The sequence below is a fragment of the Elephas maximus genome, chromosome 3 (genome assembly GCF_024166365.1).
Source record: "Elephas maximus indicus isolate mEleMax1 chromosome 3, mEleMax1 primary haplotype, whole genome shotgun sequence".
In the NCBI taxonomy this organism is placed as follows: domain Eukaryota; kingdom Metazoa; phylum Chordata; class Mammalia; order Proboscidea; family Elephantidae; genus Elephas; species Elephas maximus.
The window spans coordinates 76,551,233-77,127,948 of NC_064821.1; the positions used below are offsets into that span (position 1 = coordinate 76,551,233).

Here is a 576,716-nt window from a genome sequence, read left to right on the forward strand (position 1 = left end):
CAAATACCAGCAGGGTCACCCATGGCGGACAAGTTTCAGCTGAGCTTCCAGAGTAAGACAGACCAGGAAGAAGGAACAGGCAGTGTACTTCTGAAAAGAATTAGCCAGTGGAAACCTTACGTATAGCAGCAGAACATTATCTGATAGAGTGCCAGAAGATGAGCCCCTCAAGTTGGAAGCCACACAACAGACAACTGGGGAAGAGCTGCCTCCTCAAAGTAGAGTCAACCTTAATGACGTGAGTGGAGTCAACCTTTCAGGACCTTCATTTGCTGATGTGGCATGACTCAAAATGAGAATAAACAGCTGCAAACATCCACCAATAATCGGAACCTGGAATGTATGAAGTATGAATCTAGGAAAATTGGAAATTGTTAGAAACGAATGGAATGCATAAAGATTGGTATCCTAGGTATTAGTGAGCCGAAATGAATTGCTATTGGTCATTTTGACTTGGACAATCATACGGACTACTATGGTGGGAATGACAACTTAAAGAGGAAAGGTATGCATCAGGGTTGTATCCTTTCACCATACCTATTCAATCTGTATGCTGAGCAAATAATCTGAAAAGCTGGAGTGAATGAAGAAAAATGGGGCAGCAGGATTGGAGGAAAATCATTAATAGCCTGCGTTATGCAGATGACACAACCTCGCTTGCTGAAAGTGAAGAGGACTTGAAGCACTTACTGATGAAGATCAAAGACCACAGCTTTCAGTATGGATTACACATCAACATAAAGAAAACAAAAATCCTCACAACTGGACCAATAAGCAACATCACGATACATGGAGAAAAGACTGAAGTTGTCAAGGATTTCATTTTACTTGGATCCACAATCAACACCCATGGAAGCATCAGTCAAGAAACCAAAAGACACATTGCATTGGGCAAATCAGCTGCAAGAGATGGCTTTAAAGTGTTAAAAAGCAAAGATGTCACCTTGAGAAACAAGATGCGCCTGACCCAAGCCATGGTGTTTTCAATTGCTTCATATACATGCAAAAGCAGGGCAATGAGTAAGGAAGACCAAAGAAGAATTGATGACTTTTAATTGTGGTATGGGTGAAGAATACTGAATATGTGAAGGGTTATCCAAAGAATGAGCAAATCTGTCTTGGTGGAAGTACAACCAGCGTGCTTCTTGGAAGCAGGGATGGTGAGACTGTGTCTCACATTCTTTGGACATATTGGCAGGAGGGTTCAGTCCCTGAGAAGGACATCATGCTTGGTAAAGTAGAGGGTCAGCGAAAAAGAGCAAGACCCTCAGTGAAATGGACTGACACAGTGGCTGCAACAGTGGCCTCAAGCATAGCAACAATTGTGAGGGTGGCTAAGGACCGGGCAGTGTTTTGTTCTGTTGTGCATGGTGTCGTGATGAGTCGGAACTGACTTGACGGCACCTAACAAAAAGCATAAAAAATACTCAAAATTCTTAGTCATCCTCAAAATGAAATGAGAAAACCATTTTACATCCACTAAAGTGGAAGAAATTTTAAAAACTGACAACACCAAATGATGGTAAGGATAAGGAGAACCTGGAACTCTCATACACCGCTGGTGTGAATGTAAAATGGCACAGCCACAGCTAAAAAAAGCTAAGCCGGACACAAAAGACCACATATCGCATATGATTCCATTTATATGAAATCTCCAAAAAAGGCAAATTTCCAGAGACAGAATGTAGATTAGTGGTTGCCCGGAACTGGAGACTGGGAATGGGGATTAGCTGTAAAAAAGCATGACGGATCTTATTGGGATGCTGGAAATGTTCTAAAATTTTATGATAATGATTGCATACTCAGTAAATTTACTGACAATCATTTAATTTTATGTAAACGTAAATTATACCACAATAAAGTGGAAAAAAAAAAGATATGGAAAGATGAACACCAAAATTGTAACAGTGGTTATTTCTGTCCAGTAATACTTATTGTGAACTTAATCTATTCTTTATTCTGTTCCATGAGAATAATTAGAATAAAAATATCAACCAGCAAGTCTATCCCTGAGTATTTACCCAAGAGATGTAAAAACATATTCATACAAAGACTTCTGTAAAACAGACTTATTCATAATAGCCAACAACTGGAAACAACCCAAATGTCCTTCAATAAGAGAATCAACAAATTGCAGCATACTCACAAAATGGAATATTATTCAGCAATAAAAAAGAATGAACGTGGATGATCCTCAAAAACATCACGTTGAACAAAAGAAATCAGGCACAAAGGAGTACGTACTGAACGATTCCATTGATGTGAAGTTGAAGAATTGGCAAAACTAGTCTATGGTGATAGAAATCAGGATGATGGTTCTTAACAGGGAATGGAGATTGAATGGAAGAGGATATCAGTAGACTCTCTGGGTTCATGGAGATGTGGTTCATTTTAACTGGTGTGGTGGTTATGTGAGTATAAATATTTGTTAAAACATATTAAATTGTACACTTAGGATTTATGTATTTAACTGTATTTCCATTTTACCTCAAAAGAACAAACATCGGTGTAGTGGAAAGAACATAAGTGTTGATATTAAAAGATTTGTATTTGAACACCATTTACACTTTCTATGTGTGCGAAGTCCCTCGATCCTGATAGACTAAGTTTTTCATCTGTAAAACAGGAAAATTGTCTAGTTGACTGGATTTTCATGAAGGTTAAATCAGATAATGTGATACCAACTCCTAAAGAACAAATACAAATGATTACTAACTATATTTTCAAAGAGTTCAGCCTCTTTAATATTTTCAAAGAAATTAAGTTAATAGCAACATGCCATTATCTTATCAGATTGGCATAGTTAGAAACAACCCAGTTCGAAGTCATGAGAGTGATTATCCTTGTGTAGGGAAATAGTTAGGGGAATGGAATACTTAGGGGACTTCTGGGAAGTTGGTAATATTTTCTTTCTTGCTCTAAGAGCTGGTTTCATGTTTTAAGAATCCATTGATTTGTGCTCTTTTCTGTATGCATTTATATTTTAATTACATAATCCAGTGATGGAAGCCTGCAGTAAGCAGACACAGCTGGCGAAAGCGTAAATTGATATCTTTCTGAAAGGCAATCTGGAAGCATGTATTAAAAGCAATAACCATTGATTCAGCAATTCTACTTCTAGGAATGTATCCTAAGGAAATATTTAAGGTGTTCGCAAAGTTGTGTGTACAAAGACATTTACTGCAATGCTGTTTATAACAGCATAAACTGAGAATCACCTAAATTTTCCATAAAAGGGGACTGGTTAAAAAAATACATGGTATATCCAAACAATGGGATCTGTTAAGCCATCCAAAATGCTGTAGGTTAAAACTAACATGGAAATAAGATCACACTGTTACCGAGGGCCCCTTCCTTGGTTGAACCCGACTGGATTCTTGCTGCTCAATAAGACTACTGAGGCAGCCTGGAGCCATACAAGCAAATTTATTTTGCCAGCAGCTAGCAAAAGGAGGCAGTAAGGGCTACAAACTTCAGAGAAACTATCTCACCGATTTGCTTAAGGGCCAAGCGTTTAAGGATTTCAACGAGGGAGGGGGAGGAGGGGTTTTGATGTTTATCCATGAGGTTCTGGGTTGGGGGGAAGGGTGCAGATTTCTGAGATGGGGTTGGGTTGTGCAAATGCAGGTGTGCACACACAGGATTTCTTCAAGATGTAAGTCCTTTGGTTTCCCCTTAACAACTCATTGTGGGATGTGACGCAGGAGCACTGTGTCCCTTTGTCACATCTCCCCCTTCAGCGGGCAGGGGAAGGACACATAGTGGTTGCTTTTACTACTTTTGCACACACACTCTGCTCCTGCGGAGTCCCTCAAGAGAGACATTAGACATTAACAGTTTATTTGCAACATTTCAGTTCGTACCACCCCTCAGCAGGTAACATTTTGCCCCCAGGGCCTGTGTGTTCTGTTCTGATCTCCAGGGGGTGGGACAAATTGTTTATTTCACTCTCTGTTCTGCTTGTCTTCCCCACCCCATGTGAAAGGCGGGGAGGCGGGGGGGGGGGGGGGGGGCGGGGAACTGGCCCTGCTCTAACCAATACTACATTAAATGAAAAAAAAAAAAAGATATAGATACAATAGATATTAAAAAAAAAAAACAAAAAACCTTTGCCATCGAGTTGATTCCGAATCACAGAGACACTATAGGAAAGAGTAGAACTGCCCCATAGGGTTTCAAAAGAGCAGCTGGTGAATTTGAACTGCTAACCTTTTGGTTAGCAAAAGAGCTCTTAACCACCATGCCACTAGGGCTCCAATGAAAAATATAAAAAGCAACAAAAAATTTGCCAGCTGTCATCTACTTTTAGCAGTGGAAATGTATTGGCTTTTTTTTTATTGTGAAAATATACACAGCAAAACATATACCAATTCAACAATTTCTACACGTACAATTTAGTGACACTGGTTGCATTCTTCAATTTGTGCCACCATTCTCGCTATTCTGCATGTAGAAATTGTTGAATTAATGTATGTTTTGCCGTGTATATTTTTACCAGAAAAAAGCCAATACATGAATGTAAATTCACTGCCCCCTAAGCTTCTTATCTAACTTTTCAAGTTGCTCTTGTCAATTTGATTGTCTATGGATAATTTTTTAAAAGAGTGCAATGCTTGTCTTAGTCATCTAGTGCTGCTATAACAGAAATACCACAAGTGAATGGCTTCGACAATGAAATATTTATTCTCTCACAATCTGAATTCAGTGTGCCAGCTCCAGGGGGAAGACTTTCTCTCTCTGCGAGCTCTAGGGGAAGGTTCTTGTCATCAATCTTCCCTTGGTCTAGAAGCTTTTCAGTGCAGGGACCCAAAGTACTAAGGACGCTCACTCCTGGCTCTGCTTTCGTAGTGGTATGAGGTTTCCACGTCTCTCTGCTGGCTTCACTCTTTTATATCCTAAAAGAGATTGGCATAAACTGCAACTTAATTTTGTAGATTGAGTCCTGTTCCATTACCACAACTGCCATTAATCCCACCTCATTAACATCATAGAGGTAGGATTTACAACACATAGGAAAATCACGTCAAATGACAAAATGGTGGACAATCACTCAATACTGGGAATCATGGTCTAGCCAAGTTGGCAGATATTTTGGGATGACACAAGTCAATCCATGACAATGCTCAAAGCAAACATTCTTTACTAAGTTAAACTATTGTTTGATTTAAAGACAGTGGATAGTCTTGCCGTAAGTTTTAAAGATTACCTTTGGGCAACCAGTGGGGGCGTGGTAGTCATCTAGCCTGAATGGCTCCAGAAAGTCTGGATTCCAAGAGAATTTGAAATTCTGTTCCTTATTTTATCCCCTTTTGATCAGGATTCATCTATCAAATCTTAGATCAAAATGTTCAGTAATGGTAGCTAGGCACCATCCAGTTGTTCTGGTCTAATAGCTAAGTAGGCAGTTGCTCACGGAAGCAGTTAGACTATTTGTCTTTTTTTTTGTGAAGTAGTATTTTTATGAGGCAGAAATGTATTGGATTTTAATTTTCTTCTTTTTTTTCTTGCCTGTGTTCTAAATTTTCTTCAAGGAATATGCTATTGCCACTGTGATAAGAAAAAAAAACCTACAAGTTATCAGTAATTAGGAAAAAGTAAAGTGTTTAGTACACAATACTGTTCACTGCTGTCTAGTCTGACTCATGGTGACCCCATGTGTTATAGAGTAGAAATGCTCCATAGAGTTTTCTTGGCTGTGATCTTTATGGAAGCAGATTGCCAAGCCTTTGTTCCATGGTGCTGCTGAGTGGGTTTGAGCCCCCAATCTTTATGTTAGTTGTTGTTGTTCTTGTTAGGTGCTGTCAAGTCAGTTCTGATGCACAGAGACCCTACGTACAACAGAATGAAACACTGCCGGGTCCTGTGCCATCCTCACAGTCATTGTTATGCTTAAGCCCATTGTTGCAGCCATTGTGTCAATTAATCTCATTGAGGGTCTTCCTTATGTTTGCTGACTCTCTACCAAGCATGATGTCCTTCTCAAGGCACTGATCCCTCCTGATAACATGTCCAAAGTATGTGAGACAAAGTCTCACCATCTTTGCTTCTAAGGAGCATTCTGAGTGTATTTCTTCCAAGACAGATTTGTTCATTCTTTTGGCAGTCCATGGTATATTTAATATTCTTTGCCAACACCATAATTCAAAGGAGACGATTCTTTTTTGGTCTTCCCTATTCATTTACGTTAGCAAGCGAGTACAAATAATTCATACCACCCACGGACCTCCTGGCACCCAATAGTTGCTCAAAAATTTTGGGTGAAAAAAAAAGCCCACTGGCCACTCAGTGCCCTAGTCATAGGGACTGGCTGTGGGCACCTGGTGAGAGGTAGGAGACAAATAGAAAGGACTTGGCTCTCTGGGCTTATTGAGTTATTTTCAGGAGACAAGGGCTTCCTGGGGAAGCCAGCATGCCCATAAACTCTTTCAATCTGCTTTGGTTAAGGTATTCATGAACTGTATAAAATCTGGCTGTTTGCCTCACTCTAGGAAGTGCTCACTGTAGGTTTGGTCACACATGCAGATGCCCAAGATTAGAGTAATTGAAAGGGAAATGGACAGACATCTTGCACCTAGGAGACAAAAAATGCTCTTTTCCACGTGGTTTCCCTTTTTTTTGTCCCAGGAGTTTGAGCCTGCAGGTTTTCCAGCCTGCCCCTGCTGTTTCTATGGGGCTATAAGGGGAGGTAACTGTGTTTATCTGCCTAGGTCTGTGTCTGTCCTTGCTTCCCCCCCCCCCCCCCCCGCAAAGTTTGCCTGCATGTCTTCCCTTACTGCTGTTTGTTATTTTTCACTTTATAATTCTGCTTAGTGATATTTATTTGAAGCTTATGGGGAGGTTGCAAACTGGAGGCTTTGTGGATACATCTTGTTGGGTTATGTGTAAAGTTTAAAATTATTTAACTTAATTGACAGTAGTCAAACATCAGGAATTTTGTGGTATATCTATGCAATGGAATATTCAGCCATAAAAAGAAATGAATTATTGGTACATGCTACAAGGCTGAATCCTTGAAAACATGCTAAGTGAAAGAAACCAGTCACAAAAGACCACATACTATCTGGTTTCATTCATATGAAATGTCTAGAAAAGGGAAATCTATAAAGAGAGAAATTAGATTAGTGGGCTTTTAGGGACGGAGCAATAGGGGAGTAATAGGTAAAGAGTATGGGGTTTCTTTCTGAGGTAATGAAAATGTTCTAAAATCGGCTGTGGCAATCATTGCACACATCTGTGAATATACCAAAATCCGCTGAATTGTACCCTTTAAATGGATGAATTATATGGTATGTAAATTATATCTTAATACAGGTGTTTTTTAAAAAAAAATCAGCAAATTTCAAATAAAAATCCAATTTTCAAGTCAACACTTTGAAGATCCAGCAACTCTGGGCTGGCATTCCCTCATGGCAAAAATCTCCTGAGTCGACTAGCAGTTGACCCCTTTTAGTGGCTTTCTACTATTCCATTTCGCTTGTGTACTCAAACCAACTCCACAGCACCTAACAACAATACTAACTCCTGTAAGCATTTGCATTTTTAACTTATATTCTGGGGTTACCTCCTCTCTGTTTTCTCCACACGCCAACATGAAATTGTCTAAACTTGTAGTCACACAGCTAGATGTCTCTCAGGCTCCTTCTCTATGTGGCCTTGGGCAGGACACTTAACCACTAAGCACGCTTTCTCCCCTATGTAATAATGTGGACAGATGTTCTTTACCCGCAGGCAAAATTAATAGAAAGTGTGAAAGTTCTTTGTAAGCAATAAATTGCTGTTCATATGCAAAGTATGATAAATGTTTGTTTCAAACCTATCGTTCAGTGTTTGCTGTATTTTTGTTTATTGTAACGTAACTTTCTCATTTATTTTAGTTCTTTTATTATTTTAAATGGGATTCTGAGGGAACTAATTTTTAAAACGGTATAATTTTAAAAATCAGTAGTACATTTACATAGTTCAAAAATTACAAAGGTATAGAGTGAAGAGTGTTCTTCTATCTTCTTTCATCTGGCCCCAGATAGGTAATTACTGTTCATTTCGTGTGCATTTTTCCAGATTTTTTTATGCATATACAAGCAAATATATATTTGTTGGCTTTTTTGGTTTGTTTTTGAGGGGGGTAGCTTTTTTCTATAACTTGAAAAGTTTGTTGTTGTTGTTGTTAGGTGCCGTCGAGTCGGGTCCGATTCATAGCAACCCTATGCACAACAGAATGAAACACTGCCCGTTCCTGAGCCATCCTTACAATCGTTGTTATGCTTTAGCTCATTGTTGCAGCCACTGTGTCAATCCACCTCATTGAGGGCCTTCCTCTTTTCCGCTGACCCTGTACTCTGCCAAGCATGATGTCCTTCTCCAGGGACTGATCCCTCCTGACAACATGTCCAAAATATGTAAGACGCAGTCTCGCCATCCTTGCTTCCACAGAGCATCCTGGTTTGTTCTTCTTCCAAGACAGATTTGTTCGTTCTTTTGGCAGTCCATGGTGTATTCAATATTCTTCGCCAACACCACAGTTCAAAGGCTTTAATTCTTCTTCGGTCTTCCTTATTCACTGCCCAGTTTTCACATGCATATGATGCAATTGAAAATACAATGGTTGGGGTCAGGCGCACCTTATTCTTTAAGGTGACATCTTTGCTCTTCAACACTTTAAAGAGGTCCTTTGCAGCAGATTTACCTAATGCAACGCGTCTTTTGATTTCTTGATTGCTGCTTCCATGGCTGTTGATTGTGGATCCAAGTAAAATGAAATCCTTGACAACTTCAATCTTTTCTCCGTTTATCATGATGTTGCTCATTGGTCCAGTTGTGAGGATTTTTGTTTTCTTTATGTCGAGGTGCAATCCATACCGAGGGCTGTGGTCTTTGATCTTCATCAGTAACTGCTTCAAGTCCTCTTCGCTTTCAGCAAGCTAGGTTGTGTCATCTGCATAACGCAGGTTGTTAATGAGTCTTCCTCCAGTTCTGATGCACTGTTTTTCTTCATATAGTCCACCTTCTCAGATAATTTGCTCAGCATACAGATTGAATAGGTATGGTGAAAGAATACAACCCTAACACACACCTTTCCTGACTTTAAACCAATCAGCATCCCCTTGTTCCGTCCAAACAACTGCCTCTTGATCTATGTAAAGGTTCCTCATGAGCACAATTAAGTGTTCTGGAATTCCCATTCTTCGCAATGTTACCCATAATTTGTTAAGATCCACTCAGTCAAATGCCTTTGCATAGTCAATAAAACACAGGTAAACATCCTTCTGGTATTCTCTGCTTTCAGTCAGGATCCATTTGACATCAGTAATGATATCCCTGGGTCCACGTCCTCTTCTGAAACCGGCCTGAATTTCTGGCAGTTCCCTGTCAATATACTGTTGCAGCCATTTTGGAATGATCTTCAGCAGAATTTTGCTTGCGTGTGATATTAATGATATTGTTCTATAATTTCCACATTCGATTGGATCACCTTTCTTGGGAATAGGCATAAATATGGATCTCTTCTAGTCAGTTGGCCAGGAAGCTGTCTTCCATATTTCTTGGCATAGACGAGTGAGCACCTCCAGCGCTGCATCTGTTTGTTGAAACATCTCAATTGATATTCCATCAATTCCTGGAGCTTTGTTTACTTTTGAAAATTAATTTCCGTGCCACTGAAAGCAATATTCATTCCAAGAATTAAAAAAAAAAAACAACTCATGATTCAGCTGGCTTACAACAATTACTGTCACTTGCCAGGCTATCTCCTTGACCTTTGCACCATGATATTCAAAATATCTAGCTCTTCAGGATTAAATATGCTCGTCTTTACTATATTTTCTTTAGTTCTGGACCTTACCTCATCTGCTAGGACTTGAGGAACAAGGTTCATAGAAGAAACATACAATGACATTTACCTTCCTCAGTGGAAAGAAACCAGTAACTATGACAACTGTACAGAATGCATTTCCCAGGCATTAGGTGCTGGATAGAACACTGGCTTCCAAAATTGGCTTCACTCAGATACATGATTTCCTCTTTTTGAGCCACCCAGTCATCCACTTGCTGGTTTTTCTCCGCTATCATGGTTTGTGCCAGTCTCCATGGTTTGTGACAACTTGGAGGGAGCCTTTGATGCCATGTCATCCATTCTACCGTTCCAATGTATTTGGTAATGTTTTACTATTTTTAACATGCTTTAATGATTCCATCTTTAAAAAATATATTCTCCCTTGACCTACATCTCCTTCCAAACACCATACTATTTCTCTGATACTTTTCACGGCAAAACTTCTTGGAAGAATTTTTCTTACTCGCTGTCTCTACTTCTTCACCTCCCATTCTTTCTTCAACCCAGTCATGCTCCTGTCCATATAAATCCACTGAGATGGCTCTATCCAAGATCACCACTTTCTAATCCTATAGTTGTTTCTTGGGTCTCATCTTTCTTGTCCTTTCAGTGACATTTGATACACTGGGAATTGAGCCTCTCTGTTGAAAAGCTCTTTACTTGGCTTCTGAGATGACACACTCTTTTGGTTTTCCTCCTACTTTACTGGCTATTTTTCTCTTTCTGAGTTATAAGAGCTGGAGTGCCTCAGGGCTCAGTCCAATTCATACTCTCTGGGTAATCCTATCCAGTCAATGGCTTGTATGGGTGACTTCTATATTTCTCCCTCTAGCCCTGATCTCTCTCCTGAACTCCAGACTTGAATCTCCAACTGCCCGTTTGACATTTCCACTTGGACATCTAAGAGGAATCTCAAATGTAACATATCCAAGACATTCCTCTTGGTTCCTTCTCTGCCCCATCCCCTGAAATCTCCTCTAGGTTTCTCCATTTCAAAAAAGGGGTAACACTATTCACCCAACTGTTCAGGCTAAAATGCTATGAGTTATCCTTGACTCATCTTTTTTCCTCACTCCCAGCATCCAATTCATTAGCAGCAATCCTATTGGCTAACTTCCAAAACATAGACTGAATTCAACTACTTTTCACTGCTTCCACTGCCACTGCCTAGGCCAAGTCATTGTCATTTCTCATCTAGACTACTGCAAAAGCGTCTTAAATTATGTCTACTCTTGTTCTCATAGGGTTCATTCTCCCCATGGTAAGAGAAGGACGTCACTCTTTTTTTTTTTTTTAAAGTCTCCAATGACTTCCTATCAAACACAGAGTAAATTAAAAATTATTCATACACAGAGTACATTAAAAATCATTACCACGGCCAACAAAGTCCTACATGATTTGGCTCTGCGTACCTCTCTATCTTCTGCCACTCCCCCCATCTCTCTTTTCTAATAACGTTGGCACCTTGCTATTTCTTGAACACTACAAGCGTGCTCTTGCTGAGGGGCTTTATCCTTACTGCTCCCTTTGCCTGAATGCTCTACCGCAGACATTTACGTAGCTGGTTCTTGCCTATTATCCAATTCTCAGCTCAAACGTCACCACCTCAGAAAACTAATCTCTCACTACCATATCTAAGGAAACTCTGGTGGAGTAGTGGTTAAGAGCTACGGCTGCTAACCAAAAGGTCAGTGGTTCAAATCCACCAGGCTCTCCTTGGAAACCTTATAGGGCAGTTCTACTCTGTCCTACAGGGTCACTATGAGTTTGAATTGACTGGACAGCAATGGGTTTGGGTTTTTTTTTTTTTTTGAGGCAAACTACAGCTCTCCCTGAGGTCTGGCTGTTACTATTATTTCATTTCCTGCTCAGTGTGATCCACAGAGCTACTTCCCCCTATTCTTGCCAACCATTACTCTTGGCTACTTTTCTATTCCTTCACAGGGTTCATAGGAACTTCTGGATACATTCTATACCACACAGGGGCTAGGAGGCCCCTCACTTGCATCACTTCTTCCAAGATCCTGGAATTATTTTTGTATATGTAATTTTGTGTTCTTTTTCCTAAAGGGCCTGCCCTTCCCTTCCCTCACCATATAAGTTACAAGCCCCACAAAACTTGAATTCACCCCTGGTTAAAAGACAGAGGAGTTAAACTCAGGCCTTCTCTCTTCCACCAACTACACCAGCCATCATTTTTACTGAGATGTGGCTGCCGGCTTGTTGGTGTGGGCAGAGCTCAAGCGTCATCTCTACTTGAAATTCCAAACAGCAGCAGAGCAAGGTCTCTGGTTTGAAAATGTGGAATGGGGAGACAGGGGCATGTGTCTCACCTGTTGCCTCTCTCCACTCTCTTCCTTCTTCTTCCCTCTACCCTGTTATTAAAAGAGTCAGGGTTTTCTTTTACTTCCCTGTGTCCCAGCCTTGCAACTCAGCTGTCATAGATGGAAGAAGTATCTCCTCTGCAGTGTGGGAGAACTCTGAACTTCATAAGTAAAATGGTGCTAAGGAAATTTAGCAAATCCTTTTTTTCTCCCCTAAGCCTATTCTACTCTCTCCTGCCCAGGGAAATAAGTCTCAGGGCTACATTCAGACAAGAGTCTATAATGGAACATGATTTAAAGAAGAAAATTCAAATAATCAGCTTGATCTTTGTAAAATATTATTCCCATTACATTCTAGAATTTGTTGAGAGAAGCCAAAAAACTGAATTTGTATGTGAAATGCCCCATTTAAACATAGGCATATAATTCAAAAATTAAGAGAGAAAAATAAGAGCAAATGCTTTTATGGTGCTAGGGGCCAGTGTTCTAAGGTTTAGAGAGATTAATCCAATCACCCCAGTGACCTATTTTACAGGCAAGAAAACTGAAGCACAGAGATCTTTACGAAGATCACATAGGTAGTACATGGTGCAAGCCAAATACATGTCTGTGGGACAGATTTGGCCTCAAAGCCACTAGCTTATGACATATACAAATATACCAGAAAGAGCAAGGCTTTGAACTATGGCTTGGCCTCTCTGCTGAATGACCTTAGACTAGATACTTGATCTCTATGACCCTCTCTGTGCAGTGCTCAATTAATATTGGCTTTCTCTTTTCTTCTTCACCCATATGGATAATTGCACTGAACATTCATGGTATGCTTGTATATTATCTGGAATGTACCATCTAGTGGCACAAACGATATCTCTAGAAACAGCCTGATGTAAGAGAGAGTCCTAGGGTAGGTGTCAAGTTGCCTGGTTCCAGTCCTCATCCTGTTACTAATCCTTTGTGTGATTTCAAGCAAGCCATATCTTCTCTCTTGGGCCTCAGTGGCTCCATCTTTAAAATGTGGAGTTGAACTAAATCAATGGCTTTTTGGAACTGTTCTGAGAAACCCAAAATTTATCTGATGGTAGAGGCAGGCATCAAAGAAGAAAGAAGGCAAAGGTGAGGCTGGGTGAAAAGGCTGGTGGGTTCCCCAGTTCCATGTCAGAGTTAGTAGCTCTATTTTTAGCTGTCAGGTTTTATTAGAAGGGAGTGTTCCACTGCTGATAAAACAGATGGAACCTACTAGACTTTCCATGCACAGCCCCTGCAACTGGGTTTACTTGCTTTCTTGGCTTCTCTTTTTATTACCCTCTTGTCCTGGACATGGAACTAAAGGATGTTGACATGTTTTGATACTGGCTGAAATGAACATATATCTTCGTCCTTCTCTTTTCTCTCCTCCTCAGGAGTTTAAAGATGAACAGGCCTAAGAAAGGAATAGCATGGAAATGTCCAGCAATTTCAGAGTTTTCAACAAAATGTCATAGATTAGGAAACTTCAAAAAGCTACCAAGTGGCACACAAAAGTTAAAGTGACACATAAGTTACAGCTCATTTGAATGTTTCTTGTCGTGGGGAATGATCTTCGGGATGCAACTTCCTTGGATTTCTCACTTGCACATTTTCGTATTGCTCCTAAGCTCCATTAGGGCAATTTTTCTCCACCTGAGGCTTCAGGGACTAGAGTGAACAGAAGAGGAATGAATCAAGCCCCCATTTTCCTCAGCTACCCTCGACTTATGTTTCAGGGCAAGGTAGATCCAAATCTACTTCCAAGTTTCCAGCTTAAAAAATACAGTTGATTTAGGAAACAATATTGGAGCCATTATTCCCTCTCCTAGAATGTGACCCAGCTGGAGGTGGACTCAAAAGGACTCACAAGGACACATCAACTGGGGCCTGAGGTACAAAGAAAATAGCTAGGACAGTCTTGGAAAACATCTTTTATGGAAGCTTTCACATAGACAAATCATAAAACGCAGCACAAAAGACCCACATACTTTCCTCTCTCATCTTTTTCTATTAGCATTTAGTGAGTAGTAAGATTTATTGGGCCAATGAAGACCCTCCTGTCGCTACTAAAACCTGCACGAACGATTATTCAGAAAGACAATTCAAAATGTAGGATTACGGTGATTTGACAGTTTCTAGCCAATCTGTGAAAAGGTAAAGCTTTCAATGGTTTTGCCCGTTCGTAATTTTAAAATATACCGAGACGGTTACACTCCTTGGACTCGGATAGACATGGCTCAGGCGGCATGCTTGTTCGTTTTCTCATTCTTGTCTATCCTGTAATATTCCCTGGACTCAGGCAGACATGGCTATAGCAGCATGCTTATCTGTTTTCCCACTTTGTCTACTCTGTCATGTCCCTCCAAATCCAGCAGACATGGCTCTGGCAGCATGGTTGTTTTCCCACTTTTGCCTTTTTAACATATGCCAAATAAAACTTTCTTTTTGCTTTACTAAACTTCACCATGCTTTTACCCTAGAACATAGCACTCATCCCTTAAGTCAAAATTTCAACCTCCTTCAATGGAGGACACACACATCTGCAAATCATCACATGTCTTCACAGGAGAATTACAATATTCTTGAAATATAATGGAACTTTCGTTTCTAATCTTCCAGGGATTATCAGATAGAAACAAATTTATCTCTGATCTTGAAGGCAGCTTTGTTGCACTGAAAAGCCAGGAGAACCATGGCTCAAATCTGGATTCTAATTCCACGCCAACTACTAGGTGCTATGAGGGCAAATTATTTTCAACACCAGGCTGCAGTTTTCCCATTGGAAGCACTGAAGTAGATGGGTTCTAAGATCCTTCCCAATTTCGAGACTCTAAGGACAAACTAAATTACTGTTGAGGAAATAATCTCCAGTTGTTGGTTGTCTTCAAATTCATCAAAGGTTCTGATTTTGAGACTGGGCTATTGGACTTGGCCTTTAAGAGTCTATGTGCTGTTCTTCAGATCAGGTTGTTTAAAGGCAGAAAATATGGGTCTTCTTGAGATGAATAGCTTGTTCCTTCATCAGTTGGTTCATTCATTGGTGCCTTCATGTTCAAGGGTCCACTAAGAACTTCAGTTCACCACTGTTTTCCCTTTACGATAGTATCTCAGTAGTCAGGTGTAACATAGTGATGGGGACCCCTCATTGACATTTCTCCCAATTCTCCAGATGGCCCTTTCACTAATTTCTTTCATTCCTCTTTCATCACAGGGTCATGGTCCCTTTAAGGCAGCGGCCATAGTTGAGTGGTGGGAGCAGCTGCTGGCACCGAAGAGACTTGCTGGATTTGGCCTACCCTGGGCCACTCACCGCGCAAGCTCAAGACCGGGGGCTTGGTGGGAAAGGAAGGAGGGGCTTAAGGTGCGCCTGCGCATCAGGGGCGCGCGCAAGGGGCTGGTTTGATGATCCCTTTAAGAACCCGCAGGCGGAGGAATTTCTCAGAGAGAAAATAATCCTACTCACGGGGCTCCTTGGAGGCCATTAACCCCCCGAGTCCCGGCCCCCCTTCCCTGGGCAGGCCCTACCGCTCACGCGCGCACCCTGGGGAGCTCAGGATCTCCGAACCGGCGCGCGGTATCCGCCCCCTCCCCACTCTCAGCGCAAGGCCCGGCCAGGTCCGGGGAAGCTGCTTTGAGGCGGCCGTCCCTGCAGTGTGGGCGGGGGCCGGGGGACTGAGAGGTGCCGCCGCCACCGCGCCGGGAATCGCAGCGGTACTGAGCGGGGCCCAACATGGCGGAGAGAGAGGTGGAGTCTGCCCCCCGAAAGAGGGTAGGTGAGGTGAGGCAGAACTCGGGCGGCGGGGGGCGGGGCGGGGGCCGCGGCCCGGGGCAGGGACTGGGGCCGGGAATGGGCCATGCCCTGGCTCGTGGAGTGGTCGCCGAGGCCCGGTTGGGAAAAGGTTGTTGGCAAGTCTGAGGCAACCTTGGGTCTGGAGCGCGCAGGCGAATGGTCCTTCGGCAGGTGGGACAAAGATTTGCTGCTGCTTGGGGGGGGAGGGGCGGGGGGCTGTTGTTTGCTTCTTTCCCCCTCCCGGTACTAGGGTGGGTTGTCTGGGCCAGGGCAGGGAAGGTGTCAGATTCATAAGTGCATCTTTAGTAAATAAGAGTCTGTGGAAGTTTAACTGGGGAGAGGTTAGGTGAAGGGGGTGGAGCGGGAATAAGTCGAGGGGTCTCACGAGGAATAGCCAGAAGGATTTTCCAGTAACACCGTCGCAAATTCATTTTCCTTTCTCTTTTCCCCGCCCTCCATAACCGTTACCAAGACCAAGGTGGAGGTAGTGCTCTTGAATCTGTGAAGTGGGGTTGTTGGCATGTCCTGATTTAGGAGATTTTGGCAATGATAAATGTCATGTTCTAGTCTAGCCTCTTTACCCGCAATTAGGATCGTGGAAGATGTATGACAAGTTTTGTCGTAACAAGTATGTACCCAAGCAACCTGCGGAGGTGAAGCCAGTTCTACGTATGACTTGTTGAGTACCTTTTAAGTTTGTCTTAAAACTTTTCTTATTTAATTCCGAATGGTTTTCTCAGAGAACAATACTGTACTCTTAGGTGAGCAATATATTTTTTAAGTCTTTTCTTTTACTCCTCCCTCCCCTGCTCCCCAATAGCATGTTAAGCAGTAAGTTTTTTATCAGGAATCTTCCTTTGAGAAATGGTCCCAAAATGATCAAATTCGTGTTAAGCCAACCGTGTAAAAAATGACTATTTTATCTAGAACACTCTTTCAATTTAGCAAAAAATTAGCAATTTCATAAGGATATTACCCCTTTCATTTTAAGTGCTTTACTATATACCAGGTTTTGTGCTAGTAAGTGCTCTATGTGAAGAATTTAACCTCACACCAAGTATGTAAAACCCATTTTGCTGATAAGATTGTAGGCTTAGAGGGAGTCAAGTAATGTACTCAAGCTCAGGCAGCTAGTTAAGAGACTGAGCTGGAATTTGAGTCCATGTTTGTTCCAACTACAATGCCTGTGTTGGATGCCACATTGGAGTTTCTGTATATTTCTCTCCTTAAAACCTTAAGTTATACAGAACGAAAAAAGTGTCAAGTGGTGTTTTCCCCTCGCAATTTAGTAGAAAAATATTTTCAGTTACACGACAAAGTTGAAATATTTTTACAGCAGACATCCGTATACCCACCACCAAGATTTTACCATTAGTGTTTTACTAATTTTATCACATATTTCTTCCACCTAGCCATCCCTCTGTTTATTAATCAATCGTCATATTTTAATGCATTTTGTTATAATATTTTGAGCAATTAAAATTTAACGATAGTTTTAGGTACACAAACTTTTACACCCCCTCATACAATAATTAGTTATTGGTAGAACAAATTAAGCTGTATGATAGTATGTCCAAATAGTTCACGTAGTATAAACACTGGATATGGAATGCATGTGTCTTGAAATTTTAAATTATTCTTCAAGCTGTGAGTCAGTTTTAAACTGGATCCTCATTTTGTTTGAGTGAAGGCATATGCCGTGGTTCACCAATTTAAAAACGTAAATTACTTTAAATGTGTAATGTTCGTTCAAGGAGATCTCTGCATCCAATGGATACTAATGCTGTTATCGTATATGTAGAATATTCTGGAATGTTCTAGAAACCATCTATGCACTTTGGCAACAAATTTGACTAGGTTTTCAATATATTATTCTCTGTAATACACGTAAAATGTGCCACACTGGTAGCAGTTGAAACTGTTATTTTTTAACAAATTATAATGTACACCTCTCTTGTACAGGCTTTCCCCATTATTTTACCAGTTTCATTGTGGAGGAAGATTGCATTTAGTATCTTTTAGGCTCCATAATCCATTTTGGTTTTGATATCTGATTAGAATGTTTAGTAGAGTTGTCCTAAATGGTACATACGCTTTTATTCGCTTCTGTATGTGTCAAACTCCATGTGAATTGCATATGTCTACTTCAGGCGAATTAGTGGGGACTGTGCTGTGCAGTTCTACTCTGTCCTCTAGGGTTGCTGTGAGTTGGAATTGACTCAACAGCAGCAAGTTTTTTTTTTTTTTTTGGTACTATGCAGTAGAAGCCATGGTGTTGCAGTGGTTAAAGCAGTCAGCTTCCACCTGAAAGTTCAGCAGTTCAAACCCACCAGCTGCTTCTCAGGGGAAAGCTATGGCAGTCTGCTTCTGTAAAGAGTTAGTCTTGGAAATCGTATGGTGCAGTTCCACCCTGTACTATAGGGTCACTATGACTTGAAATCAACTCAGCAGCAGTGGGTTTGTTTTGGCTTGGTACGGTGCAGTACAATTTCTTTTCAAATAATTTGACTGTTTGTCTTGAGGCTCTTAAAACAAACTATATAGGTTTAGAAAATTTAGGGTTATTTAATCTGAAATTGTGTTGGTGACATGGTATTGTATTTATGATGGTTATTGTTTTTGACCTTTATAATCATATGTCATAAAAATACTGTTTAGCATCTATGCTAGTTGATGAGCTATGCACTAGGCATTGTGTTATGGTATGTATGATCTTTTAGGATGATATTCTGACTCTCTTGCAAAATCGTGAACTCCTTTGGGGTAGGGCCCGTTATATTGCTTTTTGCACCCCCAACACATCACTTCTACGTAACAACCCGTTGCTGCCATCGAGTTGATTCCAACTCAGAGTGATCCTATATGACAGAGTAGGACTGCCCCATGGAGTTCCCAAAGAGCACCTGGTGGATTCGAACTGCCAGTCTTTTGGTTAGCCGCCGTGGCACTTAACCACTATGCCACCAGGGTTTCTTTCTAAATAATAGCAACTCAAAGATGGTTAATTTTTGGTAAGAGAACCTTAGTTGTTACTGAAGTGGCTCTGTGGCTTGGGTGCCAAGTTAACTGCTTTAATTTTGGGGGCTTCTGTAAGTCTTCCATACCATCCTTTATACCCCCAAATTCTTTCCTATGGACACAAATTTTGGTGTCTTGTGATGGCTCTGGATTATGGTTAGGTGGGAGAGCGTATTTTTGTTTTTAATTCTAGCTTTTATTTATCTGTAGAAAGCATAGTGCATCGGTGAAGAACCTGGCTTTGGGGTCGGAGAGATGGACTCTAATCCTGTTTTTGTTATGTAACGACCTTTGCCAGGTGTTAGTTTCCTCACCCATGAAATAGGACCAAGAGAACTTATGGAGTAGTTGTAATAGCTCAGTGAGAATTCATATAATTAAAAATTTTTTTTTTTACTATGCTTTAGGTGAAAGTTTACAGGCAAATTAGTTCCTCATTCAAAAATTTATACACAAACTGTTTTATGACATTGGTTGCAGTCCCACAGTGTGTCAGCATTCTCCCCTTTTCCTTTACATCCTGGGTTCCTGGTGTCCACTCATCCAGGTTTCCTGTCCCTTCCTGCCTTCTCAACTTTGCTTTTGGGCAGATGTTGCCCATTTGGTCTCGTATGCTTGATTGAACTAAGGAGCACATTCCTCAACGTGTGTTATTGTTTATTTTATAGACCTATCTCATCTCTGGCTGAAAGGTAGACTTCTGGAGTGGCTTCAGTTCTGAGTAGCAAAGTGTCCCGAGGCCGTCGTCTCGGGGGTTCTTCCAGTCTCTTGTCAGAGCAGTAAAGAAAATCTGGTCTTTCTTTGTGAATTTGAATTTTGTTTTACATTTTTCTCCTGCTTCGTCTAGGACCCTCTGTTGTGATCGCTGCATCAGTGGTTGGTCATTATAGGTTTTCCATTTAGGCCTTTGATCCATTTTGAGTTAGTTTTTGTGAATAGTATGAGGTATGGGTCCTGTTTCATTTTTTTACAGATGGACATCTAGTTTTGTCAGCACCATTTGTTAAAAAGATGGTCTTTTCTCCATTTAATAGACTTTGATCTTTTGTTAGCTGGCCATAGGTAGATGGATTTACTAGGTTCTGGAGTCCTGTTTATTTTCCATTGGTCTACGTGTCTGTCGTTGAATTATTACCAGGCTGTTTTGACTACTGTGGCTGTTTGCATGTTCTGAGATCAGGTAGTGTGAGGCCTCCAAATGTGTTCTTTTTTTTCGGTAATGCTTTGCTTATCCTGGTCTTCTTTTCCATACAAATTTGGTGATTAGCTTTTCCACCTCGTTGAAGAATGCCGTTGGTATTTGGATCAGGATTGCATTATATCTGTAGATTGCTTTGGGTAGAATTGACATTTTCACAATGTTGAGTCTTCTATCCATGAGCATGGTATGTTTTTGCATTTATGTAGGTCTCTCTTGGTTTCTTGCAATAGTGTTTTGTAGTTTTTTTTGTATGGGTCTTTTATGTCTCTGGTTAGATTTATTCTTAAATATTTCATCTTTTTAGGGGCCGTTATCAATGGTAATGTTTTCCTGATTTTCTTTTTGATGTTCTCTTTGTTGGTGCATAGGAATCCAACTGATTTTTGTATGTTGACCTTGTGTGCTGCTACTCTGCTGAATCTTTCTGTTCCAGTTGTTTTCTTGTGGAATCTTTGGGGTTCTCTGTGTATAGTAGTATATCATCTGTGAATAGGGATGATTTTACTTCTTCCTTTCCAATTTGGATGCCCTTTATTTCTTTTTCTTGCCTTATTGCCCGAGCTAGGACTTTCAGCACAGTGTTAAATAGGAGTGGTGATAAAGGGTATTCTTGTCTTGTTCCTGTTCTCAGGGGGAAGTGACTATTTTAAAGTCGGTAGTTTAACAATCTTAAATCTGTATTGACCTGCCTAGTGTCCTGTTTTCTTGCTCGTAGACAGCTAGAACAATAGGTTAATTAGACAAGGTTGATTTGATCGTATTCAGTGAATACTGACTTTGCAGGAATGCCAGTTTCTCAGTTTGTGAACATGGAGGAGCTGAGTGTATGGGTAAAAAAAAAAGTGTACGGGTAGGTCAGCGCTATATACATCAAACGTCTTTGCAATAGAGAGAACGAAGTTCAAGCGCTATCCCCTGTTTGTAAAGGCCAACATTACCCACACACACACTTTAAAGTCAGGAAATTTTGAGGCTGTTAATACATGAGTTTTTTTAAGATTGTAAAATTTTTATTTGTTAATGTAGTTTTTTAAACTCATTAGATAGGCTTGTTGGAAAGAGTTGAATTATTTATGCATGGATATGGCAACTAAGAAAAACATTATAATAAATAATGTTATGAATCACGGGGCTTGACTAAACCTGTCCGTATTTTGTTGTAAAATCCCTATATCTTTTTAAAATACACATTTAAAAAAATAATAATTTTTGTAAATGTGCTATTACCTAGTCTAGTGAGTTGTATCCATTTTCATACTTAAACTTGTCTGTATATTGTTTGAAGTAGATATGTTTAGTATGGCCAAAAGAAAGAGAGAAAGCATATGCATAATTAGTATGCTTCTATTTTTGTAAAAACAAAGCAAGTTTTCTCCCATCTACTTACATGTGTGCAAGTATTGCTTGTATATGTATGAACTTGGAAAAGTGGTAGCATACATGTCAGGCTGCAATGTTAATTACCTCCAAGGGGTAGGTAAGAAAAAGGAAAGGTAGTGGGAGATAAGGGGAGAATTTAGCAAAATGGAAAAATACTCATGGTGTAATGTAAGTGAATATGTACAATATAAAGTGTTATTTATAATATTGTGTAAAAACTGAATCTGCATGTTGACAAGCAGTAGAAAATAACAGTAATTGAAAACTTTTGTTTCATTATGTGACGGGACTGTGGAGAATTTTCGTTTTGGATTTGTTTTTTTAATATTTTATAATAAAATACTTGTAAAAGGTTACTGTCTCTCAATTCCTTCACTAAATGTATTACTTAAGATATGGTGGTACATATCATTGAAAATATATGTAGTTCATGCCTGCCTTGAGGATTGTGCTCTTTTAAGAACTGTCTATATGGGATCAAATTGACAACAGCAGCTCCAAAGATTAGATAAGAAACTTAGGGGCAATGAGTTTATGTTAATGGGGGAGGGACACTTCAGAAAAGAAGGGTAAGAATGGATGGACAACTTGAAGAATGTAATCAGTGTCACTGAATTGTAAATTGTGCATGTAGAAATTGTTGAGTTGGTGTATGTTCTGCTTTGTATATTTTTAAGAACAACAACAAAATATATGTGGATCAAAAATAAGCAATTAATGTGTACACAGTGTAAATAATCTGCTTTAAGAATGGATTGGCTCTTTGTATAGAGTATTTGAAGAGGCCATTCTAGTGTTGACAGTGATTGAGTTCTTTTCACACTGCTTGCTATCTTGTAACTGGAAGAATTATCTGTAAATAATGGTCATAATACTTGATATTTATAAACCTTAAAATGCCTGTCATTATTTTAAATATTTCATATGTTAATATGTCTTTCAATACTCATTAATTCCAGAGTAGTCACTATTATCCCATTTTGTCAGTAAGGAAATAGAGGTAGAAATTTTCTCAAAGCCATATGTAGTTGGCTAAACCAGGATCAAGTATATCACTTGAGAGTTATACTGTTTGATGTCTAGTATAGATTAGAACTTTTGTTTGTCCAGAAATTGTTATGGTTAGTGTTTATATTCTCATACGTAAAAAAGCACAGAATTCCTTATCTGGGATTTATGGATTTTAAAGTTACTTGAATTATATTTAAATCATAATGACTTAAATTCTCAAACTAAAAAAACCAAAACCGTTGCTGTGTAGTTGATTCTGACTCATAGCGACCCTGTAGGACAAAGTAGAAGTGCCCCATAGAGTTTCCAAGGAGCGCCTGGTGGATTTGAACTGCCTACCGTAGCATTTAACCACTATGCCACAAGGGTTTCCATAAATTACTTCTCAGGAAATAACAAATAACTCACCCTTCCCCCAAAGATACGTTTTCTTTAGAAATAACGTAAAAACATTTTTACAACTCACGTATTTATTTAGCAGATATGCACTAAATATTTTAAAGCAATGTTTTTATTTTAAAGGTAGTGCCTTCTTTGAAAATGGAATGATTTTCTTATTTACTAAAGAAAATAGAAGTAGATAAATGTAAAATTGCAGCTTCTATAGCTATTTAAGGAGGCCTGGTGGCACAGTGGTTAAGCATTTGGCTGCAAACTGAAAGGTTGGTGGTTTGAACCCACTTCCTCAGCGGGAGAAAGACGTGGCAGGCTGCATCTGTAAATATTTAGAGCCTTGGAAGCTCTACGAGGCAGTACTACTCTTTACTAGAGGGGCACCGTAAGTCAGAATTGACCTGACAACAATGTTTTGTTTGGTTTTTATAGCTATTTAGAAGGTATTTTTGAATTCTGTGTTAGACAGTCTCTGGTATTTGGCAGTATTGGGATGGTAACAGTTTTATCTGATCCCTCCACCCCACTCACACAAATACTTTAGTATATTGTCCATACTTAGGGAATACTTTCTATGGTTATTTTAATTTTATTGTTACTCTCTTTCTGGGTTCCTAGAAGCTTTAGGTAGCTGCCTTCCTGCCTTTCGCCAAAGGTTGTACCTGACAAACCTTCTTTTCTTTATCGTCATCGACAACTACCGTAAGCTCTTTGAGATCAAGGATCATACTTGTTCATTTTTGTGTTCTTCCCATCTCTCAACATGTTGTCTAACAAATTTAAGTGTTTCATATATATATACACACACACACACACACAGATATATGTTAGACATCAGGGAAAATTAAAAAAACCTTTTTATAATGTTTCATAATTCCATATAAAACACAAATACCGTGAAACTTGTGAGCGCTGAAACTCAGCAGGTCTACCTTGATTTTTCTGGGTCTCAGGAGTTTTTGACTTTTGACAGGGTACAGTCTTAACCACTTTTCTATTGCTCTTTATCAGTGGAGAATATAGGCAGTTCCCTGGGCTACAAACATCCAACTTACCTACAACTGATAGTTAACAAACCATAAAACCTATTATATTAAAAATTCAAGGTACGTGCAGTGGTCCATAATAGCAAACGGGCACTACTTTTTGACACGCATCAAAACATTATTACTATTCTATTATGTTAAAGATGTTTTAGTATATCTCGAAGTATTTCTTTAATTTTTTTATGAATAGAAAGGTACACTAAGACAAACATTTGACTGACATTAGATATGAACCGTACTTAATTGTTCTGTCTTATGTACAAATTCAATTTAAAGACAGATTTAGGAATGGAACTCCTTTGTAATCTGGGGACTGTCTGTATTTGAGTTTTCCTTTTCTGACAGGCTTTGACTTACATAGACACTGATTTTTGCAGGTTTTACTGTATAGAATAGTACAATGAATATATGTTCGTAATTACTCAGCTTTAGCAATTAAAGAGTGTCAACATTTTGCCATCTCTGTCTCATCTAATGTCTTAGTTTTTTTTTTTTTTTCTTTTGCTGAAATATTTTCAAGCAAATCTCAGGTACCATGTCTTTTAATCTATGAATACTTCCGTAGGTATTCCTTATATCTTAAGAGCTTAAAAAATATAACCACAATACTGTTACACCTAACAAAATTAAGACTTTCTTAATGACATATTCAGGTTTTTTTGGTTCCTTAAATGTCTCTTACTACTGATTTATTTGAATTAATATTTAAATAAGATTTACACATTTCATTTGGTTGCTGTGTCTCTTAAGCTTCTCTTAATCTTTATTCTCCTCCTCTCTCTCATACTTCCTTCATTTTTTTCCCCATGCAATTTGTTGAAAAACTAGGTAATTTGTCCAGGAGAGTTTCCCGTATTCTGAATTTGGCTTATTGAATCCTCGTTGAGTTGTTTAACATAATCCTTTTCCCACAAACTAGTGGTAAAGCAGTGATTCTTAACTTTGGTTGAAACTTTAAAATTACCTGGGGAGCATTTAAACATCCTGATTCTGAGGCCACATTAAATTGGAATCCATGGGATGGCATCTAAACACCAATATTTTAAAAACTTTCCCAGATGGTTTCAGTGTGCAACCAAAGTTGAGAACTTCATTGGGTAGAGCTTGACCGGATGTAGGTTAAATTTCTTTGGCAGGAAACATTCATAACTGGAGTGATCGTATACTTTATTTCTAGAAAGAGACAATTTTAAGCATGAAAACAAACAAACAAAAAGCCAGACCTGTTGTTGTCTAGTCGATCTGACTCATAGCGACCCTATCAGACAGAGTAGAACTGCCCCATAGGGTTTCCAAGGAGCAGCTGGTGGATTTGAACTGCCGACCTTTTGGTTAGCAGCGACATCCTTAACTACTGTGCTACCAAGGCCCCTAAGGATGAAAGGGGATGGATACTATTAATAACGGTTGGACATTAGCCATATATTGGAATTATCCTGGACAAATAAGGATGTATAGATTTCCTGTTAGGTGGTGCTGTGAATCCATTCCAGAAATAACATGAAAGGTTGTCCTACTGTTAGTAATACTAAAATTTCTTATTTGGTTTAAGTGGTAGTGATAAATGGTATCAACATTATAAAGCTTCTTAACTTTTCATCTAGTGGTTATTTGATTGATACTTAGATCCATTATTTCATTAAGAGAGTGATTTTCTATCATTTCTCCTATATTTATTCACTGAAATTCTTACATAAAGAATTTCCTCATAGAAGTGAAAGTATCTCTGTTTGTAAATGACATGATCTTATACACAGAATACCCTAAAGAGTCCTCAAGAAAACTACTGCAACTAATACAAGAGTTCAGCAGAGTATCAGGATACAAGATAAACATACAAAAATTAATTGGATGCCTCTACACCAACAAAAAGAACATTGAAGAAGACATCACCAAATCAGTACCATTTACAGTAGCCCTCAAGAAGATAAAACACATAGGAATAAATCTTGCCAGAGACACGTGAAAGACCTATGCAAAGAAAATGGTAAGGCACTACTGCAAGAAACCAAAAAAGAGCTACAAAAGTGGAAAAACATACCTTGCTTGTGGATAGGAAGACTTAACATTGGAAAAATGTCTATTCTACCAAAAACCATCTATAGATACAATGCAATTCTGATCCAAATTCCAACAACATTTTTTAATGAGATGGAGAAACAAATCACCAACTTCATATGGAAGGGAAAGAGGCCCTGAATAAGTAAAGCATTACTGAAAAAGAAGAACAAAGTGGGAGGCCTCACTCCACCTGATTTTAGAACCTATTATACAGCCACAGTAGTCAAAACAGTGTGGTACTGGTACAACAACAGATACATAGACCAATGGAACAGAATTGAGAATTCTGACATAAATCCATCCATGTATGAGCAGCTGATATTTGGCAAAGACCCAAAACCGGTTAAATGGGGTAAAGACAGTCTGTTTAACAAATGGTGCTGGCATAACTGGACATCCGTCTGCAAAGAAATAAAACAGGACCCATACCTCACATCATGCACAAAAACCAACTCAAAATGGATTGAAGACCTAAATATAAAATCTAAAATGATAAAGATGATGGAAGAAAAAATAGGGACAATGTTCGGAGCCCTAATACATGGCATAAACAGAATATAAAACATTACAAACAATCCAGAAGAGAAACTAGATACCTGGGAGCTCCTAAAAATCAAACACCTGTGCTTATCCAAAGATTTCATCAAAAAAGTGAAAAGATTACCTACAGACTGGGAAAAAGTTTTTAGCTATGACTTTTCCAATTAACACCTGATCTCTAAAATCTACATGATATACTGCAAAACCTCAACTACAAAAAGACAACCCAGGTAAAAAATGGGCAAAAGATATGAACAGGCACTTCACTGAAGACGTTCAGGTAGCTAACAAATACATGAGGAAATGCTCATGATCATTAGCCATTAGAGAAATGTAAATCAAAACTACAGTGAGATTCCATTTCACTCCAGCAAGGCTGGCATTAATCCAGAAAACATAAAGTAATAAATGTTGGAGAGGTTGTGGAGAGACTGGGACACTTATACACTGCTGGTGGGAATGTAAAATGGTACAACTACTTTGGAAATTGATTTGGCACTTCCTTAAAAAGCTAGACACAACTACCATATGATCCAGCATTCCCATTCCTTGGAGTGTATCCTAGAGAAGTAACAGCTTTTACATGAACAGATGCATGAACACTCACGTTCATTGCAGCACTGTTTACAATAGCAAAAAGATGGAAGCAACCAAGGTGCCCATCAGTGGATGAAGGGATAAATAAATTATGGTATATTCACATAATGGAGTACTACACATCGATAAAGAAAATGATGAATCCGTGAAACATTTCATTACATGGAGGAATCTGGAAGGCATTATGCAGAGTGAAATTAGTTGCAAAAGGACAAATATTATATGAGACCACTATTATAAGAACTAGAGAAATAGTTTAAACAGAGAAGAAAATATTCTTTGATGGTTATGAGAGCGGGGAGGGAGGGAGGGAGAAGAGTTTTCACTAATTAGATAGTAAAAAAATAAAGAACTATTTTAGGTGAAGGGAAAGACAATACATGATACAGGAGGGGTCAGCACAACTGGACTAAACCAAAAGCAAAGAAGTTTCCTGAATAAACTGAATGCTTTGAAGGCCAACATAGCAGGGGTGGGGGTTTGGGGACCATGGTTTCAGGGGACATCTAAGTCAATTGGCATAATAAAATCTATTAAGAAAACATTCTGCATCCCACTTTGGAGAGTGGCGTCTGGGGTCTTAAACACTAGCAAGCAGCCGTCTAAGATGCATCAATTGGTCTCAATCCACCTGGATCAAAGGAGAATGAGGAACACCAAAGACAGAAGGTAATTATGAGCCCAAGAGACAGAAGGGGCCACATAAACCAGAGACTACATCAGCCAGAGACCAGAAGAACTAGATGGTGCCCGGCTATAACTGATGACTGCCATGATAGGAAACACAAGCGAGAACCCCTGAGGGAGCAGGAGAACAGTGGGATGCAGACCCCAAATTCTCATAAAAAGACCAGACTTAGTGGTTCAACTGAGACTAGAAGGACCCCAGAGGACATGGTCCCCAGACCTTCTGTTAACCCAAGACGAGAACCATTCCCAAAGCCAACTCTTGAGACAGGGATTGGACTGGACTATGGGATAGAAAATGATACTGGTGAGGAGTGAGCTCCTTGGATCAAGTAGACACATGAGTCTATGTGGGCAGCTGCTGTCTGGAGAAGAGAGGGCAGAGGGGGGCAGAATCTGGCCGAACGGACATGAAAATAGAGAGGAGGGAAGGAGTGTGTTGTCTCATTAGAGGGAGAGCAACTAGGAGTATATAGCAAGGTGTATATAAGTTTTTGTATGAGAGACTGACTTGATTTGTAAACTTTCACTTAAAGCACAATAAAAAAAAAATTCCTCTTTAATTATTTGGCTACTCTGTAATATCATTTGTATAGGAAAAGCATGGTAAATGCTTATTTTTTCCCCTTCATGACCTGTTTTCAGAATAGTGAACTGATGCTCTAGCAACTCCCAGAGATGAGGTTTGGGGGAGGTATCCTTCACTCATGGATTTGTATATATTTGATGCATTTAAATTTATTGCAATTCTTTTTTTTGAAAAAAATTTTAATAACGTTTTTCAAACATACAAGAGAAGAGTACAGTGAACCCCATATATAAATTTGCCATACCAGTGTTTTGCTGTATTTGCTTTAGCCTGTTTTTCTTTGCTGGAGTACTTTAAAGCAGATTCCAGATGCCAGTAGGTTTACCGCTGTCTGCTTCTTATGTATCTTGAAAAATATGAATGTTAAATCTTGCACAACCACATGCCTTGCATATCTGACACAAGTGACGATAATTACTGATTTTATCTCTGACTGGTCCATATTCACATTTCACCTACTTTCTAAAAAAATTTTTTTACAAAAATATTTGGTTTGTTTGAATCAGGATTAGAACAGGGTAGTGAGAACTTTTATATAGTTCCTCTTTTGTTTTCTTTTTCTTTCCTTGTTTTGTTGTGGCTATGTATGTGTGTGTGTATATATATATATGGCAATATTTGCCACTTTAATCATTTTTTAAGTGTACGTTTCTATGGTGTTAATTACATTTACTGCACTGTGCAGTCAACACCACTCTTCATTTCCAAATGTTTTTTATCCCCCTAAACAGATAATGGAAACCCTGGTGGCGTAATGGTTAAATGCTACAGCTGTTAACCAAAGGGTCGGCAGTTCGAATCTGCCAGGCGCGCCTTGGAAACTCTATGGGGCAGTTCTACTCTGTCCTATAGGGTTGCTATGAGTCGGAATCAACTTGACGGCACTGGGTTTTTTTTTTTTTAAACATGATAAGTACCCTTTAAGCAATAACTCCCCATTCACCCTTATCCCCAGCCCCTGGTAACCAGTAGTTTTGTTGTACCACCCTTGTATTCCTGGGATAAATCCCCCTTGGTCATAGTGTATAATCCCTTTAATATGCTGTTGGATTTTGTTTGCTGGTGTTCTGTTGAGGATTTTGTATCTATAGTCGTAGGGGATAGTGGTCTGTAGTTTTGTTGTGGTGGTTTGTCTGGCTTTGGTGTCAGAGTAATGCTGGCCCCATGGAAGGAGTTAAGAAGTGTTCCCTTTACTTCTATTTTTTTTTTTTTTTTGGTAGAGTTGAAGAAGATTTGGTGTGAATTCTTTTTAAAATATTTGGTAAAATTTAGCAGTGCGGCCGTCTGGTCTGGGACTTCTCTTTGTTGGGAGGTTTTTCATTACTTATTACTGATTTAATCTGTTGTTGTGGGTCTGCTGAGATTTACTGTTTACTTCTGAGTTAATTTCAGTGGATTATCGTTTCTAGGAATTTGTCCATTACGTCTAGGTTATTTAATTTGTTGGCTTTTCAACTGTTCACAGTATTCTCCCATAATCCTTTTATTTCTGTAGGGTTGGTTGTAACATTGCCACTTTCATTGCTGATTTTAGTTTATAAACATCTTCTCTCTTTGTTATTTTACATAAAGGTTTGTCCATGTATTGATCCGTTCAAAGGATCCATTTCTAATTTCATTGATTTTTTTTTGATTGTTTTTTAATCCTTAATATTTATCTCTGATCTGATCCTTGTTATTTCTTTCCTTCTGTTAGCTTTGGGTTTAGTTTGCTCTTTTCCTAGTTGCTCAAGTTCTAAGTTAGATTATTGATTTGAGAGCCTTCTTTTTTTAATTGTAAAAATGTATATAACACAACATTTGCCAATTTAACGTTTTTCACATGTACAATTTAGTGACATCAGCTATATTAATCATGTTGTGAAATTATCACCAGTATCCCTTGCCAAATTTCTGTTATAATGAACTGAAACTCAGTGTTTTCTAAACAGTAATTTCTCCTTTTCCCTTCCCTCCTGCCCCAGCCACCACTAATAAACTTTAGTCTTTATACATTTGTCTCTTCTAGCTATTTTGTATGAGTAAGAGCATACAATATTTGGCATTTTTTGATTGACTTATTTTACTTAGTGTAATGTTTTCAAGGATCATCCATGTTGTATCGTGTATCAGGACTTAATTTCTATTTGTGGCTGAGTAATAATCTGTTTTATGTATGTACCACATTTTTTAAATTCATTCATCCAGTGATGGACATTTAGATTGTTTCCATCTTTTGTGAATAAATGCTGCAACGAACATTGATGTACATGTGTATGTTTGTATCGCCGTTGCTTTCAGGTATCTTGGATGTATACCTAGGTGTGGAATTGTTGGGTCATATGGTTGGAAACCCTGGTGGCATGGTGGTTAAGTGCTATGGCTGCTAGCGAAAAGGTTGGCATTTCAAATCCACCAGGCATTCCTTGGAAACTCTATGGGGCAGTTCTACCCTGTCCTATAGGGTTGCTATGAGTCGGACCCAACTCGATGGCAGTGGGTTTGGTTTGGATGGTAGTTGTAAGCCTAACTTTTTAAAGAGCCACCAAACTCTTTTCACAGTGGTTGTACCATTTTGCATTCCCATCAGCAATGGGTAAGGGTTCCACCTTAGTCCTCAAGGTGACATCTTTGCTTTTCAGTACTTCAAAGAGGTCTTTTGCAACAGATTTACCCAGTGCAATGCATTGTTTGATTTCTTGACTGCTTTTTCCATGGGTGTTGATTGTGGATCCAAGAAAAAGGAAATCTTTGACAACTTCAGTCTTTTCTCCAGCTATCATGATGTTACTTATTGGTCCAGTTGTAAATATTTTTCTTTATGTTGAGATATAATCCAGACTGTGGTCTTTGATCTTCATCTGTAAGTGCTTCAAGTCCTCTTCACTTTCAGTAAGCAACGTTGTGTAATCTGCATAATGCAGGTCATTAATGCATCTTCCTTCAGTCCTGATTGCTGTGTTCTTTTTCATATAGTCCAGCTTCTCAGATGTTTGCCTCGCATAGAGATTGAATAAGTATGGTGAAAGGATATAACCCTGACGTACACCTTTCCTGGCTTTAAATCATGTAGTATCCCCTTGCTTTGTTCGAATGACTGCCTCATGATCTATGTACAGGTTCTTCATGAGCACAATTAAGTGTTCTGGAATTCCCATTCTTTGCAGTGTTATCCATAATTTGTTATGATTCACACAGTTGAATGCCTTTGCATAGTCAATAAAACATAGGTAAACTTCTTTCCGGTATTCTCTGCTTTCACTCTTGCATGTAATGTTAATGATATTTGATAATTTCTGTATGATTATTTTATAGAGAAGAACTCTGTTATCAAATATTTGGTTACCCTATTATCTTGAAAGTTGTTAATACAGAAAAGACAGGATTAAGGATTGATTCTTTCCTTTTATTTGTCAATTTTCTGTATGAGTTGATGCCCTAGCAGCCTCCAAAGATGACAGGTGAGGGTGTTTTTTTTTGGATGAGGGGAAGGTGCAGGGTGTCATTATACATCATTATAAATGGATTTTTTATGTTTGATGTGTGCCAATCTGTCGTAACCATCTTCGGTCAGTGAAAACCTCTTCAAATTAGTTCTTGAGTCCTTTTGGCGTGGCTTCACTAGTCTTCGATAACATTCTTGTTTTTTGGCGTAAGATGAACCAGCTCATGTGTATAGTCCCTGCTCCAGATTTATAATTAGCCATTTCTTCCAAGGAGTGTTGCTTCTTTTTAGGGGGCAATGATATTTAGAGCCCACAACATTTGATCATTTTTTAAAGTCATGCAGGCTTAAGTTTTAGATTTATAAGGGATCTTGTGGATTTCTACTCCGTGTAGAAATCTGCATCCCAAGTGTTCTGCACGTTCATAATTGGACCCAATTGAAGACCATTTAAAAAATGTCAGGTGACAAAAATTTTCACATTGAATGTGTTGTCTTTATGCTACGTGTAAGAGAAATCTAAAATGAAACAAAAGTTAAAAATAAATGGAAGTGCAGTAAAAATGAGAATTTTAATATTAAAATTGTTCATGGCAAAAGAATTAACTGCCACAAACTAATTTCTGACTTTATATTTGTAAGAGCTATAATTCACGTGAAGGATGTAACTACCATGAATCATTATGTGTAAAAATATTGCATTGAAGTATATAACACAAACAAAAAAAAAATAAGTTAAAAAAATATTTTTATTGTGTTTTAAGTGAAAGTTTACAAATCAAGTCAGTCTCTCACATAAAAGCTTATCTATACCTTGCTACATACTCCCAATTACTCTCCCCCTAATGAGACAGCCCGCTCCCTCCCTCCACTCTCTTTTCGTGACCATTTCGCCCTAAAAAATTAAGTTTTAGGTGAAAGTTTACAGTGCAAATTAGTTTCTCATTTAAAAATTTATACATAGATTGTTTTGTGACATTGGTTGCAGCCCCCACAATGTGTCAGCACTCTCCCGTTTCACATTACACCCCGGGTTCCCCGTGTCCATTTGTTCAGATTTCCTGTCCCTTGCTGCCTTACCGTCTGTGCTTTTGGGCAGGTGTTGCCTGTTCGGTCTCATACTTGATTGAACTAAGAAGCCCATTTCTTAGGTGTGTTACTGTTTGTTTTATAGGACTGTCTAATCTTTGACTGAAAGGTGGACTTGGGGAGTGACTTCATTTCTGAGTTAGCAGGGTGTCCAGGTCCATTGTCTGGGGGGTTCCTCCAGTCTCTTGTCAGACCAGTAAGTGTGGTCTTTTTTTGTGAATTTGAATTTTGTTCTACATTTTTCTCCTGCTGTGTCCGGGACCCTATATTGTCATCCCTGTTAAAGTAGTTGTTGATGGTAGCTGTTCACCACCTAGTTCTTCTGGGCTCAGGCTGGTGGAGGCTGTGGTTCATGTGGTCCACTAGTCCTTTGGACTAGTGTTTTCCTTGCAAATTTGGTTTTCTTCATTATCCTTTGTTCTGAATGTGTTGGGACCAATAGATGTATTTTAGATGGCCGCTTGCAAGCTTTTAAGACCCAAGATGCTACTTACCCAAAGTAGGATGTAGAACATTTTCTTTATGAACTATATTATGCCAGTTGACCTAGCTGTCCCCTGGGACCATGGTCCCTAGCTGTCAGTCCCAGCGACTTGGTCCCTCAAGGTATTTGGATGTGTCTAGGAAGTTTTTACGGCTTTACCTTGGTCAAGTCTTGCTGACTTGCCCGTTCTGTGTGTCTTTCTCTTCACCAGAGTTAACACTTTTCAACTATCTAGTCAGTTATTTCCCCTTCCCAGCCCTCCCCACTCTCGTAACCATCAAAGATTTTTTTTTTTTGTGTATGTAAACCTTTTAGGTTTTTGTAATAGTGGTCTCATAAAATATTTGTCCTTTTGTGATTGACTTATTTCAATCAGCATAATTTTATGCCCTCCAGATTCATCCATGTTGTGAGATGTTCCGTGCATTCGCCATTGTTCTTCGTTGTTGTATAGTAATTCATTATGTATATGTACCATAATTTGTTCATCAGTTTATCTGCTGAGGGACGCTTAGGTTGTTTGTCTTTTTGCTATTGTGAATAATGATGGCAGTGAAAATGAGTGTGCATATGTCTATTCATGTGATGACTATTTTTCTAGCATATATTCCCTAGGAATGGGATTGCTAGATCGTATTGATATTACTGTTTCTAACTTTTTAAGGATGTGCCGTATTGTTTTCCGTAGTGGCTGTACCCGCTTTACAGTCCCACCAGCAGTGCATAAGAGTTCCAGCCTCCCTGCAACCTCTCCAACATTTGTTATTTTCTGTTTTTTTGATTAGTGCCGGTCATGTTGGGGTGAGACGGTATCTCATCGTATTTTCGATTTGCATTTCTGTGATAGCAAATGATCACGAACATTTCTCATGTCTGTTAGCTTCCTGAATGTCTTCTTTGATGAAGTGTCTTTTCATATCCTTTGCCCATTTTTAAATTGGATTATTTTTCTTTTTGTTATTGAGGCTTTGGAGTATTATATAAATTTTAGAGATTAGACCTTTGTTGAATATGTCTTATCCAAAATTTTTTTCCCAGTCTGTGAGTTCTCTTTTTACTCTTTTGGTGAAGTCTTTTCATGAGCATAAGTGTTTAATTTTTAGGAGTTCCGAGTTATCTAGTTTATCTTCTCATGTTTGTGCATTGTTAATTACAGTTTGTATTGTATTTATGCCATATGTTGGGGCCCCTAGCTTTGCCCTGTTTTTCTTCCATGATCTTTATCGTTTTAGGTTTTATATTTAGGTCTTTGATCCATTTTCAGGTAGTGTTTGTATATGGTCTGAGGTATGGGTCCTCTTTCATTTTTTTTTTTTTTTAACAGATGGACATCCGCTTTGGCCAGCAATATATTTAAAAGACTGCCTTTTCCCCATTTAATGGACATTGGTCCATTGTCGACGATCGGCTGACCATAGGTAGATGGATTGACATCTGGGTTCTCGATTCTTTTGCTTGGTCTGTATGTCTGTTGTTATACTAGTACCAGTCTGTTTTGACTACTGTGGCTGTATGGTAGTGCACTGTGAGAGATCTCTTTTTTGTGGCCTTTCTCACCATGGTCTTGTAACTCCCACCCAGGTGATTAGGCGGTGCAGGTAGGGATTGCAAAGGGATTGGTCAGTTTTGTCATACTGCTAGGCTTGAAATGAGCCACACCAGAGGTGGGAAATGGAGGATCTCACCACCACCAAGGAAGCACAGCCAGGAGCAGAGATTGTGTCCTTTGGACTTGGAATCCCTGTGCTGAGAATCTCCTGGAACCGGGAGACAGAGAGAGAGAGAGAGAGAGAGAGAGAAAGAGCTCAAGAAATGTGGCAGAGAAATGACAGCAGGAGATGGTGTGGTGGGATTCCTGGCCCACAGGGTGAGAAGGCTAAGTGCCTTTGGGCAGAAGGTTCGCTGGCGGAGTAGAGTGCGTCTGGGCACTTATTGGCAGAGCTAAAAGAGCTTTGTAACACTCATCTGAGCAGGGCAGAGGCTGAGGGCCAGAGAGGCGTACCTGCAAGCACGGCTGGGAAGAGGCTGTCCTGATGGAAGAATTATATCCTGAGTGTTCCTTAACCCGACTTGTAACCTGTTACTTCCCTAATAAACCCGATAATCGTGAGCATTGTGTGTGAGTTCTGTGTGGCCATTGCAATGAATTATTGAACTCAGCAGAGAAGAGTGCCGTGGGAGGGACGGTTGGTGTCAGAATTGGTAAAGATGGTGGAGAGAGGAGGCATGTCTGACCTTTGCCTCATAGGAATCAACCTTAGGCTGTTGATCTTGATTCTCCTTCCCCCTTGTGGAGTTAGGAAGTCTGACACTGCCTCCATGCCATTTTTATAAGCAGGTTCTGAGATCAGATAGTGTGAGGCCTCCTGTTTTGTTCTTTTTCTTCAATAATGCTTCGCTTATCTGGGGCCTCTTTTCCTTTCCATATAAAGTTGGTGATTAGTTTTTCCATCTCGTTAAAGAATGCTGTTGGTATTTGGATCGGGATTGCATTATATCCATAGATTGCTTTGGATAGAATTGATAGTTTCACGATGTCCGATTTTCCTATCTTAATGTATGGTATGTTTTTCCATTTATGTAGGTCTCTTTCGATTTCTTGCAATAGCGTTCTGTAGTTTTCTTTGTATAGGTCTTTTTACATCCTTGGTTAGATTTATTCCTAAGTATTTTCATCTTTTTAGGGGGTATTGTAGATGGTATTGTTTTCCTGATTTCCTTTTTGAAGTTCTCTTTGTTGGCATTTAGGAATCTAGCTGATTTTTTATGTTGATCTTGTATCCTACTCTGCTGAACCTTTCTATTAGTTACGGTAGTTTTCTTGTGGAATCTCTGAGGTTCTCTATGTACAGCATTATATCATCTGTGAATAGGGATAGTTTTACTTCTTCCTTTCCAGTTTGGATGCCCTTTTTTTCTTTTTCTTGCCTTATTGCTCTAGCTAGAACTTCAGCACAGTGTTAAATAGGAGTAGTGATAAAGGGCATCCTTGTCTTGTTCCTGTTGAAAACAAAAATTTAAATGGTGTTGTGGAGGAGCTGGAGTTTAATTGAACTTAGTACTGTATAGGAAAAATATTACTTTTTTTTTTTACACGGCTATGGAACGTTTACAAAAATTGGTCATAATTGAGACTACAGAAAAAAATCACAGATTTTTAGAACTAGAAATTTTAGAATACATTGTTTGAAATGAATAAAATTTCAATTAAAACAACCCAACCATTTGGAAAATTTAAAGCTTCTAGAGCCCTGGTGGTGCAGTGGTTAATGTGCTTGGCTGCTAAACCGAAAGGTCTGCGGTTTGAACCCATCAGTTGCTCCGTGGAAGATAGATGTGGCAGTCTTGCTTTTGTAAAGATTTACAGCCTTGGAAACCTTATGGAGCCGTTCTACTCTGTCCTGTAGGGTCACTAGGAGTCAGAATCAACTCGATGGCAACAGGTTTTTTTGGTTGCTTTTTTGTGAGCAGCTCTTGGGCTAACAAATTTAAATTACTTCAATTGCAAACTATTTAGAACATAACAGTGAGAGCATGCTTATCAAAACTTGGGATATGAGCAGAGCTACACTCTAAAGAAAATATTTAGCATTAAAGGCTTTTAGTGTTAAAAAAAAAGACGAATGAATTTTGTATTCAGCTTTATATGTTAGAAAAATGAAATAAACTTGAGGCAAGCACAGGACGAAAGGAATTAATAAAATTGAAAATAATCAATGCATTAGAAAAAATGAATTAGGAAGTAGTAGAACTGTTGTTGTTAGGTGCCATCGAGTCTGTTCCAACTTATAGTGACCCTGTGTACAACAGAACGAAATGCTGCCTTGTCCTGCGCCATCCTCACGATTGTTGTTATGTTTGAGCCCAGTGTTGCACCCGCTGTGTCAATCCATCTCATTGAGGATTTTCCTCTTTTTTGCTGACCTACTGCTTTACAAACATGATGTCCTTCTCCAGGGACTGATCCCCTCCTGATAACATGTCCAAAGTACGTGAGACGATGTCTTGCCATCCTTGCTTCTAAGGAGCATTCTGGTTGTACTTCTTCCAAGACAGATGTGTAGATGTGTTTGTTCTTTTGGCAGTCCGGTGTATTCAATATTCTTCACCAGCACCATAATTCAAAGGCATCAGTTCTTCTCAGTCTTCCCTTATTTATTGTCCAGCTTTCACATGCTGATGAGGCAATTGAAAATACTGTGACTTGGGTCAGGCCAAAGTGACATCTTTGCCCTCAAAGTGACATCTTTGTTTTATAACCCTTGAAAGAGATCTTCTGCAGCAGATTTGCCCAATGCAATGCTTCGTTTGATTTCTTGGCTGCTGCTTTCATGGGTGTTGATTGTGGATCTAAGTAAAATGAAATTCCTTACAACTTCGATATTTTCTCCGTTTATCATGATGTTGCTTATTGGTCCAGTTGTGGGAATTTTTGTTTTCACGTGTCAGTTTGTCATACTGTGGTGGCTTATGTGTTGCTGTTATACAGGAAGCTTTGCCACTGGTATTTAAAATACCAGCAGGGTCATCCTTGGTGGACAGGTTTCAACTGAGCTTCCAGACTAAGACATACAGAAGTAGACCTGGCAGTCTACTTCTGAAAAAAAACTGGCCAGTGAAAACTTTATGAATGGCAGCAGACCATAGAAAAACTATAGGCTGATGAAAATGAGAGCAGATTCTTTGTTAAGAGACCAATAAAATAAACAAATCTCTGACAAGGTTAGTTGAGGGGACAAAAAAGGAAGATGCGAATATATAGTATTAGGAAGAGGAAAAAGCTATAACCATAAATAGACTGGAAATAATACATTGAACTATTGTTGTGTGATTAATTCAGTTCTGATATGTATATAAATTAGATGAAATGGAAAATTTTCTTAAGTTACAAAAATTAATTTAAGGAGTAGAAAACTTGAATAGTCCAATTCACTGCTTAAGAAACAGAAAATAATGTATTTCTTTGTAACTTTTGAGGAACATATTATTTTCGTATTATATAAAATATTTGCCAAAATCCAAAAAACGCTGGAAAACATACTAGTTCTAGATAGAAGGGGTTGGCAACATATTTTTGTAAAGTGGAGGTAGTAAACATTTTTTCTTGATGGATCATATAGTCTCCATCAAAAATACTTAACTCTGCCATTTTAGTGCAAAAGCAGTACTTTTTTACAAAAACTGACAGTAGGGTATATTTTGTTTATAGGTGGTAGTTTGCCAGTCACTGAAATATATTAATAGCTTTGATACTCAAAATTGATGATACTCAGAAAATTGTTGACTACTGTTTTGTATTGTGTGGAAATAACTGGTGCCAAATGGGTGGATGTGGGGCCCTCCATCACATGCTTTTATTTATTTCATATACTGAACTTTTTGGTAAAATAATGTTATGAGTAAAGGTTTCTAAGACCGAAAATAGTTTTATAAACGTTGCTCTATCTCAGTTGCGAATAGCTACAAAAATGATGGGTAAAATATGAGCAGTCAACTCTACTGGACTGTAAAAGTAAAAATCAGGATTGTAAGCATAGATTTGTGTTAGAAAATTGGTTAATAGAATTCATTTGCATCAGTATATCAGAGGAAGAAAATCTTGTATATTAGAGATACCAAAAAAAGATCTTGATAAAGTCTTTCTATAAAACTAAAAAAGAGGGTTATTTCCTTTATATAATAAAGCATATGTATTATAATGCATTGCCATCATTATACCTTAATGGAAGGATGCGACTTAGGAAGGATGCCTGTGAATACCTAGAATTACTTATTACAGTTCTGTGAGTTCTAGCCAATATAGTTAGATATGAAAAAGAAATAAGAGGTATAAATCTTGGAAAGTTGAGGAACAAAATTATGCTTATTTTCCTATGATGTAATTGTTTATTTGGAAATCCCAAGAGTATCAATAGAAAATGTTTTAGGGCTAAAAAGTAAAAATGGAAGGAAGAAAGAAAATATGGAGGAAAAGAAGGAAATGTATTAGGATTATTAGAAGGATCAGTAAAATGCCTAGTTACAAAATAAAAATATGAAAAAATCCTCACAAAACCAGTAACTTGCTTATGAGTAGTTGGAAGATGTGTTTACTCATGAAGCAATCTGTCCCATAAAATTAATATTATTTTAGTCAGTGTCCCAATGATTTTTTTTCTTTTATTTTTGATGGTAGGGCAGGGGACTAAAATTTGGGAACACAATGGTCAGGTTCATCAGGAATTATGAATGTGTGAAAAATAGCCAAAAACCAAAACCTATTGATACGGATTTGATATAGGACAGAGTAGAATTGCCCCATAGGGTTTCCCAGGAGTGGCTGGTGACCCTGTAAGGGTAGAACTGCCCCATAGGTCTTCCAAGGAGTGGCTGGTTTATTTGAACTGCCAACTTTTTGGTTAACAGCTGAGCTCTTAACCACTGCAACACCAGGGCTCCCTGGTGTAGGAGTACTAGTAAACGAAGAAACAGATTCTTGCCTGTGTAAGGATATAGTATGTAGATTATTCACTAAATGGCTTTTGGACAGTCAGCTGGTCATTTGGGAAAGAATTAGATCTTTTTCTCTCAAAATACCAAAATAAATTTAGAGGGATTCAATATGTGAATATATGAAAATGAAACTATTAAGGTACCCAAAGGAAATATAGATAAATATAACCATTTGGGAGGAGACCCTCGGTGGTGCAAATGGTTAGCACTCTTCGCTGCTAACAGAAAGATTGGAGGTTCAAGTCCACCCAGAGGTGCTTTGGAAGAAAAGCCTGTCCATCTACTTCTGAAAAATCAGCCATTGAAAAGCCTATGGAACACGGTTCTACTCTGACACACATGAAGTCTCCATGAGTTGGAGTAGACCTGATGGCAACTGTTTTTTGTTTTTTTTTTTTAAAGCTTTTGGGAAGGGAAATGCCTTTCTAAGCACAAACCAAAAACACAAAGCTGTAATGTGAAAGAATGATGAATTTGACTTCACTGAAAAAGTTATAACATTTTTAAAAAGGGAAAAGTGAAATATCTGACAAACGTGATTATTTTCAGAAGGGAATGTTGGGCAGACGTAATAGATAACCATTTCAGGAATCATCTTAAATTTCTATATGCTACACATCCATAGTTTGCATCCAATCACCATTCATGGTTTCATTCAACAAATATTTGTGTGACTTTTATGTACAAGGAACCCTGTAGGTACTGAGGATACAGTAATGAATAAAATGGAGAAATTCTCTGCTCTTACGGAGTTTACATTCTGGTGCGGGGAGGGGTAAATGCTAAACAATTAATATGGAGCATTTTAATTGATGATAAGTGGTAAGGAGAAAAATAAAGCAGACAAAGGGCATACAATGTGCTGTGGTGGAAGGGTGGTTGCAGCTCTTTAATTAAATTAATTATTTAATGCAGTTGTTGCATTAAATAATGGCATTTAAGCAAATATCTGAAGGAAATGAGAATGTGAGCCATGTGGGTATCTGAAAGGAAAAATACTCTAGGTAGAGTGAGAAATAAGGTCAAAGGCTGCGAGGCACAAGAGTGCTGTGCATTTTTTATGAAAAGTCAGTAGCTGAAGATAAGTAAGCAAGGTAGTAAGTAGGAGGAGATATGGTCAGGGAGGTAACAGAGTCTAGATCATGTAGGGCCTTGTAAGGCCAAAAAAGTATTTGTAGTGGGGCGTGTCCTATGCATTATAGGATGTTTAGCTGAATCCTGGCTTCTGTCCACTAGAGTGTCAGTGGCACTCCCCCCGGGTGTGACAACCAAAAATGTCTCTTGACATTGCCAAAATTTCCAGATTTGGGGAGTAAATTCGTTCCTGATTCAGAACCACTGCTGTACTAAATGGCCTCAAGTCCTTTTGGGGAAGGCTTGCAGGAAGACTTACCGTATATACTTGTGATAATGGTGCAAAGTCCTTCCTCAAGGGATCCCTGTCTCTCCCTCAGTCAAGGGACTCTGGATCTGTGAATTGGCTAGGCCTGGCAGCTGGTGATTGTGATTTTGTTGTGATGACTCAAGTTGGTTTTTTTTGCTACCAGGTTTAGAGACTTTTCTGTTATATAGATTAAACTGCCCATCTGTTTCATTCCTAGGAACCTTGTGATCACTTAGCCACTGCCAAAGATATCTGCAGGCCAAAGCATTCTGATTACTGGTATGTCCTTGCGGCATTTATCTTTGGGGTTAAGTGCTGCCACTTCGCCTCCTGCTACGTTGGGATCCCATCATGCTCAGTGAAATTTGGGGGTCCATCTCAGTGGTGGCATCCACTGTAGTCATATCTGACCTGCAAAGGAGAGCAACCACAGAGCTTTTTAAGGATGCAGATACTCTCTACTTAGTGTCTTCTGGACCTCCTCAGGGAATGTAGTTAAGGACTAAGATGTGTAGGCACAGAAGATAAATTTACTCCATTGCTCTGATCTTCCTAAGCTTTGGATTCCCTCTTCCACATAATGCCATTGAAACTCTGGTCTTAACCTCATTAGATACAGGACTTCATTGAGTCTCAGTTTCGGTCAGCAACCAAGTTAGCTGTTAGAGCCACCTCCAGCTGCACAAGCTAACACATTAAATTCAGAATCTGTAGTAAGTACATCATGTCAATGAATTCCAATCTCCTTGGTCTAGTACCTTTACAATTCACTTTCACACATATTCCCCAGGTTTCTGCCTTTATGTATTAGCAAAATCTTTGAAATTTTTTTTCTATATAAGCTATTTCTTCTTGGGCTATAGCACGTACCTATCCCCCTATGGAATGCTGAGATTTGACACTAGTTATTGGTCTAATGGCAACAGGTTTGTTGTGGCTGGTCTCAAAGAGAATGAGCGTCCTTCCGCAAGGCGTCTGCTGTGTATGAGGATATCATAGTATTTTCAAGCAAAGTAAGGCTAGCCTACTTAGATACAAAAAGTTAAACTATTTCCACTGGTGGACTGATTTGACATTTTCATTTGGATCTGACCAGATATACCCATTCTAGTTTTCAAGCCCCCATTCTTTCCCAGTCAGTACCTTTTGCTTTTCCGTGAGAAACTTGGTGAGACTATCAATTCAGCTGATGTTGTAGTTCATACAATTAAAATTTGCGTTTAATTTTCAGCAATACCAGCCTCTGACTATAAGAAATAAACAGTTTTTAGGGCTGCCGTGGAAGCCCTCTGTTTCTCAGACTGATTTGAGCTGAGAGTCAAAGGATGTGAACTTGTCATTTTCTCCTCTAAGTGCTCCAGTGCACTCTGAGACTCCATCTCCTATGAAAGAGTTTGTGGTAATCATTACTGCCATAACAGTCAAGTGCAACAGCCACTTGGGTTCCCAAGGCACTTGCTTCAGTTGGCACAATCAACCAAAGGCAGTAGCTTGACTATCTGTGATGCCACTGTATGTCAGGGATTACTAGCATCCTGTTTCTCACTTGAGCCCTATGCTCAAGTCTAATGGCATGGCCAAACCAGTCTCCAAATCTGTTTTTTGGGTCTATTTCCTGTGACCACTGCCAGTACTAATTCTGTATCTGTTAGGGTCTAGTCAGGGGAAAGAAACCATGCAGTAGTTTAATAGGGAAAGCTTAATATGGAGAATTATTGGAACAGCATAGCAGGGGCTGGGGTCTGGGAACCACGGTTTTGGGGTACATCTAGGTCAATTGGCATAACAAAGTTTATTAAGAAAATGTTCTGCATCCCACTTTGTGAGTGACATCTGGGGTCTTAAAGGCTAGCGAGTGGCCATCTAAGATGTGTCAATTGGTCTCAACCCACTGGAGCAAAGGAGAATGAAGAACACCAAACATACGGGGAAAATATTAGTGCAGGAGACAAAAGGGCCACGTAAAGCAGAGACTCCATTAGCCCGAGACCATTAGAACTAGATGATGCTCGGCTACTACCAATGACCGCCCTGACAAGGAACACAACAGAGAGTCCCTGATGGAGCAGGAGAAAAGTTTGCAGAACTCAAATTCGCATAAAAAGACCAGACTTAATGGTCTGACAGAGACTGGAAGAGCCCTCCAAGCCATGGCCTCCAGATGCCCTGTTAACCCAGAACTAAAACCATTCCTGAAGCCCACTCTACAGACGAAAAGATGAGACTGGACTATAAAACATAAAGTAATACTTGGGAGAAGTGTGCTTCTTAATTCAGGCAGGTACAGGGGACCAGATGGGCAACTCCTGTCCTCTGGAGGCAGGATGAGAAGGCAGAAAGGGACAGGAGCTGGTTGGATGGATGTGGGAAATCAGGCGTGGAAAGGGGAAGTGTGGTGTCACATTACAGGGATTGCAACTAATGTCATATAACAATATGTATATAAATTTTTGTATGAGAAATTAACTTGAGCTGTAAACTTTCACCTAAAGCACAATAAAAAAAAAAAATCTACTCTCACCTGAAAAAAAAAAAAAAATTACCGGAGCCCCTAGATGGTACAGACTTGATTGGCTGGAGTTTCAAGTCCACCCAGAGATGACTCAGAAAAAGGCCTGGCAGCCTACTGCTGAAAAATCAGCCCTTGAAAAGCCTGTGGAGCTGAGTTCTATTCTGACACACATGGAGTCCCCATGAGTCAAAATCGACTTAATAACAACTTTTTGTTAAAAACAGGATTAACTTTAAGGCTTAAAGAGGACTCTAAAGTATATAGAATAACAGCTACTACCTTTAGGGCTGAGGCAAAGTACTAAGGATAGAACAGATTTGGAAGATGCCCTCTGCCTGGCCCCAAGGCCAAGATTCAGATCTTATTGGAGAAGGTATGGTCCACTGGATGGTGTAAAAGTTTGAGGTGCTATAGGCTGTTGTTGGCAAACAGGAAACCTGCCTCTGGAGTGTTGATGAAAGTCACTAGGAAGCCACTTGCTGAACCTAAGAAGCCAGTTCGTATGTTGGCAGAATTCTCTGGTAAGCTTCTTACCAACAGGGGTGCTATTGAAACTTTCTGGGTAGCTGCTCTCTGAGTTGCTGGCAAAATTTGCCAGGAAACCACCCATTGGCAAGGGGGGTGGGGGCTGTCATTGAAGCTTGCTGGGAAGTTGGTCTCTGGGGAGAGAGCCACTAGGTGTCCTCATGCCACTGGCTGCTGTTGGGGTGAGCAGGCTAGAGCACACTGTAGCCAGAAAGAGAAGCCCCTTCCTCCTGAACTATTCCTCTAATGCCATCTATTGACAAAGGTTAATAGTGTGCCAGTTGGCAAAGGAAAAATATTTACAAGGGCCAATTCCATTATCACAAAGCAGGGTGAAGAAGAGTGGTTTTGAAGTTGAGAGCAATAAAATGATAAATGGTACACCCACTTATTTACATTTCCAGTACTCTTCATTCCTTAGGGTAAATCCTGTTTTCTATATGGTATCATTTTCCTTCTGCCTGGAGGACTTGCCTTTAATATTTCTTGTAGTGCTGCTCTGCTGGTGATGAATTTTTTCAGGTTTTATATATCTGAAAAACTATTTTACCATGGTTTTTGAAAGATTTTTGGTGTGTTTGGAATTCTGGGTTGTCAGTTTTATGTGTGTGTGTGTGTTTTTCCTTTCAGTACTTTAAAGGTATTGCTCTTCTGCCTCCCTGCCTTCTTCTGGCTTGCATTGTTTCTGATAAATCTGCTGTTATTTTTATCATTGTTCCTTTGGATATAATGTGTCTTTTTCTCTGGCTGTATTTAAAAATTTCTGTGTCATAGGTTTTCAGCAATTTGATTATTCCTTGTGCGTTTCTTCAGGCTTTTTCTGCTTAGGGTTCAACTGAGCATCTTTGTTGTTGTTTTTGTTAGGTACCAGGAGTTGGTTCTGACTCATAGCGACCCTGTGTACCACAGAACAAAACATTGCCTGGTCCTGCACCATCCTTAAAACCATTTCTATGCTTGAGTCCTGTACTTTAGCAAGTATGATGTCCTTCTCCAGGGTCTGATCCCTCCTGATGACATGTCTAATGTGTGTAAGACAGTCTCGCCATCCTTGCGTCTAAGGAGCATTCTGGTTGTACTTCTTCCAATACAGATTTGTTTGTTCTTTTGGCCAACGCCACAATTCAAAGGCGTCATTTCTTCTTTGGTCTTCCTATTTATTGTCCAGCTTTCACGTGCATACGGTGCAATTGAAAATACCATGGCTTAGGTAAGGAGCAGTTAGCCTTCAAGGTGACATCCTTGCTTTTCAATATTTTAAAGAGGTCCTTTGCAGCAGATTTGTCCAGTGCAGTGCATCTTGATTTCCTGACTGGTGCTTCCATGGGTGTTGATTGTGGATCCAAGTAAAATGAAATCCATGACAATTTGAAGCTTTTCTCCGTTTATCATGATGTTGCTTATTGGTCCAGTTGTGAAGATGTTTGTTTTCTTTATGTTGAGGCGTAATCCATACTGAAGGCTGTGGTCTTTGATCTTCATTAGTAAGTGTTTCAAGTCTTCTTCACCTTCAGCAAGCAATGTTGTGTCGTCTGCATAATGTGGGTTGTTAATGAGTCTTCTTCCGATCCTAATGCCCCATTCTTCTTCATATAGTCCAGCTTCTCAGATTATTTGCTCAGCGTAAGATCGAATAGGTGTGGTGAAAGGATACAACCCTGACGCACACCTTTTCTGACTTTAAACCACTCAGCATCCCCTTGTTCGTCTGAACAACTGCCTCTTGATCTATGTACAGGTTCCTCATGAGCACAATGAACTGTTCTGGAATTCCCATTCTTCGTAATGTTATCCATAATTTGTTATGATCCACATAGTCGAATGCCTTTGCATAGTCAATAACACACAGGTAAACATCTTTCTGGTGTTCTCTGCTTTCAGTCAAGATCCATCTGACATCAGTAATGACATATCTCATTCTGTGTCCTCTTCCGAATCTGTCTTGAATTTCTGGCAGTTCCTTGTCGATAATACTGCTTGCTGCAACTACTTTTGAATGATCTTCAGCAGAATTTTACTTATGTGATAATGATACTGTTGTATAATTTCCACATTCCGTTGGATCACCTTTCTTTGGAATAGGCACAAATATGGATGACTTCCAGTCAGTTGGCGAGGTAGCTGTCTTCCAAATTTCTTGCCCTAGACGAGTGAGCACTTCCAGTGCTGCATCAGTTTGTTGAAACATCTCAGTTGATATTCTGTCCATTCCTGGAGCCTTGTTTTTCGCCAGTGCCTTCAGCGCAGCTTGGACTTCTTCCTTCAGTACCATTGGTTCCTGATCATATGCTGCCTCTTGAAATGGTTGAACGTCAACTAATTCTTTTTGGTGTAATGACTCTCTGTAGTCCTTCCATCTTCTTTTAATGCTTCCTGTGTCATTCAATATTTTCCCCATAGAATCCTTCACTATTGCAACTAGAGGCTTGAATTTTTTTCTTCAGATCTTTCAGCTTGAAAAATGCCAAGTGCATTCTTCCCTTTTGGTTTTTTATCTCCAGCTCTTTGCAGATGTCGTTGTAATACTTTACTTTGTTGGCTCGATCATCTTTACTCTGTGGACTTAGAGTTTTCATCAAATTGGGCAAAGTTTTATCCGTTATTATTTCAAAAATTTTTTCCGTCTTCCTTACACCCCCACTCCCTATCATTTTTGGAGACTATTTTCATGTATATTATGTAATTTGATATTGTTCCACAGCTTGGTGATGTCTCTGTTAATTTTTCTTTAGTCTTTTTTCCCGGTCTTTAATTTGGAATAGTTTCTATTGCTATGCATTAACATTCACTAATCTTCTGCATTGTACAATCTGCTGTTAATCTCAGTCAGTGTAGTTTTCATCTCAGATGTTGGGTTTCTCTAGAAGTTCTGTTTGGGTCTTTTTTGTATTTCTATCTCCTTATTCTCATGCTTTCGTCTGTACCTTCTTGAAACGTATGAAGTATATTAATGTTTTAATGTCCTTGTGTACTAATTTCATGTGTATCATTTCTGGATCTGTTTCTGTTGATTAATTTTTCCTGTTGTGATTTCCTGCTGCTTTGTATGTGTGGCAAGTTTTGGGTTGGATGCTAGACCAAGATGTGTTTTTTACCTTTTTGAGTGTTGAACTTTATTTGAATTCCTTTAAATATTTTTGAAATTTGTTATGGGATGCAGTTAAGTTACCGGAAATAGTTTGTTCCTATAGAGGCTTGCTTTTAAGCTTTTTTAGGCAGCACCATCATGGCTTTTTGTCTAGGATTAACTTGATCCCAGTGTTGAAGCAATAAGGTCACTAGATGGCACAAATAGTTTACTCTTGGCTACTAACCAAAAAGTTTGCGGTTCAGATCTACCCAGTGGCGTTGTGGAAGAAAGGCGTGATGATCTACTTCTGTAAATTTGCAGCCATCGAAAACCCTGTGGAGCGCAGTTTACTTTGAAACACATGAGGTCATCATTAATCAGAAGTGACTTGACAGCAACAAGTTTGGTTTTGGTTACTGAGGAGACACCCTAGTGCATAGTCTGAGTCCAGTATAATACCTCATGTGTTAAAAAGTCTTTTCCTTTTGAATTGTGGGAACAAGAACTGTTCCATGGTGTATGTGAGCTGCAGCAATTACTCTCCCTCCTCCTTTGTGGTAGTTGTTTCCCCAGCTTCTGTTTTTTTTTTTTTTTTTCTCACTTGTGCAGCTTACTGCTCAGCTGAAGACTCAGTACTCAGCTGATGAGAATTCTCTGCAGATGTCTGGAGTTTTCTTTGATCTTTGGAGTTATCTCTGTTCTGCCCAGTGAGGTTTACACTCCTTTATATCCACTAACTCTCAACCCTGTCTTCTCAACTCAGGGACACTACTGGGCACTGTTTGGGTTCTCCTTCTTTGCTTTGTGGCCTCAAAACTCTCTGCAGGCAGTCATCTGGAGAAATTACAATACTCACCTCATTTGTTTTCCTTCTTTCAGGGATCATTGTTCTGTGCTGCTTTTTGCCCAGTGTCTGAAAACTTGTTTCATGTGTTTTGTCTGGCTTTGTAGTTGTTTAAAGGGAGAAAGTAAATCCAGTCTCAGTTACTCCATTGTGGCCAAAAGTGGAAGTCCTATTCCATTCAGTTTGGTTGTCTGTAACTCATTCTCTGTAACAGGGATCAGCAAACTGTGGCTTACAGCCCAAATCCAATACATGGCCTGTTTGTGTAGAACCCGCAAGCTAAAAGGTTTTGCATTGTGAAAAAATTAAGCAGCAACAATAGAGACTATGTGATCTACAAAACTTAAAATATTTACTACCGGGGCCTTTACAGAAAAAAAAAAAAAGCTAACCCTTGCTTCAGAAGATTTCTTAGTACAAGTTTTGGGAACAAGAGAATTTGCTCTTGCATGTTGGTACCTATGTACTTGAAAGTCATTTTGTCTGGCTATAATGTCCTGTCTCAAATTTTCTTTCTTTGGGTCTAAAATATGTTACTGTTTTTGTTTTGGGCCGTAAACCATTGTGGTGAAAGCCTGACGGCAATCTGATTTTCTTTACCTTATAAAGGCTTTGCCTTTCCAACTGAATGCCCAAGGAATTTATTTTCTTTTTCTTTAATGTCCAGGAATTTCATTAGAATATACCTTGGTATTGGTTTGGATTTCCCAGGTATGCAAGGTGCCTTATCAACACAATCATTTCAAATTCTTTTTTTATTTCAGTAATTTTCTTTGAAGTATAGTTTTCAGTATTTTTTCTGTTCCTTTGTTTTTCTTCTTTGGAGCTTATATGTATGCTAGACCTTCTTTGTTCATCTTCAGTATTTGTCACTTTCTCTTTAATCCTTTTTATCTTTTTATTCATTTCATTTTGACTTAAAGAATTTTCCTCCTTTTTACTTTCTATTTCTCATGTTTATTCATTCTTGTGTGCCTTCTAATTCAGTCTTTGGTCTAGAAATGATTTTCTCTTTTCTAATTTTTTCCCTAAGCTCTGTTACTTCATTTCCATGTTTTTCTAATTCAGATTCATGACATTTGTTCATATGTCATTTTCTTAATTTCTTTTAGCTTGTTTTAAATTATTTGGTTATGGTTTCTATTTATTTTGTGGCATGCTTTTTTTTTTTTTGGTCTTTAGGGATATTCTATTTCTTATTCGTTTGCACTAAAATATCTTCGTGAATCAAAAATTATCCTTTTTTTCCCTCATTTTTATGTGAAATTAGTTTTCCTGAACTTTCAGAAAAGCAGAGTTGTTCAGGTTAGATTTCCTAGCTCTGTGATTCTAGAGCTTCTGCTCTATTGTTTTCATGCTATATTAAAAAATTTTAACTTGAACTTTCTGAGATCTTGCTCTTTCCCCTCTACATCTTTTCTTTTATGTGCCCCTTTGGTTCCTCATTTGATTAGTTTAGCTTCTATTCCCATCAGTTTCTTCTCGGTTTTGGATTTAGTCATTGTGATGGTTAATTTTATGTTTCGTGATAGGGTTTAGTTCCCAGCAGTTTGGCCAAATACTAGACTAGTTGCTATTCCATGATGTGATTTAATCAAGTCACTTCCTATAATGTAATCATTCAAACAGTTGAAAAGAGAGCTTCCTTAAGGTGTATTCTGCCTTCAGACTAAACAGATTCTTTGGCAGGACTCATTCTACCTTTCCATTCTACACTCTTTCTGTCACCTGACCTATGGATCTTGGGATGCAGGAATTTCAGAGAGAGTTTTGGAGATCTCCTGTTTTCAAGATCATTAGAAATCCTATTGCCTCCCACTGCTTCTTGCATGTATGTTGATACCATGTGAGTATTGTAGCTGTTAATAATTTATTCTCACAGTTTTACATCTTGAGGATCATGGACATATTTTGTTTCCTAATTTTGTTGTAGTTCTTATCCAGGGTTTTTTTTTTTTTGGTTGGTTATCTTAGTTGCTCTGTTGTCATCTTTCCAAAATTCTCCAAATATATTTTTAGAGGAAAAAATTCTTTATTGCTTTTCCTGATTACAAAAGTATTCCAAGTTCTAAAAAAATTAAATATCAATATATGAAATTTACCCATAACCACACCTCTACAAGTAGTTTGGAATGTATTCCTTCAGCTTTTTCCTTAATGCATATGACATACATTATTTTTTAACAGCTCTTTTAGATGTAACTCACATGCCATATGTCACCCACATAAAATGTATAGTTCATTGGTTTTTACTACATTCATATATGTGTGCAACCATCACTACAATTTTAGAACATTTTCATCACCTCAGGAAGAAAACCCATATCCTTTAGCTCTCCCACCTCCCTGTTTTCCTTCCAACCACTGATCTGTTTTGTCTCTCTATATTTTTCTGTTCTGAACTTTATATGAGTATAATCATGTAGTACGTGATCTCTTGTGAATGAATTCTTTCATTAGCGTATTTTCAAGATTCATATTGTAACATGTATTAGTACATCATTCTTTTTTTATGACCAGATAATATTCCATTATATGGGTATATCGCATTTTGTTTATCCATTCTTTCATTGAGGGATGTTTGGGTTGTTTCCATCGGTGATGATTAAGGTTCTGTGTCAACTTGTCTGGGCCATGATTCTCAGTGGTTTGACAGTTATGTAATGATACAATTTGGCAGTTAAGTAATGATGTAGTCATCCTCCGTGATGTGACCTGATGTCATCAGCCAGTCAGTTGTAAGGGGAGTTTCCTTGGGGGTGTTGCCTGCATCCTGTATGTTTGTGTATATGTAAATGTGTGTGTATATATATATGTGTATGTATATGTATGATTGTGTGTGTGTGTGTGTGTATATGTATAAGGAAACCCTCGTGACATAGTGGTTAAGTGCTACAGCTGCTAACCAAGAGGTTGGCAGTTCAAATCTGTCAGGTGCTCCTTGGAAACTCTATGGGGCAGTTCTACTCTGTTCTATAGCATTGCTATGAGTTGGAATCGACTTGACGGCAGTGGGTTTGGTTGGTTTGGGTATATATATGTGTACACACACACACACATATATAAAATGGACGTCCTGGCAAAGCCGCTTGCTTGCTCTGGATCTTGCATCTGGCTTGTCGTCATCTGACCTTCAGTTCCTGGGACTTGAGTTAGCGGCCTGCCGTATTGTCTGCTGATCTTGGAATCTGTCAGCCTCTGTAGCCTGTGAGCCAACAGCCTGCGATCTGACCTGCTCATCTCGGTTTCTTCAGCTCTTGCAGATACATGAGTCAGGAGAAGCCTCTAGCCTGATGCCTGACCCACGGACTTGGAACTTTCCCGCCTCTACAACCATGTGAGCCATTTCCTTGAGATAAATTTCTCTCCATCTCTAGATACACATCACTGGATTTGCTTCTCTAGAGAACCTGGCTGGAGAAACCACCTTTTGATTATTATGGACAATGCTGCTATAAACATTTGTATACAAATGTTTTTATTGACAGATGTTTTCGTTTCTCTTGGTTATGGACCTAGGAGTGGAATCGCATGCTCATAAAACTCTGTTTATTATAAAAAAAAAAAAAAAAAAAATTTTTTTTTTTAATAACTCTGTTTAATCATTTGAATAACTGCCAGACTGTGTTCCAAAGTGACTGTACTATTTTACATTCCTGTGAGCAGTGTATCTTCTTGGAGAACTGTCTGTTCACATCCTTTGCCCATTTTTTTCTTTTTTTTAATTGTGCCTTAAGTGAAAGTTTACAGTTCAAGTCAGTTTCTCATACAAAAACTTACACACACCTTGTTATGTAACCCTAGTTGCCCTCCCAACAATGTGACAGTATACTCGTTCTCTCCACCCTGTATTTCCTGTGTCCATTCAGCCAGCTCCTTTCTCCCTCTGCCTTCTCATCTCTTCTCCAGACAGGAGTTGCGTGCATAGTCCCATATGTCTACTTGAGCTAAGAAGCACACTCCTCACCAGCATCGTTTTATGCCTTATAATAGTCCAGTCTAATTTTTGTCTGAAGAATTGGTTTTAGTTTTGGGCTAACAGAGAGTCTGGGAGCCATGACCTCTGGAGTCCCTCCAGTCTCAGTCAGACTATTAAACCTGGTCTTTTTACTAGAATTTAAGGTCTGCATCCCACTTTTCTCCTCCTCCATCAGAAATTCTCTGTTGTGTTCCCTGTCAGGGTAGTCATTGGTAGTAGCTGGGCACCATCTAGTTCTTCCTGTCTCAAGCTGATAGAGTCTCTGGTTTATGTGGCTCTTTCTGTCTCTTGCCTTTGCCTACTTCTTTAAAAAATAATATTTTATTGAGTTTTTGGTGATAGTTTACAGCGTATGTTAGGTTCTCATTTGGAAATTTCCACACAAATTGTTACATTTATCACAGTGTGTCAGCATTCTCTTTAGTTGTATTGTTTGTTCCCTTTCTAATACTCTAGTTTCCCTGCCTTCTCTCGTCTTTGCTTTTGAGAAATTGTTGACCTTTTGGTTTCATACTGTTGATTTTTAAGTAGGGCACTGATCTTACAGGTAATATCCCTTATTTTGTGTGGCACTCTGCTTTTTTAAAAAGATGACTCAGGGAATAGGCTTGGTTCTGGGTTTAAAATGTGTCTCAGAGTGATAGTCTCAGGGGGTTCTCTGTTCTGTTCCAGTTTGTTTGGCTTTTTTTTTTTTAAGTAAGAATTTGAGTTCTCCATACTTTTCTCCCATTCTATCCAGGACCAACTGTTGTGGCCCCAGTCAGAATGGTCAGTAGTGGTAGTTGGGCACCATCTAATTCTTCTGGTCTTAGGGTAAATGAGGCTGTCTTTGCCCATTTTTAAATTGGGCTGTCTTTTTATTGCTGAGCTGTAAGACTTCTTTATATATTCTAGATATAAGTTCGGTATCATATATATGATTTGCAAATATTTTCTCCCATTCTGTGGGTTGTCTCTTTCATTTTCTTGATGGTGTCTTTTAAAGCAAAAAGTTTAAGTTTTGACAGTCTCATTTATCTGTCTTTTTTGGATGCCTGTACTTTAGGTTTCATTGCCTAAATGAAACTTGATTGCCTAATCCAAGGTCATAAAGATTTACACTTGTGTTTTCTTTGAAGGGGTTTGTAGTTCTAGTTCTAAGCTTTAGGTGTTTGATCCATTTTGAGTTAATTTTTGTATATGGTGTGAGATAGGGGTCCAGTGACATTTATTGAAAAAACTATTTCCCTATTCAATAATCTTGGCACCTTTGTCAAAAATCATTTGCCTGCAAATGTATGGGGATATTTCTGGACTCTCAGTTCTGTTTCATTGATCTATATGTCTACCCTTATGACACTAGTCCACAGTCTTGATTACCATAGGTTTGAAGTAGATTTGCATTTGAGAAGGGTGAGTCTTCCAACTTTGTTTTTTTTTTTTTGAAGGTTGTTTTGACTGTTCTGGGTATGTGGATTTTAAACTCAGCTTGTAAATTTTCCTATGATATTTGAAGGATAATTTCACTGGGTATAGAATTCTAGTTTGGTCATTTTTTCCTTTATTACTTTCTTCCACTTCTTCTTGCTTGCATGATTTCTGATGAAAAGTACACTATAATTATAATCCTTGTTCCTCTGTAGGTGAAAGTGTTTTTCCCCTATGGCTGCTTTCAAGATTTTCTCTTTGTTTCTGGTTTTCTGTCATTTGACTGTTATATGCCTAAGTGTAGATTTCTTTTGGTAGTTCCCATGCTTGGTGGTTTCTGAATTTCCTGGATATTTGGTTTGCTGTCATTAATTTTTCAGACATTGGTAGTTCAGATATTTCTTTTGTTCTCTCTTCTTCTGCTAGTCCAATTATGCATATAAGACTTTTGAAATTGTCCAAAGGTTATATTTTTTTCATTGCTTTTAATCTCTTTGCATTTCAGTTTGGCAAGTTTCCGTTGACCTATCCTCAAGTTCACTACTTCTTTCAGTGGCCGTGAAAATGAGTTTTTCATGTCTAGCACTTTTCTTTGATTCTTTGAGTTTCCGTATCTCTGCTTACATTACTGAACTATTTTATGTTGTCCACTTTTTCATTAGAGCATTTAACATATAACCAGAGTGTGATAGTTACAAAATCTATGTCATACCTGAGCCTGGGTCTGATGCTTTTTTTGCGTTTTAACATTCCTTGTGATTTTTTGTTGAAAGCAGACATCGATGTGTTGAGTGGTGCCAATTGAAGTAAATAGGCTTTTAGTGTGAAGTTTTATGTTAATCTGGCCAGCTGATGGACTTTGTTTAATGTTTGCTGTAGATATAGGTACCAGAGGCTTCATATTCTTCTAGTGTTCTTACTTTTGTCACCCCTATTGTCTTTGGGGTTCCCTAAGAACTCCTGCTTGGAGAGAGGCTGTGTCTTGTATCCCTCTTAGCTATAATTGTTATTAATTTAGGTATCATTGTTATTATATTGGTACCCTGTTATTGTGATGTTAAGGTATGGGAAAAGAGGGAGCATTCTTACAATTTAATCTGTCTTTTTGTGGGCTTGTGTTGCTTGGCTGTGACCTTCTCTAAGGGTTTCTTAGCTTTTTTTTTTTTACCCCTCTTAGGCATTACAGGAAGGCTGTAGGAGCCTGGAATTTGAGAAATGCCCTTCGCCCAGGAAGGCTAAGACCTGGTAAAGTCTTTTCCCTTGGAGAATAGTCCTTTGTTATGGAGAATGCTCTGGGCATATTTTACAATGGTTACTCTTCTGTTCTCTCAGCCAGAGCCATCAGGGAGATCATTCTTGGTTCTTGATCATGAGAAGCTAGTGGGGTACATGGAGATAAAACTTACAGAAAGGGTGGGGTTCCCCTGAGACTGTGACCTATAGAAGTTTCTCACAAGCTAGTTTACGCGCTCAGCCTGCAGCCATTCATAAAATTATTATGTAAGGTTAATTTTTATTATACCTAAGTGTAGTTAAGTGACTCTAGCGGCTTCTCTACCAAGTGAGGTAGGTCTCAGCTGGCACTCTGTCAGTTTGCCTGTCTTTCCATATTTTGGGGTCACAGTTTGCTCTGTGACCTCAGTTTTCAGATGGGTCCAAAAGAAGTTGTTGACTTTCAGTTTGTTCAGCTTTTTCTCATTATAAGGATGGGAGTGACTACTTCTAAGTATTTCTGAAGATTAACTGGAACTAGAATTCCCATATTAATCTTCAGAAATACTTTTTTCTACAACATAAAGACAACCACATGGACCTCACCAGATGGTTTACACAGGCATCAAATTGACTATATCTGTGGAAGGAGACAGTGGAGAAGTTCAAGCTCAATATTAGCAGTCAAGACAAAGTCAAAGGCTGACTAGAACAGACCATTAACTGCTTATATGCAAGTTGCAGTTGAAGCTAAAGAAAATCAAAGTAGGTCCAAGAGTGCCAAAGTACGACCTTGAATACATTCTGCCTGAATTTAGAGATCATCTCTAGAGTAGACTTGACACACTGAATACAAATGGGATGACATCAAGGACATCATTCAAGAAGCATATAAACGGTCATTAAAAAGATAGGAAAGAAAGAAAAGAACAAAATGGATGTCAGAAGAGAGTCTGACACTTGGTTCTTGAGCATAGAGTAGCTAAAGTGAACAGAAGAAATGATGAAGTAAGAGAACTGAACAGAAGATTTCAAAGGAAGGCTCAAGAAGACAAAGTAAAGTATTTTAACGAAATGTGCAAAGACCTGAAATTACAAAATCAAGTGGGAAGAACACATTCAGCATTTCTGAAGCTAAAAGAACTGAAGAAAAAGTTTGTCTCGAGTTGGAATATTGAAGGGGTCTGTGGGCAAAAAAATTGAACGATGCTGGAAACATCAGAAGGAGATGGAAGAGGATACACAGAGTCACTGTACCGAAAAGAATTAGTCGATGTTTATTTCAGGAGGTAGCATCTGATCAAAAACCTGGTACAAAAGGGAGACGTTCAAGCTGCACTGAAGACGTCTGCTAAACGCAAGGCTCCAGGAATTGATGGAATATCAATTGAGATGCTTAAACAAGCAGACGCAATGCCAGAAGCCACTTACTTGTCTGTGTCAAGAAATTTGGAAAACAGCTACCTGGCCGACTGAGTGAAAGAGATCCATATTTGTTGCCATTCCGAAGAAGGGCAATCAGATAGAATGTAGAAATTATTGAGCAGTTTCATTAGTATCACATGCTAGCAAGATTTTGCTGAATGTGTTTCAAAAACGGCTATAAGGTGCATCAATTGGTCTCAACCCACCTGGATCAAAGGAGAATGAAGAACACCAAGGACACAAGGCGATTATGAGCCCAAGAGACAGAAAGGGCCACATGAACCAGCGACTACATCATCCTGAGACCAGAAGAACTAGATGGTACCCGGCTACAACTGATGACTGCCCTGACAGGGAACACAACAGAGAACCCCTGAGGGAGCAGGAGAGCAGTGGGATGTGAACCGCACATTCTGATAAGACCAGAATTAATGGTCTGACTGAGACTGGAAGGACCCCAGTGGTCATGGCCCCCAGACCTTCTGTTGGCTCAGAACAGGAACCATTCCTGAAGCCAACTCTTCAGACGTGGATTGGACTGGACAATGGGTTGGAGAGGGATGCTGGTGATGAGTGAGCTTCTTGGATCAGGTGGACACTTGAGACTATGTTGGCATCTCCCGCCTGGAGGGGAGATGAGAGGGTGGAGGGGGTTAGAAGCTGGTGAAATGGACACGAAAAGAGAGAGTGGAGGGAGAGAGTGGGCTGTCTCATTAGGGGGAGAGTAATTGGGAGTGTGTAGCAAGGTGTATATGGGTTCTTGTGTGAGAGACTGACTTGATTTGTAAACTTTCAAACACGATAAAAATTATTAAAAAAAAAATGGCTATAGCTTATACATTGACAGAGAACTGCCAGAAGTGCAAACAAGATTCAGAAAAGGACATGGGTCCTGGATTGAATTGTGTCCCCCCCCAAAGTATCTGTCACCTTGGCTAGGTCCATGATTTTCTTGTATAACTGTATGATTGTATACCATTTTATCTTCTGATGTGATTTTCCTATGTCGTAAATCCTGTCACTGTGGTGTAATAAGATGGATTAGTGGTAGTTATACTGATGAGGTCTGAAATATTAGTGTCTTAAGCCAGTCTCTTTTGAGATGTAAAAGAGAGAAGTGAGCAGAGAGACATGGGGACCTCATACCACCAAGAAAACAGTGCTGGGAGCAGAGCGTGTCCTTTGAACCTGAGTGCTGAGATGCTCCCAGACCAAGGTAAGACAGATGCATCAAGATTACCTTTCTCCAAAGCCAGCAGAGAGAGAAAGCCTAGCCCTGGAGCCAGCATCCTGAATCTGGACTTCGAGACTCCTGGACTGTGAGAGAACACTTAATCATGCTCATGCAGAACCTGTGCATGAATTAAGAGGCAGTTGTTCAGAAGAACAAGGGGATAGTGTGTGGTTTAAAACTGGAAAAGGTGTGAGTCATGGTTGTATGCTTTTACCTTCCTTATTCAACCTAAATGATGAACAAGTAATCAAAAAAACTGGGCTATGTGAAGAAGAACGCGGCATCATTTACAGCCTGAGACATGCAGATGACACAACCTTGCTTGCTGAAAGTGAAGATGACTTGAAACACGGACTGAAGAAGGTAAAAGACTACAGTCTACAGTATGGATTACATCTGAACAGAAGATGAAAATCCTTGCAACTGGACCATTAAACAACATCATGATAAATGGCCAAGAAATTGAATTCAAGTATTTCAATTTGCTTGAATCCATAATCAATGCCCATGGACGCAGCACTGGAAAAATCAAACAACGTATTGTATTGGGAAAATCTGCAGCAAAAGACTGCTTTAAAGTGTTATTTTGATGACTATGATGTGCCTGACATAAGCCATGGTATTTTTCATTGCCTCATATGCATGGGAAAGCTGGATTATAAAAAAGGAAGACCGAAGAGGAATTGACATATTCAAATTCTGGTGGTTGCAGAGAATATTGAACATAGCATGGACTGACTGCTGGAAGAACTATCAAATACATCTTGGAGGTAGTACAGCTAGAATGCTCCTTCGAAAAAAGGATGATAAGACTTTGTCTTACTTACTTTGACATGTCATCAGGAGAGACCAGTCACTGTGGAAGGACATCATGCTTGGTAAATGGAGGGTCAGCAGAAAAAGAGGGAGATCTTCAGTGAGATGCATTGGCACAGTGGTTGGAACAATGGGTTCCAACATAATAAGGACTGAGGATTGAGCAGGATTGGGCAACATTTTTTTTTGTTATACATAAGGTTGCTGTAAGTTGGAGGCAACTCGACAGCCCCTAACAACAAAAAGAATGACTAATGATATTGAGTGTCTTTTCACATACTTACTGGATATTTATGTATTTTCTTTGGAGAAATGTGTATTCAAGTCCTTTGCCCATTTTTAAGTTGGGTTATTTGTGTTTTTGTTGTTGTGTTGTAAGAGTTCCTTATACATTTAAAGATAGTAGCCCCTTATCAGAGAAATATTTTGCAAATACTTTCTCCCATTCTGTGGGCTGTCTTTTAATTCCGTTGATAGCTTTCCTTTGATGCACAAAAAGTTTTTGATTTTCATAAAGTCTAGTTTATTTTTTCTTTTGTTGTCCGTGCCTGTGGTGTCAAATCCAGTGTTACGTAGATTTGCCCCTTTGTTTTCTTGTACCCATTTTATAATTTTGACTCTTAAATTTAGCTCTTTGATCCATTTTGAGTTAATTTTTGTATATGGGGTAAGGTAATGATCCAACTTTATTCTAGTGCATGTGGCTGTCCAGTTTTATCAATACCTTTTGTTGAAATGTATGTTCTTTCCCCACTGAATGGTCTCAGTACCCTTGTTGAAAATCAGTTACGTAGATGTGAGGGTTTAATTTTGGGTTCTCAGTTCTATTCCATTGGTCTGTCCTTATGGCAGTACCGCACTGTTTTGATTACTGTAGCTTTGTAGTAAGTTTTGAAATCAGGAAGTATGAATTGTTCAGTTCTTTTTAGGATTGTTTTTGCTACTCTGGGTCCAATAGATTTCCATATGGACTATTAAAAAACCCAAAAAACTGAACCCACTGGTGTTGAGTTGATTCCGACTCATAGGGAACTTACAGGATTTCCAAGGCTGTAAATCTGTACAGAAGCAGACTACCATATTTTTCTCCCACAGAGCTGCTAGCGGTTTCAAACTACTGACGTTTTGGTTATCAGTGAAGCACTTTAACCACCACGCCACCAGGGATCCTGATGGCTTTTTCCATTTCTGCCAAAAATGTTGTTGGGTTTTAACAGGTATTGCAATGAATCTGTTTATTGTTTTGGGTAGTACTGTCATCTTAAAAATTTATGTCTTCCAGTCCATGAATATAGAATGTTTTCCATTTATTTATGTCTTCTTTAAATTTTTCAGCAGTATTTTGTAGTTATCCATATATGTCTTTTGATTCTTCGGTTATGTTTATTCCTAAGTATTTTATTCTTTTTGACACTATTGTAAATAGTATAGTTCTCTCATTTTCTTTTTTGGATTGTTCATTGCTAGTGTATAGAAATACAACTGATTTTTGTATGTTGATTTTGTATCTTACAACTTTGCTGAATTTGTTTTATTAGCTGTAATGTTTTTTTTGTAGATTTTTTAGGGTTTTCTATATAAAAGATTATGCTATCTGTGAATAGAGGTAGTTTTACTAGCACTCTCTCTCTCTTTCTATCCCTGCGGCTCCTCTTGTCTGGTTCTGCCCCCGTTACTGACTGGTCCAGCTGTCAGTGAGCAGCCTTAGGACAGCCGTGGGCCAGCCCCAGTTTTGGGCTAGCATATTGGCTGCTTGTGAAGCACAACTGCTGTTAGTGACCCCTTCATGGGGTGACCTGTGCTCAGCCGGCAGACCCTTGCGTCTGGTGCTGTAGGCTCAGTGGACAGACCTCTGCACGGGGCCTTTCACTGCTGCTTGCTGTGTTCTGTGTGCCTCTTGCTTCCATTGCTCTGTCGGTTGGAGTGGGTGGCCCCTGCATCGGTGCCACCATGCCCTCTGGGCCTCTTGCCACCTTTTCTGGAACTCTTGCTGTTTCTGCTCATGCTATATGTTGTGGGCTTGCTGGTCATGCCTCTGGGCCTCTTGCTGCTGCTTGGGTATCTTGCTGTGAATGTTACAGCTCTCAACTGGGGTTTCTGCCACTGCTGGGGCTTGCTCATGGTCTCTGCTGCTTTTGGTGCTGTCATAACCCTAAGCATATTACAGTTCTTGGCCCATTCCTCTCTGACCGCTCTGCTGCCACTTCTCTGTTCATTGGGCACCAGCTTCTACTTTTGCTGGGCTTTGTTGCTGTTGCTCTAGGTCATTGCCAACTGCTCTGCCTTCTACCAGGTCTGGGGTTTCTGCTGTTTCTGGTGGCGCTGGTCCCTTCTCTATTTCTTGATAAATTTTCAGTCTCTTATTCTGTCGCCTCATATGCACGCGAAAGCTGGCCACACGAATATGGAAGACTAAAGAAAAATTGGTACATTTGAATTATGGCATTGACGAAGAATATTGGATACACCATGGACTGTCAGAAAAATGAACAAATCTGACTTGGGAGAAGTACAGCGAAAATGCTCCTTAAAAGCAAGGATGGCGAGACTTTGTCTTATGTACTTTGCACTTGTTATCAGGAGGGATCAGTCCCTGGAGAAAGACATCACGCTTGGTAAAGTAGAGGGTCAGTGAAAAAGAGAAAGACCCACACAACAGGATGGATGAACACAGTGTCTGCAACAGTGGGCTCAGACATAACAATGATTTGTGAGGATGGCACAGGATCAGGCAGCTTTTCATTTTGTTGTGCATAGCGTCGCTGTAAATTGGAATCACTCAATGGCAGCTAACAGCAATAACATCCTGTCTTAGGCTGGGTTCTCTACAGAAGCAAAAGCAGTAAAGCATGTAAATATATGTATGTAAATAGATTTATATCAGAGAAAAGGCTGATGGCGATTGTAGAGGCTGGAACGTCCCAAGTCCGTGGATTAGGATAGAGGCTTCTCCCAATTCACATAGTCACAGGGGCTGCCGAACCCAAGATCACCAAGTCGGAAAACAGGTCTCTTGCTCACAGGCTGTGAATATCAATGAATCCCAAGATTGGCAGACAAGATGGCCGGCTTCTCCTGATTCATGTAGCTACAGGAGCAGACGAACCCAAGATTGGAAGGTCAGAGAGCAGGGCTTTGCTTACAGTCTGTGAAGATCTGTGAATCCTATGATTAGCTGATAAGATGATAGCTGAAGTCCCGAGAACTGGGGGTCAGACGAAGAGGAGGCAGCTGCAGGATGCAGAGTGAACAAAAAGCCAGAATATCTGCTCATATTTGGATGCAGGCAACACCCCCAAGGAAAATTCTGTTCAGTTGGTTTAGTCATTCACAGCAGATCCCATCATGGGAGGCATCGCATATAAACACTGAGAATCATGGCCCAGCCAAGTTGATACACAGTCTTAACCATCACACGTGCCCAGGGCTGAAGTCTCCACTCTGGGACAAGAATTGGGGGAAGGGAGTATTCAGCACAGAGCTTCCATGTCCTTTGTTGTTAGGTGCCGCCGAGTTGGTTCCGACTCATAGCGACACTGTGCATAACAGAACAAAGTACTTTCTGGTCCTGCGCCATCCTACAGTCGTTGTTATGCTTGAGCTTAGAACCGGGATGAAAAGTCCAAATTGTTTACTGAAAAGGGGATCCACATTTCACACTACGGTTGCTTGCTATAGTGTTTACATTGTCAAAATCTGATCAATAAGTCAGAGTTAAAAGTTTTTATTGTGCAGAAAAAACTATGAGCAGGGAGCAGACCTTCTGCTCTCTTCACATTACAATTTTGATCAGCTTATATACAATTCAAACTGTTAGGGGACTTCCCAAAAGAGAAATCTAAAGCTATTGGCCGTCTTTTACATAATTGGCAGGAGGTGACTTGGATTGGTTGGTTCATTAAGTTTTTGTGTCTGCATCCTATAGGCTGTTGTTTAGTGCCGTCAACTTGATTCCGACTCATAGTGACTCTGTGACAGTTGAACTGCCCCATAGGGTTTCCTAGGCTGTAAATCTTTATAAGAGCAGATTGCCACGTCTTTCCTCCCTAAGTGCTTTGGGTGGGTTTGAGCCTCTGACAGAGCACTTAGCAGCAGAATGCTTAACCGCTGTGCCACAAGGGCTCCATCATATATGCTGGTTATACTTTATCTCATTATTTAAAGTTTTTCCAGAACTGTCTTTATCCCAGGATTTGGGTGTCTGGGAATGGTTAAGCCTAAAAACCAAACCCACTGCCATTGAGTCAATTCCGACTCATAGCGACCCTGTAGGACAGAGAGTTTCCAAGGAGTGCCTGGCAGATTCGAACTGCCGAACTCTTGGTTAGCAGCCATAGCACTTAACCACTACGCCACCAGGGTTTCTGAAGGGTTAAGAGTTAAGTTGAAATAGGTGAACCAATTTTCTTTAACCCCTTGAATTTAATTATGTTGCATTGTTGGTAGCATAGTTTATGTTTTTTTATTTTTCACTTATTTTTCTGTCTTCTTGTTCTCAAAATTATTGATAGAGCTATAAATCTATAAAACATGTCTAAATTTTATCTGTTTATTTCTTGAGTGCTATTATTTCGCTTGATGTATTTTGAAGTTGCGTTACTAGTTGATACAAATTTAGAATTAGATTTTTAAAAAAATTTATTGTGCTTTAATTGAAAGTTTACAAATCAAGTCAGTCTCATACAAAAACTTATACACACCTTGCTGTGCACTCCTAGCTGCTCTCCCCATACTGAGACAGCACATTCCTCCTTTCCACCCTGTATTCCCCATGTTGATTCAGCCAGCTCCTGTCCACCTCTGCCTTCTCATCTCACTTCTAGACAGGAGCTGCCCACATAGTCTCATGTGTCTACTTGAGCCAAAAAGCTCACTCCTGACCAGTAACATTTTTTATCGTTTAGCCCAGTCCAATTCCTGTCTGAAGAGTTGGCTTCAGGAGTGGTCCTAGTCTTGGGCTAACAGAGGGTCTGGGGACCATGACCTCTGGGGGCCCTCTAGTCTTAGTCAGACCATTAAGTCTGGTCTTTTTACGAGAATTTGATGTCTGCATCCCACTGTTCTCCTGCTCCATCAGGGAGTCTCTGTTGTGTTCCTGTCAGGGCAGTCATTGGTTATAGGTGGGTACCATCTAGTTCTTCCTGTCTCAGGCCGACGTAGTCTCTGGTTTATGTGGCCCTTTCTGTCCCTTGGGCTTATGTTTAACTTGAGTCTTCAGTGTTCTTCATTCTCCTTTGCACCAGGTGGGTTGACACCAGTTGATGCATTTTAGATGGCCTCATGCTAGCATTTAAGACCCCACGTGCCACTCACCAAAGTGGAATGCAAAACGTTTTCTTAATACATTTTGTTATGCCAGTTGACCTAGATGTACCCTGAAACCATGGCTCCCAGATCCCCATTCCTGCTACTCTGGCCTTCGAAGCGTTCAGTTGTATTCAGGAAAGTTCTTTGCTTTTGGTTAAGTCCAGTTGCGCTGATCTCTCCTGTATTGTGTATTGTCTTTCCCGTCACCTAAAATAGTTCTTCTCTACTATCTAATTAGTAAATACCCCTCTTACTCCCTCCCCACCCTCATAATCATCAAAGAATATTTTCTTCTTTGGTTAAGCTTTTTTTTGAGTTCTTTTAATAGTGCTCTCATACAATATTTGTCCTTTTGCAGCTGACTAATTTCACTCAGTGTAATACCTTCCAGATTCCTCCATGTTATGAGATGTTTAACGGATTCATCATTGTTCTTAATCATTGCGTAATATTCCATTATGCGAATATACCAAATTTATCCATTCATCTGTTGATGGGCACTCTGGTTGCTTCCATCTTTTTGCTTTTGTAAACGGAACATGGGTGTGCATGTATCTGTTTGTGTGAAGGCTCTGATTTGTCTAGGATATATCCCAAGGTGTGGGATTGCTGGATTGTGTGGTAGTTCTGTTTCTATCTTTTTAAGGAAGCGCCAAATTGATTTCCAAAGTGGTTGCACCATTTTACATTCCCACCAGCAATGCACAAGTGTTCCAGTCTCTCCACAACCTCTCCAACTTTATTATTTGTGTTTTGGATTAATGCCAGCTTTGTTGGGGAGAGATGGTATCTCATTATAGTTTTGATTTGCATTTCTTCAATGGCTAATGATTGTGAGCATTTCCTAAAGTATCTGTTAGTCACCTGAATGTCTTCTTTGGTGAAGTGCCTGTTCACATCCTTTGCCCATTTTATAGTTGGGTTATTTGTAATTTTTTTGTTGAGTTTTTACAGTATCTTGTAGATTTGAGAGATTAGATGCTGATCAGATTTGTTGTAGCCAAAACCTTTTTCCCAGTCTGTAGGTGATCTTTTTACTCTTTTGGTGAAGTCTTTGGATGAGCATAAGTGTTTGATTTTTAGGAACTCCCAGCTATCTAGTTTCTCTTCTGGTGTTTGTACATTGTTAGTAATGTTTTGTATATTGTTTATGCCATGTACTAGGGTTCCTAGTGTTATTCCTGTTTTTTCTTCAATGATCTGTATTGTTTTAGATTTTATATTTAGATCTTTGATCCATTTTGAGTTAGTTTTTGTGCATGGTGTGAGGTATGGGTCTTGTCCCATTTTTTTGCAGCTGGATATCCGGTTATGCCAGCACTATTTCTTAAAGAGACTGTCTTTTCCCCATTTAACAGACTTTGGGGCTTTGTGAAATATCAGCTGCTCATATGTTGATGGATTTGCATCTGGATTCTTAATTCTATTTCATTGGTCTATGTATCTGTTGTTGTACCAGTACCAGGCTGTTCCGACTACTGTGGTGATATAATATGTTCTAAAATCAGGTAGTGTGAGGCCTCTCACTTTGTTCTTCTTTTTCAGTAATGCTTTACTTATTGGAGGCTTCTTACCCTTTCATATGAAGTTGGTGGTTTGTTTCTCCATCTCATTAAAACATGTCATTGGTATTTGTTTGGATCAGGATTGCATTGTATCTGTACATTGCTTTTGGTAGAATAGACATTTTCACAATGTTGAGTCTTCCTACCCATGAGCAAGGTATGTTTTTCGACTTACGTAGGTCTTTTTCTGTTTCATCCAGTAGCGTCTTGTAGTTTTCTTTGTATATGTCTTTTACATTTCTGGTTAGATTTATTCCTACATATTTTATCTTCTTGGTGATTTCCTCTTCGATGTTTTCTTTGTTGGTGTAGAGGAATCCAACTGATTTTTGTATGTTTATCTTGTATCCTTATGCTCTGCGGAACTCTTCTATTAGTTTCAATAGTTTTCTTGAGGATTCTTCAGGGTTTTCTTTGTATAAGATCATGTCATCTGCAAATAGAGATACTCTTACTTCTTCCATACTAATTTGGATGCCCTTTATTTCTTTATCTTGCCTAATAGCTCTGGCCAGTACCTCCAGCACAATGTTGAATAAGAGTGGTGATAAAGGGCATCCTTGTCTGGTTCCCGCTCTCAAGGGGAATGCTTTCAGAGGCTCTCCATTTAGGATGATGTTGGCTGTTGGCTTTGTATAAATGCCCTTAATTATGTTGAGGAATTTCCTTTCTACTCCTATTTTGCTGAGAGTTTTTTTTTTTTTTTTTATCATGAATGGGTGTTGGACTTTGTCAGAAGCCTTTTCTGCATCAATTGATAAGATCATATGGTTCTTTTGTTTTATTTATATGATTTATATTGATTGTTTTTCTAATGTTGAACTGTGTCTGCATACCTGGTATGAATTCCACTTGGTCATGGTGAATTATTTTTTTGATATGTCATTGAATTCTGTTGGCTAGAATTTTTTTTGAGTGTTTTTGCATCTAAGTTCATGAGGGATATAGGTCTGTAATTTTCATTTTTTGGGCGTCTTTACCTGGTTTTGGTATCAGGGATATGCAGGATTCATGGAATGAGTTTGGGAGTATTCCATCCTTTTCTATGCTCTGAAATGCCTTTAGTAGTTGTAGTGTTAACTCTTCTCTGAAAGTTTGGTAGAACTCTCCAGTGAAGCCGTCAGGGCCAGGGATTTTTTGTTGGGAGTTTTTTAATTATCTTTTCAGTCTCTTCTTTTGTTATGGGTTTATTTAGTTGTTCTACCTCTCTTTGTGTTAATTTAGGTAGGTAGTGGGTTTCTAGAAATTCATCCATTTCTTCTAGGTTTTCAAATTTGTTAAAGTACAGTGTTTCATAGTAATCTGATATGATTCTTTTAATTTCAGTTGTTTCTGTTGTGATATCATCTGTCTCATTTCTTATTTGGGTTATTTGCTCCCTTTCCTGTTTTTTTTTTTTTTTGTCAGTTTGGCCGATGGTTTATTGATTTTGTTAATCTTTTCAAAGAGCCAGTTTTTGGTCATGTTATAACTCTTTTCAGTTTTTTTTCTGTTCTCTATTTCATTTAATTCTGCTCTAATTTTTATTATTTGCATTCTTCTGAGGGTTTCTTTCGTTGCTGTTTATTTGTCCAAATTATGGGGATAGTTCTTTGATTTTGGCCTCATCTTTTTGAATGTGTGCATTTATTGCTATAAATTGACCTCTGAGGACTGCTTTAGCTGTGTCCCAAAGGTTCTGATAGGAAGTGTTTTCATTCTCATTGGATTCTATGAATTTCTGTTTGCGGTCCTTAATTTCTCATATAACCCAGTCGTTTTTGAGCAAGGTGTTGTTCAGCTTCCGTGTGTTTGATTTCTTTTCCCAGCCTTTTCTGTTACTGATTTCTACTTTTATGGCATTATGGTCAGAGAAGATGCTTTGTACTATTTCGATGCTTTGGATTCTGTTAAGGTTTGCTTCATGACCTAATATGTGGTCTGTTCTGGAGAGTGTGTTCCCTGTGCATTGGAAAAGAAAGTATACTTGGCTTCTTTTGGGTGGGGTGTACTGTATATGTCTGTGAGGTTAAGTTGGTTGATTGTGGCATTTAGATCTTCCGTGTCTTTATTGAACTTCTTTCTGGATGTTCTGTCCTTCACCAAAAGTGGTGTATTGAAGTCTGCTACTGTTATTGTGGAGGTGTCTCTCTCACCTTTCAGTGCTGTTAAGAGTTTGTTTTTATGTATCTTGAAGCTCTGTCATTGGGTGTGTAAGTATTTAATACGATTATATCCCTGTGGTGTATTGTCCCTTTAATCATTATATAGTGCCCTTCCTTATGCTTTTTCTTGGATTTAACTTTAACGTCTACTTTGTCAGAAATTAATATCGCCGTTCCTGCTCTTTTTTGATTGTTGCTTGCTTGATGTATTTTTTCCATCCTTTGAGTTTTAGGAAACTCTGGTGGCATAGTGGTTATGTGCTACGGCTGCTAACCAAAGGGCCGGCAGTTCGAATCATCCAGGCACTCCTTGGAAACTCTGTGGGGCAGTTCTACTCTGTCCTGTTGGGTTGCTATGAGTCAGAATCGACTCGACGGCACTGAGTTTGGGTGTTTTTGAGTTTTAGTTTGTGTCTTTAAGTCTGAGGTGTGTAGGAAGCATGCAGACGGATCATGTTTCTTTATCCATTCTGTCACTCTGTCTCTTTATCAGGGCTTTTAGTCCATTTATATTCAGCGTAATTATGGATAGGTATGAGTTTAGTGCTGTCATTTTGATGTCTTTTTTTGTGTTGTTAGTGTCTTCTTTCCACTTAATTTTTTGTGTTGAGTAGTTTTTCTTTATATACTGTCTTTTACTCTTTTTCATTTTTGCTTATTTTGTATTTGCTGTGTCTTTATGTTTTTCTTGTATTTTATTTTGATGTGTAGGATTGTTAGTCTCCATTGTGGTTACCTTATTATTTACCCCTATTTTTGAAGTTTAAACCAGACTTTCATCTGTGTATTGCCTTGACTTCCTCTCAGTGAGAAAGATCTATGACTAAATATTTAGATCCTTTTTATTGATTTAATGTTATCATTTTTTACATAGTGACATCACTGTTTCCCTTTTTAAGCATTTTTTAATCTTGATTTATTTTTGTGATTTCCCTATCCTAGTTGATACCTGGTTGCTCTGTCCCTTGTTCTGGTATTAGGTGGTTATTTGATGTTATTGCTTTTGTAATCAGAGGACTCCGATTCGTATTTCTTGTATTTTTGTTTTGGTTTTTGTAAATTCCCTAAACTTCTGTTTTTCTGGAAATGTCCTAATTTCGCCTTCATATTTGGGAAACAGTTTTGCTGGATATGTGATTCTTGGCTGGCAGTTTTTTTCCTTCAAGGCCTTATATATGTCATCCCGTTGCCTTCTTGACTGCATGGTTTCTGCTGAGTAGTCTGAGCTGATTCTTACTGACTCTCCTTTGTAGATTACTTTTTGCTTATCCATAGGTGCTCTTAAAATTCTCTATCTTTGGTTTTGGCAATTTGATTATAATATGTCTTGGTGACTTTCTTTTGGACTCTACCTTGTGTGGGGTTCAATGAGCAACTTGGATAGATATCTTCTTTCATGATGTCAGGGACGTTTTCTGCCAAGAAACCTTCAACAATTCTCTTCTCTCTGTATTTTTTGCTCTCCCTCCCTGTTCTGGTAGTCTAATCACTTGTAGGTTATTTCTCTTGATAGAGTCCCACAGGACTCTTAGGGTTTCTTTATTTTTTTTTAATTCTTTAAAAAAATTATTTTTCTTTGAATATATTGGTGCCAAGTTTTTTATCTTCATTCTCTCTAATTCTGACTTCCGTTTCCTCAGTTCTGCTCCTCTGACTTTCTATTGAGTTGTCTAATTCTGTGATTTTTTTGTTAATCTTCTGAATTTCTGATTGCTGTCTCTCTGTGGGTTCTTGCAGCCTATTAACATTTTCATTATGCTCTTGAATAACCTTCTTAATTTCTTTGACTGCTTTATCTGTATGTTCCTTGACTTGTTCTGTGTTTTGCTTGATCTCCTACTTAACCTCTTGAAGAATTCTGTATGTTAGTCTTTTGTATTCTAACTCTGGTAATTCCAGGATTTTTGTTTCATTTAGAAGATTCCTTGATTCTTTGTTTTGGGAGCTTGTTGAAGCTATCATGGTCTGCTTCTTTATGTGATTTGGTATTGACTGTTATCTCTAAGTCATCTATAAGCTATTGTATTAATTTACTGTGTCCTAGCTTTTTACTTTCTTTTGATATACCCAAATGGGCTGCTTGAGTGAGCTTGCTTGATTGTTGGCGCCTTTGTATCTCTAAAGTCCTGTCACCAGATGGCTGGAGCTGTTACTATATGTATGAGCCTAGGAGTCCATTCACTTTTCTTGTATGGATTCAGCTCAGGTGTCCAGGTAGTCGATTATCAAGGGTGTGGTGTAGGCTCTTACCTATGGTCTTAGAGGAGCAGGGATCATTGGTTGTGGGCACAGGTATCTGGTTGCAGCAGGGGGTCACACTCCGAGTAAGGCAGGGGCTGACAGCTGTCTCCTGTGTGTCTGTGAGGAATGTGCGTCCCTATTCCCTAGCATGCACAGATGGGTAGGCTCGGTAGCTGGACCATGGGCACCCAGTTCTTTTGGCTATGAGGACTGGGAGGCACTACTTCTCCTTGGACGCCTGTCTTGAGTGGCTAGGTGCTATAGATGGAGCCACCAGTCTTTAGGCCCCAGGTGTGGGTAGGTGAGGACCCAGCTTAATAGGTAGAACGGTGTCAAATGTCAAAGGCCTGCCTGTTCACTGCACAGCTGAAACAGTGGAAGACAGACGTCAGGCACATACACCATTGCACAGTGACAGCAAAGGCCTAAGCTGAGGAAATTGGCCCACATTGGTCCACGTAGGGGTGAAAGGCATTCAAAGTCCATGGACCGCTTGTGCCTGGACAGTACCTGCTTCTGCCCTGAGTTCCCAGCTTAGAGGAGCCGTCAGATTATTTTTTCCCCATTTGTTAACTTGTTCTTTCTCTAACACCGGGAGAATGGTTCAGGGTGCGCAGCAGGACCTAACTCAGGCCCAGGGAAATCTACCGCCACTGAAGGTGTCTTGGGGGCTGGGGCAGAGGGAGGAGTGATCAGATTAATGGGAGAGAGTTCTTTTGAAAGGGGTGCTTTTTGATCCATGTGGTAAACTAGACACAGGCACTTATCTTTTGTCGAGAGCGCTGTTCTTTGTGATTCTGGGGGCATGAATAGACTCTGCTGCTTGCTTTCTCTGGTTGTGGAAAACGTGTCCTGAATGCTACCGCTGGCCATGCCACAGTTGCACCAGGGAATTAGGCCCGTGCTGCTCATTGTCTCTCGCTGAGAAAAGTGCATTCCGAATGCTACTGCCAGCCCTGCCACGGTCTCCCCAAGAGATTGGGGCTGAGGGGCATCGGTTCCCATTGAAACAGGTCCTGCAGCTGCTTCTGAACTGTCTCTCCATCCCTGTACTGCTCAATCCGATTTCTTAATTTTGCCTTTGATGTTCCGGGCTCCTAGCTTGTCATATTTATAATCGATTTACTAGTTTTTTCAAGTCTTTGTTATAAGAGGGACCACTGGAAGCGTCTGACTACTTCATCATCTTGGTCCTGCCTCTAAAATTAGGTCTTCTGGTAGTCATTATTAAATGACTCTCTATTCAAGTAATACTCTTTCAGGAACACAACAGAGTCCCTGATGGAGCTGGGGAAAAGCATGAAGCAGAACACAAATTCACGTAAAAAGACCAGACTTAATAGCCTGATGGAGACTGGAGGAGCTCCAAGACTGTGGCCCCCTGATACTCTGTTAACCCCTAACTAAAACCATTCCCGAAGCCCAGTCTTCAGACAAAGATTAGATTGGACTGTAAAACGTAAAATAATACTCGTGTAGAGTGTGGTTCTTAGTTCAGGCAGGTAACAGGAGACCACATGGGTGGCTCCTCTCCAGAGGCATGATGAGAAGGCAGAAAGAGACAGGAACTGGTTGAATGAACACAAGAAACCCAGGGTAGAAAGGGGGAATGTGTTGTCACATTTTAGGGATTGTAACTAATGTCGCATAACAATATGTATATAAATTTTTGTATGAGAAATTAACTTGAGCTGTAAACTTTCACCTAAAGCATAATAAAAAAAGTAATACTCTTTTCTTTTTAAGTCTCTTTTGTCCAGTGTTAATATACTTATATCTGCTTTTTTTATGCTTAGTGTTTAAGTGATACTTGTTTTCTTTCCCCATTTACTTTTGACCTGTCTGTGTCTTCATATTTAAAATGTGTTTCTTGTAATAGCGAATAGTTGGGTCTTGCCTTTTTCTCTAGTCTTAAACTTTTTTTTTTTAATTGTGCTTTAAGTGAAAGTTTGCAGTTCAAGTTAGTTTCTCATATAAAAATTCATGCACACGTTGTTAACGTGACCCTAGTCACTCTCCGTTTAATGTGACAGCACACTTCTCCTTTCCACCCCAGATTTCCTGTGTCCATTCAAGCAGCTCCTGTCCCTCTCTGCCTTCTCATCTTGCCTCCGGACAGGAGATGTCCATTTAGTCTCATGTATCTACTTGAGCTAAGAAGCACACTCCTCGTGAGTATTGCTTTATGTCTTATAGTCCACTCTAATCTTTGCTTGAAGAGTTGGCTTCAGGAATGGTTTTCGTTTTTGGCTAACAGAGAGTCTGGGGGCCATGTCCTCTGTGGTCCCTCCAGTCTCAGCCATATCTTTTAAGTCTGGTCTTTTTACTGGAATTTGAGTTCTGCACCCCACTTTTCTCCTGTCCCATCAGGGACTCCTTGTTGTGTTCCCTGTTAGGGCAGTCATTAGTGGTAGCCGGGCACCATCTAGTTCTTCTGGTCTCAGGCTGATGGAGTCTCTGGTTTATATGACCCTTTTTGTCTCTTGTGCCTTTGGTGTTCTTCCTTCTCCTTAGTCTCAAACTTTTTGGTCAGTGAGTTTATTTCTTTTATGTTTAATAAAATTCTTATACGATTGGGTTTAAGTCTGCTGTCTTCGTATTTGTTTTCTATTTATTGCATTTGCTCTTTGATCTTTCCTCATTTTAGTGAAATTGTGTATTTTTCAGCATTCCATTTTGTCTCCTGTATTAAGTGTTTCAGTGTGCTTCTTCATGTTATTTTTTAGAGGTAGCCATAGGGATTACAATGTGCCTCTTTTAAGTTATCACAGTGTACCTCCAAATATCTTATTATTTGTAGAACCTTGAAACAGTGTAATTCCAGTTCTCTACCTCTGTGTTTTCACCTGCCCCTTTATGTTGGACCCTTGCCTTATATTTTCTATATGTGTTTATTTTTTTACTATCAAGATGGCGTCATGGATTCTTACATCAGTGCATGTATTTTATTGTTGTTAATTATTTTGATGTTCAGATTATCTCAGATCCAGTCAGTAGAGCCTCTCCAACCTAATTTCTGTTTTTGTCGTTGTTTTTAATCCATGGTTTTGTAGTTCTTTCCTACTTTTGATGCAACAGGGTGTTCGAGAGTGATCTTTTAAAATCTTAAACATGTTACTACTCCTTTGCTTAAATTTCATCAGTGGTTTTTGTTAACCTTATGATAAAGCCCAAGAATTTTCTAGGCTCGGGATTCAAGGCCCTGCTTATATGTCTAGTTTTATATCTCTTACACTTGTCTCCCATTTTTTCTAACTGTTGGGGACCTTTTAAAATTTCTTTGTACGCTATTTGTTCTTCCTAATACTTTCTTCCTTTCTTCTGTGATAAATGTTTTGTCATCTTTCTGATCTTGGTTTAAATACCCCTTTCTAAAGAACATTATGCTCGTTGAAGTAGAGGGTCATTGAAAAATAGGAGGACCCTCAATCAGATGGATTGACACAGTGGCTGCAATGATGGGCTCGAGCATAACAACGATTGTGGGGGTGGCGCAGGACTAGGCAGTGTTTAGTTCTGTTGTATATAGGATTGCTATTAGTCAGAACCAATTCGGCGGCACCTAACAACAACAAGTGATGCTTTCTTAATTTATATAGTAGGCTAAGTCCTTGCTAATAGCATTTTATTCTTCTTGACTGTAGCATTTATCTCACATTGTATTTGTTTGCTTAATATTTGTATCCCATGATCATAATATTTATGAAAGAGTAAAGAGCTGCTTATTTTACCTCCTGCTCTATTTCAACATAGTGACCAGCACAGTGTGTGCCTGATTTGTAGTAGGCAAATATTCAATACTTGTTGGCTGACTGTCTGCACTGGACGTGTTAACTTTCTATATGACCTTGAGTGGTTTGTTTTTCCTTATTTATAGAATGAGGAAATCTCTGCTATTCGTAATATATCTTTAAAATCACTTTCATATTTGTAATTCTTTAATTGTATTGCTGGGAGTAATAAGGAGACTAACCGAATTTGAGTATAAGAATATACATTATGAAATAGAGTGAGAAAATATTGGATGGGCAGTAAAAACACATTAGATTGGTCTACTGTATTACAGTTTACAAAGCCTTTATGGTATGAATGCAGTGAAAAAATCTCTGAACCTTGGTACAGATTGCTGGTCTGACACTTAGGAAATGGGTACCCTTGGGCCAGTTGAATTTACTCCTAAGGGGAGTGATATCTTTGTGTGTCTGTAAATTCCTGTCTTAACTCTTTCAGATCATTCATTCCTTTAACCATATGTGATAAGTAGTTTGTATACAGCAAAGAGCACCTCCTATTGCCAAACAATGAAATGCAATGGTATATACAAAGTACCTATCACATAGCTGGTGCTCAACAAATAGGAGTGCAGTCATTGAGGAATTTCAGACTTTTAGGCCCAGTGTCTCAGAATTGAGCTGCATCTAGACCCTGGTACCCTGGACTAGCCTACTCCAGTGCTCTATTTGAAGGAGTGGAGTAAAAATGAATTCTTGCAGGGAAGAGTGAATGGTTAAAGGGAACTTTTTGCTTTTGAAAGATTTATACAAAACATTAATACTAAATTGATGACATAAGTTAAAAGATTTAAATAGGCAGACTTTTGTTTGGCAGAGGAAAAATGACATGAGGGACAGAAAACAGAAAACAATGTAACATTTTAGGATGACAGTAGTGACTATGGAGAGGAATGGATGACTTTGGTACAGATGGGGCCTAGGGACTGAATATGAATGCCAGGTTCATTGAATAAGATAAATGAAATCAGGTGACCTAACAGTTAGTGCTTTATATTATTAATTTAATTGTATATCTTACAAGTTTTGGAGTTTATCTTACAAGGTGATATATCTTACAAGCTTGGAAATTTTAATGAAATATAGTTATTTCAATAATATTTATTGTTTGAATGTACTTTTGTAAGTTTAGCATATTTCTTTGATACGTATTGAAAGAGACTGTTTTCCTTAAAATGTAAAAATGACTTTATTGTTGGCATTGTTTATTCCACAAATGTATATTATGTATGTAAATTGTGCCAGATACTGTCTATGGCTAATCTTTCACGGAAGGGATAAAATTGTTTTATCTTGAATAATTTAGGAATACAGAATTTTATTAGAATAATTTAGTCGAATACTTGGCTTTATAATTATCATTTATGTGTGTATCCATTTAAAACCCGTTGCCATCTAGTTGATCCCTGCTCATAGTGGCCCTATGGGACAGAATAGAACTGCCGCATAGTGTTTCTAAGGAGCGACTGATGGATTTGATTCTGACTCATAGCCGTTCTATAGGACACAGTCTAACTGCCCCATAGGGATTCCAAGGAGTGGCTGGTGAATTCAAACTGCCAACTTTTTTTTGCTTTGCAGCCGAGCTCTTAGCCACTGTGCCACCAGGGCTCCCCTGTGTGTATATAACTCATTGCCATCTAGTCAGTAATGACTTATAGTGACCCTGTAGGACAGAGTAGAATTGCCTCATAGGGTTTCCAAGGAACAGCTGGTGGATTCGAACTAGCGACCTTTCAGTTAGCCTCCGAATTCTTAACCACTGCACCACGAGGGCTACAATGTGTATATACCACGCGCGCTGCCATCGAGTTGATTACGACTCATAGCGACTGTGTAGGACAGAGTAGAACAGCCCCATAGGGTTTTCGAGGAGCGGCTGGTGGATTTGATCTGCCAACCTTTTGGTTAGTAGCCGAGCTGATGGTGGTGGTGGTTGTTGTTAGGTGCCATAGCAGCCCTGAATACAACAGAATGAAATACTGCCCGGTTCTGCGCCATTCTTAAAATCGTTGTTATGCTTGAGCCCATTGTTGCAGCCACTGTGTCATTCCACCTTGTTGAGGGTCTTCCTCTTTTCCACTGACCCTGTGCTTTACCAAGCATGATATCCTTCTCCAGGGACTGATTACTCCTGACAGCATGTCCGAAGTATGTAAAATACAGTCTCGCCATCCTCGCTTCTAAGGAACATTCTGGTTGTACTTCTTCCAAGACAGCTCTAAGTGGGTAATGAGTTAGTCTCAATGTAATTTTAAAACAACATTTACAAACATTTCATAAATTAAGAGTTTAGAGACATATGATGGAGGGCATCCAGCTTCTATTTCTAGAGATTAACTAGATTACTTTATAGCATGTACTATGCTGATAACTAACTCATACAAGTTATGCATTTACCTTACATTTAGAAAGGGATATTATATGTAGATCTAGTTAAATGTTTATTCAGAAAGACAGAGAATGCTTGTTTTATGGAGGTGAATGATCAAGAAATGCTAAACTTCATACTTGTTAGTTATACTTTTATTCTTTTCCTTTTGGTCTGTCACATTAGCTCTGACTAATGTAACATCACACTATAAACTAGGTTTGAGAACTAAGCAATATGGAAGTGTAGTTAAAAAATATTTTAGTGGCAATTTTGGGCTTTCTTCTGGTCTCTACCTCTGTTACCTTGTTTAATGTATTAGATGCTATACTAAATTATAATTACATACAATCTTATTAGCAGACATTAATTGTGATATTGAAAAAACAAAAAGAACTTAGGTTTTGGTAATGTCTTTTTATGATAGAAAATAAGGAAGTGAGTATTTTAATTAAGACTGAACTGAAGTGCCTTACTTTTAAGTTATTCTCTAGATAGAAATCTTTGATGAAATCTAGTTAATTCTATTAGAGACTTCCCTCTTAAGTTTTTAAATTCTGTTCTTCCTCTAATATATATATACATGACTGCCACTAACAGTCAGAAGTAAGAAATTTGGTCCTGTCATACTGCGGCTTGCTTTTTCTTGTACTTGTGATAAAAAAATACTGTGAATTTGTAGACTTTATATAGACTTTTCTTGGCTTTATTTATCACAAATTGTATTTTACTTAAGATTGAGTGTTCAATTTTGAAAGTTTTTCCCTTTTAAAAATAGGAGACATGAAAGGGGCAAAGGTTTAGCAAATGCTTTCTCTTATGATTCCTTACTAAATAATTTAATTTACAATATAAATTTTCCAAGGAGGCGGAGCCTAGATGGTGGAGTTGTCAGATTCTTCCTGTGGTCCCTTTTACAACAAACACCCGAAAACACAAGTGAATTGAGTATATATGACAACCTAGAAGCCCTGAACATCAAAGACATAGTTAAGGGGTCAAACTGAGCAGCAGGGGGAGGGAGAAACAGTTCAGAAGCAGCGAGGATGTGCCAGACCTGACTGGCCAGAACCCTGCCGGCTGGATCAGCTGGCATGTGTGGGCTGAGGCAAGCAATAGCGCTTGGAACACATTTCCCACATTGGGAGAAATGGAGCAGTGGAGAGTCTGCTCAGGCCTCTGGAACCAGGGGGAAGCAGTGCTGAATCTGTGAAAGTTAAGTACAAGCCTCTAACCTACCATGTGGGATCAAAAAACCCTTCTCCCCTTGGGGAAGTACCTCTCACCCATTTACCTGACCCTTCCCCACTGTGTTCCAGGTCCCGGTCTGGCTTCAGCGATTGCTGTGCCACCTGGGCCAGAAGTAGGACCCATTGCGTGCTCTGAGCCATTCTCCTGGCTTCAGAGAGGGAACAAATTAACAAACAGGAAAAAATAACCTGCCAGCTCTCCTAAGGCGGGAATTCAGGGCAGGCACAGCCCTTTTGCCTAGGCACAGGCATAAGGGGTTCATGGACTTTGAATTTGAATGCCTTTCACACCTGCCAAGACCTGTGTGGGCCCATTTCAACAGCATAGGCCCTCATTAGCATAGTGCAACAGAGTGTACACCCGAAGCTTATTTTCAGCTGCAGCAGCTAAGGGGGAGTGGCAGATTCATAACATTTGACACTGTCCTGCCCATTAGGCAGGGTCCTCACCTGTCTGCATCAGGGGCTTGAGGACTGGTGGCTCCACCCACTCCACCTAGCCACCTGCGACAGGGGTCCTAGAATAAGTGGTGTCTCCTAGTTCTTACAGCCAACAGCATAGCGTGCCCTAAGTCCAGCTGCTAAACCCACCCATCTACGTGCTTTAGGGAACAGGGACACGCCTTCCACCCAGGCACTCCGGCAGCTGTCAGTCCCCTGCCTTGCTCAGCACATGACCCCCTATTGCAACCAGATACCTGTGCCTCCTCTAGCCACCCCTGCCCATCTAGAACTGTGAGAGCCTGCACCACACACTCAGTGACTGACAACCTATACACCTGAGCTGAATCCACACAAGAAAAGTAAATGGACTCCTGGGCTCACATACTTAGTAACAGCTCTATCTACCTAGGGACAGGACATGAGAGATTCAAAGACACCAGTAATCAAACTAGCTCACATGACCAGACTATTTGGGCATATCAAAACAAAACAAAACAAAACAAGAAGCCAGGACACAGTAAGCAAACATAAAATCAATAGACATAATAACTTACTGATGGCTCAGAGACAGCAGTCAGTCAATATCAAATCACATAAAGAGGCAGGCCACCATGGCTTCAGCAAGTGACCAGAACAAAGAGCCAGGAAACCTCCTGGAGGGAATTACTGGAGGTAGAATTCAAAACGCAGACCAAGCCAAGGAACACACAGACAAAGCAACAGAGGAACTTAAGATGATTGTGGAAGAGCATTATGACAAATTTTACAGGCTGTAAGAATCCATAGAGAGACAGCAAACAGGATCCACAAGATTAATAATAAAATGTCAGGATTAGACAACTCAATAGAAAGTCATAGGAGCAGAATTGAGGCATGGAAGTCAGAATTGAGTGAGATTGAACATAAAGCACTTGACACCAATTTATTTGAGGAAAAATCGATAAAAGAATTAAAAAAAAAATGAAGAAACCCTCAGAATTATGTGGGACTCTATCAAGAGAAATACAAGTGTTTGGAGTACCAGAACATTGGGAGGATAACAGAAAATAGAGTTGTTGAAGATTTGTTGGCAGAAAACTTCCCTGATAATGTGAAAGGTAAGAAAATATCTATCCAAGAGGCTCATCAAACCTCATACAGGGTAGATCCCAAAAGAAAGTCACCAAGACATAATCAAACTTGCCAAAACCAAAGATATAGAGAGAATTTTAACAGTGGCTCTGGATAAACGAAGTCATCCTTTTTACAAAGGAGAGTCAATTAGACTAAGCAGAAACCACGCAGGCAAAAAGCCAATGAGATGACATGTTTAAAACCTTGAAGGAAAAAAATTGCCAGCCAATAATTATAGTGACATTGTTTTATATTTTGCACATCTCTTCAGTGGCTGCCTTAATAGAAGATAGCTGGATTCTCATTATCTTTTCCTTTTAACCTTTTGCAATGTGCTGTTTTGGCTGAAGTAGATGAAGAAAATCTGGCTTCACACAGATTAGTTAGAAAAGGAGAGACGTATCTTAATAGCCTTAAGAAAAGTTATTATATTCTTCGATATTACTCCAATTCTCAAGAAATAGTTCTGTGAAGGGTAGTTCTAATGTAGAATTTGAAACTGAATCAGTGAACTTTTTGTACTCTCACATTAAATTCCATTGGTTTATCTTGTAGTTTCAATAGATTTTTATCCATATGTGATTTTGTAACATCATCCGTTGGTCTTTGGAAAACATTGGTTCAGTGTTAACAAATATTATTGGTTGCTTCCTCATTTCATGCATTTTTGAGAAAATATCTTCCAAAATCCTAGTTGGAATGCCATGTTTTCAAACAAAAATGATGTTTCATGTGAAAGGCAAGTAATTTGTCTGCCAACTGAAACAGTTGTACAAATGCTTTTCCTGAAGACAGTCATTGTGCTTAGATCTGCAGCAGAAGTTCTTTATGGGTGCTTTTGTGGCAGAACAGTAAAAAGACTTGTTTTCAGAGGTCAGATTTAATAAAATTAATTGTGTCTATTACTTAAAACATTCTTAAAAGAAACTGACTCTATTTACTTATTTTACTTTAGTGTATAAACCAAACCAAAGCCACTGCCATTCAGTTGATTCCCACTTATAGTGACCCTGTAGGTTAGAGGGAACTGCCCTATAGGGTTTCCAAGGAGTGGCTGGTGGATTTGAACTGCAGACCTTTTGGTTACCAGGTGAGCTCTTAACCACTGTGCCACCAGGGCTCTTGTTAGTGTACAGCAGTGTTTAATAATATAATGACTACCACTACAGTTTGGTGCCACTCCCTGATTCTTGCTAAAGGACTAGTTGTTTTACCCCCAATGGCATTTGCACCACTAGCGCAGATGTCAACAGAGTGAAAAATACAAATAATGTGTTAGTGGCACTGTGAAAGTGGTTTTGACTCAGGGGACTGTGAAGGGGTTTTGGAAACCCCTTAGGGGGCTGAGAACCACTTCAGATATTCTCTTTTTTTCTGAAAGTCTTCTTATATTGATGTATTTTCAAGGCTCAGTAATCTTTGTTTGCCATGTGTCTTCATTTCATAGGTGCTTTCAAACTAGATATCAGTTGATCCTTTAATTTTTTGTTAAAATATGATTTAGAAATTTCCTCTGGATTGATTTTTACTTTTTTTTGGTTGTGGCAATTTGCCCGTTGAGTAAAGTGAAATGTCCAAGGTCAGGGATTACTACTTGAAGGAAAGCAGTCCAGGGTTTTTATTTTTATTATAAATAATTGAAGAAACTTTTTATTTGTTTTAAATTTTATAATTTATGAATTCATATTTGCTACAGATTAGGAACCACTGAAAATACTTTCCTTGAGGAACATTGTGGATTTTATCATATATGGTATTGATTTTCCAAACTAATAACCAAATTTGTACATCATTTTGGACTAGAACAGTTGGTGAAATAAAAACTGCAGTTTAAAAATCCCAAAATTATTATAAAGAATCATGGTGACATTTATAATTTGCTTCTTCATTAGTTTACTTCTAAGGTTAAATTTAGCATTCAGCACATGCAGATTGAAAGGGAGACATTAACCACCCATTCAGAAATCATTTTCTTTTTCCTTGTTAAGCCTGGGTAGCTTAATTCTCTCCTTAATTGTTTTGGAAAGAAGTCATAGTAAAAAAATGTTTTCGAGTGATAGTTTTCTACAATTTCATCTGGTTTTTGTTTAAAGCTATTTTTTCAGCAGTGACTGGGAATCTGTATTCTATATCAGATGGTAAATTTTTACTGTTATTTTTTGTTCATTATGTTGCCCGATTAGGGTCCGTGCCCTGAAGCAGTCGAGGCAATGAATCATACTTCAAGTCAGAAAGAGTGAGAGAGTTTATTTAGGAGGTGTCTGCTACTGGGGATCCAACAGTAACTCAGACTGCCTTTATGGAGTCCCAAAAGGCATTTTTACGTTAGAGCTTGTATATGATTTTTACAAAGGTTAGAAGTGTCTTTGTAGACAGCAGATGGCATGGCTGGAGTTATTCATTACAAGATAGTGACGAGACTCTTTATCAGACTGAAGAGATAAATGCAGAACATCTCCTTATCAGGCTGAATATATACATACCAGACATCTGGGCTGTAATTTCCCTGTGGGGGGTCCTAAATCACAGGTGGCTGGACAGAATAAAACAAAGTTATTTGCATCAGATCAAAACAAAGCCATTAACAGAGGTATGTGGAAAGGAGGAGGAGGGCAAAGGAGAAGAACTTAAAGATTTATCCTGGCAGTTAGATATATCAAGCTCTCTGTCGCCCATTTTGAAAAGGAGAAAACATACTGGGGAGTATTAGGGTCACAATTAGGCTGTTGTAGCTATTTGAACAGATTTTTTTTTCCCTATTGAAATATATAAATTTAACTCTCAAGCGTTACGTTCTGTTAAACTTCGATAGAAAACTTCTAATGGCAGAATTGTTCGGTGTATTTTTGGACTTGAAATTAATTCAGTTGATTTTATAGAAATATTTATTTGTAAAATCCAGTTTACCTCAGATGTTTCTATGTAGAACTTTGGTTTGTACTTTTCATAACATTTTTAAAAACAATACCTAGTGGCAGTACAGTTAAGGCTGGCTCCTAATTGAAAGAAAGGTTGGTGGTCCAAACCCACCCGGTGGTTCCATGGGAGAAAGACCTGGCTTTTTTTATCTGCTCCAATGAAGAATAAAGAATAAAAAAAAATACACCCTAGGAAACCCTGTGGGGCAGTTCTCCTCTGTCACAGGGGGTCACTATGAGTCAAAATTGACTTGATGGTACCTAACAACAAGAACAACTGATAAAATATGCTGCCAGCAAATGAAATGTGAATTACAAACAATAAGTATACGTACTGCAGGAAGCTGATTGATAGTCTTGTTTTGATGGAGAAATAAAGCCTTTTTCATTTTTTAGTTCAACGCAATTTTGGTAGAAATGATCATTTAATTAACTTTACATACATTTTAGAATGAATAAAAATGTGAAAAGAAGATAGATTTGATTCCATTTTAGAGAAGAGTCGTTAAATGTTTTTTAAAAAATAATTTCATTAGGAAAAAAAAAACCCCGCCATATGATGAAAAAATAAACGTACTTGTATGATTTCCTAATTAAGCTTTCAGTCTCTATAAGAATAATTTGAATTCGTAGGTTAGACCTAGCTTGAGAATGAATTGTGAGCATCAGGTATGAGAACTTGGAAAGAGCTTTTAGGATTTTGTAGAGCAACTTTATTAATTTACATGAGATGAAGAATATGAGGCCCAGAAGAGTTAATTGTCTTGCTTCAGATTCAATAATGAATTAGTAGCTGAGCAGTGACTAGAAAGTAACAGTATTGACTTTTAACAGTCTTTCTCAAAAGGTATTAAATATTTGACAGCAAATATTTTATACATCTAACTAAAATTTTTTTTCTTTATGCAGGCAGTCTTCTATTTGCATGGTTCTGATATGCTTAGATTTCAGTTACCACTGTTTAGATGTTACACTAGCCCTTCGACAACACAGTTCAGATTTCAGTTACCACGCGCATCTTCTACATTTGCGAACTGTACTCTCCTCCTTCGAGGTAGTTTGTAAGCACCACTGTTATGGATTGAATTTTGTCCCTCAAAAATGTGTGTCAACTTGGCTAGACGATGATTCCCAGTGTTGCATGGTTGTACACCATTTTGTCATCTGATGTGATTTTCCTATCTGTTGTAAATTCTATCTCTATGATGTTAATGAGGCAGGGTTAGCGGCAGTTATGTTAATGAGGCAGGACTCAACCTACAAGTTTAGGTTGTATCTTGAGCCAGTCTCTTTTGAGACATAAAAGAGAGAAATGAGTAGAGTCAGAGGAACCTCATTACCACCAAGCAAGAAGATCCTGTGTCTTTTGGACCTGGTGGTCCCTGCGCTGAGAAGCTCTTAGACCAGGGCAAGATTGATGACAAGGACCTTTCCTGGAGCTGACAGTGAGACTCGCCTTCCACTGGAGTTGGCACCCTGAATTCAGACTTCCAGCCTCCTAGAATGTGAGAGGCGAAATTTCTCTTTGTTAAAGCCATGTGCTTGTGGTATTTCTGTTATAGCAGCACTAGATAACTAAGACAATTGTTATGCCAGTTTTTTTTTTTTTTTACATGTTCAAAAAAAAAAATCAGCATGCCTTCGAAAATTCCTGAAGCAGGGAGAGGTTGCAGTTAGCAAACAAACATAGAAGGGACACATTATTTGTGTAAAAGTATGGTCATTGAATAAAATATAAAGTTTGATGGTAGCTCTTCAGTCCACAAATCACTACGTACTTAACAAATGTCCAGCATGACCAATGATCATCACTTAATTTCTTTCAAAAGTATGTTTTTGATTATCGACTGTGTATCTGTGATTCAGTTCATGCATAAACAACAAAGTGTGTAGTTGTAAAAACTAACAAAAAAGTTTATAAAACTAGGAGAAAAAAGGTGTATAATTGTGTTGCCTTTTTGCCACCCAGTGATCAACCTATGTGACAGCTTACAAAAATGGATAATAATAAGAGAATTGGCCAACAAAGAAAAGTTCGGCAAAGAAACGAACAGTAGTAATGCTTAGAACTGAAATAGGATGTGATTAGATTTCAAAATGGTGGCAACTAAGCAAAGATAGGACTAGGCCTGCGAGAAGCTATGGTATTAACCGTATTGAAAAAGTCAGATGAATATTAAAAAAACAAGGTAAAATCATTCAACGTCATTTAATTGAAATTGTATTGGGAACAGAATGCTCCCTATGGTTGAAATGGAGAGTTTACTTCTACTTTGGATTAAAGACTGTAGTAAAAACAAACCCTGGTGGTGTACTGGTTAAGTGCTATGGCTGCTAACCAAAGGGTCAGCAGTTCAAATCCACCAGGCGCTCCTTGGAAACTCTATGGGGGCAGTTATACTCCGTCCTATAGGGTCGCTGTCAGTCGGAATTGACTCGGTGGCACTGGGTGGGTATCAGTTTGACTACTGTTTAAGTCAAATTGTTAAAGTTTGTTGCCAAGTTAGTTGCCACATTAAAAGAAAAGGGTAATTAGAAGGAGATTGAAGAAGAACTTCTTATGGCTGTAAAAGCTGATTTTATCATTTCAGAAGTCAGCATGAATTGATTGTTAGGCTATCTGGTAAATCTGCTAGAGCAGAAAAAGATGCTGCTGTGAAATTTACACCCAAATTCCAAGGATTAATTAAGGCAGGTGTTGTGATCATCACCAAATATTTAATGCTAATAAGACAGGTCTTTTTGGAAAGGCAAATCCCATAACTTATATGAGGAAAGATGGTTAAGTGGCCATAAAAGACAGACTGTAGATATACACCCTCAGAACACAGTGAAGGTAAACTTATCAACATAAATGGCAGGTGGTTGTGATGAAAAGGAAGATGTCCAAGGGGAAGTTACGCTGGCAAAAAACTTCACACTAAAGGAATTTTCAGAGATATTTCATGAGTTTGAAAGGGCAAATAGTGTAAAATATTGGAAGCTGATTTTAATAATTTGCAAAGGCATAGAAAAGGTACTTGTTTTGTATCACTAGTTATAGGATGAGAAGGCAAGCACTAAGTCTTATACAAAGAAGTAAAACACTTTAATTTTTCAATGTCTTTTATGTTATAAATTACAGTGCACTGAACAAATACTGGTTTTATGCTCTTTCCATTTTTCTGTGTATTTATAACATATAGTAAGAGTTTCTAATGTTTTAACAAAAATGTTTAAATATCATGGAACAATCAGTTTCCCCCGTCGATTAAGATTTCTATGCATGGTTTCAGTTTGCATGGTCATTTTTACAGTCCTACACTAAAAAAAAAAAAAAAAAAAAAAAAAAAAATTTTTTTTTTCTTCTTTTTTTTACACTACCAAGTAAAGTGAGTACTACCTGTATAAAGGAGCCTTTATGGTACAGTGGTTAAGAGCTCAGCTGCTAATCAAAAAGGTTGGCAGTTTGAATCCACCAGCCGCTCCTTGGAAACCCTGTGGGGCAGTTCTACTCTGTCCTATACGGTTGCTATGAATTGAAATTGGCTTGAAGGTACCGGGTTACCTGTATAAAAATAAGTTTTTCCATGATCAAAATAACAAACTTGTTAGTTTTTCCAAATTTATTTATATTTATGGTGCCAGTAGACTTTTGTGAACTATATAAAACGGTTATAAAGATCATCAGGATGAATAAATTTCAAAGAATGACTAAGAGATGCTTGAATTTGAATAGCAATAAGGAGTTATATTACCATTATGGGGGGTAAGGGAGGAAGATTGGGCATTTAATTTGGTGTGGTCTTTTGCAGGCAAAATTTACTTGAGGCTTCAATTTAATCTTTGAAATTGTTGCAAATTTTAAAGTATACTCTAGAATATTTTAACTATAAACAGGTTTTAAATTACTAAGTATTAAAAGTAAATTCTTTATTCAGCAAACATGTATAGAGCTTCTGTTACATGGTAGGTAGGCTTACAACAGTATAGAACAGACAAAAATCTCTCTAGAGTGCACTTTTGCGTGCCTCCTACTTTTAGAAGTGTGGAATTTCTTTCTACAGTCTTAATTTCATTTTGGTTGTATTGAAAGAAGCTAACCAGATTGTTTACAGTTTGTGTATAATTCTACAGGTCTTTGTATAAGAACGATATTTATTTTTATTGATTTTTTTAGATAGTCTCCAAAATAGGATTAAAACTCAAGAGGGTATGACTATTGTGTAACTCCTGTTATTTGTCAACAGATTGAGCTACAGAAAGAATGGTGTATTTCATGATACAGCTTCAGAAATGTGTATGCATACTTAATTTTTTATACCATTCTGTTTTATTTAGTTAGCTAGTGCTGTTGTAACAGAAATACCACGAATAGTTGGCTTTAAAGAACATTTATTTTTTCACAGTTTAGGAGGCTAGAAATCTGAAAGCAGGGTACCAGCACTAGGGAAAGGCTGTCATCTCTGGGGAAAGATTTCTTTCAGTTTCTGTAGCCCCAGCATTCCTTGGTTCCTTGGTTATTTCCATATGGCATTTATGTTTCCTTCATTTGTGCTTGCTTGTCTGTGTGCCTAATCTGTTCTTTTTTTATCTCAAAAATGATTAGGCTTAAGACATATCCTGTGTCACAACACAACTAAGAAAACCATATTTCCAGGTGGGATCACGTCCACACATATAGGGATTAGGATTTCAACACGTATCTTGGGGGGACGCAACTCAATCCATGACACATTCCCAACTTTTATACTTGGAGTGGTAGACACATCTGCTGTACTAGGGCTGAGAAGGAATTGTGAATTCTGCCTTGTTCAGAAAATTGAGTATGCGTGAGTTGTATGTGAGATTATGACATTATAGGAGAGTAACTTTAGCTCAGTCAAGAAAGCTGAGTAGGTATTTGCTATTGCTTTAAGACTGGCAAATTCTTCCCCACTGCAGCTTAAGCACTGAGCACAATGATTCAGAACCATGAACTTCCTGAAAGGATTGGGTAAGGTAAAAGTCATAATAACTGGGACATTTGGTTTGGGAATGGGCATGTAATGGAAACTTGAAGACAGGAGAAGATGAAGCTGGGAAAGATGCTGGGGCCAGATTTTGGAAAGTCTTATATCTGCTTTTAAGTTTGGACTTTTTTCTGGGGAACATTTTTCAGAAGTGCATATGTAGGTACGTGTGTGTGCGTGTTTGTGTGTATGTTTCCTTAACTTCTCAGTGCCTTTCTTCATCTGTAAAATAGAGATATTAATAGTACCTAACTCATTAGATTTTTGTGAGATTAAAATAAGTCATGTGAAGTGCTTTAAAAAAGTACCAGGCACAGGGTGAAATTCCTGCTGATTATTAACCACTGATTATAATGGTTTGGAAACCACTGCCTCAGGCACCTAAAAAATTCCATAATTGTGTAGTTGATAGAAACAAGAATCACAGATGGTTAGTAACTATATGGAAGGATTCTCAATTTTAAATTAAAGAAATGAAAATTAAAACAACCATCTTATGCTGGATTTTCTAGAGAAGCAAAACCAGTGAAGCGTATATGTATCTATACCTATATCTATGTTATTGTTGTCAGATGCCATCGAGTCGGTTCCGACTGACAAGGATCCTATAGGACAGAGTAGAACTGCCCCATAGGGTTTCCAAGGAGCACCTTGTGGATTTGAACAGTCAACCTTTCGGTCAGCAGCTGAGCTTTTAACCACTACGCCACCAGGGCTCTGTATCTATATCTATATATTTTATATGCAGAGAGAGGGATTTATATCAAGGAAGTGGCTCATGCAGTCGTAGAGGCTAAACCAAACTGAACCCGTTGCCGTTGAGTCGATCCCGACTGATAGCGACCCCATAGGACAAAGTAGAACTGCCCCATAGAGTTTCCAAGGAGTGCCTGGTGGATTTGAATGGCCCACCTTTTGGTTAGCAGCCATAGCACTTAACTACTATGCCGCCAGGATTTCATTGTAGAGGCTGGAAAGTTGCAAATTCCTGAGGCAGGCTGGAGGCTTCCTCATGTAGATATAGGGATTGGGGAATCCAAGATTGGCAGGTCAGACAGCTGGCCTCTGGCTCACAGGCTGCGGAGGCAGATGAGTCCCAGGATTGGCAGGTAAGCAGCTAGCTCAAGTCCTAAGAACCAGAGGTCAGATGAGGAGCCAGCTGCAGGAATGCAGAGTGAAGAAAAACCAGCAAGCTTTGCCAGAAAGTCTACCCGTATTGGATGCAGGCCACACCTCCAAGGAAACTCCCTTTCAACTGATTGGCTGCTCATAGCAGATCTCATCAGGGAGGTGATTACATTATATCAGATTTCATTATGCAGGTGATTACGTTATTACATAGCTGCCAGACTACATCATAACTGCCAAATCGCTAAGAATCATGGCCCAGCCAAGTTGACACACAACCTTAACCACCACAGTCCAACTCCTTGTCAACCTGGCAACCGTACACATCTCCCTAAACCATGCACAATTTCTAAATAAAGTCATACTTGTGCCTCACATGATACAACACCTGTACAACCGTAAACGCACTACCCAGTTTACATCTTATAAGTGGAAAAAAAAAAAAGTTTTTTTGATTCATACATATAAGGATGAAATACTCATATAACAGTTACAGTCCTTGTTTCTGCAACTGGTCATGTGGTCGTAACCGATATTTAGAGCTGCTTTCTTCCACCACCCATCCAGATTTCCCCTTACCCTCAGCAAGCACCTCAGCTGGTTGTGGTTCTTTGCGTGGTGGGGTGACCCAAACCTTGATTCCTGAAGGGTCTGGGCCATTAGTCATGTCAGAATTGGGTTGCTGTAGTTTTCTATTGACTTTAATCGCAGGGTATGGTAGGACTAAGAAATGTGTTAAGGTGTCTCCTGTATTCCAGACATATTCTTCTTTAACTCCATTATGTAATATCAGTTGGTTATTTCTTGGTAAGCGGGATCAGTCTCACCAGCCAGTACAATAACTTCCTTCTTTGCCTGTTGATCCAGAGCAGTGAGAAACCCAAAGTGGCCAGGTGGCATTTTTAACCTACAGTTCATTGAAATCAGTGCTGTGTCTCCTGGTGGGAGCATTCCTCCCTTTGGAACTAAGACCTCTAGACCTGTACAGCATAAGGTCACAGGGACAGGAAGCAAAAATTTTGCAAGTGGGTCACTAGGGGTAACAGTGAGTGCTGCCACTCCCATTTCCACGCTTTGATTCCTGAATCCATGAATCGTGCCTACAGGAAGAACAGCACCATATATTGGACTCTGGTTTAGAGCACGTACAGCCTCCTGGAGAACATTGCCCAAACCCTGCAAGGTATTGCCACCTAGCCGGTGCCATAATTATGTCTTTAGAATGCCATTCCATTATTCTGTCAAGCCAGGTGCTGCAGGATGATATGAACATGGTAAGACGAATGAATTCCATGAACATGGGCCCGTTGCCATGCCTCATTTACTGTGAAGTTAGTCCCTTGATCTGAGGCGATGCTGTATGAGATACCATGATGGTGGGTAAGGCATTCTGTGGGTCCATGGAGTGGCTGTAGCCAAGTCAGCCTTGGTGAGTGGAAGTCCATGTTGCTGAGCCCATGCATAATCTCCATCCCTGCCACCATGGCTGCTTTTTTCTTGAGTCCATTAAGGAATGATGGAAACGGCTGAGGAAAGAGCGTAACTGGTTTCTACAGAACGCGTCATCCTTTACGAATGATTGTTAAAATCCTCCTCTGCCAAGATGACCTTTTGGTGAGCATTCACATGAAACACAACTATCTTCACTTCTTTGATCCCTTCAGAGAGATCTATCCACACACCTCTTCCCCATGATAAAGGGAGAAAAGATTGAAGTTGTCAAGGATTTCACTTTACTTGGATCCACAGTGAGCACCCATGGAAGCAGCAATGAAGAAATCAAAAGATGCATTGCATTGGGCAAATCTGCTGCAAGGCACCTCTTTAAAGTTTTGAGAAGCAAAGATGTCACCTTGAAGACTAAGGTGTGCCTGACCCAAGCCATGGTGTTTGGCTTTTGGATTTATGGATGTGAAAACTGGATGAGGAATAAGGAACACTGAAGAAGAATTGATGCCTCTGAATTGTGGTGTTGGGGAAGGACATTGAATATACCATGGACTGCCAAAAGAAAGAAAAAATCTGTCTTGGAAGAAGGATAACCAGAATGCTCCTTAGAAGCAAGGATGGTGAGACTACATCTCACATACTTTGGACATGTTGTCAGGAGGAATCAGTCTCTGGAGAGGGACATCATGCTTGGTAAAGTAAGAGGGTCAGTGAAAAAGAGGAAGACCCTCAGTTAGATAGACACATTGGCTGCAACAGTGGACCCAAACACAGCAGTGATTGTGAGGGTGGCGCAGGACGGGGCAGTGTTTCGTTCTGCTGTACATAGGGTTGCTGTGAGTCAGAACTGACTTGATGGCACATAACAACAACAACCTCTTCCCCCTACCTCATTGTCTTCAATTTTCCAGTCATGTTCCTTCCAAGTCCCTTGCCATCCAGCCAAACCATTGGCCACAGCCTATGAATCCGGTCATTTCGCCTTTCAAGCAAAGTGAATAACCAGGTGTGCTGCTCGAAGTTCTGCCCTTTGGGAGAACCTTCCTTCACCACTGTCCTTCAGTGAGGTCCCAGAAAGAGGCTATAGTGCTACCGCTGACTTTTCGAGTGGTATCTGTATATCACGCAGAACCGTTTGTAACCAGGTACGAATTTTCTCTTCCTCAGTCAACTGATCATAAGGAACTCCCCATGAGGCCATAGGTGCAGACTAGGAGAAGACAGATAATGTGACAGGAGCAGAGACCATGGGCATTTGGACCACTTCCTCATGCAACACATTCACGTCTATACCACTTTCATTTAATGATGGAGTGCTGCTGTGCACGTCCGACTTTATGACTCTGTGGGTCTGACAACACCCAGTTCATGATGGGCAACTCAGGGTGCATGGTGACTTGGTGGCCCATGGTTAAGGCCCAGTAACAAGCCAAAAGCTGTTTCTCAAGAGTAGTTACCTGCAGAGGATGTCACAAATCCTTATGGTCTGTGCTGTGATTCACTAATAGTGGCCTGCAAAAGACTCCACACAGCATCTCTACATGCCACTGACACTTCAAGCACCATTGTATCTGCTGGATCATATGGTCCAAGTGGCAGAATGGTTGCATGGCAGCCTGAACCTATTGAAGAGCCGTTTCTTGCTCTGGACTCCACTCAAAACTAGCAGCTTGTTGAGTTCCTTGATAAATAGGCTGGAGTAGCACACCCAAATGAGGGATATGTTCCTTCCAAAATCCAGAGAGGCCCACCAGTTACTACACGTCATTTTTAGTTGTGGGATGGGCCAGATGCAGTAATTGATCCTCAGTTTAGAAGGAATATCTCGACATGCCCTAAATCACTGGACCCCTAGAAATATCACTGAGGTGGAAGGTGTCTGAATTTTTGTTGGACTAATTGTCCACCCTCTTGCACACAAATGTTTCACCAGTAAGTCTAGAGCCATTGACGCTTCTTCCTTACTAGGTCCAATCAGCACAGTATCACTGTAATGGACCAATGTGACGTCTTGTGGAAGGAAAAGGTGATCAAGGTCCCTGCAGTCAAAATTATGACATAGGGCTGGAGAGTTGATATACCCCTGAGGTAGAACAGTAAAGGTGTATTGCTGACCTTCCAGCTGAAGGCAGACTGTTTCTCATGGTCCTTCAAAACAGGTATGGAGAAGGAGGCACTATCTAGATTAATAGATGCATACCAAATACTAGGAGATGTGTTACTTTGCTCAAGTAACAAAACCATGTCTGGAAGAGTAGCTGTAATTGGAGTCACCACCTGGTTAAATTTTCAGTAATCCCATCGTTCTCCAAGATCCATCTGTTTTTATGCATAGGCCAAATAGGTGAGTTGAATGGTGTTGTGGTGGGAATCACCACCCCTGCATCCTTCAGGTTCTTTATGGTGGCAGTAATCTCTGCAGTCCCTCCAGGAATGGTATTGCTTTTTGTTTATTATTTTGCTAGGTAGGGGCAGTTCTAAAAAATTCCACTTGGCTCTTTGTAGCATAATAGCCCTTACTCCACTTGTCAGGATCAGTGTGGTGGATCTGCCAGTGTTGAGTATGTTTATTCCAATTGTGCATTCTAGAACTCAGAAAATGACTACAGGGTGGCTTTGGGGACCACTGGACCCCACCATGAGCTGAACCTGAGCTAAAACTCCCATTAATTTCCTGACCTCCGTATGCCGTCACTCTTGACTGGTGGGCCACAGTGACATTTTAGGTTTCCTGGAATTAGTTTCAGTTCACCAATATGCAGTTATCCCTGAAAAATCATCATTTCCTTTTCCCCAGTGAATAGTCACTCTCATAAAAGGCTGTATATCCCTTTCTGGGAGACTGGAAGAAAGAGTAACAGTATAAATTTTTGACAGTATAGTGGGGTCCTCTCTCAAGGGGACCCGGCCTCTCCTTCATTCCAGGGGATGTGGGTGTGTAAACTGGCTAGGTTTGGGAATGGATTGAGGGGCCGTGACTTTTCTGGCGATTCAAGTTAGACTGCTGTTTACTTGACCTAGAATTCTTCCACTTGTACAGATCAAGTAAATAGTAGATTTCCCATTTATTTCACTCCTAGGGACATACAAGTCAGACTATTATGATTACACTTTTGACTCACCGTCCATTATGGTAGCCATGCCTACCTTGTCTTTGTTGATTAAGTGCTGTCACTTGGCCCCTACCACCATGGGGTCCGAACAGCACCGTTGCAATTAGGTGTCTTAATTCAGCTGATGTATCTCCCACTGTCAAATCTGTCTTACGGATCTGTTCCCGTAAAGATTTCAGTGCAGGAAACCCTATGGGGCGTTTGGCTGCTAACCATAAGGTCTACATTTCAAATCTACCGGACGCCCCTTGGAAACCTTACGGCGCAGTTCTGCTCTGTCCTGTAGGGTCAATATGAGTTGGAATTGATTTGATGGCAGACAACAACAACAACAACGTGCAAAAGTGAAGTAGAACTCTGTACCGTGAGAAATTTCCTGTATACACTCTTAGGTACTTTAAAAAATTGAGAGCAGAATTTCTGTCTCTCTCTCTCTGTTTACCTGTATCTTTGCCAATTTGAGAGAAGAGTCCTCCCTTATTTTAATTTTGAAAACCTTGGTGTCGTAGTGGTTAAGTGTTCAGCTGCTAATCAAAAGGTTGGCAGTTCAAATCCACCACGCATTCCTTGGAAATCCTGTGGGGCAGTTCTGCTCTGTCCTCTAGGGTTGCTGTGAGTCAGAATTGACTCGACAGCAGTGGCTTTGGTTTTTTTAACTTTAATTTTGATTTTGGGTGAAATTGTATGTTTAGTGCTTCTTTATGTTCTTTGATAATTATCTATGGGATGGTACTTTTTAACTGATTCCAAGAATGCTTTATAATTAGGACATCATCCAGTCATATTATTAATACAAACTTTAGATTGTTTTTCAATTTTCCATACAGTTTGGCCAACCTTATTACTCATTTTCATTAGGATTTTTGTTCCGGATTTAAAAGATTTTCCTATATTATAGTGCTTTTATTTTTTCAATTTTAGTTCATCGGGAATTAGTTTGGTGTGAAGTAGTGACCCATATTTTTCCACATTAAATGCTTACTTGCATATATATCATTTATATACTCTGACCATTTCCTACTAACTTGGAATATCACTTTTATTATATTCTAGTTCTTAAGTATACATTGGACATTCTATTTTCTATCCTGTTTCGTTGATCAGTTTTTTAGCCGGTTATTGTACTTCTGATTGGTGATAGAGTGTATTTCCCTTTCATTAGTATTATATTTAACTTTTTCTTTCTTTCCAATCTGGAATTTCTTTCTTTTTTTTTAATTGTGCTTTAGGTGGAAGCTTACAGCTCAAGTTAATTTCTCATCCACAAATTTATACACGTATGGTTTTGTGACATTGGTTACAATCCCCAAAATGTGACAGCATGCTTCCCCTTTCCATCCTGGGTATCCTGTGTGTCCATTTTTCCAGTTCCTGTCCCTTCCTGCCTTCTCATCCTGCTTTTGCACAGGAGTTGCCATTTAGGACCCGTAATATGTATATATTTTTCTATAATTTTTATTTTTTTAAGTGAAAGTTTACAAATCAAGTCAGTCTCTCACACAAAATCTTGCTACACACTCCCAATTACTCTCTCCTTCCACTCTCTATTTTTGTATCCATTTCGCCAGCTTCTAACCCCCTCCACCCTTATCTCCCCTCCAGGCAGGAGATGCCAACATACTCTCAAGTGTCCACCTGATCCAAGAAGCTCACTCCTCACCAGCATCCCTCTCCAACCCATTGTCCAGGCCAATCCATGTCTGAAAAGTTGGCTTCGGGAATGGTTCCTGTTCTGGGCCAACAGAAGGCCTGGGGGCCATGACCACCGGCGTCCTTCCAGTCTCAGTCAGACGATTAAGTATGGTCTTATGAGAATTTCGGGTCTGCATCCCACTGCTCTCCTGCTCCCCCAGGGGTTGTCTGTTGTGTTCCCTGTCAGGGCAGTCTTCGGTTGTAGCCGGGCACTATCTAGTTCTTCTGGTCTCAGGATGAAGTAGTCTCTGGTTCATGTGGCCCTTTCTGTCTCTTGGGCTCGTAATCGCCTTGTGTCCCTGGTGTTCTTCATTCTCCTCTGATCCAGGTGGGTTGAGACCAATTGATGCATCTTAGGTGGCTGCTTGCTAGCGTTTAAAACCCCAGATGCCATTCTTTAAAGTGGGATGCAGAATGTCTTCTTAATAGATTTTATTATGCTGGTTGACTTAGATGTCCCCTGAAACCATGGTCCCCAGACCCCTGACCCTGCTGCGCTGGCCTTCGAAGCATTCAGTTTATTCAGGAAACTTCTATGCTTTTGGTTTAGTCCAATTGTGCTGACCTCCCCTGTATTGTGTGCCGTCTTCCCCTTCACCTAAAGTAGTTCTTATCTACTATCTAATTAGTGAGTACCCCTCTTCCACCCTCCCTCCTTTCCCACTCTAGTAACCACGAAAGAATGTTTTCTTCTCATTTTAAACTATTTCTCAAGTTCTTATATAATAGTGGTCTTATACAGTATTTGTCCTTTTGCAGCTAATTAATTTCACTCAGCATAATGCCTTCCAGGTTCCTCCATGTTATGAAATGTTTCACAGATTCCTCACTGTTCTTTATCGATGCGTAGTATTTCATTGTGTGAATATACCATAATTTATCCATTCATCCGTTGATGGGCACCTTGGTTGCTTCCATGTTTTTGCTATTGTAAACAGTGCCGCAATAAACATGGACGTGCATATATCTGTTCCTGTAAAGGCTCTTATTTCTCTAGGATATACTCCAAGGAGTGGGGTTGCTGGATCGTATGGTAGTTCTATTTCTAGCTTTTTAAGGAAGCGCCAAATCGATTTCCAAAGTGTTTGTACCATTTTACATTCCCACCAGCAGTGTATAAGTGTTCCAGTCTCTCCACAGCCTCTCCAGCATTTATTATTTTGTGTTTTTTGGATTAATGCCAGCCTTGTTGGAGTGAGGTGAAATCTCATTGTAGTTTTGATCTGCATTTGTCTAATGGCTAATGATGATGAACATTTCCTCATATATCTATTAGCTATCTGAATGTCTTCCTTAGTGAAGTGTCTATTCATATCTTTTGCCCATTTTTTAACTGGGTTGTCTTTTTGCAGTTCAGTTTTTGCAGTATCATGTAGATTTTAGAGATCAGGCGCTGATTAGAAATGTCATAGCTAAAAACTTTTTCCCAGTCCGTAAGTAGTCTTTTTACTCTCTTGGTGAAGTCTTTGGATGAGCATCGGTGTTTGATTTTTAGGAGCTCCCAGTTATCTAGTTTTTCTTCTAGATTCTTCGTGTTTTGTATACTGTTTATGGCATGTATTAGGGCTCTTAACGTTGTCCCTATGTTTTCTTCCATGATCTTTATCGTTTTATATTTTATATTTAGGTCCTTGATCCATTTTGAGCTTGTTTTTGCACATGGAGTGAGGTATGGGTCTTGTTTTATTTTTTTGCAGATGGATATCCCGTTATGCCAGCACCATTTGTTAAAAAGACTGTCTTTTCTGCATTTAACTGTTTTGGGGCCTTTGTCAAATATCAACTGCTAATATGTGGATGGATTTATGTCTGGATTCTCAATTCTGTTCCATTGGTCTATGTATCTGTTGTCGTACCAGTACCAGGCTGTTTTGACTACTGTGGCAGTACAATAGATTCTAAAATCAGGTAAAGTAAGGCCTCCCACTCTGTTCTTCTTTTTCAGTAATGCCTTGTTTATCCGGGGCCTCTTTCCTTTCCATATGAAGTTGGTGATTTGTTTCTCCATCTCATTAAAGAATGTTGTTGGGATTTGGATTGGAATTGCATTAAATGTATACATTGCTTTTGGTAGAATAGACATTTTTATAATGTTGAGTCTTCCTGTCCACAAGCAAGGTATGTTCTTCCACATATGTAAGTTTCTTTTGGTTTCTTGTAGAAGTGTACTGTAGTTTTCTTTGTATAAGTCTTTTACATCTTTGGTAAGATTTATTCCTAAGTATTTTATCTTCTTGGGGGCTACTGTAAAGGACATTGATTTGGTGATTTCCTCTTCAGTGTTCTTTTGTTGGTGTAGAGGAATCCAACTGATTTTTGTATGTTTATCTTGTATCCCGATACTCTGCTGAACTCTTCTGTTAGTTTCAGTAGTGTTCTTGAGGATTCCTTAGGGTTTTCTGTGTATAAGATCATGTCATCGGCAAATAAAGATACTTTTCCTTCTTCCTTGCCAATCTGGATGCCCTTTATTTCTTTAACTAGCCTACTTGCCCTGGCTAGGACTTCCAGCACAACGCTGAATAAGAGTGGTGATAAAGGGCATCCTTGTCTGGTTCATGAAATCAAGGCGAATGTTTTCAGGCTCTCTCCATTTAGGGTGATGTTGGCTGTTGGCTTTGTATATAAATGCCCTTTATTATGTTGAGGACTTTTTCTTCTATTCCTATTTTGCTGAGAGTTTTTATCATGAGTGAGTGTTGAACTTTGTCAAATGCCTTTTCTGCATCAATTGATAAAATCATGTGATTCTTGTCTTGTTTTATTTATGTGGTAGATTACATTAATTGTTTTTCTAATGTTGAACCATCCCTGCATAACTGGTATGAATCCCACTTGGTCATGGTGAATTATTTTTTTGATATGTTGTTGAATTCTATTGGCTAGAATTTTGTTGAGGATTTTTGCATCTACATTCATGAGGGATATGGGTCTTTAATTTTCTTTTCTTGTGGTGTCTTTACCTGGTTTTGGTGTTAGGGCTATGCTGGCTTCATAGAATGAGTTGGGTAGTATTCCGTCATTTTCTATGCTCTGAAATACCTTTAGTAGTAGTGGTGTTAACTCTTCTCTGGAAATTTGGTAGAACTCTGCAGTGAAGCCGTCCGGACCAGGGCTTTTTTTTTGTTGCGAGTTTTTTGATTACCTTTTCAATCTCTTCTTTTGTTATGGGTCTGTTTAGCTGTTCTACCTCTGTTTATATTAGTTTAGGTAGGTAGTGTGTTTCTAGAAATTCATCCATTTCTTCTAGGTTTTCAAATTTGTTTGAGTATAGTTTTTTATAGCAGTCTGATATTCTTTTAATTTCGGTTTGGTCTGTTGTAATATTGCCCCTTTCATTTCTTATTTGGATTATTTGCTTCCTTTCCTGTTTTTCTTTTGTCAGTTTGGCCAATGGTTTATCAATTTTGTTGACTTTTTCCAAAAACCAGCTTTTGGTCTTGTTAATTCTTTCCATTGTATTCTGTTTTCTATTTCATTTAGTTCAGCTCTAATTTTTATTATTTGTTTTCTTCTGGTGCCTGTGGGTTTCTTTTTTTGCTCTCTTTCTATTTGTTCAAGTTGTAGGGATAATTCTTTGATTTTGGCCCGTTCTTCTTTTTGGATGTGTGCATTTATTGATATAAATTGTCCTCTGAGCACCGCTTTTGCTGTGTCCCAAAGGTCCTGATAGGAAGTGTTTTTATTCTTATTGGATTCTCTGAATTTCTTTATTCCATCCTTAATGTCTTCTATAATCCAGTCTTTTTTGAGGAGGGTGTTGTTCAGTTTCCAAGTGTTTGATTTCTTTTCCCATTATTGATTTCCACTTTTATGGCCTTATGGTCAGAGAAGATATTTTGTAATATTTCAATGTTTTGGATTCCGCTAAGGCTTGCTTTATGACCTATCATGTGGTGTATTCTAGAGAATGTTTCATGTGCACTAGAAAAGAAAGTATACTTGGTTGCTGTTGGGTGGATTATTCTGTATATGTCTACGAGGTCAAGTTGGTTGATTGTGGCATTTAGATCTTCGTTGTATTTATTGAGCTTCTTTGTGGATGTCCTGTCCTTCACTGAAAGTGGTGTGTTGAAGTCTCCTACTATTATTGTGGAGCTGTGTATCTCACTTTACAATGCTGATAGAATTTGTTTTATGTACCTTGCAGCCCTGTCATTGGGTGCATAAATACCTAATATGGTTATACCTTCTTGGTGTAGTGTCCCTTTAATCGTTGTATAGTGTCCTTCCTTATCCTTTATGATGGGTTTAACTTTAAAGTCTGTTTTTTCAGAGATTAATATTGCCACTCCTGCTCTTTTTTAATTGTTGTTTGCTTGATATATTTTTTTCCATCCTTTGAGTTTTTGTTTGTTTGTGTCTCTAAGTCTAAGGCGTGTCTCTTGTAGGCAGCATATGGACGGATCTTGTTTTTTAATCCATTCTGCCATTCTCTGTCTCTTTATTGGTGCATTTAGTCCATTTACATTCAGGGTAATTATGGATAGATATGAATTTAGTGCTATCATTTTGATGTCTTTTTTTGCATGTCATTGACCATTTCTTTTTCCCGCTTGATTTTATGTGCTGAGTAGATTTTCTTTATATATTGTCCTTTCCTCATTTTTGTTGTTGATTTTTTTCCTGATGAGTCTGTATTTTTCCCTCGTGTTTTATTTTGATGAGTAGGATAGTTTGTCTCCTTTGTGGTTACCTTATTATTTACCCCTGTTTTTCTAAATTTAAAAGTAAGTTTTATTTCTTTGTATCGCCGTATTTTCCTCTCCATATGGAAGATGTATGATTACATTTCTTAGTCCCTTTTTATTATTTTAATGTCTTCTTTTATATAACAACATCGCTGTTACCCTGTTTTGGGCTTTTTTTTTTTTATAATCTTGCTTTGTTTTTTTGCATTTCCCTGTCTGGGTTGACTTCTGGTTGCTCTGCCCAGTGTTTTAGTCTTGGCTTGATACCAGATATTATTCATTTTCTAACCAAAGAACTCCCTTTAGTATTTCTTGTAGTTTTGGTTTGGTTTTTACAAATTCCCTAAACTTGTGTTTATCTGGAAATGTCTTAATTTCACCTTCATATTTAAGAGACAGTTTTGCTGGATATATAGTTCTTGGCAGGCAGTTTTTTTCCTTCAGTTTTTTAAACATGTCATCCCATTGCCTTGTTGCCTGCATGGTTTCTGCTGAGTAGTCTGAGCTTACTCTTATTGGCTCTCCTTTGTAGGTGACTTTTCGTTTATCCCTCTCTGCTCTTATAATTGTCTCTTTATCTTTGTTTTTGGTAAGTTTGATTATAATATGTCTTGGTGACTTTCTTTTAACATCTACCCTATGTGGAGTTCGATGAGCATCTTGGATAGATATCTTCTCATCTTTCATAATATCAGGGACGTTTTCTGCCAACAAATCTTCAACAGTTTTCTCTGTATTTTCTGTTATCCCTCCCTGTTCTGGTACTCCAGTCACTCATAGGTTATTTCTCTTGATAGAGTCCCACAGGATTCTTAAGGTTTCTTCATTTTTTTAAATTCTTTTATCTGATTTTTTGTCAAATATATTCGTGCCAAGTGATTTATCTTCGATTTCAGAAATTCTAGCTTCTACTTGCTCAATTTTGCTCCTCTGACTTTCTATTGAGTTGTCTACTTGTGTAATTTTATTGTTAATCTTCTGAATTTCTGATTGCTGTCTGTGTATGGATTTTTCCAGCTTATTAAACTTTTCATTATGTTCCTGAATAATCTTTGTAATTTCTTCAGTTGCTTTATCTGTGTGTTCCTTGGCTTGTTCTGCATATTCCCTCATTTCCTTCCTGATATCTTGAAGGGTTCTGTATGCTAAACTTTTGTATTCTGCATTTGGTAATTCCAGGAATGCACTTTCATCTGGAAGATCCCTGGATTCTTTGTTTTGAGAACCTGTTGAGGTGATCATGGTGTGTTTCTTTATGTGACTTGCTATTGACTGTTGTCTCCTAGCTGTCTATAAGTTATTGTATTAGTTTATGCTTGCTTACTCTGTCGTAGCTGCTTGCTTTGTTTTGTTTTGGAATACCCCTATGGGTTGCTTGAGTGAGCTAGCTTGATTATTTTCACCTTTGGAGCTCTGGTCCCCTATCCCTAGCTGGCTAGAGCTGTTATCAGGTATATCAGTCTAGGAGTCCATTCAGTTTTCTTGTATGAATTCAGCTCATGTTTCCAGGTAGCTGATATCAAGTGTGTGGTACAGCCCCTGCCCTAGAGTCTTAGAGGGGCAGGGGTGATTGCAGCAGGGAGTCAAGCTCTGAACGAGGCAGGGGGCTGAGAACTGACCCCAGGTGTCTCTGGGGAAAACACATCTGTGTTCCCTAGAGCATGCTGGTGGGTGGGTCCTGCAGATGGACCGTGTGCACCCATAGTTTTTGGTTCTAAGGACTGGGAGGTACCAGTTATCTTTGGATCCTTGTCATGCGTGGCTGGGTGACCTGAGTGGAGCTACCAGTCCTCAGGTCCCTGTTGTGGGTAGGTGAGAATCTTGCTTAATAGGCAAAGCGATGTCAAACGTCAAACACAGCTGAAATGGTTGGAGTCTCCCAATAAGAGCCTATTCTCCTGAAATAGGCCCATGCAGGTCCATGCAGAAGGGAAAGGTGCTCAGGAGGTCCCGTATATTTGATTGAACTAAGAAGCATATTCCTCACATGTGTTATTTTTTTTTTCAGTCTGTCTAATCTTTGAAAAGTGGGCTTCGCCAGTAATTTCAGTTCTGAGTTAGCAGAGTGTCCAGGGCCATAGTTTTGGGGATTCCTCCAGTCTCTGTCAGATCAGTAAGTCTGATCTTTTTTAGTGAATTTGAATTCTGTTCTACATTTTTGTCCTGCTCTTTCTGGGACTCTCTGTTGTCATCCGTGTCAGAGCATTGGTGATAGCTGGGTACCATCTATTTCTTAGTGTCTCAAGCTCGTGTAGTTTCTGGTTCATATGGTCCTTTAGTCCTGTGGGTAATATTTCCCTTTTGTCTCCCTTGCTCCAGGTGGGATGATACCAATAAAGGTATCTCAGATGACCACTTGCAAACTTTTAAGACCCCATGTGCTTCCCACCAAAATGGGATTTAGAACATTTTCTGTATGAACTGTGTTATACCAGTTTACCTAGATGTCCCACGAGACTGTGGTCCCCAGGCCCCAGCCACTAAGCCTCTCAAAGTATTTAGGAAACTTCAGTGCTTTTGCTTTGATCCAGTTGTGTTGACTTCCCTTATATTGTGTGTTGTCCTTCCCTTCACCGGAGTTGACACGTGTCTACTATCTAGTTAGTGTTAACATTGTCTTGAATATTATTTTTACGTTTACTTTTCCAGATCTCCTTGATGATGATTACATCGTTTTTCTCAAGCCACCGCCCCCCCCCCCCCCGCAAAGAAACTATTAGGATTTTGCTGGAAATTCTTCTACATTTATACCCTATTTTGTGAGGAAATTGACCTCTTCATAGTATTGATCAATGTCTATTTTGTCCGTTAAAACAGGGATTGGGTCTGTTTCTGGTTTTTACTTATTCCACAGTATCTGGCGTAGAGTATGGGTTAAAAAATACTTATAGAATGTACAGCTATAGGTAATGCATAGTAGAGGATTCATAAAAAACACTGTGTTGATTTGGAAATAGAAATATTAATTCTTATTGATTAGCAGAAATGAATGGGATGTAGTCCCTAATTTTGAGGGTTTTTGTTTAGCCTCCAAGGTGTTTGGGGCTGCCACTAAATTGAGAAGGGGACTAGTGCTGAAAAGAGTAGGTTTTAGAGAGGAAGAAAAGTAAGCACATTTGTAAATTTTCAGTCTTAGCATTAACTCTCCAGAGAGTTTTAGAGCTATGAGTCTGTTTAGTTGGTATTGAACAAGTTCATCATATAAACTCTCCAATTGTTATAAATTCTAAAACCAGTTTGAGACTAATGGTTTAATGCTGTTAGTCATTGTGTCAGTTTTGTTCAGAGAATTTGTGAAGTGTTGTCATGTTTGTGTGGAGGATAGAAGAGAAAAATTACCTTTTTTAAAATAAAAATTATCGGCCTACTATCCAATAAATTTCTAGTTGCAGTTTTTTTCCCCTGGGGGGATATTTACCAATTCACAGTATATTGGGATTCCCCCCTCCACAGGTGGAGAACGTCAATGTTTTGTTTTGTTTTGTGAGTAAAAATGTATTTTGCTCCTAGTGCTTAGTTTTGGAAATATAGGAGACTGTCATTTGCCCAGTGCTTTCTGTTTTTATTTTAAACAGTAGATACATTTTTCCAAGGAATCCTAATATTTAAAATAAGGAACATGTCTTTTTTTAGTGTATTAATAGCTGGCATATATGTTTAATTTACAATTTGCTAAGCACCGTGCTAAAGTTTTAAAAAATTTAACCCTCCTGACAACCCTGTGAAGCTGGTATCACTATATCCCTATTTTATAGATGAGGAAATTTGAGGCTAAAAGTTAAACAGTTGGTAAGTGGCCAAAGTTGGAGTTCAAAGTTAAGCAATTTGACTCTGGAACCTATGTTCTTAACTAATGTGCTATTAAAGCACGTAAAGTTATAACATTTATAAGTTTAAATATATAACAGTTACATATTTCAGAGTCAAGTGGTGGAACCATGAGACTCTTTTGATGACTAAAACTTCACTGATCTTTGTTGTCTTAAGTTGGTGTCCACATTCGTTTTCTTTTCTTTTTATGGTTTCATAGTATATTGAGAAAATCCTGCTCCGCACAGAATAGTTTTTGTAGATGTTTATAAAGAAAATCAGCTTGACTAGTAGGTTCAGTTAAATCTTCATGAAATGTGAAGGCTGATTAAAAAAACAATCAAACCTGTTACCACCAAGTCAGTTCCAACTCATAGCGACCCTGTAAGACAGAGTAGACTAGTAAGTTCAGTTAAATCTTCATGAAATGTAAAGGATGATTAAAAAAACAACCAAACCTGTTACCGCCAAGTCAATTCTAACTCACAGCGACCCTGTAAGACAGAGTAGAACTGCCCCATAGGGTTTCCAAGGAGTGCCTGGTGGATTTGAACTGCTAACGTTTTGCAGCTGTAGCACTTAACCAGTATGCCACCAGGGTTTCTGAAGGATGGTTAGTAGGACGTTAATTTCTGTGACGGCTAAGATTGTCTGTCAACTTGGCTGAGCCATGATTCTCAGTGTTTATATGTGATCACTCCCATGATTGAATCTGCTGTGGTTCAGTTGGAAGGGAGTTTCCTTGAGGGTGTGGCTTGCACCCAAATATAAGCAGTTGTTTTGGCTTTTTTGTTTGCTCTTGGTCTTGCGCTCCCTCCTGTTCGTCTGACCTCCAGCTCTTGGGATTTCAGCTGTTCGCTTATCTGTAGATCTTGAGATTCAGATCCTGCAGCTGTCTGTGTTTGTCTGACTTCTGGCCCTTGGGACTTGAGCTATCAGTTTATCTGCAGATCTTGGAATTTGTGGATCTTCACAGCCTGAGAGCAGGAGTCCCACTCTCCAGCCTGCCAGTCTTGGGTTTTCCAGCCCCTGCGGCTGCGTGATACACGGACTTTCACGCTCTGCAATCCCGTGAGCCGTTTCCTTGATATAAATCTCTCTCTGTATATATTCATACACTTTACTGGTTTTGCTTCTCTAGGAAATCCAGCTTAAGACAATCGCAAAGCTAAAAAACAATATCCAACAGCTTATATCTAATTTCTTATTGTAAATATACCAATTGGACAAGAAGCACTCAAACTTATTTTTAGTAAAATCGTAATATTATCACAAAGTTGAATGTTTCATGTTCATTTGTTACTGTGTGCCACCAAGTCGATTCTTTCTCACAGCGATCCTATAGGACAGAGTAGAGCTGCCCCATAGGGTTTCCAAGGCTGTAAATCTTTACAGAGACTGCCACATCTTCCGTGGAGCGACTGGTAGGCTTAAACTGCTGACCTTCTGGCTAGCAGGTGAGTGCTTCACCATTGTGTCATCAGGGCTCGTTTCATGTACATTGGTCATCACTGCATTGATGAGAGTATAATCCAAGCAGATGTTGAGTCTGGCCAAGCATTTAATTGAGAGCAGTGTGTACCTCCTTGCACAATGTTAAGTGAATAGTCATCAGCAGGTTTGGATTAAAACAAAAACGAAAGAAAAAAAAAAATGCATTCAAAGCTATACTCTTCTTTAATTGATGCTCAGTCTTATCAAGAAGTTCAGATACATAAGGAGATTTGCATTAAAATGAGATAACCTCATAGCACCAGTAATTGTACCCAAGGGGTTTCGTCCTGTTAAACATATTTATTTAACACACATGAATATATATTTTTTAAAAAGCTATTAATGTAAAGTTACCGGTATACTCCCAAATAACATAACACATAACAGTTAATATTATTTGAGTAGTATCTTCCAGTTTTTAATACCTAAACTTCATAAAGACTTTAAACCAATCAGCATCCCCTTGTTCTGTCCAAACACCTGCCTTTTGATCTATGTAAAGGTTTCTCATGAGCACAATTAAGTGTTCTGGAATTCCCATTCTTTGCAATGTTATCCATAATTTGTTATGATCCACACAGTTGAATGCCTTTGCATAGAGAATAAGAAACAGGTAAACATCTTTGTGGTATTCTCTGCTTTCAGACAGGATCCATCTGACATCAGCAATGACATCCCTGGTTCCACGTCCTCTTCTGAAACCGGCCTGAATTTCTGGCAGTTCCCTATTGATATACTGCTACAGCCATTTTTTGAATGATCTTCAGCAAAATTTTGCTTGCGTGTGATATTAATGATACTGTTCTGTAATTTCTGCATTTGGTTGGATCACCTTTCTTGGGAATAGGCATAAATATGGATCTCTTCCAGTTAGCTGTCTTTCATATTTCTTGGCATAGATGAGTGAGCACCTCCAGCACTGCATCTGTTTGTTAAAACATCTCAATTGATATTCCATCCATTCCTGGAGCCTTGTTTTTCGCCAGTGCTTTCAGTGCAGCTTGGACCTCCTCCTTCAGTACTATGGGTTCCTGATCGTATGCTACCTCTTGAAATGGTTGAATGTCGACTAGTTATAATGACTCTGTGTAATCCTTCCATCATCTTCTGATGCTTCCTGCATCGCTTAATATTTTCCCCGTAGAATCCTTCACTATTGTAACTCGAGGCCTGAATTTTTTCTTCAGTTCTTTCAGCTTGAAAAATGCCGAACGTGTTCTTCCCTTTTGGTTTTCTATCTCCACCTCTTTGCACATGTCATTATAATACGTTACTTTGTCTTTTCCAGCTGCCCTTTGAAATCTTCTGTTCGGGTCTTTTACTTCATCGTTTCTTCCTTTTGCTTTAGCTGCTCGATTTTTGTGAGCAAGTTTCAGAGTCTCCTCTGACATCCATCTTGGTCTTTTCTTTCTCTCCTGTTTTTTCAATGACCTCTTGGTTCCTTCATATATGACGTCCTTGATGTCATGATGTCATTCCACAACTCGTCTGGTCTTCGGTCGCTAGTGTTCAGTGCATCAAATCTATTCTTGAGATGGTCTCTAAATTCAGGAGGCATAAACTCAAGGTCATATTTTGGCTTTTGTGGACTTGCTCTGATTTTCTTCAGTTTCAGCTTGAACTTGCACATGAGCAATTGATGGTCTGTTCCACAGTTGGCCCCTGGCCTTGTTCTGACTGATGATATTGAGCTTTTCCATTGTCTCTTTCAACAGACGTAGTCGATTTGATTTCTGTGTGTTCCATCTGGCGAGGTCATGTGTATAGCTACCATTTACGTTGGTGAAAGAAGGTGTTTGCAGTGAAGAAGTCTTTGGTCTTGCAAAATTCTTTCATTCAATGTCCAGCGTTGTTTCTGTCACCAAAGCCATATTTTCCAACTACTGATCCTTCTTTTTTGTTTCCAATTTTCCTATTCCAATCACCAGTAATTATCAGTGCATCCTGATCACATGTTCGATCAGTTTCAGACTGCAGAAGCTGATAAAAATCTTCAGTTTCCTCATCTTTGGCCTTAGTGGTTGGTGCATAAATTTGAATAATAGTCGTATTAACTGGTCTTCCTTGTAGGCATATGGATATTATCCTGTCACTGACAGCATTGTACTTCAGGATAGATCTTGAAATGTTCTTTTTGACGATGAATGCAACACCATTCCTCTTCAAGTTGGCATTCCCGGCATAGTAGACTATATGATTGTCTGGTTCAGAATGGCCAATGCCAATCCATTTCAGCTCACTAATGCCTGGGATATCGATGTTTATGCATTCCATTTCATTTTTGACGATTTCCGGTTTTCCTAGATTCATACTTCATATGTTCCAGGTTCTGATTATTAACGGATGTTTGCCGCTGTTCTCATTTTGAGTTGTGCCACATCAGCAAATGAAGGGCCCGAAAGCTTTACTCCATCCATGTCATTAAAGTTGACTCTACTTTGAGGAGGCAGCTCTTCCTGTGTCGTCTTTTGAGTGCTTTCCAACCTGGGGGGCTCGTCTTCCAGCACTATATTAGACAGCGTTCCACTGCTATTCATAAGGTTTTCACTGTCTAATTCTTTTCAGAAGTAGACTGCCGGGTCCTTCTTCCTAGTCTGTCTTAGTCTGGAAGCTCAGCTGAAACCTGTCCTCCATGGATTACCCTGCCGGTATCCGACCACCGGCGGCATAGCTTCCAGCATCACAGCAACATGCAAGCCCCCACAGTACGACAAACTGACAGACACATGGGGGATAGTCAGGAAAGGTGTGTATCAGGGTTGTACCCTGCCACCATACCTATTCAGTCTGTGTGCTGAGCAGATAATCCGAGAAGCTGGACTGTGTGAAGAGGGACGGGGGCATCAGGATTGGAGGAAGACTCATTAACAAACTGTATTATGCAGATGACACAACCTTGATTGCTGAAAGTGAAATGGACTTGAAGCACTTACTAATGAAGATCAAAGACCACAGCCTTCAGTATGGATTTCACCTTAGCATAGAGAAAACAAAAATCCTCACAACTGGACCAATAAGCAACATGATAAACGGAGAAAAGATTGAAGTTGTCAAGGATTTTATTTTACTTGGATCCACAATCAACAGCCATGGAAGCAGCAGTCAAAAAATCAAACGACACATTGCATTGGGTAAATCTGCTGCAAAGTAAAGATGCTGCTGAAAAGTAAAGATGTCACCTTGAAGACTAAGGTGCGTCTGACCCAAGCCATGGTATTTTCAATCCCATCATACTTTTGTGAAATCTGGACAGTGAATAAGGAAGATCGAAGAAGAATATATGCCTTTGAATTGTGGTGTTGGCAAAGAATATCAGATATACCATGGTCTGCCAAAAGAACAAACAGATCTGTCTTGGAAGAAGTGCGACCTCAATGGAGCAGGGATGGCGAGACTACGTTTTACATACTTTGGACGCATTGTAAGGCGGGATCAGTCCCTGGAGAGGGACATCATGCTTGGCGAAGTGCAGGGTCAGTGGAAAAGAGGAAGACCTTCAACGAGGTGGATTGACACAGTGGCTGCAACAGTGAGCTCAGGCATAACAATTGTGAGTATGGTGCAGGACCAGGCAGTGTTTCATTCTGTTGTGCATACTTGACGGTACCACCTAACAGTAACAATAAAACTTCATAAAACATATATTTCTCAGTGTGTTTTTAAAACAGCTTTATTCGGAGTAATTCACATGTCACACAATTCATCTATTTAAGGTTTACAATTCAATTATGTTTAGTATATTCACAGAGTTGGGCAACCAGCACCACAATCAATTTTAGACCATTTTCATTACCCCCAAAAGAAGCCCCATACCCAATAGCAGTCATTGCTCATTTCTCTCCCCTCCCAAGCTGTTATGGTTAGTTGCCATTGAGTCAACTCCAACTCATGGTGATCCCATGTAAAACAGAACTAAACGTTGCCCAGTCCTGCACCATCTTCAGAATCCTTGGTATGCTTGAGTCCATTGTTTCAACCACTGTTTATTTTGAGTGCCTTCCAACCTGGGGGCTCATCTTTTAGCATTATATCGAAAAATGGGTAACCACTAATCTCTTTTCTGTCCCTATGGTTTTGAAAAGTATACCCGGTGTCGAGAAAAAGGGACATGCTGTTATTATTAATTGGATTAATAAGCATGTAAGTTATTCGGTGATAGTCAATGGTTTAATTTTTTTTTTTTTTTTGTATTTTTATTTTGAGAGAGAGTGGGAGGAAAGAAAGAAGGTGGGGAGATGTAGAAAGACAAGAGTTTGGTTTTGATTGGTTAATCAGTTGCCATTGAGTTGATTCTGATTTGTGGTGACCCCATGTGTGTCAGAGAAAAATTGTGCTTTATAGAGTTTTAATGGCTGGTATTCCTGACCTTTCTTTCAAGCCCAGCTCTGGGTGGATTCAGACTTCCAACCTTTCAGTTAGCAGCAGAGTGTGTTGACCATCTGCACCACCCAGGGACTTCATAGAGAAGGAAATTCAATGCTAGAATCTTTTCGACTTGATCAGAGTATCTTCTGAAGTATCAATTCCTGATGTTCTTTACTTCCTGTCTTAGGTTTGTTCTTTATTTCTTCTGGGCCATAATCATTTGCTGCTATTTCTTGTATCCAGTATAATTTTAATTAATTTTTTATTTTGTTGTAGTACCTGCTCACATAATAGTTTTCATAAGAAAATATTAATAGTCTAAATTCCAAATCTTTTTTTTTTTTATTTGTTTTAGAGCGTCATTGATCAGGCATCACTTTGATTCTTGTTTCTTATAGAACAGAGGCTTATCTTAGTCAGGAGTTAGGTTTTATAATTAACTCATAAGGTGAAGTGGTCCAAATTATCATTTTGAATTAAATTACTGTTTAGAAAAGTTAATAGTCCAAATTAACCTTTTAGAATTCCTTAAATCATCTATAAAGTATAGACGTACTACCTCTTAGTAATAGTCATTGCCAGTTCCCTCCCCGTCCCACTACCCTCCTTGGGTAAGACTGTAGTTTCTTTGGTTGATCACCAGGTAAAGTGTCTAGGGGAAACCACCCCACCTATTGGAGTATTGTAAAAAAAAGAAAAGCATTGTCTTGCAGTACTTGGAGCCCTGGTGGTATAGTGGTTAAGAGCTCAGCTGCTAAACAAAAGGTCAGCAGTTTAAATCCTCTAGCCACTCCTTGGAAACCCTGTGGGGCAGTTCTGCTCTGATCTGTAGGGTTGCTATGAGTTGGAACTGAGTCAGAATCAATTCAAAGGCAATGGGATTTTTGGTTTTTTGAACTACTTGGCTCTCTGTCAGTGCAGGCAAGTGCTTTCATTCTTTGGCTTTCAAGGTCATGTCTCCCATTTCTCTGTCATTCTGGAGCTTAGCTTGTTGAGAGGAATGGAAGGTGGAGTGTGGCCTTCCCTATTTCTTGCTCTGCCTTCCTTTTCTTTTCAGTGGTTATATAGTTGAATTGACTTAAACTAAATATGTTTTATGAATCAACTGCACTGTAGTTTTTTTATTCCTTCCCTTGTTTTCTTTTGGAATTCTGAAATTTTGCGGGGATGTTATCTTTTCTCATTTTTACTTCTTGGTGTTCGGTAGGCCTGTTCAATCTTAAATATTCATATGTGTAGTTCAGGGAAATTTTCCTCTATTATTTCTACCCCTTCATTGCTCTCACCTTTTGGGATGCCTTTGAGATTGTTAGACCTACTGGTTATGGTATGTCTTCCAAATTATTTCTATGATTTTCCAACTCTTGACTTTTTGTTTTAAATTTTGATTGATCAAGAATTTTGTCGTGAGCTTATCCACTATGGTTTTTATTTTGGCAGTCATTTTCTTGTTTCCAAGTAGTCTTTCATGTCTCCTTTTTATTGCCATCTGTGCTTAGTTTTTAAAATATCCATACCTCTCAAGTATTTCAGATACCACTCAGAAGGTTTTGTAAAAGTTTCTTCTTTTCTGTAAATGACCTGTTTCCTTCTGGAGTGGTTACTCTGTCTGTTTATGGTGAACCTTCTCTGTCACACAGTTAATTTCTTTCAGAAACTTGGGGCCATTTGTTGTTAATATTTATGAATATAAGATACTATTGATTATTACAGCTCTTGTGTTTCTTCTGCAGTTACATAGTTAGGTAGTTCTGTTTTCCTGGAATGTTTCCCCCATGAATGGGCAGGCTGACTTTGTCATAGTAAAAAAAACAAACCCAGTGCCGTCATAGTAGACAAGGTTTATCAAGAAACAGCCTTCCTTGTGTTTTTTCTTGATTGATGAGTAGTAGGCAGGCAAGCAGGAGGCCGAAATGCTCATACTTGCCAAAGTAAGGAGGCCTTTAAAGACTCGTGATGAAGCAGGCTAGTGTATTTAATTCCTGGGTGGAGTTGCTTATCCTTTAATTTTTTTTTCTCTCTCTGTTTAAAATGTCTGGAATTACCTCAGACTTGGCTTTGCTTCTGTCTTAGGCCCTGACATACTTGATAGGAGCCATCCCTATAACATGGCTCACTTTCATTTAAAGAACAACGGGTTTCTGGCTTTAGCCTCAGAGCAGAAGCTGTCGCAGCTAATTGTTCAGTTTTGATTATAAATTTTACATAGTTCTTGATCAGTGTTATTTCCTATATGGTGCCTAAGTGTTGGCTGTGGTTATTATTATTATAAATATGTACGACCCTCCCTTTTTGTGATCTAAAACTGATTTTTTAGAAAATTAAGTAATTTTTTATAATGAGAGAATATGGTTTATCACTTGATTTTTTGTTTGGGGGTTTTGACCTGAGAACTTTGGTTCACCCTAAAAAAAATTTTTTTTAAATACTTTTTCTTTTTTTATTTTATTGTTGTTGTTGGCAATATACACAGCAAAATATATAGCAATTCAGCGATTTCCACATGTACAGTTCAGTGACTGATTACATTCCTCAAGTTGTATAACCATTCTCACCCACCTTTTCTGAGTTGTTCCTCCATTAACATAAACTCACTGCCTTCTAAGATTCTTGCCTAATCTTTCAAGTTGCTGTAGTCAGTTTGATCCCATATACATAAGTCTTAAAAGAACATAATGTCCAAGGCAGACCTTTTTTACTAGTCAAGCTAAACTATTATTTGGTTTTAAGAAGACTTCAGGGGATATTTTTGGTTTAAGGTTTAAAGATTATCTCAGGGCAGTGGTTTTAGGGGTTCATTCCTCCTCCATGGCTTCAGGAAGTCCGGAGTCCATGAGAATTTGAAATTCTGTTCTGTCTTTTCCCCGATTTTGATCAGTGTTCTTCTATGGAATCTTTGATCAAAATGTTCAGTGATCGTAGCCGAGCACCATCCAGTTCTCCTGGTTTCAGGCAGGGGAGACAGTTGTTCATGGAGGCAATTAGCCACACATTCCATATCCTCCTTCCATTCCTGACTCTCTTTGTGTTCCTCTGTTGTTCCAGGTGAATAGAGATGAATTGTTGTGCCTTGGATGGCCACTTGCAAACTTTTAAGATCCCAGGCACTACGGGCAGTGAACTAGAAGGTAGAACAAAAGTACTAAACGTGTTACTAGGCCAGTTAAGTGGAATGTTCCAAGAAACCATGACCCTAAACCTCCAAACCAAGAAATGAAGTCCCATGAGGTGTTTGGTTGTACCTAAGCAGCCTCAGGAGCTACTCTTCGTTGTTGTAAATATAACTGTCAGATAACTTCTGCCAATTCAACGTTTTACAGGTGTAAAACTTAGTGACTGCAGTTACATTAATTGGCCTTGCAACCTTACCCTTAATCAATGCAAATTTTCTATCACTGTTAACCTCCCCATTCTAAAATTTATTCTATTTTATTTGCAGTGTTATTCTGTTTATATTGTGTATTTGCATATTTTTGGTTGTAAATTATAGCAGCTGGGGGTTAGGGGTCACCAAAAATTATGAGAGAAAGATATAATAATAATGTTACTTTTTTCTCATTTTTCTTTCAGTTTGAGCAGAAAACTGGTGCAGTTTTCGATGAAATTGTAGAGAACTGTAAGTACCATTTTGAGAAAAGAAATTATATCTTTAAATGGATAATAAATATAAGTCTAGATAGAATATTTAACAATTACACTGTTTAGTGAGGGCTGATTTACGCTATGGTCCAGTTTGATTTGGTCCAAATATTACCATCCTTATCTGTTAGCATTTTTAGCAGGTTGCTCAGAATTGTAGGGGTGTTTCTCTTTTTAAATAAAGATTTTATTCACACAGCTATTAATATGTTAAGATACAGCTGCACTTTGTGTATACGTGAATCATGATAGAGATTGTACTTTATTTAGTATCAGTTAATAAACATTTCTACTTTGTGTACAGGGTCTCTTAATTTTTCCTTTAGATCCTTTCCATTTTACATGATTTTCTTAAAAAATTTTTGTTTCTTGTGATTATAAAAGTAATACATTCAATTGTACAATACAGAAATGAATAAAGTAGAAAGTAAAAGGCTTTGTTATTAGCAGTCTCCAAAGATAGCCAATTTTAAAAGTTTAAATATATCTTTCCAGACTTTTTTCTGTGAATGTGTATATATGTCTATATATGATGGTCGATGAGTATTGATTATGTGTTTGGGGATCATTTGAATATTCTTGCTTTTTTCACTCAACTGCATAGATATCTATGTCAGTGGATATAGACCTGTTGCATTCTTTTTAATGGCTACTTACTTGATTGTGTGACAATACTGTAACCAACTCCCTTTTTTATACATGCTTAAATTATTTTCAGCCTTTTACTCTTACAAACAATATTGAGTATGTGTTTCTATAGCCATCTGTGTATACTTGTTGAAGTGCTTCTGTATGATAAATTCTGAGAATAGAATTGATGAATCATCAAAGGATGTCGTGTGAGTGTTTATGACGAATAAATTTCATCTAGTAGAACTCCTGAGTCAAGGGGAGTGTGCATTCCTTTTTATTTTATTTTTTAAGCTTACTTCCACCAATAGGATATCTGAGTACCTTCTTTCTCTTTGGAGTTAGTTTGGGTAAGATGTTTGAATGGTAAGAGTTTTTTGTTTTTTTTTTAAGACTCCATACTGACTTTCTGTGACTTGATATTGAGAGGTAACTAGCTGTCCTGATTTTCAGTGGATTTAGTTATTGAATGTCCTTTTAGTTGCAAGCAACAAATAAGATGCCAGCTAGTTACCCAAAAGAAACTTTTTGAACTCTATTAGGGTATTTCACAAAATTTAGGGGAAGAGATAAAAAGCAAATTTTCTTCAGGGAATTCAGCAAAAGGAGATAATGGACCTTCTCTCTAGAGTGCTGCCAGAAAGTGATTATGCTCCAATAACTTTCTTTCTCCATTTTAAATTTCAGGATATTAGGAGAAAGATTATGAATGGGCTGGCTTGGATCTGATGTTCATCTTCGATCACCTTTTATGGTCAGGGAAGCAGGGTTAGATAGCTTGGCTGTTAGAAGATATCCCTCAGCCACTACTTCACACTTTTACCAAATTTCTGAATACCTTCTTCTGGGCGTACCTTTGGTTGAGTCTGTATACATCTAATAGAAATGAAGCAAATAGCTTTCTGATGAAGGTTTTAACCTGATGCTTTGTTAAAGATGTTCCAGTATCAACAATCTTAAAATGGAAGCAGGAATCTTAAAGTGGTAACCAAGCTGCCGTACTTGGGGCCCCACATCCAATGTTTGGCATATCATGCTTTTCTGCTCCAGTCCTTCAAAGATTTTTAGGCTGAAGGTTTATAAGCAATGGTTTTACACCAAATATTGGGTACCCAGCCCAGTGCCGTCAAGTCGGTTAGCAGCTGTAGCACTTAACCACTACATCACCAGCGTACAGTGTTACAATAAAGATTATTCTTTATCTCCTTCTTTCTGGTAGTTTATCACTAAGGGGATTTTGGAAGCTCTGGAAGTGAAAAAGTGACTAGCTTATAGAGGACAGACTGGCCTCCCCAAGAAAAAGATTCAGAGCGTAGACACCTATCTAAGAGAGATAACGGCAACCTTTTAGTTTTATGTAGGCGTGGGGTCACCATGATTCCAAATCGACTCTGTGGCAACTAACAACAGCAATAAGTTATGTAGACAGTGGTCAGGAAGTCTCTGATTCCAAAGATGGTCATTGGAGGCCTACCCCTTTGTCATATCCCCCCTCCCCCCCAAAAAGGGATTCATTGTATCTCAGACAACTGTCTCAAAATATAGTATAATACTAGGTTCACAATATACTCATTGCCCAAGACCACCAGGACGTGGAGCTTTAAATATTTTTTTTTTTTATTAAATTCAGCCATCCTGGGGTATAGCCCTACAGAGACTTTCAGTAAAATATATTATCTAATTATTGGCACATATAAACTGGTAGAACCTAATTCCGCTAGACAGGAATTTGGGAAATTTGGTGTAAACAAAGCCAAGTTGACTTTCCAAAATGGAGCATCTTTAGTGAAAGAGATTTAAAAAAAAAAAAAGCCTTCAGCGATTTTTTTCAAGCCAAGAGAGATGGTAGACTTGTCCAGCTTCTGGTTCATCAATTATCAGGAGACTTTGTGCTGTGCAGTTTTCAAAACACATGGTGATAGAGAAGAAGGTCACTGATAGTGTGGATTATTTTAGTTCATGTTCTGTGAAATTCAGATAGCATGGGGAGATTGTACTTTTTTTAATGCATTCAGATAGCTCCTTCCTTAAACCAAGGACTTGTATTCATTAAATGGCTCTAAGGTAACCAACTGGTCATTCACCAATGCTTACTTTTCTCACTGATAGAATAACATTATTGAATATAACAGACATGACTACTTCAAGGGAAAAAGAAGAGCAAGTTCAGTGATTTGAACCCACCAGCTGCTCTGCAGGAGAAAAAATTTGTCAGTCAGCTTCCATAAAGATTGTTGTTGTTAGGTGTCGTCGAGTTGGTTCCAACTCAAATCCCATAAAGATTACGGCCTTGAAACTGTATGGGGCAGTTCTGCCCTGTACTGTAGGGCCACTATGAGTTGAAATTGACTTGACAGCAAGGGTTGTTTTTTTTTTTTTTTCAGTTTGGCCACCCTAGCTTCAAAGAAAGCTGGGAATTGTAGTTCTTTAGCTGAGCCCGTTGTTCCCAATAGTAAAATTGACTCTTAGTAAGGAAAAGGAGGAGAATTGTTATTTGGTGTGCAGTCTCTAATGCAGCAACCCTCTAAGAGAAGATACTAGCTTAGAGACCTCATTTAGCTTTTAGTGGTGCAATCAGAATTTGAATGCAGGTTTATCTAACTTCAAGTCCTTCTCTTTAAATCTTTCATTACCTGTTTCTGAACTGGCTCCTAGTTTACTGGAATCACAGGTTTTGAAGAAATAACAATTATTTGATAGAAATAAAAGAAAAACTTCTAAAGTAACTCAGATATTTTAATGAGTATTAAGCATGACTGAAGTTTTTATGGCTGTCTTTGGACTATAAATCTCAGGTTGAGCCTGAATGATAACATACCTGCCTTTCCAGTGTAGGTCAGTTTTAAAAATAATTGAGGAAATTCTTTAAATTGAGTAGTTTGTAAAATCCTAGAACTAGTTAAAAATTTTTGTGTAGATGGCTTATTGCTGAGCATTGTTTGGGACTTCCCAGCTTTGTGAAGGAACATCTCCTTCATGAAAATACTGAGACCGAAGCCTGAAGTCTTCCTTAGGAATATAAATATGGGGATAACATTGAGACGTGCCTTAGCTGAAGACATCTCACAGTTCTGAACAATTATTTAGTTACTTAAATAAAGGCATAAGTTCTTACTTAAAAAAATTGATCAATAACTAGTGTAAATTTTTTTAATGAATAAAATTAAACTAATTTTTGGTTTGTCTCTTTGTTGCTAAAAGGCCTATATTTTTGCAAACAATTTAAAATTAAATTTCAGCATTGTTATAATAAAATTACATGGTGGTAGGGAAATTTTGACATTGAAAGGAAGACATAAGTTGTATATGAATTTTAGTTTAGGTTGAACAGTAATATAAGAGGCTGGTGAAGAGTTAAAGTATATTATAAATGTTTAAATATAAGATGATATCAAATACAGGGTTCTTCCCCTTTTTCCCAATGAAAAGATCTATAAAGAATTTTTGCAATCTAGAATATGGGTACTGTTAGTTATATGAATGAAATAATCAGATGTCTCATGACCATTTATTTAATTATATATGTGTTTAAAACTGTATTGTGTCAAATAATATTAATTTTGAAAATATTGCTTTTTTCCCCCAGTCATTTTATGGAAGAATTTTTATTTAAGTACTTTACATGCATAGTTTAGAAATTGGACATTCATCACTAGCATCACTCCGTAAGTCAGTTAACATAGTTTTTTAGAGCTTGCTGTCTAAATTGTTTAAGATGGAATATATTTTAAACCTGAATATGTTGATTCCGTGGCTCAGGTATTCAGAAGGGGTATGCTGGGAATGTCTTGTTTCTGCTCCACAACGTCTTAGGTCTTAGCTGGTGAGACTACAGCTGGAGGGTTGAAATACTCTGTAATTTCAAAGCCTGGGAGCGCTGATTTGAGTATCTTATCTACACATGGCCTCTCCATTTTCTCACCTTTCTCATAGTATACTGGCCTTAGAGTAGTCAGACTTTATGGTGCTTCAGGGCTGTAAGCAAAAGAGTTACCCAGAGAATAAAGCAGAAGAAGCTGCATTATATTTTCTGGATCTAACCTCAGAGAGTTGCACAGTATCTATCACCTCCACTGCGTTCTATTGGCTACAAGCAAGTCAAAGCCTGCCCAAATTCAGAAGAGGATGTAGACCCCACTACTTGCTAGGAGGAGGGTCACATTTTAGAAAAGCATGTAGGGTGGGAGATTCTGTAGTGTCCATTGGAAAATCCAACCTTCTGTCACAGCATATAATCTTATCGTTATAGATTGAATTGTGTCCTCCAAAAATGTGTATCAGTTTGGCTAGGCCATGATTTCCAATATTGTGTGATTGTCCACCATTTTGTCATCTGATGTGATTTTCCTATGTGTTGTAAATCCTGTTTCTATGATGTTGATGAGATGAGGTCAGTGGCAGTTACGTTAATGAGGCAGGACTCAATCTACAAGTCCTGTAGATTGATTGTGTTTTGAGCCAATCTGTTCTGGGATATAAAAGAGAGAAGCTAGCGAAGAGACAGGGACCTCATACCACCAAGGAAGCAACACTGAGAGCAGAGTGCATCCTTTGGACCTGAGGTTCCTGCGCAGAGAAGCTCCTAGACCAAGGGAAGATTGATGCGAGGGCGTTCCTCCAGAGCAAACAGAGAAAGCCTTCCCCTGGAGCTGGTGCCCTGAATTTAAACTTCCAGCCTGCTAGACTGTGGGAGAATAAACTTTTGTTTGTTAAAGCCATCCACTTGTGGTATTTCTGTTACAGCAGCACTAGATAACTAAGACACTTACTGTAGGATATTTTATTCCAAACTGTAAAAGGAACTTAAAAAAAAAAAAGACTTAGTGGTTCTGTATTTGGATCTTCACAGCACATTAACTGCTTCCTGTAATACATACACACAAACTATATGAATCTGATCATATGTGGTTTTCAAAGAGCAACTTTTTGGCTTTCTTTTGGCTTGGCTTCTCCTTGTCATTGTCCCTATTCCCCCTCATAATCTGTGTCAACAGCATTGTAGGTAGTTCCCATGTTTTTCTCTAGTGCTTATAAAATCATTCTGTATACAATCATATACAAGGGTTTTGATTTTTGTTTATTTAACAAAAATAGGATTATATCTTACATTCTTTACTCCATCTCACTTTTCTCACTCGAGTACTTCATGAAATCAGTCATGTGCAAAATCAGTCAGAAATACTGTATAATCTCTTATATGAACTATTCAGAATAGGCAAATGCATAGAGATCAAAGTTTATTAGTGGTTACCAGGGGCAGGTGGGAGGAGGAAATAGGTATTTCTGTTAAGGTGATGAAAAATTCAGGAATGGTAGTGGTGATGGTTGCACAACATGGTGGATATTATTAATGTCACTGAATTACGTATATAACAATGGTTGAAGTGGCAAATGTTTTGTTACGTAATATTTCACAAAAACAAAAACTTAAAAAAATATATACTTCATGATATTCCTTCACCTCAACTAGGATAGCTCTAACTCTTATAATAGTCCATGATCTTGATGTAAGTCATTTTCTGCCGTGTTTTTAGGAATTCACTTTGTGCTTATTTTTTTCCGCCGTGATAAACGGTGAGGCATTAAAATTCTTTAATGTGTGTCTTTATATGTTAGTGATTTTACATTTGTAGATTGATTCCAAAGAGTGAAGATTATGGGATAAAGTGTGTGGTGTTAATTTTTAATAGATGTTGCTAAATTGCTTTCCAAAAAAAATGCTTTAATATCTCTCATTTCTACCAGCAATGTATAAGAATACTCCCTCCCCACCATCAGTATATCTTATAGTTCTTAATGTTTGCCAATGTGATGGATGTAAAATATCACAGCGTTAATTTTAATTTGCATTTTTTAAAGCCCTATTGAATTTAAGCGGCTTTTAAAAGTTTTAACATTTGGACTGGCTTTTCTGTATTGTCTAGTCGTAAATATTTGTTGAATGAATGAGTATTCCTTATTTTTTAGTTTTTGTTTTAGTGCCAATTTTTAAGCATGTTCGATATTATAATAGCTCTTTAGGTAAGTTGCAGTGAGAAGATTCAGGCATACATTTTAAAAGATGGGGAATCAGTGCATTCACTTAGAACTGTTAACTTTTAGAATGCATGAGTTAAAGTTCTTTTAATAATGAGGCAAGGTGGGTTGTGCTGATTTCCCTCACCCTTTGGTTTTGAAGACATTAAACAAATGTTTTTAACATTTAAAAACAAATTTCAGTTGAGTTCCTGGGTAGTGCAGACAGTTTAGCATTTGGCTGCTAATTGAGAGATTAGTGGTTTGCCTTGACCCCAGTGACTGGCTCCTGAATGACAGAACTGGCCATCTGCTTCTGAAAGGTAACAGCCTTGAAATCCCTATGGAGCAGGTCTACTCTGCACACATTGGGTCTCTGTGAGTCAGTCAGCTTAATGGCAACTAATAACAACACATGAATTTTGTGTTTATTTCCTTGCATTTCTTTATAGTTTTATCATATTTACATCATTATTCAATATTTTCCTTGTTTTTTTTATTTTTAAATTTCTTACAGTTTTTGATTCATACCATATGTATTTTTACCACTTGCTTTTTTCCCAGTTGTGTGTTCCTGAGATTCGATTGCACTGATGCATGTAGCTTGCCTGCATTCATTTATCACTGATCTGTAGTGTTCATTATATAAACATTTCACAATTTTAAAATCCATTCTGTTGCCTATAGACTTCTTGATGTTTCCAGGTTTACTATTACAAATCTTTGCTCTATGAACATTCTTGTAAGTTTCCTTATACATATAAGGATCTACTACTATGTGTGAAATTCAGTGTAAAACCTGTTTCTTATGGTGGGCCCTTGTCAAAAAGAAGTTGAAAAGCTGTTGCTCTAGGACAGGGATCAGCAAACTTTTTCTGTAAAGGGTCAGTAAATATTTTAGGGTTCTTAGGTCATACTGTCTCTGTCACATCCATTCAGCTCTTTTTGTGGCATGAAAGCAGCCGTAGGTGATACATAAGTGAACGAGTGTTTGTCTTCTGATAAAATTGTATATACACTGAAATTTGAGTTTAATGTGATTCTCATGTATCGAAAAAGAGTCTTCTTTTGATTGTTTTTTCAACCATTTATAAATGTAAAGCTTTTCTTAGCTTTCCGGCCATAAAAAAACCAAGTGGCCTGGATTTGGCCTGTAGGCATAGTTTACCCACTCATGTTCTAGGGTTTATATGGGAAGGTGATTGCTATAGGGACAGAGTAGAACTGCCCCATAGGGCTTCCAAGGAGCACCTGGTGGATTTGAACTGCCAACCTTTGGGTAAGCAGTCTTAGCTCTTAACCACTATGCCACCAGGATTTCCTGCTCAGGACTAGGGTATACATATTCTCAACTTTAATAGAAATGCATGTAGGATTAATTAGAGTTGTGGTCCTCACATTTGGCCCAGACTGGATGTTATGGGACTTTTAAAAATATATATATTTTATTGTGTTTTCAGTGAAAGTTTACACAGCAAATTAGGTTCCCATTTAACAATTTTCTACACAGATTGTTCTGTGAGATTAGTTACATTTTTCACAGTCTGTCAGCATTCTCATTTCTTTTCTGGTTATTCCATTTCCAGTAATCTAATTTCTCTGCACCCTTGCCTTCTCATCTTTGCTTTAGTGTAAATGTTGAATGTTTGGTCTAATACAGATGATTTTTTAAAGGAGCACAGTACTCACGGGTGATGGTCTTTATTTTGAGTCAGTCTGTCACTTAGCTAAAAAGTGACCTCAAGGAATATTCTAGGTTCAGAATTTAAAGAGTATCTCAAGACGATAGTCTCAAGGAGTCTTCTAGTCTGAACTTGTCCAAGAAGTCTGGACTTTTTAAGAATTTAAATTCTGTTCCACGTCTATCAGGATCCATCTATTGTGGGCCTGATCAGAACGGTCATTAGTGGTAGTAGCTGGGCACCATTCAGTTCTTCTGGTGTTAAGGTAGATGAGGGCGTGGTCTGTGTAGACTGTTAGTCCTGTAGATTAGTTTCTTCTGAGTCTTGGATTTCCTTCCTTCGCTTTTACTCAGGACGCGTAGAGACCAATAGTTTTATCTTCAGTGGTCACTCGCAGACTTTTAAGATCCCAAACACTACTCTCCAGACGCTACTCACTTTACTAGGTTGTAGAACATGAACTTTGTGAACTATATTATTTCAGTTGACTGAGTTGTTGCATGAGACTATGGTCCTAAGGCTTCAAACCCAGGAAGCCAATCTCAGAAAGTGGTTATGTCTGAGAAGTATCTGTAGTTGTTTCTTCAGTGAATATGTGTGCCTGCACACATAATTTTTTTTTTTTTTATAGGTACATCTATCCATTCCTGTATGTATACTACTGTAATGAGCCCTGATGGTGCAGTGGTTAAGCACTTGGCTGCTAACCAAAAGGTTAGCAGTTCAAACTAGCAGTGACTCCATGGGAGAAAGATGTAGCGGTTTACTTCCATAAAGATTACAGCCTTGGAAACCCTATGGGGCAGTCCTACTCTGACCCATGGGATCGCTATGAGTTGGAATTGACTGAACAGCAATGGGTTTGGCTTTGGTACTTACACGTATACCTGTGTCTTAGTTATCTAGTGCTGCTATAACAGACAGATCACAAATGGATGGCTTTAACAAAGAGAAATTTATTCTTTCACAGTCTAGTAGGCTAGGAGTTCAAATTCAAGGCATCAGTTCCAGGGGAAAGCCTTCTCTCTCTGTCAGCTCTGAAGGAAGGTCCTTGTCATCAGTCTTCCCCTGGACTATGTGCTTTCCAGGTCCCAAGGATGTGCTTCTCTTGACATTCCTTTCTCGATAGTAATGAGATTCCCCCATGTCCCTCTGCTTGCCTCTCTCTTTTATATCTCAAAAGAGATTGATTTAAGACATAACCTAATCTTGTAGATTGAGTCCTACCTCATTAATGTAATTGCTACTAATCCCATCTCATTAATATCAGAGAGGTAGGATTTACAACACCTAGGAAAATCACATCAGATGACAAAATGGTGAGCAATCACACAATACTGGGAATCATGGCCCAGCCAAGTTGACCACACATTTTTGGGAGACACAGTTAAATCCACGACAACCTATATGCCTATACTCATCCATATGTGGTCTTACACTTGTTTTTTTCGTCTTTGTTGGACTTGTCATCTTATATATGTCAGATTCACTAGTACCAGCATCCTTTTCTCTTGAGTGCTTCTCAGCAACATCATTTGGTTGTACTGTACTCACTACATTCACATTTGGTGCCACTTTTCCCATCACCAAGAATAACAAGCATCTGCCATCTAAAGTGTGCTTCTCTCTCCCTTCTCAGCCCTCCCTGGTGACCACCAATGGACATTAGCCTCTTCCTATAAGAGGGATCATACAATATTTGTCCTTATGTGCTTGACTTATTTCACTTAGCAGTATGCCTTCCAGGTCCATCTGTGTTATGTTCTGTTTGGCAAACTCATCATTGTTCTTTATGGTTACACAGTAGTCTGTTGTATGTATTGTACCATATTTTGCTTATCCATTCCTCCATTGATGGGCACTTTGGTTGTTTCCATTTTTTTACTATTGTGAATAAAGCTGCAATGACCATAGGTGTGCATATGTCTGTTACTGTCACTACTTTTAGGTCTCTGGGGTGTACACCTAGGAGTGGGATTGTTGGATCGTAGGATAGTTCTATTTCTAGTTTTTTGAGGAAGCAGAATTGGCATATTTATGATATTGAGTCTGCCTGTCCATGAACTTGGTATGTCTTTCCACTTATTTAAATCTTTAATGCCTTTCAATAAAATTTTATATGCTCTAAAGGATTATCTTACAAGCTTTTTATATTTTTGCATTTAAATCTTAATTTGAAATTTATTTTAGGATGTAGGTTAAGATTGGGGTCTAGTTTTTTTTTCTTCTCCTCAGATGGGTAGCTTGTTGTGCTACCATATATTACAGTTCGTCTTTTTATCAGACTGAATTAGCGCCACTGATATAAATTCAGATTCCTTTATATATGGGGATGTATTTGTGGAATTTATATTCCATTTTATTAAAATATTTATTTCTATGGCAGTACCACATTAATTTTATTACTGTGGCTTTGGGGTATAGATATTTACCTGCTGAGACAAGCCACTGTCTCACTTTCATTCTTTTTTGTAATTTTTAAGCGTTAGGCTGTTCTTTCACTAAATTTTAACATGATTTTATACAATTTCCAAAAATAAACTGTTGGAATTCTGATTGAAAATGTGTACATTTATGTATTAGTTTTGGCCAAATCAGTATTTTTATTATATTCTTTTGTATTTAAGAACAGGCCATATCTTACCATATTGTTTTATGCTATTCACTAAAACAATAATGGTCTGTGCTTTTTGTGTTCTAAGAAATCTTTGCCTATCACAAGATGATGAATATTTAATTAAATTTTTCTTTTAAAAGCTTTTTTTTTCCTAACTTTTATGTTTAGACCTGTCGTCCATTTCAAGTTAGTTTTTGTATATGGTGTAATGTAAGAGTCAAAATAAAATGTTTTATATATGCATATCCAGTTGTACTGGCACCATTTACTGAAATGATTGTCCTTTCTGTGTTGATTTACTTTGGAACCTTTGTTGAAAATCAGTTGCCCTGTATGTTTGGGTCTGTTTCTGAACTCATTCTCTTCCGTTGATCTATATGTCTAGCCTTATGCCAACATCACATTGTCTAGATTACATTAGCTTTATTTAAATTGTTATTTTTCAAAGCTGTTTCGCTATTCTAGATTTTTTGCATTTCCATATAAATTTTAGAAGCACATTGTCAATTTCTTTGGAAAAGCTTACTGGGATTGTGATTGGGATTGTGTTGGAATCTGTAGGTTAGTTTGGGAAGAATTGATATCTTAATAGTCTTCCGGTCCACAAACATGATATGTCTTTTAATTTATTTAGGTCTTCTTTACATTTTCTCGGCAATGTTTTCTAGTCATCATAGTAAAGGGCTTGCACATATTTTATTATCCTTAGATATTTCAAGTTTCTTTTTTTATGCTATTGTAAGTGGAATTTTTTAAAAATCAGATTTATTTTTTTGAGGTATGATTTACAGATAATAAAATTTACTGTATTTTAAATTTGTTTTATATTTAACTTTTCTTTTAAAAATAATTTCAGGTTTACAAAATTAGTTAATGGAAGTCCTCCAGCTTTGTTCTTTTAAAAAATTGTTCGGGCTATTCAAATTCTTTGCATTTACTTACACATTTTAAAGTCAGTGTTTAAATGTCTATAGAAAGCCTGCTGAGGCTTTCATTAGGAATGCATTAAATCTGTGGATTAATTGGGGGAGAACTGATATCTTAAAAATATCCATTCTTCAGTATTTAGGTCTTCTTTATTTTGTTAATTTACTTTTAATGTTTGTAAAATCTATAAAGTTGTCTCCTCTTTCATTTCTGATGTTGGTAATTTGTATCTTTCTTTATTCATGATCAGTCTGACTAGAGGTTTATTTTGTTCTTTTCAAAGAACTTGCTGTTGGTTTCATTAATTTTTCTCTAGTTAGTCTATTTTATGTTACAGAGATTTTTTTCTCTTTTATTATTTCTTCTAGTTTTTGGAAATCCTGGTGGCATAGTGGTTCAGAGTTCAGTCGCTAACTAAAAAGTTGTTAGTTCGAATCCACCAGGCGTTCCTTGGAAACCCTGTGGGGCAGATCTACCTTGTCCTATAGGGTGACTATGAGTCAGAATCAACTTGATGGCAACAGGTTTTAGTTTGGTCCTTTTCTAGTTTCTTCCTGTGAAAACTTGATTCACTGATTTAAGACTTTTTTCTTTCTTAATAGAAGCATATGTAAGTTTCCCACTAAGCATAACTTTTACTGCACTTCTCAATTTTTTATTGTTATTTTATTCATAATATTTTCTAATTTTCTTTGTGATTTCTTATTTGACTCCTGGATTTTTTTAAAGAAATACTTTGTTTTATTTCCACATTTATGGATCTTTGAAATATTCTTTTGTTATGAGTATTAATTTAATCCATGTGGTCAGAATATATACATATATCATAGATTTCCATTATTTGATAATTCTATCATATGATATTTGATCTTGTTTGGTGATTATATCACATGCACTGGAAAGGAATATGTGATGTGCCATTTTGGGGTATAATTTTATAAAAATCATTTAGGTCAAGTTGGTTAAGAGCATTTTTTAAGATCTTTTTATCTTTACTGAATTTTTGATTACTTGTTCCATCAGTTACTGGCAGAGAAGTGTTGAACTCTTCTACTATTTATTATTTTAGAGTTACCTGTTTTCCCTGTTAATTTTGTCAGTTTCCATTGCTTCTCATTCTTTTGTGGAGATTCAAGTTTCCATCAGGTATCAATTTATTTCTGCCCTAAGAACGTTCTCTAACATTTCTTGTTATGCAGGCTGCTGGTGGCATATTCTTTCAACTTTCTCCTGAAGATATATTTACTTCACCTTCCTTTTTGAAGGTTACTTTCACTTAATATTAAATTTTAGATTGACAAGTGTTTTCCTTTCAACAATTTTAAGATGTTGTTCGTTGTCTTTTGGCCTACTTTGTTTCTGATTTGAAGTCAGTGGTCCTTCTTTTTGTTCCCATGAATGTAACTTGTCCTTTTTTCCTCTGACTTAAGATTTAAAATAAAAATCATTGTTCTTTAGCAGTTTGATTGTAATGAGTCCCAAATTTACATCTCATTTCTTGGCAAGAGCCTCCTTTTCAACTGCCTTCGTGGCATCTCCATTTGCAGATATAATAAAATTATATATAAAATTATAAATATGAAAGTAACAGCTTTAAAACCGAATGATTCATCCTACCCCTTCCAGCCTCTTCCTCCCTTACTCTAACCCATCTCAGGAAATGGCACCCTGTTGTGTTATCCTTGATTTGTTTTATACCTAGTGTCGGATACATCAAGAACTGACCCTGACTCTGCCCTCAAAATACGCCCAGATCTGACCACTGCTCATCACATCCACCAGTTCTGGGATTATTGTTGTAGCCTCCTAACTGGTCTTCCTGCTCCCATTCTTTGCCGCCCTATAACATTTAACTGTCTTAAAGAACCCAGAGTGATCCTTGTAAAACATAAATCATGTTACTCCCTCTTCAGGATCCTTTGATGGCTTTCATAAATGCATCGCTTTTTGTTCTGTGGCCTACAAGATCTTAATGGATGTATTCTGTATTTCTCTTTTCATTTTTTAGCATTCTCCCTCTTGCGCATTCAGTTCTAGCCATTCTATCCTTGCTTTTCTCATAAATGCCAAGAATGCTCAAGATGACTAAAAGTCATGAACCTGCCATTAGAAATTTGTGTTCACTATCTACTGTGATTCCCAAATATAATGTAGTGCCATGTCTTGTCCTTTAGCTCTGGGCTCTGAAAAACACAAGGTTTTTCTTTTGTTTGATTATGTCAGCCACAAGAGTGAGTAGAATTCTGTTCAAATTAATTACTATAAGTAGTACTTATATTTTAATCTCATAAGATTTTTTGCAACCTATAATTTATTGTGATACAGTAGCAAAATTGCAGATTTAAATTAGATGCTTATTAGAAATTGACGTCTCTGAAAAGTCTCTAAATCTCTAATTTTCAAATAAGGATTTGAAAAAGAAAAGTTTTTTAATAGGCAGTAGATCCATGTGCTTGAAAAGTCAAAGATACCAAGGGGTATACTTTGAAAAGTTAGTGTTTCTGTCTCCGAGCCACCCAATTCTGCTTCTCATAGAAAACCAGGAGTTTGTTATGGATTCTTCCAGAGATATTTACAAAAATACAGCAGTGGTAGCATAATATATATTCTTCTTCACTTTGGTATTTTTACCTAATAAATCTTGGGATCTCATTGTATATGGAGGTGCCTCATTCTTTTTAACAGCTACATAATATTTCATTGTAGGTACATACTGTAATTAGTCTCATTGATGGACAGCTAGGCTGTTGTTAGTCTTTTGCTGGTATAAATGTTATTTTTCTGAAATCACTTTTTGCATGTGAGATTATACCTGCAGGATAAATTCTTAGAAGTTGAATTGCTGGGTCAAGAAATCTGTGTATTTAAAGGTAAATATTGCCTTATTATGCTCTTTATTATGATTGTTCCAGTTTATACTCCTACTAGCAGTAGGAGTTAGCAAACTTCTGGTTAGGATCAGTTAGTAAATACAAATATTTTAGACTTTGCAGGCCACTTATGCCCTCTGCCACAAAGTTTTTTTAAATATATTTTGGCCCTGGGCTATAGTTTGCCAAAAAAAAAAAAACAACTTTGATTACCAGGGTGTACTCTAAAGCTTTTGTCATTACCAACCTGTTAGGTGACCATGGTATCTCATTGCGTTATTAAGTTGAGTTTGTCTTGTTATGAGCAGGGTTGAGTCTTTGCATTTTTTTTTTTTCTCCTGTGAAATGTTGAGATCCTTTGCTTTTGTGCATGTGTTTGGTTGTTCATCTTTATTGACAAGACAAGCGTCTTGTCTTTATTAGGGAAATTAACCTTTGTGATATAAAATACAATAAAACCTTTTAAACCAGTTTATCCTTCATCTTTTTGTTTGGGTTGTGTTTTCTTCTCTTTAGGAATTTTTATAGTCATATTTGACAATTTATTCTTTCACTCAATAAGTTTTTCTTTTGTTCTGGATTTTGTGCCATCCTTGGAAAAGCCTTTTCCCACTTTTAAGACTTAAAAATAATTCTCTCTCTCTTTTTTTTTTTTTAATATTATGGTTTTATTTTTATGTTTAGATCTTAGATGTATCTGGAAATTATTTTGGTGAGTTAGGGATTCAGTTTTTTCAGGTTGGCTGCTCTTCTCTCCTAATACCGTATCCTGAATTTAGATGTAGAGATTTTGAAAGCTGCTTACAGTATTACTTTTTGATTTCTCATATACTAAAGAACTTAACCCTTTCATGCTCACAGGTACCTCTAGGGACCTAGTACTTTTTCTGTCTCTGAAGGTTTATGGGGAAGGTGCTGTACCACTGACAGTGTATGCTGCCTCAAGGGCAGGGGTCTTTATGACTGAAACCAAAGAAATGGGCACATGCTGCAAACTGCTGTTTTTACAGGGTATTTTGTATGAGGTGTTTGAATTTTTAGTAGGAAAAACAAATTTTGAAAAATTTTGCTACACATGTACCAGTAGACCCTGGTGGTGACCCTGGGGTATAATTACCACTAGACACTTGTAGGAGGAGGCAAGAAAAAAAAAAATGCATACTACCAACCAAAAATTCAGGCACACTCAGTGATTCAGCATGCTTCTTCCATTAATGAAAACATGGTATCAACCAAAAATTCAAAGCAAAAAATAATTGGTTCACGAAACAGTTAAACTGCTGACCACATGAAATACATAATCTCATTCATCTAACAGTTCCTGAGCACAAGCTGTGTTAAATAGAGAGGGCTGTAACCCTGACCTTTAGTTGATTACAGTCTGGTAGATTTATCACACTGTGTGTGTTTTACACCCTGCTTCTTTATTTGTATTTTCTCCCTCTATTAAGATAATTTTCAAATAAATTTAAAAAAATTGAAAGAACAGGACGATGAATATATACAATATTGCACACACACACCTCCCGTTAATACTATGCAAAAGTAAGCTGTAGACATCATGACACCTCACTTGTAAGTTCTTCAGAATTTATCTCTGAAGATAACGTATGTATTCATAATTCCATTTTCACCCCTGAGAAAATATGCAGTAATTCCATAGTATCATCTAGTATCCAGTCCATATTGTTTTCCTAAATGTCCGCAATATCTTTTATCATTATTATTACTATTTTGAACTAAGATCCCATCTAGATCCATGTTTTGCATATTGTTGTTATAGCTCAGTAGTCTCTCTTAGCCTCCCCTCTCTTTTTATTTTTTATTTTAACTATCCCCAAAACATTGACTTTTTGTAGTGTGCATGATGGTGTCTTATAGAATATCCCACATTTTGGATTTATCTGTTTCCTGTTGATTTACTTAGTTTGTTCTTCTACCCCCAGATTTTCTATACACTGGGAGTTAGATGTAGACAAAGTTTAATTGGAGTCAAGTTAAATGTTTTTGGCAAGAATTCATAGGTGATGTGTACATGGTATTTTGTCTTGTGAAGAGATGTAAAATATTAAGTATTTCATCATTAGTGAGGCTATGTTTGATCTCTTAGTTAAGAGGGTGAGAGTATTATAAAAATATATCCCCACTCTTCCATTGGTAAATCACTGGGTTTATTTTGGCACTGAGCAAATATCTTGTTCTCCAATAATTGTTTACCTAAAGGCTTTAAACATCTGTTGTCTGAATTGGTTATTTTAGAAAGTACAAAATGGTAATCTATTATTTCCTCTTCATTTATTAGCAAGCTTTCTTCTGTTAAAAATAGCTTTCCTCTCCCTCCTTCTTCCCTTTTTTGATATCACTGTGGAGTCAGATGATTTTTATTTTTTCACCATCACACTGTTTCTAGTTTTCTGTTTGTGTATTTTTCTAGCTCTGTGAGGAAGGATCATAACTATCTTTTTCAGCATTTTATCCCTAGAACCTAGCACATTGCTTATCACAGACTGGTTTCCTAATAAATGTATGCTGAATGAATGAGTGAATGTATTAGGCAGTGGGGAGCTATTGAAGGATTTCAAGTGAAGGTTTAATATGGAATGATTTGTATCTTTTGGGGTGTCTGTGGAGGAGGGCAATTTGAGGAAAACTTCCATTTAGGTCTTGTATCTGTTAGGACTCTCTGATTCCAAGTAACCCAATTCAAATAAACTTAAACAAAAAAGAAAGATTTATTAGATCATGGAATCAGGGAGGAGTTGAAGAACCAGACAACCTGAAGGATTCATCTGAGCTTCAGGAGCAAATAAAAATAAGAATGCCAGTGTCACTAATATTTTTGTCTTTGCTTAGCTCTGTGTCTTTATTAATTCTAGTTTACCTATTCCTAGAGCAATTAAACGTGGCTTGGGAGTAGGAGTTTGTGAGAATATGGTGGCTTCTTGGATATCCGTTGATTGAGTTAGTACACGGTTGAAGATATTGCTGTAGTCTAGGAAGAGATGTGGAGTGTTGGAACTAGGAGGAGTGGAAGAGATGGATTTGAGAGATGCCAAGTAGTACAGCTGACAGAAGTTGGGTTCAGGAGAATTGGAGGGATTCTGTCTTGAGAAGCTGCTGGTTGATAATGATATTAATCAAGCTAGGAAAATACTAAGAAGACTATGCTTGGGATGGGAACATGATGAATTTTATTTTTGAGATACTAAATTGGAGGTCCGTAGGAGGACTAGGCTAAAGAGAAAACTTCTAGGAAGTCAACAGCAAAAGTCATGGCTATGGGTGTAGATAAAATTGCTTAATCTTAGTGTATAGAATGAGAAGAGGACTGGAATCCTGGAGGAAAAGGTGATATTAAAGACACGAACAGAGAAAGAGGAGTATGAAATAAATTGATAGACCAATTAGGAAGGTAGGAAGAAATGTAGTGTCAAAGAAACCAAAGGAACAAAGGATGTTATTCAGGAGGGAGTACCAAATGCCACATATGGATTGAAAAAAGTCCACTGGATTTGACCAATAGGAGGAGATCACTGATTGTCTTAATGGGAACTTCTGTTCCAATGGGAAGTTGGGAGCCAGATCGTGTTAAATTCAAAGGATTAATGATTGGGAGATTACGTAGAAACAAAGCAGTGTTCTTTATTCTTAGAAATTTGATTGTAAAGAAAAAAAGGTAAATAAGGGCCCTAGAAAGAAATGCAGGGCTCTAAAGGTTTTTTTTGTTTGTTTTGAGATTGGAGAGACTTGAACTTGTAGTTACGAATAGTTAACTTTTTTTTTTCTTGAAATCCTAGCTGTGTTTTATTTTTACATTTAAGCATTTACTATTGTAAACATTAACTAAGTGTTTATTAATGTTGATACAGGGAACATGGGGCTCTGAGATCAGAGACTTGGGTTTTAATCTCAACTCCCCAGAATAATCACTGTAACAATTGTTGATTACCAGTTTTATATTCCTTTCTATGTGTCAGACACTGTATTAGTAGACCCTCTATATACACTGTCCCTAGTCCTCACCATAAATTAACCTACAAGGTGAGTATTATGCTGTTGTATAGATAAGGAGACTCTGAGAGTTTACTTCTCAGGATCACCTAGATTTTAAGTAATAAAGCTATAATTTCCAGCACAGATATGTCTGGTTCTGAAATTGGTACTCTTCTCTCCATATTTTCTAAATAAAATAGTATCTCAAGTTGGAATCCGTGTATCTGTCATGTATATATCAAACTGTTAAATGAATACTATGGTAATATTATCTGTATTTTTTTTTAAATATATATATTTGGTTATATACCAGGCAGACCTTATGAATGTGGCCATCTGCAGCACTGTCTTTTGTCTAAACAGTATTTTACTTTTTAAGGTGGTGGTATCATGGATACAGAAATGTCTGAAGATACAGACCACAACTTAACTCCTACCCTTGACAGCATGTCTTATGGAATGCCGAATCAAACAGGATCTGAAAATTCATTGCTGGATGAAGATGATTATTTTTTGAACTCTGGGGATCTTGCAGGAATTCCAGTCGTTGGTAGTGACAATGAGGATGAACAGGATTTTAGTTCAAAGGACAATCTTGTTTCTTCAGTACACACTGATGATAGCTTGGAAGTAGAGAGAAGAGTCTTACAGCATGAATCAGACAATGAAAGTGAAATACAAATTCAGAGTAAAGTAAAAAAAGACTTTCCTAAACAGTTTGATCAGGTTTCTGTTTTTAAATCCATACGGAAAGATTTTAGTCTAGTAAGAGAAAACAGCAAAGAGACATTTTCTGGAAAGGAGAAAAATAGAGACCTAACTTATGAACGTGAAAAACGGTTGGATAAACCCCATAAAGATTTGGATTCAAGGTTGAAAAGCAGTTTTTTTGATAAAGCAGGTAATAATTGTGTTGGAATAGAACCATGAAACAGAATAACAAAGTACTGATAATCATATAGCTCTTGTTAATTACCTTCTGATGTTAAGTGAAGTATGAACAGTTAAATTCATTGTAAGCTTGTCATTTTTCTTTTATCCTTGTTCTTTGCAGACTGACTGAATTTCTCACAGTAAATTTTGATAATGGTATAAATGGTTGAAAATAGCTCTAAGCCTCATTTGTCCCTCCCCTGGTTGCAATATTTTGATGAGAAGGCAAGATACCTGAATTACCTGTTCATTTTCTTTGGTTGAACATTGGAACCTGAAGTTGGATTTAACTTCTTTGTGCTGTAAGCACTAATTCAAACTGCTGTCCCGCCAATTAGTGCAAATTAAGGAGGGTTTAACTTTTTGTTAACATTTGTATTTTATGCTTTAGAAGTTTCTCGAGGCTCCTCTTGAGCCCATTTCCCCAGTGGACTCTATGCTTTAGCTTCAGTTCCATTCTTGAATACATCATATATTTTCTTACTTCTATGCCTTACTTTCCTTCTGATGTTCTATTTGCCTGCATTTCATTCTCTCTCTTTGCATGTATGCCTGTTAAAGTACTTCTCATTTTACAAGGCCTAATGCAAACCTCTTTTATTCTGTTAGTCATCCCTAACCTCACTCCGTCAAGAATGAATTGTTTCCTTATCTATATTTCCACAGCATTTTGTTCATGCCTCATGAATTATAGTACTTTTCACATAATAGTTCTGTATTTGTTTTGCCTTACCTAGCATTTAGGAGTTCCTTGAAGGCCAGATTTTATCTTATTTAGCTTTGTATTCTTGGGGCCTAACCTGTTGCAGTGAAAATAGTAATCTTTCCATAAATGTTCCATAGATGTGAAGAAAAGCAAGGTATACTACACCAACCCTTATATTTCCTCTGATAATACTAGGGAATATATGGTAGACATAACAAACTAGTGTTGTTAATAACAGTTATTTTGGATATCTGTTATGTGCAAGCCTGTCCAAAGATGTACGGTAGGGGGTACTGAAAATTAGGAGAGTCCTCATCCTCAAGGAACATATGTTTAGTAGAAGGGAAAGACAAGTCAGACAGCAGAAGCATCAATGACCAGTCAAATAACATAAGATTTAAATTATAATTAAAGACAGAGGTAGGAGAGTTTGTCGTAAAGCAGTATTACAAGATTTCTTTCAAGTGGCTGAAAGTGTGTGTTAGGGATTCTTAGAAGAGAGACTATTTTTTGAATTCAGTGGACAGGGAAGGTGTATAGAGAGGTGAATTTTGAACTGAACAGAGTCTGGAAGACAGTGTAAGATTAGGAGAGGTGAAAGGAAGTTGAAATGGTTCAAGAAATGGGAGAGTACAAAAAAGCAAATTTTCAGAGCATAGCAAATAAAGTAACCACTTTATTTAGGTTTGAGCAAGGAAAAGGTATGAGATGAGGCTAAAAATTAGGTGGGGCCAGATTGTGCAGAACCTTTGAGTGAAACTACCTGTTGGGTTTTTTTTTGGCAGACCCAGTTCACTCTAACGAGCATCTTTGTTGGAAAAGAGAGGTGATTATCAGATGATAGCTTTTTAGGTCACTCTTTATAAGATTTGTTATTCATATACATATTTTTTTTTTTTTTTCTTTCAATAGCTAATCAAGTTGAAGAAACATTACATACTCATTTACCACAAACCCCAGAAACAAACTTTAGGGTAAGTTTTCAGTGTGTATGTAGATTGCTGTAACTGTGGCAAGTTTTCTTTATGTCACTTTCTAAATTGTAACTATCTGTGTTAGGTAGAGTGCTCATTTCTTTTATTTGCTTTGTTATTTGGGTAAGGGCATCTTTGGAGACATTCTAAGAAGTCTTAGTTCTTAGGTTCTTTATTTGTATTTGATGTTTAGATGTACAGCACATTTAGATACAGGGACTCTGAGTGTCCATAGATTTCTTCATTTCCAGTGAGCTTTTCTTTGGGTGTTAAACCTAAAGAGGGATAATTTTTAAATATGAATATTTATTAATCCTTTATATTGTGTTTTAGGATTCCAGCTATCCATTTGCCAATAAAGAATCCATTGGTTCGGAACTGGGGAATTCCTTTGCATCAAATATTAGAATTAAAGAAGAACCTTTGGATGATGAGTATGACAAAGCAATGGCACCACAGCAGGGACTACTAGACAAAATTAAAGATGAACCTGACAATGCTCAAGTAAACATTTCACCTTTTTTTTCCTTCTTTTTGTTCCATGCATTGAATTATTCATTTGAGAGAGGAAATTCTTGGCTATAAAGTGAAGTAGTTGTTGACAGAGTGAATGGAGACTCTTAAGGAAGATTGAGGCGATTTGAGTTGTCTTCTGAGAATAATGCGAAGGAATTAACAGAGTTATAAGAAATTATTCCTGTGTAGTAGTTAAGGCTTATAATCTACTTTGTTACTTAATGCCACTGTTTTGTGATTTTTGTAATGCATTTCATTGCAGGTTTAGGGAAAGTGTGAGAGTATTCAAGGATTTGAGCTTGATACAGCAGGCATGACTGAAGGTTTTATGGTGGTTTATAGAGGTTTATTGCTTGATTGAGTTCATATACAGTAATAAGTCCTTTGTATGTACTTGCTAATACAGGAGTTAATGGACTTTAGAAGGGCTAATCGATTGAAGATCCAGTTTATTAGGTTAGTGGGTAGAATGTAAAGTTGACTTTGGTGATTGATACAGGATTCCAAGTTTGAGATCTTGGAGTAATAAGTCTAAGAGTAGATCTTTGCTGTATCAAGGTTGCTCTGGAGGTAAACGTCATGGAGATGTTAAAACTGTGAAGTCCTGAAGTTAGTTAGCTAAGTTATCCATGCAGTTAATGACATTGCACTGATTGGGATGGAAGAAAGAAGTAGTTATAGCAAGTGATGTAATGATATTGGAATGTAGGAAGGAGTCCAAGGGATGAACACAGTGGCCGCAATTATTTGAGCGTAGTCTATGTCTTACACAGATGGCATCAATTTGAAGGATGAGAAGTAAAGATAATATGAACTAGACATTTGGTCTGGAGAAGGTTTACCTTTCCTTATCTTTCCTTTAAGAGCTTGGCTGCTAACCAAAAAGGTCAGCAGTTTGAATCCACCATCCGCTCCTTGGAAACCCTATGGGGCAGTACTACTCTGTCCTACAGGCTCGCTATAAGTTGGAACCAACTCAGTTGGTTTGATTTAGGTATCTTTCTATTAGAAGATTTGAGAATGTGAGACTTCTGTGGAAAAGAATTTTTCATTCAGATTTCTTTGAGCAGAGTTCTCAGCCTCAGCACTATTGACATTTTGGGACAGATAATTCTTTTGCGTGGGGCTGTCCTGTGAATTTTTGGATGCTTAGCAGCATCCCTGGCCTCTACCCACTGGATGCCAGTAGCACAATGTACTGGGTACGTTCTGCCCACTAGTACAAAAGCTGTCTCTACAATCAAATAACCCTTTCAAAGATAACCTGTTCATTAACCCTTCCTGACAGATAGTTAAATCCATACCTAGCCTGTACTTCATTAGGAATATCACAAATATCTTCAGACATTTTCAGATGTCACCTTGGGGGGCAAATTTGTCCACTGTTGAGAACCACTGTTGTAAGGAGCTGGAAGAATAGGTGATTATAGAGATAGATGATTCGTATGAGTCAAATTGATGCTCAGTTAAGCAAGCTTTCCATGGTGCCTAGTAGAAGGTAGCTGTGTAAGGTAAAGGTGATAAAGCTGTAGGAGTTGGACGAGTATTGTGGCTACAAAAAAGACAATAGAGAAGAAGGAATATGAAAATATTTGAATAGAAGATAGATTGGAAGCAGATAAAACGGAGATCTTGGATACCTGAATTAGGGACAAATAGATGCCCTAACACCCAGAAAGTGTTCACGTGACAGTGTATGCCTCAAGACTACAGCCATGTCTGTATGCTAGGCACATCTCATGTCTTTCTACATGCAGTGTACATACGTAAAATGTGGACATGGGAAATCTATAAAAAATAATGCTGGCAGGGTAAAGATAGTATGAGTTAGACATACCAAAAGCATTCCTTTCTCTTTGTACATTGTCCAGTGACACTTTGCTCAGGACAAAAAGGTAGTTAATAGCAAAGTCCACAAACAAAGGGGGCATAGAGCGTTGGGAAGGGTTATTAGTTTTACCGTTTTGAAAACCATGAGAGGTTCCAGTGGCTGGAGAATACAAATAGAATAGAACAGCCAGGACACAGAAACACCTACATTTTTATTTTTAATACCTATACAAAGTAGAATAATGTGTTTCAAATGCTGATTAGGTAGCTTCATCATGATTATGGGGGAAAACTTCCCCAAAGACTCACTGCCTAATTGACTGGACTCTTGAGAACTGAGCAAGAACGTGGGTAGTCTCTAGGCATAAAGTTCTGAAGCCATTACCCCACAATAAGACAGTCCCAGCACGTGACTGGGTAAGGCTCGATTTCCCCCAGGCAGTTTTTCTGTTGTCAGCCACACCATTCCTGTAGAATCAGGCCTTTGATAATTTGTCTAGAAATTCCCTGGTGAGCTCACGTTATAAACCTGGTTCTTTCCTCCTTTTCTTTTGCTCTTTCTTTCTTTCCTTTCCCATCATTGTCCTGTTTAACTACCCGTGCTTTCCCTCCCAAGTGGCCTTTGGAAACTTATGCACTTTGCTGTTAAATACTGTACAACGTTTTATTACTCTTACTCATCTCCCACGGAATGGAAAAAGGAGTTCCGATGTATTCTTTCCTTAATCTCTGTAATAGTGTTATTAACCTAACTCTTATGAAATACTAATAGATTTAACAGTTGTGGTTAGCCTTTACTTTTGACCATCAATTACTAATAACTGTTCTCATGGTTGGAGCTCTGGTGGCACAGAGGTTAAGTGCTACAGCTACTGACTAAAAGGTCAACAGTTCGAATCTACCAGCCACTTCTTGGAAACCCTATGAGGCAGTTCTACTCTGTCCTACAGAGTTGCTATGAGTCGGAATCGACTCAGTGGCAATGGGTTTGGCTTTTTTTTTTTGCTTCTCATGGTTAAATAAGATCATAGCCTTAGCTCATGGTACCTTTCAAGACCTCCATTGACTTTTCTCTGTGCTTAACTTGTACATTTGCTTTCAGCTCACTTCCTAATTCTCCTTTTTCGTGTAAGTCACTTTGGTCTTAATTTCTTTACTGTCCCATGTAAATTACTAAGATGCTGATATATGTGTATGTATTTAACTTCTTCTGTCCATTTGCTCTTGGCTGTTTATTCTGTAGTGATTTTCTGGGTTTGTCAATCATCTTCCTCCTGCCTGTGTTACTGGTGTATCACCATTGTGGTCTCCCAATTTCCTTTCTTCAGATTAATCCCATTGCATGTTACTATAATATTTTCTGTAGTACTTGTACAGCTACAGATGCTTTTATTACACATACTGTTTTGTTTCATCCTTCTAACAACCCTACATAAGATGGCCAGAGTAGAGGATGTAAACCCCATTTATAGATAAGTAGATAAAGGAGCTGAGGTTCGTAGAGGTTACATTAGGTACTCAAGATTACATAGCCAAGAAGGAGCCAATCTGGAGCCATAGTTGTAGTTGTTTTATTCTTATTAGTCTGTTAATCTTTCTGTAAATAAGAGTTACTTGATTTAAAAACTGCCTAGTAAAGGTTTTAAAATAGAAACTTAAAATGAGAGCGAGGGACCTCATTTTTGCTTTTCCCCCTTACTATACCTTCTAAAAGCTGGGCACTCAGTAAATAGTACATTAAGATATTTTTTTTCTTTTCTTTTTTCTCATAGGAGAGGGAAAGTTAATCTGTAATCGCTCATTGAAACAGATGGATTAAGATGGGAAAGCAAAGTGTCACAATAGTAATTTATACAGTTTTAGAAAGTAGAATGCAGTGAGCCCAACATTGAGGTTTTATTTAGCCATATCAAATTAATTTGGCTTTAGAATTTAGGTTCTTAATTTCTGAAATACAGTCCTGAGGTACTGATACAGATCTTCCTTTGTGGTAAATGAAGGAAGGTAAAGCTATTGGTGAGGATATTTGTTTTGTTTTGACACCTGTGTTTTTCTGCTTCTGAAAGCTTTTGGATCATCAATCGTATTTTCACTCGTCAAAACACTTACTAATCATTTGCTGGTAATTGATTTATTTATCACATATTCGTAAAGTTAGGCATTGTGTGAGATACAAACATAAATCAAACATGGATTCTACCTTGAAGGCATTGTGGGGGATACAAACAATACTTAAGATGTTAACTTATTTTACTGTGTTACATGAGTAATAATGTGCTTGAAGCTTAAGGAAAGCGTCAAAAGTTTGGAATAGCTATCACAGAGAATGATAAAGAGAGTCGACTGGAGACTATTAAAGTATGCCACTGAGTATTATTTCTGGAGTTTTCTGAGAGTTTTAAAATCTCTTTTATTTGAAATTTGCTTTAATGTACTATAAAACATACAAGTGTCAGGATGAGCCAGTATCAGAAAATCTTTTAATACATATATTTGATCAGCAAGTCAAGTAAGACTATCTATATAATCATTTAATTAGATACCAGGAGACATCTCATGTAATTCATTATACCTTATAATAGATACTTTTGATCATGGTAAGGAAAACTTCAGATTAATAGATCATTGGATTTAAAATGCTAGAAACCTTCTGTTAATAATTACTAAAAGAACACATATTACTGGTATCACCATTATTTTTTAACTCATTGCATTTTTGGCCCAATACATGTTAAAGAGATGAAAAGAATGAATAATAGAAAAGGGGAGACAAAAATCATCATCATTTTCTGGTAAGAGCCTTTTTAGAGAATTAATAGAATTCATGAAGGTTTAGTAGATAGAACTATTTCTATAAATCAGTTGTTACCCAATTAGATAATATAATAAAAAAAATATTATTCCTAACAGCAACTAAAAAGTACTTATGTCAGACAAAAGACAAATGAGTAGAGAGACCACTTTTTTAAATACAAGAAATATTATGAAGATGTCAGTTATTTCTAAATTAAGATTCAGGTTTTATGCAATTCTGATGAAAATATCAGTGGTTAGATTCTGAAGTTTTGAAGAGGTAAAAATACGTGTGCATGCGAAGACATACATTAGACATATATTCTAAAACATTGTTGGAGAGCTTGAGAGTGGCAAACCCAAGTAAAGAAACATCCTGCAATTATTAGGTTAGTGTGATACCATAAGATCAGTCAGGCTGAAAATGAGACAGAATAGATAACTCTAAAATAGACATTAGTTTTAAAATTTTAATATATTAATCAGTGATGAATGAAAGAATTTATTTGCCATTTAGAGAAAGGAAAAAGAAGAAAAGAAAACCTGTCATACATCAAAATGAATAAATCCCAGATGGATTAAAACAGGAGTGGTCAACTATGGACTTTGGACCAAATCCACCCTTCCCCTGCCTTTTTTTGTTTCTACCACTGGTTTTATAAATAAAGTTTTATTGAAACATTGTCATCCTCACTCATTGCTTTCACTCTACAAGGGCAGAGTTGAGTACTTGAGACAGAGACTGTATGGCCCACAGAGTTGAAAATAGTATATACTATCTGGCCCTTTACAGATCAGGTTTTCTGACCCATGTATTAAAGGACTTTATTATAGATAATGAATCCACTTTCTCACTATTTTATTATGGAAGTAGAACTGTATAAGAGATAGAAGAAATAACAAAGATATAAAGACTGTCAGATTTTTGGTATAAAAATGAAATCAATAGACTGAGTTTTTAATGCAGACGTCGATAGCAAATACTACAGAGGATTTATTATAGTTACAATATAGTGCTTTTTGTAAATGGACATTTAAAAAAGAATTGCAAATTGAAACAACAGTGGGAAAATGCTTTTAAATGGCCTTTTTATTTTTTTGCAAATTGCTGGAATAAGTATAATTGAGGACAGTTTTTTTTTTTTTTTTGGAAAATAGTCTGTCATTATGTATCAAGAACCTTTACTAGGTGGCCTTCTATTTAGTAATTTTCACTTTAAGGATTCGTAGGAGATAATCCTAAATATGAGAGAGTATGAGTATTCACAAAGATATTCATCATGGTGTTACCGATTGTACTAAATATATGTAAATATTAAATGGGCCAACAATGGGTTATGGTTATATAATCTCAATGCTGTGTTAGGGGCATATTGGAACTGTATATGTCAGTATTTCTTAAACTTGAACAATATACAGATACTCCAACACAAAAAAGGGAGTGTGTCTGAGATGCCTGAGAATCCCAAGAATAAGGGATTTTGTGGGGTTTTGCATAAGTCTCAGTGTGATAAACAGTGAATTAAAAGAAAACTCCAATTTACCACTTAGGGGTTTCACAATGCAATAATTATAAAAGCAAACAGCAGCACTGAAAACTTATTTTATGATTCACAGTATGTTTATATTCACTTAAAAATTGTTGATATGAAAACTAGAATTAAAATATTCTTTTAGAATTTTCAGACTTTACGGAGTACATCTGTAGACCTCAGGGGTTCTTGGACTCCAACTTAAGAAACATTGGTATTTAGCCACTAGAAGTTATTTTGAAGTAATATGTGATAAAATGCAAAAATTCAAATGATTCGAGTGATCAGAGAATCAGTTTTTAAGAATGGTATATTCAGTATAATTACAACTCTGTAAAAAAACCAAAACCTCTGAAGAGAAAAGACTGGAAAGAAATATACCAAAATAATAACAGTGGTTGTTCTGAGGTGGTGGAAATATGATTAGAATTTTTTAATTTCTACCTGTCTGAATTTTCCATAGTGAGTGTGTATTACTTTTATAATAGTTAAACATGAACTTAAAATGCTGGAATAAAATTTAAGAAGAACTTTCAAAAATAAGTTATAAATATCTGGTCATGCCACAGGCTAATTAATTAGGTAACCACTTTTCATTTTTTACCTTCCTAATGTATGTATATAGGGTCGCTATGAGTCAGAATCGACTCGCTGGCACTGGGTTTGGTTTTTTTTTGTAATGCATATAAAGTTATTTACCCTTATTACAATTATAGTTTGCTTGCCGTTTTATATTCTATAATTTCTTGTTAATTTTAATATAGTAAATATTTTACACGTATATATAGCCATCATAAGATGTCTTGAATGTCTGAATTTTTTAAGATATATTGTACTTATTCTTTCCTCTGTGCATTTATTTATTTTTTCCTTTTGTTTTTTAAAGGAGTATGGTCATGGCCAACAGCAAAAAACTCAAGAAGGGGAACTGAAAATTAGTGCCGTGTTTTCAGTTAGTGGCAGTCCTCTTGGTAAGAAACAGAAGTGAATAAATGAATCGTATTTATTTATTCTGACCAGTCTGAGAGAGAGGGAAGTATCTACCTGTATTAGTAAACTAGTTAGTTCTCGCTTCCTGTTTAGAATGCCTTTAATTGTATATTGCATAATTAGTGTTTTGTTTTAAGACTAGCTCTAGAAGAGAAAGAATGGATGGATACTTAAAATTCATGATAAAAAGTAAAACATTTTTTTCTTTATTATTTTTTTAAAGCTCCACAGTTGACTACTGGCTTTCAGCCTTCGCTGGCATCATCTGGCATGAATAAAATGCTTCCTTCAGTTCCAGCCACAGCTGTTCGAGTTTCCTGTTCTGGTTGTAAAAAAATCCTCCAAAAGGGGCAAACTGCTTATCAGAGGAAAGGGTCTACTCAGCTGTTCTGCTCAACATTGTGTCTGACTGGATACACAGTGCCACCTGCCCGCCCACCACCTCCTCCCACCAAGAAAACGTGCTCAAGTTGCTCCAAGTATAGCAGAATTCTAAATTATCTGCTGTGTTTCTTTCCTTTCTTTTAGCATACTGTCTTCTTAGTCTGTGTATTGTGTTTAATTTCGTATGTTTCTGTGTTTTTTGTTTGTTTTGAGAAATATCACGTTATTCGGTACTAATATGCTGTTGCTGTTTTTCTCGGTGCTAGGTGCTTAGCTTTCTTTCGGCTTTAAATGAAGCGTTTTATATAGTAAGAGGTGTTTTTTGAGACCAACTCTTCTATCTTAATAGTTGAGATGCTTTATAACCCAGTCTACACCATTTAGTGGTATTATATGACCACTATATTTTATTGCGGACCTGTAAGCAGTGGGTATTTAAATCCATTAAATATTTAATGTTTCATAAAGCATTATCAAGGTAAAAAAAAATATTTCCTATTATCTAATTAGAATTTATTTAGTAACTTCTTAACTATAAAATGGTTTCCAGTGTTTATCTTTTCAGTATCTCTGAACTACTTCAAAGGGTCCGTTGCAGTGCTTAGAGAAAAAGGGGCATGACCTTACAGTGTTAGTAAGGTCATCCTGATATATTTGAGGAAAACCTAATTCTGGCTAATTTTGAAGGTGATTGTTAGAAAACGGTTTAAATAAGTGAGTCAGGAAAAGATGAATAATGCTCTTGTTCGGAAACACGTTAACCTCTCTCTATTCTTAAGCTATTCGGATCATGATTTATTGCTTTTAAGTATTAGTATTTATAGTTTCTCAAACGGATGCTATCCTTTTTCTGCCTGGAAAGGGAAAAAGATGCTCCCTCTTCTGGTTCAATTGCAAAAAGGCATAGCTTAGATGAAAAAGAGTTTTTAAAGAAATTAGAATATGGTTAGAAGTTTTTCCGGAAGTTACCTGCACATCCCTTTGTACTTCATTTCTTTGAAACAATTGAACGGGTAAATTTGGTTATATTTGAGGTAGTAAAATGACGTTTAAAAATATGCCTTACTTCATGTATCTGAAGTGGAAATTGGACTTAAAATAGTTTCCTTTGGAGGCTATGTTTTCCTTGTGACACTGCTATTATTTAAAACAATAACAAGTCATTCTGTTTTTGGTTTGAGATTATCTTTTTGGTTTGAGATTATTTTGAACAGCTTCAGGGCAGTAAATTTTCATCTCTTGAGGGTCTGTTTAATATTTGTATATGACTGAATGTTATTTAGAATCACGTATATTGATTAAAAGTTGATTATGATATTTCATAGCAATTTTTGTTCAAAAATGAGATTTGTTTGTTAATAAGATTGGTGTTTTTGTGACTTGTAAGTTCCTTTTGTGAAAGAACTTCCCAAAGAGGCATTTTAAAAAATACATGTTTAAATTATTTGTCCTTGTTAGACTAGGTAGTCTCCCAAGGCTATTTTGAGGGATACACGTGGCTCATTTTCCTTTTTATTTATTTCATTAGAACATAAGCTCCATAAGGATTGGAACTTTTCCTTTTGTGTCCACAGCATCCAGAAATTCCTGACACATAATAGATACTTAATATTTGCTGAATGAGTGAATTAATGACCCTAACTTAAAAACAAAACCAAAAAAAAGTATTCTCATTACTTTGTAATGACAACTTAAAAATTCTATCAGCTAATTTCAACATAATGCTATTGGCAGTTTTAATTTAGCAAAAATAGATTTCTTTATACTGTTTGAATTATGAAAAACGTTTTCAAAAATGAGAATTTAGGTATAAATCACGTCTAAGTCAGTTTTTAAAGTATAATTTTTATAGTTTTTTTGTTCCTATTTTGCCATGAGATAATTTAATGTAACAGCTTACTTTCATTCTTCTTTATATAATTCTTGCTTTAGAGACCATCAAGTTCTAAAATTGCAGTGATGTTTCTCCTTTCATAATAACAGTCACAATTAACTTTTTTCAAAGATTTATCAGTTGTTTTCAAAGTAACTATATAAAACACAAAGAAATTTTAAAATGTGTACCCTCTGTGTGTTCTTTTTATCCTTGCCCATATATGTTACTCCTTTCATCTTAAGTTTTTCATGCCTGGTATTTGCCCTAGCTTTCTCTGTGGATAAGTTATTTTTACCTCCTTTTCATATCTTACCTGATCTTAATTTCAGTCATTCTTTATGGTTACATATTTCTTCTTCTGTTGTTTTAATCTTATCCATCTGTTTACTTTCTATACTGTATAAATTTTCTTCTTTTCTAACTGGCCATCCCTTGATCCTTAACCATTCTACCTCTTGTTCACTATTCTTTTACCCTTATTCTTTTGCCCCTTTCTGTTCTTCTTTCAGGTACTCTTACCTGCCTGTCACTCCAGCCTTTTCTTCTCCATTCTGTCTTAATTTTTCTCTTCCTCGTTTTACTTATTCCTTTTCCTCCTATTGCTTCATTCCTCACCTGTGGATTTATCTTATTTTTCCTTGTACTGCATTTTGCTTTCTTAACTACTCTTCATCTCTGTCACCACTTTACCTTTCTTTCTCTTTTTTTTTTCCATCTTATTTGCACAGTCATTGCAATCGTTTAGGATAGACTGGTTTACATGATTATAAAAAAAAAACAAGTTGCCATCGAGTTGATTCTTACTCATAGCAGACCTTGAGTAGAACTGTGCTCCATAGGGTTTTCAATGCCTGATTTTTTGGAAGTAGATCACCAGGCCTTTCTTTCAAGGCACCTCTAGGTGGACTCAAACTGCCAACCTTTCCCTTAGCAGCCAAGAGTTTTAACCATTTGTACCACTGAGGGACTCCTGTCTGATTAAAGAACTCCTGAATTGGATTGTACCTTAAATACAAGGAAACTAGATTCAAAGTTAAAAGATTTGCTCAGTGTCATTTTCCCCCCAGATAGTCAAAGAGGTTTAATTTGTGTGTCAATCCCTGTAAGAAGGGTTTCAATATAATTTGAATAGTTGGAAGTAGAAAAAAAATTCTTTTTTGATAACTACTGCCGTTCTTAAGATCTACAGAAATATAATGGCAGCACTGAGGTTGAAAGAAATCCATTTGCTCTGCAGAGTAACAATTTTATTTTTCTTAAGAATTTGATAATCATATTTCTTAACATCTCAAATTTAAACTCTGGATATATTTTGGCTAATCATCATTTAATATTTAGATTTACTTAATAATAAACCCAGAACCAAACCCAGTGCCGTTGAGTCGATTCCCAGCTCATAGTGACCCTATAGGATAGAGTAGAACTGCCTTCTTAATAATAGGGTCCCAATATTTGTTTTAAAAAGTCTATTTCAAAATCCTACGTAAAAGATGTAATTTGGGGATAATTGTGTCAATATGGTTAGAAGGTAACGGTACTCAAAGAAGTAACTGTTTCAGGGTTGTCTATACCATTTCTGAATTTTCATTATCTGGAATGAGATTGTTCCTCCTCATTGTGGCATAAGATGTAATATAATTAAAGTCTAAGCATCCTGAGAGCAGTGGGAAGTACTGACTTTTATGTCTCCGCTGCCTTGACTCAAGCTGTTCCCTGTACTTAAAACGCCTTATCTCCTTACCCTTCTAGAAAACTTTCACGTCACATATAGATCCAAAATAATTGTTTCCTTATTTATATTTCTATAATACATTATACATATCTTTTTCAAAATTATTTCCACTGCTATATTTTATGAATGCTTCTTTTATGGTATTATATATACGTATTATTTGTTGATTTGCCTCAATAAACTGAGCTCCTCGACAAGAGCATGCATGGGCCATATGTTAACTGAGGGCTTAGCCAGTACATAGGCTCAGTGTAACTGCTCAATAAGTACTGCTGTAAGTGAAACACGGTAAAACAGAATAGAAAAAAAAATGCAGAAAGCAGAGCGAGGTATGGAGCTATGTATTACATAATAGTATGTTATCAGGTGTTTCTCTTGGTAATATCCATTATGTTAACTATTATATTTTATTAAAGTGGAAATATCTGTAATCTTTCCTAAAAGGTATTCTATTGGTGTTGTCTATTTAAGCTGCAAGAACGAGCATAACAGTTTATTATTATGTGAGTGTGTGCTCATGGGAGAGACACTGTTTAGAAATTTCATCAAGGTACTTTTTAAAGAGTGGTTTTAAAAATGGTTTACATTTAAGTTATCTGGAAAACTATTACACAGGAAGACTGGTTTGGAAGTGGGATTAGGGGCAGTGATTGGAAGCCTTAATCATTAAAGTTTTAATCTTCATTGCCTTTGCTCTAATGCCTATGTAAAAAAAAAATTAGATGTAGAAATGTTTGATTTTATATAATTGTGCTAAAATATACACTTGTGTAGTTTAAAATGTATTTTTAATTTTAAAAGTTTTCTCTTTTAAAATTCAAATCTAATATTACTTTTAAAGAACATCTTGAGAATACAGAGAGCCTAAAGAAGAAAAGTTAGGTCTTCTTTAATCTCATCTACCAGATATAATGAATGCTAACCATTTGGTGTTATATTCTTTTAATCTTGAAACATAATATACTAGTTCTCACAACAGTTCTGTAAAGTAGGTGGTATTCCATTTTGCAGAAAAAAAAACAAGTATCAAAACAACATATCAGTTTATCATAGATCAGATTGCTGGGAAGTTTCAAGGTAGGACATCAAACCTAGATTTTTTTACTTCATTTCTAAAGCCCTTTTTACTATACTGTAATTGCGTATGTTTTATTTCATTAGTTTAGCTCACAAAAAGAAGAATTATACTGTGGCTTATTTTATCTTTTCATCATTTTTAGAGACATTTTAAATCCAAAGGATGTGATCAATGCCCAGTTTGAAAATGCCACCACTAGTAAAGATTTTTGCAGTCGATCATGCTTGTCAACATATGAACTAAAAAAAAAACCCGTCGTTACCATAAATACAAATAGCATTTCAACCAAATGCAGCATGTGTCAGAAAAATGCTGTTGTAAGTTACTTTTTTGCTTTACTGGGGGGAGGAGTCTAATTTTTGCTTAAAGAACAGTTATTGATGGTCTGTGTTTATTTGTTTGTATATTGCTGTTTTTCAATTCCTAGATTCGACATGAAGTTAACTACCAGAATGTGGTACATAAACTTTGCAGTGATGCTTGTTTCTCTAAGTTTCGTTCAGCCAACAACCTCACCATGAACTGTTGTGAGAACTGTGGGGGTTACTGTTACAGTGGTTCTGGTCAATGCCACATGCTTCAGATAGAGGGGCAGTCTAAGAAGTTTTGTAGTTCAATATGCATCACAGCATACAAGCAGGTACGTGAGCGTATTGAATCCTGATGTCTGTGTTCATTTTAGGGGGTCTGAGTTTTTTTGGCAGAAATTATTTGTGAAGACATTGTCAAAAATAGTAAGAGTTTATTGTTTGCTTTACTAATATTCTTTACATATAAATAGTATTTGTCAAATGAATGCATGTTAAATACTCTGTTACAGAGTTTTATAAGTAATCAGTTTTGCTCATGCATTTGGAGTACAGGTCTTTAGGGTATGAGTTTTTACTTTAATGTGATTCATATTTTTGAACAATATTTTGAAAATGTAGAAAATCATAAAGATGAAAAATAATGCCATCTCCCAGAGATAACCAGTCCCATCCTTTTGGTGTGTAGCTTCTAATCTTTGAAATAAATTTTTATTTGCATCTAAACTTCCTTACTTGATAAGGTAAGGCCTAAATTGAATACCTGTTCTTGAAATCAGATCCGTATGTTGAACTCAGAACCATATGGTTGATATTGCAAACCAGAAAATAAAAATCTTATAGTAAGTGTTGTTAGAGTCAGAAGTTTTTTTCTTTTCTTCATAAAATAGGAAAAAATAGATTTGGGTTATATATTGTTTTGTGAATTGATGAGGTTTGTAGAAGATGAACAGGAGGAACTCTGTATGACGTGTCTTTTATGCAGTTTTGTGTTTATTAGATTTATATTTTGTTAGTAAATTTTGATCAAATATTAGATTTTAAAGTTGATAAGTATAAAGAAATAGAAAGTAGTTTTTACCTTTTAAATTCTTGACAAATTGAAATTCTTTTTCTTAAAATAGTGAATACAGCCCACCAAAATTGATGAATTCAATGTTCTTGATTTGGATATTTCTTTTAAATTGTTTTAAAACTTTGCAATGGTTTTGGAATTTTAAACACTATACAGTGTTAAGGAAACCCTGGTGGCGTAGTGGTTAAGTGCTACGGCTGCTAACCAAAAGGTCAGCAGTTTGAATCCAGCAGGTGCTCCTTGGAAACTCTATGGGGCAGTTCTACTCTGTCCTCTACAGTCGCTATGAGTCAGAATCAACTTGACAGTGGATTTTTAAATACAGTGTTACAATTTATGTCTTATTAATATGCAGGTACATTAAAAGGGCTTAGCTTTTCTATTTATTCCTTCCATTAGAAACTTTTTTGTTTTTGCTCCTCACCGGGTTGGGGGAAACCTGTTATCTTCATGTGTATTATCCTTGCCCAAAAGACTACTCTTTTCCTGATGTTGTATCAGATATTAAAAGTTACTTGGATTCAGTCCATTGAAAGATAGTTCATATTCCACTAAAGGAGGAGAGTTAGGATGAAACATCTTAGTCTTAAATTTATTACGAGTTTTTAATTGAGCCCATACCCATTAATTTCTCACATATTAAACTATACTGTGAAAGAGAAAGAACTTGGATTTCGAAGTAAGGCAGGCTAGTTTTGATTCCCAAACTTCCCATTCAGAAGAGTTTTACCTTGAAGAAAGCAATTAAACTCCTTCAGTCCCATTTTTCTCATCTGTAAATGAATATTATATCACCTATGTCATGGGGGCCTGGTGGCACAGTGGTTAAAAGCTACAGCTGCTAACCAAAAGGTTGGCAGTTTAAATCCACCAGCTGCCACTTGGAAATCCTATGGGGCAGTTCTCTTACAGGGTCGTTAAGAGTTGGAATTGACTCTGTGGCAGCAGGTTAACAGGTTATGTCATACGGTTGCTTTCTGCTACTTTCCTTTCTTCTTTATAATTAATTCAACAAATATTAGATGTAATTCCTGTTACGAGGGGCTATATGTCTGCTGGGGGAGATAGACACATTAATGAGCAGTTAGAGATACTATGACAGAAGTATGTATGGGGTACAGCTTGGCACTAAGGAAACGTGGTCCCCTCTACTTGATAGGGCAAGATGGGACTATCAGAAAAATGTTCACAAAGGTGACTCTTGACCTGTCTTAAAAATTAAGTTGATGTTTTCAGTCCTGGATGGGGAGAAAGAAGAATTGGAACTGGAAATATAGTAGACATTCCAGAAGGCAGGAATATGCTCACTTTAACGTGTATGTATGTTTTAATAGCAAGTCTCACAACTTTATCCTTGAAGAGGGAACAATCTAAAATCTCATAATAGGTGATGGACATACTTCATAAGTTACTGTGAATGTGTGACATGATAATAGTATTTAGTATTTGCTGCTGAGTCCTTGAGTGGGAACTTAAGATAACAGACTCCGGTCATTTATTTTTGGACACTTGTAATATACAAGGTTTGCTATCACTGCTTACAGTGTAGTTTATTAGTAGAATATTTGACAGTGAATTTTCTAATAAGTTTATTCATCTCCTTTAATTTACATTTTAATTTAATTTACATTTTATTGCTATCTCTTTTTTATAGCACCTTTTTCTGTTGTTCTCCCAGTTTTTAGGAGAGTATAAAAGCATGAATTTCCTGTTGTGTTATTGTTTAAAATAATGTGTTTAAAACTATGGTCACAATCAACTAGATTGTGACCTGCATTTTTTTTTTTTTTTAAGTGAAATAGAGTAGAATGGAAGATATCAGAGTGGGTCATGTGTATCATGATAGGTATTGTTTTATGAAAAAATTTTTTTCAGTTGTATATATAAACACATATAATACAAAAACACAAATACTTAAACACAAAAAGTATGTATGAATTAGGTCATTTGTAAAGTTTGTTTCTTACTGAGGATTATAATCATAAAAGTTTGAAAGCCACTGATTTAAAATATTACACAGCAACGTTGTTATAAACATTTTAAAGAATTATGCTTTTACTCAGAATTTGGTATAAATGAATGTTGTTTTATTCTCTTAATAGAAATCTGCCAAAATTACACCATGTGCACTTTGCAAATCATTGAGATCCTCAGCAGAAATGATTGAAAATACCAATAGCTTGGGGAAGACAGAGCTTTTCTGTTCTGTTAATTGTTTATCTGCTTACAGAGTTAAAATTGTTACTTCCACAGGTAATATTGGTTCCATAAACTATATAAGTATAATCGTTGAAAAATTACGGCTATTGCTTTAATTTTTTAGTACACATTTTTTTTCCAAATTCAGTTGATTTTTAAGGAAAATTGAAGTATTGAAATCTTTGTTGTAAAATACCACCTATTACCTTGATTACTTATTTTATGTTTATTTCCTTGCTTGCTTATTTGTGCATTCCTGCCTTACCAGAGGAATTTCATGTGGCTTCTTCCATGTGTTTTCTTTATCTACACCAGATTTATTTCAAGATTCATTTATTTGTAGTTTCTTGGTAGACTGTGACAACTTAAAAAAAAAAAACTTTTTTTCTTAATGTTAGTTTTTGTCTGTATGTGATATGATTGAGTTTAGTTTCAGTTCCTGGAACTTAACCTGGCCCTTGAATTTTTGTATATTATATATTCTCATACATTTGTATACATCTGTATATATTACTCATTAGTTTTTATTTTGGTTTGCTAAGGTGTACAAGTTCAGTGTAACAGTTGTAAAACCTCCGCAGTCCCTCAATATCACCTAGCCATGTCAGATGGAAGTATACGCAACTTCTGCAGCTACAGCTGTGTGGTAGCTTTCCAGGTATGGCCTCAGGAATTTTCCTCTTCTTCAGTCAGTGAGTAGCCTGCTATAGTAATGTAAACTTATTAAGTGTTTGCTAATATCTGGATTGTCTAAGCTTTTATCTCAATCCTATTAAATTTGGATTCAATGGCTCTTCCTGTACTTGGAGGCATGTCGTATAACTGCCTTCTATAAAATTAAATGGCACTATTGTTATCCAAGGAGCTCTGATGACCCGGTCGTTGGGCACTCAGCTGTTAACAGCAAGGTCAGCGGTTGGAACCCACCAGCCACTCCTTGGGAGAAAGATGTGGCAGTCTGTTTCCATGAAGATTACAGCCTAGGAAACCCTGTGAGGCAGTTAACTCTGTCATATAGAATCATGAGTTGAAATCAGCTCAACTGCACACAATAACATTATTACCCAGATGATCTGTTGGGATGATGATGTTTGTGAAGGAGATTATTAGTTGAATTGTTTTTTGGACCTCCAGTGAACCCCCCCCCCCAATCGCATTCCATTGTAAGCTACTCAAAGTAAGGGATTTTGCCTGTTCATAGATGTATCTTAAATGCCTGGAGTTGTGCTTGGCATTTATAGCCACCCAGTACTTAACTTGTTGTTTGAACAAACAGATTGATCTTTTTAATTTTGTTTTTATTTTTCCAGAACTTGTTCAACAAACCAGCAGGAATGAATTCTTCAGTAGTGCCCTTGTCTCAGGGCCAAGTAATTGTAAGCATCCCCACAGGTTCAACAGTGTCGGCAGGAGGAGGTACCACCTCTGCCGTTTCTCCCACCTCAATCAGTAGCTCTGCTGCGGCCGGTCTCCAGCGTCTTGCTGCTCAATCCCAGCATGTTGGCTTTGCACGAAGTGTGGTGAAACTCAAGTGTCAGCACTGTAACCGTCTTTTTGCCACCAAACCAGAACTTCTTGACTATAAGGTAAAGTACAGGATCATGATGAAAGTTTGAGTGTAAACTACTCGGTAAAAATATTTTTAGTTTTTCATCTCTGAAAATTTGACTGTTTTGAAAGTAAGAGGGATAAGGATTTCCATTAGGTAAACCAAATGTTTAATTAGTACTTAATGATTATTTCTTTGCAGGGTAAAATGTTTCAGTTCTGTGGCAAGAATTGTTCTGATGAATATAAGAAAATAAATAACGTAATGGCAATGTGTGAATATTGTAAAATTGAGAAAATTGTAAAGGAGACCGTGCGATTCTCAGGTGCTGACAAGTCATTCTGCAGTGAAGGTAAAGACAGAAGATTATCTTACCTACTGAGCGTGTTGGTTGTTACAATAGTAGTTGATGGTTTAACCCTTTACTGTAGAAGTTTGTCCGTTCTATCCTTCATGCATAATGCCAGAGCCTTTTTGGTTTTGCTTACACTTAGTTCAGTCTTTTCTGATCTAATCCTTCATACTATACATACCAGCCAACTAAGCCATTGCCGTTCTGACTCATAGCAACCCTATAGGACAGAGTAGAACTGCTCCACAGTGTAAATCTTTATGGATGCAGGCTGCCACATGTTTTCTCCTGCGGAGTGGCTGGTGGATTTGAACTGCCAATCTTTAGGTTAGCAGCCAAACACTTAACCACTACACCACCAAAAAAAAAAAAAGAATTTTTTTTTGGCTGCCTATATTTTATATACAGAAGTTAAAATAAAGGAAAAATCCTCAAAATAATGCAGAAGATGATGGTGTTGTAAAAAATATTAAACATTATTAGGTTGATAGGGACCTCAAGGATCTTTTGTTATCACACTTATTTCTAAAGGGAATTCCTTAAATTATGGTAGCATCCTAAGATTATGCTTTTATTATTTTAAACAGCCACTAAGTTTCTGAATTTAAGTGGTCTGAATATACAGATCAATATGAGGTAGATTGCTTCCTTTATATAGATGACTATTTTATGTGTTTAAAGTGTTCTATTTTAAAACTCGACATGATTAATCTCTTAGAGCAGTGGCTCTCAAACCTTTTGGCTACAACACAAAAGAAGAACTACATTTAAAATTGTGACCCAGTATATAATCACATGCTCGAATAAAGGTTTCATGAAACAAAATTTACTCTTAGTACAGGTGATGCACTATAATATTTTCTGTACTATCCTGTCTTCTCATTTAATTATTGATCTTCTAAATTGATCTCTTGACCTACTAATTGGTCAGGTCCCAAGTGTGGAAACTGTCCTAGGCTATTTAAATGAAAGATGCAGATATTTCTTTCTAATGTTAATCTTATCTTCCCTGATTTTTAGGCTGCAAATTGCTCTATAAACATGACTTGGCAAAACGTTGGGGAAATCACTGTAAAATGTGCAGTTATTGTTTACAGACATCTCCCAAATTGGTACAGAATAATTTAGGGGGGAAAGTGGAAGAGTTCTGTTGTGAAGAATGCATGTCGAAATACACAGTTTTGTTCTATCAGGTAAAAATTATTCACGTTCCCTGGGTTTTTCAAGTTAAAGCATAAATTATTTTCTTTTTTTCTTTCATATACTATGCAAGGCAATTCAGTAATTTAAAACTTCTAGGTATTAAATGTATTAAATTCTCTTCTAGCAATGAACATGATTTAAGAAGACTTTAATGTTATTGAAAAGTATTCCTTTTGTTTTTCATTTTCTTATAGAAAATACATCAGTCTTAAGAATGAATGTATTTAAACTTGGAATTTTATTCATTTATTATTTAACTAAAAATTACTCTACCTTCTAAAGTCTTTGAAAAATAGGTCTTTACCTTACTTTGTTTTTTAATTGCTATTTATTAGAGTCTCTAAATGTATGGTTAAAAAAAAAAGATTTTAGAATGAAATCATTGAGAGATATATAAATACTTAACATTGTAGGACAATCAGACTTCCTTTTTGTGATACAAATGTTAATTTCCTCACTTGTCCTGTTCCATTGTTATTCTGTCAGACCACAGATAATTCGTTTCTCACTCCTTTACTATTTTCTGTTTCTTTTCTTTCTCAGATGGCCAAATGTGATGGTTGTAAGCGACAGGGTAAACTCAGTGAGTCCTTGAAATGGCGAGGAGAAATGAAACATTTTTGTAACTTGCTTTGTATCTTGATGTTCTGTAATCAGCAAAGTATGTGTGACCCAGCTTCACAAAACAATGCAGGTAAAATTAAACTTAAGAAGTGAATGGGGCCTTTGATCAATGCCAGGAACTAAGTACTGTTCTACAAATTAGGAACTGTGAGCAGTTGTCAATAATTCCATGAAACATAAATGTCATTGTGTTCAAATGACATTGAATTTTAGATCCCCTACACAGTGGAATACTACGCAATGATGAAGAACAATGGTGAATCTGCGACACATCTCACAACATGGATGAATCTGGAGGGCATTGTGCTGAGTGAAATAAGTCAGTCACAAAAGGACAGATAGCATATGAGACCACTGTTATAAAAACTCATGAAAAGTTTACACACAGAAAGAAACAACCTTTGATGGTTACAGGGGAGGAGAGGGAAGTGATGGGACGGGGAAATCACTAACTACATAGTAGACAAGTGTTAACTTTGGTGAAGGAAAAGACAATACACAATATAGTATAAGACAGCACAGCTTGACCAAGGCAAAGTCATAGAAGCTTCCTAGACACATCCAGACACCTTGATGGACGGAGTTACTGGGCCTGAGGGCTGAGGACCATAGTTTCAGAGGAATCTAGGTCAGTTGGCATAACATAGTTCATAACGAAAATGTTCTACATCCTACTCTGGTGAGTAGTGTCTGGGGTCTTAAAAGCTTGCAAACTGCTGTCTAAGATACATCTATTGGTCTCATCCTGTCAGGAACAAAGGAGAATGAAGAAAACCAAAGACACAATGAAAATATTAGTCCAAAAGACTAGACTACATGAACCACAGCCTCTACCAGCCTGAGTTCAGACAAAGATTTAAGAGTTCCCGGCTACTACCACCAACCATTGTGACGGGGATCACAGTAGAGGGTCCTAGACAGAGCAGGAGAAAAATGTAGAACAAAATTCAAATACGCATGCGGAAAAAAAAAGCCCAGACTTAACTGGTCTGACAGAGACTGGCGAAACCCCTGAGTCTGTGGCCCTTGGACACCCGGCTAACTGAGCTATTCCCGAAGTACACCTTTCAGCTAGACAGGTCTATAAAACAAACAATAACACACATGAGGAGTGCACTTCTTAGTTCAATCAAGTATATGAGACCAAATAGGCAACACCTGCCTAAAAGCAAAGACGAGAAAGCAAAAAGGGACAGGAAAACTGGATGAATGGGAACAGGGAACCCGAGGTGGAAAGGCAGAGGGTGCTGACACAATTCAGGGATTGCAACCAGTGCCACAAGACAATGCATAAATTTTTCAACAAGAAATTAATTTGCTCTGTAAACGTTCACCTGAAGGACAATGAAAAAAAATTTTTTAGACTTTTTTTGTTTTTTTAATGCTTTAGGTTAAAGGTAGATAGAAATGAGTTCTTTTAACTTTCTCTGAGCGTACTGAATCAAATAAACTCTGTAAGTACTTTATAAACCCATTGCCGTTGAGTCGATTCTGACTCCTAACGACCCTATAGGACAGAATAGAACTGCTACATGGAGTTTCAATTCGAGCTGCTGACCTTTTGGCTAGCAGCCGTAGCACCTAACCACTACGCCACCAGGGTTTCCAGGTACTTTATAGGTACCAGTTAATATTTTATAATTCGATATAAACACCTTGGCTTTCTTAAAAAAGAATTTGAGACTTCTTAGAGGATATAGAGGGTAAATCACAGGGCCTTTCACATATACCGTATGCATAATTAGACCATTTAATCTCAGAAACTTTATGGCTAAATGAAGTTTATGGTACCATTCTAAAAGCTAGAATGATTTAAGGACAGCCTCTTTACAAATAGAAGCAAGAACTGTGAGAGCCTACTTCAGAAACTTAGAAGTTCCAAGTCTTGAAGGCAAGATTTAAGAAACACAGTAGCTTTAAATGCCCATTAAATCTACCTTGGGATCTTCATTAGCATTGTGCCTGTGTTGTTTTTTTTAAATTAAGACTACTCATTATATTTTTATACAAAGATAAAATAAATGGAAGACTTAAGCGTCACTAATTAAAAAATAAAAATCAAAAAGCCCAGTTAATCCTGAAATGACTGTTTGTTTCAATAGAAATTAACCAAAAAAAAAAAAAAAAATTTTTTTTAACCTCGTTGAAATGTTGGTTTCTATGTATGTGTATACTAATTACATGAGGTTTTCTTATTTTTGTTTATTTTAATCAGCAAATATTTCCATGGTGCAAGCTGCTTCAGCAGGGCCCCCATCTCTAAGAAAAGATTCAACTCCAGTTATAGCTAATGTAGTCTCATTGGCAAGTGCTCCTGCTGCCCAGCCCACAGTGAATTCTAACAGCGTCTTACAAGGTATAGCTGGATTTGACAGCATTTGTGTAGCCTTTTTGAGGTGAATGTAGTGGTTCTGTCCTTTTTTTCATCAGTGATCATTTTCATATGTGTGACACATTTCTATCAGGAATGGTGGCCCATTGTGGCTGCTAGAACCTGAAACAGTGTTCTGTGAGTTCCAGAGCTTTTTGTCGTATTATACTTTAGAACTGCTAGTCTCTTCCACGGAGTTCAGTTAGGATAACACATGTTCTTATGATGACGCTGTGTGCTTATTTTAATGCTAATATTTAAATAATTATGTAATATCCTAAATCTGTGTTTCAATTTATCTCAGGTGCAGTTCCGACAGTAACAGCAAAAATCATTGGGGATGTAAGTTTTATTATTTTTTACTGATATTGCCACTGTATTTTCAACTTTTATGCAGTTAGAATGTATTTGGGCTAATTTGCCCCCTCTATTTTTTACTGAAGGTGCCTGGGTGACACAAGCGATTTGCGCTCAACTACTAACCTAAAGGTTGGTGGATCAGACCCACCCAGTAGCACTGCAGAAGAAAGGCCTGGCAATCTGCTCCAATAAAATTAGAGCCAAGAAAACCCGGTGGAACAATTCTACCCTGTAACACTTAGGGTTGGCATGAATTGGAATTGGCTCAACTACAATGGGTTTATTCTTTATTTGGAGTCCTTGGGTAGCACTAATCTTTATTTGGAGTCCTTGGGTGGCACCAACGGTTAAGTACTCGACTACTAACCAAAAGGCAGGTGGTTCAAACCCACCCAGAGAGGCCTCAGAAGAAAGGTCTGGCATTCTGCTTCTAAAAGGTCACAGCCTTGAAAATCTTCCAGAGTGCAGTTCTACTCTGCACACGTGGGGTTGCCATGAGTCAGAATCAAACTCAGCAGCAGCTGGTTTGGTGTTTTCGGTATTTTTTATTATTGAAAATAAATAGCTTATTTCATCTTTGCTCAAGAATAGGGTTTTCTGGTTATTAGTTATGTACTTTGACTTTTTTGAATGCTTGCTATCTTTATATAAGTACTGAAAAATCTTTTTAAAATAATTTTTGATTGTATAGAATTAAATTGTACAGATTTCAGGCATAAAAGATTTTTTGGAGGTTTTATAATGTAGTCAGATTGTAAATAAAACATTTATTAAATGTAGCTATTTTTTCTTTTAGAAATTAGCTTGTAAATAAATAACTATTCCTTTTTTTACTCAGTAGTATTTTCTGCTTTATCCCTTAAAAGAAGAAATCGATAAATTATGAGAAAAACTTCTGAATGGAACAATGGCATTTCTAACGTGTTTCCTGGTCTTCGAGATAACTTTCATATCATCTTTATTCAGGTTGCTTAAATGGTTATAAGTGATTCTAGGTTATACTTGTTAAGTCCTCTAAGATTTAATGGAGAAGTAACAGTTCTCAACTTAAACTCACCACTATTGTTATTAATCAGCAGCGTCTTACAATAGAAATAGTGTATTTCTTCATAAACAGAACTGGTAATTAGGTACATTCAGAGTCAATATATAGTTACCAGAATGCTACTTTATTGCTTATTATTTCAGAAATACTGTATTTCTTAGAAATTTAATTGACTGTTTACATGCTATGTCTTCTTTGTAATTCCAATATGGTATTTCTTTTAAAATTATATTTCTTGTAATGATGAGATTTTGAAAACCTCTTTGTTTTCTGATTTATTTTTTTTTACTAGGCAAGTACTCAAACAGATGCCCTGAAACTGCCACCTTCCCAACCTCCAAGGCTTTTGAAGAACAAAGCTTTATTGTGCAAACCTATTACACAGACTAAAGCCACCTCTTGCAAGCCACATACCCAAAACAAAGAATGCCAGACAGGTATATTCCTTGAGCTTTGGGTGTTTTAGCTAGTTTGTGGGAAAGGAATGTGAGATCTGCTTACATTAATTGAGCATCTATTATTTCCTATGTGATGTGTTTGGTTACTTACATATATCGTCCAATTTAGTTCTCACAGCATCCCTGTGAGTTAAGTATTTTCCCCATCTAAGGGTTAACAAGTTAATGTCAGAGACAAGGAAGTTAAATGGTAATGCCATAATGAGAACACTTCATTGAATTTCCTCATTATTATAATGACAGCTTAGTATTGTGGGATAAGCATGGATTTTATTTAGACCTGGTTTTAAATCCCAGTTCTTCCTGTTGTCGTGTGATTCTTGACAAGTTGCTTATTCTTCTTTATGGGTCTGTTTTATCATCTTATAAATTTACATGAAAATATCTATCACAACAGTAGTTAAGAGAATTATATGACATTCTCTGTGTAAGTGCCTGAGACATAGTAGGCACTCAGTAAATGGTTATTATGTTTAACCTTATTGAAAACATAATCATCTTTTTCATTTTATTTCACTGTTTATAATAAGCTTTCAGGTTTATTGGCTAGTTGGTCCTCATAACACTGAAGTTCAGGAACTAGATATGATTTATACCTTTTTTTTTTCTTTGAAGAACACATAGGCTTATCTCAGGATCATACGTCTAGAGGCTAGTGATTGGTGATATTGTGATTAAATCTAATTGTTTTTTTTAGTTCCAAAGGCCATTTTCTCCACTTTTAATTAGCTTTCTTATGTTTGAGTTACTTCAGTAGTGTGAATTTCAAAAAATACCTTCTGAATTTTATGTCCAGTGATTTTTCTACATTAAAATTACTATATTTACTATGTTAAATAAGTCTGAAATGTAGTTGGCAAATTTTTTGGACAAATATTTTGTCACTTTTCCATGAGAGACATGAATAATCACAGTAAATTGGATTGGATCTGAATCTTGTCTTCCTTCTTCAGTTAATAACCCTGTTCCCCCCCAGAAAACCATTGCTGTCAAGTTGATTCCGACTCATAGTGACCCTATGGGACAGAGTAGAACTGCCCCATAGGATTTCCAAGACTGTAATCTTTATGGAAGCAGTCTGCCACATTTTTCTCCCACAGAGCAGCTGCTGGGTTTCAACTGCCAACCTTTTGGTTCGCAGCGGAGTGCTTAACTGCTGTGCCGCCAGGGCTCCCTTCAGTTAATACAAACCTTTTATTCTCTTTTTTTGGAAACCCTGGTGGCATAGTGGTTAAGTGCTACGGCTGCTAACCAAGAGGTCAGCAGTTCAGATCTGCCAGGCGCTCCTTGGAAACTCTATGGGGCAGTTCTACTCTGTCCTACAGGGTCGCTGTGAGTCGGAATCGACTCGACAGCGATGGTTTTTTGGGGGGGAACAGGGTGAAGTATGTATCATTTTATATTATTAAAGTTTTTGGAGATCACAGAAATTGTTTAAAAGCCATATACTTGGAAATTTTGAGGTAATCAGAATTTTTATAATTTCTCTTTTTTGATATCCTCTGTTTGAAGAGATACTGTCATCTTACCTTTCAAAGTGTGGTTTCCTTTAGTTCTTTGAACATACTTACAATGGCTCTTTTAAAGTCTTTGTTAAATCTGACATCGGGCCCCTCTCACAGGCAGCCTCTGTTGCTTGCTTTTTTTCCCTGTGTGGGGGTCACACTTTCCTGTTTCTATGTATGTGTCATGATTTTTTTGTTGAAAAGTAGACATTTTAGGTAACACATCGTAGCATCTCCGGATACTGTGTCTCCCTTCTCCTCTCTGGGGCTTGTTGTTGTGGTCGTTTGTTTTGTGACTTGGCTGGGCTACTTCAGTGAGATCTACCCTCTCCCTGCCCTCTGTAGTGTGAAGCTTTTGGTATCACTACTAGGAGGGGACAGCCTTGGGCTCATACACAGTTACCCTGGGAGGACAGTGGGTTTAACAGAGCTCTCTCTGAGCATTTCTTTCCCTGCTCTCTCTGTTAAGCAGACTCTCTGCCTTATTTGGTATTACACCTAGCCTGTAGGCTCCGCTGACAATTGGCTGATTGTGCTGTTGTTTTTTGGATAATGCCTTGAGACACTAAATGCTCAGCAGTCTGATCCAGTTAAATTCAGGCAGGATCATTTTTTGAGGCCATTCTTTGAGGTTTGTTCTGGTGCCAGGAGGATTCTTCTTAGCTGTTTCTTTCCATGGTTTTCTGGGGAATTATATTTTCAGTGGCTTAGCTTGGAACCCTGATGGTACGGCAGTTAAGCGTTTGGCTGCTAACCAAAAGGTTAGCAGTTGGAATCCACCAGCCACTCCTTGGAAACTCTATAGGGCAGTTCTACCCTGTGCTATAGAGTCATTAGGAGTCAGAATCAACTCGACAGCAATGGGTCTTTTTTTTTATATATATAACTTAGCTTGTTACTAAGTAGCTGCCCACTGTCCACTAGAGATAATTTAAAAATTTGCAGTATGGCCCCTCTGTGCATTATGGTACCAAGTATACTTGGTGGCATAGCGGCTGAAGCTGCTAAATGAAAGGTCAGCAGTTCAAACCATGGGGAAAAGATGTGGCAGCCTGCTTCTGTAAAGATAGCCTTTGAAACCCTGTGGGGGCAGTTCTACTCTGTTCTGTAGAGTAACTATAAGTGGAAGTTGACTCAATGGCAACGGGTATACTACTTATTAATATAGCTTACTTATTCCTGTCAGCGTACTGTTTTCCATACTTATTAGATCACTGTTCCAGTTCTTTCCATGCGTGTATCCAAGCCTGTCCAAGTTATATCCTCCATTCATATTATCGTCACATCATTGACATTTATTATGTGTTACCTACCTTGAGATGGTGCTATTATCAGGCCTTCGTTTGGTACTGCAGTTGATACCCTCTTTTCTAAGAATTTCTATTGCCACAGATTACATGTGTTTTGGACCGTAAATCTCTATGAACTTTTTTTTTTTTTAATTAAAATGCAGTTTCTATAATAAGTGTACTGTTCAATGAGAAGCTAGTTTGTTCTGTAAACCTTCCTCTAAAGTACAATAATAATAATAATAAAATGTAGTTTCTAACCTCTTCGTTTTTTTTGCATGTGATTTTTATTTTTTTTTCAATAGAAGACACTCCAAGTCAACCCCAAATCATTGTGGTACCAGTCCCTGTGCCAGTGTTTGTACCCATACCTCTTCATCTTTATACTCAGTATGCACCAGTCCCCTTTGGAATTCCAGTTCCAGTGAGTAATCATTTAGAGACTAAGGCTAATTTAGCGTTTTCCCCAATATTTTGCAGCTCCTTAGAGAAAATTTTCACTTGATGGTACAATATACCTGACTGTGGTTACCTGTGACCATTTTGCTTAATGTGGAGTATATAAAGGACTGCTTCACTTCGTACCTTTTTAAGAAGCTGCACATAATAAATAGGACCATTAAATAGAAAAAGATCAGAAAGCGTGTGTGTGTTAGAATCTTGGATTCTAGCAAGAGTTAGAAAGAGGTATACTATGATTCACATGATTCTCAGTTTTTAGTAAAGAACAATGTATCCGTTTTTCAGAGGAAATACATTTTCCCTGGTACTGAATTCTTAAGGGAAGCAATTGTGCGGAAATGTTAAACAAGAAATATAAGCAAAAACCAACAAATGAAACAAAAGTACATTAGAGGATTGTATTTTTTTAGAGGATGTGGAGAGACATATTTTGTTGAGTGTCCAAAACGCTGAATTTTTATTTAAATGGAGCTGGTCTTATAAAAACAAATTAGCAAGAACGCCTTCTTCATCAGCAGTGAAATATCTTGAATTTGATTAATTCTTAAATCATCTCACAAATAATGGTTTTCATGATGTACCTATTGCCTAGGAAATTCTTCAACCTATCCTTGGTCTTTCAGATGCCCGTCCCCATGCTTATTCCATTTTCAGTGGATAACGAAGATAAAGTCACCGAAAGTATTGAAGACATTAAGGAAAAGCTTCCCACACATCCATTTGAAGCTGATCTCCTTGAGATGGCAGAAATGATTGCAGAAGATGAAGAGAAGGAAAAGACTCTATCCCAGGGAGGTTGGTATCATCTTTAAAGTAACGGAAGAAAAGACACATCTGAGATTTTTCAGGTGACCTGTGTAATTGCAGATATAAGGCAGTCAGGGTATTTCTAAAGGCTTCATTGTGTTTGAATACCAAGACTGTGGGTTTGTTCAACCTGGTGGTACCTTTGAAAACTCATCCTTTTTTTAAAGGAAAACTCAGTATTGATATCAGTACAGTTTATAGTTGTTAATGAGTCTAGAAAAATAACCTATAAGTCCAAGTTTCATGATCGTTTTCTGTTTTTATCTCTATTTTAAAGACATGGTCCCCAGATAAGAATTCCTGTTTTATAATAACCAGCATGTTGGTAAAAAGTAAATAAAACTTAAGGATGGAAAACTGTGTAGTTCAAAATAACTTACAGGCAAATCCCATTCTGTTAGTGTGGAATAATGATAATAACAGTAGTTAACCTTTTTGGGTACTTACTGTACTCCAGGCATTGTCCTAAGTGCATTAGGTGCATAGCCTCTTTTAATTACTTTATAGATAGATGTTTTTTCCCGTTGTGCTTTAGGTAAAATTTACAGAGCAAATTAGTTTCTTGTTGAAAAATTTATACACAGATTGTTTTGTGACATTGGTTGCAAGCCCCACAATGTGACAGCACTCTACCTCTTTGTGCCCTGGGTTCCTGTCCATTTGTCCAGTTTTCCTGTCCCTTTCTGCCTTCTCATCTTCCTTTTAGGCAGGAGTTGTCCATTAGGATTCATATATTTGATTGAACTAAGAAGCATGTGCCTCATGTGTGTTACTGTTTGTTTTATGGACCTGTCTAATCTTTGTCTGAAAAGTAGGCTTCGGGAGTAGCTTCATTTCTCAGTTTGCAGGGTGTCAGGGGACCTCATTTAATCTCACAACAACCCTTGAGGGGTTCATCGTTTACTTCAAATTCCTCATCTGGAAAGTAGGATAAGATACTTGTCCTGGTTATACAATCAGTAAGGGATGGAACCAGTACTTGAATCCAGATCTTTGTCACTCCAAAGCTCATATACTAACCAGGATTCCATAATAATTTTGAAAGAGTTTCTAGCCTGGATACAATGGAGTCATTTCTTATAAAATGTGATTTTTTTAATATATATAGATCAAGATTAATGATAATCAGAGTAAGCGGTAAAGAAAATGCTATTTAAGATAGTTGAAATATGTAGAATGTAACATCATATTAATGCCGATGAGACAAGAAATTACTCTTTTCTTGAGCATTTTTCTTTTTTTTTTCCATTGGCGGATTTTAGAAAGCCAGCCACTGAGTTCATTTTACACAGTAAATGCTAGATGGTTTTCTAAAAGCTGTAGCATTTGAAAAACTGTCAGCTTTTCTGTTGTTTGCCAGTAAGTTTTAAAATCATGTATATACCGAGAGATGGGTAAAAGCTTATCTTTTATTATCCCAATTTTTGATCCCATTTTACTCTCTAATTTATAATCTCACAATTCTGTCCCATTTATATATGGAGTTCAGTGTCTTAGAATATTGTCCGAATTCTTGATCTTTTAACTTGTGATATATTTCATTCGGAAGTTCAAACAATTCCTGATAATAAACTGTCGTCAGCTGGCTTCTCCATTCACGTCAATAGTTAACATTTATTAAGTGCTTTCTCTGTACCAATGTTATGACTTGGTCTTTGCCTGTAATTGAGTCTAAGGGAAAAACTTTAAAAACTAAGCTTCAAGATTGTCATAATCACTGTAGTATAAATAAAAGCAAATGGTTTAGAAACATATAGGCAGGAGAAATGAATTCCAACTGAGGGCATCTGGGTAAGTTTTCTTTGATTTCAGGTTTTAGTTTACAATTGATATAACTGTGTTCTCTTTAGTTCCATGTGCTGATTGCGCACTTATGTTTACGTTCTGAGTCTAACGATCTTTCAGTGCAGTGGTAAAGATGATTATATTTTGGGGGGGAAAGTAATTTCAAGCAGATTTGTCCATCTGTGAATAAATGTATATGTATGTTTGTACATATCATGGTAAAAAAAGTATTTCAAATAGCACAAAAGAGTATAAAATCAAAAGTAAAAGTCTGTCTTGCAATAATTTCCTTCATATTACCATCTTAGAAGCATAGTCACTGTTAACGGTAATAATTTTTTGAACTGTTACTACTTCTGATGCCCAGTCTTACTAAGGAACAGTTCTTCCTGCATGTAAAAACCGAAAAACCCACTGCTATCGAGTTCATTCTGACTCAAAGTGACCCTACAGGACAGAGTAGGCCTGCCCCATAGTGTTTCTAAGGCTGTAAATATTTACGGGAGCATCCCGTAGGTTTAGAGCACCAACCTTTCAGTTAGTAGCCAAGCGCTTTAACCAGTACACCACTAGGGCTCCATTTTCTGCATATAAAGTCTGTTTATTTAGAACTCTAAATATTATTCACAGGAGCCCTGGTGGCGGAGTGGTTAAGTGCTTGGCTCCTAACCCAAAGGTTGGCACTTCGAATCAACCAGCTGCTCCAGAGGAGAAAGATGTGGCAGTCTGCTTCTGTAAAGATTACAGCCTCGGAAACCAGATTGGGCAGTTCTGCTTTCTCCTATAAGATCACTATGAGTCAGAATCAACTCGAGGGCAATGGTTTTTTGTTTTGTTTTGTTTTAGTATGATTCATGCATATAGTACATTCATTTGAGATACAAGTTGCTTTGAGTATACATATAGATTGTTTTATTATGTGCTTTTTTTCTTTAGGATCTCAGACTTCTGAACAGGAACTCTTTCTAGACACCAAGATATTTGAAAAAGGTTTGTTATTGTAAATGTAATTTGGGTCTTAGAAATACTAGTCTCTGTTAGCAATAGAATACAGAATAGACCCTCAGAATTCCTGCATTTAATATTGGCAGCGTTAGCTATTTGTAAGGGTCATCAAATGTCTATAATGTGCGTTAATTTATAATGAAAACAGTAAAAAAAAAAAAAAAAAAGCTACCTCAAATATTTGTTTTAAGGACTGAGATAATGCTTTAAAGTGCTTGGTAAAACTTTGAATCCAGTTTTGTGAGGCTGATAAACGGAGTTACTTCTTGAGTGTACCTATGTGATTGTGCAGCAACCATGCCTCAGTTTTTGGTATTCATGGATTTATAAAGTTTTTTGAGCATGTCTAAGGTCTGTCTTATTTGGGTGCTTGTTTGTTTTGTATAAATTTCAGACCAAGGAAGTACATACAGTGGTGACCTTGAATCAGAGGCAGTGTCTACTCCACATAGTTGGGAGGAAGAGCTGAATCATTATGCCTTAAAGTCAAATGCTGTGCAGGAGGCTGACTCAGAATTGAAGCAGTTCTCAAAAGGGGAGACTGAACAGGATCTGGAAGCAGATTTCCCCTCAGGTTTGTGCAGCATAGCCTGTCTGTCCAGAGTCCTTTATTTTAGAAGATTGGTACAAATACCAGTGGACATTATTATAGTAACTATAACGTATTAGAGATAATAATCTTTGGCACAAGTGGTATCTGCTTTTGGAGGTCTTAAATTTGTACATATTATACATACAAGTGAGTAGTTTGTTTTGTGCTTTTTGTTTGTTTTTTAGTTTTTTAACTTTCCCACAGTAACCATGTAAGAGGTTTTCTTGATTGTTAATGAAGTTATCATTTTTAAGTGCTATATCCTTTTGTTTCTCTTATGTATATAGCTGAAATTCTTATCAGAAACAAAATAATATAGTAATAATTGCCTGATATTTCACCCTTCTCTAAGTTTGAGTTATTTGCCTCACATTATGCTTTCTACTGATTATTATAGAATCCTTCGATCCCCTTAATAAGGGACAGGGAATCCAGGCACGTTCCCGAACAAGACGACGACACAGAGATGGGTTCCCACAGCCTAGACGAAGAGTAAGCAGTACCATAATTTTTCTAGAGTTTCCTTTCCTTCATTCTGTCAGGCTTTATTAACTTTTTGCAGTTTGCAGAACTCTGTTAACAGTCAGAGTCAGAGAATTCCATACATTATTTTGCAACCTCATAGTTTTGCACTTTTGTTTTTGTTCCTTGAAGGCAAGAACCATGTGTTTTATTTTACATTTCTTTCAGCAGAGGCTTATTCTGTTTCTGTAATTGAGTTTTTTAATATTTTCTAACTTTAAAAAGCTTTTCAATAAATCTCTTTTAGAGGCTCTTTTTTTAAAGTCTCTAAATTTAGCTTCTTTTACATGTAATAATAATGAGGTGTTAACTATTTTATGTAGTCTATTATAATAGTGAGGAAACCCTGGTGGCGTAGTGGTTAAGTGCTACGGCTGCTAACCAAGAGGTCAGCAGTTCAGATCCACCAGGCGCTCCTTGGAAACTCTATGGGCCAGTTCTACTCTGTCCTATAGGGTCGCTAAGAGTTGGAATCGACTCGATGGCAGTGGGTTTCGTTGTTTTTTTTTTTTTTGGTTTATTATAATAGTGAAGTTGACATGGATTGTTTTTCAAGTTAAAAGAATAGTGGCCTTATTTTTTTTTAATCAGCTCTATTGAGGTATAATTACATCAAAAAGTTCATAAGTTTTGAGTATATAACATGATGGACTTTGACAGATGTATAGAGTCTGTAACTACCACTACAGTCATTATATAGAACACTTCCATTCTCCTAAGAAGTTCCTTTGTGGCCATTTGCAATCAGTCTGCAGTCAGCCTCCAGCTCCTGACAGCCACTGACCTCCTTTGCCTTTTCTAAAATTTCAAATAAATGGTGACATATAGTATGTAGTATTCTCCGTTTGGTTTATTTCATTTAGCGTGTTGTTGTATGTGTCAGTAATAATTCCTTATTTTTCCCAAGTAGCATTTCATTGTGTGTACAAAATATAATTTAACTTTTCAACAGTTGATGGAAATTTGCATTGCTTCCAGTTTTGGACTATTTTGAATAAAGCTGCCATGAACATTGGTGTGTAAATCTTTGCATAAACATGTTTTCATTTCTCTTGGGAAAAATATACAGGAGTGGGACTGCTAGGTCTTAAAGTATTTATATTTTTAACCCTATAAGAAACTGTCAAACTGTTCTCCAAAGCAGATGTACTATTTTGCGTTTCCACCAGTGATAAATGAAAGTTCCATCTGCTCCATAACTTTGGTAACATTTGGTATTGTTGGTTTTTAGTTTTAGCCTTTCTAGTGGTGGTTTTTGTTTTTAAGTGGTGTGTAGTAGTATTTCGTTGTGGTTTTAATTTGTATATCTGTAATGATTAATGATGTTGAGCATCTTTTTTATAAGCATATTTGCCATTCAAGTATCTTCTTTGGTAAAGTGATCAAACCTTTTGTACATTTTTCATTTGGGGGAGGGCGGTGGCACAGTGGTTAAGAGCAGGGCTGCTAACCAAAAAGGTCGGCAGTTCAAATCCACCAGCTGCTTCTTGGAAGCCCTTTGGGGCAGGTCTCTTCTGTTCTATATGGTCGCTATGAGTCATAATTGACTCCACGGCCATGGTTTTGAGTTTGGTTATAATCTTAGAGTTGTAAGTGTTCTTTATTCCGAATACAACTGCTTAATCAAATATGAGTTTGCAAATATTCTGTGCTATTCTATGTCTTTCTTTTTCATTGTCTTGATGGTGTCTTCTGAAGAACAGAAGATTTTAATTTTGAAAAAGCCCAACTTATCAGTATTTCTTCTTTTGTAGCTCGTGCTTTTTAGTATTCCATCTAGAAATTCCATGTTAACTAAGACATTCTTTTATGTTTTCTTTGGAAGTTTTATGTAAAACTATAAACTTTCATGTTTGTGATCCATTTTGAGGTAATTTTTATATTATGTTGAGGTAGAGGTCAAGGTTCATTTCTTTTGAATATGGATGTCCAGTTTTTTCAGCACCACTCTTGGAAAAGACTATTCTTTCACCATTAAATTTCATTGGCATCGTTATTAAAAGTCAGTTGACCATAAACCCAACCCAGTGCCGTCATACATATGTGAAGCTGTTTTTGAACTCTCCATTTTGTTCCATTGATCTGTATACATCTGTTCTTATGCCAGTACCACACTGGATTACTGTAACTTTGCAATGAGTCTTAAAATCAGGAGTGTAAGTTTTCTAACTTTGTTCTTTTTTAAAATCATCTTACAGGGACGGAAGAAGTCTGTAGTGTCTGTGGAGCCCAGAAGTCTTATTCAAGGAGCCTTTCAAGGGTGCTCAGTCTCTGGAATGACACTGAAATACATGTATGGGGTAAATGCCTGGAAGAACTGGGTTCAGTGGAAAAATGCCAAGGAAGAAGGGGATCTGAAATGTGGAGGTAAGTATACAGCATGAATTTGTGTCTTGATCCACGTGAGGGGAAATACGGATAAACAGGGTTATAGATCGATACAAGAGAGAGAAATCCTAGGCCAAAAATCCCATAAAACTTCAGTTCGGTTTTCACTTAATTTTTCTGTTTATGTTTAAATTTCTCATCTATTTTTCTGTCCTTGGCAGGAGCTGAACATCCCTCATCTAGCCCATGTTCTGACCTAGTAGGAAACGCTCAAGACCATGCATTCTCTCAAGAATCCTCGGAGCCAGGCTGTAGAGGTAAAACTTGTTTTTCCCCATGTGGTTTGAATCATTCGTAACATCACTGTCAATTTAAATTTGTAAATTAAATACTTAAAACTTGAAGTCTTAAAGTTGAAAAGAGAAATTAACATCCCACCTCCAATGTTTTTTCATCCTCCAGCTAGATACCATTTTACCCATAAATATTTTAATGTATCTCCCCATTCAGGTAAGGACATCTATTTTTAACATTCCATGTTGCCATTATCACACTTAACAAAATGAACAGCCCCTTAATATTCATGGTCAGTGTTGTATATAATTGTCTCACAATATTACTTTTAATTTAATTGTTTGAACCAGGGCCCAAGGAAGGCTCATACCCTGCACTTGGTTGATGTGTCTCTGAGGTCTTTTAATGTGTAACTGTGCCTTTCTCACCCACCTCTTTGTTTTAAATTTTTATTGTGGTAAAATATGTATAACACAAAATTTGCCATTATAATAACCGTTTTTAAGTGAATAATTCAGTACCCACCCTTCCTTTGTTCTTTCCAAACTGTTTTCCAGAGAGGCTCTACTATTTTACATTTCCATCATCAATGGATAAGTGATGCAGCATTCTTTTTTTCCCCCATATTTTAATATCTCTGGCATCAAGATGCATCTTTAACCATCAGTTAAATCTTTTCACTTTCCCCTTCCCCCAACCCCAGGTAACCAGCAATAAAGAGCTTTTTATAAAAATAAAGTTGTGTCTTCTGATCATGAGCTTATTATGCAAATATAAGAAATTTTGTTTCATTTTCTAACACTATTGCAAGTAGCTTAAAATGTCATCTTGCAGTCTGTGTCTGTATGTTACACTGTTAATGTGCTGTTGAGTTGGTTCCGACTCATAGCAACCCTGTAGGACAGACTAGAACTGCCCCATAGGGTTTCCACGGAGTGGCTGGTACATTTGAACTGCTGAGATTCTGGTTAGCAGCCAAGATCTTAACCAGTGTGCCACCAGGGCTCCAGTATGTCTGTATAGTAACCCATATAGAACCCAGTGTGTGACCTTTTTTTTTTTCGGTCGTTGCTGTTTTTTTTTTTTTTTTTTGAAAGCTACCTGGAAAAGCCTTGCTTCTTCTGTAGGAGTTTTCCCTAGCAATATAACTGACCCTGTTTCTAGGTGTCATTTTGGCTGCCAGGATATGTGGAACCATATAAACAGTTCAAATTAAAAAATGTATAATTTTAGGGCCTTTCTTAGTTCTCTTTCTCGTTGGTTTTAACATCCTACTCTAAATTTTTGTTTTCAATTTATGTTTTTCTCTTTTCTGTGTTTTATGTGAGCTACTTAAATTCTTTGTAGAATGAGATGGGGCAGGGGTAGATGAGTATGCCCACATAACTAAATGTTTAGCCCCTTTCCAAATATACATTCTCTCTAACTCCTAGGTGATGGCATGATTCTCGGCTGCCCTTCAGGCTGCACTGCTGGTTTTGGTAACCATCCTTATTGGAGTAGATAGTCCTTGCCCCGGGCTGTAGCTGACTAGTTGAGTTCCAACAGATGCAGTTTTTCTGCTCCGGGGTTATATAAATAAACTCCTACTGTGGTAGTTTATCAGACCCTTAAACTTCCACTTGCAGCCACAGCTGTCTTTGTTTTAGAAAAAACGGGGAAGCGGGAATGAGTGTGGAGAGAATATTGTATATTAGACTGCAGGGTCAAAGCACAATAGCCACGGGATGCCTAGGCATTTCTGTTACTGATTCATCCAGAAAATACTTACTGAATACCTGTTATGTACCAGGCATGGTGCTAGGTATTGGAGTGAACAAGCCAAACATGGTCCTTGACCTCATGAACCACTACTTGCCCTTTGCAGAGCCATCTCAGAGGAACCCAGATGCTGGGAACATGAAGTCTTGTCTAAATCCAGAAGAGCAATGACTAGAAAAGGTGTTTTAATTCTAAGCCTATAATGTAGACCTACCTGCTACAGTAGGATCTCAACAAATCAAATTGGTTACCTCCCCTACTTAAAATTAATTCAGTTCTTCATTGCCTTCAAAATCTTTACCATGATTTGCCCCTGCCTGCCCTTCTTGCTGTTCTCCTGTATATCTAAGTCCTTGAACGTTTTCACATTTGTGGCTGTCTTAGCTATCTAGTGCTGCTATAACAGAAATACCACAAGTGGATGGCTTTAACAAACAGAAATTTATTCTCTCACAAGTCTAGGAGGCTAGAAGTCCAAATTCAGGGCCAGGGGATGGCTCTCTGTCTGCTCTGGGGGAAGGTCTTTGTCATCAGTCTTCCCGTGGGTCTAGGAGTTTCTCAGTGCAGGGACCCCGGGTCCAAAGGACTCATTCCACTCCTGGCTCTTCTTTCTTGGTGATATCAGGTCCCTCCTCCTCTCTGCATGCTTCTGTCTTTTATAAAAATCTCAGAAGAGATTGAAGATACAGCCTAATCTTATAGATTGTGTTCTGCCTCATTAACGTAACTGCCTCTAATCCTGTCTTATTAACAGAACAGAGGTTGGGATTTACAACACATAGGGAAATTGTATCAGATCACAAAATGGAGGACAGTCATACAATACTGGGAATCATGGCCTACCCAAGTTGACACACATTTTTTGGGGACACAATTCAGTCCATAACAATGGCCTTAATACTACATTTCAGCATTTCTGAGGATTTGTGAGGATGCTATATGTTATTTGAAGTGTTCTGTATTCAAATAAGGGAGCCCTGGTGGCACAGTGGTTAAACGCTTGGTTGCTAATGAAAGGTTAGTGGTTTGAACCCAGCAGCTGTTCCTCAGGAGAAAGATTTACAACCTTGGAAACCCTTTGGGCTGATTCTGCTCTGTCCCATATGGTTACTATAAGTTGGAATAGACTCAACGACAATGGATATGATTTTGGGTTTATATTCAAATAAACCTGAGTTCAAGTTAAATAGCATTCTTTATTGCAGATATCCTCAGAACCTTTAAAATGTACCAAAACACATTGTGAATTCTTTAGAGGCGGATATAGTATGTGGCATTTTCAAAATTTACCAGATCTTAGAAACCCAGTTTTCTCCAGATCTTACGTGAAACTAGTCTTTTGTGGAGTATACTTTGGGAAATCTTTTTGTATTCTCAGATTTTGATACTTTACCTGGTCACTTGTTTAATTCTTCTTCACCTTTCAAGACCCAGCTTAAATACCACATCCTCCAGAATCTGACCTGACTCCTCCCAGTCTATTTAGATGTTCATCATTTGTTTTCGTAGAATCCTGTAAAACACAAACGAAATCTCTCTCATAGTACCTTGTACACTTTATGTGCTGCATTGTCTTTATTTCCCTAACTAAAAGTCTTAAGACCAGTCTTTAAACCACGTATCAGCCAGGTAACAACACAGTGCTCGGGCAAGGTTGTATTGAATGTTTATTGTGTGGAATGAAGTAATGTTACTATGTTTGTTTTAAGTTAATGCTTCAGATATTTTCTACCTTTCCACAGTCCGCTCTATCAAACTGAAGGAAGATATTTTGTCCTGCACTTTTGCTGAGTTGAGCTTGGGCTTATGCCAGTTTATCCAAGAGGTGCGGAGACCAAATGGTGAAAAATATGATCCAGACAGTATCTTGTACTTGTGCCTTGGAATTCAGCAGGTATCAAGTTAAATAATTGTTATAAAATTGATCGCAGTTTTAATGATTCTAGTAGAACCTGTGAATTAAGCTGAAAAACTATAATGTATATTGGTTGTTTGATACTGCTCCAATACTTTCTTGCTGAACAACTGACCCTGATTAAAAAGTCTCGATCATATAGCCTTTTGTAAGCTAAATTGAGACTGTTAGTGGAGTAACAGAAATTGAGGGTGGTGCATTATTGGTGAATGGACAAAAGGGCATACAGAGCAGCTCAGAAAAGCTGCAGCATGGATGACTGTGTATATGTGTGTCTGTATACCACATAATCTCATATAAACTTTTTAAATGCAAATTAACATAATATACCATTATATCTATCACACGTTCATATTATTTTTACCAGTAATTAAGTTTTGAAGTGTCAGTTCAAATTGGGGTGTCTGAAAAAACACAATAAATGTTGGAGAAGTTGTGGAGAAACTGGAACACTTACACACTGCTGGTGGGAATGAAAAATGGTACAACCACTTTGGAAATCAATTTGGTGCTTCCTTAAAAAATTAGAAATAGAACTACCATACAATCCAGCAGTCCCACCAAAAGAGTAAAAAAAAAGATTACCTACAGACTGGGAAAAAGTTTTTAGCTATGACATTTCTGACCAGCACCTGATTTCTGAAATCTACATGATACTGCAAAAACTCAACAACAAAAAGACAAAATAACCAAATTAAAAAACAGGCAAAGGATATGAACAGACACTTCACTAAAGAAGACATTCAGGTACCTGACAGATACATGAGGAGATGTTCACGATCATTAGACATTAGAGAAATGCAAATCAAAAGTACAATGAGATTCCATCTCACTTTAACAAGGCTGACATTAATCCAAAAAACACAAAATAATAAATGTTGGAGAGGCTGTGGAAAGATTGGAACACTTATACACTGCTGGTGGGAATGTAAAATGGCACAACCACTTTGGAAACTGATTTGGTGCTTCTTTAAAAAGCTAGAAATAGAACTACGGTACAATCTAGCAATCCCACTCCTTGGAATATATCCTAGAGAAATAAGAGCCTTTACACAAACAGAAATATGCACACCCATGTTCGCTGCCCATCAGTGGATGAATGGATAAATAAATTATGCTGTATTCACACAATGGAATACTACACGTTGATAAAGAACAGTGATGAACCTGTTTAACATTTCATAACATGGAGGAATCCGGAAGGCATTATGCTGAGTGAAATTAGTCACTTGCAGAAGGACAAATATTGTATAGGACCACTATTATAAGAATTCAAGAAATAGTTTAAACAGAGAAGAAAATATTCTTTGGTGGTTACGAGAGGGGGGAGGGAGGGGGTGGGGGAGGGATATTCACTAATTAGTGGGTAAGAACTACTTTAGGTGACGGGAAAGATAACACACAATACTGGCAAGGTCAGCACAACTGGACTAAACCAAAAGCAAAGAAGCTTCCTGAATAAACTGAATGCTTCCAAGGCCAGCGTAGCAGGGGCGGGGGTTTGGGGACCATGGTTTCAGGGGACGTCTAGGTCAACTGGCATAATAAAATCCATTAAGAGAACATTGTGCATCCCACTTTGGAGAGTGGTGTCTGGGGTCTTACTTGCTAGCAAGGGGCCATCTAAGATGCATCAATTAGTCTCAACCCACCTGGAGCAAAGGAGAATGAAGAACACCAAAGACAAAAGGTAATCATAAGCCCAAGAGGCAGAAAGGGCTACATAAAGCAGAGACTGCATTAGCCTGAGAACAGAACTAGATAGTGCCCTGCTATGACCGATGACTGCCCTGACAGGGAACACAACAGAGAACCCCTGAGGGAGCAGGAGAGCAGTGGGATGCAGACCCCAAATTCTTGTAAAAAGACCAGACTTAATGGTTGTTTGACTGAGACTAGAAGGACCCTGGAGGTCATGGTCCCCAGACCTTCTGTTAGCCTAAGACAGGAACCATTCCCAAAGCCAACTCTTCAGACGTGGATTGGACTGGACTATGAGATAGAAAATGATAACTGGGGAAGAATGAGCTTCTTGGATCAAGTAGACACATGAGACTATGTTGGCTTCTCGTGTCTGAAGGGGAGATGAGAGGGTAGAGGGTGTCAGGAGCTGGCCGAATGGACACGAAAAGAAAGTGGAGGGAAAGAATACGCTGTCTCGGGGAGAGCAATTAGGAGTATATAGCAAAGTATTTATAAATTTTTGTGTGAGAGTCTGACTTGATTTGTAAACTTTCACTTAAAGCACAATAAAAATTTTTAAAAATACAAAAAAAAATTGGGATGTCTGTTCAAAGCTAATATTCTGAAATTTGTAGCACAACATTGGAAATAACCTCAAGGCCCACCAATGACAACCTCCTTGGTTTAACTTATTCCTAAGTATTTTACTCTTTTTGATGCTACTGTAAATAGAATTGTTAATTTCTTTTTCAGATTGTTCATTGCTGCTGTTAAGTGCTGTTGAGTTGGATCCAACTCATAGCAACCCACTGTACAACAGAAAGAAAACTGCATAGTCCTGTGCCATCCTCACATTCGTTGTTGTGTTTGAGCCCAGTGTTGCAGCCACTGCTTCATTCCATTTTGATAAAGAGTTTCCCTCTTTTTCACTGACCCTCTACTTTACCTAGCATGATATCCTTCTCTAGGGACTAGTCCCTCCTGATAACATGTCCTAACTAAGTACGTGAGATGAAGTCTCGCCATCCTCTCTTCTAAGGAACATTCAGGCTATACTTCTTCCAAAACAGATTTCTTAGGCCTTCTGGCAGTGCATGATATATTTAGTGTTCTTTGCCAACACCTTGATTTGGAGGCATACATTTTTCTTCAATTTTCCTTATTCATTGTCCAGCTTTCACATGTGTATAAGGCGATTGAAAATACATGACTTGGATAAGTGCATCTTAGTCCTCAATGTGACATCTTTGCCTTTTAACACTTCAAAGAGGTCTTTTGCCACAGATTTGCCCAATGCAATATATTTTTTGACTTCTTGACTGCTGCTTCCGTGAGCATTAATTGTAGACCCAAGTAAAATGAAATCCTTGATAACTTCAATCTTCTCTCCATTTGTCATGATGTTGGTTATTGATTCAGTTGTGAGGATTTTTGTTTTCTTTATGTTGAGGTGGAATCCATACTGAAGGCTGTGGTCTTTGATCTTCATCAGTAAGTGCTTCAAGTTCTCTTCACTTTCAGCAGCAAAGTTGTGTCATCTGCAAATCACAGGTGTTAATGAGTCTTCCTCCAATCCCGATGCCCTGTTCTTCGTATAGTCCATCTTCTTGGATTCTTTACTCAGCATATAGATGGAATAAGTATAGCAAAATGATACAACCCCGATGCACACCTTTCTGGGTTTTAAAACACATGGTATCTCCTTGTTCTGTTCAAACAACTGTCTCTTGGTCTATGTACAGGTTCCAAAAAAACCCCAAACCCATTGCCGTCGAGTCGATTCCGACTCATAGCGACCCTATAGGACAGGGTAGAGCTGCCCCATAGAGTTTCCAAGGAGTGCCTAGCGGATTTGAACTGCCAACCTTTAGGTTAGCAGCCGTAGCACTTAACCACTACACCACCAGGGTTTCCTGTACAGGTTCCACATGAGCACAATGAAGTGTTCTAGAATTTCCATTCTTTGCAGTGTTGTCTGCAGTTTGTTATGATCCACACAGTCGAGTACCTTTGCATAGTCAATAAAACATAGGTAAACATCTTTCTGGTATTCTCTGCTTTCAGAAAGATCCATCTAACATGAGCAATGATATCCCTCATTCCATGTCCTCTTCTGAATCCAGGTTCAATTTCTGGCAGTTCCATATTGATGTATTGCTGCAATTGATTTTGAATGATCTTCAGCAGAATTTTACTTGTGTGTGATATTAATGATACTGTGCAATAATTTCCACTGTCTGTTGGATCACCTTTCTTGGAATGTGCACAAGTATGGGTCACTTCCAGTCAGTTGGCCAGGTAGCTGTCTTCTGAATTTCTTGGCATGTATGAGTGAGTACCTCCTGCAGTGCATCTGTTTGTTGAAACATCTCAACTGGTATTCTGTCAATTCCTGAAGCCTCAGTTTTCGCCACTGCCTTCAGTACAGCTTGGACTTCTTCCTTCAGTGCCATTGCTTCTTGATCATATGCTACCTCCTGAAATGGGTGAACGTTGACCAATTCTTCTGGGTACAGTGACTCTGTGTATTCCTTCCATCTGCTTTTGATGCTTCCTGCATCATTCGGTATTTTCCCATAGAATCCTTCAGAATTGCAACTTGAGGCTTGAATTTTTTTTTCAGTTCTTTCAGCTTGAGAAGTGCTGAGCATCATCTTCCCTTTTGGTTTTCTGACTCCAGGCCTCTGCACATTTCATGCTAAAATTTTACTTTGTCTTCTTGAGCTCCCTTTTGAAATCTTGTGTTCAGCCCTTTTTCTTCATCATTTCTTCCATTCATTTTAGTTACTCTACATTCAAAAGCCAGTTTGAGAGTCTCTTCTCACATCCACTTTGGACTTCTCTTTCTTTCCTATCTTTTTAATGACCTCTTTCTTCATGTATGATATCCTTGATGTCTTCCCACAAATCATCTGGTCTTCAGTCATTAGTGTTCAGTGCATCAAATCTATTCTTGTGATGGTCTCTAAATTCAGGTGGGATATACTCAAGGTTGTATTTTTGCTCTTGGGGAGTTTTAATTTTCTTCAGCTTCAAGTTGAACTTGCATATGAGCAGTTGATGGTCTGTTCCACGGTCGGCCCCTGGCCTTATTCTGACTGATGATACTGAGCTTTTCCATTGTCTCTTTCCACAAATGTAATCAGTTGTGATTCCTGTGTTTTCCGTCTGATCCAGTGAGGTCCACGTGCATAGTCACTGTTTATGTTGTTGCAAAAAGGTATTTGCAATGATGAAGTCGTTGGTCTTGGGAAATTCTGTCGTTTGATCTCTGGCATCATTTCTCTGTCACCAAGGCCATATTTTCCAACTACCAATCCTTCTTATTCGTTTCCAACTTTCATGTTCTAATCACCAGTAATTATCAGTGCATCTTGATTGCATGTTTGATCAGACTGCAGAAGTTGGCAAGAATCGTCAATTTTCTCATCTTTGGCATTAGTGGTTGGTGCGTAAATTTTAATAATAGTCATATTAGCTGGTCTTACTTGTAGGTGTGTGGATATTTTCCTGTCACTGACAGCATTGTTCTTCAGGATAGATCTTGAAATTTTTTTTCGATGATGAATGCAATGCCATTCTTCAGTTTGTTATCCCCGACATAGTAGACCATATGATTGTCTGATTCAGAATTGACAATACCAGTCTCTTTCAGCTCACTAATGCCTAGGATATGCATTCTTATGCATTCCATTGCATTTTTGATGACTTCCAATTTTCCTAGATTCATACGCTGTACATTCCTTTTTGCTGTTATTAATTATTAATGGATGTTTGCATCTGTTTCTTCTCATTTTGAGTCATGCCACATCAGCACCTGAAGGTCCCAAAAGCTTAATTCTATCCATGTCATTAAGGTTGACTCTACTTTGAGGAGGCAACTCTTCCCTAGTCGTAATTTGAGTGCTTTCCAGCCTAAGAGGTTCATCTTCCGGCACTATATCAGACAGTGTTCCGTTGCCATTCATAAGGTTTTCACTGGCCATTTTTTTCAGAAGACCCTTCCTAGTCTGTCTTAGTCAAGAAGCTCCTCTGAATCCTGTCCACCATGGGTGACCCTGTTGGTATTTGAAGTACCATCATTATCACAGCCACAGGCAAGGCACCATAGTACGACAAAATGACAGATGAATGGTGGCGTTCATTGCTAGTGTGTAGACATACAAGTGATTTTTCATGTTGATCTTGTGTCCTGCAAGTTTGCTTAAGTAATTTATTAGCTCTAATAGCTTTTTTGTGGTGTCTTTGGGATTCTTTTAGATAATGTCATTTGAAATAGAGGCAGTTTTACTTGTTTGCCTATTTGGATGTGTTTTGTTTCTTCTTGTTGCCCGATCGCTCTGGCAAGAATTTTCAGTGCAATGTTGAATAGAAGTGGCAAGAGTGGGCATCCTTGTCTTGTTCCTGATCTAAGGGAGAAATTATATTCATTAATTTGTTTTAAAATAGGGGTTTTATGTGCATTCATATGTACCTAATGTGCATAAGTATATAAAATTCAGTTTTATTTATAAAGGGATTTTTTAAAAGGTTGAAATATCCCTGAATCTTAACCGTAGTTGCCTTTTTATAGTGAGTTTGAGTGTGTCATTATTTTTCTGTATTTTTAAACTTTTTCTATAATGAAGATATGATATTTTAAGTTGGGAAAATACTTCATTAAGAGAGGAAAAAGAATACCATTCAACAACAAAACTGCAATCTGGCAATAACCCAAAAACCGTTGCTGCCGAGTTGATTCTGACTCACATGACCCTAGAACACAGAGTAGAACTGCCCCATAGGGTTTCCAAGGAGCGCCTGGTGGATTTGAACTGCCTACTTTTTGGTTAGCAGCCATAGCTCTTAAGCACTGAGCCACCAGGGTTTCCAGTCTGGCAATAGGATCATAAACTGCCTTTGAAGAGGCACCATAAAAATGCACATTGAAGTGGTGTTTAATTTTTATTAGCTAGAATAAATGTGTTTTGGGTTTTTAGAATAAATGTAAATGGAAATAATTCCCCAAATCATACATTAATAGGAAAGCAGGAAAATAAGATAGACATGGATTAATAAGTTTAAAACACCAAATCTTTAGTGTGTAACTATATGCTGCTTTGTTTTGTTCTAAAATTGCTTATCTAAATTGATTTTATGCGATCTGCATCATCACTTTAACTGTACTTTACTCAAGCTGTTTCTTGTTTCGTATCCTATAATATGGTTATAATTAGCATATTTTAAAATCTTATAATTAGACTTAAACTTTCTGAGGGCTAGTGTGGGGGAACATGGAGTGGGCAGAAGTTGAGGGCTAGGCGAGAAGGCTCCAAATAAATAGCTTTTTAATTTGGATTTCTTCCAGTCATCTGACACTAGCTACCTATTGGGAAATGATCTTGTAACTAAACTAAAAAACGAGCAAATATTCATTAAGAGCAAATCTTGAGGTAGATGCTGTGAATCAGGAAAAATTTATTTGGGAAATAAGCATTAGAATCAATATTTAGTATATCAGTTTCGTGAACTTAAAGGGTACTTATTTATTGTAATTATTTTGTACCATCTCTGTTTTTAAAAGGAGAATAACAAACTACCTTTCAAGCTTAGTGGTCAAGATAATGTCAACGTGAAAGGGATCCTTTCACTTGAATCTTGGTATTTTAACATGTGTCCTTAAAATGGAAACCCTGGTGGTGTGGTGGTGTAGTGGTTAAGTGCTAAGCCAAGGGTCGGCAGTTGGAATCCACCAGGCGCTCCTTGGAAACTCTCTGGGGCAGTTCTACTCTGTCCTGTAGGGTCGCTATGAGTCGCAATCGACTCGACGGCACTGGGTTTGGTTTTTTTGGTTTTGTCCTTAAAATACTTAGAAGATTAACGTGGTTTATAAAAATACTGTAAGTGAAAAAATTAAGTGTGAGCTTTAGTCTTTAAAAAAAAAATAAACTTGTGTTTTCTTTGTATCAACATGTATGTATATTTTTTCTCTTATAGTACCTGTTTGAAAATGGTAGAATAGATAACATTTTTACTGAGCCCTATTCCAGATTTATGATTGAACTTACCAAACTCTTGAAAATATGGGAACCTACAATACTTCCTAATGGTAGGATGATTGTCTTTTCTTTTGATTGTTTTCAGTGATATACTTTGTTAAATTGCTTAAGTTTGTTATCTTTCTGTGAATTATTTTCCATTTCACCCAATTAATAACATAACTGGACTTTTGAGGATAGTCTTTGATTTACTATTGATTTTAGTGCATTTATAGATACTAAATGCTGGGAAAAAAATTTTTTCAGGTTAAATTTACTTTCTAGAAACCTTTTTGATCTGGTCATGTCAGTAAAGCTGCAACTCTGGACCAGTCCCCAACCTGCTGCTTATTCTTCCCTTAGACCACCTGCCAGCAGATCGGCACACCCAGCTGATTGTTAAGGGAGTTCAGCTCTCATCCTAGAATTGTTGTCAGACAGGCCCCTTAATCACTGCTGGTCACAGGCTCCTCAGCTGTGAATGGAGAGGCTGAAGCCCCTACATTTAAGGGGCTTCATGAGGAAGGTGCGGTTAAAGGTACATTATTGTAATTCGTCTGTAAAGCTTAGCTTTTTAAGATAAATCATCAGGAGATAATCACTCCTAAATAATACGAATTAAAAATATGGCAGGAGAGAAGAATCTTACCTTTTTTCTAAGACTGAACCACTTAACAGTAAGCTTAATGATCTCAACCAGGAGTTGGCAGAATGGTTTTTAGGTTTTTAAATGGTTGGAGAAAAAATCAAGAGACTAATGATATTTTATGACATAAAAATTGCTTGAAATTCATATTTCAGGGTCCATAAATAAAGTTTTATTGGCACACAGCCACATCCACTTGTTTATAAATTGTGTATGTCTCCTTTCACTCTACAGCAGCCAAGTTGTCCAGAGGCTTTATGGCTCACTATTTGACCCTTTACAGAAAAAGTTTGCTAGCCCCTGATCTAAAATAGCAGTCAGTTGAAACTGTTTTTAGGGAAATGATCACAATGTATACTTGGATAGAATCATCTGCCCTTTTCTTTTTGGTGCCGTATCTTTTTATCTGCATAATTAAGAGGAGGCCTCTTAGACTCATTCTTTCTCTTCACATCTTTAAGTTAAAGAGTTTCAGAAATTAGTCTTGTTAGCAAGAGCTAAGTGCTGTCCCCCTCCCCTTTTCTGTTCAGGATATATGTTCTCTCGCATTGAAGAAGAGCATTTGTGGGAGTGCAAACAGCTGGGTGCCTACTCACCAATCGTCCTCCTGAACACCCTCCTTTTCTTCAATACCAAATACTTTCAGCTAAAGAATGTTAGTGAGCACTTGAAGCTTTCCTTTGCCCATGTGATGAGACGGACCAGGACTCTGAAGTACAGCACCAAGATGACATATCTGAGGTTCTTCCCGCCTCTACAAAAGCACGAGTCAGACCCAGGTGTGATGTTCCTAAAATTTCTATTTGAAGTTTTATTACTGTTAAAATAGAGAGTTGTCACAGATGGGTAGTCATACATTTTCGACATGGAAGAGCTTAGCTTTATTTTAGCATTTAAATGTTTTTTTCTATTGTCAGGGCTAGGTTAAAGGCTTGCCTCAGAATGAAAGGAAATACTTTTATTGGCTTTTAAATTAGTCACTGAGTTAATTGGTCTAGGGTAGAGCCCAAATAATCTGTGTTTTAAAACTTCCCAGAGTATTTGAATATGCAGCCCAGCTTGAGAATCACTGGTTTAGAGGCACCAGATGGGTCAATTGCCAGTTAAAAGAAGCCTGCTTAGCTTTTAAATCTGTTGTTTCTAAATCTTATTTGGACCAGCACCTCTTTTTAGTTAACATTAATTATCAAATTCTGAAGGAACTTAAAAGCAGACTTAGATATATTGCTTAGAATAATAACATCAGTAGCGACAGTTTTATTAGAAAATTTATCATTTTGTATTATTCCAAAACAGCCTATTGAATAATATTTTGTTTTTAATGTTTAAAGAATTAATATTGGTAGTACGTTGTTGTTGTGTGCCATCGAGTCAATTCGAACTCACAGTTAACCTCTGTAAGAGTAGTTTCCAAAGCTGTAATCTTTGTGGGAGCAGATCACCAGGTCTTTTCTCCCACGGAGCTGCTGGTGGGTTCAGACCACAGACATTTTGGTTAGCAGCCATGCGCTTCACCACTGTGCCATCAGGTCCCTATTGTCAGAGCACATGCAGGGCTTCATGCAGGGTCAGTCAGTTATAAAAACAGAGTCATTAAGGACATGCCATATATCCTGACACTTAGCTTCCGGTCAGAACCTGTGAGTTCCTGTGTCTTGAAACTGTCTGCACATAGATAATTCTCCAAAGAGGAGCCCAATGCCTAAGGCAAAACGGCTTCAGCTAAGCTGCTTACTAGGCTTTTGTTTCACCTGAAGGTGACTCTAGGAAAAGCAGTTCCTTAAACGCTCAAGGTTCAAATGGACACCTAAGGGCAGATGGCCAGGGTGGATCACCCCAACTCCATGGACCCAAAAATCTGGAGTCCAGGAGAATTAAAACAGTTTATCATGTTCATATAAAGCCTACTTTTGCTCTTAATTGATGTTAATTGGACAAGGGAGAAGCAGTTTTCTGATTAAGTCCTTGACAAGATTGGTAATAAATTCAGCTTGTTTTTTGAATGAATAATCAGCAAGGTCTTTGTATTTAGGTAGCTGTAAAAGACTAGAGTGAATTTTGTTACTAATGGAGGAAGCTGGGGAAAGTTTTGTGCCACCTGTTAAGAATAGCAGAAAACCTTTTTCCTTGGGTTCTCAGGCTCATTGTTCTCTAGAAGCTTGAATGGAAAAGTAGAAAAGAGACAGTATGCTGTCCACACCTTCTGGCTCCTTTCTGATAACACCTGGCCTCTACAAAATTCTGGTCTTGAAAAAGAATTTGTTCTTTTCAAATGTCGTTTCCCAGCAAAGATACCATTTCTCATAATACTATGACAACTAAAAGAAATTTGAACAAACCCCATAGGCACTGGTGTCTGACAGTAGAAGTATTTTCCAGTAGAAAGATGGCTTCCATCTTCATCTGTACTATAGGAGGAAAGACAGTAGAGCCTTTTCTTCTTTATCTTGCTGTGCCTAATAAAGTCTATTAATAGAGTCAGCCTCAGAATTTAGACATATTCTCCAGCACCCTGCTTTGTGCCAGTGGTGCCCCTATTTTGGTGAGCCCAAAACCCACATAAATTTCATTAGGACAGGAACTTTGTTTTATTCACTGCTATAAACCCAGCACTTAGAATAATGTAAGTTATCACCATAGATGCTCAATAAATATTTGTTGACCGAGTGAGTAAATGAAAGAGAGGAGGGAGAGAATGACATTGAAGTTCTGACTCGTTGGGTGTCTTGAGACTTCAAGAAAAGACTTTTCTGATATACTCCTTTATTATTTCTTGTTTCAAGATAAACTAACTGTTGGCAAGAGGAAAAGAAATGAAGATGACGAGGTGCCAGTGGGTGTGGAGATGGCAGAGAATACTGATAACCCGCTAAGATGCCCAGTCAGGCTTTATGAGTTTTACCTGTCAAAATGGTAGGTAATCTTCCTCTGAGCTAGGCAAAGGCCATTTCAGAAAGTAGTTAACATATTTTGGATTTCAGATGCTTGAACATCAGAAAGGTAGCTGGCTTTTGACTTTAGACGAGAATTTACCTCTAATTTTATTATTTCCCCGTTCTTGTTTGCCTAGATTGTTGAACAAGAAATACATTGCCTCATCTTGATTTTTTTTTCCTGATAATCTCTTCAAAAGCAAGAATCACTGCCATTATTTGACCTCTCAACTGTTGCTCAGACTTTACTTGATATCTTTATTATTATTTAGAAAAGAAATTTAATGGAGAGGTTTTAATATTAAACCTATGGATAGAAAAGCAATTTATTTTTAAGGAATTGAAAACTTTCTGAGTGATCCTTTTCTTACAGAAACCTAATGATTTTAGAGTTTTAAGGTCCACACTGAAGCGTTTTTTTTCCCAAAGGAAATATAATAATGACCAGGTTTGCCCTCTGACAATATGTATTGAGTGCCCTTGGGATATTGGATACTGAGGATATGTGGTTCTCAGCCATAGTGTCATGTTAGTCGAATTTTTCATTACTCCTCATGATGTTTTTTAAGTATTAAAGTTTGCAAGGGATTTTAAACTGAATCCACCACCCGCTCCTCGGAAACCCTATGGGGCAGTTCTGCTCTGTCCTATAGGGTCGCTATGAGTTAGAATCAACTCGACAGCAGCAGGTTTGGTTTTGGTTTTTATATTAACATTATACTCACTCATTCCCAATCCAGTGTGTTTTCTTGAGTGTTTGAGAAAAGATAAAGAGTTACAGGTTATTCCTGGGAGGGAGGCGGGAGTGGGGATGCCTGTAAACCTGTTTATTCCTGTGGGTGTGTTGCTTATCTATTAAATAGTCATAGTGGGGAAAAGTTGAGAGCCGTTATGTTGAAGAATAGTTACGTATTTCGTATACTCTCTGATCCCCAATTTTCTTTTTTCTTTTTCCCTTGTGGGTAGTTCTGAAAGTGTGAAGCAAAGGAATGATGTGTTTTACCTTCAACCTGAGCGCTCCTGTGTCCCGAATAGCCCCATGTGGTATTCCACATTCCCGATAGACCCTGGGACCCTGGATACCATGTTAACACGTATTCTCATGGTGAGGGAGGTACATGAAGAACTTGCCAAAGCCAAATCCGAAGACTCTGATGTTGAATTATCAGATTAAAATGGAATTGAGGTTCCTATTTTCATACAGATTGGTATGCACCAAACTGTGAATGCATCCAGCCGTTGGAAAACGATGTATAAGCCCAGGTCCTCTTGACTTGATCATAAGATAATAGAAAACAGACGACTTGTGAACCACAGTGTGGATGTACAAATGAAAACTGAAGGGAAGAATATAAACTGAGAAATTTTGTTCTTTGGCAGTGATAGAGTTCTTAGACATCTTCTGAATGACTAACCAATTTCTCTGAGTGGTGCATAATCCTATTTTGTTTGGGAATAACAAATTGTGGAATATTTTTAAGGAAACTTGTTGTATAAAACTCTACCATAGTAACCTTAGACCTTAGAGAGGTAGCTTTGGAGTAAAATCTTGGCTACAATAGACTACTTGGGCAAGCCCTCCATAAGAGTCAGGGGAGAAATCAGTACAGAGCTAAGAGTGACATCACATGAGAACTGTGGGACCCAGACTTGAAGACCCAATAAAAATACTCAACTTTTTTTTAAAAGATAGAGAGTGAAGTGGTCTTGATTTTGATTTTCACTGCCAAGCCCATTATGTGAAGGATAAAAGCCTCTGGTGCTTTTGTCACAGGCCCCTCACATCAGGGAAAAAGGCCTTCACTGCTGTTAACACAGTAATGTATCCCTTTCACTTTTTGGGTCTAACCTTCTCACTGTGGGTCTGGATATGGGTAAATTAAGGTAAAGGGAATAAAACTTTGCAAACTAATTATGCACACAAAAAATCTGTGGAACTCGATAGACCCAAAGTGTTTTGAGATGTTTGTAGAAAACCCACTAAAATGCCCATTTCTTTGGGTATCAGCCTTTATTGCTGTTGTCTCATAGCATGAGCTGTGGTACACAGAAATGGGGGTTCTCCTTTTGTTTTCCTTTTTTTCCCCAGTGGCAGCTTTTCTCCCATTACCTTACCTTCCTTTTTCCCAAATAATTCCTCTTATTTGTCTTTTGCACCAGTTTCTGGAGGCCCTTGTCATCTCAAACAGAAAAATCTCTCTCTTTACTCTGGCGAACCTGTGGGTGATTCCACAAAGACACAGTATTACTGAACTCTTCAGAATTATGGTAGAAAAGGTCCTGGTATGTTTCTATATAAAGCATTTGGAAGATGACCTTGTTGCCCTAACAAACTTGAAAAGATAGGGATTCTAGGGTTGGGATACAAAGACATTGACTGTCTTACATATCCACAAGCAGGTCTTCTTCTAGCATTATTCCAAACTCTAGCTGTTTTTTTAGTACTCTTTGAGAGTTGCAGGTCCTAGGCTGTTTGGCAAATGAATTTGTGTCCCTCATCTCTAGTCTCAGTTTCTTCCTCACAAAATTTTGAAACAAAATTTTATGATGCTGGCCAATCACAGAACTTCTTTAAAAAAAAAAAAAAAATTTATGATGCTGGCCAATCACAGAACTTCTTTAGCTGGTGTTAATTTGACTCCATGATAGAAGTAAGCAAAGTCCAAAAAATCTCTTAGAAATTTTAACCTTGAAAGACTTGTCAGTATTTCCCATTTGTCAGGTGGGGGTTACAGGCGTATTTTTTTTTAAACAAATAAGTGAGTCATTAACTACAACAAAAATTAAAAGGTAGGCCTTTGGGCATTGTGTACTTGATGGTTCTGTCCGTCTGCTTGTAACATTTCATTTTTGTTACCAAGAACTGTGTAAAAGAAGTAAACCTGCCCCAATTCTGTATGATTCCTTCAATCTGTGTTTGTCATTTCTGACTGGAAAACTTCCTTAGTTCCAGACCTTGTTTGATACGGAGGAAAAACAACTCAATTGTCTGAGAAGTCTGCCAATAAACTATCCAGAAACATCAGGTGTAATAGTCCCCACTTATACGAATTTTATGGTTTGTATAAACACTAACATTTTTCCCCCTGTAGTTGTATGAAAAGCAAATATTGTTAGCATAGTAGATAAATTGTTATAAAAATATCAGAAAGAAGAAAAAATCTGTATCTTTTAACTGAGAACAACCAAATACCCAGATAAATGACTGTATTGGGATTTCAGTTGCATGCTAGTCCACAGAGTTGCCCAAAACCCTAAATTAATTCGTAAAAGAAAATATTAATTATTGGTCATTCCTCATAAGTGTAGCGGTTGATAATGTGTGTCAGATTATTTGCTTTTTTTACTTTATTAAAACTGTGTAAAATTACATTTTTTTTTTCCTCAGGGGAGAAAAAACAAGAGAGAAACATCTAAATCATCTTTTCTGTTCTTTTTGGTTTTTTAACTGCTTTTGGGTTTTCCCCTTGCAGAAACCACAGAAATGTTCCCTTAGAATAAAATAGTATATTTGTATTTGATGGGTGAGTTATTCCTTTCCTTTATGTCTTGAAAGAATTTTAAATACTTTTTCTGTTTGACCCTATTGATACGACCCTACAGATAGTAAAATTACAAAGAAAGCAGTTTTCAAAAAAGTTATTTGGCCTTTACTCTAGTAAAATTTAGTCTAGTAAATATTGTTTCATTGCAAAGTCTTGTAGTTGTTGCCTTTTGTCCATCAAAAGGTTTGTTCCTGTATTTAGTTTATTAATTATATTCAAAGCCCTAAAAGATATCATGCATATCTTTAGTTTCAGGCAGACTTTTGTCATATTTACAAAGCTCGCATCAGTTCAACTTTAACAGTTTTGAAATTGTGAGACTCCAATAAAGAATCTGCCCATTTTTAAGAGTAAATACCTATTTAAATTGGGAATGTAAGACTAAATGGCCTTTTCCTTACACGCTATAGCTGTCTTGGTATTGTGCAGATACACTTTCAAATCCTATATAGACTGTTTGTCTCTGCCTGCCCTGTGATATTCCTAATTTTTCAGAGCAGTTTTCCAATAAATGAATCCCAATTTTCTATTATAAAGTTAGAATTTAATTTTCATTGTGAATAAAAAGATCCTCTACGGCATTGAATTGAAAATCAAACAAGCAATAATAATGCCAATTCCTCTATACTAGTACTTGGGCATCATCATCACAGTTTATTATCACTGTTGGAAAAATAATAATTGAGAGGCATTGTTACATATTGGGAAAACCATCGGCTTTGGAGCCTTTTTCTATTTACTAGTTGTGAAACTTTAGGTAAATTACTTAACCTCAGTTTTCGTATCTATAAAGTAGGCATAGTAACTCCCTTATAAGTTGTTGTGCCTGGCATATGGTAGGCTTTCAAATGTCAGTTATTTTTCTTATATGCAGACTACCTGGCATGTAGTAAAATTTTAAATAAATGTTAATTCCCCTACTATAATCTGAATTTCCACTAAATTCAGTGCTTCAGATTCTGCATAATACCCTACATGATCAATTCTGCATATTTGAATCAAATATTTAGAATGTCTAAAAATACTACATGGTAATAAATCATGTTCTTTATACATATGTGCTTACATGCTTATCAGTAGTGATCAACATCACAGATTCCCTCATTGTACTTCACAACATTGAAAAAGAAATACATGGTATAGATAAAGAAAACATTTGGTAAAGTTTTTTTTTTTTTTTTGAGAAAAACGCTCTTAGCAATTTACAGAACTTGCTTGGTAATGGTTATATGCCATCACTTTGAGATTGGAAACAAGACAATTGTACAATATTCACTCTCCCTACTACTTCCTTTAGGGATCAGAAACCCCAAGGTCTAGCTAGGTGTGTGGCTGCTTTAATAAGAAATTCTATTTTCCAGGCTCTCTTGTAACTAGATGTGAACATGTGACTAAATTTTGATCAACTGAGATGGAAACAGAAGTGAGTTTACAACTACAAGCCACATCTTTAAAAGGAAAATGCTTACCCACTTTATAAGTTTTCCTTTTCTTCTGAGCTATAATGTGAATGTGGTCATGACAAATCAGTTTTGTTTGTGTGAGAAAGAGCAACAAACCAGGAGATGAAAGCACAGTAACCTTACGGGGCAGAGCCACCTATCTGCTGGACTGCCTACCAGCCCAGACCTTCATGTAAGGAAGAAAGAGCCTTCCGTCTTACTGAAGCAATTGTCACTTAGTTAAAACTTACCTTCAGATATTTAGGAACACCTATATACAAAAACCAAGAGAATCAACACGGTATTAAATAAGTTCAATCAAGGATGCTAGACACAAAATAAGTTTATAAAAATTGCTAGCATTTTTCTACAAGAACAATAACTAGATAACATAAAAGGAAAAGAACCTACTCACAATAGCAAGAAAAATTATAAAATATTTAGCAGTTAAGTAATGTGCAAGACCCTTAAGTTTATTTTAGTACATGATGTTGGCAAACTGGCTTATTACATGGAGAAAAAGGAAACAGGATCCCTATCTAGCATCATGTCCAGAGTCGGACTATAGGTAGATGAAAGGTCTACATGTGAAAGGCAAAATTGCGAAATTAGTAGAAAATGTAAGAGATTATTGTGTCTAGGGGAGGGGAAGAGCTTTTTAAATATCCAAAGCACAAACCATATAGGGGAAAAAAAGATGAACTTTATTACATAAGGTAAAGGATTTCTGTTCAATAAAAGATAAACAAATGACAGACTCAGAGAAGATACTTGAAATGTTTAAAATCAACAAAGGATTTAAACAGTAAAACCTACAAAAACCAGAACCTGTGTATGGTGGAAATCTGTCAGAGAAGGAAAACGCAAATACCTTCCAGTAATAGAGAAGAGTGGTAAGACTACACCCTGTCAAAGGCAGCAACTTGTGAGACCTGGAAAAACAAAGTCCAGTTGAGTTCCGGCTCTCGCAGTTTTCACGGTATTTGAATATACAAAAAACTGTGGAATCATAAAACTGAACAAAGGATAATGAAAAGTAGTTCATAGAAGGGAAGCCCAAAAGGGTAATAAGTATGTAAAAAGATCCTCAATCTCATGACAGTCAAGATTTTTTTAAAGAAGCTATCACTACACGTTTAAGACGATACTAAGTGTTGGTGGAGATATAGGGATATAAAAAAACCTTACATTTTGCAAGAATGAATGTAGACTGGTGTAGCCATTCTGGAGAGCAATCATAACCATTATCAAGTTAATGAAATTTGACACTTTACTAAGAGGACCCCCTTATGATCAAATACCATTTTCTTTAATCATACCACTTTTATCTTTATTCATTTAGAGAACTACATTGATGGATTTTTCTGATGTTGAACCATCCTTGCATTCCTGTGATTAAACCGTGATAGATCATGATGTATTTTTTTATGTATAATAATGGATTATATACATATAAAACCTATCAAGGATGTTCCTTTTTATTCCTAGTTTCCTATGAGTTAATTACAAGTGAGGAGCTGATCAAATGATTTTTTTGCATCTATTTTTTATTTGATAGTCATGTTATTTTTCTGCCTTTATTAATGTTATGAAGCACATTATTAGGTTTTCTAATGTTGAACTTTTTTTGCATCCTTTTGATAATCTTTAAAAATATATACTATTAGATTTGGCTAGCTAATATTTCATTTTTTTTGTCCCCCCTAGAACTCTCCTTACCTGGTTTTGGAATCACTGTTTCACCAGTCTCAAAAAGTACAGAGCAGGTTTTACTCCTTTTCCATTTTGCAAAACAACTTACATAAAATCTGTTTTTGAACGTGTCAAACTAAAAGTTTTAATTCTGGGTTTTTTTCTTTTTATCCTTTTGAGGGAAACTCTTTGCCATTGTAATTTATTTGGTCCACATTGTTCTACTTACGCTGTTGACGTTTTGCCAATTTCGATATTTTATATTTCTCTGCAAGTTTCTTGATTTCATCTGCATTTTGAAATTTATTAGTATATAGTTGATAATTATTTCCTTTTTTCATTCCATATTTTATTTTGCTTATTTACATCTCTTTTCCTGATCATTGCCATCTATCTTACTGTCATCTTTTCAAAGAACCAGCATTTGGTTTTCTCAGTCTTACTATTTTTGTTCTTAATTTATTTCTGACTTTACCGTTATCTTTTTTCTCTTGGGGATTTTCCTGTTGCTCATTCTTTTAAATTACTGAATCAAATGATTTACTGAAAATGATTTCTTGAAATTGAAAAATGATTCCAAATCTATAGGTTTTCCTTCCAAGTATTACACGAGATGTGTTCCCAGATTCAGACATAATGATACACTTATCATCTGTCTATTCTTGGTGTTTTCTTTTTTGATCCAAGGGTTGTCCATCCTCTCTTCCCTGCCTGCAGTTTGTGAGTTTTCAGGCTGTGTGTGAGGTGTACAAAGATACTAACATTTCCTAGGTTCATTGTTCCTCTTACCTGTATATAACCTTCTACCTTTTCTCTTTTTTGCATTGAATTCTCATCTATCAAATTATATACATATTGATTCCCCAGCCTTCTCTTGATTAATATTTGCCTGCTATGTTTTTCCCATTGTTTTTACTGAGAGCCTTTTAATTTATTTAAATTTGTTTATATCAGCATGGACTCAGGGAATTCTATTTTATGCATTGGGTTGTAATCTTATATTCTCATTATGTGTTTGTATATATATATGTTTTCATTGTATCTTCTGATAGTTCAGTTGTCCTAGATTTGACCAATGGAAGCCTCTTCTAGCAGGTTCCTATGCCTTTTGACATGTCGCTGTCATTTTTTGAACACTTACGTATTTTCCCTGCCCCAGCCTTGGAGTCACTGTAGCTCCATGGAGCCTTGGTGCCTTTTAGCACTTGGTGTGCACATTGCTACTAAGGTAAAATTATTTCTAGTCCCTCTCAGTGGACAGAGCTGTAAATACACACACACATATGACCGTGTACATCTATACATTGTATGTATATATGTTATATATGTACTTTTTTTTAACCTACGAGTTCATAGGTTTAAATGTGTCTAAGTTTGTCATATTGTGGCAGCTTGCATGTTGCTGTGATGCTGGAAGCAATGCCACGGATATTCAGATACCAACACGGTCACCCATGGTGGACAGGTTTCAGCAGAACTTCCAGCCTAAGACTAGGAAGAAGGACCCAGCAGTCTACTTCTGAAAAAAATTAGCCAGTGAAAACTGTATGAGTAATACCAGAACATTGTCTGATACAGTGTCGGAAGATGAGCCCCCCAGCTTGGAAGACACTCAAAAGATGACTGAGGAAGAGCTGCCAGCTCAAAGTAGAGTTGACCTTAATGACGTGGATGAAGTCAAGCTTTCAGGACCTTCATTAGCTGATGTGGCACGACTCAAAATAAGAAACGGCTGCAAACAGCCATTAATAATCAGAACGTGGAACGTACAAAGTATGGATCTAAGAAAATTGGAAATGATCCAAAATGAAATGGAACGCATAAACACCGATATCCTAGTCATTAATGAGCTGAAATGGAATGGTATTGGCCGTTTTGAACTGGATAGTCATATGGTGTACTACGCTAGGAATGACAGTTTGAAAGGGAATGGCGTTGCATTCATCATCAAAAAGAACATTTCAAGATCTATTCTGAAGTACAATGCTGTCAGTGATAGGGTAATATCCATACGTCTGCAAAGACCAGTTAATGTGATTATTACTCAAATGTACTAACCAACCACTGAAGCCACAGATGAAGAAATTGAAGATTTTTACCAACTTCTGCAGGCTAAAATTGATAGGACATGCAATTGGTATGCATTCATAATTACTGGTGATTGGAATGCATAAGTTGTAAACGAAGAAGGATCGGTAGTTGGAAAATATGGCCTTGGTGATAGAAACGATGCTGGAGATTGCATGATAGAATTTGGCAAGACCAATGACTTCTTCATTGCAAATACCTTTTTTCAACAACATAAATGGCGACCATACACGTGACCCTCACCAGATGGAATACACAGGGATCAAATCATGGAAAGAGACAATGGGAAAGCTCAATATCATCAGTACAGAATAAGACAAGGGGCCGACAGTGGAATAGATCATCAGTTACTTATATGCAAGTTCAAGTTCAAACTGAAGAAAATCAGAACAAGTCACCAAGAGCTAAACTACAACCTGGAGTATATCCCACTTGGATTTAGAGAGCACCTCAAGAATAGATAAAACGTGTTGAACACTGATGACCAAAGACCAGACAAGTTGTGGAATAACAACAAGGACATCATACATGAAGAAAGCAAGAGGTCATTAAATAGACAAGACAGAAAGAAAAGACCAAAATGGATGTCAGAAGAGACTCTGAAACTTGCTCTTGAACGTCAAATACCTAAAGCAAAAGTAAGAAATGATGAAGTAAAAGAAATGAAGAGAAGATTTCAAAGGGCAGCTTGAGAAGACAAAGTATTACAATGACATGCAAAGAGCTGGAGATAGAAAACCAAAAGGGAAGAACACACTCAACATTTCTCAAGCTGAAAGAACTGAAGAAAAAACTCAAGCCTCAAGTTGCAATAGTGAATGATTCCATAGGAAAAATACTAAATGACACAAGAAGCATCAAAACCAGATGGAAGGAATACACAGAGTCATCATACCAAATAGACTTGGTCCACATTAAGCCATTTCAAGAGGTAGCATAGGGTCAGGAACCGATGGTACTGAAGGAAGAAGTCCAAACTGCACTGAAGGCATTAGCAAAAACAAGGCTGCAGGAATCGACAGAATATCAATTGAGATGTTTCAACAAATGGATGCAGGGCTGGAAGTGCTCACTCGTCTACACCAAGAAATTTGGAAGACAGCTACCTGGGCAACTGACTAGAAGAGATCCATATTTATGCCTATTCCCAAGAAAGGTGATCCAATTGAACATGGAAATCATCGAACAGTATTGTTAATATCACATGCTTGTAAAATTTTGCTGAAGATCGTTCAGAAGTCGCTACACCAGTATATAGATGGGGAACTGCCAGAAATTCAGGCCGGTTTCAGAAGAGGACGTGGGAACCAGGGATATCATTACTGATGTCAGATGAATCCTGGCTGAAAGCAGAGAATACCAAAAGGATGTTTACTTGTGTTTTATTGACTATGCTAAGGCATTTGACTTGTGGATCATAACAAACTATGGATAACATTGCGAAGAATGGGAGTTCCAGAACACTTAATTGTGCTTATGAGGAACCTGTAGATAGATCAAGAGGCAGTTGTTTGGACAGAACAAGGGGATACTGGGTGGTTTAAAGTCAAGGAAGGTGTGTGTCAGGGTTGTATCCTTTCATCATACCTATTCAATCTGTATGCTGAACAAATAGTCCGAGAAGCAGGTCTATATGAAGAACAGGGCATAAGGATTGGAGGAAAGCTCATTAACTACGTGTGTTATGCCGGTGACACAAGTGAAGAGGACTTAAAGCACTTATGATGAAGATCAAAGACCACAGCCTTCAGTATGGATTACACCTCAACATAAAATAGAAATCTCACAACTGGACCAATAAGCAACTTCATGATAAATGGAGAAAAAGGTTGAAGTTGTCAAGGATTTCATTTTACTTGGATCCACAATCAACAGCCATGGAAGCAACAGTCAAATCAAAAGACCCATTGGCTGGGCAAATCTGCGAAATATCTCTTTAAAGTGTTGAAAGGCAAAGATGTCACCTTGAAGACTAAGGTGCACCTGACCCAAGCCATGGAATTTTCGATCATCTCATATGCATGTGAAAGCTGGACAATGAATAAGAAAGACCAAAGAATTGATGCCTTTGAATTATGGTGTTGGCAAGGAATATTGGATATGCCATTGACTATCAGAAGAACGAACAAATCTGTCTTGGAATAAGTACAGCCAGAATGCTCCTTAGAAGTAAGCTTTGCCTCACGTACTTTGGGCATGTGATCAGGAGGGATCAGTCCCTGGAGAAGGACATCATACTTGGTAAAGTAGAGGGTCAGTGAAAAAGAGGAAGACCCTCAATGAGATGGCTTGACAGACACAATGGCTGCAACAATGAGCTCAAGTATAGCAAAGATTGTGAGGATGATGCAGGACTGGGCAGTGTTATGTTCTGTGGTACATAGGGTCACTATGAGTTGGAACCAACTCAGCAGCACCTAAGAGCAATACATGTACTCATTTTCTGAATCAGTTAACTTATTTGCACAACAGAATCAGTCTCCCATCCTTTTCGGTCACCACTGTCCTGCTTGCTCTGATACTGGGCCCACCTCATCATGGCACCCCTCACCACTGCACTTCCATGGGCCCTGCTTCCTCTAACACCAGTGTTGCCATGCAGGGAGGGGACATGAAGAGGGAAGGCAGGGGTGAGAGTCTGCTGTTAAGATGTTTACATTCATCTTAGTTATTGCTATTAGTACTTATTTCTGCTGTTACTTCATAATTTCTACTTACTGTACTTTTTTCCCCCTTGCTTTTCATTGCCTGTTTTTTGATGATGATGTTCAGTGCCATCAAGTCAGTTCTGACCCATAGGGACCCTTTGTACCACAGAATGAAACACGGCCCGGTCCAGCACCATGCTCAAAATCGTTGTTATGCTTGAGCCCACTGTGGCAGCCACTATGTCAGTCCATCTCATTGAGGGTTTTCCTCTTTTCCACTGACCCTATACTTTACCAAGCATGATGTCCTTCTCCAGGGACTGATCCCTCCTGACATTATGTCCAAAGTATGTAGGATGCAGTCTCACCATCCTTGCTTCTAAGGAGCATTCTGGTTGTACAGAATGCTTGCCTGTTTAAAAATAATATACTTTTATTTTTATTGATGTTACTTTTAATACTTACCATGTTTGTTTACCGCTATTGGTTTCTTAAACTTATCATCTAAAGCTTCCTATTAAGACAAAACTTTGTTACACTCTTATGTCCCTTTAGGTGGTGCCCACCACTTACCATGCTGATAGCTTTTAGAACTTTGGTCCTGGATTGTTAATATACTTCAAATTTTGTTTCTTCATTTTTCTTTGGCTCTAGCTGTTTTAGACTACAAACTGGGCCATAGTATTTGCTCACTCTTACTTCCTGTATCTCTTCCCATGTCTAAATTCATTTATTTGACTACTTCCTCCAAGAATATTCTCAAAATGAATCTTTTGTGAAAACCTTGTGAAGCCTTGTATTCCTGAAAATATTTTTTTATTATACTGTCATGTTTAAATGAGAGTTTGTCTTGATATAAATTTTAGGCTCAAGGTTTTTGAACCTAATGAAAACTTTCCTTTGTCTTCTTTCATCTAAGGATACTGTTGAGAAGCCTGATGTCTGTTTTATTCTTTTCCTTTGTAGTTTATCTTTCTGGGACCTGAGCTAGATGTTTTTAAACACCCTTCACTGCAATATATCCGGTTGTGCTTTTTTCTTTGCATTATTTTGTGAACTCTTTCATCTTTCTTGAATTCTGGGGAATGCATTCTCATTATTTCTTCAAATATGTCCTCTTCCACTTTATTTCCTTCCCCCTGGACTGCTCTGTTTTGTGTGTTTCTTCCATCTCTTGAACCTTTCCTACTTCCTTTTAGTAAAGGCCCTTAAAGGATACTCCCTGATTGATATTTAGCTGTTTGAATTTGTCCTGCCAGCTCATTCATTACATTTTTCATATTTAATATTTCCACTTGGCTCTTCTTTCTGCTTCATATTGCTATTTTCCTGCGTTTTTTTTTTTTTCCCTTTATTTTCAATTCTTAGTATATGCTTAGTTTGTAATCCTTGGAGGCATCCAGTTATTTTGGCCTGTGACCTCGCTCCCTCAGCATCAGCTCTTCTGTTTGGTTGTATTTACCATTGAAAGGCCAAAGCCAGACTCTATCCTGTGTCCCTCCAGTGAGCTGAAGAAAAGGGAGGTTTTAAGAACCACCTCCAGGTACCTCACTACCACTGTTGACCACTCCACTGGCAGCTCTTCAAAGATTCACCATCAGACCCTGTCATGGATTGAATTATGTTCCCCCAAAAATGTGTGTATCAATTTGGCTGGGCCATGATTCCCAGTATGGTGTGGTTGTCCTCCATTTTGTGACTGTAATTTTATGTTAAAGAGGATTAGTGTGAGATTCTCATACCCTTACTAAGGTCACATCCCTGATCCAATATACAGGGAGTTTCCCTGAGGTGTGGCCTGCACCACCTTTTATCTTACAAGAGATGAAAGCAGGCATCAAGTGGGGGACCTCATACCACCAAGAAAGTAGTGGCGGGAGCGGAGCACATCCTTTGGACCCGGGGTCCCTGCATGGAGAAGGTCCTAGTCTGGGGGAAGTTTGATGAGAAGGCTGACAGAGAAAGCCTAACCCTGGAGCTGACGCCCTGAATTTGGACTTTTAGCCTACTTTACTATGAGGAAATAAATTTCTCTTTAAGCCATCCATTTGTGGTATCTCTGTTATATAGTAGCACTAGATGACTAAAACAGGTGCCAACTAGAGAAATGACAATAAATAAGGTGATATTAGTACTTATAAAAAAAAGTTTATATTGCTTTTCCAAATAAAAGTATTTAGTATTTCCAAAAGGTGTCATGTACCAGTTGCCATCAAGTTGACTCCGACAGCAGGGTCAACCATGGAGGACAGGTTTCACCTGAGCTTCCAGACTAAGACTACGATGAAGGACTTGGCAGTCTACTTCTGAAAAGAATTAGCCAGTGAAAACCAAATGAATAGCAGCAGAACAATGCCTGATACAGTGCTGGAAGATGAGCCCCTCGGGTTGGAAGGCACTCAAGACAACTGGGGAAGAGCTGCTGCTCCAGGTAGAGTCAACCTTAATGACATGGATGGAGTCAAGTTTTCAGGACCTTCATCTGCTGATGTGGCACAACTCAAAATGAGAAGAAACAGCTGCAAACACCCATTAATAATTGGAACCTGGAATGGACCAAGTACGAATCTAGGAAAATTGGAAATCATCAAAAACAAAGTGGAATGCATAAACATGTATATCCTGGGCATTAGTGAGTAGAAATGGACCAGTATTGGCCATTTCGAATTGAACAATCATATGGTCTACCATTCCTCTTCCACTGGAAGAAGAATAGTGTTGCATTCATTGTCAAAAAGAATATTTCAACATCTATCCTGAAGTACAATACTGTCAGTAACAGAATAATATCCATACACCTACAAGGAAGACCACCTAATGTGACTGTTACTTAAATTTACTCACCAACAACTAAGGCCAAAGATGAAGAAATTTAAGATGTTTATCAGCTTTTGCAGTCTGAAATTGATCAAACATGCAATTAGGATGCATTGATAATTATTGGTGATTGGAATGCAAAACCTGGAAACAAGAAGGATTGGTAGCTGGAAAATAATGGCCTTGGTGACAGAAATAATGCCAGATGTCGCATGACAGAATTTGGTAAGACCAATGACTTCTTCATTGCAAATACCATTTTTCACTTCACCAATATCGATGGTAACTATACACATGGACCTCACCAGATGGAAAACACAGGAATCAAATCGACCACATCTGTAGAAAAAGATGATGGAAAAATTCAATATGATCAGTCAGAACAAGGCCAGGGGCCGACTGTGGAACAGACCATCAATTACTCATATGCAAGTTCAAGTTGAAACTGAAGAAAATCAGACTAAGTCCATAAGAGCCAAAATACAACCTTGAGTATATCCCACCTGATTTTAGAGACCATCTCAAGAATAAATTTGACATGTTGAACACTAATGACTGAAGACAAGATGAGTTGTGGAATGACATCAGAGACATCATACATGAAGAAAGCAAGAGGTCACTGAAAAGACAGGAAAGAGAGGAAAGACCAAGATGAATGTCAGAGGAGACTCTGAAACTTGCTCTTGAACACCTAAAGCAAAAGGAAGAAATGATGAAGTAAAAGAACTGATCAGAAGATTTCAAAGAGTGGCTCAAGAAGACAAAGTATTATGATGACATGTGCAAGGAGCTGGAGATAGAAATCCAAAAGGGAAGAACACATTCAGCATTTCTCAAGCTGAAAGAACTGAAGAAAAAATTCTAGCCTCTAGTTGCAATAGTGAAGGATTCCATGGGGAAAATATTAAATGCCACAGGAAGCATGAAAAGAAGATGGAAGGAATACACAGTGTCATTATACCAAAAAGAATTAGTCAATGTTCAACCATTTCAAGAGGCAGCATATGATCAGGAACCAATGGTACTGAAGGAAGAAGTCCAAACTGCACTGAAGGCACTGGCGAAAAACAAGGCTCCAGGAATTGATGGAATATCAATTGAGATGTTTCAACAAATGGATGTAGTGCTGGAAGTGCTTACTCATCTATGGCAAGAAATTTGGAAGACCTGACCAACTGACAGGAAGAGATCCATATTTATGCCTATTCACAAGAAAGGTGATCTAACCGAACGCGGAAATTATCAAACAATATCATTAATATCACACACAAGTAAAACTTTGGTGAAGATCATTCAAAAGTGGCTGCAGCAATATATCGAAAGGGAACTGCCAGAAATTCAGGCTGGATTCAGAAGAGAATGTGGAACCAGGGATATGGTTGTTGATGTCAGATGGATCCTGGCTGAAAGCAGAGAATTCCAGGAGGATGTTTACCTGTGTTTTATGGACTATGCAAAGGCATTCAACTGTGTGGATCATAACAGATTATGGATAACATTGCAAACAACGGGAGTTCTAGAATACTTCATTGTGTTTATGATGAACCTGTACATAGATCAAGAGGCACTTGTTCAGACAGAAATAGGGGATACTGTATGGTTTAAAGTCAGGAAAGGTGTGTGTTAGGGTTGTATCCTTTCACCATACCTATTCAATCTGTATGCAGAGCAAATAATCCGAGAAGCTAGACTATATAAAGAAGAAAGGGGCATAAGGATTGGAGGAGGACTCATTAACAACCTGTGTTATGCAGATGACACAACCTTGTGTGCTGAAAGTGAAGAGGACTTGAAGCACTTGCTGATGAAGATCAAAGACCACAGCCTTCAGTATGGATTACACCTCAACAGAAAGAAAACAGAAATCCTCACAACTGGACCAATAATCAACATCATGATAGAGAAAAGATAGAAGTTGTCAAGGATTTCATTTTACTTGGATCCACAATCATTGTCCATGAAAGCAGCAGTCAAAAAATCAAGACACATTGCACTGGGCAAATCTTCTGCCAAGGACCCCTTTAAAGTGTTGAAAATCAAAGATGTCACCTTGAAGACTGAGATGCCCCTGACCATGGTATTTTCATTATATGCATGCAAAAGCTGGACAATGAATAAGGAAGACCAAAGACTAACTGACACCTTTGAATTGTGGTGTGGGCAAAGAATATTGAATATACCATGGCCTGCCAAAAGAATAAACAAATCTGTCTTGGAAGAAGTACAACTAGCATGCTTCTTAGAAGCAAAGATGGGGAGGCTGCGTCTTACATACTCTGGCTATGTTGTCAGGAGGGATCAGTTCCTGGAGAAGGACATGCTTGGTAAAGTACAGCATCAGTGGGAAAAAGGAAGACTCTCGACGGGATGGATTGACAGTGGCTGCAACAATGGGCTTAAGCATAACAATGATTGTGAGGATGATGCAGGACTGGGCAGTGTTTCGTTCTGTGGTACATAGGGTTGCTATGAGTCAGGACCAACTCGATGGTACCTAACAACAACATAGCAAGCCCACATGTGTCAGAGTGGAACTGTGCTCCATAGAGTTTTTGATGGTTTGTTTCTTGGAAGTAGAGCGCCAGGTCTTTCTCTCGAGGAGCCTCTAGGTGGACCCAAACTGTCAACTTTTTGGTTAGCAGCCAAGTGCGTTAACTGTTTGTACGACCCAGGGATGCCAGTTCCAAAAGTACACCATTTTTTAAAGTGCTTTGCTTTTGAGAGAGATAGTATGGGGTTTTCGAGATGATAGGGATGAAGTGGTGTGCAGTGTTCTCTCTCCTGAAGACAAAGAGGTTTATGGTTTCTCTGCTGCTCTCCATTGTTGGCATCAGTCACTGATGGGTGGTATGACAGGAGCCCACCTAGTCAGAGGCACACAGATTTGCGACTCTTAGGTGTCCTGTCCCCACATAACAGAATCAGAATGGGAAGTCTCTTGGGTATTGACTATTTTCAGGTCATCTGCCTCCCACTGAACGCTTGTTTTCCTCTGTGCACTCTGTTAACAGGTAAGAGTGTTGTTTCTTGAAGACTGGAGAGCATTCCCTAGAAAAAGGCTTAAACTGCTCCAGAAGGATGGTCCTTTATCTGATTTAATGTTTTTATTTAGCCAACTAATAAATGCCAAGAAAAACCGTATGATTCCAAGTGTTCCCATGATAATTCGAATTCTCCATTTGGGGCATTGTGATTCAGACAGGAAGTCAAGTCTGACCCAAGTTGTTTACTGACAGTGTTATTCTTAAGGACATTTGGCTCCTCTGAAGAATCAGGGTGTGGTGATCACCCATAGATAACAAAGTTTCTGACTTTCCTCCGTGTAGTACATTCCTCGTTCAAAAATTCCAAAATGCAGCCATTTATAGCACGAAGTTTGAATGAAGCATTTTTTGCACTGGACTTGTCCTAACTCTTCCTTTAAGCAAGATTATAGAAATAGGCACTTGACAGTGTGTGCAGCTTGGTTTGCTGGGCTACAGGACATGGGGACAACTGAGTTACTGTGTGTCAGCAGTCGGGTGACACCCCACACATATGTAGGGGTGTCTCAGATTGCTGCTGACTGTTCCTCTCCACGTCCTCAAAGCCCCAAACCGCAGAGTACAGGTTCCAGATTCCTTATCGTAGGGGAGGGTCCAAGTTATTATTGCCTGCGCTTCGGAAAGAATGAGAAGCACGTGAACTATTTGGCCAAGGTGATGGCGCTCTTCTTTTACAGCTGCCCCTCCTGTAGCCCATGTGGCATTTCAGAGGCATCAGCATCAACTCTGGTAGCTCATTCCGGCCCATGGAGGCCTGTCACAGAAATGGACCTGGGCCTGTGATCTTAGTTTTTTTAAAATGCAGTGGTTAGCACAATAAATTTATTCCTCTCAGAACAATCCAACAATCGTTCTTGATAGGGCAGCTCTCTCCTAAGTGGTAGTTCAGGGGACAGGCTCCTTCCACCTTGGGACTCCACCATGCCAGGCCTGGGGCCTGAGTCCCCACAAACAATCCTCTACATGCGGCTTGCAGATGGAGGATGGGAGTGAGGGTCACCGAGGGAGGTTTTTAATGGAGCAGGGCTGAAGATGGCCACATGCCCCTTCTGCCCATATTGTGCAGAATGCTGGGAAACAGACTAGCTGTGTGTCCTGGGAACGTGAATCCGATTTGGTGAAAGCTAATCTGTCACACCCAATGCCAAGGACCCCTCCCTGAGGTGATCAGGTGATAGGGGGTGCCTGCCTGAGTGCTCTCCTTGTTTGCCTACTGAGACCTAGTTGTTTTGCAAGTCTTTCGAAGCTGAGCTGCTGAGGCCTGCTTTCTCCCATCTCTAAGGCATGGTATGGCTGCACAAATTATCTGAAGAATTAATACAGATCAGTTACATATTTAAAAGTTAAACTTTGAGGCGTAGGTTCCAGGCATCAGTACTTTTTAAAAGTACCCCAGGTGATTCTAACATCCAGCTGGAGCACGGCCCGCTGATGTCAGGGCACCAGCATATGCTGCTAAGTTGGAGCAAGCAGTGTGGGCAGGAAATCCAAAGTACAGCAAGAAGGTGGCGTAGGGCATGGCAGGGGCTGGCCGGGCAGAGATTGTTTCACACCTGCATTGAGAACTGGGTAGAACGTTGGCCAAGGCCTGTCCTCATTCCCATGAGTGGTGACCTGAGTTGTTGTTCTTTGTAACCAAAAGAGCCTAATCAATGCCCTTGTCAATGTCAAACCTGAAAATCCGAAAGTCCTCCCAGAAAGAAGGGGAGTTCTACCTGTTTGGGTAGCACCTGGGCACTGAGAGGTCCATACCCATCTGGGCCACAGCCCCACCTGTGAAAGCTTGGGTATTAGGTAGCCACCACCAGCACCAACCACTCCCTGGGGGGTAGGTAGGTGGAAGGAGTTGCCAACAGTGGCCCAGGTCTGACCGAGATTATGTGGGGCTCTTAAACCAGTCAACACAATTCCATGAAAGAGCTGATGGGCTGATCCATGCTCCTCAAATCCTCTTTTCCTGAGCTGATGGCTCCTGACTGCACTTACCTTCCTTCCATACTTATCTTCAGAGAGCTGCTCTCCATGAATGGCAAAGGGAAGCTGGAAGAACAGGGATCAGCATCTCTCACCTTCAAGCCGGAAGGCCAAGGCTGCAGCCTCCCGCTTTAACAGGTTTCTGGGAGTGTTGCCTCTTGGTGACTAACGTTCCTCTATGCACAGTACTAAGTGGGGTTCCAGAAATCTGAGGATCCCTTCTACTGGCCCTCCTTCTGGCCACCCTAGAAAATGAAAGACCATGGAGGCCTTCAGTGAAGACGGAGTGTTTAGCTACGTTTGGTTAAGGCAGGGTTCCCGGGCTCCTGGAATGAAGTACTTGAGAGCATGAATAGGAAGAGTGGCTTTAGGGTGGCAGGGGTTGATCTGGCTGTAACCTAGCTCTCCCTAAGCAGCTCTAGGGATTTCTGGCACTCTCTGGAGTCGGGGAGGACTACGGATGTGGCAGTCTTCTCAGCGCAAGACCCCAAGCATAGAAAGCAGCATTGGTTCCTGTTTTTTTTGGTCATTTTATCAATAGGAGGAATAACCAAAAAAAAACCAAACCCAGTGCCATCGAGTCGATTCTGACTGATAGCAACCCTATAAGACAGAGTAGAACTGCCCCATAGAGTTTCCAAGGAGTGCCTGGCAGATTCGAACTGCTGGCCCCTTGGTTAGCAGCCATAGCACTTAACCACTACGCCACCAGGGTTTCTGATAGGAGGAATAGGAGAAGAAAATGAGATAGGAGGAATAGGAGAAAATGATCTTCTTTATCTCTGAAACTGAGATAAAAAAATACATCCTTCGATGAGCTGTGGCTGAGATAAACAAGACAGAGAAATGAGGCCCAGAGGAGACAGGGACCCTCCCTACAAGACTAATAAAGAAGTTCTCAAATCCTGTAGCTACTTCCTGAATCCTTTAAAGCTACTCCCAACAGACCAACCTCACCAGGTCCTTATATCCCCTCCCTCCCATCTGCCCCCCTGCAGCCTGCAGGGCCCACTGTTTTTCAACTGGCCAGTCCACCCAGCCTGCCTTTTGTGGTGGAATTTGGGCAGCTCCACTGCCCCACCCCACTCCCACACCTCCCAACTGAGAAAACCTGTGCCCCTAGCTTGGATTACGGTTTGTGGCAGATTGGAGCTCTCCCTTCTCTGAACTTCCTTCCTTTCCTTCAGGATGGGCGACACGCTGCCTTCGATCCCTGCTGCACTGAGTATGCGCCACCAGATCAGCAGCTCTCCAAGTGTGGCCCCTGGACCAGCAGCTTCAGCATCTCCTGGAGCTTGTCAGAAATGCACACTCTCACCATTCACTGAATCAGAAACTCTGGGGTGGGGCCCGCAACTTGGGTTTTACCAAGCCCTCTGGGCAATTCTGATCCATGCTTAAGTTTGAGAACCACAGGCTCTGCTGGGCCTGAGTTCTAATCCCATCATTTACTATCTGTGTGGGCTAAGTTACTTGATCTTGCTATGCCTCAGTTTCTTCATCTGTAAGCACAGAGCCAACACTGCCCATAATGCGAATACGGCTAGTTTTTGTGCACAGTGCAGGGTATGTGCTCAGTAGTCCTCTCCCTCTTCTAGGAGTCCAAGACTGAACGCCAGCCCTCCTCCTACCCCACATGGCCCTCGAGGTGCTCCGTGAACAGTACAAAATGACTATCTGGGGACACATGGCCAACACTACTGATTTGGGAACCGAAAAGGGAAGAGCAGTGGCCAGAAACTCTAAAGGCCGTAGCCTGGACTTTAGGACGCTCTGTGTCCCCCAGCTTGGACACATGGGGAGAGGGGTCATGTTTGTGTTAACAAAAGGTATGAAAAGGACAGGAAACTCCCCTCCCTTGGCCAAGGGTAACAGTTGGCCAGCAGGGGCACAGAAGTGGTTCACTCCCGTCCACCAGCGCAGGGCAGGGGGCTGAGGCAGGGTCCCAGCACTGGCGGCCACATCCACTGACACCAGCCCAAGACTTCCCTCCCAGGGGCCACCACTTCAAGGAGGCACAGTTGGCTGGACCTGTGGAACAGGCCAGAGACGCAGCACAAAGCAGCACACCCGCAGGCCAGCATACAATTAAATACCAGGTTTAATCATTTCACAACAGACAGGAGTGCAGTAGTATCAACTGTAAGTCTTTTAAAAAGTCTCTCCCCTAAAGCTCCCGTCCCTCAACACCCAGATACCATGGCTGAGGAACCCATGGTGGGGCCAGAGGGACTTAGGGAGTCTCTGTTCCAAGGAGTTGAGGGTTTCCAAGTCAAGTCCACCTTGTAAGTAGCCAAGAGCCCTACGAGGAGTTGATGCCCACACACACACTCAAACGTACACACACAAGGGACACCAAGAAGACACACAGACGGCATGTGAGAACACGGTGGGGCAGTCGCACACATGCACTCTCATGTCACAATATTCCAGTCAATATGAGTTGTCTCCTCTGGGGAAGGGAGCGTTGGCCTGAGCCCTGAAGCAGCAAGTGCTGGCCCAAGGAAGAGGAGGGGAGAGTCTGGATCAGCCCACTGCTCCGACACCACAGGCCCAGCAGCCAGAGGGGCCCCATGGCTTCTGCAGCCCTGAAACAGCCAGTCCTCCCATAATCTTGGGCAGACGGAAAAAGGGGTGGGGCTCCAGTGTTAAGGGCACCAGAAATCGGGTCTGTACGACCATCCCAGCAACAGTGGTGAGAGAACAGGATGCCCACTTCCTCTTGGCCTAGTGAGAGGGCACACTCCATCCCAGAGACAGACAGCAGAGAGCAGGCCCACAGGCAGCTCACAGAAGGCTGGTGGCGCTCGGTTCTGTGCCCCAGGCTCAAGGCGGAGGAGTGGAGCTCTCAGCAGAACTTCCCGGGGCCACAGCCTGGCCTCCTCACCTCGTGCAGGTGCTCACGAGCAGCCAGGCTGCTAACAGAAGAGCTGGAGAGGAGGCCAGGAGCCAGTGTGTCCAGCCCTGGGGCAGAGAAGGAGTTTGCAAAAGATGAGGCCCTGAGGTGAGGATCTTTTGGGGGCCTATCAGTCAGGTTTAAAGAAGAAATCTCTTAATTCACAGCTTCATCAGGGGTTCCTGGGGAATGTCTCTAGATTCAAGTACCAGCAGTTCTGGTCCGAAGAGTCAGGGTGCTGAGAGAGCAGCTGCCCGCAGACTCAGGGGGTCTGAGAGCCCAGCCTGGCAGTGCCCTGGGCCCTGGTACTGCCCACTCTCTGCCCTGAGGAGACAGACCAGGTGGCTACAAGATCTCCTCCCGTGGGTTCCTGGCCTTCAGCGGGGTCTGCCCGTTGGGCAGGGAGCCATTCTGACCATGTAGGAGTTTGCCCTTCTCTCGGTCTGGCCACGTGAAGATGGCATCATCGCTGTCCAGCTCTGACTCGGAGTGCATCAGGCTGCTGCTCGGCACCGGGCCTTTCTGCTTGATGCCTGCAAGGCAGGTGAGAAAGCCAGCGTCGGGAGCACAGACATTTCCACGCTCCAGCCATCCCCTGCACCCTCAATCCTGCCTGAAGAGGGGCAGGTGAGAAAAGAAAGTCAAGGTCCCCCTCCAGGTTGGGTGGGGCAGATGGAAAGGGTGCTTCCTGAGTCCTTCTCCCAGTCCTGGCTGGAACAATCTGATAAGGGAAGTCACAGAATATAGACTGGAGACCAGGAGACCTGGGTTCCAATGGTGGCTGAATCACCTACTAGCTGTTTGCCACTGGCCATGTTACTTCACTTCTCTGAGTCTTGTTTCCACATCAGTATAATAATATATATCCCACAGGATTCTGGTATGGGGTTAAATGAATGTCCATAAGAGCAGCGCTCGTTTTATAAACTGCTCTATCTCTAGCACCTAGAACAGTACTTGGCACATAGCTCACACCCTATATATATTTGTCGAATGAATGAATGAGAAAGGAAATATGCCTGGTGCATAGTAACAGGTCAATAAGTGCTAGTGGTGGAGAGATTTTAAAAGGGGAGAGATACAGGTTTGAGGCGAGATGTGCTAGGCTTCCAGCTGAAGAGCCAAAGGACAGTGGAGATCAGACACCTGTCTCTCATCTGTGTATAACGTCAGGCATTTCTTGATCTACAGTTTCTATTAGCATCGGTTAGTGCCACCCATGACATCCTCTTTTCTTCACCTTTTAAATTTGGAATCCTTTCTCATCTCTCTTCACTAACAGTGTGGTGTTAGACGGGAGGCAGGAAAGCACAATGAACAAGAACTCAGGCTCCAGAGAAAGAGCTGTTACCCATATCCTGGCTCAGCAAGGCTGTAAAGTGCCTGACAGCATCCCTGACATGGAGGGTGACACAATTTCACTCTTAAGAGAATGTCTGCCCCGTGGGCCTCCATGCCCTTGCCTGGCGGTGTTGGTACAAGAGGTGGGAGAGCAGGTGTGTGGCCCTGAAAGGTCGCTTCTGCTGGGAATGCCCTGGCTGGATGGGGACTGCAGAGACAGCCTGTTATGGATTGAACTGTGTCCCCCAAAAATATGTGTTGTAAATCCTAACCTCTATGCCTGTGGTTCCCCCAGGTGTCTGTCAGTTTATCGTACTGTGGGAGCTTGCATGTTGCTGTGATGCTGGAAACTATGCCACCGGTATTCAGATACCAGCAGGGTCACCCATGGAGGACAGGTTTCAGCTGAGCTTCCAGACTAAGACAGACTAGGAAGAAGGACCTGGCAGTCTACTTCTGAAAAGCATTAGCCAGTGAAAACCTTATGAATAGCAGCGGAACACTGTCTGATATAGTGCTGGAAGATGAGCCCCCCAGGTTGGAAGGCACTCAAGAGATGACTGGGGAAGAGCTGCCTCCTCAAAGTAGAAAAGAGTCAACCTTAATGACGTGGAGGGAGTAAAGCTTTCGGGACCTTCATTTGCTGATGTGGCACGACTCAAGATGAGAAGAAACAGCTGCAAACACTAATAACCTGAACCTAGATCATACGAAGTATGAATCTAGGAGAATTGGAAACCGTCGAAAATGAAATGGAACGCATAAACATCGATATCCTAGGCATTAGTGAGCTGAAATGGAATGGTATTGGCCATTTTGAATTGGACAATCACGTAGTCTACTATGCCGGGAATGACAACTTGAAGAGGAATGGTGTTGCATTCATTGTCAAAAAGAACATTTCAAGATCTATCCTGAAATACAACGCTGTCAGTAATAGGATAATATCCATACGGCTACAAGGAAGACCAGTGAATACGACTATTATTCCAATTTACACACCAACCACTAGGGCCAAAGATGAGGAAACAGAAGATTTTCATCAGCTGCTGCAGTCTGAAATTGATCAAATATGCGATCAAGATGCATTGATAATTACTGGTGATTGGAATAGAAAAGTTGGAAACAAAGAAGAAGGATCACTAGTTGGGAAATATGGCCTTGGTGATAGAAACAATGCTGGAGATCGAATGATAGAATATTGCAAGACCAATGACTTCTTCATTGCAAATACCTTCTTTCACCAACATAAATGGTGACTATACACATGGACCTCACCAGATGGAACACACAGAAATCACACTGACTACATCTGTGGAAAGAGACAATGGAAAAGCTCAATCTCATCAGTCAGAACAATATCATTAATATCACACGCAAGCAAAATTTTGGTGAATATCATTCCAAAATGGCTGCAGCAGTCTATCGACACAGAACTGCCAGAAATTCAGGCCGGTTTCAGAAGAGGACGTGCAACCAGGGATATCATTGCTGATGTCAGATGGATCCCGGCTGAAAGCAGAGAATACCAGAAGGATGTTTGCCTGTGTTTTACTGACTATGCAGGCATTTGACTGTGTGGATCATAACAAACTATGGATAACACTGCCAAGAATGGGAATTCCAGAACACTTAATTGTGCTCATGAGGAACCTTTACATAGATCAAGAGGCACTTGTTCAGACAGAACAAGGGGAGACTGACTGGTTTAAAGTCAGGAAAGGTGTGCATCAGGGTTGTATTCTTTCACCATACCTGTTCAATCTGTATGCTGAGCAAATAATATGAGAAGCTGGATTATATGAAGAAGAACCAGGCATCAGGATTTGAGGAAGACTCATTAACAACCTCCGTTATGCAGATGACACAACCCTGCTTGCTGAAAGTGAAACGGACTTGAAGCACTTACTAATGAAGATCAAAGACCACAGCCTTCAGTATGGATTGCACCTCAACATAAAGAAAACAAAAATCCTCACAACTGGACCAATGAGCAACATCCATGATAAACGGAGAAAAGACTGAAGTTGTCAAGGATTTCATTTTACTTGGATCCACAATCAACAGCCATGGAAGCAGCAGTCAAGAAATCAAAAGACGCACTGCGTTGGGTAAATCTGCTGCAAAGGACCTCTTCAAAGCATTGAAGAGCAAAGATGTCACCCTGAAGACTAAGGTGTACCTGACCCAAGCCATGGTATATTCAATCACATCACATGCATGTGAAAGCTGGACAGTGAATAAGGAAGACCAAAGAAGAACTGACGCCTTTGGATTGTGGTGCCGGTGAAGAATACTGAATACACCATGGACTGCCAAAAGAACAAACAAATCTGTCTTAGAAGAAGTACAACCAGAATGCTCTTTAGAAGCAAGGATGACGAGACTGCGTCTTACATACTTTGGACATATTGTCAGGAGGGATCAGTCCCTGGAGAAGGACATCATGCTTGGCAAAGTACAGGGTCAGGAGAAAAGAGGGAGACCCTCAATGAGGTGGACTGACACAGAGGCTGCAACAATGAGCTCAAGCATAACGATTGTGAGGACGGCGCAGGACCGGGCAGTGTTTCTTTCTGTTGTGCATAGGGGTCGCTATGAGTCAGAACCGACTCCAGGGCACGTAACAACAACATCATGCTTGTTGGTATAATCCCATTTGGGAATGGGTTTTTTTGTTATGTTAATGAAGCAGGATTAACATAGGGTGTATCTTGAGTCAAACTCTTTTGAGATATAAAAGAGATTAAACAAGTGAACAGAGCAGAGATGTTAAAGATAAATGCCAAGACACATGGAAATCTTCAAGGAACCAAGAAGCAGCAGCTGAAGAGACAAAGACCTTCCTCCAGAGCCAAAAGAGAAAGCCTTTCCCTAGAGCTGGTGCTCTGAATTCAGACTTCTAGCCTCCTAAACTGTGAGAAAATAAATTTGTTTGTTAAAGCCATCCACTTGTGGTATTTCTGTTACAGCAGCACTGGATAACTAAGACAGAACTTGGAACTAGAAGAGTGGGGTGCTGCTCTAATAGATACCCACAGTATGGAAGTGGTTTTGGAACTGGGTAATGGGTAGAGGCTGGAAGAGTTTTAAGGTGCCTAACAGTAAAAGCCTAGATTGTGCTGAAGAGACCATTGGTAGAATTACGGACATCAAAGGCAATTCTGGTGAAGGTTCAGAAGGAAGTGAGGAGAGCTATAGAGAAAGTCTCTATCATCTTAGAGAACATATATAGCACCACCAACAGAATGTTGCTAGAAATGTGGACGACAAATGTGCTTCTGGTGAGGCGTTAAGAGGAAATGATGAACATGCGATTGGACAAGGGAGGAAGGGCCATGGTTTTTATGCAGTGGCAAAGAACTTGTCTGAATTATGTTCAAATGTTTGGTGGAAGGTAGAACTTGTGATTGTTATGGATTGAACTGTGTCCCCCCAAAATGTGTGCCAATTTGGCTCAGCCATGATTTCCAGTATTGTGTGATTGTCCAACGTATTGTTATCTGATGTGATTTTCCTATATGTTGTAAATCCTAACCTCTATGATGTTAACTGTGGCAGGATTACAGGCAGTCATGTTAATGAGTCAGGACTCAATCTACAAGATTAGGTTGTATCTTGAGTCAATCCCTTTTGAGATACAAAAGAGAGAAGCGAGCAGAGAGACAGGGGAACCTCGTACCACCAACAAAGTAGTACCAGGAGCAGAGTGTGTCCTTTGGGCCCAGGGTCCCAGCATGGAGAAGCTCCTAGACCAGGGGAAGATTGATGACAAGGACCTTCCTCCAGAGCTGACAGAGAAAGAAAGCCTGCCCCTGGAATTGGTGCCCTGAATTCGGACTTCTAGCCTCCTATACTGTGAAAGAATAAATTTCTCTTTTTAAAGCCATCTACTTGTGCTATTTCTATTATAGCAGCACTAGATAGATAACTAAGTAATGAACTTGGATATTTGGCTAAGATGTCTAAGCAAGATCTTAAAGGGGCTACAGGGTTTCTCTTTGCTACTTATAATAAAATACAAGAGGAAAAGCATGGACTTAAAAATGAACTGTACAAAATGAAAATAAAACTTAAACATCTGGAAGATTCATCTGTAGAAACTAAGGACACGAGTCCTAGAATTTTCACCAAGGACATAGCTACAGAATCTTTTGTTCAAGAGATTAAGCCTGTGACTGATGGATCTAACCAATTACCACAACAGAAAATCTATCAGTTTAGACTGAAGGGGACAGAGAATGAACAAAAGGAAGAATGCTGACTGCCTCTTGGAATTCTACAGGCAGGAAACAGGTTAAAGGAGCTACATCTGTTGTCCTCCAAGAAAAGAAGAGGACCATCCCTAGAGCAACTGGGAGATCAGCAGAATTGTAGGAAGGAACATGGGAAGCAGGGCCTTCTTGGTTTCAAAGGGTGGGGCTACAGTGTCCTGGATCCCTAAGGGTGAGGCCACAGCCTCCTAGGTTTCAAAGAGTCAGATCTTTGCCAGCTGGGTTCCAGAGTGTGGAGCTGCTGTTAAGATATGCCAGGGGTATGGGGCCACCACCCAAAGCTGAAGGGGCGGGGCTTCCATGCCCAAGGGGCAGAAGAACTGGGCCTACCGGGGCCAAGGGAGTGGAGTTGCCACTCAGATGGACAAGGAGAATGGGGCAACACAAAGCTGAGGGAGCAATGCAGTCGGTCGTCCCAGTAGGCCTAGAAGGCAAAGTTGAAACCCAGGGCTGAGGGGCCTCCTCCCAGAATTCAGAGGGTGTGGTCAACACCCAGAGTCTAGAGGGAAGGGCCCTTGCCCAGATGGTATCAAAGAACCGAGGATTATTTTCAAGCCTTGAGAGCAAATATAAATTGTTCTACTGGGTTTTGGACTTGCTTGATGTCTGTTATTCCTTCTTTCCCTCCAATTTCTCCCATTTGTAATGGAAATGTCTACCTTGTGCCTATTCCACCATTGTACTTTGGAAACAGACAGCCTGTAATCTAGCTTTCACAGGTTCACAGATGAAGAGGAATTGTGCCCTAGAGTGGAACATACCTAAGTCTCACCATATTTGATTTAGATTATTCAGAAGATGAGACTTTGGACCTGGAGTCGATTTAAGATTTTTGGGATGATGTGATGGGGTGAATGTGTTTTGCATATGGGAAGGACATGAATTTGGGGTGGCCAAAGGGTTGAATGTTATGGATTGAATTGTGTCACCTAAAAATATGTATTGTAAAACCTAACCTCTATGCCTGTAGTTGACCAGGCAGTGTTTCACTCTGTTGTACACAGGGCTGCTGTTAAGTCAAAACCAACTCAACTGGCACCTAACAACAACATGCCTATGGTTATAATACATTTGGGAGTGAGTTGTCTTTGTTATGTTAATGAGTCAGGATCAGTGTGGGGTATATTTTGAGTCAATTTCTTTTGAGATATAAAAGAAATTAAACAAGTGAGCAGAGCCAAGATGCAGTAAGATAAATGCCAAAACACAGGGAGATCTCCAAAGAACCAGGAAGCAGAAGCCGAAGAGTGAAAGACCTTCCCCTAGAGCCAGCAATCTGAATTCAGACTTCTAGCCTTTTAAACTGTAAGAAAATAAATTTGTTTATTAAAGCCATCTATTTGTGATATTTCTGTTATAGCAGCACTAGATAACTAAGTCACAGCCCTAAGCAGTAAGCTCACCAGTACACAAAGCCAAGCAAGTGCCCAAAGAAGTGCTTGAGGTCAGAAAATGTACCTGAGATTATCTAAGCCATTAAGGTCACCTTTACTATTAATTCCAGTGGCTGCAGAGAGGCCCCCGCCATAAATGTGGTCTGGTTAATAAACAGCCTTAGGGCTGGTCCCAGCCAACAGCAAGATGGCTGCCTCTGGCTTGTGCAAAATACTGTCTTGGAGAAGGCAAAACTTAGGCTGAGATGGCAGGACTAGAGGTGGCAACTGCCAAAAGGGGAGCTAGGAGCTACCTTCCCTCCTTTCTTAAAAAGGTGACCAGTCAGGTGAGGTGTTTTTGTTTGAACCAGGCAGCACCAACACCCTCTCACCCTCATCATCCAACAGTCAATCTCCCCTCTCCTGGCCCCACTCAGATCCCAAAAAAACATTGAAGGAGTGCCCTGACACAATACTCAGTCATTTGTCCCTCCATGGCCAGCCCTCTCTGAAGGCTGTAAATGGCCTGGGCTTCTCTAGGTTGAGAGCGTCTAGACACTGACTGCATCTGTTGTTCCATGTCACCTGGGACCACACCACTTGGGACCTTGCCCATCTGTTGTTTCATCTCTGCTGTATGCTCTGGGGCTGAGGCAAGGAGTTACCTGGCCTTGTCCATCTCAGGAATACAGTTCTTGGGACATGACTCCAGACAGCCGCCCCCTCCACTTCTCAGGGCAGAGCAGCAGGGCCAGAGAACTCCAGCATCCTAGGCTTCTCCAGTGTGATGGAGGACAGTGGCACAGGGAAGAGCCAAGGTTCTATAAAAACCCCCATTTTGCCTCTGTAGATAAAACACCCACTCCCATCTCTCTGTGTCCTTTGGGGGCCTTCTCCCAGTGACCATTCACAGCTCCCCTTCTTCCCCAAAGCCGTTCCAACCATAGCTACCAAGGACAGGAGCCTGAGGGGCAGACATGTTTCTGGCTTCACAGTACCCAGCACTAGCCCTGCACCCTCCCGCCACCAGCACTCTCTGCCCCTGTTATGCTTGAATTTGGACTTCCCACTAAAAAATACAAGCTGGAAAACTAGTACTAGCAGTGAAGCTGAACACGCACATACTTGATGACCCTGCAACTCCATTCCCAGGTATACACCTAACAGAAATCCATACATATGTCCACCAAAAGGCATGTACTAGAATGTTGACAGAAGTACTCTTCATAATAGCCACAAATGGAAATAACTCAACTGCCCATCAATAGTATAACTGGTGAATCAACAGAGTGTATTCATACAATGAAAATTACACAACAATGAGAATGAATAAACTCTACTGTTATACACAGCAACATGGTCAATCTCATAAATGCAGCGTTGATTGAAAGGAGTCAAACAATGATTCCATTTTGGAAAATATTCCAATATATCAGGAGTTAAAGCGGTGGGGGGTGGGGATAACTGGAAAGAAGCACAAAGCTGGGACTTCTGGAGGTCTGGTTACAAAGGTGTGTTCATGTGTGAAAACCCGTCAAGCTGTACTAGGATTTTCTGTACATATTAGGTTGAACCATATAAAACTGCCCTTTTTATAGGTCAAAGTCAAATATCAGTAAGTTCATACGGTTCAATCAAGCATATTTCAATAAAAACTTTTTGAAAACAATCAATAGACTACCAAAACAAAACACCCAAGCTGCTGAATGTAAACCATAGCTCTGTGGGTAATGTAATTCCATCACATGTGGTATAAATCTATCTCCAATACTAAGGGGCCAGAAAGGACCTCCGGAGGGCTGGCATCCCATTATGCTTCTGATGACCTTTGGTGCCCAAGAGCTCTATGCTCCCTCAGGCGGGGACCACTCTGATTTCTCATTACTCCTCATCCTGAGCTAAACTTGCCTCCCAACAAGCAGTGGGAGCTTGGCTTACTTCACTGTCACTGCCTTTTGGCCCACTAAATCTGCCTTCTCCGAACTAAACTGCAGCGCCATACCTTATATGACATATTGCATTGGGCAAAGCTGCTGCCAAAGACCTCTTTAAAGTGTTAAAAGGCAAAGATTTCACCTTGAGGGCTACAGTGCATCTGACCCAAGCCATAGTATTTTCAATCGCCTCCTATGCATGTGAAAGCTGAACAATAAATATGGAAGGGGGAATAACAATTGATGCATTTCAACTACACTGTTGGTGAAGAATACTGAATATACCATGGACTGCCAGAGAACAAACAAATCTTTCTTGGAAGAGTACAGCCAGAATGCTCCTTAGAAGAGAGGACAGCGAGACTTTGTCTCACATACTTTGGGCGTGTGATCAGGAGGGACCAGTCCCTGGAGAAGGACATCATGCTTAGTAAAGCAAAGGGATATCATTAAGAGAAAAACTCTTAATGAGATAGACTGACACAGTGGCTGCAACAATGGGCTCAAACATAGCAATGATTGTGAGGATGGCACAGGACCTGGCAGTGTTTTGTTCTGTTGTACACAGGGTTGCTGTGAGTCAGAACCAACTTCATAGCACCTAACAACAACAACATACCATATGTGATACGGTCCTCTTGTATTCCATTCTCCTCATCCTACTAGGGACTCTGCTCTGGGTCAGACCTACTAATTGGCAGAACCCAGAACAAGAGCCGGTACTTCTGAGCTGGTCAGACCCACACCAAATCCAAGTCGACTCACACTGCTCCCTCAGCCAGGCACTGCCCACAACGAAGGGCCCTACTGACCCTCTTCTAGTCTCACAGTGTCAGCTTTACTTACCTAGATGCAGCTGGTCCATCCTTGTGCCACCTTTCCCTCCCTCTCTAGCTAAGAAACCTGCTGTGATAAGGCCAGGCCTCCTCTTGATTTCTCCTCTGTACCTCAGCACTTCTTGGTGCCATCACCCATCTTTTCCTTCCCTCCTGCCTCAGAAGAGATAAATTAACCCCACAGCACCTCTCTTCCCCTTTATCCCCTATTTCCTCCTCAAAGAAGGAGACTGAAACTCTGAGGGCAGAGCCTGTGTCTTAGACTCTCTATATCCCCCTACAGCCTCTCCCTGGTGTAAAGTTTTAAGTAGGAATGGTGTCTAATAACTACTTTGTGTAAAAATTTAGGAATAGCTTTATACCATAAGTAGACAATACCTGGCTTGTGGCATCTGTGATGAAATTGAAACCTCTCACCAAGTGACCAAGCCCAGCTGAGGAAGAGAGACCACAACCTGCCCTGACAGTCATCTTTGTGCCTGTGCTGTAGGAAACTATTCCAGTGGGAGGCACTAACAGTGAGCCCGATGCACCTGCAGCCAATGGGGAAGCTGCTGGCCACCTGCTCTACACAATGACAGACTGTAGATCTGCCAAATGATGGGGGGTGGGGGTATGTGGGGGTGGAGGATGACGGGAGAGGCAGGCTAGCTGAAAGGGGTGTAAACTGGCAGATACTGACTTTGATCTCAGCTCTTCTTCACCTTGTTGTCTTCCCAGAAGGGATAGGCTAGTCAGGCAGAAGAGACCAAGGTCCCTGTCCTTGACTACATGGGGCAGCTTGGAAAGCTGAACTCTAGGCCGTAAACCTGAGGGTGAGAAGCAGGCAAAGGAAAGCCAGAGGCCTGGCTTCTCTGCAAAGTGAAAGGAACACTGAGGAGGGGGCCCTGGAACCAGAGCTTGTCCAGTATGTAGCTTCTGCCAGCTCAGGGAATATGTGACTCCCAGCCTTGATCAGGCAGGGGGGAAAATGCTTTTCTAGCACCAACAAATAGCTGTTAGCAGCATGTTTAGGAAGGGAGTAGTGATGGTGGCTCTTCACAGGCAAAGCATACAAATCTAGACACTCTGCTCCCAGCTCCCAGGCCACTACCTGCTCGGAAGGTTGGCTTCAGCTCCAGACTTTCCTGGTCCGTGGCATCCAGCATCTTGTACTTGCTTTTCCTCTTGGGTTTTCCTTTTTGCCTAAAAAACACAAGACCCACCCTTGCTCAGGAAAGAGGCTGTGTGTGAGGTTCAGGTGGTCAACCACAGGGTGAGGGCCAGGCATGCACGTAGGGGTCTGTCTTGGGGGGAGCTACTTAATGGGAAGAATATTCCTCCTCTCTTCTTAGGCAGGGAAGGTGGAAACTGTGATTTGTTCCTCACCAATTCTGGAAAAAGGCAGGGGAGCTAGACTATCTGAAACATGGACTCACCACTCTACAGAAGCAATGAAGGATAGGCTGGTTAAAAATGTAAAGAAAATGAAAACCTTGTGCTTGAAGGGCAGAGGAGGAAAGCATTACACCAAGAAAGTTGTTAACAGTGGTTGTCTTAGGGTGGTGGAAATTTTTAAGAATTCTTTTAATTTTCTAAGTTTTATATGAGGTTAGATTGCAGGTTGAATCCCAGCTGTGCCACTTATTAACTGTATCCTTGAACAGGTGCTAAAAGCTTTCCTGAACCTAAGCTTCCTTATCTGTAAGATGGAAAAAGGCTGTTATGCATATTAAAGAAGATTGTTGTAAGTTGCTATTGAGTCAGTTCTGACTCACAGGGACCCCATGTGTGCAGAACAGAATTGCTCCATAGGGTTTCCAAGGCTGTGACCTTTCAGAAGCAAATCTCCAGGCCCTTCAGAGGCCCATCTGGGTGGGTTCCAACTGCCAACCTTTTGGCTAGTAGTTGAGTGCTTAACCATTCGCACCACCCAGGAACTCCTTAAAAAAGGTATTACCTATAAAATGTTATCGTGGTGCTTGGCACACAGAAAACATATAAATCATAATTAATAATGAAAAACATATAATAAATATAACCATTAAATACTATAAGGCTAGATAGGAAGACTCAAGTGAAAAAATCCAGAGCATCTAATCATGACTAATCCAAATCTATAATTAGGTAGAAATATGTATCCAGTTGAGACCCAACTAGAAAGGAAGGCAGAACAATTAAGAACTCAGTGTTAAGGTGGTGAGGCTGAGGTGTGGGGCATTAAAGAACACACACCTTATAGATGTGATCCAGGCCCACACCTCAGGCTCTCCCACCCACATACCCCAACTACTCAGGTCTCCCCACCCTCAACTTTTCCCAGGCCATGTTTCACAGGTGCCACTGTCACTGATGGAATGTGCTTTTGCCCTCAGGCAGGTTACAGGGTGAGGAAGGTCTTTCTACATATGCCCTGGGTGGGCCAAACCAAAAGAGCGACAGGGAAAGGGAGGGAAACCAGGACAGCAGCAGTGGCCCTTCCAAGGGAAGGTACTAAATAGTTATCTGTTGAAAGAACAGATGACTGGTAAACCAAATGAATTTCAAAGGAGAATCCATCTTACCTCTTACAACAACAGATCATAGTCCAAGACAGGATTCCCAAGGAAACAACAATGACAAAGGAAGCAATGATAACATATAACACACTCCACTCTGCCAAGAAAAACAAAATGGTAAGGGCTATGAAGACAGAGGCTAGAAGGTAGGTTTGGGCTGCCTGCACCTCCGACAGGAGGTGACTTCACTCAGTAAACAAGAATTCCCCCAGGGCTCCCCAGGGAAGGCAAGACCTTGGAGTTGAGGGCAGCTTAAGTTTTGAACTTTTAGAATTGTCCCTGATTTCTAGTTCCTGCTCTAGGCATGCTCTGAGCTCCTGGGGCACTGGGGCTAGCTGGACAGAGCTTGAACAGAGGACAACGGAGGGAAGAGGATGCTGCAGGTAGGTACTTCAAAAGGACAAGAGGCCTTGCAGTTGGTCTGATTTTAGGCTACAATTTGCAACTGGTCTGATTTAAGCTTGGTTTTCCTTACATGACTGCTTCAGAGCTTGCCTCTAACCTTGAGCAAGTGTGGAGGAAGGAATTAAAAGTCTTCTGCAAACAGAAAAACACAAAGTTCTTCTCCTTGCCTGTTCATCTGCCTTGCAAACACCAACACCCACCCACTCAGCTCAAAAGCACATTCAGTGCCAAACCAGCTGGCACAGTGCCAAGCAAAAAAACTCACCACAGTTGCTGTCTCCCTCCCTCAGCTGCACCTTGATGAAATTCTCCATCCAAAAAGGGTCACAGACACAGCGCTTCGTGAATGAGTCACAGTGGCCATGGTCGGAACAGTTTAGCTGACACGCTGAAGGGGGCCAGAAAAGGAAATAAGTCAGAGCCAGCAGGACAGCAGGTACCCGGTGCCCATGAAGACACTAAAGCACTCACTGCTCAGTGCTCTGTAGCAACATTCCCCAGGGACCTGAGCCAAGAGCTTTTAAGCTTGGGCTGTGGCTCAGAATAACCATCATGGCTGGATAAAACTGGAACAATTAAGGAAGGCCATGAAGAGACATTTCTAGTCTGTCTTCACTTATGGTTTCTCTATGTCAGCAGTTCTTAATCTTTTAGGTCCCATGGACCTCCTTCTCAGAATAATTAAACTGCAAAAATAAATGCATAGTATTACAAGAAAAGCAATTACACTGAAAATTTTATTTTTGAAATATTTAAGAACACAAAGGTGTGAAATAATAATATTAAAGCAGTGAAAAACAACATCTAGAAGTGGATATAGAAACTTGTAATTTTGAAGTAGCGATGAGCAAAATATGTTGTGATGTAATGTGAGATGAAATTCATCTGTGACTTCTACTGCCTCAAAGTCACAGGTTCTATTAATGCTACTGTAGTTTGTTGTCTACCCTCATAATTAAGGGGGATAATACATTTCAATTAGAGGTTTGTGAAAATAAAGATTCCCTCCCAGTCAAGCATCCAACCCCTCTGAGCCCCTGCAATGAGGCAGCCAGCACTCTTTCATGACAACAGCGGTGGAGGAGAGTGATCATCTCCACCTTCCTGGAGAAGAGGACAGGAAGACCGAGGAGAGAAGGGGCCGACAGGTGAGATGGGGCTCCTGCTCACTCTCCCAAGAATTACTCACTGACAGTATTGATTTCCAGGGCTCCGAATATCAGAAAGTCTGCCTTTTGCTTCCGCAGCTCACTCTTGAGCATTGCTGCCACCTCATGGCCTTTGAAGATCTGGTGGGGAGGCTCGTTTTGAACAAAAAATACCATCTTGGTGCTGCAGAGACATGCGACAGTATGACTGAGCTGAAGCTGTCAAGGTAACAACAATAGCAGCAGCTCCCGTTTGCTGAGCACCTTCTGTTTGCACCATCCACTGTGCTAAGTACTATATGCATTTTCTCACAACAAGCCAGGGAGAAAGGGGTTACCAGCATCATCCCCATTTTACAGAGGACAACACTGGGGCTCAGAAGGGTTAAGTAACTTGCCCAAGGTCACACAGTTAATTTATGGCAGAGCCAAATCCCAAGCCTGATGTATCTGACTCCAAAGCCTGTATTTTTAAAAATGCCCTAAGTTGCCCTGGCTAACAAAAGGGCCCACTCCAAATGGAAAACTGGAGGGGGAGAAAAATAGGAATTTCTTTATGGCCAGATTCCTATTGTCAGCCTTTTTACAGCTAAGACTGTGGTGCTGTTAGGTTTGTGGTGGGTTACTCACTCTTAAGACAAACCACAGTGCTTTGTAAAGCATTATCCATAGGTCAAAATATAGCCATAGTAATCGTTACTGTGACAAGAAGACTGACACAATAGTGTGGCTGGTGTGAAATTATGTTACTCCATGCCAGACTTGGACTGCTGTTAATTTCTGTCCAAGACAGGGTGGGTTTGAACTCACATCTGATAGCACAAAATCTGTTCCCTATGTCTTAACCTCAGTTTTTGGCAGGCTGCTTCCTGAGCTCCATGTTAGTCTCATAAACAAACCTTTCCAATCAGTGGTCACACTGGGTTATAAGTGTGTCTAAGATATTGTTCCCTTCGGTCTGCAGGGTTGATGGGTGGGATCTGGTTCTCCTGGAGGCCATGGACCAGTTAACTCCAATAGGAGTACATTTGTCTATCCCAAAGCGTCATATAAATGGTATCATTTCCTAGTTGTAACATGACATAAAAGTTTGGAAACACTGTCACTGACTCTCTAAAAGCATGCTGCACAGTGGGGCTAACAATGTAGCATTACAGATTCCAGAATCAAGAAAAAAACCTTTGCCATAAAAAAATTATGGTCCAATTCCCATTATTTCCCCCCAGTTACCTAATCCATGCTTACAGATTCCATTTCTGTCTATAGTCCAACAACCCTCAAATCTTTATCTCCTCTCCCCATAAGTGACCTCCTTTTCTCTCTCCTTCTCTCCTCCTGAGTAACCACATCTATATTTGAAAACACTTGCTAGAGTATCTACCCCAGATCTTCCACAGTCTCAATATAAATTCATAATGACCAATAACTGAATACTAGGTGATAGAGACTATACAAACATTATCTTATTCAATCCTCAATAGCAATCCTATAAAACAGGTACTAGTATTTTTACAGGTGATAAAACTGGTTCAGAGAGGTTAAGTAACTTGCCCACGGTTACAGAGCTAACACTGATGGCCAGGGCTCAGAAGCCAGATCTGTCCGGTATAAAGCCATGCTCTTCCCCACTGTAATGTACTCTCTCTCTCCAATCTCATCCCCCTGCCGCATTCTTCAGCCACTGTCCAAGCCAAAAACCCAGAGTCATCGCTGATGCTTCTCTCTTCCTCATCGCCCATGTGCAGTGATTGCAAGTCTGTGGCCAAACCCTTCAACAATGCTCTCACCAGCACTCTTGCTAATGTCTTTCCGTTGCTCCTACCCAGCCAATTCCATCAACTTAGGTCAATCCAAGCACTTTCCCTGTTCCTACTCCCAGGCTGTTGGGCATAGCTTAGTGAACCCAGTGAATGCTATGTATTAGATTCACCTGGGGGGTCTAGGCCCCACTCCAGATCAAGTGAATCATGATGGGAGGGGTGACACTTGGGCAGTGGTGTGTTCATGAAAGCTCCCCAGGGGAGTCTAATGTGTAGCTACAGTTGGGGGCCACTGCTCTCACCTCATGTCTCTAACCTTGACTGAGACCCCAATTTTGCTCAAAGGTACTGTCCTTACCTGGGCTGTGCTCCCAACCTTTACCACTTTCCTCAGGCTTCCCACCTCATCCCCATCTCCTCAAAGCAGATGGCCTTGCCTCCAGTTTCACAGACAAAACAGAGGACATTGGTACCAACACTCTCAAATTTCACCCTTGCTACCTCTAAATTCACCCATAATAGCACGTCTTCCTTCCTTTCCTCCTTTCTCCAGAGAAAATAATGATCCTGCTCCAGCTCATGGCCAGTCCCCTGAACCTACCTCCATCTGTTAACCACCCCCAGCCTCCACCACCTCCTTTGCCTTTGCACCTTCCCCTCAGCCTATAAACACACTCAAGTACTTCCTATCATTAAAAGGTATTTTTTTTTTTAACTTTTATTAAGCTTCAAGTGAACGTTTACAAATCCAATCAGTCTGTCACATATAAGTTTACATACATCTCACTCCCTGCTCCCACTTGCTCTCCCCCTCTTGAGTCAGCCCTTTCAGTCTCTCTTTTCGTGACAATTTTGCCGGTTTCCCTCTCTCTATCCTCCCATCCCCCCTCCAGACAAGAGTTGGCAACACAATCTCAAGTGTCCACCTGATACAATTAGCTCACTCTTCATCAGCGTCTCTCTCCCACCCACTGACCAGTCCCTTTCATGTCTGATGAGTTTCTTCAGGGATGGTTCCTGTCCTGTGCCAACAGAAGGTCTGGGGACCATGGCGGCCGGGATTCCTCTAGTCTCAGTCAGACCATTAAGTTTGGTCTTTTTATGAGAATTTGGGGTCTGTATCCCACTGATCTCCTGCTCCCTCAGGGGTCCTCTGCTGTGCTCCCTGTCAGGGCAGTCATCTATTGTGGCCGGGCACCAATTAGTTCTTCTGGTCTCAGGATGATGTAGGTCTCTGGTTCATGTGGCCCTTTCTGTCTCTTGGGCTCTTAGTTGTCGTGTGGCCTTGGTGTTCTTCATTTTCCTTTGCTCCAGGTGGGTTGAGACCAATTGATGCATCTTAGATGGCCGCTTGTTAGCATTTAAGACCCCAGACGCCACATTTCAAAGTGGGATGCAGAATGATTTCATAATAGAATTATTTTGCCAATTGACTTAGAAGTCCCCTCAAACCATGTTCCCCAGACTCCTGCCCTTGCTCTGCTGACCTTTGAAGCATTCATTTTATCCCGGAAACTTCTTTGCTTTTGGTCCAGTCCAATTGAGCTGACCTTCCATGTATTGAGTGTTGTCCTTCCGTTCACCTAAAGCAGTTCTTATCTACTGATTAATCAATAAAAAACCCTCTCTCACCCTCCCTCCCTCCCCCCCTCGTAACCACAAAAGTATGTGTTCTTCTCAGGTTTACTATAAAAGGTATTTTTTGATCCTATCTCCCATATTATCTTCAGCATAAATTTCCTCAAAGAGGTGTTATTCTTTCCATCTCCATATCCTCAAACCAAGCATTTTATCATTTGCTCCCAACATCTAAGAAAAATGCGCTTGCTAAGGTTCTGATGATCTACTACCAATTAGAAACACAAAGACCTGTTTTGTATTCTCACCACCCCCACCCCATCCCTGTAGCGTCTGAATCCTTCATCCAGCCCCCTACTGCCAGCCAGCCAGCCCCTTAACTTCCAGCAGACCTTTCCTCCTTCCTTTCTGATGGCTGTTTCTTAGTTTCCTTTGCTGACTTCTTTCTCTCCTACTCCTGAAACACTGGTGCCCTACAGAGTCCCGTCCTCAACCCTCTTGACACTCTCCCAGTGTGACTCATGGATTTGACTCCTGCTTTTTGTGTGCTGGTGACACCCTATCTCTGGTTTTTCTTTCCATCCTAATTTCCAGTCTATACTTGCTGCTCTCTGATAGAAGATCTCCAAATTCAATAGTCAGACAAAACTAATTATCTCTCCTTCTAAACTGGATCCTTCTGCATCCTAATCTAGTTAGTGGAATTCATCATCTATCCAGTCACTTAAACCAAAAGCCTTATATTTGATGCCTCGTTCACCTTCATTCCCAAAAGGTCACCAAGTTCTGTTGATTTAACGTCCGAAATTTATTTTAATTTCATCTCTTCAGCCATCTCTACAACCACTACTCTAATTAGGTCTTTATCACCCTTTTTCTGGTCTAGCCCAAAAGCTTCCTGATTGATCTCCCAGCCTTTGGTCTCTCCCTACGTTAGTCTAGCCTCCACACTACTAGTCTCTCTTAAAAAAAAAAAAAATCTGACTATGGAATTTACTTGCTTTAAAAACAAAACAAAAACTTCACACTTATAAAACAAACCAGCTTGGCTACACCTGACAAAACTATTAAAAACCAAACTCCTAGGCTTGAATATGACTGTCCTCAATCTATACAGCCAGAGTTAGCTTCTACCACGTCCTGCTGCTAAAGGAAGAGGAATCTCTGCACTTGTACAACCTGTACACCACAAAGTCTTTGCTCACGTTGCTCCTGTTCCAAATTTCCTCCTAATGCCCCTGTGCCTAACAGTGCAACTCTGACTTCTAGGAAATCTTTGGACTACCCCGCACCCTAACTCTCCTGGAAGAATTCATTGCTCTTGCTTCTGCGTTTCCACGATACCACACATTTTGTCAAATCCACCCTGTACTGTTGTTCTATGTTTACTTGACTGTCTCCCCACATAGACAGTGGACTTCAAGGATAACGGACGTCCTCCAACCTGGTGCCACCAGTACTCTGCTGCAGTGTCTAGTTTATTAAGGGAATGGACACCATAGTCAGAGAGCCCGCCCTTCTCTAACGAAACTATTTCTCAGCTTAATCAAGAAGCCCAGGGGGCCCCTGGTCTTTCCTTCTCTCCCCCCATTCATTGCCCAGCTACCTCTGCTCCGTGTACGGCTGAATCTTTTGCACAATGATGTCGGAATCCAGCACCCCCAGGAGGACCCCAATCTGGCGGATGAACATCCCCTTCAGCCTCTCAGTTAGCTGACTGACGTTGACATCCAAGATGATCTCCACCAGGTTGTTTTTCCTGGGATCTGGAAAGCATGTGGATCAGTCATGGCTTTAGAAGTAGGAGAGGTAACACAGACCCGCCTCTGTGCATTTGCTTTGGCACAGGAGTGGTGAACCATTCAGGAATACAACTGACCTCTTCAAATGAAAGAAACCACAGTGAATTCTAATAATTCCACCTGGGGCTAGCTTGGAAAGCTTCTAAAACACTCCTAGTCTCTATACCAATCTGAGAATCACCATGCATGTGGTGGGAATAAATGAGGCAACAGGGGTTTGGTGAGGGGAGGTGGGGAAGAAAGAAACACTTCAGTGTTTGTTTAAAGGCCCTTGCCCAACTGGCTTTGCTGAACTCTCCAGGCCTAGCAGTGGGTAGCAAGCAATCTCTCCCAGCCCACATCTGATTTCTGATGTTTTGCTGTACTTGGTCTGTCTCTGTCCTTCAGAGCAATACAAGGAAGGAAAAGTGCCCATCTCAACAACCTTATCAATAATGGGAATGTACCTGTCCCCTGCAGCTAACACAAAGAAAATCTGGGCAGCCAAGATACAAGGATTTGTTTATAGCAACATCACTGCTGCCACACTATCTTTTTACAACTCCAGAGTGTGAAGCTGTTGTGTTTTACTTCTGAATACATCCCAAAGACTATTCTACATTTGGAAGTTAAAACTGTTCAAAATACCTAATTCACATACATGGATGCACAGTTTGCCTTTCTGATGTATAATTTGTAGACCATCTGTGATCTGATTTTAAACACAAGAGACTTTTAGTGTCTTGAATGCTGTCCTTCTGAGAGGTACGACAAGGACTGGGAGATCTCCCAAGATCCCTTCCTATCTAAGACATTGATATATGGGCTTGGCCTAGATAATAAAGAGTAGGTTTAAAGTTAATACCTTCTCATCAGATGCTCAGAAATTTATAAATCTCTACCCTACCCCCACGTACAGTTCTGCTCTATCACCAAATTAGCCTCAAAGCAAAACAAAAACATGGTTCCATTTAAGAAGGAAATTTTATTTCAGCAAATCTGAAAAATGTAAAGGACACCAGTTACTTTACCTTCCCTGGGTTGTCAGATAAAGCCTGAGGCTTAACCTATAATAATGAATTGTTTTCTGCATCTGGGTGCTGATGAGACATCATGACTCAAGCTATTCCTGTGCTCAAATTCCCAAGGCACCCTGAGCCCTCTCTTCTCAGTCACATGTAGAAGAGAAAGCGCTGGACCAGAGGCACAAAGGCCTGGCTCTGACACAACTGCTGTGTGACACTGAGCAAGCCCTACCCTCTCTGAGTTTCAGTCTCTCCATCTGAGATGACTTGGGAGAGGTCTATATGCCTCTTGGAGAGATATTATTGAAACAGACAGTCTGTAAGGATTTTCAGCTAGGAGTTTCTAGGATTCTTTAAAAAGCTGAACATGCCATCTGGCTCTGTCCATGCTGAGGGAAAGGGGTCTCAAGAGAGGTCCTGACTGGCTGATCCAGCAATCCCACTCAAGCTCATCACTAAGTGAACTCACCAGGTTTCACCTCCACAGTGGTCCGGTCTGTGTCACTCTCACCCTTTGCATCAGTCACTTTCAGATGAAATGTGTAGGTTCCCTCGACCAGGTTGGAAAGAAAGAGGATAGGATGATGGTCAGAGTGATTTAACACCTCCTGTAGAGTTGAACAACACAGCAATGTTGCAGAACAAAACACTACTCCTTTCTGGGAGTCAGTCACTGCTTCTGTAGTAACCAAGCCCCCTTTACTAGACTGCTTCAACTCTGGGCAATTCCTGCTCCATAATGGCACAACAGCTCACAGTTGCTAGGATCAAAGGAGAAAAACACACCTGGTGCCATACTAGCTTGCAGAATGACCCTGAACAAGTCATTTAATTTCCCTGGCTCCCAAAGAGCAATCCAGATTTGATACAAAGGTCCACTTGGTAAAAACACATTCCGGAATGTTAGGCTCATTCTTCCCTCCCCATCTCACCACTAGATCTTAGGTAGCTTTTCAGCCCCTGGCGCACTTACCCCTGCTGCTGGACTCCCCTCATCTCGAGTCCAGAGGTAGCTGACTATTCCTTTGTCATCTGAGGACTTGGAGCCATCCAGCTCTGCTGTGTTCACGGGCAAGGTAATCACCACACTACCAGTTATCTTGGCTACCGGTGGTTTGTTCATTTCTAACCAGAAAGAAAATCATTGGGAGAATGTAATTCTGGAAAAGAAAGAATGCTTATGGGGAAATTAAACATTAAATCCATCTGAAACAGAGAACTATTTTAAGTGCCAGCAACCAACAAGCAGATTTAAAGCCTCCAGCGCTGCAGGTCCTGGAGTTCCAGTCCTACCCAGAGAGATGTTCTCCTGAAATGTACAACAGTGGGGACAAGAGTGGCTTCCTCATAGCAGCCTCTCTAAAAGGAGCCATTTCTCTGCTTTGGTGGTATACACTGGTGGGGAACAAAAGCCCACTGGGGCTTAAAGCCACAGAGTGTGGGTTTCAGTCAGCTAATATTCCCTTTTGAAGTATGGTTTAAAATGTTATTCTCTGAAAATTTCTTTTTTATTCCTTCCTTAGTACTTCAAGAAAGACAAATGAGAGATCCCTCTTTTCTCTGGGGTCCCACTTGAAACTTGCTTGCTTACGCAGGTGTTAGTGTCCAGTATGCTAATCTGAAGGGCACTCCACAGCTGAGGATTTTTCCTACCATCAGTGATGGAACTCCTCTCCAGGGCCCATGGCTGATCACCGTGCCTGCACACCAGAGCAAAGTCTTGCTTCCAGTGGGCCTTGGCTTGCAGACTCACAGGACCCTATCGCAAGCTGCAGTGCAGCAGGGTCATTCTAATTCTAATATCTGACAGCAGGGGTCACTGTAGCTAGCAGGAGAGCCGCAGAAACCCCCAGGTCTTAGCAACTCACCGGCAAAAATAAAAATGCCAAGGGAAAAACCCTTAATTCTTTACCTATTCAATTGTTTATAAAAAGAGAGAGAAAGAGAAAAAGGTAGGAAGGGAAGAAGGAGAGAGGAATGCAGGGAGTGAGGGAGAGAGTTAAAAAAAAATTCACCTTAGTCATTCAATTAAAGGTTGTTTTAGAAAAGCAATTAGCAGCTGCTCTCACCCTCTGAGCTTCTTCCCCACCCCCTTGTTGTCTCTAATCAATCTCTGCAGCCAAACAAGACATGACCGATTCCTCAGCTTTCTGATCCAAAGGGTCTGCTGCACCAGCCCCAGGCAACGAGGTACCTTCTTTGACAATGACATTCACAGAGCTCTGGCTTTGCAGGTTCCTCTCGTCTTTGACAGTCAAGGTGAACACATAGGCTCCCACTTGCAGCCCAGTCACAGTGGCAATGCTGCTGTTAGCATTCTCAAGCTGCACCCCATCAGGTCCCCTGGAGAAAGAGAAATCAGAGGGTGGAGCTGTACCTGTCTGTTGCTCTCTGGTCCCTGACTCAGCAGGAAGAGACAATTATTGCTTCAGCTAAGATGTGAAGGATTGTTTCCCAGACCTTGAGAGGACATGTTTAAAAATATTCCATTTGAACAAAGTATCATTTGGCCCCAAAATACCGGCTACCTGCTGATCAGAAAGTTCCAGTCACCAGCTTTCGAACACATCTAGCTTTATCCTTTATGTGAGCTTCTAGAACATTCAAACTCTTCCAGTTTGTAAAAGAAAGAAAGTGCTCTGTACAGGTATCTTATGAAACGAATGATTTAAAAGTGATGTTTCTGAAAAGCATTTTTGGCTGAGTAGCTGGTTCAGCTCTTGCCAGCAAAGAAGCAAAAATGCATTTCTTAATCACATGCCCGAATCCCTCCTGATGAAAAGTCAAGAAAGGGAAATGGGCCAAGGTTGCAGAGGAACTTTCAAGACGAAATCATCTTCCCAGCAGCTCTCTAAGCAAAGTTCCCTCCAGCTCCTGGGCAGGGGCCACAGAGGAGGCAGCACAGCTCACACCCTTCCTTCCCCTCTTGTGGACTCGGAGCAAGCAGCCTGCAGCAGGGGAGTGAGCTCGGTGCCAACACGCAGGCACAAGGCTGCACATAATCAGGGAGCACGACTGCTCGAGATCAAAATGCCCTAGAGCTTTCCTTAAAAATACTGGACAATCAGAGAATCCACAGACATCCAGGTTTTTGCTTTATTTTTTAAACTTTTAACCCCCGACCCTAATAACCCCTTATGGAATGGATTCTTCATCCAAGAAGCTATACTAAGTGTTATCTCTGCTCTAAAAACTAATAAAACTCAACTGAAAGGTTTATTAGCTGTATCTTCAACAAACAGTTATAATTAAAACACACTGGGCTGAGGAAGATTAGGTTCTCTAAAAGACAGAAACAAGAGCTAAGGGAAATCATTTCTAGAATCCAATTCCAGCAATCACAAATCAAGTGGTTTCTCTAGTCAAACTATAGCCCTTTTCCATCCATCTCTAATTCCCTAATCAAATAAATTAATAAGACCAGTCTGTCCTATGATTGCTACCTTTGGAATCAAGAATGCTTTTAAATCGTCCTTAGAATTCCTTTGCTTCTTGTGGGACCCTTCATATACCCTGAGTTCCATTTGTTATGGTTTAAAGGAGCTGAAAGAAACTGTGAGAACGAGGAATGGTTCGATTAGCCAATTCCAGCTTAATTAGCACTATTTTGGTTACTGCCTTTGGCCTCTGCTAACATAATTGGTAAATGGTGTCTTCAAGGAAACAATAACAGATTAATGCTTTCATTTTGTAGATGAATTTTCGATTCCCCTTAATAGCCGCTCTGCCCCATCCCCCCTGCCAGCCGTACCAGTTAATTTTGAGCAACAGTATTTTTCTGCTCCATTACCCCTTCCATCCTCCTCTCAAAAGTGTAATTAAACTATGCATTTCAGCTGATGAATTGTACCTGTAAAAGCATCAGGACCACACAGCACTGCCTGGGGACTAGCTGATGGTAAGCATTCTTTTCTTCTTACAAAAAGTACCTATAATACCATTTTCTTAAGATTGAAGTTTGGGATTATAAACATTTATTTCTCAGTCACCCCGTGGATAAGCCAATAAGAACAAGTTACTTCTTAAAAGCAAGTAAGACCTTGTACTTCAAAGGTCTGGAGCCTTTGCCTAAGGGTTTTGTGTCAATACTTACTGTGTTTTTTCCCAGAGATATGAAGTAATTTTCTGATCATCCGAGCTTTTGCTGCCATCCAGGGTTGTGCTATCCACGGGAAGGGTCAGCTCTTTATCTGGGCCTGCATCTGCTTGAGGAGGTTTGTTATTTTCTAGAAGACAGAGACTTGGAGGTCAAAAGCAGCCAGTCCAGCTGGGAAAGCAGAGGAACCAATTGGGACATATGTTCTGGAAGCCATGGGGATTCTGCCTCTCAGCCTACAGATCGTCAGATACTGTGGGAGATATGGATACAGTCAAAGAGCTCACAATGAAGAATTTAAGACTGAAAAATATAAAACAATCCTGGCAAAAACATGGCAAAGCATAATGAAGTTATAATGCCATGCTAAATTTGAAGTATAATGCTATAGGAGCTCAAATGAAACAGTCTGAGTGATAAGGAAGGCTTTCTTGTGGAAATGCACTTTAAGTTGGCTCTTAAAGGACATAGCAGGACTTGGGATGGCAGAGACTCTAGCTCCTACATCCCCTTGAAAGTCCAATAACTAGCCAAGGGCAAGGGTACAAGTGGAGGCTGGCAAGTACTTTCTCTCTAGTTATGAAGAAAGCACAGGGGAATGGACAACAGAGGTTTCCAGGGGCCTCATGGGTTTGTGCCTCTTGCTTCTACCCTCATACAGCTCAGAACCCAAACCCTCCTGCACCATAAGCTTGGAACTTACCAGGCTGCACAATAACAGTCACTTGAGCCGTGGCCTGCTGTCCTATTGTGTCAGTCACTGTGAGCTGGTAAGTGTAGTCTCCTTCTTGCATTGCAGAGAGTTGCAGGGTTGGTGTTCTAACACCCTGCATCAATAAATACAGATAAATGGAAAAGCAGACTACTAGAATCAGAACATCACATAGTAACTTCCACTGTGGTAGAAATGATTCACCAGTTTTCTAAACCTAAGTTGGTATTGGGGCCATTCCACCTTAGTTCAGCATAATTTGTGAATGCTGAATCGGGTATCTGGGAACATCTTGCTAAAAGTTTCCCACTTCAAGGGAATAGCCTTCCCTGACACAGCAGTAGTTTCAAATAAAGCCAGAGCTCTCACAAGGGAGAGGAGCATGGGAAAATATGCAGACCCAAGCCAGAAAGAACATCATGAGCACATAATGAAACAACACAGTTAAAAAAAAAAGTGTTTAACAAGCTCCTCTTCCTCCTGAGGCCATGGAGTGATCCTAAGACAGTCTTCTCAATAAAATATGGCAGCAACTCAAGCTGCTTTTAAGTCTGCTGTACAGACTCTGCAGCAGAAAAACCTAACACAACACTTAAACTAAACCCAGGTGTGATGTGCGTGTCAATTCATGCCCCAAATCTAGAATCACAGAATCTTGAGTGTCAGAAGGGACATTATAAATAATTTAGGGCAAACTTCCAGTTCATGAACATCCCCTGGAACAGTGGGCAAAACCCAGCAGCCAGTGGGCTGAATCCAGTTTGCAGACATTCTGTTTGGCCTGGAGTATCTTAGAAGTTGGAAATTTTCATACAAAGGTCTAAAATTTTATCTTTGTTTGTTTCCTAGTATCTGGTAATATTTTAAGACCATACTTCCACATGGCAACAGCCAGCTGGACCTGACCCCTTTATCAGGAATTAAGCTCTTTGGTTTGCCACAGTCCCCGTACAATTTTCTTTATTTATTTATGTTACCTGCCTGTGACAGATTTAGTCTCTTCTTCATTCTCTCGAGATGCTTACCACCTAGTAAGGCAATCTATTCTAATCTGTAATAGAGCTTACTAAAATTTGTGCACTTTTAGCTTCTACACAGTTTAACTCTCGAGTCGTCTGAAACAACTAACCTTTCTCATTAGCCTTTTCCTCTAGTACTAAACATTTTCTGGATAAAGATTTTTGCTAATCTTTTAATTAAAGGCCCTTTAAACAATCTAGATTTGTGGGTTTTTTTTTTTTTTTTAAATCCAAACTTGACTTTGGTAATTAAAATGGAGCAGAAATAAGCCTTGGATGGGTGACCCAGGCCAGCAGCTCTAGTTCCCCTGGGCAAGAGAAGACAGTAACTACTCCTTCCTACCTGCATCTCCATCACTTTTCCTTTGCTGCTTGGGCTGAGTGACCACTCATAGCTGGTGATGCCATGATCATCAGTGCTCTGGTTCCCAAACAGGGTGATGGAGTTTTGGGGCAGGGTGATCACTTGATTGGGGCCTGCGTTGGCCACAGGGGGGTAATCCACAGCTTTGTTCACTGTCAGGCTTGCAGTGGTAGAGCTGGTAGCTCCATCAGAATCTACTACAGTCAAGCTATCAAGGCAGAGAAAGGAGGGCAATCAGGGATGGACTTAAGGAAAGAGGAATAAACACTACAGGACTGAAAGTCAAGGCTAAGAAATACTGAGGTGGCAGGTATCAATTCTTACCCATGCCTCTTGGAAAGGCAGAGTGTAATAATAAATGCTAACATGGACTAAGGGTTTACTATATGCACCACTTTACATCTCATTAAATCCTCACAACAGCTCTATAAAGTATTACCCTCATTTAACATATAAAGAGACTGATGCAAAAAGAGGTACAATAACTTGCCCAAGGTTACACAGCTTGGAAGCAGCAGACAGGATCTCAATCCAGGTAAAACGTCTCCAGAACCACTCTGTTATGCTGCCTATGAGTATCAGTGCACTCAGACCTTTACAAGGCATTATCTGTTATGGCCCTCATAATAAAGTTAGGTATCACAGATTACAGGAACCTTAGTGGCTCAGCGGTTACAGCACTCAGCTGCTAACTGAAAAGTCGAAGCTTCCGAAAAGCCTTGGAAATCCTACAGGGCAGTTCTACTCTGTTCTATAGGGTTGCCGTGAGTCAGAATCAACTCAATGGCAATGGGTTTGGTTTGGTTTTTATCACAGATTGCACTTCACAGGAAGTATAATTCAGAGAAACCTGCCCAGGGCTACACAGTGAACCAAGATGCAAGCCTGATTCCAAAGCCCAGAAACCAATGTCTTAAGAAGAAATAGGCCCTGGCCCCTATTCCTGTGGGGTTCAGAGAAGCTATACTAAATAGAGCAAGCTCTGTTTGCAGCAGGCTCTCCTTCTCCTATCATCCTGTCATGGCTCGGTACATATGACAAGAATGGATAACCTGGGCAGACAGCCTCTGAGATGGATGAGGAAGGCTGGCCCTAGTAAGGCAGGAGCTTGAGATGAAAATGAGTTCTTCTACACCACAGTCCCACAGCTTGTGCCAGAGTGAAACAGGATTTGCAAGAGAAAAAAAATGTTCATGTATAAGAGCAGGCTTTTACCTAAATGATGCCTTCCAGCTGAAAAGCCTAAAGCTTCTCATGCCATCTCTGTGAGCCTAAGCATGCAAGGAGGTTTGGTCTCCTTCCATTTTGCTGACAGAAAGAGGAAAAGCATAGGAAAGACATACAGTTTGTTTGAATCTCACCACCAGCCACAAACCAAGCCAGGCATCTGTGGGTTTTTATTTTAAAAATCCCCTTTAAGGGGGACATCTAGGTCAATTGGCATAACATAGTTCTTAAGGAAAATGTTCCTACTTTGGTCAATAGCATCTGGGATCCTAAAAGCTTGCAAGGGGCCATCTAAGATACAATTATTGGTTCCATCATATTCAGAGCAAAGGAGAATGAAGAAAACCAAAGACACAAGGAAAGAATTAGTCCAAAGGACTAATGGACCACATGAACCACACCCCCTACCAGCCTGAGCCCAGAAGAACTAGATGGTGCCCAGCTACTACCACCAACCACTCTCACTAAGGTCACAATAGAGGGTCCCAGACAGAGCAGGGGAAAATGTAGAACAAAATTCAAATGCACAAAAAGAGACCAGACTTACTGGTCTGACACAGACTGGATGAGCCCTCGAGGCTATAGCCCTTGGACAACCTGCTAATTCAGAACTGAGCCACTCCTGAGATATGCCTTTCAGCCAAAGATTAGACAGGCCTATAAAACAAACAATAACACACGTGAGTAATGTGCTTCTTAGTTGAATCAAGTATACAAGACCAAATTGGCAACACCCGCCCAAAAGCAAAAATAAGAAGGCAGGGAGGGACAGGAAAACTGGACAAATGGGCACGGAGAACCCAGGGTGGAAAGAGAAAGGGGGAGAAGCTGACATATTGCGGGGACTGCAACCAATGTCACAAAACAATTTGTGTATAAATTATTGAATGAGGAGACTGGGCCAAGACGGAGGAATATCCAGATGCTTTCTGCAAACCCTCTTACAACAAAGACCCGAAAAAAAAAGTGAGATGATTATGTTTATGACAACCTAGGAGCCCTGAACATCACAGGCAAAGTTAGAAAAGAGATTGAGCAGCACAGGGAGGGAAGGCTCAGACGCAGAGAGGAGTTGCCAGACCTGAATCGCCGGGAGCCCTCAGGCACCCTTCCCGGGAGCAGTGGCTGCAGGCTGGTAGTAGCGTTTGACTGCAGTTTCCTCAAGGAGAATCAGCCAGCTGCACAGCCTACTCATACCTCTGGAACCAGAGAAGAACGGCACTCTCTGCAAAAGCCAAGTACTTTTATATATTTTACCTTGCCCCCCTGCCCCGTAGCCGGCTTCAGTGATTGTTGATTTCCCTGAGCCGGACACAGGCCCTATTGAGTGCCTGGAGCCATCCTCCCAGCCTTGGAGAAGGAATAAATTCGTGGTTAGGGGAAAAGATAATTTGCCAGCTCCACTGACCTGGGGAACTCAGGACAGAAGTAGCTCTTGTCCAGGCATAAACGGTCCGTGGACTTTGAATACCTTTCCCCACTGCATGGACCTGTGTGGGCCTATTTTAGGAGAACAGACCTTGTTGGCAGACTATGACTGTTTCAGCTGTGTGGTGGAAAGGTGGGTGTTTCATGTTTGACACCACTTTGTCCATTAAACAGGGCCCTCACCTACCTACATCAGGGGCATAAGGGCTGCTGGCTCCCCTCAGGTCACCCAGCCACCTGTGACAGGGGTCCAAGGATAACTGGTACCTCCCAGTCCTTACAACCAAAAACACTGGGTGCCTGTGGTCCATCCGCAGAACCCACCCACCTGTACACTCTAGGGAAGAGGGACGCACTTTCCTCAGAGACACATGGGGGACAATTCTCAGCCCCCTGCCTTATTCAGAGCACGACCTACTGATGCAACCACAAACCAGTACCTACACCAACCACCCCTGCCCCTCTAAGACTGTAGGACAGAGCCTGTAACACACATGTGATGACCAGTTACCTGGACACCTGAGTTGAATTCATACACAAAAAGTGAATGGACTCCTACACTGATATACCTGATAACAGGTCTAGCCATCTGGTGACAGGACGTCAGAGCTCCAAAGGGGAAAATAATCAAGCTAGCTCACTCGAAGAGCCCACTTGGGTATATCAAAACAAAACAAACCAAGAAGGTAGGATGCAGTAAGCAAACATAAAATAAACTAACACGATAACTTATAGATGGCTCGGAGACAATAGTCAATATCAAGTCACACAGAGAAACAGACCACGATTGCCTCAACAACCTCTCAAAACAAAGAATCAATGAACCTTCTGGATGAAGGTGCCTTCCTGGAATTATCAGATGCAGAATTCAAAAGATTAATATACAGAACTCTTCAAGACATCAGGAACGAAATTAGGAAGGAGATCAGGTAATACGCAGAACAAGCCAAGGAACATACAGATAAAGTAGCTGAAGAAATTAAAAAGGTTATTCAAGAACATAATGAAAAATTTAGTAAGCTGCAAGAATCCATAGAGAGACAGCAATCAGAAATTCAGAAGATTAACAATAAAATTGCAGAATTAGACAACTCAGTAGAGAGTCAGAGGAGCAGAACTGAGCAAGTGGAAGGCAGAATTGGTGAACCTGAAGATAAAGCACTTGGCACCAATATATTTGAAGAAAAATCAGACAAAAGAATTTTAAAAAAGGAAGAAACCTTAAGAATCATGTGGGACTCTATCAAGAGAAATAACCTACAAGTGACTGGAGTACCAGAACAGGGAGGGATAACAGAAAATACAGAAAGAGCTGTTGGGCAGAAAACTTCCCTGATATCATTAAAGATGAGAAGATATCCATCCAAGACGCTCATGGAACTCCACATAAGGTAGTTTTTAAAAGGAAGTCACTAAGACATATTATAATCAAACTTGCCAAAAACAAAGATAGAAAATTTTAAGAGCACCTAGGGATAAACGAACAGTCATCTACAAAGGAGAGTCAATAAGAATAAGCTCGGATTACTCGGCAGAAACCACACAGGCAAGAAGGCAATGGGATGACTTACATAGAGTATTTAAGGAAAAAAACTGCCAGCCAAAAATCATATCTCCTGCGAAACTGTCTCTCAAATATGAAGGTGAAATTAGGACATTTCCAGATAAACAGAAGTTTAGTGAATTTGGAAAAACCAAACCAAAACTACAAGAAATACTAAAGGGAGTTCTTTGGTGAGAAATTCAATAATATCAGGTATTGACCCAAGAGTAGAACACTGGACAGAGCAATCAGATGTCAACCCAGACAGGGAAATCACAAAAATAAATCAAGATTTAAAAAACCCTCAAAAGAGGGAAACAGCGATATTATTACGTAAAAGAGGACAACATTAAAACAATTAAGAGGGACTAATAAATGTAGTCATAGATCTTTCATATGGAGAGGAAGACAAGGCGATACAAAGAGATAAAACTTAGGCTTAAATTTAGAAAAATAGGGGTAAATATTAAAGTAACCATGAAGGAGACAAACTATCCTACATGTCAAAATACAAGAAAAAAATAGAGACTCAGCAGAAACAAAATGAACAAAAACGAGTATGAGGAAAAGACAATACATCAACTACTTAGCATAAAAAATTAAGTGGGAAAAAGAAACTGTCAACAACACACAAAAAAAGACATCAAAATGACAGCACTAAATTCATACCTATCCATAATTACCCTGAATGTCAATGGACTAAATGCACCAATAAAGAGACAACGAGTGGCAGAATGGATTAAAAAACACAATTTGTCTATATGCTGCCTACAAGAGACATACCTTAGACTTAGAGACAAAAACAAACTAAAACTCAAAGAATGGAAAAAAATGTATCAAGCAAACAACAATCAAAAAAGAGCAGGAGTGGCAATATTAATTTCTGACAAAATAGACTTTACAGTTAAATCCACAACAAAGGATAAGGAAGGACACTATATAATGATTAAAGGGACAATATACCAGGAGGATACAACCATATTAAATATTTATGCACCCAATGACAGGGCTGCAAGATACATGAAACAAACTCTAACAGCACTGAAAAGTGAGACAGGCAGCTGCACAATAATAGCAGGAGACTTCAACACAATACACCACTGTTGGTGAAGAACAGGACATCCAGAAAGAACCTCAATAAAGACATGGAAGATCTAAATGCCATAATCAACCAACTTGACCTTATAGACATACACAGAACACTCTACCCAACAGCAGTCAAGAATACTCTCTTTTCTAGTGCACATGGAACATTCTCTAGAATGGACCAAATGTTAGGTCACAAAGTAAGCCTTAGCAGAATCCAAAACATCCAAAGAGTACAAAGCATCTTCTCTGACCATAATGCCATAAAAGTAGAAATCAATAACAGAAAAAGCAGGGATAAGAAATCAAACACTTGGAAACTGAACAATACCCTGCTTAAAAATGACTGGTTTATAGAAGACATTAAGGAGGGAATAAAGTAAGTCATAGAATCCAATGAGAATTAAAACAGTTCCTTATCAGTAACCTTTGGGACACAGTGAAAGCAATGCTCAGAGGTCACTTTATATCAATAAATGTACACACACAAAAAGAAGAAAGGGCTAAAATCAAAGCATTATCCCTACAACTTGAACAAATAGAAAGAGAGCAACAAAAGAAATCTTCAGGCACCAGAAGAAAACAAATGATAAAAATTAGAGCAGAACTAAATGAAATAGACAACAGAAAAATAACTGAAAGAATGAACAAGACTAAAAGCTGGTTCTTGAAAAAATTAACAAAATTGATAAATCATCGGCCAAACTGACAAAAGAAAAACAGAAGTGGAAGCAAATAACCTGAATAAGAAATGAGATGGGTGATATTACAACAGACCCAACTGAAATTAAAAGAATCATTATCAGATTACTATGAAAAATTATTCTCTAACAAATTTGAAAACCTAGAAAACATGGATGAATTCCTAGAAACACACTACCTACCTAAACTAACAAAAACAGAGGTAGAACAACTAAATAGACCCATAAGAAAAGATGGAAAAGGTAATCAAAAACCTCCCAACAAAAAAAGACCCCGGTCTGGACAGCTTCACTGCAGGGTTCTACCAAACTTTCAGAGAAGAGTTAACACCACTACTACTAAAGGTATTTCAGAGCATAGAAAAGGACGGAATACTACCAAACTCATTCTATGAAGCCAGCATATCCCTGATACCAAAACCAGGTAAAGACACCACAAAAAAAGAAAATTACAGACCTATATCCCTCATGAACTTAGATGCAAAAATCCTCAGCAAAATTCTAGCCAATAGAATTCAACAACATATCAAAAAAATAATTCACCATTACCAAGTGGGATTCATACCAGGTATGCAGGGATGGTTCAACCTTAGAAAAACAATTAATGTAATCCATCATATAAATAAAACAAAAGAATCATATGATTTTATCAATTGATGCAGAAAAGGCATTTGACAAAGTTCAACATGCATTCATGATAAAAACTCTCAGCAAAATAGGAATAGAAGGAAAATTCCTCAACAGAATAAAGGGCATTTATACAAAGCCAATAGCCAACATCAACCAAAAAATGGAGAGAGTCTGAAAGCATTCCCCTTGAGATAGGGAACAAGACAAGGATGCCCTTTATCACCACTCTTGTTCAACATTGTGCTGGAGGTCCTAGCCAGAGCAATTAGGCTAGATAAAGAAATAAAGGGCATCCAGATTGGTAAGAAGAAGTAAAAGTGTCTCTATTTGCGGATGACATGATCTTATATACAGAAAACCCTAAAGAATCCTCAAGAAAACTACTGAAACTAATAGAAGAGTTCAGCAGAGTATCGGGATACAAAATAAACGTACGAAAATCAGCTGGATTCCTCTACACCCACAAAAAGAACATCGAAAAGGAAATAACCAAATCAATACTATTCACAGTAGACCCAAGAAGAGAAAATACTTAGGAATAAATCTTACCAGAAATGTAAAAGACTAATATAAAGAAAACTACAAAACATTTCGGCAAGAAACCAAAAGAGACCTACATAAGTGGAAAAACATACCTTGCTCATGAACAGGAAGACTTAACATTGTAAAAATGTCTATTCTATCAAAAGCCATCTATAGATACAATGCAATTCCAATCCAAATTCCAACGACATTTTTTAATGAGATGGTGAAACAAATCACCAACTTCATATGGAAAGGAAAGGCCCCAAATAAGTAAAGCATTACTGAAAAAGAAAAACAAAGTGGGTGGCCTCATTCTACCTGATTTTACAACCTATTATACGCCACAGTAGTCAAAAACAGCCTGGTGCTGGTACAACAGATACATAGACCAATGGAACAAAACTGAGAATCCAGACATAAATCCATCCACATACAAGCAGTTGATATTTGACAAAGGCCCCAAATCAGTTAAATGGGAAAAGACAGTCTTTTTAACAAACGGTGCTGGCATAACTGGATATCTGTCTGCAAAGAAATAAAACAGGACCCATACCTCACACCATGCACAAAAACGAACTCAAAATGGACCAAAGACCTAAATAAAAAATCTAAGAGGATAAAGATTATGGGAGAAAAAATAGGGACAACATTAGGAGCCCTAATACACGGCATAAACAGTATATAAAACATCACTAACAATCCAGAAGAGAAACTAGATAACTGGGAGCTCCTAAACATCAAACACCTATGCTCATCCAAAGACTTCATCAAAAGAGTAAAAAGACTACCTACAGACTGGGAAAAAGTTTTTAGCTATGACATTTCTGATCAGCACCTGATCTCTAAAATCTATATGATACTGTAAAAACTCAACTACAAAAAGACAAATAACCCAATTAAAAAATGGGCAGAAGATATGAACAGGCACTTCACTAAAGAAGACACTCAGGTAGCTAACAGAGACATGAGGAAATGCTCACAATCATTAGCCATTAGAGAAATGCAAATCAAAACTACAATGAGATTCCATCTGACTCTGACAAGGCTGGCATTAATCCAAAAAACACAAAATAATAAATGTTGGAGAGGCTGTGGCAAGACTGGAACACTTATACACTGCTGGTGGGAATGTAAAATGGCACAACCACTTTGGAAATCGATTTGGCGCTTCCTTAAAAAGCTAGAAACAGAGCTACCATACGATCCAGCAATCCCACTCCTTGTAATATATCTTAGAGAAATAAGAGCCTTTAACGCAACAGATATATGCACACCCACGTTCATTGCAGCACTGTTTACAATAGCAAAAAGATGGAAGCGACGAAGGTGCTCATCAACGGATGAATGGATAAATAAACTATGGTATATTCATGCAATGGAATACTATGTATCAATGAAGAACAGTGATGAATCTGTGAAACATTTCATAACATGGCGGAATCTGGAAGGCATTATGCTGAGTGAAATTAGTCAGTTGCAAAAGGACAAATATTGTATAAGACCACTATTATAAGAACTCAAGAAACAGTTTAAACAGAGAAGAAAACATTCTTTGATTGTTACGAGAGGGGGGAGGGAGGGAGGGGTATTCACTAAGTAGTAGATAAGAACTACTTTAGGTGAAGGGAAAAATAACACTCGATATAGAAGAAGTCGGCACAACTGGACTAAACCAAAAGAAAAGAAGTTTCCTGAATATAAACTGAACCATTTGAAGGCCAGTGTAGCGGGTGGAGGTTTGGGGACCATGGTCCCAGGGGACATCTAAGTCAACTGGCATAATAAAATCTATTAAGAAAACATTCTGCATCTCACTTTGGAGAGTGGCGTCTGGGGTCTTAAATGCTAGCAAGCAGCCATCTAAGATTCATCAATTGGTCTCAACCCACCTCAAGCAAAGTAGAATGAAGAACACCAAAGACAGAAGGTAATTATGAGCTCAAGAGACAGAAAGAGCCACATAAACCAGAGACTACATCAGCCTGAGACCAGAAGAACTAGATGGTGCCCAGCTACAACTGATGACTGCCCTGACAGGGAACACAACAGAGAACCCCTGGGGGAGCAGGAGAGCAGTGGGATGCAGACCCCAAATTCTCATAAAAAAAACAGACTTAATGGTCTGACTCAGACTAGAAGGACCCCAGTGGTCATGGTCCCCAGACCTTCTGTTAGCCCCAAGACAGGAACCATTCCCAAAGCCAACTGTTCAGACAGAGATTTGACTGGACAATGGGACAGAAAATGACACTGGTGAAGAATGAGCTTCTTGGATCAAGTAGACACATGAGAGTATATTGGCATCTCCAATCTGGAGGGGAGATGAGAGGGCAGACGGGCTCAGAAGCTGGCTGAATGGACACGAAAAGAGAGAGTGTGGGAAGGAGTGTGCTGTCTCATTAGGGGGAGAGCAATCAGGAGAATATAGCAAGGTATATATAAATTTTTGCATGAGAGAGTGACTTGATTTATAAACTTTCACTTAAAGCACAATAAAATTTTTTTTTTTTAAATTACTGAATGAAAAACTATTTTGTGCTGTAGAGTTTCACCTAAAATACTTTAAAATTATATAAAGAAAAAAATCTCCTTTTACCTATGGTCCAAAGGGATTTTGGGTATTACAGTCTTTAGGGGAAAACACACACATAAACACAAAACATCAGACACACTTGTATGTGTAAATCAGCAAACATCTGAAAAATAACCCATAGAAATTTTGTCTCTATTCTGTTTCCTTGTTGTTTTCACAAGTTTTTTACACATCCAATTTGTGTCCTAGAATAGAACAAAAGCAAGTTATAGACAAACGGCAAAATGGCAGTTGCCCAATGCTTTGACTTTACCTCAAACAGTCCCCAACTTGCTTGCAGGGCTTCTGGAACCAAACAGCTGCTGACTACAGGGCTGGGGAAAGAGGCTACTGCCATGTCAAGTGGCGGAGAGGAAAAGGTGAGTGAACTGCAACCAGAATGGACCTTAAAAGCTGATCCAATCCAATCCTGTCGTTTTATATATATAAAAAAAATTGAGGTCTAGTCAAAAAGAATCACTCCCAATACCCAATCTACCCAAAACGCTACAGACTAATGTTGTGGTTAAAAGCTCAGATTCTAGAGTTAGTGTGACCTTGGGCAAGTTACTTAACCTCTCTTTGCCTAAATTTCCTGATCTATGAGACTAAGAATAATACCTGTTATAAGGATTAAATGAGATACTGCATGCAAAGAGTTCAGAACAGCATACAGTGAATGTTTAGGAAATATTAGTTACTAACAGAGAGTCCAGGGGCCATGACCTCTGGGGTCCCTCCAGTTTCAGTCAGTCCATTAAGTCCAATCTTTTTACTAGAATATGAGGTCTGCATCTCACTTTTCTCCTGCTCCATCAGGGACTCTGTTGTGTTCCCTGTCAGGGGGGTCATTGGTGATAGTCGGGTACCATCTAGTTCTTCTGGTCTCAGGCTGATGGAGTCTCTGGTTTATGTGGCCCTTTCTTTCTCTGGAGCTGATATTCTCTTTGTGCCTTTGGTGTTCTTCATTTTTTTTTTTTGCTCCAGGTGGGTTGAGACCAATTGATGCATCCTAGATGGCTGATTGGCAGCCTTTAAGACCCCAGACACCACTCATCAAAGTGGGATGCAGAATGTTTTCTTAATACACTTTGGTATGCCACCTGACCTAGATGTCTCCCGAAACCATGGTGCCCAGACCCCTGTCCCTGCTACTCTGTCCCTTGAAGTGTTTGGTTGTATTCAGTAAACTTCTTAGCTTTTGGATTAGTCTAGTTGTGCTGACTTCCCCCATATTGTGTGTTGTCCTTCCCTTTACCTAAAGTAATTCTTGTCTACTATCTAATTTTTTTTTTAATCTAATTAAGTGAATACCCCCTCCCTCCCTCCCCACCCTTGTAACCAACAAAGAATGTTTTCTTCTGTGTTTAAACCTTTTCCTGAGTTCTTGTAACAGTGGTCTCATACAATATCTGTCCTTTTACAACTAATTTCACTCAGCATGATGCCTTCCAGATTCCTCCATGTTATGAGATGTTTCACAAATTCATCAGTTTTTTATCGTTGTGTAGTATTCCATTGTGTGAATATACCATAATTTGTTTATCCATTCATCTATTGATGGGCACCTTGGTTGTTTCCATCTTTTTGCTATTGTAAACAATGCTGCAATGAATATGGGTGTGCATATATTTCTGGGTGTGCATATATTGCTCTTATTTCTCTGGGATATATTCCAAGGAGTGGGATTGCTAGATTGTATGATCCTTCTGTTTCTAGCTTTTTAAGGAAGTGCCAGATCGATTTTCAAAGTGGTTGTACCATTTTATATTCCCTCCAGCAGCATATAAGTGATCCAGTCTCTCCACAATTTCTCCAACATTTATTATTTTGTGTTTTTTGGATTAATGCCAGCCTTGTTGGGTGAGATGGTATCTCATTGTAGCTTTAATCTGCAGTTCTCTAATAGCCAATGATCGTGAGCATTTCCTCATGTATCTGTTAGCTGCCTGAATGTCTTCTTGGGTGAACTACCTGCTCATATCCTTTGCCGATTTTTTAACTGGGTTATTTGTCTTTTTGTTGTTGAGGTTTTGTAGTATCTTGTAGATTCTAGAGATTAGGCTCAGCCTCAAATCCTGTATTAATCACATTCTAGACTATCAACACTAGTTCTCGAAACGACTTTGTTTGATTCAAATTATCTGAAAGGTCCCAACAGAGAAAGATATTATGAAAAAGATTCTACAGATCACATTCAACCAGACCATTGCTCAAAAGTGAAGAGTTTGAGGCATCAAAAGTTAAGGAAACATTTCCCAGAAGGAAAGGATAAGATGAGAGTAGTAGGTTCTTTCTAGATTTTGCCTGAGAAGAGACAAAGGATGATGGGTCCTTTCACTTCATTTAACAAGTATTTCAGGAAATTCTGCAGATTTACCAAGTAAGGCTTTGCGAAGGAGAACTGTGGTAAATTCTGATCTACTATGCAAGGACTTTTGCCCTAAAAATTATCATTGCGATCACAATCAGTATAGATCTCAAATAACTCAGGGAACCAAAGCCTAAACTTTCAACCAACTCAACAGTGAATTTGGTATTTGTCAGAGTTGCTTCTATAAGAATGTAAAACCCATAAGGAAAACAATGGCCTACAGTATAATTGAGGCTGGATCTTAACTTACCTGAAAATGTAGTTTCCAGGAACAAGCTTACTTAGTTTTAATATGGCCGTATCTCCAGAAATCTTCTCTTCTCTCAGAGGTCCCTTAAGTTCCTCCCAGTGGTACTGGACAATTTTATCATCATCAGTGCTTTCTTGACGATAAAGAAACATCAGTTACAACATGAGAGTGCTGGGTCTCAGTACTTCTTCAGTTTACACAAATCAGGGCAACTACCCAGAGATTTGAGGCTAGGAAAACTTCATGAAATTACAGACTATCTCTCTGGAGTGTTTCTTCCCTAGGAATATTGGGTCATTCTGCCTCTCTACGAATATTCCACTGCATAGTTTTCCAAGGACTCTAACAGAGGCAATCTCTGGTTAAAATGTTACTGTATGAGAAAAGGAAAATCAGTAACTCTTAAACACGTGAAAAGATACTCAACTTCACTTATAAGAAATGTAAGTTAAAATTACACTTGAGATACATTTTTAACTGGTAAAAAATCAAAGTTTAATAACACATTGTATGGGTAACAGTATAGAGAAACAGGCAATCTTGTAAGTCATGGTGGAAGTATACATTCATACAACCTCTAAAAGGAACAATTTGGCAATCTTTATCAAATTTTAAAATGTGCATACTCTTTGCCCCTGCAATTCCTATTCTAAGAATTTATCCTGCAGATACTCTTGAACAGGTATAAAGTGTCATGTTTACAAGATTATTCATGGCAGCATCATTTGTAATAGCAAAGACTTAAAGTAATAAATGGTAATCAATAGAAATTGATTATAACAAACTATACATTGATACAATGAAATTATATATCCATATAATGGAATGCTACGCAATCGTTTAAAAAAAAAAGAATGAGGTGGCATTTCATGCATTGACTCAGAAAAACTTACAGACACAAGCAACAGGTGTATAAGGAGGATAAAAAAATACACTGCATTTTCTCATATATGCATAAAATATCTTTGGAAGAATATAACCAGTAATACCATTGGTTGTCTATCTGGAGGAAAACTGGGTAGCTGGGAAGACAGCGATGGGAATGACTCTTTCCAGTGAGTATCTTTACATATTATTTAACTTTGACTTATTCAAAAAAATAAAATGATGCTATATGAACCCTTGCTACCACTTTCTATCACAAGTGCCCTTTCCCATTCTTTCTCTTCACTCTTGGCCTCCTATTCTCCTAGCCTCCTCTTTGCCAGAACCATTGACATGAAATGCTTAACTTTGCTAGATGTTGTCTACTAAAGCAGCGACTGCCTCTGCCAAAAACTAGTGTTGGGTAACAAGACAGTCAGGGTAACAGAGCCTTTACGGGTCTCAAAAGAAATCAAGCAAATACTATGAGATAAGGGGCCTGAAACCTCATGCACGCAAATGGCCAGGATGACTCAGAAATCCTCTTCTGTTACCCGTCAGGTGACATTACTCTGAAGGGTAAAAAGTTAATAAGCCCAAGCAGGGATATGTAGTTCATTCTGTGGGTCTCTCTGGGAGAAGGCTGACAAGAATCTTGTTAAGTAGTGATGGCTAGAGAGACTTCCTCAGTTAGGCCTCTGAGTTACTTATCTTGCTATGATAGGAAGGAGCTTTGTTTCTACAACTGAGAAAGGCAACTCCAGCTAACCAAATCTGAAAACCAGTGAGCTTCAACTAAATAATGTTAAATAGATGCACAATCCCAGAAATACTGCTTCAAACATGCCACACTGAAGATTTTTAACAGGGCCTGTCTGGCTTATTAGTTCCTAATCAGTTTCTTTAGATGGTTGGTCTTCCCATAACATAGGTAAGAATGGCCTAATCAGAATGCAGACATGGCTGGCCCCAAATCTTCTATCAGAGTTTTTCTACCAGAGTACACAGTGACTGCTCTGTAAAAATAGCACACTTGGACAAGTACTCACGGCTGCCATCAATGACTGTAGAAGTGGTTGGCAGAGAGATCTCCTGGAACTGTGGTGACACGATGGCAACAGGAGGCCGGTTCTTCCGCGGCTCTGCAAGAAAGTGACCCCGAAGAAATTAGAAGAAGCGCTTTATAAATTACAGGAAGAACAGACCATATCTGAGTGAATTATATATCAGTTTCCATTAACATAATTGATGACTGAACCATTGCCAAATGGAAAGTCGTAAGACCACGTGTCATTCCAATTTAAGACAAGTGGGAAGGTAAAAAGTCTCCCAAACCTGACCATTCCTAAGACCATGCCGTATGCATTCTTTCAATGCTCATGTGCTATCCAGTCCATGAAAAGTACTATAGCAGCAAGTGACCACTTTCAGGCAAGCCTGCCTAGAGATGGACAACAAAAAAGCTTTGTGTAATAAAGGCCATGATAAGAAAGCCATTCCTTGGCACAAACTACACTGAAAAGAAAATGGGTGATTTCTCAACCATCACTAAGTTGACTGTGTGAGAAGATTATGCCTGAGTGAAGGAAAGGTCATAAACTACTCTGGTGCAACTGAATAACTGAGCTACAACCTCAGCAGCCATTTCTTTAAGAAATGATCAAATGGTCTTTATGCTGATCACATTTTCAAGAAGGGGAAAAGATTACCTTGGCTATAAAATTCAAGGAATGAAAAAAGAAAAGCCCTCTACTACCAGCAAAGACAGAAAACAGTATGAAGAATCTGTGCCAGTTAATGTGCCACTCCCCAACTTTCCCAAATTTCTCTGAAAATGCAAAACAAGATACCTTACTATTACACTGTGATCTACCAACAATGGATTATCTAAAAAGAATGACAGAATTTAGTTTCCAAGGTGAAAGAGGACTGGCAGAGTTTAAATGAGGAACCCTGTGTACAAATGCCCACATCTCTGAAAAGACATCAGAAAGAGCCAGCCACTTGGCTGGTTCTCTATCTACACGCTTCTCCTAGGCTCCTGGCCTTCCTTGTGTCTCTTACTTACAATAAACGGTTCTCTCTCAGCATGACCCACTTGGAAAAGTAGCTATGAGAGATAGGCTATTGTTCAGGCCATACTGCACTGTAGGCCATGTGACTAGTGTCTCCCTGCTCTGCCCAATGTTTCAAATAGAACCAAAGTATGCACTTTGCCATTATAATCTTTCACTACATTGAACTAGGAATTGCCCAATAAATTTATTACAAAAAACAATAGGAATTAGAAAATCCTGTAAGTCACATCTCCATGTCCTTGGGAATCCTGCAACAGGGATACTGCCAAGGTGGAGAAACACATACCTGGTTTTACTGTCACATTCACATAGCCTTCCCCATGGCTATTTTGACCATCTACAATCACTTTGAATTCATACAGGCCTGGAGTGAGCTGCAGAAATGAAAGATGATATTTTAGACAACCACAAAAAGTAGCAATTATATTTAAAATAACACATATATCTGAACTTTCCCAGGCTGAATCTCAATCTCTTCTTACACTGCCTCCCAAAGGAAAAAAGTAATCTAACTGAAGAGATGAAACAATGAATTATAAACTAAAAAACCACAGCGTTTAATGTGAATCTTATTAGTAGCTGACTCTAGAAAAACAGAAGGGATTTCAGTATCTCCATACTCCCATTTTCTTTTCAGAAGAACATTAAGGGCCTCACTATCCTACTTCACAGAGTTATGAAATTAAAACAATCATTCCTGCAAAGAAAAACATTTTGTAAAAATATGAAATAGCTTCCAAATATCTGAATATTTTTCCCTCTAGATTTCCACTGACTGCAAAAAATCTAAGGGGAAAAAACAATAAAATCGCCCACAATCCCACTATCCTCACATATCAACTTATCATATTTCCCTGTCTCCTTCCAATCCTTGACCACGTACAAAAAATAATTTTAAATAGTACATTCGTTCAACAAACATTTACTGGGAACCAATTATATACCCAGTCATTGTCTTAGGCTTGGGGTTTACAGATGAATAAAATAAGATCTCTGCCTTCAAGAGCTCATATTTCAATAGTAATCAGGGTCTAGCTAAAATCAAGGTGTGTATCAAATTTTTATTGTCCTATCTCCCACACTTTTAGTATGAACACTTTCCCCCATTATATCATCTTTTTAATGGCTGCAAAATAGTACATAAATAAATATGCCACAATTCACACAAGCATTCCACATTGTTGGATACTTGGGCTGCTCCCTAATTTTTACTATTATAATAATGCTGTGATGAACATCTTCTAGGCAAATGGCAGTTTTTCTTTCTTTTGAATTACCTTCTTTGGATAAATATTAATTGATCTCCCCATGGCATATGGCATTTTTGACTATTTCCTTCTTCTTGTAATACTTCCCTTCCTTGGCTTTCACTTCTCTGCTCACTCCTCATTTCCTTCAGTCTCTTCTTTCTTCGGTCCCTTAAATGACAACGTTCCCCTGGATTTTAACCTCAATCCACTTATCTCTTCATTTTATACACTCTCCCTAATTGATCTTATCTACTTCTACGGCTGCAATTATCATCTATTTGAGGCTGGTGCACAAATTTATCTCTCTAGTCCAAACGTGTCCCCTGGTCCCTAACCTCTTACCCTCTACTACTTCCTGAACCATCTGTTCAAATGTCTCATAGTCCAAACTCACTCTGTCCAAAAATGAATTAATCATCATTCTTCCAAAACTTGCTTCTCTTTCTGTGGTCCTCATTTCCGTGACTGTCACCACAATGTCACCAACATCCACTCAGGTACCTAAGCCAAAAGCTTTTTTGGAATTATCCTAGACTCCTCTAACACTCGCCACCCAGTTAATTGATCACCAAGTCTTATCAACACAACCTTCACAATATGTCTCAAATCTGCTCATTTCTCTTCATTCACACTGCTATCACCTTAGTTCTTAATCACTGAGTACAGCACAGTTATTAAATGCATGGACTTTAGAGACAGAAACTCCAAATTAAATCTACCATCTAATAGCTCTGTGAACTCTGGCCAAACCACCTAATTTTTCCAATTTTTAGTTTTGTCATTTGTAGAACAGATATTAATACCTACATCTTGGGATTATACAAAGATCAAATGGCATCATTGTGAAAAACAATTAGCACGTGGCAGGACTTCAAGAGATAGTTTTTAATTTTTATTTTATTCATTTAGTTCTTCAGGTTTTTTACTCAGTCTACCATCATCTCACACCAAGATTTTTCAACAGATTCCTCACTGGTTTCCCTGTTTTGAGCCTTATCTCCTTCACTGTGCACAAGGGTGATCTTTCCAACCAAAATAAGAACATTCCATTCTCCTGCTTAAAACCTCTCAAAGGCTCTCTATTCCCTCTAAATACGATTCAAAATTCTTAATCTGGCAAAAAAGGCTCTGTGCGATTTGACTCCTGTATCTCTCCAATTTATTTGGAACCACTGCTCTTCTTCTACCTCAGGGTCCAGTCATGCTGAACCACACATAATTCCCCTTCTTCCCACACTTTCTCTCTTTTTTTTTGGTGCAGTAGACACATTGCTTCCTCTGTTTGGAGTACATTCCTTCCACCATTTACCCAGTTAAATTAGTTGCTTTTCAGGAGTCAGCCAGGCAAACTCTAAGAAATCTGTTCTAATTCCCTAGGGCTTCCATAACCCCCTGCACTGATTCAGTGTATCCTCTGTGATAATTACTTGCTTCCTGTCAGTATCACAACCAGACTCTACTGTCCTCAAACATTACGATTAATTCACTGGTAAATCCCCAGTGCCTGCCACATGAATATTTCACAGGACACAATGAATAGTAGTTGAATAAATGAATGAATGAGATTGCTGAGCCAAAGAAAATGAATGTTTTTATGGCTCTTACTAACCATACTTAATCCCAAAAGGACTGAGCCAATTTATACAGTCATGTGACCACAAATAACCTAGCTTAGATCCCAAATTCTAAAATCCTTATGTTACTCTTAAAAGCTGTTTAGTATATATTTTCAGCTTTCTCTCCATGCTGGTACAGTCTTCTCACCATAAATGAAAATTTGAGAATCATACACTAATAAATATTGGATGTCAGCCAGTCAGACTTTTGAAGGCTTCACTTCTGAAGGATTATTCCAGATTTAAGTGTAGACAGAAAATTCTATATTATACATTTTAGAAAAGTGGCCAATACCTCTATCTCAGCCCTGCAAGTGAAAGAAGGCAGATTCACCTTGGATAATTTGAGGATCTGGGAATGTTGCCCTTCCATTTCTCCACTGTAGTCTTTAGGATGAGTAATCAGCTGCCAGTTGTAGGTGTAGGTTTTTCCTAAAGAAGGGCAGTTATAGCAATCATGAAAACATACACCTACACACAAAGAGGGTAGCCATACAGCCTGCCAATAACAAATCACTTCTAAATCTTGACAAGGCCTTAGCTTTTAAGATATTACCTAAAGCGTATAGGGAAACCAACTCATCTGCTGAAAAAAGGGTAGATTCAGCTACAGTTAGGACTTCTACCACTCTCTCCCAGCAATGTTCATTCCTGCCCCATATCCAGCCTCTCCAGGGCCAATCCGCCCTAGAAAATACCAGGTTGCTCATGATGTGGCATCCCATTGAAAATACGTGCCCTACCAACTACTATAGATGAACTCATTGGGAACAAAGGCCATTTTCTTGCAAAACTTCTTTTGCAACAAAGAACAGCAATGACTTCTAAATAACATGGTTCAAAAATAGCTTTTTACAGAGTGCTAACAATGCTTGTCTCACTGAGGTCATCACACCCTGGTGAGTTAAAAGAGCTACTTCATTCCTGGTGAGCTAAATAACACACTGCATAAGATGGTAGGGAATGGCCCATTTAAAACAGGCCCCACTGAAATTAATTAAAATCAAATGAAGCATTAAATGGTCCTCATTTGCAGCCCAGACTATATCAGTGGGTAAGGCAAGGATAGAATCCCTCCCCAGTAAAACTGGCTTTAAAATTTTTTGGAGCAAAATGCATTTCTGGCTAGGGAAGGGTGGTATTTGGCAGAAAAGTCTGTTTAGGTTACTACTCAAAAGTGAAAAAAAAAAAAAAAAGAGCAGTCATTTTCTTATTTCATGAGTTCAAATGTTAAAGTTAGCACACAGAACCCAATTCCAAGATACCCTTCATCTTCAGACTAGATTTTATTTTATAAACCTGTGATACAAGATCTGTTACTCTTACTTCCTTCCCTATCAAATACTAGTTTTGTTTTGGCTAGTTGTCCCCCAGGAAGCTCTCACAAATGTGTATGTAGGAGTTGTGTTAGGTGAGGAGCAGGAAGAAAGAAGCAGAAGTAGGACTGGAGACATTGCTTCTAAATGTAGTTGGAAATTTTCCTCCACACAGAAAAGAGACTCACACTAGTTTGGGAACTGATAGTCTTATAATATCTAAGGCCAGTAAAACAAATTTCTTTAAAGGACAAAATTCCTAGGACAAAAAAGCTCAGGCATAAATTGTGCCTTATAGCCAAAAATTTGCTCAAGGGTAGGAACAACTGAGTATAGGTCTGTTAGACAAAATGCTGGTTTCAATGATTTAGGGTAGTGGTTTTCAAACTGAGCCTCCAAACCCTAGAGGGATCCTTAGAGGTGCTTCAGGGCTGCCACAAGGGATGAGGGGAAGAAGAGCAGGCAGACTTGGTCCTGCCTCATCGCCCCCAACCTTTCAAAGTTTGAAACCATCCACATCTGGTAAAGGCTGAAGAAGCTGGGGAGAAGGATGCTGAAAAGAATCTATTCCTGAATTGATATGCTTCGGGACACTGAGCTACAAAATGATATTAACTCACGGAAGTGTATATGCAAATATGGGTTAGAAAAGAAAAATACAGTACAGCCAAGCATATGATTACCAAAGAACAAAAGTACTCGCAGCTCAAGTAGTCTCAAATAATGTCTCTCTGAGAAGTTCTACCTCTGTCATCTACTACTTGTTTGAACAGGATAAACAGGTTAACCTGAGTCTCAGTTTCTTTCTCTTTAAAATGGTTTTATAATTCAACCTAACAGATAAGATCTACATTTAATGAGCATCAGCTACGTGCTAGACACTGAAGTAGGTGCTTTAGATATATTATCTCATTTTTCCCTTAAAATAATCTAATGAAGTAGGAATTATTATCCCAATTTTAGTAAAAAGAAATGGAAGCTCAGAGAAGTTAAGTAATTACTTAAAATCACATAGCTAATGACTAGCTGAACTGGGATTTGAACGAAGCCTTGACATTAAAGTCTATGATCACAAACACATTCTAAACTGCCTCTCTTATCACATAAATATTTGTGCAGGTACATGCTAAATTCTACCCTCACAGGACTGTCATAAGATGTAAATAAGGTGTGGATATCATTATAAATTAAAGCATTACTTAAATGTAGGGCATTTTTACCTTCGAGAGGTTCTTGGAGAACATATGCATTTAATTGAACTTCATTCTTAGGCAGGGTCACCTGGACACTCTCTCCAGCAGATACCACCAGCTTTTTTACAACTGGAAACAAAACATACAAGGGGTAAGAAATTAGATTTAGACTGTCCCACTTCTCTCCTTCCTTTTGTGAACTCCTATTGCCTTCATTTCCTCACTACTTTGGGCATGTTGGACCAGATAATTCTTTGTTGTGGAGGGGCTGTCCTGTACATTGTAGAACGTTTTTAGTAGCATCCCTTGGCTCCACCCACTACATATCAGTAGCACCCAATACCACGAACACAGTTTTAACAACCAAAAACGTTTGTAGTCATTGCCAAATGTCCACTGGGATACAAAATCACACCCACACCCACACCCACACCCATCCACACACACCCTTCCCACCCCATTATGTAAATCTTACCCCTCTGACAATAATTGTTCATTTGGTATGAGACACAGGCGCCAGGAAAGCTTAAAGCAAACAGCTGGCTGGTCCTCCATATCTCAAGACTGGGAGGTGACAAAGGCTTCCTAGACAAATATGAAACTTGAAATTCATCTATCTCTGCTTGGGAACATTGCACTTGGGGAGAAACGAGATCATCCTTTAAGGAATCTCCAGGATATGGAAAAAGAACCCTCTAAGTGATTTTCAAAAGGAAAGAAAGAAACCACTATATTCAGATTGAGTATAATGGACCAAAAAATGGCTTTTCAATATAGTACAATCCAAACCCTTCACAATTATATCAAAAATTACAGGCATTCTACTAGAATACAGTAATTACTCTGGTGCCTCAGGATTGAAACTCTAAAATTTCATGTTCCACCAGAGGAGACCCTAGGAAATTAAATATGGGTAAAAATTCATTTTCACTGACTTTGCTATACCCCCTTGACTCTCTGAGGGAATAAAGATCAACTTAGTTTCCTCCTAAAGGAAATTAACCATTTCCTCCTAAAGCCTTAGAACAGCACCCATGAAGTACAGACTTGTTAAAGCAACACTATGTATAAATCTCCTTCCTATGGGATGCTTTAAAAATAAAGATGCTGTCAAAATCACAGAGTGACAAACATCTGACCTAAAGCAGCCTTTCAGAAGGCAAATAGGTACATGGATCCAATTCTTTCTTCCCAGTAGCTTCTGTCTGCTTGAGTATTTGAACATTATTTAATTCAATCTTTTTTTTTTTGTGCCTTTAAGTCTTGGGCACAGTGGAATCTGGCTCTGGGAAAATGAACCTCATAAATAGGCTGGAGGGGTGGGGTGGCAGCACTGTTGAAAAAGGGATATAGAGCCCCAAGTCCTGTGTTTATGAACACTGACAGGGTTTTTTTTCTCTAACCTCCAGTATTCAAAAGTCATATTTCTCTCCCTTCTGTCTTCTAAAAGTGAACACTCTGATCAAATACTCTACTTTCCCATCCTATCTCTAAGGGCAGGAGCTTAGAGCCTCACCTGGGTACGGTGCTGAAGTGCTCTGGAAAGAGGCCTGGGGGGTAGGGGTAGCATAACTGGAGGAGGGAGCCACTGACAGGTTAGCAATCTGGGTTGTCCCAGGACTTTTTACTTGCTGAGTGCTGGGTATACTACCAGGATCCTCTGAAGTCTCAGGCTGGACTGATACATTCTTTGGCCAATCAGGAATCTCTTCAGTCAGGTTCATGGTTAAGGGACTGGAACTTATAACTGCCTTGTGGATCTAAGAAATTAAAAAACTTCATTTGAGTAGGCAAAACTTACAAAGTCAGTTTTATAAGGTTATGTTTTATGAAATAACTGCACTTTAAATTTTTTTGAGAAGTACAAATGTCTCATAAAATGGGAGAGAAATGTGGGATAGAACCTCAAGTTCCTAAAATAAAAAATCAGACTTGCTGGACCAGTTGAGATTGGAGGACTCTGAGACTACTGCCCCAAGATACTCTTTAACCTTGAACTGAAACTAGTCCCTGAGGTCACTTTTTAGCTAAATAACAGATTAGCTCACAAAGAATATCACTCATGAGTACTGCACTCCTTTAAAAAATCATCTATATGAGACCAAACAGTCAATAATTACTTTAAAACAAAGATAAGAATATAAAGGGGCAGGGAAACTAGATTAATGGAAGAAACAACCAAAACAGAAATATTGAGAATGTTCACGCATTGTGAAGGACGTAACCAACATTGCTGAACAATTTGTGTAGAAATTGCTGAATGAGAACCTAACCTGCTGTGTAAACCTTCACTGTAAATACAATAAAATGTTATCTAAAAAAAAATGCAAATGTCAAAAATATTAAAGAAACTAATCTTACCACTCAAAGCAACCGGTGTTAAAATGTTGATACAAATCTTTGCTGTCTTTTTTTTTTCTGCAAAGTCTAGCTTAAAACAAAATACTAATAATCATACTATGTACAATATTCTCATCTAGTTTTCTCACTTAACACTTGTATTCAATCTTTCTACAAATACTTACTGAGCACCTGTTGTGGAGAACAGGCCTCGTGGACCTATATAAAACATAATCATTGTATTCAACAAGAGCACAATCTAGTTGAGGAGAAATATACCTATAAAAGTTATGAAAACTGTAGAAACACAATCTAAGGGCACTTTACTCCTCTCCCTTGGAGAGGAGAAGGGTGTGGGGAAGAATAATTTTTTTTAAAAAAAGGCTGCCTGGAGGAAGAGAGCGCTAGCTGAGTTTTAAACAGTAAACAGTTGTTCATCAGAAGGCTACAGGACAGAATGAGCACAGATACAAAAAATGAGATTAACATGTTGTGTGTCGGGAACTGAGAATCATAAACAGTTTTTTTTTTTTTCTTAGAGCACAAAACAAGACCCAGGGAGCAATGAAAGATGAGCTGGGAAGAAAGGCAAGGGCTGGGCCAGACTAAAGAGGCTTTATATGTTACTTTAAGGAGTCAGGTAATGGGGAACAATTACATGGTTGTATGCAACAAGTACCTGGGTGGTGCAGGGCGCTCGACTGCTAACTGAAAGTTTGGAGGTTCAAGTCCACGCAGGGGCACCTCAGAAGAATGGCCTGGCAATTTATTTCCAAAAAATCAGCCACTGAAAATCCTATGGAGCATAGTTCTACTCTGACATACATGGAGTCACCATGAGTCAGAACTAACTTGACAGCAACTGGTAACTGGTATGCAGGGAAGTGAAAAGGTCAGGTTTCTGTTTTAGATGAACTGTTCAGGCTGCAAGGAGCCCTGGTGATGCAATGGTTAAGCACCTTGCCTGCTAACCAAAAGGTCAGCAGTTTGAACCCACCAGCCGCTTCGAGGGAGAAAAGACCTGGAAATCTGCTCCCGTAAAGATTATGGCCAAGGAAACCCTATGGAGCAGTTCTACTCTGTCACACTGAGTGGCTATGAGTCGGAATTGACTCAATGGCACACAACAACAACAATTCAGGATGTACGGGTTTAAAGAAGTAATGCAACAGCACGGATACCATTTAGGAGGGTACTGCATTCATCCAAGTGAGAAGTGACGAGTAACCAAACAAGGGTGGTGGTAAGGGTTTTTAAAAATCAGCTTCACTGAAGTATAATTTCTAAAATAAATGGCACCTCTTTAAAATGTATAGGTCAATGAGTTTTGACAAATGTGTACACCCACATAACCACAATCAAGAGAGAGAACATTTCTATCAACCGCCAAAGTTGGTTGGTGCCCTTTTGCAGTAAATGCCTGCCTCCACCCCCAGGCTCAGGCAACCGCTGATTTGTTTTCTATTACTGTAGATTAGTTTGGGTTTTCTTGTATTTCATGTAAGAGGAATCATATACATACTATTGTTGTTTCTGGCTGCTTTCATTCAACAAAATGTTTTTAAGATTTATTCATGCTATTGTGGGAATCAGTAGTACATTCCTTTTTATTACTGAGTCATATCCATTACAGATATACCAAAATTTGTTTATCCATTCATTTATTGATAGAGATTTAAATTCTTTTCAGTTCTCTAAAACCATCACGAATAAAGCAGCTATGAATGAATACAAATATTTCTGTGAACTTATGGTTTAATTAATCTTGGGTAAAAACTTGAGTAAATTGCTGGTCATATATAAATGCACGTCTAACTTACATAATAACTTATACAGTAAGAAACTGTGAACTGTTACCTGAAGTACCTCCACCATTTTGCATTTCCACTAGCAATGTGTGAGAGCTCCAGTTAATTGCTGCACAACTTGGTCTTTTTATTTTTTGTCATTCCATCGGGTATAAAATAGTATTTTGCTGTGACTTAATTTGCATTTTCCTGATCATTAATGATGTTGAACATCTTTTCACATGCTTATTGGCCATTCATATATTTTCTTTGGTGAAGTTTATTCAAATCTTTGTCCATTTTTTTTTTACACCTTTATTAGGTATAATTGACACTATAAACTGAACATATTTAAAGTGTACAATTTGATCAATTTGACATATCTGTACACCTATGAAACAATCACCACAATCAAGATAATGAACATATCCATCACTTGCAAAGATTCCTAATACACTTTGAAGTCCCTTCTCCTTGTTCTTCCCCACATCCCTCCATCCCAAGCAACCACTGATTTCCTTCCTATCCCTATAGTTTGCATTTTCTAGAATTTTATATAAGTGGAATCGCACAGTATGAACTCTTTTTCTTTTATCTGACTTCTTTCACTCAGCAGGATTATTTTGTTACTCATCGATATTGTTTTGTATATCAATGGCTCACTCCTTTTTATTGCTCAGTAGTATTCTCTTGTATAGAGAAAAAAATGAAGTTGTCAAGGATTTCATTCTACTTGGATCAACAATCAATGCCCATGCAAGCAGCAGTCAAGAAATCAAATCACATATTGCACTGGGCCAATCTGCTGCAAGGGGCACTCTTTAAAGTTCTAAAAAAGCAAAGATGTCACTTTCATGACTAAGGTACGCCTGACCCAAGCCATATGGTCTTTTCAATCACCTCATATGCATGCAAAAGCTGAACAATGAAAAAAGGAGACAGAAGTATGCCAATGTTCACTGCAGCCCTATTCACAACAGCGAAAAGATGCAAACAACATAAACGCCCATCAACAGATGAATGTATAAACAAAATACGGTACATACATACAATGGAATACTACTCAGACAGTAGGAGAAATGAAGTCTTGATACGTGCTACAGTGTGGATGGAGCCTGAAGACATTATGTTGAGCAAAATAAGCCAATCAGAAAAGGACAAATATTATATGACCTCATTTATTTAAAAAGAGAAGAAAAGGCAAATGTATAGAGACCAAAGTTTATTTGTGTCTGAGTTACTGAGTGCTGCTGTAACAGAAACAGCACAAGTAGATGGTTTTAACAAAGCGAAGTTTATTCTCTCACAGTCTAGTAGGCTACAAGTCCAAATTCAGGGTGTCAGCTCCAGGGGAAGGCTTTCTTCTTCTGTTGGCTCTGGAGGAAGGTCCTTGTCATCAATCTTCCCTTGGTCTAAGAGCTTCTCCATGCAGGAACCCCAGGTCCAAAGGACGTGCTCTTCTTCCAGCACTACTTTTTTTGTGGTATGAGGTCTCCATCTCTCTGCTCGTTTCTCTCTTTTATATCTCAAGAGATTGACTCAAGACACAGCCTAATCCTATAAATTGTGTCCTATCTCATTAACATAACTACCTCTAATCCTGCCTCATTAACACCACAGAGGTAGGATTTACAACACATAGGAAAATCACGCCAGATCACAAAATGGTGGACAATCACACAATACTGGGAATCATGGCCTAGCCAAGTTGACACACATTTTTGGGGTACATAATTCAATCCATAACATCAGGGATGGGAGGGAGAGGGAAAAGGGGGGTTGATGGTAATAGGAAAATCACACTGATTAAGGGTAGAGTTGCACTGCCGATTACTGTGATTGCTGTCGATAAGGTGTACACCTGTAAAAAGTTGAATTGGTAAAAGTTGTGCAATAGATACATTTACAACAATGACCAACAAAAAAAAAGTAGCTGCTGAGGCTCCTTATGTACAACCAAACACCTCATGGGGTTTGGTTCCTTGGTTTGGGGGTTTAGGGTCATGGTTTCATGGGACATCCCAGTTAACTGGCCTAATAGCGTGTTTAGTGCCTCTGTTCTACATCCTAGATCACTTCATAGTGCCTGGGGTCTTAAAAGCTTGCAAGCAGCCATCTAAGGCACAACAATTGGTCTCTACTCACCTGGAGCAACAGAAGGAGAAGGAGAGTCAGGAACAGGAGAATATGGAATGTGTGGCTAATTGCCTCCATGAACAACTGCCTCCTCTGCCATGAGACCAGAAAAACTGGATGGTGCCCAGCTACCATTACTGAACATTTTGATCAAAGATTCCATAGAAAAATCCTCATCAAAAGGGAGAAGAGGCAGAACAGAATTTTAAATTCTCATGGACTCTAGACTTTCTGGAGCCATGGAAGGTGGGTGAACCCCTAAAACTACTGCCCTGAGATAATCTTTAAACTTTAAACCAAAAATATCCCTGAAGTCTTCTTAAAACCAAACAATAGTTTAGCTTAACTAGTTTAAAAAGGCCTGCCTTAAGCATGATGCTCTTTTAAAAACTATCCATATGGGATCAAACTGACAACAGCAACTCGAAAGATAAGATAGGAACCTTAGGGTGCAGTAAGTCTATGTTAATGAGGGAGGAACATCTCAGAAAAGGAGGGTGTCTTACTCATCTAGTGCTTCTATAAAAGAAATACCACAAGCGGATGGCTTTAACAAACAGAAATTTATTCTCTCACTGTCTTGGAGGCTTGAAGTCCGAATTCAGGGCACCAGCTTCATTGGAAGGCTTTCTTTCTCTGTCGGCTGTGGGGGAATGTCCTTATCATCAATCTTCCCCAGTCAAGGCGCTTCTCAGAACAGGGACCCGGGGTCCAAAGGATGTGCCATTCTCCTGGTTCTGGCTTCTTGGTGGTATGAGGTCCCCATGTCTCTCTGCTCGCTTCCCTCTTTTATATCTCAAAAAAGACTCAAGACACAACCTAATCCTATAAATTATGTCCTGTCTCATTAACATAACATCACATCACAACACAACACAACACAACATAATGCCTCTAATCCTGCCTCATTAGCATCATAGAGGTAGGATTTACAACACATAGGAAAATCATATCGGATCACAAAATGGTGGACAATCACACAATACTGGGAATCATGGCCTTGCCAAGTTGGCATACATTTTGGGGGGACACAATTCAATCCATAACAAAGGGTAAGAATTGTTGCACAACTTGAAGAACTTAATCAATGTCACTAAATTATACATGTAGAAACTGCTGAATTGGTACATGTTTTCTTATGTGTATTCTCAACAAAAAAATAAATAAAATTTAGAAAAAAAAAAGAAGGCAGAAGAAGAATTAATGCATTTAAATTGTTGTATTGGTGAAGAGTAGTGAATATACCATGGAATGCCAGAAGAACAAACAAATCAGTTTTAGAAGAAATGAAACTTATTTCCTTAGAAGAGAGGATGGTGGAAACTTGCTTACTTTGGACAAGTCATCAGGAAAGATCAGTCCCTAGAAAAGGACATCATGTTTGGTAGAGAGCGAAAACTAGGAAAACCCTCAATGAGATAGACTGATACAACAGCCACAGCAACAGGCTCAAAAAATATCAAGGATTATGAAGATGGTGCAGGACCGGAACACGTTCTGGTCTGTTATACATAAGGTCACCATGAGTCCAGGCCAATGCAACGGCAATTAACAACAAACAACAACATTCTGGTGTATGAATATACTACAATTTGTTTATCCATTCACTTATAGATAGATATTTGGGTTGATTCCAGTTTTTGGCTAATACAAATTGAGCTGTCATAAATATTCTATCTACAAGTCTTTGTATGGACATATCCTTTCATTTCTCTTGGGTAAATATTTATAAGTGGAATGCCTGGTAATATGGAAGGTGTATCTTTTTAAAAAAACTGCCAGTTTTCCAAAGTTGTTGTGCCAGTATACACTCCCACCACCAGTGCATGAGCATTCTAGTTGTTCTACAACCTGGCCAGAATTTAGCGGCTCTTTTTAATTTTTCCCATTCTGGTGGGTGTGTATGGCATCCTGTGGTTTTAATTTGCATTTTCCTAATGATTAATGATGTTCAACATCTTTTCATGTACTTTTGGGACACCTGTATGTCTCTTTGGTAGACTATTCAAATCTTTTGCCCATCTTTTAAAATGGGCTATTAGTCTTCTCACTGAGTTATACGAGTTCTTTACATACTCTATTCTAGAAACAAGTCCTTCATCAGATACATATTTTGCAATTATGTTTTCCCAGCCTGCATTTTGCCCTTTCATTTTAATGGTGTTTTTTGAATAGCAAAAATTTATAATTTTGATGAATCTCAACTTATCATTTTTTCCTTTTATGGTCCATGCTTTTAGTGACATATCTAAGAAATTCTTGACAAACCAAGATCACAAAAATTTTTCTCCTGTGTTTTCTTCTAGAAGTCTTATAGTTTTAGCTTTAGGTCTATGATCCACTTTGAGTTAATTTTTCTGTATGGTATAAAGTAAGGGTCCAAGTTCCTTTTTTTTCTTTGCATATTGCTATACAAAAAAAAAAAAGGAACTTTGACCCTTACTTTACTTTTACTTTTTTTTTTTTCTTTGCATATTGCTATACAGGAAACCCTGGTAGCATAGTGGTTAAGTGCTACGGCTGCTAACCAAAGGGTTGGCAGTTCAAATCTGCCAAGTACTCCTTGGAAACTCTATGGGGCAGTTCTACTCTGTCCTATAGGGTCGCTATGAGTTGGAATCGACTCCATGGCACTGGGTTTGGTTTTTTGGTTTTGCTGCTATACAACTGCTCCATTCCAGCACATTTGTTGAAAAGGTTATCCTTTCCTTGCTGAATTGTCATGGCACAGCAACTGACATATATGTATGGGTCTATCTCTTGACTCACTATTCTGCTTCGTTGATTTAGCCTATTTCTACACCAACAGCACTGCCTTGATTACTGCAACTTTACAGTAAGTCTTGACGATAAGTAGTTTAAGTCCTCCAACTGTGTTGTCCTTTTTCAAAATCACTTTGGTCACTCTAGGTCCCAATTCATGAACATGGTTATATTAGTTTCCTAGGGCTACCATTGCAAATTAATACAAACCTGGTAGCTTAAAACAACAGAAACTTACTTCTCACAGTTCTGAAGGCCAGAAGCCGAAAATCAAGGTGACAGTAAAAACTCTCCAAAACCTCTGGGAGAGAATCCGTCTTTGCCTATTCTGGCATTTGGTGGTTCTTGGTATTCTTTGGTTCGTGGCAGCATAACTCAAATCTATGCCTCCATCTTCACATGACCTTCTTTCCTGTGTCTCCATGTGTCCAAATCTCCTTCTCCTTTCTCTCATAAAGACAAGAGTCATTGGATTTAGGACCGTCCCTAAATCCAGGATGATTTCATCTTGAGACCCTTAACTAATTATATCTACAAAGACCCTTTTCATAAATAAGGTCACATTCTAAGGTTCCAGGTGGACATGAATTTTGGAGAGATACTATTCAACCCATCATGGTATATGTATCCATTTTTTAGTTCTTTAATTTCTTTTAGCAATGTTTTTGCAGTTTTCAGTGTACAGCTCTTACACATATTTTGTTAAATTTATTCCTAACTATTTCATTCTTTTGGATGCTACTGTACATTTTTTAAAACTTTGATTTCTAAATTTTGCTAATATATAGAAACACAACTGATTTTTATATATCGACTTTATATTCTATAACCCTACTAACCTCACTTAATAGTTCCTGTAGCTTTTATGTAGATTCCTTGGAATTTTCTACATTCATGACCATATCATCTATGAATAAAGGCAGTTTTGTGTCTGCAGTTCTAACCTGTATTCCTTTCATTTCTTTGTCTTGCATTACTACATTGGCTATGGCCTTCAGCACAATGCTGAACAGAAGCGGTTAGAGTCCATTCCCTATGTGGAGTAACTACCATCTCCTTTTCCTTTAAATCTTTGAACAGTTTCCTTTAACATTTTAAACATATTTTTAATAGCTGTTTTGAAGCTTTTTCTGCTAAATGTAACAGCTAGCCCATTCAGAATATATTTCTACTGACGTTTTCCCTCTGCATGGATGACACTTTTCTGATTCTTTCTTTGCATGACTCATAGTATCTGGTTGAAAACTAGACATTTTAGGTAATATATTGTAGCAACTCTAGCGTTCTTCTATTTTTCTGGGAGCTGCTGGGTGTTTTTAGTAACTCCCCTGAACCTAAACTATAGAATCTGACTCCCCCACAGTATTTGGCCAGTGATGTTTGCTCAGTTTTTGTTATTCTTAATTTTCAGCCTGGCTTCCTAGGGATTGGGCCTGTGTCTGTATAATTTGTAGTCAGTCAATGATTTGGTCAAGGGTTGCCCAAACATCTCAAGCCCATATCACTTCACACTTTGTCAATCCATCTGTGCGTCGATTAGGGAACACATACAAAATTACAGTCATTTCTCAAATATCCCTTGATTTTTACTTTTTACCAGGCTCTCTTGGGCCTCTCTCATATTTGTGTACTTTCTAAGTCATCTAGGGATGTGTGGAGGGCTTATCTCAGCCTTTTTATGGCTCCCTGATTTTCAGGATCTTCCCATTAAGTTTCTGGCAGGTCTACCACTCACCCTAACGGGCACTGCAAACTTGGATGAGCAAAGCTGTGAATTTTCCCCATTCTTCCCAACTAAGTTTGCAAAGTTGTGAGTTTTCACCCTCTGCCCCAATCACGTCTGCCCGCTCTGACAGCAAAGTTGCTGGCAGCGAAGTTTCATGTCCAGCCGCACTGGTAAAACTATAATTCTCGTCACTTAAGCTGCAGTGATAGAAATGGGGGTGTAGAAGTCTCAGGCAAGAGGACCACAGACTCTTACTGTTGTTACTCAAGGTTCTACCAGCTTTTCAAGAATAACCACTTTTTTTTTCCTGCCTCTGTTGTATTTCAATGCCCTGAAATATTTGTTTTTCACAATTTTATGTTCCTTTGCATGCCTAATAATTTTTAGTTGAATACTGGACACTGTTATCTCATACATGTAGTGATTCTAGATTCGTTTTTTTTAGATTGTTAGGTTTTTTTTTTTTTTTTTCTAGCTGGGAGGTAACTTATCTGGACTTAAACTGTGAACACCGTCTCCGCTGTAATGTATAGCACTTATATCTCTGTGTAATTATTGCAGATACTTTTTTAGCCTGGTTCTGTATCGGTCAGTCTATATAATTTGATGATTAGCAAAGAATTTGGGCAGAATTATACTCAGATTTGGGGCCTGCCCTCACTGTGCTTTGCTTCTGGGGATTCCTCCCTAATTTTTCGGCCTCAAATTCTGCTCTCTGATGCCTCAAATCAGTAAGGCTTCAGATTTCTGCTGTCTCAGCTACATATGGATTCAGTTTTAAAAAAAAAAGGCAGCAAACTCACAAAGAGCACCTGGAACTGGTTCTGGCTTTCAAAGGTAAATTCCTTTTTGATCTATGCCTGGTTTTATACCAAACCCTAAGGTTTCCCCCATGAATGCAGAGTTTAGAGGTTCAACCAGGAATTTTAGCAGAGTTTATAGTCAGGTTATAGGTTTCATCTACCCTCTTCTGTGGCTTTCTTACTTCCAATGTCCTCCTCCCCTTAAAGTTTCAGCTACTTTTTATATCATAAACTCCTCTTTGCTGCTATAAGAAAGTAAGTCTGGACTTCCAGTTTCCAGTTTGACATGTAAAGAGTTTGGAAGCCATCCCCAGCTCATCCTTACACAAGAAAAACGCTGAACAAACTGAAAATCGACAACTCTTCTTATATCCATCAGAGAACTGAGGTCACAGAGCAAACTGTTGCTTCCAAAACTAGAGAGACAGACAAGGTACAGAGAATCACAGCTTACTGAGAACAGAAACAGAAGCCCGCAACTAGAGTCAATGCCAGTAGAAACACTTTAAACTACAACTGATGAATTGATGGAGGCTCAGTATGGACTACCTTAGAAATTAAAAACTTGGGCGGAGGGGGGTGGAGGGCACAGGCAGCAACCTTAGGGAGGTCCTCCTTTCATGAATCTTACTTCTAAGAGACCCCCTGGGGTCTCAGAGTGAAGATCAGGAGATAATCTACCCATGGTTCTGGCAGGAGGGATGAAAAACTAACCATTATGAAATACACCCAGAGCTCTTTGTTCTCCTTAACAAGGCCTGCCCTCAAAGGTAACTATTTTTACCAGAGCCTAACCCATTTGGCCAATCCTATGGAAACCCTGGTGGCATAGTGGTTAAGTGCTACAGCTGCTAACCAAATGGTCAGCAGTTTGAATTCGCCAGGCGCTCCTTGGAAACTCTATGGGGCAGTTCTACTCTGTGCTATAGTGTCACTATGAGTCGGAATCGACTCGACGGCACTGGCTTAACCCATTTGGGTTTTACTAAACCTGGGAGAAGGGAAATGGCCAGCCCCAGCCTTCTCCAGTCTTCCTGTTCCTCCTAAGCAGGGGGAAGCTGAGAAGCACTTGGGAAGGGCACAGGCTCGCTAAAAGACTGAGACCTAATCGTAGGACTATAGAAAGCCTCTCTTCCCCCAATACCACAGCCACAGTAAACAGTAAACACAGCCTAACTCCTAGACAAATAAACATAAAACCTAAGACTAAAGCACTATTTACCTCAGTTCCTTTTACCCAATAAACAATGTCCAGCTTTCAATGATAAACTACAAGGCACGCTAAAAGGCAAGAGACAGTCTGAAGAGCCAAACTAAGCATTAGAGCCAAACAGATGCAGCAGAGACTTGGGAATTGTAAGAGGTAAGGCTGGAATTTTCCACTGCCATTTTCCTTTGCTGTGGGGGCAGGCAAGTACCTTGCAGCAAAAAGAAAAAAAAAAAAAAAAAAAAGCCTGTAAACTCACAATTCTTATAACATTCAGTATTTATTTTAAAAGAGAAAACTCCTCTGGCTTCAGTCTGCTTTTAGATCTTTTCCATTTCTGTTAAATATATATATTTTTAATTTTATAAATATTTTTAACTATTATCTATGGGAGGGTTCAAGAGACCACTTCACTCTGCCACCATTATTGGAAATTCTTCCTGTGGGATAGATTCTTAGATATTAAGGACTTAATATTCATGAGGCTGAAATGGATGTGGGGTTGGGGGAAAAGGATCAAAGATGGCTCCCATGTTGTCAACCTGAGTAAGGGATTGACTATACGGTGGTATCAAAACTAAGACTGCAGAAGAAGCCATTTTAAGGAAATAACAGGCAAGTTATATTTTAGACATATCCGTTCTGAAGTACACCCAGGAAATTTAAATACAGTCTTAGAGTCAATTTCCCAAAAAACAGTAGCTGAAGCCACGGAAGTAGATGAGTTTGCCCAAGAAGAGCATGTACGTAAAGGATGGAGAAGTTCAGAAATAAATGGGAATACGATGTTTAAGATGTGAGCAGATAAAATAGCCTTCAAAGTTAACTAAGAAAAAATGGTCAAGAGAAGGAAAAGGACCAGGAAAGTGTGTTGTAACCAGAAGGAAGGGACAATTACACCAGTAAGAAATAATGCAGAGAGGTCCAATCAGATAAATACTGAAAACCACTTGGCAATTAGGAGGTTACTGGTAACCAAGCAAAAACAACTTTGGTGGAAACCAAACTCCATAGGCTGAAGAATAAATCTAAGTGGAACGAAGAAGAGGATGCCAAGTGTAGACTAATCCTGAAATTTTGAGATGAAAAGGAAAAGTGCAATTCAGATGCAAAATATCAGACTAGGGAGCTCCAGCATTCGGTTCCTCCACCAAAGCAACCATTGAGCTGGAAAGAGAAATTGGAATCAACTATTTCTGAACCTCTGGAACCTAACAGGACACTTAAAAAACCAGGAAGTGCTCAATTAAGTGAGAGACTGCTGATCTCTTGTAAATAAGCAGCATGTGTGAATGAGCTACCATCCCTCATTCCTCAGCCCCATGGGGATGGCAGCCCATGTTCCTAGAGTGCTTAACATGCTACAACACGGATGAATCTTGAAAACATTATGGTGGCTGAAGTCAATCATAAAAGAACGAATACTGTATGATCTCACTTATATCAAATATCTAGAATAGGCAAATGTATAGAGACCAACCAAAGTTTATTACTGATTACCAGGGCTGGAAAGAAAGGAAAGGGTGCCAGGGGCAGGCAGTGGGGACCCTGTCTTCCAGAAATTTAGGGCTGAGTGTTTGGGTTGGTCTGGCACAGACCCTGCATTGGTTTTGGTCCTAAGAGCTGCAGTAGCTTCCCATGGCAATGCCTATTAGATGATTTAAAGAGACAGCACCCATCCCCTTTTATCTCATTTTTGGAGGTAGACATTTATGTCCTTTCTAATCTTTATTATTTCTGTCCTTCTGCTAGCTTTGGGTTTAGTTTACTCTTCTTTTTCTAGTTCCTTAAGGTATTGCTGTTGTTACTTCCTTTGAGTTGCCGTTTATGGTGATAGGAAATTTGGCAACGGATCATTTTTTTATTGGTGATGGTTGCACAACTTGATTAATGTAATTTGTGTCAATAAGTTGTACATGTGAAAAGTGTTGAACTGGCAAATGTGTTATATATATTTTTACAACAACAAAGTCAAACATAGAATTACCATATGACCCAGAAATTCCACCCCAAGAAGCTCTGTTGGCGCAGTGGTTAAAGTGCTCAGCTGCTAACCAAAAGGTCAGCAGTTCAAATCCACCAATTGCTCCTCAGGAGAAAGGTACGGCAATCTGCTTCCATAAAAATTTCAGCCTTGGGAATCCTATGGGGCAGTTCTACTCTATCCTATAGGGTAGGGCTACTTTGAGTTGGAATCACTTGATGGCAGTAAGTTTGGTTTTTATTCTGTTTTGGTTTAGTTTAGGTAAACCCCAGTGCCGTCGAGTCGATTCCGACGCATAGCATGCATCAGAACTTCATGATTTTTATGGCTGAATACTGTTCTATTGTATATATATATGCCACATTTTGCTTATCACTTCATCTGTTGACGGACACTTGGGTTGCTTCCATCTTTTGACTATTGCGAACAATGCTGCCATGAACACTGGTATACCAAAAAAAAAAATGGTAGTTTAGGTATACACCCAAAAGAAATAAAAGCACAGATTCAAACAGATACATGTATACCAATGTTCATGGAAGCATTATTTGCAAAAGTCAAAAGATGGAAGCAACCCAAGTGCCCATCAACAGATGAAGTGATAAGCAAAATGTGGCACATATATATACAATGGAACAGTATTCAGCCATAAAAATCATGAAGTTCTGATGCATGCTACAACATGATGAACCTCGAAACATTATGGTAGGTGAAATAAGCCAGACACACACACACAAAATACTGTATGATTCCACTTATATCAGTTATTTGGAAATGGCAAATTCATAGAGATGAAAGTAGACTAGAGGTTAATAGGAGACAGAGAGTGGGGGGTTACTGTTTGGGGTGACATAAAGTTCTGGAAATATATAATGGTAGTTGTTGCACAACATTGTGAATATAGTTAATGCTATTTAACTGTACACTTAAAATGGTTAAAGTGGTAAATTTTATGTTATATTTTACAACAATAAAAAAAATTTTAAATGAAAACTGACATAAAAAAAAAAAGCTGGTGGCACAAATGGTTAAGTGCTTGACTAACTGAGAGGCTGGCAGTTCAAACCACACAGAGGCTCCTTCGAAGACAGGCCTGGTGATCTGCTTTCAAAAGGTCACACCACTGAAAACCCTATGGAGAAGTTCTACTCTGCACACATGGGGTCACCATGAGTCAGAAATGGCTTGACAGTAACCAACAACAACAATAGGAAAGACTGAACATATTAAACAGAGGCATGAACAATAGAAAAAAGGCCCAAATGACAATTCTGGAGATGAGTACTAAAATACCTGAGATGGAAAATATACTCTGGGGATTTAATAGCAGATTAGACATCGCAGAAGTAAAGATTAGTAGACTTGAAGACATATCAACAAAAACTACTCAAATAAAACACAGGGAGAAAAAAAGACTGAAAAGAATGAACAAAACATCAGTGAATCGTGGGACAACTTCAAGTGGCCAAATACGTGTACAAATGGAGTCTTCAAAGTGGAAGGGGAACAGAAAAACATTTGAAGAAATAATGTTCAAGAATTTTCCCCATTTGATGAAACTATAAAGCCACAGACTCAAGAAAGTCAACAAACCCCAAGCATAAGAAACGTAAAGAAAACTACACCAAGGAATACCAAAATCAAATTGCTTAGAATTAGTGATTAACAAAAAATATTAAAAGCAGCCAGAGAAAAAAGATGCATTATGTACAGAGGAGTAAAGATCAAAATTACAGCAGATTTCTTGAGGGTAATAATGCAAGCTGGAGGGCACTAGCACATCTTTAAAGTACTGAAAGAAAAAAAAAAACCTTTCAACCTAGATTTCTTTAACCAGTGAATATATATTTTAAAAAATGAAGGCGAAATACTTTTTCACATATACAAAAACTGAAAGAATTCGTCATCACAAACCTATACTACAAGAAATAATAAAGTTTAAGTCAAAGGAATATGACACCAAATGGAAATCTGGATCAAAGTAACGAAGAACACTGGAAAAGGTAACTACATGGGTATAAAGACTTTTTTTTCTTATTATTTAAATCCCTTTGAAAGATAATATGCTATTCAAGGCAAAAATAGTAACAATGTATTATAACATATAGCAGTAAGTATGGCAAAAGCACAAAGGCCAGGAAGAAAAGAACTGGAATCATGCTGTTTTAAGGTCCTTACACTAGACACAAAGTAGTAAAATACATTTGAAGATAGACTACAATAAGCTAAAGATGTAGATTATAAATTTTATAGCAATCACTAAAATTAGACGACAGAGCTATAACTAATATATAGCTTTTATTGCTGCTATAACAAATCACCACAGATTTAGCAGCTTAAGCAACACGAATTTATTACCTTACAGTTCCCACAGGGTAGAAATCTCATGGAATTCACTGGGCTAAAATCAAGGAATCAGCATGGCTATATTCCTTTCTGAAGGCTTTAGGGAACAATCCATTTCCATGTCTTTTTTCAGTTTCTACAAATTACCCACATTCCTTGGCTCATGGTCCTCTTCCCCTATATTCAAAGCAAATAGTGTTGCATCTCTCTGTATCTTTCTTCCACAGCTGTATCTTCCTCTTCCACTTTCATGGACCCTTGGGATTATGCTGGACCTACCTGGATAATCCAGGATAGCCTCCCTATCTTAAAGTCATCTGATTAACAACCTCAATTCCATCTATAACCTTAGTTCCTCTTTGCCATGTAACATAAAATATTCATGGATTCCAGGGATTAGGACATGGGCATACTTGGGGGCCATTATTCTGCCTACCACAACTAATAAACAAAGGAGATAAAATTGAATCTAAAAATGCTCAATTAATTCAAAGGCAAGAATAAAAATAGGAAAAGTGAAAATGAACACATGGCACAAATAGAAAACAAATACTAAAATGGAAGAATTGAATCCAATCACATCAATATTCACATTACGCAGAGATGAACAGGCAAGTTAAAAATTAACACCCAGATATATGCTGCTTATAAGAAATCCACCTTAAATATAAAGATACAAAAGTAAAAGGATGGAAAAAGATATGTTAACACTAATCAAAGCAAAGCCAGAATGGTTATATTCATATCAGACAAAAGAGATTTCACCAAGGATAAAGGGGACATTTTCATAATAATAAAAAGTTCAATTCACCAGAGACCACAATAATTCTAAAAATTTATACATCTCATAACAACTTCAAAATACCTGAAGCAAAAAGTGATCAAACAGTGAGGAGAAATAGACACAGCTACAACTGTTGTGGGATATTTCATCGTCCCTCTTTAAGTAACTGATAAGAGAAGCACACAGAAAATAAATAAGAATATAGAAGACCTGAGCAACACTAACCAACTTGACCTGATGGACATTTATGGGACACTCACCCAAAAACCAAAAAAACCCCAAACTCATTGCCATCAAGTTGATTCTGACTCATGGCAACCCCATGTGTTACAGAGTAGAACTGAGCTCCAAAGGGTTTTCTTGGCTGTAATCTTTACAGAAGCAGATTGCCAAGCCTTTCTTCTGTACGGCTGCTGAGTGGGTTTGAACCACTAACCTTGCAGTTGGTTGGTGTTGTTAGTTGCCATCAATGCCAGCTCACAGCGACCCCCATGTGTGTCAGAGTAGAACTGTGCTCCACGGGGCTTTCAAGGCTGTGGCCTTTTGGGAGCAGATCGCCAGGTCTGTCTTCCGAGGTGCCTCTGGGTAGGTTCAGACCTCCAATCTTTAGGCCGGTAATCAAGCACTTAACTGTTTACACGACCCCACATGCAAACCATTTATGCCACCCAGGGGCCTCACCCAGGGGCCTCACCCAACAACAGCTGAATACATATTCTCTTCAAGTGCCCGTAGAACATTCACCAGGATAAACCATATTCTTGGCCATAAAACAGGTCTCAATAGATTTAAAAGGATTTGAGTTACACAACATTCTCTGACCATAAAAAAAAAAAAAAAAGTGCCATTGAGTTGATTCCAACTCATAACGACCCTATAGGACAGAGGCGAACTGCCCTATAGAATTTCTCTGACCATAGTGGAATTAAATTAGCAATCAACAAATAATGGGTCAGTATCTGGAAAAATCTCCAAATATTTAGAATCTACATAACACAGTTCTAAATAATCCAAGAGCCAAAGGACTAATCAAAAGGGAAAGTGTAAGGTATTCTTGAACTGAATTAACCTGTAAACGTATCAAAATTTGTGGGGGCTGCCACTAAAGCAATACTTCAACCCAACCCAAACCAACAGTCGCTGAGTAGATTCCGACTGACAGGGACCCAATAGGACAGAGTGGAGCTGCCCCATAGGGTTTTCAATGCTGTACATCTTTACAGAAGCAGATTGGCACATCCTTCTCCCATGGAGCAGCTGGTGGATTCGAACTGCCAACCTTTTGGTTAGCAGCCAAACGCTTTACCCACTGTGCCAGCAGGGATCCCTAAAGCAGTGCTTAGAGGGAAATTTACAGCACTAAATACCTACATTAGAAAGGAAGAAGTCTCAAGTCACTAACTTCAGGTTACACCCTAAGACACTAGAAAAAGAAGAGCAAATTAAATCCAAATTAAACCGAAAAAATAATAAAGATTAGAGCAGAAAAAATATAAAAACAGAAAAGCAATAGAGAAAAATGAGTGAAATCAAAGACGGTTCTTTGAGAACATCTATACAGTCTGATGAGGAAAACAAAGAGAGCAAGAGAGGGAAAAAAGGGAGAGGGAGAGAAAGAGAAGAAACAAATTACTAATATTAGGACTGAGACAGGTGACATCACTAGAGGTTCTACAGACATTAAAAGGGCAACAAGGAAATATTATGAACAACTTTATGCCAATCAATTTGACCACTTGGAGGAAATGCACAAATTCCTTGAAAGACACAAACTAGCAAAGCTCACTCAAGAAGAAATAGATAACCTAAATAACTATGTGTTTTTTAAACACTGAACATGTAGTTTAAAATTTTCCCACAAATAAAACTCCAGGCCCAGATGACTTTATTGGAAAATTCTATCGAACATCTAAGGAATAAATAACGCCAATTCTACACAAACTTTCCCAAAATATTGAAGAGGATGGAATACTTCTCAACTCAGTATATGAACCCAGCATTTCTCTGAAACTAAAACCAGACAAGGACATTATAAGAAAACTACGGACCAATATCCATCATGAGAATAGATGCAAAAATTTATAACACTATTTTAGTAAATCAAATATAAAAATAGTTTAAAAGGATAATACATGTGACCAAGTAAGTTTATCCCATGAATGCAAGGTTGGTTTAACACTCAAAAATCTATCAACTCATTCACCATATTAACACACTAGAAAAGAGAAACCATATGATCATCTCAATAGATGTAGAAAAAGCATTTGACAATATCCAACATCTATTTGTGATACAAATTCACATAAAACTAGGAATAGAAAGAAAATTCCTCTACCTTATAAAAGACATCTTCATAAAACCTATACCTAACACTGAAACATTGTACTGGAAGTCCTAGCCAGTGAAATAGGCCAAAAAAAAAAAAAAGACAACCAGATTGGAAAGGAAGATGTAAAACTGTCTGTACTTAAAAAGATTATACATAGAGAAAATCCTGTGGAACGAATAAGTGAGTTTATAGCAAGGTTACAAAATACAAGATCGATATACAAAAAGCAACGGTATATTTATATGAGGGCAACAATCAATCATAAATTGAAATTTTAAAATACACCAATTACTATAGCATCAAAAATATGTAATACTTAGGGATAAATCTGTCAAAAGATGTGTAAGATCTGTACACTGAAAATTATAACATATTTCTGAGAGAAATTAAAGAAGACTTAAATGGAGACAGATACTTGTTCGTGGATCAGAAGACTCAATATTATTATTAAGCTACCAATTTTCCCCACAATGATCTACAGCCCCAATGCAATCCCAATCCAAAATCCCAATAGACCTTTTTTTTTTTAGAAATTGACAAGCTGTTTCAAAAATTTATATGGAATGCAAAGCACCTAGAACAGTCAAAATAATTTGGATAAAGAAGAACAAAGTTGAAGATTTACACTATAAACTTTGTGATTTAAAGGATTACTATAAAGATAGAATAATCAAGACAGTGTGGTATTAGTATCAAGATAGACAAACAGACCAACGAAACTGAATAGAGTCCAGAAATAGACCCATAAATACATGGTTAATTGACTTTCAACAAAGGTAAAAAGGAAACTCAGTGGAGAAAGGATGGGAATTGGATAGTCATATGGAAAAAAAAAATGAACTTCCATCCATAGCTCATACCCTGTACAAAAATTCTAGACCTAAGTGTAAAACCTAAAACTATAAAACTTTTCAAAGAAAACACAGATCTTTCTTAGATACAACACCAAAAACACAATCCATAAAAGAAAAAATGGATAAACTGGACTTCAATAGAATACTACGCAGCAAGTAAAAGGAACCAACTACTGATACACGCTACAACATAAATGAACTTCAAAACATTATACTAAATGAAAGAAGCCAGACACAAAAGACTACATATTGTATGATTCCATTTATATGAAATGTCCAGAAAAGGCAAATTTATAGACAGTAGATCACTGTTGCATAGGGTTGGGGTTGGCAGTGGGGATAGCATGAGGGAACTTTTGGGCAAACAGGCACAAGGAAATTTTGTGGGTAATAGAAATGTTATAAAACTGGACTCAGATGATGATGTCCAACACTATTAAAAAAAAAACAAAACTCGGGGCCGTCAAGGCAATTCCGACTCATAGTGACCCTAAAGGACAGAGTAGAACTGCCCCACAGGGCTTCCAAGGAGTGCCTGGTGAATTCGAACTGCCGACCTTTTGGTTAGCAGCCATAGCTTTTAGCCACTACGCCATCAGGGTTTCCTCCAACACTATACATTTACTAAAATTATTGAATTACATGCTTTAAACAGGTGAATTTTATGATATATAAATTATACTTCAATAAAGCTGATAAAAAGAGAAGAGTACCTATTGGTGCAGTGGTTAAGCCCTTGGCTGCTAACTGAAAGGCCGGATGTTCGAACCCACCAACCAGTCCACAGTATAAAGATGTGGCAGTCTGCTTCTGTAAAGATTTATAGCCTTGGAAACCCTGTGGGGCAGTTCTACTGTCCTATGGGGTCACTACGAGTCAAAACTGAATCAAAAGCAATGGCTTTTTTTTTGGTTTAAGTATATGATCTTATTAACATAAAAATTCTGGAAAAATCTATAGCGACCTAAACCAGATCAGTAGTAGCCTAGGCATAATGGAGCGAACAGGAAGGAGGGATTATAAAGTGGCAGGAGGAACCTTTGGGGTGATGGACAAGTACATTATCTTTTCTGTTGTGACAGAGTTATAGGTACATGCACACATCAAAACTTAACAAGTTGTATACTTTAAACATGTGCTGTTTATGATATGTCAATTATGCTTCAATAAAGCTGTCTTTAGAAGTATAGTATGCACAGAAGAGCAAACACTCAGTGTGGCTGGAGTGGAAAGTAGACAGGAGTAACAAAAGGGCCATCCATGCACACAAAAATGCATTTTTAATGGCTGCACAACAGTCTGCTTTCCCCTTACTAGAAAGACTGCTTTCAGTTTTTTATTCAATAAATACCCTTTCACTATTGTGAGTAAAGCCTTTATTTATTTACAAATTATTCCTTTAGAATAAATTCTCAGAAGTAGAATTACTAGGTCAAAGTATGACAATTTTAAAGTTAGGCAGAGAGATTTTTATTTCTAAAGAAACAGCTTATTTATTATTCTTATTTTTAAAGAAACAGAAAAGAGACATGGAACAAATTATTTAACTTCAAAAACAAAGAAGTAATACTGAATTTTTTTTAGGAGCTGGTACAGAGTCAGGAACGGGGACTAGAAACTTGAGTGGAATTTCCTTACACAAATTTTTCTAGCACTTGACAAAAATCATAAAAGCTAACACAACTCTGAATAAACCACAAGTCATAAAAATCATGCCTCTGGTGGATACACCTGTTTCTTCTTCAAAGAAGCCTTATTCGATAGAATAATGAAGGGTTTCAACCCATATTCTCCATCTCTATCGTTCCACCTCGCTCTCTTCCTCCTTCTCTCTTGCTCCCAGCTCTGGGACTATCCTCTCCAAATCAAGCAAGCTAGCTCCAGTGATTAATGGCATAATTTAAGATAACAAAACAAAAGCCTACAACACTATCTATTCCATTTTGAGTGGGAGCCTGCAGGACATACATAGGATGTTCCCATTCATCTTGGCTATAACATCACAGTCCATGTGGGGGCCCTCCTTGGTAAGACACATGCTACCCAGGTGTCTACTTAATATTAAAGAATGATTCACAAAAACTCAACTTTCATCACTTTGATTTGAGACACAACTGTATTAAAATAAAACAAAAATCTACCACTGCCACTAATAAAAATCCTACCAGAAGACAGTGTCTTCCTCTATCCTGTCTCCTGCTAAGGCATGGAGTCCCCACCATAGCAAAGCCAGTGGGGTTTAAAGGCACCCCCCCAACTCAATTCTCGACAACTAAAGCTAAGGCTGGAGAACACAGCAGGGTTTATGTCTGTAGTAGTTAGTTACAAAGCCATGTCTTCTCAGAATCTCCTTAGAAAGACTTAGGCCATCCACGAAGGGGAGAGGGGGTAGGATGACAGCCTGTTGGTGTTAACTAAAGGATGGTTGGTTTTGAGACTTTTTTTTCCCCCTTGGCTCAAGTATTGTCAATTAGCAGGGTTCTGTTAATGAACTCACATCAAAACCCTACTGCCTCTTGCTTCATAAGTTAGCTTACAAAATATTCAACAAATACATTTTCAAACTTATTTCACATGGTAAAAACCAGATAAGTAGATTAAAGAACCAGAAGTCTTAGGAGATTAGAGGAGACAGAGAGCAGTTAAGGATTAAAAAGAAAACAAAGGGATATGGTATAGTGGTACAGGAACTAATACTTTTGCAAAAAGGATACTACAGTTGCAGGCATTTCTGTCATACACACACAAGGGAACAGACAGGCTTCCCATTTTTTCTCTTAATGCAATAAGCCACGCACATAAAATTAGAATAGTGTGGTTGAGGGAGAGCACTTAGTGAATGTATGCAGATAGGTAATACTGGGAGGGCGTAGGTTGTTGAGGGGTGAGAAACCCAACACAAATTACCAAGGCCAGAGGCTCTTTAGCCTGGGGCTAAAAAATTCCTCTAAAGGTTTTTGAACTTCTGCTCCTCAGATAACTGAGAATGAGAATCTGGGAAAGATTCGGTCCTGTGGGATTCCAAATTTGGTGGAAATAACTAGTCAAAAGAATAAATGAACCCTTGACAAAAACTTAAAAGGATAAAAGGAAACATTTTTAAAATGCAAAAACTAAAGAAAGCAAGTAAACAAACATGGTCAAAATTAACGCCACCCCCCCCCCAAAAAAAATCCTTTTCAAGGGAATCAAAACTTGCTTGGGTTTCTGTCCTTGGTTATGCAAAGTTCTTCTCTGTTGATGCCCACAAATCATACCTCTATCTTCTAATATGAAGTAAGCGCAGGCCTTACATAGGGTCAGCATGAGAGTTCTCCTTGGTGAAATAAAAGCAGCAGAGAGGTGTCCACCTGACTGGTTCATTGATTCTCTCAGTCACGTGTTCCACAGAAAGCCACTGGGTTGAGAGGGGCTGAAATGTTGTGATAATTGACTAGAAACTGGAAGATGGTGATGATAGAGAGGGGAACACTTCAGTCTTCCTAAAGCCAAACCTTACATGTGGGCATACCTAATTGGACATTTGTTTCCTAGGCTCAAAGAAAGCACTCCCTCTCCTCCAACAGAGCAGGACTGACAGCAATTAATTGCCAGTGGCTGAACTACGAATACTCGGTATATTCCAGTACCCAATCAACAAGCCTTCATTGCCCTCCCGTGAACAATTCAAAGGTGCTTGAATTGAATACAAACTTCTCCCTCTTTATGCTTGGAAAGGGGCATAAATTGTTGACATTTTTTTCCACTTTTGGAATTGCAAAAAGCCACAATACTTGCTCTTGCATATGATATATGTACGTTTCCAAAAGAATGAAAGATGCATCCTGACAATCCAACAGCTTTGCGGCTCTGCAGGGATTTCAGATACGACGAGAGCAATTTATCAAACAATTTCTTCCACTGTGGACGCAGAGCTGCTTGACCTACCTTAGAGAAAACAGAGCAAACTAGAAACTAGCACTGCTAGCCAGTCATCCCTAATTAGAAGATCTGCAATGCATACATTTCTCTTCCTTTCCCTGGTGCATTAAGCACAAGTTTGAACTCCAAATTCTCTCTTAAAAGAAAGGCCTACCTGTCAACTACTCTGAATGCACAAGATGACTTTACCACCCCCTTCCAGAGCTCTCCCTGGCCTTCAGGATAAGAATCAAGTTCCTAAGCATGGCACATAAAGTCAAATATAACTTGTCTGGATCTGGAGATAAGATCTACTTTGCCCCATTTTTTAGCAATGCCTGCAGTTCTCAATACAGGAGGCCAAACTGCAATGTTTCTGTGCAACACTGCCTGCAGCAAGGACTCAGTCCTACTCCTGGGCTCATAGTTCAATATTCTTCCTCCTCTGTCCACCCACTCTCCACATTAGCCCACAAAGCTCTTGAGATCCTGTTCACTAACTGCAATTTATTGTCAACACTCACTGCTGGTAAACAAGAACTCCCTAGACAATGCGATCCAAGGATCTTTCTTTCAGTGTATACCTGATATCTGTGAGGCCCGAGTTTGAGTTTTCACCATCTTTCAGGAGACTGTCAGGCCTAAATCTGCCATATTTCCAATTATACTGATCCATTTTTAATTTCATTGGTCATAATTATCCTGTAGTGTGCTGGAGCCAGCTCACAAGAGCACATCTCTCCCAATTCTGCTTTCAGCGACTTGGTCATGGCAGCATTTATACCATTGGTATTGGCAAACTCTTTAACTCAGAGCTTGTTCATTGGTTTTTGTTTTTTGGGGGTAGAGGCAGAAGCCAGTGTCTAAGTCATCTAGTGTTCCCATAATAGAAATACCACAAGTGGATGGCTTTAACAAAGAGAAATTTATTTCTTCACAGTAAAGTAGGCTAAAAGTCCAAATTCAGGGTGTCAGCTCCAAGGGAAGGCTTTCTCTCTCTGTCAGCCTTCTCATCAATCTTCCTCTGGACTAGGAGCTTCTCTGCACAGGGCCTCCAGGTCTAAAGGATGCACTCTGCTCCCGGCACTGCTTTCTTGGTGGTATGAGGTCCCCGTCTCTCTGTTCTCTTCTTTCTTTTCTATCTCAAGAGATTGCCTCAAATCTTGTACATTTGAGTCCTGCCTCACTAATACAACTGCCACCCATCCTCCCTCATTAACATCATAGAGGCAGGATTTACAACATATAGTAAAATCACATAATACCAGGAGTCATGGCCCAGCCAAATTGATACACACATTTTCGGGGGGACATAACTCAATCCATGACAGCCAGATATTAAACATTTACCACCCTAGAACCTTTATTCCCATAATGATCTACATTTCCTCTCCTGTGAGACCCAACCTCCTTTTCTTTCTCCCAAAACTTCCACTGAATTATCTGGGGCTTCTACTTCATGACCAAAGTGTCCCATATTCTGTCATTTCACATATTGTTCCCTATACCCCTGGAAGACAGGTTACATAATTTTCAGGGTCCAGTGAAAAATGAAAATGCAGGGCTTCTTACTCAAAAATTAAGAATTTCAAGGCAGTGACAGCAGAGCATTAACTAAGAGCAGGACCTTTCTAAGTGCAACACTTTGTGCAACTGTGCAGGTCACATGCCCATGAAGCTGTCCTGGCCAACAAGCCATACTTCAGGCTTGAAGATGGGTTGCTATTTTCTTCACTTCCCCTCCCCAGTGCTCTTTCCAAACCAGTACTCTTCCAACTTCTTCTAAAAACCTCTCCTCCTTTGCCATCTTGCTGTACTACTCTTTAACTCTCCTTATAGAGGTCATCTCTCAACTTGCTAATCACTCTTCTTAGTTTACTAATGGCTTTGACATTTGGCTCTCAAAATCCCTCTTCAACCCAAGTCCTGCCTGAAGAGTAAGAGGGTTAAGAGAACAGACTTTAGATAGAATCAGACCACATGGATTCACATCTTGGCTTCACCATATACTAGCTGTATTACATTGACTATGTTCCTTAAACTTTCTGGGATTGTAATAGTACTTCATAGGATTTATTCTAAGGATTAAGAGAGTCAATACATATAAAGGGTTCAGAATAGAACCTGGCACATAAGTGCTCAATAAACATTAGCTATTGCTGCTATGATCATCATTGTCATCATCACTAAAGACTATCTCAATGCCCACATAATTTATTGAACATGTTCTTTGAGCTCACTGAGTTGAGTTCCTCATCTCCGATAAATAAATAACTTCTCTACTCTGCCTCAGCAATCCTCTTCCATAGCTGTAAAACCCTATCATCACCAGAACTGCTCTTACTCCAAAACCTTAAATTCAAATATCCTATACTGTGACCACTACCTCCTGTCCTTTCCAGGACCCACATTTACCTGTTCCCCTTACTTCTGCTTCCATCATAGAAACCTCTAAATGCTCTATATCTTATCTCTGTCAGCCCCCTCCTGTCTTTACCTCTTTCTCTTTCATCTACTCCCTTGCCAACACCCTCAATTTCCTTGTTCCACTTTCCTTCTATACAAACTACCTGGCAAAGTTCCAAACCTGGATGACTCAAAGTATCAGCATTTTCTTGATGGGGTTGCTGAGAGTTACTGAGGAGAATCACACAACTCTAAAGATCATTGCCACTGTTATAAATTCATGGTCTCCATCTTCAAAGTTACCCAGCAATCCTTCTATTTTCTTACCTTGTTTGCCATTTCCTACCCTTTATAATAGCTATTTCAGACTGTTACCACTTTCCCCAAACCTCCCCCCCCCCACCTTTGCTTCTACTCTCAGCAGATGATCTACCCACCTACTCCAGAAAAAACAGTAACGAGATTAGAACTACTGGAATTTCCTTCTACTGAAATCTATAAACCCACTTTAGCTGGATCTGTATCTACCCATCTTTCCTTCCTTTCACAATGAAAGAGAAGTCTCTCCTCCTGCCTAAGGATAATCTTGTGCTCTGTGCTATGGACTCTAACCCCCTGCCCTATAAAGCAGAGGTTCTCAAAGCGTTGTCCCCAACCAGCAGCATCAGCATTATCCAGGGGCTTGTTAAAAATGCAAATTCTCAGGCCCCATTCCAAACCTACTAAATCAGAAACTTTGGAGTTGGAGCCCAGCAAACTGTTTTTTACAAGACCCCCAGGTGATTCTGATATATACTGAAGTTTGAGAACCACACTGTGAGGGATTATTGTTTAACCCCTCTCCTCTATCTATAAGCTCCTTCTCTAGCTTAGTGGTTCTCTTTCCTAAACTACTGCGATAGTCTCGTACTTGATCTCTCCACATACAATCTTGCCTTCTCCTGTCTATTCACCACAAAGCAATATATCTGATATGTGATTCCCTGCTTAAACCTCTTCAATGATTTCCCACTGATCTTAAGATAAAGACCAGTATCTTAAGAAGACCTCAAGGCTCTTTGTAAGTCTTAAGCCTCTTCTTTCACACTAGCTCTCTTGCTGTTTGCCCAGCAAGACCAGGCTCTTAATTTCTTGATTTTGCCATACTCTAGGGCACCTAACTAACTTTGAAATTTTTATTCTTTCTGCCTGAAATACTCTTTTCCTAACTTCTACTTGTACTTCAAGTCTCAACTTAAACTTTCCTTCTCCTACTTCTTACAATCCTTCTTACTTAATTCTTATAGTTCTCACAGCCCCCTGAACTCACCCTCTCATAACCGGCATCATGCTTATAATTATTTAAAAAGGTAACGTCTGCTTTCCCTCCCAGACTGTCAGCTCCATTAGGGCAAGAATCGGTTTCTGTAATTTACTATAATAGTCCTAGTGCCTAGCTTAGTATAATAATTTGTACATGGTAGATGCTCAGTAAATACTTGCTGACACAATCACATATTAAAATCCTACCCATCCTTCAAAAAATAAAGAGTTCTTTACACATACACACTACCTGCATACTCAAGTGGATCACTTTCTCTTTTGTGTTCTACTGCACAATGTACATAAACCTATTAATGCAATAATTATATACTATTATAAATACCCATCTTCATGTCTGAGTCCCCACTAGACTGTAAACTCCCTGGGGGCATGGACCATGTCTTGTTTATCTTTGTATCTCTAGGGTCCTGACATTGACAATAAACCAAAAAAAAAAACAAACCCATTGCCTTCAAGTCAGTTCCAACTCACGGCAACCCTACAGGACAGAGTAGAACTGCCCCATAAGGTTTACAAGGAGCAGCTGGTGGATTCAAACTGCAGACCTTTTGGCTAGCAGCACCAGGGCTCTGGCATTGTTAATCCAAAACCAAACCCATTGCTGTCGAGTTGATTTCAACTCACAGAATCTTTTATAGGACAGGGTAGAAATGCCCCATAGGGTTTCCATAAGCAGCTGGTGGATGCTAACTGCTGATCTTTGGGTTAGCAACTTGAGCTCTTAACCACTGCGCCACCAGGGCTCTGACATTGATAACAGGTTTCCATATATGTTTATAGGCATATTAAAACCTATTATATATAAATTGTTCAATGAGACACTAATTTAGTCTGCAAACTATCACCTAAACCACAATAAAATGTTAAAAAAAAAAAAACTATTCAGTAACTCTACTATTGCACTGATACTACACTTAATATTAAATCTGGATTCCAATTCTAGTTATGCTATTCATTAGCTGCAAGATCACAAGCTATTTAACCTCTTTGAGCCTCCGTTTCCTCATTAGTAAAACTGGGCTAATAATATCTACTTAGAAATATTGTTATGAAAATTAAACAATATGACATAGTACAATGATTAGCACACACAGTGCCTGGCCATGTAGTAGCATCCCCACTCTGGCTTCTACTTGAGAGAGACAGCTAAGACAAAACAAACACAAAAATAAGCAATCAAGGGAGACAGCATAGACTGAGCCATCTTTTTAATCATTTGCTCAGGAAGATCAACAAAGAGGAAGCAGAACAAACTCTACTGGTAGTAGGTTCCTGTGCATACACAGCTTGGTGAGAATTCCCCCAAAGACCTCTTGACTAAGGGCCACATCCAGCTCCCCACCCCAGAAGTCATGTTTTAATCTGTAGTACCAAACCAAAAAAACCAAACGCAGTCCCATTGAGTCGATTCCAACTCACAGCGACCCTATAGGACAGAGTAGAACTGCCCCATAGGAGCACCTGGTGGATTCGAACTGTCAACCCTTTGGTCAGCAGCTGTAGGATTTAACCACTACACCACCAGGGTTTCCATCTGTAGTACCAGGCACTGTTAATTCAGACTGGAATAGAACTACCTCATAAGGAATGTGTTTACAGGCAGGAGATAAGGGAGGAGGAGGAGAATTTGCCTGCAATGACATCAATCAAGTGTTTTGCCATCTGGCAGAAAACACTGCAGAACCACTGGTGGAGACTAACACCCACACAACTGCACTTACCTGTAGCCAAGAACCAGCTCAGACTACATAATAAGCAGCTTTCTGCTTTTACCAAAACAATGGTCAGACTTGCATACAGTGAATATCTCTAAGGTCAAATTACCCTTGCACCTCTAGGCAGCACCAACTAACATGACACCAAGCAGCTTTATACGTACACTCCTCAGCCTATGAGCTCTGCCCGTAAGCATCAGCTTCAATGCTCTATGTGCCAAATGCTGGAGCAGGTTTAACAGCTCTTCTGCTCCTTTTGATAACATGCTTACCTCTGCAGAGTCACTGGGAGTCAGATCACCTAGTTCCTTGGAGTCCTTCTTTGTGACTACAGGTGTAACTACTTCTTCACTGGGACTATCTCTCTTCTGAAGCTTCCTGATTAAGCTGTGCTGGTCACTGGAAGATACAGCAGGTACGAGTGGCGCTCTGGGTGGGCTCAGCCTCCTCCAAGATGCCCTGCCCCAACCTAGCCCCAGAACATGTAGTATGTCATTTTCAGGTGGAAAGCCCAAATCATTTGCAGTTTGAAATTCTTTTAAAAACACCAGCATGGAATTGGAAGAGCCTGTCCTAAAAGCCCGGCAGCTCTGGGGCCTGCTGCAGTCTGCCTGAATACACATCCCTTCTAGCCACCAAAAGGCATGGCAAGCAGAGTCCTGGCAGCAGGCAGCCCAACATGACTGGAGAGAGAGGGTTCCTTCAAGAAGCCGGAGGTGATTTTTTCCCTCAGATCTCAGGCCAACTCCAAATTGTGTCTTCCCCTGCTGGCACCTGCTCTCACTGGCACCTAAAAACAAAGAACGAAAACATTTTAAGATGAAATAAAAACAAAGACTACTGCTCCGTAAGGAGCCCTGAACACTAAACAGTTCAGTCTATTTTGAAGTATTTTTTTTTTTTTTTTAAGAGGGTGGGAAAGCTGTCTAGTGAGTGGAACAGAGGAAGCAAAAATTATCATTTGGCTCAGGATATTTTAGTTTGTGTGAGTACTGCTCCACTTTTGCTGCTGGCTGCTCTTAATGAGTCCTCCCCGCCCCCACACAGACCTTTACACAGAACACAGTTCATGAAACAGATAAAAGAGGACACATTCCGGTTGAAGTGTACCGGAGGGTGGGGAGAAGCAGAGGTCTATCACTTTTGATCTCCCACTCACCTCCAAAGTACTTCTTATGGACAGTGTGAGGACTAGAGACCAGTGAAACAGGTAGCAGAACAAGCTTGACTATTTCTCCAACTGAGCTGGCAGCAACATAAATTGAGTATTCTTGACCTTGTGCAAGTTACAGGTACGTTCATTTTCTAACCAGATGTTTGCCATAGTCATGTGGCTTTGCCACAGCAGTAGTCAGGTTTACCAAAAATGTTAATTGTGAGAGGGCTTCTGCTAAAAGGAACTTCCTAATGACAAGTGATACCATGATAGGGAATAAAGGAACAGAAGTACAGTAGGCCTACTGTTGTTAACCTAGATAACATGATTCAAAATTCTGTCTAATGTTGCTTATGATAAACTTTGGGTTGTTGAATTACCTCAGGCATGGCACTGATTTTCTTGAAATATTACCTCACCTTTGTGTGTTCAGATGAAGTAAAGTCAAACCATGTTCTAAATTAAAGTTGTTATACAGAGTTCATTTTAAGGCATAATAGGTGTTTGTAACAAACTGTAATCAAGGTTATACAAGGCCAGAACCAGGGTGAGGCAACAAAGGCATCTTGGGAGCAAAACTTAAGGCAGGAGCACAGGGTTGGCTTATATGACCTTGACAGTGAGTGTCTCCTTAAATTTTGTGCCCTAAGCACCTCTTTTGACTCACCCTAGTCCTGGCCTTGGCATTATAATATGTAATAAAATTACACATAGAAAATATGCAATAGAATCAAAGCACTGAAGAAATGGATAATTATGTCTGCATGTACACATAACCAAAAAAGGCCTAAGACTAAAGCAGCAATCTGATAATCAGCCAAAGACAACCTGACTCCTAGGAAGTGCTTATTAAATGTCCAACAGACTAAATGTGGACAACAGTCAAGTGGGAGGTAAGAGGAAAATAAAGGCAAGACTTCTAGACTACTGAGTCTAGCACTATGAAAGCCAGCCTGTCATTGTTCTTTAAAGATAAAAGAGAGAGATACACTAGCACCAATCTAATACCAGACAAGGCAATGTAGAAGGCCAGAGAAAATAGAATTTCTTCACAAAAAGATGAAGAAACAGCAACTATTAGAAAAAATTAAGGTACCAAGAGCTACAGAAATAGGCCTTCACTTCCTCATCCACCTTCCCACACAGTTACCAATGGTATGAATCTTGTGTACTCAGCTATCTGAGTGTACAGACTTCATTAACATCAATAAATTGTTAACTGGTGACTACTGTCAGTTACTGTTATATCAATCTACCTCATCTCAGAATAATTCTCTCATATTTAACATAATGAAAAGGTCCACAGAGACAAAAAACTACACTTCTGACACCACTATTTTATTTATTTTTCAAAAATGTACTGTGACTTCCACTTTGGCCCATGAAGAAAGGACTGTTCTGAGACTTGCCCTCCCACCACAAGCAATTAAAAAACTAGACAAAATACATGAAATGGTTGTTTTCAGATATTAGACAACAGGCAGTGCGGGACTGTGATCCTTGAGAGGAAAGAAACAAAGTAAGCCCTACAATCACTCTGGGTTTCCAATTAGAGGCATGCGCCACACTGTAGCACAGGGCAGTCTTAAGAATTGCTGAGTGGAGAAGAGAGAGCTCAAGCAGGCTGTGATAGCTGGAATTTTGGAACAAAGAACCATAAAAGAGAAGCTACACAGAGAAAAGAGCTCCAGAAAACTGGATGGTGGTCCCCTTCAGTCTTTGGCTGAATACTAATTTATGCATGTCCAAGTTGAAACTCCACGAGGGAAATTAGAAAATATTTTTAACTAAATGAAAATTAAGACATAACGTATCAAAATCTGTAGGATGCAGTTAAAGCAGTGTTTAAAGGGACATTAACAGCTTTAGATACTTATTTTAGAAAATACAAAACGTCTAAAATAAATGATCTATGTTTGCAACATAAAATCTAGAAAAAGATCAAACTCAAGTAGAGAAAGGAAACAGAGTAATCAATGAAACAAAAAACAAACAAAAGCAATAAACAAAGTCAATGAAACCAAAATATAGTTTCAAAAAAATCAATAAAACGGATTATAGCTCTAGTCAGACTGATCACAGAAAAATAGTCACAAATTACCAGTATCAGGAATGAGAGAGGATATTACTACAGATTCAATAAACTAGGCAGACCATGGCACTGGGGCCGACTGCAGCTTCTGCCTGTGTGTGTGCGTAAAGTCTTACAGTAATACTCCTTTATCTGCATACTGTCTGCGGCTGTTTTGGCACTACAGTAGCAGAGCGGAGTGGCGGCAACCGAAGCCTGTCACCCACTAAGCCCGCACTATTCACTTCCCGGCCCTGTAAGAAGACGCTGACCAGCCCTGGTTTATGGGATGCGCCTTTCCTTGACTCAGTACTTCCTACTGATTTGAACCTAAACTTAGATCTTAACTTACAGAAGACTGATTGATCAGTTACAAATGATTTTTGTCTAAGTGGGATGCAAATTATTTCATTCAGTAGAAAAGATAACCTCAAAAATTTTAGTTTTGTCCTGGAAGACATTGATATACTTCATATCTAACATACAAACTTCATCCTTCTTTTCCTGACTGATCACATAAAACTGTGTTCCTCAAAAGCAGCTTTCCCATTTGCTAATGCCCTCATTCATGAATTAAATAAATCCGACACAGGCTCCCTTTATATTTGTAAGAGTGGTGTTTTTCTTTCTGAAATTCATACTTGAACATACACAAGAGGCTCGCATTCACTTAAAGAGGCCAAAAACATAAGAGAATTAACAAATTTCAGGGGAGGAAGGCGATTTTTAAAGCACGTTTAATTCAATTCCCATCTGGGGCTGAAACCCTCCCTAAAACAACTCCAAGTGTTTTTGTCTTTGAAATTACCTCCTGCAGTTGGGAATTAACAAGACAGGCCATTCTACCTCTGTATACTGTACATTAGAAAGTTTTTCCCAGGGGAATGGCTAAGTAAATTATGGCATACCAACTTGATGGCTATCACACATGTTAAAAAGACTACTATAAAAACTATGTGGCAAGATGAAAAATTGTTTTCAACATAATGGTAAGAATAAAAACTAAATATAAAATTGCACATATAGTGTGTTTAACTAGCAAAATGTGCATAGATGGGCAAGAAATGGAAGCAAACACACAAGAATTCAGTTCAACATTTACTGAAACTTACTACATGTTAAAGGAGCCCTGGTGGCACAGTGGTTAAAGCTCTCAGCTGCTAACCAAAAGGTAGATGGTTGGGGACCACCAGCAGCTCTCCAGAAGAAACACTGGCAGTCTGCTTCCATAAAGATTTACAGCCTTGGAAACCCTTTGGGAAAGTTCTACTCTGTCCTGTACAGTCACCACGAGTCTAATGCAAGGGCCTACAAAGTTCAGCGTTGCATGGTCTCCAGACTCATCTCTTGCCACTCTTCCGACCTTATCCTATCTTCTCAATTCATCCTGGCTGCCTTTCAGTTTTGAAAACTACCCTGGTCTCTCCTCCTACAGAGTAAGTTTTAGTTAAACATGCTGTTGTTTTTGTTGCTGTTGTTAGGTGCTGTCAAGTCACTTCCAACTCATAGTGATCCTATGTATAAGAGAACGAAACACTGCCTGGTCCTGTACCACCCTTACAATTGTTATGTTTGAGCCCATTGTTGCAGTCACTGTGTGAATCCGTTTCATCGAAGGTCTTGCTCTTTTTCGCCGACCCTCTGCTTTACCAAGCATGATGTGCTTCTCCAGGGAGCAATCCCTCCTGATAACACAACCAAAGTATGTGAGACAAAGTCTCACCATCCTCGCTTCTAAGGAGGATTTTGGCTTTACTTCTTCCAAGACAGATTTGTTCATTCTTCTGGCAGTTCATGGTATATTCAATATTATTTGCTAACACCATAATTCAGAGGCATCGGCTCTTCTTCAGTCTTCCTTATTCATTGTCCAGCTTTCGTATGCACATGAAGTGATTGAAAACGCCATGGCTTGGGTCAGGCGCACCTTAATCCTTAAAATGACATCTTTGCTTTTTAATACCAAAGAGGTCTTTTGAACAAATTTGTGCAATGCACTGAATGCATCACTTGATTTCTTGACTGCTGTTTCCCGGGGTGTTGATTGTGCATCCAGGTAAAATGAAAGTCTTGACAACTTCAATCTTTTCTCTGTTTATCCTGATGTTGCTTACTGGTCCAGTTGGGAGGATTTTTGTTTTCTTTATATTGAGGTGTAATCCAGACTGAAGGCTGCAGTCTTTAATCTTCACCACTAAGTGCCTCAAGTCCTCTTCACTTTCAGGAAGCAAGGTTGTGTAACCTGCATGACGCAAAGTGTTAATGAGTCTTCCTCCAATCTTGATGCCCCATTCTTCTTCACACAGTCCAGCATCTCAGATTATCTGCTCAGCATACAGACTGAATAAATATGATGAAAGGATAAAACCCTGATGCGCACCTTTCCTGACTTTAATCCACACAGTATCCCCTTGTTCTGTTCGAACTGTTGCCTCTTGATGTATGTACAGGTTCCTCATGGGCACAATTAAATGCTCTGGAATTCTCATTCTTTGCAATGTTATCCATAATTTGTTATGATCCACACAGCCGAATGCCTCTGCAGAGTCAATAAAACACAGGTAACCATCCTTCTGGCACTCTCCATTTTTGACCAGGATCTATCTGACATCAGCAACGATATTCCTCATTCCATGCCCTCTTCTGAATTCAGCTTGAATTTCTGGCAGTTCCCTGTCAATACGCTGCTGCAACTGCTTTTGAATGATCTTCAGCAAAATTTTACTTGCGTGTGCTATTAATGATATTGTTCAGTAATTTCTGCATTGGTTGGGTCATCTTTGTTTGGGATAGGCACAAATATGGATCTCTTCCAGTTGAATGGCCAGGTAGCCGTCTTCCAAATTTCTTGGCATAGATGAGTGAGTACTTCCTGCGCTGTATCCGTTTGTTGAGACTTCTCAATTGGTATTCTGTCAATTCTTAGAGCCTTGTTTTTCGCCAGTGCCCTCAGTGCAGTTTGAACTTCAGTACCATCGGTTGCTTCTTGATCACAAGCTACCTCCTGAAAATGGCTGAACATTAACCAATTCTTTTCAGTACAGTGACTGTGTATTCCTTCCATCTTTTTTTGATGCTTCCAGTGTCATTTAATATTTTCCCCATAAAATCCTTCACTAGTGCAACTCGAGGCTTGAAATTTTTCTTCAGTTCTTTCAGCTTCAGAAATGCCAAGCATGTTCTTCCCTTTTGGTTTTCTAACTTCAGCTCTTTGCACATGTCATAATACTTTACCCTGTCTTCTCAAGCCACCCTTTGAAATCTTCTGTTTAGCTCTTTGACTTAATCATTTCTTCCTTTCGCTTCAGCTACTCAACATTCAAGAACAAGTTTCAGGGTCTCTTCTGACATCCATTTTGGTCTTTTCTTTCCTTCCTGTCTTTTTAGTGACCTCTTGCTTTCTTCTTGTATGATGTCCTTGATGTCATTCCACAACTCGTCTGGTCTTTGGTCATTAATGTGCCATGTGTCAAATCTATTTGTTAAATGGTCTCTAAATTCAGGTGCCATATACTCAAGGTCATACTTTGACTCTCTTGGACTTCTAATTTTCTTCAGCTTCAATTTGAACTTGCATATGAGCAATTGATGGTCTGTTCCACAGCTGGCCCCTGACCTTGTTCTGACTGATGATATTGAGCTTTACCATTGTCTCTTTCCACAGATGTAGTCAATTTGACTCCTGTATTTTTTTCCATCCAGCAAGGTCCACGTGTACAGTTGCCGTTTATATTGTTGAAAAAGGTATTTGCAATAAAGAAGCTGTTGATCTTGCAAAATGCTATCATGTGATCTCCGGCATCGTTTCTATCACCAAAACTACGAACACGGATGAGATTATTCAGAAAGGGGGGAGAAGAGTAGACCTATCTTCAAGTCCCTCCTCGTCCAGCTTTAAGTCTATGGTCTATCACTTCAACCTCTCCATCACTGATATTCTCAGCTCCTTTACCCTAGGTGCCTGGGAAAATGGCAATCATGGATGAATCTAACTGTCCTGAGCACAACTGGAAAAAAAAAAAAATCCCACAACTATACAGATTGTTGCCACTGTAAATAAACAGTCTCCACTCTTACCAGCACTGGGCTGCCTCACCATCCTGTGTGTTCCCATCCTCATTTACTCCTTCCTATTTTCCACAGTAGTTATTTTGGATCTTCTCTATTGTTTTCAAAATTCAGGCACCCTTTCCTCTCATCTAGCTATTATCCTTACCTCCTTATTCATCCAACCATACAACAAATATTATCTAGTACCTGTTTCTGTGGTTAAGAGCTAAGGCTGCAAACCAAAAGGTCGGCAGTTCAAACCCACCAGCCACTCCTTGGAAACCCTATGAGGCAGTTCTGCTCTGTCCTACAGCGTCTCTATGAATCAGAATTGACTTGAAGGCAATGGGTTTGGTTTGTTTTTTTTTTTTTCCATCCTAGGTACTGCTTGATGGAGCTTATAATTCAGATGGGAGAAAAAGATTAATAAACACAATAACAAATGTAGGGCTATAAACTAATACAAGTGTTCTAAAGGAATTTGGCTTTTGTAGACTAAAGGTAAGGATCCCTGGTGATGCAAACAGTTAAGTGCTCAGCTGCTAACTGAAAGGTTGGCAGTTCGAACCCACCCAGTGACTCTGCAAGAAAAAGACCTGGTGATCTGCTCCCGTAAAGATTACAGTCAAGAAAACCCTATGAGGCAGCTCTACTCTGTCACATGGAGTCACTGTGAGTCGGTATCAACTCAATGGCACCTAACAACAACTGAATAAAAGGTAGCTAAACTTGGAATTTGTTGTACAGATATACTAGTACACATTCTACATGGTATATTATCAAAGATATTCACTGTATGTTGTTTGAAATAGAAAAATACTGAAAACAACTTATATACCCATCAATAGAGAACTAGTTAAATAAATTATGTAAGATCCATACAACAGAATACCATACAGCTGTTGGAAAGAATTTTTAAAAAACCAAAAACCTGTTGCCATCAAGTCGATTTCAACTCATAAACTCTACAAGACAGAGCAGAACTGCTCCATAGGGTTTCCAAGGAACGGCTGGTGTATTCAGACTGCGACCTCTTGGTTAGCAGCCATAGCTCTTAACCACTGCACCACCAGGGCCCCTGGAAAGAATTAGGCCACTCTTCATATAAAAAAAAAAAAAAAATTTTTTTTTTTATATAATACAGATACAGAATGATATCCGCGATGCCTTGTTATGTAGAAAAAGAAAAGTACAGAGCAGTGTGTACGGTCTGTTATTATTTGTGTGAAAAAAAAAGAATATAATGTATATGCACAAAATATTCAAGAAATTGGCATGATTGCCTTCAGGCAGGGAAGACTGAAATGGGAGATTTGTTTGTTCACTCAATACTTTTTTTATACCTTTTGAAATTGTACAATGTGTGTGTATTTCTTTTAAAAAATAAACTTAAAGAACTTAAACAAAATTTTCAAAGGCTCCCAAGGGTCTTAAAATGAAAACCAAAGTCCTTAATATAACTATTTTGCATGATCTGGACCCTGCCTACCTTTCAGCCCCACCTCGTATTGTGCTCTCTCTCCTTCACTAAATTCCATCCCATCAGCCTTCTTTCATTCCTTAAATAGACCATTCTCCGTCCCACCTCTGGACCTCTGCACATGCTACCCCTTCTACTGGAAACCTCTTGCCTTTTTTCTTTATCCAGTTAATTTGTTAACTATGAGGTGTCAGTTCAACCATCACTTCCTCTGAGAAGCCTACTCTGACTTTCTATGCTAGGTCAGGTTCCTTTACTACACACTCTTTGTGCTTTTTTGCTTCTTTCCTTCAAAGCAGTTATTATAATACTTATAAATTTACATTTATTTGTGTGATCATTTGTTCAATGTCTTTTTCCCCTACTATACTGTTAACTCCAGGATAACAGGGCCTTGCCTTTTTTTTCTCACCACTCTATCTCTAATTCTAGCATAGACCTTGGCACAGTGTAGATGCTCAAAAAATTTTTCTTATTAATGAATACACAAAGAAATGCCATGTATTGTCATGGACTGAATTAAGTCCCCCCAAAATATCTGTCAACTTGGCTGGGTCATGATTCCCAGTATTGTGTGACCGTTCAACATTTTGTGATCTGATGTGATCTTCCTATGTGTCGTAAATCCTATCTCTAAGATGTTAATGAGATGGGATTAGTGGCAGTTATACAGACTCAATCTACAAGATTAATGTACAATTTAAACCAATCTCTTTTGACATATGAAAGAGAGAAGTGAGCAGGGGCGGGGAGTGGGGAACCTCATACCACCAAAAAGCCAGTACTAGGAGCAGAGCACATCCTTTGGAGCCGGGGTTCCTGCGCTGAGGAGCTCTTTGACCAGGGAAGGTTGATGACAACAAGGACCTTCCTCCACAATTAAACAGAGAGAAAGCCTTCTCCTAGAGTTCATGGTCTGGATCCATACTTCCAGCCTCCGAGACTGTGAGAGAATACATTTCTCTTTGTTAAAGCCATCCACTTGTGGTATATCTGTTATAGCACAGTAGGTAACTAAGATAGTGTATATGCATGAGTGAGGTACTGAAGGAATGAATGAACAAATGAACTATCACGAAACCAGATGGCCAGGTATCAGGTGGGTCTTACTGAAGACACAGAGGTCGATGACAGGACTTCGAAAGGAGGTGAGGCCCATATGCCACAGTAAAAGAAGGTGAATGATGGTTGGTAGATGAGTAATGGTTAGGGGTAGTTTTATAAATCTCAAGGAGCAAGAGTTTTTACATGAAAGTGGAGGAGTAATGTTCAAGAAGCAACCGTGAGGAGTGATAAGGACATCAATCCCACCTCCAAACCCAGAGGTACATGGGATATGGACGAATGAGCAGCCATTGCCTTCAGGCAAGAAGGAAAAGTGTCTTTCTCCAGGAGTAAGCCAGCTTTCAGAACATTTTATCTAATGCCTCAAACACATTTTTGAGTACAGAGAGGGTTTAGTAACTCCGTGGATTCTTAACTTCTCACAGTTAAAAATTGGGAGAGGTGCAGTGGTAAGTGCGGGTGAGGGGAAAAGCACAAAGTTATACAGGGATGTCAGATAAGACTCACAAAAATCATAATGGTTAAGGCGCTTTACAGCAAGAAAATGGAGAAGATGGGAAATATGATAAAGAACTGATGAAGGGATGGCTGCCTATCTATCCTTGGTATAAAATGGCAAGAGCTTTAAGGCAAATTTCAGAGGATGTGTTATCAATGGAATTTGGAGGTCAAGGGGATTGATGGGAATTACAAGGTCAAAGAGAAGGTAGCAAAAAATTCTATTTCCTGGATGCTGCTAGCAGCTCTGATAAAATTCAGATCTTTGAAAGAGATGAAGATAAAAGCAGTGGAAAAATGCTTAAGACTGGTTTGTCCTGGGAAGGTCTTCTTTTGTTTTTTCCATGGTTCCCCAGAGAATGTCACATAAACTATACAACAATCTGGGGTATAAGAGGGAAATGTTCCATAGCCCAAACACTCCCTGCTGTGTGAACTGACCGGCAAGCCTCCTTTAGAGACCACATCCATTACGCTGGGCCAGGAGGATATGTCTAATGAGGAAAGGTAGAACCTGGGAGTCACACAGGATGTCCCAGACTCCAGACTTCACTTGTACCTCCTAACTGCGGGATTGCTGTATCCTTAAAATTATTACTAAAGCTTGGTAATCAGTAAGAACTCTGATTCCTGTGAATCTTATCTGACAACCTGATCCTTTTTCTTAGCTCAAGGGAATACAGCCTGGGAGAGGTCAGACGATCAGAAGCATTTATATCTTTGACAGTGACCAACAGTAAAACAACTGTGAGACCTGGGGGAGGTTAGTTAGCTATATTGCTGTTTAAAAAAATTAAACCCAGGAGATCACCTTTCCATCAAGTAACAGACAGGACTATAAAAAACAATAGCACACATGAGGGAAGTATTCCTTAGAACAATCATCTGCTTGAGACCAAAAGGACAACATATGCCTAAAAGCAAAGAAGAGGAGGCAGGAAGGGACACGAAAACCAGACAACTGGAAGTGGGGAACTCAGGGTGGTAATGGGGAGAGTGCTGACACATTTCGGGGTCTGCAACCAATGTCACAGAATAATTTGTGTATAAACTATCAAATGGGAAGCTAATTTGTTCTGTAAACCTTCACCTAAAGCACAATTAAAAAAGAAAACCCAAAAGTAATCCCAGTATTTCCAAATAACTGGGGGAGATAATCTAATCTCTCAATGCACATACTTGGTTAGTGGGATTTTAACCAAGTGTATTTTTTTAAATAAATGTTATTTAATGTTGCTCCATTATGTATTCACTAATAAAAAAAATATGGAAGGAAAAAGTTCTTTTACACCCATTCACTGGATCATAGCTCTCCCTCCTAGAAAAAACAAACGAAAACCAAACCCGTTGCTGTCGAATTGATTCCAATTCATACTGACCCTACAGGACAGAGTAGAATTGCCCCACAGGGTTTCCAAGCAGCAGCTGGTGGATTCCAACTGCCAAAGTTTTGGTTAGCAGCCGAACTCTTTAACCACTGGCTCCAGTAAACTAATGGTTAAAAAAGAAGGATTCTAGTTTCAGCTCTAGGTCCATCATTTACTAGTAATTTAACCTTTGAAAGATAATTTAACCTCTTTAAGACTCACTTTTCTTATTTTATATTGGGAACATCTTCTTTACTATCTACAGAATTGTTATGAGACTCAAATGAAGTACTGGATATGAAAATGCTTTGAATGCTGTAGTACTCAGAAATGAAAGACATATTGTTAACTCTCAGGAAAAAGAGTTCACGAGAGGAGGAAGTAGGCAAGTTTTGGTAGAGTCAATATTGGATTCTAGAAGTAACTTGGATAAAAGGTAAGATGAAAATAAGCTCCAATTTTAGATCAGTTCCTCTTCCTGCCCACGCCACCATAGCCTGGCTCTGCTCCCAGGGCCCAAGCAAAAGCGATAATAAATCTTGTACAAAAAAGGACTTAGAGTTGGTAGAACCGTAGACTGAATGCCTTTTGGGAAAGTCTGGAGCTCACTATTGGTAGGAGCATGTAGAAAGTTTACCCAGGGTGAGAAAATGGGGTCAGAGCCAATCCCTTTCTTTTAAAAACCACGGACGGCAAAGCAGAGAAAACAGGGCTCCCATATGTATTACCTGGAGGATCCCCAAAACAGGAGGCTCTCGAACTAGCAAAGCTTTCTTAACATTACCATCTCCCAAAAGACAGATTTCTAATAAGTCTGGCACAAAATCTAGACCAGGTTTCATAATTCCAAGCAGCAGAATGGAAAGTCTACAGAATATATGAATTATTGCCAGAAGAAAATTCATCAAATACTTTTAGAAAGCTGTGAACAACTCTGGAAATATTTAGAGACAGTGCTGTTGCCTCTGGCATTCTTAAATCTCAGGTAACAAGCTTGACTTCTCATTTGGAAACTGCACTGGCTGGCAACCAAATAGGGAAGCAGAGACAAAGCGCCCACTATCTTAGAAGCCATATTGTTGAAGTCTCAGGGTATTTACACTCTTACTAAATTCCTAAGACTGTACGCATCCCTGGTTTCAGAGGACATCTAAGTCAATTGGCGTAATAAAAACTATTAAGAAAACATTCTGCATCTCACTTTGGAGAGTAGTGTCTGGGGTCTTAAATGTTAGCAAGCGGCCATCTAAGATGTATCAATTGGTCTCAAACCAACAGTAGCAAGGAAGAATGAAGAACACCAAAGACACAGGTAATTATGAGCCTAAGAGACAGAAAGGGCCACATAAACCAGAGACTACATCAACTTGAGACCAGAAGAGCTAGATGGTGCCTGGCCTCAACCTATGACTGCCCTGACAGCGAACACAACAAAGAACCCCTGAGGGAGCAGGAAAGCAGTGCGATGCGACCCCAAATTCTCATAAGAAGACTGGTCTTAATGGTCCCAGACTGGGACTAGAAGGACCCTGGAGGCCATGGTCCCCAGAACTTCAGTTAGCCCAAGATAGGAACCATTCCCAAAGCCAACTCTTCAGACAGGGATTGGACTGGAATATGGAATGGAAAATGATACTGGTGAAGAACTAGATTTTGGATCAAGTAGACACATGAGACTATGTTGGCATCTCCTGTCTGGAGGGGAGATGAGAGGGCAGAAGGGGCCAGAAGCTACCCGAATGGACACAAGGAAAGAGAGAGAGTGGAGGAAAGAACTGTGCTATCTCATTAGAGGGGGAGCAATTAGGAGTGTATAGCAAGGTATACGTAAATTCTTGTATGTGAGACTGACCTGATTTGTAAACTTCCACTTAAAGCACAATAAAAATTAAAAAAAAACTATTACCTCCAAAATAATATGTGTAACACAGGTACATAAAAATAAACTGGTCTGAATTAAAAAAAAAAAAGATCGTATGTATCCCAATGAAAGAGCTGAGATGATGGGAATGGGAATACAGGTACCCTCTGCTTTTCAAAAGGTTGCTTTACAGCACTCCACTTTTACAAAAGGCCTACATTAGTACCTGTTTTCACTAACCCAGAGAAATCTGAAGAGGATTTTTGCTTTTACGAAAAAAAAGCAAAAAGCGGAAACAGCGTTCAGCATTTGTTTTGCAGAGAGCCTGTAAAACAGGCAGTGGACACCCTGAGCAGTGACAGTGGGGTTGCCAAGCTCCTTCCCCAGGAACTACACTCAGCATCTCAGCATCAAGCTGCCATAGCTTTGAAGTGTGTCTGTGAGCATTTGTCCTTTTCTCTATTTATTTTGTGCTTTCCTGTCTTTACTATATGTATTATTTTAGGTTTTACGTCTTATCTGGTATGATTTGGTAGGTTATTTTTTGGGTCTGGGAACACTCAAAATTTTTTCCCATATAAATTAATGGTAATTGTTCCTTCATTTTTATGCCATTTCGGCTTACAGAAAGTTTCAAAGGAATACTCTACTTTCAGATAGTGGGGAAACCTGTACAGAGAATTACCCACAAGTATTATTAAAAAAAAAAAAAGCAGCTGGTAAATTCTTCTCTTGGGTGGGGAGGCACAAGGAGAACCAAGTTTCTGCTGGAAAACAGTGTATGACTAGGGTATCTTACAGACAAAATTTGCACTTAATTTTCACATTTACTTAAGTTAACATTTTTTTCATGAAATCTCACAATGTTATAAAAATTCAAGGAGTCCTTGAAAATGGACTCGAAGCTCTCCTTTGATAATTATACTGTAATGAACGATTATCAAGCAGTTAGGAAGAAGCCTTAAATTTAGTGCTGTACCAGTGATTGAACTATGACTACACCATCTGTCTTCCTGCAGCAATTATCAGAAGTATGCATTCTCTCAGAAGCACTGGGTCTCAGCCAAGATGGCTGCCATATGAAAAAACGAGATAAGCGGGCATATTATCAATCCAAAAAACAACTCAGAGGAACTGTTCAAAAACAAACCACTTCAGGGGGCACTCTCCACCTTCCTTTTGACTGTCAGTGTGTCTGTCACCTGCACACCCACTAATAAATAAATACAAAAATGGTTCCACCTTACTCTCCACACCAGTTCTCCCCTGCAGGGGTTAGCATATTCAGAAAGTAAGGCAGAGGAGGTGACTAAATCCTTTGCAGGGCACAATCAGGTATTATGAAGTTTGGAAAAAGCCAGGGTAATAACCATTGCCCTCTCTCCTCCTTTTCAAAAGGGCCAATACTTTTTTCCTCAACTGCACAGAGGTTGAATTGAAAGGCTGCAGCTGCCTCACAAAGCAATCCTTTGAAGAGAAAATAATTACTATTCATTGCCTTCTCTGTGTGCCTAGCTTTGCTAAAAGCACAGTTTGTTAAATGTTTTGGTGTAGGTGATTTGCTGAAACTAAACACTAAATAAGAATTAACAGGAGTCCATATTCTGACTCCTTTCTCCTGACCGTAGTGTTGCCATTTTTCCCAAAGACAAAAACTCCCCATGGAACTACCTCCCCAACTGATACCTCTCAGCTACTATTCACATTAACTCTTTCATCTGCTGGATGGAAAACAAGCTTCTAAGGGCTTGGTAACAAAACCTCAGTCTTGTAGCGCTTCTCTAGTTAAAGAGGCTCGACAAGTCCTCTCCCGTAAGACTGTCGCTAAAGAAGCCTCAAAGGTACCAGATTCTGGCAAAATGCTGAAGAGAAAAAAAACAGTAATATAACATCTCTTTAAAAGAGGGCAAAAGGAGAGGGGAGTCCTTTTAATCTACCCACTTAAGGCAGAATAACTACACAGGTTAAAAAAAAAAAATGAAAACCACCCTCATTTAACCCTGGTTCAAAGAGAAAACATGTCCGGTTTTCAAAGTGAGAGTCATACAGAATCCTAAGAAAATTGAGTTGAAAACCTCTTTTCAAAAGAAAATCCTTTAACCAACATCAATATCCCTATTCCATAATTGTTCTCACTCCACCTTCTAGTTCCCACCCCACAAATCTGTGGTTAAGGCTTTGCTCCCTGAAATAAGGCTCCCTGAGTTTGAATTTCAACCCAGACACTTACTAGCTATGTAATCTTGGGTCAAATTTCTCAGTTTCTTCATGCATTAAAGAGGAATGATAATAACGGTACCTATCTACAGGGTTATTACAGATATTAAAGGAGATAATCTGAGCAAAGTACTTAGCACAATACTTGGCATATAGTATAAAAGCTCAGTAAATATTAGCTGCCAGTTTAATTGCTATTTTTATTATACTTCATCTCAGCTCAGGCACCACTACTTCCAGGAAGGCTTCCCTGATGAAATCTTCACCCCTTAACAGCTCTCTTCTGTGTATCCTACCTATACCCCTATTGTAGCCTTTCTCTCCCTGGATCGTATTTGCTTATCACACGCTCTGACCTCTTTAGGTGCTGGGATTATATCTCGTATCTGTGTATGTGATGCGTGGCACATAATAGACATTCAAAAAGGTTATCTGTTTCATTTTAAAGTTTGCCAAGTATCTAAATGTACTTGTTTTTACAGCTGTAAAAAGTTGAATAAGCAAAAGTTGTGTCATAGATACATTTACAACGACAAAAAGAAAAAAAAAAAAGAGTAGCTGCCGGGGCTCTTTATATACAACCAAATACCTCATGGGATCTGGTTCCTTGGTTTGGAGGTTTAGGGTCATGGTTTCATGGGACATCATAGTTAACTGGCCTAATAACGTGTTTAGTGCTTCTATTCTACATCCTAGATCATTACATAGCACCTGGGGTCTTAAAAGCTTGCAAGGGGCCATCCAAGACACAACAATTGGTCTCTATTCACCAGGAGTGACAGAGGAAGGAGAGTCAGGAATAGGAGGATTTGAAATGTGTGGCTAATTGCCTCCATGAACAACTGCCACCTCTGCCACGAGACCAGAAGAAGTGGATGGTGCCCAGCTACCATTACTGAACATTTTGATCAAAGATTCCATAGAAGAATCCTGATCAAAATGGGGGAAAGGCAGAACAGAATTTCAAATTCTCATGGACTCTAGGCTTTCTAGAGCCACGGAGGGTAGATGAACCCCCGAGGCTATTGCCCTGAGATAATCTTTAAACCTTAAACCAAAAATATCACCTGACGTCATCTTAAAACCAAACAATAGTTTAGCTTAACTAGTAAAAAAGGTCTGCCTTGAGCATGATGCTCTTTTAAGAGCTATCTATATGGGATCAAACTGTGAACAGCAATTCAAAAGATCAGATAGCAACCTTAGGGGCAGTGAGTTTATGTTAACGAGGGAGGGACAACTCAGAAAAGGAGAGTGAGAATGGTTGCACAACTTGAAGAATGTTATCAGTGTCATTAAATGGTACATGTAGAAACTGTTGAATTGGTGTATGTTTTGCTGTGTATATTCTCAACAATAAAATAAATAAAATTTAGAAAAATAAATAAATTTGTTTTATTTTTCAAATTAACAAAATCCAGCAAAAGATGTCAACTCCAACATGGAATTACTTGAGTTTCAGTCATTAGAATCAGATCATTACTGTTAATTTCCTTGAATGAAAGAAGGGAGAAGGTGAGAAAGAAAAGGCAAAGTTCCTAAGATAATTGAAAGACCTTTCAAATTAAATTGGCAACAGCGCTGAATGGGAAATATGGAAGAGATGGACAAAGAGAGAAACTGAAGAAAAGCCAAATGGAATGAATAGATAACTAAATCCAACATAACCTGCTAGGAAACACTCTTCCAGCCTAAATCCTAAACTGAAAAATCCTTGCAAACCACAAAGCAATCTTTCCCCATGAGACGACCAGCCAAACTTAAATTCCCTGAGCTATTATTTCAGACCACTCCACTTCACTCAACTACAAGATAGGCTTTCACCTTGGAACTTTCTGAACAAAGCAACAGTGGAGGATAGCTTCTCAGTTCACCAAGGAAAACAGCCACCCATCACTAATGACATATAGGTCTGACTGCTTTCCATTCTGGCCCCCCTCCTTCTGAGCAATACAGAGAAAGAAAAGAAAAAAACACCTCAAAGTTCTGGTCCCATAGGTGAAAACATGGAAACCATTCTATCATAATTCTAACGAATTTATCTTCCACCTGATACTCATTAATAAATCAAAAATTGGCATTAATTGGATAAAGTTTTTAAGTTTCAAAAGACCCATCTGTCAAGGTTTAGCCCAAAGACACTTTTCACAACCAAGTCATAAGTGAGAGTATTAATCAAAACACTGGTGAAGCTGAAAATAGTTCTTCCATAAAGTCACCTGCTCAGAAACAATCCAGTCACCAAGGCTTTATAATACTTAAAGGTAGATTGAAGGCAAATGATTAAACCAAGCACCTTTTTAAAAAGCAGTAACTAGGGGTTACATTGCTGCATGATGTACTCAGAATCTCCTGCTTCACTTTTTCTCCCACCACCTTATGACTAAAAGGCTCTGGAGAATGCTGTCAGCAAGGAGAGCACGCCTCCAAGCCACAGCACAAAGGAGCCCACACCTCTCTATATAACATTGCCTTTGTACTTCAAAAAGCACAGGTATAAAATGATAACAGATAAACTTCGGCCTGTACATAAAAGTGGTTCTAAAAAGAAAAGCATGAGATATGATGTCATTCCCTCTACAGCCCACTTGTAGAGTCACTGTTAAGAACCTACAGATGATTGCCATCTCTGACTGCAGTTATTACTGGCTGATAAATTATTTGCATTCATCTCAATCATACCAACCTTCTTTGGAAACCCACATAATAAACCTTGAATCAGAACACTGTTACATTTTGGGAAGGTTTTGTCTAGTTGTTTTTTGCGTTTTCTGATGTTTATTTTGTTGTTTCTAAAGAAGTCATTTAGGACTTTGGCAGAGATATGTAAATTAAATAAAATAGAGTAAACCTGGGAAGAAATAAGGAAATAATATAACTAACCATAAAGCGGTGTTTCAGCAGTTATGGCCAACAGAGGAAAGGTTTTATCAATTCATCCATTAAGTCTCTTTTTGGAGTATTATGTAAGTGTCATTAAAAAAAAAAAGAATAACTGCAGTGGGCTGAACTGAGACATGTGAGGACTCAATACAACCAAGCTTTGGATACTTAAATATCTCAAGCTACTTTTTGCTTATAGCAAATAAGATGCAGAGCTACAGATGCTTTCTCATCTGTGTGTAAATGAAAGGGAAACTGTTTGAGTAGTTAGTATTCTTAGAATTTTTCAGAGTCAGTTTATTTAAATTAAATCAAAGCCAATCTGTATCTGTACTGAAATAATTTCCTTAGGGCTCTTATTCTCTAGACTTTACAGAGCTGTACATACTGCCCTCTACCCCTCCCTCTGAGATAAAGAATTGAAAAGAGCTCTGCAGTTTAAAAACCACATCAAACGAATCTGGGAGAAGGTTCAAAGAGATTAGAATATCACGTGCCCCACCACTCTGGTATAGAACAGGGTTGAGCTCTCCCTCAAATCCACAGAGGTCACCCCTGCCACATTCTTTGTATTTTCCTGCTGCCTTAAATGGGATTTATCATGCGGCCTTGAAATTAGTATGTTTATGCATCTGTCTGCCTCCATAGTGTGAAGTCTCTGAAGACAGGAACTGGGTTTTATTTAGCCTGGTACAGTGTTTGTTGGCCTGAAATGTATGTGCCTTTAATATGTACTTAATGCCTATGTATTAATTATCACTAATGATTTTAATTAAGCATCCTACAGAAGGCATTAGAAATGCAGTAAGCATATTTTAAGGCACTGAATGTGTGAGAAAACACATATAAAGAACCAGGGATCACAAATTTAGAAAAATGTAACCTAATTTAATGTGATCACCATAATGTAGCACTGACATTTAGATAATTTGGTATTATTTTGGTTTATTTACTGCAGACATGTGGCTTTTAATAGCCTTCATTTTTATGACATGTACTTAGACGTATCTTTCTCTTACATCTCTACTTTCAAGTTGACTGTAATTCATACATTCTACTGACAGGAATAAAAATTTGGGCAAATAAGTCAATACTACCAATGACCAAATTATCTAGCAGGGGCTTTCTCTAGCCACAGAGACACTGTCCTTTCCTTATCCTCATGTGTAATATGGGGAACTGATGCTTGAAAAGTAACATTAACCCTAGGCATGGTGATGTGAAGGACACACAAAGGTGTCTCTCTCTCTCTCACACATACACACACACACACACTCCCCATAGGCACACAGGGAAAATCCTTGGAAACACATCATACCAACTTCACAGAGGGCCTTCACTCTTTATCGCTTCCTCACTACTGACAGAGGCAGCCATGCTGCCAAGGGAGCAACCCCCACATGAAGTTTGAAAGGGTGGAGGAGAAACAGCTCAATCAAAACAGCTTGGGAGACAAAAGGAGGGTACGCTGTCAGTCAGACAGAAAAGTCTCCAGGGAAAGGCCGGAAAACTTCTGCTTCTGCCTTGACCATCCTGGGCAAATAACTCTGCTCGAGGTCTGCTACCTGAGCTTAGAGGCCAAGCCCTCACTTTAACCTTTCACAGAAGGAGTAATATGAAAATTCGTTTCATTATTTGAAAAGTACATTGTTAGAAATGTCAGGGTGCAGTTTTTAAGCAGACACTGGGGAGCATTAGCTGAGAATAATTCTGAAAACCAAGCAGTTAGAAATTGATGAAGAAGAATGTACAGGTAAAAGAAGAGCTTGGCACTTTTTCAGCACAAGGGGCTGTTTTGCTTCAGGCCAAATGCCTCAGAATGACCCAGCAGGATGCAGATTACTCAACTTCCTGAAATGGAATCTGGCTCTTAGCTTCTCTAGGCAAAGTTGCTTATTTATTCTGATTAAGACTCATTCTACCCAGCCCACCTCCACAGGCCTCCAGCTGACTCAGGCTGCCCTCGGTTAAGGACGATAAACACTGAGTTGTACCAAAAAACCCAGAGAAGCCTTTTCTGAAGAGGCAGGATGACAGTCCTTTTTAAATTTTAAACCTGAATCTGAAATTAAGGCTACCGAAGTTAAGCCAAATCCATCTAAACTCACCATCTCCCAGGTCTGGTAATACTAGTCACTCCCCCTGTTACCTAAAAGTAAGAAACTCTGAACACACATTTATTTCAAACTCAAATGAGTTGCTGGATTAGAATCAAAGCATAATGTTAAACCAGTTGGAAGAAACAGAGCATTCCTAAAAATGCTGTCATCTGTTGAGAGGGCTTAAGAAAGGGAACTGGGGTAAGCTATACTGGGCACCCATCTTTAGAGGCAGAGTCAACTGATCTAGACTTCCAGATAAGCCTTGGCCAATATTCCTCTCCGCTTTTGTTTCTCCTTGGACAGCATCTCTGACTGTTAACTCCCCATTCAGAGACATCTGTAATGCCTTCTTATGTTGGGGTATTTTACAGTTTGCTTTTGTTATTAACCCAGGTAAGTTCATCATTTATGTAATTTGGTACTTGCCTGATGCTTTTTTTTTTTTTTTGATGCTAGTCACTGAAACTGTTCCCCCAAGGGTCTGAGTAACAAACCTGATGCCAAAAAGGCGGGAGCACCCTGATGCAGAAGACTTTCAAGTGCAGGCTAAAACCAAAATACCAAACCCGTTGCCATCGAGTCGACTCTGACTCATCGTGACCTTATATAAAAAAAAACTGCCCCATAGAGTTTCCAAGCAGTGCCTGGTGGATTCCAACTGCCAACTTCTTCTTTGGTTAGCAGCCATAGCACTTAACCACTATGCCACCAAGGTTTCCAAGCGCAGACTAGTCGGGTATATCTAATACCCATGAAATTACCAAAAATAAACACTTGCGGATTAGGGGCATAGGCTACAGCTGTAGCACTCTTTTCGCCTCTCCAGATAACCCATCTTCACTGCTTATTAAGGATTGGGAGTTATCAATTATGAAGCGAGTGGAATGGATTGAAAGGAAAGCTGGAGATATACTATATGGTAGACAGGGGCTTAACTTACATAATACTGAACAGAAGGTTACTCTATTGGGACTGGCTTGGACACCAAATTGCCTACACTCCTACATTCCTAAAATCCTGCAAGGAAGACTGGTTGTCTATTGTCACTGCATTACCTTGGGACCCTACAGAGGCCTCATCCTCTTTGGCGGGAATCTTGATTCAGCAACACCATCCCTCTCAAAAAGAATTTCTGTTCCCCAAGAATGGCTAAGACAACAAGCTCCATGACAGCAGAGGCCACGTTTGTCTTATTCACCACTGTTTCTAGCATCTAGTATAGTGCCTGATTCATAGTACTCAAAAAATATGTTTTGAAGGAAGGGACTAATAACTCTCTAAGCTACTTCTGACACAAAATCCGAAAGTGCCATTGAATCAACCCCAGTCAAAACACTATCCTGACCAAAAGACAGAGCCCACCTGGCCAAGGATAGGTACCACATCACTGCTGGGGAAAGAGGGGTGTTATGACAGTGGAGGGTGAGGAGGGGTGTTAGGACAGTGGAACAGAGTCATCTTCCAGAAGAAAAGTTTCCTTGGCTAGAGGAGAAAGCAAGTGGCCAATCATCCAGTCTCCTTAGTGGCATGTTACAGTCAGGAAAAATGCACAATATAGCTCACCTTTTCATGAACTTCAACCAGTCTAAGGCCTGTAAAGCATCTGAATGGAGGCCTACTTTTTCTTACAACGTGGAAAAGTCAGCTGCCTACATTATACTTAATATATTAAGTGCAGACTGAGAATCCGTTGGACAGAGGTTTAAGAAACCAACAGAGAACTCAAACTTGCTGCCCCCCTGAGTCATCTCAGGGGTAGACAAGAATTGACCAAATTGGATTTTATGTTTATCGTTAACTACTACAACATTTGCTGAATTGTCATTTGTGTACCTGGGAGTAGGCTAAGCACTCAGTATGAATATTTTATTCCTCACAACAATCCTATGAGATACTATCATTCCCATTTTATAGATGAGGAACTGATGGGTTTCAGTAACATCTCCCATTACATAAGAGAACCAGGATTCAGACTCAGGCCTGTCTAACTCCAGAGTCTACGCTCCATGCTCTTGGCCACTCTGACTCCTCTCTCCTGCTCAGTTGATGAATAGTTCAAGAACAATTCTTATAACTTTGTTCTGAAATTTTCCAGTATTGTTCAGAATCAAAAGTGCCTACAGGATCTTCACCACATGTGCTAAGGCTTCTTAAGGAAGCTCTCAGATAAAGCATCAGAAACAGAGTTCAACTTCAGTCTGTAGCATGGTGGTTAAGAGCACAGGCTCTGGACTCAGACTGCCTTGGTTCATATCCTGGCCTTTCTACTTACCAGCCAAGCGACTGAGGTTAAAAAAAAAAAAAAGAGTTCAAAAAGCAGGCCCTTATGTCCCAAAAAACTGAAAACAGGTACTTAAACAAGTACATGTACATGCATTTTCATAGCACTATTCACAACAGCCAATATGTGGGAACAATCCAAGTGTCCATCAATGGATAAACGGAAACAAACTGTAGCATGTACCTACAATGGAATATCATTCAGCAAAAAAAAGGAACAAAGTATTAACACATGCTAAAACATGGATAAACCTTGAAAATATTATGCTAAGTGAAAGAAGCCAGACACAAAAGGTCACATATTGTATTATTCCAATTACATGAAATATCCAGAATAGGTAAATCCTATTCCTATCCAGAACAGGAAACCATAGATTAGTGGCTTCCAGAGGCAAGGGAAGGGGTGAATAGGGAGCAACTGCTTAATAGGTCCAGGATTTCTGTTAACGGTGATGAATATGGTTTGGAATTAGATAAGAGGTGGTTGTTAAACAACAATGTGAATGTACTAAATGCAGCTGAATTGCTCACTTTAAAATGGTTAATTTTATGTTATGTGAATTTTACCTTAATAAAAAAAAATTTTTTTTTTTAAGTATGCCTTCAAACCAGGAACTGTTCATTTTGACTCAGACTCTTCAATACTGCTCAGCTGAGAATAGATGTCCCACATTAACCACACACACACAGTTCTTAATCATGTTCCTATGAATTCCACACAAAGCCTTGAACTGGTTGCTATTCCAATTACTGAGATTTTTATACAAACTCCAAAATAAGGCAAAAGGCTATGCTTTGGCCCTGCAATTGCTACTTCATTTTTATAAACTCCTCTGCTGTCTTATTATTTCCACCCTTGAGGAATTCTTGAGAAGAGTCAATTTAAGATGGCTTTTAAACTGAATTGGATTTACTGCCCAATTATGCCATTTTCTCATTCCTTTTTGTCACACCAGTTAGGAAATAAGTTTGAGTTTGCATAGTGTTTCTAAAGGGCAAAAAGAATCCATCAAAGCTCTAGTTTTCCAAGATAGAGAGGAACACTTAAGATGATTATCTTTTACTTAGGAGTATTCAGGTAAGGGACAATGAATCATTTCACTGGTAGAGAAGCCAACTTTAGGAGATTCTGATTGGTCTTACTTATGTCAATTAAACTATGATATAAGAAGATCCCACAGACTTGCTCAAAGCTAGCTAAACTTTAGAATTAAGAAGTTTGTATGGTTTGTGTTAATGGCCAGAAATCTCTACCTTCCCCCAGCTGCCAAGTGCTCAAGTCATTATCCCACAATCTGAGGAGACAGATTTAGGATTAATAATTTATTACCTTCCTGTACTGCAATGTAGTTAAGAATATAGGGCAGTTTGGCAGGAGAAAGTCCCTGCTGAAGGCTCATGTTGTAAGATATATTCCATTAGTCATCTACCTTAAAAGGTGCCCAGTGGATACAAGAGAAGCAGAAATATAAAACCACCTAAAAAGTCTCCTGAAAATGCTCTTCTACTGAAAATAAGACCAATGCATGTACAATACATCATTCCTTTAAAAGAAAAAGATACCACTTGGTCCAACTGGTACAACAGGGGCCACAGTCCTCAAAGTACAACCAAAGGATAGGGGCAAAGGAAGAACGTGAGATCAGGGCCCACAGGTGCCTCTTTTCTGCCAGGAGCATTTTCTTAGGTTCATAAATGCAAGCAATTATGAGAACAAAAGGAGAATGGCAACTAGTGGGGAAAAGACCTCTTGCTAAGCCAGGAGGCTGTCTTTGGCCTATCTTCAATCTCTAGAGTAGAGCTGGGGGAGGGGCTGACGGTGAGAATTAATCTCTCTCACCCAGAATTTGGGACCAATTAAAAATAAAACATGGTTGTTAGAGGTCGATGAAGATCAAAATATCATCTTTATAATAAGTGATTTTTTTGTTTTAAGGATGACTACAGAACATGGCTTAGATGTATGATCATAAATGGGCCTTCTAATACTTTCCTTACTGAATAAAACTTACTCAATTGGACAAATGCCAGCTGCCCTGGCATGGACAGACCAGTTAGAGCATGGCAGAGGAAAGAACACATGCAAGTCCTGACAACTGGTCACACCGCACAAGAGCCACACAAACAGGATTCTTTTCCAATTTCACCAATTAGAAAAATCACTCTTCTACTCATGGACAGAGTCAGAGCAAAGGTGGAGAAAAGAGCAAAAGTTACCTTCCAAATATTGTTCCCATCTGAGGAGCAAGTACCTATTTAATTGGCCAAAATTTAAAAACACAGTAGGAGAAAAGGATAATCCCTAGTATGTATATTCTAAGGTAGTACTATTTTCAGCATTATTTTTAGATTAATCCAACAAACCTTTATTGCTACCTACTATGTGCTAGATGCTAGGGGTGTAGCTATAAGTAACAGTTTTATGAAGGAAACAGACACATAAACAAGTGATTAGGGTAGACTTTTGCTTCCAGCCATGATGGAGTAACTGGTACCAGACTCACCATCCTGCCATAAACAACTATAAAACTGAGAAGAATATACAAGACAACCGTTTTCAGTCAGGAGATAACACGCAGTACAAGACTGCAAACCCCTAGAAGAAAAACTCATGAAATGAGCCCCACAATTGCCCAGTTCTCTGTTAAGGGACAATGTCTCAACCACAGTACAGAAAACTAGGACTCAAACAGAAAAGAGGGTCCCACTGAGCCCAGGAACCAGAGATCTGAGTTTTGGGCAGCTGAAGTGGCTAGAATTTGAGGGGTGAAACACTGCAGAGGAAGGAACTATGAAGAGAGGGGGCTCCAATGGTTTCTGGGGATATTTAGGCCAATTGGCATAACAAAGTGTTAAGAAAATGTTCTGCATCCCACTTTGGTGAGTGGCATCTAGGGTCTTAAAACCTAGCAAGTGGCCATCTAAGATGCATCAATTGGTATCAACCCACCTGGAGCAAAGGAGAATAAAGAACACGAAAGACACAAGGAAAATATGAGCCCAAGAGAAAGAAAGGGCCACATAAACCAGAGACTCCCTCAGCCTGAGACCGGAAGAACTAGATGGTGCCTGGCTACCACGAATGACTGCCCCGACAGGGAACACCGCAGACAATCCCTGATGGAGCAGGAGAAAAGTGAGACGCAGACCTCAAATTCTAGCAAAAAGATCAGACTTAATAGTCTGACTGAGACTGGCGGGACCCCAGAGGTCATGGCCCCTGGACCCTCTATTAGCCTAAAACTAAAACCATTCTCAAAGTTAACTCTTCAGACAGTGATTAGACTGGACTATAAGACATAAAATGATACTGGTGAGGACTGTGCTTCTTAGCTCAAGTAGACACAAGAGACTATGTGGGCAGCTCCCATCCTGAGGCAAGATGAGAAGTCAGAGGGGGACAGGAGCTGGTTAAATGGACATGGGAAAAATAGGGTGGAGAAGAGTGTGCTGTCACATTGCAGGGAGAGCAACTAGGGTCACACAACAATGTGTGTACAAGTTTTTGTATGAGAAGTGACTTGAATTGTAAACTTTCACTTAAAGCACAATAAACTAAATAAATAAATTAAAATAAAATATGTGCTTAATGTAAAAAAAAAAAAAAGAGGGGGGACTCCAGAAGAACCCTGTCCGGAGGGTTCCCTGTGAGTATACGGCTGAGGGCTGTGCTGTAAATGCATAGAGCAAGGCCATTTGAGGCTTATTAAATAGTAGATGTTACAGAGCTGAAAGGGAAACAGAACCACCAGAGGTCAAGTAGTACACCACGGGTGGGAGGTAAGGGGGTGTTGGAACTCTCGGCTCTGCCAGAGTGAAAAAATAACATTAACACCACATACCAACCAAGAATCAACCTGGTGGCAACTAACAAAAACAACCAACCAACAGAAACACCAGAATGGCCTTACCTTAGGAGTTTAAGGACCACACTCCAGGTCAAAACCTACTCTCACTCCTCAGAAAGCCTAAAATCACATACAGTATCATATAGTGTAATAACAGAAAGATGTACAGACACTGAGAACATTAAAGGAGGAGCAATTACCTCAGACCAGGGGCCTCGGGAAAAGCATCGGAAAGGAGGTAATGCTTACCTGAATCAGAACACATCAGGCAGAATGGTAACAGCATGCGCAGAGGAATGGAGCGCTCTGCGCGGACACATGAGACAGTGCTCTATGAACAGTGAGTTTGAATGTGCAGGAGAGAAAGAGTATAGAATGGCTCAGGGATTCCTTCCTCAGAAGATGGGTGGAGATGGTTATAGGCAATAAAGGAGAAGAAAGAGGAGCAGAAGATCACGGGTTCAGTTTTGATATATGAAGTCAGAAGCAGCTGTGAGACATCCAGTTGGAGATGTGAGACATACAGGAGGCTATGTGGTCCAGAGTTCAGGAGAGAAGTGAGGGAAGAGTTACAGATTCAGGAATAGTGAACACACAGGTTAAAACTGTGGGAAGGAATGAGATTGCCCAGAGAGAACACATGAGTGAGACAAGAAAGGGTTGGAACAGAACCCTGAATAAAACATTTAAGGGGCAAGTTGAGAAGTGGGTGAGGAAAGAATTAGAAAGTGCAGTGAATCAGATAGAAGGCAAACAAAGGAAAGCAGGGTTTAATATAAGGCAAGCAAGGATAGGGCCTCAGGAAAGAAGTTCTCAAAAGTATCAAATGAAGCAGAAATGTTAAGTAAAAAGTAAAGGTGTCCAACTAGGGAGTTTCCTGGCTACCTTGGCAAAATCTGAGGTTTGGGCAGAAGCCAGATCGCACTGGATTTAGGAAAGGACAGAAAGTGGGGAAGTGGAGACGGTAAAGGTGGTCTGCTCTTTCACAAAGTATGACTGATTGGGAAGAAAAAAACCAAGTCAGGGAGCTGGCTAGAGATCCCTCACAAAGAACAGTGCCTGCCCTAATAAATATATCTTGAATAAATAATAAATAAATGAACAAATGAATGAACTAAGAAAGTTCATCTGGTGGTTTCCCAAGTCACTTTCTCTTACTGTGTCAGTTTGTCTATTTGCAAATTGGATATATATTAGGCCCAAGCCAAGTTCTACTTCCTTCATGAAGCCTTCCCTGATTTCTCTAACCTTCAATAACCTCCTCTACGGTGGCATAGTGGTTAAGTGCTCGGCTGCTAATTGAAAGGTCTGTGGGAGAAAGATTTGGCAATCTGCTTTCATGAAGATTTATACCCTGGGAAACTCCATGGGACAGTTCTACTCCGTCCTATACAGTCACTATGAGTCAGAATCTACCTTTTACAAAGGTTACCTATAATTTAAAAAGGTAGACAATAACAAGTGTTGGTCAGGATACAGAGAAATTAGAACCCTCATACCCTGGTGCTGTAGTGGTTAAGCATTTGGCTGTTAACCAAAAGGTCAGCAGTTCAAATCCACCAGCCGCTCCCTGGAACCCTATGGGGCACTTCTACTCTGTCCTATAGGGTCACTACGAGACAGAACTGACTCGATGGTACCAAATAACAACAACATACATTGCTGGTAGGACTGCAAAATGATACAGCTGGTTTGGAACACGGTTCTTCAAAAAGTTAAACACAGAGTTACCACGTAATCCAGCAATTCCACTCCTAGGTATACATCCAAGAGAACTAAAAAATATGTTCACGCAAAAACCTGTGCACAGATGTTCACAGTAGCACTATTCATAATAGTCAAAAGTGGAAAGAAACCAAATGTCCATCAATTGATGAATGGATAAACATAATGCAGTATATCCATACAGTGGAGTATAGTTCAGCCATGAAAAAGAATGAATAAAAGGAGTGTGGACATGTGTATGTATGTATGCATACAAGTGTACAGGTACGTATACATGTGTATATAGGTGAGCATATACAGATGTATCTACATGCAGGTATATATATATGAACGTATGCATCCATACATATTCAAACACACAATAAAGCACATGGGGGCACCAACACGGATACTTATTAAATACCTCATGGGATTGGTTTATGGAGTCTGAAGGCACAGGACCATAATCTCTTGGGACAACTCAGTCAACTGCATAATGTAGTACAAAAAGTTTATCTTCTACATCCTCATTTGAAAAGTAGTGTCTGGGGTCTTAAAAGCTTGGAAGCGGCCATCTAAAATATAACTATTGGTCTCTACACATCCAGAATAAAAGAGAATGAAGGAACTCAAAAACTCAGAGTAGAAACAAGGCCATAGGACTAACAGTCTGCACAAACCACTCCCTCATCTACCGAGACCAGAAGAACTGGATGGTGCCCAGCTACCAGTCTGACCATTCTGATCAGGAACAGAATAGACGGATCCTGGTAGGATGGGAGCAAAATGTGGAACAGAACACATATTCTTAAAAAGTCTAGATTTACTGCACCAGTTGAGACTGGAGGACTCCCCAAGACTACTGCTCTGAGACACTCTTTAAATCTTGAACCAAAACTATTCCATGAGGTCATCTTCTAGCTAAATAAGGCATTGGTTCATAAAATAAACAGTATCACTCATGAGTACTATACTCCTTTTAAAAAACTATCTATATGAAACCAAATGGTCAACACTTACTTTAAAGCAAAGAGGAGAAGGCAAGGGAGCAGAGAAATTAGATTACTGCAAATGGAACAACCAGAACAGAAAGGAGAAAGTTGACACACTGTATAAAATGCAACTGATGTTACTGAACGAAGTGTAGAAATTGTTAAACAGAAACCTAATTTGCTGTGTAAACTTTCAGGGAAAACATAATAAAATTAAAAGGAAAAAAAAAAAGAATGAAATACAGATACATGCTACACCATAGATAAACCTTAAAAACAGTATGCTAAGTGAAACATGTCAGGCACAAAAGGATACAATCATACATGATTGCATGGTTCCATTTATATGAAATGTCCAGAACTGGCAAATCCATAGAGTCAGAAAGCAGATTAGTGGTTTCCAGGAGCCAGGGGGAGAGAGGGAGGAAAAAGGAGCAACTGCTAATGGGTATGAGGTTTCTTTTGAGATGATGGAAATGCTCTGGAATTGTTGTTGTTTGTTGTTAGGTGCTGTCAAGTCGGTTCCAACTCATAGCGACCCTAAGTACAACAGAACGAAACACTGCCCTGTCCTGCGCCATCCTGACAATTGTTGCTATGCTTGAGCCCACTTTTGCAGCCACTGTGTCAACCCGTCTCATTGAGGGTCTTCCTCTTTTTTGCTGACTCTTTACCAAACATGGCGTCCTTCTCTAGGGACTGGTCCCTCCTGATAACAAATCCAAAGTACGTGAGATGCAGTTCCGCCATCCTCGCTGCTAATAAGCATTCTTCCCATACTTCTTCCAAGACAGGTTTGTTCGTTCTTCTGGCAGTCCATAGTATATTCGATATTCTTTGCCAACACCATAATTCAAAGGCATTGATTCTTCTTAGATTCTTTGGTCTTCCTTATTCCTTGTCCACGTATCACATGCATATGAGGCAACTGAAACACCATGGCTCAGGTCAAGCGCACCTTAGTCCTTAAAGTGACATCTTTGCTTTTTAACTGGAATTAGATCATGATATTGTATCTTAGAAAATACATTAAAAAAAAAAAAATCTTTACTGGCACAGTGGTTAAGAGCTCAGGCTGCTAACCAAAAGGTCAGCAGTTCGAATCCATCAGCCACTCCTTGGAAATCCTATGGGGCAGTTCTACACTGTTCCATAGGGTCACTATGAGTTGAAAATGACTCAAAGGCAACAGGTTTGGGGTTTTTTGCCTTTTTTTTTAATTTCTTAATACAGAGCTCCTAAATTCTATTAGTACTACATCTACTAGTTTGTATTGAGTGAAACTGTTCTCTTCAGTGACACAGAAGTTCCTTGAAGATAAAGAGCCTCATCAACTTTTTCCTGGGTTATTTCATTAGCTTTCTAATAGATCCCCCTACCTCTAGCCCTGACCTCCCTTCCCTTTCTATGCCTACCATTATCGTTCTTCTATACTCTAGCAAAAATAATCTAGAAATTTGCTATTATCACTATTCTGATTAATAGTCTTTAGTAGCTCCCAACTTCCTAAAACAATGATCTCCAAAGTAAAGTGTTTGCCTACAAGGGGTGTGCAGGACAAATCACTGAGGTATGAAAAAATAATACTGGAATTACTCATGTTTGTTTTTTAGTTGATCCTTTGAAAAAATTTTGGCATCTCTTATTATACACATAAGACATTAGTACAATGGTACTTGTTATAACGTAAAAATACATTCTCAACAATTTTTATGGATTAAAGTATGTCACAAAAAAATATTTGCAGACTTCCTGCCTAAAAAGATTAAAATCTAAGCTTCTCTGTAAGGCATACAAGATCCTTCATGACCCTAACACTACCTACCTCTCTAAGAGCTACCATTCCAGCTTGGCTCTTTATACTCCAGCATCACTAACCTGCTTATAGAGTTTCCTTTACATACCATGCTCTTTAACACTTTTCTGTCTTTGCTCTTGCATTCCCAGTGTCTAGGAATATCCTTTGAGTTCTTCAAATTGAATCTTCAAAACTCTCTTCAGGTATCATCTTCTCTGCAAAGAATTCCTTGGTTCTCTCCCTTAACCTCCCCTCCCTGGGGCTAAAAGCTTCTTCTCTGGCCCCAGTGCACTGCATCCCTCTTCTTTTTCACTTCTTTTTTACAGTGTCTACACATTTCCTCCATTAAGCTGGGAGCTCTTCCAGGATAGGGATCATGTTGTACTTTACTACCTGAGTGCCAAGCCTAGGATCAGGCTCCTAGTAAGTTCTCAAAAAAAAGTTTTTGAACTGAATACTTTTTTCTGTAACCTAAATACTTACCAATAAACTGCAAAATCTACTTCCGAGAATCCGGGATGCAGCCATAGAAGTTTTCAAACCTAGCTGTTAGCTTTAGACCTACATGAGCCTCTCTCTATGACTCTCTTTGTTTTAGGCTTCCAGGGCCAGTTCAGGCCCTCTCATACACCTGAACCCCACCCCACAGGTACACATAGCCCTTCAAATGTATACATTCTTTCTTCAGAATATATTAATATATTTAACAATCTTGCTGGTCTCAAAGGCAGTGTCTCTTCCATGCGTCTTTGCATACCTCTGCTCTAATTATATTGATTTTAAGCTTTAACTCTCAAGTGATAGACTGTGTGTTGATTTTAAAGTTTAACTCTCAAGACAATTCTCTTACTGTTAATGTATTAATTTATTCAGTCAACAAATATTTTTATGATGCATTTAATATTTCCATGCCCTCTGTACTTGCTAGGGGTATCTAGCATAAATAAGACAAGCAAAATCCCTGCTCTCAAGAAGCTGACAATCTATTGCACGGATTTCTAAATTCTTCAGGTCATCTCACACTTGTCCCCAGATAGTGATAATCCCCAAGTTCAAAATGCTATTTTTCAAGGGACTTAACAGTAAAATTAAACAAAAACAGTGATTCAATGGCCCACATGGAAAACTCAGAGCATCTTTTATCAGACAAATTGTAATCACTGCTTTCTAGCAGGTGGTTTCAGCACTGAATCCAAATATGGGGGGAAAAAAAGAAGTCTACTATATGCAAGATGGGGTAAACTGCTAGGTGGTAAACAGGAATGGGGATAACTGGAGAGTTGTCTTGTTTGGGTTAGTCTTTCAGGAATAATCCATGCACTAAATGACAACAGCGAACAATCAGAAATGTATTTCATCAGGGAAAAACCTAAGAACTCGAGTACAAACTGAAGAAAACAAACTCACAGGTGGAGAAGAATACTGACTCAGAAAACCACCCACAGATTTTTGTTGTTTTTCCAGGTAGGTTTTTTCCCTTTGTAAAAAAAAAAAAAAGCTATACACGGACACTGAAAAAGGTCTGGAAAACAGAAAAGTATAAAGAGAAAATAATTCCATTACTCAAAAAATATATATGAACAATTAACTACATATTTTTTTAGACTGTGTGCCTTTATATAAAAATAACTTTTTTCTTTTCACAAAATTGGTATCATAGTGAACATACAATTATGTATCCTGCTTTCATCACTTGCCATTAGGAGCATTTTTCCCATAAGCTTATTCTTCTAAAATACGAATTTTGATAATGGATTATATTCCACCATATGGACATGTTTAATTTCACCAACCTTCTATTTCTGGGCAAGTTGTAGGATTTTGCAACACAGAATAAATGGGTGTGGTACAGTGTGAAAGCCCTCGGCTGGCTAACTGAAAGATTGGTGGTTCAAACTCACCAGCCGCTCCATGGGAGAAAGATGTGGCAGTCTGCTTCCACAAAGATTTACAGCCTGGGAAACTCTATGGAGCAGTTCCACTCCGCCCTACAGATTCATTACAAGTCAGTGGTAGTCAGTTTGATTTTTTATTTTTATTTTTGATAAATGTTCTCATCCACTACTATTTAATATGTCCTTGAAATAAATTCCTAGAAGAAGAATTACCAGGTCCAAGAATACGAGCTTTTTTAAGGCTCTTCATTTTTATGCCCAAAACCTCTGTTCAAGTTACCTAGCACTCTATGAGGACAACCACATGACTGCTTGGCAGTCCTAGGTATTTTTGCTTTAATCTTCGTTACTGTGGCAGATTAAAGAGGATTTCTCATTTTAATCTGCAATTCTTTGATAAGTAATGAGAATGAACATTTTAAATATGTCTATAAATCATTTTAATTTCTTACTTATAGAATCGTCTATTCATGTCCTAAATCCATTTTTTTCTATCAGGAGACTGCCTTTAAAAAAAAAAAACTGATTTGAAAGAACTACTATAAATTAAAATACATAATAAAAATGTCTGTCATTTGTTGCTTCCATGTTCCCTCAGTCTGAATACACATGGTTCTTGTTCTCCTACTTCCACAGCAATAACTGCAAACTTTTCTAAAATGGAGCTGGTACAATCTAATCCTCACTAGAGCTCCTAACAACACTACTTTTGCACCTTTATAATCAATCTTCTCGCCAGCATGCTGTTTTTAAGCATCAAGCTCAAGGCACAATAAAGATTAGGCTGGCGACTCACAAGCTTGCTAAAGTTCAATGAACCCACAGTGCTATGTTTAACCAAGTGCTAGATTAGAATACATAGAAGGATTCAGAATTGCTTCTACCTCCCCTGTACTTTGAATCCCTGAAATAACAAGCTGCTTATCACGGTTCAGGTAAAAAAATTATCTTTGGTCCTCCAAAAGATCACCTGTGCTTATAAGGCAGAGAAGCAGAAGAGAGAGCGTGAGCTCTAAAGTGGACAAACCTGGGTTTAGAATCCTGCTCTGTCATGTCCTTGCTGTGTGACCGTGGTCAAGTCATTTTGCCTCTCTGGGCCTCAATTTCCTCATCTATAAAATGAGAATAAAACTATCTGTTCCAGGATTATCTTGAGGATTAAATGAAGAAAGGTATGCAATGTTTACAGCCAAGAGCCCAGTGTATGATAGCTACACTTCAAAAAGTGTGATTTTCTGAGTCTGGTGGTGCTAAGTCAGTTACTTATTTAATTCAAATGATCTTACATAAAATGCTGGCCTGAAATAGTCAGCTGTCCTAGCAAAACATCATCTGGGGTAAAAATATTTAGGTCAGCTTTCTGTCAACTGCAATTTCAACCTCTATAATTATGCAATCATCAGCCACCACTGCAGGACAACAAAAACTCCAAAGCTGATGTTACTGAAATTGCTAAATACAGTAATTACTTGATTTTCAAGATTGTGACCACCAATTCCTATTAAAAACAACAACAGAAACCTTTACAATTATTGATGCAAAAGCCTGAATACTAGTTATCCCTGACGGTGATCTCCACAGCAGAAGGCTTTTGGTCATTGTCCAGAATGGCAGCATACACAGAAGTCTTTCTCAAATTGCTATTTTCTCACACTCCAAACTCAGAATGGACCAATGCCAACAAAAAAACTGACAGGAAAAAAAAAAACAGAAGGTAAGGGTATTCTCCTTTGAAATTTAGCCTTCTTGGCACTGTTTCCTGGCAAGAGGCTCTAGCCTGATGAAATAATCTGCAGGAGAAAAGCATACCTTATGAAATCTATCAGCATGGCCCCTTTCTAAGGAAAAACCAGGGAATACATTCTCCCTGTAAGTGTAGGTTCTAAAGTGAAAGGAAAGGAAGAAAAAGAAAGAGAGAAGGGAAGGAAGGGAGCAAAGTACCACTGACTTACATGTACAGTGTTGCACTATATACTTTATTATATTATCCCACACATCAAGCTATGAAGTAGGTATTATCCTTCCTCAGAATTTTAAGTTTTATTTTGTTGTTATTGTTGAGAATACATACAGCAAAGCATACACTAATTCAACAATTTCTACATGTACAATTCAGTAACACTGATTACATTCCTTGAGTTGTGCAACCATTCTCACCTTCCTTTTCTGAGTTGTTCCTCACCCATTGACATAAACTCAGTGCCCTCTAAGGTTCCTATTTAATCTTTCAAGATGCTGTTGTCAACTTGATCGCATATAGTTCTTCAAATAGTATAATGCTCAAGGCAGACATTTTTTACCAGTTAAGCTAAACTATTGTTTGGTTTTAAGAAGACTTCAGGGAGTGTTTTTGGTTCAAGGTTTAAAGACTGTCTCAGGGCAATAGTTTCAGGGGTTCATCCAGCCTCCATGGATCCAGAAAGTCTGGAGTCCATAAGAATTTGAAATTCTGCATTTTCCCCATTCTGATCAGGATTCTCCGATGGAATCATTGACCAAAATGTTCAGTAAGGGTAGCTGGGCACCATCCAGTTCTCCTGGTCTTATGGCAAAGGAGGCAATTAGCTACACATTCCATATCCTCTTCCTGGCTCTTCTTCTTCCTCTGTTGCTCCAGGTGAATAGAGACCAATCTTTGTTGGAAATTTTAGGTAACTTGCCCAAGGTTTTACAGTTATTAAGTGGGACATCAAACCCCAGGACCCAGGTCTGTGTAACTCTGAAATCTTTTTCTTTTCATTACACCTTTATCGAATCTCAAAATCATCTTCCATATGAAAAAGAATCCAATTTAATATCTGGTTCCAAAACAAAACAAATAAATCCCAACAAATTAAATGTCCACCAAAAGAATGACCATTTCTATCATTTACCAGATTGCTTTTCAGCCCAAAATGGCAGCATACTCAGAAGTCTTTCTCAAATTGCTGTTTTCTCACACTCCACACTCTGAAAAAGGAATAATGCCAACCAAAAAACTGACAAGAAAAAAAGACTTTTAGAAAGTCTTTTAAATGAACTGAAGGACTCATACACAGAATGCTTTTTTCTCGTTTTTTGTTTTTAAGCTTAAATCTAGAGAGAAAATGGTACCTGTTGACAATGACAGAGCACTGAAGCAGAAACAAGTATAAAACAGGTACAGGTTTCTCAACCACTTCACGGGTGTCTGCCAACAATATCTTGATAAAATCCAGGAAGCAGGACTTGGCTTGGCTCCCAGTCTCTTCTCCATGGCCTTCCGCATACGCAGAACCAGTACACTAAAAGAAAGAGAGATTATATGCCAAGTAACTAATAACTGATTCCTGAAAATGTGGAATGCTAGAAAATATAGACAGATTAGAGGAAGAAAAATTGCAAATCTGTCTTTCAGTGTTCATCCTTGCCCATAAATTTTAAATCTGAGCTTTGGCACAGCGTATAATCACCAGATTACCAACACCACAAGGGATATGAAATGAATCCATTATAAACCTGAAATACTTTATATTCCATTATTTGCTAATTTAAGAGTAAACTACCTTTGTGGTAGAACAGAAAGAGTATCAGCCTAGAAGAAAGAAGATCCGAGTTTTAGTTCTAACTCTGCTACTACCAGCTTTGTTACTTCAGCCAAACATACTTTCTTACCTACGAAAACAAGAGGTTGGACTGTCAAGATCAACTGATCTGAGGGTTCTGCCTGACCCAGAATTTCTTAATTTTTAAAATGTGATTGTTTTTAGGCAGGGCATGTACTCTCTAGTGTGCTACTGTCCCCACCATTATCTTAAAAATCTATCCAGTTGACACTTCCATGTTACCTCCCTGGTCCCTAGGATCATTTGCAATTCCTGGCTTAAATTCATATATACATTCAACAAATATTTTACACAGACCCTATTATGTGCCAGGCAGTGTGCTAGCTACTCTAGAATCTAGTGGCCAAGTGACTTGGGCCCCTTCCAGCAGGGAAATTGGTTTTCCATAAATTTCTTCCCTCTTACACAACTTCAATACACTGTATAAACTATTACGTAAATCTTGGCAACACTCAGAGCCGATCATGTTTTTAAGAAGCAGTTCAAAAATCTTCTGCCCTAAATGTGCACCTGTCAGCCACACCTGGCAAAGGGCACAAGCTGACAACCCCACCCCACCCTCACTCCCCAGCCAGCATATAGGGAGATTGATTGGCATTGCTTGGGTTGGATATCAGTGCTGACTAATTCCAGGGGACACACACACATACTACTGCAAAACTGAGGTGCAGACCACCCAAAAAAAGGCTTTCACTGAATGACTTCATCTTTCTCATTCACTTCCATCCACTTCTATTTCTAGTTGTTTTGTAGCTGTGTTAGGAAGCAGAGGGCAGAAAGGAGGTGTAGGGACCAGAGACATGTTCAAGAGATTATGAAATGGAGCCAGAGTTATAAGTATATCCAGCAACTTCTCTAGCCCGCCAAGCTGGGATGGGTGAGTGAACAAGCGTATGTGTGTGTGTATGGATCTTACCCAACACAGTTCTGCCTGCCACAAAAGGATTTTAAACTCAAGGTGACTCAACACCTGTCATCAATAGCCTGACAGGTAGGCAACAGACACAGAAATGAATAGGTTTCAAAAACAGGAGTAATAAACACCATTGGGCTAGCAAGCACTGTGTTTTACAAAACATGAATAAGAGAGAGGAAGAGCTCATTTCATCTGAACTCTAAACCAGTCATTCCTCTGAAACCTACAAATGCCTAAGGCCACAAATCACTCCTAGGGTCCAGTTAAGGTCTTGCTGACCAGAGGCAGGAACAACAGAACAAATCATCAAGATACAAACGGTTTGTTAGAGAATCAAAGGGTAACAAGCCAGAGAGAGAACACACACCCCCACAATACTTTACAAATGAAACTAGAAAAGCTTGCAACAGTTCTGGCATTTAGGGCGTTACAAGTACACCAGAAATAAAAGCACTCTCTGTTGCAGCAGCTGTTCAGACAGAGCAGGGGGTAATGTTTACTTAATACTTCAGGTTGATGGGGGATGTATCATAGTTCAGTCTGTCAGCTACATACGTGGAATTCCATTTATGTACAAAACGATAAGATATGTTTGAACAATGACAGAGCACGGCTGAAGCAGCCTGTTCAGCTGGTATGCGTAATCAAGAATAAAGCTCTTTTTAAAAAAAGTCTCATATTTGGGAAAGTTACACAACAGACTGCCATGAATAGCTTTGCTTATATTTGCAGACACTGTTTTCCAAATAGCTGGAAAAACTAACAGATTGTTCTCGGAGGTCGTCTTTCTAGTTTGTTCCTAGTTTCCAGTCTGTTAATCACATAAGCCACAAGGAGAGTCTGCTAACGCTCCTCACTAACTTCGTTATTGTTGGTTGGGCACGACCACCATGACGTGAGAGAAGGTAAAGCTTTCCTGAAATTCTGCCTGAGGTCTTCTCTTTTGACTTCCTTTCATTTCACCTTTGTGCTCAATGCAGCCACCACAGGACCCTCTCTGAAGCATAGTCTTCAAAATTCTGAATAACGCAGGTCTCCTAACATTATTTACACCTCGTGCTCAACCCCGCCCCCTTATCCTGCATCGACTTTCTGTCCGGGTGGGGAGACCACACAACGGAGACAGCAGCTAAGGGCGAGGCTGCAGAGGTAGAAGATGGAAGAAGGGCTGGAGCGCCCCGAGTCCGGTCTGTCAGACTGTTTGGTGAAAGAGGGACTGGATGATAGGCCAGAGCCCGAGAGAAACGGGGTTCAACCTGGGACCGGAGCTCCACACCTCCAAGGCCAGAAGCGGCTGGCTAACCTGGCCGGGCCAGGGGGTCACACAACACCCAGCCTGTGCACACCCAGAATCGCCCATCCCGCCAGCCCCTCCCCTGAGCTCATGGTCCTCGGCCTGGCAACGAGCCGCCCCCGGCCACCTACCGGGGCTCAGGGCCGCACAGCGGGGCCCCAGCTATCGGCGGCCTCCGCCTCCTCCCGGTCCATGGGGTCGGGGCCCAACCTTCGCTCCCCTCACCCAGAGGAGGAGGAAGAGAAAGAAGGTTGTGCGAGCTCCCAACCTGGACAGCTCCCTCTCGCCTCAGCCTCCTAGGGCAGCGACGGTCGCCGGAAACGCCGCCTCTTCCCACCTCCCTGGGCTCAACCCGGAAATACATTCTTCCAAGCTAACCAAGGCCGCCTTCCCCCGGAAGCGTAATTCAAGCCGGGAGCCCGAAGGGGAGGAGGGGCACTGCTGGGAGGATAGAACTACGCCCATGCGAAGGAATCTGGACCCCTAACCTTTAGCCTCTGGCTCTCCAGAGGCAGTCTGCACTTTGTTTACCCCGCAGGAGCCCGAGGTCCCGGAATCGGGGAATACCCACAAGCAAGATGGCGACAACGGCAGCACCCGCTACGGCTTAGCGCCCAGGCGCGCTATTGGCCAAAGCCCGAAGTGAAGTCGCTGCGGATTGGTCGAGAGCGATGCGGGGGTGGGGGTGGAGCTGCGGCAGCCCGGAGCCCGGAGTGGGCAACACGGCGTGAGCAACGGCCCCAGTATCGGCCCCAGGCTCTCGGAGCATCGCGCTCGGAGAAGACTTCGCCGCTCCGGGCAGCAGCCTGGTGAGCTCAGCCCCTTTCAGGCCCTCCCCTGCATCCCAGCTAGGACCTCTCCAAGCGGGCGCTGATCGATGCGACACACCCCGGGGACCCTATCGCGACTCCATCGCGCCATATCGCGACATCATCGTGCCCTGTCGAGACTCCATTTTGTCACAGCCTTTTTCAATATATATCTATATAATTTTTTAATTTGCCCTGTCATCTTTGGGGGCTGTCCCATGTCGTGATTTTGCCGTGATCTCTCCGTGACATCACCGCGCCATCGTGAAGTGTGATCTCATCGCCGCTCTGTCGTGACTTCATCAATGTCGTGTTGTGACCTGGCTGCGGCGGGACAGGTGGTGACCGCCAGGAACCCTCCTCCCCTTCTCATCTCCCCATCCCAGCAGCCCCTCTTCGATTATCCGGCTTTTGGATTCTCCGTTGTCCTGGGAGCTACCCGGGACCCCTTCTTGCTTCTCCAGCCTATGCCAGTATCCACAGGCTGGTAGCAGGGCCGGGAGGGTGAGGAGAGGGAGCCAAGGGGTTAATTCTGCTGCTTCTGCTGCTGCTGCAGCCTCTGCCCGAGGGAGGGAGAGGAAAGGAGGCAAGGAGCCTGCGGGGGCGTCTGTGAGCCCTGGCTAGAGGGGTGGGGTCCCCAGAGGGGCCTCCAAGCCTTCCCTGGTCTGCACCGTGTCTGCTCACTTCTGCTGAAAATTATCCCCTGCGTTCTCTGAAGAAGAGAGGGGAAAGGCAGCCTATGATGCCCTGTTCCCCCTTGTTACCCTGAACCCGGATAATCGAACTTCACCCCTGTATGTCTCCATTCCTCGCTGTCTGTCCTTACCACACCTTCCATGTGTGCCTTGATGGAGGGAGATAAAACTGAGCTTCTGGTGCCAGGGGGCAGCTGAGCAGTTGGGCCAGTCCCCTCCCACCCTAAGAGACTGGTGAGGAGAGCTGTCCAGCTGAGCAGCAGGATGCATGGTCCTTTCCCGCTTTCTGGAGGTGACCTTGGACCAGGGTCCCTTCCTCATACCTAAGGATTTTCAGGTCCAGCTCCTTAAAAAGGCTGCCCTGAGGGAGGTCAGTCCTGAGTACCCCACCTCCTCTGGCTTTCCCCTCCCTCTGTGCTAATCCTTCCCCCCATCCACCACTCCCGCCCCCACCCCCGCCCCTCATCTGCAGAGGGATGCTCAGTCCCTCTTGTGTTCACAGTTGGGCAAGGCGGGCACCATGGCCTCGGATTGTGAGCCAGCTCTGAACCAGGCAGAGAGCCGAAACCCCACCCTGGAGCGCTACCTGGGAGCCCTCCGTGAGGCCAAGAATGACAGTGAGCAGTTTGCAGCCCTGCTGCTAGTAAGGAACTGGCTGAAAATTGGGAGGTGGGAAGGGCTGGGTGGTTAGGCTTCCTAGGAATGAGGTCAATAAGTCCCCAAGGATATATAGGTGGTGCTGGGACCCCGGAGACACCAAAGAGGCCCAAGACCCCTTCCTTTGGACTCTTATTTGCTCATCTGAGAATGGGGGCAAAGAGGAGAATGGAGGTGAAGAAGGTTTGTGGCCCCTGGGGCCTTTGAGGAGGCTGCCTGGCTGCTCTGGGGCGTCCCAGAGCAGATGGGAGCTGACTCATAGGGTAACAGCAGCAGGTAGTAACTAGTGCAAAGTACTTGAGGGCTGGGGATGGGTGCTCTCGGGGTGGAGAGAGTAGCAGGACTAGAAGTGACTGGGGAGGGGCCCTAATGGATGACCAGGGTGGCAATAGGTAGGTTGAGGATAAGGGAGCTGGTTTGGGGCTTAGCCTTGTTGGAGCAACCCAAGCTGGGGACAGCAGAGCAGGAGCTGCAGTGCTGGGAGGGCGGAGGGGGGGGGAGCTGGTGTGTGGGGGGTAAAGGGAGGAGGGAGAACAGCCGCTGCTTGTTTGCCATGGCAACAGGGAGAAGGTTCCCGAGTCAAGGGCTCACACTGCAGCAGAGGAGGTGTTTAGGTGAAATTTAAGGGAAAATGTTTTGACAGCGGAGCAGCGAGACACAGGAGCCATTTCCCCTGAGAAGGTGGCGGGAATGGATCAGAGACTTCTTTGGAGAGAGCAATTAGGGAGGACCCTAAATCCTGGGGGAATTTTAAGTGCTGAGTTCTGAGTGTTTTCCAAGTCAGGTTGTGGGCATCTAGGTTAGGCATCAGAAAGACCCTCCCGACTGACCAGGTGGTAAGATGTCAGAATGAATGGTCGAGGAAGACTGGACTTTCCTTGCTCTGAGGTGATCTTAGAGGAGAGGGATCCCAGAGGCCACACCTCTCCGCTTCTGGGGAGAAGGAAGGATGAGATGATCTCTGGGAGGCTTCCTGACCCAGAGTGAGTCCCATTGCACAACCTAATCTTGCTAGTCCGCAATGTCCCAGGGTGCGGGGAAGGGACAGTCTTGGTTGCCTCTTTTTTCATCCTGCTGACAGTACATCCCCCCCATAGGTGACCAAGGCAGTCAAAGCAGGTGACATTGATGCGAAAACTCGTCGGCGGATCTTTGATGCCGTCGGCTTTACCTTCCCCAATCGCCTCCTGACCACCAAGGAGGCACCAGATGGCTGCCCTGACCACGTTCTGCGGGCCCTGGGTGTTGCCCTGCTGGCATGCTTCTGCAGTGACCCTGAGCTGGCCGCCCATCCCCAGGTCCTGAACAAGATCCCCATCCTTAGCACCTTCCTCACAGCCCGGGGGGACCCTGACGATGCTGCCCGCCGCTCCATGATTGATGACACCTACCAGTGCCTGACGGCTGTGGCGGGCACAGCCCGCGGGCCCCGGCACCTCATTGCTGGTGGCACCGTGTCTGCCCTCTGTCAGGCATACCTGGGGCATGGCTATGGTTTTGACCAGGCCCTGGCACTGCTGGTGGGGCTGCTGGCCGCTGCCGAGACCCAGTGCTGGAAGGAGGCAGAGCCCGACCTGCTGGCCGTGTTGCGAGGCCTCAGTGAAGATTTCCAGAAAGCCGAGGATGCCAGCAAGTTTGAGCTCTGCCAGCTGCTGCCCCTCTTTCTGCCCCCAACAACCGTGCCCCCTGAATGCCTCCGGGATCTGCAGGCCGGGCTGGCACGCATCCTGGGTAGCAAGCTGAGCTCCTGGCAGCGCAATCCTGCTCTGAAGCTGGCAGCCCGCCTGGCACACGCCTGCGGCTCTGACTGGATCCCGGCAGGCAGCTCTGGGAGCAAGTTCCTGGCCCTGCTGGTGAACCTGGCGTGCGTGGAGGTACGGCTGGCACTGGAGGAGACAAGCTCAGAGGTGAAAGAGGATGTAGTGACCGCCTGCTATGCCCTTATGGAGTTGGGCATCCAGGAGTGCACCCGCTGTGAGCAGTCCCTGCTTAAGGAGCCCCAGAAGGTGCAGCTCGTGAGCGTCATGAAGGAGGCCATTGGGGCTGTTATTCACTACCTGCAGCAGGTAAGGGTGTTGCAGCCCATAGAGGGATACTGGGGTAGAGGGAGCCAATGCAGGAGGCAGAAGGCAAGGGGAAGGGGCAAGTAAAGCTCCTGCCCCTTGGTGTGATGGGAAATAGGAAAGATGCTTGTCCACACAGGCTGATACTGCGGCAGGCACTCCAGGGAGTAGTGTGTGGCCAGGCCTTCCTCCACTCCCTCCCTTCTCCCGGAGCCTCCACACAAGCACCATACCACACACCATATGCGCACTCACCTCACAGTACACACACACAACACAGTAACCTCCCACCCACACAACAGCCCTCCTCCCGACACACACTATACAAGGAACACCTCTCCCCAAAACACACACAAAATTGAAGCAGTCTGTTCTGTTCCATCTGTAACTTTGTTTTATATACGTGTGTAACATTGTTTTATATACGCACGCATACAAACTGATAATGGTACAGGAAAAGAGAGCAAGGCTGCCTGGTTTCTGGCCTCTGTAGAGGTTCAGCTGACTCTATTTGACCCCCTCTGTAGTTACCTCCTTCCTCCTTGTCCGAGTGTCCAGCCTTCCTGTCCCACAGGGGTTCAGTCTTCACTTTGGTCACTTGACTGGACTGCTATAGCCACTGAACTTGTGTCCATGTAGCCCACAAGCCATGCCAAGCTCTCATTGTCTTTTCTAATTTAGCCCGAGAAGGAACATCTCCCATCACTCCCACCATTGGGGGTGTTAACATGGTAGCCAGGGACCTGTCCTCCCACCCCATGTCAGAGCTGCTATAGAGGAGTGTTTCCTGAGCTTTGGACTTAGGAGTTTCCTTCTAGCCTTGAGATGAAGCAGAGGTGGGGCGTAGGGGGGATTAGGATGTGATTTGAGTCCCAGTGAGCATGGGGCGTTTCGTCTGAGGTCCAGCTCACTCCGCAGACTTGCACTGAGTATATGCCCCAGGACAGGCCCCTGTTGGATATGCCTCTGCCATGTGTTAGGTGCTGGGTACATAGGGCAGAACAAGGCTTGGTGCCTGCCTCTGAAGAGCGTATAGGCTAGAACTCCCTCCTAGTTGTGTTATTTCTGGGGTGGCCAACAGGCTAGCCAAACAGGGGAGGGCCTCTGGTCCTACATTATCTCCGGGGGGTCCTGTGGCAACAGGTGGGGCCGGAGAAGCAGAAGGAGCCCTTTGTGTTTGCCTCGGTGCGGATCCTGGGCGCCTGGCTGGCTGAGGAGACCTCATCCCTGCGCAAGGAGGTCTGCCAGCTGCTGCCCTTCCTTGTCCGCTATGCCAAGAGCCTCTACGAGGAGGTGGAAGAGACCAATGACCTCTCCCAGCAGGTGGCCAACCTGGCCATCTCCCCCACCACCCCAGGGTCCACCTGGCCAGGGGATGCTCTCCGGTGAGTTTGCAGTCATAGTCTGTCCACCTAGACCTTGTTCTGAGAAAAGTATAACACAAGGACCCCTTCCCCAAACTGGGCTATATCAGACTCCTGACTGGGGCATGAGATTTCTTATCGGATTGTTTCTGTTCAAGGAGACCTGTTCTCCTGGGACTCCTGGGCTGCCAAATATCACTTGCCAACCCCAAATTTCCGTATAAAAAGAGAACGCACATTTATTGGGCACCTACTATGTGCCGGGCATTTTGCTCTTCCCTTTACCAAAGCATATCTGTGGCATGAGGCCTATCCCCATTTTAAAGAGGCTTAAAGAGGTAAAGTAACTTGCTCAAAGCTACATTAGGTGGCAGGGCCCAAGTTTGGTCCTAGGCCTAAGTAACTCCAAAGCTTGTGCTTTTTCTGTGGTCCCTCTAAGGATGTGTCCTTCTCCCCAACTTCCATTTCTCTTAGATGGGTTGTCCCCAGAAAGGGAATCCTTGTGCCTTCATCTCTTCCAACCCCACATACGTCTGTCCCTTCCACACCCCCAGACTCCTTCTACCTGGCTGGTGCCACCTGACAGTGGAAGATGGGCCCCGGGAGATCCTGATCAAGGAGGGGGCCCCCTCACTCCTGTGCAAGTATTTTCTGCAGCAGTGGGAACTCACATCCCCTGGCCACGACACCTCAGTGCTGCCTGACAGCGTGGAGATCAGCCTGCAGACCTGCTGCCATATCTTTCTCAACCTCGTGGTCACCGCGCCAGGGCTGATCAAGTGAGGGACTCGGGAGGAGCTGGCGGTGGGAGCTGGGAGAAGACAGAGGGGGCTGCTCAAACTTGCCTCAGACCTCAGCCTCTTGTTTTGCTTCCCTGTGCCCATGGTTTTCTGTTAGCGTTAGACGGAAAGGGTCTTATATAGTAGACACATGCCAGCCCTGCACAAGGATTTGGCATACCTGGAAGCCCCAGGAGTTCTCTCTGGCATGTCTGCCTGCTCTAGCCCTAACCCAGCCTTTATTCACCACATGCCATTTTGGGACCCAGGGTTAACCCTTCACCCTGCTGCCTAATTTCTTGCCAAAACCTAGCCCAGCGAAGCTGGAGGCTTAGGATCCCAGGTTTTCCAAAGGGCAAATGTGGCTCTACTAACCCCCGCCTCTCCCCATGCTTCCCTCCCTTCCTTCCCCAGGCGTGACGCCTGCTTCACATCTCTCATGAACACCCTGATGACGTCGCTGCCTGCGCTCGTGCAGCAACAGGGGAGGCTGCTGCTGGCCGCCAATGTGGCCACCCTGGGCCTCCTCATGGCCCGGCTCCTTAGTACCTCTCCAAGTAAGGTCCTGGGGACCCAGTCCTAATGGGTGGGGGCAGAAGACCTGGGTGGACATCGTCTGTTCTAGGTCTAAGTCACCATTGTCAGAAAATGGTTTTGCAGAATTTTCCAACCAAGAGAAAATTTCTGAAGTACACTCGTCATCCCCCACCCCCACCCTTCTTTCCAAAATTTCAACGTTCTTTCCTCTTGAAGACTTTAAAGGCAAGGTCTGGTGGGTGTTAAGTACAGGCCTGCTCCGAGGTGCAGGCATAGGCCCCTAGAACTCCCAGCAGCCCCAGGAACGTGAATCCAGTGTTTTCAGGGTGGGGCCGCCCCCCACCCAGGCCTTGAGTCAGAAACCTGACTCACTTCCATTGAAGTTTTTCTCTGCTCAGTACTTCACCTCCCTCAGTGGCAGGCATCAGCCCTCAGTGTTCCTCTGTGCACACCTTCTCCCCAATTCTGCCCAACTCAGGCAGAGTACATGGGGAGGGGCAGCCCCTCCAGCCCCTGCCAGTCCTCTGTGTCTCCCACTTTGGCCGTGGGTGTCTGCTTGGGTCCCTCTGTCCCCGCCTGTTCCCTGTGCCCCATCTGTCAGGTTGTAGAAGCTGAGCAGATGTCTGGGAACAGGGTGTAATGTACCCTCAGCTGCCTCTTCATTCCCTGTATGGGGATCACAGCAGGGCATCCAGCAGTGGGAAGGGGAGCATGTCCCAGTTGACCAGAAGCCCCCCAAATTCCCACAGTCCCAGGTTAAACCTCCATGGCTCCTGAGTAGACCCACTATGTCCACCCCCCAGTTCTGGCCTCCCCCACAAATGCCACCAAGTTAGACTAATAGTCTCCTGGAGAGCTTCTGCAGTGTGGGGGCGCACTCCCGCCTGGCAGGTAAGCAAAAGCCATCTCATCAGCTCACGTTCCCTGCTGGCTCCCCCTTCTGGCCCAAGAATCAAATGGGGGCAACCTCCTCAGCCACTTAGGCCGAGCAGCTGCTGTGGTCACCATGAGGACAACTGGAGGATTCTCCCGCCTTCTGTGCCTTAGAGGTCTTGGAGGCTGAGTGTACTGAGATTTTGTTGCTGTTGGGTGCCATCAAGTCAGTTCTGACCCGTAGCAACCCTGTAGGACAGAATAGAACTGCCCCATAGGGTTTCCTAGGCTGAAATCTTTACAGAAGCAGACTGCCACATCTTTCTCCTGTGGAGCGTTGGTGGCTTCAAAACACCGACCTTTCAGTTAACAACCAAGCTTTTCACAATTGGATCACCAGGGCTTCTTAGATTAGCACTATTGTCCTGTTTTTACAAATGAAGAAACTGAGACCCAGAGAAGTTAAATAAATTTCCCAGGGTCACACAGAAAATGTCAAAGGTGGGGTTTGAACCCAGGCAGTCTGACTCCAGGCTCTGCTGCCTCTGAACAGAAAGCCTTCAGCTCCCCAAGTGTAACTACAGAGGAAAGGAAAGGTGGGGTCTCACAAAGCAGCTTGCCCACCAGTTTATGGCCCCACACTCTCCTTGCCTTCCAGCTCTTCAGGGGACACCAGCATCCAGAGGCTTCTTCGCAGCTGCCATCCTCTTCCTTTCACAGTCCCACGTGGCACGGGCCTCACCTGGCTCAGACCAGGCAGTGCTGGCCCTGTCCCCTGACTATGAGGGCATCTGGGCTGACCTGCAGGAGCTCTGGTTCCTGGGCATGCAGGCCTTCACAGGCTGTGTGCCCCTGCTGCCCTGGCTGGCCCCTGCCGCCCTGCGCTCCCGCTGGCCACAGGAGCTGCTGCAGCTGCTGGCCAGTGTTAGCCCCAACTCTGTCAAGCCTGAGATGGTGGCCGCCTATCAGGGTGTCCTGGTGGAGCTGGCCCGGGCCAATCGGCTGTGCCGGGAGGCTATGCGGCTGCAAGCGGGTGAGGAGACGGCCAGCCACTATCGCATGGCCGCCCTGGAGCAGTGCCTGTCAGAGCCCTGAGGGGTGTCCACTGGGGACAGACCCGGGGGTGGCACCAAGGGAAGGAGGAAGGAGGCATCTTCCCTGAAGCCCCCAAACTGAATTCCCCCTCCCTAAGCTCCCCCCCAAAAAACCCCCCCAGCTTTCTGGCTTTTCTGAGGGCAAGGGCATGGTGCCTGCCCCTCAAGTGTAAGGACCTGCATCCCGCCCCCTGGGCGCTCACAGGGGCAGGGATTGGCTTGGAAACCAATGTGGTTGTCCCCCCAAGCTGGGGAAGTTTGGAGCAGCCCCCAGGGAGGGGGCACTAGGTGTCATTGTGCCCAATGTCTGGCTCCCCCACAGGAGGGAGGGACAGGGCTGGCAGGAGCTGACGGCCTCAGCCCATGTGCCCTGCCGGCCAGGGCGTGGGCTCCCCTAGGCTGTGGTGCCCCCTCTGGCCCCCCAGGTCCACGTCCTTTAAATTAGCCCTTTGGCTCTTACCCTTGGACCCTTGGGTAGAGAGCAGGCTCAGGCCATTGACATCACAATTCTTCCTATCAACTTTGGTGACCCAGGGTCTGAACTGCCCCCATCCCTCCAGGGAAACTGGAGGCAGACAGGCCTGGTGGGGGGTGGGAACCCTTCTTCCACCTGAGCTTCCTTGAGGAGACCCAGGAGTCCTTGGGCCCTGGTCTCCAGGCTATTGTGTCATGTTGCAGCAGAGTGACAATGGAGGTTGGGGGATTATTTATTTTGCCTCTCCTTATCCCTGCTTGGATGCCTAAGCATCTGATCCCTGTCCCCTGGTGCCATCTGGCCTGGCTGGAGCCAGGAACAGGAGGGACACTTCCCCAGAATCTGCATGTTTCCCCAGTGGTTGCACCCCATCGCCACCGCAGTGCCTGGCTTTAACTCCCACCCCTGCTATGGCCTCTCTGCAGAGACGCGACTGGCGGCTCCAGCAGGGATTACCTTATGATCCCTGGCTCACCCACCCTCCCTTCCCCCAGTGCGTTCAGTGATCGCCAAGTTCAAAGCTGTGCACACGTGGACACTCAATAAATGTTCATTGGTGACAAGGTGGCTCCTGCGTGGTCTGTCCTATGCCTTGTCTCTCCCAGATGCCACCAGCTCACAGCTCCCACTTGTTGCACACATTCTGCTAAGCACGCTTCACAGGTGTTACCTCATTCTTCCCTCACAAGAATCTTATGAAGAAGGACCAGCTATCCCGATTTTACAGATGAAGACACAAAGGCAATAAGTGATTTGCTCGAAGTGTTGCAGCTAGTGAGTGCCTGGGCCAGGACCCCAAGCCGGCCATTGACTGATGAGCCCAGGCTCATCACTGGTGCAGCAGGTTCACACACTCAGATTTCCAGGGCCAGGCCTGGTGGAGGATCTGTTGCTCCATGTCCGAAAGTAGTGGCTGCACCTCGGCATCAACAGGTCGTTGCCAAGAGGGAGTGTGGGCCCAGCACTGTCAGATCCCCCAGTATTTAAAGTCAGAAATCCTAATTTTTCCATGAAACCTGATTTTTAATTGTTGGCAACTACTTTAAAAAATCACTACTGTTGTAACAAAACATCTATAAGTGGCTTATGGACTACCAACTGTTCACCTCTCTTCTATGCCAAGTGAGAAGGGGAAGAGCCTTAGACTTTTGGCAGAAGACAGGAGCCAAGCACCCACTGCCTCGCCAGGTCTGAGCCAATGCTGTCGGGGAGCCAGAGCAGTCTCAGGCCCACCTTCTGCAGACTGCCTTCTCCACCTAGGCTCTTAAAGCCACAAGCGTTTGCTCAGCACATCATACATGCCAACCTGTGATGGCTATGCATAGGCAGACAGGGGAACAGTCATTCATTTACTGGCTACACTGAAAGCCCTGTTCTTAGTGTGGATTCTCTGGGGCAAATAAGAAAAGTCAGACTCTGCCCTCAAGCAGCTAAAACCTAGAAGGGAGACAGATAACAGATGGCCCGGGAAGATGTAAATATGGAAGTCAGTACAAAGTGGAGCTGGAGGACAAGAGCCTCAGCCTGGCTGAATGAGCCTGGGGAAAACTCAGAGGAAGTATTTGCTCTGAGACCTGAAGGGTGAGGAGGGTCATGCCAGGTAGAGGAACTGTAGGTATAAAGGCATGCAAATTTGGCAGCTGCAAGTAGTTCATTATTTCTAGCGTGAAGTGGGGAGTGGCAGCAGATAAGGTTGGGCCGGTAGACACAGACCAAATTACAGGAATCCAGGTGTGCCTTGCTAAGCCCAGATGTAGGATCATGCTGAAGGATCAGACTGCAGCTTTTTGAGCAGATTGAATGTGATCTGGTTTGCATCCCTTAGAAAGATGACTTTGGCTGCAAGATGGACAACTTCAGGCAGGGAGCTCAGAGGCAGGTGATGACATCTGAGCTAAGACAGTGACAGTGGGGATGGAGAAGTACAGGTAACCCATTGCTGTTAAGTCAATTCCAACTCATAGTGACCCCGTGTGTTACAGAGAACAACTGAACTCCATAGAGTTTTCTTGGCTGTAATTGCTACAGAAGCAGATTACCAGGCCTTTCTTCTTCAGTGCTACTGGGTGGGTTCAAACCGCCAACCTCTAGATTAGTAGTCGAGCATAAACCATTTGTGCGACTCAGAGGAATTACGGTAGTTAACAGGACTTGGTGATTGATTAATTGGAAGTGAAAGGGGATGAAGGAAAAGGGAGAGCCAAGAACAACTTCCAGATTCCTGACCTGGCTCAGCGTGTGGATAATAAGGTTATTCACTGCCCTGGGGAACACTGGAAGAGAAATGGGTTTGTGGGAAATACAAGCTCAATTTCATAAATGCTGAATTTGTGCTGTTTGTGGAACATCCAAGGGGGCAGTTGGTTGCTGTGGTCTGGAGCTCGGAAAGAGGTCTGGGTGAATGACAGATTTAGGAATTGTCAGTATAGAGTGTCCTTGAGGTCATGGGAGTGACTGAGATCAACTGAAGAAAAGAGAAAGGGATGCCCCAAAGCAAGTGACAACCACGGTCCCTGCTCCCAAGGTGCTCTCCTCATGCAGCGGAGGAGCCAAACCCTGCGGAAAGTCACTTAATACAAGGCCGACTGAGCTCTATACTTTGATAAGGGATAGTCAGAGAGCCCTGGACTCCAGAATGGGAACAGAGTGTAGGCTAACTTGGTAGGACCAAGCTTGTCCTGGTGATTCACCTGAGAGGGAAAAAGTGTCCCTGAGCTGCAGTTGTGAGATTTATCCACGAGGTGGCGCCTCAGCATTTCCTTGTGCCAGATTTCCCTTGCTCTAAAAACACTAAGCCAGGTTCAGAGCTGGAGGTTGTCAAAGCCTGGGAAGAGGTAGGTAGCTGTGTTAATTGAATTTTTTCTTAACAAAAATCCAAATGCAAATTCACTTTTTTTTTTTATTATACTTTAGACGAAGGTTTACAGAACAAACTAGCTTCTCATTAAACAACTAGTACACATGTTGCTTTGTGATACTGGTTACCACATCGACACTCTCCCTTCTCGATCTTGGGTTCCCTACTACCAGCTTTCCTGTCCCCTCTAGCCTTCTAGTCCTTGACCCTGGGCTCGTGTGCCCCTTTAGTCTCTTTTGTTTCATGGGCCTCTGTCTACTCTTTGGCTAAAGGGTGAACCTCAGGAGTGACTTCATTACTGAGCTAAAAGGATATCCAGGGGCCATACTCTCGGGGTTTCTCCAATCTCTGTCAGGCCAGTAAGTCTGGTCTTTTTTTGTGAGTTAGAATTTTGTTCTACATTTTTCTCCACTTCTGTCCAGGACCCTCTATTATGATTCCTGTCAGAGCAGTTAGTGGTGTTAGCCAGGCACCATCTAGTTGTACTGGACTCAGTCTGGTGGAGGCCATGGTAGTTGTGGTCCATTAATCCTTTGGACTAATCCTTTCCTTGTGTCTTTGGTTTTCTTCATTCTCCCTTGCTCCCGAAGGCATGAGACCAGTGGAGTATCTTAGACGGCCACTCGCAAGCTTTTAAGACCCCAGACGCTACTCACTAAAGTAGACTATAGAATATTTTCTTTATAAACAATGTTATGCCAGTTCAGCTAGATGTTCCTTGAGACCATGATCCCCACAGCCCTCTGCCCAGTAATTCAGTCCCTCAGGGAGGCAAACTCACTTGTTGAGAAGAGAGGGAAAGAGGTGAGCCTGGGAGAAGAACAACATGCCAAGTGTGCCAACTGAGAGTCCCTGTATGTGTAAGTATGTGCCAGTGGGTCAACATATGTCTTGTGCTCCCATATGGACATATGGGTGTCTGTGCCTATTGTGAACCCCAGGGTGTCTGTATGTATATCTCTGTGTGCACGTGTCCCGAAGAAAAGGTGACCAGCAATTCCCATCCCCATGCCTCAAAAGTGAGGAGTACCTTGATTCTGAAAGAGAAGGGGACCAGAGTCTGCAGCCATGAGATCCTGAAGTTTGAGGGAACCCCGAGAGCAGCTGCAGACCATGAAGAACAGTCCTCTCCCTAGTAGCTAGAAACAAAATCACTCACTCATCAGAGCATTATTGTTGTTAGCTGCCATCAAGTCAGTCCCCCACTCATGGCAACCCCACGTGTCTCAGAGTAGAACTGTGTTTCACAGGGTTTTCAATGGCAAATTTTCGGAATAGACCGCCAGCCCTTTCTTCCAAGGTGCCTCTGGGTAAACTTGAACCACCAACCTCTCGGTTAGCAGCCGAGCACATTAACCATTTGTACCACCCAGGGATTCATCAGATAACCTCCCCCAGTTATACCTGGACTCTGTGTCTACCCCAGGATCATGTTCACATGGAGGCCTCAATAGGCTAAAGGATCAAAAACTCATCAACTCATCCATCATTTATTTAATAAGTCTTTCTTGAACACCTGCCATGAGCCAAGCACAGTGCTGGACACATTTTCTGTCTTTTCTTTAATTTGCTATTTGTGAAGTAGTTGATGAGACAAAGAAGGAAAGTTAGCTTCAGTTGTGAAGGGCCTAGAATGTTGTATCAGAGCATTTGAACATTTTTCCTGTAAATGGGCCATGGGGAAGCCCAGGAGAGTTTTCAGTAGGGAAGCAACACAGTCCAGTCATTCTTGCTGCTGAGTGGAATTGGATTTGGACTGGAAGAGACATAAATGAAGGCAGACCAGTTAAGGAGTTGATGCAATGGTCTAAAGGTTTCTAGGTGGCACAAAATGATTTGCACTCAACTACTAACTTTTTTTTTTTTTTTTTACTAACCTTAATGTCAGCAATTCGAACCCACCTAGCAGCACTACAGAAGAACAGCCTGGCAATCTGCTTTCAAAAAGATTAAACCCAACCCAACCCATTGTTGTCGAGTCAATTCCAACTCATAGTGACCCTATAGGACAGAGTAGAAATGCCCCGTAGGGTTTCCAAGCCTTTAAATCTTTACAGAAGCAGACTGCCACATCTTTCTTCCTCAGAGCGGCTGGTGATTTCGAACTGTCAACCTTTCGGTTAGCAGCCTAGCACTTACCCACTGCACCACCAGGGCTCTTCTCATAAAGATTACAACCAAGGAAACCCTATGGAGTGCTTCTACTCTGTAATACATGGGGTCACCATGAGCTGGAATCCATGTAATAGCAATGGGTTTGTTTTATGAGTTCCAACGGTCTAGACAGTGATTCTCAAACTTCAGAGTACTTCTGAGTCACCTGAAGGGCTTATTAAAACACAGACTGCCAGGCCCCACCTTCAGAGTTTCTGACTAAGCAGGCCTGGAATGGGGCCCAAGAATTGGCACTTTTAACAAGTTCCCAGATATTGATGTTGCTGGTCCAGGGACCATACTTTGAGAACTACTGATCTATGGAAAGAGTATAGTAGCTTAAGGGGATGGCAGAGGGTGAGGAGAGTTGTTTAGGGGTTAGAAATGACAACACTCCATGAGAATTGGTTTATGGGGGTGAACGAAAGGTAAGAGTCTGGGATAAATGGCAAATTTTTAACTTGAAGGATGGTGGTACCATTTACTGAACGATAGAACACAGGAGGAGAAGCAAGTTGGGGGCTGGTGATGGCGGTGGAAATGCGGAGTTCAGTTTTGGACTTGGGAAGTTTCAGATGCCTGCAATGAGATGTCTGGATAAAATATCCAGCAGCCAGTTGCATCTATGGGTCTAGATCGCTAGTGAGAGATTAATACAAAAAAAAACCAAACAAGCAAAAAAAGAAAAACCCAACCCACTGCCATCGAGTTGATTCTAACTCATAAAGATTCCAAATCATAGCAATCCTATAGGACAGAGTAGAACTGCACCATTGGGTTTCCAAGGAGTGGCTGGTGAATTTGAATTGCCAACCTTTTGTTCAGCAGTGAGCTCTTAACCACTGCACCACCAGGGCCCCAGTGAGAGATACAGGTGGGAAATAAGAAGTTTGGGAGATAATAACAGATATTAGTCATTAAAATCTTGAGAGGGGATGAACTCACTCATGAAGAAGATAGGTTGGAAACAAAGACAGAAGCTTGAAACTCTGAGAATGAATAACTGACAAAAAATGTGGGTGAAAAAAAAAAAACGAGACAGAAAAGAAGACCGAGAAGTGGTCAGAGTAGAAGGAGGGGAACCAGGTAAGAAGATAGTATCTTAAGGTACAGGATAAGGAAACCCGAGGAAGCCACTGGACAAGCAGCCTGTCCTGTCATTCTGGCCTTTCCAAGCCTGCTGGAGAGAAGAGGGAGATCCCCTGAGCTGGGCATGGACAACATCATTACCATTGCTGCTTCCTGGACTTCTCCCAATGGGTCCACCAACTTGCTTGTTGTGCACAGATATATATACACCTGACCTTGAGCCTTACTTCTGATGTCCTGTGGCTGAAGTTGAGGGTGGAGGGAACAGAGGTGTTGCCACAGACTCACGCACCCACATAAAAACATACCCTTGACCTCTGGGCAGGGAGGCTGCAGAGTTGCCTCAATTTTGTTTTATCCACGAGCTGGTGGTTCCAGCTTCTTTCTGAAAGTTCTTAGTGATGAATCCTTTGTTGCCAGCCTCCTCCTTTCCCGACAGCTCCTCAGGCTGAGATGACCCAGGCCCGAGCTCTGCATCCACTATGTGCCTTCTGTAATATACCTTCAAATCTCCTTCTATTTATCTCAATATTTTCACCTTCACTTTCTCATCTTTCACTTAACTAGAAAGTGACCTAAGAAAATGTCTAGTTCTCTCAGCCCTTCTTTTTGTTGAAGCTGCAGAAACTGAGGTTTAAGAGGAAAAGACTTGCTCAGGATCACACAGTCAGGACTAAATTCTAGTACAGGAAATACAGAACAATTGTTCAAGCAGAGAGAAGGGAGAGAGCCAGACTACTTCAGTTCTGCCACTTAACTAGTTGTTTGACCTTGGGAAAGTCACTTAACCTCTCTGTGCTTCATTGTTTCCATATCTGAAAGTGGCATAGTGGTTAACAAAAAGGTCAGCAGTTCAAATCCACCAGGTGCTTCTTGGAAACTCTATGGGGCAGTTCTACTCTGACCTGTAGGGTCATTATGAGTAGGAATCGACTTGATGCCAATGGGTTTGTTTGTTTGTTTGTTTGTTTTTAAGGCACTATCTCTCATAGAACGGCTGTGATGGTGAAACGACTCAGTATTCATAAAGTACTTAGCACAGAGTCTGGAAGACTCTGTAATAAACGTTTTTTTGTGATGACTTCTACAATGCTCTGGTCCCAGTATCTTCTTGCTTTTTAATATCTTCTTTCTGCTTTCTTAATTTCCAGCCTCCTTAGCATTCCTCTCATTTCCCTTTTTTTAATCCTTGTTCCTGCTTCTCAGGAGAGGTGTGTTGAATGTTGGGAAAAAGAAAGAGGGAGTGACTGCAGAGACCAGGGCTGCTTAAGAGTCCAGCGGTGCAGCTGTGGGAACACAGAAACACACAGCCTGTGCATGTTAGCATAACAATCGCACCCTATCCACATGGGTCAGTGACACACATTCAGCTATCTCCAGGTGTCACAGGCCCTGGGTGTCAATCCTTCTAGGCACCCATGGTTTCAGGAACATCTTGACCCCTTCTCAGGTGCAACTCCTGTCCCAGCCCCAGGATACTATGGTCAGTTTGTGTCTCCAACTTCCTAAGGCCCTGGCTTGGCATTGAAGTTACCAATCCCCGTCAGCCTGAGCCAAGTGGACACTTTCAGAGGGGCTTTTTTTCGAAGAGATTGTGACAGCCCCCCCCCCCACGCATACACACACATGCACTTGGGTGGATGGACTTGAGTCTGCAGCTCACAAACTTCCACATCCACAACCACCCATTTCCTCCACAGTCCGGGAGGTAGTTAGGGTAAGAGGCATCCATTGCACAGATGAGGAAGTCGAGGCCCAAGAAGAGTAGTGGCTTGCTCAAAGGCAGGATGTGATAGAGCTTAGACACAAACCTAGGGCTCCTGTATTTCTTCCTCGAATCCGTTTCTGTTTCACCGCAGCTGCAAGCTGCCAGCCCAGAAGGTTACTCGGACTTAGCCGAGGGTTGGATTCACACCCTCACCCCACACCACACGGGTCCCTGCAAAGCCACGCCTCCCCTTTGGCGGCCGTTGGGGAAAAGGGAGAAAGCGGTCCCAGCGTGTCTCTTTAATGCGCGCCCCCGGAGGCCCGGCGCGCCCCCGCCGCTATAATTGGAGTGCATGGAGCAGGCTGTTCTCAGAGAGAGAAGGGCGAGCGTTGGGCACCGGTTGACCGACTTTTCCAAGTACGATCCGTGCCCGTCTGGCTCGGGGACTACAAGTCTGGACCAGGTCCCGACTCCATGGACCCGCCCCGGGGCGCCCACAGCTGAGGACCCGACGCCCACGGGGCTCCAGGCTGGAGTGCACACGGCCGCGGTGCTGTGACCCCCGGGACTCTGCAGGCTCCCTGCCCTTCTTTACGCTGCGCTCGCCGTCGGGCGAGGGCTCTACCGCCGCCACGCCTCGCGCCCCGAACTACCCGACCCATGCTGGTGCACGCTTATTCCGCCATGGTGAGTAGTCTCGGGTTTTCGGGCATGGGGGCGTACTGGTTCGAGGGATCGGGGAGTCTGAGGGCTGGACCTCCCGTACCTCCGGCCCCCGCGCCAACGAAATCTTGCAGGGAGGGGGCCAAAGGGACTCCTCCAGCTGAGAACGCAGCATGAAAGAGACCGCTGCCTCGAACCTGAGGCTCCCGCACCCGCGGGTCACTCAGAAGTGGACCTCGGGCCCCGGGAAGGAGGTGGGACGGCAACTGGAAGGGTCAGAGTTGGAGTTAGTTAGAAGGGTCCTTTCGGGCTGGGGTCAGCTTCCTGTGGGTCACCTAATTCGCCCCTTTCCTTCCCCAGGAGCGCCCCGACGGGCTGGGTGCAGCGGCTGGCGGAGCCCGCCTGTCGTCTTTACCCCAGGCAGCCTATGGGCCGGCGCCGCCGCTCTGCCACACGCCGGCTGCCGCCGCTGCCGCCGACTTTCAGCCGCCCTACTTCCCGCCGCCCTACCCGCAGCCGCCGCTGCCCTACGGCCAGGCCCCGGATGCCGCCGCCGCCTTTCCCCACCTGGCCGGGGACCCGTATGGCGGCCTGGCGCCCCTGGCGCAGTCGCAGCCTCCACAGGCCGCTTGGGCCGCTCCCCGCGCTGCCGCCCGCGCCCACGACGAACCGCCCGGCCTGCTGGCGCCGCCCCCCCGCGCCCTGGGCCTGGACCCGCGCCGCGACTACACCGCCACTGTGCCCCGGCTCCTGCACGGCCTGGCCGACGGCGCGCATGGCCTGGCCGATGCGCCCCTTGGCCTCCCCGGGCTGGCAGCGCCGCCCAACCTGGAAGACCTGCAGGTGAGGCCCGAGGGGTCCGAGATGGGTCAGGACGGGCCGCGGAGGCCAGTAGACTTGGGACTGGCTGGAGGCCTAGAATGACGAATGCAGGAACCCGGCTTCTCCCCCAGTCCGCCAATTGTTACTCGTGACTCCGCGTATGCGTCCCACGTCTTTGGTTAGACGCGGCCTGGCTTTTAGGTGGTGTTTGGTGCCTGGCTGGTGGCCACTCTTGGCGGAGTAAATGGGCGGATGTCAGACTACTTCTTCCCCTCCCCACGGGGTCGCTGAGCCCCGTAGGACATCCATGCCCAGTCCCAGTCTGTTGGGGCAGCCTGCGGCTGGGACGAAAACAGGCAGAGTAGTTGCCTAAGGTTGCAAGGCTCCGTGAGGTACCCAAGACTCCAGCTAGTTTACAGATGGTGCTACCTCGGCGATTCCAGGTCCCGCCCGTCGCTGCCTCAGGCGACAGGGGTACGCGTTGGGCGGAGCAGACAGAGACCAGGGGCAACTGGGGCTTGGGAAGCGGCTGGAAACGGGGTCCAGACTCGACCTCACGACTGCCCTCTCTCTTTTCAGGCCATGGATGAGCCGGGAATGAGCCTCCTGGACCAGTCTGTGATAAAGAAAGGTAAGGATTGGCATGCGTCTGCCAGAGCCGAGCAGGACGAGATGGTAACAGGCCTTGGGCGCACAGACCCGTTTTCTTCTCAGCGACCCGTGCCTCAGTGCCCCGGGCATTCCTCCCGGCCCAAGACCGGGACAGCGGCGGAGGCGGCGGGCCTAGTCTGAGCTTGAGCAGCCGCGCGGACTTGCGGAGTCTGCCCCCGAGCCTGCGTCCTGAGCGGAGCCGGAGCCTGCGGGCTCACTCGGCTGCCCCAGCCCGCTGTGCGCCACGAGGGTCCGGCCTTTCCCCGCCGAGAGGAGGGCGCTCTTGTGGATCTGGGGTCAATTTGCAGAAGGAATTAAGCCACTTCCCTGTTTCCTAAGAGGTGGTAATGGGAGTGCTGTTCACACGGATTTCGGTAAATGATTTTCACTGTACAGAGCCTTGCCATTTCGGAGCTTGGTGAGTGCTTCTGTCCCTTTCTTCCCAGCAGGGCCTTGAGAGAAATCTCACGTTTTCCTGGGGAATTTCCTCTCCAAGCAGGAGCCTCCAGGCTGCATTTAGTATTAGGGGAGTATTTATTTTTGTGTTAATATTGTATTAGGTTGTGTACTCACTCACGGGTCAGGGCCTGCCTGCTGCTGAGGGTCATGGTCTATGAGTTCAGTGCCCTGTATGTGTCAGCTTTCCTAGGGGTCTCAGTATTTCTGGGCATGTAAGTGTGTGTGGGGGTGTATTTGTGATGTGTGTCTGGTATGTTGGTGTACATTTCCATGTGCTCGTGGGTCTCTGTGTGCATGTTAGGGTCTCTGTTGTGTCCTGGAATTTGTTCTTTGATATCCCAGGATCTCTGAGCATGTGAGGGTCTCTCCCTGTGTATTTGTGGGGGTGCTTGTGTGTTTCATTGCACTACTAAAAGCCAGGAGTGTGAGGCCCACACACGTATGGATTTTTGGGGCCTGAGGACTGCATTCCAGCTGTGCCAAGGAAAGGTCAGAGAAAGGGAGAGAGAAATAAAGAGACACAGAGAGATTCAGAGGGGCCCAGCATTGGGTGGGCTCCTTAGATTTGGGGCATATGCCCAGGAGGAATTCGAAGGCTTGGAGGAGGAGCGGGGTGGAGCCCTGGGATTTGGTTTGAGTTGTTTTTCAAAGTAGTGAATTCAAGCCAGGACTCTGGTTGCCCTCCACATGCTCTCAGGGGAGGCTTGGGGTGGGGCTGGGGGTTGTTAGGAGCTGAGGGATGGAGGAACGGGTGTCAAACCTTCTGGAGCTGGTAGGGGGTGAGAGGAGGAAAAGGAAGGGGTATACTACCAGGAGCTGGAGCTGGGTTATCAAACACTGTGAGTTGTCTGGACAGCCTTGAGTGTATGAAGGGAAGACAAAGGGGACAGCCTTCCTGGAGCCTGGGGGAGAGCTCAGGGAATTAGGGCTGGGTCACCTGGAACTGTGGGTGTGGGGAGGACGCTGGAGACCCTGCTGCCTGGAGGCTGCCTGGAATCAGAGCTGAGGTTTGCCCAGGACTCAGCTCATTGCTGGTGGGCACTGCGTTGGCTTAATGGATGGCGCCTTTTATGAACTCCATGGAAGGGAGAACTCAGTCTGTAATCAACAGAAGCCTGCCGCTGGGCAGCATCCACCCAGAGATACTTCCATGGTCATAGGCCCCAGCTCCTGACTCCTGCACTGGCTTGAGGGGGTGGGGGGCGAGGATCACTGATATCCCAGAGGAGCCCAAGACCCCGTATTTCGGGAAGAGCCTTGGGGGCCTCTGCCCTGAGGAAGTGTGGAAGGTTCAGCCCGCTCTGAACACATTGACCCCTTCCCCCTCCCCTGGGCCGGAGCCTGGAAGAGGGACTGGATTGCCCCGCAGTTTGAAAGTTGGTTTCTTTCAAAGGATATCAGTTTCCATAAATTCCAGATCCTTGGCATGAGCCAGGATCCCCAAAGGCGGTCCTCAAGAACACTAGCGCGACCCGAACTGTCCCAGGCGCTGAGCGCTAGCTACCTGTGGCTAGCGCGGCACCGGGCGTCCTGGACGCGGGCGCGCATACCGGCCCGACCGTCCGTAGACGTGAGCTAGGGACGCCTCATCCCGGAGAACGAGTCATAGCCTCGAGCGCTGCAGCAAAGGGGGAAGGGATGAGAGGCAGGGGCTCCTGGCGGAAAGGAGCGCTTGAATTCCCTGCCCCGTTCCTGAGCCAGGAGTTTGGCTTCGTGTTTGGGGAGGAGAGAGTCAGCGCCGACGTTTTTTGGCTTCGTAAACGCCGAGGCAGGGCTGGCGTCCTGTGGTCCCAACCTTGACGGTGGGTGCGCGGGCAGGGGCCTAGTGGAGCCGCGGCTGCAGAGCAGATGGCCCAGCTGGATTCCTTCGTTCCTTCTCTCTGGAGTCTCGACGCCCCGCGCACCAGGCAGATTTCGGCTCGTCCACTTCTCTATCACTTCGGGACTCCGTCCTCGCCGCCAGCCCCAGGCCTCCCTCGGGGACGTGTGTTAGCGCCCTTCTTTCCCCTCAGGCCCTTCCGATGGCATCAGGAGCCCGCGTTGTGTCCCTGAGAACCCCAGCGTCCCCTGGCCACATGGGGGACTATGCCCCCATCATAAGTCCTGGAATTATAGAACGTTAATCTTGGCCAGCTGCAGCCTGTTCCACCAGTTTCTCCCCGCCTTGGCAGGAGCGGGGCTGCTTCACTGGCGGTTGGGGTCCTGGATGAGAAACGGAGGCAGCTCAGGCCACAACCCATAGAGCTGGCTCTGGTCTTCCAGAAGTGGTCTTCCTGCCTCAGGGAGATACCGGGCCTGGACTTGGCCTATACTGGAGTGGGGTGGGGGCTGGGGTGGCAGGCATCCTGGAAGCTTTGAGACCCAGACCTTCCTTAGTTGTAAAAATTTTTGCTGACTTTGAGCACTTGTCCCAGAGGGGAGGTGAGGTCTCAGCCTCTGCCCCATTTTGGTGTGGATCTGGGAATGTTGGATGGGGCCAAGGCTGACCCGAGGTGAAATGGGGTGCCTTGAACTTGCATTTTTTAAACAGATTTATTGTGGCAAATTTACATATACAAATTCCCCTATTGTAAGAGTACAATTCAACGATTTAAAAAATATTATTGTTTATTTTTAGTGAGAATTGGCATAGCAGATCATATACCCAATCAGCAATTTGTACGTGTATAGTTAAATGACATTGGTTACATCCTCATGTTGTGTCACCATTCTCAATATTTCTCCCCATATTATTTCACCACCATCGACTTAGACTCACTACCCCATAAACTGCTCATCTATGTTTTAGAGTTACTATTGTCAGTTTGATCTCATATGGATAATTCTTTAAAAGAGTCCAGTGCTCAAGGTAAACAGTCTTTACTAATTCAGCTGAACTGTTGCAATTCAGTGATTTTTAGTAAATTCATAGAATTGTGTAGCCGTCACCACAATCTGTTTTCCATCACTCCCAAAAGTTCTCTCCTTCTGGTTTGTAGTTAATCCCCATTCCCACCCCAAGTCCTAGGCAGCCACTGATCCGCTTGATGTCTATAAATTTGCATATTCTGGATGTTTCAAATAAATGGAATCATAAAATATGTAGTTTTTTTGCATCTAGCTTCTCAACATAATGTTTTTGAGGTTCATCCATGTTGTAGCATATATCAGTAGTTATTTTTATTGTATGAATGTAATACGTTTTGTTTATCCGTTCATCACTTGGTGGATACTTGGGTTATTTCCACTTTTTGGCTATAAAGAATAATTGTTGTTAGGTGCCATCAAATCGGTTCTGGACACTGCCCAATCCTGTGCCGTCCTCACAATCATTGCTATGTTTGAGCCCATTGTTGTAGCCACTGTGTGAATCCATCTCATTGAAGGTCTTCCTCTTTTTCACTCACTCTCCTCTTTACCACGCGTGATGTCCTTTTCCAGGGATTGGTCCCTCCCGATAACATGTTCAAAGTACCTGAGAGAAAGTCTCACCATCCTCGCTTCTAAGGAGCATTCTGGCTGTACTTTTTCCAAGACAGATTTATTTGTTCTTCTGGCAGTCCATGGTATATTCAATATTCTTTGCCAACACCATAATTCAGAAGGGTTAATTCTTCTTCAGTCTTGCTTATTCATTGTCCATAATGAATAATGCTGCTATCTTAGTTATCTAGTGCTGCGATAATAGAAATACCCCAAGTGGATGGCTTTAACAAGGAGAAATTTATTCTCTCACAGTCTAGCAGGCTACAAGTCCAAATTCAGGGCATCAGTCCCAGGGAAAGGCTTTCTCTCTCTTTCGGCTCTGGAGGAAGGAAGGTCCTTGTCATCAATCTTCCCCTGGTCTAGGAGCTTCTCTGTGAAGGAACCCCAGGTCCAAAGGATGCGCTCTGCTCCTGGCGCTTTTTTCTTGGTGGTATGACGTCCCCCATTCTCTGCCTGCTTCCCTTTCCTTTCCTTTCATGCAGGCCACACCCCAGGGAAACTCCGTTTATGTTGGATCAGGGATGTGACCTGAGCAAGGGTGTTACATTCCATCCTAAACCTCTTTAACCACAGGCAGAGATTATGATTTATAACACATGGGAAAATCACGAAATGGAGAACAACCACATAATACTGGGAATCATGGCCTAACCAAGTTGACACATATTTTTGGGGAACACAATTCAATCCATGACAGCTGCTATGAATATTCATGTACATATCTTTGTATGGACATATGTTTTCATTGCTCTTGGGTAAATTCCTAGGAGTGGAATTGCTAGGTTGCATAGTAAGTTTGTGTTTTATTTTTTAAGAAACTGCCAAACTGCTTTCCAAAGTGGCTTTACTATTTTCCATTCCCACCGGCAATGTATAAGTGTTCCAGTTTTTCGACATTCTTGCCAATGCTTGATGCCATCTTTTTTATTATAGCCATCTTAGTAGTGTCTCATTATAGTTTTAATGTTCATTTTTCTAATGACTAATGATATTGAGAGCCTTTTCATGTGCTTATTAGTCATTCACATATCATTTTTAGTGAAATGTCTATTCAAATATTTTGCCCATTTTCTAATTAGACTGTTTATCTTATTACTGAGTTGTAAGAGTTCTTTTTTTTTTTTTTTAAGAGTTCTTTATATTCTGGATATGCGTTATTTATCAGATATATGATTTGCAAATATTTTCAAATGTGGTTTCTCTTTTTGTTTTCTTGTTTTTTTTGAAGTACAAAAGTTTAATTTTAATGAAGCCCAATTTCATTTTTTTCTTTTATGGATCATGCTTTTGGTGTTGTATCTAGGAACTCTTTGCCCAACCCAAGGTCATGATGATTTTGTTTTCTCTAGAAGGAATTGCAATTTTGACAAACTTTCTGGAATAGTCTGTTGCACATTCCTCAGATTCAGGGATCGGACCATGTCTGCAGTCTATGGATAGAGCATTACGTGGACTTATGTATGTGAGAGTCTTGTTTCACAGGATGAATAACTGGGAGCTCTTGCTTACACTTCTGTAGGAGTGTATGTATGTGAACGGCTTCTGCGTGTGTGACCAGAAGGACACTCATGAGTAGACCAGCCCCAGCTTGAAGCGTCTTTGTGGTAGGGCCTCTTGGTGGGTATGGGAGACAAACGCTAGTGCCTCTGCTTTGCAATCTGTGCTAGCTTAATTCCTACCGCTAAGACCCTCCCTTCCCTGGTCCATGTGCTTCACAAACCTTGGACTCCATTCCTCTTTCCATTTTTGAGGGAAGAGGTTCTGAGGAAAAGGGAAGAGGCAGGGTGAGCAGTGCGGTCTGTTGTTTGTATATACAAACGCATATCCACATGTCATTCACCTACACTTATAGCTGCACTTATGCTTGCATAAGGGGGCAGTGATGATTCAATGGTAGAATTCTCTCCCTCCATGTGGAAGACCCGGGTTCAATTCCTGGCCAATGCACCTCATGTACAGCCACCACCTGTCTGTCAGTGGAAGTTTGTGTGTTGTTGCTATGATGCTGTATAGGTTTCAGCAGAGCTTCCAGACTAAGACAAACTAGGAAGAAAGGCCTGGCAATCTACGTCTGAAAATCAGCCAGTGAAAACCCCATGGATCACAATGGTCCAATCTGTGACTCAGCGTTTTGTTCTACTGTGCATGGGATCGCCACGAGTTGGGGGCCAACTCAAAGGCAGCTCACAGCAATGCTTGCGTAAATTCAGCACACACCCTATGTTTACATATATCAACAGGAGCAAAGCACTTGCGGATATCCATATGCGTGCTACCACATTCCTATATAACACTCAAGGAGAGCAGAGACTGTCCCTGTACGTAGCTGGTGTTTAGCACGTGTTGAATGAGTACACATGTACAATCTCACGCCCATTGCTGTATCTATGACAAGGGCATGCAGTTTTTGTGTAAACTCACTTTCATGACACACATGTGCTTACGTACATTCCTGTTTGCACATGCATAAACAGCCTCACACAGCTTTGGTCTCTCTCCCCTATCACAGGGCCTGGCCTCAGGGGACCCCTAGTTTTAATAGAAGTTGGATGGAGGAGGCTGCTGGTGGAGAGAAATCTCTGTTCCTCTGACCGCTCTCTCTAGCTAGTGGCGATGGGAGAGAGGACATTCACTTTGCCCTTCTTTTATTTTTAATTTGTCAATTTGTAGTATTTTTTAAGTCAAATTTATTGAAGTATAATTTACATGTAGTACAATTTGCCTTTTATAGATGTACAGGTTAATGAATTTTGATAAATGTATACAGAGAGTTATATAACCAGCAAAATAATCATGATATGGAATAGTTCCATCACCCTCAAAAAGTCCCCTTAAGGCAGAGGGACACCTGGGTGAAGAGGGAACCTGGGGATAGACACTCACGCAGAGACCTGGGAGATGCTGCCAGGTGGGACATGGGGCGAGATGACTCCTAGGGTACGTCTAATGTTGGTGTGTCCGTTGAGTCAGGACATCTTTGTTCCTCACTCTGGGGCAGGGCCATGATTAGCGTGAGGCAAGTGAGGCAGGGTCATACAAGTGCAGGTTTGGATTCTGTCTTCATTTAAAGTTTTGATGTTTTATTCATTGTGGAGTTTTTATATTAATTTTGATTTTTTTAAATATTACATTAAAATGCTCTTTATCTTGATTACTGAGTTTATTGGTGCCTCCCTAAATTTTGTACCTTAGGTGAGTGTCTCACTTGCCTTACCCTAGTTCTGACCCTGCTTTGGGAACAGGAAACTTGCCTGGGGCAACGGGGGGCAGGAGGGGTGGGGGCATAAGGGGCGGGGAGAGAGAAGGTAGTGCCATCCCCTCAACTGTCCACTTTTCCGTTCTCTGGCCTTTTGGCCCTTCTCTGGTGTCTAACTGGGGCCCAGGGAGGAAGAGCAGTTTCACTATCAGTTGCCAACAAACGACTGAGACTTCTTTCTCATTCCCTGAGTCTGGGACATCTGGGCGTGGGCCATCACCCTTTTCCCACTTCAGGTTCCAAGGGACCCTGCTTCACTCATTTATCCCATATTCACTGATGCTCACCTGTGCCAAGACCCTGCCCCCAAGGCACTCCTAGTTATGGGAAAGACAGATGTGGAAACAGACAATGAAGGTTCGGTGTGGCAAGGTCAGAGCTGGTGATAAGATTGGAGCTGGAGCAGAGGGTTCCAGATGGCTTTGCAGAGGGGAGCGTGCCTGACCTGAGGCTTGGGAAGCAGGGGGGCTCCTCAGTAAATGAGGCCCTTGAGACAGAACAGTGAGCGATTTTGTGGAGCTCAAAGAGCTCATAAGTGGTGGTCCCAGGTCCAGGTGGCCTGGGCTGGGTTTTTAAAAATTTTGAAACAGTTGTTGTTGAGTGCCCTCAATTCATTTTTCGCTTATAGCAACCCCATGAGACAGAGCAGAACTGCCCCATAGGATTTTCTAGGCTTTAATCTTTATGGAAGTGCCAGGAAGCACATAGCCAGGTCTTTCTCTGATGAAGTTACTGAGTAGGTTTGAACTGCCGGCCTTTTAGTTAACGGCTGAGCGCTTAACTGTGTGCCACCAGGGCTCCTTCAAGAATCCAGAGATTATACATAAAAACCCAGAATCCTGGCTTCTCCAGCCCTTCCTCCGTCTCACCCCCACCAAAAAAAGGGAAGTCCGAGGGAACTCTGACAATGTTGGGTCTGTGTTCCTGCCTGGCAATAACCAGCCTTTATGTAGGCTGCTCCCTTCTGCATTCTCCTGGTCCCCACTTCTCTCTTGCTTATGTTACCTGCTGGCCCCCTTTGTAGTCTAGAGCTGTGCTGTTGAGTACTGCGTTAGCCACTAGCCAGCCACATGAAATGTGGCTAGTCTACATTGAGATGGAGTGTAAGTATAAAATTTACACTAGCTTTCAAAGAGTACCCCCCAAAAAAGCAAATGTAAAATATTAGTAATTTTTAAAATACTAAATACATGTTGAAATGATTATATTTTTGTTATATTATGGTAAATAAAAAATATTAAATTAACCCATTTCTTTTACTTCTTTTTTTTAAAATAATTTTTATTGTGCTTTAAGTGAAAGTTTACAAATCAAGTCAGTCTCTCACCCAAAAACCCGTATACACTTTGCTACACACTCCCAATTACCTTCCCCCTAGTGAGACAGCCCACTCTCCCCCTCCACTATCTCTTTTTGTCAGCTTCTAACCCCCTCCACCCTCTCATCTCCTCTCCAGGCAGGAGATGCCAACATAGTCTCAAGTGTCCACCTGATCCAAGAAGCTCACTCCTCACCAGCATCCCTGTCCAGCCCATTGTCCAGTCCAATCCATGTCTGAAGAGTTGGCTTTGGGAATGGTTCCTGTCCTGGGCCAACAGAAGGTCTGGGGACCATGACCACCGGGGTCCTTCCAGTCTCAGTCAGACCATTAAGTCTGGTCTTATGAGAATTTGGGGTCTGCATCCCACTGCTCTCCTGCTCCCTCAGGGGTTCTCTGTTGTATTCCCTGTCAGGGCAGTCATTGGTTGTGGCCAGGCACCATCTAGCTCTTCTGGTCTCAGGATGATGTAGTCGCTGGTTCATGTGGCCCTTTCTGTCTCTTGGGCTCGTAATCACCTTGTGTCCTTGGTGTTCTTCATTCTCGTTTGATCCAGGTGGGTTGAGACCAATTGATGTATCTTAGATGGCTGCTTGCTAGCATTTAAGACCCCAGACGCCACTCTTCAAAGTGGGATGCAGAATGTTTTGTTAATAGATTTTATTATGCCAATTGACTTAGGTGTCCCCTGAAACCATGGTCCCGAGACCCCTGCCCCTGCTACGCTGGCCTTCGAGGCATTCAGTTTATTCAGGAAACTTCTTTGCTTTTGGTTTAGTCCAATTGTGCTGACCTCCCCTGTACTGTGTGCTGTCTTTCCCTTCACCTAAAGTAGTTCTTATCTATCTAATTAGTAAATTACCCCTCTCCCACCCTCCCTCCCTCCCCCATCTCGTAACCACAAAAGAATGTTTTCTTCTCAGTTTAAACTGTTTCTCAAGTTCTTATAATAGTGGTCTTATACAATATTTGTCCTTTTGCGTCTGACTAATTTCACTCAGCATAATGCCTTCCAGGTTCCTCCATGTTATGAAATGTTTCACAGATTCCTCACTGTTCTTTATTGATGCGTAGTATTCCATTGTGTGAATATACCATAATTTATTTATCCATTTATCTATTGATGGGCACCTTGGTTGCTTCCATCTTTTTGCTATTGTAAACAGTGCTGCAATAAACATGGGTGTGCATATATCTGTTCGTTCTTTTACTTCTTTTAATGTGGCTGCTAGAAAATTTAAACTTATATATGTGACTCACATTATATTTCTGTTGGATACTCTAGGGAAGTAAAGGACAAAAGGGGTCCAGGCAAGAGGAGTAGATAGGGGCTAGAGTGTGAAGGAGGGATTATAATGTGACAGTTAAGGACGTGAGTCACTGTTCAGAGTTCAAGACCCATTTTTGCTCCTTACTTGCTTTGCCACCTTGGACAAGTTACTTAACCTCTCTGAATCTTCAGTTTCTTTATTTTGAAATGAGGATATGGATGATGGCATCTACTCCACAGGATTGTTAATGTTGGTATATGTTTGGCACTCACTGAATAATAAAAACCAGTTGATGTCAAGTTGACTCCAAATCATGCTGACAGCGTAGAACTGTGCTCCATACAGTTTTCAGTCTATGGCACCATGTTGGCTGGAAGTCTGCATATGATTTTCAATGACTGATTTTTTTTTTTTTTTTAAGTACATTGCCAGGCCTTTTTTCCAAGATGCCTCTGGGTGGACTTGAACTGCCAACCTTTTGGTTAGCAGCCAAGCACGTTAACTGTTTGGACCACCCTGGGACATTATTCTGCCTAGTTATGGAACTTGTATTTGATTCTTAGGCAACTGGCCAGGCATTGATGAGTTTTAAGCTGGGGAGTGATGCATGTTTCAGAAAAATCACTCTGGAGAACAGCAGGGAAACCAAAGCAGGGACTGTGCAGAAAAGATGGTAAGGAATCTAGTGTCTGTGGGCATGCAGAGAAGTGGCCGCATTCAAGGTATCTTAAGAACTAAAAGCAGTGGGACACGGTGATACGGTGATGAACGGGGTGTAGTGGGAGGGGGAGGCATGAAGGGCATTCCCTGGGATTTCTGGCTGGATGACCGGCTGGAGGGTGGGACTGCTTATTCAGAGACAGAATGAATGGAGGGGCTTCACCAGGCTAGAGTTCAGGTCAGCCCTGCTTACCTTTGTATGCCTGAGGCCTAGCACAGTGCCTGGCACATAGGTGCTTAGCAAAAATTTGCCAAATGGCTGGAATGCTGAGAGCACTGCCTTTGAAACCACAGCCCTGGGTTTGCTCCTGGTTCTCAATCTACGAGTTGTGTGATCTCAGACACACTATTTTACCTCCCTGGGCTTCAGTCTACTCATCCATAAAATAAGTGTTGCCCTCTCATGGGTTGTTTTGAGGATTCAGTGAGCTTATCGATATAAGCACATAGCACGTTGTTGTTGTATGCTGTTGAGTTGATTCCAACTCATAGTGACCCTACAGGGCAGAGTAAAACTGCCCCATAGGGTTTCCAAGGCTGTAATCTTTAAGGGATTAGATCACCAGGTCTTTTCTCCCAAGGAGCTGCTTGGTGGGTTCAAGTCTTTGATGTTTCAGGTAGCAGCCGAGCACTTAACCATTATGCCACCAGGACTCCTGAGCACATAGCGCGGTGACTAACAAATAGTAAGTGCTCAGGAATTGTTAGCCACAGACCCTCCGCTTGATCTCTCCACAAGGCTTTCTCTACCAAGGCTCTCCCTCCCTTGAAAGAAGAGAAGGCCAAAGGATTTCTCTGAGGGAGCAGTGCCCCAGTATTCTGCTTTCCCCCTGAGGCTAAGCAGGAAGATGGAGATTAGGAAGGACTTCCTTTTACAGCCAAGAGTATCTAGGTGGGTCCTAGAAAATTGGTTTCTCAGATTCCCTTCCGTGCCCTTCATAGGTAATTAAAGGGTATTTGGTGGGAGGGGAGGTGTAGGGTACATCTCTTTATTCTGATCTCTTTGAGCATCAGAGTGACTTGGCAGGAAGGAGGCCAGGGCTGGAGGCCTAGTGGGTCCATAACCTCCCTGTCCCCAGGACAGGTTAAAAGGCAAAGATGTCATTTTGAGGACTAAGGTGCACCTGCCCCAAACCGTGGGTCCTGGTCATCTAGTGCTGCTGTAACAGAAATACCGCAAGTGGGCGACTTTAACAAAGAGACATTTATTTCCTCATAATAAAGTAGGCTGAAAGTCCAAATTCAAGGTACCAGCTCCAGGGAAAAGGCTTTCTCTCTCTGTCAGCTCTGGAGGGAAGGTCCTTGTGCTCAATCTTCCCCTGGCCTAGGAGCTTCTCAGGTAGAGGGACCCCAGGTCCAAAGAATGCGCTCTGCTCCAAGTGCTGTTTTTTTGGTGGTATGAGGTCCCCTTCTCTCTGTTCACTTCTTTCTTTTATATCTCAAGAGATCGCCTCAAGCTACAATCCAGTCTTGTAGATTGAGTCCTGCTTCACTAACTCAACTGCTGCCCATACTCCCTCATTAACATCATAAAGTCAGGATTTACAACATATAGGAAAATCACACAATACTGGGAGGCATGGCCCAGCCTAGTTGAATTTTGGGGGGGATATAATTCAATCCATGACACCATGGTATTTTCAATCATCTCATATACACGCAAAACCTGGACAATGAATAAGGAAGACAAAAGAAAAATTGACGCCTTTGAATTATGGTGCTGGTGAAGAATATTAAATATACCATGAACTGCAGGAAGAATGAGCAAATCTGTCTTGGAACAAGTACAGGCAGAATGCTTCTTAGAAGCAAGGATGGCAAGACTTCATTTCGCTAACTTTGGGTATGTTATCGGGAGGGACCAATCCCTGGAGAAGGACATCATGCTTGGTAAAGTAGACGGTCAGTGAAAAAGAAGACCCTCAACAAGATGGATTGACACAGTAGCTGCAACAGTGGGCTCAAACATAACAATGATTATGAAAATGGTGCAGGACCAGGCAGTGTTTCATTCTGTTGTACACAGGGTCTCTATGAGTAGAAATTGACTTGACAGCACCTAACAACAGCAACCCCAGGATGTGGGAGTCTAGAGTCCATAGACCTCCTTGATCTGGGGTCGGGGGAGAAGTGGAGGTCATGAGTGGGAAGGGGTCATCTGGGGACTTGTGATTGCCCAGGCCTGGTGAGACCCTGCTACCATGACCCAGGAACCCCACCTCCCAACTCTGGTTCCATTTCCTCATTTCCAACTCCTTCTCTGATTGCACACGCTCAAACTCTAAGGATCTGCTGAAGCTGTTGGAGTTTTTACAGGGACTCATCCTGGCTGAGTGAAGGGGACATGGGTTTAAGAGCCAGACAGTTCTGCGTTCAAATTCCCACCACCCATTAGCTGAGTGAACTTAGGCAAGTCACTTTAACCTGTGCTTCAGATTCTTTCTTTGTAAAGCCGGGAGAATGGTACCTCCCTCTGAAGGCCATGGGACATTGCAATACAGCTGTGTGTACAATTTGTGGCTGGGTGCCCAGCACCCAGTTGGCAGTTCACTGACGTGCTCATTCCCAGCTGGCTGGTGCTCATCTCCTGTGGCCCTGGCTCAGTGTCTTCTCTCTCTCTTTCTTGCTCTTGCTTCTGCCCTACAGTCCCCATCTCCTCCAAAGCCAGCAGCCTCTCAGCCCTCTCATTGGCCAAAGACAGCCTGGTTGGTGGCATCACGAACCCCAGTGAGGTCTTCTGCTCTGTGCCTGGCCGGCTCTCACTGCTCAGCTCAACATCCAAGTACAAGGTGACGGTGGGGGAGGTGCAGCGGCGACTCTCGCCTCCTGAGTGCCTCAACGCTTCCCTCCTGGGGGGCGTCCTCCGCAGGTAGGAAGGCCAGCCCACGACTCCCTGCACAGCACCCAGGCCAGAATCCCTCATCTTCTTGGGCCTTCTCGGGGGGCCAGGAAGGGGCGCAGCCTCACCCCAGGCTACAGTATCATCTCCGCCTCCTTGGGGAGGGCAGATGTGGGAACCCAAGATTCTGCATGTTCTGGGGGCAGGCCTAGTCCCCAGTAGCTCCCACAGGTCTGTGGATTTAAGGATGGTAGAGGGGGGAGCTGGAAGGAAGAGTCTGGGCACAGAGAAGGGATGGAAGACTCACCCACATTGGAAAGGATGGATAAGGCAACGTGGGAAAGACAGAGTACCATCTTCACCCTTTCCCCCTGGAAAAGGACCCCCAAGACCCAGGGCTCATTCCCTGTGGCAGCGTAGGCCTCTCTCGAATATGTATGTTGGGGTGCAGAGCATGGGAGTCCATGGTTAGTCTTCATAGTTGTGTGTGTCCTTGTACATGTCCTTGTACCTGTGTAGGGTATTTCTGCTTCAGGCTGTGAGTTTTGATATGTCTGAAGATGGTGTGTGTGTGTGTGTGTGTGTGTGTGTTAGGGGATGGCAAATAGTATGTTTCCATTAGTGTGAGTTTCCTGTGTTACTTTTATTGGAGATGTGTTGGCTAGAATGTTTCCTACTGTGTGTGTGTGAAATTGTGTGCGCATCTGGAGCTACATATGTGTATGTATGTATACATGTCTTTACTTCTGTAGGGCTGCATCTGTACAGTTGTAGGGTTATCACCTTATCTCTGGTCTCCTTGAGCACCCTAGTGACTCTGTGAGTCCTTGAGTGTCTGCACATGTGTCCCTGGGATCCTATATGGGTGTGAACCTGTGTTTATGTCTGTGTCCTTATGTGTTCCTAGGTGTGTGGGTCTGTGTACTTGTCTGTGTGTCTCTGTGAATGTCTGTCTCTATTAGTGTGTATGTGTCTCTGTATGCTTGGCCCTCATTGTGTGTTTACCTGGCTGTGTGTGTCTATGTGTCCTCGGGTAGCTGGGTGTGTACCTATGTTTCTGCATGTGTCTCTCTGTCTGCATGTCCTTGTGTCTCTGCATAGATCTGTCTGTCCCTAAGTAGCTGTGTATGGCCCAGCTGGTATGCTAAGGTAGGGAAAAAGAACCTGAAGGTGCTGGTCTACTGTGCCCCACCTGGGCTGACCCTGCTGTTGAGAAGATTGGGAAGAAACTAGGGGCTCCTGAAGCTGGGCCCTGGGTCCCTCCTCCCCCTCCGCTTGGCTATAAAACCAGTGAGGTTAGGAAGAAGTTAGGACCATGCTGAAAGAGACCCCACAACCCTCTCAGGCCCAGACCTAAGTCTCAGTAGGGGTTGGTGGGGCAGCAAGTTCCTGTTGGGATCTTTTAGCCTACATGTTTCTCTCTTGTCGTCATAGTTGTATGTCTGTCTCTCTCTCTGCATGTCAAGGGCCAAGTCCAAGAATGGAGGCCGGTGCCTGAGGGAACGGCTGGAGAAGATCGGGCTCAACCTGCCAGCAGGCCGGCGCAAGGCTGCCAATGTGACGCTGCTGACTTCACTGGTGGAGGGTGAGCGAGGCCTGAGAGTGGGCATTAGCGTGAGGGGTTGTGTGTTATCCTGTGTGTCTGTGTATGACTGTCTCTAATGCATGAAAAAAAAAATTGCATGAAAGTGTGTTTAATTGTGTGTGCGTATTCATGTGAATGGTGAGATATTTGTGCATGTAGTCAATATGTCATGTAAAATAAGGTATATGCACATGATGTGTGTGTATAATTGTGTGTGTGTATGGGGGGAGAAGTGGGCAGTGTCTGGATGTGATAAAGGGCTGAGGAGGATGAGAGCCCCATTCCCTGGTGGTTAGTGACTCTGGACTCTGGGCTTGGTGGTCTTGAGTTCTGGCTCTGGAATCCACTGTGGGCTGAAATGCTGCCCCCGGGCTCAGAGCCCATTCCTGATGGGCCCAAGGTGCGGGGCAGTAGAATTGGAGCTGGAGCTAGGCTGGGGAGGGAAATCAGAGGAAGGCATCTACCGAAGCAGAATGAAGCGGGGTGCCTCCTGGCTAGGGGGTTGGAGGTTCAAGGCTGTGCCCCTGGCTGTACACCTGGCAGCGGCGACAGCTCGTCTCTCTGCCCCCTTCACCTCCAGGAGAGGCCGTGCACCTGGCCCGAGACTTCGGCTATGTCTGTGAGACTGAGTTCCCAGCCAAGGCAGCTGCCGAGTACCTGTGCCGACAGCACGCTGACCCCGGGGAACTGCACAGCCGCAAAAACATGCTGCTGGCTGCCAAGTGAGTGAGGGCACTATGTGTGGGCACTGCTGGGTTCCAGGCACAAGCTGCCATGAGTGCCACACACGGGCACGTGTAGGTGCAATGCACAGACACAGACCCCATATATGGGCACAATGGGCACCATCATGAGCACACAATGTACATGTGGCACATGTGGGCACCATGTACAGGCACATGTGGCACCATACATGGGCACACCTGGGCTCCATGCTTAGGCTCATGAGGAGTAAGAAGTTGGCACAGGTGCATTCCACACAGGCAAACATGAGCACCACATGTGGACACACATGTAGACACAAATGAATACCACATATAGACATATCTGGGTTCTTTGCATCAGCACAAAAGGTATCACATACAGGCTTTATAAAGGTCCTGTGTGTGGGTACCACACTCACCTTCACTGTCCTCTGGCATCATCAGCCCCAGTCCCATGAGTCTGAGGTTCCATGGTCTTTCTCTCCCTGTCTAAATCTTGTCCATCAGCCCCTTTGCTCCGGTAACCTCCATCAGGGCCACCAACACCTACCCAGGCCCCCAGGTTGACCTTCCCTTGTCCTCACTTTACACCTGATCCCTCTGCAAGTCCTATTATTGCCTCCCTCACCACCATACACATGCTGCCACCCCAACTCAGGTCTTTTCATCTCTTCCCTGGCTGGACCTTCGCCCCAGCACACACACCCTCCACTGCCCCGTGTTCAAGAATCTTCAATGGCTCCCGCTGCTACTGCATTGATTTTTCAACTAGGTTCTGTGCGGATACCTCAGGGCCTGTTTCACAGACTGGTATTCCAGTAAGATTTAGTGTTTTAGAAGGGGTTTCATTGCAAGAAAATAGGGAGGGAGAATGAGAGGAAGGGAGAGAGGGAAAAAGGAAGGAAGGAGTTTTGAAAACCACTAATCTATATGATAAAATACAAACTTCTCTGAGGGCTCCACAATCTGACCTGCACAGACCCCATGCCCTCCACCTGATCTACTCACTCTCTCCCGCCCTCACATCCTTGGGCTTTCTCTTCTGCTTAGAACACGGCTAATGCAATTCACATCACCCTTCAAGTTACAACTCTACCCTTCCTCTTTTGAGGCTTTCCTCAAGTGACCTAGGCAGAAGAGGAGTCACAGACTCATGGGACCATCAAACAGAGACACTTTGAGCCTACTCATATTGTATCTGGGAGAAATGTCTAGGGCAAGTTTTGCCTTATTCATTAGCCAGTTAACTCATCAAGCACTTTCTGGGTTCCAGCTCGTCTAAGGCGCTGACCAGGTTCCATGGTGATAAAACACACGTGATGTGTTCCGCATCCTCCTACCTGAGCCACACACAGGATGCACAAATAAATGACTAATGGACCCACAAACCAGAGCTGGATTCAGATCCTGCTCAGTCACCTCAGCAGGTCATCTAGCCTCTCTGAAACCCTTTACCTTATCTATGTGATGGGGATCTAGTTCTCAATATTCGCTGCTAGCTATTATTCCAGTTATCCAAAGCAGATTCTGGATTGTTCTCTACTAATTTCAAAGATAAAATTCTGTGAAGTATAGGGTGTTTGGGGTGGGTGTGGGTGGGAGTGGGGATCAAGGAAAACTTCCTGGAGCTTTGAGCTGGACTTTGAATGTGGACAGGACTTCAACAAGGAGAGGTCCCTGGGTGGTGCAAACAGTTTGCACTTGTCTATTAAGAGGTCCCTGGTGGTGCAACAGTTTAGTGTTTGGCTGCTAACCAAGAAGACTGGTGGTTTGAACCCACCCAGTGGCTCCTTGGGAGAAAAGACCTGGCGATCTCCTCCCATAAAGATGACAGCCTAGAATACCCTATGGGGCAGTTCTGCTCTGTCACATGGGGTCACTATTAATCCAAATCAACTTGATTGCACCTAACAACAGCAGCAACACTTATCGAAAGGTTGGCAGTTTGAACCTACCCAGCAGCACTGTGGAGAAAGGCCTGGCTATCTGCTTCCACAAAGATTTTTTCAAGAAAACTCCATGGAGCTCAGTTCTACTCTGTAACGTATAGGGTCGCCATGAGTCAGGATTGACTTGACGGCAATGGGTTAGGTTTTTTCCAACAGGGAGAGAGATTGTAGAGTATTAGCCTATGTTACTAGCTGTATGATATTGGGCAATACCTCTCTGAACCGTAGTTTCCTTTTTGGTAAAATGGGTATGATCATCATTTGCAGGCTGTTGGGAGGGTCAGCAATCATACATATAATGTATATAAAATGCCCAACACATGGTAGGTCCTTCTCTGGGCTGACCTTTGTCCTCTAACCTCTGATTCTCCTTCCCCGACCAGGCAGATCTGTAAGGAGTTTGCGGACTTGATGGCTCAGGACCGCTCACCACTGGGCAACAGCCGTCCAGCACTCATCCTGGAGCCCGGCGTGCAGAGTTGCCTGACACACTTTAGCCTCATCACGCATGGCTTTGGAGGGCCCGCCATCTGTGCTGCCCTCACTGCCTTCCAGAACTACTTGCTGGAGTCACTCAAGGGGCTGGACAAGATGTTTCTAAGCAGTGCGGGCAGTGGGCATGGTGACACCAAGGCTTCGGAAAAGGATGGCAAGCATCGGAAATAATCACTCCCCAAGGCCACCCTTAGGGGTTCCACAGGTCTGAAATGAGGCCTTAGCTCCTGGGGGTGGGCAGTGTTGGGGTTGAGGTCAGACCAGGAAGAGACCATATATCCAGAAACCCGAGTTAGGGATCTGGGTTGAAGTCAGGGGTGTAGCCTTTCTGTGGTGGTTTTTTTTTGTAAGTTAAGGGCCTGGGCATCAGCCTCACATGTGCTGTTTTCTGACCTTTGATTGTTGAGAGGGGCTTGGGCAGGAAGTTGGCATGGAAGGGTCTGGCTCATTAGAATGCCTGGGCAGCAGTGGGCATTCTTAGAGGCCAAGGCCTGTTTTTTACTGATGGCAGGAGGGAAAGTGTTAACAAATCAGCGGTGCTATTGAGGGATTAACACCCCTCATTCCCAGATCTACTCCCCCAGAAAAGGGGTGCTGTTAGGAGGGCCCATATGCTCTTTGGACCCCTTCTATTCTGGGAAAGTGGGCAGGAGGAGTCTTCAAGGAACAAAGACCATAAAGCACAAATTGCAGAACTTGAATCCAGGCTGTGTTTCACAGCCCTGTTGCTGTCTGTCCTATTTATTTATATATGTGGTAATTAAATCTGGAAGTTTTAAAGTGTCCAGTGCAACTTATTTATCCCAATGAGTTGGGGACTTTTGTTTTACTGTTTTTTGCTCATGCCCCAAGACATCCAGTTGGACCAGGATGAAGAGGGTTTTTACTTGCAAAGGGCTTTGGGTGGGCTGGGAGGGAAGGAAGGTGTGCCAGGGACCCTGAGGTGGTCTCTGGGGTTTTGTACTTGCTCTTGTTTCTCTTGACCCTGCAGCTGATGTACCTCCCCAACTCTCAGATTGCTTTCTCATTCTCTTAATAAAACCTTTTCAGTGGATGTGAAGCTCTCCCTGTCCTTCTTCAGCTCAGGCCTGGATTTACCTCCTGAGGGCAAGGTCACTGGGGAGAGGCAGGACCTGGGAATTAGGAGAGCTGGGGGTGGGAAGGGGACTCTAAGGGAGAAACCCAGAAGAGAGTTGTGGACATCTCTGTGTGAGAGGGGGTGCAGATGTTTGTGGGTCTATTAGTCAGTGTGGCTGTTAGTTTAGTTCTGTGTATGTTAAGTGAATCCTGGTGGATCTGTATGTATATTAGTGATTGGATGGGTCTATGTGTGATTGTGTCAGTTTGGCTGTTATGTCTACATGTTAACATGAAGTGTGGTGTTGGTTCTGTATGTGTGTCAGTGTGAATGCTGGTGACTGTGTGTTGTGTACGTAACAGGCCAATGATAACTCGGTTCTCTTGTCTTCTTGAGGATTTCACTCTTCAGGTATCCTTTCTCTTTCCTGCATCATCAGCCTCTCCCTCTCTACTAAGTCATCTACTAGATCATTCCCCAAGCACACATGTTCTAGGATCTATCATATAAATCCTTGCCCCATTTCTTTGTTCTCCTTTGCAGCTAAAGTGCTTGAATGCCACACCCTACCTCCAATTGTTCACCCCATATTCACTCTCCAATCCACTTCAATCTGGATTCCATCCCCAGTCTACTGAAATCACCTCAGCAAGCTCATCAATAACCATGATGCCAAACCCAAGGGCCTTTTTTCTGGGTTTAGTGGCAGCATTTGACATGGCTGAGCAACTTGCTCTTTTATCCTCTTCTCTGCGCCTCCCAACTTCTCCTGATTTCCTCTAGCCTTACTGCTTCCAACTCTGTCTCCTTCTCTACCTGACTTCTAAATTTTAGCCTTCCTCAGGGGCTTCTCTATCTACACTCTCCTAAAATGACCTTATTCAGTCCTATGGCTTTAAATATCATCTATATGCTGCTGTCCATCTAAAGAGTCCTTAAAAAAAAAAAAAATAGGTGACAAAAATGATTAAGCGCTCCACTACTAGCTGAAAGGCTGGTAGTTTGAACCCACCCAGAGGCACCTTGGAAGACAGGCCTGGCAATTTGCTTCTGAGTGGCCACAGCCTTGAAAGTCCTGTGGAACAGTTCTACTTGCACACATGGGGTCGCCACAAGTCAGAATCAACTTGATGGCAACTAAGAAGAACATATACTGCTGACTCTTGAATTTTTATCTTCAGCGCAGGCTTCTTCCTGAACTCCAGGCTTGAAAATACAACTATCTGCCTGTCTCCTCTGGATTGGCTAATAAGTGTCTCAAACTTATGTCCAAAATGAAGTGCTTGACTTATATCTTTCAAATCTTAACCTCCTCTAGAGTTTCCCACCTTTGTAAACACTACCGCCTTCAACCCAGTTGCTTAAGTCAGGAATCGGACCGTCATAGTTGAATCTTCCTCTACATCTAATCTGTCAGAGTCCTACTGACTCTGAATCCATCCTTTTCTATCTCCACTACCACCACCCTAGTCCTCAGGACGACTGCCGTAGCCTCCCAACAGGTCTGTTTTCAAGGACACACCTTAATATGAGGCCTTGCAATGCTCTGGAATTTGCCTACTTCTCCACCTTCATCTTAAACCCTTCTCTTCACTCACTTTGCTCCAGCCACACAGGCTTCCTTTCTGTTCCTCAAGCACCACTGTATTTCTCAGGACCACTGTGCTTACTATTCTTTGCCAAGAATGCTTTCTCCCAGTTCTGTGCAGATGTGCTGACAGGAACAGATGTTGGGGTGCTTTGCAGAAGTGGAGGGTGTGTTAGGGACATGGGGTCTTGGAATCATCTCCGATGGGAAGGGTCCAAAGATGTGATTTCTTCTTCCAAGAAGTTTCACTTGCCTCAACCCACCCATATGAAAAGAGGAATGGGGTCAGGGGAAGGCTAGTACTATATCCTACTTTAACCAAAGCCCAGAGCTTGACAAGAGAATTATCTTAGGCTATGGGAAATTGAGAGGATTAAATGACATGATAAACATAAAGCACTTACACAATGCCTAGCACATAATTAAGAAATCAATAAATGTTTGTAAATATCCTTAAAGGTGAGCAAGGAAGAAAGGGCCTTACCAAGAATTTCTTAGTGCTGAATAACTTTCCCTAAGTTAACCATGTTGTCTTCACCAAGTTCCATTTTAGAGGTGAGGAAACTGTAGCTCAGAACAATGAAGCAACTTGCTCAAAGTTACAGAGTGAAACTCACACAGGTCCCTTTATTTCCACTGTTACCCCAGGCACTCTGCAGAGTGGCTCACAGACCTGACACCGCGGAGAGGAAGCAGGTCCTTCCAGCAGCCCTCAGGCCCCAGGGCTCTGCTACTCCAGCAGGTGGTCAGGATCATTCAAATGCTGAGACCTCATTAGAAGCTTCTTGTGCCAACCTGGTACTGCTTCCTTGGCATGGATCATTAACCATGCCAAGGAAGCAGTACCAGGTTGGCACAAGAAGCTTCTAATGAGGTCTCAGCATTCGATTCTTCCCATTTTTTTCCCCCACAGCAGAATAAGTTGTGTTTTAGCCTACAACTAGCTGGGTTTAGCCCCAGTAGAAAAGCAGGTGATGATTAAAGAAAAAGTATACATGGATGGTTTACTCAGATTTTTTGCAGAGCAAGTAGCTGTGAATTAAATGGAGAGTATTTAGACTGGGTAAGCATTACGATTTTTAAATTGTGGGGCTTGAGAGTTTATATTAAAGAAAATATTTTCCTATTTTCTTTTAAAGGATTATAGTGCTCCAGAAGAAATATGAAAAGGGCAGCCTTTGAAACTGTTCCCTCCCTCAAACCTCATGAAGGTGAGTGAGGTCAAGTTGCAAGTTCTCCTTCCAAACACACATATACACGTAACTCTCTCTCTCTCTCTCATACACACACACACACACACACACAGGAGCTAAGCAGACAGCTCACATCTAGAAAAACTCCTGAGGATGTCCCTCCTTCTCCTGCTTGGGCACTGCGCTGCTAAAGTCAAAAGGCCAAGGCAGGAGACAGACAGTGAAAGGGCTCCGGGCTTTAGGCATTAACCAGGACTCAGGAAGAGCAGGCTCAGCCACTGTTGCTTAGCTGGCAATACCAAGAGCATCTCAAACCATTTCAGCACTCTCTTCTCTCAGAGGTTCTTTGTCAGTCTCCCTGATCTCCTACTAGTCAGGGCTGAGCTCCCCTACCCTGAGGCAAAACAGCTGCTCTCTTCTCCAACCTACCCCCCTTATCCTGGGAGAGAATAAATTGTTTTCTGTGTATTCATCACCTGAAAGCAGACAGGAACCAATCGGAAGACCATTCTGAGCAGTGTTTGGTCAGGAGTGGGAAAGACTTAGTGCATTCCCGGTGTTTTGATTTCAAACCTGAGGAAATGAATTTAGGACACAGCCAGCATTTAAAAAAATAAAGCCTAGTAAAAGAAAATAGAAAATAACAGAGTGCACTGACTGCATCATAACGTCATACACACTTATACACATATGACCGTATGAAGTTTCACAAAGCAATGCTTACAGAGCTGTGCATTCATAAATGTATGCTGAGGCCATGTAAGTCTAGCTGGATCATGGGCCTTTGTAGGTGCAGAAGAGTAAAAGGAGACCGAGGAGCTAGGTTGGCAGAGAATTAGGAAATGCCTAAGACATCAAGCCAAAGAATTGGGCTTTATTCTGTAAGTAACGGAGAACTGTCAGAAAGTTTTGAGCGAAGAGAAAAATGGATGGTCAAACTTGCTTTTTAGAGTACAGAGAAAGGACTGAGAGGGAAGACGTTAAAGGTTGAGAGAAGTTAGGAGGCTGTTAAAATAGTCCAAGAGAGAAATGATGAGGGATGAACCAGAATAATGGGAATGGAGATTTGAAAGAGATTTACGAAGTAGAAATGCCAGAACTTGGTGACTACATATGTGAAGACAGGAGATAAAAATGGCGTCAGAAATGATGCTCAGTTAAATGCAGTGTGGTATCCTGGATTGTACCCTAGAACAGAAAGAGGACATCAGCGGGAAAACTAATGAAATCTGAAAAGTCTGGAGTTTAGCTAATAACCAATGTTGGTTTCTTACTTTTGACAAATGTACCGTGGTTATACAAGATGTTAACATTAGGTGGAACAGAATGAGGAACAGAAGGAAACTATATTATCTTTGCAACTTCTGTGTAAATCCTAAATTATTCCAAGTTTAAACATTTTATTAACACTAAATGATGCCTAGGCTTCTGGCTTGGGTATTGGGAGGCTGGTGACTCTAATTCTCCAAGATGAAACACTGTAAAGGAGCAGGCAGCTTTCTACCATGACTGAAGATAAGAATTACTTGGGAAGCTTTTAAAAAAATTCCTATGTCTAAGCCTTAAACCTGCTTAGAATCTGGCAGTGTAGTCTAATCATGTACATTAAAAAAGAAAACTCCCTAGGTGATTCTGGTACACATATCTGGTTCAGAACCACTGTTTTAATGGCACCAACCAAAAACATTTATATTATTCCCAAAAAGCCAGACTAAGAAATACAACATACCTGGTTAACTGCATATGGTATATCAATTTAATGAAATATTATCTAATTGTCAACAAGAATAAGCTAGATCTACAAATCTGTCTTGGAAGAAGTATAGCCAGAATGTTCCTTAGAAGCGAGGATGGCGAGACTTCATTTCACTTACTTTGGACATGTTATTATGAGGGACCAGTTCCTAGAGAAGGAGACATCATACTTGGTAGAGGGTCAGTGAAAAAGAGAAAAACCCTCAACAAGATGGACTGACACCGCGGCTGCAACAATGGGCTGAAACAGCAACGGTTGTGAGGATGGCATAGGACCAGGCAACGTTTCGTTCTGTTATACTCAGGGTTGCTGTAAGTTAGAACCAACTTGATGGCCCCTAACAACAACAACATGTATTGATATAAAACAGTCTCCAAGAGATAGTGTTAAATGAAATAAGCAACATGCAGAACATTTTTGAATATTTTTAAGAGGGGACATGTGTGTTTATGTTTGTATGTATATGCTTGTATACACACATACACACGTTTATATGCTTTATAAATAAACAGAATACTTCTCAAAGGACAGACAAGAAATTAGTAGCTGTAGTTTCCTCTGGGAGGGAAAACAGGTGGCCAGATTATAGGGATGGGTATAAGTACATGTATTACCTACTGAATAAATTAAAAATTTTTTAAGGTTAGGGGCAAAAAGAACCACTGCTTTAGAGGGAGTGAGACATCAGCAAGCAAGATACCTGAAAAAGCTAGATGAGAAGGAAGCTGGGCACTGTAATAAGAATGTGGAGGCTGCCAGCTGCTAAAAGGAATGAAGGGAAAGGGCAGGAGGAAAAGACAGTGCCGGCAAAAAGTCCAATGCAGATAATCCTCCCTCCACCTCTTGCCTGAGGTGATGGGTAAACTGAGGCCCAAACCAGAGAGCTCAATTTATACATATTCAGCTTTATTCTGAATTAATCATCTATCAAGAGTGGACATCAAAAGAGTAGAAAAAAATAAAGGAGCCCATCAAAAAAGTTCCCTGGCAAGTAGGATAGAGAGCACGATGTTAGGATCCCCGTTTAGAAAAGGAAATGTTCTCCAGCTCATGGATGCCATTTTTGTCAATGATTCGAACGCTGAAGGTTGGCAGATTCAGGATGAAGCGTTTCTGGAGCTGCAGAGACAGGAAGGAAATCAGTCAACAAATATTTACTGAACACTATGTACCAGGCTCTGTTCTAGGCACTGGGGAAACAAGCAGACAAAAATCTCTGATCTTGTGGACCTTCTAATCTACTGGGGACAGGTAGTACTGGGGCAGTGACCAAAACCCAAACCACAGCTGGAGGCTGCCTGGAAGGTAGTGAGCATGAACTGGGAGATATGGTTGGGAGCCTGTCATCTCTGGTCAGTCATCTGATGAAAGAATGACACAATCCAGTGCTTATTTCCTACAGTCTGCTACCAATCAGTCTGGCAAATGCAGGCTTCTCTCTTAAAAGTGTCTTAAGGTAATAAGGTGATCACCCGAGGAATAAGCTTTGGACCAAAGGAGTACACTCCTAGACCCCAACAGCTTGCTTCAGTCACCCACCCTTATTATAAGGACTAGGTGTGTGTGAGTGTGTTTATGCGTGTGGCCTGTGTGAGAGGCAAATTGGTATTACTTCCAATGCTCCCACTGCTCTCATCCTCCCACTCCTTCACTGGGCCATGAATTCAAGTTCATCCTTAGGCCAAAGAGCAGAAGAATGAAAAAGATGAATGAACTGCTTTCTGGTCTCTTAACCTCTATTCACACCCCAGTCTTGGACTCTTAGGAGTCATCCTGAAACAAGTAGAGTCTGTGCTCCTGGCCTCATAAACCAATGGCCACTCTCCCCTTCCGCCCAAAGCTTCCAAGTTGCTTGCTATGGCCTCTTGAATTCTCGGGAGGAGGGCAGGAGAGCTTTGTCTCCGTATTATAAGGACTCATGCACCTTTAAGGTAGCAGACAGCAGGGCAATTCCAGTTGGCACAAAAACACTATAGGTATAAAGTCTGGGGCAGCAGTGCTTAAAGTGTGGCCCAGTAACTCCTGCAGCAAAATCACCTGGGACTGCTAAAACAGAGATTCTCAGGTACCACCTCAGAACAAATAACTCAGAATCTCTGCAGGGTAGGGCCCAGGAATCTGCTGTTTAAAAATATGTTCCCCAGATGATTCTTACACACACTAAAATTTGAGAACCACTGGTCTGGACGAACCAGAAAGAAAAGTAATTAAATTGCAAAATTGACATTGATGAGGAGGTGACCCATGAGAGCAAAAACAAGCTTGTTACTCACCAAACCCTACCCCTGGTAGCAAGTTCACATCTGGCTAGTAAGTATTTATTACACCTTCTGGCAAGGATCAGAAAAATGCAACCAAGAAATAGGAACAATATTGGCAAACAGAGACAATACATTCCTTTCAGGATCCCATGGGAACTACTCACCTCCTCCAGGCATTTCCTAAGAAGCTCCACTGCCCTCTCACGTGAGATAGCTGAAAGAAAACACAGAAGCCAAGCACTCAAAGTGCTGTCATTAAGTACAATTCTCCCCCACAACTTCTGATTATGTTTCAAACGTTTTCAGGTCAGTGTGACACACCAATGGAAAAGGCAAAAAATGCTTATTCTTCTAGCTTGGAACAAACTTATTCCATATACAGTTGAGGGTGCCCCAGACCCAATGCTCCCGCAGCCACAAGCCATTGCAAATTGATTTGCTACAGAGAAGGGTAAGCATGACCGAATTCTGCCTCCATGGCCAGAGCTTGCCTCTGGAGAAGTCCAGCCGCCTGCTTCTCTTTTTTACAGCCCGCCCTCCCCCACTTTAGTCCAGGGCTTAAATCAGTTCCATCTGCCCTAGCCAGCTGCAAATCAGGGAAAGGGAGGACAGGGCCAGAGTTTTAGCCTCACTTCCCCAGCTGGGTCTCAGTTTGACAATGGGAAGAGAATTCATAGGATGAGGCTGAGACTCTCAAAACAGGAGCCAAAAGCACTGACCATAGGCATGGCAAACTGGAATGACATATTGCACAGCTAAGCTTCAGGGGTGGTTGGTGGTTATTTTGGTGGAAAAATCAGCTGTATTACTGACAGACGCCAAGTCAAATAACAGTCACCAGAAGGCCAGGCTAATTGTTTTCAGGATGTGGCCTGGAGCTCTGGTGGCTGAGGTTGAGTGAGAGGGGAGCACCAAAAAGGAATGAACACACCAGATTTTACTATATTGACAGGGAAGAATGGAATGTAAGGAGAGAAGTGGTTATCCGTGCTACATCTACAGCTCGTAAAAACTAATAATCCCAAAACCTGGTGTCCACGGGGCTATGTTGGGATTGGGACAAGAAGAGAAAATTCAACACAAAAGTGTTCCTGGACCTGAAGCTTTGCCAAGCTGACAGATAACTAGAGAACCAACTTTTTCTTGAAGGAGTGGGCAGCCAACAGGCAATAAGAACAAAGGGCAGGGCCCAGATTTGTGGCCTTAAAAAGCTTTGACGTTTAAGTAAAGAAATCCTCAGCTGTCATGCTGGAAACCTGTTCATCTTCACAAGTTCAAAACACACAAACCACTTGGTTTACTTGCTCAGTCTCTATAGCTAAGATGTGAGTAAATACCTAGGCATGTCAAAATGAGTGAAAAACTGACCTCTTATAATTGAAAAGTTGTACAGCCTAATAAAAATGCTTTACTCACTATGACATCTACTCCGGCCCCCCATTAAAACAAAATGAAACCCAGTTCTGGACACGTATAATATCTCATCGTGTCTGGCAAAAAAAGGCCTTTTATCATCTTTTTAAAGATCTCACTGACCCACAGCAGACAGCAGCTCCCAGAGGGTACCTGTTTGTGCTTCTTAGGATACATCCTCTATTCAAGCTCTAGCCACCCAACTCCAAGGGTAGTGTCCAAAACTCGGAAGCAGCTGAGGGCAGGGTTCTGCTACCGTTTCCTACCTAGAATGCTGGTACTTACTTGGTGTATAGTATCGGTCCAGGATACTGAGAGTCAGGAAGGCACCATAGCCATGGGCTGCAAAAGGGGCCTTCGCCAAGGCTGCCAGGTAGTCCATGTAGTAGAGTGCTGGACCCTCATGCTCATCGTATCCGGCCAGGAGGAGGTTGACGTGGTAAGGAGTCTGCAAAGAAAAGACATTGCAAAGTTATGGTCAAAGCAGTATCACCAACATCTCCTTCCATAGCAAATGGGAATATTCCAACTCTTGATGAGTAAGAAAATATTAGCAGCAATGGAATAAACCACTATGGAAGTAAAAATTCAGAGAAATCTAGAGGATCTAGAGTGTGGTAAGAGGGGAAGAAAGGCCAGACTGTTTTCTCTGAACACAGAATCATCTGGAGCACTTTAAAATATACAAAAATCTGTTTTCTTCTTAAAGCCTGTGAACCAAGACCTATTACAAAAGCATTTCAAAGACAAAGCATGGGGGCCCGTGCCTTTCCTAAGAGCTGAGATCAACAAATACAATTCTGGGAATACTGGGCTACAGACTGAAGAAGGCAGCAGCTCTAACCACATCATCCAAAATGAAAAGGGAGTCTAGGCAATTGCACGAAAATCTCAAATGGTAAACTGTATGCTCCACTATTAAAGGAATAACGCTTAGGATGGGAAGGCTATTTGGTGTCAAATATTAAAGTCCAATCGCTAATCTTTTAACAAAGACAGAACTAATAGAGTCTTTAAACACAAAGAAACATGGTAACTCTAGAACAGCCAAAGCTTTAGTGAAATGTGAACATTTTTCTAATATACCAAGGCTCTCTTAAGATAACCTAGAAATAATGTGCATCAACAAGACAAGTGAAAAGTAGTTATATCTTGGATTTATAGGTACTCTTTCTTTGAAATCACCTTTAAGTCTAGAATCACATCACAAGTCACTACAGGGAATGTTGGTCAAGTCTGCCTTGTATTTCATCTCCAAATGGATTACTTTTTTCTACACCAGGTCAGCCATTTACCATGCTAAGTTGAGTCTGTCTATGCCCCTGGGCATCAGTGCTGGGACTCCCATTACACACGGCTTTTTCTCTGCAGGATGTATTTTTCCTCTTGGCATTTGCCACAGTGGGTGGTGAGCAGGCTTTGCCTATGATTATGTGCCTATCCCTAAACTTACGTATTTATGTATGTGATTAAATGCACATTAAATGAGATACCCTATTATGGAGCATGAAGTAATAACTGCTAATGGTCTAAAAGGGACATTTTACATTTTTTGAACACTGATTAACATGGGCAGTTGGCACCCTAAAAGAACTCACATTAGAAGAACACATGAAAATATCATATAGGTACTTTGATTCCAAGCCAGCTGCACTAAGCAGGAAGAGCTCCTAACATCTCCTGAAGATTAGAGTAGCCCTAAACTTCAAACAAGTTTCTGCCTTGGGGGTAAGATGGTGGATAGTCTCAAAGGAGTAAGAACTGATCAGTAATAGTCAAGCCTTTTGAGAAAATAATTAGCTCCCTATCACATTTCCCAGTGGGTGGTATGCTGCACTCTCCCAGGCTTTGGAGTTGTTTCCCTGTTCTGTGACTACCTTCATAGCAAGTCTGACCTTAGGCAAGACACTTAACCCCTAGGAGCATTTCTTTTCTTATCTGTAAAACTGATTAATTGACCCTTCCACCCTTCTACCTTCTAGGAATTATAGTGAGAAAAAACCATAGAGGTGAAGCATCCTGAGTTCTGTAAGAAAAGATCCTACGTAAGTTCCAAGTATATTAGCTACAGTCTCATAACATTTTGACAGCTGAGCACTTAAAAAAAATTTAATTAGCTAGCTAAAAGTTTTTTTAAATATAAAAAAAGCATTAAAAAAATTTTTAATAGCATGTTTTATTTAACCCCAAGTATCCAAAACATTTTTTTTTTTTATTGTGCTTCAGGTGAAGGTTTACACTCAAGTTAATTTCTCATACAAAAATTTATACATATTGTTATGTGACAATAGTTGCAATCCTTACAATGTGACAGCACACTCCCCCTTTCCACGTCAGGTTTTTTGGGTCCATTCAATCAGTTCCTGTCCCTTCCTACCTTCTCATCCTGCCTCTGGACATGATCTGCCCATTTGGTCTTGTGTATCTGCTTGAATTAAGCAGCACACTCTTCACGAATATTAATTTATGTCTTATGGTGCAGTCTAATCTTTGAAGAGTGGGCTTAGGGAATGACTTTAGTTCTGGGTTAACAGAGCATCTGGGGGCCATGGCTTCAGGTGTTCCTCCAATCTCAGTCAGACCATTAAGTCTGGTCTTTTTACATGAATCTGAGTTCTGCTCCACTCTTCTCCTGCTCTGTCCAGGACTCTCTGTTGTGTTCCCTGTCAGAGTGGTCATTGGTGGTAGCTGGGCATCATCTAGTTCTTCTGGTCTCAAGCTGATGGTGTCTCTGGTTTATGTGGTCCTTTTGTCTCTTGGGGTAATAGTTTCCTTATGTCTTTGGTGTTCTTCATTCTCCTTTGCGCCCAGAGGGTTGGGACCAATTGATGCATCTTAGATGGCTGTTCACAAGCTTTTAAGATCCCAAATGCCATTCACCAAAGTGGGATGCAGTACTTTTTCTTAATAAACTTTGTTATGCTAATTGACCTAGATGCCTTCCGAAACCATGGTCCCCAGACCCCCGCCCCTGCTACTCTGTCCCTTGAAGTGTTTGGTTGTGTTCAGGAAACTTCTTAGCTTTTGGTTTAATCCAGGTATGCTGACTTCCCCTGTATTGTGTGTTGTCCTTCCCTTCACCCAAGATAATTCTTGTCTACTATCTAGTTAGAGAAATTAGTCACAAAAGGACAAATATTATATGAGACCACTATTATAAAAACTCAAGAAAAGGCTTAAACACAAAAGAAAACATTCTTTGATGGTTATGAGAGTGGGTAGGGAGGGAGAAGAGAATTTACTAATAGCATTTCTTCAAAGTGTGAAAATAGTACCGCAAAAGCAGGCAGACATAGGATGCTTTGGTGTTCTTACAGTTAAATTTAGAACAGTGAAGAAAAAAAAAAAAAAAAAGGACAACAATAAAAGGATCCTAGTCCCACCCCTAAGAGATTTAATAATACAGTCCACAGTCCATTACCTATCAGAAAACAAAAACAAGTGAATTTTATTGTTAAGAGAATGACTAGTCTACTTTTCTCCACTGGTTAACCACCACCATCATATGGTTAAGCAAAACAATTTTGAAAAGATGCAATGGTATATTCAAGATCCACCAAGATCCCAAAGAGACCTTGACCAGCAGAAGCCACATATGTGTTGTCTCCAGTGAGGATCCTGCCCATACTATTATTGCTGTTAGTTGCTGTTGAGTCGAATTGATTCCGACTCATGTCAATCTCATGTGATTGTGTTTAAAACAACACAGGATTTAAGAAGCTATCATAAGATTTTATATGAAATACTATGTCGATTTGGAAACTCTGTGGGGCAGTTCTACTTTGGCCTATAGGGTCGCTATGAGTCAGAGTCGACTCGACGGCACTGGGTACTGGGTTTACTATGTTGACAGAATTCCAGAAGCAAGCTGTATTGCTTAATTGGTCTATATAATATTATTTATTTATGCTTAAGCATCTGATACACACACTCACCAAAGTTGGTATTCAGAAGCTACAACACGTGATATAGAAGATAACTCACAAATTATTGTGTGACTTTGAATTACCAACTTTTGCATGTGTGAGATGCTTAAGCATAAATAAATGGTGTTATCTAGACTAATTAAATCAATACATCTGTGTAACAACTTGCAGTTTCTGAAATTCTTCTGACAATGCTCCATCAAAGATCTCTGGCTCACATTAGTTTTTTAAAATTTCAAATAAAGTCTTGTGTACTGTCATTATCTTGCTCCTCTAAAAATTGTGGCATTCGAAATGACAAAGCCACAGTTATGGGTTTCTTGACTTTGCCATTCTGTCATATTCTTGATTCATTAGTGTTTCCTTGGAATAAGATAAATTCCAAGCTATCCAGTTCTGTGCTATTCTTAAACATACTACGTAATTGTGTGCACACAAGGTGTGCCTGTTTATAGTTTGTTTGGAAAAATACTTAGAATATATAAGACAAACCCATCTGTTCAAATGTGTATACCAATTATTAGCTCCATGAAGGCAGGACTATGTCTGACTTGTTCAATTATGTACAGACATTTTTTTTAATATACTATGTGCTCAATAAATATTTGTTGAATGACTAAATGAGTAGTAATAATCATACCAGAAAACATTTACACATGTTTTAATATATATGTGGCTAATACCTAATTATTACACACAAAAAGAGATGAAACAAATCACTAAACAAATGTCAGAAAGTGTTAGGTCCTACCTCTAAGAACTGGCTGAAGTTTAAGTTGGCTGCCAGCATCCCTATGAATACACATATATAGTTGCTTTTTGTTAGGCCCCGGGTCCTTCTCTTTCTACCTCCCTTTAGATATGGATTGCTTAATATAGAGAAGCTCAGGACACAAATCAGACATTTGAACCAAATGAAAGGGAGACCAATAGCATAAATAAATATCTCAGGAAAAAAACAGCTGGGCCACACTGCAAAGAGTTAGGCCTGAGTTTGAACTCTGGCTCTGATAACAGATGTGTGGCTTTAGAAAAGTTAGTCACTTAACCTCTCTGAATTTTGGTTTTCTTACATAGGACATGAGATAATACCTACTACAAACGGGTTGCAGTGAGGATTCAAAGAGATAACACATGTAAGTGATAAGCACAGTGCCTAAAACATAGTAAACACTCAATACATTGTAATTAGTATTACTAAGGAAATACAATCATCTATGAAGTTCACAATGAGAAGCCCAACTACTGGCACTGAGATATGAGATAAATTTCTCATATGAGCCTTCATAAAGGGCTATGGAGGAATATTTATAAAATGTACCTAGCATACTGTCTGACACATGGTAGAAATACAGGAAATGACTGCTTCTTTCTCTCTCCTTCCCAGGACTCCTTTCAAGGGCCCAAAGGTGATGGTGTTCACAAGCAATTCTATTAGACATTTAGAACATACCTGATCCACGGTCAACCCAATCTAACCCATTTTGAGATTGACATAGGCAGATAATTTTATTTTATGTTGTATATAGTAAGATTCCTGGAAGCCTAAAAAAATTAAACCCCAAGTAAAGACCTACACCCTGATTTGGAAAGTAATTTAACATTTATTAAGTACTTTCACACTGTTCCCTCCATTATAGAGCTGTCTATCCAGAATGCTAAGCCTTACTTTCTAGCTGTCCTTTCATCAGTTCTCTTCTTTCCCATGATCAATATTACATGTGAGAATTTGCCAGATTATTCTCAGAAAGTGGGACCACGAATTGCCAGGAACGCCTCTGACCTTTACAAAGTAATCCTTGTTCTAAGTATAATATAATCTAGCCTGTGGTTGTCTTCACTCTTCTGTTTAGACAGCAAATCTAGGCAATAAGACAAAGTTACGAGGTCCCTGAGGGAAGGAACTGTATCTTATATGTCTAGGCATCTTTCATAGCAAAGGCTAAGACTGAACATTATATATAGTTTTCCACTAACCAAAACATCCAAATGACCAGCAATTGAATCCAAACATTTAACTCTGCCCGTTGGCCATAAGGATCACCGTCAAAGACCTGCAGTGCAAACACCAGCATATTTAAAGTTGTGTGTAACTGATATACAAAGAAAAAATTTTAAATGAACCATCCTGAAGCTTAAAAGAATTTTAGCTTCTAGAATAAGGTACCAAAATTTTGCCTTTTATGACAGGGGACTGGGGGGGTGGGGGGTGGGGGGAGAACCACACAAACGTGGTGTTTTTCCCACTTAACAAGTTCATGATGCAAGCTTATTTTTTAAAGTAGAGAGCTTTAGGTCATTTTGAGATCTCCTCATCTACGTAACAGGGCTAACAACAGCATCCATCAACGTAGGGTTGTGGTATGGTTTAAATAAGTTAATACATGTAAAGTGCTCAGTGCAATGCCTGTTACAGAGCAATAATACAGGTTATTATTACCATCATCACAACCACCATCCCACCATTATTTTTAGGATTTGACTGAATTATTAGAAGATTTGACTAGACAAGAAGATCAAGAAGATATACCACAGAGAGCCAATAAAATGAGTCATCTTTTTTGGTTGCTAAAGAGAGAAAATTTAAGCCAGGGGAATTAGCCAATCGGCACAATTGTTATATACTTCTCCCTGGGAATGAAATGTTAACTATCTCTGAGCTTCTTCCTAAGCCCTGTGGAATTGAGCTCAGTTCCACTTTGGACCCTTGGACATTCAGAAGTATGGAGTGTACATGGCATACATGAAAACTTTCCGTAAGTTAGAACATTTCCCTCTCTCCAACTCTTGTGGATGCTCAACTCCTTGTATATTCCTTCCCTTATGAAAAAGAAACACTGTAGTGATTAAGAGTGTGAAATTCCATAAATTTTACAGCTAAAGAGAACGGTTGTGATAAATACACTGAAACAACAAAATCAGCGACAAGAGTCTGGGCGGTGACAAGCAGCGGTGTGACATCTGGCGGAAGCCAAAGTCACAGCAAGGGGGAGAGAGGTGGGCGTGAGGAAGCATCCTGCCGAGCGTGGACACAGAAAAAGAGAGGAATTGACAGTCTTCCTTGGAGCCAGGCCAGCCTTTGCCACCTCTAATTGAATAGGACTCTGTTGCTGGAAGTGAGGTGCCTTGGAAATGATGCAGTTTCTTTTGCGATGTGCTGCACCCTGGAATGCCAGGCAGTGTGTGAAGAGACATACTTGCATTCCTGATGGGTCAGTAATTTGCAAGGAGATACACAACCACCAATGGGACAAAGGAGTCTGCCTAGTGATGACAGTGTTTTAACAAATAGGCTTCTAAATACATTGAACAGTCCGGGCTTTGAAGGAACAGTGCCTATTTCTTTCAGTCCAACTGATTTTCAAAGCTGCCTAAAATTCTATGTCTGGCACTGAGAGTGTTTATAGAGTTACAAGAGACCCAAGGGCTAGGTGAGTTCACTCATGTCCCTTTTATAAATGTGGGGAGTCAAGTTCAAACAGGTGACAGTGACTTGCTCTAAACTGCACAGCTAATTAGCGGCAGAATCAGGACCGGAATTCAGGCTTTCCAATTCCAAGTCTTGTGTGCTTTTCCAGGAAACCATGCTGCCTCCACAAAAAGGAAATTAGTGTGAAAATATGATTTAATATGTAAATGTCAGTTTCACATGCAAATACTTCAGAATGTAGTATTTTGCATACCAGCATCTATTGTTCTCTATTTCATGTATCACATCTTATGCGACCAATAATATTTTATGTTTTAAAAGGTCAGGTTTAATGTTATACAATTATGACTCCTCTATAGGATCTCTGTCCTATAGGGTCACTGGAATCGACTGGACGGCACTGTGTTTTTTTTTTTTATAAGGTCTAAAAGTATACAAGACACGTAGTAGGTACTCAATAAATATCTGTGATGATACATTACACAGAAACCAACAACTTAACCAACTTACCAATTTTTCAACTTCATTAATAAATAAAATGAATCAACTGTTATTTTCTTACACTGGTGCTCTGAACTCTGAATCAGGACCACGTTTCCAACATACCAACAGAATTTACTAGCTATCTGCTTTGGATGGGTTTGGCGATATAGCCTTAAATTTTCAATTTCAATTTTGCCATTTTAATTAAAGAAGGAATTTATACCTACATCTGAATTGCAATGTTCACTATTTCAAACACCTAAAACAACTTCCAACTGTCCTCGTGACCTTAGTACCTTTTCCAGCTCTAAAACATTATGGTTCCATGGATGGGGCTGAGGCAGAACTACCAATTCCTAATGCCTAAGTAATACGGAATCATTTGTACTCTGCTTTAAGCTTCTTGGATATATTCCTTATTAAAGAAATCCATGTGTAGCTTCACTCTCATTTTCTAATAACACTGATGGCTAACCCTTAAGGATAAAAGCACATAAAAGGCTTCAACCAAATTCCCAAAGAATGCTCTGAGACTACAACACAGGATAACTATGCAATGGGCTGGTGTCCCAACGAATTTCATTTCTGCACTTGGAATGTGAATACACTATAAATTCAATCAATGTTTATTTAGCATTTACTATGCAAGAAAACTATTCCCAAGAAAGGTGATCCAACCGAATGTGGAAATTATAGAACAATATTGTTAATATCACACACAAGCAAAATTTTGCTGAAGATCATTCAAAAACGGCTGCAGCACATGACAGAGAACTGCCAGAAATTCAGGCTGGTTTCAGAAGAGGATGTGGAACCAGGGATATCATTGCTGATGTCAGATGGATCCCGGCTGAAAGCAGAGAATACCAGAAGGATGTTTACCTGTGTTTTATTGACTAAGCAAAGGCATTCGACTGTGTGGATCATAACAAACTATGGATAACACTGTGAAGAATGGGAATTCCAGAACACTTAATTGTGCTCGTGAGGAACCTTTACATAGATCAAGAGGCAGTTGTTCAGACAGAACAGGGGGATACTGACTGGTTTAAAGTCAGGAAAGGTGTGTGTCAGGGTTGTATTCTTTCACCATACCTATTTAATCTGTACGCTGAACAAATAATACGAGAAGCTGGACTATATGAAGAAGAACGGGCATCAGGACTGGAGGAAGACTCATTAACAACCTGCGTTATGCAGATGACACAACCTTGCTTGCTGAAAGTGAAGAGGACTTGAAGCACTTACTAATGAATAATGAAGATCAAGACCACAGCCTTCAGTATGGATTATGCCTGAACATAAAGAAAACAAAAAACCTCACAAATGGACTAATGAGCAACATCATGATAAACGGAGAAAAGACTGAAGTTGTCAAGGATTTCATTTTACTTGGATCCACAATCAACAGCCATGGAAACAGCAGTCAGAAATCAAAAGACGCGTCGCATTGGGCAAATCTGCTGCAAAGGACCTCTTCAAAGTACTGAAGATCAAAGATGTCACCCTGAAGACTAGGGTGCGCCTGACCCAAGCCATGGTATTTTCAATCGCATCATATGCATGTGAAAGCTGGACAATGAATAAGGAAGACCAAAGAAGAGTTGACGCCTTTGAATTGTGGTGTTGGCGAAGAATATTGAATATACCATGGACTGCCAAAAGAATGAACAAATCTGTCTTAGAAGAAGTGCGGCCAGAATGCTCCTTAGAGGCAAGAATGGCGAGACTGCATCTTACATACTTCGGACATGTTGTCAGGAGGGATGAGTCCCTGGAGAAGGACATCAGGGTTGGCAGAGTACAGGGTCAGTGGAAAAGAGGAAGACCCTCAACAAGGTGGATTGACACAGTGGCTGTAACAACGAGCTCAAGCATAACAACGATTGTAAGGATGGCGCAGGACCGGGCAGTGTTTTGTTCTGTTGTGCATAGGGTTGCTGTGAGTCGGAACCGACTCGACGGCACCTAACAACAACACACAAGAAGCATTGTGCCAGGTGATAAAGATGGACATTTGGATCTAGAAGGAGCTTACAAGGTAGACAGGGGTAGGAAGGATTCCAGAGAGAAAAAACAGCACATGTGAAGGTAAAGAAAAATGGAGGAACATGAGATGTTTAAGTACTGGTGAGTATGGGACATGCATGCCTGAAGAATTGGGTGCATTTCAGCAGGAAACAGAGGAATTGAGAGGCTAGGAAGTGGGAAGGCAGGAACTGGGAGGATACTGTCATGGGTCTCCTAAAAATTATGAAATTTGGTATATAAACCATGGGAAACTTTGTTATGTAAAGCCAGTGAAGATCTACTACTCCTACCCCCCGCCAATCCAGGCCTTTTATCGTGTCTCAGATATTGGCTTATTGGTGCCAAGGAAGTCTGATGTCTCAGAATTGATACTATTGGTCCCATTCTCCCCGTGCCTCCATCCACATTAAATAGAAGATTTTTAAATAGCAAAGTAATACAAACCGACTGCCATTTTAGGATGGTCATTGACAGTTATATGGAAGACGGACTGGGATTAGGACAGAGAGAAAGCAGGGAGAATAATTATAAGAGACTATAATAGTCCAGATGGCACATGACGAGGACTAAACAAAGGCAGAAACAGTGGGGATGGAGGGGGTGATAAGGAATATGAGACATACTGAGAAGGCAGAATTGATACTAGAAGAAGAAAAGAGTTGAGGGAGAAAGAGGACTCTCAGTAAGGAGAAAGGTGGTAGTGCAAAATATAAAGAGTTCAATTTGGACCCAGTGAGTTTAAGTAGAGCTGTCCAGAAGGCATCTGGAAAGAAAACAGTGTATGGCTAAAGTCACAAGACTGAATAAAGAGGCAGCTATTTAGGAGATTTTTTTTACACAAACACATCCAATCCCATACTCACGTGTAGAAAATAGTCAAGGGAATAATTACAACAGGACACTATGGCAGAAGTATACCTAGGCTGCCATAAGAGCAAAAAGAAGTTGAGGGTGAGGTATGTGTGCGAAGAAGGGTAGAGGGAAGTCCAGAGAAAGTTTCCCTGAAACTTGAATCTTAACTATTAGTTAGATTATAGCAATTAAGAGTTACCTAAGCGATAAACCTGAGACTCCATCAGCCCGAGTCCAGAAGAACTAGATGGTGCCCAGCTACCACCAATGACTGCCCTGACAGGGAATACAACACAGAATCCCTGATGGAGCAAGAGAAAAATCAGATGCAGACCTCAAATTCTAGTAAAAACACCAGACTTAATGGTCTGACCAAGATTGGAAGGACCCCAGAGATCATGGCCCCTGAACTCTGTTAGCTCAAAACTAAAACCATTCTTGAAGCCAACTCTTCAGACAAAGATTAGACTGGACTATAAGACATAAGATGATACCGGTGAGGAGTGTGCTTCTTCGCTCAAGTAGACACATGAGACTATGTGGGCAGCTCCTGTCTGGAGGCAAAATGAGAAGGCAGAGGTGGACAGGAGCTAGGTGAACGGATACGGGAAATACAGGGTGGAGAGAAGGAGTGTGGCGTCACATTGTAGGGAAAGCAACTAGGGTCACATGACAACATGTGTCTAAGCTTTTGTATGAGAAACTGACTTGAATTGTAAACTTTCACTTAAAACACACACACACACAAAAAGTTAGCTATGTGAAGATGTGGAAGCACGTTCAGGGGAGAAGGACCAGCAAAGTGGTGAAGTGGGCAAAGGCAGAGATGTAAGAGAGAAGGCAAGGCAGATTAGGGGAAGTGTAGGTATTCAGTACAAACGTGAGTGGGAAAGCGGTGAGGGGTAGGTTTGGAGAGAAAGCAGGGGTGATGAAGTGAAGCAAGACAGATGAACTAGAGAGGCCGATCTCTAAGTCTGTGAAATTCTAAGTTTAAGAGGGCAATTCTGGGGAGCCAAGAAGAAACTGGACTTTTTATTCCTCAAGCTGGGACCAGTTCCCTTATCTACCATCGCCCACTCAAAAAAAAAAAAAACAAAAAGCTTGGAGTAACTGTTTTCCTTTTAATCCTGTGGCTGAAAAGTTTTGAGTTTAAACTGATCAGAATCAATACTATAAGCTGTATTTAGTTTTACAACAGGGAAGTTAAAATAACTTCCTGAATTTCCTTCTCTCTTATTTCAGATACACTTATCTTTTGTGTAGCACTGAAAAAACAAACTAGAATTTAGAATTTCTAAATTTTCACACTAAAATGATAAACAAGGAGGCAAGTGTCGTCTCAAATCAAGCAAACCTTTGATTTTTCTGAAGCCCAAGATGAAATAAAAGAAATGCTGCTCTGAAAATGAGACCATCTAACCAAGTTTTCCTTTTACCCTCCTTGGGTCATTTTCTGAAAGTGTGTTTGTTATTTCTATTTGATGCTGACAGATGCCAAGCCAAAATATAATAATCGTCTTTATTTTCCTTTAACAGTGATTAGCTCACGCTCAAATGTTTTTAATACACTGGCAAAATGGCTGAATTCTTAAACTTCAGCTCAGCTTGTTCTGCATTTAGAGCAAACACATTTTCATTTTAAACTTTAAAAGCAAAGCACCTTTTAAATTATTTTTAAATAATTATTTTAAAATTATTACCACTTGAATAAGCTATAGTTTTAAATCTCCTAAGTCATATGAGATAGGCATGTGCTTTTGTGAAAAAAGCAATGAAGACCTGGCATCAAACCTGGCTTTATCACTTTACAGTTGTGTAATCTGGGATAGTCCCCTTAGCCTTGGAGCCTCAAGTACCCCATCTGTAATGCAGGGGATAGTATCACTTGCCTGACAGAGTTGTGAGGAATGAAAGTACTCATCCGTGTTAAAGTTTCTGGAAGAAGGCCTGGTAAATAGTAGGTGTCCAATAAACGTCAGCTGAATCTGAATCTTAGGAACAATTTAAATATCATGCATTTTTCAATTTGTTTACGAAACTGGATTTTAAAGTTCTTCCTCAATAATTCCAAAATTTCGGTCAATATTACTTCTGTAAACACATCACTAACCCCGAGTTTGACTGGTTCTCCCATTGAAGTTGTAACCTTATCGTAATTAGAAGTTTTGAAATTTAATGAGTTGAAATGCAACATGGCACAGATGCCTTATTATACCAATTAGTTAACACACTATTTGTCTTCTACATTAATTTTACTTGCTAATCAAAAATACTGCTTTCCCCTAAACAACATCAAAATAAAATTGCTGATTGTGCAATGGTAAAACCAACACCACCATGTTTGCAAAAAGGCCACTTGAATTCTTTTTTCACGAGCTTGCAGTTTCCAGGAAAAATTTAAGACTCCATATACCTTTAAGTCAGAACTCCAAAAATTTTATCGCAGAAGCCATGTTGTGCACACCACAAGGCATACACTAAGTGGTACATGCTAAGCATACCCATGAATATCTGTGAAAGCTGAACATCATCAAAGTTGATTCATCTCCCTGAATTAATGAATAAGATGGTCTGCTGGAAAAGACTATTCAGGGCTCTGTACGATTGTACACATTTTCAGATGTCCATAGCAGCTAGAATAGAGTATTAAGAAAATTCTGGGAAAAGACTATCTAGGAATTTTTCTGTTAGAACACAGTGCTCCCCATTAGTACCCCAGGTCCAACACAAGTTACCCCTACAGCTTCAACGGACATGGAAGGTCCTCACTGGTTTCCCTGCTTCCTTCAGTCTTTCCTCAAACTCTCTACCAAAGAGCAGCCAATGAGCTAACAAAATCTAACCTCACTGTGCTAACCCCGTCTTAGCTACCAAGCTAAAATCCAGGGCCGCTGCTTTTAGGATAAAGCTTTTTCATCAGTATTCATAGCCTGCATTACCCCACTGGTTTCAATCTGTTCCCACTGAGAAACACAATTAGAAAACCACTGTGCCTAACCTAACATTCTCTCAGATCTCCTTGGCCTTTCCCTTTGCATAAGATACCCTTCTGTTTCATCTTTGCCTTAATAACAGCTAGTCCTTCAAGGCTCAGGTTAGGCTGTGTTGCCAGGGCACCCAGTGTATATGTCACTCTGCAGTACAACTGACTGTTTACCTATCTATTTCCCCATCTACAGCACATGCTGAGCTTTTTAACTGTTTCTCTGCACCAAGGATAATGCAGACTGTAGATTTGCTGAATAAATGATAATTAGCAGCTATGGAACTTCTCAGATATAAGAAGCCACACATACTGGGAGGTATGAGGAAGAGAAGTGTAGAATTCTGGTGGGTCATTTCTGTCTACAAAGATTCAGAGATTATTATATTCTTTCCCTCGTTTTCTTTCCATTCTAGTTAATCCTATTTGCCCTGATGTCTACACTCAAAAGTGATGGTAAATGTGAGCTTTTATTTTTCCTTGTTGTTATTGTTGTTAGGTGCCATCAAGTTGGTTCCGACTCACTGCGACCCTTTGTACAAGAGAATGAAATTCTGCCCAGTCCTGCGCCGTCCTCACAATTGTTGCTGTTTGAGCACGCTGCTGAAGTCACTGTGTCAGTCCAGCTTGTTGAAGGTCTTCCTCTTTTTCACAGAGCTTCTACTTTACCAAGCTTGATGCCCTTCTCTAGGAACTGGTCCCTCCTGATAACATGTCTGAAGTACACGAGATGAAGTCTTGCCTTTCTCATTTCTAAGGAACACCCTGGCTGTACTTCTTTCAAGACAGGTTTGTTTGTTCTTCTGGCAGTCCATGGTACATTCAATATTCTTCGCCAACACCATAATTCAGAGGCATCAATTCTTCGCTGGTCTTCCTTATTCACTGTCCAGCTTTTGCATACATATGAGGCAACTGAAAATACCATGGCTTGGGTCAGGTGCATCTTAGACCTCAAAGCGACATCATTGCTTTTTAACACTTGAAAGAGTTCTTTTGCAGCAGATTTGCCCAATACATCATTTGAGTTGTCTGCTTCCGTGGGGCTTGATTGTGGATCCAAGTAAAATGAAATCCTTGACACCTTCACTATTTTTTCCATTATTTTTCCTTAACTTAAAAAAAAAAAAGTGTTATGCTTTCCTACCCTCTTGTCCTTCATTTGAATTTTCTTAAGCCTTTTTGCAAAATAACACATACACCTAACAGTGCAAAAAAATACATGTACAGCTTAATGAATAAAGTGAACACACATATAACTACCTCTCAGGTCATGAAATAGAACCCTGTCAACCCTTCCTCCCCAAGTCCTTCCCTATTACCCTTCATTTTAGATGACTGCTTTTCGAGAGAGAGGAAAGAAAATCTCATGGAATTTTTGGGATCAGCTCTGAATTCATACCCCTGCATGATCCTGGACCACAGTAGGTAAAAAGAGGCACCAAGGATGCCAGGGTATGTGTGTGTGTAAGGGTGCACCCACATCTATGCCCACCCAGGCAGGGCCCTGGTCTAAAGCAATCTTGAAAGGTGGCAGTAAATCTGCATTTCTGACGGTAAATATTTTCAAAATAACAACATGTTCTTACTAAACAGACAAGGCACTCTGCTGCTCCAGGCTTAAACCAAACCTTAACTAGGAAACCATCATTTTTAAGACCCAAATTCCAAAATAATACAAATCTAGAATAATAACCTATATTGTTTCACACCCACTGTGGATACGAAAGATGCTTTAAAAGTTAGTATTATGGGGTTGCACAATTCCAGCCATCCAACCAGAACAAGGGTTCTCTGTGCTACCAGCAGGCATCCAACAGAGTAGCACATATATGCTCTCTGAGTGAGAAAGCAACACCTTCTCACATACAACCCCCTGGAGAGAGAGGGGAAGGGGAGGGAGGGAGGACTTTACACCTGCAAGCTCCTAACTCTATCAGCACTAGGGCTGGGAAAAACAGCACATATTTAAAAAAAAAAAAAAAGGAGGAGGAAAAAAAAGGTTTCCTAATAAAGCCAGCAACTTTCAAGGAAGGATCTTCTTAAGCCATTTTTTCTTAGGAGACTAGTAAGCGTAATGATTCAACAGTTACGGTCTTTGTCTTCTTAATGGGTTTAGTCAAGCCCTAGGATTGTATAAGCAAATTACTTAAAAGGGCAGCTGTCAAAATTCTTATTCCTTTTGGTAGAAGAACACTGTAAGCACAAAATGTTGTCATATTAATTAAGGCATCTCAACTTCAAGGCACATATGTCCCTGGGCCTTTGGATAATCAAAATGACCACTAAAAATAGAACAGCAGTATATCCAGTGGGACAGACTTGAACCACTCCCAATCCTAAGATTCCTGTGAGATTTGACTAGTATCACTGAATACGCACCTAAATGTAGCCATAGGTTTTCAGTTTTTACTTTGTGTCCTATTAAGGATAAGGGACATATAACTCTTGGCCCACAGTAAAAATCTATAGTTAGCTGACCAGCTAACTGGTAGGGAAAAAGGCTGCTCTCCAATTCTAAAAGCACTGATGCCTGCACTGAAAGTCTAGGAGTTTCATGACGAACAACTTGATTTTTTTTTTTTCGATTTCCCCATCACCAGAAGTAAGCCAGCTCTGTCTGTCAAGATGCCCAGGCTGTGTGGCAGCAGTGTCAAAGGCTGCCATTTGCTCCAAGGCACTGCCATCTGCAGCAGCACAACATTTTGTCTCAGGAAAATAAACACATCTGCCTTTGCCAGTGTCCTCCCACTGTGCTGCCCATCTGGAGCAGGTAAGCTGAAGTCAAGCCTGGGCATGGGTGAGACAGGGGCAAGCAGGGGAGAGGAGGCCTCAAGGGAGATGGCATAGGGAGGAAGAAGGCAGTGCTGCGCCATGTCACATCCTGCTAACCACATTTGCCAAAAAGCAAGTGAAATTACCCGTGTTAGTGATATTTTAATCACATGTAACAAATGGTTGATTATGTTTAAGGGACAAGACCTGCAAAGTCAAGGTTTCACTTGAGCCATCTGTTCACAAGGTCATATGACCTCGTTGATACAATAAAAGATACAAATGATATCTTTGTACCAGCCACTAAAGGCACGAGGAAAATAACTCTAGTGATCAGAATAAAAGGCTCAAAGCACCAGAATTCTTCTACAACACCTTACCTGCCTATTATTAACCAGATCAAACACTCAAATTCAGCCCAGAGTGCTGGGACAAGCCACAGTCACTTATACCTGAAATTGTTTCCTATTCTTTCTCTTAAATTGAAAATATAAATCCAAGTCTGGTTATGATCTTGACATCAGATCTTTATATCATGGTATTTGTGGGCTGGAAGAAACCATAAAAATCATTTAATCAAATTCTCTCTTTCTCCAGTTTTTCAACCAGCTCCTAGCAGATCTAGTGCCAAACCTCCTGGAGCAGGGTTCTGTCAACTATACTACTAGTTTTCAAACTCTGGGGGGACAGGGGCAGTACAGCCACCTTTTCATATAAGTCTTACATGAAATTCCAATATATAACATTGATAAAAAGCTGAGCTGATCTACATGAAGAAGAGCTGAACTTCTGCCACACTGGTCTTCCCTGGTGAGCTTCCTGAAACAGCTTCATGGAATAAAGTTTGAAAATTACTACACCAGGTTGGGATGATATTTTTTCAAATCATTCTTTCTACTTTTACTTGCTAAGCATTTACAAGAATCACCCTATAAAAAAATTAATTACCAAAGGCTCACCAAGCACTTCTAAAAGGTTCTATGAAAACACTTACCAAAGCAGTACTAAAGCCCCAGAGATAGCACACTACTGGGGCCTGCATTCTACCCTAAGCCTTGCCACAAATGCCACATTCCCCAAAGGCATCAGATTTGGCTGGGTCATACCTGTCTCCACATCTGTAAAAAGGAGATGGTGCATGATAACAGATCACTTCAGGGTATTTAGGTGGCTATGCAAAATGTGCCATATAATTCATTTCAAATAAGTGGCCCCATTACTTATCACTCTGCTTTTAGAGTCCATTAATCAAATCATAAGGAGAATCTGAACAAGCAGGCCTTGAGCATTTCTTTATCCTCCATGCAATGTAAACTATGCCTATATGCCATTTTCAAAATCCTGTCAATCCAAACAGCAGTTCTCCAATGACAGTCATTTAGTAGAACACTTATGACTTGTCAGGAAGGTATCATTCATTCATTCAAAATGAATTAAACCACTGGCTAATTCTCGCGTCTCAGTTTGACACATCTGCTCACTCCTTCCTTCTAAACAAACAAGGCAACTGAAACTCAGTCAACGTGAGTAACTTATTTAATATTATACAAACTAGCACATATCAGAGAAGGGACTGGAATTCTGGTAGATCTTCCTCCAAAACTCAGGGATAGAGAAGCCTCGTAAATATTCAAAATTGGGGAGTCAAATCGATAGCAAAAGCCTAGTAATCCCCTTTGTAATCTACTCCTTGAGGTCCACCCAGGAGCAGACCAACTTAAACGTACACATAAATTTAAATAAAAATTAAAATAAAGGCTCTTGACTCCCCATGTGTCTTTTTTTCTTCTCCTCCTGCTGATCTTATGTCTTTGATTCTTAGATGGAGAAGTAACATCCATTCATTACTACTTTAATAAAATTCCCTTCCAGTGAATAAATGCATATTAACAATTTCAGTGTTATTTGTGGGCCCAACTGGTTGGCATTTATTCAGCAAATACTTACTGAACGCCTACAATGGGCACACATTCATATCTTATCCATATAATCCTATATGACAATCTTGACGTTTTAACAGAACTGAGCATTTCATGGTCCCTCAAATGCACAAGCATATGTGCACACTAATCCAGTAACCAATAATGAACACAACATGAAAAAGTATGGGATCTGAATTTTACCTCAGCTTTCTACAAGCTATATATGTGCTCTTGGACAGGATACTTAACCTAACTATAACCAGCTTCAGTATTCTTGTAAGTAAAATGGTGTTATCCCAATTATAACGAGGATTAAGTAGGGTTACATATGTAAACATCTAGAATAGCACCTCTCAAACTTCTAAAAGAACTTTCTGTGATGATGGAAATATTCTATACCTGTGCTGTCCAATATGACAACCATTTAGCCACATGTGCCTACTGAGCACTTGAAATGTGGTTAGTATGACAGAGGAGCCCTGGTAGTGCAGTGGTTAAGAGCTTGGCTGCCAACCAAAAAGTCTGTAGTTCGAATCCACCAGTCGCTCCTTGGAAACATTATGGGGTAGTTCTACCCTATCATACAGGGTCACTGTGAGTTGGAACTGACTTGACAGCAACGGGTTTGGTTTTGATTTAGTGTGGACAGAGGAACTAAATTTTTTATTTTACTTAATTTAAATTTAAATAGCCTCTCATGGTTCCAACTCATAGCGACCCTATAGGACAGAGCAGAACTGCCCCATGGAGTTTCCAAGGAGTGCCTGGTAGATTCGAACTGCTGACCTTTTGGTTAGCAGCCGTAGCTCTAACCATTATACAACCAGGGTTTTCCACATATGGTTAGTCGCTACCTTACTGGACTGTGCAGATATAGAATAAAGTGCTGCACAAAACAGATGGTTAATATTGGTTTTCTTCTATTTCCCCTATCAATACCAGTAATTTTTTATGTCCCTCTCTCTACTAGCGTCAGTTAAACTAAACTAGCATAATGAAGTATCCTCTATATGAAGTCAACTCTTAGTTAATAAAAGGCTTCTTCAACCCAACAATAGCAGCACAAAAGCAAAAGTGGTTAATTAGTTAGTTATATGTGCCATGTGCTGTGCTAAGAGTCTCGGATGGATTACCCTGTTTAATCTTTATAATAATTCTGTGAAGTAGGTACTATTATTTTGTAGGAAGAGAAATTAAGGTTTAGGATTTGTCCAAAGACACACAGGTAACACATCAGTAAGCAAAGATTCAAACCCAGGCAGTCTAATTCCAGAAACTACAATGGTAAATTGCCTGTTTAAATAAACCATTTTACGTAAGATTCATCCTACGCTTTGTGATAAATAAATGTTCTCCCTACTCCACGTCACGCCCCTCCTCACACATACCCAACAAGTGGCAAATTGGAAATCAAACAATGTGAGCTACAGACACAAAGCTATGCATGGTAACTGACTGACTCAAATTAAGCCTCATGTGCCAACTAGTGTGACCTTGTACTAAATTTAGTGACTTTGTACTTTTTAGGAAAATGAAGAACAATCATCGCTTTTTTCCCCAGAATAAAATGACTAAAATATAAACTTATATTTTAGAACTAACAACCTATTGGACATACAGTAGAAGCACAAGGCAAAGGCAGTCGATATTTACTAAAAGCTTCACGTCACTGTCTACAAGGGGTATTTATTTAAAACATCAAACATTTCTACTAGAAGATTAACTGGATTCGCTGCATTTGCATGAAGCATATCGCCACTCTTATCTCAATTCTAAAAGGAGCTTAATTCACTTATTGTCTGCAGCATTTATGAGAAAATACTTATTGCGCCCAAAGCTGGAATTCTTACTCCATTTCTGCCTGATAAGTCAAAGGAACGTTTAGCACAGCACACCACAGCATACTCTTTGCTGAATATCACAGAACTTCTGGGTGGCAGGAAGTTCATGTCTGGCCCATTTTCTTCTCTCACAGAAGAGGTAACAAGAAAAGGCAATTGATCGTCCAGCCAGATCAAAACACTGTATGTAAATTTGTCTTCTCCCAATCCATCCAGCTTCTTCTCAAACTTCAGGATCTTCCAGAATCCACATGACCCTTGGTCAAAGCTAGCACTGAGAAAAGAGATTCTATTCATTGAGAGGAGTCCCTGGATGGTGCAAACAGCTAATATGCTCAGCTGCTAAGGAAAAGGTTGGAAGCTCAAGTCCACCCAAAGGTGCCTCAGAAGAAAGGCCTGGTGATCTACTTCCCAAAAACCAGCCATTGAAAACCCTGTGGAGCACAGGTCCGCTCTGACACACACGTGGGCACCACGAGTCAGAGTCAACTTGATGGCAACTGTTTTTTTTATTTATTAAGAAGTTCTCAATCCAGTATTATTAGGCACTAGAAAATAAACTACATTAAAGGTGTTTAGTAAGTAACTAAAAAAAAATAAATCATACCCGCACTTGTTCAGACTTGTTATAACTCAGTTTAGGCAAGTGCAGATGAAATTAAAACCATAATAAGAATACGAACAGCACCTATGTTCTAGAAACACTACTGAGGAACCAAAGAGCTGATGTAAGGTGGACAGTCAGGTGGTTATGGCATCATTATTGTAGCTCTGTCTGACGTGCTGTGTGGCTTGGTCCAAGTCCCTTGGCCACCTATGCCTTTCACGCCATATCAGTGGTAGAGAACTAACTACTATCTGTCTCAGTGGGACAGTGAATAGATTAGATTATTAAGTAAAATGCTGTGGGCAAAAGACATATGAATGTTAAATATTATGATTTATAAGCGTATTTTCCCAGCACTCCTGTGGGGTTAGGAGGCTATCTTGATTTCATAGATGAGTAAACAGGCACAGGAGGTTAAGGTCACATGGTAAGGCTCCTTTTACTTAGTCCCTGTGGGAAGGGAATGATACACACCTTTAGCAATCATATGAACTTTCTTGGCAGATCCTACACAATCTTTAATGCATTCAATCCTTAACTCAACGTGCATCTTTCAACACACTATCAATGGAATAGACACAGTTCTAACGTAACAACAAAGTCAGAATAATTGAGGAGGAACGATTCTGTATGCTTCGGATGACAGTCATAGAAGGACACAGATAATTGCAAATTTTAGAAAAAAACGAAACTTTGCATTATTTTAAAGATTTCACCTCCACTACCATGTAGGGGGAAACCCTGGTGGCCTAGTGGTTAAGTGCTATGGCTGCTAACTGAGAGGTCAGCAGTTCGAATCCCCAGGTGCTCCTTGGAAACTCTATGGGGCAATTCTACTCTGGCTTATAAGGTTGCTATGAGTCGGAAGTGACTCAGTGGCAGTGGATTTGGTTTGGTTCCATGTAGGGACCTTCAACCAAAGGAATTAAACACAGTTTGCTATGGAAACATTTCAGAAAAAAAAGTTTCAAAGGTTGTCATATCCTTCTAACTCACACTTTAAGCCACTTCCAAAGTTCACCTTTCAGCCAAAGATTAGGCAGGGCCTATAAGACAAACGGAAACCCTGGTGGCATAGTAGTTAAGAGCTATGGCTGCTAACCATAAGGTCAGCAGTTTGAATCCACTAGGTGTTCTTCGGAAAATGTAGAGGGCAGTTCTACTCTGTCTTATAGGGTCGCTGAGTTGGAATGGACTCCACGGCAACGGGTTTGGTTTCTGGTTATAAGACAAACAATAACACACGTGAGGAACATAAGTCTTAGATCAATCAAGCATATGAGATCAAATGGGCGACACCTGCCCAAGAACAAAGATGAGAAGGTGGGAGGAGACAGGAAAGCTGGACAAATGGACATGGTGAAGCTGGGGTAGAAAGGGGAAGGGGAAGAGTGCTGACACAATGAGGGATTGCAGCCAATGCCATGAAATAATTTGTATACAAATTTTTGAAGGAGAAACTTTCACCTAAATCACAATTAAAAAAAAAAAAAAGGTTGTCACAGGCCTTCGTACTTGTGTGCCTCATTCAAAACCTTTGAGAAGGTAAATTTACCTTCTGGGCTTTAATTAGCAACTAGACAGTAAGAGAAAACAAATCCAAAGAGAATGAAGAATAACATGCAGCAAGGGGAAGTGCTCAGGATGGCCAAAAACAGGCAAAAATACTACTCGAGTGTAACAGTAATACAGAAGAAGCACAGAAGATTCTCTGTTCACGTCGAAGACTACCTGCTAGACTGCTTACCCGACTCCGAAGGTAGTCAGCCAGGTTTCGGCGAGTGAAATTAGCTGCTGCTGTGGGAGACAATTCATATCCTGGTACAAGAGATAAAGAAAAATACTTAAAGTGAAGCAAAAGGAATAACAGTACCCCAAATCATTCCACTACCCTGTTCTTAAAACCCACGATCCTTTGTACCTTCAGGATATATAAAGGACACAGACCGAAGGGTACAATCCTACTTTTATTTTCTTTCACCATGCAACATTCATGCAATAACTGGCTTATAGTTACAGCAACTCACAGCCACAGAACAGAACCAAGGTGATTTTGATTGTGCTATGGTGGGATCAATGTCATAACCTTGCTTAAGAGGTACAAAGGCACAGGTGTACAAAAAGAAAGAGGTCTTGAGATGCCATTTTTTTGTAAGTCTATTAAAACAAGGATATTGGGAAAAAAGAGACTGGAAGTTAGGGCAGTCTCAGTCATGCTTTATAAGGTTTTCTTTTAAAAAATGTGTAACCTAATTAAGAAATATAATAGGATTTTCAAAAGTACAAGCCACAGAAAAAGAATGTTAAAAAAAAAAATAGTGTATCTGAAGCATAAAACTTTAAAAAAAAAGGTTGAGCGTCAGCGCACATTTAACGATGCACTCATTTGGAACTTAATCCCCCAGAAAAATGTGACTAGTGCCAAAAAGCATGAGAATGACCCACAACTCAGTGAACCCCCACAGAAAATGCCAATTTGGAAAGACAGACAGCATGTAGCTAAGTTATTCCCCATAACATTTCAAAGACCACTGTCAGATAAGACAAGGTTTAGACTAAAATTCTGACAAATATTTATTGAGCAGCTGCTATGTTTCAGGCTCTATGCTATGTGCTTTCACTTGTACTATTGAATTTCATCCTCATAACAAGTCTATTGTTGTTGTTATTGGGTAATGATGAATTGATTCTGACTCATAGTGACCCCATGTGACAGAGCAGAATTGCCACATAGTGTTTTCTTTGCTGTAATCTTTACGGAAGCAGACTGCCAGGTCTTTTTCCTGCAGAGCTGCTGGATGGGTTCAACCTGCCAACCTTTCAGTTATCAGCTGAGCTCTTAACCTTTGCACCACCAGGGCTCCTATTAGTCTACTAACCCCAAAACCAAACTCACTGCAGTCAAGTCAATTCTGATTCACAGCAACCCCACAGGACAGAGCAGTACTGCCTCACAGGGTTTCCAAGGCTGCCAATCTTTATGGAAGCAGTCTGCCACATCTTTCTCCCGCAGAACAGCTGGTGGTTTTGAACCGCTGACCTTCTCGTTAGCAGCCGAGTCCTTAACTACTGCACCACCAGGGCTCCTATTAGTCTATTAGTGCATATTAAATCATAACGGGAGCAACCCTAGACAACCTTGGACAAGCAAGGATACTTCTGAATTCTCCAACTCATCCTCCAAATACCACTGAGGATTTGAGAGTTATCTTAAATGCAGCAAAGTCTGATGCCCAATCATCTCCATATGGATTTTCTTTCCTTTATTTTAGCTCAGGTCTTGAACTTTAATATGCAGAAGAATTACTGTATAGGGTTACATATACAAAACTGTATTTGACAAGTAATTTAAGGGTTTTTAAGGGCAATTGTAACTGTATAATTTTTGTTTTATGTACTGACTTTAGACCCTAACACCCACGTAAAAAGCAATTCTCTCTACTCCTGTTCACTATTTCCCCTTCTCCCAGGATAGGACAGTAAGTATTGTTGTACCTACTGTACTTCAGAAATGTTATTAGCATCCTTCACCGGGTATGCAGGCAAACAGTTAGAACCACTAAAAAAATAACAGAAGTCTTGAAATATTCTAAGCTTGCCTAAACAGAAGCACCATGTACTTTAGTTTTCTAAATAGTAGGGACTGAGCCTTGTTTGCATTTGAATTCTCTGTGGTACTAAACCAAAACCAAACCCACTGCCACCGAGTCAATTCCAACTTACTAAGCATTGTTTAACATAAACGATGTCCTCAAAAATATTTATGGATTTGAATGCATTATGCTATATCTACTGCTTAAAAAGCTATCTGAATGGATCTTACCTAGTTATTTTACACACACAGTTATATAAAAATTAAGCTTCTTCACAGCTCCATATTATACCAATGCTGTATATAACAGTGTTGTTAAACTGTGAAGTAACTAGAAGTAGAGTTCTCCCTGCAACAGCTTCACTACAAACATTCCTGGATGAGAGGGCTAGTGGCCACTGCTGTCTGATAGGGAGGTACTCCCAGATGGTAAGGGTTCATTAGCCCCAGAGAAAGCATTAATTATCTCACTAGACAGGAACGTACCAGAGAGGTCAGGGAACCCTTTTAAACACAGTAAATTCCCTATCATTACGCAGAGCTTTAAGGTTATAAAGCATTTTCATAGGTATTATTCGTTAATAAAACATTCGTTAATACTATTATAATCCCATTTTAGAAATATGGAAACCGAAGGCCAGAGAGGATAAGTGATTTGTCACATAAAATAGTAAAGCCAAGTTTTACTTAGGTCTTTTTTAGCTCTCAGATTCAGATATACTCCAGCTCAGATTACATTCTCGGAAATATCTAACACTTAAAAAGTATATTACCATGCCCATCTCCAAGATGGTAGTTTTATCTCCCAGATATGAGTGTTATAACGGCTCTCCTTTATACGCTGGGATTTTTGCAGAAAATCTTTAAGATAGAAGGATGGTCTAGATAAGTTTTTAAAACTTAGATGACTCAAATGAAAATATGACCACATAGATCTGCCCATGTATAAACTGCTAGTAGTGAATATTCTTTTCAGTTCAAACATTCAGACAAATCAACTAAAGCTACATTCTAAGTGTTACCCACCATTTCGCATCTTATAAAGCTGTACATTTTTTTGAATATATTCTGCAAACTGCACGGTGTCGCCAGCCTCTCCAACACATAGGAGCAAGATTTTTTCACTCATCTTAAACATTTTGTCATGATCTGCTCAAAGAAAGAAACATGCTATTAGAAATTACCTTATCATAAGTTTATGGCTATTATATATGCAACTATAAACAGGTTTATCAATTAGTATACTGACATTTATTTATTACTATATTAAATAATTTTACTAATTATATTTTCAGTGATTTTAATGGGTACCTGTATTTGTTTTTTACTCTCATGTTAAACCATCAACATATTTTATTGCTAATTTCAATTGGAGAAGATATAGGAAAGTTGATAATCCAAAATATAACAGAAACATTTAAAGGTATTTTAAAATGCAAGAACAGAATAATCAAGGAAACTGAAGGAATTGAGTCAACGGTGATTATCTTCGGGTTTATATGTCTCCACAATACAAATATTAGTTATTATATTCACACACATACAAAAGCATACATGAAAAGGTCTACTGTTATACTCAAAATTAAGGAGCCATCACAAGAAAAAATAGAAAATCAACTGAGAATATAAATCACCTTAAAAAGTAAACCAACTCCATTTCTAAAGCAAAATAGAAAATTAAAATGATTGCCAAAGCAAAAATTCTAATATTCTAACAGTTGTCGTTGTTAGGTGCCATCGAGTCGGTTCCGACTCATAGTGACCCTATCTATGCACAACAGAATGAAACACTGCCCGGTCCTGAGCCATCCTTACAATCGTTATTACGCTTGCACTTATTGTTGCAGTCACTGTGTCAATCCACCTCGTTGAGGGTCTTCCTCTTTTCCGCTGACCCTGTACTTTGCCAAGCATGATGTCCTTCTCCAGGGACTGATCCCTCCTGACAACATGTCCAAAATACGTAAGACGCAGTCTTGCCATCCTTGCTTCTAAGGAGCATTCTGGTTGTACTTCTTCCAAGACAGTTCTGTTCGTTCTTTTGGCAGTCCATGATATATTCAATACTCTTTGCCAACACCACAATTCAAAGGCGTCAATTCTTCTTCAGTCTTCCTTATTCACTGTCCAGCTTTCACATGCATATGATACGATTGAAAATACCATGGCTTGGATCAGGCACACCTTAGTCTTCAAGGTGACATCTTTGCTTTTCAAAGCTTTAAAGAGGTCCTTTGCAGCAGATTTACCTAATGCAATGCATTGTTTGATTTCTTGACTGCTCCTTCCATGGCTGTCGATTGTGGATCCAAGTAAAACGAAATCCTTACAACTTCAATCTTTTCTCCATTTATCATGATGTTGCTCATTGGTCCAGTTGTGAGGATTTTTGTTTTCTTTATGTTGAGGTGTAATCCATACTGAAGGCTGTGGTCTTTGATCTTCATTAGTGAGTGCTTTAAGTCCTTTTCACTTTCAGCAAGCAAGGTTGTATTACCTGTATAACGCAGGTTGTCGATGAGTCTTCCTCCAGTCCTGATGTCCCATTCTTCTTCATATAGTCTAGCTTCTCAGATTATTTGCTCAGCATATGATCAAACAGGTATGGTGAAAGGATACAGTCCTGACGTATACCTTTCCTGACTTTAAACCACTCAGTAAGCTATTTTAAAACACCTTACAAAAATCTTTATGTTCTAATTTTATCTAGCTGAACCAGACTCATTCAGATTAGCTAGATAGATAAATATTCAGATAGCAATTACAATAGTGCCTAAGGACAAAAACTCCATATTTAGTCTATAGCTTCAGAAAAACCATAATCTTCCTATCTTACTCTCACTTTCACTTTTCATTTTTCAAATTGTGCTGAATAATCTTCCCTGGGAGACATGTCCCCTGTTTGAAAGTTTCTGAAATGTCAAAACCCTTAATAGGATTTAAAGAACAAAATGCTACTGTCAAATACTTTACAAGTGTTTGAGAGTTGTAGATACCAGTAATATGGCTACTTAGGAAACAGACACACACACACACACACACACGCACAAAATGTGCCTTTAGATAGTATCAAATTGCCTTGAAACTCCTAACACGAACACTGCAGGAGATCTAAAGCTGTTAGTTTGCAAACTTGTTTATAAAAGGAAAAAAAACGCTTTCAAATGTATTATCCATGCAAAGAAAAGGAACCGGAAGGATATATTCTAAGTTCTTGCCAGTGGTAAAAGTGTGAGCAATTTTTATTTCCTCCTTTTTGCTTGTCGGTATTTCCTAAAATTTTTAATATATATCACTTTTGTGAGAAAATTCTATTCAATAAATTTTTATTACTTTTATAATCAGGAAGAAAAACAATTCTTATTTTGGGAAAAGGGAACTTGTTTATAAAGAATTTATGTCACATTTAAATGAAAGGCTAAAATTCTTGGTAGCCAACTGTTCAATTCTAAGATGAACTTAAGGCAACACTAAAAGTGTTTTTTAAACATCTACTGCACATCCAGTGTGTAGTGGAGGGGGGCAGAAAAACAAAAACGATAGATGCTAATGGCTCCCTGGGCTGTCCAGGAAACAGCCTGTTTAGCTCTAGACAAGTCCTGGTCCTTGAAGGAACTTAACGAGATCGACATGAAACAAATGGACAACAAAATGAACATCAGTGTGTAATAATGTGGAAAACCAACTGAGTAGAAACCAGCAGACTTCATTTATAATCTGGCCTTAGCACTCTAAATTTAGGGCAATTACTTGTTATCCCTAAGCCCCAGTTTCCAAATGTGTACAATGGTGATAGTATCACTTAACCTTGCCTAACTCACAGGTGAGGAAAATGGTAATGAATCCTATAAACCAAAAACAAAACCCGCTGCCGTTGAGTTGATTCCGACTCATAGCGACCCTATAGGACAGTAGAACTGGCCCATAGAGTTTCCAAGGAGCACCTGGCAGATTCGAACTGCTGACCTCTTGATTAGCAGCCATAGCACTTAACTACTACACCACCTGGGTTTCCAGAGAATCCTATACATGTACAATATTATCATACCTAAGTGTTAGACAATGTAGTTCAGATTATACATGGTATCGGAATTCAGAAAAGAAAAGAGTTCTGTGTGGGTTGGTGTACTCTGATTTTAAAAATAATTTTACATAAGCCAAGAAATATGAAACGCAGCATACAACCAAACTGAGAGTTGTACCACCTAATTTTGATAAGCAATCTTTGGGAAATGCCTTCTCTATAGTATCAAAATATTTTGCAAAGCGACAAAATGAAAAACGAATGGCAAGTATTTTTCTCATTTTATAGTTGGAGAAAATAAGCCCCAAAAGGCTACTGTTTTCAGCATTCTTGCCTACCCACACAGTTTCTTCAGGAAATGAATAGTAGGAAAAAGTCCTTATACAATTCCAAAGCTCCCATCATAAAAGTGTTTATGCCAGAAAAAACCATGGGGAAAATCAGAGTTGACTGCAATTATTTCCTATCATTTTTCAAGAACTAACTCAAATTCATCTTTCTTCTAAACCACATTGATCTTTCCTTTCTCTGAATGCCCTTAGGAATCACTGCTGAAATCATTAATTTAAAAACTAATACTGACTAGTGATACTTCTTTTATCATACAAAATCACCTTGTAATATGCATTTCCTTGTTTCCTTAATGTTTTGGACTAATCTATGTCTAATATGTTGTACACAAATAGGCTTAAAGCACATTTTACTTTTCAAAATTATTTCACATACATTGTCATGATAAAACAGAAGATTTGTAAAGATACTGACTTGGTTATTCTACTTAAAAACAGCTTCTAAATAATTTGCTTATCAAAAGGCTCAGTATTCAAAATAACGGACAAATTTATTCTCAAACAAAACAAATTTACTCCTTTGAAAGACTAGTTTACAAACAGAACTTCTACAAACTAATCATCTAATTTCATTAAGTAATTTCACTTGAGGAACAATCCATACAATAGATGTTTAATAAACCACTTTCAGGACTCTCTTCTTCAGGAAGACTAGAACACACAAGTGAAGTCCATCAGAGGTCATTCTACCTTTCCAGCCTGACAATCAGATGCCTGCTGAGGCAGCAGCTGTGAACACATTTTTTGCCTTTGTTCATACATACACTTTAAGAAACCTTGGATTTAATAATTTTTCTTTCTTTAAACCCAAGATGAACTGTCAGCTGCTCTCAAAGTTTTCTCTAAATCTCTACAACCAGAAAGAATCTTTTTCCTCTGGATTACCTGAGCACAATCTCTTCTTGCTCTGCATTACCTGAGAAGTTTGATTGTAGTTTTCATATAACACTTCATGTAATTATTGGTACACATATCCGAATCCCTTATTAAACTGTAACTTCTTTTAAGATTATACACCTAATAATCTTAGGATAGGGGTTGTTTCTCACTCTTCTTTGCATTCCCCCAGCACCTAGTACTGTAACGTACACATAGGTATCCAAAACCTGTCTGTCAAACCAACAATTAAATCATCTCTGAGACAAAGCAAAATGCTTTTTCAACAGTAGCACGTCTATGATCAGTCATGAAAACACACACTTAGATTTCTCATGTCAACGACCAAAATCTTTTTTGAAGTATTTGAGTATACACTGTAGGAGACAGTATAGTACAGCAAATATGGGCAAAAGGTCTGGAGTCACACCACATAAGTTTGAACCCTGGTTCTGCCATTCGTGACCTTGGGCAAGTTTCTTAACCTCTGTGCCTCAGAACTAACATCTGTAAAGTGGGGATGTAATAGTGCTTATCTCAAAAGGTTAAACGAATTAGTAAATCATTTTAAGCACATACATAATAAGTGCTTAGTAGTAGTATTGTTGTTGGATGTTATAGACTCGATTGCGACTCAAGCGACGCTATGTACAACCGACGAAACGCTGCCCGGTCCAGCACCTATAAATTACTACCAAGTATTTATCACTCTCCTGGGCGTTCGCACGTAATTTACCTCATTCACTCAATCCTCACAGCAATCTTGTGAGGCTGGTAATACTAATCTGATTTTACGGATTAGAAAATCTGGGCACTGTAAAGTAACTTGTACAAAGTCACAAAGCAAGAAAGCGACGGGGGCTGGAATCGTGTCTTCTAATTCTATTAACTACTAAAACATAAAGAAAACTTGGCAGCCAGTGCCCAGGAAAACTAGAAAAGGAGCATAAGAGCTGAGCCAAGGGAAGAGACAGCGGAAGAAAAGAAAATACTAAGCTTCTGGTCCCACAGTCTCACTCTCCCCAGGATTCCACGAAACTAATCTCACTGGTAGCGACAACAGGAAACTTACCAGGGGAGCCTAGTGCTGGGCAGCGGTTTAAGCACTTACAAACTAAACTCTCTTAGGCAACTCTCTCCTAGCAAGTATTTAGCGAAGGCCAGTGCACTGAGCACTGACCTAGGAGCCCTGGGAGGAATGGCTAGCAAGGTCGTAAGCTTGTCTGTCTCCTCAGCTCTAAAAGATAAGTGGATGGCAGGCCAGGGCGGGTCCTAACTTCCAGACGTCCCTGGTACCCCAACCCCCCGCCCCCGAACTCCCTTCTCTGCCCCAACACCCAGGCCCGGCCGGGCCTCCCCTGCTTCCTCTCACCGTCCTTCATCTGGACAATATTGCTGGCGGCCACCCGGTCGGAGGCGACCAGGACGTAGTCGGGGCCCTGGATGCCTATGAGGTACTCCATAGTGGCGGGAGGCCGGAGGCTGCAGGTTCTACAGAACGCACGTCTCGCTGGCTTCTCGGCCTCACCGGTGAGACAGCACAGCAGGTCACAGCTTCACGCGACGTAGGCCGCGCTACCGCCCCGGTCACCGGCGCTCTCGGATGACGTACAACTGTCGCGAGAGGTCGGAAAGCGAGTGTGGTGCTAGGTGTGTTAAATCTGCGTTTGCCTCTTGCCCTGACGGTGTCTCTTCCAGTAATGGCTCTGTAAGTTACTTTGTGCAACGCCCTATTTCCTTATCCGTAACCCCCCTGAGGGGGAAGTTACACACCATATATGAAGTGCCAACCACTTATGGGTGCCCTAAAGCGATGGTCCCAGGTGGCCGTTTCCCCTTGTTACCCGGTAAAACCTTTCCAAAAATCTCTTACCCGAAAGACGAATTGGAGAAAAAGTGAGAGGATTCCCTACTGAAACCTTGGTGGAGTAGTGGTTAAGAGCCATGGCTGCTAATCGAAAGGTTGGCAGGTCGACGGGATGCAGACCCCAAATTCTCGTTAAGACCAGACTTAATGGTCTGACACTAGAAGGACCCTGGTGGTCATGTCCCCCAGACCTTCTGTTGGCCCAGGACAGGAACTCTTCCCAAAGCCAACTCTTCAGACATGGATTGGACTGGACAATGGGTTGGAGAGGGATTCTGGTGAGGAGCGACCTTCTTGGATCAGGTGGATTCTTGAGACTATGTTGGCATCTCCTGCCTGGAGGGGAGATGAGAGGGTGGAGGGGGTTAGAAGCTGGCGAAAAGGACACGAAAAGAGAGAGTGGAGGGAGAGAGCAGGCTGTCTCATTAGGGAGAGAGTAATTGGGAGTGTATAGCAAGGTGTATATAAATTTTTGTGTGAGAGACTGAGTTGATTTGTAAACTTTCACTTAAAGCACAATGAAAATTATTAAAAAAAAAAAAAAAAAAGGTTGGCAGGTCGAATCCACCAGGTGCTCCCTGGAAACCCTGTGGGGCAGCTCTACCCTGTGCTGTAGGGCCGCTATGAATCCGAATCGACGACAACGGGTTTGAGGGTTTTTTTTGTTTGTTTGTTTTTATTAAAGACGCAGCATGAAGGTGAATCATAAAAACAGCGGGAAAAAAATAGAATATTTTGATAGTCTTCGGAAGGGACACGTGCTTATGACAGGAAACCCAGAAGCAAGTTGGGGGGGGAAGAGGGGGGACAGAACCAAAACCAAACCAGTTGCCCTTAAGTTCATTCTGACCCATGTGTATCAGAATAGAACTGGGTTCCATAGTGTTTTCAGTGACTGATTTTTGGAAGTAGATCACTAGGCCTTTCTTTGGAGGAGCCTTTGGGTGGACTCAAACCACCAACCTTTTGGTTAGCAGCTGAGCACAAAACCATTTGTGCCACCCAGGGACCCCCATATAGAAAAAGACTGGCAGGTATGACTATATAAAATTGCAAGTTTCAGTGGCATGAAAAGGAAACCCTAGTGGTGTAGTGGTTAAGAACTACAGCTGCTAACCAAAAGGTCAGCAGTTCAAATCCACCAGGCACTCCTTGGAAACCCTATGGGGCAGCTCTGCTCTGTCCTATAGGGTTGCTATGAGTCGAAATCGACTCGATGGCAGTTGGTTTGGTTTTTTGTTTTGGTGTGGTGAAAGTCACCATACTGTTCAAAGATAAGTATAAAATGATAATTTTTTCAATATATGAAGTAGTTAACATCTGTAACTTTAAAAAGTTTCTACAAATCAATAGTGGAAAGAACATAATTTTTAAATGGCCAAAGTTAAGAACATGCAGTTCGCAAAAGAAGCCATACAAATGGCCAAGAAACATGAAGAGATCCTTAGCCTTGATGGAGATTAGGAAAATGAGAAATTTAAAATCACCAGTGAGATTATGAATTGTCATGGCCCTTTTACAGAGAACAATTTGATAATATACATTAAAATGTAAGTGTATATAAGCTTTTAAATGTGTCCTAAAGAAATATTTGCATAAATACCAAAATATTTGTTAAGAGATATCCATTGCAGCATTGAAACAGCAAAAAAAAAAAAAAAAAAAAGGAACCAACATACATGTCCATAAGTAGAGGAACTGTTATATAAATTATGGTACACTCATGCAGTGGAATATTATGCAGCCACTAAAAAGAATGAAATGAACCTAAATATATTAATATATTCCACATGGCCCAAAATATGTTAAGTGAAAGTGAAAATGCATTCCAATATGTAGCATGATGCCATTTTGTAAAAAATATTAAATAGAATTAGAAAAAGATCTGGAAATAAACATGTCAAATTGTGTGCAGTGGTTACCTCTGGGGAGTGTGATTTGAAGGGAGGATTTTCACTTTGTATTTTATGCACATCTATATTATTTGAATGTTTTGCAACACTCATGTATTCATAATTTTTAATAGGTTAAAAAAAAAACTTTATATCTTGGAACCATTATATCTTGCAGCTGTTCTGGGAAACTGACATATTCTATGACTAGTTTCTGTCATCTCCAACAGAGTTTTCATACTAACTAAGAAATGAAAAAAAAAGTTGCAATTACATCTCGAAACACAACTATGCAGTTCATTTACCTCTGCAGAAATGTGTAGACCCTACTTCCTTTTGAATGTTTCTTCCAGTTCTCTGCCCATAAAGGAACATAGAGCCTGAGGAGTGTGGGGCAGCCCATCTATCATGAGATGGGTGCCATGGGCAAGTGACGTTATTAAGTCAACCACCCTACTAGAACACAGCTGCATCCATTATCCTATAAAGATCCTTTTCTTAAACACTACTGGGGAAGAAGCCTCTCTTGCTCCCTCTCTCTCTCGTTGTGTGTGTTTATGTGTGTGTTTTAATTACAAAAAGTACACAGTTGTATAGTATATGTGTATACACAGACACACACACACATAATACAAGAGTGAGAAGTTAAATACTCCCCTCCCACCAGAGATCTATATCCTTCCAGGCTTTTTCCTTTGTACATACCAATATTCATCCATTGAGCCATTCATTGATTCACAATAGTTGCAGAATTCTGAATTGGAAGATACACAATCTTAAAAAAAAAAAGACCCAGAGATCTTTTAAGCTGACTCTTCCGTCTTTCTCCCCAGGACTCTTTTTAAATTTCTTCTAGCTAAGTAACACTACAGCTGTCCTAACTTTGTGTTAGTATAGAAGAAAGTGGGTTTTTAAGACCTAACATGTGCTATGTCTCACTAAAAAATCAGGGAGAACCCCACTTCAATTTAAGTCTTAGAATAACTAAGTCATAAAACTAGCAAAAAGTCTGTGAAGGTTCAGAGATGCTAGAATGTCTATCGGAAATTGTGGAGGAAGGAGTAAAAGGCACTAAAGTGGGCAGGCTAAAATTGGTCTACTCAGTAAGTTCAGAAAATGCACTAGCTAATCAAATGCTTTGGGAAGACACATTTAAAGAAAATACAAGTAAGGGGAAACTAGTATCATTGAAAAACTCAGTAGTGGCTGCCATCTGTCAGGTGGATCTGACAGTAGGAAATGCTTTACAGAATGGGTCTCCCTATTACCAGTGGAAATGACAGGATCCTAAAATAGCAGTGGCCAGCACTTAGCCATCAGAAGCAAGACAGGTGTAATTACCTCAATGATCATCAAGGTCAGAATGTCAGCCAGGGGACTTTGACCTGCAGAAACCTATGGAAATGGCACAAAGAACATAGTTTTCCTAGAGGTAAGGTAGATGGGCAGCCAACAAGGGTATTACTTAGTATATCTACTTAAGAACAGATGAGAGGATGGAGGCCAGCCACCCCAATAGAAAGTTACAATCCCTTGCCAAGTTTCTAGACCTGAGTGAGTTTCAGACCCAGAATCTGTTGACTAAAAATGTGCTGGTTCCCCAGGTGGAAGGACTCTACAATACCAAGACAAGTGTATATAGCAGTGATTCCCTCAGTCATTCCCTGAGGGGGTTTATGGTAATTTATTCAGGTAGCCATATGCTGGGGGAAAGGGCATGCCCAGATTTTTCAAGAGCTGTTGGGTACAAGACCTGGGTCTTGTTATACCTGAGGACCCAAAGTGCCATCGTGGCTCCCCTCTTATTGGGGGCCAGGTAAGAAATAAAGTCCTAGTCCAGTCCATATCGCAGTGGATCCATTGGGTTGATTCACCCAATGGTCACTTCCCTGATTCTTAAGTGTATAATTAGAATGGACATAGTTAACAGTTGGCAGAACTGTCACATAAAATCCTTGACCTTTACAGCAAAAGACATTGTAGTAGGAAAGGCCAAATGGAAGCTCCTGAGACTGCCCCCATTCTTAACCACTAGGGTATATAAGAAATAACCAAAACCAAACCAAACCTAGTGCCGTTGAGTCGATTCCGACTCATAGCGACCCTACAGGACAGAGTAGGACTGCCCATTAGAGTTTCCAAGGAGCGCCTGGCGGATTTGAACTGCCAACCCTTTGGTTAGCAGCCGTAGCACTTAACCACTATGCCACCAGGGTTTCCGTATAAGAAATACCACATAGAAAATATCTAAAATGGAACACGACTGGAAAAAATGAGCAGAACACCAATGAAATGTGGGTCGAGGTCAAGTAGCCTAATATATGTGTAATTGAAGTTCCCGAAGGAGGGAGGAAGACAAAAAAATTTAATAATGAGAAAAAAGTTTCCAAATTGAATGAAAAATAGAAACCCATAGATCCAAGAAGTTAAACGAACCCCAAGCACAGGAAACACAAAGAAAACTACACTGAGACACATTACAAATTACTTAAAATCAATATTAAAGAGAAAATCCTAAAAGCAGCCAGAGAAAAAAGCCACTTCATTTACAGGGGATCAAAGATATGAATAACATCAAACTTCTTGTGAGAAACAGTAAAACCCAGAAGACAGTGGAAAACATCTTTAAAGTACTGAAAAAAAAATTAACTTAAAATTCTATTTTCTTTTTCAACAGACTTTTTCAGTCATACAAATCTGAAAAATTCATCACTGAAAGACCTACATATAAGAAATATTAAAGTTCTTCAAGTAGAAAGAAATTACACCACATGGAAACCTAGACCTACAAAAAAAAATGAAGAGTTCTGGAAATGGTGACTAAGTAGGTAAATATGAAGACCTTGTTTCTTATTATATAAGTATCTTTAAAAATAACTAGCTCTTTAAATAATAACAGTGTTTTGTGGGGTTTATAATGTATTTAGAAGTAAAATGTAGGACAACAAAAGCACAAAGGCCAGGAGGGGAGATATTGGAATATACTTCCGTAAGGTTCTTATCCTATACATGAGCCAATATACTATTACTTGAAGGTAGACAGTGATAAGTAAAAGATGTATACAGTAAACACCAAACAATCACTAAAATGACACTACAAAAGGTTATAGCTAATAAGACAACCAAAAAAAAAAGTGTTCAAAAGGAGACAGGAGAAGGAGAACAAAAAGCAAAAAGGACAGAGAGAAAACAAACAGCAGGGTGGTAGATTTAAATCCAACTAGATCAATAGTCACACGAGTATAAATGGCCCAAACACCCCAACTGAAGGCCAGAAATTCTCAAATTAAAAAAGCAAGACCCAACTATATGCTGTCTATGAGATACCCACTTTAAATTTAATGACAAAAAGATTTGAACATGAGTGTTCATAACAGCTTTATTTGTTATTTCCAAAAACTAAAAAAAGGTGGAAGAAGGTAATCATGCCCATCAGCAGGTGAGCAGATTGTTTATATTGTTATATATCCATGCAGTAGAATACTGTTGTCGGTATTAGCTGCCATCTAGTCGACTCCAACTCATAGCAACCTTATGCACAACAATAAAACATTGTCCAGTCCTGCGTCACTCTCACAATCACCAGCATGTTCAAGTCCATCACTGAAGCTACTGTGCCAGTCCATCTCACCAAGGGTCTCCCATGCCCTCATTGGCCCTCTACTTCACCAAATATGATATCCTCCTCTAGTAATTGATCCTTCCTGATGATGTGTCCAAAGCAAGAGAGTTGAACAATGTTCTGTCATGATCTGTACGGTTTTCATTGGCTAATTTTTGCCATTAGATCACCAGGCCTTTTTCCCTAGCCTGTCTTAGTCTGGAATCTCTGCTGAAACCTGTCCTCCATGGGTGACCCTGCTGATATTTGAAATACGAGCCACCACAGTAGGACAGACTGACAGGTGGTGGAATGGAATGCTACTCATCAATAAAAACAAATGAACTGTTGATGCACACAACAACATCGTTAAACCTCAAAATAATTATGTTGAGTGAAAAAGCCAGACAAAAAAAGAGTCAGTGCTATATGATTCCATTTATATTAAATTCTAGAAATGGAAACTAATGCATAGTGATAGAAAAGAGATCTGTGGTCATCTGGTAATGGAGGGGACAGGGAGAGATGGGAGGAAGGGATGCAATGAACACGAGGAAATTTTGGAGGGTGATGGATATGCATATTATCTTCTTGTTATGGCTTCACAAATGTATGCATATGTCAAAACTCATCAAATTGTATGTGCATTTTACTGTAAATTATATCTTGAAAAAGTTATTTTTAAAACAACGTTGCATCCTTGGGGAGGGAGTGACATAAATTGATCCCACTCTCAAAAATTTTAAGGATGCAGTGGTTGTTGTTCCCTTTATAACTCCATTTAATTTACCAATTTTTCCTGTGTAAAAAATTGAATGGATTATGGCAGATGACAGTGGACTACTGCAATGTTATCCAAGTAATAGCCTCTATTGCATCTACTGTGTTGGATTTAGTATCTTCACTAGAGCAGAATAATGTAACTTTCAGTGGTGTCACTAGGGTTCATATCACCCAGTACAGAACTCATGGTGTCACCCCTCTATGGACCTCCTCCCGTACCAGACCCTACAAAATCCTTAGTAATGTTTTTTGTGCTAATGTTACTCGTAAATTATAATTCCTGTATAGCACCCCTTCTTTTCCTTTAATTACTACTTCATTCTCAAGGTATTGATACAGGTTTTCAAAATCAGCAACTATGAAAACATTAGCAGCAACAAAAAGAACAGTGTGTGCATGTAGCACATGCAGATGCAACCACATGATTCAAAGCATTATTGTAATTGAGAATAATGACAGCTCTGACCAGAGCACATTAGAAAGTTCAAAAAGTAAATTAGCATAGAGTTTTAACCTTGTAGGTATATTGATACATGTAAGCTGGGCTTACGAAAAATGTTTTCATTTTTATAACTAACTACAGGGATATTTCTATAGACAGTCATTTTGGTGTCACCCCCTCTGACAGTGTCATCCAGTGTGGTCCCCACCCCCACGCTGCTGTAATGTTGCTGCTGGGCACATGGTTTGCAGCTATTGATCTGGTAATACATTCTTTCCCATATCCTTCAAGGTGGATTAGAAGCAGTTTGCATTCACATGGAATAAACAATAGTATTGCCTCAGGGTTATGCTAATTTTCCTACAATAACTAGTCTCTTGTAGAATCCAACTCATTAACCCGAAGCCAAATCAATTCAAATGGCTGAAATGTGGCCCTTTCTAGGCATATCAAATTGCTAAAAATAAAAAAGTAAATATACGCACTAATAGCTAATATGCTTAACACCTTGATGCTATCCAAAAAAAATGCTGTCATAAATGTAGAGACCCACGGTAAAAGAAACTAAAGAAAAATTCTTCAGTAGATCTTCATTGTAACAGGCTGCTGTATCTGAGGATTTTAAGCAAGGACCTCTTATAGAACAGAAAAACAAATTCATGGAGAGATTCAAAGACTGCATTACTGGTGCACAGAATCCAGCCCCCAGTTTTGAAAAGACACACTTGATCATGTGGTAAGATCTAGGAGAATAAACTCTATTAAAGCCGGAATGGCCACCTAGTAGCAGCAGATAAAACTTCAGATGGATGCTTACCAAAATCCTTCACAAAACAACACATCGTAGCAGTGACATGTTGGCAACAAATTTAACTGGCAAGTTTTCTAAGATTGCATAAATAGAAACAGATTCTATGCTCATGGATTGAAAGACTTAACATTTTGAAAATGTCGATACTACCCAAAGCATTCTAAAGTGATATAACGCAATCCTGATCCAAATTTCCACAACATATTTTACTGAAATGGAAAAACAAATCGCCAACTTTATATGGAAAGGAAAGAGGTGCCCTGAACAGTCAAAACCATATTGGAGAAGAACAAAGTAGTAGACCTTACACTTCCCCATCTCAAAATTTACTATACAGCCACAGTAATCAAAATAGCCTGGTACTGGTTCAATGAGAGACGACACATAGACCAGTGGAAAAGAATTGAGAACCCAGAAGTAAATCCATCTATGGGCTGCTGATTTTCAACAAGGGGTCAAAATCCATTCAATGGGGGCACAGTAGCAAAAAGATGGAAACAACCTAAGTGCCCATCAGTGGATGAGTGGATAAACAAAATGTGGTATATACATACAATGGAATACTATACAGCTGTAAAGAGTAATGATAAGTTCGTGAAACACAACACAAATGAATCTGGAGGACATTATGCTAAGTGAAATAAGTCAATCAAAAAAAGAACAAATATAGTATTATCCTACTTTTATAAAAGGACAAAAATACGTATACATATGGAAATCAACTTTCTTTGTGGTTTTATAAAAGGACAAAAATACGTATACATATGGAAATCAACTTTCTTTGTGGTTACCAGGAATGGGAAGAGGAGGGAGGAAGAACCATTGTCTAGAATTACTTAATGTGGCCCTTCTAGCCACGGTCTTTGTGACTCACACACAATGATTGGGTGGGACTGTGCAAATAAGGTAATTGTGGCCCACTAAAGGGATTGGTCAGTTTTGCCATCCTGCTAGGCTTAAAAGAGGAACAATTTCAGGTCAAAGAGAGGATCCCACCACCACCAAGGAAAAACAGCCAGTAGCGGAGCATTGTTCTTTGGACCCAGGATCCCTGCTCTAAGCAGCTCCTGGAACCAGGAGATAGAGAGCTGTAATGCTGAAGACAGTGAGAAGCAGTGGCAGAGAAACGGTGGCAGGAGAGACCAGCAGGAGACAGCACAATGGGCTTCCCAGACCATGGAGTGAGAAAGCTGAGTGCCTTGGGAGCGAGGGTTATTGGCGGAGTGGGGTGCCCCTGGGCACCTATTGGCTGAGCTAAAAGAGTTTTGTAACACTTGCCTGAGCATGGCAGAGTCCCAGGGCCAGGGAGAGTCCTGCCTGTGAGCACTACTGGGAAGAGACCATCCTGATTCCTCAACCTGAATTGTAACCAGTTACTTCCCTAATAAATCCCACAATCCTGTGAGCTCAGTGTGGCCATTGCAATGAATTATTGAACCCAGCAGAGAAGTAGAGAGTGCCATGGGAGGGATGGTTGGTTTCAGAATTGGTAAAGATGGTGGAGAGAGGAGACATGTCTGACCTCTGCGTTATAGGAATCAGCCTTGGGCTATTGCTCTTGATACTCCTTCCCCCTTGTGAAGTTAGAGGAGGTCAGATGCTCCCCCAAGCCATTTTTAAATAATATGTATAAGAAGGTATATGTGTGTGTGTAGGCGTATCTGTTGGCATATGCATATACATGTTTGTGTGTGCTGCACATGTATTCATATATATAATAAAGCACATAGGGGGCACAGTCACGGATACTTTCCAGACATAACCAAACACTTTGCAGGATTGGTTTACTGGGTTTGAAGGCTTAGCGCCGTGGTCTTGTGGTACAACTCAGTCAACTGGCACAACATAGTCCATGAAGTTTATGTTCTGCATCCTAGTTTGCTAAGTGGCATCTGGGGTCTTAAAAGCTTGGAAGTGGCCGTCTAAGATACAGCTATTGGTCTTTACTCACCTAGAGCAAAAGAGAAAGAAGGAAAACAAAGACTCAAAGAAGAAACTAGTGTACAGGACTAGTTGCCTGTATTAATCACAGCTTCATTTATCTTGAGATCAGAAGAACTAAATGGTATCTGGATACCACTACCGACTCTTCTGGCCAGGGAAACAATAGATGGGCCTGGACAGAATGGGATAAAATGGTAGAACAAAACTCAAGTTCTTAAAAAAAAAGTCCAGACTTACTTGACCAGTAGAGACTAAAAGAACCCCCAAGATTACTACCCTGAGATACCCTTTAAATTTTGAACTGAAACCACTCCCAGAGGTCACCTTTCAGCTAAATAACTGACTGGCTCATAAACAATACCACCTGTGAGTATTGTGCTCCTTAAAAAAAAAAAAAAGAATATGTATATCTTTTTTTTTTTTTTTTTTTAAGAATTTTGTACCCTAAAGCAAAGATGAGAAGGCCAGGGGGGCAATGGGGAAGCTGTATTAATGAAAATGGAACAACCAGAATGGAAATAATGAGAATGTTGACACAATGAGTAAAATGTCACCAATGTCACTGAACAATATGTATAGAAATTGTGAAATGGATATCTAATTTGCTGTGTAAACATTGACCAAAAACACAATAAAAAATATATTTTTAAAGTTTTCTAGGATAGAGGATATGGCCAGTTCATGCCTCATCTATAAATAACATAATTCTCAAAAAATTGTAAAGGCGCGTCATGAACTGGAGCCCTGCCCTAAAGAGATCTTTGGAATATCTGCAGATGAATTTTATACAACACATCCCTCTATGTCATAAATATATACCAGTAATAGTATGCTGTGAGCCTTGGTGGCACGGTGTTTAAGCCATTGGCTGCTAACTGAAAGGTCAGCGGTAGAAAGATGTGGCAGTCTCCCTTGGAAATCCCGTGGGGCAGTTCTACTCTGCCCTATAGGGTCACTATGAGTCAGAATTGACTCAGCAGCACACAACAATAGTATGCTTATTTTCTGAATGAGTTAAAGCATTGCCCTATTAAAAAATCACAGTTCCAGGAGGCGGGGCCAAGGTTGTAGAGTAGTCAGACGCTTCTGGTGAACTGTCTTACAACAAAGACCCGAAAAACAAGTGAAACGATTACATTTATGACAAGCTAGGAGCCCTGAACTTCAAAGGCAAAGTTAGAAAATGGACTGAGTGGCGGGGGAAAAGAGACGGTTCAGAAGCGGAGAGGAGTTGCCGGACCTAAATCACCAGGAACCCTGAGGCTGCAGGGGGTGCGGGTGGTAGCATTCAGCTGCAGTTTCCTCAGGGAGAAACAGCCAGTGGCACAGCCTACTCACACCTCTGGAACCAGAGAAGAATGGCACTCCTGGGAAAAGCTAAGTACTTGCATATATTTTACTGCACCCCCCGAGCCCCCAGGCCGGCTTCAGTGGCTGTCAGTTTCTCTGGGCCTGAGATAGGTCCTGCTGCGCACTCTGAGCCATTCTCCCAGCCTTGGAGAAGGAATAAATTCACAACTGGGGGAAGAGATAATCTGCTAGTTCCACTGATCTGGGGAGCTCAGGACAGAAGTGGCTCCTGTCCAGGCATAAACAGTCCATGGATGTTGAATACCTTTCCCCACTGCATGGACCTGTGTAGGCCTATGTCAGGAAAATAGGCCCTTGTTGGCAGACTGCAACTGTTTCAGCTGTGGGGTGGAGAGGTCGGTGTTTGATGTTTGACACCGCCTTGCCTATTAAACAGGGTCCTCACCTACCCACATCAGGGGCCTAAGGACTGGGGGCTCCACTCAGGTCACCTAGCCAACTGTGACAGAGGTCCAAGGATAACTGGTACCTCCCAGTCCTTACAACCAAAAGTATTGGGTGCCCATGGTCCATCTGCAGAACCCACCCACCTGTGTGCTGTAGGGAACAGGGATGGACTTTCCTCACAGACACTCAGGATGGTTGTCAGCCCTCTGCCTTGTTCAGAGCATGACCACCTGCTGCAACCAGATAGAGGTACCTACACCAATCACTCCTGCCCCTCTAAGACTGTAGGACAGAGCTTACACCACACAATTGATGATCAACTGCCTGGATACCTGAGCTGAATCCATACAAGAAAAGTGAATGGACTCCTAGGCTGATATACCTGATAACAGCTCTAGCCATCTGGTAACAGGACGCTAGAGCTTCAAAGGCGAAAATAATCAAACTAGCTTAGTCAAGCAACCTCTTTGGGCATATCAAAACAAAGCAAAGCAAGAAGCTAGGATACAGTAAGCAAACGTAAACTAATACAGCAACTTATAGAGGGCTCAGAGACAACAGTAAATATCAAATGACATGAAGAAGCAGACCGTGATTGCTTCAACAAGCTCTCAGAACAAAGAATCAAGGGATCTTCTGGATAAAGGTGCCTTCCTGGAATTACTGGATGCAGAATACAAAAGATTAATATACAGAACTCTTCAAGACATTTGGAACGAGACCAGGAAGGAGAACAGGCAATACACAGAACAAGACAAGGAACACACAGATAAAGCAGTTGAAGAAATTAAAAAGGTTCTTCAAGAACATAAGGAAAAATTTAATAAGCTGCAAGAATCCATAGAGAGACAGCAATCAGAAATTCAGAAGATTAACCATAAAATAACAGAGTTAGACAACTCAGTAGAAAGTCAAAGGAACAGAATTGAGCAAGTGGAAGGCAGAATTGCTGAGACTGAAGATAAAGCACTTGACACCAATATATTTGAAGAAAAATAGAGAAAAGAATTTTTTAAAAAAGAAGAAACTCTTAAGAATCATGTGGGACTCTATCAAGAGAAATAACCTACGAGTGAGTGGAGTACCAGAACAGGGAGGGATAACAGAAAATACAGAGAGAATTGTTGAAACTTTGTTGGCAGAAAATTTCCCTGATATCGTGAAGGATGAGAAGATATCTATCGAAGGTGCTCATCGAACTCTACATAAGGTAGATCTTAAAAGAAAGTCACCAAGACACATTGTAATCAAACATGCCAAAACCAAAAATAAAGAGAATTTTAAGAGCAACTAGGGATAAACGAAAAGTCACCTACAAAGGAGAGCCGTTAAGAAAAAGCTCAGACTACTCGGCAGAAACCATGCAGGCAAGAAGGCAATGGGATGACTTATATAAAGCATTGAAGGAAAAAAATAGCCAGCCAAGAATCATATATCCAGCAAAACTGTCTCTCAAATATGAAGGTGAAACTAGGACATTCCCAGATAAACAGAAGTTTAGGGAACTGGTAAAAATCAAACCAAAACTATAAGGAATACTAAAGGGAGTTCTCTGGTTAGAAAATTAATAATATCAGATATCAACCCAAGACTAGAACACTGCACAGAGCAATCAAATGTCAACCCAGGTAGGGAAATCACAAAAATAAATCAAAATAAAAAAACACTCAAAACAGGGAAACAGCAATGTTATTATGTAAAAGAAGACAACATTAAAACAATAAAGAGGGACTAAGAAATGTAGTCATAGGTCTTTCATATGGAGAGGAAGACAAGGTGATATAAAAGAATAAAAGTTAGGCTTAAACTTAGAAAAATAGGGGTAAATATTAAGGTAACCACAAAGGAGACTAACAATTCTACTCATCAAAATAAAATGCAAGGAAAAAATAGAGACTCAGCAGAAAAAAAATCAACAAAAATGAGTAGGAAGAAAAAGACCATATAGAAAGACAAACTACTCAGCACAAAAAATTAATTGGGAAAAAGAAACTGTCAACAACATATGAAAAAAGACATCAAAATGACAGCACTAAACTCATACATATCCATAATTACACTGAATGTAAATGGACTAAGTACACCAGTAAAGAGACAGAGAGTGGCAGAATGGATAAAAAAAACCATGATCTGTCTATATGCTGCCTACAAGAGACACACCTTGGACTTAGAGACACAGACAAACTAAAACGCAAAGGGTAGAAAAAATTTATCAAACAACAATCAAAAAAGCAGGAGTGGCAATATTAATTTTTTTAAGGAGTTCTTTTTTGTTGTGGTGAAAATATACATAACAAAACGTACACCAACTCAACAATTTCTACATGTACACTTAAGTGACATTGATTACATTCTTCAAGTTGTGCAACCATTCTCGACCCTAAGCAAAAACTCCCCCTTTCCTCTTCCCTCCCACTCTGGTAACCACTAATCCTTGGTTTCTGTATATTTGCTTATTTTATATAGCTGAGATCATACAGTATTTGTCCTTTTGTGACTGACTCATTTCACTCAGCATCATGTTTTCAAGGCTCACCCAAGTTGTGGTACACATTAGAACTTCATTATTCTTTATGGCTGAGTAGCATTTTTTTTTTTTTTTAATTTTTGGCAATATTAATTTCTGACAAAATAGACTTTAAAGTTAAATCCACCACAAAGGATAAGGAAGGACACTATATGATGATTAAAGGGACAATATACAAGGACGATATAACTACATTAAATATTTATGCACCCAATGACAGGGCTGCAAGATACCTAAAAAAAAAACTCTAAAAGCATTGAAAAGTGAGATAGACAGCACCTTAATTATAGTAGGAGACTTCAACACACCACTTTCAGTGAAGGCCAGAACATCCAGAAAGAAGCTCAGTAAAGACACGGAAGATCTAAATGCCACAATCAACCAACTTGACCTCGTAGACATATACAGAACACTCCACCCAACAGCAGCCAAGTATACTTTCTTTTCCAACACACATGGAACATTCTCTAGAGTAGACCACATATTAGGTCATAAAGCAAGCCTTAGCAGAATCCAAAGCATCAAAATATTACAAAGCATCTTCTCTGACCATAAGGGCATAAAAGTAGAAATCAATAACAGAAAAAGCAAGGAAGAGAAATCAAACACTTGGAAACTGAACAATACCGTGTTTGAAACCTACTGGGTTATAGAAAACATCAAGAATGGAATTAAGAAATTTGTAGAATCCAATGAGCATGAAAACACTTCCTATCAGAACCTTTGGGACACAGTGAAAGCAGGGCTCAGAGGTCAATTTATATCAATAAATGCACACACAAAAAGAAGAAAGGGCCAAAATCAAAGAATTATCCCTACAACTTGAACAGATATAAAGAGAGCAACAAAAGAAACCCTCAGGTGCCAGAACAAAGAAAATAATAAAAATTAGAGCAGAATTAAATGAAATGGAGAACAGAAAAACGATTAAAAGAGTTAACAGGACCAAAAACTGGCTCTTTGAAAAAGTTAACAAAATTGATAAACCATTGGCAAAACTGACCAAAAAAAAAAAAAACAGGAGAGGAAGCAAATAATCCAAATAAGAAATGAGAGGGACGATATTACAACAGACCCAACTGAAATTAGAAGAATCATACCAGATTACTATGAAAAATTGTACTCTAACAAATTTGAAAACCTGGAAGAAATGGATGAATTTCTAGAAACACACTACCTACCTAAACTAACACAAACAGAGGTAGAACAACTAAATAGACCCATAACAAAAGAAGAGACTGAAAAGGTAATTTAAAAACTCCCAACAAAAAAAAAGCCCTGGGCTGGACGTCTTCACTGCAGAGTTCTACCAAACTTTCAGAGAAGAGTTAACATCACTACTACCAAAGGTATTTCAAAGCCGAGAAAAGGATGGAATACTCCCAAACTCATTTGGTGAAGCCAGCATATCCCTGATACCAAAACCAGGTAAAGACACCACAAGAAAAAGAAAACTACAGACCTATATCCCTCATGAACTTAGATGCAAAAATCCTCAACAAAATTCTAGCCAATAGAATTCAACAACATATCAAAAAAATAATTCACCGTGACCAAGTGGGATTCATACCAGGTATGCAGGGATGGTTCAACATTGACAAACAATTAATGTAATCCATCATATAAATAAATCAAAAGACAAGAACCACATGATCTTATCAATTGATGCAGAAAAGGTATTTGACAAAGTTCAACACCCATTCATGATAAAAAAAAAAAAACTCTCAGCAAAATAGGAATAGAAGGGAAATTCCTCAACATAATAAAGGGCATTTATACAAAGCCAACAGCCAACATCATCCTAAAAAGAGCGAGTCTGAAAGCATTCCCCTCGAGATCGGGAACCAGACAAGGATGCCCTTTATCACCACGCTTATTCAACATTGTGCTGGAAGTCCTAGCCAGAGCAGTTAGGCTAGATAAAGAAATAAAGGGCATCCAGATTGGCAAGGAAGAAGTAAAAGTACCTCTATTTGCAGATGACATGATCTTATACACAGAAAACCCTAAGGAATCCTCAAAAAAAACTACTGAAACTAATAGAAGAGTTCAGCAGAGGATCAGGATACAAGTTAAACATACAAAAATCAGTTGCATTCCTATACACCAACAAAAAGAACATCAAAGAGGAAATCACCAAATCAATACCATTTACAGTAGCCCCCAAGAAGATAAAATACTCAGGAATAAATCTTACCAGAGACGTAAAAGACCTATACAAAGAAAACTACAAGACATTACCACAAGAAACCAAAAGAGACCTACATAAGTGGAAAAACATACCTTGGTCATGGATAGGAAGACTTAACATTGTAAAAAATGTCTGTTTTACCAAAAGCAATCTGTAGATACAATGCACTTCCGATTCAAATTCCAACATTTTTTAATGAAATGGAGAAACAAATCACCAACTTCACGTGGAAGGGAAAGAGGCCTTAGATAAGTAAAGCATTACTGAAAAAGAAGAACAAAGTGGGAGGCCTCACTCTACCTGATTTTAGAACCTGCTATACTGCCACAGTATGACTTGATGGCAATAGGTTTTTATACTGCCACAGTAGTCAAAAACAGCCTGGTAACTGGTACAACAACAGACACATAGACCAATGGAACAGAATTGAGAATCCAGACATAAATCCATCCACATACGAGCAGCTGTATTTGATAAAGGCCTAAAGTCAGTTAAATGGGGAAAAGACAGTCTCTTTAACAAATGGTGCTGGCATAACTGTATGTTCATCTGCCAAAAAATGAAACAAGACCCATACCTCACTCCATGCACAAAAATGAACTAAAAATGGATCAAAGACCTAAATATAAAATCTAAAATGGTAAAGATCATGGAAGCAAAAGTAGGGACAACGCTAGGAGCCCTAATACATGGCACAAACAGTATACAAAACATTACTGCCAATGCAGAAGAGAAACTAGATAACCGAGAGCTCCTAAAAATCAAACACCTGTGCTCATCCAAAGACTTCACCAAAAGAGTAAAAAGATTACCTATAGACTGGGAAAAAAATTTTAGTTATGGGATTTCCGATCAGCGTCTGAGCCCTAAAATCTACATGATACTTCAAAAACTCAACTACAAAAAGACAACCCAATTAAAAAATGGGCAAAAGATATGAACACACACTTCATTGAAGAAGACATTCAGGTAGCTAACAGAGACATGAGGAAATGCTCACGATCATTAGCCATTACAGAAATGCAAACCAAAACTACAATGAGATTCCATCTCACTCCAGCAAGGCTGGCATTAATCCAAAAAACACAAAATAATAAATGTTGGAGAGGTTGTGGAGAGACTGGAACACTTATACACTGCTGGTGGGAATGTAAAATGGTACAACCACTTTCGAAATCGATTTGGCGCTTCCTAAAAAAAGTAGAAATAGAACCACCATACAATCCAGCAATCCCACTCCTTGGAATATATCCTAGAGAAATAAGAGCCTTTACACGAACAGATATACACACACCCATGTTCATTGCAGCATTGTTTACAATAGGAAAAACATGGAATCAACCAAGGTGCCCATCAACAGATGAGTGGATAAATAAATTATGATGTATTCACCCAGTGGAATACTATGCATCAATAAAGAACAATGATGAATCCATGAAATGTTTCATAACATGGAGGAATCTGGAAGGCATTATGCTGAGTGAAATGAGTCAGTTGCAAAAGGACAAAGATCGTATGAGACCACTATTATAAGAACTCGAGAAATAGTTGAAACAGGGAAGAAAATATTCTTTGATGGTTATGAGAGCAAGGAGGGAGGGAGAGGGATTTTCACTAATTACATAGTAGATAAGAACTATTTTAGGTGAAGGGAAAGACAACACACAATACAGGACGGGTCAGCACAACTGGACTAAACCCAAAGCAAAGAAGTTTACTGAATAAACTGAATGCTTCGAAGTTCAGTGTAGCAGGGGCGGGAGTTTGGAGACCATGGTTTCAGGGGACATCTAAATCAATTGGCATAGTAAAATCTATTAAGAAAACATTCTGAAGAGTGGCATCTGGGTTTGTAAATGCTAGCAAGCAGCCATCTAAGATGCATCAATTGGTCTCAACCCACCTGGAGCAAAGGAGAATGAAGAACACCAAAGACACAAGGTAATTATGAGCCCAGGAGACAGAAAGGGCCACATAAACCAGAGACTACATCAGCCTGAGACCAAAAGAACTAGATGGTGCCCAGCTACAACTGATGACTGCCCTGACAGAGAACCCCTGAGGGAGCAGGAGAGCAGTGGGATGCAGACCCCAAATTCTCATAAAAAGACCAGACTTAATGGTCTGACTGAGACTAGAAAGACCCCAGGGGTCTTGGTCCCCAGACCTTCCGTTAGCCCAAGATTGGAACCATTCCCAAAGTGAACTCTCCAGACAGGGATTGGACTGGACAATGGGATAGAAAATGATACTGGTGAAGAATAAGCTTCTTGGATCAAGTAGACACGTGAGGCTATGTTGGCATCTCCTGTCTGGAGGGGAGATGAGGGGACAGAGGGGGTCAGAAGCTGGCCGAATGGACACGAAAATATAGAGTGGAGGGAAGGAGTGTGCTGTCTCATTTGTGGGAGAACAATTAGGAGCATATAGCAAGGTTTGTATAAATTTTTGTATGAGAGACTGACATGATTTGTAAACTTTCACTTAAAGCACAATAAAAATTAAAAAAAAAAAATTTCTGCATCCCACTTTGGAGAGCAGCGTCTAGGGTCTTACACACTAGCAAGAGGCCATCTAAATTGCGTCAATTGGTCTCAACCCACCTAGAGCAAAGGAGAATGAAGAACACCAAAGACACAAGGTAATTATGAGCCCAAGAGACAGAAAGGGCCACATAAACCAGAGCTACATCAGCCTGAGATCAGAAGAACTAGATGGTGTCCGGCTATAAAGGATGACTGCCCTTACAGGGAACACAACAGAGAACCCCTGAGGGAGCAGGAGAGCAGTGGGATCAGACCTCAAATTCTTGTAAAATGACCAGACTTAATGGTCAGACAGAGAGTAGAAGGACCCCGGAGGTCATGGTTCCCAGACTTCCTGTTAGTCCAAGACAGGAATCATTTCCAAAGTGAACTCTTCAGACAGGGATTGGACTGGACTATGGGATAGAAAATGATACTGGTGAGGAGTGTGCTCCTTGGATGATGTAGACACATGAGTCTATGTGGGCAGCTCCTGTCTTGAGGGGAGATGAGAGGGCAGAGCGGGTCAGAAGCTGGCGGAATGGACACAAAAAGAGAGAGTGGAGGGAAGGAGTGTGCTATCTCAGGGAGAGAGCAACTAGGAGTATATAGCAAGGTGTATATAAATTTTTGTGTGAGAGACTGACTTGATTTGTAAACTTTCACTTAAAGCACAATAAAAAATTTAAAAAAAATCACAGTACCTACATTGGCCAAAAAAAAAAAAACTTTTTGATTTCATCTTCCATACTTGGGACATTCTAATTTATCTACCTAGTAATAGAAAACATTTTACTGAGACAATTATTCATGAATTATTAGTAAAGGTAGATCTTTACTAAAAAAGTTTATTGCCTTATCACCCTCATGCATCTAGAAAAAATGGCAGGAAACTTATTAGAATTTGAATGTTATATTATTAAAGAAGTTAAGGTGAGGTTTTTCAGAGAACCCCCAGAAGTAGATGATAGATGGAAGTTGACTGCTGACCCAAGAGCCTTAGTATAAGTAGATGACAGCTTCCACCAAGACCACTGAAAAAGATTTTCCTACATAAATGAAACCACTGATTGTCGCTCTCTTTTGAAACCTTTTTTTCTTTATCCTTTTGTCAGTTTTTTTTCTCTTTACTTGTTCAAAGTTATGCACAGTATCTTAGCCTATTACATTTATCTTAAAAATAATAACTTGCCTAACTTTGTAATTCAGCTATCTCAAGCTATTTCTTGGGCAACCATGTTAAAAATGATAAAAAAGTATGTTACACTAACCTTGGCAATAATAATACTCTGTAGGTAATACACCCTCACACGTCTGTCAGTACTGTGGTGGCTTGTGTGTTGCTGGAAGCTATGCACCAGTATTTCAAGTATCAGCAGGGTCACTCATGGTGGACAGATTTCAGCAGAGCTTTCAGACTAGGATAGACTAGGAAGAAGGACCTGGTGGTTCACTTCTGGAAAAATTGGCCGGTGAAAACCTTATGAATAACAGTGGAATATTGTCTTGTATAGTGCTGGAAGAGAGCCCCTCAGGTTGGAAGTCACTTGAAATACAACTGGGGAAGACCTACCTCCTCAAAGCATAGTTGACCTTAATGACATGGATGGAGTCAAGTTTTTGGGACCTTCATTTGCAGAGGTGGCACAACTCAAAAAGGGAAGAAACAGCTGCAAACATCCATTAATAATTAGAATGTGAAATGTGCAAAGTACCAATCTAGAAAAATTGGAAGTCGTCAAAAATGAAATGGAATACATAAATATCAATATCCTAGGCATTACTGAGCTGAAATGGACTGGTATTGGCCATTTTCATTTGGACAATCCTATGGGCTACTAAGCCAGGAATGACACCATGAAGAATGGTGTTGCATTCATCATCAAAAAGAACATTTCAAAATTGATTCTGAAGTACAGCACTGTCAGTGATAGAATAATATCCATACGCCTACAAGGAAGGCCAGTTAATATGACCGTTATTCAGACTTACACACCAACCACTAATGCCAAAGATGAGGAAATTGAAAACTTTTACCAACTTCTGCAGTTGAAATTGATCAAACGTGCAATCAAGATGCATTGATAATTACTGGTGATTGGAATGCGAATGTTGGAAACAGAGAAGAAGGACTGGTAGCTGGAAAATATGGCCTTGGTGATAGAAATGATGCTGGAGAGCACACAGTAGAATTTTGCAAGACCAACAAATTCTTCATTGCAAATATCTTTTTCGAACAATATAAACAGCCACTATACATGTGGACCTCACCAGATGGAATACACAGGAGTCAAATTGACTACATCTGTGGAAGGAGATGATGGAGAACCTCAACATCATCAGTCAGAACAAGTCCGGGACTGACTGTGGAAGAGACCATCAGTTGCTCACATGCAAGTTCGACTTGAAGCTGAAGAAAATTAAAGCAAGTCCACGACAGCCAAAATACGACCTTGAGTATATCTCACCTGAATTTAGAGACCACCTCAAGAATAGATTTGACGCTTTGAACACTAATGACTGCAGACCAGATGAGTTGTGGGATAATATCAAGGACATTATACCTGAGGAAAGCAGAAGGCCATTAAAAAGACAGGAAAGTAAGAAAAAAACAAAATGGATGTCAGAAGAGACTGAAACTTGCTCTCGAACATAGAGTAACTCAAGTGAAAGGAAGAAATGATGATGTAAAAAAGTTGAATGGAAGATTTCAGAGGCCTGCTCAAGAAGACAAAGTAAAGTATTATAATGACATGTGCAAAGACCTGGAGTTGGAAAACCAAAAGGAAAGAACACAGTCTGCATTTCTCAAGTGGAAAGAACTGAACAAAAAATTCAAGCCTCAAGTTGCAATAGTGAATGATTCTACAGGAAAAAGATTGAATGATGCAGGAAGCATCAAAAGAAGATGGAAGGAATACACAGAGTCACTGTACCAAAAATATTGGCTGACATTCAGCCATTTCAGGAGGTAGCGTATGATCAAGAATCGATGGTACTGAAGGAAGAAGTCAAAGCTGCACTGAAGGCAGTGGTGAAAAACAAGGCTTCAGGAATTGACAGAATAGCAGTTGAAATGTTTCAACAAAAGGATGCAGCACTGGAGGTGCTCACTCCTCTATGTCAAAAAATTTGAAAGACAGTTTCCTGGCCAACCAACTGTAAGAGATCCATATTTGCGTCCATTCCAAAGAAAGATTATCCAACAGAATATGGAAGTTAGTGAACAATATCATTACTATCACACACAAGTAAAATTTTGCTGAAGATCACTGAAAAGTGGTTGCAGCAGTACATCAACAGTGAACTGCCAGAAGTTCAGTTCAGAGAGGACATGGAAGGAGGGATATCATTGCTGATGTCAGATGGATCTTGGTTGAAAGCAGAGAATGTCAGAAAGATGTTTACCTGCATTTTATTGACTATGCAAAAGCATTCAACAGTGCGAATCATAAAAAAAAAAAAATTTGGATAACACTGTGAAGAATGGGAATTCCAGAACATTCAGTTGTACTCATGAGAAACCTGTACGTGTACCAAGAGACAGTCATTGAAACAGAACAAGGGGATCCTGCGAGGTTGAAAGTCAGGAAAGGTGTGTGTCAGGGTTATATCCTTTCACCATACTTATTCAATCTATATACTGAGCAAATAATCTGAGAAGCTGGGTTATATGAAGATGAACGTGGCATCAGAATTGGAGGAAGACATATTAACAACCTTTGATATGCAGATAACACAACCTTGCTTACTGAAAGTGAAGAGGACTTGAAGGTCTTATTGATGAAGATCAAAGACCACAGCCTTCAGTCTGGATTACACCTCAACATAAAACAAAAATCCTCAGAACTGGACCAATAAACTACATCATGATAAATGGAGAAAATATTGAAATTGTCAAAGATTACATTTTACATGGATCCACAATCAACACCTATGGAAGCAGCAGTCAAGAAATCAGACAATGTATTGCATCAGGCAAATCTGCTGCAAAAGACCTCTTTAAAGTGTTGAAAAGCAAAGATGTCACGTCACTTTCAGGACCAAGGTGCGCCTGACCCAAGACACGGTATTTTCAATCGCCTTGCATGCATGTGAAAGCTGGATAATTACTAAGGAAGACCGAAGAAGAATCGATGTCTTTGAATTATGGTTTTGGTGAAGAATATTGACTATACCGTGGACTTCCAGAAGAACAAACAAATCTGTCTTGGAAGAAGTACAGCCAGAATGCTCCTTGAAAGGAAGAATGGCAAGACTTTGTCTCGAGTTCTTTGGACATGTTATCAGGAGGGACCAGTCCCTGGAAAAGGATATCATGCTTAGTAAAGTAGAGGGTCAAAGAAAAAGAGGAAGACCCTCAATGAGATGGATTGACACAGTGTTTGCGACAATGGACTCGAGCATAGCAACAATTGTGAAAATGGCACAGGACTGGGGCAGTGTTTGGTTCTGTTGTACGTAGGGTTGCTATGAGTCGGAACTGATATGACAGCACCTAATAACAATAACAACAACAGGTAATACCTAGATGAAGAATAGTGCCCTTGTACTGGGTGAAGGAAATACAGGTATTCTTGGAATTCAGCAACAACCAAAGACAATATAGTTCCCCTAAGGTTGACCATGGAGCCCTGGTGGCTCAGTGGTTAAGAGTTAGGTTGCTAACCAAAAGGCCTGCAGTTCAAATCTACCAGCTGCTCCTTAGAAACATTCTGGGGCAGTTCTACTCTGTTCTATAGGGTCACTATGAGTTGGAATCAACTCAACAGCAATGGGTTTGGTTTACGGGTAAGGTTGACCAAGTATCTTTTGATCATCTTGGTATTTTTCCTATATGAATCAAGCTCTTCCAGGCCAACCCAGGATGAAGATCACTTGTTCTATGTGGCTAGTAATATGTCTTCTGAGTGTCACTTGCCTGACAAAGAGTCCAAAAGAATAAAGCCCTTTATGGACTTCTGATGATAATGGTTCTACTATAGGATTAGAAAATATGTCATCAAAATTGTATCCCACACTTTAGCTGATGTAATACATACAGCCCATTCCCTGGGTAGAGAACAAACAAGTTTAAATTCTTAGATGAGTAATAAAATGGCATTGGATTTTCTTTGGGCTAAACAAGAGGGAATCTGTGCCACTGCTAACACTTCATATTATACTTGGATTAACACTACAGGTGAAATGGAACAGTTTACATCTAAGCTAAAAGAAAAGATAACGTGGCTATCTAAGGTTAAACTCAAGAAGATGTTTGGATGTGTATGATCATTAATGTTATGTGTCAACTTGGCTAGGCCATGATTCTCATTATTATGTAATTATCCTCTGTTTGTAATCTGATGTAAGGGGAGTTTCCTTGGATTAACACTACAGGTGAAATGGAACAGTTTACATCTAAGCTAAAAGAAAAGATAACGTGGCTATCTAAGGTTAAACTCAAGAAGATGTTTGGATGTGTATGATCATTAATGTTATGTGTCAGCTTGGCTAGGCCGCAATTCTCATTATTATGTAATTATCCTCTGTTTGTAATCTGATGTAAGGGGAGTTTCCTTGGGGTGTGGTCTACATCCAATATATATAGGTATTCCTGGCAAAGCTGTCTTTTTTATTATTGTTATTATTATTTTTTATTGTACTTTAGGTGAAGGTTTACAGAACAAACTAATTTCTCATTAAACAGTTAGTACAGATACTGTTTTATGACATTGGTTAACAACCCCGTGACATGTCAACACTCTCCCTTCTCGACTTTGGATTCCCTATTACCAGCTTTCCTGTTCCCTTCTGTCTTCCAGTCCTTGCCCCTGGGCTGGTGTCCCCCTTTAATCTCGTTTTGTTTTATGGGCCTGTCCAATCTTTGGCTGAAAGGTGAACCTCAAGAGTGACTTCATTACTGAACTGAAAGGGTGTCCGAAGGCCATACTCTCAGTGTTTCTCCAGTCTCTGTCAGGCCAGCAAGCTTGGTCTTTCTTGCTGAGTTAGAATTTTGTTCTACGTTTTTCTCCAGCCCTGTCCAGGACCCCCCATTGTGATCCCTGTCAAAAGCTCTCTCTCTCTGTCTCTCTCGATCCTGCATCTGACTCATCATCTGACCTCTGGTTCGTTGGAGTGAGCCAGCAGCCTGCCATCTGATGTACCAATTTTGGGTTTCTCAGACCCTGCAACCATATGAGTCAGGAGAAGCCTCCAGCCTGATGCCTGACCCACAGATTTGGGACTTGCCAGCCTCCAAAGCTGCATGAGCCATTTCCTGGAAATAAATCTCTCTATATATATATTTATATATACAGTCACCCCTCAGTATCTATGGAGGATTGGTTCCAGGACCCCCTCCGATACCAAAAACCAAGGATGCTCAAGTCCCTTATATAAAATGACATAATATTTGCATATAACCTACACACATCCTCCCGTATACTTTAAATCATCTCTAGATTACTTATAATACCTAATACAATGTAAATGCTGTGTAAATAGCAATGTAAAGTGCTATGTAAATAGCACCTTATGATCCCTCTTAGCCTTTGAGGGATTGCTCTGTCTACTTAATTGCTTTTTAGGAGCCATCTTTTTTCATAGAAACAAAGGGTGCACACAACACAAGTAGCGAAGGAAGACACAAGGTGAGGCAAACAATGTTCAAACAACAAGTGCTAGAGAGAGATTGAGGATCTGTGAAATGGTGGAGGCCTTAGAAGGGTATGCCTACACATCATTTCATTATGTGGATTCAGCATGGTGCTCAGCACGCAGCAAACTCAAGTTTTGCTTTTGGGAACCTTTTTTTTTTTTCCCAAATATTTTGAATCCGTGGTTGGTTGGACCCATGGTTGTGAAACCCATGGATGAGAAGGCCAACTGTATATGCTTCACTGGTTTTACTTCTTTAGAGAACCCAGCCTAAGACAACATGTTTTCTTGGTCAGGCGTGAGAGATCTTGGGTGATATTTCCAGAGTGCTTTCAAGACTCTTCTTATAATATTTCCAGTTATTCTTGTATATCTCATGGTCGCTTGATGTCTGTTGTCTGAAGTCTTAACTTCATCTACACAGCCATTAATCCTACTGATTTGTCAAAGACAAAAACAAGATAAAATCATGTTGACTGACACTTGAACTAAAAATCAGACTTTTGAAAATGAAACTTCCTTTTCAAGGAAAATCAACAATAATGGTAAACATCTGGATAGTTCTTGTTGGTCTCTCCTGTAGTTTTGGCTCTGTGAACACCAAAAAAGAGAACTGAGAATTTAAAAGGTTTCCACACTCTTATGAAAAGATTGGTTGTTCTGAGGCCATGGTATCAAACAAGAATCCATACTAAACCTGTCTAATCAATAAATGGTAGTTCTATACCCATGGTAACAAATAATCACCAGAACTGGTTTTAAACTCTTTTAATCAGTCAACAATAATTTATATCAGTGAACATGCTTTTGTAAGCCAAACATTCAGTGATAGTCTCTGAAAGTCAGTCATTTAGGATTTGACTCATTCCGATGAATATATTTCTGAATGCTAGCCAAAGAACAGTCTCACTCAGTTAACTGCACTTCTAAGGATTATGTCAACCTACTTACACTTCTGAAAAGCCACCAATCCCTCAATTCCATGCTTCTCCTAAGACTTTAAGATCAGAAGTCTGCTCTGCTTGGAGAAATTGTGCCTGACTAGCATATACTTGAGTAAGTAATAAATAAAGCTTTGTGTTTTTTGTTTTAGATATTGAGTGGTGGTTTCATCTACTGACACATGGAAGGCTACTAGCTCTGAGTGGATCCAGAAAAAGAAAGGGCTCTGCAGCAGCTTCAGGCTGCCGTATAACCGGCCCTTGCTACTTGGACCATTTGACTCAACTTATGGCCTGTTACTGGAGGTGTCCTTGGCAGAGAAAGATGCCATATGGAACTTCTGATAATTCTCAACAGAAGAATTGCAGCTTAGACACCTAGTGTTTTGGAGCAAGACCATACCAGCCCACTAGAAACTGAGTGTCTGAGCATAAGACATTGAATGACCATCTAGCTTGAACTTCCCATTATGAATTTGGTTCTGTCAAACTCACTAGGTTAAAAGATCAGGTAAGTCCAGCAGTAATCCATCATAAAATGGTAGTAGCACATCTGGGATCAAGCCTGAGAAGGTCTAGAGGGCACGAGTAATGGCACAGTTCGGCAGCGGTAATGGTTATTAATCATCATGAAGAGATAGGGCTGGTATTACATAACGAGAGCAGCAAGAAATGTTTGCCATTCAGGTGATTCACTGGGGCATCTCTTGGTACTCTCATGTTCAGTTGAACTATAAATGGGCAGTTACAGCAACCTTGATGTCAGGTGACCAGAGGACCAGTGTCCTTAGAAATAAGGATTTGGGTCAACTCACCAGGTAAGACAAAGGCAAGCCAAAGGGGAGAGGGATTTAAAATGGATGGAGGAAGAGGTAGGTAATGAGTATCAGTTACAACTCAGGACCAAATGCAGCAACAGAGGCTATAGTTTATTCTACTAATCCTGCTCTTGTAAGTTTTGTCAGAAGTTGTAACCAACTAGAATCCTGGAGAAGCTATGCCTGGGCAGAGTGAATTTAATGTGAGATGCAAGTGCAACTGATTGGTGCAAGGGGTGGACTGTAGTGGACCAGTGCATACATCCCTCAGCTACTATTAAGATTGGCTTATAACAACTCACAGTTGCTCCCTCTGGAGAACTGCTATTCCCCTCACCTAGGAGATTATGCCCGATAACTAATTGATACATGGCTACAAAAAACTGGCTCCTTTGCCTCAGTGGGTGAAGGGAGACTAATTCTGTGTTACAATTTGTGCTCCAGAGTTTGTTGTGGAATCAGCTGAGGCCACATTCTTGCTAGATTTTTCCTCCCTGACCTATCCTCCCTATCTCAGCCTCTCCTTCTAGGACACCCAATCCAGTAGATAAACTGAGCCAATATATATTGCTTGGAAGAATTCTTGTGTGACCTTAGAGGGAGGGATAGCCCCTAAAAACATTTCTGAAATTGAATTTTTTATTAATCAGAGCAGATGAGGGCTTGTTGCTGTTAGGTGCTGTAGAGTTGGTTCCAACTCATAGTGACTCTATATACAACAGAATGAAACAATGCCTAGTCCTATGCCATCCTCACAATTGTTGCTATGCCTGAGCCCATTGTTGCAGCCACTGTGTCAGTCCATCTCATTGAGGGTCTTCCACTTTTTCGCTGACGCTTTGCTTTACCACGCATGATGTCCTTCTCCAGGGACTGATCTGAGGGCTTAAATAATATTTATCTAATATAGAAAAAGTTGCCACTTCATACAAGTGAGTGTTGTAGAGTAAAATTTACACCCGTTACAGGTGTATGTGTTCTTATAATATGGCTTGCACACCACTCCTTCCAGTAGATTGATTTATTTTGAACAAGGTACATCTTTCCATTGCCAGATGCAAGTAAGCATTTTTAAAACAGTCCACAGCTTGACAGAAAGCAGTCTTGTGCTAGCAAGGCACCATCTGCCACAACCACGGTTAGTGAATGATCATTCCCTTCCTTAAGCTTCCATTTCTCCTGCCTCATTTGCTTCTGCCAGTCATAACCCCATGGTCCTACCGTTGCTTCACAGGCCGGTCTTTATGTTCAACCACTGGTATTCATTACTTGTCCTTGGCCTCACATCTCAGTGCTGCCCTTGCCTCCTCAGTTGCATCTGACATATGCTAACTGCCCCTCTGGACCACCTCTGGCACTCCCAAGGTTTGGTCTTCTTAGGCCAACTTTACACAAAACAGTGTTTTCTAAACTCAAGACAGGTGTCCTGTTCTACTCAGTCCTGATGGTATCTCTGAAGTTGTCTACCCCTGGTTGGGTAAATATTTCAAGTTCTCTTTTTTTTTTTTTTGTCATTCATACTGTATCAATGATTAGACACCTAAAGTCATAAGCAGCTTTTCTAGATCCTCTTTACAGGCATTTTGTGTGTGAATTACCAGCCTCCTCCTTCTCTACAAAGTACCTTTCTATATAAAATCTTTGGCCTTCATAGTATCTACTTTTCCTTTTGTCTGGATTTTTTTGTCTTTCCTCATCGTGTTTCTGTTTAGCATCTTCTGTATCAGGTCAGGAAGCTTTCTTCCAAAAACATCCTTCTTTGATGTATATAAAATGGTCTCTATGATTACCAGTGATGTTTGTCATGTTGCAAAAAATTCAGTACGTTCTCCAACTTCGATAGACAGTGTGGCATGATGGTTAAAAGGAGAAAGATGTAACCGTAGCAGTCTGCTTTGATAAAGATTTACAGCCTTGGAAGCCCTATGGGGCAGTTCTATTCTGTCTTATAGGGTCGCTATGAGTTGGAATGAACTCGATGGCAATGGGTTTGGTTTTTCTTTTTTTTATATAGTGGATAAAAGCTTGGATTTGGAAATAAAACAAGCCTGTGTTTGGATTCTGGCTCTACCACTTGCTAGCTGTGAGACCTTGACCAAGGTGCCCAACTTTTTTGAGTTTCAGTTTCTGTAAAGTGGAGGATGATCATGATAGCCCCTCCCTGGTAGAATTGTTGTAACACTGAAATGGGATAAAATTAAGTGCTTAGCATAGTTCCTGGCATAAGTATGCATTCAATAAATGATATTGTTACTATCATTCAACACCATCTTCAGAGGTAGCTATTCAAGCCCTGGAGCTGTCCAGGAGTTATGCAAGGACCAAGAAATGCCCAGTAAGAAGTGCCTATCAGAGCGATCTACCTATGTGGGAGGTTCCAGGGCTGTACCAGAAGGAGGTTGATTACAGGAGAGGTTGGAACAGAGGGTTCAGGCCAGAGGGAAGGCAGGGTACCAAGCAAAGCATGGTAAGGGGGGAAGGTAGCCCATCAAAGCCTCAACTGGAGAGACAAGGCAGGAGAGAAGGCTAGAGATGGATGAAGGTATGTTTGGAATAATTGGAGAAAGATTAAAATACAAATGAGTTAGCTGTGCAGATCTAGAATGAGTACCTGGAAAGATAATATTTCTCCTGGCCCATGGTACCCTGGGATGATAAGAGCAGAGTCATAGAGAAATGGAGCCAGGATAATTAATAACTTTCTTAAATTTCAAATTTAGTCCCCCACTTTCCCACTACTGACCCAAGAAAAAGAAGTTTGGCTTTCAGTTAGAAGGCTTTGGAATGGAGCCAGTCCTGGAGAAGGGGGCTAAATTAGAAATCAGGGGCCTAAGGATTTGATAAACTTTGTGGTTAAGCCTACACTCCAGGTTTTAGCTTCTACACCTGTAGAGGAAGTCCTCTTCTGGAAAATCTCTTTTCCCCCCATTATCCTTGGGGTGTGTGGTTAGCTTAAAACTAAACACCAGGGCTGGATGGTGTCTCCAGCAGTAGGCTCCAGCATCCCAGGGGCTTTCAGAAAAATGACACCTTTCAGCTCCTTGCATTTCCCCCAGAGATTGGGGGGGTCACATCTGCTGATAGCCAAAAACATAACACTCTTCCTGTAGGTCCCACAGGAGCTGACTCAACCCCAGTAGAATTGAACTGGCCTTTTTTTTTTTTTTATGATCAGAGACCTGTTGCTGCCTGTACTGTCTGAAACTGACTGAACCAAGCACATCACTGGCAAACAGTTATTTACCATCCTATAATTGTCTCGACCTCTTTCCCAGAGGCAGGGAATGAACATAATGACTTTCTAGAGAATTCCAGTGGCCCAAGAAGCTTGTAATCATTCAATACAGTGATTCTGAAATCCTTTAGGAAAATCATAGAGGACTTTTGAGGATTCTGCACAAACATAAGAAGTATCATTTATGCCATCTGACTTCAGGTCCCCAAGGAGATTAAATAGAACCAGGAAGCCTGATGTGCCTCCTCCCAAGGCTTGGGACTACAAAGGCATTCAGGATCATGTTAACCCTGGCCTTACCTGGCTCCCTCCCATTCTCACTCCAAATCCAACTTTCACCTTTAGCTCACGCCTGACTACCCCGTCACCCACCCAGGCTCTGAGTCAATGAAAGTTGATGAGACGACTTGCCTAAGACCTTTTAATCTGTGGCTCCTTGTGCCATAACACCTCATCTCTCTATACACCCACCCCCATACAACTAGGCCTTTAGACTGTGGAGACCGGAGAAAGATGCAAATAGGCTCTGACCTCAGCCATCCAGAAGTGATGTTTGGATTACTGAGACTCTAGGCTGAAAGCCTGACTTGAGCCTGGTCTTCCTTCTTGTTGCTTTTGCTTCCCTGATGCTCCTCCTGCCATGAGGAATGGTAGCAGGCCAGCTTGCTGCTGGCATCTGCCACACTGTAGCATAACACTAACACTAATGGCAGAAATAATCACAGTGACATCAACAGTTTGGTCTACATGCAGAAGGCACTTGTCATCTCCCCAGGAGCCTCCTGGCCTAGGGCTCAACTGTGACGATGTACCTGGCCCCTGGCCCACACTGTCGTAGTCACACACCAGATTCATCTGAATGGTTGACATTATCATTACTGTCATCACCACTCTTTAATAACTATTCATTTATTCCTATAAAGCTCATTACTGAGGACAAACTACATAACAGGTACTGTGCAAAATTCTAAAGGAGTTAAAAAGGTTAACACTTTCAAAGAGTAATCCACAGGAAGAGAGAGATAGAGCAACGAATATTTCCAATATGGATTATACAAGCTGTTGTAGGTGGATCTATTCCTAGTGCCTAAAAGAATGCCTAGGACATGTTTGGATGAATATTGAATGAATGAGTGAATGGATGAATGCATAAATTTGTAAATGAATGAATGAATATACAAAGGGCTTTGGGATCTGAGGGTCAGCAAAAACAGGGAAAACCCTCAATGGATTAACACAGTAGCCTGAACAATGGACGCAAACATATCAAAGATCACGGAGATGGTTCTGGACCAGGTGACATTTTGTTCCATTATACATAAGGTCTGCATGAATCAGGGCTGAATCCACAGCAACTAGTAACAACAATAACGTGGATCTGAGAATGGGAGAGTAACCTTGTCGGAGGGGAGTGAAGGAGGGCTTCCAGAGGAAGTGACGTTTGAGCTGACTCTGAGAGCTGAAAAGGCATACAGGTTAAGAGCATGAAGTCTGGATCTAGACTGCCTGACTTTGACTCCCAACTCTGTATAATTTTAATGTGTTATTTAAGTTCTTTGTGCCTCAGTTACCCCATCTGTAAAATGGATTAATAATAGTGCCTCCCTTAAGGGGTTGTTGTAAAAGTTACATGGGTTAATATTTGTAAAGTGCTTAGAACATAGTTAAGTATTACCTAAGTGTTTGATAAATAAATACAACTCACTAATAGCTCACTAGGTGGATAAGGTGGAAAATGAAGGATGTGGGGAGCACTCCAAACAATGTAATGGTATCAAGGTTTCCAACAGGATGGCATTCTCAAGGAATGGTGGGAAGGCAGTAGGGGCCAGGGGTTCATGAGGGGGCAACCCACTGGGGATCTTGAATATCAGGGCAAGGAGTATGGAGAGCCATTACTTTTTAAAATAAACTTTGTATTTTGGAATAATTTTATATTTAAAGTTGCAAAGATAGAAGAGAGAGTTTCCATATGTCCTTCACCCAGTTTCCCCTAATGTTAATATCTTAAGGGGAGCCATTACTTTTAAAACAAGAGAATGGCATAGGTATTTGTTTTAGAAAGCTCATTGTGGCAGTTATGAGGAGGAAGAATTAGAAGAAAAGAAAATTGACCCCAGCAGACCAATGAGGAGCATCAGCCTGAGAGGTAATGGTGCAGCCAGGACATGGGGTGAAAAGGAGGGCATGGATGTGAGAAACATTTCTGAAGCAGAATAGCTACCTGTGAATTGTCTGGAAGAGAAAGAACTATGAGCACAATCAGGAGATGTAAGCTCTGTTGGAGGCATTTGCCAAGCGGCTATCCATGTGAGTGACCTGGCATCTCTCACCAGGAATCTCCCAGGAGAGCTCAGCAAGCTGGCCGGCCTTGAGGAGTTCAGATGGCTGTACAGAGCCAGGGATGGGATGGGCAGTGGCCAAGGTTCCTTTCAAGTAGCCTGCACCCAACTTCTGTGTACTGCTGTGGTGCCAGAGGTGGCAGAGGAGGCTTAACTCTTAATGACCGATTAGATATGCTCATGTTCCTGGCTCTTATCTGGGGAAATGGGTCTAGATGAGACCAAGGGAATTGGTACAGATTCATCCCTGCCTTAAAAAAAGAAAAAAAAAAAAAAAAACTATTGCCATAGAGTTGGTTCCAACTCATAGTGACCCTATAGAACAGAATAGAACTGCCCCATAGAGTTTCCAAGGAGTGGCTGGTGGATTCAAACTGCCCAGCTTATGGTTAGCAACCAAGCTCTTAACCACTCCGCCACCAGGTCTCCTGCCTTAGGGTGATTTTTTTTTTTTAATTGTGCTTTAGGTAAAAGTTTATAGAGCGAATTAGTTTCTCATTAAATAGCTAAAACACAAATTGTTTTGTGACATTAGTTGCAAGCCTCAAGATGTGTCAACACTCTCTCCTTCTTGGCCCTGGGTTCCCTGTTTCCATTTGTCCAGTTTTCCTGTCCTTTCCTACCTTCTTTGCTTTTGGGCTGGTGTGCCCATTAGTCTCCTCTGCATGAATTGAACTATGAAGCACATTCCTCACGTGTGTTATTGTCGGCCCTATAGACCTATCTAATCTTTGGCTGAAGGGTGAACCTCAGGAGTGATTTCAGTACTGAGTTAAAAGAGTGTCTGGGGGCCATACTCTCGAGATTTTTCCAGTCTCCAGGACCCTCTATTGTGAGCCCTGCCAGAGCAGTTTGTGGTGGTAACCAGGCACCATCTAGTAGTTCTGGGCTCCGTCTGGTGGAGGTTATGGTAGTTGTGGTCCATTAGTTCTTTGGACTAATCTTTCCCTTGTGTCTTCGGCCCTTAGGATGATGTTATTCGTTTGTACTGAGATGTCATAGTTAAGTGCATGAAGATGGCACCAAGAAAACTGTGTTCAAATCTCAGCTCTACCACTTACCAACTGTGTAATCTTGGGCAGATTACTTAACCTCCCTGTGGCTTAGTTTTCTCATTTATAAAACGATTAAGAATATCTGCCTCGTAAGGATTAAATAAGTTAATTAACATATGAAGAGAATGTATGAGTTCCTAGGACATATTAGATTCTGTGTATATGTTTATAGGAGCCCTGGTGGCACAGTGGCTAAGCGCTTGGCTGTTAACCAAAAGGTCAGTGGTTCAAACCCACAAGCGGCTCCATGGAAGAAAAGACCTAGCAATCTGCTCCCATAAAGATTAAAAAGCCTAGGAAACCCTATGGAGCAGTTCCGCTCTGTCCTATAGGGTTGCTATGAGTCAGAATCAACTCAACAGCAGACAGCAACAACAACAACATGTATATGTTTAAAAGTTTAATTTAACACATATTTCTTGAGCAACTTCTACATACTAGACACTGTCCTAAGCACTTTTCATACATTATTTCATACTGCTATTATTCCATTTTATAGATGAGAAAAAGTGAACCCAATAGAATATAAGCTTCATATAAACTGAGACTTTTTATGCTTCCCATTATATCCCCAGTTCATAGTATGGTACCTAAAATATAATAGTTACTTGATATATTTATTGAGTGAATGAATGAATGAGTGGCAGCCTAACCCCATGGTACATGCAGTGTGCAGATGCTAATTCAGAAGCACTTTGGAAGACAAGCAGTGTTTGGTAATTGTCCCATTTAATGTGTCAATATTAACTCTAAGTGATTTAAAAAAAAGTTAAAGCAGCAGTTGCGGTCTTCGGATCTGTCTAGGCAGAGGATTATTTGGCTGCAAGGAACAGAAATCCACCCATGCCAGCTTAATAAAGGATTATTTATATTGGAAGGACATGGGAAACTTACTGAACCTCACCCCAAGAAGTACTGTTGAGATGCTCTGAAACTCTCCCCATTGCTCTCTCTCAGGACATCATGATTTCTTGCCTGTTTACTGGCTGTTTTCCTTACACTATTATGGCTGTCCCCAAATTATAGACTCCCTTCCCTGATGCACATGAAATTAGAAGGAATCCGATTGGCCCAGCTTAGGCCAAATGTTCTCTTCACCCTCATCCAATCATCTATGATCAGGGGGTCAGATTGAGGGATATGGAGGACTTCTCCTTCTGGAAGAAGATATTAGTGAAAAGAATATGAAGGAATTTTCTGCAACATTTTCCTGTTTCCTGAGATTAAGTAAAACTGATAATTACTGGCAAAATAGTTGTCAACATGGGTGGCATTTAATTTTTGAGAGTAGAAGGTAAGCCCAGAGATTTATCTGGACCTCTAGAAATGCCCTTTCCCAGGTGCTTCACCTGGGTCGACTGAGTTCAGCCTCTGCCTGCCTTGTTTTCTTCTTCTTCTAAGCTCTGTTCTAGAACCAAGGGGCCCTCACCTGAAGGGCTGATCATGCAAGGTAAAGAAACAAAGGCTGGAGAGCAGTCTTTGGCTACTTATCAGAACCTGAGCAAGGAGAGAACCTCTCCTAGGTCTGTGTCAACAGAACTGCCCTCTCAGCATTGTCAGACCTGAGGGATAGGGTTTGGGGTGCAAGGGGGAGGTCCTGGATTGGGGGTGATTGGGCCAAGGTTTGGGAGAGAAACTTGTTCTAGGAGCAGCAGCCCATGCTTTATATTAACTATATTTTGCAGTGTTTCCCAGCTTCACATTCACTAGATATAATTGGATCCTTACAGAAACCCTGCTGAGCTGAAATTTGTATCCTATTATATAGCTGAGAAAATTGAAGTTAAAAGAGATAAAGTGACTTGTTCAAGGTCACATAGAGAGTTAGCTGCTAAGCTGAGGCTGGAATCCAGGGCTGTTGGATTCCCAGCCCAGAATTCCACTGTACCATTCTGCCTGGCAACAGTTTGGGTGGCAAGATTGCATCTGGAGAGAATATAGGGAAGGCCAAATCTCACAGTTGTCCAGAGGTGCAGAGAGTTAACCGGCTTGTCAGCCTCTCGAGGACAAGGATGGATGGTCTGATGTGCCTGGTGTGGGAACTGTAGAGAATGAGGAATCGATCTGCCATTCCATGTGAAAATGGATTGTAACCCTAGTCTGCCTGTGTCAGTGGAGCTGATTAGCACTTGCGTGAGTCTCCAGACATCAGTTGGCAGGTGAGAATCATTCTGGGAGCAGCAGGGAGCCAGTCCTTTCCCACCCCCATTCCTACCAACTTCCTCCCTCCACAGAGGTTTTCTCCTTCTCTCTGCCACCCGAAGTCTCCAGTCCTCCCCCAGCCCTTAGGTCTAATGGGTGCCCAGAGCTCCTCCTCTAGCTACTGGTGGCCGAAAGAGAAGGGCACAGCTGATACCCATCTCATTCAGCCATGCTAGGTGTAGCTAGTAGAAGGACTGATGGCTTTTCATAAAAAGACTGCCTGCTTGGTGTGTGGGTGGGTGCAGGACTCAGCTTCAAACTTGCACCATGCAGTGGGAGGAACAAGCATTCTACCACATGTTGATTATATGGCTTTGGGTAAGTCCTTTGCTCCTCTGGATCTCAGTTTCCTTATATGTAAAGAAGGGATTAAAAATAGCTTGCTCACTGGATTGTTTTTGACTTAAACAAAGAAGTGTATATAAGAACACTTTGCAGTCCCCGACACATTAAAAAAAAAAGTTGCCATCAAGTTGACTCTGACTTATGGCAACTCCATGTGTGTCGGAGTAGATCTGTGCTCCAGAGAGTCTTCAGTGGCTGAGTTTTCATAAGTAGATAACCAGGCCTTTCTTTTGAGGCACTTCTGTGTGGAATCAAACCTCCAACCTTTCGATTAGCAGCGGAGCACTAACCATTTGCACCAACCAGTGACTTCCCTGGCACATAGCTAAAAATGTTGGTTGGAAATTGACTCTCCACTCTCCTCTCTTCCACTCCAGGAAGCTCTCCCTGACCAGTTCCCTTTCCACCCCTCTTTTAATCATTTGAGTGCTATGTGCAAGTAATAACAGGAGCCTCGGTGTTTGCCCAACCTGGAGCAGTTCTGCCTCCAAGAAAACTCAGCCCATTGTATTAGGTTGGCTTTAGAGGAGTGAATGGTCAAGTTCCAGAATAGGAACCAAAAAGGCTCAGATTCATCAGACCACCAAGATCCGTCTGGACTTAGATGTACAATCCCAAGCTTGGCTCATGGGGTCTAGGGGAGCCCTGGGCATTCTTGTACCTTTCAAGCTGTGGCCTCTTCCATTAACCCCAGTTGTACCCAGTTCACATGGCAGTGTTCCTTCCGTTTTCTCTCCTGTCCCTCCGAGGCTGGAACTCTGCCCAGTTGGGACTGGCCTTATGCCCTGCCTTGGTCTTGCCAGACTTTCTCCCCAGGGCCTGGACTTGTCTACTGATGGATAACCTTCTGTCCCAAGTTGTTTGGGCCATCTGGCACCAGAGTTTGGCCAGATATGCCTCAGTCTTGCCTGAGTTGGGTATTGCAGGACCATTGAAGGTCTCTGATGCTACAGCCAGAGGAGAGCATGTTCTTGAGCCCTCAAACTTAGAGAATATGACTGAGGGTTATAAGCCCTGATATTGACCTCTAAGGCTGTAGTGAGAAATGAAGATTGTGATCAGCACCATAGACAGAAGCCATGGGTGTGGGGTGCCTGGAGCTGGGCATAAGCTGAGTACCCTGACTCCCGTCGCACACTGTCAGCACCATGGACAGATGCCACAGGCTCTTCTTACCCTGCAACAGTCTATGAGTCTACATTAGTCAGGATTCTTCTGATTACAAGAAATGGAAACCGAGTTCAAACTAGCCTAGAGTTAGTCTTTGGATATAGCTGAATGAGTGACATGGGGGCATTTTTATGGTAGCCTTGAATGCAATGAGCAATGGGAAGTTATAGGCACGTTCCCCCTTTACTTTAAAATAGGGTGTGGTTTCTTTAATAGATGTAGGACTATTCAAGTAGAACTCTGGTGGCATAGTGTTTAAGAGCTCAGCTGCTAACCGAAAGGTCAGCAGTTCAGATCTACCAGCCGCTCCTTGGAAACCATATGGAGCAGTTCTACCCTGTCCTATATGGTCAATATGAGTTGGAACCGACAAATGGCACCTAACAACAAAAACATTTCTTCTTGAGAGAGATTGGACAATTCAAATGTATTATCCTTTTTATCCAGGTTGTTGAATGCATTGGCACAAGGTTGTTCATGGTATTCTCTTATTATCTTTTTCCTTTTTGTAGAATCTGTAGTGATGACCCCTCTCTGACTTCTAGTATTCATTTTGGTAATTTGTGTCCTTTCTTTTTCTCTATTAGTCTGAGCAGAGGTTTATCAGTTTCATTCTTCATTATTCTTGCCACTGCCTCCATTGTCCCAGTTTAGAATGTCATCACTTCATTACAGCAGCCTTCTACAGGGACTTCCTGCCCCAGCCTCCCACTCAGGTCCACTCTGCATCCTGCTGCCAAATAAAACTTCCTAAGAGGCCTCTTTCATATGAAGACTTTCAATGTCTCCTCATTGCTTTTTAATAATTTCCAGGCCCCCTCACTTGACATTCAAGGTCCTCCTCCACCATCTGACAAACATTCACATCTCCAGTCATCACCCACTCCTCCCCTACACAAATTCTCCTCTTTTCCAGCCAAACAGGTTCATTTGTCATTCCCATTAAATCTAGGTGCTTTTGCAACTCTGTGCTTCTACAGATCTGCAGCTGTTGGCTTCTGAGGGAGGAACACCAGACTTAGTCTGAAGACCAGGATTGGAAATACCGGTTATTCCATTTATGGACTATGTTACCTCATTTTCTTCATCTGCAAAATGGGGATAATGATGCTTGCCTTGTGGAGTTATTCTTAATTCAACAAATACTTGTTGAAGGAATATGCCGAGATTTAATGGCATGGGTGCACATGTGTGCATATACATGATAGGAAGCAGTGTTGATGCAGTAACATGCAGGAGGGTACCCTGAAGACAAACACAAAGAACAAGAATAGATAGAACTGATTGAGTTCTCACTGTATTTTTTGAGGGACTACCGTACTAGGCTCCAGGGATGTAACCATGAACAGACGTACCAAAGTCCGTGCTCTCTTGGAGTTTATATTTAATCCCTCCTTTCTAATTTTACATTTAACTTTCTGGAAATCTGAATCATAGACTGTATTCTTTTTTAAGCAAATCAATTCATGTATATTTAAAAGTCAAACAGTACTACAGATCTTAATGCAAAAAACAGCTGTCGATAACCCACCCTAAGTCTCCCTCCCCAAGGCAACCAGTCAAAATCATTTTTAGCTGTTTCTACTGGTGTTTATCTCTGAATGTTTAAATCATATACTTATCATGCTAATTATAAAAAAAAAATTATAGAAGATGATAATTTAATATTCTTGTATCACCCCACCCCCACACCTCTCCTTTTTCACCCTTCCAATGTAATTATATCACAATATTTGGTTAACTCAGTACTCAGTGTTTAACCTTATTGATTTTGCACACATGGTTCACTGCTGAAACTAATAGCACATTATGTTTCTTGTATAAATTTTTGTCTCGTGTAAATGACTGTTGGTTTTTTTCCTTCCCATTTTCTTAGTTGTCCATGTCCTGATCATGAATTCTTCTGAAACTCCTCAACAGAATATAAAAACCTTCTAAATGCTGATTTCCACATGGCAAAACACAGGTAATCTACTAATTCCTTTTTTTTCTTCCTGGAGGCATTCCTCTTCCATCTTCCTGTTTAGTATGTACTTGCTCTCCAGGCCTTCTGCACAGCAGTTGTTCAAGGCATTCTGTTTGTCATTTTTCTAGGCTGGATCCCCTTTTCCTGGCTCCCACATCTATTTTTTTTCTTAATTTAGTCCATCATTTTGATGGAGCACATCCTTTAATAGCTTCCTAAAAAATAATGCATGAGAAGTAAAATTTTGAGACCTACATTTCAGAAAATTCTTTATTAAACCCTCAGTTGATTTATAGCTTGACTAGGTATAGAAATTCTTTAGAATTTTGAAGGCATTGCTCCTGTGTGGCTGTTAAGAAGCCCATTGCCATTCCTGATTCCACAGTATACTTTGTGTGTAACCTGTCTTTTCTCTCTGGAAACTTTTAAGATCTTATTTGTATCCTTAGCATTCTGAAAGTTCATGCTAATGAGACTTGGTATATGTTATAGATTGAATTGTGTCCCCCCAAAATATGTGTTGTAAATCCTGACCTTTATGCCTGTGGTTATAACCCCATTTGGGAATGTGCTGTCTTTGTTATGTTAATGAAACAGGATTAGTATAGGGTGTATTTTAAGTCAATTCTTTTGAGATATAAAATAAACATAAGCTAGCAAGCAGAGATGGGGGAAGAGAGATGCAAAGCCACATGAAGATTACCCAGGAGCAGAAGTTCAGAAGAGACAAGGACCTTCCTCCAGAGCCAACAGAGAGAGAAAGCTTCCTCTAGAGCTGGCACCCTGAATTTGGACTTCTAGCCTCCTAAACTGTGAGAAAATAAATTTCTGTTTGTTAAAACTACCCACATGTGGTTATTTGTTATAGCAGCACTAGATAACTAAGACAGTATGGACCTATTTTCGTTTATTATATTGGTCACACCTTAGGTAGACCTTTTCACTGAAAACTCACGTCTTTTAGCTCTGAGAAATTTTCTTCTATGATTTATGTGATAATTCTTTCTCTCTATTTTCCCTGATCTTTTTTCTTTTTAATATCTAAAGGTCTTTTCTCTGATCAATTTCTCCAGCGAAGAATCCGCCAGTTTCCACCTAAGAAGGCTTGTACCTGGCCACACGTGTTCTAGAAGATGTGTCTCATGAGCCCAATGTCTCACTGGCCAGACTATCACTTAATGCCTCTCTTTTCTTTTCATTATGACTCTTCTCCCTGCTTTCCACTGTGCCCATGTTCCTATGCTAGAGCCTCTCTAGTGTACTTTTTTTTTTAATTAAATTTTATTGAGCTTCAGGTGAACGTTTACAAATCAAGTCAGACTGTCACATATAAGTTTATATACACCTTACTCCATACTCCCACTTGCTGTCCCCCTAATGAGTCAGCCCTTCCAGTCTCTCCTTTCGTGACAATTTTGCCAGCTTCCAACTCTCTCTATCCTCCCATCCCCCCTCCAGACAGGAGATGCCAACACAGTCTCAAGTGACCACTTGATATAATTAGCTCACTCTTCATCAGCATCTCTCACCTACCCACTGTCCAGTCCCTTTCCTGTCTGATGAGTTGTCTTCGGGGATGGTTCCTGTCCTGTGCCAACAGGTTTGGGGACCATGACCGCCGGGATTCCTCTAGTGTCAGTCAGACCATTAAGTATAGTCTTTTTATGCGAATTTGGGATCTGCATCCCACTGATCTCCTGCTCCCTCAGGGGTTCTCTGTTGCGCTCCCTGTCAGGGCAGTCGTCGATTGTGGCCGGGCACCAACTAGTTCTTCTGGTCCCAGGATGATGTAGGTCTCTGGTTCATGTGGCCCTTTCTGTCTCTTGGGTGCTTAGTTGTCGTGTGACCTTGGTGTTCTTCATTCTCCTTTGCTCCAGGTGGGTTGAGACCAATTGATGCATCTTAGATGGCCGCTTGTTAGCATTTAAGACCCCAGATGCCACATTTCAAAGTGGGATGCAGAATGTTTTCATAATAGAATTATTTTGCCAATTGACTTAGAAGTCCCTTTAAACCATGGTCCCCAAACCCCCGCCCTTGCTCCGCTGACCTTTGAAGCATTCATTTTATCCTGGAAACTTCTTTGCTTTTGGTCCAGTCCAGTTGAGCTGACCTTCCATGTATTGAGTATTGTCCTTTCCTTCACCTAAAGCAGTTCTTATCTACTAATTAATCAGTAAAAAACCCTCTCCTACCCTCCCTCCCTCCCCCCCTTGTAACCACAAAGGTATGTGTTCTTCTCAGTTTATACTATTTCTCAAGATCTTATAATAGTGGTCTTATACAACATTTGTCCTTTTGCCTCTGACTAATTTCAGTCAGCATAATGCCTTCCAGGTTCCTCCATGTCATGAAATGTTTCATAGATTTGTCACTGTTCTTTATCGATGCGTAGTATTCCGTTGTGTGAATATACCACAATTTATTTACCCATTCATCCGTTGATGGACACCTTGGTTGCTTCCAGCTTTTTGCTATGTAAGCAGAGCTGCAATAAACATGGGTGTGCATATATCTGTTTGTGTGAAGGCTCTTATTTCTGGTGCACTTTTTGAACAAAATAAAGCTGCCAGTCTCCTGGCTGGGTATGGAAAATGTAATCAGCTGTCTGTGTGTAATTGGGAAGGGACCTTCTTCTTATGCAGACTTTCAACCCGTTCCCTTGTTCTTAGCCCCACACCTCACTACCACTTTCTGTGGTAATTATTCCCTTCAATTTCTGATCTTTCCCTGGTTTGGAGTCTCCAGTTGGCTGACTTCTCTTTGTCATCTTTTGCTGTAGCGCTTGGTATGTGCTGTCTTAGCTCTACCAACACCTCCATCCACTTGCCATCTTCCAAAAATGTGTTGACATCTGTGGTCCACCATTGCCTCTTTATAGTCTTTTACTTTTATTTTAGTGAGGTTTGTTGAGGGAGCAGATATAAATGCATATATTCCATCTGCCACATTTAACCAGAAATCCAAAGACTGCATTCTTACTTACTATGCTATATTGCCTCTCAAATGAGACAGTACCTCTGGGATCCTACAGCCCAGTGAGAATGAAATGAGATTACATATGTGAACATATTCTGTAAGCTCTAAAGAGCTATGTGAATGAAAGGATCTATGTTAAATTCCCTGCCAAAAGTGCTCTCCTTCTTTCTTACTGCTTTCTTACTCCTCTCCATCTCAAGGCAGGCCCAGCTCAAGCTTACCTACTCCTTGGGGCCTTCCCTGGTCACCCCAATTCATAGGCATGTCTCTGAGCCCTGACCTACCACAGGATTCTCTGTGCACCTCCCTTGGTCCTCAGCAATGCTGCTTTACTCTATTGTGGACACAGAACTGGCCAACATGTACAGTCAGATGTGGCTTCTTACGTGTACAACATGGAGCCCTGGTTGTGCAATGGTTAAAGCACTCAGCTGCTAACCAAAAGGTTGTTGATTCGAACCCAGAAGCCACTCCATGGGAGAAAGATGTGGCAATCTGCTTTTGTAAATATTTACAGCCTTGGAAACCTTATGAGGCTGGTCTACTCTGTCCTGTAGTGTCGCTGTGAATCGGAATTGACTCCATGGTGATTTTTTTTTCTTTTATTTATACAACAAAAGAGCTTTCCTCTTTTTCCTACAGGCAGGAAACGTAGGCGGTTTGGAGGCAAGAGCAGGGGTGGTTTATTCTTTAGTGGTGGTTAGGCCTCTGTTGCCCTGAAGTCCAGAGGTGGCTGAGCCCTCCAGAGCCCACCTTCTCCTCCCTCTTGCTTCCTTTCCCTTTTGCAGATCTCTCCTTCAGATGGTGCAGGCAGTGGCAGTGACTGTACCAACTAGCCTGTGCCACTGATCTAGAGGCTGTGTCCTTTCTTCTCTCACTCCTACCAGAACTTTGATTGGGATTCTGAGAGACTCAGCTCATCCTTAGAGAGCTTTAGTCATGGTTGTGGCAGAAGATGGAGGTGCTATGAGAAGTAGCTGCTTTTCACCTGAAAAAGATCCTTGTTGTTTTCCAAGACACAGATCCCATCTGACAGTTGTTACAGAACATTCCATGGGAGTGAAACGTGCCATCTCTTGTCCTTTTCCTGGTATGATTATTATGAAGGAAACTGAGCCTTCTTCCAAGGCTGCAGCTGCAGGGGGCTCTCTGAGGGTCAGTGCTCACGTCCTGGAGAGCCTTTGAAACACACAGGTGCACAGAAGCACTCGCACTCCCAGACTTGAGGACACAACTCTTTGTACGGTAGCAGTAGCACTGCCCTGCTCCATGTGTATGCACCAGGGTGGGGACTCGGTCCTCTGAATTCTCCTCCCTAGACCCTTCATCTTGGAAACCCCTGAAGCTAAGACCAATTTGGCTGTAAATAGCCAGCAGGTGCAGCTAGGTGGGAGAATGACCAAGAGAAAGACAGGCAATGAGGAGGTCATGTCACTCTGGTCTGCCTGCATCACTACTGAAGATTGTCTCAGGGCTTAGGATCTCACTCCCCCACTTCTTTTTAGGTCCAGAGCTGTGTTGTCCAATATGGTAGCCACTAGCCAGACACATGTGGCTACTGAACACTTGAAATATGACTAGTCCAAATTGAGATAAGCTGTGTTAAATACATACCAGAATTGGAAGACTTAGTAAAAAGAATGTAAAATGTCTTTAAATTAATTATATGCTGAGATGATAACATTTTGTATATTTTGGGCTAAATAATATATATATTTTTTAATATTACTAAAGTTAATTTCACCTTCTTTTTACTTTATTTAATTACTTATGCAGCTCTCATTGTAGCCTGTATTATTATTAATTATTTATAGCCTGTATTATATTTCCATTAGACAGCACTGGTCTAGAGACTGCCGTGATCCTAGACTGCTCAGATGGACCCTGATGCTCTGTTTTTTGTCATTGTTGGGGACCTTTACTGAATGGAATAATACTGTACCTACCTGATGTGGACCTCCCCTCCTACCTGGACTCCTTCTCACTGTTCCTCCTGGTTTGGGGGCCAGATGGTACAGAGCACTCCCTCTCCCACTCCCCAGCATCCATTTTGCTTGAAGTCCCACCAGGCACTGCGTCTCTGACCTAGACACAGATTCAAGACCCTCCAGGAAGCCTGCTATAGGGTGGGTCCACACTGTCTGGTGGGGTAGGACCAGTGGTCACAAATACCATGTCTTCTTATTTTTCCTTCTTCCCTCTGGTCTTCCCTCTCCTCCCTCTACCCTTCTCTTCTTTTTTAAAAGTCTAATTCTGAGCAGCCGGCTCTGTTCAGCCTGACTGGTTTGTTATGGCTTATAATCTGCGCCAGGATTAATTAGCTAATTACTGACAAACGTCCGCTGGCAAGATCCTGCTCCAGCTTGTCAGCTTGAAGTGTTTAATTATTTTAATCATTTACTTTCATCTTCAAAATTTATGCTGCCAAGAGAGTTGCAGGGCATCTTTTAATTATGATTTGGGGTTTCTGCTGGGCTGTGTTCTGTTCCTGGAGATGGGGACATTACTTTTTACTTGTCTTCACAAAGGCCTGAACATCCTTCCACTCTCAGGGCATGGCTCCATGCTCCATAGATAGGAGGTAGAGAGGGAGTCTAGGTCATCTTTGGACCACCACCCCTTTTGCACCCCAAGAACAAGATGTACTCAGATGCACGATGGGAATTTGCTTTTGTGAGTGCCTGTCATGTGCTGGACATCATGCTAGATGTTTATATTATTTCATGTCTGTGAGCCCAAGACGTGCACAGAGTGCCTGGGGTGATTGGTGGTAAAAAGAAGAGTGGGAAAGGGGTTCTTATATTTATTATGTTATGATTTACTTAAAGTGTGCTAATCTTAAATGTAAAGTTCTGTGAATTATTATATATATGTACACTGCCCAAGCCAAATCATCCTAGAAGGCTCCCTTATGCCCCCTCCCAATCAATATCTCCCAAAGGTGACTACTATACTAACTTCTATTGCCACAGTTTTGTTTTGCCTATTCTTGGCTTCTATGTAATATGATCATATATTATTCTATGTAATATGATCATATATTATATACTCGTGTATGTCTTCTTTCACTTAACATTTTGTCTGCGAAAGGAAGAATTCTTTAATATAAATCTTATTCTCTGGCTAAAAATTTGATTTGGGTGCAGCTGAGAGATTCAACCCAAGTCCCTAGAGAGACTTTGTCATCGTTTCTTACAAGCGTTGTCCCAAAAACTAGTTTGAATGTGATTTTCCTCCTCTATTCCCTCTCCTTCTCTAGTTCCTACTCTTTCCTCTCTTCTTCATCCTTGCCCTTCTGCCTAGCCATAGACATGTCTGTCACCATGTCTAATTAAGAATTTCTTTCTGAGCTCTAGCTCATGCCATTCTGGATGCAGCAACTTAGGAATTTCCTAAAGACACATAGAATTCAAAGGAGGCTTGTAAAGGGCAAGAGACCTTACCAGGAGAGCTCTGTTTGGCCTTTCTGAATCTGTGTCATGGGATTGACAGCAAACTTTGCAGTATCCTCCATTCCAGAACCTCTAAGAGTTAACCCAGCTCCAGGCTGAGAGTGATGGAGGTGACAGCTCAGAGCTGGGAGACTAAGGAAAGGAGAAAGATTAACTTAATGAGCTCATCAGTACCATTAATAAGACACCAGGCAACATCCAGCGGGCTTCTGTGATGGGCTACACCAAGGCAAGCCAAAGGATGCCAAAAGCCAGGCCATGTCAGCTTCTGATGTGATGTGATCTGTCCTTTTGACGCCTTCCACAAGGCCCAGGATGGGAATTGGATGGATACAGAGAATCCTAGCCCAGTGGCCAAGACAGCTTGGGAATCCCCTCCCCTTCTCTGGGCCTAGGAATGACCTTGCACACGGCATCACACTTTCTAGCATGCAGGTTCATACTTGAGCCCACCCTCATGCATGCCCATACCTAATTGTGCCAAGCTCAGACAAGGCACTCTCTTTGTGTGTTTCCCTCCGCCCATTCCCACCCACCTTTGAAGTACCACCTGGAACAGTTTGCTTCATAGGAATGCAACTGGGCATCTCGCTAGCTAGCCTATCTGGCAAATGCATGAGGAACTTCCTGCCCAAATCCTACAAAACTCTCTTTGCCTGGGTTCCTTCTGTTCCATGCAAGAAACTCCACCACCTCTCATTCCACCTTCATCTGAGAGTCCCATTCCTAAGGTCAGAGCCAAATTTCACTGCCTCCTCATTGCCAGAGCTCACAGATGCTACCTAATAAGCCCCCTCCTCACCGTCAGCCTGTCCAAAGACTCTTCCTGTTCTATCCCTGAAGGTTTGTGTAGTTTCTGGGTTCCTGTCTCAGACTGTGTCTACTAGGCTAAGTCTAGCTTATGATAACTTACATGATAAGTGGGCATGGGGCAGACCACCACTACAACCTGTCTGAGCATCCCAATCACAGGTGAGCATGAGGCCTTGTGCTTGGAAGGTCTTGTAATGAAATAGGATTGGGTAAAGTTGGGGAGGGAAAGAGGATAGGACCTGAAGTCTAGTCCCAGTTCTGCCTTTAGGCCAAGCCACTTCCCCTCCGAGAGTCAGTATCCTCACCTGAAAAATGGGGACAGTCATCCCTACTGCATAGAATTATACAGATTAAGGATATAAAATGTTAACTACAAAGCTCTGAACAAATATGACATTAGTTTTACCGACACCTTTACATTTGGTTCTAGAGTCTTCAGTAGGTCTTCACCACCACCTCCCCTTTTTTCTCATTTATTACCATTTTCAAACAATTTTTATGAAATACACTTCCATGGTTGCTACAGATTTGGTCTACAGTCTTCACCCTCTAGACAGGATAACACAGACTGTGGAGTCAGCAGACCTGAATTCCAACATTTGCACTGTTCTTTACCAGCTGCACAAGTTATTTAACCCCTCTGAGCCAGGTTTCTCATGAGGAGAGCAATAATACTGATCTCACAATGTAGGTGAACTGATTAAATAAAATAATGTAATGGAGTACTTGGCACAGGGCTGACATACAATTAGTGCTCAATACCTGTTAGTGTTATCCTTAGATACAAAGAGTCTAAATGGGGATCTTATCAAAATTAGTTTCCCTATTGTTCTCACATTTGTCCTCATCCAACAATGGGGCTAAAATTCAGAGGAGGAAGGGTGAGAGGGATGGTGAATATGGGAGCTTCCCTTTCTTTCCTTCCTTCCATCCTACTTTCCTTCCTTCCTCTCTTTTTTTTCTTTCTTTCTTCTACCTATGATCCCTGCATTGCCAACTGAACTAATAACGGGGCAAGGTGGGCAAACCCTACCTTTATTGCTAACTGCATGGTAAAAAAATCTAATCCCCACCTGAAAGTTGATCCAGGCTTTACCTTCCCACATATCCATAATCCTCATCACCAGCCACATCCACGGCACTTCCTCTCCCATTCTAACCACCCAGAGTTAACTCAGACTTCATGCCCAGCCACTCTGAGCCAGGTCAAAACTTCCCTAACCACTGCGGCCAGGTCATTGGGTACCAGCCATAGGCTCAGGAGTCTGCACAACTCCCTGCATTTCAGACTAGCCAGGCTCCCTCTCTCTCTCTAGCTCCCTGGGGCTAGGTCACATGCTAGGCCTCTACCCTTCTTTGTCGACTGCCCATATAGCCTTTCTCTATGTTAAAAACCTAAATACACAGAGAAACACCAGAGATTAGTGTAACAGAATATATTTATTGTGTGTAGACACAATTTGAATATGGCAGCGTCAGCCCAAAGGTATCAGGAAGGTGCTCTGAAGATGGGATACTGAAAGCAAGTTATATAGGTGGGTCTGAGCAGGGTAGTCTCCTGAGGGTCATTGTAAGTTTCTTACATGTTGGTTTCTCAGAGCACATGCAGGACTTCAGGGTCAGTCACTGGTAAAAACAGGGTCATTAAGGACATGCCATATGTCCTAGTCATTTAGTGCTGCTATAACAGAAATACCACAAGTGGATGGCTTTAACAAAGAGAAATTTATTCTCTCACAGTCTGGTAGGTTCCAACTCCAAATTTAGGGCATCAGCTCCAGGGGAAGCCTTTCTCTGTCAGCTCTGGAGGAAGGTCGGCATCATCAATGTTCCCTTGACCTAGGCGCTTCTCCACACAGGAACCTCAGATCCAAAGGACACACTCTGCTCCTGGCACTGCTTTCTTGGTGTTATGAGGCCCCTATGTCTCTCAGCTCGCTTCTCTCTTTTATGTCTCAAAAGACATTGGCTTAAGACACTATTTAGTCTTGTAGATCTCATCAATATAACTGCCACTATTCCATCTCATTACATCATAGTTACAGGATTTACAACACATAGAGAAATCACATCACATGACAAAATGGTAGACAATCATACAATACTTGGAATCATGACCTAGCCAAGTTGTTAGAAATTTTGGGGGGACACAATTCCGTGACACCATATATCCCAAAACATGCCTATGATCCCTGCGCTGCAAACTGAAATATTAAAGGGGCAAGGTGGTCAAACTCCACCTTTATTGCTAACTTTGTGGTAAGGATCATCATAAATCCAATTCCCACCTGAAAGTTGATCCCGGCTTTGTTGTTGTTACTAGATGTCATCAAGTTGGTTCCGACTCATAGTGACCCTATATGCAACAGAACGAAACACTGCCTGATCCTGTGCCATCCTTACAGTCCTTGTCATGTTTGAGCGCATTGTTGCAGCCACTGTGTCAATCCATCTAATTTAGGGTCTTTCTCCTTTTCGCTGATCCTCTACCAAGCATGATGTCCTTCTCCAGGGACTAGTCCTTCCTGATAACAAGTCCAAAGTAAGTGAGACAAAGCCTTGGCATCCTTGCTTCTGGTTGTACTCCTTCCAAGACAGAAATGCTTGTTCTTCTGGTAGCCAATGGTATATTCAATATCTCACCAACACCATAATTCAAAGGCATCAATTCTTTAGTCTTCCTTAGTCATTGTCCAGCTTTCATGTGCATAAGAGGCAATTGAATATACCATGGCTTGGGTCAGGTGCACCTTAGTCCTCAAAGTGACATCTTTGGTTTTCAACACTTTAAAGAGATCTTTTGCAGCAGATTTGCCCAATGCAGTGCATTGTTTGATTTCTTGGCTGCTGCTTCCATGGGTGTTGATTGTTAATGCAAGTAAAATGAAATCCTTGACAACTTCAGTATTTTCTCTGTTTATCATGATGTTGCTTATTGGTCCATTTGTGAGGATTTTTGTTTTCTTGAGATACAATTCATACTGAAGCATGTGGTTTTGGATCTTCATCCGTAAGTGCTTCAAGTCCTCTTCTCTTTCGGCAAGCAAGGTTGTGTCATCTGCACATCGCAGATTGTTAATAAATCTTCCTCTAATCCTGATGCTGTGTTCACGTTCTTCTTCATATTCCGGCTTCTCAAAATATTTGGTATACAGATTGAATAAGTATGGTGAAACGATACAACCCTGACGCACACCTTTCCTGACTGTCAACCACTCATTATTCTCTTGTTCTGTTTGAACAACTGCCTCTTGGTCTATGTACAGGTTCCTCATGAGCACAATTAAGTATTCTGGAATTCCCATTCTTCACAACGTTATCCATAATTTTCTATGATCCACACAGTTGAATGCTTTTGCATAGTCAATAAAATACAGGAAAACATCTTTCTGGTATTCTCTGCTTTCAGCCAAGATCCATCTGACATCAGCAATGATATCCCTGGTTACACATCCTCTTCAGAATCCAGCTTGAACTTCTGGCAGTTCCCTGTTGATGTACCACTGCAGCTGGTTTTGAATGATCTTCAGCAAAATTTTACTTGTGTGTGATATTAATGATATTATTCGACAATTTCTGCATTCCAGACTTAACCTTTACCTTATATCTGTAATCACTTAGACCCTGAAGTTTCTGCTTCTTGAAACTGTCTGCACATAGCTAATTTTCCAAAAAAGCCTAATGCCTAAGGCAAAATGGTTTCTGCTAAACTGATTACAAGACTATTGTTTGACCTAAAAATGACTCCAGGAAAACCAGTTCCTTAAAGGCTCAAAGCTCAAAAGGACACCTAAGGGCAAATGGCCTGGCTGGGTCTCCCCAATTCCATGGACCCAGAAACTGGATTCCAGGAGAATTAAAATGGTTTCTCATCTGTCACCAAGCCACACAGAGCTGAATCTTCGTGAGTTAGGACTCTGTCCTTATGTCAGCCTGCATAGCCTTCCTCTGAAATAGCTACCCCAAGCTAAGTCAGATTCTCATTGCCCCTTTGTGGGTTTGTTAATTCTCTAAAATAGCTCACAAAATTCATGGAGACTATTACCTATACTTACAGTTACTCATTTATTATGACCAGAAAGGATACAAGTGAAGAGACATATCAAGTGATATCTAGGAGAGTTCCTGGCACAAGGACTCCATTGTCCCCAGGGATATGCCACCCTCTCCTGTGCATGGATGTTCTCACCAATACAGGAAACCCCAAAATAAAAAGCTCCAAGGTCCAGGGTCCCTTAGTCATTGGGACCTCAGTGCATACCCATGACTCAATTAATATGCGTAATTGGCTGCATTATGCCCTCTCCCTTCTTGAGGTTAGTTGCCAGTGATGAGTTGGGAGCTTTTAACTCATTTGCACATGTTGAAATATTGCCCAGATGTTTTAGAAAAATAAAGACACTTTGATTGCTGGGGAATTCCAAGGGCTATTTTCCAGAAACTGGAGACAAAATCTAAACCAAGTTCTTTGTCCCACACAGTCCCTCACTAAGTTTCCACAGGGTGCCAGGTACTTTGCCAGGGCACTGGGGAATAGCCTGATTCTACACCTTAATAAACTTCCAGTCTGGTGAGAGAGAAGAGAGAGAGGCAATTACAGTGGCTTCTGAAATATAGAGAAGATGGCATTTTCAAGATATGTAAATGTCTTAATTTCCTCACTTATGAAATGTGGATAATAGTGAAGCCTCCGCCGAGACTTCCCCCACTCAGCCATGGTCCCCACCCCGCACCCCCCACCACAGCAGCCTGACAAGCCAGGGCTTCTAACTGCGGTTTGGCCCGACCACGCTGCAGCCCTAACCACAGTTTGAATTTCGTGCCAGAATCCTGCGCATGTGCAAACCAGAATTTTGGTGCATGCGAGGACCTGGAAAGCTGTGTCCTCAATCTGTCCGTGGACCTGAACATCGCCGACATGACTCAACATCCAGACCTCCAAATGTGCACATAGGAAGGCTAAGGGCAGAGAGTTCCGGGCACCAAACCCAACCCCCAGGCATCATTGGAAATAAAAAGCCCCCAACCCCCTCAGACAGGGAGCATGTGGTCTTTGGGCTGCTAGGCCCCATGTTGCTCCTTGTTTGAACAAACAATAAATTTCCACTTTCTGTTTCCCTTGCTACTGGTAGTATGGCATCCATCTTATTTTGATGGGCTAATAGGATAGGACAAGAACCCTCGTTTGGTTACAATAGTACCTGTCTTAGTTATCTAGTGCTGCACAAGTGCGTGGCTTTAACAAACGCAAATTTGTTCTCACAGTTTAGAAAGCTGTTGTTTTTAGGTACCAGAAGGAGAAAAGAGGGAGAGTGAGGGAAACACAATATTGTTGTTAGTTTTTTAGGTACAGTCGAGCCAGTTCCGACTCAGTGAATGTAAAACAGAATGAAATACTGCCTGGGCCTATTCCATCCTCACAATTATTGTTATGCTTGAGCCCATCGTTGCAGCTACTGTGTCAGTCCATGTGGGTCTTCCTCTCTTTCGTTGACCCTCTGCTTTTACCAAGCATGATATCCTCCTCCAGGGACTTGTCCTTCCTGATAACATGTCCAGAGTACATGAGATGAAGTTTGAATTCAGAGAGCTGGTTCTAGGGGAAGACTTTCTCTCTGTCAGCTCTGGAGGAAGGTCCTTGTCTCTTCTAAGCTTCTGCTCCTGGGCAATCTTCATGTGTCTTGGCATCTATCTTCAGCCATTTCTGCTTGCCTAATCTGCTCCTTTTATCTCTTATAAGAGATTGACTCAAGATGTACCCTACACTAATCCTGCCACATTAACAGAAAATTCATTCCCAAATGGGATTATAACCATAGGCACAGAGGTTAGGACTTACAACACATATTTTTAGGGGACATGATTCAATCCATAACAGTATCTAACTCACAGGGTGCTCTGAGGGTGCTGTCTGGTATTTAGTGGAGATTCAATAAAAATTTGTTTAATTTAAAATGTGTTAAAGTAGAATAAATAAGACTTGGCACCTAAGAAAATGTGGGGATGAAAGCGAAGAGAAGCAGAGGATGACTCCTTGATTTCTGCTTGAGTTGCTGGTGGTACCAGGAGGGGACAGAAGAAGAGAAGGAGGTGCAGTTTTGGGGGCAAGGTGATGACACACTGAGTTAAAGTACCTGTGTGCGTGTGGGGTGGAGGGGGGGTCGAGATCCAGTAGGAACAGGATAGAAGTTTCCAGATTGCAGGTGAGACATCTGGGCTAGAGACAGAGACTGGTGAGTCACTGGAAGTTGATGACTTGGGCATAGATGAGACTTCTCATAGATGAAAAGAAAAGAGTATAGAAGTCCACATCAGCATTTAAAGGATGGGTGTAGGAACATGAAGGAGCCCTGGTGGTGCAGTGGTTAAGCGCTTGGCTGCTAACCGCAAGGTGGAGGTTCGAACTCACCCGTTGCTCCACAGGAGAAAGATGTGGCAGCCTGATTCTGTAAAAATTACAGCCTTGGAAACCCTAGGAGGTGGTTCTACTCTGTTCTATAGGGTAGCTATGAGTCGGAATGGGTTTGGTTTGGTTTTTTGGTAGGAACAGGAGCACAGGACAGAGAAGGAGGTATTAGAAGAAGGAAGAGGAGGAGCAGAGGGTGTTAGCACAGAAGCTAAGGGAGGAAAGGGTGTTAGGAGAGAGGCAAAAGTCCACAGTGTCAAGTGTTTCAGAGAAGTAGTTGAGAAAGGCTATTGGGTTTGGCATTTATATTTATTGGTGGCTGTATAAAAAAAAAAAAAAATTTTTTTTTTTTAGTATCATCAACTGCAAACTGAAAAGATGGAGGTTCAAGTTCACCCAGAGATGCTTTGTAAGAAATACTTGGCAGTCTACTTTCAAAAAATCAGCCGTTGAAAACCATATGAAGCACAGTTCTACTCTGAAAAACATGGGGTCACCATGAATTGAAATCGATTCGACAGCAACTGTTTGCTTTTTAAAAATTTTTATCAGAAGTGGTGAGGCCACCTGCAGTGTGTTGAGGAGAGAACAGAAAAGGAGGAAGTGTATCCATTGAGTGCACTATTCTTCCAAGAATTTTGATAGTGAAGGAAGAGAGAGGATTTGAATGATAGCTTGAGGAAAGGTAGCCCATTTTGGACTAGGGAAGATCTAAACAAATTTATGGGCAGAAAAAGGATCCAGGTTGAAGATACAGAAGAGGGAAGAGTTGACTGAGGGCCAGATTTGTCCAAACCCCCTTGGTGTTCCCTGTTCCCACTCTTGTGTGCATGCTCAGCTTGGGCCAACCCAGGCTCCACCTGTGCTGACAAATAGGACTTCTTTGCTCTTTGACATGGGCAGATGTGGGGGCATCAGTACTGTGATGGGTGTGCTTCAATGTCCACGTCCCCGCTGTCCACGCTGACATTAACTGCATATACCCTCATTCCTACACCCAGACTCCAATACACTGTCTGGCACATATACCAATCAAAACCAAACCCAGTGCTGTCGAGTCAATTCCAACTCATAACGACCCTATAGGACAGAGGATAACCACCCCATAGAATTTCCAAGGAGTGCCTGGTGCATTCGAACTGCCGACCCTTTGGTTAGCAGCCAGAGCACTTAACCGCTACGCCACCAGGGTTCCCCTGGCACATATAAAAACCAAAAACCAAACCCAGTGCCATCGAGTCGATTCTGACTCATAGCGACCCTATAGGACAGAGTAGAACTGCTGCATAGTTTCCAAGGAGCGCCTGGCAGATTGAAAGGCCGACCCTTTGGTTAGCAGCCATAGCACGTAACTGCTATGCCACCAGGGTTTCCCTGGCACATATCTGTATGTGGAATTTTTATTGAATATTTTATCCTATATTCTTCACAAGGTTGTGAGGATCAAGTGAGAAACATATAAATGCTCTATAAAAATATAATGATGCAAACATTAAGTATTACTACTGTTTAAAAAACAGGTTCACAGACACCCTCACAAGTACACGGGGGGGTCTCATACATCAACCAAGCTCACACAGATTCACACACAAGCTAGGGCACGTGTGTTCACACAGGCCCACAGATAACACTAAAACACACATACTCCCTTATAGGCTCACGCAGGTATGTAAGATCTCACACACACTCACAGAGTCCACCACATTCACATACAAACTTACACACATACAAGCACACCCTCACAGAAAGCACACTCATATCCTTCCATTTAGGCTGTGTGCAGGTATGCGTTTGGAACTTGCACACTCTCAAAGGCCCACATGCCCACACAAAAGTAAGCTGAGAGTCTTCCAGTCTGAGGAGGACTGAGTTGATTCAACATCCATGTGCCAGGGAGGATACCTCAGTTAGTGAATAATTTCACTGGCCTGCAGCTTTGCCCCAGAACCTTAATTTCAGCAGAGAACCAATCTGTCTGGGGCCAAGGCAGGGAGGCAGAAAGAGAGAGGAGCAGGGCTGGAAGAAGAGACCTCTTCCCCTCCTTCCTTGTCTGTCACTCTCCAGATACCAAGGGGCCTCCACTCCCAGGCCCCTGAGCAGAGTCGCAATTCCTGATCCTGGAGGGCTCTCATCCCGCAGGCCAATGCCACAGCCATTAAATACCTCTCCTAGGATATCTGCACAAACTCAGCTGCCCCAAGACCCTTCATCTCTCCTCTTGGCTCTACCCATCCCCATCCCCAGCAGTGAGCAGCATGCAGATGGGTCCCCACTTGGGTGATAGAAAAGCTGAGTTCAGGGAAAGGAAGAACTTTATCCAAGGTGCACCATGTGTTTGTTTTTCCTTCATCAGGCCCTCAGCCTAGCACACAGGTCTCTCATGAGCCCCCAGTCAGTTCCCCAATGGCTGCTTCAAAACCCTCTTGTCAATCCCACATGTCCACCACCTTCTGGTTTCAATCCCTACACATAATCTGAGCTTTTTCTTCACAGAGATGTAAATAGAGAGTAGGAGCCATCAGAAGGAAATCTTTTTAACTTCCAGGATACCCCTCACCCAATAGGAACCTACTGGTATTAGCTCTCATCCTTGTCTCCTCCCAGCTCAGATGTGTCCAGGACTAATTGCTCATGGATGCTCTGCATCTCACCCCTCTGATCTCTTCTGATACCTTGCTCCTTCAGCTATTTCCTCTATCTCCTGGATCTTTAGTCTCCTCCTTTCTACTAGATTCTTCCCCTCAGGTATAAGTATGTTCGTATCCCTTCCATCTTAAAAAATAAGTTCCATATTATGCAGCCACAGTAGTCAAAACAGCCTGGTACTGGTACAACAACAGGCACATAGACCAATGGAACAGAATTGAGAACCCAGATATAAACCCATCCACATATGAGCAGCTGATATTTGACAAAGGCCCAATGTCAGTTAATTGGGGAAAAGATAGTCCTAACAAACGGTGCTGGCATAACTGGATATCCATCTGCAAAAAAATGAAACAGGGCCCATACCTCACACCATGCACAAAAACTAACTCCAAATGGATCAAAGACCTAAACATAAGGACTAAAACGATAAAGATCACGGAAGAAAAAATAGGGACAATGTTAGGAGCCCTAATACAGGGCATAAACAGCATACAAAACATAACTAAAAATGACAAAGAGAAACCAGATAACTGGGAGCTCCTAAAAATGAAACACTTATGCTCATCTAAAGACTTCACCAAAACAGTAAAAAGACTACCTACAGACTGGGAAAGAATTTTCAGCTATGACATCTCTGACCAGTGTCTGATCTCTAAAATCTATAAAATCTATTCTGTTAAAACTCAACCACGAAAAGACAAACAACCCAATTAAAAACTGGGCAAAGGATATGAACACGTACTTCACTAAAGAAGATATTCAGGCACCTAACAGATACCTGAGCAAATGCTCTCGATCATCAGCCATTACAGAAATGCAAATTAAAACTATGATGAGATTCTATCTCACTCCAGCAAGGCTGGCATTAATCCAAAAAACACAAAATAATAAATGTTGGAGAGGCTGTGGAGAGATTGGAACACTTATACACTGCTGGTGGGAATGTGAAATGGTACAATCACTTTGGAAATCGATCTGGCTTTTCCTTAAAAAGCTAGAAATAGAACTACCATACGACCCAGAAATCCCACTCCTTGGAATATATCCTAGAGAAATAAGAGCCTTTACGCGAACAGATATATGCACACCCATGTTTATTGCAGCACTGTTTACAATAGCCAAAAGATGGAAGCAACCAAGGTGTCCATCAACGGACGAATGGATAAATAAATTATGGTATATTCACACAATGGAATACTACGCATCGATAAAGAACAATGATGCATCTGTGAAACATTTCATAACATGGAGGAACCTGGAAGGCATTATGCTGAGTGAAATTAGTCAGAGGCAAAAGGACAAATATTGTAAAAGACCACTATTATAAGATCTTGAGAAATAGTTTAAACTGAGAACACATTGTTTTGTGATTATGAGAAGGGGGAGGGAGGGAGAGTGGGAGAGGGCTATTTGCTGATTAGATAGTAGATAAGAACTACTTTAGGTGAAGGGAAGGACAACACTCAATACAGGGGAGGTCAGCACAACTGGACTGGACCAAAAGCAAAGAAATTTCCTGAATAAACTGAATGCTTCGAAGGTCAGTGGAGCAAGGGTCGGGGTTTGGGGACTATGGCTTCAGGGGACATCTAAGTCAAGTGGCAAAATAAATTCTATTAAGAAAACATTCTGCATCCCACTTTGAAGTGTGGCGTCTGGGGTCTTAAACACTAGCGAGTAGCCATCTAAGATGCATCGATGAGTCTCAAGCCACCTGGATCAAAGGAGAATGAAGAACACCAAGGTCACAAGGTAATTATGAGCCCAAGAGACAGAAAGGGCTACATGAACTGGAGACTACATCATCCTGAGACCAGAAGAACTAGATGGTGCCCGGCCACAACCGATGACTGCCCTGACAGGGAGCACAACAGAGAACCCCTGAGGGAGCAGGACAACAGTGGGATGCAGACCCCAAATTCTCATAAAAAGACCAGACTTAATGGTCTGACTAAGACTAGAAGAATCCCGGCGGTCATGGTCCCCAAACCTTCTGTTGGCCCAGGACAGGAACCATTCCCGAAGCCAACTCAGCAGACATGGATTGGACTGGACAATGGATTGGAGAGAGATGCTGATGAGGAGTGAGCTACTTGCATCAGGTGGACACTTGAGACTATGTTGGGATCTCCTGTCTGGAGGGGAGATAAGAGGGTAGAGGGGGTTAGGAACTGGCAAAACGGTCACGAAAGGAGAGACTGGAAGGAGGGAGCGGGCTGACTCATTAGGGAGAGAGTAAGTGGGAGTATGTAGTAAGGTGTGTATAAGTTTATATGTGAGAGACTTGTTTTGTAAACTTTCACTTAAAGCAAAATAAAAATTATTTAAAAACAAAATAAGTTCTACATTCCTTTCTATCTGCCACTCTGTCACTCTCCTTCCATTCATTGCCAATTTTCTTAAAAGAGTTGCCTTCAGCATATGTGAGAAAATGCACATGCTATCTGTAGGCTTATGTATATACATGTTTGTGTGTACTGTATATATATCCACGTATATAACAAACCACATCGGCACAGTTACAGAGGTTTCCTAGACCTATCCAAACAACTTGCAGGATTGGTTTACTGGGCCAAAAGACTTGGAACCATAGTCTCAGGGATCAACTTAATCAATTGGCATAATAGAGTTCACAAAGATAATGCTGTACCTCGTAGTTTGGTGAGTAGAGCCTGGAGTCTTAAAAGCTTGTGAGCAGCTATGTAAGATACAACTATTGGTCTCTACTCATATGGAGCAAAAAATAATGAAGAAAAAGGCTCAAAGAAGAAACGAGTCCATAGGTCTAATAGCCCACACGAACCACAACCTCTTCTAACCTGAGACCAGAAGAACTAGATGGTACCTGGCTACCGCTACTGACCATCCTGACCAGGGACACAATAGAAGGTCCCAGATAGAATGGGAGAAGCATGTCAAACTAAATTCAAATTCCTAAAAAAGGCCAGACCTACTGGACTGATAAAAACTAGAGGAACCCCCAAGAGTATTGCCCTAAGACACACTTTGAGCTTGGAATTTCAATTCAGCTATTTCTGCAGGTCACCTTTCAGCCAAATAATTGGCTTATAAAATAAACAATATCACCAGGGAGTTATGGGCTCCCTTAAACAATTTAACTATATCAAAAGGATTGGAAATAATGAGAATGCTGACACAGTGTAAAAATTATAACCAATGGCATGAAACAATTTGTATAAAAATTGTTAAAGGGGAACCTAATTTGCTATGTAAACTTTCACCTAAAACACAATAAAACATTATTTAAGAAAAGAGTTACCTTCACTCACTCTCTCCCTTCTCTTACCATCCCCTCATCTCCCAAATCACTACAATCATCCTTTGCCACCTCACCCATCCCCCCTACAAACACACACAACTTTACACCAAAGGGGCCAGCCATCATCTTTAGGCTTTTTGACAAAGCCCAATGTTCAGTTCTCAGTCTCTGTATTTAGGACCTCTCAGTAGCACTGAATATTGTCAACTGTTCCTTCCTTTTTGGAACGCTCTGCCCCTGGCTATTTTCTCTCTTGGTTTCCCCCCTACCTCTCCAGTCACCCATTTGCCCTCTTAGAGTTCTCATGTCCAATCAATATTAATTCCATGGCTTTTACCTCCTAAAGATTTCTAAAAGAAAAGAAAAGAAGTCTACTTCCCAGCTGAGACTCTGAGCTTTAACCCAAATTAAAGCAACACCTCCTTAACTGGGCTCCCTGCATCCATGCTTGCCTTTTCTGACTATCTAAACCTTGTCCAAAGGGTCCTTTTAAAATAAAAATCTGACTGTATCCTTTTGCTGCATGAATCCTTCATTGGCTTTTCATTGCCTATAGGATAAAGTGCAACTCTGAACGGGGCTTATAAGGCCCTCTGGGCTCAAATTCCACCTTCCTCTCTAGCCTCATCCCTCACACCTACCTCCTTGCCTCCTATAAGCCTTTTCGGCTCTGCTAAACCCTTTTCAATCTCTCAAATACATCTTGCTCTCTCTTGCCTTTGGACATTTAAACATGGTATTATCTCTGCCTGTTAATACCTTGGAGCTCTGGTGATGTAGTTGTTAAGAGATCAGCTGCTAACCGAAAGGCTGGCAATTCAAATCCACCAGCAGCTCCTTGGAAACCCTGTGGGGCAGTTCTACTGTGTCCTATAGGGTCGCTATGAGTTGGAATCAACTCAACAGCAACAGGTTTTTCATTGGTACCTTCCCCCTCCCTCATTTCCTCCTTTTACCTGATTAATAACTCCCACTTGTGTTTCCGGTGGAGTTCCTAGGTGATGCAGATGGTTAATGTGCTGAGCTGCTAGGTTGGTGGTCCAAATCTGCCTGGAGATGCCTCAGAAGAAAGAGCTGATGATCTACTTCTGAAAGATCAGGCCCTGAAAACCCTATAGCACACAGATCTACTCTGATGCATATTGGATTGGCAACTGAGGTACCCTTCAGGTCTCAGCTCAGCCCTCTCCTCCTTAAATCTTCCTCATTCCTTGATGTATTCATTGAGTCAGTGAGCATGAACCGAACAAACAAACCAGTTGCCATCAAGCTGATTCCAGCTCACAGAGACCTGGTGTGTGCAGAGCAGAACTGCACTCAATAGGGTTTTCAAGACTGTGACCTTTTTGGAAGTAGATCACCAGGGCTTTCTTCTGAGGCACCTCTGGGTGGATTTGAACCACCAGCCTTTTGGCTGCTAGTTGAGCACTTCATGATTTGCATCACCCAGAAACTCCTTTCAGTAAGGATAGCTGCATGTGAATTTTAAGAGCCTCTGGGAGACTGCTCAGTCTACCCAGAGATCTGCTAAGGAGGGGAGGAAACTGGGGAAGGGGGATTATAGGGCCCTGCAGGTGGGAGGTAGGAGCTGGAAGGCAAAGCTGCTGAGAAAGGAAGGGTCACACTGAACACAGAATTACAGAAAAAGTAGAAAGCCAATAATGAGAACCATGGGATTTCTCCTGCGTATGTTTCAGTTTAAGGTTCCTCTCTGGCCATAATGAACTTGCAAAGGGACTGGTAGTGAATCCTACACTGACCAGGAAAACTGACTTATATTTATTGGGCACTACAGGCACTGGGCATGTTATATACACTCTCTACCATAATCCTCATGACAAGATAAGTATAGCTATTCCCATTTTGCAGATGAGGAAAATAAGATTCAGAAAGATTATGTGATTTGACCAAAGTCTCACAGTAAATTAATGACAAAGTTCAAGTTCAAGCCAAATGTTCAAGCCTGGACCCAAAGCTAAGTTCTCAATCTTGACATTCTTCTACCCATTATTACTACTAGGGAGGGTTTCGGGGGAGGTTCACGTGTGCCAAGAGAACGGGGAGCCTAATGGTAGCTCCCACACTCGATGTCCCCATGGCACTCATCCTTGTGTGTGCTGACAGTTTGACAACTTACACAGCAGCTGGTTTGCTCGGAGGAGATCTCTGTTAATTAAAATAGCACAAAGGGAAAGCAGTGAGAACCATGTCAGTGAGTAATTAATGCAGAAGAGGGCCCAGGCATGCAGGGATGCTCAGCCTTTACCTGCCAGAGCCTGGCTTCACTCATTGCCACCAGCCCAAATCTGCCACTTTGATCCCTCTGGCCACAAACTGCTGCTTGTCTCCATGGACAAGGGAGGGACAAGCTGTCCTCTGGGGCCAGAACCTGGGCTACTATTCTCAGTCTGGGCTGTGCTCCCCTCAGCATTCTCTTGACTGCAGGACCAGCCTGAGATAAGCCATTCAGAGTCCAGGGCTTTGGGCATCATTTCTGAAGTGTTGGTCCTTTCCGATTCCCATTCCATCAGGCTGTCCTCCAGGAGTTGCTGCCTTGTCCACCAGGGCAGGAGTCCTGAATTAGTCTGCTTCAGTATTCAGTGTATTGGGATGAACTGAGCCCAGCCCTCACCATTGCCTCTGCCTGAGATTTGGACTTGCTTCCCATTCCAGCTCCCTTTTGGTTCTAGGGCCTGGTCCTGCCTCTTAGCTGATCTGCTGGGATTCTGACCTTCTTCCTGAGCTTTCTCTCGTTTCGTTATTACCACACCCCCAGCAAGTACACTGCGAAAGAGTATTTCTCCATTTTTCAGATGAACAAGCTAACATTCAAAGCAGGGAAGAAGCTTGTCCAAGGACAACAGAAGCTTGCCCTCCTCTGTTCAAGTCTGTGCTCTCCTGGGTCTCCAGCTGTTGGTTTAGTTGTACTTTGCTTTTCTGCTTTTAATAAAATTTTAGTTTTTGAATAGTTTAAAATTTACTTAAAAGTTGCAAAGGTAGTACAGAGATTTCCTGTATACTCCTTACCCAGTTTCCCCTATTGATAATATATTACAATGGTACATTTGTCAAAACTAAAAGACTGATATTTTGTATCTTGCTTTTGAATCAGGCACTATTTTCCTCCTGGGGGATGAGTCCCACGTTTTTCTCCGCTCCATCCAGAGGTCCAGTGAAGTGTGTGGATATGTTCGATATGCACAGCTCCTCCACCCACCCCACATCCTTTACATTGCCCAGAAGCATGCACACACAAACACCGAAAGCCAAAAGGGCCATCCAAAGACGACCAGCTACATGACCAGAGGCTCAAATCCCAGTCAGGGTCCCTTGGGGTGCTTAACTCATCAGGCCCCTAGGATACCTTTTGCCCATGAACACTCCCCTGCCTGCTAATCTCTTCACCATTAATTTTTGTAAGCACTAGCCCAGCATCAACTCACTCCATCCTCAAAATTCTTAGAGTCAATTCAACAAATATTTATTAATAACAAAAATTGATCAAATCTAGTTCCTAACCTTGAGCAGCTCCTGATCTTATGAGGGAAGTAGACACATATGTGTATGTATACAATAGTACATCGTAAGTGAAACAGTGTAGCACAGTGGTTAAGAGCTTGAGCTCTGGAATCAGAAAGCTGTGTGACTTTGGGTAAGTGACTTTAGTTTCTGTGTCTGTTTTCCCATTTCTAATATAGGGATGATGATACTAGAACCTACTTCATAAAGTGTTTATGATAATTTAATTTTAAAAATCAATAGCTATCATTTATTATGTAGTTAATACATGCCAGGCACTGTGCCAATTGTTTTGTATTGTTTAATCTTTACAGTCAAGGCTAGAGATGATGGTAGCCTGACTCAAAGCAATGACTTGGGGATGGAGAGATGCGTTTAAGAAACATTTTAGAGATAAAATAGAAGTTGGTAACTGATTGGATTCAAGGAGAGTGAGGAGTTGGGGATAATGTCCATATTTCTAGCTTGGGCCCCTGAGTAGGTGCTGATACCATTTGCTAAGAGAGGAAACCTGGAGAAGGAGCAGGTTTGAGGAAGGTGGTGCGTTTAGTTTGAAACACGATGCATCGGAAGGATCTTTAGGACATCCAAATGGAGATTTCCAGCAGATGGTTTCATATGTGGCCTCGAAGGTCAAGTCTTGGGAGGCATCCGTTTGTAGGTAGTGACTAAAACCATGTGCGTTGATGTAACTGCCCAAGTAGAGTGGGGAGAAAAAAGAGGATGAAGGATAGAATTCAAGGGTACAATAACATTTAAGGGATGGATAGAGAAGGAGAAAGAGAAGAAATTTAAAACTATATATTTGGAAACATTTTAAACAAACCTTATTGCATCTTATATCCAGATCTTCTTTCTGGGTTTAATTTATTTCTTCTTGAAGTACAAACTTCAATCGTTCTTTCAGCAAATGTCATCTTTCTGTGATATTTTACTTAGTATAGAACTGTAGGTAAACAGGTATTTTCTCTCAGCACTTTGATGATGATATTCCATTGTCTTCTAGCATGTATTGTTGCTGTTGAAAAGTCTATTGTTAATCTGATTGCCATTCCTTTATCTGCGATCTACACTTTTTTGTAGATTTAAGATTTTTTTTTTCTCTTAATGTTCTGTAGTTTCACTGTGATGTGCTGGGTGTATCTCTATATTAGTTTTTTCTGCTTGGGACATCATCTTCATTTACAATCTGACAATTCATATGGTTCTTTAATTTTAGAGATTTATCAACCATTATCTCTAGTAATAAGGAGCCCTTATGGCACAGTAGTTAAAGTGCTTGGCTGTGAACCAAAAGGTCAGGTTCTGCAGAAAAAGATGTAGCAGCCTGCTTACATAAAGATTACAACCTTGGAAACCATATGGGGCAGTTATACTCTATCCTATAGGGTCACTATGAGTCAGAATTGACTTGATAGCAATGGGTTTTTATCTCTACTAATATTGTCTTGAAGCACTTACTGATGAAGAGCAAAGACTACACCCTTCAGTATGGATTACACCTCAACATAAAGAAAACAGAAACCCTCACAAGTGGACCAATAAGCCACATTATGATAAACAGAAAATATTGAAGTTGTTAAGGATTTCATTTTACTTGGATCCACGATCAGGACTCATGGAAGCAGCAGTCAAGAAATCAAATGACATATTGCATTAGGCAGATCTTCTGCAAAAGACCTCTTGAAAGCATTGAAAAGCAAAGATGTCGCTTTGAAGACTAAGTGCACCTGGCACAAGCCATGGTATTTCCAATTACCTCATATGCATGTGAAAGCTATATAATGAATAAGGAAGACTAAGAAGAACTGATGCCTTTGAATTATGGTGTTGGCAGAGAATATCGAATATACCATGGACTGCCAGAAGAATGAACAAATCTGTTTTGGAAGAAGCACAGCCAGAGTGCTCCTTGGAAGTGAGAGGATGGTGAGACTTCATCTCATGTACTTTGGACATGTTATCAGGAGGGACCAATCCCTGGAGAAGGACATCATGCTTGGTAAAGTAAAGCATCAGTGAAAAGGAGGAAGACCCTCACTGAGATGGATTGGCACAGTGGCTGCAACAATAGGCTCAAATATAGCAACAATTGTGAGGATGGTGCAGGATCGGGCAGTGTTTCGATTTGTTGTACGTACATAGGGTTGCTGTCAGTCAGAACTGACTTAATGGCACCTAACAACAACAATATTGTCTTTCCCTCATTCTCACTCTTCTTGTCATCTGGAATTCCTATTAGATGTATTTTGGAGCTTATCATTCTATTATCTGAGCTTCTTAGTTTTTTTTTTTTTTTCATTTTTCCAGATCTTTATCTTCTGTTGCATCCCAGGTGATTTCTACAGACCCATATATTAGAATTCACCAGCCCTCTTTTCAATTGTGTCTAGTCAGCTATTTAATTCATCCTTTGAATTATTTTTCAAAGACTACAATTTTATTTTTAGAATATTTTTCAAATTCACCTGTTGATTTTTCATAATGTCTTGCTTATACATTATGTATTGTTATTCTCTTTCTCACTTTGAATACTTAAAAACCCTATAAGATTATTCTGTTACCTATATTTTGCAGAGTCTCTCTTATGGTATTAGTTTTCCTTACTTGCTTTATAATTTATATATGTCAGCATATCTCCTGGGGAAATATCTTCTACACAATTCCACAAGTGCTGTGAGTTGTGAAGTAGATTGTGGATTGCTTCTGGGATAGTTTAGGGGCTGAGGTTTTTATATTAGGACAGTATGCAGAATTATAGCCCTCCAAACAGCACAGAACAACAACAACTTACCCACTTACACACCGCACAGACCAAGGGTTCTGATCTCTCTCGGTTGACATGAATTCTCCCATAGTCTGCACTGAGATGCCCACTTCCACTAATGTCCACATTTCCCAGTAGGAAGGTAGATAATTTTTTAAGTCCCAATTAACAGACAGGAAGTTCTTTTTCTGACTCCCAACTTCATGCAGGGAGCCTGGCTCTAGTCTGTAGTCTTGATTCTTGTCCCAGCATCTGGTGTTAACAGCCCAGCTTCAAGGCTTAGCTCTCAACACCTTCATGGGCTGCATGGCTTCAGCTCCTACTCACCACTGAAAGAATCCACGGTGTTGTTTTGGCATCTGAAAATTTACCTTTGTTGATTTCGAGCTCAGCTACACATTTTTAAAAATTAGAAACAAACAAACCTCTATCTTGCATTGCTATGTGTTTGGAGGAAAATGCCAGCTCAGTTGGCCAGCCGTCTTAAGCAGAAGTACTAGGAAGAAATTCCTACAAAGGTATGATAAAAATAGGGAGACAATGAAGTCCCAGAGGACAGTGGAGAAAAAATCTTCAGGAAAGGAAATCAACTGTATCATATCAAATATTATATTGTGAACAAGTAAAATAAGGACCAAAGGGATACTATTAACTTTGGAGCTGTGGAGGTCATGGATTACCCTGGTAAAAACTGTTTCCTGGGAGAGTGGAGGGCAGAAGCCTAATTGTAGTGAACTAAAGAGTGAATGGGAAGCAGTAGAGGGAGAGATTTAGGAGGTTCTCTCAAGTGTGATCTTGCTGAGAGAAGACTGGGATAGTGGTAGTGGGACAAGGCAGTGGAGAAGAAGGGTGTTTGTGGGCTGAGGGAAGGAAACAGTGGAGGCGGAAGAGACTGAAGATGCAGGAAAGAAAAGATGCCCCACAAAGACTGGGAAAGGTGAGGGTCAGATTCAACGGAGTTGTTGACCTTTTCCAGAATGAGAAATCAGAATCCAGAAGGAAAAAAGGACAGGAAGATCGCAGAGGTAGTTTGAGTTGGAAGGGGACAAGTTGAGGGAGTTCGCATCCATGGTTTAGGTGGAGTCAGAGGCTTGGCCGTGGTTGAGGGGATGAGGAAGAGCAAGATGGTCAGGGACTTGGGAAAGTTTTGCAGCAAAAGATATAGGAAACAGGAGAGGGAGCAGTGCTGAGTGTCCCTCAGGAGGCAGAAAGGCCGTGGGAATCTCTCCTGCAGCCCTCAGTGGGCCAGCCTGGAGTGGTTATTAGTCATGCAGGTGCCAGAGGAGGTCAAGCGTGAGGGAATTTAGATGCTAGTGAAAAGACAGTAATAACAGAGGTAGGGCTGGATAGAGTAAGGGTTCAGAGATAGAGAAGGGGGATAGTACAAACCATCCCTGGGCAGAGAATGGAAGCTGATTGTGAGTACTGAATGACACTAAAAGTTCCAAAAGCAGAGCTTTTGTTTTGTAGTTCTATTTGACAGAGACTTGACCTGTGAACGAAGAATGAATGATAAATAATAGGTTAAAAAAAAACCCAAAAAGAGAGAGAGACAGGTGAATAGATGAGTATAAGCCTAGCTGGACAGACAGATTGACTCTCTCGACTCCTTCTCTGCACATCTCTCTTCCCTTTCTCCGTCTCCTCCTCCTATTATCCAAGAGCCCAACGCAGTGGGCAAAGTGGGGCTGGGAGCTTGATTTTGTGAAAGGCTGGTTCTGAGGGCCGGCGCTGGGTGGGGTGCTGGGGTGGGAGGGGTGGACTTCAGGAATGCTGGGCTGCTGTGTGCAGCTGAAGCTGAGAGGAGGAGGGGGAGGGGAGGCAGAGGTGCCAGGGGCAAGGCAACTGCAGAGGAGTTAGAGATAGAGACTTAATGACAAGCCTGGGGTCCACCTGCACAGATGAGCAGGGCTGGGAGGTGGGAGCTGCAGAGAAATTGGAAAAGGGACACATTCATTTTTCAATGCATTTCCCTCCCTTACACACATATACAGACACACACACACACACAGACATTCTTTAATAAAGAGCCAGAGGCTTACTCTGTTCTGGCTCTCACCCTAGCAACTTCCATTTCCACAAAGGACCCCTGGGAGAGCGGTTATGAAGGGGGCAATTTGTGGGTTGGAGGGTCCTGGGGAAGGAATGGGGTTGCCTTTTCTCTGGGCTTTACCACTATCTACACACTTGCCTTGCGCTTGCCTCGGGAAGACCCAGCGAGCCACCTCTCCTGCCAGGTCAGCTCTGCTGGTTCTGATACTGGGAGCTGGGGGTGGGGTGGGAAGAGTTGGAGAACCAAGAACAAGCCTGGGAGGCTGCCTGGGTGCCTGCCTGGGTGCCTGGCACTGGAGCAGGTACTCCAGCCAGAACCCTGAACTTCTGGAGTCCCAGCTGGGGCCCTTGGAAGAGGTCTCACCATAGTCTGGGAATGCTCCTCAGTCTGCCCTCCCCCAAACCCAGCACACATGGGGGCTCATTGACACTCAGTAAGCCCAGAGCCATTAACCCCTGACCTGGTCCTTCTTCCCTGATCCTGGAACTGGGGCAGTGGTAGCAGGGTGAGCTGAACCACTAGACAAAGGAGGGGCTGGGCTGCTTCTAAGGTCAGCATCTCAGGACCTTATTCCAGCCCTAATAGCCGACACCAAAATTCACAACTGCTCTGGAAGAGTGGCTACATCTAGTCGAGGTTATATAAACGCCATTCTAACAACAAAGTCTGTCACCTCCAGCTCCTGGCACGAGGGAGAAAAAGCCCTTTCCTCTGCTCTTACCTCCTTGAGGAAAGGGTGACGTTTGTGTCCAGTAAATGTATACCTGTCCTGGGAAGAAAGGCCTAGCGATTTACTTCAGAAAGGTCACAGCCATTGAAAACCCTATGCAGAGTTCTACTCTGAAACACATGGGGCTGCCATAAGTTGGAATTGACTCAATGGCAAATGGTTGGTTGGTTGCCACACATAAACTGGAGATTGCCTAATATAACTACATGTTCCTTCAAAAAACCAGGGTTTTCTGTTCCTTCAAGTTTATATTAAGTAGCAATAATCCCAACCCTCAGCCTCGATGATGCTAGAAGTCTTTTCCTGCCCTGTGTATTTTTTTTTCTTTTTTTTCATTGTGCTTTAGGTGAAAGTTTACAGAGCAAACTATACACGAGTTGTTTTGTGACATTGATTGCAATCCCCGCGAAATGTCAACACTTTGTGCTTCTCTACCCCAAATTCCCTATTTCTGTTCATCCTGTTTTCCTGTCCCTTCCTGCCTTCTCATCTTTGCTTTTGATCAGGTGTTGCCCATTTGGTCTCCTATACTTGATTGATCTAAGAAGCATGTTCCTCACATGTGTTATTGTTTGTTTTATAAACCTGTATAATCTTTGACTGAAGGGTGAACTTAGGGAGTAACTTCAGTTCTGAGTTAAAAGGATGTCTGGGATCCAGTTTCGGGATTCCTCCAGTGTCTGTCAGACCAGTAAGTCTGGACTTTTTGTGTGTGAATTTGAATTTTGTTCTACATTTTTCTCCCGCTCTGCCCGGGACCCTGTATTATGATCCCTATCAGAGCGGCCCGTGGTGGTTGCTGGGCACCATTAGTTGTTCTGAGTTCAGGCTGGTGAACACTGTGGTACTTGCGGTCCATTAATCCTTTGGACTGACATTTCCCGTGTGTCTTTGGTTTTCTTCATTCTCCTTTACTCGGGACCAGTGGCTGTATCTTAGACGGCTGCTCACAAGCTTTTAAGACCCCAGACGCTACTCACCAAAGTCAGATGTAGAACATTTTCTTTATGAACTGTGTTATGCCAGTTGACCTACATGTCTCCCAAGGCCATGGTCCCCAGCCTTCAGCCCAGTAACTGGGTCCATCAGAGTGTTTGGATGTGTCTGAGAAGCTTCTGTGACTTTGCCTTGGTCACGTTGTACTGACTTCCCCTATAATGTGTACTGTCTTTACCTTCACCAAAGTTACCACTTATTTATTATCTAGTTAGTGATTTCCCCTCCCCACCCCCCTCTCCCTTATAAGTATCAAAAATTGTTTCTTTCTGTGTGTAAACCTTTTCTTGAGTTTTTATAACAGTGGGACCATACGGTCTTTATCCTTTTGTGATTGACTTATTTCACTCAGCCTAGTGCCCTCTAGATTTACCCATATTGTGAGATATTTTGAAAATTCATCATTGTTCTTTGTCATGGCATAGTATCCCATTGTGTATATGTGCTATAATTTGTTTATCCATTCATCTGTTGATGGGCGCTTGTTGTTGCCACCTTTTTGCTATTGTGAATAATGCTGTAGTGAACATGCGTGTGCATATATCTATTTGTGTGTTGGCTCTTATTTCTCTAGGATATATTCCTAGAAGTGGGATTGCTGGATCATATGGTATTTCTTCTATGTCTAGCTTTTTAAGGAAGTACCATATTGTTTTCCAGAGTGGTTATAGCATTTTTAATTCCTACCAGCAGTGCATAAGAGTTCTGATCTCCCCAAAACCTTTCCAACATTTATTATTTTCTTTTTTTTATTAGTGCCAGTAATGTTGGGGTAAGATGGTATCTCATTGTAGTTTTGATTTGCGTTTCTCTAATAGCTAATGATCACAAGCATTTTCTCATGTGTCTGTTAGCTGCCCAAATGTCTCCTTTGGTACAGTGTCTATTCATATCTTTTCCCATTTTTTAATTGGATTGTATTTTTGTTATTGAGGTGTTGAAGTATTCTGTGGATTTTAGAGATTAGACCCTTGTCAGATATGTTGTAGCCAAAAATTTTTTTCCTAGTCTGTACATTCTCTTTTTACTCTTCTGGTGCTGTCTTTTGATGAGCATAAGTGTTTAATTTTTAGGAGATTCCAGTTACCTAGTTTATCTTCTGGTGTTTGTGCATTGTTAGTTATGGTTTGTATCCTATTTTTGCCATATATTTGGGCCCCTAACATTGTCCCTATTTTTTCTTCCATGATCTTTATAGTTTTAGGTTTTATATTTAGGTCTTTGATCCATTTTGAAATAGTTTTTGTGTGTGGTGTGAGGTATGAGTCCTGTTTCATTTTTTTTTGCAGGTGGACATCCAGTTTTGTCAGCACCATTTGTTAAAGAGACTGTCTTTCTGCATGTAATGGACTTTGGGCCTTTGTCAAAGATCAGCTGACCTTGGTGGATAGATTTACATCTGGATTCTCAATTCTGTTCCATTGGCCTATGTGTCTGTCGTCGTACCAGTACCAGGCTGTTTTGACTACCATGACTGTATAGTAGGTTCTGAGATCAGGTAGTGTGAGGCTTCCTACTTTCTTCTTCTTCTTCAATAATGCTTTACTTATCTGGGGTCTCTTTCCTTTCCATGTAAAGTTAATGATTAGTTTTTCCATCTCGTTAAGGAATGCTGTTGGTATTTGGATTGGGATTGCATTGTATCTGTAGATTGCTTTGGGTAGAATTGACATTTTTACAAATGTTGGGTCTTCCTATCCATAAGCAAGGTATGTTTTTCCATTTATGTAGGTCTATTTTGGTTTCTTGCAGTAGTGTTGTGTAGTTTTATTTGTACAGGTCTTTTATGTCCCTGGCTAGATTTATCCTAAGTATTTTGTCTTTATGGGGGCTATTATAAATGGTATTATTTTCCTGGTTTCCTTTTCATAGTTCTCTTTGTTGGTGTATAAGAATCCAACTGATTTTTGTATGTTGATTTTGTATCCTGCTACTCTGCTGAATCTATTAGTTCCAGTAGTTTTCTTGTGAAATCTTTAGGGTTCTCAATGTATAGTATGAGATCATCTGCAAATATGGATAGATTTACTTCTTCCTTACCAATTTGGATGCCCTTTATTTCTTTTTCTTGCCTTATTAGTGTAGCTAGGATTTCCAGCACAATGTTAAATAGGAGTGATGATAAAGGGCATCCTTGTCTTATTCCGGCTCTCAAGGGGAGTGCATTCAGCCTCTCCTTTTGAGAATGATGATGGCTATTGGTTTTGTCTAGGTGCCCTTTATTATGTTGAGGAATTTTCCTTCTATTCCTATTTTATTGAGGGTTTTATCAGGAATGGGTGTTGGAATTTATCAAATGCCTTTTCTGCATTGATTGAGATGATCATGTGATTCTTTTGTTCTATTTATGCAGTGGCTTACATTGATTGATTTTCTAATGTTGAACCATCTTTGCATACCTGGTATGAATCCCACTTGGTCATGGTGTGTTATTTTTTTGATATGGTGCTGAATTCTATTGGCTAGATTTTTGTTGAGAAATTTTGCATCTATATTCTTGAGAGATATTGGTCTACAATTTTCTCTTTTTGTGGTGTCTTTGCCTGGCTTTGGTATCATGCCCTGTGTATTTCTTAGGATGCTGGGAGGTGTTTACATATTCCTCACTGACACTCAGGGTGGTCATTATAGTTGTGCAGGTTGTAGACTATAGAAATCTGGGGTACCATTCAGGGTGACTATGATGATAATATAACCATTTGTACTTTTTTCTAGTCAACACTGGCTGTCAAATTCACTGACATGAGTTCAGGTTATTCCCTTTTTTTTTTTTTTTTTTTACAAAAGGCAAAGATTACCCAAGCCAAAAAGGTGAATCTTTCTGAAATCAGACCTTGAGTTCTTTTGCAACATCTGATTCAAGTTGTCCACACTTGTTACTTGTAGATGTTTTTGCAATGGGTATAAGCTAATTATTTTATTAGTCACCAATCACAAGTAATTCATTTTCCAACTGTGACTGATGAAGCAGCCTATCACCTACAGAGTTAGTTTGGTTCCTCAGCTCTGTTGGCTGGTGTGATCAGTACTTCTTTGTGTGCTATTTGTTGTACATGTGAGGCTGCTGAGTTTGGAGTATGTAGAGTCACTTAGGCCTTATTGGTCCAGGCAGCAGCCAGTGAATGCACTCTCACAAGTGTGGAGGTGGTGGCAATCACTTTTGAATGAAATTATGCTGTTAACATTTACTGTCTTCATTTTTTATCACTTTCTGCTCATCCACCAGTCCCTCCAACTGGGCTTCCATCATTGTTATTCTACTGAGACTTTCCTTGCTTAGGTCACCAATAGGTATATATGATCTGTTTGTAGAATCTGTCGTTGCTGTGACCGCCTCATGCTTCTGTGCAATGCAAGATGGGCCTGCCTTCCTGGACTGAGCCAGTAGCAGGTTGATTGTGGTATGGGGACCCCCTGGTAGGAGGGAGGCAATAGACAGTGGCCCCAGTAATCTGACTGAGCAAAGACAGAGAACATATCACAGAGCTATCTCAAATTCACCAGGTCCAACTCTTTCTGCCTTTCTTTCCCTTGTGTAACTCTCCCCCTTGCCAGTGTCAACGTTGACACTGTTCCCAAATACCCTGCGATTACCCTCTCTGTGCAGGATCTTCCATCTCTCCTCTTCGGGCTTCTCTTGTCAGCCCACAGATGGTTCCCATCGGTCCCCACTTACCCTGAGACCCTAAGGCCAGCCCAAGAGTGGTCCGATGCTGTTATCTTTGCAACCCATGTTCTTACCTTTGACAATCTGGCTCTGATACCACCTCCTTAAAAAAAATTTTTTTTTTTTTTTTTAGACACGGTTAAAATCAAGGTCACCTCCTCATTGCCTAAAGGTGTTTCCCAATTTCTGGCCAGGTTAGCCTCTCCTGACTGCAGGGCCTGGTCCAGGGGAAGGTGGGATAATCAGTGGCCTATATTCATGAAGATTCTAATTGTATACTTTTTATGTCCAATGAGATTATACATAGAGTTATTGTATTTTTGTATCACTGTTAAAAGCATTCATTTATTAAGGTAAGCATTTTAAATTATACCACATTTTAAAAACACTGTTTTGGCATTAAACATTTTTTAATGTACTAAAACCCAAAACCAGATCCATTGCTGTCAAGTTGGTTCTGACTTGTGGCAATCCCATGTGTAACACAGTAGAAATGTTCCATGAGGTTTTCTTGGCTGTAATCTTTACAGAAGCACATTGGGCCTTTCTTCTGCAGTGCTGCTGGTGTGTTAGTAGTTGAGTGCAAACTGTTTATGCTACCCACAGACCTTTTCATGCACCAAACCAAAAAACCAAACCTGTTGCCATCAAGTCGATTCCAAACCTTAGTGACCCTATAGGAGGACAGAGTAGAACAGCCCCACAGAGTTTCTAAGAAGCAATTGGTGGATTCAAACTGCAGACCTTTTAGTAGTTAGCTACCGAGCTCTTTTTTTTTTTTTTATTTAGTTTTGTGTGTGTTAAGTGAAAGTTTACAGTTCAAGTCAGTTTCTCATACAAAAACTTATGAACACATTCCTATGTGACCCTAGTTGCTCTCCCTACAATGTGACAGCACACTCCTCCTCTCTACCCTGTATTTCCCGTGTCTATTCAACCAGCTCCTGTCCCTTTCTGCCTTCTCATCTCACCTCCAGAGAGGTGCTGCCCATTTAGTCTCATGTATCTTCTTGAGCCAAGAAGCACACACTTCACCAGTATCATTTTATATCTTATAGTCCAGTCCATGTCTGAAGAGTTGGCTTCGGGAATGGTTTTAGCTCTGGGCTAACAGAGAGTTCAGGGGCCATGTCCTTTGGGATCCCTCCAGATTCAGTCAGACCATCAAGTCTGATCTTTTTACTAGGATTTGAGTTCTGCACCCCATTTTTCTCCTGCTTTACCAGGGAGCTGCCAAGCTCTTAACCACTGCACCACCAGGGCTCCTTTAATGTACCATACCAAACCCGCTGCTGTCAAGTCGATTCCGACTCATGGCAACCCTATACGACAGAGTAGAACCGCCCCATAGAGTTTCCAAGGAGCGCCTGGTGGATTCGAACTGCTGACACTTTGGTTAGCAGCCATAGCACTTAACCACTATACCACCAGGGTTTCCTTTTATGTACCAGGACCCTCAAATAAACAAAAGTGGCCTGGGCTTCTTTTTGTCAATCTCTAAGAGTCCCTGCCTGGCTGCTTTTCCTGGAAACACCTGTCTGAGTCCCACGCTGAGTTGCCTTTGCTCCCTTCTCTGTCTTTTCTTCCTCTTTCCACTTTCTAAATGTAGGCCTTCACTCTCTAAGGAGTGGCTTTTGCTGACTGACCCCTCATCTCCCATTATCTTGCTCTGTGTCCCATGTCCACCATCCTTGCTATAACAAATGGTCACAGAATCTCTGTCTCCCAACCAAACCTTCCTCTCATGCCCAGACTTGGATTTCCAACTCTCTAAAGTCAGTTCCCTGGAAACAGATTCTGAGATGGAGATCTAAAGACAGGAACATTATTGGGGAGTGCTGTTGGGATCAGCACTTGTAGGGGGAGGGAAGGAAGTAGGATTGGGCACTGAACTGAACAGTCAAAACAAAGGCCTCAACCAGTCCCACAGTGTGCTCTGGAGATGGGATGTCCTTTTAGTTATGTTTTGCCTTGAGCAAGGGGACCTAGCCATTTTGGTCAGTTAATGGATATGGGCGTCCCTAGGAAGGCAGTGTGATGTGGAGCCAGGTGGCCATCTTGATCAGCTGAATGAAAATGCAGAGAACCCTCAGCTGCCAATGCTTCTAGAAATGGGGGAATGAGTGCCTTGGCCCTCAGTAGGGGATCTGGACCATGCACCAGAGCATCTACTACATCAGCCATCTGCTGAGCATCTCCACTTGAATGTCCTTGGGCATCCTGAACTCAATATGCCCTAGGCTGCACCAAACCTTCCCCTTTCTGGGTTCTTCCATGGCACAGCCAAACTCATAGGCTGGGCAAGTATGAGCTAGTTGCCCTTGACTCCTCCCTCTCTTTTACTTTACATCAAACAATACCCCATCACATAAGGGTTTATTAGACTTTGCCTAAAGTCTCAAATTCATCTTCATCTCCTTCCCCACTAACACTCCCCTGGCTCAGGCCCTCATTACCTTGTTGTGGCATTATATAGTATGCATTGTTAGTAATTGTTAATTGTTGTATATATGTATAATTATAGATTAAAAAAAACTCCTTGTCATCGATTCTGACTCCTAGTGACCCGATAGGACAGTGTAGAATTGCATCATAGGGTTTCCAAGGCTGTAAATCTTTACTGAAGCAGACTGCCGCATCTTGGTCGCGCAGAGCGGCTGGTGGGTTCAAACCGCCAACCTTTCAGTTAGCAGCTGAGCACTTTAAACACTGTGCTGCCAGGGCTCCTTAATTATAGATAATGGTTATTAATTTTATACTTATTATATTTTCAAGGTTGTCTTTTGGAAAATGATTTCATAATATTTCTCAAGAGCCATAAAGACATTTATACATTTTGACCAGGAATTCTGAAACTCTACCGTAAACAAATTGTTTGAAATATGACGAAAAATATGGATGAAGATGCTAATTTTAGCATTATGTATTATAGTAACAAAATAGGAAGCAACTTAAATATCTAAAAATAGAGGATAGATTAAGCTGTTGTTATATAGAACATTATAAAGCCATTAAAATAATGGTCAAGAAGCCTATGTAATAACATGGGAAATTATTATGACAATGGTAAGTAAAAAAAAAATTAAGATTCATCATGCTTATGCCCTATAAGAGATGGATTGACACAGTGGCTGCAACAATGGGCTCAAACATAGTAACGATTGTGAGAATGGTGCAGGACTGGGCAGTGTTTCATTCTGTTGTACATAGGGTTGCTATGAATTGGAACCAACTCGATGGCACCTAACAACAACAATGCACTATGACTGCACCTATGTAAAATCGTAATTAGAGAAATCAATCTGAAAGAAAGTATACCAGCATGCTAACAGTTATTGTATTAGAGAAAAGAAGAGCCAGCCCTGGTAGACTTTAGCCCCTCTCTCCCAACCGTAACCTCTATCATTACCCCCTCATTCTTCGGTACTGACAATAACATTTTCTAAGTAGTATGTAAAGTGCTATGAAAATGCAGCTTCAAGATCCACTCCCTTCCATCAGATTGCCCTCCCAAGCCCCTGTTACATAGTAATTATGGAGTCACCACTAGCCATCTATAATCCCACAGCCCTACTTGTCACACTTTTAGTTGGTGGCCTTATTACTTTTATAATAATAATAAAAAAAAAATTAATGAAATCATTCCTAAGCAGAATGATTATGCCACTGCAGATGGGGAATGCAGTGACTGTTGTAATCTTCAGGACAAAGATGAGGTCCCACCGTTTGCTCATTCAGCCATAATTTGTACTGGGTGTGCAGGTAAATGTGACTGGCTCTCAGACACCCATGGGAGGTCAGAAACAAGAGGCTGGGCTGTGTGAAGAGCCATGTCCTCTGCCCTCTGGAGCATGGCCCTAGTACTGCAGGGTCCTCCTTAATTCATACAAGGCTATAGATGAGGGGAGATCGAAGGACCAAAAAGGAAAAAAAAAAAAACCTGAAACCCATTGCCTTCCAGTATATTCTGATGCATAGCAACCCTATAGGACAGAGTAGAACTGCCCCCATAGGGTTTACTAGGCTGTAATCTTTACAGTGAAGTAGACTGCCACATCTTTGTCCAGTGAAGCAGCTGGTGGGTTCGAACCGCTGACATTTTGGTTAGTAGCTGAGTGCTTAACCACTGCACTAGGGCACTCTGAATCAGGAAAGGTGTGCGTCAGTGTTGTATCCTGTCACCATACTTATTCAATCTGTATGCTGAGCAAATAATCCTAGAAGCTGGACTATATGAAGAAGAACGAACATGGCATCAGGACTCATTAACAACCCGTGATATGCAGATGGGACACAACCTTGCTTGCTGAAAGAGAAGAAGACTAGAAGCACTTACCAATGAAGAACAAAGACCACAGCCTTCAGTATAGATTACATCTCAGTGAAAGGAAAACAAAAATCCTCACAATTGGACGGATAAGCAACATCATGATAAACAGAGAAAATATTAAAGTTGCAAAGGATTTCATTTTACCTGGATCCACAATCAACGCCCATGGAAGCAGCAGTTAATAAATCAGACGGCGTATTTATTGCATTGGGTAGATCTACAGCAAAAGATCTCTTTAAAGTGTTGAAAAGCAAAGATGTCACTTTGAGGACTAAGGTGTGATATTTTCAGTTACCTCATACACATGCGAGAGCTAGACAGTGATGACTAAGGAAGACCAAAGAAGAATTGATGCTCTTAAATTACCGTATTGGGGAAGAATATTGAATATACCATGGACTGCCAGAAGATCAAACAAGTCCGTCTTGAAAGAAGTACAGCCAGCGTGCTCCCTGGAAGCAAGGATGGCAAGACTTCGTCTCATGTACTTTGAACATATTATCAGGAGGGATCAGTCCCTGGAGAAGGACATCATGCTTGGTAAGGTGAGGGTCAACAAAAACGAGGAAGACCCCAGATGAAGTGGGTTGACGCAGTGGCTGTAACAATGGGCTCAAACATAGCAATGATTTGAGGATGGTGCAGGACAGGGCAGTGTTTTGTTCTGTGGTACATAGGGTCGCTATGAGTTGGAACTGGCTTCACAGCACCTAATAACAACAAAGATAGAAATGTTCTCATTTTCAAAGTAAAAAAGTAATTCATGCATATTATTAGGTGTTTTGGAAAAAAAAAAATATATATATATATTTTAATTTTTAAACCTCACCCAAAAACACCATCTAGAGGTAACCACTATAAATATTTAGGTGTATTTCCTTTGAGTGGATTTTTTGTTTGTTTGTTTTTTCTACCTGTTCTTTCTAAAATATGGTTGAGGTCATATGACATTTGCAATTTTGCTCTGGCTTCTCCACTTAATATCATAAAATGGGAATTCCCTTAAACATCTTCCTAAACATTACTGGATATAACAATTTTCTTAGACATTCCCTTATTGATGGACATTTGGTTGTTTCCAGCAGTGTCTCATATTGTAAACAATACAATTATACAGTGTTTTGACAGTGGTCTTTTAGGTCTGTGTTCCATCTGTTCAGTAAGGCTGAGATCTTTGAGGACAGAGAACCTATCTTCCTTTTCAATCCATCCACATTCTTCAGGACAGTACTGGGTACGCAGTAGAGGCTCAATTGTCGATATTGATGATAATAACAAGGAACACTGATTGAGTACTTATTATGGGCCAGGCATTATTCTAAGCACTGGATGCATGTCAAGGCACCTAATCCTCACATCCTCCCTGTAAGGTAAGTAATATTATATCATTCCTATTTTATAGATGAGGAAATTGTGGTAAAGAAATTTGCCCAAGGTTATTAGCTCATAAATCACAGAAGCAGAATTTGAATGCAGGCAGTCTGAGTTCAGAGTCCAAACTTTTAACCACCAGCCATACTGCTTCTAGAGGATGATAGTGGGGAGGGAATTGGAGATATGGATGACAGTCATCAAGCTTTAAGGATGGTTTAGTCCCATGTTTAAAATCTGGCTCTTAAGCTCCATCCCTTAGTTGGTAAGGGGTAGAAGGAACTGGGAAGGGAGGGTCAGAAAGACTGAGGGGACCCCAAAAAACCATTGCCATCAAGTCAGTTTCGACTCACAGTGATACTATAGGACAGAGTAGGACTGCCTCCGTGGGATTTTCAAGGCTGTAAAAAAAAAAAAAATAAAGCAGACTACCACATCTTTCTCCCGTGGAGCGGCTGGTGGGTTTGAACCTCGACCTTAGGTTAGCAGCCAAGTGCTTAACCACTGTGACACCAAGGCTCCTTACTGTGTGGGCAGCAAATAGGAAGGTGCAAGGTTGTAGACCCTTAGAACCAACTCCCAGCATAGGCAATGGGTTTTGGAGGTTTTTTTAGATCTGACTCATAGCAACCCCGTGTATGTCAGAGCAGAACTGGGCTCTATAGAGTTTTCAGTGGCTGATTTTTCAGAAATAGATCACCAGGCTTTTCTTTCAAGGCTCCTCCGGGTGGACTGGAACCTCCAGTTTTTTCAGTTAGCTGTGACTGTGTTAACCCAGGCACTCCCACAGCTGCCCTGGAAAGGACTACTTGAGATTTCAGATGAGGAAAATGAGGCTGAACAAAAAGAGGCAGGCTCCACAGCACTGCGGTTTCCCCTAACTTCTGCAACTCACCTCCCCTACCTCCTGGTGGGGTTCCTTCCCTCCCTTCTAGGACTCTCCCTTTGGATGACTCCTAGAAAAAGCCCTCTCCTCCCCCATATAAAAATGATTTCCAATGGAAACCAAAAAGCCCAGAAAGAAGGAAAGCGTAATAGCTGTCCAGAGCCTAGGGGCTGAGGGAGAAGGGTGGAGGCTCTATTTGCATTTTTCTATTAACAAGCTAGATTTGAGTTAGCTTGCCTAGGGAGATAATTTGAGAGGGAAACCTTTGCATATTTTATTTAAAAGCAAGCTGCATTAGGTGGGTAATGATGCAGAGTGCGCCCATTAGGTATGGGGGTGGGGGTGGGGTCTTTCCCCTCCTTTTCTCCTACCACCACCAGCGTCTTGGCCTGGGAACCAGCCTCCTTAAAGGAACAGCCTCCTTAGGGACTCAGAGGTACAAGGTCAGCTTTCCCAGTTAATGCTTCTTGACCTTGGCTATAGTTTCTCCACTAAAAAATAGGGTTGATTGCACATATTTAACAGCCAAATAACAGAAGTGAAAGTGATTTGAAAAATATTCAATATTATGAAGAGGCAAAGTACTAGGAGACTCCACAAGGTAATTTGTCATTTTTAGAGAAGCCAGAAAAATCTCCCTTTCCTCTTCCTCTGCCCCAGTCTTCTTATCTGCTAGATGGGTACATAGCCATTGTTACTCTCCCATCCCAAAACACATGAGTGTGGATGCACACACATGCACACACACACACTAGAAGCTAGAAGATCTCATGAAGAGTCAGGTGTGTATTTGAGTATCTCATATAAAATAAGATTCATTATGAAGATGAAGGTGATGATTGTACCTGAGGCAAACTGGGGAAGCTGGAGCCAGGAAGTCAACTCAGAAGGGTCTGTTCCCATCTGGGTGAGTTTGGGGGTAAAAATGAATTCAAAGTTAAGGTGGTCTGTGAGTCTTGGAAGGCTGTATGAGGATCTGGGACACTACTGGCACAGGAAGCAGGATAGGCAGTACCTTCCCTTTCCTATATCTTCCCATAAGAAGGAGGAAACAGTTGCTAGAACATTCACTGTGAATCTGTAGTATGAAGCAGGCACTCGCTATTATGTCTCCCTATCCCATTCCAATGGCAAATTCCCATCTCTTGCTTGCTAAATTCTGCTGACAAGACCCTATTCATCCCAGGCGGGTCAGTGGGAATGCTCCCCAGCTTAGAGAATCATTTCAGGGCGTGATTAGACTCTTCCTTGGGCAAGAGGTCTGTAACCTTGTTTCTTCCAGGTGGGGGTTAGAGGGGTAATGAGAGCAGTGTTATCTGTGAATGTGTCTGTCCTATCAGAAATGGAATCCAGCTAAAGAAACTTCAGTTTTCTCACCTGTAAAATAGGATGATAGAGGAATTACCTCATGGGATTGTTGTGAGATGGGACATAGGAAGCCCCTGATACCTGTTAGCTGTCAGCCTTTCTTATCTCACCCATATCCCTTCTCTCTTCATCTCCACCTTATTTCCATCTGCTTCTCCATCCTCATTCCCCAGTCCCATCTCATTTCCTTCCCATCCTGTCCTAGATTTACAGTCATTTCCATTGTGGGAATTCTAAAGACAACCTTTGAGAATAAAAAAGTCAGGACCGCCCTTGGAAAATATTGCCAACCTTTTTAATAAAAGCAAACTTTAATTTTCTTTTCTTAGATGATTAATTAAAAAATCAGTTGCCTGAGTAGAACACATTCTTTTGTGGTTATGAGAGGGGGGAGGGAGGGAGGGTGGGAGAGGGTTATTTACTGATTAGATAGTAGATAAGAACTACTTCAGGTGAAGGGAAGGGCAGCACTCAATGGGCTGGAGGGGGAGGAGATCAGCACAGCTGGACTGGACCAAAAGTAAAGAAGTTTCCTGAATAAACTGAATGCTTTGGAAGGTCAGCGGAGCAGGGGCAGGGGTTTGGGGACTATGGCTTCAGGGGACATCTAAGTCAACTGGCAAAATAAATTCTATTAAGAAAACATTCTGCATCCCACTTTGAAGTGTGGCGTCTGGGGTCTTAAACACTAGCGAGTGGCCATCTAAGATGCATCGATGAGTCTCAAGCCACCTGGATCAAAGGAGAATGAAGAACACCAAGGTCACAAGGTAATTATGAGCCCAAGAGACAGAAAGGGCTACATGAACTAGAGACTATATCATCCTGAGACCAGAAGAACTAGATGGTGCCCGGCCACAACCAATGACTGCCCTGACAGGGAGCACAACAGAGAACCCCTGAGGGAGCAGGACAACAGTGGGATGCAGACCCCAAATTCTCATAAAAAGACCAGACTTAATGGTCTGACTAAGACTAGAAGAATCCCCGGCGGTCATGGTCCCCAAACCTTCTGTTGGCCCAGGACAGGAACCATTCCCGAAGCCAACTCAGCAGACATGGATTGGACTGGACAATGGATTGGAGAGAGATGCTGATGAGGAGTGAGCTACTTGCATCAGGTGGACACTTGAGACTATGTTGGGATCTCCTGTCTGGAGGGGAGATGGGAGGGTAGAGGGGGTTAGAAACTGCCAAAACGGTCACAAAAGGAGAGACTGGAAGGAGGGAGTGGGCTGACTCATTAGGGGGAGAGTAAGTGGGAATATGTAGTAAGGTGTATATAAGTTTATATGTGAGAGACTGACTTGATTTGTAAACTTTCACTTACAGCACAATAAAAATTATTTAAAAAAAAAAAAAAAAACAGTTGCCATGGAGTCAATTCTGACTCATGGTGACCCCATAAGTATCAGAGTAGAACTGTGCTCCGTAGGGTTTTCAATGGCAGAGTGTTTGGAAGTAGGTCGCCAGGTCTTTCTCCAGAGTGCCTCTGGGTGGACTCAAACCACCAACCTTTGGCTTAGCAGTCAAGCAACTGTTTGGACCACCCAGGGACTCCAAATTATTAATACTTACAAACAATAAAGATTATCATTTCAGTAGCCTCTCTTAAAATTGGTTGCAAAACAGCACAAAAGTTTGATTCACTGTTCAGAAAATAACTGGTCGATTACTGAAATAAAAATGCTTCTAGAAGGGGTGAAAATAATATCAAATTACATTTGGTTGCAGAATATTTTTGCAATTTGCAGCAATTTCAAGAGCTGCGAAGTAAATGGTACTCCTTTCTTACCCTCTTCTAACACATGAGGAAACTAAGTTTCCAAAAGATTAAGTGAATTTATCCCTTTTTTTTCCATGGATCATCTTTAAGATTCAATGTTCCAGGGATCACATTTGGAGAAATGCGTCTGTGAAAACCTAGAGAATGGAGAGACTACTTCTGTATGGGGGGCTGTGAGGGAAGTGAGGGACATCAGGAAAGTTCACAGAGAGGCTGATATTGACCTGGAGGATGAGTACAAGAGGAAAAGAGCATCCTAGGAAAAGGGGAGAGGACTTGCTCTGGGGAGGCTTGAAGGGGTTCAGAAGCAGGGGAGTGTCCCATCCCACAGACAGGGGATCTTTTTGAGTGAAGCAGTCCCTCCAGCTGCAGTGTGGAGGGGGGCTTTATCTGTAAACTGTTACAAATGCTTGCTTTTGTGAGCTGGGCTTGAGACATCCCATCACCACTTCCTGGGATGCTAACAGTGTGATAAGGTCAGTAAAATATCCCACTTGTCCGTGAGCCAGACAGGCCTCTGTCTTCAGGTACACTCAGGAACTTCACAGTTTAGGCGTGTGTGAAGGTAGTAATGCATGTGGACCTGGAACCCCAGAAGCCAATCCTCTGAATAGAGGGGCTCTGTGTCCAGGTCCTCGGGCTTCATTATGGGAGCCACCAAGACTCCTTCAAAAGACCCTCCCTGCCTAGTGTCAACTGAACTTTGTTCCATAGGAGCCACCTGAGCAGCATGGGCTAGGCTCCTAAACATGGAGGTGTGTACAGGTATGTATGTATATGTCTAGAACCCTGTGAAAAAGCCTGAAGCTTCTTTTCACCAGTGAGTTTGGGATTACTGGTTCTGGGGAGAGATGTTAGAGAAGGGATCTGGGAATTGCTCCCCTGAGGGTTTAATGTCCTGGATCTCTGGTCTAATCTGAGGCAGAAGATTCCCCTAAGAAGCCTCACTGTTTGTTCATGGTTGCCCTATGCCTAACCTCACCTCTATCACCTCTCATCCAATATCCATCCCTTCCTCTGGTCCATCCTCAGCCCCATCACATCCTCAGTCCCCCACATTCCCATCATCACATCTTCATCTCCTTCCCCATGCTATAGCAACCCTATTTCTATCGCTTCCCAGCACCCCCTACCACCTCCCTTTCCATATGTAGTTCTCTAGTTTTCTTAGTTATCTAGTGCTACTGTAACAGAAATACCTTAAGTGGGTGGCTTTAATGAACAGAAATTAATTTTCTCACAGTTTAGAAGGCTGAATTCAGGGCATCATCTCTAGGGGAAGGCTCTCTCTGTCTGCTCTGGAGGAACGTCCATCCCATATTGTGTTCAATGCTGTGCTCTCCCTATTTTATTCCTATTCTCATCCATGTGTTTATTCCCATCCCCATAGCCAGTTTATCCTCATCCCATTCTCAACATCATCTTTCCCAACTTACTTCTCCATTCTAGCCCAAACCATCCTCCTCCTCCTCTGGAGAGCAATCATAATAAATGCATAAAGCACTTACTTTGTGCCAGGGCAGGTGCAGACACTGCTTTAGATGTTTTACATGCACTAACTCATTTGATCTTCAATAGCCCTGGGAGGTAGATACTACTATCATTCCCATTTTATGGATGAAGATTGTTATGGATCGAATTGTGTCCCTCAAAAAATATATGTTGTAAATCTTAATCCCTTTATCTGTGGTTATAATCCCATTTGGGAATGGTTTTCTTTGTTATGTTAAGAGGCCATATTAGTATAGGGTATTTTTTTTATGTTTTAAGCCAATCACCTTTGAGATATAAAAGGAGTAGATTAGGACAGAAAAGCAAGCAGAGATGGGGGAAGATAGATGCCACACCACAGGAAGATCACCAAGGAGCCAAGGAATAAAAGCTGAAAAGGGACAAGGACCTTCCCCCAGAGCGGAGAGAGACAGAGCCTTTCCCTAGAGGGAGTGCCCTGAATTCGAACTTCTAGCCTCCTAAAGTGTGATAGGAAACCCTAGTGGCATAGTGGTTAAGTGCTATGGCTGCTAACCAAAAGGTCAGCAGTTTGAATCCACCAGGTGCTCCTTGGAAACTCTACGGAGGAGTTCTACTCTGTCATATAGGGTTGCTTTGAGTCGGAAATGGGTTTGGTGTTTGTAAAGTGTGAGAAAATAAATTTCTGTTCATTAAAGCCACCCACTTGTGGTATTTCTGTTATAGCAGCTCTAGATAACTAAGACAAAAAGATTGAGGTCTGGGGGAATTGAGCAACTTGCCTAAGTTCACATAGTTGGTAGGAGACAGAGCCAAGGTTCAAATGTTAGGCAGTGTGGCTGCAGCACTCTCACTATCTCAAACTCCACATTGCCCCACATCCACCCCGTACTTACCTCTATAACCGTTTTCATTCCGAACTACCTCCATCCTCATCTCATTCCCATTACCATCTTGTCCTAAATATACTATTTCTGTCACTTACTCCATGCCTCATTTCATCCTCATTCTATCACCACCATCCCCACCCATCCAACCTTTGAATCTTCCCCATCTGTATTTCCCAACAACTCATTCCCTTCCTCTTTCTCATACCCCTTAGAAAAGTGATGTTAATGTCCATATTTAAGCTCACTAAATCCCTGGAACATTGAATCTCAAAGATGACCCATGGAAAAAAAAAATGGGTTCTATGCTCAAATATGGTGTCCCTTGGTAGTGTAAATGGTTAACACACTCAGCTACCAGTTGAAAAGTTGGAGATTCATGTCTACCCAGAGGCACCTTGGAAGAAAGACCTGGCAATCTACTTCTAAAAAATCAGCCATTGAAAACCCTACAGAGCAGTTCTACTCTTACACACTCATGGTCACCATGAGTCATAGTTGCCCTGATAGCAACTGGATGCTCAAACAAGTTTGAGAAGCCCTCTGCATACACCACCCCCTTCTCAGGAACTCATAACATACAATGGTACAGGAAAGACTCTGAGGGGTCCTTCAGAAAAGACGGCCAGTTAACACTGTTTAACCCAGTGTTTCCCAAGCCCCTTGATCACAGAAATCTTTCACTGAAAGCCTATTGAAACGTGCTCCGGAAAGTGCTTCCAGAGCACTGTGTACAGAATTCTATTAGCACATATCACACTATACTTTCATTATCCGTGTCTGGGTCTGTCTCCCCTGTGAACTCCCTGTGGTCTGGGATTGTGGCTGATTCATCTGTGTCCCCAGTGCCTAGCAGAGGGCCTGGCACATGGTAGATGGTGATAAATATCTGTTGAATGCAGGAATTTCCTGTCTGTGACTAAGGAGAGGATGTAAAGAGCATATCAGAAGTAGGTTCCTGGCATTGCCTGGGAGGAAGGGTATGGTGACAATGGTGACATAGCAGGTGGCACAGATGTGCTTGCAGACTGTGGGGTTCTGACCCTCTGGGGATGTGGTCCCTCCTGAGGGGTCTGGAGACAGAGATGAGGTTGTGCAGCATCCCTGGGGATTCAGGCACTTTGAGGCCTGAGTGGGGATTTCACAGGCCTGGAGTGTCCTCTCTAGCCACCGGGGACTGAGGGAGCCCAAGGAAGGGCAGGACTTCATCAGTATGGGTTCTCAGGCCTGGGAGAAGCCCAGCTGTCCTGTGTGTGGCAGGCGTGGTTTGGGCAAGGCTGGGCCAGCTCTTGCCGTCTTTGAAGGATCTGGCTTTCCTGAATCATCCACTGCCCTGTAGTCCCCTGGACACTGGGGCTCTGAAGCATGGTTATGTGAGGAACAGGCTAGCCAGGAAGATTCCATTCCCTTTCCTAGATGGAAAGATCTCCATGAAGTTTCTTGAGGAAGGTCTTTGTGGCCCAAATAGTACTTGTGGAACATCAGACCCTGGAGAAAGGTAAGGCCAGAGAGGATATAGGACCCAGCTCAGAGAAGGCCTTGCAAGCTAAGCTAAGCAGCTTGAGCCACTGGAGAGGCTTGGAGAAGTCTTAAGTTGGAGAGTGGTATGGCCATATTTGTATTTTTTTTCAAAGTGCAGTGTGGTGAATGGTTGGGAGGGGCCAGACTGGGAGCCATTTCAGTTGTTCAGGTAAGAAGTAACAGTGGCCTGAACCAAGACGATGGAAGTCAGAATGGAAAGAAGGGCACAGACTAGTGTTTAGGAGGAGGAATGGACGGGACTTGGCAATTGGTGGGTGTGAAGAGTGAAGTGGGGCGGGGGGCTTCAGTCCCCAGATGACTCCGGATGGAGGAGAAACAGAGTTGTGGGTCAGGAGACATCTAAACTCGTCTTGCTTGGTTTCTGGCTGGGAAGATTGAGGTGTTTGTGGGTCATCCAGGTGGAGCTGTCCAGGGGGCACTTGGACATGCAGGTGGGGGTGGCAGGGTAGAGGTGGAGACAGAGATTTGGGCTCCTAAGGGTAGGTGGAAACTGAAGGCATGGAGTGGACCAGATCTCCAGGAGGCACGTGGAGATAACTCGCAAGAGAGACTAGAGGAGCAGCAAGGTGTTGAAGGAGAGGTTTCTCGCCCTGAAGACGGTCTAAATACAGAATGTTGGAGGCTGGTACTGTGTGCGCAGCTGATAGAGGAGTCCAGGAGGCATGCGGAACAACCCGAGTCTCCTCCAGCCCCTCTAACTCGCACCCACCCATACATGCACACTCACAAATCCAATTCCACTCCCGTGTTCTACTTTGCGCGCTCACATCACCACGCACACCCTCACACTCCTACACTCACAGCGGAAGGGCGCACCCGGCAGCCCTCTCTCGCTCTTCCCTCCACAGCCCCACCTCTCTCTGCAGACCCTGAGGTTAATCCTCCCGCAGATTAGGGGCGCTGCCTCCGTTTAGTGCGCCGAAGTGCCGGAGGCGAAAGCCCCGGGACTGTGCGCGGCCTTCCAGGCAGCTGAGGTGGGGAGGGCGAAGAGGGGCGCGGGGAAGGAGACACAAGAGGCGGAGGGGGGGACGGGGTCCCGGCTGCAGCTGTCCCGCGAGGGGCCGGGACAAAGGGCCTGCTGGCGGGCCGGCCCGAGCCGTTTTCATGCTTGTTGGGATTAGGCGCAGGAAACGTCGCTCGGCACGGTGCGGATCAACAGTCCGGTGCGGGCGCGCGTGGGGCGGGCTCAGGCCCTCCCGCCCCCCAGCTTTGTGAGGTGCCCGCAGCCCTCGCGGCTAGAGGCGGTGCCGGGGCCAAGGAGGCTGCCCTTTTGTCTGTGCTTTTCGGGGTCAAGCCCCGCCCAAGGACCACCGAACACCAGCTGAAGCCCGAACTCCAGCCCTGTCGTTCTTCCCCAGATCCAAGGGCTGGGCTTCCTCCTCCCGCCCCTGCATGGTGCAAGGTCACGGCCCCCTCACAGCCCAGTCCCTCGCACTACCCCATCCCACGCCTACAGCCTTCTTGTCATTCCCGGTGGGGAGAGGACCATCCTCAGGGCCCCCCTCAGCTTTGACATCTAAGGCTTCTTCCAGTTAGCCAGTCCCCTTTCTCGACCCACGCCATCCCTCCCCTCCACCCCCCACCCCCACCCCCGCCTCACCCCACCCCCACCTCACCCCACCTCGCCCGCCAGTCCCTCAACACCAGCGTCAATTTAAACTCATGGATCTGGGATTCAAGGCCCTTTAGGAATGCTTTTCAATGTACATGTACGGCATAATCGCCCAGTAATACCTCATAGCTTTGATGGCCTCTCTGTCCTCTCCTAGTCAGATAATAACAACTAAAGTTTATGGATTACTTCCAGGCTCAGATCTAAGCCCTTTACCTGTGTTAACTCATTTAATACTCACAATTACCCGAAAAGAGAAGCAGTATTATTGTCCCCATTTTATAGTTGACAAAAGCGAGGCAGAACTAGTAACTAAAGGCCCGGAGACATCTCAGTCTACTCTGCACTAGATAGCACTATCCTCTGTTGCCTCAACTTCTCTTTCTCTAGGTTCCCCTTCTCCAGGAAGCCTTCCTGGACCTGGCCCCTCACAGATCTCGATCTGATCACCTGTTCATGCTGTGGTTAGGAGGCACTAAGACTGGCTTTTGGGTGAGGCTTGTAGGAAACAGAGGCTGGTAGACAAGTCACAGGGAGCCACCAACGGACATTCAACCTCCTTAGAGATTGAATGTCCGTTGGTGGCTCCCTGTGACTTGTCTACCACTTTACAGAGCGCTGATATGCCAAGCCTGGGCTGGGAGCCCACCTTGCACATTCTGAAGACCCTTATCCCTCTAACTCCTGACAGTCTTCCTCAGTTTCCAGCTCGCTTCCTGCCTCACTGTGCCCCAGGCTTTAACCCCATTCCTTCTGACCATACTTGATAAAACTATTTGCATCAAGTCACTTCCTACTCATTGTGACCTCATATGTGCAAGAGTAGAACTGTTTCAGAAGTAGATCACCTGGACTTTCTTCCAAGGTGCCTCTGGGTAGACTCGAATCTCCAACCTTTTGGTTAGCAGTCGAGCACAGTAACTGTTTACATCACCTAGGGATTCCTCCCTTACTTGATAGGGCTGACCTATTTGGGGTCCCTGGAGAAAAAGTTCTCAAGGACCCAGCCCTTATTCCTCTTCCCAGACCGAGTTTACAAGAATCCAGACCTGGGCTGGGAAACCAGCCAATCGCTTCCATGCTTTAGTCCTGTAGGTCTCTGTCCCCAATGTCATCCCTCACTCCTATTGAGCAAGATTCCTCATGCCTCAGCTGAAATGTAGGTTAGACTTCCTTGCTCTCAGTCAAGAGATTTCATTCTGGCTGGAGGCAAGGAGTGACTGACCAAACCTCTCCCTAGTGCATGAGGATTCCTGAGTCCTCTCGCTGTCTCTGGGACTAAGCAGTTCCCACCCCAGTGACTTTAAAACCATCTCCCAGGTGTAGAAGTCTCTGGCTGGTCTCTGGCTTTCCCCCTCTTGGCTTTGGAATGGTTTGAGCATTAGACTTTTGGATGCAAGTCTCAACTACCTGCACAGGCAGCCAAGAGCTGCTCAAGGACACCCCTCATGCACGCAGGCAGCACAGGGCCTGGTGTAGAGGAGATGCTCTATCTTTTTTAACGCATACGGAACATCTGCAGGTCCATCTTCTCATTAAAATCCTTAAAATTACCACAGGTGAAGAAACAGAGGCTGCCTAGACAGTCTCTGGGCAAGGTCTGCCCCACACAGGAGGTACAGCAGCAGCCTCAGCACTTCCCATGCTCAGACCTGGACCAGTGTTCCTAGTGGGGGAACCGCAGTCCTTGGCTGGGTTAACTCACCTATTGGGCTCCTGTTTCAGTTTCCCTGCCCTAAACTCTGTAAAGCCTGGCTGTGGCTCTGACTCTGTGTTCTTGCCTCTCTCCCCCAATCCACCACCTCCCCAGGGCCTGTCCCTCAACCCTCAGTGACTGGTTTCCTTGGTCTGATGTTCATTGTTTTCTTAGCTCAGAGAATTATTTCATGGAAAGAAATATTAGGCAGTTTTATTTTTCAAATGGTTTTTTTTTTTAAGATTTTTTCCAATTTTAGGTTAGGATTCCTTAAGGAAAAATTGATACGTTTTACTATGAGATAGTTAACTGTATCACAAAAGCACTATTCATAGCAATAACTCTCAGTAATGTAGTATATTGTGTCAGGTGCAGTTCCAAGTACTTTACACATTTATACATTCATTTAATCCTTGCAACAACCCTATCAGGTACTTACTACTATTGCTCCATTTTAAGATAAGAAAACTGAGGCACAGGCAAGTTAGTTGACTTGCCCAAGTCACAGACAGAGAGAAAAGGGACTGAGATCCAAATCCAGGGGGTCTGATGTCAGAGTCTGTACTCGTAACCTCTGGTTGTGTGCACAAGAGCCTTCACACATCTGTGAAGGGTGCCCCTTCTGAAAATTCCCCATCTTGTGCTTTGAGGGCTTGACTTTGTTTCATTGTTAGAAGTCTCCATGGATAAAGTTATTCAAATTTTAGTCTTAGTAAGTGGAATTTTGTTAAAATTGGTTCAATTTTGTTTAAGTGTCAAATGTAGAGATGACAAGAATTATTAACATCTTGGGTCACTGGCTAAGAGGGTTTCAGTAAAAAGTGTACTTTACGAAGTTTAAGATATATGTATCTTCTGGGGAAGGGGCTAAGAGGGATATTAGATTTCTCTGAAATACTTCGATTTTTATAGTGGAATGTAATTATGCTTGTGTAATTAAAAATTAATAAAATATGCATTTAGTCAGTCAAAATATACCTTCTGTGATAACCAAAAATCCACTGCCATTGAGTCAATTCTGACTCATAGTGACCCTGTAGGACAGAGTAGAACTGCTCCATTGGGTTTTCGAGGCTGTAAATCTTTATGGAAGCAGACTGCCACATCTTTCTCCTGTAGAGCGGCTGGTGGGTTCCAACCAAAGACCTTTCAGGTAGCAGCCAAGCACTTTAACCACTGTGCCACCAGGGCTCCTGCTAGCAAGATAGAAGTCATAATTTTATGCAACCTAATCACAGAAGTGACATCCTTCAGTGTTATCACATTGTACTGGTTAGAAGCAAGTTACTCAAAGGGAGGATATTATATGAGGCTATAAATATCAGGAGGTGAGGATCATTGGAGGCCATCTTAGAGGCTGCCTTTCACAGAAGGAGTCCTGCTGGTGCAGTTGCACAGTGGTTAAAGTGCTTAATTGCTAATTGAAAGGTCAGCTATTTGAACGCACCAGCTGATCTACAGGGGAAAGATTTGGTGGTCTGCTTCTGTAAAGATTTACAGCCTCAGAAACCCTACGGGGCACTTCTACTCTGTCCTACAGGGTCACTATGAAGCCAAAAAAACCAAACCCAGTGCTGTCGAGTTGATTCCGACTCATAGTGACCCTATAGGACAGAGTAGAACTTGCCCCATAGAGTTTCCAAGGAGTGCCTGGTGGATTCGAACTGCCGACCCTTTGGTTAGCAGCTGTAGTGGTTAACCACTATGCCAGCAGGGTTTACTATAAGCCAGAATCGATTTGACAGTGTGGGTTTGGTTTGGTGGTTTCTTGCTAGTAGACTATATTGCCTTCTTGACTTGTGTTATGGATTGAATTATGTCCTCCCCACTCCCCCCCCCCCAAAAGATACACTTAAGTCCTAATCAGTGGCTCCTGTGAACTTGACCTTGTTTGGTAACAGCATCTTTGAAAATGTTATCAGTTAACATGAGGTCATACTGGACTAGGGTGGGTCCTAATCCAATTCACCTGGTATCCTTATAAAAGAGAATAGACAGAGACAGACTGAGGGAAGATAGCCACATGAAGATGCATCTTACGAGCTAAGAAACTCCAAGGAACACCTGGGGCTACCAGAAGCAGGAAGGGACAAGGAAGGAGTTTCCCTTAGAGCTGAGAGAGAGCATGGCCCTGCTGAAGCCCTGAATTTGGACTCCTAGCCTCCAGAACTGTGAGACAATATATTTTATTCACATAAGCCACCCACCTTGGGGTATTTTGTTAGGGCAGCCCTGGGAAACTCATACAGCTTGCATGTTCTGATTAAGTAAGCTTCCCTGCTGCAACAGCCCACATGGTAAGGAACTGAGGGTGACCTACAGCCAACGGCCGGTGAGGAACTGAAGGGTACTAACAAATGAGACCAGACCCTGAACTGACCCTTTGACTGCAGCCTCATGAAAGACCATGAAGCAGAGGACCCAGCTAAGCCGGCCCAGATTCCCGGCCCACAGATAATAAGTGTGTATTGTTTTAAGCTGCTAAATTTTAGGGTAATGCAGTTTTAGGTGTTACACAGCAGTAACTAAAATACCAATAACTAATGTAATCTAGATGTATTATAACTACATCTGAGTTAAACCATGTAAGGACCCAAACTCAGTCTTTTGCAGTCAGGGAAGTAGTGGCTCCAGGGCAAGGTTGAGTGTGTGTGTCCCTCATAATCCATGCCCCTTCCCCTCAAGCCCAAAGGTGCCTTAGGACAAGGACATTCCCTGTTGGATCAGGGACTCTTCCAAAGTACCTACCAGGCCTCTCCATCCCTTATGGGGTTCTCAAGGCAAAGGCCAAGTCTACCCAGTCAGACAGGGAGATAAGACATGAGTCCAAATTCTTCCTCCCCAGTATCTCTACTGGGGTCCCTGGGTGGTACAAATGGTTAACAGTCTTGGCTGCTAACTGAAAGGCTGGAGGTTCGAGTATACCCCAGAGTCACCTCAGAAGAAAGGAATGGTAATCTACTTCCAAAAACATCGCCATTGAACACCCTATGGTGCACAGTTCTGCTCTGACACACAGGTTGTCAGCATCAGTCAGAACTAACTCGATGGCAACTGGTAATGTCTCCCTTAGTTATCTAGTGCTACTGTAACAAAAATACCACAAGCAGGTGGCTTTAACAAACATAAATTTGTTTTTTTCACAGTTTAGGGAGCTAGAAGTTTGAATCCAGGGTGCTGGCTCTAGGGAAAGGCTGTTTCTGTCAGCTCTGAAGGAAGGTCCTTGTCTCTTTTAGCTTCTGCTCCTGGGTGATCTTCATGTGGCTTGGCATCTCTCTTCCCCCATCTCTGCTTGCTTGCTTGTCCTAATCTGCTCTTTTTATATCTTGTAAGAGATTGACTCAAAACACATCCTACACTAATCCTGCCTCATTAACATAATAAGGACAACCCATTCCCAAAAGAGATTATAACCAAGGGCATAGAAGTTAGGTTTTACAATACATATTTTGGGGGGACACAATTCAATCCATAACACCCACCCTCCAGTTCCCAGCCCAAGACTTTGCTCAAAAGGCGAGCTCAAATGCTGAAATGGAAAAGAGGCCACCAGACAACAGGAAGAATAAGAAACACATACTCAAAAGATTCTTTTCTCTGCTCCAGTTTATTTGTCCTGGATTGGTCCATAGGCCAGCTTCACACTCAACTTGCAAAAGCTTAAGACAGAAAGTCCCAGAGCCCATGCTTCCCCTCACTCCTAATACCTTTCACCCCCCCGTCAGAGAGAGAAATCTTTAGAGACAGGAAGAGTCCCCCATTTTGCAGACAAGGAAACTGAGGGCCAGAGGCAACATCAGTGACTTCCATGTCACTGTTCACCCAGTGTTTCTTCTTAGGTCCACTTAAGATCATCCATCAGGATCTTGCATCCTCTTGGCTTCCAGAAGTAAACAGAGAGCTTGTCTACCTTAGTTCTTGGTTCTCCCCAGGACTAACCTGCATTCCACCTCACAGAGCCTCTGCTGGAGCCTGTCAGCCCCTGTTTACAGAAAGGGTCATGCAGTGATGGAAGGGGGCCATGTGGTAATGGAAGCATCCTAAAGCTTCCAGAGGCTGGGCTATCCTGGAAAGCTTAGCTCTAGCTCCTCCTGGCCCAGAAGGTCTGATTTCAAGGAAGAGGGACCAAATCAATTCAACATTCAATGTTGCTAAAGCCAGAGTGGCACAGAGAGGCAAGAGAGTTTTCCCAAAACCCTTGGAACACCCTGTCCATCACTAGCAAGCTTGTAAACACACATTTCTTTTCATCAGAAACCTAAATCAATATGGTGTTCAAAAGTTCCTTTTGCAGTGGAAAGGTCTGGTTTGTTTGGGAACTGATATTTTAGAATTCCCATTCCCCTGTTCTTCACAGGGTCTGCCACTGGCATCTCCCCCATCTCCCATGTGCCCAAAGGCAGAGTTCCAGAGGGACAACCCCCTATCTCCTCCTCTTATCCCTCTCCCCCGTCACGGTCTCCATCACTATTCCCAGTTTCCCTCCCTGATACCAATTCTCTACCAACTCCCCTGACAAAATCATAGCCAAGTTGCCAGAGCAGGTCAAAGCAGCCACCAAATATACCATTAGGGACAACCATTAACCTTAGCAGAGCAAGCTCTGGGATAGATGAGGGGAAGCGAGAGGGAGAGGTGGCCTGGGAAATCCTAGGAGAATGGATCGGCATAACCCTTGGACAGATGACAGTAGGCCAGCCTTGCTCTCTCTTCGGGGGAAAGTGGGACTCTGTGGAGCAAAAAGGCTGGAGTGAGCCACGGGTAACACAGGGTGTGGACAGATGCCCCACATGTGCAACTGAATATATATGTGCACACACCTGTTCATGAGTCTGCCTGCAGACACACATGGTCCTCATACATACTTCATCTGCACACATGCACCCCTACATGTAGGCCTGCAGGCACAAGGGCTTACTCACATACAGCCAACACAAGCCTGCCCACTCAAACTCACTCATATGCCCACAAACCTTTTATATACATCCTCACTCATGCACACACACACACGCAGACAAGTTTCTATGTATGTTCACTCTTACACACACACAGGTCTACATGTGAGTTGGCTTGTGCATGCACACGTGCACATACAGCACACTTAAACTTACAGGTGCTTATTCGTACGTTTACACACATCTGCATACCTGCCTACGTGCTAGCACATACTTACTCACGCTAATCTACATTCATGCCCACAAATAATCATGTACTTATTTGTGCACAACCACACACATGCCTTCAAATATATACCTATATACTCTTGCACACCTGTTGGGGCACACCCTTAGCCCTGGTCCTGGGATGGTGCTGCCCTCTGCTGGAGACAGCGGATAAGCTCCTTTCGGTTGTCTAGGATGGTATCAAAGCTCTCCTGCAGACGGGCCTGCTGGTCAACCAATTGGTGCTGCAGGCCCCGGATCCACTGGAGCAGGGCCAGGCGCCGGTACATCACCAAGTGCACATGGTGCTTCTCCTTCTCTCGTTCTTTGTAGCGCTCCTGAGCCTCCAGTTGTTGTACTGCCTGGGCCACTGAGGGCAGAAGGGGGTCTGGGGCGCCAGAGCCTCCAGGGGTCCCACAGGCAGGCTCAGGGCTGCTGCTAGGACTGTCAATGCTCAGAGAGCTGCTGGCATAGCCGTTGTCCTCCAGCGGGGAGCAGGCTGTGCTGGCACCACCCATCTTCTCAGGCTCAGCCCCAGGAATCTCTGCCCCTTCTGGGGGACTGCGAACCTCCCCCTCTGGGAGTCCAGGGACCTGGAAGGCCTGGTTGTCAGACAGCGACTTGGGGGCGCTGCCCATTAGGCTGGGTTCCGCTTTGCCTGGTATTCCATGCCAATTCTCATTGGCATCCTTTGCATTCGCTATGAAGTTGGAGTTGCTGTCTGGTTGGAGTTCGGGCTGACATATCCCAGGAGGTGGGTCCCCCAGGAACTGGCCCCCCTCAGCTAGCCCTGGCTGGATGGCAAACATCTGGTCTGTAAGGGGGAAGCAGAAGAATGAGTCACGGAAAGACAGAGTGGGGTGCCTGAAGTCACACCAACCTAGCTGCTGGGGTGAGGTAGTAAGCATGAGCCTGGCTGCTCCTTCTCAGTCCGTTTCCCTTTGTGGTTTTCCCCCACCCTCTCTGACTGTTCTCAGTCTCCTGCATAGACTTTCCTCTACCCATCCCTTAAACACTGGTGTCCTCAGCCCTCTGAGACAGGTGTCCTTCTATTCTCATTTTTATGCAGTCTCCCCTGATGACCTCATCCTCTACTGTAGCTTCAAGAACCATCCATACGTTGGTGACTCCCAAATCTGTCTCCACCTCAGATCCAACTGCCATCCGATCCTGCAACCTAGACATCCCCCAGGCTCCTCAAATTCTGTGTGTCCAAACCAGCTCTCCCTCTTCAGTGGCCTCAGCAAACGGCTCCACTAGCCATTCAATAACCCCAGCCAGAATACTGGGAACATCCTAGACATCTCACTCTTCTTCCTACCCCCTTCTAATCGGCCACCAAATTCTGTAGATTGTTCCTCTTAAAACTTTGTGTGTGTTTATGTACATGTATCTGCTCTCACTTTCACTTGATCCAGGTTACCTCTTACCCACAACTTCTTACTGCCACGGCCCTTTTACTGGTCTCTCTGCCTGTAGTTAAAAATGTAAATTTGATTTTTTACAGCTCTACGTGCTGTCACTAAACTCCTGCTAAACTGCTATATGGCCTACACAAGTCTGCTTGATCCAGCCCCTACTCACCCTTCCACACTTGCCTCTTGCCACTCTGCCCCTCACATCCCATTAAACTGTTCAGAAATCTCAAAACACACCATTACTCTCCTTGGCTTCTGATACCCTTCCTCTTTCCTTCCCTCTAAGCCCCTCCTTTTCCACTTCAAAGCTCAGCTCTAATATCCCCACCTGTCTGAAGCCTCCTTGATAATTCTCCCCTACTCCTCCCAATACACAAAAACATGCACACATTTAACTATGCCTTCCTCTGGGTCCCCATTGCCCTGGGTATACACTGTCTTATCCATGTTTGTTTCCTGTCACTGGCACATGGCTGATGGTCAGTAAATCTCTATTCAACTTTTTTTTTTTTTTACCTATGTTGTAAATAACCCATTGCCATCAAGTCGATTCCACTTCATAGTGACCCTATAGGTCAGAGTAGAACTGCCTTGTAGGATTTCCAAGGAGCAGCTGGTGGATTTGAACTGCCAGCCTTTTGTTTAGCAGCTGAGCTCTTAACTATTGCTCAACAATACCCAGTGCCGTGGAGTCGATTCTGACTCATAGCAACCCTATAGAACAGAGTAGAACTGCCTCATAGAGTTTCCAAGGAGCACCTGGCGGATTCGAACTGCCGACCCTTTGGTTAGCAGCCGTAGCACTTAACCACTATGCCACCAGGGTTTCCAAACAATAATACCTTGTAAATCTTGCTCCTGGACTACAGTGGGAGCTCCTCGATAGACTCTGCATTGTATCACCAGCTGGTGCAAACAGTCAATGCACTTAGCTGTTACTTGAAAGAAAGGTTGGAGGTTGAAGTCCACCCAGAGGCACCTTGGAAGAGAGGTCTGGTGCTCTACTTCCAAAAAAAAAAAAAAAAAACAGCCATTGAAAATGCTGTGGAGCACAGTTCTACTCTGACACACATGGGGTTGCCATAGTTAGAATCAATTAGATGGCAACTGGCAGCTGGTTACACGTCCAGGCCTCAGTGCAGAGCCTGGCATTTAGCAGGTGTCAGTATGTACTCCCTGAGTGAGTGAGCTGGGGAGAGGGAGCTGCAGCGGGATTCCCAGGTGCAGGTAACAGGAGGTTAACACTGACTGCTAAGTGCGGGATGAGCTGTGTCCATTTCCCTCCTCTGCCCCAGGGAGCCCACTCCTTGACAAGCTCTCCTCTGAGAGCCCCCTTCCCTCCCAGTGCCCCTGGAATATGTCTATTATCATGAGTCCCGACGCCTGGCTTGCTCCATCCCAAGGCCCAGGAGGGCAAGCAGGGCACACCACTCTTTCCTCTCCAATAACTGGTTTCTACCAAAATTAGGGTTTGAATTGAAAAGAGGTTCCTGTTGACCACACATTACTGGGATTAGAAAAACTGAGGATCAGTAGGAGTGAGGGATACTGTATGTGGCACAGGCACTAGGAGGATCTCTAAAGGTGGCAGGAACCCTCCCCACATCCAGCTGAGACAGAAGTCCTGGAAGGAACGGTGTAGGGATAGTTCCTTTGTCACCTGCACTCCCTACCCCACCCCCAATCCCTCTAGGCAAAGCTTATGAAAGGTGCATGGAGATCTTCCCTCCTTCAAACTTTTCCTAGGCCTGGGTGGGGCCCTGGTGGCACAGTGGTTAAGAGCTCAGGCTGCTAACCAAAAGGTCAGCCGTTCAAACCCACCAGCCGCTGCTTGGAAACCCTATGGGGCAGTTCTACTCTGTCCTATAGGAGTCTGTCCTTTGAGTCGGAATCAACTGGACCGCAACGGGTTTGGTTTTTTGGTTTAGGCCTGGGATGGGCCCTGAAGGAAGATGGGGTGGGGATAATCACGGGTTCTCAGAGATGGCAAAATTAGTAGCTCAGACACCCCAGGATCAAGCCTCTCCCCAAGCTAATTCGCAATCTACCCTGGAGGAGGACTCCCTTCCTGCCGAGCCTTGCGTTAGAGGGAGGCTACTCCCAGGAGACAGGATAGCGACCCTCCTTCCCTAATCTCCCCAAAGGAGGCAGCTGGGCCGAGGCTGCGACGCCCCCTCTCCCCGAGGCTGAGCCCACCTCTCTCCCCGGGCCCCGACTCACGGCCCAGAGGCGCGGCCCTGCGCGGCTGGTTCCGGCTCCGCTCCGGACCCCCGGCGGGAAGTCGGCGACTTGGGCTGGGGATCCCTCGGCCTGGGCGTCCACGCTGGCCGGGACGTGGGCTGCGGGGTCCGTGGCGGCACGCCCAGCCCCAGGCCCTCGCTACAGTGTCTGCGGCGTCAGCGCGGCGGGGCGGGGCGGGGCGGTGGCCCACGTGAGCCGGTTCGGTTTTCCGTGGAGCTGCGCGCTGGGGCCGCCGGAACCGCCTTCCCCCGCCTTGGGCTGGTTTTACTGAGGATTTCCACGTCCAATTTTATCGTCTAACGGCACTGGGCCCCTCCGATTGCTTCACCTCACTGCAGACAGTGATATTTTCAAAATGAAAATCTGATCATGTTACTGCTACTCCTGCCTAAAACTGTTCAATGGCTTCCCATTGCAGGGGAAACCTTAGGGCGGCTGCCGCAGGGCTCTCTGTGCGTCCTGCGCTCTGTCTGCCTGGACAGCTTCATTTTTTGCCCTCCATCTCTACAGTGGGGCCCCTGGCTTCTTTCTGCCCCTCGGCTTTTGCACACTGTTCCTTCTGCCTTAAATTCTCTTTCTTCTTTGATCTGCTCACATTTTAGAGCTCTTCTCAGGGAATCCTTCTCTGACCCCCTAGATCAGTTAGTTCCCCTTTTTATATCCTCTCTGGTCACTGTATTCCTTTTCTTCATAGCAGTTGTCACAATTTGAAATTATGTATCCTGTGATTATTAAAATCATTAAAGAAAGATTTAAGAGAAGAAAAAAAATCCACTCTGGGGCAGAACTTGGGACTAAGGCCCTGCAACCAAGCCCAGATAGATGGCTTCCCCTCCGAAGTAGGGGAATTACCTCCAAAAAAAAAAAAAATTTTTTTTTTTTTTTTACTCTTGGGCTCCTGTACTTTTGCCCAGGTGAAGAGGTAGAATAGGGTATCCAGTACAGGTTTCCGAACCCCAGTGGATTCTTCTCCAAGTCTCATCTTCATGAAGCCTGATTCCCCTCACTCCCTTCCTCCTTGGCGAAAATGTATAGGGTATTTGTTACTGTTGTTGTTAGGTGCTGTCCAGTTGGTTCTGACTCATAGCAACCCTATGCACAACAGAATGAAACATTGCCGGGTCCTGCGCCATCCTCACAATTGTTACTGTGCCTGAGCCCATTGTTGCAGCCACTGTGTCAATCCATCTTGATGGCCTTCCTGTTTTTCACTGACCCTCTACTTTACCAAGCATGATGTCCTTCTCTGAGGACTGATCCCTCCTGAAAACATGTCCAAAGTATGTGAGACGCAGTCTCGCCATCCCTGCTTCCAAAGAGCATTCTGGTTGCACTTCCTCTAAGAGAGATTTGTTTGTTCAAAAAGGGTATGGGGACCCTGTTTCCAACCAAAGGGTAGTTGCTAGAAAAGGATATCATATTTGTTCAGTGAAAATGAGAGAAACCCTCGGTGAGATGGATTGACGCAACAGCCACAACAATGGACTCAAACATACCAACGATCATGAAGATGGCACAGGATAAGGCAATGTCTCATAGGTCACCATGAGTTGGAGCCCAGTGGATGACAACTAACAACAACAATGATAAAACCAAAAAGCATTGGCTGGTGTTAAGGAAGTTGTTGTGCCATCAAGTCATCAATTGCAACTTATAGCGACCCTATAGGACAAGGTAGAACTGCCCCATACAGTTTCCTAGGCTGTAGTACTTACGGGAGGAGCCCTGGTGGTGCTACCATAAATATTTATAGCTTTAGAAACCCTATGAGGCAGTTCTACTCTGTCCTATAGGGTCACTATAAGTTGGAATCGACGTGATGGCAACAGGTTATGATTAATTCTTATTCATTCTTCCAGAGGGAATGGAAGAGGAAAAAATTATGACAAATCCTATTTTAAGAGGGACAAGGAAAAGGCAGAGGTAACTCAATCTTTGGATACTCTCCCAGCTAAGAAAGTACAGATGGAGAGCACAGCCCCTTTTCTACATCAGGTCCTGAGGTCTAACTAAATCAGTTGCCATAGGGTCCAGTTCTCGTAGTGACGCCATGTAGAACTATGCTCCATAGGGTTTTCAATGGCTGATTTTTTGGAAGTACATCACCAGGCCTTTCTTCTGAGGTGCCTCTGGGTGGGCTCAAACCTCTAACCTTTTGTGTAGCAGCAAAGTGCATTAACCGTTTTCACCACCCAGGGACTCTGAAGCTTAACTAGTCTTCCCTTTCCATTATTCACTCCAAGTTCTCCTTGCCTTTAGCCAGGGTTTTCTTCTTTATGAGGTGACCCAGATTCTAACTCCTGAGGGCCCTGAGCCTTTTGTGGTCTACGGTTGTTCTGGTCTTCCCTTACCACAGAGGGATAGTGATCATTGAATTGTTGGGCCTGCCCAGAACAGCTGCCTCCTACCTTTTCTTCTGGCTCTCCCTGCTCCAACCACACGAGTTAAATGGGTTAGTGATGAGCTAAGAGTCCAGGGATAGGAACCTCAGTGCAGGTGAGCCAGTCTGAGTCTTTCTCTGGGACGTTTTGAAATGAAATTAAAACAGGGAAGATGTGAGCCTAAGGCTGCAGCAATCATATTCCCTGCGGAGTGGAAGAAGTCAATCTGTAGTAGGAGAAAATGATTCTGACACAGAAGCAGAGATAAAAGAAAAAAGTCTTGGTGACATTCTAGGCCTGGTTTCCTGAGGCCTACCAAGTAGTTTTGTATACCTTCCAATAAATCCCTTCTTTTGCCAAGGCTAACCTGAGTGGGATTTCCATCACTGGCAACCAAAAGAATCCTGGTTAATGCAATAGCACAAGGTGGAAACCCAGGGGTCCCGTGAGTTCCACTCCTGCACCTCTCGGCCCTCATTTAGTAGTAGCGACTCCATTCCCCCTTGACAGCCATAATCTGCCCAGCCTACACTGTGATCCCCTTCTCTTCTATTTATCTAATATTATGAGGTACCTGAAAGGCAGTGGTATCATTTCTGTGTTCCCTGGTGGAAACATTCCCCCTAGATGCTAAACCTCGCTATAAGGAGAACCTAGAATCTCAGAGACAGGAAGCAAACTCTTTGAGTCAGTAGGTGCATTAGTGGGCATAGCATGCCACCCCCACTTACACTTCTTGGTATGTATGGTAGCTATGAGAGAAGAGCTATCGTATATTTGATTGTTGAGTTAAAGCCTGTATTGTACTTTGCCAAGTAGCACCCCAAACTCACCGGGTATTTTTTCCTGGCTGTCACCAAGCTGAATCATCAATTGGTCATTCCCTTGTTATAAAGCAAGATGCTTCTAAATAACCATATATGTGTTGAGACAAATGAACTTCAAGGGCATCAGACTGTGGTCTCTCTTCTTAGTCAAGGGCAACATTGTGTGGAATGCTCTAGCACTTCATAATTCATGTGTTAAGTGCTCAGACAGGGGTCCTCGCTATGCCATGATTTTCAGAGAAGTAGGAGCCAGGAGAACAAAAAGCCCTGGGAAGGTAGGGACATCCATGTCTGCACAGCCACAGAAAAGCAGATTTACAGATGTCTGTCATTCATTCACAATAGGCTTTCCCAGTCATGATGCCAGGGAATCAATCACCCCAAGTGAAGGGGTGTCTGTAGCCCTGTCCACCTACCCACATACATGCCAGGGACTTAACTGGCAGGGACACAGAAATCACCAGTGGTGGCCAGTGCCAGCAAGCCAGCTCATCCTGAAAATCCAGCAGTGGGTGGTGGGTAGGTGTCTTGGCAAGCAGACAGATACTAGAATCAAGAAGGCTAGCAGTGAGTAGCCAGATCCAGCCCCAGGGGCCAGGGGTGTCAGGCAAGGAAACAAGGGAAGATGACAGGAATTTCTATTCCAGGCAGTAAGACAGGCATAAAGTGGATACTTTCTCAATGCCAATACTTTCAGGAAGAATGGGATGGGAAGGATCAAGGTGATTCAGCCTCAGAGAGCTTTCCCCTTTCCATCCACTTGTTCACATTCAGCACACAGTTACAGAGTACTTACATTGTGCCAGGTATTGAACCTGGTCATGGCCACGGAGAGCTCCCAGTTTAGAAAGGGAAATGGACACAGAAAAAAGTGGGCTACACAATGTGATGGGTCCTGCAACAGAGGTAGAAGACAAATGTAACGAACACAAAGGAAGGCAAGGAAAGGCTTCTTGGAGGTGATATTTGAAGAGTAGAAGCTCAGCAAGAGACAGTGGGAGAAGGCAGAGGAGACTGCATATTAGAGTGTGTTCAGGGAATGTTGAGTGGCCAGTGTGCCTGGAGCTTGGGGGAAAATGGAGGTGGGAAGCTAGGCTGGAGGCTAAAGTCGGCCCGGTTGTGAAAAGTCTTGACTACCATTCCAAGCAGCTTGGGCTTCACTCATCCTGTGGGCAGTAAGGAGATAACTGAGGAAGCCTCCCAAAAATTCCACACCACAACAAAGCATACACATCTAGTCCTGGAGTACAAACAACATTATTGCTACGTGGTTTTTTCTCTTTTCCTGATCCCATATCATCAGCCCAACTTCCTACAAGGCTCTGGGAACTTAGGCAAGTAATTTTAGCCTTTATGGGTTAAATAAACATGATAATAATAATGTTATCATCACTGTGTTGTGGGGAGGCTAAAGCAAGACACTGTGTGCACATACCTTGAAGATTATTACTTTATAGCTGTGAACATTGTAACTCGGGCTCCCATAACCAGGTGGTCTTAGAGGGCTCCTGACACACCAGAGAGCTCTTAAGGCAGATTAGAAGGAAAATCATTCCCCGGAATTGGTTCATTTCAAGAAAGGAAGGCTTAGGAAGCTGATGACCTCAGCTCAATAACTCAGTCCCTCAGGGAGTTTGGATGTGTCTATGAAGCTTCTGTGACTTTGCCTTGATCAAGTTGCGCTGACTTCCCCAGTATTGTGTACTGTCTTACCCTTCTCCATCAAATTAGACGTTTTAAAGCTTTTTTTTTTTTTCCTTTCTTTTTCAGCCCTGGGATAATTTTTTTCCACACAAAATCTTTGTGATACACCCATTTGGAGATCTTCTCTCTCTCCCTTGAGCTCCTTTACCCTAAATGGCTTCTGAGGGAGCTCTGAGGAAGCTTTTAAAGCTCAGTGGGGCACAGTTTCAAATACACTGCACCACGTGAACCTAGGAGATCAATCCTACTCTTTGGAGGGAAAAAGGAGAAGCCAAGGGGTGTTCTGGAGCTGCTGGAAGAATGAGAGGTAGTGTAAACTCTTTCTGCCCAATGCATCCAAGTGGCAAATGCCCTTTTAAGTCCTTTCTTTCACCTGGAGACCAGAACAACAAATCCCAGGTCCCGAAGCTGTTGGATACCCCAGAGTCTAAAACAGAAGGAGTGGGCTGAGTGGAGAAGTTGAACTGAAGGAAGAATGAGAGAAGGGGGTGTCTGTTCCACCCTCTTCCTACCAGCTGCCTCTGTGGGCTCTATAATCCTCCTGCTCTCTCCCCCGCCCTCCCTCTGGCCGCCCACCTCTCTTCCACCTACCCCATTCATCAATAGGAGGGCACGGTATCAGCACAGCTTTTCAGGGCCTGACAGGTCCTTTCTGGGTGCCCCCCACATGTAAACACTTAACCTCCAGCACAAAGGGCCAGGCTGAATGGGCTTGGAGCCGGTGGCTCGTGCAAACGGGAAGGCTTCAATAGGATTTGGGGAGCTGGGTATATAAACCGCTCTGCTCCAGCAGCCCTCAATGGAGGAGCTGGAGTCGGAGCATGTGCCGAGGGGAGGAGCCCGGCAGCTGCATCCCACCCCTGAACAATGATTTATTCATTCCCTTGGCACACCCAGAGAGGATGGGCTGGGGGAACGTGGCCCCACAAATCGCCCTCTGCCTCAGCTGATTCCCATGGCAATCACCATGGTTCAGAGCACCCCCTCCCACTTGTAATTTATTGCCTAAAGCTGGTCCTCTTCCCTGTGAGGAAGTAGAGTTAAAGTCCATTATGGGAAGCCTTTTTTTTTTTTTTTTTTTTTTAGTAGCCTGAAGGTCAGGCAGGCATCGCTGTTTGAATCAGCTGCACACAATCTCAGTCTTATTCTCTCCAAATGTTTCCTGGTCAGGTTTTTCTCATACCCATTTCTCAGGCAGAGAAATTGATGCAGACCAAAAAAAATTAATAAAAGCACAATGTGGAATCAACTGAAATGTCCATCAATAGATGAATGGATAAACAAAATGTGGCATAGACATACAATGGAATATTAAACAAAAAAAAAAAAAAACAAAAAACCAAACCCAGTGCCATCGAGGGGATTCCGACTCATAGCATCCCTATAGGATGCAGCAGAACTGCCCCATAGGGTTTCCAAGACTGTAAATCTTCACAAAAGCAGACTGCCACATCTTTCTCCCCTGAGGGGCTGGTGGGTTTGAACCCGACCTTTTGGTTGGCAGCTGAGCACTTTAACCATGGTGCCACCATGAAGTCCTGATGCATGCCACTACATGGATGAACCCTGAAAACATTATACTGGGCAAAATAAGTCAATCGCAAAATGAGAAATACCGTATGATCTCACATGAAGTAAGCAAATAAATAGAAACCAAAGATTATTAGTTGTGACCAGGGGTGGGAGGGAGAGGGAAAGGGGGAATTTTTGCTTAGGGGGAATTGAGTATTTGTTAATGGTGGTGGAATATTTGGTAAAGGACAGCAAGAATGGTTGCACAACTTGAAGGATATAATGAATGTCACTGAATTATATATGTAGAATTGTTGAACTGGCATGTTTTGTTGTGTATATTTTCACCAAAATTAAAAAAAAAAAAAGCACATAACAGGGCTTGTCTCAGCACGTTCCCAAGAGGGAAGGGCCGAGAAAGAAGCAGGAAGCTGGGGAGCTTAGCCCAGAAATAACTGACAGGTATGGGAATGTAACAGAGCCTTGTTGGGTGAGCTAATGGCTGCTAACAAAAGGTACTGTTCTTGCTGTCCCTGCTCCACTCCCCAGTACCCTCTCTCTGGCCACATCTGGCTCCAATTTCCATAGAATCTTTGGGTGAACTTTGGGGATTAGGGAATAAAACAAAGACAAGTAAGCAAAGATGCTAAAAACAGTTGATGAAAAATAGTGCCGGGTGGCTGGTTTCAAGAAGCTAAATTGTGTCAAGAATAAATTTCCTCTTGCCCTCTCACCTCCATACCTCATGTCACCAGGGCTGGATTACAGAAAAATCATCATAATCAATAAAACTAAAAATCAATAACTGTAGCAGAACTGAGAGAGCCAGACTGAAGTGACCATTCGACTGGCCCCTGGGCCTCCTGGCCCCAAGCTCATAATTACCTTGTCACACAGAAAACAAATCTACTGTGGGTGGTGAGCGTGAGAAGTGGGAGATGCTGGGCAAGGAGGTTGCCCAGCTGAGGAGGGGGTTGTGGTTGCAGTAGGAAGAACGATTGGCCTTTATTGCTGAGGGTGCAAGTCGGGGCGGGGCAGGGCGGGGGGGGGAAGATTGACAAAACTAAGACCTAGAGAATTCTAGGAAGTTTTCTTCTCTTAGACAGGAGAGTGGACACACTAAGGGAAGTGATCTTGTCTAACAGTGGTGGTGGGAGGACAGGGGAGCCAGGGAAAACGCCCTGAGCCACTCCTGAGCGTCTGGAAGGCAGGTCACTATGCTGCTGCTGCCCTCTGGTGACCATAAAGTACAGCATCAGAACCTGTGATGCTGGAAACAAACTGCAAGGGAGTAGTAAGACTCGGTCCTTCCCTGTCCTAAAGCCTTGCCACCACAACTACCACACTCCAGGTTGGATTCCCCAGGAAGCAGACTCTAGAGACAGTTTTGTGTGCAGGATCTTTATTAAGGAGGGTTTTTGGGATCAACATCTGTGGAAGGGAGGGAAAGGAAGCAGGGGTGGGCAGAGGAAGAAGCAGTGGAGCTTTGATACAGGTCAACGGCAGCTTCAGCTACTATCTGAAGCTAGAATGGCCTTTCAGACTTGTACCATACTGAACTGAGATGGCCAGGCCATTACACTCCTGAAGTCTTTGGATGTGGGCCATGCTGGAAAGGATCATGACTTTGGGCAAGGTGCTCTCTGCAGCTGAGGCAATCCCTGAAGGGGCTGACGGCTGAAGGCTATTGACAGGCAGGTAGCACTCCCAGCACCTGAGCCAACAAGTCCTTCATCCAAAGGGGACAGAGTGGCACATCAGTGTCCACCCCACATACCATGATGTTGTTAGTTGCTGTTAGCTTGGCTCTGACTCCCAGTGATCCATGTATAACAGAATAAAATGTTGCCTAGTTTGACACCATCTCTATATCCTTGGTATGCTTGAGTTCATTGTTATGGCCATTGTGTGAATCCCTCTCATTGAAGGTTTTCCTCGCCTTCATTAAACATGTGTTAAATGAATCGCAGGGTTAGATCATGCCTCAGGCTCCAGACTCCAAGTTCATTGCAAGAACCCACAAACCTCAGTTCCTGGGCCTGTTACACATCAACCCCTCCAAATGGTCAGAGGAGCCTTGATGCATGGATTCATGGATTCGTTCACTCAGCAAGCACTCACTGAGACTTACTATGTGCCAGGCCTTGAGGCAGACACTTTACAAATGGTTTTTATTTAATCTTCACAACTGTAGAGCTAGTATTAACAAAGATTATTCAAATGAGCTCAAGTTATTAAGTGGCTTTCACAGTCCAATGACACTTTAAAAAATGACACTCACAATGGGACAAATGCTATTGCTGCTGCCAAGGACCCTTCAGGCCAGAAAGGGTCTTGGCTCCCTTTGGTGTATGGGCATGTGTGTGTGAAAAGGGATGGCTCCCCCCGTTTTCAGCCAGAACATTTCCTCTATTGCAGCCAAGAGCTGTGCCTCCAGAGCCTCCTGCTTCAATTCCTTCCTAATAATGTTGCTGCCCGGAGGACACAGAACCTCAGGCGTTAACAACCCCTAATTGTAGCTACAAAAGGAGCTGCTGTTACCCAGGAGGAAACTTGGAGAGCTCCTTCCTCAGCTATTTGACGGATAAACCAAAAACCAAACCTGTTGCTGTCAATTTCGACTCATGGCAACCTCATGTATTATAGGGTAGAACCACTCTTACAGAGTTTTCTTGGCAGTAATCTTTACGGGAGACAGCCCTTAATCCCCAGTGTTCTCTGGCCATTCATCATTAGAAAGGTAGGAGAGTAAGACCTTCCCTAATGTCTAACTTCCATATCTGCAGCAAATGTTCTGAGACAATAACAACTGAAGGGACAAGAGGTGGTGATTTCTGCTCCTGAAACCTCTCTGTACCCTGCATCTCTTGCTAACCCACCCACACCGTGGAAGGGGGTGAGGGCTGGAGATAGAGAAAGCTGTCAGCTGCTGTTCTATAGGGCACTGATATGTTTCATCCTTGGCCAGTTAAAACTTTCAGCACTCTCAGCCATCAACGTGAGATTTTACTTTTCTCATTTAGATTCCAGTCATAAAGAACTTGAAGGCAAAAGGCGGGGGGGGGGGGTTGTATGTTACGGAGCAATTTCTGGTTCTGACTATAGAAACATAAAGCCCCCTCAACCTTCTTCACCCCCTCCCCACAATAGACACACACACACACACGCACACACACACACACAAAAATGCCTTCCCTCCTGGCCCCCAGAACCTAATTTTTCACATTTGGAAAATCCAGATGATTTTTGCCTGGGTCCATCTGGCTTTCCAAATAACCTGTCTTTTTGATAAATAACGTAAGTTAAATTAGACAAGACAAAGAGCAGGGTGGGTAGTCAGCTTTTTTCTTTCTCAGCCTTTGAGAAAGAGAGAGATGGGGGCTGAAAAACCTAAACCATAACTCAGACTCCCAACCCTGCCCCAGCACCTTCTACCCTTCAAACTGGGCCCATTGATTCTCCAGGCTAGAGCTGGGTGCCGCCTCTTCACCCCTACCTCTAACCTACCAGCCATTAAGAATACCACAGACTATAGTTCCCTCTAAAATGAAGGGAAAGAACCCAGGCATCCAGCCCCTAGCTTCCTCCAATCTCCCTCAGGCTTATAGCTATTTCAAATCCCCTTTTCCCATTATGATCCCACCACAGGGAAGAACTAAATCAATAAGCTGAAAATGAAAAACCTTTAAGGTGAGAGAAAAGAGGAAAGAAAGAGGGGATGGGAAGGGCGTGGATAGTACAGACCAAAATGATACAATGACTGAAGACAGGAAAAGCTGACACCTGAGTCTCAAGGGGTAAAATCTGAAGCCACGTTAGTCAAACACAAAGCCGTGCCTATTTCCCCAGATCGCTACGAAAGCCCAGGCACACAGCAGACCTCCATTCCTACCATTATCACAAGTCCCAGCACATAGTCAGCCCCTGCTGGCTGTTGGGATAGGCTTGTGGGCAGTGGAGCTTTGTTGAGCCTTGGTCTCTCCTTCCCATTCAGCCAGAGAATAATGAGGCATTATTATAATGGGCAAGCCAGCATTAGCACAACCTTTTAAGTATGCACAATCCTTTCACATTAATTTGTACCTTTGATTCTAACCGTAACCTTGTGAGCTAAACCAAGCCATTTCCCATTAGCCTCATTTTTCAGTTGAGGAAAAGAATTCAGAGAGGATGACTTAACTCAAGGTCATGCCACTTACAAGTCACAGATCAAGGCCTCAGGGACTCCCACCTCTAGTCTACCTCACACTAGAAAGGATCTTTGTAAGCAATTCAGCTCCAAGCTTTTCACCATTAGCTCTTCCAGGCCTCCTAGCATTCAAGGCTCAATTAATATTTATTGAACAATTATTATGTACCAGGAATTGTGCTACTCAAAGCATTTTTTTTACAAACAGACATGGTCTCTGCTTTCAGAGTTTATAGTCTAATGGGTAAGGCAGACCTAAAACAAACATTAAGATGACAAACTGTAGTAAAAGATCCAAAAGAATAGAAAACTAACAGAGGTAACCTAATTAATGAACGATTTGCTTCCAGATTTCTGGGTGGTCAGGGAAGGTGTCCCTGAAGAAATTAGATTTAAGCTGACATTTGGAGAATTATACATTAGCCAAAGAGAGAGGGTAGAGGGAAGGACATTCAGGAAAAGGGAAGGACGCTTTGGAAGTCCCTGAGGCTGAGTGTCATGAGAAAGGGGAAGGAGGATGGGTTAGGGGACAGGGCGACAGTGTGCAGGGCCTTGCAGTCCAGCAGTTCAGATTATCTTCTTAGTGTAATAGAAGACACTGGAAGGTTTTAAGTAGGGGAATGGCATGCTCCAATTTATGTTTTTACAAAGGTCACACTTTGGCTTCTGTGCAGAGAATGGTTGGGAGGGAAGCAAGAGTAGAAATGGGGAGATCAGTTAGGAGGTTACTGCAGTCTTCTGGAAAGAAATGATGGAATCTTGAACCAGGGAGTTGGATATGGAGCTGAAAAGAAGTGAGCTGATTCAAGATGAACTTTGGAAACAGAAATAACAGGACTTGGAGGTTGTTTGATTTGGGGAGTAAGGAACAATGTGTCAAGAATGCCCTTCAGGTTTACAACCTAAATGACTACATGTGTGGAGGTACCTGTTACTGAAATGGGAAACACAGGAGGAGAAGCAGGTTTATAGGGAAGGAAGATCAAGGTTTTAGAGATTGTCATGGATTGAACTGTATTCCCCAAAAATGCCTGTCAACTTGGCTAGGCCATGATTCCCAGTATTGTGATTGTCCACCATTTTGTCATCTGATGTGATTTTCCTGTGTGTTGTAAATCCGTTATAATGTTGATGAGGTGGGACTAGCGGCAGTTATCTTAATGAGGCAGGACTCAATCTACAAGATTAGGTTTTGAGATATAAAAGAGAGAAATGAGCAGAGACATGGAGACCTCGTACCACCAAGAAACAGGAGCCAGGAGAATAGTGCATCCTTTGGACCCAGGGTCCCTGCACTGAGAAGCTCCTCAACCAGGGGAAGATTGATAACAAAGACCTTCCCCCAGAGCTGACAGAGAGAGAAAGCCTTCCCCTGGAGCTGGTGCTGGTGCCCTGAATTCAGACTTCTAGCCTCCTAGACTGTGAGAGAATAAATTTCTCTGTGTTAAAACCATTGACTTGTGGTATTTCTCTTATAGTAGCACTAGATGACTAAGACAGAGATGTTAAAGTTGAGATGCTTGTGAGACAATGGGCCTTTGAGGAGTGGTCCACAAAACATGATGCAGTTGTGATACTGGCATTTTCTTATGCTTGCAGGGAAGCATTTGATGTATACATTCACATACATTTTCCAATTTAAGCCTCACAGCAACTCTAAGACAGACATGAATTACCATTCTTGTTCTATAGATAAAAATAGAGGCTCAGAAAGACGGTGTTATTCATTCAATATTTACTGGAACCACTACATTCCAGACTGCTTGCCAGGCAGTGAGTAGGACACAGAGGTAGAAGATACAATACTTCTCAAGGATGATATAATCAAATAGTATCATGACAATATTCCCGAAAGACTCTCCCCTATAATCAGGTGCACAAATCCCGGGACAGGAAATCCTAAGAGTTATCAGACATAATTCCAGGAGATAAAAAACAGAAACACCTAGTAAAGTCTTCCAGTCTAAACCATTAGAAATTCTCAAAGTGGGGCAAAGGCTGTAAAGAAGCAGTTGAGATGAGAAATCCTGCAGGGAGCTGTGAGCACCTTGTTTGTACCTCTGTAATGCTTCAGTGAAAGTAGTGCTGCTTTATGGAGACCCGAGAATGGCTTGTGCAACTGGGGACTGACTTAATGAGATGAGTTTAGGGACCCATTTAAATGAAGTAAACACTCAGTGGGTGGAACAAGAGGGAAGTGAAAGGAATGACACTGAGCACACTCTCTCTCTCAAACTTGTGGGGTCTCATTCCTCCAAGTATGTCATTTCTAAGCTAGTGGAGCTGAGCCCTAGTGGGAGCCTTACCAACAAGCCTCAGGGCTTCACTCTCATTAAGATGTAGTTGATGCCAACGGCTCAATGCTTTTGCGTACCGGGCATATGACTAAGGTCACAACTCTCCAATTTAATCCTGTCAAGGTCAAGGCTTAGCTTGCTTTATGGAAGCTAAACTGACATGAGAAAAAGTAGCTCAGCTTAAGACTCAACTTTTTCTCCAGAGAAAGTGCTTTCTCCTTGGAGCCTAGAACAGAAACTATTTGCTCCCCAGATTTCTTAGGCATTAATTTTCTTATTCTCAGTGGTCAACTTTAACCCTTTTCTTCATCTCTTCAAAAAAAAAAAAAAAGGATGGGGAGAAGCAAGAGGGGAAAAATATCTATCCCTCCAGTTCTCGTTTGCCCAGTTAAGAGCTGCCTAGCCTTGTGCACTGTTTAGAGAGCTCAAAGGGAGGGGCAATAACTCTCACCTTGAGCCCACTGCTATAATGAAAAACAGGCAAAGTCAGCTAAAAAAAGTACCAATCCGAGGAATATAACAATAGCTACCACTTAGGTAAATGCTCCTCTCCTTGCCCTGCATGCACTGAACCCAAACCATTTGGGGTGAATTAATTTGGTCAATTCTCAGGTCTAAGAAGGCAGTGAGGAGACAGCTGCAGTGCCTCTCACTCTAGACTCAGAGGGCTCCCCTGGGAGGGACATACCCTGAAAAGGAAACACTCCTCAACATTAGACAGGTTCTGACTAAGAATGAACATTCAAGCTGGATAGCAAATCCTGCCTTCGAAGCATTGACATTTATTGAAAAACTACATAAGCATTAAAACATCTTTATATACATCTTCCCCATTACAAGATTACAAATATACAAATAGGAGTTCTATCAAAGTCAGCATCTTGAGTATCATAAAAAAAAAACTGTAGAAAAGCTGTACCCTAATTTTATCAGTTAAACAGGTGTTCCCCATCTCCCAGTCTGGCACAATTTCATCCAGCTTCCCAAGTCAAGCTCTTGACACTGAAGCCATAGCCTTACATGGAATGGTTTTCCAGAGCATTGTCAGTACTCGGTTCTGAAGGGGAAAAACAATCTGTCGAAAATTCTGAGAGCCTCATGGTACGTAGTTCAGGGAAAATGGGGAACGATGGCAACTCTCTTCAACTATATTTTGATTAAACTCCATGGTGATCTTCTAAGAAATGAAATATTTAAATGCCCTTTGACTGGCCAGGGCAATGTACTCAAGCCAGGGGAATACCGTTAAGTAATGGTTATATTTCTTCTTGTCAAGCCAGAAGGGAGGCGCTGAGCAACAGTGTTTCAAATTGAGAATTTAGTCCCAGGAGAGATCTTTGCACCATGGAATATCTTGATAGGGACGTGGACTGGGTGTAAGCCTTTATCTTCATCGTCATACTCCAAAAGTCTTACTGACTTAATGCCAGTTTAAGTCCTTATTATAAAGGCAGCAAAGATTAGCTAGAAATTTGAGACTGCCTTTTTTATAGGTTTTTCTTCAGAAAAGGCATACAAGAAAATGGAAGGGACAAGACTATTAACAGTCCCTCTGATCGTTTCCTGGGTCTTCTAAGAAGTCTCTCTCTTACTGATTCCTGGCCATGGTGGTGCTGATCTTAAGAGGTGTGAAGGAGTCATTCTGATACTTCCACTGTTTTTTATAATGCCACACTCTTTCTTCCTCTTCCTCTCTCAACAACCCTATCACAAAGAGGTATCAACTCAGGAAGCTGCTAAGATAAAATGTCAAGTGTTTAATGGAGGAAGTGAGGTTTCACCCAAGTATCCCATGAATCAATGTTGTAAACACTGCAGAATTATGCAAAAAACGATACCAGGAAAGGAGAGAGACCCAGAGCCATGCCATGGAAGGAACTGGAATTTCTGTCGGTAATGCTTAATGCATCGATTATAACGGAAGGCGGGATCATCAGTGTGGGCATCACTTCTAACCTTCAGTGCTAGGAGCTTCTCGAAGCAGTCTCAACACAGCTGCTGGCAGTAGTCCTTGATGGTGTTAGCTTTCCAAGTATCTGAAAATGCTTCGCTTCAATTCTGAAGGGCTATCATCTGCTTTGAGGCGCTTTGGTGAAGGAGATGTGATTAAAGATGGACCCCGTCTCCTCACCTAGAAAGCAAAGAGGGAGTCACGGCCAGCTCAAGATCAACAGCCCCATATAAGTGCTTATCTTCAATTGGCTCTTAAGCAACGCATAGTTAAATCACAAACAATTAGCAACAGAAAAAAAAAGAAGAGAGAAATATAAACTTTCCAGGCAAGTTTAAATGTTGATTACCTACTGGGAGCAGTAATTCCTTGGCACCTCGTTGGGGAATGCAGGATTTCAACACTGCAGCATATGCCTTTAAGCCAGAATTTTTTTTTTTTTAATTTAAAAAATCAGTTATGGTTTGGGAAGCTACCCAATCAATTCTCAAATTCCCTACCTGAGGCTTAGAAGATTCCTTTGCTGCCTCAGCTTTGACAGGAGAAAGTGTATGGAAGACAAAGTTTCTTGAGTTTCGGGGAGCAGTAGGGTTGAGGTCAGAGAGGGCAGCCAGTTTCTGAAGCACAGCTTTGGGCTGATTGAGCAAGGAGCCTGTCTTTAGCTGAGGAAAGAAGAGTCATTTGGTATCAAACCCCCAAGTGCTAAATAATGAAAAGCCAGTCCATCCTTGGTACCTCCCATGTATTGCAAGGACACATTCCTATCCTTCTCTGATATCTACTTATGTTTCACCCTCCTCCCCAATAGCAGAGAGATTCGCTTAGCCTGGCCTGAGCATTTATAACCTGCAGACCATGACATCAGGCTAACAAGATCTTCAGCCAACCTGGTGGGTACTTCCTGGTTTGATGGCTTCAAAAGGGCTTCTGAGTAAAGATTTTGATTCCTGAACAACCACAGTACGACTGGCTGGAGAGAAAAGAGAGAGAGGTTTGTCTGAGCAAAGTTGGGTATAATTACTTTTTAAAAAATTATTTTTTAATATTTTATTTTTGTTGTTTTTGTTGAAAATACACACCGAACATACTCCAATTCAACAATTTCTACATATACAATTCAGTGACACTGATTATATTCTTTGAGTTGTGCAACCATTCTCACCCTCTTTCTGAGTTGTTCCTCCTCCATTAACATAAACTCACTGCCCCCTAAGTTTCCTATCTAATTTTTCGAGTTGCTGTTGTCAATTTGATCCCATATAGATAGCTTAAGGCAGACATTCTTTACTAGTTATGCAAAAGTACTGTTTGGTTTTAAGAAGACTTCAAGGGATATTTTTTGGTTTAAGGTTTAAAGATTATCTCAGGACAATAGTTTCAGGGGTTCATTCAGCCTCCATGGTTCTAAAAAGTCTGGAGTCCATGAGAATATAAATTCTGTTCTGCATTTCGCCCGTTTCGATCAAGATGCTTCTCCAGAATCTTTGATCAAAATGTTCAGTAATGGTAGCCGGGCACTATCCAGGTATAATTACTTTTAAATCTAAACAAGCTAAGATGCCTTCTAACCAATAAACTAAAGCCATAAGAACTCTGATTTTTTTTATAATGGTGACTCTCAAACTATAATGAGTGGCTCCAAGAAGACAGACAACTAAGTTGAACTGATCAACTAATTATTAACAGTAAAAATTAAAAAAGAAAACAGGGGTGGTAAGAGTGGAAACCCTGGTGGCATAGTGGTTAAGAGCTATGCCTGCTAACCTAAAGCTTGGCGGTTTGAATCCACCAGGCACTCCTTGGAAAGCCTATGGGGCAGTTCTACTATGTCCTATGGGGTTGCTATGAGTCAGAATCAACTCAACGGCAATGGGTTTGGTTTTTTGGTAAGAGTGGAGTAGTGTTTAAAAGCTTCAGCCCTGGAGTCAGGTATATAATCCTAGGCCAGAATTCACCACTCTGAGTTGCCTTAGAACATAAAGCGAAACCAGCTGTATGTATACTCACAAGTACAACCTCTAATGACCAATATACTAAGATCCAAGAACACTGTCTCTCCCCTACTCTGTGGCACCTCTTTAAGACAGTGTTAAGACAGGGCCTATGACTAAGCTCCAAAAGTCCCTGAAGGCTGGAGTCACCCCCAACTCTCCACCACTAACAATCCAGGGGCTACACCCTGAGGAGGACTGGGAGCGCACCAGTCTTTTGAAGTGCTTTGGCTGTAACTTTCTTGGCCAGCATCATAAACTGACTGTCTTCTCCAATTTCTTCTTCTTCTTCCACTGCAATTTTCCCCTGCTGTGCCTGAAAATAAAAACCATACAGAATTAAAAAAAAAATCTACAGCTCCCCCAAACAGCATAGGCTGGGCTGTGAAGCTAGGGTAGCTGGGGTATCATTTGTTCTTTTTTGCAACCTTTTGCTACTTTAGGGGAAAAAATATTTTGGACAAACAAACATGAAGAAAACTACTCATTGTAACCTTATCTCAAAGCACATAAGAAAACTTCAAGGATTAAAAACAACAGCAATATATTGCTGAAGATTTTGAAATTATCATGACAGACTAGGCAACTGGGTCCTTTCCTCAACTGACTAGGGTCAGAATAGGCATTTTCTTTTTGTTTAATTTATTGTGCTTTAGGTGAAAGTTTACAAATTAAGTCAGTCTCTCATACAAAAAGTTATACACACCTAGCTATGCACTCCCAGCTGCCCTCCTCCTAATGAGACAGCACATTCCTCCTCTCCACCCTGTATTCCCCAAATCCATTCAACCAGCTTCTGTCCCCTCTGCCTTCTCATCTCGCCACCAGACAGCAGTTGCCCACATAGTCTCAAGTGTTGAATAGGCCTTTTCTTGTAGACTTCCTACCTGGTCCCGAAGCCACTGCTCTCGTTCAATTCGCTCCTTTCTCCATCTGGCTTCTGTCTCATCAAACTGTTCTTCAACGTGATCATCATCAGAGTCTCTGTGGAATAAGTCCATCTGGGAAGCATCATCTAAAGCAGAGAGTTAAGGCTATCAGCACTGTGTAATCCCCGCTGGAGAGGGTGCCTGGACAGGCACAAAACGAACCCTTATTATTTCTCATATAGTGACATATACTTTTCCAATCCACTAAAGTTGCAACCTTTGTTTGCAACCTTGCAAACAAACATGATGAGAATGGCTCATTGTAACCTCATCTCAAAGCACATAAGAAAACTTCAAAGATTAAAAGGGACAGCAATACGCTGCCTAAGATTGTGAAATTATCGTGATAGACTAGGCAACTGGGTCCCTTCCTCAACTGGGCCCTTTCCCCTAAAGTAGTTTACTTTACTTCCAGGCCCTCTGCCACTGCCTGCTATAGTTTTGATTTCCAGTTGCCACCTTAGACTGAACAAACAAGTACACATGTACATTATAACCATCTGCTTCTAAACCAACAATCAAAGATACCTATGTTTTTCCATCGGAATTTCCTCATTCGCCCAGGACCATCACTGTGCAGATCCCCATCAGCTAGGTACCTCTCTTGGTACAAACGCAGCTGTCGCTTATCATCATCCAACATGGTTTTCCTACAACAGGAAAAATAAGGTGTTCAAAACCAACTACCCTGGCTGGTTATAGGGCCTGCCTTAAGATGCAGACCACTCCTCAGAAGGACTTGCTGGGATACTGACATGTGTATTTTCTTGATTTGATTCTGCAGTTCCTCATCAGAAGGAAGTGCTTCATCAATTACATCCTCTTCATATTCATCAATATCATCCCCATCATACTCGTCTTCACTTCCCACGTCACTCCCTGATACCTCTGCCTCGTCTTCCAAATATTTCTTCAATCTCCTAGAAAGCAATTTTGAAGATTAGAAAAGGCAACAATGAATATATATACCCACAGAATATGAAAACAATAAAAATACAGAACCAACTCTAGTAGCAACAATAAGCTTAAATTCATAATAATACATTTTAATAATACTAAAAAGAATATCATTTAATGCATACTATGTGCCAAGAACTGTGCTTTATGGGCATTATTTCAGGAGTGGAAACCACTATGGAGTCCCTGGATGGTGCCAACAGTTGGTGCACTCGGCTGCTGGCCAGAAAGTTAGAGGTCTGAGACCATCCAGACATACCGTGGAAGAAAGTCCAGGTGATACGCTTCTGAAAAATCAGCCGCTGAGAACCCCATGGGGAGCTCAGGCCTACTCTGACACACATGGGGCCACCGTGAGTTGAAGTCAACTGGACAATAACTGGGGTTTTTGGGTACTACTATTCTCTTCATTTTACCATTGATGAAACTGAGGTTCAGAGAGATTAAATAACGTGCCCGAGGTCACACAGCTAGAAGGTACCAAGGCCAGGATTCAACCTAGGTTCAGTGACTCTAAAGGAAGAACCTCTTAAAACCCCCTCTATACAATTAGGATGTATCTGCTGGAATGTTCAAACAATTTTGTCTTGCATTTAAGCACGTCAGCTTTAGGAGACAGACTACAGATAGTATAGAATAAAAAGGTGACAGACTGACTATTCTTCGTTGTTGCATTGCTGCTGAGTTGGCTATAACTCACGGCAACCTTATGTATAACAGAACAAAACACGGCCAGTCCTGTGCCATCCTTACAATTATTGATATGTTTGAGCCCACTGCTGAAGCCACTGTGTCAGTCCATCTCATAGAGGGTTTTCCTTAGCTTCTATTTTATCACACATGATGTCCTTTTCTAGCAATTGGTCTTTCCTGATGACATGTCCAAAGTAAGCAAGAAAGTCTTGCCATCCTTGCTTCTAAGAAGCACTCTGGCTGTACTTCCTCCAAGACAGATTTGTTCATTTTTCTGCATCACTGGCCAACAAATCTTGACCCCCAAGTCAGAGGCATGACTGAGGCTCAGAGTTCTTGGTAATCAAAACCACTCCTAGTTACTTTTTCCGACTTTAGCTCCCATTGAGAACAGATTTGGCAATTGTCACCCTGCATTCAAAGTCCTATTATCTACAGTCATGAAAGGCAGGAGTCTGGTAGCTTTTTGAAGCCTGATTTTTATTTTTAAAAAACTTGTTATTAATTATTTTTTTAGCTGAGCTTGTCTAAATTCTAGGGTCTCTGCGGAATTCCCTCAGGGACTACTAGCTATTAAGGTTCCTAATCTTTTCACCCACCCCCACTCTGAGCAGTTCGACTTATAGCTGTCATTCTTCATAAGATTTCATTTGAACAAAGAGCTCTGCAGTTAAATAAGATTTAAGAACTACTGCCTTAGAAAAATCTATGAATGACCCAAAGCTGTATGAAAGTTAATTTGACAGGTGACAAATTAGAACCAAAAACTGATCTTAATAGAATGGAACAATGGGCTAAAACAGCAATATAGATCTAATAGGGATCAATATAATGTCCTAAATATAGCTTACAAAAGCCATTCACACACAATGTAACAGTGAATACCAATAAAATTGTCTTTATAAAGGTTTTTAGAGCACGGAAAAACGCTTATGAATATGTTAAGTGGGAAAAAGCAAGACGCAAAATTGTACATAAAAAACTGTATATACATTATGATCTCAGTGCAGACAGACGTATATGCACAAAAAAAATTAAGAGGAAATGATCACCATCAACACTTTCACAGATATATTCTTGACAATGGAGTTGGATAATTTTTTTATTTATATCTTTCTTTCTTCTTTTTAATTTGCTAAAATAAATACTGTACTTTCATGATAAGAGCAACAACAAAACACTAAAAATATAAAGGGGCATTTGCTCAAGACCAGGACAAGAGAGACCTGGAATGACAGCAATTCATATGCAAAAAGACCCAGGAATTTACCCTGGTGCATAGTGGTTAACAGCTATGGCTGCTAACCAAAAGGTTCAAATGTACCAGGTGCTCCTTGGAAACCCTACAGGACAGTTCTACTCTGTCCTATAGGGTCGCTATGAGTTGGAATTTACTTGACTCGACGGCAATGGGTTCAGTTCGGTTTGGAGTAGACCTTTTGGAGTTCTGGTGGTACAGCGGTTAACAGCTCGGCTGCTGACCGAACGGTTGGCAGTTTGAATCCACCAGACGCTCCTTGGAAACCCTATGGGGCAGTTCTACTTTGCCCTATAGGGTTGCTATGAGTCGCAATTGACTGGACAGCAATGGGTTGGGGTTTTTTTTGGTTAGTAGACCCTTGGGATCTAGAGTGTGACCCAGCTCCTACAATCTTCAGTTTCATAATAAGGTAGCATGCATCCAGAACAAGGGCTACAGCTGTACCACCACACTTGGGAGTAGTCAGACCACACATGAGAATAAAGAGAACATCCAGGACATAAGCGGTCTGGAAGCAATGTCATGTCCAAAACAGCCAAAGGAATTACAGATGTTTAGTGTAGAAGCCACTTCATGAAGATGGTAGTGAAGATGGACATGACCATCATCTTCAAATATTCAAGGGATATCATGTGGAAGAAGGGTTTTGTTTAACTTGTGTTAACCACAAAAAGCAGAAGTAGGCCCAGCCAATTTACGTAAAAATTAACTATTAGGAGAACTTTCTAGCAACTGAATAAAATGTATACCACACTTACATTTGCCTTTTCAACTTCTCTGACTGCTTTTGGAGCTCTTCTTCATCATCATCTTCATGGTCTTCCAGTACCAGATCTTCATTACCAGAGTCACTGTGGTCACTGTGTTCGTCCTGTAAAATCAGCATTACATGCAAAGTTAAGCATAATAAAATCTGGCTTAAGCTGAAACAGGATTTATAAACTTCTGTCCAAAAGCCTTATTCTAGCAAATTGTTTCTGATAAGATGCCAAACCTAGAATTTTCAAGAACTTAGACAAGAAAAAAAGCTGAGGGCAGCAATACACGGAGTTCAGTTATGATTACTTTGTTCCTTTCATACTCGCCTCGTCACTATCAAACTCATTATCATCTGGGACAAGTTGAAAGTCTCCAAATTCCTCCTCTTCACCTTCTTCTTCCCTATAATACAAACCAAAAAATCAATAAGTTGTTAAAAGCAAACCATAAGCAGCCAGCTGAGTTGAGAATTAAAAAAAAAAAAATTATTTTTTTATTAGTATACTTTAGATGAAGGTTTACAGAACAAGCCAGTTGTTCATTAAACAATTAGTACACATTTTGTTTTATGACATTGGTTACCTACCCCACACGACATGTCAACACTCTCCCTTCTCAACCTTGGGTTCCTTATTACAGCTTTCATGTCTCCTTCTGCCTTCAAGTCCTTACCCCTGGGCTGGTGTGCCCCTTTACTCTTGTTTTGTTTTATGGGCCTGTCAATTCTTTGGCTGAAGGGTGAACCTCCGGAATGACTTCATTACTGAGCTAAAAGGGTGTCCGAGGGCCATACTCTCAGGGTATCTCTAGTCTTTGTCAGGCCAGTACGTCTGGTCTTTTTTTGTGAGTTAGAATTTTGTTCTGCATTTAGAATTTAAAATATTTTGTTAGTACCAATAATCTCTTCAAGAAACTACAACATGGTATCTTGCCTTTTTTCACTCTGTTCTTCACCAACGAAATGAAAGTTTTATAATTTCCTTACTATGCAAATATGTGGCTCAAACCTCCTGCAAGACTCTCAGACAGGGTATGAAGCCCCTAAGATGACCGATTATCGGTAAGCCCAGAGAACCTGATCCCAGAATTTTATTAGAAGATTGGATCCTCCCAAGGTCCCATCAATCCCTGAGACTCACCTGTCAGTTGGGAAGGAGCCTGAGCAAAGAGCAAGTGCTTCTTCCATTGGATCACCTGTGCTGCTCTCCTTCTCCTGCTTATTTAACTCTGATGGAGCCAGAGTGGAGGATTCTACAGCACAAGGAAAGATCTGTCACCAAGGAATGACAGCTTTCACCTCTTTTCCAGCCATCTAAAGGTGTGCCAGCTCAATACAGTTCTAAAGTAAGCTTGCCAGAAAGAGCCCACCATCCATTCACTTAACAAATTCTTACTTAGTATTATGTGCCAGGCACCATGAAAAGAGTAGTGAGCAAAACAAAGATGCCAGCCCTCATAGCGTTTGCATTCTAGCAGGTGTGGGCATGGAGCACAGGTAGAGAAAATAAGTTAGCATTTATATGAAATTTACTCTGCACCAGGTACTATGCTAAGCTTTCTAGATATAAACCAAAAAAAACCAGTGCTGTCGAGTCGATTCCGACTCATAGCGACCCTATAGGACAGAGTAGAACCACCCGATAGAGTTTCCAAGGAGCGGCTGGCAGATTTGAACTGCTGACCCTTTGGTTAGCAGCTGTAGCACCTAACAACTACGCCATCAGGGTTTCCTTTATAGATATATTATCCATAAATGACAAATCACATGGCCAAAGCTAAAGCAGTCTTAAGTTGACACTTTATTACCCTAAGAAAGGGAGAGTTCTGTCAGGGAGCTAGGCAGTGAATTCCACCTACATGCAGATCCCATCTGTTTTCTGAGAGCTTTTCACCTGAGGGTAAAGGGCTTCTTCTCAGGACACTGACTTAAGGTATTTAGCTGTGGTAAGCCTGGTGTTCTCTTAGATATTTACCCTGAGAAGTGAATTTTCCTGAACAAAGATTCAGAAGCTCCTCCATGTTCTCTTTTTTGTCATTCTTACTAGGTAGAGGTTTCTCCGCCTGGGATGTGAACTTTCCGGTACACAAATCCAACAGCTCATCCATGTTAGCGTCCATAGCATTCTCATCCATACTGGCCAATGGCAGTCGAGGTTTCAAAGCTTGGTACTGATTCCTGTGGTTCCTAACATTTAAGAACCTACGAAAGCACCGTGAATAGTGTGAGAACTTCTCCAGGCAAGCAGAGTAGTCGGGGAGAACTCTGAACTCATTTACAACACCAAAATCAGAAGCTGAATCCCAAACTAGAAAATTAAAGATTCAAACTTTAGGCTTGTGATAATCTAACATGTTGGGGGCAGGAAGGGGTGAGTTAGTAAAAGGATAACTGCTATGTAACAGGTAAAGGATCGTTTCTGGCTTCAGATGATGCTGGAGTAGGACTCGGTGTTATGTCATACAGTGTGCCACAGGTCTGATAACTCTTGGCCATACCAACAGTCGTAACATAGTAGGATGGATACAGGGAAATTTAATGCATTTACAATACAAGATCTATGCATTTCAAATAAGGCAGAGATCGAAAGATCAGGATGCCAGCAAGTGCTATTTACATTTTATTTTCTGGAGACTGTTCAAATTTGTAGAATGTATTACTAATCGTCTGTACACCTTCTCTTTCTCAGAAGAGAAAGCACAGATGGAGTGGCAGAAGCTCATTTTATTTTTAACCAAAATTAAGCAGTACCCAGCACCGTTCCCACCCACAGAAACATAAAACTACCTACCCATCTGCATCCAACAGTTGGCTCTGAGTATCATCTTCTAAACAGAACTGGAAGTCTCCTGCTCCTAGGAAAAGTGTCTTAGGCTCTGGGGAGGCGTTATACAGATCCTGGGAATCCTCTATGGGAAGTGAAGGCTCAGACAGCTTCCCTGAACTCTGGCACCAAAACAAAACAAAACAAAAACAAAACATTTTACAAATGTCATTCATTGTCATGACAACAACAAAAGTTGCTATTTGCAATATTTAATCTACTCTCAGGCAACTGCAGTTGAGGAGGACAATGCATAGCCAAGAGCAGCATAAAGACAAATACCTCCAAGAAAATAAGAGCACTGGATGAAGCTCGTTTTTAGTACACAAAGCGGGTGGATTTTTTTAGACTGAACATATATAAGCTCTGTGCCACTGTGGTGGGAGTTGGTTGGCTTGGACACACTTTATATAGCAATGTGGGAAGCAAAATGAGGAGGAGATCAGAAAACCATTACCATCTTACCTTAGAAGCTGAGCTGACCAAACTGGCTCGAAATAGCCCAGGGGAAGGAGATCTGAATCCTCCTGCTGTAGGGAAGAAACTGGCACCACGGCCTACTTGTCTGTTGCAAGGCTGATAGGATGGAATCGTGGAACAAATAAACTCAAAGCTGCTATTGTGGCTACTCTCTTTTGTCAGCAATGAGCATGAATCATCTTCATCTAAAGAGAGAGAAATAATTTTCAAGTGAGTGATTCCAAAAATGAGGTGGATTTGTCTAGGAAAAAAGAGTTGATAATGAAACTGTCAGGTAAAACTCACAGGCAAAAACCCCTTAACTTATATGTTCTAAAACATTAAAGATAAATTATAGTACTAAGATAGCATTATACAGTCAGGGTTTATCACTCTGAGCTAAATGACGCCTGAAAGTTCCTTCTTTCTCTAATCTGCCTAATGCCATTGATTACCTTCTCCACTATCCAGTCAATCACTTATCTTCCTTTGATCTACAAGTGACTGAAATATTTCATGGTTTGCTCAATCAGCACACACTCACGAAGGACCTACTATGTGCCCGTGATCAACTATAAAGAAACTTCATGTAAGTTTTTGAAAAATGGTCCAAGAAATTTTCTCTAATTCTTAAATTCCAATCATTGCCTCGGATAAGACTGGAACATCACCAGGATTCAAAAAATGGAAACTCAGAGTCCTCAAGTATCAAAGCTGGAGAACCAGAAAATACTCAAGTTCTACATAAGAGTCACTACTCACCCAGTTTGCTGGGTCTTTTGCTTGAGTTTTCATCTGTTTCTGACTTTTCTTCAGAAGCAAAGTAACTACAAAATAAGAAAGTAAAGTATTTGAGTATCTGCTCCTGCTTCTAGCCAGTTCAAGGGAATCTTACACTTCCTTAGAGAAAATTCACTTACCCCATCTTAGAAGAGTTGTCCTTAAATAGAAGTAAGGTAGAATCTGATGAGAGAGGCTTGGGCACAGAGAGAATGCCAACTGACTTGCCACTTTCACTACTGCCATCATTGTTTTCTTTATCCATTTCTTTCTCATCTTTCGTTTCTGTTTCTTCACTATTAAGGAGGAATTCTGCAATCTTTACCAATTACGCCACCAAAAACAAAATAATTTTCAAGTCAAAAACTTTTAAAGTAAACACAATGTTAACCTGAAATATATGTTTGATCACAGGTCACATCTTAAATCTGAAAAGCTAAGCATGAAGGAAGTTTCTGACCATTATCATCAACATAATTTTCCATATCACTTCTAGAGCTCTCTTATACTTATTTTACCTTTTACCCTCCCGATAGTGCTACAAGATTATAAAGGAAGACAGGATTATCATTTTATTGAAGCAATAAGAGATTAAATGATTAGCCTGAGATTGCAGTAGGATTACTGACCTCAAACCAACCAGACTGTAATGTGTTGCCCAGCTCAGACATTGCTTTCTTCTTCCTCTACCCAGGGTTAAATATTAACTACCCCATTCAAGTGACCCCAGTATCCAAACAAGAAAGCTTTTCTTTTTTTCTCGTACCTACCAATCCTATCACCTATCTTCCCTAGGTGGAGAACAGTACTATGGAACAAGAGCAAGAGACTCTTCAACAAATATTCTCATAAATGTAGAATGAAATTAACTCAGGAAGGTCTCTGCCGAAGAATTTTTTCCAAACCTAAACCTGGTCAAATTTAAGACTGCTTTTTATTCTGAGGAGAGAAATATAAATAGACAAAGCTAAAAGTCCCTATCAATACAAAGCCATTCCAATATTAGCATTATATTAAAATATGTAAACTAACAGGTAGAAGTCAAGGCTATGGCTCCAGGAACTTTAGGTGTTTGATAGTGCTAACAGAACTGATTGTGCTAAGATTTAGGCACATCATCTCCACCCGTTAAATCTTTTATACAATTGAATATGTTTACTTTTATTCAAATCTGACTTTCTTTTTCCCTATTCATCATACTTGGGAGCAGATATTAAAAAGGTAACTAAGTTACACAATTGCCAGAGACCTCCTGATTGCCTTCTTCCTCCTCTTCCACTTCCTTCTCCTCTTCCTCTAATTCTTCTTCTTCCTCCACCCTCTCTTCTCCATCTTCCTCAGATTCATCTGTCATTTCTTCTTCTTCCTCCTCCTCCTCCTCTTCCTCAAATCCATCTTCATTATCTAATTTAAATAACGCTTGGCGCTTTTGACGCTCCTCAAGTCTTCGGAGTTTCATTGCTTCTTGCAGTTTAGCTTTCAGCACTTGAAGCTTTTCACCTGGACAAGAATATGTAGAAATGCGTTAGACGTAATTCAGACTACATCCTACAATAACGTAAATATGCATTTTGGGCAACTCCAGAGGATTCCGGTCACATCCACCCCTAAAAATTAGAGACTTTACTACTCTTGGCTTTTATTATTTCAACAAATGGGGATTATTATTAATTGAAGTTTAAAAGAGAACTCCTATAATTAATGTCCTACATCCTGGGATAATATACTACTCAAAGATTATAAAATTATTGTAACAAGGGGCAGAAATAATGGAGTAGAGTCTTCAAAAGTCTCTGGCTCAGAAGCCATGAAGGAAAACATTGATAAATTTTATCTACATTAAAGAAAGAGAAACAACTCAAGAGTAAAAGGGACAAAGATATGAACTAGTAGTTCACAGAAAAATAAATACATATTAATAAATAAAGGAAAAAAATGCTTAACCTCACTTCTAATTAAAGAAATACAAATCAAAATAATGAGATACCATCTTCCATATATTAGTTTGGCCAAAATTAGAAGATTTAATAATGTACATTACTGACAAGAGGAAACAAGAACATTTACAAACTGGGATTTAGACTATAATATTGGTACAACTTTTTGAAGGACAATTTCATGATACATATCAAAATTTGATTCAATGATTGCACGCAAGGAATTTTCTATCCAGGTATACCAGTATATAGGAACTAGGATGCAACGCTGTATGAAACAGCCAAAAACTGGAACAAACAAGATGTCCATCAATAGGAGCGTGATTAAATAAGTCATTCCATAGCCACACAATGGAACATTACACAGATATTGAAAAAAGTCAAAAGCAATACAGTGAGGTTTTTAAGTGTCTGATCTCTGGAGTTCTGTGTTCTGGTTCTACCACTCACTAGCTATGTATACACAACCAAGTTGCTGAAAGGCTCTATCAGTTTCTGCATATACAAATTAAGGAAACTAATACTATCTACCTCAGAGGGTTGTGAGGGTTCAGTGAGGTATTGTACTTAAGGCACCTAGTGCAGTACCTGTCAGAGAGGATGTGGTCAGTGTCACGCACTAACACACACACATACACACAGGTATATGCATGTAAATTGCCTTAGAAGAACACACAAGAAATTATTAACAGTTACTTTTGGGAAGACTAATTTCTCATTTTATACCCTCTTTTCCAGTGTTTTAATTTTTTTCTATGTAATATATTACTTATATTTTTGGTGTTAGGGAGACAGGGGACAACAGACCTGTCCCTAATACATTGTATTAGAAAAAGCAGGTTACAAAGCAGTGTACATGGTATGACCGTATTTTAGTTTAAAAAAAATATACACAAACATATAAGCAAAGAAGAGAGTTTAAAAGAACAGATATGAGAAAATGATAATAGCAGTTGTCTCTGGTAGAGGGCTGTGGATGTTTTTTATTCTTTCTATGTATTTTCTGTAATGGATATATATTGCTTTTTATAGTAACACAAATGTTATTTTAATAAATAAAGCCATCTTGCCCACCCTACACCTCGAGGCAGCGTTACACGTGAATCATGCAAGACGTATTACAATCCAATTTCCAAAGTTTCAAAGAAAAAGGTTTTGTAACTTTTTACCTTAAGGTTTTCAGTAGCCAAAAAGACCTGTCAAAGTACAAAGCAAAACGCAAAAAACTGTGGACTCGAATACCTGGCTTGGTGTGGCTTGCTCCATCCAGCTTCTCAGCTGCCAGAGTCACAGGCACCACATCTGCCTTTAGCTCTTCCTTTCCATCCATGCCCACGTCTTTCACGATGACATTCACATTCACCGTATGACTGGCCCGAGGTTTGACTGTTGGACGAGCATGCTTCCAGAAACGCTGTTTCAAGGCTTCCAGTTCTAAACCCAAATAAACACCAATGAGTTTGTCAATTTGTGATGCTTAAACACTTTCCTTTAAGATTCCAATTAAGAATTATAAGCTAAGTTTTTTAGCTCAAGAAAGTTGCAGGGAAAACACACACACACACACGGACAGAAACCAAAAATCCCTTTGCTATTAATGCCTTATGTCAAATTCACACAACTGTAACCCATAAGGACTACTGCAATTGTTCTTCCTTGACATGTTTCAAAAATCATAGACTTTTTAAACAGAAATTTACAATGGCAGTCTCTAAATATGTGTATTCAATTCTAAAAAATATATTAAACTGGTAGGAACAAACACCATAATTTTCAACTATTCAAGGGCTTAATTTTTCATGGGTCTCAGGTTCCTCTTTTTTTATTCCCTACTTTGAACACTTCACTATTTATTAGCAATCTTACTAAATATAGGTACTTCAAAAAAAAAAAAAAAAAAGGAAACAGAAAAAATACAACTCAGCACCAAGACTGGGAAAATTTCTCTTAATGAGAGAAACTGTTACACAAGTACAACCAGAAAAGAAGATCCTACTCGCTGGTAGTTACTGAAACCACGAACCCAGCTTGTACACAGGTGGGAATATATATACTCAGAGAGGTAAGATCGGCAGTCCAGTGACTACAGGACCTTTCCCCAATACTATTGCTTAGAATTTTCTTCTTTCTCCCTCAGCCAGCTGCTGCCTGGCACCATTCCATACTCACTCTGCCTAACACATCATACTGTAGTAGGATCTGCTGTGAGAGTTGGCAGTTAGAAAAAGAAAGGAAAGGCAAAGGAAAAAAACCTCTTTGGGGTTGAGGGACTCTGGGTATTTTCGTGGGGCCTCCTCCTTTTCCACGATACAATGTCCAGGATACTCTGAGTTTAGCTAAAATCCACTTGAATCATACTTTAGTAGCTTTGTGATAAGCATCTACCGGTACATGTAGTTTTTCTTTCCCTAGAGGGACTCAGCAGAAAAAGAGCTGGAAGGGAACCTTTTTATTCTGAGTCCCTAATATTATTAGCAGCAAAAACTCAACTCCAAAGAGTTGTTATGTTTACATTACAGACAAGTGTAGGGAGACAAGCTGTAAACCTATCTCCTATTTTATAGTGGTCCACTAAGGTAATAAGGTTGGAAGCAACAGGTGGTGGCAGTGGAAAGGGAAAAGAAATAGGGAGGTCATCATTGGTGCCAGTTGAATAAAAGAAATGGTACAGGTAGGGAGATTACTTGGTACCTAATATACGTTTTTTTTTTTAATATACTAGTGAGGCAAAAGGTGCCTTGGTTCATACCTGCAGAAAGCTAGAACCCTCAAAGTTTTTCATGCTCCAACACACTGGAGCACCCATTCTCCTTGCCCTTTACTACATGATTCAACCATCACACTCCTTATCCCAGGATCCCTGTTCAAGCTCCTCTCCCTCCACCTGTCTTTTCCCAGTACCCTTCATCCCCTCTCTTAAGTGAAAAGTCTCTGTCCCAGCTCAAGTCTCCACCAGTAGCTTCGATCTAAGACTGTTCTCATTCCCATTGCTCTTAGCCCAGAAAGTAGAGGAAAAAAGGGCAGGGATTATCTCCTCTCCTACTGCAGAGAAAAGGAGTAATATATTTCTGGCATCCCATATTTTAAATCTACACGCATTTTCTCATGGGAAGCCTTATTTTACATGAAGATAAGGAAACTGAGTTTTTCCCACTGCCTTTCTTCTTAACCCTTTCCAATGTATTTGCCACACTAGCCACCAGATTGGACTCTGACCTCTGTTCACCAATCCCCTTGCGATCTTCACTTCAACCAATCAGCTTTCTCTTGTCTCTGTACCTTTTGCAGGTCTGTCCCTCCAACAAGAAAGGTTCCCTTACCTCTCTGCCTTGGGGTCTCCTACTCAGCTTTCAGGACTCAGTTCAGGTATCAGCTCCTTTCAGAAGGCTCCCTGACTCCCCAGTTCAAGTGAAGTACCCCTCTTCTGGGCTCCCAATGCATCTAGCACACCTTGACCATAGCACTTACCAGCCAGTAGTATAATGGTCTGTTTGCCTGTCTGTCACTCCTACTAGACTTTAACTGAAAGCAAGGGCTATGTCCTACTTGTACATGTATACAGCACCTGGCAGTGCTAAATAAAAGTTTATTGCATAAGTGAATGAGCTGATACTCACCTTCATGTATATCATGGAACAGGCTGGTCTGGGAGCCCAACTTTCATGTCAAGTATTATTTCTAAAGGAAAATACGTTGAGTTCAAAATAAGTGCCTACTGTGTGGAAACCCTGCTGGCATAGTGGTTGAGAGCTACGGCTGCTAACCAAAAGGTCAGCAGCTCAAAGCCCCGAGGCGCTCCTTGGAAACTCTCTGGGGCAGTTCTACTCTGTCCTACAGGGTCGCTGTGAGTCAGAATCAACTCGACAGCAACAGGTTTTGGTTTATGTTCCAGACACTGTGCTATGGTCCCTGAATAAGCCAAGTGTAATGCTGGAGAAATTATCTAACCTCTCTAAGCCTCATTCTCTTCATTTGCAAAATAACACGTGGGGCTATTAGAATTAACCCAGTGCCCCCGAGTAGCTTCTGACTCAGTGACCCTGTAGGATTAGGTAGAACTGCCCCATAGGGTTTCCAAGGCTGAAATCTTTACGGAAGCAGACTGCCACATCTTTCTCCTGCAGAGTGGATGGTGGGCTCAAACCACCAACCTTCCAGTTAGCAACTGAGCGCTTAACCACTGTGCCACCAGAGCTCCTTATAAGAATTAACAAAGATAACTAATAATGAATCTATCAGTGTCTAGTATACTAGGTACTCAAAAAAAAACGATTCTTCCCTTCCCTATCTTAGTCTGGAAACTATTTCGATAACTTCTAGTTCCATATAACAAAACTTCCCCTCAGTGTTCTGGGCAACAGCTCATTCTCATGCTTCTTTACTAATGGAGCTGTCTCGTTCTGTTCCACACTCCCTTCACCCCCACCTCCTGCTCCGGTCAAACTGACTCACACATCCTCCCAATATGCACCATGCGCAGCTCTTTCTGTCCCTTCCAGGAAAGTCCTTCTCTCCACCTCCAAAAAGTCATCCATTTAATCAACGAAGAGTCAGTGAGCATAGTTTACAGGCCAGATACTGTGGCCGACAGCACTTACCAACAATAAGCTGTTTAATGAAGGAGTCTTGATATAAACAATTACACTAATAGTAGAAGCAGTAGCCACTATTTGAGTGCTTCTTTATGCTATCCATTTGTGTGCATTCTTTCAACATATATTCACTATAATCCTGTGAGCCAGACGGTACTATTTTATCTTTTTGAAAAGATGGTTCAGAGAGGTCAAATAACATATCAAAGTTAAAAAATAAGTAACAAAGTCCAGATTTAAACCCTGTTCTGGCTACAGAGCCAAAGCTTAACCACTAAGCCACGCTGCCTCAACACACAAGAGGGAGCACCCAACTCTATCCAAGAGATGCAGGAAGTTTACCAATGTGGTAATACTTGAGTTCAGTCTTGAAGGCTCATTCATTTATTCCTTCTTCACTAAATATAAATGCCCACAATGTGCCATGCACTGTGGAAGCGCTAGGGTTAAAGTAGGGTACAAGACAGAACAAGATCACTAGTCATAGCATAACAGCAAAAGCAGTGAACAAGTAATTACATACACCTACTCTCCAACTGGGGCCCTGGTGGCGCAGTGGTTAACAGCCTGGCCGCTAACCAAAAGGTCAACAATTCTAATCTACCAGCCGCTCCTTGGAAACACTATGGGGCAGTTCTACACCACCCTAGAGGGTTGCTGTGAGTCAGAATCGACTTGACAGCAACGGGTTTGGTTTTGGTTTACTCTCTAAGCATTCCCTTAACTATTCATTTGGAGTCCCTGGGTAGTCAAATGGTTAAGCACTTGGCTGCTAACCAGAAGGTTGGTGGTTTGAGTCTACCAGAGACACCATGGAAAAAAGGCCTGTCAATCTACTTCTGAAAGATCAACCACTGAAAACCTCATAGAGCACAGTTACACTCTGACATACATGGAGCAGCCATGAGTCTAAATCTACTCTGTGACAAGTGGTTTTGTGTTTTTTTTTTTTTTTTTTTAATGTAACTTATCCTTCATCTGAACTTCCACTGGGCTTCATTCTAAATATTTCTTTTAGCAAACAATACTTTTCCTTTGTCTTCCCATTATTTAACAGTATCTTACATACAGTAGACAGTTTAATATTTGTTGAATGAGTGAAAAAAAGAAGTCAGTTTTGCAGACAATTTACTGAACCAAAATGTTTCTCTTCAGCTGTGATAAACTGAATGTTTTAAAAAAAAAAACTTAATAAGATTTGACACACACCCTCTCAGAACTGCAATGTACCTCTTTTGCATATTGTCTATCTATAAGCTTCCACTTTAGACAAAACTTGGGTCATTCTGACACCCTGCCAAATTTATTAAAATGGGGTTCTACTTGTATCTGGTACATCTGCAGAGTACGACCATGTGTGGGTATCGGTTTCTCCTGTGTTCCCTGTCCTCCACAGTGGCAAATAATTGAAAGCTGTCAGGATAAATTGTGAGGAGATGCCCCACACTTCAAAGGATTACCTCTGTTAGTTTCAGGTTCATCAAGTATCACAAAGGATTCTTCATCAGCACCCAGCCGAGGTTTAATGGAAACATCTACTCCCAGTTGCTTAAGTCTATCCAGAGTGAACCGCCTCGCTTTTTCAGGTGGCACAGCTGCTGCTGATTTTGTTTGCTGCCTGGGCTCTTCCACTCTGCCATCTGCTTCTTCTGTTTTTTTCAGGCCTTCTTCTCCCTCCAGGGCATGAGGTTCAGGTGCCACAAGCCCTCCAGCCTGATACTCCTCACTACCCTCCTTGGTTCCTACGAAGCTGGATTCCTTTTGTTCCACTGAGCTGCCGCCAGAAGCATCAGTTTGCTTCTGTTTCTCCTGAATTTCTGGCTCTTCGCTTCCCACCAAATCCTTACAGCAAGATTCATCTGATCCAGCAGTGTTCTGGGGTTCCTTTAAAGCTGCAAGGAGTGGATTCATTCCCATTTCACATTCTGTGCCTGTCGCCTGCTCAGAACTTTTGCTATGGGAGTCACTGTTCATTTCAGTTGTACTTATGATTTCTTTGTTATGGCCTGGCTGATACTTAAATGACCTAAAGAAGGGAAAATGAGCTGGAGTTGAAAATTATCCTAAATGTGAAACATTCTTTTCCCACAGCACATAATGAATCAATTTTAAGGGAGTGAGGAATCTGAATTTTTTATGCCAGATGTTTGCTATAAAACTGAATGCTTCCCTGAGAACGGGAACCAGACAAGGATGCCCTTTATCACCACTCTTATTCAACATCGTACTTGAAGTCCTAGCCAGGGCAATTAGGCTAGACAAGGAAATAAAGGGTATCCAGATTGGCAAGGAGGAAGTAAAGCTATCAGTATTTGCAGATGACATGATCGTATACATGGAAAACCCTAAGGAATCCTCCAGAAAACTACTGAAACTAATAGAAGAGTTTGGAAGAGTCTCAGGTTATAAAATAAACATACAAAAATCACTTGGATTCCCCTACATCAATAAAAAGAACACTGAAGAGGAAATAACCAAATCAATACCATTCACAGTAGCCCCCAAGAAGGTAAAATACTTAGGAATAAATCTTACCAAGGATGTAAAAGACCTATACAAAGAAAACTATAAAACTCTGCTACAAGAAATTCAAAAGGACATACTTAAGTGGAAGAACATACCCTGCTCATGGATAGGAAGGCTTAACATAGTAAAAATGTCTATTCTACCAAAAGCCATCTATACATATAACGCACTTGCAATCCAAATACCAATGTCATATTTTAAGGGGATAGAGAAACAAATCACTAATTTCATATGGAAGGGAAAGAACCCCCGGATAAGCAAAGCATTACTGAAAAAGAAGAAGAAAGTGGGAGGCCTCACTCTATCTGATTTCAGAACCTATTATACAGCTACAGTAGTCAAAACAGCCTGGTACTGGTACAACAACAGGCACATAGACCAATGGAACAGAATTGAGAACCCAGATATAAATCCATCCATGTATGAGCAGCTGATATTTGACAAAGGACCAGTGTCAGTCAATTGGGGAAATGATAGTCTTTTTAACAAATGGTGCTGGCATAACTGGATATCCATTTGCAAAAGAATGAAACAGGACCCATACCTCACACCATGCACAAAAACTAACTCCAAGTGGATCAAAGACCTAAACATAAAGACTAAAACGATAAAGATCATGGAAGAAAAAATAGGGACAACCCTAGGAGCCCTAATACAGGGCATAAACAGAATACAAAACATTACCAAAAATGATGAAGAGAAACCAGATAACTGGGAGCTCCTAAAAATCAAACACCTATGCTCATCTAAAGACTTCACCAAAAGAGTAAAAAGACCACCTACAGACTGGGAAAGAATATTCAGCTATGACATCTCAGACCAGCGCCTGATCTCTAAAATCTACATGATTCTGTCAAAACTCAACCACAAAAAGACAAGCAACCCAATCAAGAAGTGGGCAAAGGATATGAACACACATTTCACTAAAGAAGATATTCAGGCAGCCAACAGATACATGAGAAAATGCTCCCGATCATTAGCCATTAGAGAAATGCAAATTAAAACTACGATGAGATTCCATCTCACACCAACTAGACTGGCATTAATCCAAAAAACACAAAATAATAAATGTTGGAGAGGCTGCGGAGGGATTGGAACTCTCATACACTGCTGGTGGGATTGTAAAATGGTACAACAACTTTGGAAATCCATCTGGCGTTATCTTAAACAGTTAGAAATAGAACTACCATACAACCCAGAAATCCCACTCCTCGGAATATACCCTAGAGATACAAGAGCCTTCACACAAACAGACATATGCACACCCATGTTTATTGCAGCTCTGTTTACAATAGCAAAAAGCTGGAAGCAACCAAGATGTCTATCAACGGATGAATGGGTAAATAAATTGTGGTATATTCACACAGTGGAATACTACGCATCGATAAAGAACAGTGACGAATCTCTGAAACATTTCATAACGTGGAGGAATCTGGAAGACATTATGCTGAGCGAAATGAGTCAGAGGCAAAAGGACAAATATTGTATAAGACCACTATTATAAGATCTTGAGAAATAGAAAAAACGGAGAACATATACTTTTGTGGTTACAAAGAGGGGAGGGAGGGAGGGAGAGGGTTTTTTATTGATCAATCAGTAGATAAGAACTGCTTTGGGTGAAGGGAAAACAACACACAATACAAGGAAGGTCAGCCTCATTGGACTGGACTAAAAGCAAAGAGGTTTCCGGGATAAAATGAAAGCTTCAAAGGTCAGCGGAGCAGGGGCAGGGGTCTGGGGAACATGGTTTGAGGAGACTTCTAAGTCAACGGGCAAAATAATTCTATTATGAAAACATTCTGCATCCCACTTTGAATTGTGGCGCCTGGGGTCCTAAATGCCAACAAGCGGCCATCTAAGATACATCAGTTGGTCTCAACCCACCTGGAGCAAAGGCAAAGGAAGAACACCAAGGCCACACGACAACTAAGAACCCAAGAGACAGAAAGGGCCACATGAACCAGAGACCTACATTATCCTGAGACCAGAAGAACTAGTTGGTGCCCGGCCACAATCGATGTCTGCCCTGCTAGGGAGCACAACAGACAACTCCTGAGGGAGCAGGAGGCCAATGGGATACAGACCCCAAATTCTCATAAAAAGACCATACCTAATGATATGAATGCGACTAGAGGAATCCCAGAGACAATGCTCCCCAGAACTTCTGATGGCACAGGACAGGAACCATCCCCGAAGACAAATCATCAGGCATGAAAAGGACTGGTCAGCGGGGGGTAGAGAGATGCTGATGAAGAGTGAGCCAATTAAATTAGGTGGACACTGGAGAGTGTGTTGGCAGCTCTTGACTGGAGGGGGGATGGGAAGATAGAGAGAGAGGGAAGATGGCAAAATTGCCACGAAATGAGAGACTGAAAGGGCTGACTCAATAGGGGGAGAGCAAGTGGGAGAAGGGAGTATGATGTATGTAAACCTACATGTGACAGACTGTTTGGAATGCTAAATGTTCACTTGAAGCTTAATAAAAATAAATTAAAAAAAAAAACAAAAACTGAATGCTTATAACATTATAATCACAAGAAAAACGGGTTCTTACTTCAGCAGTGCCATGGCATTTCCCCGGCAAGTGGGTCGGGGTTTACGTTTGAAGAAATCATGAATGGTTTTATTCTCAGGCATATGATATGGAAGATTAAGTGCAGACTCTGTAATATGGAACAAAACAAGTAACTACAAATATTGTACATCGTGAAATGTCACTTCATATACGACTAACCAAACAGTTAACCAAGGCCAGTTAACCAAGGAGCTAGGTATAAAAGCAGCTCCCTGAAGACCAGTGGCTTTTAAACCTGTGGTGAAATTGAAATTATTCAAGAAGTATTTTTAAAATATACATTCTTGGACCCTATTCCAAACTCAATGAATCAGACCTCTGTAGGGCCTGAGAATTTATATATTTGAAAAGCTCCTGAAGGAATTCTGATGCAGCTAATCCATAGACAACCACTAAAAAAAAAGTACTCCTTACCTCCACTATAGTTCTGGAAATACGCTCAGTTTACACTAATATTCCACAGACTTTAGAACAATACCCATTCACCAAGATCAAGTCTAAACTTGATATTATATTCCAAACTCTTATGAGGAGTGTTTAAAAAAAAAAAAATCTCCCACATCCAAATTGAACCTACATAGAAAACACTGTGATTTGCCTTAAAGTTTAGTGTACTGGTTTGCATTACCTCGAATAAGCCGCTGAGTCTCACTATGCAGTTTTTTTAATGCTTCCTTACTTAGCGTGGCTGCCTTCCTTTCCTTAAAGAACACAGAAAGGGAGACTACATTAACGACATTATCCAGAAACACAGATATTCATCCCTCAAGAGTTTGCTCTCTCCAGGAAAAGAGGATGGAGAGAAAACAATAAGCACTAATTGACTCAATACAATATATACTCAAGGGGTTCACTTATTTGCAAGTCTCAGAGAATTAATTCAATCCAATCCATACATGTATCCCCACTATGAACAAAGCAATATGTTGGGTAGCAGGAAAATATTACAATAAACCAAAAACCAAACCCACTTCCATCGAGTCGACTCCGACTCATAGCGACCCTATAGGACAGGGTAGAACACTGCCCAATAGTTTCCAAAAAGCACCTGGCAGATTTGAACTGCCGACCTCTTGGTTTGCAGCCATAGCACTTAACCACTATGCCACCAGGGTTTCCATTACGATAGATAAAATATTTGTCCCCAAGAAGTTCATAATCTCCTGGTGAAGGAGCTCAGAAACTACACGATTACTACGAAGACTTTATTTCACCTTCCTCATGGAGCCTTCTGATAACTCGTTCTCTTCTTCCAATGAATAGAATCCACTTTCCAAAGATGGTTCCTTGTTTTAAAAGAGAAATGATTAGTATGGACAAAAACCAAAGTGAAATAAGATGATGTTTCTCATTCAAAGACTGCTTTTGTACTCCAGCATTCACATCATGCTGCATTAAAAATAAATCAGTAATTATCAAACAGAAATTTTTAAACACACAGCATCCTATAATGCCCAGAAAACAAATGACATGTGTCAAAAAGAGCTGGAACCCTCATTTCTTATATCTCTCTTACATCTTTCCCTAGGAAGGGACAATGATTCCGAAAGAACTAAAGAAAATCCTAGGAAGAACAATTAACACTTCCAGATACTCAGGGAAGCCATGTTTTGACTGATGCCTCTCTTTGATTCCCTTCCAGAAACTCTATAGGGTTAATTTCTTAGAGCCCATAGGACTGTAAAATTTACTTCTTTGCTCTATTATTTACCTGCTTCTTATCACAGGATAAAGGATCTTACTTTCTTTCAACATTCCTAAAAGGGTAATAACAAAATACTCGTTTCCAAACAAGCCAGCATGTCTATCACTTGTACTGCAAGTTTCCAAAATTAACAGCTGAAAACTTAATTGACACATTTTCCTTAAGTTAAAAAAATTAAGGTAGTAACTGTAAACCAAAAGATAACACAAAGGTTAGAAGCAGTTGGTTAGCTCTTATTGCAATCATCCGGTACTTGCCTTGTGCTTTTTTACTTTGTTTTTCACAGCTGCCCTTATTGATTCTAATGACTCTTCATCTTCCAATGGAGAGTTATTTTCCTCCTCCAATCCAGTTTCAAAAAGATCTTTATCCACAAGAAGACAGCCACTGTCATTAAATGGCTGTTTCACACCCTCTTCCTGGATAATGTACAACGGAAGAATAGAATCCAATCATTTTAAAATCCAGTATTTCAAAATATAAGGTAATTTGGATCAGGCCAGAAAAAGCCCATATTTCATCAACAGTTAAGTATATGGCACTCTTGAACATTCTCTATGGTTCCAAAGCCAATTATCCTTTGAAGGGCAAGCTGTGATTTTATGAACTGTCCAAAATTAATAATCAGTAACTATTTTTTTGAAAAGTCAATTAAAAACTAGTTGCCATTGAGTTGGTTCTGACTCATGGTGACCCCATGAGTATCAGAGTAAAACTGTGCTCCACAGGGTTTTCAAAGGCTGTTTTTTCAGACATAGTTGAACAAGCCTTTCTTCCGAAATGGGTGGACTTGGCAGTCAAGCACGTTAACTACAGTAAAACCTGCAAAAGCCAGAACTTGTGTAAGGTAGAAACCAGTCAGAGAAGACCATTAAGACAAGTGACACAAAAGTGGTAAGACTGTACCCTGTCTAAGGTGGAAAATTTGCAAAACCTGGAAAAACAAGGCAGTCCCATCCAATTCTGGCTCTCACAGGCTTCACTGTATTTGTACCACCCAGGGACTCCAAATACTTATTAACTAGTTTATAAAACTTGAGGATTTTTTTTCTGGTTAGCAGACAAGACCTCTGACTGACGGATGCATGAAAAATCCTCCTTTGAAATTTAATTTTCATCTGTTCAGAAGCAGTGAAGTTTACTCCATGTGTTTACAAAGAAAATCAGAAACTCATTTTTTTGGAGGTGTCCTCTGCATATCCAATATGGAGAATGAGACCAACAAGTTTTAAATCACATACCCCGTTAGTCCCAAAGCAAAGCAGTCAATTCAAAGCTCTATTCTGAGTTCAGGAACAATCTCAAGAACTAAAAGCAAAATATTTCTAAAACGTTAATCTGCCTTAGAAAAAGCAAACTATTCTTTAAAACGTACCTCATTTTTTGTTTCCTTCTTTTTTAGCTGCCTAATTTTTTCCATCTTTCTTTCCTCTTTCTCAAGTCTTCTCTTTGATTTTACTTTTGCTTTCCCCCCAGTTCCTTCTTTATCATGTATGGCTTTTTTGGAAATCTTTCTGTCAACTGTAAAGTCCACAGACTTTTCAGATTGGAGATCCAGCTCTAAGCAAGGTGTCGCTTGGGTTTCAAGATGTTTCTGATATAAAGACCCCTCAACGTCACTCTCATCACTGTCGGCCAGAGTTTTGTAAATTCTTCTGATGTTTCCATGTTTGCCAGCATGTAAGTTCTCTTTATCTTCCTCCTCTGCATTGTCATAGGCCGTTTTCTCTGGAGAGGCATTTATGTCCTCGGTTTCAGAATCACTGTCTTGTAGCACCTTCCTGCTTTTTAATTTCTTACTCACAAAAATCTCTTCATCTGAATCTGAAGGAAACACAATTTAAAAAAAAATTTATACAATCATTTAGCCTAGCTCTTTGTCACCCTACTCCTCAAAAAGATATTGTTATACAAGTGAGTAGCACATGTGAAATTCTGTAACAACAAAGAAATGATTGCAGTAAAGCAAATCTAAAAATACATTTTGAAAACATTTTCTCTGGAAAAAAATGTCTCTTACTGAGAAATGTAATTATATATATATTTACAATGTGGAAAGTTGGTCTAATCCTTCCAACAGGTGTTAAAAATCCTTTTATTAACCAACCAGGAGGAATGCATTCACCCAGGCAATGTTGTAACTTCTAGACATTTTATACATTCAATAATATAAAAAAAATGGCTATTTTCAAAAATGTACACAAACCGTTAATTTGCTCTTATAATAAATAAAACAAATACGATTAGGACATAAGTAATTTGATAAATCAAGAAAATAGCAAAATTAATCCAATTCTTTTACAACACAGGCTCTCACATTCTATTCCTAAAGATAGAAGTACTGAATATTACAAACCTCGTTCACTCAAGGCCCCAGTTGTTTCACAGCTGCCTTGTCCACTGTCTGAAGGACTATTTGCTTCTTCTTGTGAAATGAGTTTTAGATCATTGATTTCTAGGTGAACCTAGAAAATGTGAATATACTTTGTATTAACCAACAGGTGACAGAATGCTCCACACACATGATGCAAAAACCATCAAGGAATCATCAGGAAGGAAATAAGGAAGGAACTAATACGATGGTTCAATGAAGGGATGACATTAAGAGTTACTAGACAAAAAACAAAAATTCATTGGTCAGCTTTGGGGGATGCTACACCAACTGGTGGCACAGTGGTTAAGCACTCTGCTAACCAAAAGGTCACCAGCCGCTCCGAGGGAAAAAAATGTGGCAGTCTGCTTCCTTAAAGATTACAGCCTTAGGAACCCTACGAGGCAGTTCTACTCTGTCCTAAACGGTCACTACGAGTTGGAATGGACTCAACAGTAATGAGTTTTTGGCTTATAGAACCAACAATTTACTTTGAATAATTGTAAAAAAAGAAAAGAAAAGAATCAAGCATGTATTATGCTTTCCTTTGTGAACTGTTCCTCAGCGTACCCAAATGACTGATGAGGGAAATTTCTCTTTAAAGAAATAGCTAATCAATGAAGAAGAAATAATAGAGTTAGACCATCAGAATTTTAGCAACCTAAAATCAAGTAACAGACCTAGGCAATGATCAATGGCTGCTAACATCACGAAAAGAGAAACAACCAGTCATTATGTGCCACCTGACAGAAGTACCCAACACCAGGTATGAAGCATTCTTGCCAAAACAATCAAATCTGAGTCTGACCAGATCTAGAGAATCTGTTTCTAGATCTAACTGCCCATTTGCAGGAGACAGAGGTATATGTTAACTAACACCACAGAGATGGAATTCAGAATGTGGGAAACTCTACAAAACAAACTATATGGTTTCTCTAATAAATTGCAAGAAAAAAAGAGAGGAAGGGGAACCTATATATTAGTGTTAAGACACATAACAAAAAATAATGAAATTAATCTAATCCACTTACAACACGGGCTCTTGTATTATATTCCTGAAATTAAAAGTACTGAATATTACAAACCTCTTTCACTCAAGGTCCCAATTATTTCACAACTGCACAGCAATATACAGACTTTGGATTCTGATTTTTTTTAAAAGTACTGAAAAAAATGTATGCGTCAAATCTGAACACTGACTTCTCGTCGTGTGCCACTGAGTTGATTTTGACTCAGTGACCTTATAGGACAGAGCAGAACTACCCCATAGGGTTTCCTAGCAGAAACCTTTACAGGAGCAAATTGCCATGTCTTTTTTCTCTTGAAGCCCCTGGTGAGTTCAAACCACTGACCTTTCTGTTAACAGCCAAGCGCTTAACCATTCTGCCACTGGGGCTCCTTGAACATTGACTGCTGTTTTAGGTGGCATCGAGTCAGTTCTGGTTCATAGCAGCCCTATGTACAAAAGAACAAAACACTGCCTGGTCCTGCACCATCCTCACAATCGTTATGCTTGAGCCCAATGTTGCAATCACTGTGTCAATGCATCTAGTTGAGGGTCTTTCTCTCACTGATTAAACCAAAAACCACACCCACTGCCGTTGAGTCAATTCCAACTCATAGAGACCCTACAGGACAGAGTAGAATTGCCCCATAGGGTTTCCAAGAAACAGCTGGTGGATTGGAACTGCTGACCTTTTGGTTAACAGCTAAGCTCTTAACCACTACACCACTCACACTAACTAGCTATTTAATAAACCAAAAACCCAACCAAACCCATTGCCATCCAGTCGATTCCGACTCATAGAGACCCTACAGGACAGAGTAGAACTGCTCCACAGAGTTTCCAAGAAGCACCTGGTGGATTTGAACTGCCGACCCTTTGGTTAGCAGCTGTAGCACTTAACCGCTATGCCACCAGAGTTTCCAGCTATTTAATATTGAGCAGTAATTCTAAATTTTTTAGGTGTGGTAATAGTTTTGTGGTTGTTTTTTAGGAAGCTATTATTTCTTAGAGATGCATACAGAAATATTTGTGGATGAAATGATATCAAGGATTTGCTTCCAAATAATCTAGTTAAGCGGAGGGAGTGGGTGAGGGTACAGATGAAACAAGACTGACCACGATCGGATAACTGAAGTTAAGTGATGGGTTCATTATACCAATCTCTCTATGCTTGTCTAGGTTGAAAAATTTCCAAATAAAACATTTAAAAAAGTCACAAATAAAAAACCCCAAGGAGTTTAAACACAGAAGAAAACATTCTTTGATGTTTATGAGGGTGGAGAGGGAAGGAAAGGGGAATTCACTATCTAGATAGTAGACAAGAATCATCTTAAGTGAAGGGAAGGACAACACACAATACAGGGGAAGTAAACACAACTGGACTAAACCAAAAGCTAAGAAGTTTCCTGAACACAACCAAACACTTCGAGGGACAGAGTAGCAGGGGCGGGGGCCTGGGAACCATCATTTCGGGGGCATCTAGGTCAACTGGTATAACAAAGTTTATTAAGAAAACATTCTGCATCCCACTTTGGTGAGTGGTGTCAGGGGTCTTAAAAGCTTGTGATCTGCCATATAACATGTATCATTTGGTCCCAACCCACATGGAGCAAAGGAGAATGAAGAACACCAAAGACACAAGGAAAATATTAGCCCAAGACACAAAAGGGCCACATCAACCAGAGACTCCATCAGCCTGAGACCAGAAGAACTAGATGGTGCCTGGCTACCACCAATGACCACCCTGACAGGGAATACAACAGAGAGTCCCTGATGGAGCAGGAGAAGAGTGTGGAGCAGAACTCAAATTCATATAAAAAGACCAGACTTAATGGCCTGACTAAGACTGGAGGAACCCCCAAAGCTATGGTCCCTGGATGCTCTGTTAACCCAGAACTAAAATCATTCCTGAAGTCCACTGTTCAAAGATTAGATTGGACTACAAAACATAAAATAATACTCCTGAAGCACATGCTTCTTAGTTCAAGCAGATAGATGAGACCAAATGGGTAGCTCCTGTCTGGAGGCAGGATGAGAAGGCAGGAAGGACAGGAGCTGGAGCTGGTTGGAGGGACACGGGAAACCAGGGGTGGAAAGGGGGAGTGTGCTGTCACATTATAGGGGTTGCAGCTAGTGTCACATAACAATATGTGTATAAATTTTTTGTATGACAAATGAACTTGAGCTGTAAACTTTCACTTAAAGCACAATAACAAGATAAGAAAATAAAATGTTGGTCATGAGAGAAATGAAAAAACCTAAGGAGGAGTATGTTAGGTGACTTGGCCAGTTAATGACAAGGCTGACCCTAGATGTCAGGTCTCCTACCTCCTTAGTGTTCTCAGGGCACTGAATCAGAAGTTTCTTAACCCAAAAATACCAAACCCACTGCCCTCAAGTCGATACCAACTCATAGTGACCCCCCAGGGTTTCTAAGGCTGTAAATCTCTAGGAAAGCAGACTGCCACATCTTTCTCCCACGGAGCCACTGGTGGTTTCCAACCACCAACCAGCTGATCACTTTAACCACTGCACCATCAGGGCCCCTAAGTTTCTTAATAAGGGGTAAATTTTAACATCTGTCATGTAACAGGACTAAAGCCCTGACTCTGGTATTGATTTGAATGCTTGGTAGAAGTATCCAAATCATAACAAAAAATAACAAAATACCGAGGCGTATTAGTTACATGCTGTGGATTCTCTGAAGGATCCAAGGTGGTTGGATTATTTCCATTTGCCAATGCAGAAACTGTGTTTGGGTAAGCACACAGCTTAATACATGGTGATGTATTAATCACTTTTCCGTTCTAGGCAACTTCCAGCAGTATCAGCAAGTCTAAGGCAGGGCCAGAAATAGGATAAGGCAAGGGGCTGCCAAAAAACTCAGTACCCACCCGCCCAAAAAATCCATTGCCGTTGGGTTGATTCTGGCTCATAGGGACCCTACAGGACAGAGCAGAATTGCCCCACAGGATTTCCAAGGCTGTAAATCTCTACAGAAGCAGACTGCCACATCTTCCTCCTGCAGAGTAACTAGTGAGTTTGAACAGCTAATAAAAAAAAAAAAAAAACTCTCAGTAATCAAGATAAATAATATTTTAATGCATAAAATACTTAAAAAAAAAAAATCAAATTGGCAAACTACGGCTCCTGGGCCAGCCACCTGTATTGGAACCAGAGTCATGATTAGGTGAAGTGAGTCAGGCAAAGTCCTGCAAGTTGAGTCGGATTTTGTTTTTATTTAAAATGTTGATATTTTGTTCAATGTCAAATCATGGAATTTTATGCATTAGTTTCTTTTCCTTTTTTTAAAACATTGCATTAAAAATGTTTGTTTTGCAATAAAGATCATGGAAGAAAAAATAGGGACAACCTTAGGAGCCCTAATACAAGGCATAAACAGAATACAAAACATTACCAAAAATGACGAAGAGAAACCAGATAACTGGGAGCTCCTAAAAATCAAACACCTATGCTCATCTAAAGACTTCACCAAAAGAGTAAAAAGACCACCTACAGACTGGGAAAGAATATTCAGCTATGACATCTCCGACCAGCGCCTGATCTCTAAAATCTATATGATTCTGTCAAAACTCAACCACAAAAAGACAAGCAACCCAATCAAGAAGTGGCCAAAGGATATGAACACTCACTTCACTAAAGATATTCAGGCAGCTAACAGATACATGAGAAAATGCTCTCGATCATTAGCCATTAGAGAAATGCAAATTAAAACCACGATGAGATTCCATCTCACTCCAACAAGGCTGGCATTAATCCAAAAAACACAAAATAATAAATGTTGGAGAGGCTGCGGAGAGATTGGAACTCTCATACACTGCTGGTGGGAATGTAAAATGGTACAACCACTTTGGAAATCTATCTGGCGTTATCTTAAACAGTTAGAAATAGAACTACCATACAACCCAGAAATCCCACTCCTCGGAATATACCCTAGAGAAATAAGAGCCTTCACACAAACAGACATATGCACACCCATGTTTATTGCAGCTCTGTTTACAATAGCAAAAAGCTGGAGGCAACCAAGGTGTCCATCAACGGATGAATGGGTAAATAAATTGTGGTATATTCACACAATGGAATATTACGCATCGATAAAGAACAGTGACGAATCTGTCAAACATTTCATAACATGGAGGAACCTGGAAGGCATTATGCTGAGCGAAATTAGTCAGAGGCAAAAGGACAAATATTGTATAAGACCACTATTATAAGATCTTGAGAAATAGTATAAACTGAGAAGAACACATACTTTTGTGGTTACAAGGGGGGGAGGGAGGGAGGGTGGGAGAGGGTTTTTTATTGATTAATTAGTAGATAAGAACTGCTTTAGGTGAAGGGAAGGACAACACTCAATACACGGAAGGTCAGCTCAATTGGACTGGACCAAAAGCAAAGAAGTTTCCAGGATAAAATGAATGCTTCAAAGGTCAGCGGAGCAAGGGCGGGGGTTTTGGGACCATGGTTTAAGGGGACTTCTAAGTCAATTGGCAAAATAATTCTATTATGAAAACATTCTGCATGCCACTTTGAAATGTGGCGTCTGGGGTCTTAAATGCTAACAAGCGGCCATCTAAGATGCATCAATTGGTCTCAACCCACCTGGAGCAAAGGAAAATGAAGAACACCAAGGTCACACGACAACTAAGAGCCCAAGAGACAGAAAGGGCCACATGAACCAGAGACCTACATCATCCTGGGACCAGAAGAACTAGTTGGTGCCCGGCCACAATCGATGACTGCCCTGACAGGGAGCACAGCGGAGAACCCCTGAGGGAGCAGGAGATCAGTGGGATGCAGACCCCAAATTCTCATTAAAAGACCATACTTAATGGTCTGACTGAGACTAGAGGAATCCCGGCGGTCACGGTCCCCAAACCTTCTGTTGGCACAGGATAGGAACCATCCCTGAAGACCACTCATCAGACATGAAAGGGACTGGACAGTGGGTGGGAGAGAGATGCTGATGAAGAGTGAGCTAATTATATCAGGTGGACACTTGAGACTGTGTTGGCATCTCCTGTCTGGAGGGGCGATGGGGGATAGAGAGAGTTGGAAGCTGGCGAAATTGTCACGAAAGGAGAGACTGGAAGGGCTGACTCATTAGGGGGAGAGCAGGTGGGAGTATGGAGTAAGATGTATATAAACTTATATGTGACAGTCTGAGTTGATTTGTAAACGTTCACTTGAAGCTCAGTAAAAGTTAATAAAAAAACTATTATTTGTTTTGCATTGATAAAGAACAATGATGAATACATGGAACATTTCATAACATGGAGGAATCTGGAAGGCATTATGCTGAGTGAAATTAGTCAGTTGCAAAAGGACAAATATTGTATGAGACCACTATTATAAGAACTCGAAAAATAGTTTAAACAAAGAAGAAAATATTCTTTGATGGTTGTGAGAGTGGGGAGGGAAGGAGAGAGAGGGGTATTCACTATTAGATAGTAGACAAGAAGTATTTTAGGTGAAGGGTAAGACAACACACAATACAGGAGAGGTCAGCACAACTGTACTAAACCAAAAGCAAAGAAGTTTCCTGCATAAACTGAACACTTCGAAGGCCAGCGTAGCAGGCGCGGGGGTTTGGGGACCATGGTTTCAGGGGACATCTAGGTCAACTGACATAATAAAATCTATTAAGGAAACATTCCGCATCCCACTTTGGAGAGTGGCGTCTGGGCTTTTAAACACTAGCAAGCAGCCATCTACCATGCATCCATTGGCCTCAACCCACCTGGAGCAAAGGAGAATGAAGAACACCAAAGACACAACATAATTATAAGCCCAAGAGACAGAAAGGGCCACATAAGCCAGAGGCTACCTCAGCCTGAGACCAGAAGAACTGGATGGTGCCAAGCTACAAGCGATCACTGCCCTGACAGGGAACGCAACAGAGAACCCCTGATGGAGCAGGAGAGCAATGGGATGCAGACCTCAAATTCTCATAAAAAGACCAGACTTTATGGTCTGACTGAGACTAGAAGGATGCCAGAGGTCATGGTTCCCAGACTTTGTTAGCACAAGACAAGAACCATTCCCAAAGCCAACTCTTCACATAGGGATTGGACTGGACCATGGGACAGAAAATAATACTGGTGAGGAGTGAGCTTCTTGGATCAGGTAGACACATGAGAATATGTGGGCAGTTCCTGTCTGGAACGGAGATGAGAGAGCAGAGGGGGTCAGAAGCTGGCTGAATGGACACGAAAATAGACAGTGGAGCCAAGTAGTGTGCTGTCTCATTAGGGGGAGAGCAACTAGGAGTATAAAGCAAGGTGTATATAAATTTTTGTATCAGAGACTGACTTGATTTGCAAACTTTCACTTAAAGCACAAAAAAAATTTTTTTAAAAGAACCACCACACACACACAAATATATACACATATACTTTGTTTTGACTGCTGAGTTTGTTGGCGCCCCCTTAAATTGTGCACCCAAGATGTGTCCCTCACCCTAGTCTCGGTCCCAGAAAAGAATACACTGGTCAGAAGACCAAAGTGGTTTCCTTCCACACCCAACTTCGCCGGCTACCAGACGGGTTACTTCCTCGCTTTGGGATCAGTCGGAAAAGGAAGGGGTCAGAGCGCATGACATCAATGGCCCCTTCCGGATCCACTCTTACTCCCCAACACCCGGTCCCCCGCCTGTATTTATCGACAATTCTGCCCGGCACCCGAGCGGCTCCTACGGCCTGGGGCTTCCTTTCTTTTGGGACGCTGTAGGAGGAAGGGGTCCTGCAGCAGGAAACGCGCCAAAGGGGAGGGCAGGTGTGACCGACGGGATGAGGAGGGGCTCGGCGGCTGGCAGCGCGCGCCGCAAAGAGCAGGAGCAACACAGCCAGGAGAGCCAAAGCGCGGGAGCCCCAGCACCCCGACGGCGAAGCCCCGAGCCCTCCGGGTAGTGTCCGCCGGGCAGCCCGGGCTGGAGCGGTGCACGCCGGGAACTGTAGTCCTCGGTCCCTGGGCAAGCCGCCCTCGCCGGTCTCTCGCCCTGTCCGACCCCTAGATGCCGGGCATCCGCAGCTCGGGTTTGAGGGATGTGCCTCTGCTCACCTCAGAAACCACCTCGCCCGTCATGATTTCTGCTCGCCAGGGCTCTGCCTGCCTCCTGTTCCCTCAGCCTGGGTTCTGCCGCTCCCGCCGCCTCCAGCTCCGCAGAGCCGTTCGTTCTTTCGCGCCCAGCCGGCGTGGAGGCCCCACCCCCGATGATTTACACCAATCCAAAGGAGGCTTTCTAACTGAGGCCCGCCTCCTCGACCCCACTCCATCCTACCTATCACGAAGCGCCTTCCGGCAGGCTCCACAGTATAATCTGAGTTTGGTTGGCGGGTCCTGGCTGTTGTCAGCTGAGGCTGTGGGAGGCCCGAGCTTCGCTGGGTGCGGGGGTCGGGGTCTCTGGCTTTGCAAGAAGGTACCACGCGAGTGGTGGTCTTTGATCTTTGGCCCCTGCCAGGACTCGGCAGCTCCCATCTAGCGCAATCTGAGGAGTGAGCCCTCTAGGCCGGAATTGAACTAGGAGAGGGCTCCTAGGCACCTGGGATTGTCCTGTACCTGATCTTTTCAGGGGGAGTCCCAGGACCCCCATGGTGATTTTCTCCAGTAACTCCATCCAGAACAGCAAGATCTTGCCTGCCCCTTCTTGTACATGACACACTATTGAACATCAAAAAAGAAAAAGCTTTGTGGATTGCTCAGATACAGAATAATACCCTTGGTTGCTTGTTAGCTGCTATGGAGTCGCCCTGACTCATGGCAACCCTCTGCATAACATATTAATGCTGCCTAGTCCCGTGCCACCTCTGTGTGACCCATAAGGTTTTCACCGGTTGATTTTTGGAAGTAGATCGCCAGGCCTTTCTTCCTAGTCCATCTTAGTCCAGAAGCTCCATTGAAACCTGTTCAGCATCATGTGTTGTGTGCTGTGGAGTGGATTCTGACTCATAGTGACCCTATAGGACAGAGTGTTGTTAGGTGCCATCGAGTCAGCTCTGACTCATAGCGACCTATGTACACTGAAGGAAACACTGTCTGGTCCTGCACCATCCTCACAATCGTTATTCTTGAGCCAATTGTTGCAGCCACTGCGTCAGTCCATCTCGTTGAGGGTCTTCCTCTTTTTCGATGACCTTCTACTTTACTAAGTACGATGTCCTTCTCCAGGAATCGGTCCCTCCTGATAACACGTCCAAAGTATGAAGATGTAGTCTCACCATCCTTGCTTCTAAGGAGCGTTCTGGCTGTACTTCCGAGACAGGTTTGTTTGTTCTTCTGGCGGTCCGTGGTATATTCAATATTCTCCAATACCACAATTCAAAAGCATCAGTTCTTCTTTGGTCTTCCTTATTCATTGTCCAGCTTTTGCATGCATATGATGCAATTGAAAATACATCAGTCGATTGAAAATAGATGCACATACTAATTACATGTAACCAATCACCTCATGAAATTAGTTGTCTTGATTTGGGAGCTTAGGGCCATGGTCTCGTGGGACAATCCAGTATCCATAGGACAGAGTAGAACTACCCTAAAGCATTCCCAAGGCTGTAATCTTTATGGAAGCAGATTGCCAGGTCTTTTCTGCCTCCAGAGTGGCTGGTGGGTTCAAACTGGTGACCTTTCATTTAGCAGCTGAACACTTCAACCATTGTGTCACCAGGGCTTCTTGTTCAGCATCATAGAAACACACAAGACTCCATGAAGAGATGGATGGTTGCCGCACGTGGAAACCATTGGCCAGAATCAAAACCGGGTCTCCTGCATGGAAGGTGAGAATTCTACCACCAAACCACCAATGCCCCCTTATCCTTAGTTAAAAACCAGATCAGTTGCTGTTGAGTGGATTCTGACTCATGGTAACCCCATGCGTGTTAGAGTAGAACTGTGCTCCATAGGTTTTTCAGTGGCTGATTTTTTTGGAAGTAGATTGCCAGGCCTTTCTTCCAAGGTGACTCGGAGTGAACTTGAACCATCAACATTTGGTTAGCAGCAAACGTGTTAACTTTTTGCACCACCCAGGGACTCCTGTCCTTGGCTAGACCTCAAAAAATTTTATTTGAGGTTAATTTGAGGATGCATAAACACTCATCTCACTCCTAAAGGGCCTTCTACCTTTGGACAAGGCAGGAAAAAGAATAAAAGCTCTGAAGACAGTCTAATCCCAGACAATTTTAATACCAGCTTTGCCACTGTGCTGGTTATTATTTTTTTGACCTTCCATGTCCGTTCTCTAACCTTTCTTTGACCTGCTCTATGTCCAGCAAGGCTGACCTCTCCCGACTGCATTACTTCAGCTCCCTTGCCCTTTGACTTCAGGTTGGGTTAGGCCACCGGAAGTCACTCAGAGGAGATCAGAGGGCACCAGGAAAGAAAGTTCAGGGTATTTACCACCTCCACCTCACCCCCCGCCACCACCATGGTCCTATCCATGTCGGGGTGGCCAACTCATCCCAGTTTGCCCAGGATTTTCCCAGTTTTAGCACTATAGGTCCCACATCCCAGGACCCCTTCGGTCCACGGCAAACTGGGATGGTTGGTCACTTGATCCACTGGCCTCCTATTCCAGTTGTCCAGCTTTAGCTGGATTTAGGTAACGGTTCCCTCTACTCATCTTATTCAACTCCCATTCATTCAACTTCTCTGTAAAATGCTTTCTACCCTCACACCCACCAACAAGATCCTGCCATCCATCATCTCCTCTCATGATCCACTCTATCCACCTTTTCATCCACTTTACTATTAATTTCCACACTGGTGATTCCAGAATATACATCTATGGATCTATAGCACCACCACCCCCCCCCCGACTCATGTTTGTAGGGCTAGCATTTGTTAGGGGGAGCTTACTTTGTGCCAGAAACAGTTATGAGAATTTTACAAGCATTATCTTATGTAATCTTTGGAGTAACTTTGTAAGGCAAGTAATAATATTATCTCCATTTTATCAGATGAGGAAACTAAACTTTTAAAAGGGTAGTAACTGGTGGAGGCAGTATTCACACCCTGCTCTTTCTGACTTCAGAGCTCATACACCTCAGAGAGACCTTGCTTAAGCACTCTCTGCATTCTCCCTCCTTCCCCTATTTCAGTTTACCCAAAAACACTTACCTCTGCTTGGAATTTTATTTATATCCACTTGTTTATTATTATTCCAAGAGGACAGGCACTTGTATTTCTTTACTACCCTATTCTCACTATCTAGGGTAGTCATCCTCAAACTTGAGCATGCATCAGAATGATCTCAAGGGCTTTCTAAAACATAGATTACTGGGCCTCACCTTCCCTCCCCCAGAGTTTCTGATTCAGTAGGTCTGAAGTGGGGTCCAAGAATGTGCATTTCTAACAAGTTCCCGGGTGTTGCTGATACTGCTGGTCTGGAGACCACACTTTGAGAATGAAGGACCTAGAGCATCCCTGCCTCATGGTAGGGAGATCAATAACTATTTGTTGAATTAATTAGTTCATGTACTTGACAACTGTTTATTCTTCCTGAACTCTCTTTGGAGATGAATAAATCAGATAACACTCCTTGTGCCGTGCTAAAGTGAGTCTGTATTGGGAACTAGCAGCCTGTATTCTGAATTTTGATGAACGATACCATAATCCATTCACCTGCCAATCCAGAAGCCTGGAAGTCACCCTTGACTCCTCTCTGGCCCTTTCCCCTCAAAGGTTAATAGTCCAGCAAGCCCTGCCTGTGAAGTTAAGAGACAGCAGCAAGGGAAAGATCTGGAGTGTTCATTTTACCTGTTGTATAGATGGCTTCGAGATCTTGTTGTTGTTAGGTGCTGTTCAGTTGCTTCCAACTCATAGTAACCCTACGTACAACAGAACAAAACACTGCCCGGTCCTGCACACTTGTGACCTTATGGAAGTCATTTAGCTTCTAAAAGCCTTGTTTTTCTCATTTATAACTAAAAAATATTGGATCAGATCATGATTCTCAAATAATGTCTTAATCTGGTCATATAAATTAGGAAACATTTTTATTGGCAGGAGCTATCATTATATCACTAAAAATCAATGTTAAAAAAAAATCTGACATGAAAAGGTGCTCAATGTAATTAGCCATCAGAGAAATACAAATCAAAACCACAATAAGATACTATTTCATTCCCACTAGGATGGTTAAGATTTGAAAAAAAAAAACTGAAACTAACAAGTGTCAGGGGGATGTGGAGAAATTGGAACCCTCATCTGTTGCTCGTGGGAATGCAAAATGGTACAACCACTGTGGAAAACAGTCTGGTGGTTCCTCAAAAAACTGGAGGTAGTTTGAGGCGGAGCCAAGATGGCAGAATAGACAGACGCTTCCATCGAGCCCTCTTTACCACAAAGACCCGAAAAAACAAGTGAAACGAGTATATTTGTGACAAGCTGGGAGCCCTGAGCATCAAAGGCAAGCTTAGACAACGAACTGAGGGGCAGGAGGAGAAAGAGGCCTTTCAGAAGCGGAGAGGAGTTACCAGACCCGAATCGCGGGGAGCCCTCCAGCGCCATTCCCAGAGCAGTGGTGGTGGCGGCGGCAGAGGCGGGCTGGTCCTAGCGTTCGGCCGCAGTTTCCTCAGGGAGAAGCAGCCAGCCACACAGCCCACTCACACCTCCAGAACCTGAGCAGAAGGGCGCTCTCGGCAAAAGCTAAGTATTTGCGTATATTTTACCGCGCCCCCCACCCCCAAGCCAGCTTCAGTGGCTGAATCCCTGAGCCTGAGATAGACCCTGGTGAGCACCTACAGCCATCCTCCCAGCCTTGGGGAAGGAAAAAATTTGCAATGGGGGGGAAAGATAATTTGCTAGCTCCATTAACTGGGGGAGCTCAGGACAGAAGCGGCTCCTGTCCACGCATAAACCATCCGTGGACCTTGAGCACCTTTCCCTTCTGCATGGACCTGTGTGGGCCTATTTCAGGAGAATAGGCCCTTGTTGGCAGACTCCAACCATTTCAGCTCTGCGGTGGAGAGGTGGGTGTTTGATGTTTGACATTGCTTTGCCTATTAAGCAAGGTCCTCACCTACCCACATCAGGGACCTAAGGACTGGTAGCTCCACTCAGGTTACCCAACCACCCGCGACAGGGGTCCAGAGATAACTGGTACCTCCTAGTCCTTACAACCAAAAACTTTGGGTGCCCGTGGTCCCTCTGCAGAACCCACCCACCAGCATGCTCTAGGGAACAGAGACACATTTTCTTCAGAGACACTTGGGGGTCAGTTCTCAGACCCCTGCCTTGTTTAAAGCATGACCCCCTGCTGCAATCAGATACAGGTATATGCGCCAATCACCCCTGCCCCTCTAAGACTGTAGGACAGAGCCTATACCACACACTTGATGATCAGCTACCTGGAAACCTGAGCTGAATTCATACAAGAGAACTGAATGAACTCCTAGACTGATATACCTGATAACAGCTCTAGCCAGCTGGGGACAGGACACAAGAGCTCCAAAGGCGAAAATAATCAAGCTAGCTCACTCAAGCAACCCATAGGGGTATACCAAAACAAAACAAAGCAAGCAGCTACGACACTGTAAGCAAGCATAAACTAATACAATAACATTTAGATGGCTCAGAGACAACAGTCAATATCAAGTCACATAAAGAAACAGACCACGATCACCTCAACAGGCTCTCAAAACAAAGAACCCAGGGATCTTCTAGATGAAAGTGCATTCCTGGAATTACCAGATGCAGAATACAAAAGTTTAATATACAGAACCCTTGAAGACATCATGAAGGAAATCAGGCAATACACAGAACAAGCCAAGGAACACACAGATAAAGCAACTGAAGAAATTAGAAAGATTATTCAGGAACATAATGAAAAGTTTAATAAGCTGGAAAAATCCATAGACAGACAGCAATCAGAAATTCAGAAGATTAACAATAAAATTACAGAAGTAGACAACTCAGTAGCAAGTAAAAGGAGCAGAATTGAGCAAATAGAAGCTAGAATTTATGAGCTTGAAGATAAATCACTTGGCACTAATATATTTGAAGAAAAATCAGATAAATTAAAAAAAAAATGAAGAAACCTTAAAAGTCATGTGGGACTCTATCAAGACAAATAACCTATGAGTGATTGGAGTACCAGAACAGGGAGGGATAACAGAAAATACAGAGAAAATTGTTGAAGATTTGTTGGCAGAAAACTTCCCTGATATTGTGAAAGATGAGATGATATCTATCCAAGATGCTCATCAAACTCCACATAAGGTAGATGTTAAAAGAAAGTCACCAAGACATATTATAATCAAACTTGCCAAAAGCAAAGATAAAGAATTATAAGAGCAGTGAGGGATAAACGAAAAGTCACCTACAAAGAAGAGCCAATAAGAATAAGCTCAGACTACTCAGCAGAAACCATGCAGGCAAGAAGGCAATGGGATGATATATTTAAAAAATTGAAGGAAAAAAATTGCTTGCCAAGAATCATATATGCATCAAAAATGCCTCTTAAATATGAAGGTGAAATTAAAACATTTCCATATAAACACAAGTTGAGGGAATTCGTAAAAACCAAACCAAAACTACAAGAAATACTAAAGGGAGTTCTTTGGTTAGAAAATCAATAATATCAGGTTATCAAACCAAGACTAGAACACTGGGCAGAGCAAACACAAGTCAACCCAGACAGGGAAATCCAAAAAAACAAAGCAAGATTATAAAAAAGAAAAAATCCCAAAACAGGGTAACAGCGATGTCACTATATAAAAGAAGACAACATTAAAATAATAAAGAGGGACTAAGAAACGTAATCATACACCTTCCATATGGAGAAGAAGATATGGTGACACAAAGAAATAAAAGTTAGTTTTAAATTTAGAAAAATAGGGGTAAATAATAAGGTAACCACAAAGGAGACAAACTATCCTACTCATCAAAATAAAATACAAGGGAAAAATACAGACTCAGCAGAAACAAAACAACAACAAATATGAGGAAAGAACAACTCAGCACATAAAATCAAGTGGGAAAAAGAAACTCAACACACACAAAAAAACATCAAAATGATAGCACTAAATTCATAGCTGTCCATAATTACCCTGAATGTAAATGGACTAAATGCACTAATAAAGAGACAGAGAGTGGCAGAATGCATTCAAAAAGAAGATCCGTCCATATGCTGCCTACAAGAGATACACCTTAGACTTAGAGACACAAACAAACTAAAACTCAAAGGATGGGAAAGAATATATCGAGCAAACAAGAATCAAAAAAGAGCAGGAGTGGCAATATTAATTTCTGACAAAACAGACTTTAAAGTTAAATCCATCAGAAACGATAAGGAAAGACACTATTTAATGATTAAAGGGACAATACACCAAGAAGATATAACCATATTAAATATTTATGCACCCAATGACTGGGCCGCAAGATATATAAAACAAACCCTGTCAGCATTGAAAAGTGAGATAGAGAGCTCCACAATAATAGTGGGAGACTTCAACACACCACTTTCGGTGAAGGACAGGACATCCAGAAAGAAGCTCAATAAAGACACGGAAGATCTGAATGCCACAATCAACCAACTTGCCCTTGTAGACATATACAGAACACTCCACCCAACAGCAGCCAGGTATACTTTCTTTTCCAACACACATGGAACATTTTCTAGAATAGACCACATATTAGGTCATAAAGCAAGCCTTAGCAGAATCCAAAACATTGAAATATTACAAAGCACCTTCTTTGACCATAAGGCCATAAAAGTGGAAATCAATAACAGGAAGAGCAGGGAAAAGAAATCAAACACTTGGAAACTGAACAATACCCTGCTCAAAAAAGACTGGATTATAGAAGACATTAAAGATGGAATAAAGAAGTTCAGAGAATCCAATGAGAATGAAAACACTTCCTATCAGAGCCTTTGGGACACAGCAAAAGCGGTGCTCAGGGGCCAGTTTATATCAATAAGTGCTCACATACAAAATGAAGAAAGGGCCAAAATCAAAGAATTATCCCTACAACTTGAACAAATAGAAAGAGAGCAACAAAAGAGACCCACAGGCACTGGAAGAAAACAAATAATCAAAATTAGAGCTGAACTAAATGAAATAGAAAACAAAAAAAACAATTGAAAGAATTAACAAGACCGGAAGCTGGTTTTTTGAAAAAGTCAACAAAATTGATAAACCACTGGCCAAACTGACAAAAGAAATACAGGAGAGGAAGCAAATAACCCAAATAAGAAATGAGATGGGCGATATTACAGCAGACCCAACTGAAATTAAAAGAATCATATCAGATTACTATGAAAAACTATACTCAAACAAATTTGAAAACCTAGAAGAAATGGATGAATTCCTAGGAAAACACTACGTACCTAAACTACAAAAACAGAGGTAGAACGACTAAATAGACCCATAACAAAAGAAGAGATTGGTAATCAAAAAACTCCCAACAAAAAAAAGCCCTGGTCCTGACGGCTTCACTGCAGAGTTCTACCAAACTTTCAGAGAAGAGTTAGCACCACTACTACTAAAGGTATTTCAGAGCACAGAAAAGGACGGAATACTACCAAACTCATTCTATGAAGCTGCCATATCCCTGATACCAAAACCAGGTAAAGACACCACAAGAAAAGAAAATTATAGACCTATATCCCTCATGAATGTAGTTGCAAAAATCCTCAACAAAATTCTGGCCAATAGATTTCAACAACATATCAAAAAAATAATTCACCATGACCAAGTGGGATTCATACCAGGTATGCAGGGATGGTTCAACATTAGAAAAACAATTAATGTAATCCACCACATAAATAAAACAAAAGACAAGAATCACATGATTTTATCAATTGATGCAGAAAGAGCATTTGACAAAGTTCATCACTCATTCATGATAAAAACTCTCAGCAAAATAGGAATAGGATAAGGGATTTATACAAAGCCAACAGCCAATATCACCCTAAATGGAAAGAGCCTGAAAGCATTCCCACTGAGACCAGGAACCAGACAAGGATGCCATTTATCACCTCTCTTATTCAACATTGTGCTGGAAGTCCTAGCCAGAGCAATTAGGCTAGAAAAAGAAATAAAGGGCATCCAGATTGGCAAGGAAGAAGTAAAAGTATCTCTATTTGCAGAGGACATGATCTTATACACAGAAAACCCTAAGGAATCATCCAGAAAACTACTGAAACTAATAGAAGAGTTCAGCAGAATATCGGGATACAAGATAAACATACAAAAATCAGTTGGATTCCTCTACACCAACAAAAAGAACACCGAAGAGGAAATCACCAAATCAATGCCATTTACAGTAGCCCCCAAGAAGATAAAACACTTAGGAATAAATCTTACCAGAGATGTCAAAGACTTATACAAAGAAAACTACAGTACACTTCTGCAAGAAACCAAAAGAGACTTACATAAGTGGAAAAATATACCTTGCTTGTGGACAGGAAGACTTAACATTATAAAAATGTCTATTCTACCAAAAGCGATCTATACATTTAATACAATTCCCATCCAAATCCCAATGACATTCTTTAATGGGATGGAGAAACAAATCACCAACTTCATATGGAAGGGAAAGAGGCCCCGGAAAAATAAGGCATTACTGAAAAAGAAGAATAAAGTGGAAGGCCTTACTTTACCTGATTTTAGAACTTATTATACCACCACAGTAGTCAAAACAGCCTGGTACTGGTACAACAACAGGTACATGGACCAATGGAACAGAATTGAGAATCCAGACATAAATCCATCCACATATGAGCAGTTGATATTTGACAAAGGCCCCAAAACAGTTAAATGGAGAAAAGACAGTCTTTTTAACAAATGGTGCTGGCGTAGCGGGATATCCATCTGCAAAAAAATAAAACAAGACCCATACCTCACTCCATGTGCAAAAACAAACTCAAAATGGATCAAAGACCTAAATATAAAATCTAAAACGATAAAGATCATGGAAGAAAAAATAGGGACAACATTAGGAGCCCTAATACATGGCGTAAACAGTATATAAAACATAAGGAATTTAGAAGAGAAACTAGATAACTGGGAGTTCCTAAAAATCAAGCACCCATGCTCATCCAAAGACTTCACCAAAAGAGTGAAAAGACTACCTACAGACTGGGAAAAAGTTTTTAGCTGTGACATTTCTAGTCAGCGCCTGATCTCTAAAATCTACATGATATTGCAAAAACTCAACTGCAAAAAGACAAATAACCCAATTAAAAAATGGGCAAAAGATATGAATAGACACTTCACTAAAGAAGACATTCAGGTATTTAACAGATATGTGAGGAAATGTTCACGATCATTAGCCATTAGAGAAATGCAGATCAAAGCTACAATGAGATTTCATCTCACTCCAACTAGGCTGGCATGAATCCAAAAAACACAAAATAATAAATGTTGGAGAGGCTGTGGAGAGACTGGAACACTTATACACTGCTGGTGGGAATGTAAACTGGTACAACCACTTTGGAAATCGATTTGGCGCTTCCTTAAAAAGGTAGAAATAGAACTACCATATGATCCAGCAATCCTACTCTTTGGAATATACCCTAGAGAAATAAGAGCCTTTACATGAACATATATATGCACACCCATGTTTATTGTAGCACTGTTTACAATAGCAAAAAGATGGAAGCAACCAAGGTGCCCATCAACCAATGAATGGATAAATAAATTATGGCATATTCACACAATGGACTACTACTCATCGATAAAGAACAGTGAGGAATCTGTGAAACATTGCATAACATGGAGGAACCTGGAAGGCATTATGCTGAGTGAAATTAGTCAGTTGCAAAAGGACAAATATTGCATAAGACCACTATTATAAGAACTTGAGAAACAATTTAAACTGAGAAGAAAACATTCTTTTGTGGTTATGAGAGGGGGGAGGGAGGGAGGGTGGGAGAGGGGTAGTTCACTAATTAGATAGTAGATAAGAACTACTTTCGGTGAAGGGAAAGACAGCACACAATGCAGGAGAGGTCAGCACAATTGGACTAAGCCAAAAGCAAAGAAGTTTCCTGAATAAACTAAATGCTTCAAAGGCCAGCGTAGCAGGGGCAGGGGTCTGGGGACCATGGTTTTAGGGGACATCTAAGTCAATTGGCATAATAAAATCTATTAAGAAAACTTTCTGCATCCCACTTTGAAGAGTGGCTTCTGGGGTCTTAAATGGTAGCAAGCAGCCATCTAAGATGCATCAATTGGTCTCAACCTACCTGGATCAAAGGAGAATGAAGAACACCAAGAACACAAGGTGATTACGAGCCCAAGAGACAGAAAGGGCCACGTGAATCAGAGACTACATCATCCTGAGACCACAAGAACTAGATGGTGCCTGGCTACAACCGATATCTGCCATGATAGGGAACACAACAGAGAACTCCTCAGGGAGCAGAACAGTGAGATGCAGACCCCAAATTCTCATAAGACCAGACTTAATGGTCTGACTGAGACTAGAAGGACCCCGGTGGTCATGGCCCCCAGACCTTCTGTTGGCCCAGGACAGGAACCATTCCCAAAGCCAACTCTTCAGACATGGATTGGACTGGACAATGGGTTGGAGAGGGATGCTGGTGAGGATTGAGCTTCTTGGATCAGGTGGACACTTGAGACTATGCTGGCATCTCCTGCCTGGAGAGGAGATGAGAGGGTAGAGGGGGTTAGAAGCTGGCAAAATGGACACGAAAAGAGAGTGGAAGGAGAGAGCGGGCTGTCTCATTAGAGGGATAGTGATTCGGAGTGTGTAGCAAGGTGTATATGGGTTTTTGTGTGAGAGACTGACTTGATTTGTAAACTTTCACTTAAAGCGCAATAAGTTATTAAAAAAAAAAAAACTGGAGGTAGAGCTGCCATGTGACCCAGCAATTCCACTCCAAAATATACATATCTTGGGGATGATAGAAGTGACATGAACGATCATATGCACACCTATGTTCACTGCAGCAATATTCACAATAGCAAAAAGGCAGTGTCTTAGTTATCTAGTGCTACTGTAACAGAAATACCACAATTGGTGACTTTAACGAACGAATTTTTTTTTTTTCTCTCACAGTTGGGAGCCTGGCAGTCCAAATTCAGGGCTCTAGCTCTAGGGGAGGGAAACCCTGGTGGTGTAGTGGTTAAGAGCTACGGCTGCTAACCAAAAGGTCAGCAGTTCAAATCTACCAGGCGCTCCTTGGAAACTCTATGGGGGCAGTTCCACTCTGTCCTATAGGGTTGCTATGAGTTGGAATCGACTCGACAACAGTGGGTTTTTTAGCTTTAGGAGAAAGTTCTTTCTCTCTGTTGGCTCTGGGGGAAGGTCTTTGTCTCTTCAGCTTCTATTCCTTGGTTCCTTGGTGGTCTTCATGTGGTGTGGCATCTATCTTTCCCTGTATGTGTTTGCTCACTTGCTTGTTTAATCTCTTATATTTCAAAAGAGATTGACTTAAGACACATTCTATAGTAATACTGTTCATTAACCTAACAGAAAACGCATCTCCAAATGGGATAATAACCACAGGTATAGGAATTAGGATTTATAACACATATTTCTGGGGACACAATTCAATCCATAACAGATGGAAACAACCTAAGTACCCATCAACAGATGAATGGATAAGTAAAATGCGGTACATACATACAATGGAATACTATTTGGGGATGTAGAAAAATGAGTTCCCAAAACATCATATAATGTGGGTGAAACTGGAGGACATTATGTTGAGCAAAATAAGTCAATTACAAAAAACAAATATTGTATGTTATCACTTTTATGAAATGATATGAATAGGTAAATATACAAAAACTAATGTTCATTAGTGCTTACCAGGGGCTGGAGGTGGGGAGAAGGGAGAAGTACTTTCTAGGTAGCAGTCACTTACTGTTTACAGAAATGGGAAAGCTGGCACTGAATATGGGTGAAGTTTGCACAGCGTGACTGATGTAACTGATGTCAATAAGCTGTACGTAGGGAAAAGGGAAGAATGGGCAAAGGCTAGCTTGTGTATGATTTTGCAACAATAACAAAAACCAAAATGGGGGGCGGTTATAGATGCACATACTATTAAATGTAACCAATCACCTCATGGAATTAGTTCACCTGATTTGGGGGCTTAGGGCCATGGTCTCATGGGACAATCCAGTCAACTGATATAATATAGTTCTTAAAGTTTATGTTCTAATTTCCAAAGAGTGTCTGGGGTCTTAAAAGCTTATAAGTGGCTATCTAAGGTAAAACTATTGGTCTTTATTTGTCTGGAACAAAAGAGAAAGAAGGAAGCTGAAGAATCAGAGAAGGAACTTATAAAAAACAGCTTGCCAGCGGCATCAGACCTCCTTGTCTATGTATGCGAGGGAGAGAGAGAATCAACAGCCCAAGGCTGATTCCTAGGAGGCAGAGGTCAGGCATACCTCGTCTCTCCAACCTTCTTAGCAATTCTGACACCAGCCGTCCCTCCCATGGCACTCTCTACTTCTCTGCTGGGTTTGATAATTCATTGCAGTGGCTACACAGAACTCACAAACAATACTCACAATTATGGGGTTTATTAGGGAAGTAACAGGTTACAATTCAGGATCAGAAACAGCTCAGGACACAGCTCTTTGATCGGGGCAGCCTCTTCTTAGCCATGTCCACAGGCAGGCCTCTCTCTAGCCTAGGCCCCTCGGTCCCTTGGCCCAGCCTCTGCCCCACTCAGTCAAGAGTTACAAAGCACTTTAACTCCACAGATAAATCTCCAGAGGCACCCTACTCTGCCAGAAAGCCTCCTGCCCAAAAGCACTCAGCTCTCTCTTGCTCCGTTGGGTCGGTTTACTGCTTGCCAGTCCCCTGGTTCTGCTGCTGCCATTTCTCTGTCACCACTTTTTTTTTTTCCATTTTCTAATTGAATTTTTTTTATTGTACTTTTGATGAAGTTTTACAGAACAAACTAGTTTCTCATTAAACAGTCAGTACACATACTGTTTTATGACATTGGTTAACAACCCCACGACATGTCAGCATTCTCCCTTCTCAACCTTGGGTTGCCTATTATCAGCTTTCCTGTCCCCTCCTGCCTTCTAGTCCTTGCTCCAGGGCTGGTGTGCCCCTTTAGTCTCATTTTGTTTTATGGGCCTGTCCCATCTTTGGCTGAAGGGTGAACCTCAGGAGTGACATCATTACTGAGCTGAAAGGGTGTCAGGGGGCCATACTCTCAGGGTTTCTCCAGTCTCCGTCAGGCCAGCAAGCCTGGTCTTTTTGAGTTAGAATTTTGTTCTACATTTTTTTCCAGTTCTGTCTGGGCCCCTCTATTGTGACCCCTGTCAGAGCAGTGAGTGGTTGTAGCCAGGCACCATCTAGCTGTACTGGACTCAGTCTAGTGGAGACCATGGTAGATGTGCCACCACTTGTGCCATTTTGCACCATCTCCCCGGTCTTACAGCTCTCTCTGTGTGTCTCCTGGTTCTAGAAGGTTCTCACCACAGGGACCCCAGATCCAAAGGACACACTCCACTCTCATTTCTTCTTCTTGGTGGTATTGAGATCCCTCCTGCTCTGTTCACTCTCTTTCCTTTTATCTCTTGTAAGACAAAAAGTGTGATTCAAGTAAGGGCATGACTTGAATAAGGGTGGGGACTGGGGCAAGGGCGGTGACTTGAGTCACACCCTCTAGTAAGGTGGTGACTCAAGATACATCCCACCTTAATTCTGCCTCATTAACATAAAAGTAAACTCACTCCTAAATGGGACCATAACCACAGGCACAGAGGCTAGGATTTACAACACACCACAAAATGGAGGATGATTATATCAGATCACAAAATGAAAGATAACTACATCATTACATAACTGCCAAACCACTGGAAATCATGACACAGCCAAATTGACACATAACCTTAAATGTCACAGGTTCCATACACCTTATTTGCATAGTCCCACCCAATCACTGTGTAGGAGTCATGAAGACTATGGCTAAAAAAAAAAAAAAAATGGCTAGAAGGGCAATATTAAGTAATTCACTGCAACAAAACTGGACTACAGGACTAATTGTCTACGTGAACCACTGCTTCCTTCACCTTGAAACTGAAAGACTAGATTGTGCCCAGCTACCACTTCTGAATATTCTGATCAGGAACACAGTAGATGAATCCTGGTAAAAAGAGAGAAAAATATGGAACAGAATTTCAAATTTTTAAAGAATCTAGCCTTACTGAATCTATTGAGGCTGCAGAGATCCCCAAGACTATGGCTCTGAGTTGCTCTACAAACTTAGAATTGAAACTACCCCCCTGAAGCCAACTTTAAACTAAGTAACAGTTTAGCCCAAAGAGTAAAGATCATCACTGTTATGGATTGAATTGTGTCCCCCCAAAATATGTTGTAAATCCTAACCCCTGTAGTGGTTATAATCCCCTTTGGGAATGGATTTTCTTTGTGATGTTAATAACCCAGTATTGGTGTAGAGTGTGTTTTAGGTCAATCCCTTTTGAGACATAAAAGAGATCAAATAAGCAAGCAGAAAAGCGGAGAGAAGACATTCCACGCTACATGAAGATCACCAAGATGCCAAGGAATAAGGACTGTCCCCAGAGCTGACAGATAGAGATAGAGCCAGCACTCTGAATTCTGACTTACAGCCTCCTAAACTGTGAGAAATAAATTCTCTTTGTTAAAGCCACTCACTTATGGTATTACTGTTATAGCAGCACTAGAACTAAGACAGTCAACCTTGAGTATTGCATTTAAAAAAATTTTTATAAATAAGCCAGAAGGGTCAACAGCTTTTTTTTATTTTATTGTGCTTTAGGTGAAAGTTTACAGCTCAAGTTAATTTCTCATTAAAAAATTTATGCACATATTGCTTTGCAACATTTGTTGCAATCCTCACAATGTGACAGCATGCTCCCCCTTTTTACCCCCAGTTCCCTGTATCCATTTGTCCAGTTGCTCTACCTTCTTGCCTTCTCCTCTTGCTTTAGGATAGGAGTTGCCCATTTTGTCTCATATATTTGGTCAAACTAAGGAAGCACGTTTCTCATGTGTGTTATTTTTTGTTTTACAGGCCTGTCTAATCTTTGTCTGAAAAATGGGCTTTGGGAATGGTTTCAGTTCTGGGTTAGCTGAGTGTCCAGGGGGCCATGGTCTCGGGGGTTCCTTCAGGCTCTGTCAGGCCAGTAAGTGTGGCCTTTTTCGTGAATTTGAATTCTGTTCTACATTTTTCTCCTTGTCTGTCTGGGACTCTTTGTTGTGATCCATGTCTCAACAGCTATTTTAAAGCATAGATGAGAAGGTTTCAGGGCAGGGAGATTAAGTAAATGGAAGTGAAACAACTAGAATAGAAATAAGGAGAGTATTGACACATTAGAATGTAACCAATGTCAGTAATCATTATGTTTAGAAACTCTGGAATGGGCGCAGGTTTTGCTATGCATATTTTCACCAAACATAAAAAATGAAAAAACTAAAAAAGCAAAAAACACAATTCTAGAGATTACATGTCCATGAAAAAATAAAACAGAATTTACCCATTGCTTGCTGGCAGACAAATAAAAGCAGGTATCAAAAGCTTAAAGAAGTTTGTTGTTTTGTTGTTAGGTGCCGCCGAGTTGGTTCCAACTCATAGTGACCCTGTGTACAACAGAATGAAACGCTGCAACAGTCCTGCGCCATCCTCACAATAGTTGTTATGGTTGAGCCCGTTGTCGCAGCCACTGTGTCAATCCATCTTGTTGAGGGTCTTCCTCTTTTTCACTGACCCTCTGTTTTACCAAGCATGATGTCCTTCTGCAGTGATTGATCTCTCCTGATAACATGTCCAAAGTATGTGAGGCATAGTCTCGACATCCTCACTTCTAAGGAGCACTCTGGCTGTACTTCTTCCAAAACAGATTTGTTTGTTCTCTGGCAGTCCATGATACATTCAATACTCTTCATCAGCACCATAATTCAAAGATGTCAATTCTTCTCCGGTCTTCCTTATTCATTGTCCAGCTTTCACATGCATATGAGGCAACTGAAAACACCATGGCTTGGGTCAGGCACACCTTAGTCTTCAAGGTGACATCTTTGCCTTTTAACACTTTAAAGAGGTCTTTTGCAGAAGATTTGCCCAATAAAATGCATCATTTGTTTTCTTGACTGCTGCTTCCATGGGTTGTTGATTGTGGATCCAAGTAAAATGAAATCCTTGACAACTTCAATCTTTTCTCCATTTTTCATGATGTTGTTTACTGGTACAGTTTTGAGGATTTTTGTTTCCTTTATGTTGAGGTGTAATCCATATTGAAAGCTGTAGTCTTTAATCTTCATCAATAAGTGCATCAAGTCCTCTTCACTTTCAACAAGCAAGACTGAGTCATCTGCATGTTGCAGGCTGTTAATGAGTCTTCCTCCAATCCTTATGTCCCATTCTTCTTCATATAGTCCAGCTTCTCGGATTATGTGCTCAGCATACAGGTTGAATAAGTATGGTGAAAGGATACAACCTTGACACACACCTTTCCTGACTTTAAACCACACAGTATACCCTTGTTCTGTTTGAATGACTGCCTCTTGATCTATGTATAGGTTCCTCATGAGCACAGTTAAGCATTTTGGAATTCCCATTGTTTGCAATGTTGTCCATAATTTGTTATGATCACAGTTGAATGCTTTTGCATAGTCAATAAAACACAGGTAAACATCTTTCTGGTGTTCGCTGCTTTCAGACAGGATTCATCTGACATCAACAATAATATCCCTGGTGCTACGTCCTCTTCTGAATTCAGCTTGAATTTCTGGAAGTTTGGAGGGAAAAAATTAACTAAATTATGTCTTTTACTTCATCTTTTCAGAAAATTGAGAAAGCTTCCATGTTAAATTTTTAGTATTGCTATTCCTTTGGAATAAGGTTTGAGAACTACTTGCTTCTCTAAAGTCCTACACATTGCTGTCTAGTCAATTTTGACTCATAATGACTCTAGAGGACAGAACAGAACTGCTCCATAGGGTTTTCAAGGCTGTAGTCTTTATGGACCCAGACTGCCACATCTCTGTCCCGTGGAGCAGCTGGTAAGTTTGAACCACCTACCTTTCAGTTAACAACCAAGTGCTTAACAACTCTAAAGTCCGAGACCGTTAAAATCATCAAAGAAGGGCATCCTTGGAGAAGCACTGCCACCATGAGGCATGTTTTGGTCATGTCACTCCATCTATGGCCTTTAGTCACTCTATCCTAAAGTCTTTTAATTTTGGTCATTTTAAGATTGTTCAGAGTTACTTAAACTTTTCTTTGGTGGCATGGAATGGTTGCATCTCCCAGCACCTGCTTTCAAAACTAATTCCACACTATAATTCCATGAAGTTATAAAGCTTCTCTTGGAGAGTGTCCTGCTGGGGAGCTGGGCTGTTTGTCTTGCTTACTGTACTATTCCTGAGCCTTTCAAGAATGGCACAGGACACATCATGGGTGCTTAGCAAATAATTGTTGAATGAATGATTGAAATACCATGGCCTAAAAAAAAAACAAAAACAAAAACAAACAGAACCAGGGCCTTTTCCCAAGGCAAAGGGCACATAAACTATCAGCTATTGTGTGTGCAGAAGCTCCTTTGCCACAGCTTTTGATAAACCTAAAGTATCTGCTATATATTCATCCACTCGTTCTATAAACCTTGAACACCTATTTTAAGCCTGTGCTAGATGTTAAGAATATAAAGATAAAGAAAATATAGTCTTATTCTCAGAGAGGTCCCATTCTGTGTTGAAGACAAGCAAGCAAACAAGACTGTGCAATAGTGGAAATGTGTTCAAGTAGCTGTGGGGGCTCTGAGGCATGAGTGACTGACCTTCCCCAGGGAGAGGTGACACCTGAACTGAGTTTTGAAGAGAATTTGGCATTCTCCAGTCTGGTACGGGGAGAAGAAGGCGTTCCAGGTATGTGTAGGAACTTGACAAAGCATGTTGTGTTTGGAGAACTGAAAATAGGTCAGGATGACTAGAACATAGGTTGGCGGGGGGGGGGGGGGGGACGGGGAGTGGCCAGAATGAAGGCTGAAAGGTAAACAGGAAATGAAAGTCCTGTAATGCTGTGCTTAGAGTTAAATCCTTTTTTTTTTAATCGTGCTTGAAGTGAAAGTTTACAATTCAAGTCAGTTTCTCATACAAAAACTTATACACACATTGTTATGTGACCCTATTTGCTCTCCCTACAATGTGACAGCATACTCCTTCTCTCCACCCTGTATTTCCCGTGTCCATTCAACCAGCTCCTGTACCCTTCTGCCTCCTCATCTTACCTCCAGACAGGAACTCCCCACATAGTCCCATGTGGTTACTTGAGGTAAGAACTACACTCCTTATCAGTATCGTTTGATGTCCTATAGTTCAGTCTAATCTTTGTCTGAAGAGCTGGCTTCGAGAACGGTTTTAGTTTTGGGCTAACAGAGCCCGTGGGCCATGTCTTCTGGGGTCCCTCCTGTCTCAGTCAGACCATCAAGTCTGGTCTTTTTACTAGAATTTGAGTTCTGCACCCCACTTTTCTCCCGCTCCATCAGGGACTCTCTATTGTGTTTCTTGTCAGGGCAGTCATTGGTGGCAGCCCGGCACCATCTAGTTCTCCTGGTCTCAGGCTGATGGAGTCTCTCGTTTATGTGACCCTTTCTGTCTCTTGGGCTCATATTGTCCTTATGTCTTTGGTGTTCTTCATTCTCCTTTGCTCCACATAGGTTGGGACCAATTGATGCATATTAGATGGCCACTTGCTAGTTTTTAAGACCCCAGATGCCACTCACCAAAGTTGGATGCAGAACGTTTTCTTAATAAATGTTATTACACCAGTCGGCCTAGATGTCCCCCAAAACCATGGTCCCCAGACCCCTACCCTGCTATTCTATTGCTCAAAGTGTTTGGTTGTATTCAGAAAACTTCTTTGCTTTTGGTTTAGTCCAGTTGTGCTGACCTCTCCTGTATTGCGTATTGGCTTTCCCTTAACCTACAGTAATTCTTGTCTACTACCTAGTTAGTGAATACCCTTCTCCCTCCCTCCCCACCCTCGTAACTATCAAAGAATATTTTCTTCTCTGTTTAAAACTTTTCTTGAGTTCTTATAATAGTGGTCTCATACAATATTTGTCCTTTTGTGACTGACTAATTTTACTCAGCAGAGTGCCTTCCAGATTCATCCATGTTATAAGATGTTTCCCAGCTTCATCATTGTTACTTTATTGTTACGTAGTATTCCGTTGGGTGAATATACCGTAATTTGTTTATCCACTCATCTGTTGATAGGCACCTAGGTTGCCTCCATCTTTTTGCTATTGTGAACAGTGCTGCAGTGAACATGGGTGTGCATATATCTATTTGTGTGAGGGCTCTTATTTCTCCAGCATGTATTCTGAGGAGCGGGATTGGTGGATCTTATGGTACTTCAATTTTTAGCTTTTTAAAGGAAGTGCCAAATTGATTTTCAAAGTGGTTATACTACTTTACATTCCCACCAGCCATGTATAAGTGTTCCAGTCTCTCCACAACCTCTCGAACATTTATTATTTTGTATTTTTTGGATTTATGCCAGCCTTGTTGGGGTGAGATGGTATCTCACTGTAGTTTCGATTTGCATTTCTCTAATGGCTGATGATTATGAGCATTTCCGTACATTATCTGTTAGCTGCATGAATGTCTTCTTTGATGAAGTGTCTGTTCATATCCTTTGCCCATTTTTTAATTGGTTTGTTTGTCTTTTTGTTGTTGAGGCTTTGCAGTATCTTGTAGATTTTACAGATTAGATGCTGATCGGGTTTGTTGTAGCCAAAAATATTTTCCCAGTCTGTAGGTTGTCTTTTTAATCTTTTGGTGAAGTCTATGGATGAACGTAAGTGTTTGATTTTTAGGAGGTCCCAGTTATCTGGTTTCTCTTCTGGTGTTTGTGCATTGTTAGTAATGTTTTGTATTCTGTCTGTGCCACGTATTAGGGCCCCTAGTGTTGTCCCTATTTTTCTTTCATGATCTTTATCATTTTAGATTTTATATTTAGGTCTGTCTTAATCATCTAGTGCTGCTATAACACACAAGTGCATGGCTTTAACAAAGAGAAATTTATTTCCTCACAGTAAAGTAGGCTAAAAGTCCAAATTCAGGGCGTCAGCTCCAGGGGAAGACTTTCTCTCTCTCTCTATCTGTCTCTGTCTCTCGGCTCAGGAGGAAGGTGTTTTTCACAAATTTTCCTCTGGACTAGGAAATTCTCTGCTCAGGAACCCCAGGACATGCTCTGCTTCCAGTGCTCCTTTCTTGGTGGTATGAGGTCCCCAACTTTCTGCTTGCTTCCTTTTCATTTTATCTCTTGAGAGTAAAAAGCGGTGCAGTCCACACTGCAGGGAATCTCCCTTTACATTGAATTAGGGATATGACCTGATAAGGGTGTTACAATCCCACCCTAATCCTCTTTAACATAAAATTACAATCACAAAATGGAGGACAACCACAGAATACTGGGAATCATGGCCTAACCAAGTTGATATACACATTTTTGGGGGATACAATTCAATCTATAACAAGGCCTTTGATCCATTTTGAGCTGGTTTTTGTCCATGGCATGAGGTATGGGTCTTGTTTTGTTTTTTTGCAGATGGATATCCAGTTATGTCAACACCTTTTGTTAAAAAGACTGTCTTTTCCCCAGTTAACAGACTTTAGGCCTTTCTCAAATATCAGCTGCTCATAGGTGGATGAATTTATGTCTGGATCCTCAATTCTGTTCCATTGGTCTATGTATCTGTTGTTGTACAAGTACCAGGCTGTTTTGACTACCGTGGAGGTATAATAGTTTCTAAAATCAGGTTATGTGGGGCCTCCCACTTTGTTCTTCTTCAGTGATGCTTTACTTATGTGGGGCCTCTTCCCTTTCCATATGAAGTTGGTGATTTGTTTCTCCATCTCATTAAAAATTACCATTGGGAGGAGGCGGGGCCAAGATGGCGGACTAGGTAGACGCTACCTCGGATCCCTCTTGCAACAAAGACTCGGAAAAACAAATGAATCGATCACATACATAACAATCTACGAACCCTGAACAACAAACACAGATTTAGAGACGGAAAACGAACAAATACGGGGAAGCAGTGATTGTTTTCGGAGCCTGGAGCCAGCGTCCCAGTCAGGTAACCTTGGCGCCCGATTTAGGGCAGGGCCCAGGGGAGCTGACGGCGCAAACAAGGGGCGCAGCCCTACCCCCCTGAACTCACCCTGGGAGGGGGCCCAGCCCGTCCGTGCCGGCAGCGTGGGGATGCAGCCGGTGGGAGAAGTCCCCAGGAGGCAGTGACTGGTCTTGGAGCTGGGAATGCAGCGTCCCAGCCGGGGAATCTTGCCACCAGACTTTTGACTGGGCGCTGTCATGGCGCAAGCATGGGGAGCAGCTCCACTCCCCTGAACTAACCCCAGGAGGGGGCCCAGCCGGTCCGCGAGGGCGGCGGGGTGACGCGGCTGGCGGGACTAGAAGTCCCCGGGAGGCAGCGACTGATTTTGGAGTCGGGAGTGCACCGTCCCAGCAGGGGAACCTTGACGCTGGGCGTGGGACTGGCAGCGGAGGATCTGACCTCGGCTTTAGTGGGCCAGATCCCCGGGGGCAATCTCCACACAGCCAGCACACATAAGCGACAGGCCCCTCAGGAATCTCAGATACAATAGTCATTCCAAGCAAGACAAGCATCTCTGGCTATATTCTGAGGTGCTACTCTCCTATCTCTCTGATCCCTCTCCCACCCTCCCCAGGCGGCTTCATTAACATTGGAATTTCCTGAGCCAGAGGGAGAACAGCTCCGGCTCCGCAGCGGCTTTGCTTCCCGCCCCCCCCCCTTTTTTTTCCTTTTGGTCTTTTCCTAACCCACTCTTCCGGCCTGAGAGAAGGAACCACAAAAAAAACCAGGGACCAAAAATGCACCCCTAATTGGACTAAAAACACAGAACCAGCTACAGCCAAGCATATATGATCCAAATCTCAGAGGTTATAATCCAAAGGCAGTTCTGATAGGGATCTGACTACATTTTTTTTTAGCGGATTTTCTGGAAAAACTAGTTTCCCAGTGATGGCTCAGAGACAGCAGTCCATATCAAACCACATAAAGAAGCAGACCATGACAGCTTCTACAACCCCCCAAACAAAAGAATCAAAATCTTTCCCAAATGAAGATACAATACTGGAATTATCAGATACAGAATATAAAAAACTAATTTACAGAATGCTTCAAGACATCAGAAATGAAATAAGGCAAACTGCAGAAAAAGCCAAGGAACACACTGATAAAACAGTTGAAGAACTCAAAAGGATTATTCAAGAACATAGTGGAAAAATTAATAAGTTGCAAGAATCCATAGAGAGACAGCATGTAGAAATCCAAAAGATTAACAATAAAATTACAGAATTAGACAACGCAATAGGAAGTCAGAGGAGCAGACTCGAGCAATTAGAATGCAGACTGGGACATCTGGAGGACCAGGGAATTAACACCAACATAGCTGAAAAAAATCAGATAAAAGAATTAAAAAAAATGAAGAAACCCTAAGAATCATGTGGGACTCTAGCAAGAAGGATAACTTGCGTGTGATTGGAGTCCCAGAACAGGGAGGGAGGACAGAAAACACAGAGGAAATAGTTGAAAATCTCCTGACAGAAAACTTCCCTGACATCATGAAAGACGAAAGGATATCTATACAAGATGCTCATCGAACCCCATTTAAGATTGATCCAAAAAGAAAAACACCAAGACATATTATCATCAAACTCGCCAAAACCAAAGATAAAGAGAAAATTTTAAAAGCAGCCAGGGAGAAAAGAAAGGTTTCCTTCAAGGGAGAATCAATAAGAATAAGTTCAGACTACTCAGCAGAAACCATGCAGGCAAGAAGGGAAAGGGACGACATATACAGAGCACTGAAGGAGAAAAACTGCCAGCCAAGGATCATATATCCAGCAAAACTCTCTCTGAAATATGAAGGCGAAATTAAGATATTTACAGATAAACACAAGTTTAGAGAATTTGCAAAAACCAAACCAAAGCTACAAGAAATACTAAAGGATATTGTTTGGTCAGAAAACCAATAATATCAGATACCAGCACAACACAAGGTCACAAAACAGAACATCCTGATATCAACTCAAATAGGGAAATCACAAAAACAAATTAAGTTTAATTAAAAAAAAAATGCTCATAACAGGGAATCACTGAAGTCAATATGTAAAAGATCACAATAATCAAAAAGAGGGACTAAATACAGGAGGCACTGAACTGCCATATGGAGAGTGATACAAGGCGATATAGAACAATACAAGTTAGGTTTTTACTTAGAAAAATAGGGGTAAATAATAAGGTAACCACAAAGAGGTATAAAAACTCCATAACTCAAGATAAAAGCCAAGAAAAACGTAACGACTCAACAAACATAAAGTCAAACACTACGAAAATGAGGATCTCACAATTTACTAAGAAAAACGTCTCAGCACAAAAAAGTATGTGGAAAAATGAAATTGTCAACAACACACATAAAAAGGCATCAAAATGACAACACTAAACACTTATTTATCTATAATTACGCTGAATGTAAATGGACTAAATGCACCAATAAAGAGACAGAGAGTCTCGGACTGGATAAAGAAACACAATCCGTCTATATGCTGTCTACAAGAGACACACCTTAGACTTAGAGACACAAACAAACTAAAACTCAAAGGATGGAAAAAAATACATCAAGCAAACAATAAGCAAAAAAGAAGAGGAGTAGCAATATTAATTTCTGACAAAATAGACTTTAGACTTAAATCCACCACAAAGGATAAAGAAGGACACTACATAATGATAAAAGGGACAATTGATCAGGAAGACATAACCATATGAAATATTTATGCACCCAATGACAGGGCTGCAAGATACATAAATCAAATTTTAACAGAACTGAAAAGTGAGATAAACACCTCCACAATTATAGTAGGAGACTTCAACACACCATTTTCGGAGAAGGACAGGACATCCAGTAAGAAGCTCAATAGAGACACGGAAGACCTAATTACTACAATCAACCAACTTGACCTCATTGAGTTATACAGAACTCTCCACCCAACTGCTGCAAAGTATACTTTTTTTTCTAGCGCACATGGAACATTCTCTAGAATAGACCACATATTAGGTCATAAAACAAAACTTTGCAGAATCCAAAACATCGAAATATTACAAAGCATCTTCTCAGACCACAAGGCAATAAAACTAGAAATCAATAACAGAAAGACTAGGGAAAAGAAATCAAATACTTGGAAACTGAACAATACCCTCCTGAAAAAAGACTGGGTTATAGAAGACATCAAGGAGGGAATAAGGAAATTCATAGAATGCAACGAGAATGAAAATACTTCCTATCAAAACCTCTGGGATACAGCAAAAGCAGTGCTCAGAGGCCAATTTATATCGATAAATGCACACATACAAAAAGAAGAAAGAGCCAAAATCAGAGAACTGTCCCTACAACTTGAACAAATAGAAAGTGAGCAACAAAAGAATTCATCAGGCACCAGAAGAAAACAAATAATAAAAATTCGAGCTGAACTAAATGAATTAAAAAAAAAGTGAATTAGAGAACAGAAAAACAATTGAAAGAATTAACAAAGCCAAAAGCTGGTTCTTTGAAAACATTAACAAAATTGATAAACCATTGACCAGACTGACTAAAGAAATACAGGAAAGGAAACAAATAACCTGAATAAGAAACGAGAAGGACCACATCACAACAGAACCAACTGAAATTAAAAGAATCATATCAGATTATTACAAAAAATTGTACTCTAACAAATTTGCAAACCTAGAAGAAATGGATGAATTCCTGGAAAAACACTACCTACCTAGACTAACACATTCAGAAGTAGAACAACTAAATAGACCCATAACAAAAAAAGAGATTGAAACGGTAATCAAAAAACTCCCAACAAAAAAAAGCCCTGGTCCGGACGGCTTCACTGCAGAGTTCTACCAAACTTTCAGAGAAGAGTTAACACCACTACTGCTAAAGGTATTTCAAAGCATAGAAAATGACAGAATACTACCCAACTCATTCTATGAAGCCACCATCTCCCTGATACCAAAACCAGGTAAAGACATTACAAAAAAAGAAAATTTTAGACCTATATCCCTCATGAACATAGATGCAAAAATCCTCAACAAAATTCTAGCCAACAGAATTCAATAACATATCAAAAAAATAATTCACCACGATCAAGTGGGATTTATACCAGGTATGCAAGGCTGGTTTAATATCAGAAAAACTGTTAATGTAATCCACCACATAAATAAAACAAAAGACAAAAACCACATGATCTTATCAATTGATGCAGAAAAGGCATTTGACAAAGTCCAACACCCATTTATGATAAAAACTCTCACCAAAATAGGAATTGGAGGAAAATTCCTCAACATAATAATGGGCATCTATGCAAAGCCAGCAGCCAACATCACTCTAAATGCAGAGAGCCTGAAAGCATTTCCCTTGAGAACGGGAACCAGACAAGGATGCCCTTTATCACCGCTCTTATTCAACATCGTGCTAGAAGTCCTAGCCAGGGCAATTAGGCTAGACAAAGAAATAAAAGGCATCCGGATTGGCAAGGAGGAAGTAAAATTATCTCTATTTGCAGATGACATGATCTTATACACAGAAAACCCTAAGGAATCCTTCAGAAAACTACTGAAACTAATAGAAGAGTTTGTCAGAGTCTCAGGTTATAAAATAAACATACAAAAATCACTTGGATTCCTCTACATCAACAAAAAGAACATCGAAGAGGAAATCACCAAATCAATACCATTCACAGTAGCCCCCAAGAAGATAAAATACCTAGGAATAAATCTTACCAAGGATGTAAAAGACCTATACAAAGAAAACTGCAAAGCTCTACTACAAGATATTAAAAAGGATATACTTAAGTGGAAAAACATACCTTGCTCATGGATAGGAAGACTTAACATAGTAAAAATGTCTATTCTGCCAAAAGCCATCTATACATACAATGCACTTCCGATCCAAATTCCAATGTCATTTTTTAAGGTGATAGAGAAACAAATCACCAATTTCATATGGAAGGGAAAGAAGCCTCGGCTAAGCAAAGCATTACTGAAAAAGAAGAAGAAAGTGGGAGGCCTCACTCTACCTGATTTCAGAAGCTATTATACAGCCACAGCAGTCAAAACAGCCTGGTACTGGTACAACAACAGGCACATAGACCAATGGAACAGAATTGAGAACCCAGATATAAATCCATCCACGTATGAGCAGCTGATATTTGACAAAGGCCCAGTGTCAGTTAATTGGGGAAAAGATAGTCTTTTTAACAAATGGTGCTGGCATAATTGGATATCCATTTGCAAAAAAATGAAACAGGACCCATACCTCACACCATGCACAAAAACTAACTCCAAGTGGATCAAAGACCTAAACATAAAGACTAAAACGATAAAGATCATGGAAGAAAAAATAGGGACAACCCTAGGAGCCCTAATACAGGGCATAAACAGAATACAAAACATTACCAAAAATGACGAAGAGAAACCAGATAACTGGGAGCTCCTAAAAATCAAACACCTATGCTCATCTAAAGACTTCACCAAAAGAGTAAAAAGACCACCTACAGACTGGGAAAGAATTTTCAGCTATGACATCTCCGACCAGCACCTGATCTCTAAAATCTACATGATTCTGTCAAAACTCAACCACAAAAAGACAAACAACCCAATCAAGAAGTGGGCAAAGGATATGAACACACACTTCACTAAAGAAGATATTCAGGCAGCCAACAGATATATGAGAAAATGCTCTCGATCATTAGCCATTAGAAATATGCAGATTAAAACTACGATGAGATTCCATCTCACTCCAACAAGGCTGGCATTAATCCAAAAAACACAAAATAATAAATGTTGGAGAGGCTGCGGAGAGATTGGAACTCTTATACACTGCTGGTGGGAATGTAAAATGGTACAACCACTTTGGAAATCTATCTGGCGTTATCTTAAACAGTTAGAAATAGAACTACCATACAACCCAGAAATCCCACTCCTCGGAATATACCCTAGAGAAACAAGAGCCTTCACACAAACAGATATATGCACACCCATGTTTATTGCAGCTCTGTTTACAATAGCAAAAAACTGGAAGCAACCAAGGTGTCCATCTACAGATGAATGGGTAAATAAATTGTGGTATATTCACACAATGGAATACTACGCATCGATAAAGAACAGTGACGAATCTGTCAAACATTTCATAACATGGAGGAACCTGGAAGGCATTATGCTAAGCGAAATCAGTCAGAGGCAAAAGGACAAACATTGTATAAGACCACTATTATAAGATCTTGAGAAATAGTATAAACTGAGAAGAACACATACTTTTGTGGTTACGAGGGGGGGAGGGAGGGAGGGAGGGAAGGAGAGGGTTTTTTACTGATTAATTAGCTGAAAAGAACTGCTTTAGGTGAAGGGAAGGACAACACTCAATACGTGGAAGGTCAGCTCAACTGGACTGGACTGGACCAAAAGCAAAGAAGTTTCCGGGATAAACTGAATACTTCAAAGGTCAGCGGAGCAAGGGCGGGGGTTTGGGAACCATGGTTTAAAGGGACTTCTAAGTCAATTGGCAAAATAATTCTATTATGAAAACATTCTGCATCCCACTTTGAAATGTGGCGTCTGGGGTCTTAAAAGCTAACAAGCGGCCATCTAAGATGCATCAATTGGTCTCAACCCACCTGGATCAAAGGAGAATGAAGAACACCAAGGTCACATGACAACTAAGAGCCCAAGAGACAGAAAGGGCCACATGAACCAGAGACCTACATTATCCTGAGACCAGAAGAACTAGTTGGTGCCCGGCCACAATCGATGACTGCCCTCACAGGGAGCACAATAGAGAACCCCTGAGGGAGCAGGAGATCAGTGGGATGCAGACCCCAAATTCTCATAAAAAGACCAGACTTAATGGTCTGGATGTGACTAGAGGAATCCCGGCGGTCATGGTCCCCAAACCTTCTGTTGGCACAGGACGGGAACCATCCCCGAAGAAAATTCATCAGACATGAAAGGGACTGGACAGTGGGTGGGAGAGAGATGCTGATGAAGAGTGAGCTAATTATATCAGGTGGACACTTGAGACTGTGTTGGCATCTCCTGTCTGGAGGGGGGATGGGAGGATAGAGAGAGTTGCAGGCTGCCAAAGTTTTCATGAAAGGAGAGACTGGAAGGGCTAACTCATTAGGGGGAGAGCAAGTGGGAGTAAGGAGTAAGATGTATATTAACTTATATGTGACAGACTGACTTGATTTGCAAACGTTCACTTGAAGCTCAATAAAAGTTAATTAAAAAATACCACTGGAATTTGGATTGGGATTGCATTGTATCTGTAGATTGCTTTCGGTGGAATAGACATTTTCACTACGTTGAGTCTTCCCATCTATGAGCAAGGTATGTTTTTGTACTTATGTAGGTCTTTTTGGTTTCTTGCAGTAGTGTCTTATAGTTTTCTTTTAATAGGTCTTTTACATCTCTGGTTAGATTTATTCCTAAATATTTTA

The 576,716-nt window shown here is 41.0% G+C and overlaps 7 protein-coding genes and 1 long non-coding RNA gene across 27 annotated transcripts; 4 read left to right on the forward strand and 4 right to left on the reverse strand.

The window, feature by feature from the left end:
- The first annotated feature begins 15,521 nt into the window (after window positions 1–15,521).
- ZMYM4 (zinc finger MYM-type containing 4) lies at window positions 15,522–184,230 on the forward strand. 6 transcript variants are annotated; one of them, XM_049878705.1, is made up of 31 exons: window positions 15,522–15,928; window positions 71,683–71,797; window positions 111,817–111,862; window positions 130,999–131,520; window positions 133,171–133,232; window positions 133,566–133,736; window positions 140,790–140,874; window positions 141,117–141,372; window positions 146,106–146,280; window positions 146,391–146,603; window positions 149,449–149,599; window positions 150,088–150,203; window positions 150,856–151,131; window positions 151,296–151,446; window positions 152,467–152,639; window positions 153,193–153,343; window positions 155,489–155,629; window positions 155,949–155,986; window positions 157,342–157,486; window positions 160,607–160,725; window positions 161,387–161,558; window positions 164,292–164,345; window positions 164,755–164,934; window positions 165,350–165,444; window positions 167,673–167,841; window positions 168,024–168,119; window positions 171,600–171,751; window positions 179,432–179,543; window positions 180,649–180,897; window positions 182,902–183,031; window positions 184,018–184,230. In XM_049878705.1, the coding sequence occupies exons 2-31, from the start codon at window positions 71,765–71,767 to the stop codon at window positions 184,223–184,225; spliced, it is 4,641 nt and encodes a 1,546-aa protein (XP_049734662.1). In that variant the 5' UTR covers window positions 15,522–15,928; window positions 71,683–71,764; the 3' UTR covers window positions 184,226–184,230. The 6 variants fall into 6 exon arrangements, with proteins under 6 accessions (XP_049734662.1, XP_049734660.1, XP_049734661.1 ...); XM_049878703.1 differs by lacking the exon at window positions 71,683–71,797 and having other exon boundaries at window positions 15,522–15,937; XM_049878704.1 differs by lacking the exon at window positions 71,683–71,797.
- KIAA0319L (KIAA0319 like) lies at window positions 171,061–321,856 on the reverse strand. 6 transcript variants are annotated; one of them, XM_049878722.1, is made up of 21 exons: window positions 321,629–321,856; window positions 318,797–318,966; window positions 282,709–283,226; window positions 253,550–253,793; window positions 252,061–252,162; window positions 249,820–249,956; window positions 246,945–247,032; window positions 245,630–245,722; window positions 243,717–243,849; window positions 231,360–231,588; window positions 229,989–230,112; window positions 229,283–229,415; window positions 227,384–227,532; window positions 226,163–226,314; window positions 225,659–225,797; window positions 223,990–224,149; window positions 219,087–219,229; window positions 218,163–218,285; window positions 217,499–217,589; window positions 216,049–216,140; window positions 171,061–171,370 (listed from the first exon to the last, which is right to left on the reverse strand). In XM_049878722.1, exons 2-21 carry the CDS (start codon window positions 318,948–318,950, stop codon window positions 171,351–171,353), a joined length of 3,024 nt encoding a protein of 1,007 aa, XP_049734679.1. In that variant the 5' UTR covers window positions 318,951–318,966; window positions 321,629–321,856; the 3' UTR covers window positions 171,061–171,350. The 6 variants fall into 6 exon arrangements, with proteins under 6 accessions (XP_049734679.1, XP_049734680.1, XP_049734682.1 ...); XM_049878723.1 differs by lacking the exon at window positions 171,061–171,370 and adding an exon at window positions 185,158–185,268; XM_049878725.1 differs by lacking the exons at window positions 171,061–171,370; window positions 321,629–321,856 and adding exons at window positions 204,255–205,730; window positions 316,731–316,815 and having other exon boundaries at window positions 318,797–318,883.
- A 5-nt stretch (window positions 321,857–321,861) lies between these two features.
- On the forward strand, window positions 321,862–331,396 carry NCDN (neurochondrin). Of its 3 annotated transcripts, XM_049878727.1 has the most exons (8): window positions 321,862–322,306; window positions 322,577–322,644; window positions 323,504–323,644; window positions 324,756–325,724; window positions 326,865–327,106; window positions 327,640–327,864; window positions 328,279–328,421; window positions 329,933–331,396. In XM_049878727.1, the coding sequence occupies exons 2-8, from the start codon at window positions 322,612–322,614 to the stop codon at window positions 330,367–330,369; spliced, it is 2,190 nt and encodes a 729-aa protein (XP_049734684.1). In that variant the 5' UTR covers window positions 321,862–322,306; window positions 322,577–322,611; the 3' UTR covers window positions 330,370–331,396. The 3 variants fall into 3 exon arrangements, with proteins under 3 accessions (XP_049734684.1, XP_049734683.1, XP_049734685.1); XM_049878726.1 differs by having other exon boundaries at window positions 321,862–322,644; XM_049878728.1 differs by lacking the exon at window positions 322,577–322,644.
- Window positions 331,397–339,311: 7,915 nt separating this feature from the next.
- Window positions 339,312–359,019, forward strand: TFAP2E (transcription factor AP-2 epsilon). The gene is made up of 7 exons (XM_049875932.1): window positions 339,312–339,338; window positions 339,675–340,157; window positions 340,716–340,767; window positions 353,923–354,145; window positions 355,582–355,700; window positions 356,281–356,422; window positions 358,737–359,019. The coding sequence occupies exons 1-7, from the start codon at window positions 339,312–339,314 to the stop codon at window positions 359,017–359,019; spliced, it is 1,329 nt and encodes a 442-aa protein (XP_049731889.1).
- Window positions 359,020–365,348: 6,329 nt separating this feature from the next.
- On the reverse strand, window positions 365,349–399,435 carry PSMB2 (proteasome 20S subunit beta 2). The gene is made up of 6 exons (XM_049878738.1): window positions 399,202–399,435; window positions 393,606–393,728; window positions 390,735–390,805; window positions 368,423–368,585; window positions 366,889–366,938; window positions 365,349–365,582 (listed from the first exon to the last, which is right to left on the reverse strand). Exons 1-6 carry the CDS (start codon window positions 399,290–399,292, stop codon window positions 365,475–365,477), a joined length of 606 nt encoding a protein of 201 aa, XP_049734695.1. The 5' UTR covers window positions 399,293–399,435; the 3' UTR covers window positions 365,349–365,474.
- Window positions 399,350–456,556, forward strand: LOC126072883 (uncharacterized). Of its 5 annotated transcripts, none has more exons than XR_007516589.1 (5): window positions 399,350–399,537; window positions 404,266–404,416; window positions 425,903–426,261; window positions 438,794–438,883; window positions 452,888–456,556. It is a non-coding gene; the product is annotated as an uncharacterized LOC126072883 (long non-coding RNA). The 5 variants fall into 5 exon arrangements; XR_007516590.1 differs by lacking the exon at window positions 452,888–456,556 and adding an exon at window positions 449,537–452,875; XR_007516587.1 differs by lacking the exon at window positions 452,888–456,556 and adding an exon at window positions 437,870–437,965 and having other exon boundaries at window positions 438,794–439,903.
- A 36,186-nt stretch (window positions 456,557–492,742) lies between these two features.
- On the reverse strand, window positions 492,743–498,026 carry C3H1orf216 (chromosome 3 C1orf216 homolog). 3 transcript variants are annotated; one of them, XM_049878736.1, is made up of 3 exons: window positions 497,943–498,026; window positions 494,414–495,118; window positions 492,743–493,871 (listed from the first exon to the last, which is right to left on the reverse strand). In XM_049878736.1, exon 2 carries the CDS (start codon window positions 495,111–495,113, stop codon window positions 494,430–494,432), a length of 684 nt encoding a protein of 227 aa, XP_049734693.1. In that variant the 5' UTR covers window positions 495,114–495,118; window positions 497,943–498,026; the 3' UTR covers window positions 492,743–493,871; window positions 494,414–494,429. The 3 variants fall into 3 exon arrangements, with proteins under 3 accessions (XP_049734693.1, XP_049734694.1, XP_049734692.1); XM_049878737.1 differs by having other exon boundaries at window positions 494,396–495,118; XM_049878735.1 differs by having other exon boundaries at window positions 492,743–495,118; window positions 497,919–497,998.
- Window positions 498,027–511,167: 13,141 nt separating this feature from the next.
- CLSPN (claspin) lies at window positions 511,168–547,406 on the reverse strand. 2 transcript variants are annotated; one of them, XM_049878734.1, is made up of 25 exons: window positions 547,268–547,406; window positions 539,167–539,275; window positions 538,186–538,634; window positions 537,068–537,229; window positions 536,320–536,391; window positions 535,734–535,806; window positions 535,085–535,193; window positions 531,465–532,030; window positions 526,655–526,846; window positions 524,725–524,975; window positions 523,616–523,794; window positions 523,458–523,522; window positions 522,702–522,901; window positions 522,204–522,358; window positions 521,388–521,614; window positions 520,554–520,665; window positions 519,741–519,816; window positions 519,414–519,526; window positions 516,500–516,664; window positions 516,273–516,394; window positions 515,703–515,830; window positions 515,026–515,131; window positions 513,712–513,794; window positions 513,325–513,486; window positions 511,168–513,004 (listed from the first exon to the last, which is right to left on the reverse strand). In XM_049878734.1, exons 1-25 carry the CDS (start codon window positions 547,289–547,291, stop codon window positions 512,894–512,896), a joined length of 4,011 nt encoding a protein of 1,336 aa, XP_049734691.1. In that variant the 5' UTR covers window positions 547,292–547,406; the 3' UTR covers window positions 511,168–512,893. The 2 variants fall into 2 exon arrangements, with proteins under 2 accessions (XP_049734691.1, XP_049734690.1); XM_049878733.1 differs by lacking the exon at window positions 511,168–513,004 and adding an exon at window positions 513,029–513,240.
- Window positions 547,407–576,716: the final 29,310 nt, after the last annotated feature.

Excerpts from the sequence above, each read along its gene's own strand:
- C3H1orf216 (XM_049878736.1), bottom strand. The coding sequence starts at position 495,113 with ATGTTTGCCATCCAGCCAGGGCTAGCTGAGGGGGGCCAGTTCCTGGGG.
- TFAP2E (XM_049875932.1), top strand. The coding sequence starts at position 339,312 with ATGCTGGTGCACGCTTATTCCGCCATG. Across the intron at positions 339,339-339,674 it reads TGCACGCTTATTCCGCCATG|GAGCGCCCCGACGGGCTGGG; the intron begins GTGAGTAGTCTC and ends TTCCTTCCCCAG. Across the intron at positions 340,768-353,922 it reads CCAGTCTGTGATAAAGAAAG|TCCCCATCTCCTCCAAAGCC; the intron begins GTAAGGATTGGC and ends TCTGCCCTACAG.
- CLSPN (XM_049878733.1), bottom strand. The coding sequence starts at position 547,291 with ATGACGGGCGAGGTGGTTTCTGAG. Across the intron at positions 522,359-522,701 it reads TGGTCAGCTCAGCTTCTAAG|AGTTCAGGGAAGCTGTCTGA; the intron begins GTAAGATGGTAA and ends TTTTGGTGCCAG. Across the intron at positions 519,817-520,553 it reads GGCTCCTTCCCAACTGACAG|GGAAGAAGAAGGTGAAGAGG; the intron begins GTGAGTCTCAGG and ends TTTGTATTATAG.
- ZMYM4 (XM_049878703.1), top strand. The coding sequence starts at position 15,890 with ATGGCGGAGAGAGAGGTGGAGTCTGCCCCCCGAAAGAGGGTAGGTGAG. Across the intron at positions 155,630-155,948 it reads TTCTAACAGCGTCTTACAAG|GTGCAGTTCCGACAGTAACA; the intron begins GTATAGCTGGAT and ends AATTTATCTCAG. Across the intron at positions 160,726-161,386 it reads CCTTTGGAATTCCAGTTCCA|ATGCCCGTCCCCATGCTTAT; the intron begins GTGAGTAATCAT and ends TTGGTCTTTCAG.
- PSMB2 (XM_049878738.1), bottom strand. The coding sequence starts at position 399,292 with ATGGAGTACCTCATAGGCATCCAGGGCCCCGACTACGTCCTGGTCGCC. Across the intron at positions 390,806-393,605 it reads GCTTTATAAGATGCGAAATG|GATATGAATTGTCTCCCACA; the intron begins GTGGGTAACACT and ends CTCTTGTACCAG. Across the intron at positions 368,586-390,734 it reads CTGACTACCTTCGGAGTCGG|ACTCCTTACCACGTCAACCT; the intron begins GTAAGCAGTCTA and ends TTTTCTTTGCAG.
- NCDN (XM_049878726.1), top strand. The coding sequence starts at position 322,612 with ATGTCGTGTTGTGACCTGGCTGCGGCGGGACAG. Across the intron at positions 327,107-327,639 it reads TGGCCAGGGGATGCTCTCCG|ACTCCTTCTACCTGGCTGGT; the intron begins GTGAGTTTGCAG and ends CCACACCCCCAG. Across the intron at positions 328,422-329,932 it reads GCTCCTTAGTACCTCTCCAA|CTCTTCAGGGGACACCAGCA; the intron begins GTAAGGTCCTGG and ends CTTGCCTTCCAG.
- KIAA0319L (XM_049878720.1), bottom strand. The coding sequence starts at position 318,950 with ATGCGGAAGGCCATGGAGAAGAGACTGGGAGCCAAGCCAAGTCCTGCT. Across the intron at positions 225,798-226,162 it reads AGGGGAGTCCAGCAGCAGGG|GAGGTGTTAAATCACTCTGA; the intron begins GTAAGTGCGCCA and ends TCAACTCTACAG. Across the intron at positions 217,590-218,162 it reads GGAGGGAGACAGCAACTGTG|AGTGGAGTGTGTTATATGTT; the intron begins GTGAGTTTTTTT and ends TTTTCTTGGCAG.